Below are 576,716 nucleotides of genomic sequence, written 5' to 3' on the forward strand. Positions count from 1 at the left end.
CATGCCTCCTCTGTACTTTTGCCAAAGGGACATAAGAAAAACCCTTATTAATCTTGATACTAATAAAGCTCCTGGTCCAGATGGTATTCCTCCTGGTTGTGCTCCAGAATTGACACACATCCTGTATCATCTATATAATCTTTCTTATTCTACTGCATCTACCTAACAGCATGGAAGTAATCCCACATCTCACCTCAGTACTTTCAAAAGTGATGGAGAAGGTTATCAACAACGAGTTTCTTCATTACCCGGAGACTTTTCAGTTAATTAGCAATCACCAATATGGATTTTGCCATTCTCGTTCTACAGCTGACTTCCTAGCTAATCTCGCCTACCTTTGGACTCAGGCCAAGGAAAGATTTTGGAGAAACTAATGCTATCACTTTCGATATTTCTAAGGCATTCGATCATTTCTGGCAATGAGGTCTCCTGAACAAGCTGGCAGTTTGTTCAGGAGACCTCAGTGATTGACCTCAGGTGATTGAATTGCCAGCTTCTTCACTGGTCATTCATTGTGTGTCATGGTGGATGGCTTCCTCTCATCAGATTCCCCCATCAATGCTGGAGTGCCTCAGGGTTCTGTTCTCTCATCCACACTCTTCCTCCTTTACATCAATGACCTTCATTCTCTGACTTCAAATCCTGTTCACAGCTTTGCTGATGACAGTACTCTTCATTCGATAAACTCTGCAGCACCATAATGTTACGTGCCTGAAGATCTTCCATAACCGGTGACTTGAACACTGACTTCCTCCCCGTGCTGAAATGGGGTGAAGACAACTTGTGCAAAGTGCAAGCAAGATGGGTGACTAGTATGGTAAGAAACGCCAAATCAGATTATGAGAGAAAATTAGCTTAGCAAGCCAAAGTAAATCAAAAGTTTTTGTTTTCTATGTAGCAAGTAAGAGGAAACATGAACTATGGTAGGATGACTTGAACCAGTGCTGATGGTAGGAAGGTAACAGAGGCAAAAGAAATAGTTGAGTTACTGAGTGGTCATTTTGCAAAGTTGTATCATTCAGGTGGAGATTTTGCAGTTGCTGATGTGACAGATGCATGTAAATTGAGATAGGTGAACAGGCATTCAACATATTGAAAAATATCAATGTGAATACAGCAATGGGACTGGATGCATATCAGTCTGTATACTACATGAATGAGCAAGAGAACTAGCAATACCTCAGAAGTTGTTCAATCAAAGTCTCAGCAAGGTTCCAAGGTAGTGGAAAGAGGATAAGATATTTCTATTATATAAAGATGGCTCCAAGAACAGAAGTAGCAAACTACAGATGAATTAATATATCAGGACTGGTTGTTGAAGTATTGGCAAAGTTGGTTAAAAGTAAAATCCAATAGTGGGTGGATAGGGATATGATACTATATAGATGGGCAGCACAGCTTTGTAAAGGATAGGTCCTAAGTAATTTATCAAATTTTATAAAAAAAATGACAGCAGAATTGGATAAAGGAAATGGCTACACCATGTTATTGCTGGTTTTTGTAGAGCTGTTTGAATAATACCACATGGAAAACTATTACAAAAGTTGGAGCAAAATCGGGGATGGGGGGAGGAGGCTAACAGAGACACCAGAGTCATATATGGTAAAGTGGAATCTGTGAGAATGAGGGTGACTAGTGAAGTATCTCAGGGTTCTGTACTAGGCCCTCTACTCTTTAATTTGTATTATCAGTGATATAAGGAGGGATATTCAGTTGTTTGCTGATGATGCAAAACTGGGGAGAGCAATAGTTGATAAAAGTGATATAGATATCCTGCAGGATGATTTTAATAAATTGGCATTGTGGGCTAAGGATAATGATTGTTAATTTAACATTCCAAAATATAAGATTATATACTTTGGGTTGAAAAGTTAGATATTGCATATCGCATGATGGTACTGGATTGCAGGAAATTGATGAGGCTCTACTTTCCCCTGAGTCTTTTTTACTGTCTTGTCTTCTAGATCACAGCTGTGTTCTTAATGCTGGACTTTTGTGTAATTCACTGTAATTTTATAGTATCCTACAGTTCACACTACATTAACTATATTCAAATTCTATTACAATACAGTCATCCCTCAACTCCGTGATCCAATAAGAGAATAAATAACATTTTTGACTATACTTTTGAACAAGATGCAAGCAAGCATAAAGTAAAAAGGTTTCTATTTAGCAACAATGCAGCATGCACAGTGGCAACAGTGCATTCAGCGGGAACCTCCCTCTGCAGTCAGCAATCGGCATATGCCTTCAACCATTCCTCTGTTTATTTTGTGTTTGATAAATAGATTATTCATGTATTTATCATTAAATATTTAACGAGATTTTTTGCAACATAGCCCCTACATGTCCAATCACAGAAAAAGAGGCGAGCAATTGATCTTGAAATGAAGCTGGTAAGCCCGTCAATGTGATTGCATATGACTTTAGATGGTCTCATTCTACAGTGAATCCTTATTTTTATAAGGATAAAATCATAGAGGCTGTGAAAGGATCTGCTTCTATTAAATCGAAGGACAAAGGAGAAACAGGTCAGATTACCACTACAAATTCAACACTTCTTCTAGTTAGTTCATGAGATTCAAGCAGTGTTTTGCACTGCATAATGTGTAAATGTATGGTGAATCTGCAAGTGCTGATGAGAAGGTTGCCAAGGAATTTGTGGAGTAATGGGATAAAATTATTTGCCACAGCAAATATTTAAAGTGGATGAGACCTCCTTGTTTTGGGAAAACAATGCCTGAGTAGACATTCATCCACAAAAAGCTAAAATCCATGCCTGGTTTCAAAGCTCTTAAAGACTGTATTATGATTCTGTTAGGGGGTAATGTGGCTGGATATAAACTCAAACTATTTGTGATATGGAACAATGAGAATCCACAAGACTTCAAAAACATTAGGAAGCATACTCCTCTAGTTCATTATCGGAGCAATAAGAAGTTGTGGATGACTCAAAAATAAAATTTTTTTAATTTTTGAGTTTAAGAATTTTAGAATTTAAAATTTTATTAATTCTAGATAATGCTCCAAGTCATTCACCTTACAGTAATACGGTTTTAGTAATACCGTATTACTAAAACCTTGGTATTTAGGGTCTAGCTACTCACTGAGGAGACCTCAAAAAAGGTTGAAACCGGTCTGGGTAGTGACCCCACCCATAATTGCAGTATACATCTTCTAGTGAGATGTGCTTTTCATTATGGGAAAATACTAAGAATAGTGATCAGAGCTTTACCCACCTTTACAATGAGTTGCCCTGGTGTTGTACTATCTTTAGACTTTTACTTTGTTTCAGGTGCAAACTTAATTGTTTGCATACTTGGGATTAGGAGTTAAAATAACCAAGTTTATAAACTTACTTGGTTATCCTAATATACAATATCCCCAAGTTAAAAAATTTATTACATATATATATAAAATCGGAAAATGTAATTTGTTTAACTATGGCTTTTATATGGTTTAATTCTCTCTTTCACAAGAATTTTGTTATTTTTCAAGTGTCCATCACTGTCTATACACTTCTGTCATTCCTATAGTTTAAAAAATAACTGCCTCTAAGTGCATCCTTCAGAAGACTAAATAAATGATAGTCTGAGGGTGCAAAATTTGGCACCAAATCTGGCTTTGGGTAAAGGTTAGTCCAGCCAAATGTTGTAATTGTATTCCTTGTGTGGCTAGTTGAGGTTGGATGTTATCATGTAGGAAGGCCTCATTGATGTTTCTGGTGGGCCAAACTATACAGACATTATTTCAGTTTCTGCTGTGTCTTTACCTACTGTTTCTGAAATGATTGTGATCTCTCTCTCAAAAATGTAACCTACTGCAATGATGATCATGAATTACAATATATGAAACTGAAGACTGCTATAAATATAAGAAGAATTCTGTTTGTTTATACCAGTTGTATTCCTTGTGTGGAATAAGTAAAGAGAACACCATTACATATTACAAAAGTAATGTATAAAAATCTGTCAGCAGCAAGTGTGAATTTTTATTTTATTTTATTTTTTTACAAAAGGTTGCCAGCCTAGTTGGCTGAGTGGTTAGGGTACCCACTCTCCAACCAACAGTTTTAATCCAGCCACGGGCATGGATGTTTGGTCTCTAGAGCAGGGTTTTCAGACTATGTAAAAATAAGTTTAAAAATGCTAAAAAATATATAAAATTGATAAAAAAATAGAATAAAAATGCAAGGTTTATCTTAAACAGCAAGTATAACACAAAATAATTATTTTGAAAAGAAATTCTGGAGATTGTCTTATATGCCCAGTCACCTTGTATGTCACATATAAAGTATAATTTGCAAATATTTCTAGTCTCTTTTTTAACCCTCATAAGAAAATCAAGATCCTGTAAAGAATATTAACCATTTTCTATCAATAGTTAAAGATATATCAAATTAAATCTCATAGATAAGATGATTATGATTAACTTCTCTTCACAAATATCGCATAACAATATGAAGTTTTCTCAAGAATTCACTCCAAATCTAATTCAAAGTTTTTGACTGCTATGCACTTTTGGTTACTTCATTTGGAGGAAGGAAGGTTGCAAGTATAGCTCCTTTTTCAGCCAACTAATCTAGAATATTTTGAAGAACATCTGTTCAATTCCATTCACCTTCGTTCAAATGTGTTTGTACAATGTTCACTATTTTTTTACTAATGGTGTTCTTTTTACTAAAAAAAAACTTAAACAGATTCTGTTTTTTCTCAGTATACTGAAACCTACCTTTACTGGACAGTATGTTAACCAGTACTTAGCGTGTACCATCATTCCCAGAAGTGTAGGGCAAAAAATACTGGAATGCACAAAGCCCAAAGGGGACAGACACAAGGAAGACTTAGTGCCAGCCATGGAATGTGTTTGATCACACAGATGCAACCCAGCTAATTCTTATTTATGTTAGTCAGGCCAGGTAAATATCATCTATACTGGCTTCTCTGAACCTTTGGACATTATCAATATTTCTCTCATTAATTTAACACAATGGATTTTTAGGAAACAGGCTGGAATGACTAAAGGTCACTTGCTCAACATAAAACTGTGATTGGCAAAAGCATTTGGACACCTAGTTGTCAAAAAATGCATTTTTATTACATTTCTAGTACTGAATGAGACCACCTTTGGCCTGAATCACAGCAACTACCTTTCAGGGCATGCTTTCAACTAATTTCTGATATGTCACAACAAGAATATTTTCCATCCTGGTACAAAGCTACCCTCATTGCTGATTCCGATGACAGCTACTGCTGTGGTCTGGAGTGAATTCATTGTTCTAATTCATCACAAAGATGTTTGATGGGGTTGAGGTCTGGACTGTTAGCCATCCAGTCCAACTCTTCAATGTTTTGTAGAAACCAGTCTGGCATGGTGCACTGTGCTGAAACATGCAAGAGTCACTGCCAAAGTACTTCCACAGTGTCTCAAGCATTAATTTGTCCATCATGTCCATGTAGCCAAAGTAGCCATCATACGTCATCTTTTTTTGGGTGCATCCGCCAATGGATCAAGCCCCATCCAAATGAAACACTCATACTATTACCGAGCCTCCACCAAATGTGACAGCTGGAATGATGCAGTCCTGCCAGAACTGTTCCCCAGATAATCTCCAGATCCAAACATGACCATCAGAGTGAAACATTTGGAAGCGTGATTCATCACTCCACAGAACTCTTTTCCAATCATCTGTGGTCCAGGAGCAGTGTAAAAGACATAATTTGGCATTGAGGGGAGGGGGATATGTGGCTTACTTGCAGTAATATTTCTGTGGTAATCTAAGGCAAGTAACTCTCTGCAGACAGTTCTAATGTTGACTAATGTCCCTGCAGCATTTTCCAGGTTGAGTGTGTGGTCTGCTGCTGATGACATGCAGGATGCATGAATATTCCAAAAGAGAGCTCATTGATCTTGGGGGCTTTCCAGGGCATTTTCCTGCTGTGGTAGCACCATCAACTTTCCATCTACAAATGACATTAGCAATAGCGGATTTCAGTATACTGAGATGAGTAGCAATGTTACAGACAGAAAGATCACAAATGTGACACCCAACTACTATCCCTTGTTAGAAGTCTGTTAGTTCAGTTGAATGTGGCAGCTTGACATAAAGTACAATGCAAAATACACAGCACATACCACCTTTTATTACCAGAATTATGCAGACACTCCCTGAATATATGCATGTGTTATGATCTGAAATTTGCATTGCATGTAAGGTGTCCAAATACTTTTGTCAACATAGTGTATATTTAATGCTACATCTGATTTGCTCTCTTGCTAATTCTCTTTTTATCAGTGTTGTCTTTCCTGGTAGGCTCTAACTTTTCATGCAGTCACATTCTCAGATGATATACATTCGTTTGCAATCTATACATAATCTAATATGGTCACATACAGGAGTGCTTAAGGGTCAAGGCTGCATAACTGGGAGGAGTCCTCCAGGTACCTCTACATAGCTCTTTAAGGAATGTGGAGAACTGAGTGGGGCTGCCAACCTAATGTCCAATCTTCACCTTCTCATGGTGCACCCTGTTAGGTATTTACCTGGATACTGAATGAATGGCAATTTTGGATTTAGCTGACCAAATTGTATTCTTATTGGCTTAAACCAAAATATAAAACGATGGTACAACATGACAGAATTTCATGCCAGCTGGGACATCGCACAGTTAAACAAGGCCCCTATTATTTTCACAAGGGAACCAAGGCAAACAGCAAAAAGTCGGCTACTGGAACAAATCCTTAAACACACTCCAACTCACTGCCAGAGTTGAAGATCGGTACTAACATAAGAAGCCTGAATGGCAAAGAAATGGAGCTAGCTGAGGAACTGGATAAGTACCAGATCGACATAATAGAGGTGACTGAAACAAAAAAGACAAAAACTGGTGATATCTTTCTGAGCAATAAATATAAAATGTTATATTCAGGTAATGACAATCAAGGAAAAGGAGTAGTAATAGTATTCAACACTAAATATGAGGCTAATCTTCTTAAATGGCAGGCAGTCTCAGGTAGAGTGATGTGGGCAAATATGAGAATGGGGAACTGGACAATGAGACTTATTTGCGCCTATGGTCCCACAGAAGGTTCTACTAAGGTAGAAGTGGAGGAATTTTTTTTTTTTGGCTTTATTCTTTTTTTTTTTTTCAGAAATGATTGTCAGACATGCAAAAATATTTTCCCTTATTGGCCTAAACCACAATGTAAAATGATGGTGCAACGTGACAGAATTTCATGCGAGCTGGGACTTTACCCAGTTAAACAAGGCCCCCGTTATAGATGACAGATTAATTTGGAGGAAAAAAACTGTTCATTGGAAATTAGTATTTGTTTAATTTTTTCATGTAGTACTATCATAATTATCCTATGCACCCCCTGGGAGTACATATCAGGAATTTGATGATGATGGTCACCAGTGGCAGCTGGTGACAATAGAAACAGGGGCCAAAAACAACTTAATTTTTTTATATTTATATAGTGGGTTCTATTATTGATTTATAGTTATTATTTCTATTACAATAATGTTTAGTCAGAATCCACTGAGATTGTGAAGCACGTGCTTCACAATCAAAGAATCGCTCGCTATGTATGTATGTGCCAACACAGTGTTGGGCCAGACTAAACTGGCCTTAAGATAAGCGTTGCACCCAGTAAACAAACACGACTGCTAGTGCACGTGCTTCACAATCAAAGAATTGCGTGCTATGTACGTACGTGCCAACACAGTGACTGGGCCAGACTAAACTGGCTCCAAGATAAGTGTTGCACCTGGTAAACAAATACGATCACTAGTGCACGTCTCATATGTGCCCTGTGTTCTACATATAAAATAGGGCCATCCGTGGCTACCCCCAGAGATCGTACTAAGTCGCATTACACAATATTGCCACAAAATACTACAGTAATTTTTTTATTAAACAATAAAATGTGTTAGAAATAGATCAAAAAATAATAATTACAAGAAACATTTTTTAAAACTACAATTATCGTGCTAGTTATACAAATATAGGTGGGGCCCGGCCCCTATAGACGAGCCGCCCCTGATGGTCACATATAATGGTCCTGGATTAAACAAAGAAATAGTCTTGTATCTCTTTCTTCATACACAAAAGCAATCTTTGCTGAAGTACTGAAATAAGTACATTGTGTGGGAATCCATTTGACACTCCCTTTCGTACCTGCAATATGACCAATATGGCATGTGGTAAAACAGTTAAGTCTTTTGCCCTTATCTACAAAGGAACAATTTAATAGGAGAAATTATTTAATATATCACTTATTTAAAAATTTTCTATTATACTTGTTTACAGCCCACTTACAGGTTGCTATACCAATTTCTCTGCTAATTTGTGTTTTAAAATGTATTCTGATAAGACACAAGAGTTCACACTGAAAATTTATTTCTTCAGCTGATTACTTTTAAGCTAGATATATCATTCTCTGACTAAAGATTCTGAATATAATTTACCTTGACATGTTCCAGGCTTCTTGATGTAATTCCATTCAATATTTTTTCTTACTACTTGTGAGCTCTAACATTTTTGTGCCCTTTACACTAGAAAATTTTTTCCACTCCTACTGCCGTGCAGTTAGCCTAGTAGCTGTGCACTTCGCAACCATATGCCTTGGGAAGGAGTGTCCTAGGTTCGATTCCCATTGGAGACGTGAGGAGCTCAAAGATCCCCCCCCCCCCGTTTAGCTGGGGTTTTTTCATCCCACAAGTAGGCAAACCGGCCCTGTGAACACACACGGACTACAGTCAAGAATACCTCCAATAGGGATGCAGCAGAGGAGTGGCGTGCTGGCTGCATTATTTCCCCGTGACTCCTAATTAGGAGGAGACCCAACTCGTTTGAAGCAGATGGAAGGGAGAGATAGAACTCTGTCTCTTTACCGCCAGTGTTATTTGATAATAGCTATTTCAACTGTTTTACATACTTGATTACTATCCTAATGAAGGGTGCTACATTTCTCATTACCTTGCTGGGTGTTATCTTCAGATTCAACATAATTTCATGTTATTGTACAACTTAATACTGTATCACCATTTATCATCCGAAACACTAAAATATGTTACAATACTGCATTTGTTTTACTACTATATAGGAAGTAAAATAAAGATCTCTTGTGAATGTATCATTTTGCATGTAAATAACATTGCCCATTCTGCCCAGAAGCAATAAGAAGTCAAGTCTTTTGCTCATATATTTGCAAAGATAATAAACTGCGATGTTTTCATCTCACATATTAGGAAACACTATATAGTTTTAAAGAGATTTATATCTTTTCATATATCGATGAATGATGGCATGCTTTAATAGCAGGGCTGTATTTGTGCATAAGGCTCTAGCTGGGGGGGGCTCAAAAAATTAGGCTAATTTAATGGCTCCAAACAATGAGGGGGGGGGGGGGCGGAGGATAGTAGCGCCTCCGACTCCGCTAGTCCCGGGAAAAGTGTAAGTACGGCCCTGTGTAATAGTTAGGTGACAGCATGTAATGTTTCCCAGTTTTGGGATTTGACAAAATTATTATTATTATATGGTAACTTTGTTTATATAGATAAAAACTCTTAGAATTTATAAAGGCTTACCTTCTCTTTGAGGATTCCCTTTCTGTCTGATCCATTGCATTGTCAACACAATTTGTTAATTCTGTCCAGTCTGCATGTAAACCACACTTCCAACCTGTCGAATACCGACTGAATAACCAAAAACGATCTTCTGAATCGGGTCTAAAGCACTTACATTTCTTCCGACCTTTTTTACACTTACACGGCTGTTCTAAGTCTAAGTCTCGAACCAAATGTCTTCCAAAAGCAGTCCCACCTGTTTTTTGGATGTGTAAAAATACAATAACATCAGATCCCTTAATATCAAACTCGAAATCATCTTTAACCATATCCTCAAAAGATAATTTATTCCGAGAAGTTAAGGAATTGGCACTTCCTGAATGAAGCGGATGAGACAAAAACGAGACTGGTTTCCCCATATTATCAGAAACATGTTTCAAACCAAGCTTACTCCAACTTTCATAGCGCGACTGTGAATATGTCCAACTGTTGAAAGCACAAACACGTTCTGAACACAAGTATCCCAAAGTAACAATTCCAAATACTGTCACTACAACGCATGCAACAAGTAAAATTTTATATCCTGAGCCTTTTTTGAATCGATCCATTCCTATAACCATTGATAACTAGTGTTACAGTTTCATAGCTGTAACAGTTAATGTTAGCTTTAAATGATCCATTACAAACACAAGCAACCCGTGTATTTGTATCAACATTGCGCAAACGAATTCACTAAAAACTATTTCAATAACAAATCACTCATTCTTGACAATCAAACGATTCTAAAATAAAAGTCGAGGTGTCATATCCGTAACTCGCAGCCGTCAATGTGCTTAAGCGATTTCGTTATCCTAGTGGCGGAGTTAGATACCAACTTATTTTCATTTGAACAGTACGATGATCTGTTTTTACCTAACCAGTTATCATTATGTAATTAGATGTCACTTTCATATGTTAAGTGCACCCTATAAAAATAATCCGTTGTCCGCCAAGATTTACAACACTTTTTCACATTTCAATTTTAATTTAACATTATTACGTATCACCACTAGAAGTAAAAGGACTCATTGAAGGAGGGACCATAAAATTAGCAAGTACACAGTATCAATCAACTATATCAAAAATGCACTGATAAGAAAACAGAAATAAATCCAAAGCAATAAATGAAGAAGAAGACTTAAAAAATCTGAAATAAATAATAGATTTGAAAAAGCCTAAGTTCGATTCTCGTCGTGACGACTGCAATCTTTTTTTTTTTTTTTCTGCTTCAATTGAAGGTAAGTTAGCCGATTTCATACGGAGGTAGCAGGGTATTTTCTCGGGTTTTTCATCCCGCACACAAACAAAAATGCTAGTGGTGGTGGTTTTCGGCAGTAGATGGCGTAGGTGTAGGAAATTATGGTAGTATTTTGTTCGCCCACCGATTTGTGGTCCCTCGAAACTACTGCGCATGTCAGAAAAAAGAGAATCCATTCCGATAATAGGGTAATCAGTCTGTCTTCTGGGATGTAATAATAAACAAACTGAGTTTGTTTATTATTACAGGTCGGAAAATTTAGCTTTTCTTTTACGAACATTGTTGTTTTTAAAGTGTAACTATTTTGCTTGTATAACAGTTGGAAAAATGTACGTAGAGTGTTAATACGTGCAAATACTGCGTTCTACATAAAACAATGTCACTTCGCTCCATGATAAGTTTCCTTTTATTCTGGAACTTTTTAAAACAAAATCCGATTTCATGAAGTATTTTCCTTAAAGTTTCTCTTTTCCAAGGAAAATTAATTTTTTCTTTAAGCACAGGAATCAATTTCGGAACAGTTGGCACTCTTTTCTCGAATACGTACAATTCGTGAATAGCTCTTCTTATAACGTCTACATCAAAATCATTCAAAGCTACGGTTTCGATGGTATTCTTTACTCTGACGCTTTTTTTTTTTAGGAGATTTAAATTTTGGCTTACCTTCACCTTTTGATTCCCTACGAATTCTTTTAACAGTCGACCCCGATACGCCCGCAATTGCACTTGAACGTTTTATGACTTGAGAAAGGGGAACAAGAAGACGGCCTTCTCACGATTCTTTTTCGAAGAATGTCAGCACATTATTCAATATTCTTTTGCAAGAGCTACTGAAAATTGTAACAATAGAACTTATTGACTGTACTGGATCCATCATACAAATTAATAATAAAAAAATAATGCTAAAAGAGAACAACAAAAATCAAGCTAGTACTAGTACAGCGACAGACAAGAAAGCACGTGATTTCGCATGTTGGCGAACAATTCGTACATCCTTCATTTCTTTCTCCCCTTCAGCATGAATCGACTATTCTTGGCACAAAGCCAAGAAGGGATCTAGAAATGGTGGGCGAACTATAGCTGTAGTTAGTGGAGACGTAGAGTTGTAGAGTGGGTGCCCTCCTTTGGTGAGTCTTTGGACTCATTGGAGGTGTAACGTAATAATAATCATAAACAAACAAAAAAAAAACATCATTGCATCGATTTCTAATGCATACTGCATACAATGAAGTTGCTTGGTATTAAATTCTATATTATTATTTACTTTTCTCGCATTCTATTTCCATATTTTATTTCACACTTTAAACTATATTTCGCTATTATAATTTTAATACTTTACTCTTTCACTTTATTAAGATGTACGGAATCATTGTTCTCTAATACTTCACATTCTAGATGTACATTTTGTTTATACTTCATCAGTTGCTGCTTAAAATTAGTGATAGTCTTCGGCAAGCTATATCTGATTGGCTACCAGTGGAGATTGAACTGCCCACTCACTCTGCTAAACCTAGATAGGGTTAAAGAGGTATCGCCTACTCCCTATAAGGGAATAAAAGACGGTAGCTGATATTTATTATTATTATTTATTCTCTCTTTGCTTTTTAATGTTCAGTTAACTTTGTTTTAGTTTTCCTCTTGTATTTGTGTACACGTGTCAACTGCTTATCTTTTCCAAAAATCCACATCATGCAATATAGTTACAGTGTGTTCCGTTCCTTTTTGTATATTTAATTGGCTTTCTCGTTACCCAATTTTCACCAAGTAAACAATGAGTAAACACGATCAGCAACAATAGTAAGATAGCCTGTGGGATTCAGGCAGTGTTCAACTGGTATGAGGTATACCATGCCACCAGCCAGAGCCGTTGCTAATTGGTAAGTAGGATCCATGATCTCATATTGTTACCACCATATTCTGGTTCTACCAGAATACGGTGACAACAAAAACGGTCAGACCAGGCGTTTTTCCAGTCTTCAGCTGCCCATGATGATCACATGTCATATGAAGCAACATCTTCTTGTTCTTAGCTGACAGCACTCTGCCCTGGGTTATGACCTACTGTATCCCATCCGTGACAGTGTACGACGAACTGTGCACACTGAGATGTCCTGACCACCATATTGTACTAAGATGTGATGTGACTGGTTGTGGTCCTTCTGTCCCGTTTCAGAATTCTTGCCATTCTTTTCTGACCGCGTGTATCAACTGTTGTTTCCGTTTACAGGACTGCTGTTCGCGTTATGTTGTCTGGTTATTACAACATTCTTGATACATCCTGAACACTGTTGTGTGCAAAAAGCCATAAAGCATAGATATATGTGAAATAGTGGAACAGAAACTCATATCACGCTCAGTGCACTTTTATCCATTCTAATACATCAAACACAAAACACAACCATTGAATGCCTCAGTTATACAGAAACTGCAAACACGTGACGCTTGGTCTTCAGGAACTGTCCCTTTTCTTAAATAGAAACGCGGTACTAATAAAGTGGCACTCGGTGTATATATTTTAATTAAGTTTATAACTATACCCGAGCCATACGTTTTCCTATATCTTCTATCTGTCCTGCCAAATTCTTTTCCAAAAACTTTTGTAAATTATAAAACAGGCAGTTTCCAACCACTAACATAGAACCATTAACTAAGTTAAAGTATACAGCAATTTCAAGATTTCTGGGATGAGAGTATAGATGCAAGCAGTTCTCATTACGTGATTTCACACACTATCTCATACTAGGCTGATAATACGTACCGTTTTGAATGGGACAGTATCATTTTTTTCATATAGAGGTTAATTTGTATTAATCTCTATTATAATAGAGGTTAATATGTATTAACCATCTATTTGTATCGACCGGCCGTCCCATCGTTTTAATAAAAAATGTTAATTTTGTCCCGTTTTTAATAAAACCTATAAATATACTTTAGTATTGGTCGATCATAAATTATTATTCATAACTATAATCGTATATCGATATCATGGATACCAGTAATTTGTATCACCATGGAGTCGCATTGTTCGATACTAAATGTCGATCTGCAGTGATTTATTCAGAGAAAATAATAAATACATTTTGGCAACACTTGTGTCTCAGGCGGGGCGTATGTTCTGCTGTAGCGTTAGTTTTTGTTTTGTCTGTATGCTAACCGGTGGCTTTGTTATTCAATGCAGGGATTTAAATTTCGTAATTTTTAAAGTTTTAAGTTTTATTTTTTAAAGCTTTAAGGCTATCCTTGCAATGTCAAAGAGGCGAAACTGCAGTTTTAATGACGATCTCCAGAAAGAATTCAAATTTATCAAATTGGACATGCTGTCTAGTGATGGAACAAAAGTGGTATGCCAACATTGTAATGTCCATTTTTCTTTGCTTGATAACCAGAAACCATCTTGATGTTTCTGGCTATGCAGATGTCGCTTCTACATAGCCAGAAACATCAAGATGGTGAAAAGACTCTGGCTTCAGTTAAGAACATTAGCTCGTTTATGCCAACAAGAGTTTCACTTGCTACTTGTCATACTATGAGTAGCGGCCAAAGTTTTCGCGCAAATGACAATGACTGCTTGTCGACATTGATCAATAAAAGTATGAACCAAAATTTTGCTCAGCACGTACCAAATCAAAAGCAATAATTACCAACGTTTTATCACCATACATATTGGGCAAAGTAAAACGTTTTTTAATCGTCTTACTTTTTCATGAATAAATATTACATAACCCCCGTCCCGTTTTGCCATCCCAATGGCCCGTTTTTGTCTCAAGGAAATATGGTCAGCCTATCTCATACCATTGTCTTTGAGGATTGAATTTCGTGAAATAAAGGTTTAATAATACGAGTTCCAGAGGTCGAGTTGTCTGGTCATATCGGTATAGGGATATTTTTCATCCTGCAGAACAAACTTTCAGCATAGCCAGTATTTTGCAAATAACGCAACGCCGAAGGTCCTCTAGTCCAGTGCTTCCCAAACTTATGGATGTAAAGGCCCCTTTGGAAAAATTAAAATATTCACGGCTTCCATCGAAAAAAAAAATCGTAATACAGATATATATTATTATAATATTTATTGCATTTATATTCAATACAAAACATACACAGCGAATATTGCAAAAATCAAATACAAATATTACATTTTTAGCATCTTAGATACACATTTGACATGGCACACTTAGTTTTAAAACATTTTAAATTTGTTTTCGTTATTTCCCGGCCCCCCTCAACAAAACTAACGGTCCACAGTTTGGGAAGCGCTGCCCTAGTAAATGACAAAAACCAAACCATTAATGGGTTTCCTTCTCTGTTACGTTATGGAAAGAAAGCAATAGATGATTTTATTACACTTCCAATGCTTATATAAATCAGCACATGATTTAGCGGCTCTGAAACTTCTTTACTTTCATCTTAATTCATTTTTCCCCCTAAATATATTCTTCTTCACAATGTACTTATTCACATAAAAGAAACATGCGAAAGTTTTTTTTTTACTGGATTTTACTATAAATTAAAGATATCTTTAATTTATAGTATAACCTTGATAAGACCAAATGAGGTCTTATCAATGCCTTGTAAAGAAGAAAAATGACATCCTGATCTTTACATGCGTAAGTTCGTTTCAGCATTGCAATTATCCTTTGAATTATGTTTGCAATCTTTACTACATTGCCCCTGAACTCCAACTTGCTAACTACTAACACTCCAAGATCGTTAGCCTGCTCAGGTTCTTCTAGCATAATCTCACCAATATAATACTGCATTGGACATCTAATTACGCGAAACTGCGTGACTTTACATCCCATCCATATGCTGGTTCTGAGCCCGGATAAAAAAAAAAATGGGGTGTTCGGAAAAGCGATGGTGTACTACCCTGTAAATCTCACCACGAATACTTTGTGAGCAATGCCTACAAAGTTACCTATGGTCGGAAACGACTGAAAGGAAAAACCAGGTCACTCTTCACTTTCGCCTCTACCAATTAACCCTTTCATGTCCCTTCTCTTAATGAACTTTTCACTAATTAAGTTGTTAGTACCTAATTACGATCTCATCTCCTTTTCTTTTCTTGTTTTGAATTTTATGCGTTATATTTTTAAATTTTGCTGCTGGAAAACGTGAAGTTATAACCTGCTCATCAACATGTTTTATGATAGGGTCGCCATACTAAATAACATCCTTCTTTTTACAAACAACGTTACTTACCTGATTTTCATTACTTACTGACTTACCTGATTCCGTGCTTTTTTTTTTCTTATTTTGCTGCTTAATTTTCTTTTCCTGCCTATGGTCGTTCAAACGCCTCTCAAGTTGCTGTAATTTCTCCGTCGTCTCTCTGATAATCTGCTTTCATTTTGCTATTTCGGAGGTTAATTCATTTTCAATAACCTCCTCACTATCTCCAATAACATCCTCAGCGGAGAAAGTCTTCTTGTTTTCAACTTCGATGCCCTTAGTGTTTCGTTTCTTGTGCCATTTTAAGTTATATTTATTATTGTAGTATCTTAACAAAAATATGTTAGAAAACAATAAATACACTAAAACCCCGAAAATCTACACTAATATACTATAACGCTAACTAATATAATATTTTTTAAGGGTAAAACAGATAAAAATCAACAATTTTACATGGGCTGTGAATTCACCGATCAATTCCAATGTAGCCTCGAACCCGGGACACCAACGTTACATTCATTTCCATGTTTGCTTAAGAAATCGATGGATGTTTCCTTCGGTTCTTCTATGTAGAACGATAGAAATCGCGTTTGCTTGTATATCGCTATATACAAAGACCGTTACGTTCGTTTTTTTATCTCTAATAGTGAAAGTTTTTCTAAATCTCCTGTAAACCTTATGGCGAGTAGTAGATCTTTGGAATATTTAAGAAGGGTCCTCACACGCCCTTCTGCTTCAGATAAGTCTGATTTTGAAATGAGCAATTTAAGTCTTTCAAACGCACCATTTCAACATGCTTCAGAAATCCTGATATAGCGGCAAATTATTTGCTTTCTCCTTGGATAACTATTATTATTATTATTATTACTACGGGCTACTCCAGGAGTCCTTAGACTCATCGAGGGAGGCCCTAAACATCATGTTCACACAGCTGTTCAACATTCTCACAGCATCTATCATACCTTGCCTTGAACTCGCTCACTGTCATAGCACCCACAACAGACTCTGGCAGCTTATTCCACTCATTTACCACTCTAAAAGTAAAGAACCCAGCTCTAACACCCCTGCTAACCACGCTCTTGCCCAGCTTCCATGGGTGTCCCCTAGTTCTACCACCACCAGTCCTGATCTCAAAAATATCATCTGAATTAATCATATAGAATCCTTTTAGCAATTTGAATGTCTCAATCATATCTCCCCTTTTCCGCCTATCAACTAGTTTCTGCAACCCACAAATCTTCAACCTGTTCTCATATGGTTCATTCCATAGACCTGCTATCATCTTAGTCACTCGCCTCTGGATCCTCTCAACCTCCTCCCCATCAAGAAGGAACCGAGGTGACCAAATCTGGGCACAGTAGTCGAGATGAGGTCTTATCAGGGCTCGGTACAGAGGTACAATAACTTGTTTTTCTCTGCTCGTCAAGGTATTTTTCAACAACCAAGTGAGTTGATGAGCTAATTTAGCTACTTTCGCAATGTGCCCCCTAAACTTCATCTCCCTATCCACCAACACTCCCAAGTCCCTGGCCTCATCAATCTCTTGGAGTACAGTTCCACCAATGTGGTATACTGCTGCTAATCTTTTCACTCCGAAATGCATAACCTTACATTTTGTCACATTAAATTGACATCCATTCTCCTTAATCCAGAACTCCAATCTATCTAAGTCATCTTGCAAGACTTTGACATCTTCTGCATTCACTATCGCCCTACCCAACTTTGCATCATCAGCGAACAAATGAACTGTCCCACTTAGACCCTTCCCTATATCGTTAATGAACAGATTAAACAGCAGTGGTCCAAGAAGAGAACCCTGTGGCACACCACTAGTCACAGGCCGTTTTTTGGACTCTACTCCTGAATAAACTACTCTTTGATATCTCTCCATCTCACCAACCCTATATCCATTCCCATATGTTGTAGTTTACGGATTAGAATTCCATGTGGTATCCTGTCAAACGCCTTTGCCAGGTCCAGCAGTATCACTGTAAACCCATTTCCCTTATCCAGTTCAGCCCTCACCTTGTTATAAAACTTGAGCAAGTTACTGAGGCATGATCTACCCTTCACAAAGCCATGCTGTCCTCTGTACAGTATCTCATTTTCATCAATCCATTCCTGTATTTTTCCCTTGACTACTTTCTCCAAGACCTTGACAACGACTCCTGATATGCTGAACGGTCGGTAATTTGCAACCATAGTCTTTGATCCTCCTTTATGCAGTGAAACTATTTTCCCCTCTTTCCACGCCTTCGGGACTAAGCCAGACCTGAGACTCAGATTAAACAACATGGTGAAGGGCACTGATAATTCATTAGCCGCTTCATGCAAGACCCGTGCCGGTATACCATCCAATCCCACAGATGTATTCACATTAAGGTTCTGTGATAGACTATTCACCTCCACTTCATTCATCACAATTCCCATATAAACTAATGGTTCCTTCATTTTTTCAACGTCACCACCTGGATGATATACTTTTGCAAAGTGCGCGCTCAGTAACTCCACTATATCGACTGGTTCAGTGAACTCTTTACCATCGTCATTCCTTAAAATCATTTTGCCATGTACAGTTTTTTTCTTGCTTGCAGCATATTGAAAGAACTGTTTGGGATTCTCTTTGGCTTGCATAGCTAGTTTCCTTTCGTAATCGGCTTTTGCTGTTTTTACCACACTCGTTACCCTTCTGGCCTGTACTTTATACCGTTCGTGTGCCTGCAGGTCACCCATTTCTTTAAATTCCCTCCATAGTTGTTTCTTTTTTTGTAGCTCAAGCTTAATGGTGTTATTCATCCATTTAACCCCTCCTTGTTTCACTATTCGGACCTTAGGTATACAATCAGCCATAACCTCCTGTAAATGCTCTTTGAACACTTCCCATGCTCTAACGACGTCCAGCCCTTGCAGTTGTACATGCCATGGCACTGATCCAAGCAATCTCCTAAGCTTGTCATACTTGCCAGCACGGTAATTCCACATATACCCTGTCTTAATCACAAATTACACACCTTTAGCCACCTCCCAGGTCAAGACCTTATGATCACTCTCACCAATAGGTGGCAACATGGTCATATTCATTACATTCAAATTCTCAGATACTATTACCAGGTCAAGCACTCTCACATCCCTAGTATTTTCAATTACATGCTGTTTCAGATAGTTATCCCTTAATAATTGAATAAAATCCATTTCCTTCCTCACATGTGTCCTCTCCTGCTTCCAATCAATGTTACCATAGTTGAAATCCCCCATAATAATTACCCTCCTTCCACTCATTTCATCAATTTGTTTATGCATACCATCTCCACCATCTATTCCATCACCTGGTCTATAGCAGCACCCAACTGTATATTTTATTCTGCCAGTATCAATCTCACACCAAATAGCCTCAAATGAGCTCCTTTCACTATCCTGCAATACTTCAATTCTCCTTGGCTGCAGTTCATCAGCTATCATCAATAACACCCCTCCCCCAATTTTATTCTCTCTGTCCCTCCTAAACATACTATAACCTACACATTCTATCCCACTAACTATATCATCTTCCGTCAGCCATGTTTCACTAATGCCAATAACCTGTGGCCAGGAAGAGCCAATCAAGGCCAAAAATTCTTCCTTCTTGTTCCTAATACTCCTGGCATTAGTATACATGAATTGCAGTGTTCCTTTTGTCCCACCCCTATCTTGATGCGTTATTCTAAATATCCCATTCCCATTTTTTGTCCTTATTGCTGGCTCCGGTACATTATATACATTTTTACACTCAACTGTCTGATGTCTGGATATCCACTCCCCCCCCCTCCTTGGTAGTTCTAGTTTCCCTGGTTCTGCACATCCATTTTCACTTCATTCAGCAACACTTTTTCCAGTCTCCGCACACCAAGTCCATTCAAATGCAGGCCATCCATCTTGTATAAGTCCTTTCGCCCATCAAACTCATTCCACACGTCCACAAATTCCACACCACACCGTCCGCATAACCTGCGCATAATATCATTTGCGATTATGGCCCTCCTTCTAAACTCCTCTCTGTCATACCGCGGTAACAGACTCACTATTCTAACTCTGTCACTCTTTTCTTTCGCTACGTTTAACAATACTTTCAAGTCCTCTCTCATAAAAAATTTATCACCTTTCAATTCATTCGTACCAGCCACAATTGTTATTTCTTTTACCCTCTGTTTTTGCACTCTAATGCTCTCACTTACATCCTTAAATTTCGCACCCGGTAAGTACGATTTAGTTACACTCCCATCTATTACTCCTCTTAATAACGAGTCACCATACAACACTCTCTCCTTCATTTCGGAAACTCGCCCACGCTGTTTATTTACGTTAGCCGAATCACTCTGGAAAGAGTTTTGCAGGTGCTCTAATTGCCGCTGCGCATCTTGTATCACTGCGCGCAGCCTAGCGATCTCACTTCCTACAAATAATCCCTCATTTTTTTATCATTCAAACCATTTTCTCTTTCTGTATAATTGCTCACACTCTTTCTTAGATCACCACTCACATTGCCATCTTGTACACCGCAATTCCCTATCGAGCCACTAATTTCACTCGCATTCTGGCTTTCTTCAACCATAACGGTCTCACAACCTGACATATACTTCGACTCCTCACTTTGCATACACTTTTACACATTCTCCCACCACTATCACTTTCAATCCATACTCCAGCCTCATTCGGGAATGCATACATTCCACACATATCACATTGGACAAATTCTCTCACATTATAGTTTTTGAACAATGGCGTCGTATTTTTGGACGCCATTATCTTACGTCGCATTGGCGCCATATTCAAATATACGAAACGTATCGTTAAAGACTAAATTAATTTACGGAATTTACACCAAAATCACACAGACACAACAAGCTACCAAATTTAGACAATATTACGTTATGATTTTTAACATATATTCTAATTTCTATTCAAAATTGTACTTAGCTTTCGGGAGCTCCCTGAAAACACGACCGTTCCCCTGGCCCTCTAACGAAAAATGATGTTCAATCATGATAGGCTTGAATATCAGCTATTAGTGATGGTAAGGGTGGAGTGCGTGCCCCTCGATTTAGAAAATGTGGCATGCCACTGCAGCTATCGAGAATCTTACCTATTCAGAGGCGTGGCAGTGAAATGGATTTACACACAAACACAAATCAGCTAACGCCTTTTATTCCTGTATAGGGAATAGGAGAGGCCATTTTAGCCCTATCTTACTTTTGAAGACACTGGGGAAGAGTTCAATCTCCAAGGGTAGCCAATCCGAGAGAGATTCTCCGAGACTATCACTAATTATACATTGCATCTGGTGAAGAGAAGCGACTGAGTAGAGCCTCCATCTTGTGTTCCCTAATCCTAACACTGTGTTTACTGTCAGAAAAATAGTATGGGTTCTACGATTGAAAATCCCGAATTCCGCAGAAAAAAATCGCTTGCCCATGGTAGAGATCGACTAACTCGGGAACCGGTTGAAAAAGAGCGTAGTAAAAGTTTCTCGCCGACTAGAATAGAAATTACAGCGCCTTTCCTTCGGACACTCTAGCTCCATGGACAGCATACGCCACTTCCGCTGAACTAGACAAGTGCTTATTGACTACCAAAATAGTAATGGGATAGAACTTGATAGCATGAATCGATAATTTCCCCATCAGCTGGCGATAATCCTGTTAGCCGTTACGCTCGACGTGGGTACAAAAGGCGGAACACGGCGATACGCAGGGAACTGATAAAAAGCATGGATAACATGCTAGGTTAGCTATGTGGAGGATGACATCTTAAGTACTTTAACCCCACTAACCATAAAATTCAACCAGTACGTGCATGTGTGTGTGTGTGTGTGTATATATATATATATATAAATATATATATATAGTTTAAATGACTATAACACCGAGATTAAAAAAGAATAAGGTTTAATCGTGAGACACTTCTAGTTTCGTTGAAAAAATCCACTTCTTCAGGTGTCAAATACAAAGAATATAAAAAATAACAGACACATTATAAAATAACAACAGATCTAGTATTAAAAGACTAGTAAAGTTTAAAAAGGAAAACGTGCTAAAGTTCCAATTGAAGTTAACTACGTGCGTGAGCTATCTTGAGAGCGCCAATACTGGACAGTAGAAATGTGCGCATCAGATAGACTAAGGCTGCTATTCATATGGGTTGAATCGAGGGATATTTCTTTAGATTCAAGTATCTTTCTTTCGAGTTCATCATAACAAGTATGTATGTTGGACGTTTGAGACCAGTCTGTTGGCGGCCTTCGTCGGAGTTTATAGAAAATAGAACGTAACTTGAGAGAGCGCTGGCTCGGGTCCTATTATAGGATACATTTGCGCACCTAGGGAGGGGGCCAAGGGGCCCTGTCCCCCCAAAAAAAAGAAAGAGGAAAAAAACACTAGAAAAATTTCCAAAAATCTTTTCCTAATTAAAATTCATTTTTTTAAAAAAAAGTTTATGTTGTGTTGTGTCTTCTATTTCTATGCTACTTATGAATTAGCGGCGACATAAAGTAGGAATGCCCTATAGCACTCAGGAATCACAGCCGCTGTGATCTTCTCTGGCTCATCTCGGGCGAACAAAGTAGCGCCCAAGCATTACTTAGTTCGCCTTGCGTTCACAGCGGCCCATTCCATACGATCACTGCAGATACTCAATCATAGCTCGTATGGAATGCATAGTGTGTTTTCTCAAATCGTCTACTCAACTCCCCCCCCCCCCCTACCAAGATTAAATCTTGAGTGCGCCACTGGTAGGATATGCCTCTTTTGTGTTATAAAATCAAAAGGACAGATTTAGCAGTCTGACCGTAGTACGGTTTTCCACATTCACAAATGATCTTGTAAACTCCTGGATACTGAAGAGAGATGTGTTTTACTTCAGGTCTACTAAGTATGGAGTGAAGTTTAGGAAATGTAGTGAAATATGTTTTAATGTTGAACTTCTTAAGAATTTTTGCCAGTTTGGGAGAAAGGGAACTGATGTATGGCAAAGATATATATGCTCTTGGGGAAGAAGAATCTTCAATAGTAGGTAAACGACGGTGATAGATAAATTTTTCAATGTTCTTAACAGTCAAGCAATTGTTGTGAAAGGTCCTTATTAGTAAATTAAGTTCATTTTTAATCCATAAATGTGCACTTTACGTATTTTTGAAAGTCAGTATAATCGTGAGATTAGCGGGTGATGTTTATAGATGATGTATTCCTCATTTGGAAACACGGTTTAAGCAACCTCAATATTTTTCTAGATCATATTAACAACTTTCATCAGAAAATTAAATTCACCTATGAACCAGAATCCAACAACTGTCTTGCTTTTTTGGACTTAAAACTTACAAGATGCTCTGAAAATATCAAAATCTCAATTTTTAGAAAGCCCACACACACAGACAGATACCTTCATGCTTCCTCCCATCACAACCCTCCACAGAAATATGGTATTATTTCAACCCTGGCACATTGAGCCAGATCTTTCGTCTGTTAATAAAGAAAGAGGAAGCATAATGGTATCTGTCTCTGTGTGTGGGCTTTCTAAAAATTGAGATTTTGATATTTTCAGAGCATCTTGTAAGTTTTAAGTCCAAAAAAGCAAGACAGTTGTTGGATTCTGGTTCATAGATGAATTTAATTTTCTGATGAAAGTTGTTAAGATGATCTAGAAAAATATTGAGGTTGCTTAAACCGTGTTCCCAAATGAGGAATACATAATCTATAAACATCACCCGCTAATCTCATGATTATACTGACTCCCAAAGATCCATAAAGTGCATCCCCCTCTTAGACCAATTGTTGAAGATATCAACTCACCTACTTACAACTTGTCTAAATATCTCGCATCTTTCTTGAAAAACCTAACAGGGAAATCCTTCTCTTGTATAAAAAAATTTAGCTGACTTTTTTGAGGCCTTCTTGGGCAGGAACATTCGTTCCTACCCAAGAAGTCCTCAATCTTCTCAGGAGCAAATTATCGAAAAAATTTATTTCCTTACTTTCTCACTGTGTTATTCAGGATACTTCAAATTTGAGGATAAGATCTTTAACCCCTTAACATACAAAGACGGCTGTGACACGTCTTTTGTTTATTGCACCAAAATTGATTTTGAATTTTGGTTTCACATATAAATACAACCGAATATAGATGCTAGATAAGCTTGTGCATATTTCCTTTCAGCCGAGAAAAGTTGCCAACGGCGTGTATCGGCTATTTCGTTTGCACAAATTCATCATTATTTTTCAAATAATGAGCCTGTGTAGCCCAGTGGATGTGGCGTTTGCCAACCACCGCGCTTGGCCGCACGAAGGAAGACTTGGTTTCGAGTCTAGTCGGCGACTAGAGGAAATTTTTCTAAGCCTTTTTTCGACTGGTTCCCGAGTTAGTCGATCTCTGGCACGGGCAAGCAGGTTTTTCCTCCCGGAAATTCGGGTTTTTCGTCCTGTAAACTCAAGAAAATCGACCGTAGAACCCACATTATTTCAGACATTAAATATATTGTGTTAGGGACCACGAGATGGCGGCACATTTGAGCCGTCTCTCTTCACTGAGTACCGCTTAATTAGTGATAGCCTTGAGCCATCTATCTCTGATTGGTACCAGTGGAGATTGAACTGCCCACTCAGTCTCCAAAAGTTAGATAGGGCTAAATGGCCTCGCCTACTCCCCGTATACGGGGAATAAAAAGGCGTTAGCTGATTTTTTTTTTTTTGATTAATTTGATCCAGCAAATCGCCCTCGCCCAAAACATTGGCAGAAACACGACCGCTTTCTGATTTTTAATTGGTACGTTAAGGGATTAAACAGAACTCAGAATTAGCAATGGGTAGTCCGCTCTTTCAGGTACTTGCTAATATATTTCTTGAAGACTTCGAAGAAAAGGCGATTAATTCCTCAACACTTAAACCCAAAATCTAGTACCGTTTTATAGATGATGTTTTCCTCATTTGGGAACATGGTTTAAACAACCTCAATATTTTTCTAGATCATCTTAACAACTTTCATCAGAAAATTAAATTCACCTATGAATCCAACAACTGTCTTGCTTTTTTGGACTTAAAACTTACAAGATGCTCTGAAAGTATCAAAATCTCAATTTTTAGAAAGTCCCCGCACACAGACAGATACTTTCATGCTTTCTCCCATCACCACCCTCTGCAGAAATTTGGTATTATTTCAATCCTGGCACATCGAACCAGATCTTTATTAACAGACGAAACAGAGATTAAAAATGAACTTAATTTATCGAGTAAATATGAACTCATATGTTCGTATCATCGAGCCTATTATCGACAGATAGGAAGAACTCTGAACATCTGCTGCCTCAGTGAACATAAACAATATATCCGGCTCTATCGCTATGGCAAGTCAAGTCTATCAGACCATGCTTTAGATTCCACTGCACACATGATCGATTGGGAAAAAAAAAATGTGCTGCACAGAAGCTTTTAAAAGTCAGAGAGGTTGTTCCTGGAATCAACAGAATCCTTGAAACATACTCCATACCTGAACAAGTATGGCTGTATAAATTTGCCAAAGATTTGGAGACAGTCATCTTAATTAATACCTGCTTTTTCTCTGTTTTTTTTTCAACATAGGTGGCACCTAATTAGGACTTTAGTCTTTGTGTTCCACGTTACAGTTGTTCAGACTAGTCCCATTGTTATACGAAATGTGGTTGGCTCGCATACTGTGTCAAACTTTTTTTTCTGTGTGTGTGCTCTGAAGATGCTGGATAAGTTGATAAAAAGTTATTTTCTTATCGATCTGTGTTCTCATCTATACCGCTAAAATTAATCAACAAAGCTAACTTCCATTTCTTTGAAAGAGACCAGATAAAGGTTTCTTAGGTCTAGGACTTGAATCGAATCCAGGTCTTACCGACCAAAGGGCTTCGTCTATACCGAATGAGCTACGGAGGCTCTGTGCTAGGGGTAATTTGTATATACCGATGACAGCGCTACTCATTTTTACATAATAATGAGACTAAGCGTCACTTTTTACGTAATGTACTGGACTTTCATCCCCCCCCCCCGAGTTAACGCGAATTTTTTCTTTCTTCCTTAATTTATGGAAACCAGTGTGTGAATGTAAATATAGTGGGACTCGATTGAATGTCGGCCACGTGCTACAAGAATATCAAAATGAAATAGCATTGCTTCTAACGAAGTTCTTGAATCCAATTCTGAGCTCTGTCTAGCAAGGCTGCAAGGGAGTGGAAAGAAGGTAAGATGGTTCCATTACATGAAGGTGGCTCCAAGAGCGTAGTTAGCAAATTATCGACCACTTAATGTCTCAGAGTTGTTTCAAGGATTGAAAAGTTGGGGATAGGTAAAATTCGGGAATGGGAATATGATATTCTCTTCCGTCCATCATGGCTATGTAAAATGCAGGTCTGCCTGAGTAATTTCGTGACTATTTCATGATAGGGGAAATAGCCATACTCATACTGCTGGACTTTTAAAAGGCATTTGACCGAATAACATATGGATAACTGTTACATAAGTTGGAAAAAAATCAACGGACACATCTGCCATGTGAGGAATCATGTGCTTACAGTCGCTTTAAATTGGAGGAATACGATGCTCCCAAGTCAATGCAACTGTATTTCAGTGAAATCATGGGAGAAAGGAACTGATGAAGTTTGAAAAGGCATTGTAATAGATGCCATGTTGCAGGCCTATCTGTTCTGCAAATTGTTGAAAAATTGGGCTATCCCAGAACAAGTCAATGATACATACATACATAGCTCATGGCAAAAACGTGATGTTAAAAAAGAGAATCATTATGTCATTATATATTAACAGGATTGAAGAGTTTAAAATATTTTAAGGTAACAACTTTGGGAAGCCTATCTTCGACTGGTTTTCCCAAGTTACTCTATCTCTGACATGGGCAAGCGGATTTTTCGTCCCATAAACTCAAGAAAATCGACCGTAGTACCCACATTAATTCCGACAGTGACATATCTTGTTAGGGTTAGGTACCAAGAGATGGCAGCACTTGTTTGCCAGCCTCTTCATTGGTGGCTGCTATAATTAGTAATAGACATGGGCCAACTATCTCTGATTGGCTGCCGGTGGAGATTGAACTGCCCACTCAGTCTCCAAAAGCTAGATAGGGTATAAAGGCCTTGCTTACTCCCTATGAGGGAATAAAAAGGCGTTAGTTGATTTTTTTTTTTTTTGAACTTTGAGGGAAAACATAGATCTAATCCAAGGAATTGAAAAATAAAATAAATAAAAGTTAAAATCTTAATATGTTTATAATAAGAAAAAACATATATATCGTTATAAATTCAGATCTAAATTTGTAACCCAGGTCACAGCTTCAAGAGCCGCTTGTAAAAAGTCATTCCAGTCATTCCAGTCATTCTGATAAGCACAAAAGATGCGTTCTTTTACAATGTGTTGTATATATTTTTTTAACCACGAACTCTGTAATTAATCGTTGAGATCCTGTTTTGATTAGATCTTTGTATAATTGTTCATATCGCACCATACGTGACTTCAGTTCATGTTTAAACAGTTCAGCATTTGGATCATGTGTAAGAAAATGACTGCAATTTACTAGAGATTTGAAGCCCTTCTTTAATTAATCCTGCAGTGAGTGGAATCTCATCATCACTTTTCTTTTTCATCGAGATTCTCAAGGACAGCTTCTATTATTTCATCATCACTAACAGCCTTGTCAACCATCAACCTCCCTATCGGCCAATGTGCATGAAATAGTGACACCAAATTGCACTTCTTATCCATGTTATTCAATGGGTTTTAGAGTTTCGTATCCAGATTTAGCTCGACGTCTTGGCCGGTTGGGGGATTAACAAGATAGGGAGGTTATTATTATTCTTTTTTATAAGGCTATGCTTTGGCTGCCTCTTTCTTGGTAATTGAGAGGTGGTGGAGAGAATCCAGAGACAAGTGACCAAGCGAGCAACAGCTCTGTGGAATGTTCCCTACAAAGATAGATCGAAGGTGTGCGAGTCCCAAAATTTTGTTGATGCAGAAAAGAGTGGAAACAATAAATGCTTATAAGTTACTAAAGGGATAAGATCACCCTAAAAAGAAATTCTTTAGTACATGATAGGGAAACTGGGGTCACTGCTGGAAGTTATGTAAGAGTGTAAGGATGTGCAGACTATATTTTTGCTTTAGGAGTGATGAATGAGTTGAATGGATTGCCAGAAGTAGTTTTGAGTGTTCTAATGAATGGGTTTTAGGAAAGGTGCAGTAACAGGATTATTTGCCAGTTGATTGGGAACCCTTTCACAAAAGTTAGGAACAAACATCATTACTATCTTCTTATGAACAATTTTTTTTCAAGGTATCTGTCAAGTCAATATTAGTATTGCTTTTATAAAGGCACTACTGACCATATCAATTAACAAATTTGCCATCTTCTCTAAAAATTGTGCCAAAATAGCTGTAATATTTTATTTTTTATTCCACAGGTCTTTTTTTGAGAATATAGTTGATGTTTTCTCCATGTTCTTTCTTCTTTTCATAGCAAATTTGTCACAGGAGCTATTCAATTTAGCTGAAGTCTTGAGGACACATTTAATTATCAAAAAAAAAAAAGTCTACTAAAAATAAACAGCTAAGTTTAATACTTCTGTGATATCAGATTTAATGTCACTTTCCTGCATAACATTCCATATAAATGATGAATAATACTGGAGATGGTATGCACCCTTGCTTATACCTGATTTTACATCAACTCTCTTGCAATGTGTTCTTTGTTACCACCAGTGCTTTTTTTGGGTCTGCATTGCATCAGAAGACTCACTGCTGAAGACCCATACTAGCTTGCTGGGGACACTGTCCAAGGATTGAGGTCTGTGCAAGAGTGGTGACCAGAGTCCTGCAAGCTACTGCTCTATAAAGTTTCATATTATTTTACTTGCCATGATAGATACAGTCCAGTTAAAAACAAAAACCCAGCAAAATACCAGAATGTTTGAGAGATTTTTATAACTGAAAGACACAGGATTACAAGATTTAAAAAAAAATTTTTTTCATCATCATCAAATTCCTGCCATGTACCCTCAAGGGGTGTACAGGATATGACAGTACTACATGAAAAAATTACATCATTACTAACTTCCTATCTACAATTTTCCTCCAAATCAGTCTGTTACTTGTCAAGACTCCAACATTATCATATCTAATATTTCTATCGTCTAAAGCACTTTGTAACGTATCAATCCACCTATATCTTGGTCTTCCTCTGGGTCGTTTTGCTGCCAACCTGGCAGAGAACACTTGTTTTGCTAATCTTATCTCTCCCATTCTATTTAAGTGACCATACCATCTGAGATTAGCTCTGCTAACGCATTCCTGGATGCTGACAATGTCAAGTTCTTTCCTAATATCCTCATTTTTAATATGATATTGCCATTGATGCCATCTGTTCACGCCTCTAATCTTTCTCAGGACTCTCATATCTGCGGTCTCTAGTCTTTGGTCAAGTGTTTTACTTCTGACCCAGCTCTCAGATCCATAAGTTAAAATTGGTTTGAACACAGTCTTGTATACAGCTAATTTAGTGTTCCGACTAATTTCTTTCTTATTCCATATGAATTTATTCAATTGACTTCCCACCATACCAGCTTTGCTGATTCTGTTGTCTATTTCTATATTTAGTTTACCATCTTCAGTAAAAATTGTGCCTAAGTAGCTGAAATGTTTTACTTGTTCCACAGGTTCTCCATTCATAACACAGTTGACATTTTCAATGATTCTGCCTATTTTCATTGTCTTTGTCTTTTTATTGCTGACCTTCATACCATATCTATTACAACAGCTATTCAATTTAGTCAGAGAATCTTGCAGACTTGTAGCGGATTTATTTAGAAGTATAACATCATCCGCATAAAGCAAAGAGCTGACATTAACATCTCCAATTTTGATATCAGGTTTAATACCACATTCCTTCATAATGTGATCCATATAGATAATGAATAACAGAGGGGATAATGTACATCCTTGTCTCACACCAGATTTAACATTAAACCATCTTCCTGTACTTCCTTCAATTCTAACTGCTGACTCACAACTCAAATAAAGACTAAGTATTGCTTGATATAATGCCCCATTGACACCATATAACTGCAGCGTATTGAATAGCTTCTCTCTTGGCACCTTGTCATATGCCTTTTCCAAATCGACAAAACTTAAATACAGATCTTTGTTATATTCCCATGCTTTCTCGACTATTTGTCGTAAAGTGAAGATCTGATCCTGACAGCCTCTATTTGGCCTGAATCCAGCTTGTTCTTCACCAAGCTTTTCTTCCACAATTCTTCTCAACCGTTTCTCAAGTATACTTGCATAGATCTTGCCAGGAACACTCAGTAGGGAAATACCTCTGTAATTCTCACATTCAGTTTTATTTCCCTTTTTATATATGGGTACTATGAGAGCTCTACTCCAATCATCGGGAATTCGTCCCTCTGTCCAGGCTTTCTGAACTATGCAGTGCAGCCACTGTAAGACTCTTATACCACCATACTTCAGCATTTCTGGTCGAATATCATCTACTCCTGCTGCCTTTCCACATTTCAAGCCTTTGATGGCTTTTTCTACTTCAAGTATGGATATGTATTCCTGACTGCATGCCTGGTCAGTGTTTTTTATCACTGTGCTGTCATCACTGCTTGTTTCATTTAGCAATTTTTCAAAGTAATTACTCCATACTTAAAGGATATCTTTTTCTCCTGTTTTCATTTCACCTTTATCATCTCTAATTCCTTTTACAGCACTCTTTCCTCCATTCCTAAGCTTCTTCAACAACCTCCAGAATATTTTGCCACCTTCTTGATATTTATTTTCTATATTCTTGCCAAAGTCCTCCCATGACTTTTGTTTAGCTAGTTTTACACACTGTTTAGCTTTCTTACATTTGTCTCTGTATTCTGTAAGAGTAAAAGCTGACTTATTTGCCAGGAACTTTTGATAAGCTTTCTTCTTTTCCTTCACTGCCTCTTTAACTTCCTGTGTCCACCAGGGAGTTCTGATTTTTTTATCTTTGCACACAACCTCACCACATGCCTCTCTGGCAGAATCAATCAATGTTTCCTTCAGAGTTTGCCACTGAATCTCCATGGTTTGATTCCTGTTCTCAAACTCTTTCATTTTCTTTTCAATAATATTTCTGTATTTTAGTCTACAGTTTACATCTGAGAGCTGCTCAACTTTTATTCGCTTTAAAACTTTCTTACATGTTATTCTTTTCAATATGAAATTCAATTTTCTCTTGCTTAAAACTAAATGGTGATCACTTCCAATTTCAAATCCTCTGTACACTCTGGTGTCCTGCACCAGGGAGAAAACATCACTATCAACAATAACATAGTCAATGAGACTTTTCTTATTCCTAGCCTCTTCTCTCCATGTGAATTTGTGCACATTTTTATGTTGGAACATGGTGTTAGTAATAACCAGTCCATGTCCTGAGCAGAAATCCAACAGATATTTGCCATTATTATTAGCTTTGCTCTTTTCTCCAAATTTTCCCAAAATATTTTTGTATGTCTCGCAATCATTTCCTACTCTACTATTTAGATCCCCAACAAGGACCAACTTTTCCTTTTTCATTGTGTCAGTTGCTTTTTCTAAAGCCTCAAAAAATTCCTCCACTTCTACCTTAGTAGAACCTTCTGTGGGACCATAGGCACAAATAAGTCTCATTGTCCAGTTCCCCATTCTCATATTTGCCCACATTACTCTACTTGAGACTGACTGCCATTCAAGAAGATTAGCCTCGTATTTTGTGTTGAATACTATGGCTACTCCTTCTTTTCCTTGATTGTTATTGCCTGAATATAACATTTTGTATTTATTGCTCAGAAAGATCTCACCAGTTTTGGTCTTTTTTGTTTCAGTCACCCCTATTATGTCGATCTGGTACTTATCTAATTCCTCAGCTAGCTCCATTTCTTTGCCATTCAGGCTTCTTACGTTCATAGTACCGATCTTTAACTCTGGTGATGTTGAGTTGGGGTTTGTTTTCAGATTTGTTCCAGTAGCTGACTTTTTGCTGTTCGCCCTGGTTCCCTGGCGAAAACAACGGGGGCCTTGTTTAACCGGGCGACGCCCCAGCCGGCATGAAATTTTGTCATGTTGTACCATCATTTTTTATTTTGGTTTAACCAATAAGAATACAATTTGGTCGGCTAAATCCCAAATTGCCAGCCCATCCTCGTTCGTTCAGTATCAAAGAAAAAAAAATTTTTTTTTATAACATTATTCATTTATTCGGAAACTAATATCCAACACTAAAATTGGTTTCATCAGGGTTTTAAATAAAGCATAAAAAAAAATATAAAAATAACAAAGTTGTCTAAATGCTGAAAAATTTACAAAAGAAGATAATGCGAAATCCCATGTCATGCAAAGACTGGAGATGAAAAAAATCTGAAATGTTGAGAGATTTCAAGATGTCATTTAATATAGCACCTTGATCTTTCTTTTCTTTTATGCACATCTCCCACGTGTTTTATCTTTGTCACTTGAAATTCATGACTGGTCTGTCCATTTTAGGCCAGACCACATGAGCATGGTGTTCTGCATACTCCCAGGTTTGCTGTAATTTTATTTATATATAGATATTGCATTGCTTAACTTAATATTTGTACATATGTATTATTTACTATTTTATCTTTAACTATTTATGTACTGCTGTAATCTTTGCTATGGTGCAGTATGACCTTTGCTGTTCTTGCAACAATAAACCAACCAGCCAATTCCCACGTGTTTGTAAAAAGCAGCATTGTTTTTTGGTACCTGAGTAGGCTGCAAATTGTTTGAATTGGCTTGAAAGTCACTCTAATGTAATGATCTTTGAAAAGAGAAGCAATCTAATGGACAGATTATCAATGTATGGAACAGTGACTAAATCTTTATATTTGAAGTTCTGTTTATGCAGAGAGGACAATTTGAAAATAAAATCTTGTCAATAGTTTTTTTTTTTGGAATAACCATTGAGAACAAATAAATTTGAGAGGACTTGGAGTTCCATCTTAAGTTTATTTTGCAAAACTGAACATGATTGATTCTTTAGGTGTGAATGATACCTAGCTTTTGGGAAGAATGAAGAAGAGATGAAGTACAAAGATAATGTCTCATGTGAGTAAGCTCACGATTCATGTCAAGAGGTTGATGCCACTGTGAGGTTTCTCTTTGATAAGGACGTTTAAGAAAGGTTGTTTACCATTCTCTTCTAGTTCTAATGTAAAATTTATTGTAGGTTTACGAGTTAACAGAACGAAGAAATAGTTTGTAGACTTGGGAGGTCATGTTTCCAAATGATGAAAACATCATTTGGAAACATGACCTCCCATATCTACATATCTACACCAAACAGATAAAGGAGAAACAATGGTAGTTATGAACACAGAAGATTATGGTAATAAAATTTCCAATTTACATTGATATTTCCACTTACTTAATCCTAGATCATTATCCTACGTGGATCACAAATTCATAAAACAATGATTTACTTAAAATTATTTACTACGAAAACACAAACAGTTACAATCCATCCCTCCACAACTTGACTGGTTGCCTAAATTACTCAAACCTGAAGCCCCCTCAAGACAAATCATGGATGGCATCAGCTCTCCAATTTATACTTTATCAAAACATCTTGCTAGTCTTTTAGGATATCACATCTGCTGTTACATCAAGAATTCTGTCCTGTCCATTTTGTCAAGGAACTGTCTGGTATCAAATATCATATCATATATTCAGACATCCTTGCTAATCTGGACTTAGTATTTCTCTACTAATGTAGAAGTGAATAATAATAATTATTATTATCTCGGGCAACTCCAAGGCGTCGACAGACTCATCCAGGGAGGCCCTAACATCATGTCAAGAGCAACTATTCGACATTCACACAGTATCTATCATACCTCGCCTTGAACTCATTCACGGGCATAGCGCCCACAACAGACTCTGGCAGCTTATTCCACTCATTCACCACTCTCCAAGTAAAAAATCTAGTTCTAACACCCCTGCTAACCACACTCTTGCCCAGCTTCCATGTATGGCCCCTAGTCCTCCCGCCACCAATCCTCTTCTCAAAAATATCTTCTGGATTAATCCTATAGAAACCCTTCAGTGATATGAATGTCTCAATCATATCACTCCTTTTCTGCTTATCAACCAATTTTTGCAACCCACAAATCTTCAACCTGTTCTCATACGGTTCATTCCACAGACCTGCTATCATCTTGGTCACTCGTCTCTGGATCCTCTCCACCTCCTCCCCATCAAGAAGAAACCCTGGTGCCCATATCTGGGCACAGTAGTCTAGATGGGGTCTTATCAAGGCTCGATATAGAGGAACAATAACTTGTTTGTCTCTGCTTGTTAAAGAATTTTTCAGCAACCAAAGTGATTTGATGAGCTGTTTTGGCAACTTTTGCAATGTGACCCCTAAACTTCAACTCCCTATCTCCCAAATCCCTGGCCTCGTCAATCTCCTGGAGTGTGGTTCCACCAATGTGATATACTGCTGCTAATTTTTTCACTCCAAAATACATAACCTTACACTTTGCCACATTAAATTGACATCCATTATCCCTAGCCCAGTCCTCCAAACTATCCAAATCATCCTGCAAAATTTTGACATCCTGTGCACTCCAATTGCTCTATCCAACTTTGCATCATCAGCAAACAAGTGAGCACTCCCTCTCAGATCCTTTCCAATATCATTAATAAACAAATTGAAAAGTAGTGTTCCAAGAACAGAACCCTGCGGTACACCACTAGTCAAAAGTCATCTTTTGGACTCCACTCCTGAATAAACCACTCTCTGGTATCTCTCCATCAACTGCCCTCCTATCCATCTCACCAACCCTATATCCATCCCCATCTGCTCTAGTTTACTGATTAGAGTAACATGTGGTATTCTGTCAAAGGCCTTGGCAAGGTCCAGTAGTATCACTGTAAACCCATTACCCCTATCCAGTTTAGCCGTCACAGTGTTATAAAACGTGAGCATGTTACTGAGGCATGATCTACCCTTCACAAAACCATGTTGTCCCCCATACAGTATCCCATTTTCATCTATCCAGTCCTGTATTCTTCTCTTGACTAATTTCTCCAAGACCTTGACAACGATTCCTGATATGCTAATCGGTCGGTAATTTACAACAGCAGTTGTAAATTACCGACCGATCCTGTAAATTACCGACCTTGTTCCCATCTACAAGGGTAAAGGGGATGCACAAGACTGTAAAAATTACAGAGGAATAAAGTTGATGTCCCACACAATGAAGATCCTAGAAAGGATTCTTGATGGTAGATTGAGGGAGGAGGTGGAGATTGCAAAGGAACAATTTGGCTTCATGACTGGTAGATCAACAACAGATGCTATCTTTGGGTTACGACAGATGATGGAAAAATATCGAGAGAAACAAAGGGAGCTACATCTGGTATTTATTGATCTGGAGAAAGCATACAATAGAGTGCCAAGGCAAGAAGTCTGGAGGTGTCTGAGGGAGAAGAAGGTGCCGGAGAAATATGTCAGGTTGGTGCAGGAAATGTACAGAAATGTGAAGACAAGTGTTCGGACCTGTTTGGGACAGACAGAAAGTTTTCAAGTAACAGTTGGCTTGCATCAAGGGTCAGCATTAAGTCCGTTTCTGTTTAATATTGTGATGGAGGTGGTAACAGAGGAGGTGAGAGAAGATGCACCTTGGACAATGCTGTATGCAGATGACATCTTGCTGTGTGTAGATTCAAGAGAAGAAGCGGAAACTAAACTGGAAAGATGGAGAAAAGTACTGGAAGAGAGAGGTATGAGAGTGAGCAGAAGTAAGACAGAGTATATGTGTTGCGCAGTGGGCGGTGGCCAGGAGACAGACCTGGAGCTGGAAGGAAATGTCATCAGGAAGGTGAGAGACTTTAGATACTTAGGTTCGACAGTGGAAGAAGATGGAGGAGGTGAGAAGGAAGTGGGATGCAGGATACAAGCAGGTTGGAGGAACTGGAGGGAGATGGCTGGAGTGTTATGTGATAAGAGGGTGCCGATCAATCTGAAAGGCAAAATTTATAGGACAGTAGTGAGGCCAGCTATGACATATGCTATAGAAACTGTGGCCCTGAGGAAAAATAACATTAGCAGGATGGAAGTAGCAGAGATGAGAATGCTTAGGTGGATGTGCGGTGTGACCAGAAAGGATCATCTGAGAAATGACTATGTCAGGGGAACAGTGAAAGTTACGAACTTAGGAGCGAAAATACAGGAGGCAAGGTTGAGATGGTTTGGTCATGTGATGAGGAGGGAGGACGAATATGTGGGAAGAAGGGTCATGCAGATGGATGTGCAAGGAAGGCGGAAGCGTGGGCGGCCAAAGAAGAGATGGAGGGAGCTGGTAGAAGAGGACTTGAAGATGAAGAACTTGGATGTGGTGACAGCCCAAGACAGGAAGGTGTGGAGGAGACTCATAATAAACAGTGACCCCACTTAAGTGGGAGAAGCTGCAGAAGAAGAAGAAGAAGTCTTGGAACCTCCTTTATGCAGTGGAACTATTTTCCCCTCTTTCCACCCCTTTCGGGACTAACCCAGACTCGGGATTCAAATTAAACAAAATGGTCAAGGGTGCTGACAATTCTTTAGCCGATTCACGACATGAGCTAGTTTACCATCGAATTCCACATATGTACCTCACTGGAGATCGTTTCCCAATAGATATCATAAAATTATTTGAAACAATGTCTCCAATCCAATTTCTTTCAGTGAAATAGCTTTTCCTATTTTTTTTTTTTTTTTTTTTTTTTTTTTTTTTTTTTTACAAACAGCAGTTTCAATTGGCAATAGCCAGTGCTCTCTCTCTCTCTCCCCTTCTCCTTCAGCCGATCCCCCTACATTCAGAATTTTGAAAAGGAGTGCCTTGCTAAAACTGCTTTGAAACCATCTGTTTGTTATAGATACATCAATAGCATGTCTGTTAAACATAACCTTCTAAGTCTAAAACTATTTCTTCATTCTCTTAACCAATTTAAACCTACAATTAATTTTACATTAGAATAAGTACAGGATGGTAAACTCTCTTTCTTAGATACCCTCATCAAAAAAGAAACCTGACAATGGCATTGCTCTAGAAGTGTATCGTAAGTCTACTCACATGGAGCATTACCTTCATGCTTGATCTCTTCACTGTTTCCCCCAAAAGTTAGGCATCATTTACACTCTAATGAATGAATCATGTTCAATTTTACAAAATAAAGATAAACTTAAGATGGAACTCTGAGTCCTCTCAAATTTATTTGCTTTCAACAGTTATTCCAAAAAAAAAAAAAAAAACTGTTAAGATTTTATTTTCAAATTGTCCTCTCTTCATAACCAGAATGTCAAATACAGAGATTCAATTACTGTTCCATATGTTGACAATTTATCCATTAGGATTGCTTCTCTTTTCAAAGATCATAACATCAGAGTGACTTTCAAGCCAATTCTAACAGTTTGCAGCATACTTGAGTCTCCTAAAGACAACATTGCTTTAACAAACACCTGCGAGTATTCAGAACAGCATGCTCATGTGGTCTGACCTACATTGGTAAGAAAATTTATGGATTTGAAGTGAGAAAGAAAGAATATGTGGAAGAAGTTTAGCATAAAAGAAAGATCTAGTCTGGCCACCAATACTTCCTTCACCATACTCATCTGGCATCTATCCAATAGTCTGTAAGCAAGCTTTTATCCAGCCTCTTTCTTGAAGACTTACCACTTACTTCTTGATTACCAAGGTGGATTCAACTGATCTCCTAGCCAATCCCAACCTCACCCACTTTTGGACATAAGCTATGAAAAAGAAAAAGTTTAGAGAAACTTTTTCAAAGATCATAACATCAGAATGACTTTCAAGCCAATTCCAATAGTTTCCAGCCTACTTGAGTCTCCTGAGGACAACACCTCTTTTAACAAACACCTGTGAGTATTCAGACCAGCATGCTCATGTGGTCTGACTTACATTGGGAAATATCCCAATCTACTATCTTATGGTATTCTTCTAACTTTATGAATGGTCTGCCAGCTTCCTCTCCAGTTTTTCATTGTAGGTCATGGTGGATGGTTTCCTTTCATCAGATTTTTCAATCAGTGCTGGTGTAACTGAGTGTAAGTGCTTCACCTACACTCTTTTTCCTATACATCAATGATCTGCTATTCTCTCTCTGGCATCTAATCCTATTCACAGCACCGTTGATAACAATGCTCTCCATTCCTCTTTTTCAGTTTTCAAAAGTGTAGTGTTCAGGTAATTCACACTTCAAGATCTTTAATCAATGCCTTAAACAATGATCTCCATTCCATTCTCAAGTGAGGTGAGGATAATTTGGTGAATTTCAATGCCACCAAAATGCAATCCTGTCTCATTTATTGAAAGAAAAAAAAAAGGCTACGTTTCACCCTTCCTCACTTTTAACAATATTCTGCTGGCCAACCAGAATTGTTTTTCTCTTCTTACGTTGACTTTCATATCAGACATATTCTGACACAAGCAAATCAGGTCCATAGCCTTTTCCAGCCTCCATCCACAAAGCTTGGTCTTCTTTTTCGTTCTGAATAGTACTTCTCTGCTGCTCAACTCCTGAGCAGTAGAGAAGTACCAAATCCAAATACTTTATAAAGCTCAAATCCACCTGACCATAGAATACTGTTCCCACTTTTGTAGTGATGCAGATAGGACCTCCCTTAGAATGCTTGATTGTATTGAAAAGAGCAATTCACTTAATTGAAGACTCTTTTCTCTATACCTTTTCTATAAGTGTTTCCATGAATGCTGCTTCACTGAACTGGGCACTACTATTCCAACTTTCCTCTAATCTTGCATCTGGTGATGACCAACAGCTACTTGTCTTTATACGTAATTGGGTAGAACAGTATGTCGAAGGTTGTTCCAAAGAGCAGAAGTTAAGTTATGGAGGATGCAAAGTTGGTTTGATAAGTTTGAAGCCCAAGTGTTTTCTCCAATAATTACAATCTTCAAGTTTTCAAGAAATAATCAACAAATTCCTTTTGCCTTTCTAACCACTTGTCCAAATACAGCAGTCATGTCACAGGTCTTATGACGTGTGGGGCAGATATATACTCGTATTAAAAAAAAAAGAGTACAGCGTATCCAGTTACATGATTTACTGGGAATGAAAAAATGTCAGCAAGCAAATTTGACAATTCACAATGGTGACCAGTTATTTCTCCCTCCAATAAAATTATGTAAGTGTTGCTTCATGCTGCTTTCATAATATAGTATATAAAGATAGGATAAGCATTCTAATCAAGAGCATGTAAAAATAGTTCATGAATTTTCTCAAGGAGATATGTTAAAAACCCAACTACACATTAACTTTGATTAAAAAAACATAAAAAAAAAGAAAAGAAATGAAAACATTTTCTTTGGTAATCTGTTCTAAAACAAAACATAGTCTCAGCCTCTTCTTCTTTAGTATTCTGCAATTGAGCAGGTTCTTTTAGTAACAGAAACTTTCCTTCCACTCACACTTGTTCTGAGCCTTCTCTTTCAAGGTTGTGTACCTGTCTCCATTGAGCATGTCATCTAGCATTGTTGTCCTTACTCTTCCTCTGGGTCTTTTTCCATCTAGTTTTCCTTCGATGGCATCTCTGATGATTCCATTCCCTCTCAGATTATGTCCGATCCAGTTTCCCTTACTTCTTTTTATCCTCCTTAACATACTTCTCTTCTATTCTTTTTAAGACCTCTTCATTAGTTATTTTATCTGTCCATTTGATTTTTTCCATCCTTCTCCAAATCCACATCTCACAGCTTTCCAAAATCTTAATTTCTTCTTTCTTCAATGTCCAAGTTTCAGATGCATAGAGGGCAACACTCCACACATAACATTTTATTAATCTTTTCTTTAGGTTTCTATCCATTTTACTTCTGAATATATTCCGTTTTCTATTAAAGGCATCTCTTCCCATCGCTATTCTTGCTTTTATGTCACTTTTACATCTTCCACACTGCTAATAACGTTTCCTAGATATTTAATTGTCTTTACTTGATTCAGATTTTCCCCATTTATTCTGATATCCATATTTGCCTCTTTCCTTGCTATTTTCATCGCCTTTGTTTTTCTGATGTTAATTTTCATTCCATAATTGATACAGGATTCCAGTAATCTGTTCAACAGATGTTGTAGTCCTGTTTCAGCGTTTGATAGTAATGCCTTGTCATCTGCGTATCTTATTGCAAATATCTGTCTACCTCCAATCTTTATTCCTTCTTCTGAATTCTCCAGTGCTTCTTTTAGCATTGCTTCGGAATACATGAACAGAATTGGTAACAGAGAACAGCCTCACTATGGCAGTTTGTCTCATATATATAGTGAGATAATTAGCCTTCTGTCTTTCCAATCTATACCAATCTTTTCAGTTACTTCCACCATCTTATCCCATTTTACATGGTCAAAAGCTTTCTCAAAATCCATATAACAGATGTTAACTTCTTTATTCACTTCTATACTTCTTTCACTCACTATTCTTAACAGTCCAATCGCATCTCTTGTTCCCCTACCCTTCCTGAAATCAAACTGATTTTCTCCAAGAAATTCTTCCACTTTAGATGCAATTCTTCATGTTAAGATTCTCATAAGTATTTTTGATGTATGGGAAATGAGGCTTATTGTTCTAAAATCCTTGCAGTTCACTGCATTACTTTTATGTCACTCATAAAAGTAATGCAGTTTTCCTTCGAGTCAGAGTATAAATATTAAGGTCATAAAATCTTTTGGTAGTTCTTTGTTATAAATTAAATTTATTATTTTGGTTATTTCTTCAGTTCCTTTCTTCTGAAGTTGTTTCAGGAATTCTGCAGGTATTTCATCTATTTCTTCTGCCTTTCCACATTTTAGTTGTTCTTTAATGGCCATTTCTATTTATGTCTTCAAAATCTCTGGGCCTAAATCATCTTCATTTAGCTTCTTTATATCTTCTAATGGCAACTCATTTGGTCTATTTTCCTTGTCATATAGATCTTGAATGTATTCCTTCCATCTCATTAGGATTTTATCTTCTTCAGTTATGATTTCTCCTTTCTTATTTTCAATGCCTCTAGCTCGAATTCCATTTCTCTTGTGATTCATGCTTCTTACTTTTTCATATAAAAGACAATACCTTCCCACTCTCTCATAATTTTCCATTTCTTCACATTGTTTTTTAAGGCAATCTTCTCTACTTCTTTCTGCTTCCCTTCTCAATCTGTCATTCAGGGTTCTATATTGTATTTTCCCTTCTGGGGCGTCTTTATTTTTCCATTTTCTTCTTTCTTCCATTAGAGAAATCATATCATTAGTTATCTAAGGTTTTTTTTTTATTCTTTTAGCTCTTACATATCCAATTTCTTCTTCATTTTCTCTTTAACTTGTTCCCATTTCTTTTCTGAATCTTCAGTTTTGACAAAACTTGTTTCCTCTAATTCTTTCTCCAATCTATTTCCAAATTCCTTGGTATTTTTTAATTTCTCTAAGTTCCATTTTTTCCTTTTCATAGCTTCTTTTATTTTCTTTTAGTTTCTTTAGTTTTGAATAGTAGGTTGTGGTCAGAGTAAATATCAGCTCCAGGATATGTGCATGCATTTTTTACACTATTCTTGTATCTCTGATTTACTAAAATGTAATCAATTTGATACCTTTCCGTATCTCCTGGTTTTTTCCATGTGTATAGTCTTCTCTTAGATTTTTTAAACCAAGTATTTGTAATTATTAGCTTATTTTCTTTACAGAATTCCACTAACCTTTCCCCTCTCTCATTTCTATTACCTAGTCCGTATCTTCCTACTATACTCCCATCCTCTTCTTCTCCTACAACTCCATTCCAATCTCCCAGGAATCATATAGTCTTTTCTTTTTTTCTTCTTATTCTTGTAACTTTTCTTCTTGGAGCAGTTCTTGTAACTGTTCATACATTTCCTCTATTTCCTCATCTGATCACTTGTTGGCATATATATACCTGCATTATTGTTATGTCCACTGGTTCAGCCTTCAATTTTACCACCATAATCCTGTCATTCAGACAGTTTATGCTAATGATGCTCTTTGCTGTTCTTTTATTAAAAACTAGTGCAACTCCTTTTTCCTTTTTATCTCCACCCGAGTAAATTACTCTTACTTCGTCACTATAAAAATCACCTATTCCTTTCTATCTGACTTCACAGAGCCCTATGATGTCAATTTTTCCTTTGTCCATTTCTTGTTTGAGATTTTCTAATTTTCCACATCTGTTCACTGTTTCATGGTCAGATAGCCTTCTTTGCCAAGTTCTTAGTCTGTAGATATCACTCTACTGCTTGCATAAAATAATTCACAAACTAACATTAAAATATTTCATGGGTCACCCATATCTTTCATTTACTACTTCTAAAAATTGCTGGAAGTAGAAGCTTGATCATGTTCTTCAGTGCTCTTGGAATGGTTTTATTTTGAAATATTTCAAAATGAAGTTTTTCCCACCATCAATCTTTTGATGCCTTGTATCCTTGCAGCTTCTATTCATCCTTCCTAATATGTTCTTTTGGATATCTTTTTTCTAGATGATACTAGTTTTGTAAAAGTAGAACACTTACGAAGGTGAATAACGTTGGACAAGTTTTTAATTTTTCCTGATTTTGTTAGCTGCAGCTTTATCTGCTGAGGCTGCTTCCCCACTTTGCAGATGGTTTGATTTCAGTTCTATTCTTAACCCATAACTTGCTTCAAATTCAAATGTGCACTAGCATCTTATTTCTTTTTCACATCAGAAAATATGTTCTGTGCCTTCTCATAAATTATACTTCTGCCGATACATCTGAATCTTTTTTTTTTTTTAATGTCTATTTGTAAACCACTTCAACAGTTTCTTTCCAAAAAGCAGGAAAATTTCTTCCAGTAACTTATCTGCTTTTATGGAACTTTCCACATGCTTTGAAAATTCTTACTAATGAGAATGTCTTTCACAATTACTATGATGCACATCTATTTGTACTAGAGTGCAGAATTTTGGCTGAATGTGTAATGTGTATTAATTACCTAATCATAGAATGTTTATTGCAATTTTTTGCTTTGATACTACCTGCATGAGACACCAGATGAAGAGCTGAAGATTTGTTCTTTCTCTTACTAGAAATACACAAATTTCCAATACATGAATACACAAAAAGTTGGCATGAACAATAGATGAATACACATTTTATCATGTGCCATTTTGTGGGTTAAGTGCTTTACTCCCAACAAGTACACACTTTTTTGTTAACAGGCAATATTTGAAATTACTCTCATTTCAATTGGGTGAAGAAAAAAAATTGCCATGCCTTGGAAAATCATGTTCAAGTACATTTGAATGTGACTTTGTTCTAAGCATGGAGATTTCATGGAAAGCAATAGCACATTAAGCAGACAACACTGTAATACCATCATAGTAGCCCGTACACCTCTTCTAGGCATGCATCAGGAGTTAAAGATGATAAATTAAGTATCCCACATTATAGATTTTAAATGTTAAGTTTCATACTAACAAATGCTTTGTTCAGATTTTTTCCCGATCCTGAATGATTTATTAGAATTTTCCTGTGTCATTCAGATTCAGTTAAGCCTATACACAGTAATCTGTTTATGCAACCTTCAAAACAACCTTTGCATCTCAACTAATTCTGGTAAAGCACAATGTAAATGTCCTTTAATTATCATAACTCATTATTCAGACAACTGAAGGGTTGGATAAATGGTAGAGTACTGTATATTACTGAGTACTGTATATATATTCTGGTTGAGTTCATTTGAATAAGCAAAAGCAAAGTACCCGTGAATTTAACTTAAGTACTTCAACTGAACTTCAGATTTTGGCTATATGAGGGTGATTCCATAATGGCCATTTAACTTTTAGAGGTGATATAAAGAAAACAACTGTATCACCTTTCACATATCTTTCTTCAAGTTTCAAGAAGTAGTAGTAGTCACTGGGTGTTAGATCTGGGCTGTAGGGTGGGTGTCCCTGGAAGCCACAGTCATTCACTGCAGCCTTTGCAACAATAGCCATATGGACGAATTGTCATGAAGCAGGCAAACACAATGACTCAGCATTCCTCGTCTCTTCTCCTTTATGGCACTGCATAGTTTATGCAGGAGTGAGCATAATATTCTGCATTCACGGTGGTATTCCTTTTCTTGAAGTTAATCAAGAGAATTCCCAGCAATTACAAAAGATTGTTGCAATGATCTTCTTGGTGGACTGAGTGACCTTGGCTTATCTTGGCATGCTTCACCTGGTTTGTGCCACTCCATGGATTCCCTTTTGGAAAGAGGATCATAATAAAGGACCATGGTTTCATCCCTGGTGACAATGGATTCCAGCACTTCTGATTCCCCTTGGCAAAGCTCTAAAAAACTTGCAGGAACAGGTCACACAATTCTCCTTCTGAATTGAACAGAGAAGTTAGGGGACCCACCTTGCACTGACCTTCATCATGTGAAGCTTCTCATGAATGATGCAAAAGACGGTTGTTATAGAAAACCCCAACCTTGCTGAGATTTCTCTGAGCTTCAGCTGTCTCTGTCATTGAGCAGTTCCTCCTCAACAAGAGAGACATTTTCCTCAGTCATCACTTCTATGGGCCAACCATCACGAAGATCATCTTCGATGCTCTCTCTCTCTCTTCCTAGGTGAAACTGTTTAGCCCATTCCTTCATGGTTGAAAATGAAGGAGAAGGTTTCCAATAAACACCATCCAATCGCTGATTGAAAACATTTAGAGAAAGCCCTTCTTTTGGTGATAAACTTTACCACAGTGTGGTACTCAATTTTTAACATTACAGCTACTTAGCGTGCCACGTCTTAGTCAAATGAGTGCCCCCAACTGAATGATGGAGGTAGAGAGTTGAAACTGGTACAATAAGCTCCGCATATATGGTGTTATCTGTCACACACGCTGTTTTAAAATTGGCATGAATTTTGCACATCCTGCCTTGTACTTCAGATTTGACATATCCTTCACACTGGACTGTATCAAGAGTCATGGCAATGGCTGTTAAATGTTAAATAATGTAGGGTTATGTTACTGGCTACTGTTATAAAAATCATTAAAGTCTAAAATGAGTGTGCTATACCTCCCAGTTCCAAGCTGAATCAATCAACCATTTCTAGTTGAAGATATTCACCAAATTCAGTTAAAGAACTAGCGCACTTAGAAAACAGTGCAATATCTTACCCCTCCAGACCTTTTCCTTCTCATTTGTAGTCACATATGTAACTCACTTCAGCCACCCTACAACCAAATGTGAAATATAGAATCTTATCTTGATTGGGTTACAGTCAAGGGAGTTTGGGGGCTAAGGCAATGTGGCAAATTTGTTTTCGTGTTCCTCCAACCACTCAGTAGTTGTACGAGTCCAATGACAAAGTGCATTCTCCTGTTAAAAGATGGCACTGTGGTTGGGGGTAGACCTCCTGCAGATATGATGGAGATGGTTGGCTAACAGGTCCCTGTAGCGTTCAATATTCAGGTGGGATGATAACCAATGGAGCTAGGGCATGCCAGTAAAAAGCTCCAAAGACCATAACACCACCTTCACTGACCTGGTGAACCTTAACTTTGCAATCAGGAGATAGGGCTTCATGCTGTTTATGCCAAATGCCAACCTGGCCATCAGCATGGTGCAGCAGGAGATGGGACTCATCACTCATAACATGAGGATATTAGGAAGGAATATGATATTGTCTGCATTCAGAAATGTGTGAGCAGAGTTAACCTCAGGTGGTATGATCACTTAAGAATGGAAGATGAACAGCTGGCAAGTTTTTATTTATTTATTTTTTTGAGGAAATAAAACAACGATCTAAGCAGATTGATATAGTAAGAAGTGCCTTGGAGTCCTGACAGATAAGATTAATTTGGAGGAAAATTGTTAATAGGAGATCAGCAATACTGTAAACTTAATCATGTAACATCGTCACAGTATCCTGTACACCCTCTTGAGAGTACTTACCAGGAAATTAATTATATTTACTTTTATCATCTTTAAAACAAAATGGTGATCACTTCCCATTTCAAATTCTCTGTGCACTCTCATGTCCTGAACCAGTGTGAACTGTCCACATTATGATCACATTATTGTTGATAGAGATCAACAATAATGTGGTCAATGAGACTGTTTTTATTTCTTGTATCTTCTCTCCACGTTAATTTATGCACATAATTTATGTTAGAACATACTGTTAACAATGACCAGTCCATGTTCTGAACAGAAATCCACCAGGTAATTACCAGTATTATTAGCTTTCTCTTTTTTTCCATGTTTTTGCAAAACATTTCTATATATATCTGGTAATTATTTCCCACTCTGCTGTTTAGATTTCTGACAAGGACCAACTTTTCCTTCTTTTTTCTTTGTGTCAACTGCCTTTTCTAATGCCTCAAAAAATTCCCCTACTTCTTCTGTGGGACTACAGGTACAAATAAGTCTGTGTCCAATTCTCCATGCTGATATATGCCTGCCATTCAAAATAATAACTGAATACTATAGTTACTCATTCTTTTCTCTGAATATAACATTTTGTATTTGTTGCTTAGAAGAATCTCACTTGTTTTTGTCTTCTTTGTTTTGGTAACTATTAAGTTGATCTGATACTTATCCAGTTCTTCTGCTATTTCTATTATTCCCCCTCTATGCTTTTTATGTTGATGTGCGAATCCTGAAGCTGAGCTGTAGTTTGTTTTGAACTACTGATAACTACAGTATTAGCTTTATAATGAATAAAACTTTGAAATGCTAGGTGTGTTTGGTGAGATGCCTAACAGAACAAAATAAAATATCAGCTATGAAGACATCCTATTATATGTTATGGGGAAAAATCAATTTGAATGGTGGCTGGTTTTGAGAACAGGAGCTCTGTTTTTTCCCAATGATTCTTTGTAGATTGGATGTCCACACTAAATACAGTGTCAGCTTGGAGACTATGGAGGTGCCTGCCAAACTACAAGGTTGATTAATGAGAAGTAGATTAGCCAAGGGTGGAAACATAGCAACCAAAAATTTCTGCATAATGTAGTAGGTGGGATTGTATGAAAGCCAAAACAGCAACAACAAAATTAGACCCAATTCTTTTCTTCCCCACTCCCTAGCAAAGAAGTATAGTCTTCTTTACAATTATTTCACAAAAGTAATAAGAATAACATTGTATCTTTGATTGGAAAAGACTTGAGTTCAGTTTTCATCATAACAAGAGGAATTTTTACGTGGGCTTTTTCAACTGAAGGTAAATTAGTTGATCTTATACAGAGGTAGCAGGGTTTCCTCCCATGTATAGGCAAATTAGCAAGAAAATACTACATTTTACAGTCAATAATGCTATTAGTGGACAGCATATGGAAGACTGAGTAATGCAGGTAGTGGGTTATGTGGTGATACATAACAATGATGACTAAGAAGTTCTCAAGATGTATAAAGATGCACTGAATCAATTAAAAAAAATTAATCATCCATTAAATCACACTTTTGAATTTATTTCAGCATGCAGAAGTGTGTAAATTGGATGTGTCTTCCACCTACTGATAACTACAAAATGTGGCTATTTCAAAAAAGAGAGCAGACTATGCATAAAAATAATTTAATTTTTGGACAACTTTATTATGTGATATTTTTATGTTTAAACAAATTTTCTATCATTGACTAATGATAGCATAAGTATAGTCTTCTTTACAATTATTTCACAGAAATAATAAGGCATTATGCCACTGAAATATACACTTAACATACTTCATTAAACTTTAATTGTCAAGAACACCAATCCTGTTTTTCTGTAATACTAATTGAAATAAATAACTTTTACTGAGTTTTGAAACCACAGAATGTCCACCTTCTTTCTAAAGTAGCACCCACACCAGAAAGACATTGTTTAAATACAGTGGGAAACTTTAGCATAAGGCTATCTACATCTCTCGGTTGAAGACTATTGTCCATTTGATGTAGATATGACCAAATATAATCTACGCTGGCTCCAAATGGATGAACATGAAGGAAAGTAGAAATTACACCTGAAATAAACAAAAGTTTTTCTAATATTTGTGTTATGCATATAAATTTTAAAAATAATATTTAATTCAAAAGCATATATGATAAAAGATAATTCATATGGTAGATATTGCTACATCACTGCTATGTAGTGATGTAGCAATATCTACATCACTGCTATGTTAGATTTCAGGTTCTAGACCTATAATATAATTGGAATTTTACTAAATGCAGCTTTTGAGAGCAATCAATTCAGCTATATCTTTAAACTGTTTGTGAAATAAAAATTTAGCAAACTGTATAAGTTACTGCACTAGTATTAGAAAGAATATGCTAAGATTTAGTAAGTACTGTTTTTTTGCTGGATTGGCAAGTACATTATTATATTCTTGCTTTTATACACATTTTAGCTAGATAATCCAACTAAAGGTTGTCCACGAAGTATCTTCATGTATATTCCTTACTAAATCACTTAAGGAATTGACAACGTAGATAACAAATATAAACTAAATTACACTTTAATAAATATTTCCGATATTTCGGCAACATCACATTGCCATCTTCAAAAGGAACTTGCAAAAAAGGCACGTGCACGTAGGCACTACAACACAGTAACTGAGAATGAAGTGATGAAGCTATCATTCTCCTAAAAGTCCTGATGGTGCCCCCTAGTGGGCTAAGTAGGTATTCTTGGCTGTTGGGCTGAAGGTCTGCTGATGTAAGCCTCTCAAATTTGGGGCAGTCTCATACAACCAAATTTGTTGAGGTTTGGAGAGTTTCTTAGGGCTGAGCCTCAGCTTCATCAGTTCATTCTCAGTTACTGTGTTATAGTGCCTACGTGCATGTGCCTTTTTTGTAAGTTCCTTTTGAAGATGGCAACGTGATGTTGCCGAAATACTGGAAATATTTAATGAAGTGTAATTTAATGTATATTCGCATCTACGTTGTCAATTCCTTAAGTGATTTAGTAATTCATAACCAACATATAAGCCTGTCTATGAGAATTCATATATATTCATATTCACACACACACACACACTTCATTCATTTATTCATGAGGTATCGTATACATATATGCACAGAGCAGTGGATTTTGCATCTAGTTTTACTTCATATCCCGTACAGAACATGCTTCTTTCTCAGGCACACCTTATTGTTACAATTCATGAAATGAATACTCATCGCCAAAGGTCTCACTAAACAACATTATCTATGCTGAACTTTCCTTTATTTCATTCACCTTATTCTGGCAAAGTATTCCACTCAACCATTCTCTAAGTAAAAAAATCTACTCCTCATTCCCCTCTCAGACTAATTTTGATCCTTCTTGAGAGCTTAACAACAGTAAATAATTCTCAGTATTATTTCAATGGCAGAAGGCATATTTCTCATGGGCAAATGATGTATTAATATATTACTGAAGGGAGGTTTAGATATTCTTCCAGAGATAGCTAAAGCCATTATAGACAAACTACCAAAAAAGTTCTGGCCAAAGTCCCATAGGCGCAATGTTATCCTAAAGAATATTTACTATAACAAACTATTTCTGTAGTTCCTATGAATTCTCTATAGTGAGAGTCAATAGTTGGCTTAAATGTTGGAAGTCTAAAATTCTGATACAGCTGATCTGTGAAATCTGGTTTGTCTATGGCAACAAAATCTTCAGTTTACACATCCAGATTTGAGAAGTCTGGTATCAGCCCCTGCTTATCCGATTCAGGTACTCAGCAAAATTAAGTAGTAGATGAGTTTCAGCACCCAGTAGAATGCTAAAAGTTTACATATTAGGGGTCTGCAGTTGAAAAACCAGTTTGAAATTCAGAGCTCAGGATTCTGGTTTTCCTTATTAATTCCAAAATGAAATCTGAGTGATCTTTTAGACACTCAGATTTCATTTTGGAAGAAATAATGTTGAGTTCAGCCAAGGCATCATGGCTGAACTCAACATTTCTTTTCGAGGGTATAGCTTTGAAACAGTTATTCCACACAGTCACTGCTAAACAATATACTGGACTATACTTAATATTTTAGGAAGTTTCTAGGACACTAGCAACTAGTCTTCTTTATACTATTTGAAGTGTCTATAGATAAGCATATATGTACATGGTGAACTGCGTACAAATCAACTACTGCTGTATATTTCATGTCTCTCCCAATTGCATGTGGAAAAGGCAAATATCCTAAAACACATTTCAGATCCAGTTCATGAATGCACAGTCTTAGCTTCGACTCCACTCTGCCAAACCACACTTTTTTTCTATAAACAAAAAACTCAACTTCCAGTTTCTTCACTTACTATTCATCTGATTTTTTTTTTTTTTTTTTTTTTTTTTGTCTCAATGGTGTGGACGTTTGTGATATCGTATTTCAGACACTTTCCAACTTGGAACCTCCTCTTTCTGATCAGATTTCTATGTTGGCATTTCCTTTCTTTAAATGTTAATTTTCTTCAGACCAACACGTGTTATAGTGAAGCCTTCCTCAGAGATTTCAATGTTCATGAGATGTGGCTTTTCATACCACCAATGAGCTCTCACAAACTGTTCTTGTGCTGTCAGTGATCCTTCCCTATATGATTTGATGTTTGCCATCTAAGCAATTCTGATCACAAACCAGTATTAATTACTTTTCTCTCATGCAGTGTTACATCCATATTTTGTCTAGAATTATAATAATTACTGTTACACCTGATATCTTAGAAATATAGTATTCTCAGCTATCATGGTGTAACATGAAGAATAAATATCATAAATTAAAACCCCTGCATGAAAAAATGAATTATTTAATGGAAAATTTCTTGCATCCAGTAATATGTATAAAACGTAAGGTTGTTGTTAAAGTAGCTGATAAAGGAAGGAATGTATTAATATTGTAATATGACTTAAAATAAGGAATTCTAACTAAATAAGTAGCTAACAAAGGAAAGTATAGATTAATATTGTAATACGATTAAAAATGAGAGAGTTAAGTAAATAAGTAGAGATGGGTGAGTCATAAAATATGTTATGTGAGAGATTAAGTTATTAAGTAGAATTCATAGAAAAAGTTTGAAAGGGGATTAAGTCAGGCTAGCACAAGAAAAGCAAAGCTATCGCTTAGGGCCGATCCCCGGATTGAAACATTGAGAACGGGCTTGCCGATCAAATGACGTTTGGCGAGAAAATGCCACCCTAATTGGTCGATGATTAAAAAACAAGTTGAAGGAGGAGAAAGGAAGTAAGAAAAGGTGCCGTTAGGGAAGCAGCTATAAAAGGGTTGGAAACCCCACGAGAAAGACTTTTTTGGATAGTCGCTTTTGGCCTTGGAGTTTGGTTTTGGTTCCGGTGGAGTTCACGGGGTTTTCCTGAGTGGCGACAGGGGTGATATCTCCTCGTCACAACACGGAAACGAAAGTGAGCGGGATTTCGATTCCCGTTTTCCCGAGTAGGAAGCAAAGGAAAAATTGCCATAGAGTCCTAGAAAAGGACGGATCTTCTTCGTTTCGACGCTAGTGATAACTACGCAAAGCAGAAAGCTGTAAAGAGATCGATGCCCTCATTGCTAATAGCAGAGCAAATATATGTGTGTTAAAGTATTCCAGAGTTACGAGAAGTCATACCAGAGGTTCGTTTGGAAAAGAATAAAGGACCATACGAAAAGCTCAAGAAAGGTACTGTAAATCATAACCTATGTTAGCTAGAAATTTGTCTGTGAAAAGTATTGTGATTCCAATACAGAACTGTTAAAGTTATACTAGGACTTTAGTATATGATAGAATGTGTTATGTGTAGATTGACTAGTGTTAAAGATTAAGAGTCCTAAGGTATTTTTTGCATGTCTATTATATTGCACAAGATATTTAAATGACATAATTGTGTGTTAGTGCAAATAACGGTATAACGGAATAGTGTGAATTAAGTAATTACGTATCCTAAGAATTGAATGCCTAATGTAATGTATAAAATAATTGAAATGTCTCAAGTATGTGTTAGCAGTGCATGATTTGTTAATCTACTTCAGTATGAATAACCAGATAGTGTGAATTGATCTAATTTATTCACATCAGGTGAATTTATGAATTAATGTGTATGGCGGCATAATCACAAATAGCCATATTGTAATAATTTAATGTTAGTCTATAAGTATTTTAGTTTAGTATTTGAATTGTACCATGTTTAGAAACTTAATAAACCTTTTGTTCAATGATAAAAGAGTTGTCTGATGTTGCTAATCCAATGCACCGCTTAAAATCATCGTACCTAATCACGCAGGAGATTTAATGTTGAGGAAAGAGATTAAGAGTCACGACTGCAATAATATTTAAATACTAAGAGATATATTCGAGATAGACTTTCTCCCTATTTATGACAACATAAATGGTGCAGTTGATAACCACTTGAAAATATTGTACTTAGTCACGCAGAAAATTTAAGTTGAGAATCGAGTTAAGTGTCACGACTGCAATAGTTACACTTTCAGATATATTTGAGTTCTTTCTCCTTGTTTATGTATGTAATATCCTAAACTAAATATCCCAAAAGGCGCAGTATAAATACAAATATTAGGGGTACTACAGGGAGCATTAACTCAGATATTAGTATAAGTTTTGGTAAAATCTCGGGCATAGAAGTTAGAAGAATATAGATAAAAGGAATTTGTAAGATTAGAGTAGAAATCGTAAATTGGGACACAACATTACCACGTGTAAAAAATGATCATAATGATTTTTATACTTCATATCCTTGGTTAGATTCATTCTGTAATCATTATCATAGGTATAGAAACATTCCTTTCCCATTTTTCTTTAAATTCTCATTGTTTTGTCTAAACTGCATTTATGCACTGGTGTCCAAAACCTAGTTTTAAGCAGAACTGAATATCCCATTGAAAGAATGGTATGTAAAAAACGTTTTAAAAAGAATTGTAGTGGAACAAAATTTACAGGTAAACTGCAGACTAAACTAAACAAACATTATTTAAGAAAGATGAAATAGTTTGAAAACAAGAACCAAACCTTGCAGTTTCAGTGACAAACTCTCATTGGTGGATATAGTTAGGGAGGCATGCAAAGTTGTCTGCAAGGACAGAAAAATAAGAATCCCATGGCAGACACAAGAAGTTAAAGAAGAAAGCATACCAAAAGTGCATACCGAATAAGTCAGCAGATTATCAGCTCCTCTCACCAAGCCATTTAATTTAAGCCCAGTACTGGGAAGGTCCTATTGGAGTGGAAAGAGGGCAAAATAGTCTCATGGCATAAAGTATGCCCCAAGATAGAAGCAGCAAATTATAGGTCAATCAGAATCCCAGGAGTGGTGGTTAAGGTATTGGAGAAATTGGTCAAAGACAGAAATCAGGGTGGATAGGAATATGATACTCTATAAGTGAAAACATGTTTTGTGAATGGTGAGTCTTGCCTAAGTAATTTGTGGATAGGAATATGATACTCTATAAGTGAAAACATGTTTTGTGAATGGTGAGTCTTGCCTAAGTAATTTGTTTACTTTTAATAATCAAATGACAATGGAAGCGGATAAGGAAAATGACTACTTATTGTGAAAGCATTTGACAAGATTCCACATAGACCTCTATTACATATATTAGAGCAAATGGGGATGGATATAAATTAGAGAGTGGACCTCAGGGACAGATATCAAAGAGTGGGTCATGGAGAAGTTTGAAATCCAAGAGAAGATATAGGAAATGATTTGACAGGAAATATCCAGTGGTTTGCTGATAATGCTTATAAAATTTAATAATGAGATGAGCATATTGTGAAGGTAACAAAAACAGTACATCAGATTATGTGGTTGTTGAAGAACACACTAACAAGCAGGGACAGAGAAGTTATCATTCCCTTTTATAAAGCCACATCTTGATTCTTGGATTCCATGGGGAAGAAGTTGTTGAGAGGATCCAGAGTCAAGTGACAAAAATTGTAGCAGGTTGCAGGTATTCTCTCTATGAGAATAGACTATGAAAATTAGATGATAGGTGAAAGAGAAGAGACACGATAGAAGCATTTCAGTTATTAAAGGAGTTTCTTAAAGTTCAAAGACATATAACTGAGAGGAAACCTCCACATAGCCTTTAAAAGAATGCGAAGAAGTTACCAGAGCTTATGACATAATGTCCAATCTCCACCTTATCAGGGTGCACCCTGTTCAGTATCAACCTGGATAATGAACGAACAAGGATGGACTGGAAGTTTGGGATTTAGCTCACCAAATTGTATTCTTATTGTCTTAAACCACAATGTGATGACAGAATTTCATGCTGGCTGAGACATCGCCCAATTAAACAAGGCCCCTGTTGTTTTCGACAGGGAACCAGGTAGAACAGCAAAAAGTCAGCTATTGAAACACATTCCAACTCAAAATCACCAGTGTTCCAGATCGGTACTATCAACATAAGCCTGAATGCAAAGAAATGGAACTAGCAGAAGAATTGGATAAGTACCAGATCGACATAACAGGGGTACTGAAACAAAAAGACAAAAACTGGAGCAAAAAAGAGTAGCTATAGTGTTCAATACTAAATATGAGGCTAATCTTCTTGAATGGCAGGCAATATCAAGTACAGTGATGTGGGCAAATATCAGAATGGGAAACTGGACGATGTGCCTACAATCCCACAGAAGGTTCTACTAAGGTAGAAGTAGGGGAATTTTTTGAGTCTTTAAAGAAAGCAACTGACACAATGAAAAAGGAAAAGTTGGTCCTTGTTGGGATCTAAATAGCAGAGTAGGAAATGATTGTCAAACACAAAAATATATTGGGAAAATTTGGAGAAAAGAGCAAAGCTAATAATAATGGCAAATATTTGTTGAATTTATGCTCAGGACATGGACTGGTTATTACTAACACCATGTTCCAACATAAAAATGTGCACAAATTCACATGGAGAGAAGAGACAAGGAATAAAAAAAAGTCTCATTGAGTATTTTATTGCTGATAGTAATGTTTTCTCCCTGGTGCAGGACACTAGAGTGTACAGAGGATTTGAAATTGGAAGTGATCACCATTTAATCTTGAGCAGGATAAAATTGAATTTCATATTCAAAAGAAGAACATGTAAGAAAGTTTTAAAGTGAATAAAAGTTGAGCAGCTCGCAGATGTGAACTGTAGACTAAAATACACAAATTATTGAAAGAAAAATGAAAGAGTTTGAAAACAGAAACCAAAGCTTAGAGATTCAGTGGCAAGCCCTGAAGAAAACATTGATGGATTCAGCCAGAGAGGCATGTGGTGAGGTTGCAAGGATAGAAAAATCAGAACTCCATGGTGGACATAGGAAGTTAAAGAGGCAGTGAAGGAAAAGAAGAAAGCATATAGAAAGTTCCTGGTGAACAAGTCAGCTTGTGCTCTTAGAGAATACAGAAACAAATGTAAGAAACTTAAACAAAAGTCATTGGAAGACTCTGCTAAAAACATAGAAAATAAGTATCAGGAAGGTGGCAAAATATTCTGGTGGCTGTTGAAAAAGCTCAGAAATGGAAGAAAGAGTGCTGTAAAAGGAATTAGAGATGATAAAAGTGACATGAAAACTGGATTAAAAAAGATATCCTTGAAGTATGAAGTAATTACTTCGAAAAATTGCTAAATGAAACAAGCAGTGATAGCACAGTGATAAAAAAAAAAAAAAAAAACACTGACCAGACATGCAATCAGGAATACATATCCATACTTGAAGTAGAAAAAGCCATCAAAAACCTAAAATGAGGAAAGGAGTAGGTGATATTCGACCAGAAATGGTCAAGTATGGAGGTATAAAAGTCTTATAGTGGCTACACTGCATAATTCAGAAGGCCTGGACAGAGGTACGAATTCCAGACGACTGGAGTAGAGTTCTCATAGTACCCATATATAAAAACGGAAATAAAACAGAATGTGAGAATTATAGAATTATTTCCTTTTTGAGCATTCCTGGTAAAATTTATGCAACCATACTTGAGAAACGGAAGCTCGATGAAGAACAAGCTGAATTTAGGCCAAATAGAGGTTGTCAGGATCAGATTTTCACTTTACGACAAATAGTTGAGAAATCGTAGGAATATAACAAAGATCTGTATTTAAGTTTTGTAGACCTACAAAAGGCATATGACAAGGTGCCAAGAGAAAAGCTATTCAAAATGCTACAATTGTATGGTGTCAATGGGGCATTACATCAAGCAATACTTAGTCTTTATTTGAGATGTAAGTCAACAGTTAGAATTGAAGGAAGTACAGGAAGGTGGTTTTAATGTTAAATCTGGTGAAAGTCAAGGATGTACATTATCCCCTCTGTTATTCATTATCTATATGGATCACATTATGAAGGAAAGTGGTATTAAACCTGATATCAAAATTGGAGATGTTAATGTCAGCTCTTTGCTTTATCTGGACAATCATGAATGCAAGGAATCTTGCAGATTTCTAGCTGATTTATACTTCTAAATAAATCTGCAAGATTCCTTGACTAAATTGAATAACTGTTGTAATAGATATGGTATGAAGGTCAGCAATTACAAGACAAAGACAATGAAAATAGGCAGAAGCATTGCAAATATCAACTGCATTGTGAATGGAGAACCTATAGAACAAGTAAAACATTTCAACTACTTAGGCACGATTTTTAGTGAAGATAAATTAATACGGAAATAGACAACAGAATCAACAAAACCAGTATGGTAGAAAGTCAACTGAAGAAATTGTGTTCAAGAATACAGTGTTCAAACCAATTTTAACTTATGGATCTGAGAGCTTGGTTAGAAATAAAACTTGACCAAAGACTAGAGACCATAGATATGAGTCCTGAGAAAGTTTAGGAGCATGAACAGATGGCATCATATTAAAAATGAGGATATTGAGAAAGAACTTGACATTGTTAGCATTCAGGAATGTGTTAGCAGAGCTAATCTCAGGTGGTATGGTCACTTAAACAGAAAGAGGAAAGATTATCAAAACAAGTGTTCACTGCCATGATGGCAGAAAAAAAAACCCAGAGGAAGACCAAGATTACTTAAAATTATAATAATGGAATTAACTCACGTAAAATATTTATTAGTAGAATTTTCACCTGAGTATCACGAGCATCTTCAGTACATGTAAAAAGGCTAATTAAACAATAACTGACAATTCCAAAGGGTGCCACCTAAGTAGCTAATGTAAGATAAGCAAAAAAGGGTCATAAAGTTGCCCAACCCCCTGTCTTCTGGACTGGTAGGCCAGTTCTCCTCGAATTCCGATGACTCAAATTTTGAAGACATGGCACTCAGGGTAGCCCCTGAGTTTCAAATAACTTGACAAAAACGTTACAGCCTACATCCGTTTCAAGCCGACGTCACATCCGTTTCCATTTCAGCTTATCATTTTATAGTATAGAGTAGATATATATACACAATTAAAAAGTTAGGAAAAATTAGCTTATTTAAAAAGTACTATCTCTCAAAAAGGGGATAGACGTAGACCATCGGATCTGTTTAAGTTTGGAGAGTGAAGTAAAGTTTGACATGTTTCTTTATAAAGCCGTTCCATTAGGAACAAGACTTTTTGTGAAGGACTCATGTCTTGTTCCAATGGACTTTGTCTAGTGTTCATGGCATGCTCTGTAAGTCCAGACTGTTCAGGTTCAAGGTATTGAATATACGACTTGTGTTCTTCTATCCAAATAAAAGCAGATCTTCCTGTTTGTCTGAAATAAGATAACCCACAAGAGCAAGGATTCTGGTAGACACTCGGATGACTGAGATGTGAAAGCTTGTGCTTTGGAGAAGTGAGAAAGGTGGCGATTTTTCTGATGGATCAATTCTACTAATAAATATTTTACGTGAGTTAATTCCGTTATTATAATTTTAAGTAATATGTGTAATCACAGTATTTCCTTACTGTAACATAGAAGACCAAGATACAGGTGGATTGATACAATAACAGTGCCTTAGAGGAGACAGAAATATAAGATATGATAATGCTGGGCTCTTGGCAGACAGCAGATTGATTTGGAGGAAAATTGTTAATAGGAAGTTAGTAATGATGTAAGTTTTATGTAGTACTATCATAATATCCTGTACACCACTTGAGGGTACATGTTAGGAATCTGATGATGAAGGGATTTTATAGGATTGACACTGAAGACTTTTTTCAATGCAGGGCAAGAAGGGAGAAAACAAGGGATTGCCAGTGGAAGTCGTATAAAAGTGTGGTTAGCAGGAGTGTTAACAACTTTGCTTGGAGGGTGGAGAATGGGTTGCTTCTTCAGTGAATGAGTTTAAGGAGAGGTATGGTAGGTATTATGTGAATGATGAATCTCCTACAATGAGTCTTCTGAATCCATGAAGATACTGTAAAAATAATCATAATTAAAATCCTGAATATTTTTACGAAATGTTTATTAGTTTTAGTTTCATAACATGCATTGTCGGCACTTGCGATGTGCCTGTTATTGAAATTGTTTTGTCAAAATGATATGTAAAGAAGTTAAATAATTGATGTACTTACTGGATTTGATATTTGTATTACTTACAGGAATTTTATTGTAATTTAAAGTATTAAGTTTTGTGTTTTTATGAAGACATTCTCTCTTGTCACTAACGGAGACAACGTTTCAGCCATTATTTATACCTAACTTGCTTACCAGTTTCATAGAGTCTCGCCGAGAAGTTTGATGTGTGATTGACAGCTGATAAGTTCGGTATCGAAGCAATGGGAGAGAAAACAAGAGACCGTTCGGAAGGATTTTAGAACACAGGCCGGCAGATATTTAGATTCAGAGGAACTTAAATTTTTTTTTTTAACGTGACAGTCAAAGGAAAATTAATAGTATATTCTGAAACAGGAATCGTGGAACTATTAAGTTTCAAAGTGGATAAATAAAAGAAAATATTGCTATAAATCATTTTAAAAGGGATATTGGAGGAAGCGCTAATTGGAAGATTTATAGTAGGTCAATAAGAATTAGTGAATTAAAGAAGAAGTTGCTATTTATGTTCTAAAGGAATGTTTGAGAAAACTCTGATTAGGAAGTTTCATTTGTATTAAGGACGCCAAATCTACCTATTATTTCTACTAAAAAGAGACAGAATTAAGTCAGGAAGATTTTATGTGTGCTACATGAGTGATGAAAAAGGATCCTGTGTAAATGAAGAATAGAATCATATATCTTTCGAAAAGGGCCTTGACAGAGAGAGAAACTGGCTATGAACATTTTGTCATTTTGAAAACAAAGTGTTTAGTCTTAAGTATAAGTTTATTTTAAAAAGGCCTTGGATCCAATTAATTTGTAGTTGGTTATGTAATATTTGTTTGAAATGTATATATATTGTTTTTGTTATATTAAATGTGTTTATTTTGTATTTTGGTCTTCAGTCAGTGATTATTTGGATTCTGAAAGAAAGAGTTAAGATCATTGCACCAATTGGAGTGAACCCTTGTGCATATAATAACATATAGGTACACTCGGAATTAAAAAAAATAATTGTTAGAAAAAGAGATCGATTAAAAATCCCTTTTTCTAACAATTATTACCAATTATTAACAATACTTATATAATAATAACAAAAGATCTCTCACACACACACACACACAGAAACACACAAAAAGCTTTCCATATTCACTTCAGCATTTGTGGCTTTAACAGTAATATAAATGAGTGTGGTATTCACTCCATGCTTCCTCTAGTTTCTTATCAGAAAGAAATCAAAAGAATGCTTGATTGGCTTGGACAGTCAAATCTGGTATCCTCTCCTATATTGTGTTTCAGAATTAGCCCTTATTCTACATCGCAATTTTGATCTTTTCTACTCAACAGCATGTAAAATAAATAAATAAATAAAAGAACCTAATAGACATCCAAGAAAATTATTGCATTAATTATTTTAACAGTATTACAACACCAAACCAACTAAATTATTTAAAAAAAAAAGTTTATTAACTGGATTTCGCTAGATTTCAGAGCACATTACATGTTATTACAGTTAAAATGAGTAAGTGAAACAATTCAAATTGTAATGGACAAAAGATCTAAATTCCGAATTTAGTGCCCTATAATGTAAAAAAGAAGTATTACAGCTACGTAAGAGATGATCTTAAGATAAGTCTCCCATTTTTTGGCAAATTAATGCAACCATACTTGTTTAGGTTAGGACTACTTCAGAGTCAGCCATGGCTATAAAGCATAGTCCTAACCTGAACAAAGATAACTGGTGTTCCAAAAACTACAATTACACATTTATTAGGCTAGCAAGATATATCATGAGAAGAACGGGCATTGTGAGATGAGATAGACAATAGGAAAAATCCCAAAAACGGAAGCAAGAAGTTAAGGAGGTTCTCAATCGATGGTTCTCTATTGTAACTGGATGAGGTGTGCCTGTTAATGGTCAAATGTTAAAAACCAAATCAGAAGAATTAGCTAGAAAGTTGGGCAATGTGAGCTTTAAAGCTAAAGGTGGTTATCATGATGGAAAACCAGACATGAAATAAAATTTAAGAAGGCACACAGAGAGAAGAACAGTGGAAATCAACTCAACTACCCAAATTACTGCAGAAGTTTAGTCTTGATGAAATCTAAGATGCTGATGAAACAGGTAAGTTTTTCCATGTCACATACCAGACAGTTTCCTGAGCTATAAACTTGCAGCGCTGTCAGGTTCAAAAAAGCGGATCATTACTGTGTTGTGTGCCATTCGGGAAGTCGCAAACAGAAGCTGTTGGTTATTGGAAAAAGTGGCAGGTCTTGATGCTTTAAATGGCTTAGAATGGGCAGTTTGCCAGTTCTGTATTATGTCAACAAGAATGCATGGATGACTTCTGTTATTTTTCAGGAATGGCTAATGAGTTGGGATGCAGATTTAAGAAAAATTCTTCTGCTTCTGGATAACTGAGCAGCACACCCTCAGATTACTCGAAAAACATTCAACTTGAATTTCTTTCTGCTAATACCACTGGACATGGAAATCATAAAAAATATCGCAGAAAGTTGATGCACTACATCCTTGAAACAACTGAAGAAAATCTGCTGCATCATCTTCAATGGCCAAAGAAATCAGTGCAAAGGTACCATTTTACAGACAGTACAATTTGTTATAGATAGTTGCCAAGAAATAAGCAGCAAAACAATTCCAAACTGCTTTGCTTGTTGTGGTTTTTTAAGAATTCAGACCAGGAAATGCCAGATATGACTAACAAAAATGAAATCATTTTGGAACTGCAACAAGTTAGAAACTACGAAGAGTTTTTATTCACTGACAATATCCTTCAATGTTACAATGAAAATTGGGAGGATGCAACTGTTGAACAAATTGTACCCCCGAAGACAAGGAAAGTATCGAACATGACACACCTGAACATAAGTGAATGACTAACCAGGAAGCCAGGAAATTTATTGCTGAATTACAATGCTACTTTATGCTAGAATGCAATGAAGGCAGTCATTTATCTGAATTAGATACCTGTGCTGATTTTGTTCAGTTGCAGCCTAGAAAGGGAACACGTCAGGGTACATTCGATAAATTTCTCCAAAACAATTGTTAGGTAAAATATGCTTCTTTGATAGATACCCATATATAATTAGCCACTTTAGGGATACTGCACACACATATGTACATTTAATTTTTTTTAATAAAAATGTGATTAACAAAGGTATACTGAAAGTTTGTCAATTTTTAACTTATTTTTGATATTTTAGGTTTTTTCCATAAATTTTCGCATAACTGGGACAAAGTGTTCTAGTCCCAATTAACTGGAATCCACTGTATATCCAAATCTCGAAAGAGATCAAATTTCTCTTTTTGGACTGACTTACATTTCCAGCCAGTGGGTTGCACAAATACATCTCAGCTTTAGCATTTTGCTTCTAAAAATGACTTTTCCACTTTCGAAGATAATTCTCCTCACTTGTACAAATCTACTCAACCTTGCAATGATGTTCATTTATGATGGTGCACTAAAACCTGCTGAAGAATGCTGCTAGCCAGAGAAGGACAACTGTATTAAATGATTGGCTCTTTTATGGTTTCATTCCTCTCTCTCACAGATGCTCTGTTTTTGTCTTATGTCACTTTATAGCTATGAGGACCCTCATGAACTAGAAGACAAAACTTGATAAAAGAAAATGCTAACTCTGATATTCAAGATGTCTCAACTCAGAATTCTAAAAATAATGATTTTATCTGATTGTCTCAGTGAAATATTCCATTTGCTATAAATTTTAAACCTAGAATGTTTTTTAGAACACTAATCCTACCAATTACTCCACCCAAGCTGGCAAGAACTGTCTATGGTTCCTTGAGGTCTACTCTTCTCTTCCATGCCTCAGAAGAGAAAAAAAGCTATCATCAAAGAAATAAATAAAATCAGAAATAGCATCAACCTTCCCATCCTCGAGGACTCAATCTACTTTGACACCTCAGGAGACAGCTAAACAGAGTTAGGGTGGACAAGGCCACTGTGCCCACTTACATCTGTAGCGAATTTCATAGTCATCCTTTGTGTGTGTGCAGCACTGTGCATCATATCACTGATGACTGCTCCACAAACTCCTTCCATAGAGGCCTGAGGAACTTGCACTTACTCCCAAATGGTGCCATCAAGTGGTTAACTGAACAGTGTCATTCTGTATATAGTTTTACAATAATTTCTTGTATTTTTACCCATATGCTATATAAAGAAAATCTAGATTTTGAACAAAGCTGTACAAGAAAATGCAAGTTGACCTGTCTCCAAAGATGAGAAAACATATTTGCATCTTTTATGTTCAATAAAAGTCTGAAGAATGTTTACTTTGTTGTAATTAGAAAATAATCCCTATAACTCATATTATTTTACCTCTTTAACAGTTAACACATCCTTTTTCAGGAATGCATTCCTATATGTGTGTATGTGTGTAAAATTTGGAAGATCACCATAATGCAGGCAGTTGAAATGATGTAGATTGAAATGGTTTGAAATCCAGATCTTTCCAACCAATCTAGCTGATGTAAGTTAGTCTCATATGGATGTGGAAGGGTTTCCTCTCACTAAACAGATAAACCAAGTAAGCAAAGCACACAATGACAGACTAAGGAGATATTACTCATGGCCATATAATTTCAAAAAAGCCAGTTACTTGGTCATAACAGGTTAATGTGCTTTATATTCAAATTTTTACCTAAATCATTTGTAAATACAAATATCATTAAATTATTCTGAAGTATTATTTTTTAACTTAAACACTCAATTTTTTTTAAAAATGAGCTTGAATCACAAACATAGCTCACTGCTTTAAAGACAATAATGTTTATTTTAGAAATCCTACCTATCAGCTGAGCTTCTTTTTCTGTGATGTTTATAGAACTTGATGAAACTGATATTTCTGTAGTTCCACTATGACTTTGTTCTTGTTCTCCATCGGACTGAGTATTATCAACATCCTTTTCTTCTTGAACATTCTTGTTTTGTTTTTGTTTTTTTTTAAAAAAAAGGATAAATCAAAAATTTCATGTCACACAATCAACTCTCGCTAAAGCAAACTGTTATATGAACTTGCTCACTATAAGAATTTACCGAAAAGTTCTGAGACCAAAACTGCATAGTAATGATGCTATTCTAAAGAAATTGACCACATAACATCTACTATAAAAGTTTGGTTCCCTTTACAAGGTCTAGTGACAGTTCAGTGTACATAGTTCTAACAACTAAAGTATACAGATGTTTTCTGAACTTAATGCTAATAATTAAAATAATTAATATATTATAACATACACACTATATTAATTCAAATAATTAATATTTTCAGTATTTTGGCAAAATCAAATTACTGGTTGTGTTAGGAATGTGCCAAAAGCTTCAGAGCCATGTGGCCTAATGGAGAACGCACCTACATGGCATATCAAACAACCTGTATGTACGTCTGTGTGTGTGTGTGTGTGTGTGTGTATTGGGGGGGGGGGAGTGTGGAGATCCCGTTCACCTTGGACAAAATCAACAATCTTCCTTTCTTATATATCTTGATCACATTCCAACTTCATGGATCATTGGCATTCTCAGTATACAGAATCCCCCCCCCCACACACACATACAGGTTGATACATTCACCAACAGTCATCACACTCTCCTCCCCCCAACAGTATGGGATTATTAAAACCTTGTACAGAAGGAAAAAGCTGATTAGCTCTGACAATAATGTCCTCAACACTCAACTTGAACACACATTCACAATACTTAATTAGCAATGCCTACAATTCTCACCAAATCCAAACAAATGTTAAAACTCCTAAACCACAACAATCCCTTCAGAACAGATATTATACCAAATCTATAACTATCCCACATATCAAAGGTACTGAAAAACTAAAAAAATCCACCAAAAATACAATCTTGTAACCACTTAATGACTATATAAAATTTTGGCATTCCTTATCTGCTCCACCAAAGACTAGCGACGATCCCTAGACTAGCCCAGTATATACCAGGTCCCATGAATCTGTAAGCTGTCCTATGGCCAAACAGTCAGGACAGCCTCTTTGACCACAGGAGATTAGAATTGCCAAACACAAGGATAACATTTCCACCACTATGGCCACTAAGGGTTGCTGACCATTCTTTGGATATCTACTACAGGATATGATGGAAAAAGGCCGCCTTACTCCACAGGAGAAAATTTAAATACAACTTTTCTTGGACTCTGCCTCAGCCTTAATGACATACCTCAACCTTAGTAAATTTGGTTGTATAAAACTGCCTTAAATCTGTGAAGCACTTGTCCTTAGAACTTCAGCCCAAAACTAAAAACTACTAGGGAGCACTATTTAGGACTTTAGATGACTTTCCATTATTGTTCTACTTCAGTCATACCTCTCTTATATAGCACCTGCATGCATATATTATGTTCTTTATTCTTTGATGATGGCAACTGACTGTGGAAATATTAAAAGCTATTTTAATTAATATGCAGTGTACATTGTGATTCCCATAAATGATATTATTATGAATAATGAACATAAAAACCTTACTACCAGAAGTCACAAATTAACTTGGAACTCTACAAGAAAGAAACTTACTTCTTTGTACTCAGTTTTAAAATTCTCTTATCCTAACTGGAGAGACCTTGCATTGTATGAATGATAAGTTCAAAAGGAGAAATTCCAGTAATGTTATTAATCATGCAAATATAGTTACATGAATCCAACCACCCAGGCTGGAATAACTGGATGCCAGGATGGGATAAAAAGAAATAAACAAAAAGATACAAAACTAGTAAACATGAAATGCAGAATTAAAGGTTTCTAGAGCACTGAACTACAGCATAATTAACAATTCTTACAGATGTACTAATTTCACATTTTAATGAATAATTTGTTAGTTAATATGCATGTGTGTGTATATTAAAAACAAAAAAGGACTGATGTGTTTGTAGATAGTGATGCAAGTATTTCTGGAATATATACTATGCTTTTAAATACTGCACAAGAAGCTTATCCTGCAAATTATTATTGTATGGACTCATTGTGCGAGACAAGCCTATCCACACAATCTATCATACCTCTCCTTGAACCATTAACACTCACCACTCTTCAAGCAAAAAATATAGTCCTCACACCCCTACTAACTACACTTTTATTTAACTTCCAGGGATGATCTCTTGTTTGGGCCCCTCTAGCAATGTGCCAAAACATTTCCCCTACATCAATCTCATAAAACCTTTTAAGTAACTTAAAAGTTTCTAACATATCTCTCTTTTTCATCCATCAACCAACTTCTGGAGTCCACACACCCTCAATCTATCCTCAATAAGGAACATTGCTTGCTTCTGATTCCTTTCATCACTTCCTCATTTCCAAGAAACCTGGGAAACCAGACCTGAGCACAGTAATCCAGATGAGGATGTATCAAGGCCTTATTAAGAGGAATAACAACTTCATTATCTGTACTCATGTCTTCTTCAATAGCCAAGAAAACTTGTGAGCTACCTTAGCAATATGTCCTTTAAACATCAACTCACTGTATACCACCACCCCTAAAATCCATCAATGTGGTATGCAGTATTTATCCTAAAATGCATAACTTTACATTTCTCCACATTAAACTGACACCTATTATCTTTTTCCCATACTGACAGCCTATTTAAATCATCCTGCAAACTCTCCATATTGCCTTGATTCACTATTACTCTACCTAATTTTACATCAGCAAAGAACTGAATATTTTCTTTCAGGTTATTTCCTATATCATTTATGTACAAATTAAACAGTAGTAAACCTAGCATTGAGCCTTGTGGTACACCACTAATCACCAGCTTTCTCCTGGATTCTGTTCCTCCATATACAACTTTTTGATATCTGTCCAGCAGACACCCTCTTATCCACATAACCAGTGTCTTATGCACCCCCATTTGTTCTAATTTGTGTAACAGAGTTCCATGAGGTATTTGGTCAAATGCTTTGCAAAATCCAGCAGAATCATCATGCAGCCATTTCCCTAATCTAACTCAGCATTGTTAACTCCCACTTAAGGTAGTTTGGACATATGAGAACAAATTTAGAAAGAATACTAAGAAGAATGTATGACATGAAAATTGAGGACAAAAGACTGAAAGTAACATGGAAAGAGGATGGAGAGAAGAAACCTGAGGAGGAACACAGGTACATTTTCATGAAGAAAATATGGGAAGACAGAAAGAAATGGAGATTTAATCCACTGATCCTTTTAATTCACTAATCTTGTTTCACTAGAGTGCCATTTTAGGTGATGTGATATGGTGGTACGTCTTAATCATTATTTTGTGGTCTACAAAATAGACGTGCTTTCATTCAGTTTGTGGTCTATGAGAAATCTCTCCTATTAAATACAATATGTATTTTTTGAATCATTCTGTACCCATCATTCTCTTGGTTAGTTGTTTTATATTTTATTGATGAAAGAGACAATGGAAGTCATCATGCTGTATCAACAGTAAAAGCAAAAAGCAAATGCTGATCAATATAGAGTGGTTAAAGCAAGAGTTTTAATTCTAGTATAATTAATAACTGGTATACCATGACAAGAGAGTAGGGTTCATTTGTTTTAGATATAAAAATTCAAGTGAAATAATGTGCAATATGCACTAGCACATTTGTATTCCATGATCGTGGAAAGGATCCAACCAATAAACAGGACTCTTTCAAAAGCATGCACTTGTAATCCTATATTCAAGTTTTGAACAGAAGTCCACACAATGTGTTACACATGTTTAGAACTCTCTTACACTTATTTCTTAGCCTAAGGAATGTAAGCTTATTTCAAAAATGAATCTGAAGAAACTGACTTCTGTTGCTTTCGGATGCTAATTTTTTTCAAACTTCAATTCTGGATCAATAAAGGTGAAGCTTGTGTTTTTGACAAAAGTGTACAAAGGTACTTTTGTCAAAATTTCTCTACTGAAACCCAGAACCGATTTAAACGGCCACAAAGTAATATGATCAATAGTTTTTTGAAGCTATCTTTTAACAATCCTACAAAAATGATGAAAAAAACCCGTAGCCAATGCTCTTTATCTTGATGCTGAGTTATTAAAACACAGAATGGTGGGAGATGACAGTAAGAACTGTTACTCATAAGACGTGTATGCAGGAACACTGTCCTCTTCACATACTGCTGAGAGCCTGATTCCCTACTTGCAGCTGGACTGGATGGTTTGGCTAGAGAGTAGGTATGAAATAAAAAGAAATGCCCTATGAGACCATGGCTATGAAGGGAGAGGTTTATCTTGATTGGCAATTTTTTTGACAATCAAGATAACCTCCAAGACAGAGGAAGAAGGTTATTTTCTAAATTTATGTGATATCATACAGGTGACGTAAACTGGATTCAAGATTCTTTTTTTACTCTGTTTAATGTAACGAGCCTCAATAGCCCAATAATAATAAATTTAGTTTAATCCTTTATCCAAGTGTGAGCAAACAAAGTTTGTGCCTGAAAGTATCTTCAGGACTGGGGTAAGGTGGTACAACACCAGGCAACTCATTGCAAAGGTGGAGCAAGCTAACATCAATCCTATCTCAGTATCTCCCATAATGCAAAACACATCTCCTTGCAGATATGTCTAATGTTATGCATTAAGAGAAGGACCACTACCCAGACTAGTTTGTACATTTATTGAGGTCTCTTCAGTGGGAGCCAGGCCCAAGTGGAGATACCAGGCAGAAGCATTAGCAAGGTTATCTCTACCTAGGAGTACTACCCAGTCCTGAAGATACTTTCAGGTGCAAACTTTGTTTGCTCACACTTGGATAAAGGATTAAACTAAATTTATTATAGTCTAACCAAGTGAAAAATAAACTCTCAATAGCTCAAGTTGGGATATATAAGTCCTTTGGTTAGAAAGACCTGGGTTTGAACCCTGTACATGATGTGAGGAACCTTTATTACATATTTTCAATCAAATCATGAGTTAACAAGTCTCATATGGAGGTAGAGGGTTATTTCTCATGGAAACTCAGGTTTTTTGCCCCTCAGAACAGGCAATCTGGCCCTGTGAACATACCAATCCACAGCCATAAATACTTGCCCTTAGGGGATGCATCAGAAGAAGAAAACGTTTAACATAATACATGAGTGCATTTAAAAGCTACAAGATGTAATGTGGTAGGATATTTACAGAATAATCCCCTTGCTTTGCCTTGATTCTTTTTGCTATCTTGTGTGGGATTCTACATGATTTTGAATAGACTAGAAATCAAGATCTGTTTGGAAAGTTGCTGCTGTTGTATGGAAAATTTTGTTTGACCAATTACAACAAGATTAAATTCTATACCAGCTGAAAATATCCCAATCAGCCTATTTAATTTTCTATTGCACATGTCAAGGAGAACTCTGTTCTCCCTGATGATATACTAGAAAGCACAGACAAGTGACCACCTCCATGTTTTCTTCAATAATCTACATAAAAAGTACACAGACCACATGACCTATTGCAGATTATGAACAGGTAGGCATATAAAAGAAGGTATGGTTTCCATTATTTAAACAAGAGGTCGTCATAGTGAAACATTCACTCCTACTTCTTACACTGGTATTCACACTATCCATACATTGTATTATGTTCATTATGGCTGCCCAGAAGAAGGTGGCAGTTGCAACATAAAATTTAGATCGGTCTGAGTTGACTTATACCCCAGTGTTAAGTGCAGAGAACATACTATATTAATCCCACTAAGAGGCCAATGTCTACAGGCTCTAGTGTAGTGGTAATTTATATTCAATGCAATAAACATAGCTGCAGATCCTTGAGGACTCCATCTCACAGCACTTTACTGTTAGTAATAAGGAAGAACTAGGAATGAAACTGCCCATGGAGAAGTAGACTGCTTTCCCTGGTATCGTTTCTCCATCTTTGCAATTTCCTGATGGAAATGTTCACTGTGTGCATCATTAACTATGCTGCAGTTGGGGAAGAAATCCAAGTGTGAATGCCTTGACATTCCTGAGGAAGTTAGTTGACACCAGATGAAACGCGTCTCGAGCTTTTTTCTCATCACCCTCTAGCAGGTTGTCAAACATCTTGTCAATGAAGAGCTCTCAGATCTGAGGACCCAAAAACTCCCGCTTTAATTTTCACTTAGCTGAGTTAAGGGAATTGTCAGCCAGGTACTTGAAAGATGATCCAGTCTGGTCCATGGCTTTTACGAATTTTGTGGGGACAGTAACAGCACACTTGCATTTCTGCCAGTGCTGAGTGTTGCACATTCTTCTCTCCAACCTTCAGAGATTTCCTCACAGGCCAGTCTCTTCATACAGTCCAATTTCTTGCTTGGCTGTCCCCTTCACACAAAAAACAGCAGTACTTCATATATCCCAGCTACAGACTCATCAACAGACACTACTTTCAAGTAAGAGGGAGTTTTTGGGTCCTCAGATCTGAGAGCTCTTCATTGACAAGATGTTTGACAACCTGCTAGAGGGTGATGAGAAAAAAGCTTGAGACGCATTTTATCTGGTGTCAACTAACTTCCTCAGGAATGTCAGGGCAGAAAACTACACATCACGGAGATGCTATCTTTACTTGCTGTACTGAAGACAGTTCAACAGCTGTTTTATATTGTCATAGGTTTCTTTCAGACAGCATGTCCGACTGGAACAGACGGAAGCTGGTTTCCTGCAGCAACACTGCCTTGAAACTTTGAATAGTTGCCATTCGTGTGGGTCATGTTTGATTCGAAGGGCATTCATCAGGCGATCTACATCGTAGCAGAACCAAAGGTCACCTTCCTTTCGGAAATAAGGCACAAACTGCTCATGACAAGTGCGAAACAAAGTCACTCAGACATTTTCCTTGAGACGATTCCATTGTAGAAGTCTTGATCCCAGTAACTCTGCTTTGGCCCTGGACAGTTCCAGACCACACACAAGATCGTTTGCCACTTCTTGTGTGAGAATGTGTGGCCGACATATAGATCATCATTAGACACAAAGGCTCAGGAGAACTTGACATCAGTTTGTCTTCATCCTCTGAATAGATGGGACATTCTTTCAGAGGTTCAAGAACAGGAAGTCTTTTGCCATGCAGAACTGGTCAGAGAGCAGATAGTATATTTGTGTATGCTATTGTCCACTTTTCTTGTGATACCTCCCGAAACAGGTGGTACCATGCAGAAGTAGTAGCCATTTGCAAAATTGTCTGGCTCCCTGCAAACTATAGGAACAGTAAACAGCATCGACATTTTACCACCTTTCAGCCACTCTGGAAGATTTCTAGCATACGTATCACTGCATATGTGTGGGACCCAGGTCTTATCTCCGATCTTACATCTGAAATAAAGCTAATACATCTTTTTCCATTAACAGAGTGATGGCCTTTTTTCTGACTTGCAAACATCAATTCCCTGCAAATGTATCAAAAGTTATTTTATTAACACAAGCACAAGGCATCACTACTGCTCAATTTACACTGCAGGGATCACTTGTTTGGTAATGTAGTCCAAGAAGGCGAACAAACACTTTCTCACCCAATGAGACTTTGCTTTATACTAATGATTGTACCACCTTAAGACAGCAATGTCATGACTCAACTGCACTGCATCAGCCAATGATGCAATAGCTTTTAGGGGTATTGGTAGAGTGTAAGAATGTATATAATGTACCCGAGCCAGTACTAAGGACAAGAAATCTGAATGGGATAGTTAGGATAACGCATCAAGATAGGGGTGGGACAAAGGGACCTCTGCATTTCATGTATACTAATGCCAGGAGTATTAGGAACAAGAATGAAGAATTTTTGGCCTTGATTGGCTCTTCCTGGCCACAGGTTATTGGCATTAATGAAACAGTTAGTGGAATAGAATGTGTAGGTTATAGTGTGTTTAGGAGGGACAGAGAGAATAAAATGGGAGGAAGAGTGTTATCGATGATAGCTGATGAACTGCAGCCAAGGAGAATTGAAGTTGCATTGCAGGATGGTGAAAAGAGCTCATTTGAGGCCATTTGGTGTTGAGACTGCAGAACAAAATATACAGTTGGGTGCTGCTATAGACCAGGTGATGGAATAGATGGTGGAGATAGTATGCATAAGCAAATAGAAGCAATGAGTGGAAGGAGGGTAATTATTATGGGGGATTTCAACTATGGTAACATTGATTGGAAGGAGGAGAGGACACGTGAGGAAGGAGCTGGATTTTATTCAATTATTAAGAGATAACTATATCTGAGAAAGCATGTAATTGAAAATACTAGGGGTTTGATAGTGCTTGACCTGGTAATAGCATCTCACAATTTGACTGTAATGAATATGACCATGTTGCCACCTACTGGTGAGATTGACCATAAGATCTTGACCTGGGAGGTGGCTAAAGGTGTGGAATTTTTGATTATGACAGGGTATGTGTGGAATTACCGTGCTGGCAAGTATGACAAGCTTAGGAAATTGCTTGGTTCAGTGCCATGGCATGTAAAACTGCAAGGGCTGGATGTAGATAGAGCATGGGAAGTGGTCAAGGAGCATTTACAGAAGGTTATGGCTGATTGTATACCTAGGGTCCGAATAGTAAAACAAGTAGGGGTTAAATGGACGAATAACACCATTAAGCTTGAGTTGCAAAAAAAGAAACAACTGTGGAGGGAATTTAAAGAGAAAGGTGACCTGCAGGCACACAAACGGTATAAAGAGCAGGCCAGAAGGGTAACGAGTGTGGTAAAAGAAAGCAAAAGCGGATTATGAAAGGAAACTAGCTATGCAAGCCAAAGAGAATCCCAAATAGTTTTTTCAATATGCTGCAAGCAAAAAAAATTGTACACGGCAGAATGATTTTAAGGAATGACGATGGTAAGGAAGTCACTGAATCAGTCGATATAGTGGAATTACTGATCGAGCACTTTGCAAGAGTATATCATCCAGGTGGTGAAATTCATAAAATGAAGGAACCATTAGTTTATACAGGAATTGTGATGAATGAAGTGGAGGTGAATAGTCTAATACAGAACCTTAATGTGAATACACCAGTGGGATTGGATAGTATACTGGCACGGGTCTTACATGAAGCGGCTAAAGAATTATCAGTGCCCTTGACTATGTTGTTTAATGTGAGTCTTGGGTCTGGTTTAGTCCCGATGGGGAAAATAGTTCCACTGCATAAAGGAGGATCCAAGACTACTGTTGCAAATTACCAACCGATCAGCATATCAGGAGTTGTTGTCAAGGGAAAAATATAGGAATGGATTGATGAAAATGAATACTGCACGGGGAATAGCATGGCTTTGTGACGGGTAGATCATGCCTCAGTAACTTGCTCGAGTTTTATAACACAGTGACGGCTGAACTGGATAAGGGTAATGGGTTTACGGTGATACTGCTCGACCTGGCTAAGGTATTTGACAGGATACCACATGGAATTCTAATCCGTAAACTACAACATATGGGAATGGATATAGGGTTGGTGAGATGGATAGGTGGGTGGTTGATGGAGAGATATCAGAGTGTAGTTTATTCAGGAGTAGAGTCCAAAAGACAGCCTGTGACTACTGGTGTGCTGCAGGGTTCTGTTCTTGGACCACTGCTGTTTAATTTGTTCATTGATGATATAGGGAAGAATCTAAGAGGAACAGTTCATTTGTTCGCTGATGATGCAAAGTTGGGTAGGGCTATAGTGAATGCAGAAGATGTCAAAATCTTGCAGGATGACTTGGATAGATTGGAGTTCTGGGCTAAGGAAAATGGATGTCAATTTAATGTGACAAAATGTAAGGTTATGCATTTTGGGGTGAAAAGATTAGCAGCAGTATACCACATTGGCAGAACTGTACTCCAGGAGATTGATGAGGCCAGTGACTTGGGAGTGTTGGTGGATAGGGAGATAAAGTTTAGGGGGCACTTTGCAAAAGTGGCTAAATCAGCTCAACTCACTTGGTTGTTGAAAAATACTTTGACGAGCAGAGACAAGCAAGTTATTGTACTCTGTACCGAGCCTTGATAAGACCTCATCTCGACTACTGTGCCCAGATTTGGTCACCTAGGTTTCTTCTTGATGGGGAGGAGGTGGAGAGGATCCAGAGGTGAGTGACCAAGATGATAGCAGGTCTATGGAATGAACCATATGAGAACAGGTTGAAGATTTGTGGGTTGCAGAAATTAGTTGATAGGCAGAAAAGGGGAGATATGATTGAGACATTCAAATTGCTAAAGGGTTTCTATAGGATTAATTCAGAGGATATTTTTGAGATCAGGACTGGTGGTGGAAGAACTAGGAGATACTTATGGAAGCTGGGCAAGAGTGTGGTTAGCAAGGGTGTTAGAGCTGGGTTCTTTACTTTTAGAGTGGTAAATGAGTGGAATAAGCTGCCAGAGTCTGTTGTGAGTGCTATGACGATGAGTGAGTTCAAGGCAAGGTATGATAGATAATGTGAGAATGTCGTATAGTTGTGTGGACATGATGTTTAGGGCCTCCCTCGATGAGTCTCTAAGGACTCCCTGGAGTCGCCCATAATAATAATAATAATTATGTATGATTGGCTAATGCAATATGTAATTTATGAGGAAAATTATACTCTTATTTAATCCTTTATCCAAGTGTAAGCAAATAAAGTTTGTGCATGAAGTATATCTTTATGACTAGGCTACATGTATATAGAAGCTGATGACTTATTATCTCAACACAGCTAATAAATTACACCAAGAAAACAGCGAAAACAATCCAACAACCAAAACAAACTTTCCAACACAAAAAATCATCAAACTGCCATACATCCAGAACACATACAAAACTTACAAATACATTTTCAAACACATCGACTATAAGCTGGTGTTCACTACGAACCAAAAATTGGCAATACTTCTAAAACCTACAAAATCTCACGCACACAAAGAAATATTAGAACACCACAATGTGGTTTACAATTTCCTTGCCAAAAAGATTGTGATGTTGTCTACACAGGTTCTACTATCAGATCTTTATGAGCAAGACTACAAGAACACTTCCGTGATTACAAAAATCCCTATTCCAGAACACCTTAATAAAAAAAAAATGCAACAATCAAAAGAAAAACAGAATACAAAGTACAGGAAAAACAGAAATTGCAGTCCACGCCCTTGAACAGAAACAAGGCCATAATACTAGATATACAAGAAAACGAAACAATGCATAGAATATCGGAAATGATAGCCATAAAATGTGACAAAAACTCAATAAACGTCCATCAGCCCTACATAATCTCCGAGAGTTGGAAGCTCCATAACATAAAAATTAGGTCATGATTCTGACCAATAGGGAATAACACAGATACACCAAAGACAGAAACACCATGCTGGCATAGATAACCTCCACTTCCCTCGCAAGCTCTGAAGATGATGCACTGTTGAAACGGCTCCCGCTTCTGATCTTATCCCATCATATCCTTCCCCTTTCCCAAAAAATTCTATTTTCATCCCCCCCTCCCAAAATATTCTCTGCCCACCTTTAATAATAAAAAAACCCAGGTTTTTCAAAAGTTCACATACCCACTGCCTCACCAATAATTCTCCCACATCTCTCTACCCCCACTTTCCAACCCTCCCTTCCTTTCAGTCATAATTCCTTCCTTCAACAGCAGATGAATGTATATTGCCAAAATCTGGGATGCTGCTGAATAAGAAGACAGCCAGCAACATCCTATAAAGGTGTGTCCAAATTTTTTAATCATATATATTCTTCATATATATATCTATATAAAACATCAGTAATGTCCTAAATTTGAGTAAAAAGCCAATGACATTATAAAATGGGTACTCCTAAACAAAAATAGGATAAATAGCCATAAAAATAATATACTTAGAGAAGTAACATGGGAATTTTCCCAGAAACATTATCTACAATTCAATTCTTGTTTAATCCTTTATCCAAATGTAAGCAGTTTAGTCCTTTACCCAACAGTTTGCATGTGAAGTATCTTCATAATTAGGTTATTGGAAGTTTTTTCCCACTTGATTAGACGATAATCAATTTAGTTTAATCCTTTATCCAAGTGTAAGCAAACAAAGTTTGCACCTGAAGTATCTTCAGGACTGAGGCAACTCGTGGTAAAGGTGGACCAAGCTCTCATCACTCCTTGTCTTAGTATATCTCCCATAATGCACATCTCCTTGCAGACATGTATAATGCTATGCATTAAGGGACCTCAATAAAGGTCAAAACCGGTCTGGGTAGTGGCCCTTTCCTTAATGCATAGCATTATATATGTCTGCAAAGAGATGTGCTTTGCATTATGGGAGATAGTGAGGCAAGGAGTGATGAGAGCTTGGTCCACCTTTACTATGAATTGCCTCAGTCCTGAAGATACTTCAGACATAAACTTTGTTTGCTTACACTTGGATAAAGGATTAAACTAAATTTATTATAGTCTAACCAAGTGGGAAAAAACTTCCAACATCTTTCTCTAAATCCAGAGTAATTTAATAATTAGGTGAGACACCTTTTGGCAACTCGTATAGGTATAGATGACTTCTCCATTGCTTCCACCTTGGCATCACCACCTCTGGGTCTGGCTCCTACTGACGAGACCTCAATAAAAGTCGAAACCGGTCTGGGTAGTGGCCCTTCCCTTAATGCATTGCATTATACATGTCTGCAAGGAGATGTGCTTTGCATTATGGGAGATACTAAGACAAGGAGTGATGAGAGCTTGGTCCACCTTTACCACGAGTTGCTTCAATCCTGAAAATACTTCAGGTGCAAACTTTGTTTGCTTACACTTGGGTAAAGGATTAAACTAAATTTATCATAATTAGATTAGTTGTATACAGAGACTGCTAACTTCACATCTATTGCCTCATTGACCAATAATGCAAAGCATGCTTCCCTACAAACTTGTATGATATTATGAAAAGGATCACTAATAAAGGTCAAAACTCATCTGGATAGTGACTCTCACCATAATGCATGATATTACATGTATGTATCATGTTTAAGAATGGAATGTACAGAGCATTTATGGGATACAATGGCTAACCTGCTGTGAAGTCAACTGCTTTCAACATACCAGTGGTCTAGTCACAACGATGTTTCACACACAAATTTTTGTTTGCTCACACTTGGGAAAAATAAGGATGAAAACAAGAATATAATTTCTTGTCAAGAAATTGTCAAGTATGAATTTACTTTTCCAGAACAAAAACTAGCTAAAAATACTTTAAAAATCTTACTTTTTGTGGCTCATCGCAGTCACTGGATTCTTTTTTTACATTATTTAACAACTGATGTAGATTTTGCAAAGCTTGCTGCAATGCTTGCACTTGATGTTCTTTAGCCTCTAACTCATGTTTACTATCTGATTTAAGAACATCAACTTCATTACGATATGCTTCAAGCTGGCACCTTAATGCATCATTTTCTTCTTGTAGCTTGTATTCTTCATTAGTTGCTCTTGAAACTAGAAAGGGATAAAAAAAAAAATTACAAACTAAAGACCTCGTGAACATCATTACAAGAAACAAAACAAAGAAATATGTAGTAAAATTACATGTAGTTAGGCTAGAGTGATGAAGAATTTCTTAAATTCTGAATGAATTTATGCTTACTTACTTTTAGCTGGCTACAGTCCTTATAAAATAGATAATACTGCAGCCTCTCCACAAGATCAGAGCAAAACTATTCCCATCCTTTACAGTCAAGTTATTTCAGAAAATATAGTTCTCTGCAAATCTCCATACTGCTTTCAAACAACCCATCCATTGGTAACCTTTATCCTGGAGTGTATAAAGTTACTTGTGCCTGCAGCTTAGCTGACTTTGGGACAGATTGGTAGATCTGTTAATATCTGCCTTCAACATAAAAGCTGAATCCACTATCATCTATAATGGTAAGTCAGGATTAGCCGATTATGCTCTGGACATTTCCTTTCACAGGATTAAATGGAAAAAGAAAACTGTGCTGCACAGAGGTTACTATAGGCCCAAGAGTATTTTTAGAATCAGCATCAGTTATAAATTCCCCTTACTTTTGCAACACCAACAAATATGGCTGCGTTAATAAGATCTGGGAGAGCATCATTCTAAGACCACATTTTGCCTGACTTTTCTGAACTAACTTTGTTTTATACAGCCCTAAAAGGCATCTTGTTAAGCATCAGTTCATTTTCAGTTACAATTGGAAATGTTTCTGCAACTAAGTACTATATGTGTACCACATTCATAATTTTGCACTCTGAGAATGTTGGTTGAAAATCCAGCAAATTGGATAAATTAATTATTTTCCTTGGGTATTGTTTGTACCATGAAGCACTGTTATAACAACCAACACCTTACAACAACACATAAACCTATTATCTTATATATATATATATAGGTTTAACTGGAACATATATATGTTCCAGTAAGTTTTTTTTTAAAGCAGCTTCTACGCATGAAAAATTTTTTGTAGACCTATAGTACATTTGTACAGTGTGGGCTAAGGATTTTTTCATTTTTATTAATTTTATACTTTTTTGCATTTATTTTTAGACAGTCTGGAAAACCCTTCTCTAGAAACTAAACATGAAACTTTTTCAAGCCACTTCAGGCCTCCAATAAGTAGGATGATGGTCACAAACATCCATGTCCAAGGCAGGATTTGAACCATCAGCCTGTTGGTTCAACCAGCTTTCTGATTGGCATAAAACTTTAATTGTAAGAAAACAATTTTTAAGGCAGAATTTGGCAATTTGTATATGGAAAAGTGATTCTTCCTTTGAGCTCAGAGTAACCAGCATAGTTTCTTATGACCTATCATGAAAGCTTAGCATACCTAAGCTAAGAAATGACTTTTGCGATAATATAAGGCAACATATGCTGTCTAAGGAATATTAGATAGACAATTCCTGTTGCTCATTCAGAGCAGCTTGTGTTGAATGAAATTAACTGCTGTACTCATTCAATCACAAGTATTAAATAATAATAACAATAGCAGAAAAGTAACTTCATACAAAGTTCTGCTGCTTACTTATACTAAGGTAAAACGTGCCAGGAAATATATAAATAGGAAAACACACATAAACACAGTGAAGATATTTTAATAAGATTATACCAATTACAGTAAAATCTTATTAAAAATAATATTACAGTATAACCTTAGAAAAATTAAATCAATACATCTGTATTTTAATACAGACATTTTGGTTTGCAATCACTAACCATCTTCACTGTAGAATAAAGAATGGAAAATTTATCATCAAATTCCTGATGTCTCATCAAGAGGTGCAGAGAATGCTATGATAGTTTATATTATTATTAACCTTTCATTAACAATTTTTCTCCACATTATTTATTGTGACACCAAATACTGTCATATCATGATCAATACATTTCAGTCTAAGATGCTTCTAATTGCATAAATCATCTAATTATTTGCCTTCCTTGGTGTCTTTTTCCTATACCATCTTGGCACCAAACATTTTTTTTGTTAACCTTTCCCATTCTGTTTAACCATGCTACCGGCCAGGACGTATATATATGTCCAAGTTAACATGGATGCGAAGTGCATATTAAAATTGTAATACCATTAATATTACATTGTAATATATGATGGATACGAAGAGTATCTGGATGCGTATTTGATCCCTATAGGCCAGTAAGGTGGTTAAGAGATTATATCATTAGACAAGCTCTGCTCACAAATTCTTGAATGTTAACAATGTCACGTACTTTCCCAATATCTTCATTTTTAATATGATGCTACTAGAACATGGACTGGTTATTACTAACACCATGTTCCAACATAAAAATGTGCACAAATTCACATGGAGAGAAGAGGCTAGGAATAAGAAAAGTCTCATTGACTATGTTATTGTTGATAGTGATGTTTTCTCCCTGGTGCAGGACACCAGAGTGTACAGAGGATTTGAAATTGGAAGTGATCACTATTTAGTCTTGAGCAGGATAAAATTGAATTTCATATTGAAAAGAATAACATGTAAGAAAGTTTTAAAGCGAATAAAAGTTGAGCAGCTCTCAGATGAGAACTGTAGACTAAAATACACAAAGATTATTGAAGAAAAAATGAAAGAGTTTGAGAACAGGAATCAAACCTTGGAGATTCAGTGGCAAACTCTGAAGAAAACATTGATTGATTCTACCAGAGGGGCATGTGGTGAGGTTGTCTGCAAGGATAAAAAAAATCAGAACTCCCTGGTGGACACAGGAAGTTAAAGAGGCAGTGAAGGAAAAGAAGAAAGCATATCAAAAGTTCCTGGCAAATAAGTCAGCTTGTGCTCTTAGAAAATACAGAGACAAATGCAAGAATGCTAAACACTGTGTAAAACTAGCTAAACAAAAGTCATGGGAGGACTTTGGCAAGAATATAGAAAATAAATATCAAGAAGGTGGCAAAATATTCTGGAGGTTGTTGAAGAAGCTTAGGAATGGAGGAAAGAGTGCTGTAAAAGGAGTTAGAAATGATAAAGGTGACATGAAAACAGGAGAAAAAGATATCCTTGAAGTATGGAGTAATTACTTTGAAAAACTGCTAAATGAAACAAGCAGTGATGACAGCACAGTGGTAAAAAACACTCACCAGGCATGCAGTGAGGAATACATATCCATACTTGAAGTAGAAAAAGCTATCAAAGGCTTGAAATGTGGAAAGGCAGCAGGAGTAGATGATATTCGACCAGAAATGCTGAAGTATGGCGGTATAAGTGTCTTACAGTGGCTGCACTGCATAGTTCAGAAATCCTGGACAGAGGGACGAATTCCCGATGATTGGAGTAGAGCTCTCATAGTACCCATATATAAAAAGGGAAATAAAACTGAATGTGAGAATTACAGGTATTTCCCTACTAAGTGTTCCTGGCAAGATCTATGCAAGTATACTTGAGAAACGGTTGAGAAGAATTGTGGAAAAAAAGCTTGGTGAAGAACAAGCTGGATTCAAGCCAAATAGAGGCTGTCAGGATCAGATCTTCAGTTTACGACAAATAGTCGAGAAAGCATGGGAATATAACAGAGATCTGTATTTAAGTTTTGTCGATTTGGAAAAGGCATATGACAAGGTGCCAAGAGAGAAGCTATTCAATACGCTACAGTTATATGGTGTCAATGGGGCATTATATCAAGAAATACTTAGTCTTTATTTGAGTTTTAAGTCAGCAGTTAGAATTGAAGGAAGTACAGGAAGATGGTTTGATGTTGAATCTGGTGTGAGACAAGGATGTACATTATCCCCTCTGTTATTCGTTATCTATATGGATCACATTATGAAGGAAAGTGGTATTAAACATGATATCAACATTGGAGATGTTAATGTCAGCTCTTTGCTTTATGCAGATGATGTTATACCTCTAAATAAATCCGCTACAAGTCTGCAAGATTGTCTGACTAAATTGAATAGCTGTTGTAATAGATATGGTATGAAGGTCAGCAATACAAAGACAATGAAAATAGGCAGAATCATTGAATATGTCAACTGTGTTATGAATGGAGAACCTGTGGAACAAGTAAAACATTTCAGCTACTTAGGCACGATTTTTAGTGAAGATGGTAAATTAAATATGGAAATAGACAACAGAATCAGCAAAGCCGGTATGGTTGGAAGTCAACTGAATAAATTTATATGGAATAAGAGAGAAATTAAGTCGAAACACTAAATTAGCTGTATACAAGATAGTGTTCAAACTAGTTTTAACTTATGGATCTGAGAGCTGGGTCAGAAATAAAACACTTGACCAAAGACTAGAGACTGCAGATATGAGCGTCCTGAGAAAGATTATAGGGGTGAACAGATGGCATCAATGGCAATATCATATTAAAAACGAGAATATTAGAAAGAACTTGACATTGTCAGCATCCAGGAATGCGTTAGCAGAGCTAATCTCAGGTGGTATGGTCACTTAAACAGAATGGGCGAAGAAGGATTAGAAAAACATATGTTCTCTGCCAGGTTGGGAGCAAAACGACCCAGAGGAAGACCAAGATATAGGTGGATTGATACGGTACAAAGTGCCTTAGACGATAGAATAATTAGATCTGGTAATGCTGGAGTCTTGACAAGTAACAAACTGATTTGGAGGAAAATTGTAGATAGGAAGTTAGTAATGATGGAAATTTTTTCATGTAGTACTATCATATCCTGTACACCCCTTGAGGGTACATGGCAGGAATTTGATGATGATGCTGCCACTAGCAATGTCATCTGTTCACTCCCCCTAATTTTTCTCATATCTGTTGTCTGTATTCTTTGATGTGATGCCAAATTTAAAACTGGTTTGACTACTGTAATGTATACTGCTAGTTCAGTGTTTGGTTAATTTTTCGCTTATTCCATATAAAGTTATTTAATTGACTCCATACTAATATAAGCTTTGCTTATTCTGTTATCTATTTCCATATTTAATTTGCCATCTTCACTAAAAATTGTGCTATATAGTTAAAAGATTTTATTTGTTCTATAGGTTCCTCATAGGGAATGCACATGATGTTTTCCATGTTCTCTTTGTACCAAATTTGTTACAGTAGCTCAATGTAGATAAGAAATTCTGCATAACCGTACTGAATGTATAAATTAAGAATATAATATTATCAGTATAAAGTAAAGGGCTAAGTTGAACATCTCCTACTCTGATATCAGATCTGATGCCACTTTCCATCATGGTGCAATCCATATAGATGATAATTAGTAGTAGAGATAAAGATAGTGTAGTGTACATCCCTGTCTTAGAGTTGACATCAAACCATCTTCTTCTACCTCCAATAATTCTAGATGTTGGATTAATTATAGACTGTGTTGCTCTGTATAATTGTAGAATTTTGAAAAGCTTTGCTCTTGGTACCATGTCCTATACCTTATCCAGATCTACAAAACTTAAAAATACAGATTTAAGTTATATTCCCATGATTTTTAAACTATTTTTTTGTCCTAAAGTGAAAATCTGATTGAATATCATCTACTCCAGCTACCATTCCACAGTTCAGGTTTTTGATTGTTTTTTCTTCTTCAACTAGTGATATGTATTCCTGTCAAGCATTTTCTACCATTGTACTGCCACTGTTTGTTTCATTTAGCAATCTTTCAAAATAATTACTCAAGACATGTAAAACATCTTCATCTTCCATTTTAATGTTACCTTTATCATCTGTGATTCCTTTTACGATTTTCTTCCCTTGATTTCTAAGCTTTTTCGTTATCCTCCAGAAGATTTTGCCACCTTCCTGATATTTATTTTCTGTGCTGTATTGTTCTCATGACTTTTGTTTAGCTAGTCTTACACAGTGATTTGCTTTCTTACATTTCTCTCTGTATTCTCTAAGAGCACAAGCTGACATACTTTAAGTTCTGATTTTCCTATCCTTGCCAACAACCTCATCACATGCCTCTCTGGATAAATCAGTGTTTTCTTCATAGTTTTCCGATGAATTTGCAAGGTTTGGCTCTTGTTTACAATGTCTTTCATTTTTTCTTGAAAAATTGTGTATTTTAGTCTATAGTTAACATATGAAAGCTGCTCGACTTTGATTCAATATAAAACCTTATTACACACTCTTCCTTTCGATGTGATATTTAATTTTATCCTGCTCAAAACTAAATGTTGATCACTGCCAATTTTAAATCCTCTGTATACTCTTGTGTCCTGAAAACCCATAGGAACAATAACATAGTCATTGAGGCTTTCATATTTTTTGCATCTCTCCATGTGGAGTTGTGCACACTTTTATGTTGAATATTGTGTTAGTAATAACTAATCCATGTCCTGAACAGAAATCCAACAGGTACTTATCATTATTAGCTTTTCTCTTTTCTCTAAATTTTCTCCAAACATATTTATATGCCTGGCATATAAATAAATTCCTACTCTGCTGTTTAGATCTCTAACAAGGACCAACTTTTCTCTTTTTTGTTGTGTCAGCTACCTTCTCAAATGCCTCAAAAATTCCTCCATTCCTTCCTTAGTAGAACCTTCTATGGAATTGTGCCTATAATGTTATATAGGCACATTTAAGTCTCATTGTCCAGTTCCCCATTCTGATATTTGCCCACATCACTTGACTTGATAATGCTTGCTATTCAAGAAGATTATTCTCGTATTCAGTGTTGAATATAGCTACTCCTTTATCCTGATATTGCCTGAATATAACATTTTGTTTTTGTTACTTGGAAAGATTTTACCTGTTTTTTTTTTTTTGTTTGTTTCAGTCACCCCTATTATGTTGATCTGGTACTTATCCAATTCTTCTGCTAGTTTCATTTGTTTTTTATAGATGATTCTTATGCTGATAGCACTAATCTCTAACTCTGCTGATAATGACTTGGGATGTGTTCTAGTAACTGATCTTTCACTGTTCACCTAGTTCCCTAACAAAAATAATGGAGACCTTGTTTAACCAGGTGACATTCCGGCCAGCACGAAATTCTCTCGCGTTGTACCATAATTTTGTATTATGGTTTAAGCCAATAAGAATATAATTTGGTTGGCTAAATTCCAAATTGCTAGCCCATCCTCATTCATTCAGCATCCAGGATACCTAACAGGGTGTACCACCAAAAAGTGTGAATTGAAGTTTAGGTCAGAAGGCCTGGTCGGTTCTTTTAGAAGACCACACATTCCTTAAAAGACTACATGGAGATCTCTGCCCAGTTATGCAGCTTTGACACTTAAGTACCCAAAGTGTAGGCTAATTTTGGCTGATAGGGTTTGTATGTGGCAAAAAAGTTGAAATTTCTTGAGAATACAAGACGCTCAGAAGTACTTTTAATAAATGGAATATTATTCTAATCTACACCGCTTGTAGAATTTGGAAAGAAATGGTAAAAAATTCTGTTTGATAGTCTGCTTGATAGAAGAAATTTCTTACTCAAGGCATGTTTGTGATGAACAGAAATATTCCCTGTGGATTCAATGAGTAGGATAAGTTATCCAAGAAAAGGAGAAATTATATACTATAGAAAACTCCCAAGCAAGCAAAATTTTACTTTAACACAAATACTGTGGTTGATAAATAATGACTATAACAAGGATCTTTGTTTTGAATTTTTTAGATCATGAAAAGGTGCAAAGAGGAAAACTGCATAATGCAGTAATAATTTCAGTATAGACTTCCTATGGCAAACCCATAGGTCTGTGCAAAATGAATGGCTGTTGAGGTTGCCAGTTGGGATTCTGATAGGAATAGTACTTCTGGTTTAGATGACTGTAGGTGGTGGTGCACATCATTTATATTGCTATTTAGACCATGAATGTTGGTTAAATGGATGTGAGAATTTTTTATTTTTTTGTAGGAATTAATGTTGATGTGTTATTTGGTTGGATTTTTGATGTTTTTTGTGGGTGAATTTTTTTTGTTATGATTTTTTTAAGACTATTTTTTTTGTGGGAGAATTTTTGAGATCTGCAGTAAAATCACATTCCTTTGGGTTGTGGTTCATTGTATTTTGTGAGGAAGTGGGGGCATGCAGAAGACCGAGTTCCCTCTACCCAGATAGAGGAACTTGGTCTCCTATCCATACGTGGCCTTGACATCCCCCCTCCCTCATCCCTGCAGCTACAGTATTTGATCTCTCTTCTGTCACGAACTGGCAAAATACATAGCTGTAAGATTTGACATTGGTAGAATGGGAAGCCTCCAGATTCGTTACTAATTGGTTCCATCCCATGTACCTATCCAGCAGCTGGCCTGTGGAACCACTTTACTGCTATATTCTCGAATGGGAAGGGGGGGGGGGTCCTGGTTCCCTACAGTGAGATTGGTATGTCATTAAGGGTGTCACTCTCACTGCATGTGGGGAGTGAGGGATAAAAACTGGACATCTTTCATCACCGTGTGATGAAAGACGCCTACCACCTAGAGGTCTTGTTGGCATTTCCTCCAACTAGGGAAGATATACTTTTTTGATGGTAATGCTTGTCAGGTTTGCCAGAGCCCTGTTTGTGGCTCAAGTTATACTGCTAGGAGATGGTGGTATAGCTTGAGAGGCTATATATTGCATATCGACAGCCCTTTAGTAGCTCTAACTAGGTGGGGGCTCCCTCTCTAGACACCTGTCAGCATCCTAGGATGCAAACTGGGATCTTGAAGTATTAGTGTTCTGATATTTTGGGAAGTTTTATGCAACCAAATTTATTCAAATTTGACTGATTTTTAAGAGCAGCAGATTCTAAAAACAGTCTTTTTCTTCTAAATTTTTTGTGATGAAGCATGATGGTCATTTTCCAATTGATTCCATGAGCTGTATCCAAAGCATGGTCTGCAAGACCAAAATTTCCATAGTCATGATTACAGATGGTAGCTGATCTTCCCATCTATCCACATAGGCCAACTTGCAGGAACAAGGAACTCTGTATACACCTGGAACTGAGAGGGGGGAAGAAATTTGTCTTTAGTGGGATGGCTAGTTTTAAGTGGGGCTTAAAATTGGTGCAAAGACAGTATATTGCTTTAAGATTCTGGCTACTTTTTCTGATGTAACTGAGATATAGGGGATGGTGATAGTATTACTGAAATATTTTTGAAGAGAAGATAATGGATTGAGGGAAGGACTGATTATTTTTCTTATACTGTGGAAACTGTAGCTATTAGATATGAAGATGTTGTGTAAATGATCATGCTGAGAGGGAGTGTGATAAAGTTTGTGAATGTACCTGCCTGTGGGGGGGGGGGGAAACCTAGTGTGTTTTCCGGACTGAATTTTCCCAAGGATAGGAATTCAATTCAAGTTAGGGCGTTGAAGTGAGATCTCATCACTCTCTTTGAATAGGCATTCGAATTTTTAGCGACATCTGTGTAGAAGACTAGTCCGGGACCAGAGACTTGTTATTATTATTATTGTTCCGGGCAACTCCAACGAGTTGACAGACTCATCGAGGGAGGCCCTAACATCATGTCAAGAACAACTATTCAACATTGACACAGTATCTATCATACCTTGCTTTGAACTCATTCACGGTCGTAGCACCCACAACAGACTCTGGAAGCTTATTCCACTCATTCACCACTCTCCAAGTAAAAAACCTAGCTCTAACTCCCTTGTCAACCACGCTCTTGCCCAGCTTCCATGCATGGCCCATAGTCCTCCCACCACCAGTCATATTTTCAAAAATATCTTCTGGATCAATATTATAGAAACCCTTCAGTAATTTGAATGTCTCAATCATATCACCCCTCCTTCTCCTATCGTCCAATCTCTGCAACCCACAAATCTTCAACCTATTCTCATAAGGTTCATTCCACAGACCTTCTATCATCTTGGTCACTCGTCTCTGGATCCTCTCCACTTCCTCCCCATCACGAAGAAACCCTGGTGCCCATAACTGGGCACAGTAGTCCAGATGGGGTCTTATCAAGGTTCGATACAGAGGAACAACAACTTGTTTGTCTCTGCATGTTAAAGTATTTTTCAGAAGCCAAGTGATTTGATGAGCTGATTTAGTCACTTTTGCAATGTGCCCACTAAACTTCAATTCCCTATCCACCAACACTCCCAAATCCCTGGCCTCATCAATCTCCTGGAGAACAGTTCCACCAATGCGATATACTGCTGCTATTCTTTTCACCCCAAAGTGCATAACCTTACACTTTGCCACATTAAATTGACATCCATTTTTCCTAGCCCAGTCCTCCAAACTGTCCAAATCATCCTGTAAAATTTTGACATCCTGTGCACTCACAATTGCTCTACCCAACTTTGCATCATCAGCAAACAAGTGAACACTTCCTCTCAAATCCTTTCCTATATCATTGATGAACAAATTGAAAACCAGTGGTCCAAGAACAGAGCCCTGCGGCACACCACTAGTCACAAGCCGTCTTTTAGACTCCACTCCTGCATAAACCACTCTCTGGTATCTCTCCTTCAACCACCCTCCTATCCATCTCACCAACCCTATATCTATCCCAATCTGCTCCAGTTTACTGATTAGGGTTCCATGTGGTATCCTGTCAAAGGCCTTGGCAAGGTCCATTAGTATCACTGTAAACCCATTACCCTATCCAGTTCAGCCGTCACTGTGTTATAAAATGTGAGCAAGTTACTGAGGCATGATCTACCCTTCACAAAACCATGTTGTCCCCCATACAATATCCCATTTTCATCTATCCAATCCTGTATTCTTTTCTTGACTAATTTCTCTAAGACCTTGACAATGATTCCTGATATGCTAATAGGTCGGTAATTTACAACAGCAGTCTTGGAACCACCTTTATGCAGTGGAACTATTTTCTCCTCTTTCCACCCCCTCGGGACTAACCCAGACACGAGACTCAAATTAAACAAAATGGTCAAGGGTACTGGCAATTCTTTAGCTGCTTCTCGTACAACACGAGCTGGTATACCATCCAATCCCACAGATGTATTGACATTGAGGTTTTTGCAATAGACTACTCACCTCCACTTCATTCACCACAATTCCCGTATAATCTATTGGTTCATTCATTTCTGCAATGTCACCACCTGGATGATATATACTTGCAAAGTGCTCACTCAGTAACTCAACTATATTAACTGATTCAGTTACCTTCCTACCATCAGCATTCTTTAAAATCATTCTGCCATGTACATTTTTCCTTTTACTTGTTACATATCTAAAAAACTGTTTAGGATTCTCTTTAGCCTGCATGGCCAATGTTCTTTCGTAATCCTTTTTTGCTTTTCTTACCACACTCGTTACCCTTCCTGGCCTGCTGGTCACCTTTCTCCTTAAATTCCCTCCATAGTTGTTTCTTTTTTTGCAGCTCAAGCTTAATGGTGTTATTCATCCATTTAACCCTTAGTTGATTTATTATTCGGACTCTAGATATACAGTCAGCCATTGCTTCATGCAAACACTTCTTAACTGCCTCCCATGCACTATCAACTTCTAGTCCTTGCAGTTGTACATGCCATGGCACCGAACCAATCAAACTCCTAAGCTTGTCATACTTTCCAGCCCGATAATTCCACATGTATCCTGTCTTAATTGTAAATTCCACACCTTTAGCCACCTCCCAAGTCAAGACCCTATGATTATTCTCACCAATTGGTGGCAATGTGGTCATATTTGTTACAGCCAAATCCTCAGATGTAATTACTAGGTCAAGCACTCTCTTACCCCTAGTATTTTCCATTACATGCTTTCGCAGATAGTTATCCCTTAATAACCGCCTAAAATCCAATTCCTTCCTCCCATGTGTCCTCTCCTCACTCCAATCAATGCGACCATTGTTGAAATCTCCCATAATAATTACCCTCCTTCCACTCATTTCTTCTATTTGCTTGTGCATACTGTCACCACCATCTTTTCCATCACCTGGTCTATAGCAGCACCCAATTGTATATTTCGTTCTGTTAGCCACAATCTCACACCAAATGGCCTCAAATGTGCTCTTTTCTCTATCCTGCAATTCAACTTCTATTCTTCTTGGCTGTAGCTCATCAGCTATCATCAACAATACTTCTCCCCCCATTTTATTCTCCCTGTCATTCCTGAACACACTATACCCATCACATTCAATCCTACTAGCTATATCATCTACAGTCAGCCATGATTCACTAATACCAATAACCTGTGGTCTGGAAGTGCCAACCATGGCCAAAAACTCTTCCTTCTTGTAAATAAAATAATATAAAATGTACCTGCCTGTGTGTGTGTGGGGGGGGGGGGGGGGGGAACCTAGTGTGTTATCTGGACTGAATTTTCCCAAGGATAGGAATTCAATTCAAGTTAGGGCGTTGAAGTGAGATCTCATTACTCTTTGAATAGGCATTCGAATTTATAGCGACATCTGTGTAGAAGACGAGTCCTGGACCAGAGAATGTTGTGGCTTGTCTCTATCCCGTGCTGCGCCAATCCAGACTTATTGGATTTGTTGTGAAGAATGTACGATTGATGTTCTTGTATTCTTTTTTTCTATAGAGTGTGTCCAGTTTGTCCAAAGTATGACAGATTGCAGTTACAAGGAACTTGATATACACCAGGTAGCGACATAGTTGTGAACGTTTATCTTTAGAAGATGGGAAATATGTGGATATTTTGTTAATAGGGATATAAGTGGTTGTTAAATCATATTTCTTCAGAATTCTTGAAATTGGTGTTCTGGGATTCTAGAAATATATGGAATTGGAACTTGACATATTGATTCTTTGTTGTTCTAGATAGGATTGTAGGAATCGAGCAGATGTTGTGTAGTCTTTTTGGATAAGCCATTTAATTTCATGTGATGCTTGATAGTTGAAAGTTCTTTTTGTAATTCGTTGGGAGTTGAGTAATTAGTTCTAGCTCATCAAATTAAACATTTTATAATTACTGTTTTTTGATAAGGATGATGGGCAGATTGTTTGAGAATGTAACGTCCAGTAAAAGTGGGTTTTCTGTAAACTGTAGTTGTCAGAATACTTGAAGGTGAGCAGATGAGAAGGATGTCTAAAAAGGATAACTTGTCGTCTTTTCAATCTCCATGGTAAATTTAATACGAGGATGTAGAGCATGGGTGTCAAACTCACAGCACAGCCAAACGTTTGTCAATGACAGTGATTACTACATATAGCCATGTTGCATGCATTTCTTTTACATGCAGGCGAACCATTTCCCCCTCTATTTCTACCAGCCGATTATATACCTACTATCACGTGTCAGTGCCACGCCCACGTCTAGTCGTCAGTCTTGTTTGAATTGACTTGTTTGGTGTGCGTAACAGGAAATATTTCGCTTTCGCTGAACAAGAAAAATAAGTTTATTTACGTTATGCTTATTAATTTGTGCAGTTAGTTAGTGTCTGGTAAGTTGATATTCAAGAAAAAATATCAGTTTTTATTAAAATATTCTATTATTTTATGTTAACAATTATTAATTTTTATCAGTCCTTTGTATTCAGCATGTCTCTATCGAAACCAAGTGATAGTAATAAACGAAAAATTACTGATGAACATCGAAATTTCCAAGAAAAATGGGAATTGGAGTATTTTTGCTGTGAAGTAAAAAATAAAATAATCTGCTAAATATGTAATAATGTTATCAGTGTACCAAAGTTATACAACATTAATCGTCACTATGAACAATATAAATCAAAATATGATAATTATGAGGGATTAAGGAGACAAGAAAAGTTGAAGGAGCTCAAGTCGGGACCGAAAAAACAACAGTTCATGTTTACTAAAGTATCACCAAAAAGTGAAGTGGCGGTGCATGCAAGCTACGTCTTGTCGGAGTTGATAGCTAAACACTTGAAACCTTTTACTGAAGGTGATTTCATTAAGAAATGTCTAATTAAAGCTGCAGAAATTATTTGTCCTGAAAATATGAAGGCTTTTCAAACAATCTCTTTGTCTCGAAATACAGTTGCAGAAAGAATTACTGATTTGGCCGACAATTTAAGTGTTCTGATCAAAGCAAAATCATCTAGTTTCGAAGCTTTTTCCATTGCCTGTGACGAGAGTACGGACATTGGGGGTGTAGCTCAATTAGCTGTGTTTCTTCATGTTTGCGACACGGATTTCAACATTTTTGAGGAATTATTGGAACTAGTACCGATGCATAACACTAGTACAGGACAAGATATATTTAATTTTGTTTTTGAACTTCTGCAAAAATACAATCTACCTCTGTCAAAATTAACTTCTGTAGCTACAGATGGAGCTCCTTCCATGACTGGAAAAAACAATGGTTTCGTGGCATTACGGCAGAAAAAACAAAGTGAAATTTATGACAGATCCAAGATTTATCATACACATTGCATTATACATTAAGAAGTATTGTGCACAAAAGTAATAAACATGGAAAATGTGTTGACATCCATCATATAAATCATTAATTTCATAAAATCTCGAGGCTTAAATCAGCGACAGTTCTCTGTTTTCTTGAGTGATTAGACAGCGAATATTCCAGTTTGTCCTACTCCAAGATTCTTAAACAATTCTGGGACTTGAAAGAAAAAATATGTCAGTTCTTAATAACTAAAAATCAAGACACAAGCCTGATTTTTGACACAGTGTGGTTGCAAGATTTATCCTTCATGGGTGATATAACAAAACACTCATATGATTTAAATTTAAAACTGCAAGGAAAAGATCAGATCATTACGAACATGTGTGACCAAGTTAAGGCATTCAAATGTAAACTAGTTCTTTGGGAAAAGCAGTTGAAAAATGAAGATTTAACGCACTTTCCGACATGCAATATGAACAAATCAAGTTTACGTGAAACTGCATCGTATCAAAAATATGAAGAAAAATTGTAAGCCTTAGAAATGAATTTGAAACAAGGTTTGCAGATTTTAAATTTTTGGAAGACAAGTTTTCTATGTTTTCTTCGATTTTTTCAATAAATATTGAATCAGCACCTAATCAAATGGAGGTAATTGAGATCCAGTGCGATTCAGATTTGAAGGCAAAATTCAGTGAAGTTGGCATGCCTGGATTTTACAAATATTTACCTGCCAGGTTTAAAAATACTCGAAAATTCGCATATGAAATTATATCCATGTTTGGAAGTACTTATCAGTGTGAGCAGTTATTTACAATTATGAAGGAAAATAAGACTCCTGTCAGATCCAGAATTACTGACATTCACCTTGGATCAGTTTTGAAAGTAATCACTGTGAACAAGATTTCCCCCAAAGTAGGAAAGATAGTAGCAGAGAAGAGATGCCAAGTGTCAGGGAGAAAACATTAATTTTATCGTTGTTCTTGTTCTTTTTTTATGCTGTACTTTTCAAAATAAACCTGCATTTTTATGAAAATTGAAAGTTTTTGTTTTTTGCGGCCCACATAAACTTAAACCTCATTTATTTGGCCCGTGTTAGCCTTTGAGTTTGACATACTTGGTGCAGAGAATTGATTTTGTCTAAAAAGGAAGGTAAGAAATCTCTGTTGTGAGGCCACACTGAAAAAATGTCATCTATATATCTAACCCAAAAGGATGGTTGAGGGTATATAGATGAAAAAAGATGTCTTCTAGATGTTCCATATAAAAGTTGGCTAGAGCAGGTGAAAATGGACTTCCCGTGGCCGTTCCTTCCACTTGGTTGTAGAATTTGTTTTGACACAGGAAATACCCAGAGTGTATCACGAAATCGAATAATTTTACGATATCTTGTGGGAAGATGTCAGCCAGTAAATGTAAGGTCTTTTTGAGAGGTGCATTGGTAAATAGAGATATGACGTTAAAGCTCACTATCAGTAGGTTGTAATGAGATATTTTTTTAATTTGTTTGAGAAATCAGAAGAGTTTTTCAAAAAAGAGCGTGATTTTCCTATATGTGATTTCAATAATTTCGCTAAATATTTGGCTATGCGGTAGGTAGGTGAATCAATACAGTCAATATAGGACAGAGAGAAATGTCTGTCTTGTGAATTTTTGGTAGACCATAAAATCTAGGTCTTGCAAAATGTGTTTTTAACCTTTCTATAATGTCTGCATCTAAACTTATAACCTCATCTAGAAGAGAATTTAATTTCTTCAGTTGCCTGTTGGTAGGTTCATGATCAAGTTCTTGGTATGTTGAGCGATCTCGAAGTAAAAGAGCAATTTTTCTTCTGTAATTTGAGGAATCCATAATTACTGTCGCTTTTCTTTTGTCTGCTTTAGTGATAACAAGGTAACTGTTGCTTCTTAAGGAATGTAGTACTTTCTTTTCAGAAAGAGATATGTTGGAAGGAGGAAGCTTGGCTTTAAGTAGCGTAGAAGCAACTTCTAGGCGGAGAGAATTAGCCTTTCACTAGAGAGATGACTTAGGTTCTGTTCGATGTTAACCAGGAAATCTAAGTAAGGAATATTTTTAGGGACTATAGCAAAATCATGTCCTTTTGAGAGGATGAGTATTTCACAACTCGTTAAGGGTGACTGGACAAGTTGACCCAATTATCTGGAACATGGAAAGGCTCGATTTGTCTAGAAACAAGGATATCGAATTTGCAGTTCAGATGTCGATTTTGTTTTTTAAACGAATGTTATATAGAGCGTTTAGCCACATTAAGAACTATGTCAGAGAGTTGTGGGTCTAAGTTTGCGGAGATCAGCAACTTGACGAATGTTAATAGCAAGATCATGTTTAGCTGCTCTGAGTTGATTACGGATTAAAGCTAAGCTGGTGTTCCTGTAGATTTTATGAGCTCCAGGAGATTTAATGGTTTCTTTAATCTTAGCGAAGTTAGGAATAATCTGATAATTGCAGCAATTTTTTTTAGAAAAACGATCCTCGCTCGTAGCTTACCTTGTATTACAGATAGTTTACCATTTTTTTTTGGTAAAGCTTTCCCCATGTAGGAACACAATTCTATTCTTGATAGATACTTATGACATTAAATTAAGAAATATAAACACATTAGCACAAGAATATTTTAATATTTTCCAAATATTTCAGTCTGAAATTAACAGACTATCCTCAGTGGATTGATAGAAACAGTTTTTACAAAGTGGAATACAAACAATTGATCATTCAAAAGTAGAACGAGCCGTGTGATATTACATTGCTAAGCACTAAAGAGAGGTAAATTTCATCAGAGTGATGAATAAATTAGGTATTAATTCATGATTTCATATAATAATCTTAATTTATAAATTCAATTCAAGGCTCAATAAAGAGGAAGAATAACCTGCTTGTCTCTGCTCGCCTGAGTATTCTTCAGTAACCAAGTAATCCGATGAGCTGCTTTAGCCACTTTTTGCTGTGTCCTCTAAATTTTAACTCCCTATCCACTAACCCAAAACTCTGGCTTCATCAATTTCCTGAAAGGCAGTTCCATCAATGTGGTATACAGCTGGTAATCTTTTCACCCCAAAATGCATAGCCTTGCACTTTACCACATTAAACTGACATCCATTCATCTTTGTCCAGACTGCCAGTCTATCCAAATCATCCTGCAAAATTTTAACATCATCTGTATTAATTATGGCTCTACCCAATTTTGCATCATTGGTAAACAACAAAACAATTCTCAGATTCTTTCCTATATCATTAATATACAAATTAAATAGTAGCAGCCCAAGAACAGAGCCCTGTGGCATGTCAATAGTCACAGGCCTTCTTCTGGACTCCACCTCCTGTATAAACCACTCTCTGATATCTCTCCATCAACCATCCTCTTGTCCATCTCACCAACCGTATATCCATCCCCATGTGCTGCAGTTTGCTGATTGTAATTCCATGTAGTATCCTGTCAAAAGGCTTTTGCAAAGTCCAGCAGTATCACTCATGTCTCAATCATATCACCCCTTTTCGACCTGTCAGCCAATTTCTGCAACCCACAAATCTTCAACCTGTTGTCATAAGGTTCATTTCATAGACCTGCTACAATCTTGGTCACTCACCTCTGAATCCTCTCCACCTCTTCCTCATCACCAAGAAACCAGGTGACCAGATCTATGAACAATAAAGATGGGGTCTGATCAAGGCTCAATAAAGAGAAGAATAACCTTTATCCAACCATTACGCAAACCATTACCTTTATCCAACTAATTTGTCAGTACATTATAAAACATAAGCAAGTTACTTAGGCACGACTTACCCTTCACAAAATGATGTGCCCCTCCCCCAATACAGTATCCCATTTCCGTCTTTTCATTTTGCTCTTGACCAATTTCTCCAGTACATGACAACTCCAGATATGCTGAGATTTGTCAGTAATTTGCTACATTAGACTTGAAACCTCATTTATGCAATGGAACTATTTTCTGCTCTTTTCAACCCCTTCAGATTAAACTCAGAGCCGAGACTTTGATTAAACAATGTAATCAAAGGCATTGACATTTCCCTAGCATCTTCGGATAACTGAAGCTGGTATATCATCTAATCCCATAAATTCTATTCACATCAAGGTTCTGTAATATGCTATGCACCTCCATTTCATTTACCTCAGTTCCAATATAAGTTTTTGTCTCTTTTGTTACTGTAATATCTCCCACCTGGCTGATATAGTCTTGCAAGTGTTCACTTAGTAATTCTACTATTACAACTGATTCAATTATTTCAACATTCATTAAAATCATTCTGCCATAAACATTCTTACTTTTACTTGCAACATATTGAAAGAACTGTTTGGGATTATCTTTGGCCTATACTGCTAATTTCATTTTATACTCTGCTTTTGCCTTTCTTACCACACTGGTTACCGTTCTGACTAGTGCTTTGTACTGCTGGTCACATTTCTCCTTGAATTCCATCCACAATTTTTTTCTTTTCTTTTGTAGCTCCAGCTTAATGATGATATTCATCCATTTGTCTTCCACTTGATTACTCTCCTAACTCTAGGTATGCAGTCTGCTGTTATTTCCCTCAAACTCCTTCCCATGCATTATCAACATGCAGCCCTTGCAGTTTTACATGCCATGGCACACTGATCCAAGCAATCAACTAAGCTGTCATATACCTACCAGCCCTGCAATTCCACATATATCTTAACTGAAAATTCCATGCATTTAGCCACCTCCCATGTCAAGACCATATGATCACTCTCACCAATTGGCAACAATGTGTTCATATTGGTTACAGACAAATTTTTCAGATGTAATTAATAGATCTAGCATTCTCAAACCCATCACATGCTGTCTCAGGAAATTAACCCTTAGCAACTGCATAAATCCTCCCCCCACACACACACGCGTCCTCTCCTCCTCCTTTGTCTATGTTCAGATAGTTGAAATCCCCTATAATAATTACCTGTCCTCTACTCATTGAGTCTATTTGCCGATGTATACTATCCCCATAAACTTTTCCATCCCTTGGTCTACAGAAGTATCCAACTGTATATTTTGTTCTGTGAGCCTCTATCTCATGCTAAATAGCTGCAAATGTGCTATTTTCACTGGCCTGCAGTTGAACTTCTAGTCTCTTTGGTTGGAGTTCATTGGCTATCATAATAACATCCCCCCCCCATTCTTTTCTCTCTATCCTCCTTGAGCATACTATACCTTTCACATTCTATCCTACTAACTATATAATCTTCTGTCAGCCACGTCTCACTAATGCTAATAACCTTTGGCCAAGATGAGCTAACCAATGCCAAAAACTTCTCCTCCTTGTTCCAAATGCTCCTGGCATTAGTGTACAAAAAGTGGACTTGCAAAATCAGGGAAACTGATTTTGCACATCCACTTTCACTTCATTCAACAACACTTTTTCCAGACTCTCCCACCAAATCCATTCAGATGCAAACAATCCTTCTTGTATAAGTCCTTTCACTTGTCAAACTCATTCCACACATACACAACCTATGCATCGAGTCATTTGCTATTATAGCCCTCTTTCTCAGCTCTACTCTTCATACCATGGCACGGGACTCACTATCTTAACTTTCTCACTCTTTTCTTTTGCTACTTCCAGTAATTCTTTCATGTCCTCCTTCATGCAATACTTTTCTCCTTTCATATCATTTGTTCCAGTCAAAATTATCAACTCTTTCACTTTACCTTTTTTCACTCTAATAGCCTCACTAACATCATTAATTTTTTCACCTGGAAAGCACAATTTTGTCAATCTCTCACCAATCATACCACTTATGATAGAATCACTGTACAAGACTTGCTCCCTGATTTATCCTTCTCTCTCTTTGCACTTCTTGCATCCAAGAAAAAAAAAACACTAAATCAACATGACATAGCCTCCACTTTTCCCACAAGCTCTGAAGACGACACTGAGTCGAAATGGCTCATGCCACATTACTCGCACCTCCAATCTTGCTCGATTCATCATGCTCTATTCCTCTCCTTTCCCCTAAAAATATTCTATCTCTCACCATCTTCCCAAAGAATTCACAGCCCATCCTTGGAAACTCGTGTTTTTAATTCACATACCTTTATTTTTATCTGCAATTCTCCCACATTTTTCTATCTCCACATTTCTGCCTCCCCCCCCCCCCCCCCCCACTTTCTGTCATACTTCAGCAGTGGTATATAAATGTTTATCACTATACACCTGATGCTGCTCAAAAAAAGATAACCAAGAACATTCTACAAAGGTATGTCCAAAATTATTCCTTTCTTATATTGTATTTATGTCTTTAAAATATCAATAATGTTCTAAAAATTGAGTAAAAAGCCAATGACATCATAAAAAGGGGTACTCTTAAAGAAAAATAGGCAAAACAGCTATAAAAATTAAAATTAATAGTTAATTAAAGATTTTTTCAATTTTTTTAATTAATGCTTTTAGTGAGCACAAGGATCAATTTTAAAAATTAATTTCACCTTCCCAACTTTTATCAGAATCTTCTTCATCCATTCTAGGTTTTTTAATATGAACAGGAGAATCTGCTTCACCATCACTAACTTCCATTTCATCTTCCTCTCTTTCATTTAAGACTTCTTCAAGCTGAGCATTTTTGACTTCCTACAGATAATATTTTATAATTAGTACATGTTTCAGAAAAAACAATTAAGCCAAAATGTTACTCACAAACACTTAAGAGCTAAAAGAATACTATCAAGGATGAAAGTAGTAGTGTTTACCTGGAATAATTTAAGGATTTTCAAATCTCCATAACTTAATAGTGACTGATTATTAATTCTCTAAAATATATGCTGAACTGCATAATACTGTATGTAAATGATAACATGCAATTTGGTTTAGTACTGAGCTTGACACTTTGGTTTAGTGATGCTGAGCTGCGATTTAAAACTGTAGGAGCTCTACATCACCTCCATTAATTATTGCTTTCTCCAGGTTTGCATCACTGGCAAACAACTGGATGTTCCCTCCATCTGTACATGACTGATATTAGAAATGAGTACAGAGCCCTGTGACACAACCCTAATCACCTGCCTTATCTTTGATTCATATCTCTACCATACATTGCTTTGATGTTTGTCCATCCACCATTTACTCCAATTAAGTATAGGACTCCATGTAGTATCCTGTTAAATTCCTTTGTAAAATTCAGCAATATCATGTACCCGTTTCCCTTACCTAAAGAGAGGGATCATTTGGTAGCTTTTGGTCACAAGTTCTGCATGTAGCATTTTTTTGTACTTTACAGTGCAAATCACCAGTATGCAATATCTAAAATATCTCAACAAGATATGTATATATCTCAACAAAAATATAACAAGTAATTTATACAGTTCAGGAAAATGCAAGAATGAACAAGATCTTATAAAAAGAAAGTGGAAGTTCAATAAAAACCATTTTGATATCAAAATGCTATAGGAGAGCAAAGTACTATAGCATTATAAGTAACAATTATATATTTATAATCCTGAATGCTAACAGCATCTTTTAATATGATTCTGCCACTGGTGACGACAGTTGTTCACTCTTAGTTTTTTTGGAACTCTCATTATGTGTCTCTAGTCTTTAGTTAAGACTTTCGTTTTGAACTCAATTTTCAGATTTGAAAGTCAACATTTCTTTGAACGTTGTCTTATATACCAAAAGCACACTGTTTCAGCTAATTTCTTTATTATATTATTCCACATAAATTTACTCAACTAGCAACACCAACTTTGCTTATTTTATCATCTACTTCTGTATTTAATTGGCCATTCTCACTAAAATTGTGCCTAGATTATACTGAATAATACCTGTTCTCTAGATTTTTTTTTTTTTTTTTTAATCAATGATACATCTAATGTTTTTCATGCTCTTGCCTATTCTCACAACCAATTTGTTATATCCATTATTCAATTTAAAAAGACTTGACTTATAGTTGACTTATTTAGGAATACATCATCTACATAAAGGAAAGAGCTGAGTTTAATATCTCAGATTTTTATATCATGTTTAATGAATTTTTTAATATTCATTAAACAGTCGGATATAAATTTTTATATCAGACTATCTTCCTGTACATTTTTTATAGCATTTAGAGCATATAATTAGTGTTTTGAAGAGATTTTCTTTTCCCACATTATTAAATGCTTTCTCCATATATACAAAATTCAAGGTTCTTTATTATAAATCCTCTGATTTCTCAACCATCCATCTTAAAGTAAATATGAGATCCTATCAACTTATCGGGCCCGAATGTAGCCCCCCCCCCCCAAAGTTTCTCTTGAACAATTTTTTCCACAAATGCTTGAATAAATCCTTTCTGGATCGTTATGTAAGGAAATTCCTTTGTAATTTACACTTTTTTTAAATTTTTTTTTTTATAATGATGGTGATGACATTCGACTTAGGCAGCCTAATTTTAGTGTTCAGTAATGCAGCTCTTCACAAAATACCAAATCCTTATGTTGTGCTGATTCTCTCTTCAAGAGATGTGAAGCTCACCTGTATACATACCTTTCTGCACATGTCTATCATTACTCTCCTATAGTATAAGAGATGCATCTAAATACCATGCAGCATAGTCTGTCATTTTCTTTCTAATCATGTAGATATTTTTTTTTTTGTGGAGAATTCAATACATAATTCAGCAATGGATTTTGTAGTTGGAGCTGCAGCATATGTGCACACATATACACAAATTTGTGTGTATATGTGTGCACATATGTCTAATCAATACCTAGATCTTGTTACAAATAACAAAATAATAAGCTGGAGAACAAAAAACATCAGTTATATTCTGAATACTGGAACTATAGAATAACATCTTCCTTTAATAAACATATAAAGGAGAGAGATAAGTCAATGACATTCTGAACACAACATACAGATCAGGTGATACACAGGCACAGAACAGTAATATTTAGGCACAATAGAACAATAAATCAGAAAATAACCGATGCACAACACTTATGATGGGAAGCCAGGTTGAATAAATATATGAGATATAATTCACTCAAAACATCATGTTAGCAGTATAAAGCAGTTTTCTAGCCAATTTAAATATATGAATCTGAAAATTGAATTAGAAATGAAACAACTGAAAACCAATGGTCAACCACATATGAAAATTCTTAGGAAAACTAGGAGTAAATAAATTATATAAAAGCATATAATTTATATTATATTAAAACTGAAGATATTATAAAAGAACTTGACTTTATATTTGGGATTAACACTGAAGCAAGTAAGGCTATGAGGCCAATATGTTATGCCTGTTAAATGCATTCTTCTGGCTGGTTTGCAGGATAAAAACCTGGGTTGAGCAAGGGAAAACCCTGCAACCATTGTAATCGAATAAAGAGATTAAAGATTAACAAAGCAAATTCCTGAGGCAAAAATGGAAGGAAGGCCCAACCCACAGTAAGATTAAGATATAAATGGTTTTTATTTATTTATTTATTTTATGGAGAGCCCTTTCATAGGAGGTGGTCAACCTATAGTATGTTAGTACCACGGACGAGTGATAAGGAACTTATTCACATTTGATTTGAAAAGCTGTGGATTGTATTCCTTGGGAAATACATATGGTGGAAGACTGTTCCAGAGGGTAGCAGTAGAGGGAATAAACAAAGAAGAGGAGAAATTTGTTCCTTGAGCTTGGAATTGGACTGTGAGAGGGTGCTAGTCAGCTGCTACATGCATTTGGATAGATTTTCAAGAGAATGGGGGAATTATTGATACCAATTCTAATGAACAGCAGCCATAGAAGTATTAAATAGCATAGTTAGCAGTACTACCTGATAATACTACAAACTACATCACATACAATAGGTTAAGTTCGAAGGAAATTGTTGATAAGAAACCAACAAGCCCCATGTGAGTTATACATACACTAAAAAAAAAGACGTTATGCTTTTATGTAAATATACAAGGGTGGTCTGAAAAGTTCTCAGCCGAACAATGAAAAAAATGTATAATTTCAAAATTATTTTTATTTTTCAACATAATCTCCCTTAAGAGTAATACATTTATTCCAGCACAATTATCCTGTGCCTGTAGTAGTTCTCGGTAAGATCTGCAAAATGCCCTTCTACAGCTGCAATTACCTCTTGATTCGAAGAAAAGTTTTAGTTTTGGGAAGAGATAGAAGTCAGAGGGAGCCAAATCTGGAGAATAGGGTGATGTTCCAACAATTCATAGTGCAGATACCTTAATTTTGCCATTGCCAAAACACTTTTGTGGGCAGGTGCATTGTCCTGATGAAAGATGATTTTTTTCTTCTGCAAACCGGGTCTTTTCTTATGAATTTTTTCGTCTAGTCTGGTTAAAAGATTGGAATAATATTTCTTGGTTATTGTTTTACCCTTTTCAAGATTATTAATAAACAAAATGCCTTTAGCATTCCAGAACACCGATGCATTGACCTTTCCTACTGATGGAACTGACTTTGTCTTCTTTGCCGCTGAACAACTGGCTTCTGTCCACTGTTTTGACTGCAGTTTTGGATTCTGGTGTGTAATGGTGAATCCAAGTCTCATCCATAGCAATAAATTGATGCACAAAATCAGTTTTATTCTTGTCAAAACGCTCCAAGCACTGTTCAGAGATTTTCATGCAAATATGTTTTGGATCTGCTGTGAGCGAGCAAGCACGGCACCCATCTTGCGCAAAGCTTTTTCATTTGCAATTCTTCATGCAAAATATATCCTACACGTTCTTTTGAAATGCCTATAGTCTCAGCAATTTCACACACTTTGACTCGCCGGTCATCCAATACCATATCGTGCACTGGATCAATGATTTCTGGTGTTGTTACACTTTTTTGGACGTCCTTCATGTGATTCATCTCCAAGGCTAGTAAGGCCACATTTAAACTTGGCAGCCCATTTCTTAATTGTTGAAAATGAGGGAGAAGAGTGCCCATAAACATTTATGAACTTCAAATGAAGTTCTTTTGGCATTAAACCTTCTTTTACAAAGAATTTTATAACTGCACGATACTCAATTTTATCCATTTCAAGGGATACAGACAACATTTTTGCTTCAGACAGCTGTATGAAACAAATTACTTGATAGAATGACTTGCAATTTCACATGCTTATGACAGATGTACCACTTAGGAAAAAAAAATCTTGCCAATAGTGTTGCCATCTATGGTCGAGGCCAAGAACTTTTCAGACCACCCTTAAGTTAGTTATCTTCTCTACATGTTTCCTTAAAAGCGTTATTGCTGGTTATTATTTCATTTATTAGTGTTTTAAAGTAATTACTCTTATACCTTTCATAGTAGTGTAACGGAATGATTATAAAAGGATTGAATTTAGGCAAATAAAGTGAGCGTGTGTGTATTACACACACATCATTTTAAAAAATATATCTACACTATAAGAAAAAGTATCAATGCTCTTCTGAAGATCTAGCTGGTCATGTGGATAGTGCCTCTGCTCTATAACCTACAAGAAATCAGCTTGGATCTCACTGTGACATGACGATTATAAACATTTTAGGTGACAGGTAATATTCAACTAGTGTTACTCCACTACCACCCTGTTTAGTGGTGGCCTGAAGTGGCCTGAAAAACAGTTACATCTTGGTTTCTACAGCAGGATTCCCAGATTATCTAACCCTTAGCCCATCTACAGCAATGAAGCTTTACAATTCATGGGGTGAGAGAGAGTGAAATTAACAACAAAAAAAAAAAGCTATAGCAATTACTTCCATTATTTTTAACAACTGCAACTTTGCTATAGCAGGAAGAGACTGAATTTGTTCCATTATATAGATTAACAGATTTAAGGAGGAAAAATTAGTTGAGTTATAGGAGAGATTGACTTCTATTTGGTTTTATATAGGTCAAATTTATTTCAAACTAAGTTAGAAAATACCGACAAGTAGGAGATGTAAACAATAATAGAAAAGACAAATCGGGGTTAGCTTTTCATTTCTTCAGGACAAACCATACCACAGAATGGGACAAAAGCTCCATGTCCTACTTAGAGGAGGAGTTCTGCTCCCGAATCATAAAAGAAGCCATAACAGTGATCCATTCTGAACAAAACTGAAATAGAAACCAAGGATTAATTCTGCCTGAGATTTGGAAGACCCTCATAAGATCTTTAAACATGCCAGAATTAAATCTTGCTGCCAATTACAGAACATTCCTACATAACAAGTGAGATCATACATGCTCCATGAGTGTGATGTATGTGTTCTTCTGTTTTTTGTAAAAATACAACTGTACTCGGTTCTTCCTTCATTTATAGTTTTAGTGTATAAGTTGTTTTACATCTATTTTTTACCCTGATGAAACCAAACAGCTAAAGTTGGTGAAACTTGTCGGTATTTTCTAACTTAGTTTGAAATAAATTTGACCTACATAAACCCAAATAGAAATCAACCTCTCCTATAGTTCTTGTGGTCAAAAATAACCTTTTTATCATTAGTGAGTTATTTTGTTGAAACAAATTCATTTGTTTTATACACACAAGTGTACAACTTTTTTTTTTGTAACATATTGATCATACTACATACTTATCTAAAGTGTCATACATAAAAGGTTAATGAATGTAGGATAGCAATGTCAAGCATTCAAACTTTCAACTTGAAATAATTCCAAAATACAACCAACTTCATCCATGATGAACAAGAATGAACCACTGATTCAGCAGATAAGGAATAGACATCTCTGATTAGGAAATGAAATGCATAAGTTATGAGCAAAGTAAAGGATAAGAAAGATAAACAAGCCTTCCTGATCAAGGATAAAGTGAATTAAAGTAGTCAGCATATTTGACAACATGGATAGACATATTTATTGTCTACAGAATAAAAAAATTATGAGTTGCAGATCATCAGTGAAAAAAGATGGTAAAACAGCAGTCTGATCTATAAAACTGTGCATTCAGTGTATTTATTTAGTATATTAACCACCTTACCCCATTATGGATCAAATATGCATCCAGATATGCTTCGTATCCATCATATATTTCAATGTAATATCAATGGTATTACAATTTTAATATGCACTTTGCATCCATGTTAACCTGGACGTATATATACGTCCTGTCTAGTAGCGTGGTTAAACACCACTCTTGTTACAGTTATTAAGAATTATGGTTGAAACAACAAAGCTATGAACCCATTATAAGTTGCTTTTTTAACTGAAATACTGTAAGTTTCCAAGTTTTGAACAACAAAAAACCCAAGATTCTGAGAGGAAAATTGTGGGCATCTCATCACAAGACTGATTCTTTTGTGTCATGGATAGAATTTGCATCCAGTCTTTCCAGCTAAAGGGCATCATTAAGACCAACTGAGCTATGGATGAATGTGTGTATCTCATGAATAATTTTTAAGGCATACCAGTGGTATAAAACCTCATTCGATGTCTTATTAATTTTATCATCATCAGACCTTCATGGAGTCAAGACTCATCATGAGAGGTCCCACTCTCACACACACACAGCTCATCACACCTTCTACCACATCCTCTGTGGTGTTTATCATTCTACCATTATTATACCAGACTCTGCAATCATTCTACTTTCTACTAGACACACACATTGATAAAACACCCTAGGATTTCTTTTAGCCTCATTTGTTAAATGCTGCTCATACTGCACGTTTGCTACCCCCCCCCCCCCCACCAAGTAAGTCACCCTCGTACTCCTGTGACTGATTACTGATACTCATTGTGCTGCCTCCACAATGGGTTCTTCTATCAGATTGTATGTTTCAATTTTTCAATCATCCATTTTACACCCACCTTATTTAATCTCCTGACCTTTAGAATATACTCAGTCAGTGCCTCTGCCTGAGAGTTCTTACATAGGATCTAAGCTACATTGATTTCCATTCCATGCAATTCCTCATTCCATGATATAGCTGCAAGCTGCCTCCTGAGCTTGTCATAATCACCCACCTTATAGTTCCACATATAACCTTTTCTCACAAAAGTCCTGATATGGCTGACTACCACCCAAGTGATCACTTCATTGTCACTTTTATCAAATGGAAGATGTGACAATTCATTTACAAAAATATCTTCTGACGAGATAATCAAATTAAAAAGACCCTTGATCCATGTGTGGACTCTGTTGCATACTGATTAAGGTAGTTGTCTTAAATAACTCAAATTCATTCTCTTTGGTTCCAGACACTGTCTCTTCATTCCAATATATATATATATATATATATATATTACCATAATTGAAATCAATCATAGTGATCACACTTTTCTTATTAGTCAGACCAATTTGCCTATACATTTTGTCCTCACAGCCACACTACCAGGTGTATAGCAACACCTTACTAAAATATTTCATCCTATCTGCCTCCACTTCACACAATACTGCTCAAAGCCACTGTCACCACCTTAAATGGGCCTGACTATACTGTGATCATCAAAGGCACTACTCCTCCTTTTCTGTCCTGTCTGTCTGCACAAATAACTACATATCTCTTCATCTCTATTCCTGTCAGAACATCATTCTCATCCAACAACAACTCACTTATTCCAACAATTTTGGGGCAAATGAACTCTATCAACACTACAATTTCATTCCCCTTATTTCGAATAATTCTAGCATTCATTAACAGACACACCAGCTCATTTCTGGTTCTATGTCTTCTGATGATATACTTATTTTAAATATGTGCAAAAAAGCAGTACCCATTTAGTCAATTAACAATTAAAAATTTAATAATATTATTAATCATTTATATTATCATGGTTGTAATACCTACTTCAGTCTGCTTTCTCCACAAGTCAATATTTTTTCGTTGAGCCTTAGTGAAATGATCCCATACTTTCTGGTGATTTGTCGCTAAGAATACCTTCTCCACCATATTAACTTGAAGGGGAAAAAAATTAAAATGTCTATATATAGACATGAAAATATAAAATGAATGCAGTATTCTGTTTAAGATTAAATTAATCATATATATAGACCACCCTATCTACTTTTATGTAAGTAGGTTTATGCATAATGTCGTGATGCAGCCAAGTGACTTAGCTTCTTATAAACATAATTCTGCAATGGCAAGCTTGTTTGTTTTGAAGGAATAAGAAATTCTTCATAGAGAGAAGGGTTTTTTACTCCTTAAGCATTATAATTCATTAGTGAGACCTGGCTGACAGAAGATGATATTGTTACAGAAACAGAATGTGATGTGTTCAAGTTTATTCAGAGAGGACAGACAAGAAGGGCAGGGAGGGGTACCACTAATGACTGCAGAGGATTTAAAGCCAACCAGAGTTCATGTTTCCAATGTAATTGATATAAATATCAGTTTGAGGTACTGTTTGGTGTGAGATGGAGATTAACAAGACAAAATACAGAATTGGATTCTATTACAAACTAGGGTCATCTGAAAGGGACTATAAACTGCATAAACAGATAGATGTTATGGATATCAAGGAGTATTACTCTAAATGATTTCAACTATAAGGATGTGGGCTGGAGAGAGGAGAAAGGAAAGCATAAATGCCAAGAGAAAATGAATTTACAGAATTACTCAGGGACAACCACCTCAAGCATCATATGATGGAAGGGACCTGGTAATACATGAACACTGGATCTTGTAAAAAGCACCAATATCTGTGAGGATGATCACATAGTTTTTAACTTGAAGGTAACAATGTATATAATGGCTCTGATAGAGGAGATTATAAGACAACTGATTATTACAGACTGAGAAAGCATCTTGAGGCAGCGCTTTAGCACGAGCATGGGAATTAGTTACAGGGAACCTAAAGGAAGTTATATTTGACTATTTCTCCAGAGTATAGAAGTAGTTAATCACACGAGAGTTAAATAGATGAATAACATTAAAGCAGGGGCTGCATGATAAGAATACAGTACTATAAAGAGGATAGCACGAAGAGAATGTAAAATCAGATGACAAAAAAGAAGACAGCCACATAGGTCAAAGGAAACCTGTGAGAATTTTTTTTTATTTTTAAGTCAAGAACAAATTCCACATGGAGACTGTTTGTTGACTAATTATTTTATTGCATTTAAACCTCGACTAGTTTTGTGTGCACTTCCTCGGGAGAGCAAAATTAAAAAGACAATGACTAAACTAAGCAACAAGCAATTTAATGGCAACAGTAACAAAGAATATTTGAAAAAAAAAAAAAAACTAACAATGTTGTGCACACATGATGCATGTATCAAGATGGCTAGTGGCATGATGGGTTCCTCATATCCAACTATGGGCAACATAGTTGGATATGAGGAATAGGCATAATCCATACTTCTGGATTTTGCTGAGGCATATGACAGAATTCCACAATAGACATTTTTATACACTCAAAAGGATGGGTCTGTAAAATAAATGTGTGATGTGAATTTTACAGTCCACACTACAGATTTATTTTACAGATGCATGTTGACAACTTGGGATGACCGACAGATATCAGAAAGTGGGCATAGTGGTGGTCTTTGAGAGGAAAGGTGATCAGTTGTATATACTTGGTCTCAGTAACAGCTGAATGAACAGGAGAAAGCACTATTAAAGTTCCAGGGAATCATGTATAGTTCTGTAATTCAAGATTATGAATCCTTACCAGCAAATATTAATTCACCTCCCTTTCTACAACAAACATGGAAAAGTTGTTGGCAACATCCAAAGTTTATGTATGTTCCTGTGATTCACGATATTTTCCAATTTTGAATTATCCCCCACTCTCCTTTACTGTGCTGCTGATACACTTAATTTATTGCAATTAGATTGAATTAAACTATCCAAGCACCTGATCTGTTGATAATTCTGATTTTTTGCTAATCTGTTGAATTTAAATTTAATTAAGTGACCATGCCATGTCAGAAATTCTGCTCACACATTCTATCATTGAGCAGTTATCTAATGCTAACAACATCAAGTTCCTTTCTAACATCTTTATTTTTAATATGATGCTACCTGTTTACTCCTGTTTTCTTCTTCTACTACTACTACTACTACTAGTAGTAGTAGTAGACAGGAGTTTACTTCAAGTCTCTGATCAGCTGCCTTTATTTCTTACCTAACTCATCTCTAAGTTAAAAGAAGTGCTTTTTTTTGTGTTTTGGCATAATTGCTGTTATGCTACATAAACTTATTCAACTGGATCCACATCATACAACCTTTTCATATTCTGTTATCTATTTGTAAATTAATTATATTAATTAAAATTTGATGTTTTCAGGGAAAACATCATATACAAGGCATGTTCAAAAAAAAAGACCGAACTTTTGTTATAAAGACTTTATTGCTCATTTTACAACATTTTAAGCACTATCCCCTTCAAAGTAGTCCCCTCTACTGGCGATACACTGTTCCCGACATTTCTTCCATGCGATAAGAGAACTGTGTGTGATGGCACACAGTTCTCTTATCACATTTTCCTGAATCTCCTCAATGGTTTGGAAACAATGTCCTTTCAAAGTGGTTTTAAGTTTGGGAAACAGGAAAAAGTATGCTGAGAAATGCAGAATTGCAGGCTCTTAGATATCTGGAAGGTATTTTCCCCATCTAACTACATGTAGGGTGTTGAGCACATGATCTACTAGTCTGAGAAGAGGATGGATGGGGCATAATGGATGTCTGATGATTTGCCATATAACTGTGGATGAGGGGCAACACGTGAGCTGGTGCATTGTCATGGTGCAACATCTAAGTCTGGTTTTCCCCACAACTCATCCATCAATGCTTAAACCACTCATAGCACTGCACTCACCTCATACAGTCCTCCCCGTATGCTTGGTTAAGCAACTGAAATGTCTGTAAAATTTTTACGAAATTTTCAGCAAAATTTCACACACACACACACACACGTTCTTTTAGCTCTTTCATTGTCACTAATCCAACGAACTGCATGTGCAGGCGCTCACTTCAGCGGATGTAACTCAACGACTAATGCTCATAACAGAACGGGGAAAATGGAAGTTTGTTGTCAGAACCTCTCGCTTGGTTCGTTCAGTAGCTGCAGTGCACTCTCTGTGCCAGTTTGTGTCATATTTAAGAAGTCCTCCAGCTTGTTTGTTGATTTAAATGCAGAATTGCAGGCTCTTGGATATGTGGAAGGTATTTTCCCCATCTAACTACATGTAGGATGTTGAGCACATGATCTGCTAATCTAAAGAACAAATTCTGAGTTCTGTAAATGAGACTCTCAGATTCACATCATCATCCTTCACAAAAGACAGGTATTATCAGGAGTTTCATTTACAGAGCTTACACAATTTTCCAGTGAAGGAAGGTTTCCTGTAAATGGAAAATTCAGTACTGCCTGTAGAGTTACGGATTACTAAAGTAACCAGACTGTTGTTGGACTCATGTTCAATAGTGAACTTGATATGGGTGTATAAGGAGTTTATTTTGTCCAAAAATTGAAGTAATTCTGCTTCAGAATGAGATTGCACCGTGAAGATGTCATCTAAGCTGGATAAGAGGTTGAGAAAAGAGGTGTTGAAAAGTTGGTTTTTCACATATTCTGAAGTAATCAGCCAAATTTGGTGAAATAGGACTGTCCATGGCTGCCCTTCTGTTTGCTTTTAGAATTTATTCTTCCATACAAGCTATCTTGCATGGAGGGTAAATTTAAACAAGTTAACAATGCTTCAAGAAAAATATTTTGAAAAAGTTGTAATTTCTTGGAGCGACATGTTTGTGAACAGAGAAACCACATCAAAGAAAACCAAAATTTCACTGTTCATCAAACAAAGATGTTTAATTTTCTCTTTGAAGTTAATACTGTTTTTGATATAATAGCTGGTTTGGCTATTGAAGTTTTGAAGATTGGAAAGATATTCAGCAAAATAATAAGTTGGAGAACCAATACAATCAACTATGGTGGATGTAACGGATAACCAGCTTAGCATACCTTGGGTAGGCCAGATACACATTTGAAGAGCACAATGAATCTGCAATTTTTCAATAGCATTAGCATATAAGGAAAATGTCAGGTCCAATAATTTGTTAATTTACAGAGCTCACACAATTTTCCAGTGAAGGAAGGTTTCCTGTAAATGGAAAATTCAGTACTGCCTGTAGAATTACGGATTAACTAAAGTAACCAGACTGTTGTTGGACTCATGTTCAATAGTGAACTTGATATGGGTGTATAAGGAGTTTATTTTATCCAAAAATTGAAGTAATTCTGCTTCAGAATGAGATTGCACCGTGAAGATGTCATCTAAGCTGAATAAGAGGTTGAGAAAAGAGGTGTTGAAAAGTTGGTTTGGTTCCAGTGTCGAGGCTAGCTGGTGAACGGACGTGCTATCGGAGAGCTCCTGAGAGATTTGTGATTTTTGTTGATTTATTGATGTTTTGGATTCAATTTAATGGACTTAAGTGTGTAATTTTGGTATATTATTGGAGCTTTATTAGCGTGGTTAGTGTACTAAAGTGTTTTATAACATAATCTATGTCGGGAAGTCGCCGCTAGATGAATTCGTAATGTGTAGTGTTCGTGCAAGATAAGTATAAGTATATGATAAGATAAGATAAGTATCATTTTCAGTTATCGATACAAATTACTTAATATTGTGTAGTTTTGTTTTGTTTGCCTTGCGTATTTTAGTGCGTCTGTTTTTGGTGTGTTATAACGTATAATTTGACAAAACACATTGCAAATAAGTATGGCACCTGTGCGAAGGAAAATGGCGGCCAGTAATGATGGTTCGCCATCCTTATCAAAGAATGGTAGTATAAAAGAAATGAGTCAGTGTACTAGCTGTGAAATGTACGCTTTGCGGAGTGCGGTTGGAGTGTGGTTAGATGATAATAAAGGATTGAATGTGTGTAGAAAATGTAGGGAGAATGAGGAATTGAAGTGTATTTCGGATCGTGGGTGTGATATTTTTGTCAACCTTCAGAATGAAGGAAATAAGGATATGAGAAGAAACGGCAAGGTTGTACATGAAAATTGTGAGAGTGTGAATGATAGTATAAATGGTTTCTCAGAGAATAAAAATGATGAGATAGATGCATTGAGTGAGATTGCGTTGTTGAATATGCGATAGAAAGAGCAAAACAGCAGCTAGAGTGCATGAACAAAAGTAGACTGAATGAACCAACCAATAATAAAAGGTATAACAGGAAAAATAGATGTATGAATGTTAACATGAACAAAATGAAGGATAGAGTGCTGTATGGAGACTCGTTAGTACGAGGTGTGTTAGTAGAGGATTTGACAAAATCGTACCAACCTGGTGCGACCATAAAGGACGTAACCGAGTCTATTAGAGAGCAAAAGGAAAGAGTGAAAGAAATGATTGTTGTGGCAGGTACGAATGATTTGAAAGGAGATAAAATGGAAATGATAGAAGACCTGAATGAATTGTTTGAGTAGCAAAAGAAAAGAGTGAGAGAGTTAGAATGATTAGTCTTTTGCCACGCTATGACAGTGAAATGTTTAAAAGGAGGGCCATAATTGCGAATGACTTTATGCATGGGTTATGTATGACGAGTGGTGTGGAATTTGTGGATGTGTGGAGTGAGTTTGATGGGCGAAAGGATCTATATAAGATGGATGGCTTGCATTTGAATGGTTACGGTGTAAGAAGACTTGAGAAAGTGTTGCTGAATGTAGTGGACGTGCAAATTCAGGGAAACTAGATTTGTTAAGGGGGGGGGAGTAGATGTACAGTCCTTATGGAGGAGTTGAATGTAAGAATGAATATAATATGCCAGAGCAAATAAGGACAACAAATCTGAGTGGGATAGTTAATATAAGGCATCAAGGTAGGGTTGGGGCTAATGGGGGTCTTAAATTCATGTACCCTAATACTAGGAGTATTAGGAACAAGAAGGAAGAGTTTTTGGCCATGGTTGGCACTTCGAGACCACAGGTTATTGGTATTAGTGAAACATGGCTGACTGTAGATGATATAACTAGTGGGATTGAATGTGATGGGTATAGTGTGTTCAGGAATGACAGAGAGAATAAAATGGGGGGAGGAGTATTGTTGATAATAGCTGATGAGCTCCAGTCAAGGAGAATAGAAGTTGAAATGCAGGATAGAGAAAAGAGCACATTTGAGGCCATTTGGTGTGAGATTGTGGCTAGCAGAACTAAATATACAATTGGGTGCTGCTATAGACCAGGTGATGGAAAAGATGGTGGTGACAGTATGCACAAGCAAATAAGAGAAATGGGTGGAAGGAGGGTGATTATTATGGGAGATTTCAACTATGGTCGCATTGATTGGAGTGAGGAGAGGACACACGGAAGGAAGGAACTGGATTTTATGCAGTTATTAAGGGATAACTATCTGCGACAGCATGTAATGGAAAATACTAGGGGTAAGAGAGTGCTTGACCTAGTAATTACATCTGAGGATTTGGCTGTAACAAATATGACCACATTGCCACCAATCGGTGAGAGTGATCATAGGGTCTTAACTTGGGAGGTGGCTAAAGGTGTAGAATTTTCAATTAAGACAGGGTACATTTGGAATTATCAGGCTGGTAAGTATAACAAGCTTAGGAGTTTGATTGGTTCAGTGCCATGGCATGTACAACTGCAAGGACTAGAAGTTGATAGTGCATGGGAGGTAGTTAAGAAGTACTTACATGAAGCAATGACTGACTGTATACCTAGAGTCCGAATAATAAATCAAGTAGGGGTTAAATGGATGAATAACACCATTAAGCTTGAGCTGCAAAAAAAGAAACAACTATGGAGGGAATTTAAGGAGAAGGGTGACCGGCAGGCACATGAACGGTATAAAGCGCAGGCCAGAAGGGTGACGAGTGTGGTAAGAAAAGCAAAAAAGGATTACGAAAGAACATTGGCCATGCAGGCTAAAGAGAATCCTAAACAGTTTTTTAGATATGTAGCAAGTAAAAGGAAAAATGTACATGGCAGATTGATTTTAAAGAATGCTGATGGTAGGGAGATAACTGAATCAGTTAATATAGTTGAGTTACTGAGTGAGCACTTTGCAAGAGTATATCATCCAGGTGGTGACATTGCAGAAACGAATAAACCAGTAGATTATACGGGAATTGTGGTTAATGAAGTGGAGGTGAGTAGTCTATTGCATAACCTCAATGTCAATACATCTGTGGGATTGGATGGTATACCAGCTCGTGTTGTACGAGAAGCAGCTAAAGAATTGTCAGTACCCTTGACCATTTTGTTTAATTTGAGTCTCGGGTCAGGGTTAGTCCCGAGCGGGTGGAAGGAAGGGAAAATAGTTCCACTGCATAAAGGTGGTTCCAAGACTGCTGTTGTATATTACCGACCGATTAGCATATCAGGAATCCATTGTTAAGGTCTTAGAGAAATTAGTCAAGAAAAGAATACAGGATTGGATAGATGAAAATGGGATATTGTATGGGGGACAACATGGTTTTGTGAAGGGTAGATCATGCCTCAGTAACTTGCTCACATTTTATAACACAGTGATGGCTGAACTGGATAGGGTAATGGGTTTACAGTGATACTAATGGACCTTGCCAAGGCCTTTGATAGGATACCACATGGAACCCTAATCAGTAAACTGGAGCAGATGGGGATAGATATAAGGTTGGTGAGATGGATAGGAGGGTGGTTGAAGGAGAGATATCAAAGAGTGGTTTATTCAGGAGTGGAGTCTAAAAGACGTCTTGTGACTAGTGGAGTGCCACAGGGCTCTGTTCTTGGACCACTGCTTTTCAATTTGTTCATCAATGATATGGGAAAGGATTTGAGAGGAAGTGTTCACTTGTTTGCTGATGATGCAAAGTTGGGTAGAGCAATTGTGAGTGCACAGGATGTCAAAATTTTACAGGATGATTTGGATAGTTTGGAGGACTGGGCTAGGAAAAATGGATGTCAATTTAATGTGGCAAAGTGTAAGGTTATGCACTTTGGGGTGAAAAGAATAGCAGCAGTATATCGCATTGGTGGAACCGTTCTCCAGGAGATTGATGAGGCCAGGGATTTGGGAGTGTTGGTGGATAGGGAGTTGAAGTTTAGGGGACACATTGCAAAAGTAACTAAAACAGCTCACCAAATCACTTGGCTTCTGAAAAATACTTTAACATGCAGAGACGAACAAGTTGTTGTTCCTCTGTATCGAGCCTTGATAAGACCTCATCTGGACTTCTGTGCTCAGTTATGGGCACCAGGGTTTCTTTGTGATGGGGAGGAAGTGGAGAGGGTCCAGAGACGAGTGACCAAGATGATAGCAGGTCTGTGGAATGAACCTTATGAGAATAGGTTGAAGATTTGTGGGTTGCAGAAATTGGACGATAGGCGAAGGAGGGGTGATATGATTGAGACATTCAAATTACTGAAGGGTTTTTATAAGATTGATCCAGTAGATATTTTTGAAAATATGACTGGTGGTGGGAGGACTATGGGCCATGCATGGAAGCTGGGCAAGAGCGTGGTTGACAAGGGTGTTAGAGCTAGGTTCTTTACTTGGAGAGTGGTAAATGAGTGGAATAAGCTTCCAGAGTCTGTTGTGGGTGCTACGACCGTGAATGAGTTCAAGGCAAGGTATGATAGATACTGTGTGAATGTTGAATAGTTGTTCTTGACATGATGTTAGGGCCTCCCTCGATGAGTCTGTCGACTCCTTGGAGTTTCCCGGAACAACAATAATAATAATAATTTGACTCTAAGTTGGATCTCCATTGATTATACTGTATCGGTCTCTTATTAAAACATTAAATTTGCAATTATAGTTCGTAATATCCATTATAACAGTGGCATGCATCTGTACAGAAGTTTCTGATGCTGTTTTTTTTATACTTACCATGAATTCTAAATAAGGTATCCAACGAGAGGATAATGCAAAATTAGGATCTTTTGATAACACCTTCAACTTATTAAGTATGAAAGGCCTATTTGTTAAATTTATAACCCATTTGTAAAAATAGTGATGGGTGATAGCTGAGCAAAGAATTGGCTTCTCTGTTCTAACAATTCAAACTTATGAATCAATTTTTGCTTGTTTTACTGTACATGTCTGGCTGAGGAAAGAGAAATTCTAGAAATTGAGTCAAAATGCTCTCGACTATGATTATTCTTCAGATTGTTTTCAAGCTCACTGATTAGGACATTTGAAAAGAAAAGTTTCTTTGCATAATGTATCTGATCCTAATAACAAGGCCTTATTAGTCATTGATAAATCCTGTGTGGCATACAAAATTTAATAGCCTCCTTGATTTTAATAAAATTAAGAATTACATCCATATTACAGCAGTGTTTAAGAAACATGAGTTTGTTACATAAACTTGCAAACAGATTGTCCTATTCTACTGAGATCAAACCATGACTGTAGATTTAAATTCAATAAACTATTTCTTGAAACTTATGAGACCCTGCATCATTGTCCTAATCTTAATCAGACTGCATGCCTAACTATATAAGTTTTGGGAACTAATTGTCATAAACTCTTCAAACTAATTTTTATTTATTTACAGTAAACTCTCGATTTAACGGACTAATAGGGGCTAAGGGGTGTCCGTTAAATCACGAATTTTTTAAAATAAAAATATCTGTAACATTATGTTGCAATTTTATCAATATTAGCACGTAATAACAAAAAAATTGTTTTACACACACTTTTAGATAAGTTCATGTAAAGTTAATGTTCGATGTTGAGGCAATCCTGCTTTGAAAAAACTATAAAGTTTTTTGAACCTTTGAATTCTGCTGTTTTTTTATAATTAACTCCCTAAAATTACGAAAATGTGTGTAATAAAACTGCCACAGAAAGTCACGCCATGCAACAAAAGAACCAATTACAGTGCGATTGGTGTGATCACATCCTAAATATTCGCTGAACATGTTTTATGAGCGATGACTTATTTGTGTCAGCTAAATTACTACAGTGTTTTTCCAACATATGAAGGCCTATTTGCCGAAATTTGTTAAAAATTACAGGAAATTAATAACAAAAAATAACCTGTTAATTTAATTATAAGCAAATCTTGGTTAAAAGCATTTTAAAATTAACAGGGTGTTAATTTTCACATGTGATATACGGACCGGAAATTTTGTCTGTTAAATCGAGGGTTTACGTTTTTTTTTTTTTTTAATGCTAACCTTGAATTATAAAACTCTACCTGAATGATGTTCATGTTACAGAGCAAAATGTCTAGGAGTTGATATTGAAAATTCTAATTTCTCTTATATGTAACAGTTTTAACAGTGGATGTAATAGGGAGATAGTAACATAATATATTACTATCTCTCTATACACCCACCAAGGATGGGTGGGTGTATAGGGAAATAGATGCTAGTTTTAATAATATAAGCAAATGGTATTTATTGAAGTGCAAGCCATCAATCAAGAAGTGTGATAATTCTTCCCACTTAGAACACTCAATAGATTAACTTGCATTTGATGCTGCATCTCAGAGCCAGTGCAACTAAAAGCAAGAAACATACATTCTTACAGTAACCAATTAGCTACTATATAAGTAAACAGAAATGGTTAGAACATTTAAATTGAATGAACAATAGAAGACTGCCAGAAATACTACACAATATAAAATAAATGGAAAATGAAGAATTGGAAGATCAAGAAAATGGTGACATGAGACTGAAACAGGCTACTTAGCCTAAATTCCATGATAGGAAGAAGAAGAAGATGGAAGAAGACAGGATAGCTCTAATTTTAAGATAAGAGGTAATTTAAATGTACATCACAATATATTGTTTATATTTCTAGAATTTTAATCATATACTTTGTTCTTAATGGCAGGACAAAATAAGAGAAAACTACATACTGTAATAAGATTTTTTTTTTATTATTGGAAAAAATAATATGGATCAACGGGTATGGAAATTCTGTAACCATTTACTGTTGATAAATATTGTATCTCTCTCTATCAATCCTACCTTGCTACCTCAACGTGGTGAGAGAGAGTGAATGGACAATGTGGGCGATTATGCCAGTAGTGTATTCCACCAGAAAGGCCATCCTTCGTATGAAGGCCATATCAACATGTTGTTATATCAACATGGATTGTTAACCCTACTTGTTGATGCCCCCTGGCTAAAGCAGGGGACATCAACAAGTAGGGTTAACAACCCACTTGTATGATGTAAAAATTCAACATTCAGAGAAACAATATAAGATGCAGCTGGACTGTTCAGATGGATCTGACCAGTAACGAACAATGGAAAAGGCACTGGAAACGGAACACATTAAGGATTAGAAGGTTGGAACATTTGTTCCTTAAATCAAAAACAAGAATTAATTGAAGAACCGGATAAGCAAAATATAAAAATGGCTTGTATATCAGAAACAAAAAAGAATGATAAAGGAAAGTATAAATTAAATAATTATCACATTTTTTTTAGTGGAGTAAAGAAACAAGAAAGAGTTAAAGTGAGTGTGGGTATAATAATACATGAGGATTTTCAAACTGAAATAAAAGAATGGGAATACATATTTAAATGGATACTGATAATAAAAATAAAATTGCAAAATAAAACTTTAAATATAATCAGTGTGTCTGAAGTCCTGAAGAAGGAAAACCAAGAACAGAAATTCAACAATTCTATAAAATGTTACAGAAAACAGTAAAAAAAAAAAAAAATCATTGGCTGAATTAATAATACTGGCAGGAGACTTAAATTCAAGGATTCAAAACAGGGAGGGTGCTTTAAGGTTCAAAGCCAAATAGCTGGGAGGAGATCTCCACATAACATTTCAGGAATGCAGAGAACTGGGACTTCTGACTTAATGTCCAAATCTTACCTTCATGCACCCCCATTAGTAGGTATCTACTGGGTACTGAACAAAAGAGGATGCACTAGCTATTTGGGACTTAGCCAACCAAACTGTACTCTCTACTGGCTTAAATCACAAACGAATATGATGGTATAAAATGATGAGATTTTATGCCAGCTGGGGTGTCACCTGGTTAAACAAGGTCTCCCTGCTATTTTTGCCAGTGAATCAAGACAAACAGTGAAAAGTCAGCTACTGAAACAAGCTCCAATTCAACATCTAGAAGAAGAATAAAGCTAATGTCAGAAGAACTGAAGATAGTAACCATCAATATAAGGAGTATTAATGGAAAGGAAATCAAACTTGCAGAACTGAGCAAAGTTCTCTCCAATGAAAAAGTACCATGTGAGCATAACTGGCATTATTGTGACAAAGAAGACAAAAACAGGTTAGATCTTACTAATAGGTATAGAATGTTATATTCAGATAATAATGATTAAGGAAAGGAAGACATAGCAATAACATTCAACACCATACATGAAAATGAACGTCTTGACTGGAAGGCAGTTTTCAGTAGAGTTAAGTGGGTAAACTTTAAAATGGGGAAATAGACAATGAAACTTGTCTATTGTTTTGTTTGCTATATTCCCATAGATGGTTCTCCTAAGGAAGAAGTGGCAGAATTTTTCGAGTCATTAGAACAGGCAGCTGACATAAAGAAAAGAAAGCAGCTACTAAAGGGCATTAATGTGCAATATATAGCCTGTCACAGTAAAATCATCCTCACCTTCCAGGGATACAGCCTGTTTCCACAAATGGGGCTCTGGCAAACCTGGTGAGCATTGCTGCCACAAAGGCATATCTTCCCTAGTTGGAGGAAATGCCAACTTAACTGCAGGTTGTAGATGTCTTTTAGCATCCATTGAAATACCTCTCTCTTAGATCTCCTCATGTCTGAGGACCTGTGACCTTCCTGATGATGCTTTGCCATTTCTTTCTCTTATTGCTTGTTATCACTGGACTTAAATTCTAGTTTAAGTCCAGTGATTCTGGATATTTGGTCAATCCACCCGTAGGGTGGTTTTCCTCTTTTTTCTTTTCCCACACGGTTTTATCCTGGATGATTATTTTTTTTAAAGCAGTTGCCTTCCCTTCTACATATGTGTCCAAAATATTGCACTATTCTCTTGTCAATTATGTTTATCAGTCTTGTGTGGATATTCAGTTCTTCTAGGATACTTTTGTTTGTTCGTTTTTCTGTCCAAGACACTTTTAACAATCTTCTCCAGAACCAGAGCTTGAATGCCTCAATTCTTCTTTTGTCATTGTCCAAGATTCCGATGCATAGAGAAAGATCGAACAAACTAAGGTTTCTACAAGCTTAATTTTGGTCTTTTTGGAGATGTGCCTGTCTTTTCAGATCTTAGTTAAATCAGTCACTACTTTCTTAGCTAGTGCTGTTCTTCTTATCTCTTTTTGTTATTATCACTCCAAAGTAATTAAAATTGTCGACAATTTCAATTCCTTCTACATCTATCTCTTCTGCGTTGTTTAAAACCATTATTTTAGTTTTGTCTTGACTTATTCGTAAACCATGGCTTAAGCTTTCCCATTCTAATCAATTTAGGATGGATTTTAATTCCTGTTCATTTGTTGCTATTATCACTGTGTCATCTGCGTATCGTAGATTAGTGATTGTTCGGCCACCTAATTTAATGCCTCCATTCCACTTTTCTAGAGATCTTTTCATTATAGTTTCGCTATAAAGGTTGAATAGTAATGGTGAGAGTATGTATCCTTGTCTTGAACCTTTTTTCAAATTGGAATGCAGGGGACACAGAGTTTTCAATTCTTACTGTTGCTTGATTTTGTTGATATAAGTTTTATGAGGGTTACTAGATGGTTTGGTATTCCTGATTCGTGCATAATGTCCCATAAAATATCCCACCTCATATAGTCAAAGGCCTTGAAGTAATCTATAAAGCATAGATCAAGGCTTAAATTGAATTCCCTTGCTTTTTCGATTATTTGTCTGATGTTAGATATATGATCTCTAGTTCCTCGACCTTTTCTGAATCCTGCTTGTTCTTCTGAGATCTGATGGCCTATAAAACTTTGTAACCTTTCCGTGTAGTAAAATCTTGCTGGTATGTGAGATAAGGGCAATGCGGTAGTTTTCGCATTTGTTGTAATTGTTTTTCTTGTAGATTGGGATACTTTCTTGAATAAATCTGTTGTTTCATTAGAGTTGGAGTATCTTTCTATTTCCTTACAGTTTTGGATATAGTTATTTTTATCTTTTTGACAAGATTTCTTAATAGCTTTATTCAGATTCAGGTAATTTGGTTTTTGCCAATCTGTTGTTTTAATTTCTTTCCTTTTTTCAATTAGTTCTAGGGTTTCTTTTGTAATCCATGGATGCCATTCTTCTTTTTTATTGGAATGTTTTTGGCTGCAGATTTTGCAATGGTTTGTTTTGGGTGTGTCCAATGTGATTCAATGCTTTGTTCCTGAGGTGTGATTCTTGCATCGATTCCTAGGTGCTACCCATGTATATAGTCTCCTCTGGTGTTGTTTGTATATTGTGTTAGTGATTGCTAATTCCCTTTCAATGCAGAACTCCAATAGTTTTTCTCCTCATTCGTTTCTAATTCCCAGTTCATATTTTTCAATGATTCCATTTAAGTGATCATCATGTGCATTGGATCCCACCTTAGCATTGAAGTTTCCTAGAATTACTTGAATAGCCTTTCATGGTATTGCATCCTTTCATAGTTTCATTTAGGTCTTTGTAGAATTTCTCACTTAATTCATCTTCTGCATTTGATGTGGGTGCATAAACTTGTATTAGTGTTGTTGGGATTGGGTTATTAGAGACCTGAAGTGGCTGCACCATGTTTGGTTGCTAAAAGTGAGAGTTCTGGTTTTTGTCTCTCTCTTCCCATATGCTGTGAGAGTGATACCCTAAGGACATGCCAATCTCACTGTATGGGGCCTGGACCCTCCACCCATTCTAGGGTACAGCAGCAAAATGGTTCCACAGGCTGATCACTGGTTAGTACATACGGACCAAACCAGGTAGTAATGAACCTCGAGGCTTCCAAACCAGCTAGCAAAAAAATCTTCCGACCACGTATTTTGCCAGTTCGTGACTGGAGGGAGAGACCAAATACTGTGGCTGCAGGGGAAAATTGTCAAGGCCATATATGGAAAGGAGACCAACTCCCATCAGTATGCGCAGTATATTTGCAAGTCTGTCACCTCTCATTGCATGCCCACTTCCTTTTTATCTCTTCCACACCAAATACAATGAACCACAAACAAAAGAAATGTGTCTTTACAGCAGATCTCAAAAATTCTCCCACACAATATAGTTAAAAATACCCACAAAAAACATCAAAACTCCAAACAAACAAAAAAAAAAAAAATCATAACACGCAACAGAAATTGGGAAATTGGCTCAGGGTGGACAGGGGTACACAGTGTGAGAAAGGTGGATGTTCCGAGAGGAGGTGAGAGCATGTGTAAACAGGAAAGAAATGGGATGACCTGTGATCAAGAGGAAACAGTTGCAATTGAAAAGGGCTTTAAAATGAATAAGCAGAAAGGGAAATGGCCCCAGTCCAGCATGGAGAGATCACATAGAGTGAGTGGTGTCAGTGGAACTAGCTGTAGAACCAGAAAAGCTGTTGTGTTTGTATACAAATCCTAGAAGTATAAGAAACATGGCAGATGAAATGGTTGCATTAATTGCATCTGTTCACCCAAAGATTGTCAGAATAAGTGAGACATGGTTGGAAGAGGACGACATCCTGACAGGGATAGAGATGGATGGGTATGATATGTTTCGTGAGGATAGAAGAAGTAAAAAGGGAGGGGGGAGTGCTATTAATGATAGAGAAAGAGTTATGTCCATACAAAGCAGAGATGCAAGAGGGAAATAGTGCCAGTGGTTTTGAGGCAGAATGGTGTGAGATAGAGATGAATGGAATCAAATACTTGGTTGGATGTTGTTATAGACCAGGTAATGTGGATGATGGTGATAATGAAATGTATAATCAAATTAGTCAAGCAAATAAGAAAAGAATGATCATTATGGGTGATTTTAATTATGGCAATATAGACTGGAATGATGAGATAACTGGAGGTAAAGAAAATGAGTTTCTTGAGTTTTTGAGGGATAACTACCTCAGACAGTATGTAACACAGGGCACGCGAGGATTGAGGGCCTTGGATTTGGTCATCTCATCAGAGGATGTAATTATAAATGAGGTGTCAAATCATCCACTAATTGGTGAGAGTGATCATAAGATGATTACCTGGGTGGTTGCCAGCAGTGTGAGGACCTCTGTGAGAAAAGGGTATATGTAGAACTACAAGGGGGGTGATTATGAAGAGCTCAGGAGACAGCTTGTGGGTGTAGCATGGAATGAGGAGTTAGCTGGAAAAGATATCAATGCAGCTTGGGAGATTTTCAAAAACTATCTAGTAGATGCAATGTCTAAGTGTATTCCAAGGATGAGAAGGTTAAATAAGGTAAGTGTGAGAGGGATGAATAAAAAGATTAAGCATGCGATACAGAGAAAGAGGGCATTGTGGAGGCAGCATAAGAAAAGTGGAAATAACCAATTCCATGAGGTCCACAAAGACCAGGCAAGGAGGGTGACTTGGTTGGTGAGGGTAGCTAAAGAGAGGTATGAACAGCAGTTAGCTAATGAAGCCAAAAAGAATCCTAAGGAGTTCTTTCGATATGTAGCCAGCAAAAGAAAGAATGATTATGGAAGGATGACAATGATAGGAGAAAATGGTATAAAGACAGCTGTTGCAGAATGTGTGGTGGAGATACTTAATGAGCAATTCATAAAGGTCTTTCAATCTTGTGAATGTGACTTCATGGAGAGACTGAGAGCAGTAGATGATGGTTAGGAGACACTGACTGTAATTGAGCAAGAGGTGTTTGGGGAGTTGAGTAAACTAGATGTTAATAAGGCTGTGGGATTTGATAATATATCACCATGTATTCTGAAGGAATGTACCAGGGAGTTGACACCTGTCTTGATATATTTTTTTAATACGAGTCTTGCACTCGGTCAAGTCCCTAAGGAGTGTAAGGAGGGCAAGATTGTGCCACTTCATAAAGGAGGTGATGGAACTCAAGCATCAAACTATAGACCTATCTGTGTGTCAGGTGTTGTGGTTAAGTTATTGGAGAAGCTTGTGAGAACTAGGATCCAGAGTTGGGTTGACAATAATGGTATTATCTTTGATGGACAGCATGGATTTCCTAAAGGGAGGTCATGTTTTAGTAATCTACTTACTTATTACAATAAAGTGACTGCTTCTTTGGACAGAGGAGAAGGATACACAGTAATATACTTAGATTTTGCAAAGGCTTTTGATAGAGTACCTCATGATAAGTTGATAGTCAAACTAGAGCAGATGGGGTTGGATATTAGATTAGTGCATTGGATTGGATTGGAGACTGGCTATCTGATAGGTATCAACAAGTTGTGTATGGGGGAGCGATATCCAGGAAAAGGAAAGTCACTAGTGGAGTGCCTCAGGGGTCTGTTTTGGGGCCATTACTGTTTAACTTGTATATTAACAATATAGGTGAAGATTTGGATGGAGATATTCAGTTGTTTTCAGATGATGCAAAGTTGGGATGAACCATGAAGAATAGTGAAGATGTTGTGGCTTTACAAGAAGACTTGAATAAATTGAGTGATTGGGCATGGAAATGTGAGTTCAATGTTGCAAAATGTAAGGTTTTAAAATTTGGAAAACAAAGATGGGATGCAGAATTTATGCTTGGTGAGGATATATTGTTGGAGGTGGAAGAAATAAGAGATCTGGGGGTGATAGTGGATAAGGATCTGAAATTTAGGGGACACATAGCCAAAATTGTGAAGACAACACAAAGGCTTCTGGGAATGATGCAGAGGACACTGACGTGTATAAGTAGGGAGATTCTGGTTTCGTTGTATAAGGCTTTGATTAGGCCACACATGGACTATTGTGCCCAGATTTGGTCACCTGGTTTTTAGAAGGATGATGTCAGAAAGCGTCCAAAGGCGATTGACTAAGGCTAAGGTAGTTTCTGACCTCTGAAATGTCGAGCATGAGGAAAGATTGAGAAGATGTAATTTGCAGAGTCTGGTGGACAGGAGGAAGAGGGGAGATATGATAGAGACCTACAAGTTGGTAAGGGGTTGTTATAGGATCAGTGTTGGAGAAGTTCTACAGAAAATAGTGGGAGATCAGGGGAGAACCAGAGGTCATCACTGAAAAATTGTATAAAGAGGGTGTGAGTGGGGGGAGTGAGGGACAGGTTTTTTTTTGTGCAGAGTTGTAAATGATTGGAATGCCTTGCCTGAGAGTTTGGTGTCTGCAAGGAGTTTGAATGTGTTCAAGGCATGGTATGATGAGCTGTGTGTGTGATAAAAGGACCTCCCAATGAGTCTTTGACCCCATGAAGTCTTGGGATAATAATAAAATCCAACCAAACAACCCATCAACACTAAAAATTTTTTTTTTTTTTTACCAAAAAAAAAAAAAATATCCATGGCCTAAACAGCAATATAGATGATGTGCACTACTCATACAGTGATCTAAAAGAATTACTATTCCTTTCAGAACCCCAACTGGCAATCTCAACTGCCCGAACTACACATTACAGAGCTCTTTCTGTCACAAGGATGGCACTTGTGCATTCGTGAGAACCAACATACCATGCCAGACTACAAATCCTTGAATCCCTACTATTCGACCTGCTTTGGCTCAAAATTTCTCTACCAAATCAACCTTCCCTTTTCATATGTTCCCTCTATCACTCTCCAAACTCTGTCAACCACTCTGACCTCTTCAACTTTCTCTCTCTAAAACTTGACTTTCTGCAGGCTAAGTACCACAATAGTGAGGTCATCCTTCTTTGGGACTTCAATGTCCACAACTCATAGTGGCTCTCCTTCTCCAGTTTTACAGATCAAGCAAGCAGGGATGCTGAGGTGTTTGCCCTCAGCAATGACCTATCTCAGATCATCAATCTTCCCATTAGAATACCAGACAACCCACAACCCCCCTTCCAATTTGCCAACACACTTGACCTCTTCCAAACAAGTTCCCCTTCCTGGTATAACTGTGGTTGTCAGTTCTCTTGGAAACTCCGACAACCTACACCCACCAATTCAGTCTCATGTCCTTTGGCACTACAAGGGTGCCAACTGTGAGGAACTCCATGACTTCCATTCCTCCTTCCCATAGTCCAACTGCTTCAGTTCTTCTGATCCAAACACCTGCTCAGACTGAATAACAGAAATCATTCTCACAGGAATTAAGGCTTTCATCCCCTGTTCCAGTCCAAACTCTCAGTCACTACCAAGCCTTGGTTCTCAAAAAAATTTACCAATGCTGTTTAAAAACCTCCAGTTACCACAACTTGCTCAAGACCAAAACTCCAGTTGCCCTCTCTGCCTATACTGCAGTCTGCAGCAGTTGTAAAAGAATCATCACTAAGTCCAAATCAGACTTTGAAACGGCCAAATACTGCAAACTCTGCCCGCCCAAGTTTCCACCAATCTCACAGCCAGATGGTACTGTAGTCAACTCACCACAAGACAAAGCCAACTTACTTGCATCACTCTCCTCTTCCAATTCCTGCATTGATGATCTGAGCAAAGTTCTCTCCACTCCACAAAGAATGGCTCCCTTCATGTTTCCCATAATCTTACAACAAAAAAAAGAAATCTGAAGAATCCTTAACAAACTGAACACAAACAAGGCATCTGGTCCTGATGCTATCCAACCTACTGTGTTAATAAATTGTGCCCAGAACTAACACCTATATCCAACAACATGGAAAATTTCACATCCAGCCCATTCCAAAGAAAGGTGATAAGTCAACCAATGAACTACCATCCAATTGCTCTCACATCTGTTCTCTCAAAAATTATGGAGCAGGTCATCAACAACCAACTCTTGAAACATCTAGAGACTACCAAGTAATCAGTGACCAACAGACACTTCAAAGACATTTCATTGGGTTTGGCACAGGGGCCTACTCACCAAACTGCCATCCTATGATCTGTCTTCCCCACTCTGCAACAGGATCGCCAACTTTCTTGCTGGTCACTCACATAGTGAGTGACCAGCGAGAAAAGTAAATCATGGTGGATGATTTACTCTCCTCAGATTTCCCCACCAATGCAGGAATATCCCAGAGTTCTGTTCTTTCACCACACTCTCTTGCTCTTGTATATAAACAACCTGGTCTCACAAACTTTTAATCCTATCCATAGCTTTGCTGATGACAGTACACTCCATTTGTCCTTTTCATTTAACAAACCTTGTAGTGCTCAGGTATTAGAATCCTCGAGATCTCTAACACAACCAGGGACATGAACTCAGACCTCCTAGCTATATCCCAGTGGGGCAGGGACAACCTTGTAAACTTCAATGCCACCAACACTCATTTCTATCTAATTTTTCACAAGAAAGAGCTCGCATCCCTCCCCCTTACCTTCAGTAATACTGAGATACTTAAACACGATCAGATTTCTCTTCTTGGACTGACTTGCCATTCTGATTTTTCCTGGTACAACCATATTTCAACTATAGTTTCTGCCGCCACCAAAAAACTAGGTATACTTCACAGTACTACTACTTCATACCTTCACAGCTGATGACTCCATACAAAGCCCAAATCTGCCTAGCCATGGAGTAATGCTCCCATATTTGGGGCATTGCACAAAAATCATCTCTAAGACATCTGTGCGGTTAGCCTAGTGGCTTTGCGTTTCACAACCATATGCCTGGGGAAGGAGTGTCCTAGGTTCGATTCCGATCATCGTTGACATGAGGAGCTTAAGGATCTTCCTCAGCCATAGCCAAGTTAGCCGGTCTTGGGCATGGACAGCAGGGTCTCCCCCCCCCCCAGTTTAGCTGGGTTTTTCATCTCACAAACAGGCAAACCAGCCCTGTGAACACATACGGATACAGTCAGGAATACCTAAGACGATCCCTCCAGCCATAGGTCTGAATTGTTAGCTATGCCGATCCCAAGCCTGGATAAAAATAGGGGGATTGAGGTGGTGCCATACCTCCCTGTAATAGGGGGTTCACGGCCATTGAATCACCATACGAAATAAAAAAATAAAATAAATCTCTAAGACTGCACGATTCTATCCAGAAGAGGGCAATATGGCTAATTAATGATCCTTCTCTTACAGATGTTCAGTTTCTGCCTTGTGCCTCTTCTACAGATATTTTCATGGACAGTGCTCTACTGAATTGGTCACTATCATTCTTCCCATCTCCTCCAAAATAACTAAAACAAGAGCCACGGCTAACCAACACCAGTTTACAGTCAATCTTAAAACTCACAAAATCAACTTCACTGCCTCCTCTTTTATTCCATCTACTTCTTTCCTTTGGAACATTATTCCCACTCTGCCTTCATCAAGGATTACAACCATGAGCTGTTCACACAAAATGTGAACAGACTCCTCCTTTCTTCTTGCCCACACATGGCACTAGTGTGCTATAGGTCTTGTGGTGGCTTTTCGTGTGTAGACCAGATATAAAAAGGTAAAAGTGGTCCTTGTTGGCGATCTGAACAGCAGAGTAGGAAATGAATCCCACTAAGCATATAGCAATCATTTGGGAAAATTTGGAGAAAAGGGCAAAGCTAACAAGAATATTATATATTTGCTGGATTTCTACTCAGGACGTGGACTAGTCATTACTAATACCATGTTCCAACATAAAGATGTGCATCAGTTCATGTGAAGACACAAGAAAGAACATATGTTACCTTCATAACTCTGCTACTAGTATGTTCTTTCTTGCAGTTATATCAGTTGCTTTAATATAATTTTTGTTCTAGCATTTATCAGAACTTTCCAGCCTGCCCCCTCATACTATAGTGTACAAAGGATTTAGAAGTGACCATTACTTAGTGCTAAGCAGGATAAAAATGGATATTACATTGAAAACAACAGTATGTAAGAAAGTTTTAAAAAGAATTACAGTTGAACAGCTTTTACAAGTCAACTGTAGAAGAAAATCTGAAGCAGTTTGAAAACAAGAAAACGAGACCTTGGAATCTCAATGACAAACTGTAAAGATGCTGCTGAATGATTCTGTTAGGGAGGTTTATCATGAATTTATCCGTAAGGCTAGAAAAATAAGAACCCCACAATGGATATGGGAAGTTAAAGCAGTTCTGGAAAATAAGAAAGCACACCAAATGTTCCTATCAAATAAGTCGGCAGATGCAATAAAAGAATACAGAGAAAAATGTAAGAGAGCTAATCTATGTGTAAAAGTAGCTAAACAAAAGTCATAGGAAGACTTTGGTAAGAATATAGAAAATAAATATCAGGAAGGTAGCAAAACATCCTGGAGGCTATTGAAAAACCTTAGAAATGGAGGAAAGAATCATGTAAAAGGAATCAAAGATGATAAAGGTGACATGAAAACTGAAGATAAGGATATCCTAGATGTCTGGAGTAATTACTTTGAAAGACTGTTAAATGACACAAGCAGTGACAGAACTATAGCAGACAATTTTCAAGAGGAATGCAAATCAATACTTGAGATATAAAAAGCCATCAAAAACTTGAAATGGGGAAAGGTAGCTCGGATAGATGATATTTGACCTGAAATGCTTAAATATGGAGGTGTAAAAGTTTTGCAGTGGTTACACTCATAATTCAGAAGGCCTGGTCAGGTCAAATTCCAGATGACTGGAGTAATGCTTTTATACTTCCCATCTATAAACCTTAATGCTTAATGTGAATGTGAGAATTACAGAAGAATTTTTCTACTAAGTGTTGCAGGTAACCGTGCGGACTATAAAGAAAATGAGTGTTGCAGGTTAGATTTAGGCAACCATACTTGATTGTGGAAGAGAAACTTGGAAAAGAACAAGCTGGGTTCAAACCAAACAGAGGTCGTTAAGATCAGATTTTCACTTTATGACAAACACTTGAGAAATCATTGGAATATGACAAGAATCTGTATTTACATTTTGTTGGTTTGGAAATGCCATATGACAAGGTGCCCAAAGAAAAGCTTTTCAAAACATTACAATTATATGGGATAAATGGAACATTATGGATCACATAAAAGGAGCATGAGGCCTGATATTAGAATTAGAGATGTCAACTTAGCTCTTTGTTTTATGCAGATGATGTACTTCTAAACACATCCAGTGCAAGTCTGGGATTATCTAACTAAACTGAATATAAAAACCAGCAATAAAAAGACCAAAAACTATAAAAATAGGCAGAATTGAACAAATCAACTGCATTCTGAATGGAGAGCCTATAGACCAAGTAAAATGTTTTAGCTATTTAGGCATAGTTTTTAGTGAAGATGGCAACTTAAATTTGTAAATAGACAATAGAATAAGCAGAGCTGGTATTGTTGGTAGCTTGCTGAATAAATTTATATGGAATAAGAGAGAAATTAGCCAAAGCACAAAACTAGCAATATACAGTCAATTGAATAAATTCATATGGAATAAGAGAGAAATTAGTCGGAACACTAAATTAGCTATATACAAGACAGTGTTCAAACCAGTTTTAACTTATGGATCTGAGAACTAGTTTTAAGTTATGGATTTGAGAGTAGAGTTGGGTTAGAAATAAAGCATCATGTTGGAGGCTTAATGGATTTTTTACAACACTCAAAAAGAATTAAAATAGAATTTAATACTTCCTATATTTCGTCCTAGTCACTAGGACATCTACGGGGATTACAAAAACAATTAATGTAACATATACACAAATAACAAACAATACTAAGCCCAACCACGTGGGTGACACTAAAGTCCTATCTAGGTAGAGCGCCCTCTAAGGGCAGTAGTAGGTGGCCTGGAATGTAAGGTGGGAACTCTGGAGATGAGCATTTCCCAAATCTTCGGAAGCTTAATGCAACCGTATTTATTGAGATTTGGTTGGTTTTTGAGAGCTGCTGCTGCTTCTAAGAAAAGTATCTCTTTCTTGAATTTGCTGTGGTGGAGCATGGTGGTTTTCTTCCATGATACCCTGTGGGTGGTGTCCAAAACATGGTCAGCCAAGCCTGAATGGCCATAGTTGTGTTTGAAGATGTAAGACTTGTGTTCCTCTAGACGGATGGATGCTGATATGCCTGTCTGTCCAAAGTACGCCAGCTTACAGGAACAGGGTACTTTGTAAACTCCAGGCAGAGAGAGAGGAGGGAGCTGATCTTTTGTAGAACGGATAAGGGTAGCAAGTTTGCGGTGGGCTTATATGCTGTGTGTAGGTTGTCCTGTTTTAGTATCTTGGCTATTTTTTCGGATGTGCCACGGATGTAGGGTATGGTGATGGCATTTTTAAAATCTTGTTGACGAGAAGGACGGGGAATGTGGGAGGAGTTGATTATTTTTTTGATACTGTGATCGCTGTAGCCATTAGAGAGGAATGTGCTGTGTATGTGGTTAAGCTCAGTAGTAAGGGCGGTTCCACTGGAACAAAGATTGTGGGCTCTCTTGGTAAGAGAGCTTTAATAATGCCATATTGTTGAGAGGGGTGGTGGTAGAGTTTGTGAATGTATCTGCCTGTGTGTGTGGGTTTTCTGTATATGGTGAAGGTAAGTGTATCATTAGGCAGGCATGTGACTAAGGTGTCTAGGAAGGGTAAACAATTGTTCTTTTCCTTTTCCATAGTGAGCCGGATTCTTGGATTTAGACTATTGAGATGACTGAGGAAAGAGGCTAACGTGTCTGGGCCATGAGGCCAAATAGAACACATCATCTACATATCTTAGCCAGATAGAAGATTTGAGTGGGGCTGAGTCTATGGCTCGTTTTTCGAAATCTTCCATATAGAAATTGGCAAGGGGGGGTGAGAGGGGGTAAGGAAAAAAGTATCGTCATCACCAGAGCGGATAAGGGTAATGCCACAGTCGTTCTTAATACCAGTGAATACAATCGTAAAATGAACATTATCCTCCGCGATCGCGCTACCTACATCCCACTAGAACACGACCCCACAAAAACACAAGTTAAGAAACTAAACATTTTACTCAAAAAAGTATCTTCCTGGCCCCCTGACGTCACGAAAAAACTTAAAACTTTCCGCTCCCGTCCCCCCCGAATATACGGTTTACCAAAAATCCATAAACCCAATTCCCCACTCAGGCCTATAGTAGATGCCACCAATGCACCTTGCTATAGACTATCTAAACAGCTGGCCAACTCTCTGATCCTCCTCACCGGAAGGTCCCCTTCCTATATAAAAAACTCGACCCACTTTAAAGCCCTCACAGAAAATTTAACCTTGAATAAGACAGACATATTGGTAATCTTTGATATCTCCTCTTTGTTTACCAATATTCCCTTAATTGACACCTTATCTTTCTTAGAAAACGTTTTTCCCTCTGACATCTTAGATCTCTTTTCCTTTGCCATTAACTCTGGGTATTTCTCTTGGAACAACAAAATCTACAAGCAGATAGAGGGAACTGCCATGGGTTCCCCCCTCTCACCCCCCTTGCCAATTTCTATATGGAAGATTTCGAAAAACGAGCCATAGACTCAGCCCCACTCAAACCTTCTATCTGGCAAAGATATGTAGATGATGTGTTCTCTATTTGGCCTCATGGCCCAGACAAGTTAGACTCTTTCCTCAGTCATCTCAATAGTCTACATCCAAGAATCCAGTTCACTATGGAAAAGGAAAAGAACAATTGTTTACCCTTCCTAGACACCTTAGTCACATGCCTGTCTAATGATACACTTACCTTCACCGTATACAGAAAACACACACACACAGGCAGATACATTCACAAACTCTACCACCACCCCTCTCAACAATATGGCATTATTAAAACTCTTACCAAGAGAGCCCACAATCTTTGTTCCAGTGGAACCGTCCTCACTACTGAGCTTAACTACATACACAGCACTTTCCTCTCCAATGGCTACAGCGATCACAGTATCAAAAAAATAATCAACTCCTCCCCCATTCCTCGTCCTTCTCGTCAACAAGATTTTAAAAATGCCATCACCATACCCTACATCCATGGCACATCTGAAAAATAGCCAAGATACTAAAACAGTACAACCTACACACAGCATATAAGCCCCACCACAAACTTGCTACCCTTATCCGTTCTACGAAAGATCAGCTCCCTCCTCTCTCTCTGCCTGGAGTTTACAAAGTACCCTGTTTCTGTAAGCTGGCGTACTTTGGACAGACAGGCAGATCAGCATCCATCCGTCTAGAGGAACACAAGTCTTACATCTTCAAACACAACTATGGCCATTCAGGCTTGGCTGACCATGTTTTGGACACCACCTACAGGGTATCATGGAAGAAAACCACCATGCTCCACCACAGCAAATTCAAGAAAGAGATACTTTTCTTAGAAGCAGCAGCAGTTCTCAAAAACCAACCAAATCTCAATAAATACGGTTGCATTAAGCTTCCAAAGATTTGGGAAACACTCATCACCAGAGTTCCCACCTTACATTCCAGGCCACCTACTACTGCCCTTAGAGGGCGCTCTACCTAGATAGGACTTTAGTGTCACCCACGTGGTTGGGCTTAGTATTGTTTGTTATTTGTGTATATGTTACATTAATTGTTTTTGTAATCCCCGTAGATGTCCTAGTGACTAGGACGAAATATAGGAAGTATTAAATTCTATTTTAATTCTTTTTGAGTGTTGTAAAAAAATCCATTAAGCCTCTACACATGTAGAAATAAAGCACTTGATGAAAGACTAGAGAACAGAGATATTAGGATTCTGATAATAATTAGGGGAGTGAACAGATTGCATCAATGGCAGAATCACATTAAAAATGATGATATTAGAAAGGAACTTGACATTGTCAGCATTCAAGAATGCATAAGCAGAGCTAATCTAAAAACAGGTATTTGATGCCAAGATGGCAGGAAAGAGACACAGAGGAAGACCAAGGTCTAGGTGGATTTATTCAATCAGAAGTGCCTTAGAAGCATGAAATGTTAGATAAGACAATATTGGAGTGCTGACAAGTAATCGACTACTTTAGAGGAAAATTGTGGATAGGAGATTAATAATAATGTAAACTGAATCATGTAGTGCTGTCATAGTAACCTGAACACCCCTTGAGAATGCATATCAGGAAATTTATGATAATAATGATGTAATAATGATGTAAAAAAAAGAAAACCAGGATGTCCTCTTAAATGATTCAACGATGACTTCTAAGACCGGAACAGGCCACGCTAGGCCTAAATCCTTGATATGTATGATGATATGATGATGATAATGTAATACCTGCACATGTCGATTCAATGAAACAACTCAAAGAGAATAAGACTGCTTCAGTTTTGTACAGATGACAAATTTAGAATAAGTAATACCGTCTTTAATCACAAGAGTCAACACAAAATAATGTGGAGAAATAACAGAAAAAAAAATGTCTACCATAAATTATAGTATAACAAATAGAACAGTCAAACCAGATGGATTATTGGATATAAAAGTTCTAACATCTGCAGACTAGGGTGCTTAAGGGTCAAAGCTGTATAACTGAGAGGAGACCTCCACATAGACTTTAAAGGAATGCGGAGAACTGACCAGGGCTTCTGACCTAATTTCCAATCTTCACCTTCTCGTGGTGCACCCTGTTGGGTATCTACTTGGATACTGAACGAATGAGGATGGGCAGGCAATTTGGGATTTAGCCGACCAAATTCTATTCTTATTGGTTAAACCAAAATAAAAAATGATGGTACAACATGACAAAATTTCATGCCGGCTGGGGCGTCACCTGGTTAAACAAGGCCCCCTTTGTTCTTGCCAGGGAACCAGGGTGAACAGTGAAAAGTCAGCTACTGGAACAAAACTGAAAACACACCCCAACTCAACATCACCAGAGTTACAGATCGGTACTATCAACATAAGAAGCCTGAATGGCAAAGAAATGGAGCTAGCTGAGGAATTAGATAAGTACCAGATAGACATAATAGGGATGACTGAAAAAAAAAAGACAAAAACTGGTGAGATCTTTCTGAGCAATAAATAAAAAATGCTATATTCAGGCAATGACAATCAAGGAAAAGAAGGAGTAGCCATAGTATTCAACACAAAATACGAGGTTAATCTTCTTGAATGGCAGTCAGTCTCAAGTAGAGTAATGTGGGCAAATATGAGAATGGGGAACTGGACAATGAGACTTATTTGTGCCTATGGTCCCACAGAAGGTTCTACTAAGGTAAAAGTGGAGGGATTTTTTGAGGCTTTAGAAAAAGCAACTGACACAATGAAAAAGAAAAAGTTGGTCCTTGTTGGGGGATCTAAATAGCACAGTAGGAAATGATTGTGAGACATTCAAAAAATATTTTGGGAAAATTTGGAGAAAAGAGCAAAGCTAATAATAATGGCAAATATTTGTTGGATTTATGCTCAGGACATGGACTGGTTATTACTAACACCATGTTCCAACATAAAAATGTGCACAAATTCACATGGAGAGAAGAGGTAAGGAATAAGAAAAGTCTCATTGACTATGTTATTGTTGATAGTGATGTTTTCTCCCTGGTGCAGGACACCAGAGTGTACAGAGGATTTGAAATTGGAAGTGATCACTATTTAGTCTTGAGCAGGATAAAATTGAATTTCATATTGAAAACAATAACATGTAAGAAAGTTTTAAAGCGAATAAAAGTTGAGCAGCTCTCAGATGTGAACTGTAGATTAAAATACACAAAGATTATTGAAGAATAAATGAATGAGTTTGAGAACAGGAATCAAACCTTGGAGATTCATTGACAAGCCTTGAAGAAAGCCCTGATTGATTCAGCTAGAGAGACATGTGGTGAAGTTGTCTGCAAGGATAGAAAAATTAGAACTCCATGGTGGACACAGGAAGTTAAAGAGGCAGTGAAGGAAAAGAAGAAAGCCTATCAAAAGTCCCTGGCAGATAAGTCAGGTTGTGCTCTTAGAGAATACAGAGACAAATGCAAGAATACTAAACAATGTGTTAAACTAGCTAAACAAAATTCATGGGAAGACTTTGGCAAGAATATAGAAAATAAATATCAAAAAGGTGGCAAAATATTCTGGAAGTTGTTGAAGAAGCTTAGGAATGGAGGAAAGAGTGCTGCAAAAAGGAGTTAGAGACGATAAAGGTGACATGAAAACAGGAGAAAAAGATATCCTTGAAGTATGGAGTAATTACTTTGAAAAACTGCTAAATGAAACAAGCAGTGATGACAGCACAGTGGTAAAAAACGCTGACCAGGCATGCAATCAGGAATACATATTCATACTTGAAGTAGCAAAAGCCATCAGAGGCTTCAAATGTGGAAAGGCAGCAGGAGTAGATGATATTCGACCAGAAATGCTGAAGTATGGTGGTATAAAAGTCTTGCCGTGGCTGCACTGCATAGTGCAGAAAGCCTCGACAGAGACGAATGCCCGATGATTGGAGTAGAGCTCTCATAGTATCCATATATAAAAAGGGAAATAGAACTGAATGTGAGAATTACAGAGGTATTTCCCTACTGAGTGTTCCTGGCAAGATCTATGCAAGTATACTTGAGAAACGGTTGAGAAGAATTGTGGAAGAAAAGCTTGGTGAAGAACAAGCTGGATTCAGGCCAAATAGAGGCTGTCAGGATCAAATCTTCACTTTACGACAAACAGTGGAGAAATCATGGGAATATAACACAGATCTGTATTTAAGTTTTGTCGATTTGGAAAAGGCATATGACAAGGTGCCAAGAGAGAAGCTATTCAATACGCTGCAGTTATATGGTGTCAATGGGGCATTATATCAAGCAATACTTAGTCTTTATTTGAGTTGTAAGTCAGCAGTTGGAATTGATGGAAGTACAGGAAAATGGTTTAATGTTAAATCTGGTGTGAGACAAGGATGTACATTATCCCCTCTGTTATTCATTGTCTATATGGATTACATTATGAAAGAAAGTGGTATTAAACATGATATCAAAATTGGAGATGTTAATGTCAGCTCTTTGCTTTATGCAGAGATTTGATTTCTAAATAAATCTGCTACAAGTCTACAAGATTCTCTGACTAAATTGAATAACTGTTGTAATAGATATGGTATGAAGGTCAGCAATAAAAAGACAAAGGCAATGAAAACAGGCAGAATCATTGAAAATGTCAACTGTGTTGTGAATAGAGAACCTGTGGAACAAGTAAAACATTTCAGCTACTTAGGCACGATTTTTAGTGAAGATAGTAAATTAAATATGGAAATAGACAACAGAATCAGCAAAGCTGGTATGGTGGGAAGTCAATTGAATAAATTCATATGGAATAAGAGAGAAATTAGTTGGAACACTAAATTAGCTGTATATAAGACAGTGTTCAAGCCAATTTTAACTTATGGATCTGAGAGCTGGATCAGAAGTAAAACACTTGACGAAAGATTAGAGATCGCAGATATGAGAGTCCTGAGAAAGATTATAGGCATGAACAGATGGCATCAATGGCAATATCATATTATAAACGAGGATATTAGGAAAGAACTTGATATTGTCAGCATCCAGGAATGCGTTAGCAGAGCTAATCTCAGGTGGTATGGTCACTTAAACAGAATGGGCATGGAATGATTAGCAAAACAAGTGTTTTCTGCCAGGTTGGCAGCAAAACGACCCAGAGGAAGACCAAGATATAGGTGGATTGATATGGTACAAAGTGCCTTAGGTGATAGAAATATAAGATCTGATAATATTGGAGTCTTGACAAGTAACAGACTGATTTGGAGGAAAATTGTAGATAGGAAGTTAGTAATGATGTAATTTTTTTCATGTAGTACTGTCATATCCTCTACACTCCTTGCAGACATTGGAAGTGATCATGGACTAATGAGGAGAAAATTTCCATTCCAACAAAATATAAATGAAGTAAAACAGCAAAATAAAGAAATACAAGAAAATAAATTTAAGGTTGAATTATTACAAGACAGTATAAGAATACTCTGCCAAAATAGATTAAAATAGCAATTCCAAAAAAAATGTCAACACAAAATTGTTATGTTATCGGTAATAAAGAAGATATAGATTCCCATTGAAAAAAAAAATTAAGATGAACATTAAACAAGTGACATATGAAGCACTCGGACAGAAAAAAAAACATGGAAAATACAAAACAAGAGGGATTCCCTAGTATACTGAATAAATAAAAGCACTGTCACCAAGAAAACTACATTTAATAAACATTTATAAAATAAAACTAATATAGCCAAATATGAAGAATATAAAAGAATAAGAAATGAAATAACTTTTGTTATTTCATTTCTCAATCCCCCCTATTTTTATCTGGCTTGGGACCGGCATTGCTGACAATTCAGACCCATGACTGCAAGAATTGTCTTAAGTATTTCTGACTGTATCCGTGTGTGTTCACGGAGCCATTTTGCCTGCTTGCGAGATGAAAACCCCCAGATAAACTGGGGGAAAAACCTTGCTGTTCATGCCTAAGACCGGCTAACTTGGCTATGACTGAGGAAGATCCTTAAACTCCTCATGTCGTCGACGGGAATCGAACCTAGGACACTCCTTCCCCAGGCATGTGGTTGCAAAGTGCACAGCCACTAGGCTAACCGCACAGACAACTGGAATATGACTTTTACATAGCACAGAAACAAGTATGGAGAATGATCCAAATTCAAAGAAAATAAATTTGTGAATACATACCCAAAACGCTGGCCTGGTTGGCTGAGTTGTTAGCATATCTGCTCTCCAGCCAAAAGACTGTGGGTTCAAATCCCGCCATGGGCATAGATGTTTGTGATTGTCTGTGAAAAATACTAGTGGTGGTCGTAGATGCTGTTGGTGAATAGAGTAGTGGAGACAGTTGTAGAGTAGGTGCCTTCCCTTATGAGTCTTTGGACTCCCTGGAAGTGTTACGTAATAATAATAATTATACCAATCACAGAAAAAAGAATGGGAAAACTATTATACCAAACTATATGAAGGCGAAGAAGAAATAAAAATGTCTGAAATAGGAAATCATCTGGAACTGATGGAATTTTAATGAAATGCTAAAAACATGAGACTGAAAACATCATCATCATCAATCATCATCATCAAATTCCTGCCATGTACCCTCAAGGGGTGTACAGGATATGATAGCACTACATGAAAAAATTACATCATTATTAATTTCCTATCTACAATTTTCCTCCAAATCAGTCTGTTACTTGTCAAGACTCCAATATTATCAGATCTTATATTTCTATCGTCTAAAGCACTTTGTGCAGTATCAATCCACCTATATCTTGGTCTTCCTCTAGGTCGTTTTGCTGCCAACCTGGCAGAGAACACTTGTTTTGCTAATCTTTCCTCGCCCATTCTGTTTAAGTGACCATACCACCTGAGATTAGCTCTGCTAACACATTCCTGGATGCTGACAATGTCAAGTTCTTTCCTAATATCCTCGTTTTTAATATGATATTGCCATTGATGCCATCTGTTCACGCCTATAATCTTTCTCAGGACTCTCATATCTGTGGTCTCTAGTCTTTGGTCAAGTGTTTTACTTCTGACCCAGCTCTCAGATCCATAAGTTAAAACTGGTTTGAACACTGTCTTGTACACAGCTAATTTAGTGTTCCGACTAATTTCTTTCTTATTCCATATGAATTTATTCAATTGACTTCCCACGATACCAGCTTTGCTGATTCTGTTGTCTATTTCTATATTTAGTTTACCATCTTCAGTAAAAATTGTGCCTAAGTAGCTGAAATGTTTTACTTGTTCCACAGGTTCTCCATTCACAGCACAGTTGACATTTTCAATGATTCTGCCTATTTTCATTGTCTTTGTCTTTTTATTGCTGACCTTCATACCATATCTATTACAACAGCTATTCAATTTAGTCAGAGAATCTTGCAGACTTGTAGCGGATTTATTTAGAAGTATAACATCATCCGCATAAAGCAAAGAGCTGACATTAACATCTCCAATTTTGATATCATGTTTAATACCACTTTCTTTCATAATGTGATCCATATAGATAATGAATAACAGAGGGGATAATGTACATCCTTGTCTCACACCAGATTTAATATTAAACCATCTTCCTGTACTTCCTTCAATTCTAACTGCTGACTTACAACTCAAATAAAGACTAAGTACTGCTTGATATAATGCCCCATTGACACCATATAACCGCAGCGTATTGAATAGCTTCTCTCTTGGCACCTTGTCATATGCCTTTTCCAGATCGACAAAACTTAAATACAGATCTTTGTTATATTCCCATGCTTTCTCAACTATTTGTCGTAAAGTGAAGATCTGATCCTGACAGCCTCTATTTGGCCTGAATCCAGCTTGTTCTTCACCAAGCTTTTCTTCCACAATTCTTCTCAACCGTTTCTCAAGTATACTTGCATAGATCTTGCCAGGAACACTCAGTAGGGAAATACCTCTGTAATTCTCACACGCAGTTTTATTTCCCTTTTTATATATGGGTACTATGAGAGCTCTACTCCAGTCATCGGGAATTCGTCCCTCTGTCCAGGCTTTCTGAACTATGCAGTGCAGCCACTGTAAGACTCTTATACCACCATACTTCAGCATTTCTGGTCGAATATCATCTACTCCTGCTGCCTTTCCACATTTCAAAAATTTGACTGAAAACATGAGAAATTTAATTAAGCACATCTTCGAGATTCACAATGACTATTACAATACCACTATTTAAAAAGGAAACAAAATCTTAACCCCAAATCTGAATAAAAAATATCTAGAAGAATTATCAAAGAATTAGAATCAAGACTAAATTATAATAATGAACAACAAGGAATCTGTAAGGGAAGATCATGTACTGATGCTATATTTGTTATAAAGCAAACAACACAAAAAGCAATAGAATTTACAAAACAATATTTATTTGTTTTATTGACTTAGAGAAGGATTTCGACAGAATCAGATTACAGGATGTCCTGAAAGTACTAGCATTAAGAAATATTCCACCCACTGCAAATCAAAAATAATCAAAGATACATACACAAAAAATCCCTATAAGGAAAGGAATAGACAAGGCGATTCTTTAAGTCCATGTTTATTTAAGATAATCATGAATGAAATAATAACATAAATTAAATGGAAAAAATTACAAAAGAAAATTTAAATTTGGTTGGATACTTGTAGAAATGAAGATGATCTCCAACAGAAATGTAGCAGTTTCAACATACAAACATCAACAGAGAAATCAAAAACAAAGGTAACTGCAAAAGAACCGATCAGATGTAGATTAGAACTGAAAAGGAAAAAAAACTGGAAGTAATAAAATTTAAATACCTAGGAATAAATGTGAACAGTGAAAATATAACAAAAGATGAAGTAAAAGAACAATCTCTGAAAGCTAATAAAATAGGATGTCTAAACTCAACTACATGCAAAAATAAAGATCTAACAAACGAAATAAAAGTAAGAATATATAAATCGGTAGTCCAACCAACATTGACAAATGCATGTGAAACAAGAATAGAAACATCAAAAATATAACAGATAAATGCAACGTGAAATGAAAACATTAATTAAAAATAAAGTTAAAAACAAAATTTGATGAGAGTAAAAAATGAAAAGATCTATGAAGAATGCCAACTACAACCCAAAAATAATAAACTAACAAGAAATCTTAAACCATATTCAATAAAGACCAGCTGGTAGACCTAGAAAGCAATGGACAACTGCCTGCATCCAAGTTATTGGAGATGCAACAAGATGAATCTTAAAGCAATGTCAGAACACAGTGATTTTTTTTTTTTTTTTTTGCAATTCTTGGAGAATTGCATGTGTCAGTTTTAAAAATTTCACTGTTCTAAATTAAGTTTTCTTTATTATTTATGCATCTTAGAAATCAAGATCACTTCCCAGAGTGAATGCGTTTCCACACTTATAAAGCTTTTCTCTACAGAAAACAATGCATGAATCTTTATAAATATCATGGAATTTATTAAGAATCATCAATGAGAATTGAAATAAATAATTATGAAACAAATTGTGATATCAGTAAAACAAATTAGTAATATAAATCAATAAGTCTTTCTGATAATTATTTGTGATGTTCATCTGGAGCAAAAATATAAAATAATTTCCTGCACTTCATTTTGAAAAAAAAGACATGATTAAATATGGTTCTGAAAAGATCATGTTCTATGAAGAAGAAAATAGCACATGTATTAGAAGTACATTGCTGCTAGTTTTGATATTAAGTGATGTTTTTAGAGTAGCTTAATTTTTTACTTTTTTTGCAAAGTGAAGTACATTGTTGATTCTCCTGAAAACAATTTTAAAATAAAGTTGAATCAAAAATATAGAGAGTTTAAACAGTCAACTAAATATTCAACTCCCCTAAAAAAATAATTTAATAAATAAAAATGTTGATAATATATTTCTAACAAAAATTGTCATGTAGCTCCTATATAATCACAAATCAATATAACATAGAATGCTTATTGTTAAGGAGCAAAATTTATTTAGCAAAAAAATTAGTTGAATGACTAAATAACATAGAACTTTTTTCCCCTATTTTCCCAAACGGTGACTCTAACAGATCAAAAAGTATGCAAGTAATTGTATCAGATAATTTGTCTGACAATAAAACTGAAGCTGTGATTAATTACAAATTATACAGTCTTTAGGATGATTAGGAAGAATGAATTTTAACAAAAAATACTGTATCAGCCTATAATTATGAGCATTTTTGTTTAGAATCAAAGAATGTAAATGAAACCAGAAAATTTTGATAAATATACTAGGCTACTGCTCAGGACTCTTTCATGTGCCTTCCAGGAAGTGTTTTCTTTTGCTCCTCAACAGTGGATAGTAATTTCAGTCAGCTTTTAGTGGTTTTCAGAAATGGCAACCATTAACAATTGCAGGTAACATTCAGGACTTCTTTTTAAAGGGGAAAAAAAAGTAGAGTAATTTGAGTTGTTTACTATCTCCTGAAACAAATGATACCAGACTTAGAAAGAAAAGAAGGTAGTGACAGTAATCAAGTTTTCAAAGAAATAGTTGGTTTTAAAAGTACCTGATACCACAGAGACATTGGATAGTAAAATGTGAAATACTCTCCATGAAAAATTTTATCCCAATAGTTGATTAAAAAAAAAAAAAAAGTAGTTAGTTATAACTAAGTTCCTGGCAGAGAGGGGGGAGGGGAGGATACTGAATTAGAATACCTCAAATCTATATATAAAGCAAAATCTGTTTTCGATGTTCGCTTATAACTCGAGAACGAATTGACCGATTTTGATGATGCCTTCATCAATTGATAGAGAATGCTCCAAAAATGGTTCATATGCATTTTCATCAATGTACACCTCTAGATTATGGAGCAGTGATTTAATATTTTTTACCTCTCTTCATGGCCTGTACTGCAGTTTAACAACATCTAGCCCCAAAATAGTGGCCAGATATAATTAAATTCTATTGTTAGATATTGTGATATTAAGTTCTTTCGTTATTACCATTATTATGTTTATTAGTTTCTACTCTCTATTCATTCTCGGGCTCAGTTTAATGAAGCAATACATTATTATTATTACATGACACCACCAGTGTCATGTAATAATAATGTATGTATGTCGTGTAGGTGTCCTCCCACGATGAGTCTTCGGACTCCTTGGAGGTGTCAGGAATAATAATAATGATGACACCACCAGGGAGTCCAAAGACTCATCGAGGGGGGGGGGGGATCTACTCCACAGCTCTTCATCTCCACCACTCAATTCACCAACTACAATGAACTGTAACTACTTTCATCATCTACACCAACACCATCTACCACTGACCACCACCACTAGTATTTTCACAAACAGCCATGCCCACAGCGGGATTCAAACCCACAGCCAAAAGGCTGCGGGTTCGAATCCCGCTGTGGGCGTGGATTTATACACGGACATTATACAGCCAGCCTAACCAATCAGGCTGGCTGCATAATGAGACATTACTGAGACTGGAATCAATTGTTAAGTCAATAAGTTACAAAAGTGTTAAATATTTCAGTCTTCTGATACTGAACAATCCTTTGCCTCTAGATATAGATTTAATCCAGGAACCTCATACAATTTCAATGAGCTTTGGGATATATTAAGTGGGCACTAACGATCACTAACTTCTGTGAAGTTAGTGATCATTAGTGTGAAGTTTTTCACAACGTTTTAACAAGCTGAAAATCAATCAGGGGAAACTGTTTTTCTTGGATACTCCAGGTGGTACTGGGAAAACCTTTTTACTAAATTTGTTATTAGCTAAGTTGAGAAACCAAAGTGAAATCATTCTGGCTATGGCATCCTCAGATATAGCAGCTACTCTACTGCAAGGTGGTCAGAACTGCTCATTCTACTTTCAAAATACCATTTACAAATGTGACTAATGATACACCTATCTGCAATATATTAAAACAAAGTAATTTGTCAAAATTATTACTAAAGGTTTCTTTGATTGTTTGGGATGAATGTACAATGTTCCATAAAACATCTGTTGAAGCTGTCGACAGAACACTGAGGGATATCAGATCAGACGAGTGAAGAATGGGTGGAAACTGTTTTATTTGCCAGTGATTTTTGACAAACACTGCTCTTCATATCCATTGAATTCTATTGTTAAATACAATATGATGGACAAAGTGAATGCCTGCCTTAAGAAATCATCATAATGGCATGATATAGAGAAGTTTTCTCTCAAAACCAATATGCATGTTCACCTACATGGAGACTCTAATGCATATCCCTTCTCAAAATTGTTAAAAACCAGCAATGGTGAAGTACAGCAAAGAGACAGAAAAATTATATTAACACATCTTAATATTGGGAAAACTGTTCCTAACTGCAGAATGTCTTCATTTCTTCAGATACCTCCCACTCCTTCCCAGACTATATATTTTCATTCAAATGGTTACAATTTCCAATAAGAGTTTGCTTTGCAATGATGATTAATAAAGCCCAAGGACAGACCCTTAGATATGTAGGTTTAGATTTAAGAGGTGAATGTTTCAGACATGGGCAGTTATATGTAGCATGTTCTCGAGTTAGCAGTCTTGAGAATTTAATTATTTTTGTCGAGTATTATGAAACTTCTAATGTTGTTTACAAAAAAGTGTTATAATGCTCACAATTCTACATTATGATGAAAGCACGAGCACCAAATACTTGAGTAAATACCCTGAAGTGAACTGCTGGCAGTATAAGTTCACCTTGGCAAAACGGGAGGGTTCAGCTAGTCGAGCATAAATTTTGAATTAACTGCACATGATATGCTTCAGATGTTTTCACCAAATATATTCATAATGGTTAAGAATTGGATACTATCACTGAAATGAGCATTCTAAAGAATAAACCATCCATTTGTAAGCTAAAAGGTGAAGGGCTGAGGTCATTCTGGAATTTTACCCCATATAAATTTGTCATATTTAAAAAAAAAAAAAATCACAATCAGAAAACAAGTAGTACAATTTAATGTCACATAAGAACGACATACCTAAAAGTGTAAGTATAAAGGCAACAATGCAGCCATATTTAGAATTCTGCAAGGTAAAAAAAAAAGTTCTTTATCAACAACTGCTCAAACAGAAACTGTCAGATCTATCAACACACTCCATTTCTTTCTATCCTCTCAAGTTCTTTCTTCATGAACACTGTTCCAGTTTTCTTTTTTCTAAATCTTTTCTTATCTGGTCTCTCCACCTTTTCTGTGGTCCTCCTCTTGGACTCTTCCCCTAAGTTTTCATTTTCTATGTTCTTCGGTATTCATCCAAACCACTTCAGGTTAGAGTTCAACAAGCATTTCTTCAACACCTTCCAGTCACGACCATTCCTTATTCTACCTTTCCTTGTTTTTGCCAACATCATTACTTGAATTGTACTTATTTCTCTCTCTCTCTTTTTTTTAAATCATTCTCCATGTCTCTGCTATATAAGACGAAATAGACAAAAAGTAACTTCTGTTAATTAAAAAGCTGCATGGACAGACTTATGTGTTCGTCGAACATGTTGTTTATTATTTTAACGGTATAATAGAACACAGAAACTAAGTAAATAATTAATTTATTAACTTGATGCTGATATTTCGCTGGTATTATAACCAGCATCTTCAGAGCACAAAAACACTGTTTGTCAACGCGAGACTAAAACAACATGGTGTACTTAAACAAAATTGTAGCAGCAACACAAAGACTAGAGTCCTGATTTTGGCGCCCTCTATCTGAAAAAAAAACAGGAAGAACTGTGAATATCCGCATCAGCGAACATAAACGATACGTCCGGAAATATCATTATGGGAAGTCGGGCCTAGCAGACCATGCTCTGGATACCCCTGCACACAGGATCAACTGGAAAAACACAAAAGTACTACACAGAAACCCATATAAATCAGAGAGATTGTTCTTAGAGGCGACAGAAGCCCTAAAACACACTCCAAATCTCAACAAATATGACTGTATTAACTTGCCGAAGATCTGGGAGACAGTCATATTAAGAAAAAACTAGCACTTTTCTAGGACTCTAGTAATATATGATAGCGTTTTTTTTTTTCCCCAGATAGAGGGCGCCAAAATCAGGACTCTAGTCTTTGTGTTGCTGCTACAATTTTGTTTAAGTACACCATGTTGTTTTAGTCTCGCGTATTGTGACAAACAGTGTTTTTGTGCTCTGAAGATGCTGGTTATAATACCAGCGAAATATCAGCATCAAGTTAATAAATTAATTATTTACTTAGTTTCTGTGTTCTATTATACCGTTTAAATAATAAACAACAATAAAAAGCTGCACTTCAGTGGGACCTCATCTATCCCAAAGTATACTGCCATTCATTGAGTTTGACCCAGCAAAATCCTCATCATTATCTCTTGTGCTAAATCTCCATCACTACAGTATACTTCCAAATATTTCAAGTTTGCACGACTCATTAAGACTAGCCCATTGAGTCTGATACCTATAGATAGAGAATGTTCCAAAAATGGTTCATATGCATTTTCATTAATGTACACCTCTAGATTATGGAGCAGTGATTAATTTTTTTTTACCTCTCTCCATGGCCTGTACTGCAGTTTAACAACATCTGGCCCCAACTCTAGGACACTATTTATCATCAATGAACAGTAATGGAGATAAGACATTTGCTTGTTTTGCAGTCTATTATTACGTGTAAAGCCCGCTGAATAACACAATTAGTTCACACGATTCTTACATTTAAGATACATATCCTTGATCATAACTATTTCTTCTTTTCCTCTGCCCATGTTTTTCCAAATTCCCAGCCTTTTTCCTATTGAACACAATCAAACAGCTTTTGCCAAATTTCCAGCATTTCTCTCTATTCCCTTACAGCAAAACCTAAATATACATAAATCTTTGCAGTGACACAATAATGCCATTCCTCTATAAGTTACCATACTCCCTTCTTGAGTCTCCCTTTTTTTAAAAATAAAAATTGTCCTTAGAACTTTTATTTTCATTATTCTACTTATCACCATCAGTGATACCCAATTTGGCTTTAGAAATGGCTTGGGAACAAGAGAGGCCCTTTTCTGTTCTCAGATCTTATTTCAAAATGTACTGATCAAAACAAGGTAATATTCATTTGCTTCATCGACTTCGAGAAAGCATTTGACAAAGTCCAACATGCTAAAATGATTGTACTATTAAAAAGAATTGGATTAGATGGTAAAGACATCAGGATCATTGAAAACTTATATTGGAACCAAAAGGCATCTGTTCAAGTTGATGACATTATTACATACTCCATTAACATCAAACGAGGAGTAAGGCAAGGATGTGTGCTGTCACCTCTTCTTTTTAACATCTACTCAGAAGCCATATTTCAAAAAGTCTTGGAAGGAAGAAAGGAAGAGATTAGTGTAAATGGTGAAATCATCAGTAACATCCGATATGCCGATGATACAGCTCTTCTGGCTAACAATATTCAGGATCTTCAAAATCTTTTGGAACTAATAAATGAAGAGAGTGAAAAAATGGGATTAAAAATAAATATCACCAAAACTAAATTCATGGTCATAAGTAAGAAACCAATTCTTAATTTAGCACTTTCTTTAAATAGGAAACAAATAGAAAGAGTGGCAAAGTTTAAATATCTCGGATGAACACTGTTCCAGTTTTCTTTTTTCTAAATCTCTTCTTATCTGGTCTCTCCACCTTTAATGAAGATTGAAGGTTAAATGAAGATTGTAATCCAGAAATGGAAATAAAAGTTAGAATTGAAATGGCAAGAAAAAATTTTCTCTTGATGAAATCAACACTGTGTAACCGCAGTTTAAACTTAGAGCTTAGAGTACGCATGGTTAAATGCTATGTATGGTCTGTACTGCTGTACGGTGCAGAAACTTGGACCTTGAAGACAACATCAATAAAAAGACTTGAAGCCTTTAAGATGTGGTTATACAGACAAATGTTAAAAATCCCATGGACAGCAAAAACGTCCAATCAGGAAGTACTGGAACAAATGGGGAAATCACGTGAACTTTTAGATACCATAAAAAGAAGGAAAACTGCATATCTTGGTCACCTACTTCGTAATGAAAAATATAAGATACTTCAACTGATTATAAAAGGGAAGATAAATGGAAGAAGAGGACAAGGAAGACGAAGAAAATCATGGCTGGCAGATATCAGACAGTGGACTGGTATGAACTCTGAGAGACTGCTCAGAATAGCTGAGAATCGCTCAAAATTTGCCAAGGTGGTCGCCGACCTCTGATAGGAGATGGTACTCAAAGAAGAAGAATTCTACTTATCTCTTTTCATTAGTCTCCATGACTCTGTCACATAAGAAAAATGCTGACACTTTAGTGGGACCTCACTGTCCTAGACTATTAAAAAGGTTTGGCCTAGTGAAATCCTCCTAGATATTTCCTGATCCAAACTTCCATTAACAAAAAGTACATTTTTCACATATGTATTTGAAATTTTCACTATTCTTCAAGACTGCAAACACAGCTGTTTCTCCTTGCTGGTCATTATTAACTGTATCCAGGTCACTGAATTGAATCTAACACCATTAATACATTTTCTATGTGATATTAAACAATGCTAAAATAAATAACTTTTATTATTAAAAGACCAGAAGATAAATGATAAAATATACAAAGAGCCAACAAGTTTCACTAGCCACTGTCTAGCATTTTCAAGGCTGAACTGGTGTGAAAACAAATGCATTGAGTTACATTTCAAACATACACTTTAGTAACTGTTAGGCCGTTACATTTGATCATTCTGTTTGAAGGCGTGCATGTGTTCGAAAGCTTCAGTCAGATTCCGGTACATGACCACGTGTTTTGTAGTTATTTACATATTGTAATTCTGTCAAACTGAGAGAGATGATGAGATTTTTCCATATGTCTTTAAGAACAATGCCCTGATTTCTATTTAAATTATTGCCTGTGCGTAATACCACAGCTGCTTCTTTTAAAGTTCTGTCTCTGTAGTCATTCTCGATGTAAGGCATAGAACTGTTTTTCCAATCTATAACGTGATTTAATGTTGAGAAATGATGTGCTAAACCAGATGTGATGATTCTATTATGATTGACATCCCCCACATGTTCCTTCTGTCTTATTTCAAAACTTCTAGAAGTCTGACCAATGTAAGAAAGGCCACACATGCATGGAATTTCATATACTCCAGGACATTTGAAGAAAGGTACCTCATCTTTAGGTGATCCTAAGATTTGTCTGATCATGGTAGTTGGTTTCAAAACCACTCTGATGTTATGAGCTTTTAACATTCTTGCCAATTTTGTGGAAACTGAATTAATATATGGAATGACAGCTGTGGACACATATTGGGGTACTGTAACACGTTGGTGGTGGTTGTCTTTAAATAGCCATTTGTTTAAAATGTTAGAAGGGTATCCATTAAGAGATGAGTGTTAGCTATTAGTGACAGTTCTCTCTGCACATCTGTTTCTTTTGAAATAGACCTTAAGGCTCTATTACGGAGTATGTGAATGATGCTGTGTTTTTGTGATCTATGATGGTTGGACGAATAATGTAGATATCTACCAGTATCTGTAGGTTTCCTGTAAATGGACAGTTGGAAATTGTTATCTTCTTTCTTCACTAGGATGTCAAGAAAAGGAAGTTCTTTGTTCTTCTCTAGTAATATAGTGAATTTGATCTTATTGTGTAGTGAGTTGATTTTGTTCAGAAACACGAGAAGGTTTTCCATGGTGTCTTTCCAGATGATGAACATGTCATCGACATATCTCCACCAAATTGACGGTTTTGGTACAATGGTGGAAAGAATATCCTTTTCAAGTGTTTGCATAAAAAGGTCTGCACATGGTGGTGACAGAGGACTACCCATTGCTAGACCTTCCAATTGTTTGTATTTATAACTAGTGCTCATTTATAACTAGTGCCTTATATCAGATTTGTACACCATCTTTCAATGAGGTTAGGACAATCTGGTCATTTTCAATGCCATCAAAACACAGTCCTACCTTTTCAATTGCAAAAGGGATCTCAGTTCACCTACCCTTAACCCTCAGTATTACACAAATCACAAGACTGGATCATATCTCTCTCTGCTTGAACTTACATTTACCTCCAGACTCTCCTGGCAAAAACACTTCACAACAATGGCTTCCTCATCATCCAAAAAATAAGGCATTCTCTTCCACTCAAGACCCTATTTTACAGCCATCAAACTACTAACACTAAACAAATCCCAAATCTGTCCATCTTTAGAATACTGCTCACATGTTTCAGGTGGTGAACCTGAATTCTCCCTAAATATTCTTGATGCTGTCCAAAGGGGAGCAATTCAATTAATAGATGATTCCTCTCTTACAAACTCACTTCAGCCTCTATCGCTCATATGTCATGTTTCAGCACTGTGTCTATTCTACAGATATTTCAACTGTCACTCCTCCACTGAACTGGCAGCCATAATTTCTCCACTTTCTTCTGGCCTATTGAAACAAGAGCAGCAACCATCCGCCATCCCTTTTCAGTGCAACTTGCAAATATACTAAACCTGATTCACCTCTTCCTCCTTTATTCTATCTACCTCTGACCTCTCTCTCTCTCTTGAAATATTCCTGAACTACTACAAATGAAACTCTTCAAGAAAAATGCTAATAAACTTTTATCTTAATCCTCACCTGCACCTCACACACGACGCTGATATACTTATCAGCGTCGTGTGTGACTTCTTTGGCCCCTTTGACCTCTCGTGTATGAGATCATTTAAGGGGAAAAAAAATCTTCTTGCTATTATGTAATTCATAGTTCTGTGTCACCCTGTTCCTTTTGTCTATCTTCTGAATGTGCCGAAATCCACCACATCAGCGGCAAACATAGCTGTTTCTCCTCTCTGTTTGTTAAACTGTAGCTGGGATTCCATTCTTCATCATAATGAACAGCAATGGAGATGAGATACTTTCTTGTCACAGTCACTTGGTCATAAAGTAAATTATATATGCAAGAAATTATATTCCTGTTTTAATCCTTACCCAATTGTAAGCAAACAAAGATTGTGTGAAAAGTATCTTCATGAGTAGTTTACTTGTATAGTTGTTGACTTCACATCAATTGCCTTAGATTAAGATAATGCAAAACGTACTTCCTCAAGGAAGTGTACTTTGTATTATGGGATACTAAGGTAATTGATAAGATGGAATTTTTTGACAAGTATAATCCATTATTAAGTGTAAAGCACTCTGAATAACAAATTTAGTCTACAAAACTGTTACATTTAACATATCACTTTCATCTTTTCCTATGCCTATCTTTTCCAAACATTTCCAGACTTTTCTCCCATTGAACCCAATGAAAGGTGTTTTTGAAACAGAAATGACATAAACAGCTTTACCAAATTCCTATTGTCTGTCCGACATTTCCCATATAGCAAAAATTAAATCAACAATTGATTCCCCTTTTTCTAAAACCAACTGTTCATTTCTCAGATGTTTCTCTGTTTTATTCCTTATTCTTGGTACCATTATCCTTTCATAAATCTTTGTACATTGAAACAATAATATTATTCCTCTATAAAGTTGCTTTTAAAGCTTCCTTTATATATTAGCACAATAATTCCCTTAGTACAATCATCAGGTATCACCTTCGTTCTCCAGATGTCTAAGTATGTCATATTCATTCCAGTTTATTTCACTACAGCTTTCATCTTTGTTTAACAGATCTCTAAAATAATGTTGCCATATCTGCCTAATCTCTTTTCTAGTAGCTATCACAACATTTTCATCTCCATTTATTAAAAAATCAAGTTCTTCATTGTTTCTTTTACTATTCTTCATTAGTCCATATAACATTTTCTTATTCCCTTTAATAATCTTATAATTTTTGTTTAAATTCCACTCAGGTTTTTTTCTTTTCCTCTTTAATTATTTTTATTTATTTTTTAACATGGTTCTTTTTCCAATTATAAACAATTTTATCATAATTTCATTTGATCTAGTGCTTATGAACTTCCAAAAAGCTTTATTTTTTGGCCTCAACTGTTTTTGCTACTTCTCTCATTACTCCAGTGTATTTCTTTTCTGCTTCCAATTTCTTTTACACACATTCTCTCTCTCTCTCTACTATCAGTATAAACATAATGGTAAACGATAGCAAATATATCAGTATAAATATACTGCTATCAATCATTATAAAATGTTCTGAAAAACAATGAAAAAAAGAAAAACAAAAATTGCATTCCTCCAAATTTTAATAATAATCTCATACACCACGTTATAAAATCTCATCTAGTCAGAGAGGAATTAAATGGCCCAACTAGGGGGAGGGGAACTAAACTGTTCACCACCAGTCTTGATCCTAAGAGAGAAAATAAGTGAGTGGTGGTGGTAGTGGTGGATAATAATTCAACAATTATCATATGTGTTATCCAACATATCATCAAATATACATCATATCATCCAGTTCATATAACTATTTAGGTAACAATATGGTTTGGGATTGTACAGAGTACTATTGTACTATTGTGAGTCACCATGTGGAAATTAGAATTTCTAAATTCCACATTTATAGCACTCAAAGAGTTCTATCAAATGGTAGTACTTTCATAAAAAATTAACAATTTGAGAAGGAAAATCAACCCAGTTCACAAGACATCACAATATAGTTTAGTATACGGTAGCATTATCTTCAGCATTTAATTTTTATAATCAAATTTAATTACATTCTCTCATGATATACAGATCTGGAAATCATAATGATAAAGGTTTAAATGCCGCTAATAAAAGATGTCCCCCCCCCTGTGTATACCAAACAGGCTACAGCAGTTCATCATCATCAAATTCCTGGCATGTACCATCGAGGGGTGTACAGGACATGATAGTACGACATAAAAACTTTACATCATTACTAACTTCCTATCTACAATTTTCCTCCAGATCAGCCTGTTACTTGTCAAGACTCCAATATTATCAGATCTTATATTTCTGTCGTCTAAGGCACTTTGTACCGTATCAATCCACCTATACCTTGGTTTTCCTGTGGGTCGTTTTCCTGCCAACCTAGCAGAGAACACATGTTTTGCCAATCTTTTCTCGCCCATTCTGTTTAAATGACCATACCACCTGAGATTAGCTCTGCTAACGCATTCCTGGATGCTGACAATGTAAAGTTCTTTCCTAATATCCGCGGATATAATATGATATTGCCATTGATGCCATCTGTTCATGCCTCTAATCTTTCTCAGGATTCTCATAGCTGTGGTCTCTAGTCTTTGCTCAAGTGTTTTTACTTCTGACCCAGCTCTCAGACTCATAAGTTAAAACTGGTTTGAACACTGTCTTGCATACAGCTAAAGTAGTGTTCTGACTAATTTCTCTCTTATTCCATATGAATTTATTCAACTGACTTCCTACAATACCAGCTTTATTCATTCTGTTGTCTATTTTCATATTTCATTTACCATCTTCACTAAAAATCGAGCCTAAGTAGCTGAAATGTTTTACTTGTTCCACAGGTTCTCTGTTCACAATGCAGTTGACATTTTCAACGATTCTGCCTATTTTCATTGTCTTTGTCTTTTTATTGCTGACCTTCATACCATATCTATTACAACAGTTATTCAGTTTAGTCAAGGAATCTTGCAGACTCGTAGCAGATTTATTGATAAGTATAACACTGTCAGCTTAAAGCAAAGAGCTGACATTAACATCTCTAATTTTGATATCATGTTTAATACTACTTTCCTTCATAATGTGATCCATATAGATAATGAATAACAGAGGGGATAATGTACATCTTTGTCTCACACCAGATTTAATATTAAACCATCTTCCTGTACTTCCATCAATTCTAACTGCTGACTTACAACTCAAATAAAGACTAAGTATTGCTTGATATAATGCCCCATTGACACCATATAACTGTAGTGTATTGAATAGCTTCTCTCTTGGCACCTTATCATATGCCTTTTCCAGAACTATTTGTTGTAAAGTGAAGATCTGATCCTGACAGCCTCTATTTGGCCGGAATCCAGCTTGTTCTTCACCAAGCTTTCCTTCTACAATTCTTCTCAACCGTTTCTCAAGTATACTTGCATATATCTTACCAGGAACACTTGGTAGAGAAATACCTCTGTAATTCTCACGTTCCGTTTTTTTCCCTTTTTATAAATGGGTACTATGAGAGCTCTACTCCAATCATCTGGAATTTGTCCCATTGTCCAGACCTTCTGAACTATGCAGTGCAGATACTGTGAGACTTATACCTCCATACTTGAGCATTTCTGGTCGAATATCATCCACTCCTATTGCCTTTCCACATTTCTGGCCTTTGATGGCTTCAAGTATGGATATGTATTCCTGACTGCATGCCTGTTGAGTGTTTTTTACCACTGTGCTATGACTGCTTGTTTCATTTAGTAATTTTTCAAAGTAATTATTCCACACTTCAAGGATATCTTTTTTTCTCCAGTTTTCATGCCACCTTTATCATCTCTAATTCCTTTTACAGCACTCTTTTCTCCATTTGTGAGCTTCTTCAACAACCTCCAGAATATCTTGCCACCTTCTTGATATTTATTTTCTGTGTTCTTACCAAAGTCTTCCCATGACTTTTGTTTAGCTAGTTTTACACAGTATTTAGCTTTCTTACATTTGTCTCTTTATTCTCTAAGAGCACAAGCTGACTTATTTGCCAGGAACTTTTGATATGCTTTCTTCTTTTTTCTTCATTGCCTCTTTAATTTTCTGTGTCCACCATGGAGTTCTAATTTTTCTATCCTTGCAGACAACTTCACCACATGTCTCTCTAGCTGAATCAACCAGTATTTTCTTCAGAATTTTCCACTGACTCTTCAAGATTTGTTTCTAGTTCTCAAATATGGTGATCATTTCCAATTTCAAATCCTCTATACACTCTGGTGTCCTGCACCAGGGAGGAAAGATCACAATCAACAATAACATAGTCAATGAGACTTCTTATTCCTTGCCTTTTCTCTCCATGTGAATTTGTGCACATTTTTATGTTGGAACATGGTGTTAGTAATAACCAGTCCATGTCCTGAGCAGAAATCCAACAAATATTTGCCATTATTATTATCATCTTTGCTCTTTTCTCCAAATTTTCCTAAAATATTTTTGTATGTCTGACAATCATTTCCTACTCTGCTATTTAGATCCCCAACAAGGACCAACTTTTAATTTTTCATTGTATCAGTTACTTTCTCTAAAGCCTCAAAGAATTCCTCCACTTCTGCTTAGTAGAACCTTCTGTGGGACCAAGGCACAAATAAGTCTCGCTGTCCAGTTCTCCATTCTGAAATTTGCCCACATCACTCTACTTGAGACTGCCTGCCATTCAAGAAGATTAGCTTCATATTTTGTGTTGAATACTGTGGCTACTCCTTCTTTTCCTTGATTATCATTACCTGAATATAACATTTTGTATTTATTGCTCAGAAAGATCCCACCAATTTTTGTCTTTTTTTGTGTGTCACTTCTCTTATGTTGATCTTGTACTTATCTAATTCCTCAGCTAGCTCCATTTCTTTGCCGTTCAGGCTTCTTATGTTAATAGTATAAATCCTGAACTCTGGTGATGTTGAGTTGTGGCATGTTTTAAAAATTGTTCCAGTAGCTGACTTTTTGCTGTTTTCCCTGGTGAGAACAACAGGGGGCCTTGTTTTACCAAGCAACGACCCAGTCAGCATGAAATTCTGTCATGTTGTACAATCATTTTACATTTTAGTTTTAGCCAATAAGAATACAATTTGATCGGCTAAATTCCAAATTGCCAGCCAATCCTCATTCATTCAGTATCAAGGTAGATACCTAACAGGGTGTACCACGAGAAGGTGAGGATTGAACATTAGGTCGGAAACCCTGGTTGGTTCTCCACATTCCTTTAAAGGGAGGGCTCTTCTCAGTTATACATCTTTGACCCTTAAGCAGCCCACTGTAACACAGAAGACTGCATATTGTAATGTCCTATTTTCAGCATATCACTATATCATTTTAAACAGTTTTTCTCTTGGCACTTTTTTTTTATGTAGTCATATGGCTTTTCCATATCTACAAAACAATTACAGATCCTTGTTTCATTCCTATGATTTCTTAAAGTGAAATCTGATTCTGACAACCTACATTTGCTCTGAACATTGCTTGTGTTCCATAAGTTTTCTTAATTTTTTTTCACGTATACTTGCATAAATCTTGCTAAGAATTCTGAATACAGAAATAATGCTGTCCTTTATTTATTTTATATTTTTTTGGACATTATTCCTGATTGCATTCTTGAGTGTTTTCTACCTCCACATTGTCACTGCTTGTTTATTTCGCAATTGAAAGATTGCGAAATAAACAAGCATATTAAAATATCATCACTAATTCCTTTTACAGTTCTCTTTTCCTCCACTGCAAAGCTTTTTCAATAGCCTGCAGAATATTTTGCCACCTTCCTGATATTTATTTTCTGTGTTCTTCTCATGGCTTTTGGCTTTTGTTTAGTCATTTCTACACAGTGCTTTAATTTCTTACACTTGTCTCTGTATTCTCTAAGAGCACAAGCTGACTTACTTTCTTGATTGCTCTATAATATCCGTATTAAAATCCAGCTATCCTATAAATTAAAAATATAAACATGAATGCATAGAATGCATTTTATAAAAGTTTTTATTTAAATATATGTTTTTCTTTTTATATGTCACAAGAAGATGTCTTGAGATGCTATTTTTTCTTCCACTACTGAAATCTTGCTTAGATATGAAATAAATGTTAGTGATTAATTATAATTTTGTATGAGGTGTAAAGTGTTGAAATTTTTGTGCAGTTTGTGCTATATTTATTTTAAAAATGCATTATACTGTTTCTTAAGAGAGAAATAAAACTCACCACTATATTATCAAAGTAATTAAATGAACTTATCTCATTGCATAAAATAATGAAATGAATAATTCTTATAATTTCTGCTGCTTTCATTTTGAAATTATGATTAAATAAACTCTTCTGTACTATGAAAAGAACTATGTCCTTGTTTCAAGCGCTGTAATGGTGACTCACAATAGTGGACTTGTGGGGAAGTGCTCTATTGTATTTCAGAGAATGTGCAAAAGTGAAAAGAATATTATCAAACATCACTCTGTTCAAAGTTTATTTTTCACTTGGTTTCGACCTTTATTGAGGTCGACCTCAATAAAGGTCGAAACTAGTCTGGGTAGTGGCCCTTCCCTTAATGCATAACATTAGACATATCCGCAAGGAGATGTGTTTTGCATTATGGGAGATACTGAGATAGAAGAGATAGTAGCTTGCACTACCTTATCCCAGTCCTGAAGATACTTTCAGGCACAAACTTTGTTTGCTCACACTTGGATAAAGGATTAAACTAAATTTATCACTCTGTTCAACCTATTCAGGAGTAGGAAAGGAACACAGCAGGAAAAAAAAATTGTGGTATTTCTGTGTACTTCTTTCTAAGGAACAGAAATTAAATTGTTAGAAATAGAAGACAGAGAGGATATCCTCATATAAAGAGATAAGTATGAAGTTTTTTGTATTATTAATCCATATGGGATTTATTTAGTTGAAACTGGAAGAAACTTTATATAGGATTCTCAGTCTTATAAGTTACTGAAATTGTTTATGTGTTTGATTTCTTCATCAAAATTTTATTGCCTTATGTTGCTGTCATATAAACAGCAGTTTTTGTGTTAGTCTTTCTCCTGTGTGAATTCAAGAAGGAATAAAAGTTTGTGTAGGAAACAAGAAACTGGAAATCCATATAAGATATCTCTTGGCTTATGAAAATTGAAGGGAAGCTGTGTACTAGGTGTTTTTCGCGTTGTTTGAGGTTGTGATTTGAAGAATATATTGGTACTTGCATAGTTAAGTAGTAGATATTATGTACATATTTGTGTTATTTGTAAATTAAATTTTTTTATTTTGGTTATAAAGTGTATGAAGACTCAATTCCTTAATGGTTTATTTAGAAGATACAATATTTATGTGTTACTCTGGAATACGAATCTGTGCAAGTCAAATTTGTACTTTAATTCAAATGTTTTCTTTTTATTTTGAAATTAAGAGTTAAATCACCTGGAACAGAAGGATTAATTATTTAAGGTGCAGCTTGATAGGATTATATACACAAAAGAAAGAAAGAAAGTAAATACCCTCACACCTATACTGCCATATATCATGGTCAGAGGTTGAAATCCAGATGATTGGAGTATAAGTCTCATATTACCCCTACCCCAAAAAAGGGAAAATGAGAATCATAGAGGAATTTCCTGAATAAGTACTTCAGGTAAAATTTATGCAATCATACTTGAGAAGAGGCTAAGGAACATTGTGGAAGGGAAACTTATTGAAGAAGACGAGTTCAGGCCAAATAGTAGTTGTCAATTTTTCACTTTAAGACAAATAGATGAGAAGTCATGGAAATATATCAGCAATCTGTGTTTATGTTTTGTAGATCTAGAAAAGACATATGACCAAGTTTTAGAGAAAAGTTATTAAAAAAAAAAAAACTGCAGATAATATGGTGTCAACAGGACACTATATCAAGCAGTAGCCTATATTTGAGTTATAAGTTAGCATTTAGAATTGAAGGAGGTACAAGAAGCTAGCTTGATATAAAATCAGGTAAGAGACCAGGTCACACTGTCTTGCAGCTTGCAGATGTAAACTATAGATTAAAATACACAAACATTATTCAAGAAAAAATGAAAGAATTTGAGAACTAGAAACAAACCTTGAAGAGTCAGTGGAAAATTCTGAAGAAAGCACTGATTGATTCAGCCAGAGAGGATGTGGTGAGGTTGTCTGCAAGGATAGAAAAATCAGGACCGTATGGTGGACACAGAAAATTAAAGAGGCAATGAAGAAAAAGAAGAAAGCATATCAAAAGTTCCTGGCAAATAAGTCAGCTTGTGAGACAAATGTAAGAAAGTTACATACTGTGTAAAACTAGCTAAACAAAAGTCATGGGAAGACTTTGGTAAGAACACAGAAAATAAATATCAAGAAGGTGGCAAGATATTCTGGAGGTTGTTGAAGAAGCTCATAAATGGAGAAAAGAGTGCTGTAAAAGGAATTAGAGATGATAAAGGTGGCATGAAAACTGGAGAAAAAAAAAGATATCCTTGAAGTGTGGAATAATTACCTCGAAAAATTACTAAATGAAACAAGCAGTCATAGCACAGTGGTAAAAAACACTCAACAGGCATGCAGTCAGGAATACGTATCCATACTTGAAGTAGAACAAGCCATCAAAGGCCTGAAATGTGGAAAGGCAATCTGGTCGATGATATTCGACCAGAAATGCTCAAGTATGGAGGTATAAGTCTCACAGTATCTGCACTGCATAGTTCAGAAGGCCTGAACAATGGGACAAATTCCAGATGATTGGAGTAGAGCTCTCATTGTACCCATATATAAAAAGGGAAAGAAAACTGAATGTGAGAATTACAGCGGTATTTCTCTACTGAGTGTTCCTGGTAAGATATATGCAAGTATACTTGAGAAACGGTTGAGAAGAATTGGGGAAGAGAAGCTTGGTGAAGAACAAGCTGGATTCAGGCCAAATTGAGGCTGTCAAGATTAGATTTCACTATACGACAGATAGTTGAGAAATCATGAGAATAAAACAAAGATCTGTAGATCTGGAAAAGACATATGACAAGGTGCCAAGAGAGAAGCTATTCAATACACTACAGTTATATAGTGTCAATGGGGCATTATATCAGTCAATACTTAGCCTTTATTTGAGTTAAGTCAGCAGTTAGAATTGAAGGAAGATGGTTTAATGTTAAATCTGGTGATAGACAAGGATGTACATTATCCTCTCTGTTATTCATTATCTATATGGGTCACATTATGAAGGAAAGTAATATTAAACCTGATATCAAAATTAGAGATGTTAATGTCAACTCCTTGCTTTATGTGGACGATGTTATACTTCTAAATAAATCTGCTAGAAGTCTGCAAGATTCCTGAGAATGAAAAAAAAAAAAAAAAAAAAAAAGTAGAGACAAGGTTGCATATTTATCTTTAGATGAAGGAAACTGGGTGGATAATTTGTTAATAGGTGTATAAGTGGCTGTAAGATCATATTTCTTTAGAATTCTCGAAATTGGTTCTGAAATCCTGGAAATGTAAGGAATTGGAACTCGATGTATTGAATCTTGGTTGTTGTGTGTTGGTTTGTAAGAATCGAAAAGATGTTGTGTACTCTTTTCGGAGAAGCCATTTAGTTTCATGTGATGTTTGATAATTGAAAGTTCCTTCTGTAATAAATGAGAAGTTGAACAGTTAGTTTTTGCTCGTCAGATTAAACATTTTGTGACTCCTGTTTTTTGACAAGGGTGATGAGCAAATTCTTTGAGAATATAACGACCTGTGAAAGTTGGTTTTCTGTAAACTGTTGTTGTAAGAATACCAGAAGGTGAACGGATGAGAAGGAAGTCTAAAAAGGATAACTTGTTGTCTTTTTCAATTTCCATGGTATTTATACAAGGATGTATGGAATTGATACTGCTTAAAAAGGAAGGTAAGGAGTTTCTGTCGTGAGGCCATATAGCAAAGATGTCATCTATATATCTAACCCAAAAGGATGGTTGAGGGAATATAGATGAGAACAGGACTTCTAGATGTTCTAAATAAAAGTTTGCGAGAGCAGGAGAGAGTGGACTTCCCATGGCTGTTCCTTCCACTTGGTTGTAAAATTTATTTTGACATAAGAAATATCCAGAGTGCATTACAAAATCAAATAGTTTTATATCTTTTGGGAAGATGTCAGCTAGTAATACCAAAGTCTCTTTGAGAGGTATATTCGTATATAAAGATTCTAAATCAAAGGCAACCATAAGATCTGTAGGTTGTGAAGAGAAGTTTTTTAATTTATTTAAGAAATCAGAAGAGTTTTTCAAAAAAGAGCATGAGTTGCCAACGTGTGACTTCAACAATTTAGATAGATATGTGGCTATGCGATAGGTAGGAGAATCAATACAATCCACTATGGGGTGAAGAGGAATATCTGTCTTATGTATTTTTGGTAGACCATAAAACCTGGGAGGCTTTGCAAAATGAGTTTTTAGTCTTTCAATAGTGTCTATATCTAAACTTATGACCTCATCTAGAAGGGAATTTAATTTCTTCAGTTGTCTGTTGGTTAGATCGTAATTGAGTTCCTGGTATGTTGAGTGATCTCGAAGTAAAAGGGAAAGTTTTCTTCTATAGTGTGAAGAGTCCATAATTACTGTAGCTTTTCCCTTGTCAGCTTTGGTAATGATGAGGTGACTGTTGTTTCTTAAGGAACATATAGCTTTCTGTTCAGAAGGAGATATGTTCGAAGGAGGAAGCTTGGCTTTAAGTAGCGAAGAAGCAACTTCTAAATGGAGAGCATTAGCTTTTTCACTTGACAGCTGAATGAGGTTTCATTTGATATTAACTAGAAAATCTAGAAAGCTATACGTTCCTTAAGAAACAACAAAGTTGAACTTAACTGTTCAACTTCTCATTTATTACAGAAGGAACTTTCAACTATCAAACATAACATGAAACTAAATGGCTTCTCCGAAAAGAGTACACAACATCTTTTCGATTCTTACAAACCAACACAGAACAACCAAGATTCAATACGTCGAGTTCCAATTCCTTACATTTCCAGGACTTCAGAACCAATTTTGAGAATTCTAAAGAAATATGATCTTACAGCCACTTATACACCTATTAACAAATTATCCACCCAGTTTCCTTCATCTAAAGATAAACGCTCAACCTTGTGTCTACCTGGTGTGTATCAAGTTCCTTGTAATTGTTATCTTTCTTACTTTGGATAAACTGGACGTTCCATAGAAAAAAGAATTCAAGAGCACCAGTCATCAATTCAACACAACAAACCTGAGAAATCTGGATTAGCTCAGCATGGATTAGAAACAAACCACAACAACCTTTGGTCCAAGACTCTCCTCCTACACAGATGTCGCTACAAATTTGAATGTTTATTTAAAGAAAGTGTAGGGGCCTTAATTCAACGTCCTAACTTGAATCGTAATGACTGTATATCTACATCAAAAATTTGGGAAAGTTTAATCAGGATAACACATTTTTTTTTTTTTTTAATCAGTATAATGTTATTTAAGATCATTATATGAATTTCTGAATGAATATCTTTAATTATGTTTTTTTTTTTTTTTAAATATTTACTGTTCTAATACTTAGCGATATGACATCACGCAGCTCGTTCTATGTATGAATGATCAATTGTTTGTATTCCACTTTGTTTTTTAAAACTATTCCTATGTAGCCACTTTAGATGGTCTGTAATATTCAGACCAAAATATTTGGCAAATTAAATATTATTCTTGTGCTAATGTGTATATATTTCTAATCATTATGTCACAAGTACCATTAAAAAATCACAACTTATCTTGTTATGTATTGAATTGATTTTATTCACAAATGATTTTAGGTTTTCTAAGCTGTCTTGCCATATAATGAAAATATCATCTACATATCTCCAACATATAGATGGTCTAGAGGAGATTGTGGAGAGAATTTCTTTTTCAAGTTTTCCCATTAAAAGGTCTACACAAGATGGTGATAGCGGGCTTCCCATTGCTAGGCCTTCTAATTGTTGGTATATAGCAGTGGTGTTCAACCTTTTTGACTACGCGAGCTACTTTTCTATAAAAAGTTATTCGGCGATCTACTCTCTTATATAGATCACGTTCCCTCAACCTGATATCTGATTACGCACAAATAAACAACTAAAAAAAAATACAAAACTAAAAACTTTATGTATTTAAAAATTTATTTTATCACTTTTAATTAATTTAATACAACAAATATTTTAATACAACAAAAAAACAAAACAAATATATTGGAATAAAATATTTATTTCTCTATTTTGGAAAACCAAAGTTAGAAAAAACAACTGATTTATTACAAATTCACAAGTTACAGGAAACTGGTTGATTAAAAAAAAAAAGAAAAAAAGTAAATGGGAAATTTGGCTTTGTTTGGACCTAGCAATATTTTCATAGTCAAGTTGGTACGAAGAAGTGGCCAATCGCAGACAATCATCCAAATGACCATTTGTAATTTGATTTCTTAATTGATTTTTTATGACGTCACATTTGAAAAAAGTGGATTCTCACAAGCATGTCGATCTGAAACATGACAGAATTTTTCGCGCAATATCAGTTAATATTGGGAATTTTTCATGTGCATACTTACAAACGATTTCATTGTTTACTGATTTTAAATGTAAACTATTCTGAATGTTTATTATCTCAAGTTCTACTTCAGCTTGGTTTATATCAAACAGCCCACTAATTTTATTTGAAATTTCTGTGATGTTCAAGTTTTCTTATAATGGATTATTGATAAAAGATACAATCATTTCAATTTTATTAAAATCTTTAAATCTTGAATTTATTTCTACCTGAACTAATTCTATTTCACGAATAAATTCTTTTAAATCATAGCGAAGCATTTCTTGATTTTGTTCAAAAAATTTTAATAAATATGGGAGATGTCTAAATTCGCGGTAATTTATTTTTTTCTTTAATAAAAGTAAGTATTGTTGGAAAGTTTTTATTGAACTTAATATGTCAATTAAATTTTTATCTCTACCTTGTAACTCTAAATTTCATACAGAAATCTACTAAAAATGATAAGTGTAACAACCATCTTTTATTACTCAATTGTGGATAAATATCTACTTTTTCATCAAGAAAAGTTTCTATATCGTTAATTAATACAAGAAATCTTTCTAAAAATTGACTTCTGCTGAGCCAGCGAACATTTTTGTACAATAGAAGTTCCCTATCATCATCTGCTTGTAATTTAAATAACCGCCATTGCAGGGCTTTTCCTCGAACAGAATTTACCATTTTAAATGTAATATCCAAAACATCTTTTGCATTTAATCTTTTACTACACAGTGCTTGTTGGTGAATAATACAGTGGTACGTTAAAAAATTGGGATATTTGTCATCGTTTTTACATAATGAAATGAAGCCTGATTTATTACCTATCATTGCAGGAGCACCATCAGTAGTAATAGACACAAGTTTAAAAAGTGGAAGTTTGTGTTGTTTCACAAATTCATCAAATGCCAAAAAAATGTCTTCTCCCCTAGTCCTTCCCAATAATGGTATAATTTTCAAAAGTTCTTCTTTACTTGAATAATCTTGAAATACCATGCAAATAAATATCATTAACTGAGCAATATCAGTGAAATTGTTTGATTCATCAAATTGTAATGAAAATGCAACACACTGGTGAATGTCTGACATTAACCTGGCCTGGAAACTTTTCTCTGACAATTGGAAACTTGTCGGCAGCCTAGAAGTGGACTCTCTCTCTAGCGATGTCTCAAACCGAGAAGCTCCTTTCTGGAAGCGGGAAACTCCTCTCTCAAGCAACGTGGATCCAGGCAGTCTTTCTGATGGCGACTCTGGACCAGGCGGCCTCCTCTCTGACAGCAATTCTGTAACCGGGACACCTTCAGCTTGCTTCAGTCCCTTTTTATTAGGCCTCCTCTGAGACCTCGCATGAAGTTTGGCAACCCCCAAAGAATCGGTATGAGTCTTTCATCTTAAGTTTCAAGTTCGGCACGCCTTTGGTTCTCCTCCGCTTTCTTCTGATTGTAAGTTGCCGGCCATCAGAAAGTTGTTTGAACTCTTCCTGACTGACTTTGGAGATGTTTACACTTAGAGCCTGCAAGCCTTTCTCATATATACAAGTTTCAATAACAATCTTTCTAATGCTGCCATGTACAGCTTCAGCGACAAAAACATTGCCTTTGTTTTTAACACTCTAACATATTCTTATTAAAGCAGCATATACAGTTAGCTTCAAAAGAGTTATTCACAAAAACATCTAATACAAACTATACTGAGACAAACAAAGTTTATTTTTTTTTACAATATTCACATGGGACTTAACCTAAGTAAAAAATCGATGTAATGTGCTTTGGAATATTTAATATTTAAGCTACAATCGAGTTTTTACACTTTGCTTATAATCGTATTCACTCGGCTCGCTGTTTGACTTCCACTGATCCAAATTAATTCATTTATTAGGACTTATAAGAAAATTACTGATTTGACAATTTTAACGAAAAATAAATAAACAATAGCAAATACACATAAAGCGAATTAAAAATAATACAAAATAATGATAAATAAAATATGTTTTTGGTTTTAATAAAATTTGTAAGGAGGAATACACAAGAGATCGACCAAAAAAATCGCTCCGCGATCGACAGGTTGAACACCCCTGGTATATAGTATTGTTAACCTTGAAGAAATTAGACTGAAGGCAGTGTCTAAACATCTGTGTGATGTCTAGAGGAAAGAGGTCATGAATGATGTTTATTACCTCTTCTACTGGTACACTGGTGAAAAGGGATACAACATCTAGACTGGCTAGCATGTCCGTTGGTGCAATCTTAATGGCTTGGAGTTTATTTACAAAGTGCTGACTATTCTTGATATAGGATTCTGTTGATCTTATTTTATTATTTAATAAGTTTTACAAGATGCTTGGCCAAAAGGTAAGTTGGGGATGACCTTCCATCAACGATTGGACAAAGAGTCTTGCCTACATCGGACAAACTTCACGAAGTTTAGAGATCAGACAAAAAGAACATGTTAGTGATGTAAACCACAACAGAAGTATTTCTTCCGGCTTAGCACATCATTTCTGTACCTCCACACGATAGAGTGGCAAAACAGCTCCATGCCATATTTGGATGACGACTACAGACATCGTTTATTCAAGGAAGCCACAATAGTGTTAATAACCGGTGGAAACCTCAACAGAAATCAGGATACTATTCTGAACAGTTTGTGGAAAAACCTGTTCCTCTCTCTAAATCCATCTGAACTACAGCTAGTCAGTAATCATATTACGCATTTACAACAAACACACATGCGTAATAATGAATAAGAACAATAAGTCCTCTCAGTCTCTGTCACGCAAACATGTAACCTTAGCTACTAGATTGTTTACAACGTTTTTATGTTCCTTTCAATTTGCATTTACTAATTTTTTTATGCTTTTCCATCAACACCTTGAAAAAACTATACAGTTTGCTAGCGAAACTGGTAGGCAAAGAATGCAAGATGTTTGTACACATTACAATATGGTCAGTATTAAAACAATAATTCAGTCCTGAAGATATTTTCAGGCGCAAACTTTGTTTGCTCTCACTGGGATAAAGGATTAAACTAAATTTATTATAGTCTAACCTAGTGAAAAATAAACTTTCAACATCTTCCTCTAAATCCAGAGTAATTTAATAAAAAAAAGGTGGCAAACCTTTTGGCAACTCCTACAGGTAAAGATGACCTTGCTACTGCTTCTGCCTGGTATCTCCAACTCTGGGCCTGGCTCCCACTGAAGAGACCTCAATAAAGGTCGAAACTAGTCTGGGTAGTGGCCAATCCCTTAATGCATAACAGTATACATATCCACAAGGAGATGTGTTTTGCATTATGGGAGATACTGGGATAGGCGTGTTGGTAGCTTGCTCCACCTTTGCTACGAGTTGCCTGGTGTTGTACTACTTACCCAGGTAAGATAACAACACTATATTCAGTCCTGAAGATATTTTCAGGCGTAAACTTTGTTTGCTCTCACTGGGATAAAGGATTATACTAAATTTATTATTAAAACAATAAGTTTGTATGTTTAATTTTCAAACGACCAAATATGTTTAATTTAAAGATCTGATAATGTTGGAGTCTTGACAGGAAACAGACTGATTTGGAGGAAAATTGTAGATAGGAAGTTAGTAATGATGTAAATTTTTCATTTAGTTCTATCATATCCTGTACACCCCTTGAATTTTATTGTATGAGACAATAAAAGATCAGTAGAAAAGCTCTGCTAATGCATCATCATCATCAGGAATTGATGATGATTAAAATTGGATATCCAATTTTAATATCTGGTAAAGAGCTGTTAATCTAAGCTTTTTACTTCAAGGAGATGTTATACTCAATTAAATCAAGTTTCTGAGGGGATGTGAAGATATGATTGTACTACACAAAAAAGTTACATGATTACTAACTTCCTATCAACAATTTTCCTCTATGTTAATCTTGTTAAACTGGGGTTCCAATTTTAATTTAATACTTGTATTCATATATATATATCTTCTGTTCTGACTTGCCCCCTTTAGTAATTTCTTAATCTAACATCAGTGAGTTATGTCTTCACTATCAATCTAGGCCGATGAGCAATTTTACAAGATGTGCACGTGGGCTATGAAGACAAAGGAAATGTCGTTAATTAGTGCCAATTCCTTTGTTTCAATTCTGGTACTGGTTCCTTGTTAATTTTAGGGAAAATTTATATTTATACTGCACCACCCTAAAATGTACTTGATGAATATTTATTCATGGAACCAAAATCTAAATCAGCACACTGTATAGTAATTCTTAAACACTTAGTAAAGTATTCTCAATTAATCTCACTGTTAGGATTTATCTCGCAATCGTAGCCCCCTATTTTATGTTTGTTATTCTTACCTCCTACCTTGGTTCGAACTTTTATGAACGGTTCAGTAAAATGGAAATCAAGCAAGTCTTCATATTCATTTCAAAAGAAATTAACATTTAATTCACTGAATAGACATAATACATGTTATAGGAAATTTTTACTGATATAAAATTAATCTTGATAATATTGGAAAGTGAGTAGTTTCACTTATGATTGCTAAATCTCCTTTAACATATTAGATCATAAATTCATACCATTAATTCTAACAAAAATCTAACTCTCATCTATATATGACACCATTAAAGGCTATTCTTTCTATAATTCACATACATTCACAATTATCTTCACACTATTATTCCAATTAAAGTATAGAGTTCCTAAGTTTCATCAGCATAACTCCTAAAGTTCTTTCAATGAGGGCTCAGGCCTGAGTTGAAGATTTCCTATATCCAATTATTGTCCCCTACACAATTTTACATAACAAATAAGAGTCTACATTACCAGTAGTTGGGGATGCACTAGGCCTTCATGTGTATCTCTACAGCACCTTCAATTTCCAGATTACTTTTCAGATTTACCTCGGCTTTTCTACACATCAGTTGAATTCAGACATGACACATCACTGATGGGGGAAGCAATTCTGCCTCCCCGCTCGCTCATCAATCGGCTGGGCATGGGTCTTCGATCTCTGGCGTGATCTGGAACTTTACCATGTCAGGTCATTTCATAGCCTAGAACTGCCCACGGACACTGCTGCTTGCTGCGATGACCTCACAATGGACTTCTCCACCGATGACCACTCCAGTACAGGGAACGAGGAAAAAAAGCCACAAGCTGGTTTTAAAACGCATGCCTTATGTTTCTTGCCTACGTCATCCTGATTTCTCCCTTTCCTCATGGCGCATCACTCCATTCAGCACCTAGTGCCAATCTCTTCCCTAGCGAGTTCTTCGGAGGACATCCGCATGCACATTCTATTAGGTGCACGTGTATGACTTCAGGCCATTGCTGTATAATCGGATTGTCCTTTGCCTTCAACATTGTAATAGCACTTACATAGATTACACATAGTTCAAACTTCACAAAACACTTAATTATTTTCAATATGATGCATTAGATAAAACTTTCTTAAATATTAACGTAACTCATAAATTACAATTGGTTATTTTTCTCTTGATCTATTAATATTGGCTCCGGAATTGAAAAACCGTGTTAAATCTGAATGAAGGTAAAGGTTTTGAGTTTTCCTTTCATTCAGAGTATAACAATCTGTTATCTGAAAAACTCTAATATTACCAAATCTTATATTATCTTCTAAGATAAGAAAAGGATAGCTACTTTTGAGATGTGTGTTACAGAATGCTGCTTAGGATATCATATACTGAAAGCGTACAAATGAATGGGTGTTAGAAAAGATCAGTAGAACTTTAAGGTTTCTTAAGGATATTGACAGAAGAAAGTCAAAATATTTTGGACACATTGAAAGGATGGAAGGAGGACTTCTCAGAACAGTAACAGAAAGTAAAGTTCCTGGAAAAAGAGGAAGGGGAAAACCATCAATAAGATGGATGGATGGTGTGTGTGGTGCGACTGATCAGAGAATTGCAGCCTCCACAAAAGTATACAACAGGACTACATGGCTAGGCCTGGTGTGGCATATCACTGAGCATCGGAGTGAAAATACGGCATCTGTGGATGCCCAGTGAAGATGGATGGCACTTGTTACTCTATCAATCCATATCGCGGTTTTCCTCTGGGTTATTTTCCCTGCTATTCTGCCAAAGAACACTTATTTTGTTCCCATGTTTAAGTGTGCATACCACCTGAGATTAGCTCTGCTAATACATTAGTGTATTAGCAGAGCTAAAATTCTTGAATGCTAAAAAAATGCCAAGTTCTTCATTATTTTATGAAGAACTTGACATTTGATGTTATCTGTTCACTCCCCTAATATTTCTCAGAACTCTCATATCAGTGATATCTAGTCTTGAATCAAGTGTTTTATTTCTAACTCAATTCTCAGATCCATAAGTAAAAATTGTTTTTTACTTATGGATACAGTTAGTTTTGTGTTTTGACTAATTTCTCTCTTATTCCATAAAATTTATTCAGTTAACTTCCTACCAGAGATGCTTAAGGGTCAAAGCTGTATAACTGGAAGGAGAACTCCATGTAGCCTTTTAAGAAATGAAGAGAACTGAATGGAGCTTCCAACCTAACGTCCAATCTTCACCTTCTCATAGTGAGGATTGGACTCTCTTAGGTATCTACCTGGATACTGAATGAATGAGGATGGGCTGACAATTTGGGATTTAGATGACCAAATTGTATTCTTACTGGCTTAAAACCACAATGTAAATTTACTGCACAAAATGACGGAATTTCATGCTGATTAGGGTGTCGCCTGGTTAAACAAGGCCCCCATTGTTTTTGTCAGGGAATCTGGTAGAACAGTGAAAAGTCATATACTGAACATGTCCTAACTCAACATCAACAGAGTTCAAGATTGGTACTATCAACATAAGAAGCATTAATCGAAAAGAAATGGAATTAGTAGAAGTGGATAAGTACCAGATCGACATAACAGGCATGACTGAAACAAAGAAGACAAAAACAGGTGAGATCTTTCTAAGCAACAAATACAAAATGTTATATTCAGGCAATAACAATCAGGAAAAAGAGGGAATAGCTATAGTATTCAACACTAAATATGAGGATAATCTTCTTGAATGGCAGGCATTATCATGTAGAATGATGTGGGCAAAATCAGAATGGGGAACTGGAGAATGGGACTTAATTGTGCTTATGGTCCCACAGAGGGTTCTACCCAGGAAGAAAGGAGAAATTTTTTGAGATATTAGAGAAGGCAGCTGGACAATGAAATAGGAAAAGTTGGTCCTTGTTAGAAATTTAAACAGCAGAGTAGGAAATGATTACAAGACATAGAAATGTTTTGGGAAAATTTGGAGAAAAGCCCAAAGCTAATAATAATGGTAAATGTCTGCTGGATTTGTTTTCGGGACATGGATTAGTTATTACTAACACCATGTTCCAGCATAAAATTGTGCACAAATTCACATGGAGAGAAGATGCAAAAAATAAGAAAAGTCTCATTGACTATGTTTGAGCTAATAGTGACATTTTCCCATTGGTTCAGGATACAAGAGTATACAGAGGATTTGAAATAGGAAGTGATCACTAGTTAGTTATGAGCAGGATAAAATTGAATTTCATATTGAAAAGAAGAGTATGTATGTAAGAAAGTTTTAAAATGAATCAAGGTTGCGCAGCTTTCAGAGATGAACTGTAGACTCAAATACATAAACATTATTGAAGAAAAAATGAAGGAATATCAATAAGAAAATAACATAAAAATCATAAAATTTCTTAATTATGGAAAATTGAACCATAACACAGAAAACGGTGGAATGATGTTCCCTCTTTATGACGAACCAAACCTAGTATGAATAAAACTCAAAGAACCCTGTAAAATACTAACCCATCAACTCGACCCCAACAAAAATAACCAGATACTGGATACAGAAACCAGCAAGAATGTAACCATAGACCAATATTAAAGTAATATTCCTCAAAAAAAATGGACAACACAAATTTAGAGAAAGAAACTCTGGTGAATAGCTACTGATATAGTTCCAAATACATATATGTTGTATTTATTTATGGATTTCTTTATTTTTTCCTCTATCCCTCAAAAAAGATGTTAGGGTCAAGGGTTGATCAAAGCTGTAATGTAGCAAACCAGATGAATCATTATGTAGTTTATGTCCCTATATATATAAATAAGTATTCCTGATGATATAAAAGTAAATATGGTGAATAGGCTATTTTATTTTAATTTAAAGTTGTTATTCCAACATGGTAGAGTTGTCTTCATAAGCTTTTATATAATGAATGCTGATCTGAATGCTGAGGGTGGGAGGCCAAGGACTCATTGGATAGATTATATCCAAAACCTTGGGTGGACACGTTTGGGAAATCCCACCAGAACACATGAGCTTGGTGGCAGAGGATCGTGACCATTGGAAGTTCCTCTTGCAGCTGTTGCCCCCACAACCCAATTAGGAAAGGTGGGCCTTGAAGATGTATGTATGTATATGCTGATCATTGTAACAATGAAAGAAAGTAATTTTGTATGTCTAATATCTATTTCCTACTTTGCTGTTTAGATCTTCAACAAGGACCAAACTTTTTTCTTGCATCAACTGCCTTTTCTAATGACTTAAAAAAATTCCTGTGCTTCTTCCTTAGTAAAACCATCTAGAGACCAGAGATAAATAAATCTTATTTTCTGGTTCCACATTTTGATGTTTGCTGACATTACTCTACTTGATGCTGCCTGCCATTCAAGATTATTTTCATGTTTAGTGCTGAATACTATAGATACTCCTTCCTTTCCCCAATCACCATTGGATAAATATAACACACTGTATTTGTTAAGAACTGCACATTTATTTTTTCTTCTTTGTATCAAGCAAAACCAGTTATGTCGACCTGATACTTCTCAAATTCTTCTACCACTTCCACTCCTTTTCTTTGTAGTTCTTTCATGTTGAAATGTTATTGTTTTATAAGAACCAATGTTAAATGCTCAACCACAATTAATTTCATAGATGATGGATAATAACCAAAACGCTTGTATGTTATGTAATTTAACTACATATGGTCTAATTTTAAAATTTCAAAAAATTTCTTGTTTCTTTTAAGTGGTTAAAATTATTTATGTAGAACTAACTAATGGCAAACAAACTATCAGGGGAAAAAAAAAAAAAAGAAGCAAAGAACGAACAAGCATCAATCATGTTCTAAATGTCTTCTGATAATCAGAAGATATAGAGCATGTCTATCAGTCTGTTTTCAGAATTCAAATTATGTTAACATTAGCTGATGGTACCCTTCCATTAAAGAAAAGAAGACAACCTTTTCAATATAAATAATAAATTACATGAAACCTCAAAAGTCTGGTCTGGCACAACACAATATCCAGTGGGATAAAGCTCATCTTCTCCACAGATGCAGGTTTAGATGTGAAAGCCTTTTCAAAGAAAGTTGCGAAGCCTTTTACATCGGCCAAATCTGAATTGGAACAATCATCTCTCCCAAAAGTTTGGGAGATTCTTATCTTATATAACCATCAAAAATGTTTACTAATATTTTTATTAATATTAATTTCTAGCATGGGGGCAACAGTTTTTAATTGGTAAACCACCGACTGCTGTATGTACTTTTGTAATCCAGTTCCTTTGATTACTTGTTTCTACGTACTGATGATGTACTGTTATTTTCAGTACGAAATATCTGTATTTTCATTTCATTAAAGTTAATTACTGTGGTTATCGTGTAATTTATTATTTATAGTCATGTCATCATAGGTACCTTTAAAGATTAGACCTTTTCAATATGGTGGCTGGCTACATAAAATTAAAAAGAAACACTCAGGAAATAATTCGTGGACGTGGATTTTAATTACACGTTGGTGAATGCACACAGCTACTTACTTTTCTCATCATCATCAAATTCCTGACATGTGCCCTCAAGGGGCATACAGGATATTATGATAAGTACTGTGTGAAGAACTTGCATCATTATTAACTTCCTATCAACAATTTTCCTCCAAATCAATCTGTTATCTGTCAAGACTCCAACATTATAAGATCTTATATTTCTGTCTTCTAAGGCACTTTTTACTGTATCAATCCAGCTTGGTCTTCCTCTGGGTACTTACTTTCTCTTAACAAAAAAAAACAAGTAGTAGCCATTTTATTCAGCTATTCAGTGATGATATTCTTTGTACCAATTAGTTTCCAATAGCTGGAGATGGTAGTCTATTATGAATCAAAATATTATTATTATTATTACATAATGCCTCCAAGGAGTCCAAAGACTCAATGAGGGAGGGCACCTACTCTACAGCTCTCCATCTCACCACTCAATCCACCAACTACACCAATGCCATCTACTGCCGACCTCCTTATCCTGTGGCGAGGGTTGCAGCTGATTACTAGGGAGATAATGATGTAAGGTGGTTTCCCATTGCCTTCTTTGTCGTATTTTTTATGACTGTAGCCTGTGTGTTCACGGGTCCGGTTTGCCTGCTTGCAGGATGAAAAACCCCAGATAAACTGGTGGAAAAAACCCTGTTGTCCACACCCAAGACCGGCTAACTTGGCTATGGCTGAGGAAGATCCTTAAGCTCCTTACATCATCAATGGGAATCGAACATAGGACACTCCTTCCACAGGCATATGGTTGCAAAGCACAAAGCCACCAGGCTAACCACACGGACTGCCAACCTCCACCACTAGTATTTTCACAGACAATCGCAAACATCCATGCTCAAGGTGGGATTCGAAGCAACACAGTCTTTTGGCTAGAGAGCGAATATGATAACCACTCGGCCAACCATCTCAGTGAAGTGATATTATGTACTGAACATGGTGAAACTAGTTTCAATCCATCACATATTCTGAGAAAGTGTTCACCAACAAACAGTTTCAGGACATGCTTTTATGATGTCATCCATGCTAGTAAATTCAGTTCAATACAGTACTTTTTTTTTTTTTTTTGAACAATTGCCATTTACAATAATGAGCTTAAAATGGTGTTATTGCTACAGTGCTTTGGCTGGAAATTTTTGGTACCTGTCACAAACTATTTTATTATGAAAGTGTTTGCTACACTAGGCATCTATTGTACACATAACACATTCCATAAATGAAATAGATTATAATAAAAACAAAACAGAATCCCTTCTGTACTTACACTGAATAAAAATTCCTTGCATTCTCTGCCTAAGAAGTTGCTTAGCTTTTCGCAGTTCATCTTCATATTCAACTTTTTCATTAATCAGGCGTCTAACATGACTATTAGTACTCTGAATCATTGAATAAAAATGACCAGCATTTCTTTTAGTGCACTCTCCTCTATCCAGCCATGTAATTAAAATCTGTACTGCTTTTTGAAAAGAATCCTCTCCTGTAAAAAGTGTTATTTTACTTTGTTAAAGACCATTTTTCAAAAGTAAATATTTTGACAAATATATCTAATACTAAGAGTAATACTAAGTAATATATCTAATTATTGAACAATCTATATTGCTACATTAGTTTTAGGCATAGCCACATGTGTATAAGGATAGTGTAATACAAAGACACAAATATTTTATAGAGCTGTATTTACATAAATATAAGAAATAAATAAATGGTGTGGTAACCTGCATCTGATCAGTTGCAAATTCAGACTAACTTTAGAAGCGTCAACTGACAGATAGTGAGAGAAGACCTGAGGTAGTGAGGGGAAGGAATGACTGAAATATATTTATTCAGGTATTATTAGTATAATTTACTTCACTTTTTTTTAAATAATATTTATTTTAAAATTTTAACTTGCATTATAAATCAAAAAACACAATTTTTTTTACTATTTTAAGTGAAAATTCACAACATTATTTTGTAGGTTTTTTTTTTTTTTTTTTTTTTTTTTTTTTTTTTTGAGTAGAGAGGGATAAATTAAATACAAGGATAGTTCCTCCATGCTTTGGAACTGCTCATGAATCTGATTCATCACAAATATCTCTGGATATTTGTACAGAGATTATTACAAATCTGCTGGTCTGTTTGGCTGAGTAGTTAGCATACCCACTCTCCAACCAACAGATCACAGATTCAAATTCCACCATAGGCATGGTTGTTTGTGATTGTCTTTAGGTGGGAGATGAATTTCACTGCCCAGTGTGACACCACCACCACCACCACCCTGCTTATTGAAGGTGTGAAGAGGCTTGAAAAAGTTCCATTGTTGGTCTCTAGAGCAGGGTTCCAAGGCTATGTAAAAATCAATAAAATGCAGAAAAAATAAAAAAATAAATAATAATAATAAAAAAGTATATATATATATATATATATATATAGTCAATAAAAATAGAAAAAAATCATTAACCCTTGGTGTGAATGTACTATAGATATATAAAAATCTCTCATGGGTAGAAGCCACATAAAAAAAAAATAAAAAAATAAACAAATAAATAAATATATATATATATATATGAACACACACACACATATGTGTGTGTGTGGATGGTTGTAATAATAATGTATATAGGGGAATTGCTGTAGAGGGTAATGATGGAAAAACAAGAGATCATCCCTGGAAACTACAAAATCACATGTGATAAGGAAAGGAAATACTTTGCAAGGTGGGTAGTGAATGAGTGGAATGGAGATGTGGAAGTAATAACAACATACACCCAGCAATCTACTTCACCAGCATCTCAGACTATCTATATTACTAATCCTCTCATTGCCACATGATGCAAGTTAAAACTGCATTAATCATCATGAAGAGACACAAATTAGGTTTAATTACAAGAAGTTTGATAAATGTATTACCACTTATCTTATGATGAAAACAACCAGATATAGATCAATTATTCAGGGTGGCCATAATTCATGAAAGGGTTTAAAATGTGAATAACTCATACATAAAAAAAAATTCCAGATTCTGTATTTCACTATAAAAAATAATAAAAATAAATAAATAAATCGAATGCTTAAACCATTTCGTGATTTATGGCCACTCTGTATAATGAATTTATCAAAATGACCAAGTATGCTTATGATAAATACTACAAAATAGAAATGGTAAAAAAAATTATACATGCAATTTCTGGATCAATGACAAATTTAAAAATATTCTTATTATTGTACAGGCATCTCTGTGGAGTCTGAAGACTCATCAAGGGAGACCCAAACTATCCACATAATCTATCATACTTGAATCTATTAACAGACAAAACACTAACAACTGACTCTGGCAACCCATTCCATTAATTCACAACTCTACAAGTAAAAAATCTAGTCCTGATGCCCTTACTAACTACACTTTTACTCAACTTCCAGGGAAAGTGTTAAGTGCTGAAACATTTTCCCTGCATTGATCCTATAAAACCTTTTAAGTAACTTAAATGTGTCTATCATATCATCTCTCTTTTTTTCCTTAATATGATAAGGATGAAAGAAAAACTTTACTATATGCACAGCAAGAATTCATACAATCCAGTCTATGAAAATTAATTTTGCAAAATTTTGCCAAAACTTTCAAGGAAAAAAAAAATGTGCAAAAGCAAAATTCTTCCTAACAAAATGCTTCCACTGTTATGAAAGTCATAAGTATTCTTCCTATGTATATTTATCCTCTTCCAATTGATGCGACTTTTGTACAACACCCAAACCAGTCTATTGGTGAGCCTGCCACTGAGGGGGGGGGGGGCTATTCAATCAGAATACTTGCTATTCTAATCGAATAGCAAGTATTCTTGTTCAGATCTCAAAAAGATGCACTCTTAAGATCATCCAAGTCTATGCACCAACAAATAAGTCATACTGATGAAGAAATTGAAGACTTCTATCATAATGTATCCCAACTCTACAATAAAGGGAAAACATCATTTCAGAATTGTAATGGGAGACTTTAATGCTAGAATTGGTATACAACATTCAGACGAAAGCTCAATGGATATGGAATTTATTCCAAATTCTCATGCCATATCCAAAATTAAATTTTGGATATGGCATGAGAGACGATAGAGGGGCAAGGTTAATAGAATTTGCAGAAAAAGAAAACCTGTATATCATGAATTCCTTTTTCAAGAAAAAGAAAAACATAGGAAATGGACATGGAAAAGTCCAAATGGTAAAACTAGTGAATCCTCAGTTATCCTCAGCAGTAAGAAAATCATCTTTCAAGACTGTTCTGTTATAAACACCTTCAACTTTGGAAGTGACGATTGTCTGGTATGCAGTAAAATCCAAATAAACTGCCAAAAAGAAAGAAGAAAAATGTTTTGAAGATCAAAGCAAAGTATAGATGTATACAAACTCAACATTAAAAAAAGATATATTCCAATATGAACTAAACAATACATCTTATTATGACAATGGTGATCTATCAGAAAGTAATGACATCATTTCCCAAAACCTTTTACAATGCTCACTTGAAATAGCTGGTACCACAGAACAGAAAAATTTCTAAAGAAAAAAAACAACTTATGAAGAAATGAAGAGAAATGAAACAATCAATTAATCTACAGAACAAAATAGAATATATTGAATTGTGTAAAATGATCAGAAAACGTATCACAGAAGAAATATACTGAATTCAATTGTAAATTCATACAACAAACAATTGAAAACAAACCGCAGTCTCAAAAAAGTCAAACAGAAATAAACAGATGGTGGCTGTCAAACTACAAGATGGGACCATCACCAGAGATAGATATGCTATAGCAAAAAGAGATGAAGAATTTTACTCAATATTATATCAAGATGATAAATTAAATGAAGAAGAAAGAGGAAAAAAACCAACCATTTGGCTTCGTTATGTTGATGATGTGTTCGCTATTTGGCCACATGGCTCCGATGCACTCCTCTCCTTCCTAACACACTTAAACAACCAACACCCCAGAATCAAATTCACCCTGGAAGAAGAAAAAAACAACTGCCTTCCTTTCTTAGACACACTAGTCACCTGCCAGCCTGATGGAACCTTGGTTTTCTCAGTCTATAGAAAACCCACCCATACAGGCAGATACATTTACCAACAATCCCACCCCTGCTCGCAACAATATGGAGTCATTAAGACACTACACAACCGGGCTAAACTTATCTGTTCAAATGACAATGCCCTAACCACAGAACTAAACCACATTCTCAACACTTTCTCAGCCAATGGCTACCCCCCCCTCAAAACCATATAAAAAATTGGCATCCCTTATCCGCTCTACTAAAGACCAACCTCCCCCCCCCTAAACCTACCTGGTATATACCAGGTCCCTTGCAGCTGTAAGCTGTCCTACTTTGGCCAAACAGGCAGGACAGCAAATATCAGAATTTCAGAACACAAGGACTACATCCCGTTTCACCAATACAATATTTATGGTGGAAGAAAGCCACGATAATACACCGTAGTAAATACAAATATGAAAGGCTTTTCATGGAATCAGCTTCAGCCCTAAAAAACAATTCAAACCTCAACAAATTTGGCTGCATAAGACCGCCTCAAATTTGGGAAACCTACATCAGAAGACATTCAGCCCAATCGCCCAAGAATACCAACATTGCCTGCTAGGGAGAACCATCAGGACTTTAGGAGAAATAATAGCTTCCTGCTTCTTCCTCACTTACTGTTTGTTGTGCCTGCTTGCACGTGTCTTGGTTTTTAAGTTTCTTGAAAATGGCGACGTGACATTGCCGAAATATTGAAGTATATTCAAATTTATTTTAATGTATATCCAGTTGACGTTGTAATTTCCTTAAAATATTTAGTAAAAAATGCATAACCAACGTCTAAGCCTTTCCACGAGAAGAAGAAGACAACCATGAAACAGCTGTACCACAGATTCTACCAGAAGAAGTTATATGGAGCATCCAAAGCAGGGCAGGATGGAGTTAGAACTAAACTTCTAAAAACAGGTGGAGAAATAATCTACAAACTCCTAGCAAAACTATTTACTTTATACCTGAAGAAAAATGATGTACCAAGAACATGGAAGACGGCTGCCCTAATTCTGATAAATAAAAAAGGTGAGGTAGAAGACTTGACGAACTACCGACCTATCAGTCTATTATCAGTGGTTTACAAAAGTCTTAACTCATAGGCTTTGTGCGACTCTAGACCTAGCGCAACCAAAAGAATAGGCAGCTCTTTCGAAGGGGCTTTAGTACAATGGACCATATTCAAGTTGTATAGCAGATTATTGAACGGTGTAATGAATATCAATTACCACTATGACTTGGTTTTATTGACTATGAGAAAGCCTTTGATTCACTTAAAACTTGTGCAATACTTAAAACATTATGAAACCAACAAGTGGAGGATCCATACATCAGGACCATCAAATCAGTATACACCAATGCCACAGCAGCAATTCATTTTAGTGAGAACATCTCTTCTGTGAAAATACAGAGAGGTATAAGACAGGATGACACAATATCTCCAAAATAATTCACAGCATGCCTAGAAGAAATATTCAAACTTCTTGATTGGGAAGGGAAAGGTATGAAGATAAATGGAAGATATTTAAGTGTAAATGGCTTTGCAGATGACATACTTATCTTTACTTCAACTGTGCATAAATTACAGACTCGCATCCATGAACTTCAAATTGCTAGCAAAACAGGTGGCCTAAAGATAAACCTAAAGAAGACTCAAGTTATGTTCAATAGCTATGTCCAACCAGAAATAATAAAAATCAATAATGAGGAAATTAAACAAGTAGATCATTACACATACTTAGGACAACAGATATCAATTTAGCAAAATATCATGGACGAAATTAAAAAGTGCACGATGTGTGGGTGAAAAGCATTCGGAAAATTACATTCAATATTCAAAAGCCAACTACCATTATGCCCGAAGAGAAATGTTTTTAACCAGTGTATTCTTCCTATATTAACATATGGCTGTGAACATGGACACTAAATGCAAAGGAAATTCAGAAATTAAGAACAACACAATTTAGTATGGAAAGAAGTATGCTTGGTATCACAAGACTGGATCACAAAAGGCGTACGTGGATAAGAAACTAAACCAAAGTCTCTGACATCATAGGAAGAATGAAACAGATGAAGTGGCAATGGCAATATCGCTTGAAGACAAGATCAACAATGGACAAAAGAAGTACTGGAATGGATTCCACAAGAGAAAAAACAATCATGATGCCGACCTAAATCACGGTGGATTGATGATATCATCAGATTTGCAGGAGTGACATGGAAAAGGAGAGCAATGGACAGACAGTTCTGAGTAATCTTGGAAAGGCCTCCATCCAGCAGTGGATCGACAATGGCTAAGAATGATGATGATACATATACACCTTATCTATACTATCAATGTTCTTTAAGGCCACTGAGATTTTAATTAAAAAACACTTAAACTACTATCCGAACACTATATATTTCTATGACCCCAAATCAGTGTGGTTTTAGACCTGGTTTAAACATGGAAGGAGCACTGTTAGTTTTCATGGAATTAATACACAATAGGATAAAACTGTGGGACGTGTACTGCAGCTACTTTTCTATACATCTCCAAAGCATTCAAATATCTATCAAGATCTGCAATTGCAGTAAATGCAGTGGTGCAATGAATTGGTTTAAATCATATTTAGCTACGAGGAAATAATTCATTAACTCTGACGAACATAACATTGAAATACAAAATATAAAATATGGTGTACTGCAAAGTTCCTTATTAGGGCCTATTCTTTTTTAAATTATGTTAATGATCTGTATGATTGCAAACTCATTTGGCAAAATTCAGTCCTTTGCTCATGACACAGCTCTGATTTCCGACAAAGTTGATACTGATGCATTAAAAGACCATAAATCAAAATATGACAAAAATAAACAAATGGTTTCATAACAATGGCCTCAAAATAAATTTATATAAAACATGCATACTGCATAAAATATGCAGTATGTACTTCAACTTAATAAATAAGCTAGATTGCAATGGCAAGCAAGTATGTCACTGCAGATTAATAAAGAAAATAAAGAAAACCGAATAAGATACTTTGGTCTATATATCGACAGCAACATGAAATGGAATTCTCATGTTACATTTTCAGAAAAAAAAAAAAAAGATACATCAGATAAAACAAAATTTATTATGTTAGTATAGAATCTGTTGGTATATAATTAATGAGATGCCTATACTACTCATGGGTAAATTCCTCACTCTAGCATGACATCACTTGCTTGGATGGAGATTATTATAATAACCTATTTACCCTGATAAGAATCTATAACAAAAGAATGAAAGCAATTCTTGCATCCTATCCAATGTCATGCTCTGCTGAAGAAGTGTGAGATATCACACTTTGACAGTAATTTGTTAGCTAGTGTTCAGAGGGAGATACCTTTGCACGTCCTGGTAATCATGATATCTCCTTTTTTAAAAGTAGGACACAGTATGGCTATATCTCAATCAACTGCAATTTCCTCTTTTTGCCATATTACCTTGATAAGCTAATGAATTCCAGCTGTTAAAGGCATTTCTCCATTTTTTTTTAGAGAACCTGTCCACATGAGGTAACACCCTGTACACAAATACAGAGTTAGTAAAATAATATTTGGTTTACAGATCAAGTATTGATAAAATTTATTAACTCTACCAACTAGTTTCACCACACTTTAACTGTTGGCATCTTCAGGACACTGACATATAGGCTTAAAACAATCTCACAATTATGAGTAACTGTAAAACTGACAAGAATAATTACAAATAAAATAGCATCGAACGTGAGTGAAACACATATCGCGTGTACAAGGTTAGCTAACTGTTGCTAAGGAACTTCCTGTAGTTTGTGTTAAAGTTCATTTCTTGTATTTTTAGAGATCTAATTAGGGTTTTCCATATCTCTGGTAGTATAAAACCTTAATTTCTGTTAAGATTAACAGTAGAACGAGCAACTGTGGCTGCTTCTTTGAAAATTCTTGAATGGTAGTTTTCCTCTATGTAAGGGGAACAGCTTTTGTTCCACTCGATGACATGGTTAGTTGTAGAGAAATGAGATGATAGGCCAGAAATGTCCTGTCTGTTGTTTTTTTACGTAGCCAATGTGCTCCTTTTGCCTGATTTCGAGGCTTCTTGAAGTCTGTCTGATGTAACTTGAGCCACATGATGGAATAATATAAACACCAGCATATTTATAGAAAGGATGGTTATCTTTTGGAGATCTTAGTAGTTTACGAATAGTTTCTATTGGTTGGAATGTTACTCTTATTTTGTGTGGTTTGAAGAGGCTGGCGAGTTTGTTGGAGATGCCACTTACATACGGAATTGCAATAGTTTTTATATATTGAATATCTTCTTGTTCTCTTTGTGGTGGTTCAGAGAAAAAGATTTTATTGACTAGTCTTCTTGGATAGCCATTCAAGTACAGATTGTTAGAGATTAATGTTAACTCATCTTGAAGGGTCTGGTTGTCTGTTGTGATGCTAATAGCTCTTTTCTTTAACATGTGTACAATGCTGAGTTTATGTGAGATATGGTGAGAGGAGCTGAAATGTACGTAGCGTCCTGTATTGGTCAGTTTCCTGTAAGCCGATATATTTACGCTGCCATCAATTTGCTTTTTGATTAGGATGTCTAAAAACGGTAGTTGTTTGTCTCTTTCAAGTTCCAGAGTAAATTTAATCGAATGATGGAAGGAGTTAATCTTTTTGAGAAAGTCATATAGGTCATCTTTGTTGTTGTTCCAAATGATGAAGATATCGTCCACATATCTGTACCAAATTTCAGGTTTGGGAATAATTTGGGAAAGGATTTTGTTTTTGAGGTCTTCCATAAAGAGGTTGGCACATGAAGGTGAAAGTGGGCTCCCCATCGCCAATCCTATTAATTGTTGGTAATCTTATTTTTCCATGAAAAGTAGTTAGAATTTAGGTAGTGAGCAAACAATGAGGTTATGTCTTGTGGGAACAAGGTACTTAAGATGTCAATGACCTCCACTACAGGAACGTTTGTAAAGAGAGAGGTGACATCTAGGCTAGCTAGAGGGTCATTATCCGATATGTTGATGTTTTTTAGCTTTTCCACGAAATGTCCTGAGTTCTTGATGTAACTCTCTGAGTTGTGGATGTGTTGTTTTAAGAGTTTCGAGAGATGTTTGGACAATAAGTAGGTAGGAGAGTTGATTGCATCAACGATGGGGCGTAAAGGAATATCATTTTTGTGCACTTTTGGGATGCCATAGAGTCTCGGAGTTAAAGGATGCATGGATTTTAGTTCTTTAATAGGATCTGTTGGCTAGTTTGATAAATTGCGTAGTAATTCATTGGTATCATGGTGGTTTTTTAATGTCAGATCTTTCGTTAAAATATGGTAAATAGATAAGTCTGATAGTAGATGGTTAACTTTGTCTTCATAGTCCTTTGAGTTCAATATTACAGTACTGTTTCCTTTATCTGCTTTGAGTATTATGATGTCTTTGTTGTTTTTTAATTCAACATTAATTTTAATTTTAGGTCTTCTATATAGTGAGGAGAAGTTTTGTTTTATGGAATAGGGAGAGGAAAGTATTATGCAACTTTTTAGTCTCAGATCATTTGCTGTGTGAAGTGGTAATAATGAGATTCCTTTGTCTAGACTACAGATGAAATCCACTTTAGGTATCTGTTGAGGAGCTATTGCATAGTTGAAACCTTTCTTGAGAATATCGATTTCAGGTTTCATTAAGATGTGGTTTGAGAAATTAAGAATAACTTGGTTGTCTGGTAGAGAAGGTTTAGATTTATTGTATAAAGGTAGTTGAATTTCTTAATCTGGGTCTGTCTGCTTTTATTGAAAACTTTGGCATAACTGGTATTAATTATTCTATCTAAGACTTGCCAAATTTCCTCATCTAAAGAGCTGGAGAGATCCGTGTACAGTTCATAACATTGTGAGTCAATTTGACTAAGCAAGAATCTTGTGTGATGTAACCTTTCACGAACGAGTAACATCGATGTCTTGAAATAAATATTTTTAGCTCGTCTAGAATTGAAAAGAGGTTTAAGAAGTAAAAACTTAGGAATTATACAGTTATCTCGGCAGCGTTTCAAAAAAGTGAGACGATTTAGTAACCTCGCCTTTCTACATTTTAGGATTTCAAAACGGCGTACCTTGATTTTCGTGTCACCATTGATTCTATTCATAATGAAGGTTTATTTTCTTGATCATATGAATTAGCAAAATAATATTTGGTTTACAGATCAAGTATTGATAAAATTTATTAACTCTACCAACTAGTTTTGCCACACTTTAACTGTTGGCATCTTCAGGTCACTGATATATAGGCTTAAAACAATCTCACAATTATGAGTAACTGTAAAACTGACAAGAATAATTACAAATAAAATAGCATCAAACGTGAGTGAAACACGTATCGCGTGTACAAGGTTAGCTAGCTGTTGCTAAGGGACTTCCTGTAGTTTGTGTTTAAGTTCATTTCTTGTATTTTTAGAGATCTAATTAGGGTTTTCCATATCTCTGGTAGTATAAAACCTTGATTTCTGTTAAGATTAACAGTAGAACGAGCGACTGTGGCTGCTTCTTTGAAAATTCTTGAATGGTAGTTTTCCTCTATGTAAGGGGAACAGCTTTTGTTCCACTCGATGACATGGTTAGTTGTAGAGAAATGAGATGATAGGCCAGAAATGTCCTGTCTGTTGATTTTTAAGTAGCCAATGTGCTCCTTTTGCCTGATTTTGAGGCTTCTTGAAGTCTGACCGATGTAACTTGAGCCACATGAGCATGGAATATTATAAACACCAGCATTTGTTATACACAAAATAAGAGTAACATTCCAACCAATAGAAACTATTCGTAAACTACTAAGATCTCCAAAAGATAACCGTCCTTTCTATAAATATGCTGGTGTTTATATTATTCCATGCTCATGTGGCTCAAATATTATTTTATTAATTCATATGATCAAGAAAATAAACCTTCATTACAAATACAGAGTGTTTCAAAAGGGTGTATACAATTTTTCAGGAGAACAGAGAATGACTTACAAAAGCTGAATGAGTGTCATAATGTAGTGAAAAACATCAATTTTTGGTCACGTAACTTTATTACCAAACGATAACACTAGATTGAGTGTTCATACATCACACCATTTAAAAATGGTGACTTTCGAAGAGGCAGAGCTAGCACGTTGTGTGTTTTGGTTTGAGAAACAAAGTCTGCATCACAAGTTCAGAGAAATTTCTGCATGCAACACAGCAAAAAACCTCCAAGTAGGTGCACGATCTACATGTGGCACATGAATTTTGTGAAAACAGGCTGTTCTGTATGTCATCCAAGATCAACAGGAAGACCGCGGGTTTCCGATGCTGTGGTGGAAGAAGTTCGAGAAAAATTTCCAGAGAAATCCTGGAAAGTCAACCAGACGGGCATCTTATTAAATTGGAATTCCACATGTGACTGTGGGGTAACACAGCCATCTAAGGCATTACAAATTTACCCTCGTACAATGTTTGAAGAAAGACTATAAGAAGATATGCCAGGATTTCTGTATAGAAATGATCAGTAGGATAGAACAAATGAGGCCTTTTTGGACATGATAGTTTTCAGTGATAAACACTCACAACTGCAGAATTTGGGGAAGAGAAAATGCATGGCATCGTAGAACATGCTCACGGCACCCCAAAGGCTAATTTTTTATGCAATAAGCAAGAAGAAAGCGTGTGGACCCTTCTTTTTTTGGAGTCTACTGTTACTGATGGTGTGTATCTGCACATGCTACAAGGGTATCTAATACCACAATTAGATGAAAATGACCACAATGGACACTTTTCCAGCAAGACAGAGTACCTCCTCATTACCTGACAGACTTAAGTTGTACCTCAATACCCGTTTTCCAAGCAGATGGATTGGTAGAGGGGTGCCTGTAGAATGGCCACCACATTCCTCAACTTTACACTGTTAGATTTTTTCTTGTGGGACTTTATGAAAGATTAAGTGTTTGTACCACCAGTCAGAGGATGAGTCTCAGAAGATTGCAGTATGGTGTCTGCTCTTCTAAGCACAACACATAGACCAGTACCTAGGTCATCTGCAGTTTGGTGCCCATACATCACACCTGAATGGTTTGGCGAGAAGCAACGGCTGCATAGTCTCAATGGCTGCCTTGATGCTTCCATTCTAGTGGCCTCATCAACTGAGCAGTCGCACCGTAATGGTATGAAAGCAATTCCAGCTAGCACTGCCTTTCAACATGTGAGGCAGAAACGGTATTGTTGGAGTGGCTAGACGGGATTCTGACTTAGAGGTGTTCAGTCATAATCCCATGGATGTTAACTTTGCACCACTGGCCACTCTACCAAGCACATATACCAAGTGTCTGAACCTGCGGTTCCTCTCATACTGAGCAGGATTACTATCGCAAAGACAAGTCATTGATAGGGCAAAACTAACCTATAATTCTTAACAGCAGATTGGACTGCCCTGATCCATCTTACTTACTATCATCTTGCTTTAAGAACCCAGGGATGTTCAGTCCTTATTTCTTGTGGTGGATAAACCTAAATACGTTCAGTTCATGCATTTACCACAGTATGACTAATAAGGCATACTTGCCACTGATATTATAGCTACAGACTGTTCATACTCTCACTAACACCAAGTCAGCACCAACCACAGATTTGGCCAGTTGAACTTGCACTTATCTGTAAATGACCAAGCACATGAGAATTTTCCCTGTCCAAGTGAATAAGGGATATTATTTTGATTTTAAGAGTATTTCATTTGTGGCATGGTCAAACTACAGAGCCACCAAATCGATCGAACGAGACGTCCATTGCTAGAGAGTCAGTGTTAGAGTTAAATGGAGTACACTGCCTCCTCGAGTTCTAGACAAAATATACCATTCAACAATGGAGCTAGATAGCCAAATTCTCTATGATAAGCTCATGTGTGTGTGGGTGGGGAGGCAAGTTCCCAAATTAAGTAGAGCATGTATCTACCTTCGGGATCCTCATATGAGGTCTACCAGACCTGGTATAGGGTTAGCAGTTCACCAGGAATTATGAAATGTGCTATAAGCACTCAGTATCTATCATCAGGCTTCCTCTGATGACATATTCTCTTGAAAGGTATCGATAAAATTATCTCATTAACTAGACCCGAGGGCTCCCTCCATCACGTCTACCTCGAGGAGAGTCATGTTTATTCCCGCCATATACCCCTGAACTTGAGTGATATTCTTTCCCCTTAAACATTCAAAGCTCTGGCCAGAAAACACATTGGCAGCAACACCTCTCAAGTAACCATCAAATTGCTTTGTACTTAAACCATCGGATTCCCCTGGTTTGTGTCAGTTCTGAGTCGGCTGTTAGTTGCCAGCTGAAACGGTCGCTCCAGATGGGCCATCCAGCATGCCACGCAGCTGAGGCATTCCATGAGAAGGCCCAACGCTAGTCCAGGCTCAACCATTCCATCACTGGAAAGTTTTACCCAGTCCCGGTGCAGTGCTATACCCACTTCGGACCCCAGCCTGATCAGCCCAGTCCCCAAAGATAATCCTTGTCCCGAGGTTATGGATCCATCTAGCCGACTCACCTTACTTACATTACTCTATTGACTAGAGGCTGTTCACCTTGGAGACCTGCTGCGGATATGGCCATTTTTTACTGCTGCCATTTTTGAAGTTACGACAGATATGCTCTGCCACATGTGGTAGGAAACTGATTACAGATGGAATGTCTGCAGAATTACTGGAGGCAGTCATATCAAGTTTTAACTGTCTATGTTGAAACTTCAAGTGTTACACTACATTTGTGCAATAATAAAAATTGTTCATCTATTGTTATCTTCTATTGTCTTTCAAAATTGTATACCAACTTTTGAAACATCCTGTACTATGGATTGGCAGGAAGAAATCTGTTCACATTTAATTTAAAAAACTGTGGATTATTCCTTGGGAAACAAATAAAATGGCAGTGGCAGAGGAGATAACCGAAGAGGAGGAGAAATCTGTTCTGTGCCTTTGGTAGATGCACTGGCAGGGAGTGTTGATAAGCTGTAGCACACATTTGAATGAATTTGAAAAGAAATGGAAGATTATTATTGATGCCGATTCTGATGAACAGTGACTGTGAAGATGTAAGCAGAGGAAACCGAGTGCCTGAGTGAAAGTGAGTGAAGTGTACTAGTGAGAGAGGGGTCATTAATAAAGTTGACAGCCCTTTTTAGTATGGAGTGCAGTATCTTTAGGGACCTTTGGGGTACCACCCCAGATGTGTGAGCAATATTCAATGGGACGGATTTGTGATTTGTATAAAATTAGATGTCATTTGAAGTTTAAAGTGACGCCTTGAGCAAAAAAGAAAACCTAATTTTTTAGATGCAAAGAAGGCAACATCTGCAATATGTTTGTACCCAGAGAGATTTGAGGTTAGTGTTATCCCAAGAAGAGAAATCAGATTGTGCATAGATATTTGAGTGTTATCAAAAGTAAAGCTGAAAGAGAAGGGTTCTAAATTTTTTTTTCAAACACGGTAGTTGTTTGAATAAAATTATATTTTATTCAAAAATGAATAAAATTATATTTTATTCAAATATAATTTTATTCGTTTTTATAATTTTTAAAATTATAAAACTCCATAATTTTCAAAAATGCATTTGGATCACCATGTAAGCTTAAAAGAAAGGAAAGAGAAGGGTTCTTTTTTGTGGAAAATAAGGCAGAGCTGTGTTTTGCTATTATTTAAACAGAGAAGATTATTCAAACCCCATTGATGATGAATGTTTTGAAGATTTTAATTTCAAATATTAGTGGTTAAGGTTCTGATGATTTGTGCATTGACAAGTTTGTCAAATGAAAAGGAGGCATGCAACATGCTGTAATCAGCAAAACTATGCATACTGGATTGTGGTCTGCTGGAGTAGATCATTTATATATATAGCAAGTGCAGCATGGGTGAGAGAACAGACTCATGGAATCCCTGCAGTGGTTGTATGGTTAGAAGATAGCTAACCATTCATTGTCACATGAAGCAAGTGTCCAGTTAGAAAGCTGGCAGAAATGCAGAAGTTGGGGTGGGGTAAATGATGGTAGTTTACTTAACAGGACTTTCTGATAGAGACCTGATCAAAAGGCTTGGAGATAGCAACAACCACTGACAGAATCCATACTGGTGATCTTTGTTAGTTGTCATCAAAGTAAAATAGCAAGTGAGTGTTGGTTCTTTTCATTACTTTGGAAAGGACTGAGGTGAGAGAAATTAGACAGCAGTTTGAAAATAAAGATTTAAGGATGGGTCGAATAAGAGCTAATTTACAGACTGCAGGGCAATTTTTAGAGCGACTAGAGGAACCATCAGACCCAGAAGACATTTTGGTATCTAATTCGAGAAGAATTTTTCTGATCTCTTTCTGGCAAAAAGTCAAACTGGGCATTGATCGATGAGTGAAACAGTTGGGGAACATTTACCAAGATCAGCAGTGCAAGAATTGGAGAAGTAGGAAGTCAAGAGGTTGCCTTTTTCTGTGGGTGGTGATGATGCAACAGAACCATCAAGACAGAAAGTTTTTGCCGCTTGATTACAAAGTAAATTACACTTGCAAAGAAATTATATTTTTCTTTAATACTTTATTCAAGCGTAAGCAAACAAATTTTGCACATGAAGTATCTTTGCAACTAGACTAATCAGGTATCGCAAAAGTAATGTCATTTTTATACTACTTGTTCAAATGTGTCTCAGCTTGTCTAAACATGAATGTTTAAAGCTAGTACCACTAAGCTGAGGTGGTCTCATTCTAAAGAATTCCACCTTGCAAGAACATCATACATAAGTTATTGTTTAAATAACCCTTTATTACTATGGAGGTAACTGAAGAGCACATGGGGCACATCATGCTTTATGAGTTTAAAAAAAGGCAACACTACTAACACTCGAAAAAATGTGGAAGAAGTGTTATGGCAATAATGTTCTGAATGTGCAAAACTGCCAGCAATAGTTCCAAAAACTTCAACAAGGGGACTTAAGCTCGAAATACTCCCTCCTCGCTCTGGGTATCCTGTCTCTTGATAATGATATGTTGAAGCCATTATTGCAAGAAATGCCAATGCAACTGTTGAAGATTTAGCAAAAGATCTTAATTCATCGTCATCAACCATCCATTGCCATTTGCAAGAACTTGGAATAGTGCTTAAGTTTGGCAAGTGGATTCCTCACAAATTGACGAACAACAATTGATGAGAGTGCATCACATCTGCACTGCTCTTCATTCTCGAGAGGCTCGATCTAGTTAGCGGTAATGAAAAGTGGATACTTTACAAGAATGTTAAGCACCAAAGGCAGTGGGTTCATTCAGGGGAACAGGCTAAACCTCAGCCAAAACAAGACCTTCACCCTCAGAAGGTTTTGTTAAGCATCTGGTAGGATATGGCTGGTATTATACACTTTGAACTCTTGCCACAAAACCAAACAATCACAGATGAAATATACTGTGAACAACTCGATCAACTGATTGAAAAACTGAAAGAAAAGAGGTGTTCTCTGGACAATCGAAACGGTGTTGTTTTCATCATGATAACACAAGCCTCATAGTGCAAGAATCACCTATACCAAGATTGAGGAACTTGGCTAGGAAAAGCTTTCACATCCTCCATACTCTCCTGATCTTGCATCTTTAGATTACCACTTATTCCAAAGTTTGCAACATTTCATTAATGAAAAACAATACGATACATTAGAGGCACTGAAATTGAGCCTATGCTACTTCTTTGCCTCCAAATTTCTTGAATTCTATAAAAATGGCATTATGAAGCTTTCACAGCACCAGGAGAGCATTATTGATTGAAATGGAGAATATATATACTTGATTAAATTAGCAAGTGATTTATCTTTTATATCCTTTAAAAACTTAATGCTCAAAATGACATTACTTTTGAGATAACCTGACATTTATATATAGAGAATGATAGTTCCCCATCAACTTACCATCCCATAATGCAAAGCACACTTCCTTCCAGAAGCATATACTGTATTGTTATGCATTATAGAAAGGGTCATTCACCCAGACTAGTTTTAACCTTTACTGAGGTGTCATCAGTGGGAGCAGACCCAGGAAAGATACCATGGCTGAATTATTGCAGAAGCCATATATTTCTCATATACAAGTAACAAAAAGGTGTATCACCAAATAAATTATATTCTTGTTTAATCCTGGTGAATGAGTAAAATGGGTTGAATGGATTCAAAGCAAAGTATGAGAGATATTGTGCAAATATTGGACAGTGCTTGACATAATGTTTAGGGACACCCTCAATGAGCCTATGGACTCAATGGCATTGCCCATATAATATAATAAATCTCAGTTAACTAACTCCTTGAATAGGATAGCATGTCAACAATTCTCTGAAAGCACTACATAACTGTACATTCAATTAATCATACTCTCAGTTAATTCATCAAGTTTCCAACAGAATGAGGTAGCTGAGAGATTATTTTATAAATATTCCAAATGCATGATTAATTTCATAAATGACTGCCTTTAATTCTTTATTTTATCTTCATTATTTTATTTGGTGCACGAAAAATTAGCTTTATGGGAATTTAACACATAAAGCATGATAAGATGATAACAAATGCTTGCTAATTCAAAACTATGACTGTTGTCAGTTTTATTTCTACTATGATAAATATTAAAATCTGGGATAAAGACATATATATATATATACATATATGGCACATTGGACCAAACAGAAAATAGCCAATGGAACATTTTATTACTTACGTTTTAACTTCTCAATAAGAAGAGCTGCTTCATGGTCAGAATAGTGAACTACAGGTGGAGGACTGGGTGGTCGCAAACGCTCCTGCTCAAGTCGTTCTCTGTGACGCATTTCACGTTGAATAGCTCTCTGACGGCATTCCCATTCATATTGATCATCCCTTGCTTGTGCATAATCAACATGTAATCTTCCAGTATTTGGAGCATCATCCTTATCACCTAATTTGACACGATATCCTAAGAAACATGAAAGCATTTCCTTAGATACACTAAGTTCGACTAGCTAATGGTTTTTAATGTCTGCTAAAATATGCAAGTTATACTAATCAATTACAAACACAAGTAAGGCATCCTTAAATCATGCAAAAATGTCTATCCATATATATATAAATAACATTAGCATAAGCACCTATTATGTATTTTATAGGATATACACTGCTTGGAAATAAGTCAATGGACACCATAGTGTGAAGAACAAACAGCCATCACTTTAATAAGAAGATTGCAGGACTTCTTTCACTGTGATGACTGCAGAAATCCTACAATGCATACTTTCCACAAGCGTATGACAGCGATCAATGAGAATTTTGGACTATTCTTCCTATAGTCATGTAATGAGGTCTGGACTGTTGTGGGGCAGACGTTCCTTGACCTCAACCAACGCTCCAGTTCATTAGAGTTGAGATCAGTGCTCTGTGAAGGGCAGTCAAGTGTGGTGACATTCATGTCCACAAACCACACAGTTAGCAGAAGCTTTATGATACGGTGCATTGGCTTGCTGAAAGAGACAATGATCAGTTCTGCAGAAATGCCACAAAAGTAGGAAGCATTGCATTGTCCAGAGTGTTCAGATACCTCTCGGAGTTCAGTATTTGTGGCATCACAAACAGATGTCTGAGGCCAAATCAGGAAAAACAGGACCACACCATCACACAGCCACCTCCAAATTTTATCTTTGAGGTTACGCACTCCGGTAACAGACGTTCACCAGGCATCCGCTTGGTAGAAGGTGTAGCGTGTTTTGTCTATTGGCCCAATGTGCAGGAAGACAGAACCAGGAGCATTCCTGGAAGATGAATAAGAAAGACATAATATTTATAACACTCATCATCATCAAAATTCATTATGTGTACCCTTAGAGTGTACAGGATATTACGATTCTACATCATGAAAAGGTTACGTCATTACCAACTTCCTATCGACTTTACTACAAATCAATCTGTTATATGAAGGATTTCAAGATTATCACAATCTCTATTTTCGTCATCTGAGACACTTCTTACTGCATCATCATCCTGAAAAAAATATTTGTTTTGCTACCTTCCATTTAAGTGACCATACTAATTGAGAATAGCTGTGCTAACACATTCAAGAATGCTAACAATATCAAGTTCTTTAATAATATCCTTGTTTTTTAATATGATTCTGCCACTGATGTCATCTGTTCACTTCCCTAACCTTTCTCAGAATTCTCATATTTGTGGTCTCCAGTACTTTGATAAGTGTTTGTTTTTCTAACCCAGCTCTCAGATAAGTTAAAATTGGTTTGAACAATAGCTGAAATGTTTTACTTCTTTGATAGATTTTTCATCCAGGATGCAGTTTATGTTTTGAATGATTCTGCTTATTTTCACTGTCTTTGTGTTTTTATTGCTAATTTACATCAGTTTTTCAATTAGGGGATCCTGCAGACTTCTAGAATCTGAGATTAACGTCTCCAATTTTGATATCAGATTTAATGCCACTTATTTAGCATCAAACCATCTTCCTGCACCTTCTTCAAGCCTAACTGCTGACTCATAACTCAAATATAGACTATACACTGCTTGATATAATATCTCATTTACACCACTATAACTGTAGCCTTTTAAACAGCTTTTCTCTTAGCAGTTTGTCATAGGCCTTCCAGATCTCCAAAACCTAACTAAAGATCACTGTCATATTTCCATGATTTCTCAATTATGTCTTAAAGTTAAAATCGTATCTTTACAACCTCCATTTGTTCTTCTTCGAACCCAGCTTGTTCAAGTTTTTCCTTCTATAGAATGGTGCAAAAAAAAAAAAAAAAAAAAAAAAAAAAAAAAAAAAAGTACTGAATGATAACAATGATATGTTATGGAGTAAACGAGTATATTAACAAAGAAATATATGTTTACAAATGATAATATGTACATCCACAACTATCAGTGGAATCTTGGTCGAATAAAGTATTAACGACGGTAGATTATGCACTTGAAATTAGCACCTAGTCTTTCAAGCTAGGTTTCGTAGCTCATGCAAAGGTTCTCCGTCATCTTGGAAACAAGGGTTGTGACATCTGCTGGACACATCATGTAATTTTATCCCTTATTTCATGAAGGTTTGAAGGTGGGTCATGGTGAAATACCCATTCCTTCGACATAACCAAATGAAGGTATCAAGTGATGTGAGATCAGGAGAACGTGAAGGGTATGAGCCTCCTGGGAAAATGTTCTGATAAATAGGCTCTAGAACCATGTGATGTGTGACAGGTTGCCCCATCCTGTTGGAATACCTGTGCACAAAATGGAATGTTTTTTGCATGACACATCCTAAGCAAATCCTGGATGAATGGAACTACCACATTCTCAATGTAGCATTCGCTATTCGAGGTCATGGTTACACCACCCTCTTCGATGGAGTAGGGCCCAATTATGCCATGGCCAGAAACTGCACACAATGTGGTGCCCTTCTTGCTGTGAAGAGGTTTATCTTGGACAAATTCAGGTCTTGAGAAACCATGATTCTCATTTGTGTTAACAGTTAGTAATCTCCTTGAATTCCCTTTGCATTGTGGTAGAACACTCCTGGTATGTTGGAAGCTCTTGATTATGGCAATGACGACACTATGGCTTAGGGACACACTTACGAAAATGATGAACAAACTGCTCAAAAACACGTTGTAGGTTTAGACCAGTGTTTCTCAACGCGGGGCGTATGCCCCACAGGGGGGAAATTTGAATATTTGGGGGGGGGGGTAATTAGAAAATTTACATGTCCATATTTATACATATTTACATTATACTTTTTCAGAACTTGGCTGACTATTATGCTAGGGGGGGCATCAAAATCTTTGAGATGTTGAGGTGGGGCATGATCCAAAAAACGTTGAGAAACACTGGTTTAGACCATTTGCTCGACCAACTCCGTAAGAATGAAAATTATGCTTAACAATAAATGTCTTTTCTTCCGTCACTGCCATTGCTACAGCTAAATGTATGGCACAGACTCTATATGTGCTCTTCTATTAATGTGCATGCAATTGAACGGCAATATCTCATAGCACGTGTACTGAAGGGGTGTACTGTTTTTTGTTGGCCATACTGTAGTGTTTCTTAGTCTCTTCTCAAATATGCTTGTATAAATCCACCCTTGCAGTATTTAGTAGGGAAATTCATCTGTAATTCTCATATCATTTTATTTTCCCTTTTGGTTAGATGGGTACTATGAGAACTTTACTCGAATCATCTGGAATTTGACCCTCTGACAAGGCTTTATGAATTATGCATTGCAGTCATCGTAAAACTTTTATGCTTCCATATTTCAGTTTTTCATTACTTGTTTCTATCTCAAGATCTTTATCTTCTGGTTTCATCTCTAATTCACATTACAGTACGTTTTTCCTCCATTTCTAAACTTTTTTTAATAGATTCCAGAGTGTTTTGTCACCTTTCTGATATTTATTGTCAATTTATCCTCATATAAATTATCATCATAACGGCAGCAGCTTTTTGTTCATCAGGACAAATGCTCTCCTCAGTAGTAACAACTTGAGCTTTAGACATTGTTTTGTTGTGATGAGTTTTTGAAGTCATTCTTAAGAGTACTAAAAACTAATAATATTTCTGCAATTATGTTATAAAATGCTGTAGTACAATAATTACACTAAAAAACTACAATAACATACCAAAAATACACAATTAATCTAAGAAAACACTTAATAAATCAACAAAAATCAAGATCATTCAGAAGCTATATAACAGCACATCTTTTCACCAGATACCCTTACGAAAAAAATTATGGGCAAGATATACAAAGGATGTTTCCATCATTTGGCCAACCTTAGAAGAAACTCTCCATAACTTCGCTAACTTCCATAACAATTTAAATCACAAAATCCAGTTCAGATCAAAAGTAGAAAAAGACAGATCCATTTCCTTTCTAGATGTTCTCATCAAAGTTGATGATCATGACAATCTTCCTTTTGAAGTTTACAGGAAGCATTTCAATACAGGCCATAATTTAGCTCACACCACTCGGCACAGAAAACAGAGGCATCATCAAACTCCCAAAGAAAGATCCATTACATCCAGTAATGATTTAAAAAAAAAAAATCTTACATCAACACTTACAATAGCATCTTGAATGAACCATTTCAGGTTACAAGACAGCAACCACATGACTATAAAAGTGCAGTTTCCTTACTTTGCCAGCCTGGGTGGCTGAGTGGTTAGCATACCTGCTCTTCAACCAACAAGTCACAAGTTCAAATCCCTCCATGTTTGTGATTGTCTTTAGGTAGGATACGAATTTCATTGCCCAGTGAGACCACTGCCCTGCTTATTGGAGGCATGAAGTAGCTCGAAAAAGTACCATGTTTGGTCTCTAGAGTAGGGTTTTCAAATATGTAAAAATAAATTTTAAAGATTACAAAAAATATATAAAATTGATAAAAATGGAAAAAAAAATCTTTAGCCCACCATGGTAAAAAAAAAATAAAATAATAATAATAATAATAATACAAAGGTTTATATAGTGAATAATCAAAAATGATTATTGGAACCACACATAAAGCGTACATCAGAAATGTTAAGGACAAAACAGCAAAAATCATACAACAACATAATTTGCCAATAAAGTTGCCTTCTGACCACTACGAAAAAGCATTTATGATGTTAAAATCACCAAAACAACCTCATTGCCTATAAAGAGACCAGGAACATACAAAATATTTTGTACTTGGTGGGTTTGTTACATTAAACAGACAGGACAGTCTGGAGAAATCTGTCAAAAGGAACATATCAGATATGTAAAGAAGAACTGGGTAAAAAAAAAATAAAATAATAATAATAATAATAATACAAAGGTTTATATAGTGAATAATCAAAAATGATTATTGGAACCACACATAAAGCGTACATCAGAAATGTTAAGGACAAAACAGCAAAAATCATACAACAACATAATTTGCCAATAAAGTTGCCTTCTGACCACTACGAAAAAGCATTTATGATGTTAAAATCACCAAAACAACCTCATTGCCTATAAAGAGACCAGGAACATACAAAATATTTTGTACTTGGTGGGTTTGTTACATTAAACAGACAGGACAGTCTGGAGAAATCTGTCAAAAGGAACATATCAGATATGTAAAGAAGAACTGGGCACATAAATCTGGACTACCTTTTTCACACCACAAATGAAAAAAAAAATCAATGGAAACTCACTAAAATGCCTTACATAAAATTTAATAATTATATACATAAATTTAAGAAGGTAAATGAAAACATAAGATGTCTGACCCAGTGTAATAAAAACCAAGATGTAATCTTAAATCAACTCAGGGCAGCATATACGAGGGTGTACCTAAATATACACGGAATCTGAACTTGCGGTGTGTGCATTTTCTAGTTACAAATGATGCCGATTTCTTGCCAGATTGGCACAGAAAGCTGCACGCTCACGATGCCTAGGCATCGTGAGTGTGCAGCTTTCTGTGCCAATCTGGCAAGTGGCATCATCCTGTGTGAACGGATTAGCTGTTCTGGCTGCTGTTTTGTTAGTGCTTACAAGTAATTTTGGTGATTTTGTGATGACTGACCACAAAGAACAGAAAGTGTGCATGAAATTTTATTTTCTTTTGAGTAAAACTGCAGCTGAGCAGAATTGGATTCACTTGCGCGCATTATTTCTGTGAGATACGAAACTTTTATTATTGGTGTGTGTGTTCGTGGTGAGGTTGAAATATTTATGCCAAAAGTTTATGGCAACAATAGAAGAATGGATTTTATTTTCAAATAATATTTTTAATAAAGCAAATTTTTTTAATATGTAAATTTACTTATTAATAAATTGGTTACTGCATAGGAAAAAATGAATTATTTTTCTTATTTGGTATATACAGCATCCCCACTTAAAATTTTCCTGGCCACCACTAGTCTTAGTTCTATGGTTATGAACCGGAAACAAAATAATATCAAGTCAATAGAATTATGCAAATTCACTGAGACCCAAGAATGCATATCAAGTTGAATCAAACATCAAGACAATGTTGATTTGTTTCTTTTGCATGTGAATGGAATTACAGTTGACCCTTGAACAACATGGATTTGAACTGTATGAGTCCACTTATATGCAGATTTTTTCAATAATTATATAGGAAAATTTTTTTGTGATTTACGACAATTTGAAAAAAATTGCAAAGCATGTAGCCTAGAAATATTGAAAAAGTTAAGAAAAAGTTAGGTATGTCATGAATGCTTAAAATATATGTGGATACTAGTCTATTTTATCATTTACTACCACAAAAATATATATAAATCTATTATAAAAAGTTAAAATTTATTAAAACTTACACACACAAACACTCACAGACCATACATGGCAGCATTTGCAGTCGAGAGAAACATAAACAAAGGTAAAGATGCAGTATTAAATCATAAATAAATAAAATTAACTGCTATTAATTAATTAGTTCAATTTAATTAATTAATTAGCATAAAATAAAAAAAAATAACAATTTATTATTAGTGCATAGGCTAGAAGCATTACCGTGAAGCAATCATATCGATTACACTAGACTACCAGAAAGTAATCATATTGCTGCTTCTTTGTTATCAATGCATGAATCGTTATATCTATAAATAAATATGAATTACTTTTTTCACGTTATCTTTTCATTTTTAATGTCTCGTGTTAGTAATATGTATAACACCTACAGTGTTTTGTATCATATAAGACAATACTGATGTAGGTACAGACCAGTGGTGGTTCGTACATAAGCAATGCGACACTGCAACACCCCCAACGAAAAAATGAAAAAATTAAATTTTGTTTGTGTTTATAAATAATAACAATGCTTACAACATGTTAAAGGTTACAGCTTATGTTTTGACATTGATTAAATAGTTAATAACTGGAACTGTTCGATTAACGCTTTAGATTATGAAACAAATGCACAGATCTAATGCAGTGTCGGAATTATCACATTCAGCCAATTGCAACTAGACTTGCCGATATTCGTTTGCGCTTCTCATTGCACGTTACAAGTGATTCTGACACTGCTTGTTTGGGCAGTGTATCATATGCTTGTGCGCGTTATTTCTGTGAGATACGAAACTTTTATTATTGGTGCGTGTTCGTAGTGAGGGTGAACTATGTTTCGTAAATCTTATTTTATTTTGTTAAAATAACATATAATTATTTATTTATTATTGATACAAGGCTGAATTATGATGAGTGTCACTGTTGAAAATATGAAAAGAATTATATTTTTTCAATTAACATAACACAAAACAAATGCACTGCGATCTAACATATGAAAATTATCACACCAATTGCAGCTAGATGTGCCGATATTCGTTTATGTCTGTCATTGCACGTCACAAGTGATTCAGACTGCTCGTTTGGGCATGTAGCTTACAGATAAATTGTATGCATGTGCGTGTAATTTCTGTGAGATATGAAACTTTTATTATTGGTGTTTGTTCGTAGTGAGGGTGAAATATTTTTAATAAAGCAATTTTTTAATAAGCAAATTTATTTATTAATAAATTAATTATTGATTAGGAATAAAAATTATTTATTTATTTGCATTTTTGAAAATTATGGAGACAACTACCATTTTGAATAAAAACGTTTAATATAACTGAAATCTACATTCGATGTTTCGACCTTTATGTCAAGGTCATCTTCTGGAGCATACAATTATACACAGAAAACAAGCTACACTACAATCAAACTGGTTTGTTAAAGATACTGACCAACTGCCACAACAATTGTTGGCCTGACCTCTGGTGGGAAAAAAAAATGATACATCAATGCTAGAGTCCTATTATTAGTGTTATCTGTTGGTTGTAGAAATACATTGAGCGCAACAACAAGTAACTATCTATATACATATATTAACATCATGATTATACCTGTACATTCCAGCCAGTTGGTATGGAATGGTTTCTAATACTAGTTGAAGATTGGCTAGAGTCCTGACTTATGCTGGATCTTATATATTAAGTAGGCTGAATGTGTGCCATCCAGATCCTTGGAATTTTCATGCCATCTTTGTTGTTGATATTTGGATGGTTTATCAAGGTTTCGCAGGCTTCCTTGAATTTCCTTTCATACCAGGTTTTTGTGTGGTGTGTGTTTGCAGGAAGCCTGCAAACTCTTGATAAACCATCCAAATATCAACAACAAAGATGGCATGAAAATTCCAAGGATCTGAATGGCACACATTCAGCCTACCTAATATATAAGATCCAGCATAAGTCAGGACTCTAGCCAATCTTCAACTACTATTAGAAACCATTCCATACCAATTGGCTGGAATGTACAGGTATAATCATGTTAATATATGTATATAGATAGTTACTTGTTGTTGTTGCGCCCAATGTATTTCTACAACCAACAGATAACACTAATAATAGGACTCTAGCGTTGATGTATAATTTTTTTTTTTTTTTCCACCAGAGGTCAGGCCAACAATTGTTGTAGCGGTTGGTCAGTATCTTTAACAAACCAGTTTGATTGTAGTGTAGCTTGTTTTCTGTGTATAGTTGTATGCTCCAGAAGATGACCTTGACATAAAGGTCGAAACGTCGAATGTAGATTTTAGTTATATTAAACTAAAGTTTTTATTCAAACATGGTAGTTGTCTCCATAATTTTCAAAAATGCATTCGGATCACCATGTAAGCTTAAAAGAAAGGATTCAGATCATCCATGGAAATGATAGCCACAAGCGCTGCAATCGTTATGGTAAGTAAAGATTCGTATTTCCCTCTTGATCAATCGGCTGGCCTTTTTAAAGAGATGCAGAGACAATAACCTTATTCCTATCTGCATCATGCTAAAAAAGAAATTTACATCCGCTAAGGCACTCCGTATTTATGACCGCACAGAAAAAAGGAATGCTCAGAGAACAGATTCAAACAGCCCGCCAAAACCTAGCTACAAGACAGAATCTGGTTTCAAAAATGCAATCCAAACTATCGAACTATATTAATCCAGACATTCTACAAGTACTTGAAAGAATTACAGACAATTCGGCCAAATATACCCTGGAAAAGAATAAAGAAAAACTCGAGACCAAATTCCACAGTTTGAAACAACGGCAAAATATGGCAGCCAATCACAGGAATCCATCCAATCAGAACACCAACAATGAACAACAAACAAGGGAGACAAGGAGTGACCAACCACCAGCAAGCAAGAACCATGTGATTAACCTATCAACCACACCCTGAATAACGGCGAACTTTCGCTACTGAATAAAGGACTTAACTACGCAATAGCACCTAAAAAGGTAAACAAATTGGATTTTATCTACCACATAGAAAGAGGCATCAGGTCCCTACCTAACAATATAGCAGATAAAATAAGACTAGAAACTAGTAACGTCCTAAATACTAAGAAAACCATACAAAACAATCTCACAAAAACAGAATTAACAGCAATTATGTCATTAAAAGCCAAACAAAACATAATAATAACGAAATCGGATAAAGGCAATGCCACTGTCATCCTTGACAGGTCAACATACGTACTTCAAATGAATCAACTAGTAGCCGATAACAACACATATAAGCTGGTAAATTATAACCCAACAAAAAGGATAAAGGATAAAACAGAGAAACTACTCAAGTCCGTCACTTCTTGGCCACCAGACACAGTAAAAAAAAACTCAAACCCCACTATGTCCCCCCCCAGAATATACGGGGTCCCGAAAATACACAAACAAAATGTGCCCCTTCGACCAATCATCGAAGGAATAGACAGTCCCAATAACCACTTAGCCAAGAAATTAGCAGCAACACTCAAGGAGATGGTAAGTCATTCCCCTCCTACATAAAAAACACACAACACTTTATAAACAAAATTAAAGACATAACACTTGACAAAAATGACTTATTAGTCAGTTCGACGTCTCTGTCCTTTTCACGAATGTCCCCATCAATGACACAATTCTCCTACTACAGAACAAATTTCCGCCCAACATTACGGCCCTCTTTGCCCACGTACTAAAGTCCGGTTACTTCGAGTGGTAAAACAAATTTTACCTACAGAAAGAAGGTACAGCCATGGCTCACCACTATCCCCCCCAATCGCTAACATCTACATGGAAACCTTTGAGCAAAGGGCTCTTGATTCTGCCACGCTAAGACCGACAGTCCGGCTTAGATACGTTGACAACATGTTCGCAATCTGGCCACACGGGTGACAAATGCTAAACACATTCCTTAGCCATCTGAACAAACAACACGAACGCATACAATTTACCATCGAAATCGAAAATCAAAATTCGCTCCCGTTCTTAGACACACTAGTCACACGTCTTCCTTCAGGCAGTCTATCCTTCACGGTCTACCGAAAACAGACACACACTGGCCAATACATACATGCTAATTCATACCACCACCCATCACAAAAATATGGAGTCATTAACACCCTTAAAAACAGAGCTACAACAATTTGCTCTAACCAGCAAGCCCTGAAACAAGAACTAAAAATCATCAGTGACACATTCATAAATAATGGCTATAACAAAAATACTATTAATAAAATACTCCATAAAACAACAACAAAAACGAATCTAGATTACAGTAAAACCATAGTCATCCCATACATTAAAGGGTTATCAGAAAAAATCAAACAGAATCCTACAACATTATAACCTCAATGCCACTTTTAAACCATCCACTAAACTTAAAACCATATTCAACTCCTCTAAGGATCTTCTCCTCCCATTAGCACATCCTGAAGCCCATTGCATCCGCTGCACCTGTAAATTACCGTACATTGGTGAAACAGGGCGGACAATCCCTATATGCAAGAAAGAACACATCAGACACATTAAATATAACCATTATGGTGAAGCAGGCCTCTCAGACCACGCGCTCAACACCTTACACCAAATCAACTGGAAAAGCACCCGCTCTTTACACCACACAAAAACCTGGTATGAAAGGAAATTCAAGGAAGCCTGCGAAATCTTGATAAACCATCCAAATATCAACAACAAAGATGGCATGAAAATTCCAAGGATCTGAATGGCACACATTCAGCCTACCTAATATATAAGATCCAGCATAAGTCAGGACTCTAGCCAATCTTCAACTAGTATTAGAAACCATTCCATACCAACTGGCTGGAATGTACAGGTATAATCATGATGTTAATATATGTACATAGATAGTTACTTGTTGTTGCAGCAATGTATTTCTACAACCAACAGATAACACTAATAATAGGACTCTAGCATTGATGTATAATTTTTTTTTTTCCACCAGAGGTCAGGCCAACAATTGTTGTAGCGGTTGGTCAGTATCTTTAACAAACCAGTTTGATTGTAGTGTAGCTTGTTTTCTGTGTATAGTTGTATGCTCCAGAAGATGACCTTGACATAAAGGTCGAAACGTCGAATGTAGATTTTAGTTATATTAAACTAAAGTTTTTATTCAAACACGGTAGTTGTCTCCATAATTTTCAAAAAATGCATTCGGATCACCGTGCAAGCTTAAAAGAAAGTATTTATTTATTTATTTTTATTTTATATATGCAGCACCCCCACTTAAAATTTTCACCGGCCACCACTGGTACAGACAGGCAGAGGATTCATCTTGTAAACAGACAGTGTAAACTTACACCATCTGTTTACATATACAAAATTAATAAAAGTTTCATATCTCACAGAAATAACGCGCGCATGCATACAATTTATCTGTAAGCTACACTGCCCAAGGTACCTGATGATGGACCATACCTTATTTCATGTAATATATATCTGTTATATTATCTATAGGATAGTCCCTACTCCTATTTCTTTCTTTCCTTTTTTTCTTTCTTGTTCCTTTTCCCCAATGCTATTAGAATACTTGAGGGCTAGGGGTGAATCTTTCTATGTTTCTACTTTTTTCATTTCTTCATGCATAGAAGGCAACGGGAAACCACCATGCTTCTACTTTTCCCTAGTTTGGTTGAGCAGCAAGGATCAAAATGACGAGCGATGCACAGTTCAGGATGGGACTCCTGGGTCCGGAACTGTGCAATTGGCTACCAGGGAGGTCACTTGTTCCAGTATGGATATTGATCAGATTGCATGTCAGTCATATGAATTATCTTTACTAAAGGAAGTGGAGAAGAGGAAAATAAAATATATTCATGCAGAAAAGGGGCTAAAAGTAATTTTCACATTGGATCTTGGAATGTGAATACCTTACTTCAAACTGGAAGATTGGAGATTGTAAAGATGCAGATGCTAAGACTGAAAATAGATGTTCTGGGGATGTGAGGTGAGATGGAAAGGAAAGGGAGATTTTAGAACAGAGGATGGAATGAGAATAATTTATTCAGGAGTGGAAGAGCAACATCAAGCAGGTATTGGTATAATATTGAATAAACGAGTGGCAGGATGTGTGGAAAGCTACTGGCAAATCTCAGACAGAGTTTTGGTGGTAAAGATGAAAGCAAAACCAAGAAATATTCTACTTATTCAGTTATATTTACCTACTTGTGATTATAAGGATGAGAAGGTAGAGAGAGTTTATGGCGATATAGAACAAGGTTTGAAATGTAAAGAAACAAAAGATAATACAGGGCGACATGAATGCAAAAATTGGAAGAGGAAGGGAGGAAAATATTGTTGGGCTATATGGATTGGGAGTGAGAAATGAAAGAGGAGATATGACGTTGGATTTCTGTAGAAAACATGATTTAGCAATTATGAACACTTGGTTTAAGAAATAGCCAAGAAGATTGTATATGTGGAAAGCTCTAGGGGAGGATATAAATAGTAGAAGAAATCATATAGATTATGTTTTGATAATCAAAAGATATAGAAACATTATAAAAGATGTGACAACATATCCAGGAGCAGACTGTGATACAGATCACATATTGCTGTCAACTCTTTTTATGAGATGAGAATTAATCTAAAAAAGGTAACTGCAGGGAAACGGAACAAATCATGGAATATGGAGCGGCTAAAGATATCAAGTATACGGCGAATGAGTTCGCAAAGAAAGTAGAGGAAGAAATGAATGAGAGAAATATACAAGAAAGTGACAATGTAAATGAAAAATGCAAAGGCAGAAAGAAATGACAAAAGGTGTTTATAAAAACATTAATATGATGACAGGAAAGAGAAAGATGCAAAGGACTGGAGCAGTCGAGAATGAAAGAGGTGAAATTCTGCTAGAAAAAAGAGAAGAATATGTGAGTAAACTTTATGAAGACAGAGAAAGAGGAGAAAATCGAATGAAAGAGCATAGTGGGCAGAGGCTATACATCATGAGGGAGGAATTGAATCTAGCAATTCAACAGATGAAAGAAGGAATATAGGTGAAAAAGGTATGGAAGTGTTATGGCAAATTATTAACGGAATTTATGAGGGACAGAGTTTTAGACTGTAACAATTTTAGAACGATAAGTCTTATAACTCACACAGCAAAAATTCTGGCACAAATAATTTTAGAGAGAATTAAGAATAAAATAGAAAAAGAAATGAATGAGGAACAGTTTGGATTCCAAACCAACAGAGGAACTAGAGAGGCTATAACTAGTCTAAGAATTATTGGGGAGAAAACACTAAACCATGGTGGAAAGTTGTTTTTGGGATTTCTAGATTTTGAAAAGGCATTTGATACAGTGAAACATAAGACTTTTTGGCATTCTAGAAAATACTGATATACTCTTATGACTTGGAAATTTTAAAGAGATTGGTCACAAACAGCATCAGAATGTGTAAATGGAGAGGAAACAGGAGAATTCCAGGTGGAGAGAGGAGTTAGACAAGGATGCAAGTTATCACCATTATTGTTTAACCTTTATAGTGAACAGATGCTTAGAGAGGCACTTGAGGATGTAGAAGAAGGAATACAAATAAATGGAAGAATCATTAATAACTTAAGATATGCAGATGATGTAGTGGTGAACGCAGAAAATGAAAATGGATTACAACAAACTGTTCAAAGAATTGAAAACTCTTGTAAAGAGTACGGACTAAGGATTAACACAAAGAAGACCAAGATAATGATAATGGGCAGAAAAATAGGAGATAATGTAAAGAATAAGATGTGGAGGAAAGATTTTAGAAGATGTGGAAAGATTTCAATATTTAGGTAGCTGGATCTCCGAGAAAGGAACTTCAGAGTTGGACATTAGAAACAGAATAGGCAAAACTAAATCAGCATTTATAGAAATGAAGAGAATTTTAATAAACAAGAATATTAAAATAGGTGTTAGAGTTGGAATAGTTAAAGCAACAGTTTGGAGTATTGCAAGTTATGGAAGTGAGTCATGGACACTCAGAAAGAGAGATATGGAAAGAATTAATGCATTGGAAATGTGGTGTTATAGAAAGATGGAAAAGATTAGCTATACAGAGAGAATATCAAATCAAGAAGTTTTAAGAAGCATTGGGATGGAAAGAACACTGCTCAAGAATATTATGCAAAGAAAGCCCAGATTTGCAGGACATCTTCTGAGAGGTTCTTCGGGACACCTGACAAGAACTATACTACAAGGGAAAGTTGAGGGGAAGAGAAGACGTGGAAGACCAACTAGAGAGTGGTTCAATGACACCGTGGAATGGACTGGTTTAAAAATTACCGAGGCGACAGACAGAGAGAAATGGAGAAGAGCTGCTCATCTGCTGCAACCCTCTTGCTAGAGGATGCTACTGGACGACGACGACTATATTTATTGATATTGTACAGTACTATAAATATATTTTCTCTTATGATTTTCTTAATAGCATTTTCTTTTCTTTAGCTTACTTTATTGTAAAAATACAATATATATAATACATATAACATACAAAACATGTGTTAATTGACTGTTCATGTTATTGTTAAGGCTTGTTAAAATTATGTCGTTTATATTATAATATAATATCTTATATTAAATCCTTGATGTCTGCTTCATTGTAAAATTTTATTACAATTGTTTCATTCCTAATTTTTATTACACTTATCTTAACTTTAATATTAGCAGTCATATTCCGAGCTCTTATATGTTGCCTGATTTAGTCTCTTATTTTTAATCCTCACATTCAACTTTAATCTCCCCCTTATCTCGAGGGGGAGATTAAAATTGAATGTGATTATGATTCTTCAGGTGCACAAAACTTTAGAACTAAGAAATTGCCTCGGGCTGGAGCCAATTTCTTTGTCTGAACTAATGGCGTTTTTCTAAATTGAATTCTGAAAATTTATTTGTTTTTCAACTGTGCCATCAAAATTCGTAGATAGCAGTTGAATATCCTTCCAAAGAAAAACACTCAGCAAAACATGGAGTTATCCTCTCTTACTTATTACTAAATCTAGTAATGCAAAATTACTAACTTTCAGTTGTGGCTACTTAACACTCTAGGTCACACAGATTCAATTTTTATGAGCAGTGCATTGGTAAGCAGGAATTGAAAAATTATTTAACAAACAAAATATTTATTCATGCAAATTGAATGTATATTGGAAGTTAACTTTAAACACACAAATATTTCAAGCTCTAAACCTCAGCAGCAAATTAAGTTGGGAACTATAATTAATCCTCTTAAGTAAATAATTCTCTGTTAACACAACTTGTCTATGGTACTACTTTAGCTATCACTTAGTCATACACAGGGCAGATTTACACATGCTGCACAAAAGGTAGGCTTAGCTAAAAAAAAATTCTAAGCATATTAACACTTCACCTTAAATTAATGCTATTCTATATCACCCAACTGAACAAGTTAATTCAAGATTAGCTAAATGCCTTCAGTCCTCAAGTACTTTTAACATAAAGACTTTAAAGAAATCTCCGTCACAAATTTCGCCTCTAATGAAAAACAATATATTAAACCTTATTTTGTATATAGTTGTCTTGTCTGCAGTAATAGATTCTTGAAATCACTATCCATTGCTACTTTCATTTTCTTGGCTATGCAGACGGGTACCTTTTTCTGGGAATGATGAGGTCACTTTTTATTTCTGAGATCATCTGGAAACGTGGCAGCTTGAATTCTGGAACTGCCTTTCTTCAAAAAAAACTCAGATGGATTATCCTGCACTTCGAGCGTCTGTTGGCTGGAACAAGGTCGGCGTAACTAAAGTTATGCTGACCTTGAATCGGCGTAACTAAAGTTATGCCAACCTTGAATCGGCATAACTTTCCCGAACCTGGAGCCAAAACAGTATGAAGACAAATTTATTCTGCCATGGATATCGATACAGCCATCTTTCTCGTTGGCCACCTGTCAGAAGACGACTGACCCACGAAAACCCCGTTGACGACCACGAACCACTTTCGACGATGAATACAGGACTCTCTGTTATGACTACCTAACCTCTGTGTACCTGAGTAATGACCTCTTTTTCGGCCGATGTCTCCCTCTTTTATCTTGCTCATTTGACCTTGGGTCCTGCTATGATATTATTCCTTTGGGTGTTGCCTGGGTCTGCACTCGCCACCCTTTTCGTCGTTGAGATAAGGCGGGAAAATCCCGTACATACTTGACCTTCGCGAAGTGATTGCCTTAGGTCATAAGTTAATCTATCTGGAATATTTCTATGTCTGGAACTTTCTTTTGTTACAATTTAATTTTCACTTAACTTTCTTTGTTCTTTACATAATTTTGGCGGTTACATTATTTAACAATTCACTTTAAATTAATTCCATATTACATAACTATAAAAAATGCTGATTAACCACAAGTATTTTTTTTATGGATTTTCATTTTCCAGTAAAATCGGCATATAAGAAATTTTTTATCAAAAATCCTTCTATGCAAGATTTTACAGGCTTCCAGTCAAGAGTAGGCTATTAGTAGTTAAGTGTTTGGGAAGTCAAAAGATATACACAGTTTTTTGACTGTGCAGGGCTTGGTGCTCCTAACCCTGTATTGTTCAAGGCTCAACTGTATGCACAAAGAATTTGTTCCTCCTGAACAGACAGTGAACCAACATTTTTATCTGTGTTTTCAGAAGACTACGTGATAGTGTGCGATGAAAACAGCCAGAAATGTGGAGTGGGGGAGACTGGTTGCTGCACCATGACAATGTCTCAGCCCACATGGGTTGTGTGTCCAACAGTTTCCCCATCCTGTCTACTCACCCGATCTCTCTCCATGTGATTTTTTTTTATTCCCACAGATAAAGAAAACCATGAAAGGGCAGTGCTTCATTGATGTGGATGAAATGAAAGAAAAGTCACTGGAGACCATAAACAGTATTCCAGTTGAACAATTCTAGAACTGTTTTCAGCAGTGGAGACTAGAATTATTATAGAATGATTCCGTTTATTTTTGGGTACTCCCTTGTATAAAGGATCTACATATTAAAGAATTAGGCTATGAGACAAGTTATGCAATATTTTATAACAATGAACTGTTTATCTCATCTCATGTTCCTAAATTCAGCATCTGTTTCATGATGAATGAATTACTAATTATGAAAAAAACTTACTAATTCAGATATCTCCTTATAATACCGGTTTTTATTTCTATTCTGACCATATCAAGGGAAGTATACAACAGTGTGTTGTACGAAGTAGTAATTAATTTATTAAAGTGCTTTAATTTGTAGATGGTTTTTACCAGTTTACAAGCAGTGATGGGGTATTTTCAGGAGGAAAACAAACAGGAGAACATATGAATATGTGAAGTAAAAAAAAAAAAAAAAATGCAATTAAAATTTTGAAATGTGGAAAGGCAGCTGGAGTAAATGATATTCAACCAGAAATGATCAAATATACAAGAATAAAAATTCTTACCCTGCATTTTTTTATGCCATGGCACAGATTTAAGCATATTTTCTAAGCATGCCATAATCGCCTGCCTTATAGTTCCGCAAATACCCCTTCTTGATAGAATATTCCTCATGTTTTACAATCTCCCAAGTCAAGACTACATGGTTACTTTCACCAACTGGAGGCAATGTTGTTATCTTGGTTATGGATAGCTCTTCTTATCCTATGACCAGGTCCAATACTATACCACCCCTAGTCCCTTCCATCACATCCTCCCTTAAGTAATTTTCTCCCGTAATAATCACCCGACCTGTACTTGTACTAATTTGCCGATGCATGTCTTCCAGATCAACTGTGGTACTCCCTGGCGGATAGCAACAACTAACCATATATTTTGTCTTAGTAGCCTTAATCTCACACCAGATTGCTTCAAATGAATAGCCACCCTCCAGCGTGTCTCCTATTTTTTTCAGCTGCAAATCATCAGCAGTCCCCCCCCCCCATCCCATCTTTTCTATCTTCCCTGAAAATACTAAACCCTTCACATTCAATCCCTCTAACTACATCATCTGCTGTTAGCCAAGCGCTAATGCTTATAACTTTTGGCGAGGTTGCACTAACTAATGCCCAAAACTCCTCCCTCTTGTTCCTGATACTTCTAGCATTAGTATATCGAAACTTTAGTCCTGCACCCACCTTTACTTTCTGAATTGACTACCCTATTCAATATTTTTGCTTGAGAGACTGATTCCTCACTTGGTCATTCTCACACTCACTCACTTCATGGATGCCTTCACACTAACTCAGTTGCGTCCACTCTAATTGCTAAAGTTTCCCTGAATTTGTACTTCAGAATGCTTGATGAACAAAGCTCTTCCAAACACCTAACACCAAAACCATTTAGATGCAGTCCATCAGCATTGTACAGATTCTTCTTTCCTTCAAACAGAGACCACAGATCCACAAATTCTACATCATTCCTTTTGCACAATCTATGTATTTCTATTTCTTTTCTTATTTCTATTTCTATTCATTGGCTATTAATGCCCTCCTCCTCCTCCTCAGTTCACCTCTATCATAGCGTGGTAAGAGACTTACAATCTTCACCTTCTCGCTCTTCAGTTTTGCTTCTTCTAACAACTCCTTTATAATCTCCCTCATTGAAACATTTCTCACCTCTCAAATCATTTGTATCAACCAAGACAATCATTTCCTTCAACTTACCTTTTTTTGCATCTGGATAACATGGCTAACATCGTTTATTTTTGCACTCGGGAAACACAATTTTGTCACACTTTTGTTAAGTACTGATCATTGAGTCACCATACATAATTTTCTCCTTAACTTGCTTTTCTTGTTTGTTTGGCCTGTCTTTATTATTCCTTCAGATCACCTGCTTCTTTTTTTTTCAACCCTGCTTAACTCTTGCCACTTCTGTAGTTTGTGCTTTGTCATATGAAGGATAACATTTAAGCATACATTTTCTTTATTAATATCCATTTCGTTCTCCTCTATTTCCATGGCTGTATGTTCGACATTAACAACATTATTTTCCATCTTCTCATCGGTATTTGTTGTGTTCTCGTCACCTAACACACTCACTTTTGTTGAAACACTTAATACAAACTCTCTCTCCAGTTTGAATTTCCTTCCACATTTTCTTTAATTTTCTTGACGAATACATTTCACGCACACTGCACTGAATAAAATCCTGTAAATTCAAATCACTGGACAATGTGGTCTATGCTGCCATTGTTCTTCGCATTAGTACCATGCTGATAATGTCACAATAAAAATGTTATAAAGATACTAAAGATTCTAAAAACATAAAAATTTATACTAATATACACAAATTTTCCAATTAAAAAAAAACACTAATTCTACATGAGCGCTAAATCACACAGCCACTGAATATAACCTCGAACCAAAAATAATAATTATGATGGTTTATTTTATCATTAACGAGAGGGGGGGGGGAATATATCCTATCACTCTTGCTCCATTATTTACCTTTCCAAATCATATATCAAGAATATACAGCTGTATAGTGCCAATAACTTCAGTAACTATACACTTACAGACACTCTATAGTAAGTGTTCCTAAAATTTTAAATGTGTAATGCATGCCTATATTTATTCTGTAATGTATATATATATATATTCACTTTCCTATCATACAGTGTAAACGAAAGACATTTATAAGGAATTTTTAGCTAAAGATCTATATACATTCCCACATGCCCGCACGAGAGAGAGAGAGCAAAAATTACCTGCCCAAGGCGAGGATCAAACTCACGACCTTCAGATTATGAGACTGATGTATGCCTACCGAGCTACCCAAGCAGACATATCAGTAACAACAATGGTACTAAATTCACAACTTTTTTTTTTTTTTTAATTCTCTACACACACACACACACACACACACACACACACACACACACACACACACACACACACACACATCAATATACCAGAAAACTTATGGGCAAGAAGCTGAAATTTGATAAAATTTATTTCCTCTAAATGTAGCAACTCCACCACACACTTTGTGAAAGGAAAACAAATCAAATTATGCTCTTCCTCAATAACTCAGTGATGTAAATTAAAACACCAAAACTAAAAACACAGGAGAAAATTTTTAAATATATGTCAAAATAATGAACATCATCTTATCATGAATCTCAAATCCTATTTTGATGCCTTAATTAAATCCAGAAATAAAAAACATTCAAATGCATTTTTTTAACTAATGAATATGTTCATTTACATGTCTACATAATGAATTCATCTATATAGATTTGAAGTTGTATAGTTAAGCAATAAGTATATATTTTTTACAGATGTTTACCTGAAAGACAAATAGCATAATCTACATAAGTTTCATTCTCAAATCTAACATGACAGAAGTTCTTTTTACTCATGCGCACTGTAGTCAGCTCTCCACATCGCTGGAATATTTCTTTTAGTATATCCTCTGTTATGTTTTCAGGTAATCCACCAACGAATACTGTTCTACAGCCAGGTGGTCGTTCTCGAGTTGTAGGCGGTGGTGCATCTAAATGGTAAAAACAAAAATGACAGCTTATGTATTTATAACAATGTATGAATCAATGTTTATTTTTATTGGCTGTTAATACACAGATGATAAACTACTGAAGTTTGGAGTTCAACTTAATACAGAGGATGTCCCCATCCTTTTTTACATCTCCACAAGTAAACTGTACTTTTGTATAATAATAGCCTTCCACTACTTAAGCGATTGCTGTTCAAAACTTAGAATGCATTTTACAGAACTAGTTGGCAAAATGTTAGTTCAATTCCCATATTATTGAAACTAATCTATGATATCTACCCTGAAGGGTTACTCAAGGTGGAAATATGAAGCTCTGTGCCCTTTAAAACACACAATAATGTTATATAATCTGACCAAGAACAAGACTTTATCAAGAATGCACAATTCAATATACAAAACTACCACTACATTTTCCATAAATGTGAATTTTACTGCTTAGTGTAACATCATTGTCTTACTTAATAGAAACAGAGAAAGAAATGACATTTGAACTTCAGAGCAGATGTATGAATGCAAGCTTACACTGCATCAATGAGAGAGCAAACAGATTCATCAAGGACAGAGAATCCTTGGTTATACTTACTATCTCTTTCCTTCCTTTCTCATATATATGCTTCATGAACATACAATGTCAAAATGAGTGCAGTAATGACAACCTTTAACCTATGTCTGTAATCTGTAATGTTTTTTTTTAATGTATCAAAGTTGGAAAAATGTTTAGCCTGATTTGACTGAGAATGAAATAGACAGAAAAAAAAATAGTAAATATGTTCTTGTTGACATATACTCTCTTCTGTTTACAAAAAAAGGTAAGAATTTGTTTTAGATAATAAAGGAAAGAAAATTAATGGAGGAAGGAAATACCAAATTCATTAATATCAATTTCTGATATGTATCCTAAAGGGGTGCTCAGGCTTCTATGATAGCACTACATGATTAAACACACATTATTATTAATCTTCAATCAACAACCCTCCAAATAAGTCTATTACTTGTTAGCAAAAGGTCCCTTAAGGGTGACAGTCAAATAACTGGGAGGAGACCTTCATATTGCCTTTAAGGAATGCAGCGAACTGACTGGTGCTTCTGACCTGATGTCCAATCCTTACCTTCACATGGTGCATTCCATTAGTTGGTATCCAGTGGGTACTGAATCAAGGAAGATAGATTGGCGATTTGGGAGTTAGTCGACCAAATTGTACTCTCTATTGGCTTAAACACAAATACATGTGATGGTACAACATGAGATATGCATATATAACATAATATATATAATATAACAAATAATAATAACAAATTCATACATACATATATCTGGGAGAACCTATAAAATATTTTTTTAGAAAACAAAAAAGGAGAAGCATTTGCCAATAACAGTCCTAGCTTCATCTTTCTAAACAGGACTGCCCAAGTGAATGGAAACAAAAACGAAATTAAAATGAATTCTATGAAGTTCAGTATATTTGTGATGAGTTAATAAAGCTAAATGTTTTTTTGTTTGTGGCACTTTTTATAGTTGGAAATATAATATTATAATTATTATTATGTGACACCTTCAAGGACTAGCAACATAAGAGAAATGGAAAATAACAAAGAAATAAGAAACTAAATTAAAATTTTTAAATGAGGTGTTTGTGTAAAATATCGAGATATTTTGGTCATGTATAACAAATGATGAATTATATAAACAAAGCAATACATATATATAAACCTGTGAAATAAAAAGATGAAAATGAAAATGGAATTGGACAGGTACTAAAAAAGAAACACAAGAGCCAAGTGTAGTTTTGATGTGGATTGCAGAAGGAAAGGAATAGCCTAAAACCAACATGAAAGAGAATGACAGAAAAGAAAAGGGTAGCTGGATGAAAGAGCTTGAGAACAGCAGAATTAGTTGCAAATAAAGTAAACTTCAGAAGATGGATCTCAGCCTTATATACCAAGGGGCACAAGGAGGATACATAGGTAGGTAGGTAATAAGGATATTAGTATGAACAACATCAAATTCCTGACATATACCCTAAGGGGGGGGGGTGCAAGATCTTATGACAGTACTACATGAAAAGTTACATCATTACTTAACTTCCTATGAACAATTTTCCTCCAAATAAGTCTGTTAACTGCCAAGAAATTATATTATCAGATCTTATATTTGTCTTCTAAGACACTTTTTACTCTATCAATCCACCTTGGTCTTCCTCTGGGTCTTTTTCCATCTAACTTGGCAGAGAACATTTGTTTTGCTAATCTTTCCTCTCCCATTCTGTTTAAGTGGTCATACCACTGAGATTAACATCTCTAAGTTTGACATTAGGTTTAATACTGCTTTCCTTCATTATGTGATCCATATAGACGATGAATAACAGTGGAGATAATGTACACCACTGTTGCACACCTGATTTAACATCAACCATCTTCCTGTTCTGATTTACAACTCAAATACAGACTATGTAATGTTTGATATAATGTCCCATTTCCACCATATAACTGGAGCGTTTTGAACAGCCTTCCTCTTGGCACCTTGTCATATACCTTTTCCTTTTCCAGATCTACAAAACTCAAATACAGATCCTTGTTATATTCCTATGATTCTCAACTATGTGTTTTAAAGTGAAAATCTGATCCTGACAACCTATGTTTGGCCTGAACCCACCTTGTTCTTCTGCAAGCTTCTCCTCCACAATTTCTCTTAGCCATTTTTCAAGAATACTTATCTTATCAGGAATGCTCAGCAGAGAAATTCCCTCTGTAATTCTCATATTCAGCTTTATTTCCTTTTTTTATAGATAGGTAGTATGAACGCTCTACTCCAATCACCTGGAATTCAACCTTCTGAATCATGCAGTGCAGCCAATGTAAAACTTTTATACCATCATATTTTAGCCTTTCTGGTCATTTGACCAGATATGATATTGACCATATAAAATGTTGAATATATTAGATAAATTAGACATAGAATATCATGTACTTAAGATTATAAAAATGATTTACACCAAACAGAAAATGCAGCTGTTTAACTCTGAGACGTCTGTAGTGAAAATAAAACAAGGAGATAGACAGGGCTGCATCCTTTCACCAAATCTATTTAATATTTACAGTGAGACAGTGATGAAAAAGATTGAAAAACAAAATATAGGAATCAGTAACAATGGTATAAAATACAACAATCTTAGATATGCTGACGATACCATTCTAATAGCAGAAAACAGAAACAAATTAATTAAATTACTGCAGCTACTAATTGAAGAAGGTAAAGAGTTTGGATTAGATATAAATGCAAAAAAGACCAAATTTATGAAAATCACAAAAGAAAACAGATCTGAGCCAGAAATATTCTTAAACAATATGAAAATTGAACATACAACAGAATACAAATATTTAGGCACCTACTTTACTGCAGATGGAAAGCAAGATAAAGAAATAAAAATAAGAACAGCCATAGCTAAAGATGCATTCTGGAAAAATAAAGATCTGCTCAGAAGTTCTGTGAGTATCAAGACAAAGAAAAGAATGATAAGAACAATAGCGTGGCCAGTTTTCATATATGGAAGTGAGACCTGGGTATTCAAAAGAGTAAGACAACAGATAATGGCCTTTGAAATATGGTGCTATAGGAGACCTCTGAAAATCTCATGGATGGAACATGTGACAAATACAGATGTCCTACAGAGAATGAGAACACAGACATCTTTATTACAGGAAATGATCCAAAGAAAGATGAGATTGGCGGGACCTCTCGGACATGTACCGAGAGGTTCAGCAGGACAGAGGATACTAACAGTTTTAGAAGGAAAAATTATGGGAAAAGGATCAAGAAGTAAAAAATGAAAGACATGGCTTGAAGATATAAGTCCATGGACAGGTTCACGTGGCTATACAGAAATAAATAGGAGAGCCACCAACAGAGAGAACTGGAAGGAAATGGTGCTGCACCCTCTCACTGAGGAAGCTATGTGAAGAGAGAGAGAGAGAGAGAGACAGCATTTTCTACCCCAAGTACAGATATATATTCCAGATGTTCCTGGTGAGTGTTTTCTACCACCATACCATCACTGCTTGTTTCATGTAGCAATCTTTCAAAGTAATTACTCCATACATCAAGAATATGTTTATCTTCAGTTTTCTATCCCCTTTATCATCTTTAATTCCTTTTACAGTACTCTTTCCTCCATTCCTGAGCTTCTTTTTTTACCACCTTCCTGATATTTATTTTCTATATTCTTACCAAAGTCTTTCCATGGCTTTTATTTAGCTAATTTTACACAATGCTTGGCTTTCTTATATGTTTTCTGTATTTCCTAAAAGCACAAGGTAACTTACTTGCCAGGAACTTTTGATATGCTTTCTTCTATTCCTTGGCTGCCTCTGAAAATTCCTGAGTCCACCACAGAGTTCTGATTTTTCTATCCTTGCAGATTATCTTACCATATGGGTCTCAGGATGAATCAATCAGTTTTCTTTAGGGTTTGCCACTGTACCTCCAAAGTTTGGTTCTTGTTTTCAAACTCTTTTCAGTTTTTCTTGAATAATGCTTGTATATTTGAGCCTGCAGTTCACATCTGATAGCTGTTCAACTTTGATTCATTTAAAACTTTCTTACACATACACATCCTTCTTTTCAATATGAAATTCAATTTTATTCTGCTCAACAGCAAATGGTGATCACTTCATATTTCAAATCCTCTATATACTCTTGTGTCATGAACCAGTGGGAAAACACACTGTTGACAATAACATTATTAATGAGACTTTTCTTATTCCTTGCATCCTCTCTCCATGTGAATTTGTGCACATTTCCGTTTGGAATGTGGTGTTGGTAATAATTAGTCCATGTTCTGAGCAGAAATCTAGCAAGTACTTATCATTATTATTAGCTTTGATCTTTTCTCAAATTTCCCACAAACATTCTTATATGTATTAGTATGGACAGTGTATTAAATTTGCTTTCAAACAAGCAAAAATTTATTGAAACCTGATTTACTACAAATTCAACACACAGAGATATTGTTATGCATAGAGAGGTCTTTGAATGGCTCTTTCAATTTAAAGAAGATGAAGAACAGAATCTCAGTCAAAGTCCTGAATAACCAACAATGTTGAGAAATGATGAAATTAGGAAAAATGTGCATAACTGAGATCAAAATTATCAACCAACTGTAAAGAGAGCAAAAAAAAAAAAAAGGTTGCACTTTACAGTGGCTTTTGTAACTCAATTTTAATTGAAAATATAAACACAAAACATGTTTCAGCAAAATTCATGCTGCATCCAGCATTTTTTGCCCATAAACCAAAAACCCCAAGTATAGAAGCCTCCACATTCTTCAGCCTTGATTTCATCTATCCTTCTTTGGTTTCCATGAATTAAAGAATTTTGAAAGGCTAGAGATTTGATGACATCAGACCACTAAATGAAATTCTAACAAAGACACTTTTAGAAATTCCAAAAAAAGGTTTTCATAAATGGTGTGCCAGAAGTGTCATGAACAATTGACAGTGTTATTACAGAAAAGACTCAATTTGAAGCAGATTAAACTCCAAATAATGTAGCCAAGTTCTTTTCAATCGCATTAATCCAGCTACTTTTTGAACAGTTATTATCTTATTAGACTACTAAAGGATTGGTGATGCACACATCACCAGCCGATTAGTAGTCTAACATGTGGCCTCTCAGCCAAGTCAATTCCAGCTTCTCAGTATTGTCCGTTTCCACAAATGGAACTCCGGCAAAGTAGCAAGTATTATTGCCACAAAAGGCAAATCTTTCCTACTTGGAGGGAATGCAACAAGACCTCTAGATGGTAGAGGTCTCTTATTACCAGTGAAACACCACCACCACCAAGCATACTGATATCCTGAAATGGTCAGATAGAAGTTGATATTAGTTGTAATTTTCCTATGTTGTAATTTCCTTAAAAAGTACAGTTATGAATAGCGAATATATAAGGCTTACCACCACTCACTATAATCCACACAGCGTGCAAGACCCATCATTATGGTAAGCTGAAATTGCATCTTTCTAGGCAACTGAATAGATTAGCCTTTCTAAAATGCTGCTGGAATAATAATGTCATTCTGAATCACAATTCAGGATGACATTATTATTCCAGCAGAATTAAACTGAAACACTGGTTTAATTCACCAAAGGCTCTCTGCATATACAAAGGCATTAGCTTTGCCCTTTTACGCTAAAAGATCGTGTGGGGGGGGGGAAGCAACTCGCATTCTACTTCCAAACATTAACAAAGCTATTCATGTGCTAGAAGAGTTCTCCGCAATGCTGAATGCTGACCTGTGGATGATTTCTTCAGATGTTTCTAATGCATCAGCTTCCCAAGAATTTCTAAAAACAAAAAGTTGGCACATTAACAAATTTGTTAAACTTCTAAAAAACCACTGTCAAGCCTTAACAACATCAACACTGTAAGAAATTAATCCTCCTTCACCCTCAAACTGGAAACAATTAGTGCAGTATCTCTTGGCCACAACCACATTCTTGCACCTCCAAAAATTCTTACAGAGGAAATTATTTGTTGATTCAAATTGAACATGGGATTCTCAGCCTTCCTACCCATATTGCCAACAGTATCCGACTGGATGTCACCAACATACTAATTCAAGCAAAACCTCCAAAAAGTAACATCTTCTATAAAGAATATGAAGTGCTATTGGAAGTCAAGAAGAAAAATAAAATAGTAATTACTAAATCTGATAAGGGAAATGCTACAGTAGTCCTAAACTACTGTGATTACACATTAAAACTTGCTTCTTTACTTAAAGATCACTCAACCTACCCTCCCTTAGACTATTACCCTACCTATAATGAAATCAGATCACTTCACAGACTCCTCAATACGGTTACCTCCTGGCCCATTGAAGTTACTAATAAATTAAAACCATATAATTCTAGATTCCTGTAGACTTAAATTTCATAAACAGAATGTGCCACACCCAACTGTAGATGCCAATGATTCACCCACATACAAATTAGCCAAATATTTAACCAAAGTGCTCTCACAATATACTGACAACACTCCTTCACACATAAAAACTCAATTTGCTTTAAAGCTAGTATACAAAAATTCACACTCCAACACACCGACATTATGGTTGGTTTTCATGTCTCCTCTCTATTCATTAGTGTTCCACTTAAAGATACTTTAGACCTTATTCAAACTGAATTTCCTCCCAATATTTCAGCCTTGTTTACGTTCACTATGAATTCTGGCTATTCCATTTGATAAAGAAAATTCTACAAACAAATAGAGAGAACAACCATGGGCTTTCTGCTTTCTCCGCTCCCAAGACTCATTTCTTCATGGTCTAGATGCTCTGAACATATTTTTAACACACCTAAGCAATCAACATCCCAAGATTAGTTCACATCAAAAAAAATAAAATGAAAACAGTCTCCCCATTTTAGATGCTTTAATTACATTTTTTTTTTAATGTTGACCTTACACATGAAAGGTCACAAGACCTAAAACACTACAGTGACACGTGTGGGCAAGTGATTAAGGAGAAATGTGGCCTGTTGATTAGTTTCTTAAAGAGTGAGAGGTTGTACTCAGTGGGAAAAACAGTATGGGGAAGATTGTTCCAAAGAATAGAGGTGGATAAAAGAAGCTGATGAGAAGTTAGTTCAGTGTGTTTGAAAGTACTTAAAGAAAAGACACAGAGCTGAAACAAAGCACCTACAGTAAAGTGACTGAAAGGAGTCTGTCACAGAAGGGTTGTCTATTAAGCTGATAGCCTCTTCTGAATATCATCAAGAATTCTTAGAGAGATCTCGGCTGCTCCACTGCAACTGAGGGAACAGTACTCCAAAGTTGGACAGATCTGAGACTTATAGAGTGTTAGGAGTTTAGAGGAAGAGAAGTAATGTTTAGAATGGAAAAGAACACCAAGCTTTTTTTAGAGGCTAAGGAGGCTATGTGAGTAATATGTTTGTGCCAGGATAAAATAGATATGACAGTTTATCCTTTCTCAACCCAAAAAATGGCTCTTGAAAGGAAACTGGAACATTATCAAAAATGAGAGGGACTGAGGCAGAATTTTTCTTGCAGGTAATAAAGCATAAATTAGAGATACCAAGAAATTATATACTTGGTTTAATCCTTTATCCAAGTGTTAGCAAAAAAGTTTGCACCTGAACTATTTTCAGGACTGGTGCAACTCGTATATAGAAGCTTATGACTTCACATCACTTGCCTTAGTATCCCATGATGCAAAGCACATATACTTATGGGTATGCATTATGGGAAAGGCCACTACCAGGACTGGTTTCGGTGCTTTGCATTACGGGATACTAAGGCAAGTGATGTGAAGTCATAAGCTTCTACATACAAGTTGCCTCAGTCCTGAAAATAGTTCAGGTGCAAACTTGTTTTCTTACACTTGGATAAAGGATTAAAACAAACTTTCAAGTTTTTTTTTTTTGACACTGAAACTTACTAAGTTGTCTTCACCTTATTTCAAGATGTTGAGGAGGCCAGTGTTTGAGTCACTGGTTATGAAAAATCTTGAGGCATCTAACATTAGGGTACTGCATGGTTTATCGAATGATGAAGAGGAATGAAGAGTACTGTTATTGGTGATGTTATGAATAATATGTCCGTGCGGTTAGCCTAGTGGCTTTGCGCTTCGCAACCATATGCCTGGGGAAGGAGTGTCCTAGGTTCGATTCCCGTCCACGACGTGAGGAGCTTAAGGATCTTCCTCAGCCATAGCCAAGTTAGCCGGTCTTGGGCATGGGCAGCAGGGTTTTTTCCGCCAGTTTATCTGGGGTTTTTCATCCCGCAAGCAGGCAAACCGGCCCCGTGAACACACAGGTTACAGTCATAAATACTTACGGCAAGGAAGGCAACGGGAAACCACCTTGCTCATAATCATCTCTCCCTAGAATGGTAGCATTTAGCTACCCTCCCGCGGCCGTATGGCAGATGGGAACCAGAAGAATGAATAAGATTTCTTCAATTTTCTCTGAATTCAAATCCTATTGAATTCAGAGAAAAGAGGTCCCTGATGTAAAGGAGAAAGAGCACCGATAAGAGCACAGAACCCCCTGAGGCACTCCAGCATTGATGGAGAGATCTGATGAGAGAAGGCATTCACCATGACACACAATGAATGACCAGTGAAGAAGCTAGCAATTCAATCACAGTGTACAGAAGGAGAAAGATGGCAAGGAGACCTCGGTGCTAGACACAATCAAATGTTCAAAGCAATAGCATGGCCAAAGGTAGGTAAGATAAGTTAGACGGTCAGCTGTAGAATGAAAATGGCAGAATCCATATTGGTGATTGCTAATTAACTGATGAGTCTCCTTGAAGAAGCTGGCTGTTGACAATTTTCTCTGCCACCTTTGAAAGTACTGAGGTGAGAGCAATGGGATGATAGTTAAATGGCTGACTTTTGTCTCCCTTTCTGGGTACAAGCTGAATGTAGGCTTGCTTCCATGCTGTTGGGTAGATGTCAATAGAATATGAAAGTTTATATAGACAATACAGGATGAGCATCAATTCTGGAGCACAACCAGAGGAATACCATCTGGACTAGAAGCCTTATTAGCATCAAGATTAACGAGGATTTTTCTAATCCCCGGCATTCTCAGTTTACAACCCCCCCACACACACACTGGTAGATACATTCACAAACAGTCACATCAGCTCCCCTCCCCTCTCAACAGTATGGAACTGTTAAAACTTTATATTTAACAATGATTACTTTGATGTACCTGTTGTTTCATTCTGGGTGTCTTCATGAATGCAGGTAGCAGTTTCCAGCGATAGCAATCTTGGGCCATTCTTCTGCATTTGTTTCCTATGACTCTGGTTAGAGGATCTTCCCTTCTAGTTAGAGGTCTACTGGGATTTCTCTTGGTTGATCTTGGATACCAGTTTGTGACACAGTAGGTCCACCTGTTGTCGTTAAGTCTTGCAATATGACCTGCCTACTGTGTCTTGTTGTCATATATGGTTTTCATTACTTCTTTTACTCTGGTCAATTTTCTGATAGTTGTATTTGTGATGTGGTCTGTTTTACTAATCCCTATGATTCTTCTTTCCATGGTATGCTGGGTAGTTTGTAGACTAAGTTCTTCTTTTTATATGGTGCTCCAAGTTTTGGAAGCGTAGGTTAAAAATGGAAAGACACATCTGTTGAACATGCTAGCTCTTATTTTGATATCTAGCTTAGGATCTGTGGTTATGGATTTGATATGGTTAAAGGAAGTCCATGCAGCTCTTTTTCATTTGGATACTTCAGAAATATTGTTGTCCATTAAATTAAGGGGACAAAAATCCCTTATTATTTTACAGTATGCGAAACTCTAAGATCGAAAACTACAATCTACGAGTTTCATGCCGAAGAACTATCGACGAATCCAAGTGTAAGTGACCACATTGGATTCGCCAATAGTTCTTCGGCATGAAACTCGTAGATCGTAGTTTTCGATCTTAGAGTTTCGCATACTGGCTGTAAAATAATAAAGGATTTTTGTCCCCTTAATTAACTTCACCAGAAAATATAGTCATTTGGATTTTCATTTTAATTATTGTTGTCCATGTTTATTGCTTGAACAAGGCATGTATAGGATTCTACACTTTTTATGGTGAAATTTAGTTGGATGGTGTGGGGTTGGCAGTATTTTATTTTATTTTATAAAATAATTTTATAAATGTAATTAGTTAAACATTTGTTTCTTTTTGTATGTCAGAAGCAGGATGTTTTAAGGATTCCATTATTTCTATTTTTGGATGAAGTTTTGCTTAGATATCAAATAAATGTATTTAAATTAGACATTAATTATAATTTTATAGGAAGGAGCTGTCAATTTTTAATTATTTGTCCTATATTAGGCTGCTACTATAGTACGCTATTTTTTTTTTTAATCATGTCAACCTACAAGAGAAGAGAAAGGCACTGCTGTAATTCACATTGCAGAAAATTAAGTACATTATACTTCAATATTAGAATCCTGTAAAATGAAATGTTTTTTCATTACAAAATTATAATTAAAGTAACTTTCTTGCACAATGAAAAGAACTTCATTCATTTTCAGCACTGAAAACAGTAATCATGGCATATAATTGTTGATTGAGCAGAAATTATTCCTGTATTTCCGAGCATGTGCAGAACTGAAAAGAACATTTTGGGATGTCGCTAAGTTCAGCTGTTCAATGAGTAGGAAATGAACACAGCAGGAGGAAAATTGTGTAGTTTCTGTGTCTTCTATCTTATGACAATGGAACAGAAATCAGAAGAAGATTTAGAAATAGTAGACTGAGATATGATATCTTTTTTATAAAGAGAAAAGCAAAATTTTTGTACTCAATTAATCCATATAGGAATTATTCAGTGAACACTGAAACTGTACTGCACTCTCCAGTTCGTATAGGGCTCAGTAAAGCTTGTTTATGATTCTCGGTCTTACCAATTACTGAAATTGTTGATATTATTATTATCATTATAATTATTAAGAGAGGCCTCCAGGTAGCCAGGAACTCATCGAGAGAGGCCATACTATTCGCACTGGCTGTCATGCCTGTTCTTGAATTCATTCACACAACTTGCACACACAACATCCAAAGGAATTCATTCCAATCATGCGTCATTCTATGAGAGAAGAACCTAGTCCTCACCCCCCTTCTTAGCAACATTCATTTTCAGCTTCCAAGGATGTTCTCTTGTCCTTTCCCCACCCTCCATAAAATGAAAATTTCCATCAACTGAAATCCTGCATGACCCTTTCAGAAGTTTGTAATTCTCAATCATATTGCTCCTGTTTGCTAGTGTCTGCAGCTTACAAAGTCTCAATCTGTCTTCATAATCAGTATTACACAATCCTGATATCATTTTTAAAAGTCTCCTTTGCACTCTCTTCAATGAATCAGAATCACAATGGAAACCAGAAGACCAGACCTGTGCACAATAGTCCAAGTGAGGTCTTATCAAGGCCTTGTAAAGAGGCAAAAACCACATCCTTATTTTTACATGTGAAAGTTTGTTTCAACATTGTAATCATGTTTTGAGTTGTATTTGCAATCTTTGCTACATGGACCCTGAACTTCAACTTCCTATCTACTAACACTAAAAGATTCCTAGCTTGATCAGTTTCTTCTAGCATAATCCCATCATTATAATATGACAAAGTGCATGACCTTGCATTTATTAAAATTGAAATGACAGCCATTTTCACATGCCCACAATTTCAGCCTATTGAAATCATTCTGCAAGTAGTACCTATCAGCAGCACTTCTGATTACCTTGCCTATCTTTGAATCATCTGCAAATAGCTGTATGTTGTATGTCAAATCCTTCCCAATGTCATTAATGAACAGGTCATCCTGAATCATGCAGATTCACACCACCCATATAGAACATTTTGATATCTGTCATTCAGTCATCCTCTTATCCATACTCCATCCATCCTAATTTACACTCACGCATAGACCTACACTTTACTGTGTAGGCATTCGAAACCGAAATCCCTATAACATAGGTTATTCCTTATTCCAGGAGCATCTTATGTCTGTAGAAGTGTGTGTGCACGGGGCCAGTTTGCCTGTTCTGAAGGACAAAAAGCCCAAGTTTCCGGATGAAAAAACACTCCCCACCTCTGTATAAGACAGGCTAACTTACCTTTAGTTGAAAGAGACCAGATAAAGGTTCCTCATGTCATGGAATGGAATCGAACCCAGGTCTTTCCAACCAAAGGGCTTTGTCTATACTGATACAAAGGCTCTCTTATCCATACTAATAGTTTACAATCCAATCCCATATTCTCCAATTTATGTAGCAGTCTTCCATGCTGTATTCTGTCAAAATTCTTAGCAAAATTCCGAAGTACCATGGTGTATCCATTTCCCTTGTCTAACTCAGTTCAAAATTCTTAGCAAAATTCCGAAGTACCATGGTGTATCCAATTCCCTTGTCTAACTCGGTGGTAACATTATTATAGAATGTGAGCAAGTAGCTAAAACATGACCTTCCCTTAGTAAACCCATGCTGTTCATTGCAAAAATAGAGATTCTCTGTCAATCCATTTCTGAATGCAAGTCCTAACCAACTTTTCCAAAATCTAAATCACCACTCCAGAGATATTGATTGGTCGATAGTTGGATAATCAGTCTTTGCACCACCCTTGTACAATGGGATTACCATAGTTTCTTTTCACTCTTGTGGAATCTTCCATGTTCTGAGAATAAAATTATATAGCCACGTGAAAGGAATAGCCAGTTCAGCTGAAGACTCTTTTAGTATCCATGCTGATATCTCATCAGTTCCGATAGCAGAATTCTTATTCAGAGTACGCAACAGCTCTAATACCTCATCTTCAAACACCAGAGTATCTTCATCCATGAAAAGTTAGCAGTGAACTCAATGTTGCATACACTAGGTGGATAGCTTTTAGCAAAATGGGCACTCATTAGTTGAACAACCTCTTCTGCATCTGTCACTCTTACATCAACTGCATTCAGTAAAGTTATTCTTCCATATTCATATTTTCATTTACTTGCAGCATATCTATAGAATTCTTTGAAGTTGTCTTTAGCTTGCAGAGTCAGTTTCTTTTCATATTCAGACTTAGCTTTCGATACAATAGTTGTGACTTTTCTGGTCTACTGCTTATAATTACATCTTTATACACATGATATTCTTTCCACATCGTCTTTTTCTTAAAAAAATGCTTGCTTAATTCTATTCTATTTATTCTTTGAACTCTAAGGACACATTCTGATATCTCATCATTTAAGTATATTTTAAACATTTCCCATGCACTGTCGATATACCATGGCGCAGAACCAAGCATACTCCTCAGGTGGTCACATAACAATCCTGCTTTGTAGTTCAGAAATGTAACCTTTTCTGAATGGAACTTTCACAAACTTAGCCACTTCCAAAGTGCTAAGATCACTACTGCATGATCACTGTTGTCATGCAGAGGCAGAATAATTATGTCTAACTGAAACCCCCCCTCTGACACTATAATCAGCTCTAGCACTCTTTGACTATGAATTCCTTCTGTCACATGCTGCTTGAGGAAGTTGCCTCGCAACAGCTCAATAAATTCAGTTTCATTCTTCTCATACAATTTCACAGCTACCCAATGAATGTTTGGATAATTAAGTCCTCCATTATGATTACTCTTTTCATGCCTATCATATTTATTTAATGATGCATATCTTCATCACTAACAACCTGGTGGTTGCTAGTGATGAAGATGTTAGAGATCCACCAGGTCTGTAACAACACCCCACTATGTAATTGATCTTGTTAGATTCCACCTCACACCAAATGGCTTCACACTCACTGCCACATGAAATACTGTTAGCAGTAGTACTACAATCATAGGTCTCAACTCTAATTGGATTCAAGTCATCCGATATAATTAACAACACACCTCTTCTTCTCCTATCCTCTTTATCCTTTCTAAAAATATTTTATCCTTTACACTCGATATCTGTCAGTATATCTAATTCTGATAACCAGGTCTCACTAATGCCTACAATCTGAGGTCTCAACATATTAACCAAGGAAACAAACTTTACTTCTTTATTTCTAATACTCCTAGCATTCATGTACAGACATAATAAATTACCTGCATGCTCTATTGTATACTCTTGTCTGTAGTATGCATGACACAATTCGACAACTTGCAGATCTCTGTTCTTATCTAATTCCTTACTTATACAAAAATCTTTACACATGCATGCTAGGGCCGAACCAGACAAACAGAGAATCGTTCTCTCTTTGTAATCATTTCCATGATAATAACCATTCCCAACATTAACACAGTTACCTAACATTGTCACACTTACATACAGATTCTCACAATTCCTCCCATCAGAATTCAGTTTCCCTGACTCTTTGTGTTAAGTCTCATATCAATTAATAATTTTTCTAGACTCCTGAAACTAAATGCATTCAAGTGTAGGCCACCCCATTTATACCTCCAATCTTCCCTCAAACTCACTCCACACATCCAAAAACTCACATCGATTCCTTCTACACAGCCTATGCATCAAATCGTTTGCCATCATATCCCTTCTTTGTAATTCCTTTCCGTCATATCTGGGTAATATACTAATAATTTTTAATTTCTCACTCTTCACTCTTGCTTCTTCCAACAACCTTTTCATATCCTTTTTCATACTAAATTTTTCACTAGTTAAGTCATTGGTATCTGCCAGCATTACGACCTCTTTTGCTTTGCTTTTCTGTTTTTCAACTGCTTGTCTTATATTCTGAATTTTTGCTCCAGGAAAACTTGATGTTATAACCTGCTTATCAATGCCATATTTTATGACACAGTTCACTCTGCCAAATAACATTCTTCTTTTTACAATCAACTTTATTTAGCAGATTTTTGTTATTATGCACTAACTCACCTGATTCCATGCTTGGTTGTTTTCAATTTATTATTATTATTATTTGACACCTCAAGGGAGTCCAAAGCCTCATCGAGGGAGGGCATTTGCTCTACAACTCTCTGCCTCCACTACTCAATCCACCGACTGACCGCAACTACACCAACACCAAATTTTGCTGCTGAAATTTTTTTATTCTTCATATGTTCCTCTAAACACCCATCGACTTTCTATAATTCCCTTGTCATCTGTCTAATAGTAATTTCAGAGGTTAAATTATTTTCAATATCCTCTTCAATATTTTCTTTAGCAGAGAAAACCTTTTTGTCCATTATGTCCCTATTCTTGGTAGTGTCTTGTTTCTTCTGTGTTTTTGGCACCATTTTACACCTGAACTGTATATTGACTGTGCAGTCTCTGCATGAGACATAATAATGGTTTAAGTCAATCTAGAAGTTCTGTCGGTCTGATGTGGTTTTAATTACTTCTTCACAAGCTTTCATACAAAAAAAAAAAAAAAAAAAAAATTGTTCTGAAGTGATGAAACTGTTGATGTGGTTTAATTATGCTGGTTTCCAAAAATTAAGGAACAAAGAGAAAAATCCCAATAACTCAAAAACTGTATGATGAATTTTTATGCAATTGGGTGAAAAGAAGTATGATATAAGATTTAAAAGAAACACCTACAAAAATTGTAACTAAATAGTACAATTCAGTAACAAATGGGTACATGAAGATGACAGTCAAAAACAAGAGGTCAAAATGGAATTGTCAAAATGCCTCAAAAAAAAAAAAAAAAAAAAAAAAAGAATGTGGTCATTACCCTCGTAATCATGTTTCATGCTGTTTATAATGCGGTCCAGGAACACAGTTGACAATAACAACCATTGTTGTGCAGATCTCTCCTAAGCCCCTCGGGTTTTTTTTTGGGGGGGGGGGATTGAAAATAGCAACATGTCTATCTAGCCCAGATATGCTTAATAGGATTAAGGATAGAATGAAGATGAACATTATTGTCTTGTAGGATAAATGCCTATTGCATCCACATATGGATGAACATAGCAGTCCAGGAGCTCATCTTTATAAGTTGAAGCATTCATGATTCACCAGGAAGCACATACAAGTCAGTGCACTTACCCAATGAGATGCCTCCACCATAAGTGTACTCTTCGCAGATATCAGTGGGATTATAATGTGTCCCTGATTCTTTCCAGATCAGAGAACCAGGGACACATTATCATCTCTTGAATGCTAACAATGTCAAGTTCCTTCCTAATATCTTCATTTTTAATATGATTCTGTCACTGATGCCATCTGTTCAGATGTAATTTTTCTCCGAACTTTCATATCAAGTACTTTGTTTCTGACTCAACCCTCAGTTAAGTTAAAATTGGTTTGAACATTGTCTTGTATACTGCTAAGTTAGCGTTCTGGCTAATTTCTCTCTTATTCTACATAAATTAATTCAGCTGACCTGCTACCATATAAGTTTTGCTAATTCTGTTGTCTTTTTTCCATATTTAATTTGTCATCTTCACTAAAAACTGCACCTAAACAGTAGATATATTTTATTTGTTCCATTGAGAATGCAGTTGAAGTGGCCTATGTTCCTGCCTATTTTCAAAGTTTTGGTCCTTTTTATTGTTCCTTGCTCGAGTCTGACTGGATGCTGCAAGGCTGTGGATGATTTTTTTGTGGGGAGATGAGGTTCACTTTCACCTGAATAGAGCTGTGAATACCTTCCGTTGCCAGGTGTGGGCTATGCAAATCCCGAATGCAATCCAACAAATTCCTTTGCATTCACCCCAAGTTACTGTCTGGTGCAGGTTTACAGCTTCTATCATTGGACCATTCTTCTTTTAGGACATTCGCCAGTTTGGTCCTGTAACCAGCTCAGTTACTGCCAAGGGGTATGGCAATATGGTAAACAGTTTTGTTGTACCACAGTTATAGTAGTGGCTATGCATGGATTCAGTCGTTTTCATGCAGGATGGGACCCCCTCCATATGTTGGTTGATCCATACAGGAGGTTTTTGAGAGTATTTCAAGGAAACCAGAGTGATCAGCCATGTATTTCCCACTGCATGGCAACCTTGTTCCCTGATCTGACTCCCTGTGATTTCTGGCTGTGGAGATTTCTCAAAGGGAAGGTTTATCAGGATCACTGTGATAACTTGACATTGCTGAAAGACAGCATGTATGCAACATAAGTCCCAACCAGCTGCATTCTGCCGTTGAACACACTGTGGAAAGGATGCAGTTTGTGGCATACCAGGAAGTGCAGCACATAGAACAGCCCATAAATGCATAATGGTGGAGAATTTTGGCACTACTCCCATTTCCCACCCTCAGATATTGCTTCTGCATGATGCACAATATATTCATGCAAAGTTTCACTGCATCTGGATCACTGGGTAGCACATTGCAAAGCCTTAAACAGGGATAGTTTAATTTTGATCACCCTGTATATATACATAATATATATTGTTTTTCTGTTTAATATATATACTTATACCATGTTTAAAGTACAAATATCTTTAAAAATGCAACAAAGGGATAACAGGATATACTTAACTAAACAGTACTATATTCTGCATGCAACAGAAAATATCTGAAAATATAATGGATGCACATTTGGATGGTTTATAACTAATAAGAGCTAATAAAAATAAAAATAAATAAAAATTATTCATTTTTATTTATTTTATTTATGACCATTGTGTTTTACATAATTCGGCTTATCCACCACACACCCTTAATTAAATTCACATATTTAATTGTTAAAAATGTAAGAAAAAAAATTTACATATCAAGCTTTTTACCCATTTATCTGAGTTATATAAAACCAACACATGGTGCATCTAAAGAGACTGAACTTCAAAAATCATATTCATGAAAATGTAAAACAATGTGGGACCATAATTTCAAGACCAACATTCATAGTGAAAACAATGGCCAGTCACATAAACTAGTGATAAACAAAGGTGTACGTGGGCTAGCATCCTTGTTTTTTTCATTTCCTTCTATTATTTATTTTTTTGAAAAGCACAAATATTATTATTATTACTTGACACCTCCAGGGAGTCCAAAGACTTATCCAGGGAAAGCACCTACTCTACAGCTCTTCTCCACCACTCAATCCACCAACTACAACGAACCGCAACTACACCAACACCATCTACTGCCCACCACCACTACTAGTATTTTCACAGACAATCACAAACATCCATGCCCACGGATTCAAACCCGCAGCCTTTTGGCTGGAGAGCGGATACGCTAACCACTCGGCCAACCAGGCTGGCAAATATACCTAACCTTTAAGAAAGGTGTATATCTGTGATAAAAGATCAACATCAAACCAAGAGAATATGATCATATTCCCAATATGTTTATAAGCATATAACTCTCAGTATATCAAAATTAATTATTATTATTAATTTGTAAAATTTTACCACTGAAATTTTTGTCAATATTTGACAGGAAATCAGTGGATAACAAAAGAAAAAGTTAATTTAAAGGAAGTCATATCCCTCTCCATAATAGGGAAATTTGAATCGTTCTCATGTTAGAAAAATCCTTTGTATACATACACGACCACTGATTTCTGAATATACAAATTCATGTTTTAACTGCATTGTTAGCCGTTGGCAAGTGATTAGCATATCCACTTCCCAACCAATAGGCTCTATGTCTGAATCCCTGTATACTCAAATTGCATGGATGTTTATGATTGACTTTAGGTAGGAAATGAATTTCATAGTTTGATGTGCAATCACCCCACCTACTTGGTAGATTGACATAGCTTGAAAAATTTCCATGTTTGGCTTCTAGAGCATGATTTCTGGATTATGTAAAAATAAAATAAAATAATATATATATATATATATAATTAATAAAAAAATAGAAAAAATTTCAAGGTCTATGCACACCACTAACGTATTATAGATTTAACAACCTTTATAGCAGGAGTCACAAAAAATACCCAATTAGGACTTTTTTAAGACCTTTTTTTTTGTATTATTTTAGACTGGCATGCATAAAGTGCATAATATGTCATGGCAAACACAAAATGCTCTTCTCTGTGAATTCATTTATTTTACAAGAATAAAGATCTCGTATTAACAATAATGTTAATACAAGACTTTCATTTATTATTATTATTATTCAGGCCTCCATGGAGTCAAAAGACTCGTCGCGGGAGGTCCCTCCTAGGAAACACAATATCTATCATACCACTCCTTAAACTCATTGACCATTCTCGCTCTCACCACTCTATCAGGGAATGCATTCCGTGGTTCAACCACCCTCCATGAAAAGAAACCACTCCTCACCCTCTTGCTCACAGTTTCCTTTCGTAACTTCCAGGGATTTTTTATTTTATTTATACAAAGCCTGTATTTAGTTCTGAACAATAACTGGATTGTATCTGGATAGCAAATAAGTCAAATGCATGAATTTACAAATGCTTGGCTCCACCTTGCAGTGGAATAGCAAAGTGCTAGAATCAACTCTATCATTGTGAACTCAGCATGGCATAAGTTTGGGGTTTACCAAAGTTTCAGACAAAGTCATGCTAATAAATTTTCTTGAAAGCACATAATTCTTTATGTTCTTCAGGAACATTATTTGTTTAAAAGGTAGATATAAAAAAATTTCATTGGTAAAATTTGACAAATTAATAATACTATACATTTATATATATTTATCAAGACCTATATATATATAGAAAATCTATATATAGATTTTCTGCATAGAGAGTGGAATGGATTTCCAGAATTGGTTGCAAGTCCCTTGATGATGAATGACTTAAAGGAAAGGTAGGATAGGATTTGCGTGTACAGTATTATAACATTAATTTGGGTCTCCCAAAATGAGTCTCCAGACTCCATGAAGATACCATAAAATAATAATAATTATAATAATAAAATTTAAGTTCAGATATGGGTGATGAAATTACCTGCACCAAGCTTAACCAATTTGTGAAATGAAGCCAATAAAATTAATGAGATGTTGAAATTAATAATATGTTTAAGAAACACTGAGAGAAAATTTCTTGGAGAAAATCTTACTGGGAGAAAGCAGGAGAATTTATTAAAAAACAATAGTCTCTCATCTGAATTAGGAAAGCTGATAGGCATTCTGATATATGAATGGAACTTTATTTGAACTCTAAAAATTTCACAACAGTAAAATGACCAAATTCATTTTGGCAGAAAACTTCAGAATTTAAAACAAGAATTATTAATGTCCTTATAAATTACGAACATACTTACTTGGTTTTGGTGGGTAAAGCACACAATTTTTCAAGTGAATTATTTCTTTTACTTGTCCCAAGAAAGGTGACACCATCATGCCAGTTTCAGGGGTCCTTAGTAAACCTAACTAAAATATTTTTTGATATTAAAAAATTTAAGTTTCTATTTTAAAATGTATCCTATTTTATGAGATTTCTTAATATCCTAACAGCATTCAAAACTACAAGTGCATTTTCAAAAATATTTATTTGAATAACAGCACTGGACCTACAATACTTTACATTAGTGATGGTTAACCTTTTAATGTTAAGGGACTAATTTATAAATTCACTTTTAGAGGGAGGTGCTTTATCCATCATCTTTTAGCATCAAAACCAAAAACTAACCCCCCACCCCACACACTCACACTTGTTTACTAGTTTGGGTGGGCTGCTTAGAATTATATGAAGGTTAAATATAAAAAAATAAAAATAAAGCAGAAACATTTCCATCACCCATGTTTTGCAAAACACTTACGCACCCAAAAAAATTATTTTTTTTTCTGTGAAATGTTGAAAGGAGGACTTTACCAGACATCATTATCTGAAATTCTTTCCAGTATTTATCTACAGGAGTAAATGGAAACGTTTGAAACTATATAAAGTAATAGTATTCTGACAATTTGATAGTTTGTTGTTATTATTATTATGCCCACTCACAGTATTCCAATACTGAAACAAAATCAACAGACCTTCTAAAATGTGCTAGATATGGCAAGCTTTTAGTGAAGAAGGCTAAACAAGTTAACAGAATAATATTTGTAAAATGTTGTAGGATAGCACTGGTTACTCCTACCTACTGTAAAATTAATTATCAATTACCAAAAGCCCAGTGGATTTACATGTGGGCTGGTAGGTCTCTCTTAATTTATCAAAAAAATTCTTTTGCATCTTAAATAAGGAAACTGATTCTATCAAGGATGCCACAGAATCTGTTTTATTAGTTGCTGAATTAATTTAATATTATTCTTTTCATTTCATCAACTTCTTAGCAGTGTGTTTTTAGTTCAAATTGTGATAATTTAAAATGCAAGTTTGATTAGCTAATAAGCCACTTTAGGCCCAGTGTTCATAATGTTGCCAGTGATATAGATAAACTTATCAATATTTCCAGCCATCTACTAACATAGGATGAACTTCCTGTTTTATCAAAAGGACAGGACTACTGTTTCTCTCAATGAAAGGCAATTGCAAAGTGCTTCTTATGGATTTTTTTCAAAGCATAGATAGGAATCTTCGATCCTCATATCCTGAAGTCTTTGAAGACAAATAATTGTATTATTAGCAAAATGGACAAAGAAAAGGTTGTTGTTGTTCAAGATAAAAGAGAATATGATAGAAATAATTACTTCCCGACTATTCTAGTTATATGCCTCTCTCGTCTGATCCTAATGGTAGCCAGATGAATAGGCTTAATTATCTTTTTGATAATGTTTCTATTTGGGATGAAGAGCAAAAGAATGTTACATACACCAGGAAAAGATCTTAGTGAAGTGAAGCACTTGTTATTTGAACAATTGCATCTGCTTCTGAAACAAGTGTACCATCTACATTTAGTAACATTAATTTTCCACATTCAGTCTTTCTTTCACTAGCAGCATAATGAAAAAATGTTGGGTTGCTTTTAGCCTATGCAGCCAATTTCTTTTCAACTCTGCTTTTTGTATAATACTTGTGATTTTTCTGGCCTGTGCTTTATATTAACTCTCTTTCTTATTCTCATGATGTTCCTTTGACAACAGCTTCTTTTAATGGATCTCTTGTTTAATAATGTTGAACATACATTTCATTCCCACTATGTTTCCTTTGAACTCTAGGGACACATTCAGATATTGCATTATTTAAGAATCTTTTCATAGCTTTCTATGCACTATTATCCTTCCCATTCAGTACTAATATCATGGGATTGAAGATGGTATTCTCCTCAGTCAGTCTTTAACTTCTTAGCATTGTAGTTCAGCATGCATTTCTAATTGGAACATCCATAACTTTGCTGCTTCTTAGATCAGTATGGCACAATCTCTGTTACTGACTGGTGGCAAAACAGTCACATGTTTAACTGAGACCCTTTCTAAAAACTATAATCAAATCCAAATCTCTTTGAACCTTGCATTTCTTCTTTCACATGTGACTTGATAAAGTTGTCTTGCAACACATAATGATTACTTATTTAGTGTAATTTGAATGTCCCCAGCACACCAGAAGCCTCAAGTTCATTGCTTTATATGGTATATTATAACTATGATTGCTTTCATAAGTTTCTAATTTTAACTGAGCTCAACTACTCTCCAAATATGTCTTTCCTAAAAATACTAAATATTTTGCACTCAATTCCAGTTACTACATCTGAATCTGAAAGTCAGCACTAATGCCAACAATTTTAGATCACAATGTATTCCCCAAAGCAAACAGATACAACAAGTCAAAATTTTAACTCTTGAACAGATACCCCTTTGTTCTTATGCTCCTTACATTTGTGACATAAAAGGTTACCTCCTGACTTTTTACATGTAGCCTGCTTGATCCAGATGGACAACTCTTTCCCTCTTCCCCACTCAAAAAATCCAAAGTGCACAAGTTCCAACCCCATCCCCTCACCAGATCCATAACCATGCTCACTGACATTTATATCACTATCAAATTTGTATAGCTTAGCTGACGTTAAACTCACTCCACACATCCAAAACCTTGCATCCATTTCTTCTACACAGCCTGTGAATTGAATGAGTTGTTATCTTAGCCCTCTTTCTCAACTCAATACTAATATATTTTGGTAAAAGACTAAATTTCATTCTCTTTCATTCACTCACTAACTGTTCTTTCTTACTTTTTACAGCAATCCTTTCATTCTATATTCAAAGCCACTTAAACCATTTGTTCCTACAAGCACCACCATCTTTTACTTCCTGTTTCTCAACTGGATTTGTTACCTTCTTTTTTTCATTACTGGGGAGCTTGAAGTAATGAGCCCATTGTCAAGGGAAAATTTAATGAGTGAATCACCATGCAACGTTACTTCTTTTTTTTTTACATTCTACTTGAAATCTTACCAACTTCTATACTTTGTCATTTTTCTGCTTATTTTTCTTATGAGTTGCTTATTTATCTATGAACTTCTACTAGCATGAAGGAAAATAATTTAAATAAAAAAATAGATTAACTACATTTAATCCTTTTACAACTATTAATTTTAATTATAAAATTATTTTTATATTAATTAAATACTGAAAAATATTTTTGTAATTCTATTCTTGTTATAGAAATTTTCAGTTACTCATATGTGCGCTGAACAAATATATAACTGACTGGCTTTCGTGTAATGTAAATGACATAAAATTGAAGTAAGCATTTCCAAAATGTATTAAGAAATACAACCTCACCTCCCCCACACACTCAAGCATGTAGAAAAGTAATAGTTTCAAAACAAATGCTTGCTTATCACTGAGAGGGGGTCACTCACTTAAAGGTCAAAGCTGCTTTCTCTAGATAGCTGACTTTCACTGGCCAGTGAAAAACCACTACCCTGCTTAATGAAAGCCTGAAGTGGCTACTGCCATGTTGCATCTCCACAGTAGAGTCTGTGGTTTGTGTCCACCTCCCACTTTCAGTGCAGGTGATGACAGCCTTGCTGGGTATGCTCAGCACCCCATAATTAGGGAACTAGCACTTCATTTCGAGGTTCAGCAGTATAGCAGATCCACAGGCACTAGACTGTACATGCAACCAAACCTAATGGGTAAGGAGCATCAGGAGGCTTCAGGATCACTTGGCAAATAATCCTGCAATTAGTCACTCTACCAGATCATGCCTAGAGAGAGAGAGAGAGTCAAAGTATAGCTACTAGTATGTCAAAGCCACATATGGACTCAAGTTCAGGCACTTTCTGTGTTTGAATCAAGACAACAAGTCATTCATCTCTACTGATAAGTCCCTGCTCTTTGAATTTCTAACACCAACCATGAAATTCATAATAAATAACAGCAACTCAAAAAAAATCAACAAAGGAAACCACAAAAATAAAAAAATAATAATAAATAGCAAAATTCCATGCAAAAAATAAAATAAAAATCCACATTCACATCACTATCATCGAGAGTTCCTCGGTATAAACATTAACGACAAGTACTGCCACTTGCAAGAATGAGCTCCTAATCTGTTATTCCTTACAGTACCTCAACTCACAATCATCTATGGCTCTTGCTCACCTCAAAGATACATTTTTTTTCTGTAAGCCTGGCAGAGCATACACATGTGTCAGATCTGAAATTCCATACCAGAGATTGCTGAACTTCAAATGTCCTCTACATGATCTATTTCAACTCAAGATATCTTTATCTCACTTTTTTGCTTTCATTTGCAGCCATTACTGCTCTCTTAATTTCAATCACTCCCATGCTCACTTCTTTGAATTATCTCTGTAAATTTATTTTCCATAATCTAATTATCCAAACAGTGAGATCACCTTCCTTGGACACTTCAATGTTTGTAATTCGATCTGGCTTCCTTTTTTTAATTTTACAGATAAAGCTGGAAGAGAAAACAAATTATTTGTTATTAATAACAACCTAACACAAATTGTTCACCTAATAACCAGAACAACATAATCCTCATTCTGTTTAAGAAAAGGTCCAGGAGAATTCTTGGACCTTTTCTCATCTGTCACAAATTGATATGTGGTCAGTAGACAAAAGGATGATTATGGAGGGATGGCACTGACTGGTGAAAATGGAGGAATAATGGCTGCAGAGAATATAGTTGAGATATTCAATGAGCAATTTATAAAGGTATTTCTTTTTTGTGAATATGACATCATGCAGAACTTGAATGAAGTGGGAAAGGAGGAGGAGGAGGCAGAGGAGAAACTGTTAGTATGGGACCAGGAGGTGTATGAGGAATTGAATAAACTTGATGTAAATAAGGCTGTAGAACTTAATGCTACAATACATCACCAAGTGTTCTGAGGAAACATTCCGGGGAGTTAATTTTAACATATCTTTTTAATACGAGTCTTGCACTGGAACAAGTTCCAAGGAATGGAAAGAGGGTAAAATTATTCTGATTCATAATGAAGGTGACAAGACTAGGGCTTTGAATTATATGCCAGTCTGAGTTGCAGTTAAAGTGTTAGAGAGGTTAGTTAGGACCAAGATTCAGAATTGGATTGACAAAGGAAAAATAATCTTTGGTGGCCAGCATGGCTTTGTTAAAGGAAGATCATGTTTTAGCAATCTGCTTACTTATTATAATAAAGTGACAAGTGCATTGGATAAGGGTGATGCATACATGGTACACTTAGATTTTGCAAAGGTCTTCGATAAACTGCCACATGACAAGCTGGTAATTAAACTGGAATAGATGGGGCTAAACGGTAGACTAGTTTGCTAGATTGGAGATTGGCTGTCTGATAAGTATCAGTGACTTGTCATGGAGTGATATTCCAGAAGCGGAAAGTTACTAGTGATGTACCCCAAGGGTGTGTTTTAAGTCCATTTCTGTTTAATTTGTATGTAAATGATATTGGGAGAGGTCTGAATGGTGATTATGCAGTTGTTTGCAGATGATGCAAAGTTGGAGAGAGCTATCAGGAGTAGAGCAGATGCTGTGGCTTTGCAAGAGGACTTGAATACACTGGCTGAATGGGTAAATGTGTGAGGATGTCAATTTAATGTTGTGAAGTGTAAGGTTTTAAAATTTGGGAAGCAGAGATGGGATGTAGAGTACACAATCGGTGGAAATATCTTGGAAGAGGTAGAGGAGATGAGAGATCTGAGAGTGATTGTGAACAAGGAAATATCTTGGAAGAGGTAGAGGAGATGAGAGATCTGAGAGTGATTGTGAACAAGGACCTAAAATTTCTGGGACATATTGCTAAAATTATGAGGACAGCACAGCAGAAAAGTACAGAACTGATTGACTAAGGTGGTTTCTGGTGTCTAGAATGTTAAGTATGAAGACAGATTGAGGAAATGCAATTTGCAGAAATTGGTGGTTAGAAAGAGAAGAGGGGGATATGATTGAGACATATAAGCTGTTAAGAGGTTATTACTGGATTAATGTCAGGGAGATTTTGCACAGAATGAGTGAAGATAGGGAAAGAACAAGAGGTCATCCATAGCAGCTGTATAAGGAGTGTGAGCAAGGGGGTGAGGAGCAAATTTTTTGCATGGAGAGTGGTGAGTGATTGGAATGCATTGTTGCCTGAGCATGGTGAGTGATTGGAATGCATTGTTGCCTGAGCATGGTGAGTGCAAAGCCAGTGAACATATTTAAGGCATGGTATGATAAACTGTGTGTAACAGTGAGATCTCCCATGATGAGTCTTTTGACTCCATAGAGGTTTTAATAATAATAAAAACATTATAAGCATTCAGGAATGTGTTAGCAAAGGTAGTATGGAAAAACATATAGGAAAAACATCTTCCTTCATAAAAAATAGTCAACATTTCATAGAAAAAGTGAAAGATATACATATTGGTCCAACAGACATCTTAGCAAGTCTAGACATTATCAGCTTGTTTACAAACGTCCTGAGACAAGAAATTTTGAATCTCCTAGAAGATCTCTTCCCTCCGGACATCTTAAATCTTTTTAAACATTGTATAAACAATACCTTTTTCACCTATCAAGACAGAATCTGGGAACAAAAAGAAGGTTTGGCCATGGGTTCATCATTATCACCGGTATTAGCAAACCTATTTATGGAAAAATTTGAAAACAATGCTCTTAAGAATTACCATAAAAAAACAAAAATATGGCTACGCTATGTGGACGATATTTTCATCATATTCAATGGAACAACAGATGAACTTATCAGTTTCAAAGATTATCTCAACAATTTGCACAATACCATAAAATTCACTTTAGAACAAGAAGAAAATAAAAAACTTCCTTTTCTGGATATTCTCACACCACCATCCTTCACAAAAAATAAGCTTAATTAAAACTTTTCGAGATAGAGCATACAATATCTCCAGCACACAAAAAAGATGTAATGAAGAACTAAAATACTTAACACAAATCCTCCAACAGAATGGATATGAAACAAATCAAGAGAATCCTTAAAATGCCTCCAACTAACAACACAATAAAACAGGATTACAAAAACGCAATCTCGCTTCCTTATATCAAAAATGTTACAGATAAGCTAGCCAAATTAATGAACAAACACAACATAAAAGTAGCCTTCTTTCCTATGGAAAAAATATCAAGATTCTTACATCCACCAAAACCACCTCATCATTCTCTCAAAAAACCAGGAGTCTACAAAATCCATTGCTCTTGCGGGATTTGCTATGTAGGACAGACAGGAAGATCTGGAGAAATATGCATGGCTGAACACCAAAAAGATGTACAATACAAAGGAGAACAAAAAACGGGTCTCGCTTTCCATACCACTTCCACTGGACACGATGTACTCTGGCATAAAATGACGATGTCATACATAGAAAACAAGTTATATAAGAAAATTTAAAGAAGCTGCTAATATGCTAAAAAACCCAACCCAATGCAATAAAAATCAAGGTTTAATTCTCCATCAAGTATGGTCAGCTCTAATAAAAAATCTACCTCAATCTGAGCTCAGACTCTATGAACGAGAACAGGAACACGTGACATCGTATTGTTCAACGTCAATAACGTTTTATATCTGCATTCTGTTATTTGATTTTATGAATAGCCAGACGGTTATGATTTGTATTTATTAATTCTCTTGTTTAAACTTTAAGTTATACTATTTACCCCCTGAAGATGTAAATCCTACGATTTACAAAACTTGTCGGGAACTATTATTTCAGTATTTTGTATAACTGAATAATAAAAAATGTGGTGTAATCACTGAAATATATCTTTTTAAAGGTAGTATGGTCACTCAAATAGTATGGGAGAGACAAGGTTAGCAAAACACATATTCTTTGCCAGGATGGCAGGAAAAAGACCCAGAGGAAGGCCAAGAGCTAAGATTAATAAAGTAAGTGCCTTAGAAAACAGAGATAAAATATCTGATAACACTGGAATGTCTGACAGGGTAATTTGGAGGAAAATTGTTGATAGGAAGTTAGTAATGTAACTTTTTCATTTAGTACTATCATAATATCCTATACATTTCCTGAGGGTATATGGATCAACATTATAAAGGAAAGGTATTAAACGAATATCAAAATTAGAGGTGTTAATCTCAGTCATGTCATGAATTTGATGATGATACATTCTGCTAGTTTTGATATCAAGTAACATATTTTGATGTAATTAAAGAAATTTTATGTACACTGCTCCCAAAGTGAAATGCACTTTAATTCTGTTGAAAACAGTAGGAAAATAAACTATAATCCAAAATATCTGTAGTCTGAACAGTAGGCTAAATATTCCCCTCTCCAATCCCATAAAAAAAAAGCTATTTGAACAACCATGCAACATAGTTGCACATTATTTTAAATAGTTCCCTCCCCCACCCCAAAAAAGGTGACTGTAACAAAACTGAAGCTCTGATTATTAGCAATTATGCAGTCTTTGAGGATGATTAGATGAAATTAATTTAAACAAATATTTTGTATTGACCTACAAAAGAAATATTACAATTTTTGTTTAGAAATTTCTGATATATAGTAGGATATTGCTTGGTTGTCTTTACTGCCTTTTAGGAAAGATTCTTTCTTTTACTTTTGTTTCTCAATAGAAATAAGTAATGTAAGCCTTCCAGTTGATATAGCAGAAAGGAATAATAGCTGAAATATTTATGAGATGGCTAATTTCAGAAATAAGAATCATTAGCAGTTGCAGTATCATTCAAACCTTCTTTTTAAGAAGGGGAGTGGAGATAAGTAACACTCAAACCTAACTTTTTTTAAAGGCATAAATAATGTAAATGATATTTTTATATAGAGAATTATAACAGCAGCTAGTATAGGATGTTATATTGGGATAATAATAATCAAGAAAAGATCACCACCAAATATGAAGAGAAACTTCTTGATTACAAGGCAGTTTCAAATAGTTATGTGGGCAAAACAACTCTAAACTTAAAAAAACCAACCTCTCGTCTTTCTCTTTTATTTCCAAGTGACTACAACTCAAGCTCTTTAAGAAACATGCTAAAAGCTTTCCTCTTTCTCTCTTTGGAGCTGATAAAAAATAAAATAAAGAACTGGCAAGAGACCTATATCATTGCCTGTAAGAAGAAAAAAAAACTCTAACTTGTGATCATATATCTAATCCTCATCTGATGGTGCAGTTAAAAGTATCCACTTGGATTCTGAAAAAAAAAACAAGGATAGAGACTGATTTGTGATTTAGCTGATCAACTGTATTCTCTATTGTTTCTTTCATAGTTGCAGTATTCAGAATTCATTATAGTCAGTTATGTAGATAACCACCATATTACGCCGATAACTTTCAATTTAATAAAAACCAAGATAATCACCTGATATTTTCAACCTGCATATTAAGGTCATCTTCTAAATCGCGCGTGCGCGTGCACACACACACAAAGAGACAAGCTACATTACAATCCACACAGTATGCCAAAGAATAACTAATTTGGTCAAATGTTAGCCTGACACCTGACAAAACAGATAAAAAGTTGAATAACACACAGATATTTTTAATAAATGTCCTGTTACTAATATCATTAGAAATCATTGTCAGCCAATTAATTTCAATTCAGAGCATCAATGGTAGCTAAATCAATATCTGAAATTACTGTCTAGAGTTCTGGAATGGAGGATTGATGGAGAACTCTTGAAAGAGAAGTTAAGGGTGTTGAATATGGACAATTTATATTGTTGAGATTTTAAGGCCATCATTACTGTTGAGATTGTAATGATGGCCTTTTATTTATTTATTCGTGTGGGGTTTCCACCAGTTCCTCAACTGCCTTAGGACTGGTTGAGCCCTCCTAATGAGGAATTAAGTACTATATCCTATGACTGCAGCCTGTGTGTTCATGGGGCCGGTTTGCCTGCTTGGGGGGATGAAAAATCCCAGGTAAACTGGGGGGGGGGAACCCTGCTGTCTATGCCCAAAACTGGCTAACTTGGCTACTATGGCTGAGAAAGATCCTTAAGCTCCTCATGTTGTTGACAGGAATCGAACCTAGTACACTCCTTCCCCACATATGGTTGGGAAGTGCATAGCCACTAGGCTAACTGCACAGACATGATGGCCTTAAAACCTTCACAATATAAATTGGCCATATTCAATCAGCCTTAACTTCTTTTTCAAGAGTTCTCTATCAAATAAGTATGGAAATATCAGGCCTTTCTGATCATGCATTGGACACTACACCAAATTCCTTACATCATACCAAAATTTGGTATGGTGTGAATACAAATTTAAAGACGCCTGTGAAATATCTGAAATGAGTATTCACACCATACCAAATTTTGGTATGATGCAAGGAATTTGGTGTAGTATCCAATGCATGATCAGAAAGGACTGATATTTCCATACTTATATGATATGCTGTTTGTGTTTCCTTGTAATTGTGCATCTCGTTTTACTTATATATGGCGAGTGACAGGTGAACCGAATTCAGTACATCCATCATCATTATCATCAAATTCCTGCCATGTACCGTCAAGAGGTGTACAGGATAAGATAGTACTATATGAAAAATTTAAATCATTACTAACTTCCTATCTACAATTTTCCTCCAAATCAGTCTGTCACTTGTCAAGACTCCAGCATTATCAGATCATATATTTCTATCGTCTAAGGCACTTTTTACCTATCAATCCACCTGTATCTTGGTCATCCTCTGGGTCGTTTTCCTGCCAACCTGGCAGAGAACACTTGTTTTGCTAATCATTCCATGCCCATTCTGTTTAAGTGACCATACCACCTAAGATTATCTCTGCTAACGCATTCCTGGATGCTGACAATGTCAAGTTCTTTCTTAATATCCTTGTTTTTAATATGATATTTCCATTGATGGAATCTGTTCATGCCTCTAATCTTTCTCACAACTCTCATATCTGCGGTCTCTAGTCTTTGGTCAAGTGTTTTACTTCTGACCCAGATCTCAAATCCATAAGTTAAAACTGGTTTGAACACTGTCTTGTATACAGCTAATTTAGTGTTCCGACTAATTTCTGTCTTATTCCATATGAATTTATTCAATTTACTTCCTATCATACCAGCTTTATTGATTCTGTTGTCTATTTCTATATTTAATTTACCATCTTCAGTAAAAATTGTGCCTAAGTAGCTGAAATGTTTTACTTGTTCCACAGGTTCTCCATTCACAACACAGTTGACATTTTCAACAATTCTACCTATTTTCATTGTCTTTGTCTTTTTATTGCTGACCTTCATACCATATCTACTACAACAGTTATTCAATTTATCAGGGAATCTTGCAAACTTTTTATAAGTATAACATCGTCCACATAAAGCAAAGAGCTGACATTAACATCTCCAATTCTGATATCATGTATAATACCACTTTCCTTCATAATGTGACCCACATAGATAATGAATAACAGAGGGGATAAAGTACATCCTTGTCTCACACCAGATTTAAGATTAAACCATCTTCCTGTACTGCCTTCAATTCTAACTGCTGATTTATAACTCAAATAAAGACTAAGTATTGCTTGATATAATGCCCCACTGACACCACATGACTGTAGCATATTGAATAGCTTCTCTCTTGGCACCTTGTCATATGCCTTTTCCGGATCGACAAAACTTAAATACAGATCTTTGTTATATTCCCATGATTTCTCAACTATTTGTTGTAAAGTGAAAATCTGTTCCTGACAGCCTCTATTTGGCCTGAATTCAGCTTGTTCTTTACCAAGCTTCTCCTCCACAATTCCTCTCAACCGTTTCTCAAGTATACTTGCATAAATCTTATAAGGAATACTCAGTAGGGAAATACCTCTGTAATTCTCACATTCCGTTTTATTTCCCTTATATATGGGTACTATGAGAGCTCTACTCCAATCATCGAGAATTCGTCCCTCTGTCCAGGCCTTCTGAACTATGCAGTGCAGCCAGTGCCAGACTTTTATACAGCCATACTTCATACATCATCTCTAACTCCTTTTACAGCACTCTTTCCTCCATTCTTAAGCTTCTTCGAAAACCTCCAGAATATTTTGCCACCTTCTTGATATTTATTTTCTATGTTCTTGCTAAAGTCCTCTCATGAATTTTGGTTAGCTGGTTTTACACAGTGTTTAGCTTTCTTACATTTGTCTCTGTATTCTCTAAGAGCACAATCTGAGTTATTTGCCAGGAACTTTTGATATGCTTTCTTCTTTTCCTTCACTGCCTCTCTAACTTCCTGTGTCCACCATGGAGTTCTGATTTTTCTATCCTTGCAGCAGACAATCTCACCACATGCCTCTGGCTGAATCAATTAGGGTTTTCTTCAAGGCTTGCCACTGAATCTCGAAACTCTTTCATTTTTTCTCCAATAATCTTTTTGTATTTTAGTCTACAGTTCACATCTGAGAGCTGCTCAACTTTTATTCGCTTTAAAACTTTCTTACATGTTATTCTTTTCAATATGAAATTCAATTTTATCCTACTCAAGACTAAATAGTGATCACTTCCAATTTCAAATCCTCTGTACACTCTGGTGTCTTGCACCAGGGAGAAAACATCACTATCAACAATAACATAGTCAATGAGACTTTTCTTATTCCTTGCCTCTTCTCTCCATGTGAATTTGTGCACATTTTTATGTTGGAACATGGTGTTAGTAATAATGAGTCCATGTCCTGAGCAGAAATCCAACAAATATTTGCCACTATTATTGGCTATGCTCTTTTCTCCAAATTTTCCCAAAATATTTTTGTATGTCTGACAATCATTTCCTACTCTGCTATTTAGATCCCCAACAAGGACCAACTTTTCCTTTTTCATTGTGTCAGTTGCTTTTTCTAAAGCCTCAAAAAATCCCTCCACTTCTAACTTAGTAGAATCTTCTGTGGGACCATAGGCACAAATAAGTGTCATTGTCAAGTTCCCCATTCTAATATTTGCACACATCACTCTACTTGAGACTGCCTGCCATTCAAGAAAATTAGCTTCATATTTAGTGTTGAATACTATGGCTACTCCTTCTTTTCCTTGATGTCATTGACTGAATATAACATTTTGTATTTATTGCTCAGAAAGATCTCACCAGTTTTTGTCTTTTTTGTTTCATTCACCCATATTATGTCAATCTGGTACTTATCTAATTTCCTCAGCTAGCTCCAATTCTTTGCCATTCAGGCTTCTTATGTTGATAGTACCAATCTTTAACTCTGGTGATGTTGAGTTGGGGTGTGTTTTCAGATTTGTTCCAGTAGTTGACTTTTCGCAGTTCGCCCTGGTTCCATGGCGAAAACAACAGAGGCATTGTTTAACCGGGCAACGTTCCAGCCGGCCTGAAATTCTGTCATGTTTTACCATTATTTGATATTGTGGTTTAAGCCAATAAGAATACAATTTGGTCAGCTAAATCCTAAATTGCCAGCCCATCCTCGTTCGTTCAGTATCCAGGTACATACAAAACTAGGTGCATCACGAGGTATGGATTGGAGATTAGGTCAGAAGCCCTGGTCGGTTCCCCACATTCCTTTAAAGGTATGTGGAGGTCTCCTCTCAGTTATACAGCTTTGACCCTTAAGCACCCCTTCAGTACATCCTAAGGTTGTAATTTGTGTAGCATTCTGGAACACACTCTAGAAACTATTACAGAAAGCCTTACAGCTACATTGCACAGACTGAAACAATAGCAAGATTTAAACATCTAGCACACAATTGTAACTAAATGGAATATCTATTCACGAGTAAAATTATTCTAGGTGCAACCAACTGCAAACAAGTGACATGAGGAGCAATCAGTCACCTGCAAGGAACTGCCACAAAATCAACCTGTCCAGTCATACTCAGTAATGGCAAAATCTAAGGATAGTTAATAAAGGCCTAAATTTTGTGGTAGCACCTAGATAAAAAAGACAAGTAGAAATTTGTAACATTTTAAACCAAAATAAAAACCAGTAAACCCATGAAAACAGAATTAGCAGCCATCAAATCATTAAAAGTAAACCATGATATCATTATTACTAACACAGTAAAAGGTAATGCTGTTGTTTTAAACCGGTCAACTGAACTTCATAAATTCTTCTTGTTGAGAGGCTTATACGCTGGTTAAACATGATAACTAATATTTAAGGAATTGACAGCGTATACTAGAAATATAAATTAAATAAACTTTAATATATACTTTCCGATATTTCAGCAAACGTCACGTTGCCATCTTCTTGGGAACTTACTACAAAGACACGTGCACACAAGTACTAATAACAGCAAATGAGACTGAAGCTAGGAAGCTAACGTTTTCCTAAAGTCCTGATGGTGCCCTCTGGCGGGCTATATTGGTAGTTCTTGGCCTTTGGGCTGAAGTTCTTCTGATAAAAGTTTCCCAAATTTGGGGCAGTCTCATGCATCCAAATTTGTTGAGGTTTGGCATGTTCCTAAGGGCCGAGGCTGATTCCATGAATAGTCTTTCATACTTGAACTTGCTGCGGTGTATTACTGTGGCTTTCTTCCATCTTATTCTGTGGCAAGTATCCAGAGCGTGGTCTGCAAGCCCAGAGTGGCTGTACTGGTGAAATCGGATGTAATCCTTGTGTTCTGAGATTCTGATATTTGCTGTCCTGCCTGTTTGGCCAAAGTAGGACAATTTACAGCTGCAAGGGACCTGGTATACACCAGGTAGGTCTAGGGGAAGTTGTTGGTCTTTAGTGGAGCGGATAAGGGATGCCAGTTTTCTATGTGGTCTGTAACAAGTGGACAAGTCATGTTTTTTTAAGATTTTATTGATTTTTTCTGAGGTGCCTCGGATGTAGGGAATGGTGATGGATTTAGAGTAATCTTTTTTGTGAGGGGGAGGGGGCGGTGGGTTGTGGATAACTGGGTTAAGTATTTTTTGAATTTTTTGGAGGGGGTAGCCATTGGCTGAGAAAGTGTCACGGATGTGATTTAGTTCAGTGGTTAGGGCTTGATCATTTGAACAGATTATTTTTGCCCTGTTGAATAATGTCTTAATAACACCATACTGTTGTGAGGGGGGGGGGGTGATGGGATTGTTGGTGAATGTATTTGCCTGTATGGGTGGGTTTTCTATAAACTGAGAAAACCAAGGTTCCATCAGGTTGGCAGGTGACTAGTGTGTCTAGGAAAGGGAGGTTATTGTTTTCCTCTTTTTCCAGGGTGAACTTGATTCTAGGGTGTTGGTTGTTTAAGTGTGTTAGGAAGGAGATGAGTGAATCCGGGCCATGTGGCCAAATAGCGAAAACATCATCAACATAGTGAAGCCATATGGTAGGTTTTTGTGGGGCTGAGTTTAAGGCTTTCTCTTCAAATGTCTCCATGAAGAAGTTGGCCAAGGGTGGGGAAAGTGGTGAACCCATGGCTGTCCCCTCTATCTGTTTGTAGAATTTTTCCTGCCAAATGAAATAGCCTGAGTTCATTGTGAACTGAAATAGGGCTGAGATATCGGGAGGAAATTTTGCTTGGATTAGCTCTAAGGTTTCTTTGAGGGGGACATTCGTGAATAGGGAGGAGACATCAAAACTGACCATTATGTCATTATGCTGGAGTGTAAAGTTTTTTATACTGGCTTTGAAGTGGGCTGAGTTTTTTATGTGTGATGGTGTATTGCCAGTATAGTGTGAGAGCACTTTGGCTAAATGCTTGGCTAGTTTGTAGGTGGGGGAATCAATGCCATCCACTATGGGACGTAATGGCACATTTTCTTTGTGTATTTTTGGGAGCCCATATATGCGGGAGGGTCTAGAGTTATAGGGTTTTAGTCTGTTGGTAATCTCCGCAGGCCAAGAAGTGACCTTCTTAAGGAGCCTATGGAGTTTTCTAATTTGTGAGTCGGTGGATTGTAATCAATGGGGAGGTAAGTGGAACGATCTAATAATAAAGCCTTGAGCTTACCTGTGTAGTCTTTAAGATTGAGTACCACAGTGGCGTTCCCCTTATCCGCTTTGGTGATCACTATTTCTTTGTTTCTCTTTAATTCTTGTAGTGACTTGTATTCACTAATGGATATGTTGGATTTTGGAGGTTTTGCTTTATGAAGAACACAGGCTACATCCAATCTAATATCGTTGGCGATGTGGTTTGGAAGTTGGCGAATCCCGCATTCAATTTGGATCATTAATTCCTCGGCCGGTAATTTCTTAGGAGCAATGGCGAAGTTGTGACCACGTGACAACGCGTTAGTACTTGTGTGCACGTGTCTTTGTAGTAAGTTCCCAAGAAGATGGCAACGTGACGTTTGCCAAAATATCGGAAAGTATATATTAAATCATGACTTATTTTTCACGGTATTAACAACACCACAAACACTTTTATCAACAAGGATGTTTTATTAACGCTAATATTTCGCTGATTTTCAACTCAGCATCATCAGAGCACAACACACGTGTAAATGCGACAGTGAGTGAGTGAAACAATATAATTGCAAAAGACAAAAGATCTAAAGTCCTATTTTTGGCGCCCTCTAACAAAAAAAAAAAAAAAAAAAAAAAAAAAAAAAAAAAACAGCAGTTATCCTTATTTTTTTAAAATTTTTTTTTTCATTAGAGGGCGCCAAAAATAGGACTTTAGATCTTTTGTCTTTTGCAATTATATTGTTTCACTCGCTCACTGTCGCGTTTACATGTGTGTTGTGCTCTGATGATGCTGAGTTGAAAATCAGCGAAATATTAGCGTTAATAAAACATCCTTGTTGATAAAAGTGTTTGTGGTGTTGTTAATACCGTGAAAAATAAGTGATGAATAACCATCAATGCTTAAGCTTATCTGTTAGATTAGTATATATTAAAGTTTATTTAATTTATATTTCTAGTATACGCTGTCAATTCCTTAAATATTAGTTATCATGAACTTCATAAAATGAATCAATTAGTCTCTAACAACAATCTTATCAACTTGTAAAATATAACTCAACTAAAAAGGAAACTGTGGAATTACATATGTCGTTTATTGCCACGAGACACTGTTAATTACCATACTACATCTTTCTAATATACATAAAAATAATGTACTACTTTGGCCAATAGCTGAAGGTATTGACAGTCCTAATTATCACTTAGTAAGGACAAAACATACCAAACTGACAGTGACGCTTAAGTAGGCTGGTAAGTCATTCCCTTTCCTTTATATTAAAAAAAAAAAACACTTGTAAACAAATTAAAAGCTTTACACTTGGCAAAGATGATATTTTAGTCTGTTTCAATGTTTCTACCCTTTTCAAAAGTCCCAATCAAACATGATTCTTCTTTTAGAGGATAAATGTACACTCAATATCATGGCCATCTTTGCCCACATATGTTCTGGTTTACTTTGTATGGCAAAATAATTTTTATCTATAAAAAAAGAAGACTATGGGCTTGAGCTTGCCACAATACTCATCTATTACTAAAGATTTTTAGCAACATACTCTATATTTCTCTACTTTAAAACCCAAAGTTTGGCTTAGATATGGTTATGATGTTTCTGCTCTTTGACCCGATGTACAACAAACATTAAGCACTTCCTCAGCCACCTGAACAAACAAATGTACATAATTTGTGAATGAAAGTGAAACCTGGAATGCATATTATCTTCCCTCAAACAGTCTGTCCTATTTTGTCTATTGGCCAATACATACATGTCAATTCTTACTACCATCCAATACAAAAACTTGGAGTTATTACCATCCTCAAAAACAGAGCAATAATAATTGTTTCTAATGAGCAGGTTCTTAAGCATTAATTACAAATTATCAGCAACAGTTAATAAAATTCCTCACAAGAATAAAAACAAATATAGATTATAGTAAAACTATAGTCATTCCATACTTTAAAAGAACATAAAAGAAAATGAACGAAATGCTACACAAATAGCACTTTAAAGAATAAAGGGAGTTTGAAAGAATGCATTCAACTACTCTATGGATCCCTTTCCCCGTCCCCAGCCCACTCTTGAGTGTAATGCATTCAGTGCACTGGTAACTTGAGATATCCAGATGAAAAAGGAACGCAAACGATATATCAAATTTAATAATTTGATATCTTGAATAAAATGATTTGAAAGGCACCTATTCCTTACATCATACCAAAACTTGTTACGAATGCAAATTTAAAGAAGCCTATGAAATTCTAATCAACCACTCTAATCTCAACAATAATGATGGCTTAAAAATATCTCAAGAATATGGATGGCATGCATTCCCATAAACATTTAGCAATCCCCTAGGCCAAAATTTCAGATAATCCCCATTACTGGTGTTAACTGAATTAATTAATGAATAGTGTTCTCTAGCCATATAAATAACATGACTCTCCAGGTTTTATGTTGTTGTTTTTTTATTTTTTGTACACCAGATATCAGGCTGGCAGTGTCAACAGTTGACCATATTTGTTGTCTCCTTGTGTGTGCACATACATTAATATATCTACTCCAGATAAGGATCCTAATATGAAGATCAAAACATCAGGCCTTGGTTTATATTAAATTTATTACTCTTAAACAAGTTTATTAAGCAAATTAGAATACATTCTAACTTGTTTAAACCTGGTGGTTTTAAACCCATAGAGAATACATTTCATAATGGATTGGTTTAAACCACTAAGATAATACACATACCATCCACTGAAATTGAAACCTTTATGCAGATAAATGTAAATGTTACTTATGCACACAGCATATATAAAAATTACTTGATCATGTACATCATCACGTGTTCTAGGAAACTATTTAATAACACTGCTGGTCAGTAGTAGACAATAGCATTAATCACAATGTCGAAAAACAAAGTATCTTTTGGAGTTCAACAAATTTTGAAAACAGCAGGGCTGACTGGTTTCTCAAAAAGTGAGATATCCTGGGTGTTTAATCAGTGGAAAAATAACCCGCATTGCTTGTCTAAGAGGTGTAACTGTGATCTTAAGATAGTCTGTCAGGAGCAAGATTGCAGTTGTCTGAGAAGGCTTATGAGAGAGGACTTGAAAGTATTGTTAAAGGTAGCGAAAGAAAAGAGTGACAGAGTTAAAATGGTGAGTCTGTTGCCACGGTATGACAGAGAGCAGTTTAGGAGGAGGGTCATAATCGCAAATGACATTATGCGCAGGTTATGCAGATGGTGTGGTGTGGAATTCGTAGACATGTGGAATGAGTTTGATGGGCGAAAGGACTTATACAAGATGGATGGCCTGCATTTGAATGGACTTGGTCTGCGGAGACTGGAAAAAGTGTTGCTGAATGAAGTGAAAATGGATGTGCAAAACCAGGGAAACTAGAACTACCAAGGAGTGGGGAGAGTGGATATGCAAACTTCAGTGAGACAGTCGAGTGTAAAAATGTATATAATGTACCTGAGCCAGCACTAAGGACAAAAAATGGGAATGGGACATTTAGAATAACGCATCAAGATAGGGGTGGGACAAAGGGATCAATACATTTCATGTATACTAATGCCAGGAGTATTAGGAACAAGAAGGAAGAATTTTTGGCCTTGATTGGCTCTTCCTGGCCACAGGTTATTGGCATTAGTGAAACATGGCTGACGGAAGATGATATACTTAGTGGGATAGAATGTGTAGGTTATAGTGTGTTTAAGAGGGCCAGAGAGAATAAAATGGGAGGGGAGGGGTGTTATTGATAGTGGCTGATGAACTGCAGCCAAGGAGAATTGAAGTTGTATTGCAGGATAGTGAAAGGAGCTCATTTGAGGCTATTTGGTGTGAAATTGAGACTGGCAGAATAAAGTATACAGTTGGGTGCTGCTATAGACCAGGTGATGGAATAGATGGTGGAGATAGTATGCATAAACAAATTGATGAAATGAGTAGAAGGAGGGTAATTATTATGGGGATTTCAACTATGGTAACATTGATTAGAAGGAGGAGAGGACACATGTGAGGTAGGAAATGGATTTTATTCAATTATTAAGGGATAACTATCTGCGACAGCATGTAATGGAAAATACTAGGGTTGTGAGAGTGCTTGACCTGATAATAGCATCTCACAATTTGACTGTAATGAATATGACCAATTTTTGATTAAAACAGGGTGTATGTGGAATTCCTAAGCTTGTCAAACCTAGGCAAGTTTGACAAGCTTAGGAGATTGCTTGGATCAATGCCATGGCATGTACAACTGCAAGGGCTGGACGTCGATAGAGCATGGGAAGTGGTCAAGGAGCATTTACAAGAGGTTATGGCTGATTGTATACCTAGGGTCCGAATAGTAAAACAAGTAGGGGTTAAATGGATGAATAACACCATTAAGCTTGAGCTGCAAAAAAGGAAATAACTGTGGAGGGAATTTAAAGAAAGGGATGACCTGCAGGCACACGAACGGTATAAAGTGCAGGCCAGAAGGGCAACGAGTCAGCAAAAGCCAATTATGAAAGGAAACTAGCTATGCAAGCAAAAGAGAATCCCAAACAGTTCTTTCAATATGCTGCAAGCAAGAAAAAACTGTACATGGCAAAATAATTTTAAGGAATGACGATGGTAAGGAGGTCACTGAACCAGTAGATATAGTGGAGTTACTGAGCGCGCACTTTGCAAAAATATATCATCCAGGTGGTGACATTGAAAAAATGATGACATTGAAAAAATGAAGGAACCATTAGTTTATATGGGAATTGTGATGAATGAAGTGGAGGTGAATAGTCTATTACAGAACCTTAATGTGAATACATCTATGGGATTGGATGGTATACCGGCACGGGTCTTGCGTGAAACGGCTAAAGAATTATCAGTGCCCTTGACCATGTTGTTTAATCTGAGTCTCGGGTCTGGTTTAGTCCCGAAGGCGCGGAAAGAGGGGAAAATAGTTTCACTGCATAAAGGAGGATCCAAGACTACGGTTGCAAATTACTGACCGATCAGCATATCTGGAGTCGTTGCCAAGGTCTTGGAGAAAGTAGTCAAAGGAAAAATGCAGGAATGGATTGATGAAAATGAGACACTGTACAGGGGACAGCATGGCTTTGTGAAAGGTAGATCATGCCTCAGTAATTTGCTCAAGTTTTATAACAAGGTGATGGCAGAACTGGATAAGGGAAATGGGTTTACAGTGATACTGCTGGACCTGGCAAAAGCATTTGACAGGATACCACATGGAATTCTAATCCGTAAACTAGAACATATGGGAATGGATATAGGGTTGGTGAGATGGATAGGTGGGTGGTTGATGGAGAGATATCAAAGAGTAGTTTATTCAGGAGTAGAGTCCAAAAGACGGCCTGTGACTGGCGGTGTGCTGCAGAGTTCTGTTCTTGGACCACTGCTGTTTAATCTGTTCATTAACGATATAGGAAAGGATCTAAGTGGAACAGTTCATTTTTTCGCTGATGACGCAAAGTTGGGTAGGGTGATAGTGAATGCAGAAGATGTCAAAGTCTTGCAGGATGACTTAGATAGATTGGAGTTTTGGGCTAAGGAGAATGGATGTCAATTTAATGTGACAAAATGTAAGGTTATGCATTTTGGGGTGAAAGATTAGCAGCAGTATACCACATGGGTGGAATTGTACACCAAGAGATTGATGAGGCCAGGGACTTCGGAGTGTTGGTGGATAGGGAGATGAAGTTTAGGGAACACATTGCAAAAGTAGCTAAATCAGCTCATCAACTCACTTGGTTGTTGAAAAATACCTTGACGAGCAGAGACAAGCAAGTTATTGTACCTCTGTACTGAGCCCTGATAAGACCTCATCTCGACTACTGTGCCCAGATTTGGTCACCTCGGTTCCTTCTTGATGGGGAGGGAGTGGAGAGGATCCAGAGGCAAGTGACTAAGATGATAGCAGGTCTATGGAATGAACCACATTAGAACAGGTTGAAGATTTGTGGGTTGCAGAAACTAGTTGATAGGCGGAAAAGGGGAGATATGATTGAGACATTCAAATTGCTAAAAGGATTCTATAGGATTAATTCAGAGGATATTTTTGAGATCAGGACTGGTGGTGGGAGAACTAGGGGACACCTATGGAAGCTGGGCAAGAGTGTGGTTAGCAGGGATGTTAGAGCTGGATTGTTTACTTTTAGAGTGGTAAATGAGTGGAATAAGCTGCCAGAGTCTGTTGTGGGTGCTATGACAGTGAGCGAGTTCAAGGCAAGATATGATAGATACTGTGAGAATGTCGAACAGTTGTGTGGACATGATGTTTAGGGCCTCCCTCAATGAGTCTAAGGACTCCCTGGAGTAGCCCGAAACAATAATAATAATAATTATACAGACAAGCAGAACTTCCTGTGTGCAGCAATTGACCAAGGCATTTAATGAAGGCTGTTCACGACCTATATCTCACCAAACTATGCACAGGAAATTGAAAAGGATCAGTACTGGCAATCATATATGTATGTGGAAACTTCTGATTTCTGCAAAGAACCTGAGAGATGGTCTACAATGGTGTTGGGAACACTGTAACTGGACACTGGGAAAAAGTAATGTGTCTGACGAGTCATGGTACAGCTTCTTCTGTAACATACCGACAGTAGGCGGAGAGTTTAGTGAGAGCCCCATGAAGCCATAAATCCAGCTTGCCTTGTAAACAAAACTCAAGGTTCTGGAGGTGGTGTTCATGGTGTGGGGCATGTTAATATGGAATAGGTCCCCTGTATTGCTAGAAGGTCAGGTGCCCTCCAAGGAATATCTGAACATTTCCAATGTTCAGATATTCGTTGGAGTAAAATCCTCCTCTGTTAAATATGAGCCAGTTAAAGGATTGTCTGGTAAACCCCCCCTGGTATGCTGTAGACGTAGATGCAATTCAACACATGCAATCGAACTGCGTAACGTGCTGTAATTCAGGCTAAAAAAGGTTCAACATGGTATTAAATAAAAGTTCTGTAACCAGTATGTGTATAACATGACCAAATGTTATGCCAGATGAAAATACTGGCCAGCTAAATAAGACCTCACTGTTTCTGTCAGGAAACCAGGTCAAAGTAAGAAAAGTGACATATGAAACAACCTTTAGCTGAATGGAATTAAGAATGACTCTGCTAGCTCCACCTTTTGGTGGAGCTAGCAGAGTGATTACATAATGTAACGTTATTTCCAAAGTTCTGTACACTGCACATGTATGAACATAGAGTGGGTGAAAATGTCATCTTCTTGTTTTCTGTTTATGGCGTTCTTGTTCTGTAAAATCCTCTAAATGGAGGAAAAATTTAACTCAAACTAGACATCATGTAGAAGGCTCAACACATTCACAGTCACATGATCACACGAAGTATCTGATCTTGTGGAAAAGTATGAAGTACTTCCTCTCACAGTTGAGACATGAGCCTTCTAGATTTCAATCTGTTGCATACACTGAAAGAGCCATTCAGCAGAGAAAGCTTCTACTATCACTGACAAGATTTCTGCTAAAGTGCCAAGACTTATTGCACTAATCAACAAAAACATTGGCTGGTAAGAATACAAGTCTTATCTTATCTAACCAAACATTTATTTAACATAATACAAAATGTAAAACTTATGAAATTACCCACAAGCAAGATTAATGTGAGGGTAATTTCATAAGTAATTTCACATTCAGGCAACAATGATCAGAGTTCGATTTCCATTCATGATGTGAGGAACCTTTATCTGGTCTCTTTCAATTAAAGGTGAGTTAGCTGGTCTCATATGGAGGTAGAGGGTTTTTTCACCCAGGAACTCAAGTTTTTCATCCCTCAGAACAGGCAAACTGGCCCATGAACACACACGGATCTACAGTCATAAAATATATACTTAATCCCTCACTAGGAGGGCTGACCTGTCCTAAGGGATGGTGGAGGAACAGGGAGAACCCGACATGAATAAATAAATAAACGATGATCAGAAAAAGGAAGAAGTAATTATAGTATTCAACACTAAACATAAAAATAAACTTCTCAAATATCAAGCAATTCATGCAGAAGGTCTAGACATATTTACAAACCTTGTAAAGGTTGGGTATAACTTGAAAAGTTCCTAACAGAGAAGAAGACACAATTTTGAGTAATCAGAGAGGATAAATGACACAACAAAATAGGAAAGGTAGCTTCTTGATTAAGATCTAAACACAAGCGTGGGAAATTAAAGTCATACATGCAGAAATCTTTTGGAGAAAAACTAATTAATAAGGTAAGGGCCTGTTGATTTCTGTTCAGAGTATGAATAGAAATCAGCAGGCCCTTACCTTAGTAATTAGTTTGATCATAAAAATGTGCATAATTTCACATGGATAGAAGACACACACACAAGAAATAAGTAGTATTGATAGCAGTGGTTATGTTATTGTAACTATAATATTTTCAGATTGGTTCAGAATACAAGAACACATATATTTGAAATTGGAAATGATCACCATTAAGTTCTGCACAGGATAAAAATGAGTATTACACTGAAAAGAAAAAAAAATATATTATTATCATACAGGTACTTCCATGGAGTCAGAAGGCTCATTATGTTATTCATCTGCTAGTCATTATTAACACAATACCAGTTGCGGCTTGTACATAAGCACTGCGACACTGCAGCACTCCCAAGGAAAAAAATGAAAAGATTAAATTTTGCTTGTGTTTATAAATAATAACAATGCTTACAACATTATATAAATGCAATACAACATGTTAAAGGTTACAGCTTATGTTTCGACAGTGATTGAATAGCTAATAATTGGAATTGTTTGAGTAACACTTTAAATTATGAAACAAATGCAATGCGATCTAACGCAGTGTCGGAATTATCACATTCGGCTAATTGCAACTAGATACGCCGATATCCGTTTGCACTTGTCACTGCACATAACAAGAGAATCTGACACTGCTCAGAGAGCAGTGTTGCTACAGATAAATTGTATGCTTGCATGCGTTATTTCTATGCGATACGAAACTTTTATTATTGGTGTGTGTTCGTGGTGAGGGTGAAATATTTTTGTAAATCTTATTTTATTCTGTTAAAATAACATATAATTATTTATTTATTATAGATACAAGACTGAATTATGATGAGTGTCACTGTTGAAAATATGAAAAGAATTATATCTTTTCGATTATTGTTACACAAAACAAATGCACCACAATCTAACGCAGTGTCGAACTTATCGCGTTCAGCCAATTGCAACTAGACTCGCTGATATTCGTTTGCACTTGTCACTGTATGTAACAAGTGAATCACTGTATGTAACAAGTATACAATTTATCTGTTGCTACAGATAAATTGTATACTTGCGTGCGTTATTTCTGTGCAATACGAAACTTTTATTATTGGTGTGTGTTCGTGGTGAGGGTGAAATATTTTTAATAAAGCAATTTTTTAATATGTAAATTTATTTATTAATAAATTGGTTACTGATTAGGACAAAAATAATTTTTTTTTTATTTTGTATATGCAGCACCCCCACTTAAAATTTTCACTGGCCACCACTGCACAATACCTATCATATCTCTCCTAATCCAAATACAATATTTATTGCCTAAAATAGTGCAAGTTCTAACAGTTAGTTTACAGGATGAAAAACCAAGTTTCAGGGAAGAAAAAACCCAGCTTGCTTGTGCCAGAGATCGACTAGCTCAGAAACCAATTGAAGAAAAGATTAGAAAAACCTCTAATTGGTGATGACTAGATTTGAACTGAGAACAGCTGTCTTCGAGTGACCTAGCACTGTGGATGCAATCACCACTTTCACAGGTCTATACAAGCTTATGTATAATATCACAGATGCAAATTATTAATAACTCATTTGCCAGTAATAGAGTATTTCTATTCACACCTGTTCTTTCTCGCTCTTATATGTGCCATTCTCACCCAGCAGATATAAGGGAAATCATTAATGATGGTTCACATATTTACACCTTTTAGTAATTCAAATATACCAAATAAATAGCATTCTCCTTAACAATTGTCTTCCAATATATATCCTGAAACAAACACATTATCCACCCCCCCCACCACCACCACCACCAGCAGATTTTGTTGCAGTTGAAGAACCTGTCATGATGTGTGGCACATCTGCCAATATGCAAACTCGAAATTGTGGCAGGGTGCAGTGTTTTCTCTCACCTTTCCAGAAGGGTCAAGGTAGCAGCAAGAGAGAGAGAGAGCCAATTGTCCTGGCATGAAGGTGTTGATAATGTATACGCTTTTATCATGTCTCTCTTTTTGCCTATCAGCTAGTTTTTGAAGACCACAGAACTTCAAATCTATTCTCACAGGAAGCATTCCATAGACCTCAATCTTTGTCACTTATTTCTGGATCCTCTCTACCATTTCTTCAGACCCACTGAATTCAAATGACCAGATATGAACACAGTAGTCCAAATGGGGCCTTATTAAAGGCTTCAAAAGAAGAACAACCTCCCTATCCTTGTTCGTTAGTATGTACAAAAGTTTTAGAACAAATTAAAAGTGGCAAACTTTCTGAAGCAAACTATAAATAGTAAATGGATTTTTTTAAAAAATAAATATATGGGAAATTCTTTTGGAAATTTGCGATAATCTGAAAAAAACTTGCAGACAAACTGTATAGCCTAAAATTATTGAAAAAATCAAGAAAAAGTTAGGTATGCTATGAATGCATAAAAAATATATGTAGATACTAATCTATTTTATCATTTACTACCATAAAATACACACAAATCTATTACAAAAAGTTAAAATTTATCAAAACTTGCACATATAAATGCTTACAGACCATACATGGCACCATCTGCAGCCGAGAGAAATGTAAACAGGTGCAGTATTAAATCATAACTACATAAAATTAACTGTTATTAATTAATTAATATAAAATAAAAATGTTATAACAATTCATTCATTAGTGTATAGGCTAGTAGCGCAAAGCAATCGTATTAAATGTACTAGGCAACTATAAAGCAATCATATTGCTGCTTCTTTGTTATCAATGCATGAATCATGACACCTGTAAATATATATAAATTTTTTTTTTTCACATTATCTTCATTTTTGATGTCTTGTGTTAGTAATATATATAACATCTACAGTTTTCTACATCATATAAGACAATACAGGTAACCCTCGTATGACGCAGTACTTATACAATGCAGTTTCGATATAATGTGGTCTACAATTTCTAGTAACCCTTTATTTATTATTTTTTCTTTTCATATCTTTCACCGCGGGACTTGAAAATCAAATTTTATCTTCGTTAAATTTGTGTCTGCCCGTATCACACAAGTAGTTATAAGTATCGAATTTAGTTTTATTGTACCACTGAATAAGATATTGTACAGAGGCTTTTGCAATCTGTGTCATTCTCAACAAATAGTGCAATTAGAGATAGATGGAATAAAAACGGCGGTAACTAATAAATCACATGTCCCCTCTCACAGAAACTATGCTGTATAGACTTAAGCAAAACCACATGTTGCACCGAAACACAGTATCTAACTAAAAAACTATTGTCCAATTTTTCAATTATGAAATAAGTGTTTGTTTTATTGCATTTGAAATTCTCGATGTCATTATGACAGATCACAAATCTTAAAATAAAAGACTATAGTATGCCCACAGATTCGAGACATGGTTTCAGCTTTCTTTCTGACGTCATATAAATAAGGGGTTGGGATTGTTTGTTGCACATTTTTTTATTTATTTTTCTAATCGGTGTGTGTAGAAGAAGAAGAGAGTGGAACGACCACAACAGGAGGTTACATGCAGAATGTTCTTTAAGGAAATAGGGTGGGCGAAGACGCATGTGTATTCTAATTATACGATTTGTACAGAATGTTGCTCAGCTAGTCTTGCAGGAAAGAAATTCTGATGACAAACAAGATCTGACAGGGTTATTTTTAAAAGTGATTTTTTTTTTTCTATAGAAGGAATACAAATTCTAGTCTTTTTTTTTTTTTTTCTAATCCGTTAGATTATTCACTTTTTTGCATCAACAACCCTTTTTAAAAGATACCAACAATACAAGGATTGAGCAGATAGTCCGTAAGAAAAAAAAAACGTGTGGAATATATATATATATATATATATATATATAGTAATTTATGTCATAAATCAAATTATTTGTTATCAAATATGAATCTTTCTCTATAATGAGGGGAAAAAAATCGAAGGCAACATTCAAGATGACCTATTTGCTATCCAGTAGTATAGTAATCTCTCGATTAATGCTCCCCCGCCCGATTAGTGCATCTTTTTTTTTGATACCCAAATTCGATTAGTGCACCTATATACATCTTAAAAATAAATGTTACAGATTTTAAAAATTTTCTATGTATACATTTTTTATGGCTAACTATTTTAAAAAATCATTCACCAGAATGAAATCATTTAGTTACCGATTTAAAACATATTACAAAGTTATTTGTAAGGACATACTACACTACTTCCATGTACACTATGTTACAAATTTTTACCGTCAAAATTTATGTAGTCTTCTATAGTATGCCCACAGATTCGAGACCCTTCGACACTTCTATGTATGTCACAAAAAGGAGAATCCATTCCGATAATAAGGTAATCAACCCTTCTTCTGGGATGAGTTGTTTATTATTACACGTCATAAAATTAACTTCTCTTTTATGATCATCGTAGTTAAATATTGCTTGTATAACAGTTGGAAAATTTTACCTATAAAAGCACGTGATTTCACGTGTTGGCGACCAATTCGTACGTCCTTCATTTCTTTCTCCCCGTCAGCATGAATCGACTATTCTTGGCAAGATGCTAAGCAGAGATCTACCAACTGTGGGCGAACGATACCAAGAATTGAAACATGCCATATAATGAATGTGTGAGTTCGCCTGCCAAGAAGCCATAAAATTCAACCAAGGGTAGAAACGTTTGTGTGAGTTGAGCCAGTCGGTAATGAGAAGTTCCATCGGAACAATAAACGACACCCTGTTGTGAATATGTTAAAACTAATAGTGAATGTTATGACAGTTTCAGATATTATGGAATTCGATTGAAGAGAATTTGCATTTTGACTCAACACTTGTCGGTTGCTTTTGTCTTTGGGTCGCGCGATCTTTTGTTAATACCGCACCAATCATATGCACATCTTTATAGCTGCTGTGTTGTGTAAAACAAAATTCAGCTTGTACGTATTGTAACAATTAACAAAAAAACTTGAATTATTTATAAGCCTATAAAAGGATATCACCTGTAAATCGTTAACATGCCAGCAAAATTCTCAGACATGCTACCTCTGGCACGAGTGCCATAGGTTTGCCATCTAGGGTTTACTGTATAAAGTGCTTATTGTTGAAAATTGTATTCATTTTCTGACAGGAAAGCGTATTTAAAATCATAAGTGTGTTATTCTCAAGCTGAGCAGTTTATTTTCTGGTGAGTTACATACATATGTAATGCTTTTTTTAATGTAAAAGTTTATTTTTATCGTAATGGCCACTAAAACTGCAAAGAAAGGGAAAAAAAAACAACATTGAAGAGGAAATTCATTTCTCTCGAAGAAAAAATTAAAATCTTGGATCAGTTGAAAATTGGAGAAAAACCAGGAGTTGTTGCAAGGACTCAGAATTTAAATGAATCAACAATTTGAACAATCAAACAAACTGAACATAAAATCCAAGAAAGTGTTATTGCTGGGTCAATGATAAGTGCAAAGCGCGTTGCTCGTGTTCGCAATATTCTAATGGAAAAAATGGAGAAATCTCTAATGATTTGGATAGAAGATTGCACTCAAAAGAAAATTCCTTTGGACGGACATCTTATTAAGCAAAAAGCTCTAAAAGTTTATAAACATTTAAAAGAACTCGATCAAGATTCTTCAGAAGAAATCTCTCAGCATGGATTTTTGTGCCAGTAAGGGTTGGTTAGAAAACTTTAAAAAGCGGTTTTCTTTGTCTTAAAATCCAGAGAGAATCAGCATCAGCAGATGTTGAAGCTGCCTGGAAATACCCAGCAGAACTTTTAAAAATCATTAAAGAAGGTGGTTACAGTGCAGACCAGGTGTTCAATGCAGATGAATCTGGGTTATATTGGAAAAAAATGCCAAAACGCACCTATATTTCGAAAAATGAAAGATCAACTCTGGATTCAAAGTTTCCAAAGATAGAGTTACTCTACTGTTTTGTAGTAATGCATCAGGTGATTACATGACAAAAACCAATGTTTATTAACCGATCTGCAAATACTCATGCGATGAAAGGACTCGACAAGTCCATCCTACTTGTTTATTGGTGGGCCAACAAAAAGGCATGGGTTACAGCTAGCATGCTTGAAAATTGGTTTTTCAAGTGTTCTGTACCCAATGTAGAAAGTTACACAAAGAAAAAGAATATGGACTTCAAAATTCTACTAATTTTAGATAATGCACCAGGCAACCCAACAAATTTAAGCCATCCGAATATTAAAATAACTTTTTTGCCACCTAATACTACTTCACTTATTCAACCACTCGACCAAGGAATAATATCAACATTTAAGTTATTTATATTCTTCGAACATTTCCATTAATTTTGGAAGAAATGGAATCTAATACAAACATGACACTGCCTCAAGCGTGGAAAGTTTTCAATATTGAATTGTGTAAAAATTATTTCTCTGTCCATTAAGGAATTACAACCCTCTAAGCTGAATGCATGCTGGAAAAAAATATGGCCTGAAGCCGTTCTAGAACAAAATTTCGTACCTCCAGTGGATGCCGAGCTACGTCATATAATAAACGTCGCAACACACATTTTTGGTGGAGAGGGCTTTTGCGATATGGTTGAAAACGAAATTAGTGAATTAATTGATGGAGAAACAGATTTAAATGAGGAATTGGTACAATTAATAGATAGCGTCAAACCAAATGGCGGGGAAAGTTCTGCCGAAGATTCTGATTGTGATGAATCCGTTAAAGATTTCAGTTTAAAGAAATTAGCAGAAGGATTGGACTTGGCAAGAAAGTTAGGAAGTAATTTTACGGATAATGATCCCCCAATGGAGCGCTTGGGAAAATTCATGAGACAATTGGATATTTGTTTAGTGCCATATTATGAACTTAATAAAAAATTGCAGCATAGTGGAAAGCAAAGTCTTATTACTGACCTCTTGATGACTAAACTAGCTAAAGTATGCAATGAGAATTATACAAATGATGTCCAAGAGATTTCAAGTGGTGACGACCTCCAGCCACTTAAAGAACATCTACGAAATGTTATTTCTGAAGACAGTGATGACGATTAAAATATGCACTTTATTTTATTGTGTCTAAAACATTTATGCATTATGTGCAATGAAATTTATGTACAATTTGTAATTTTTATAATTTTATACTATGTATTTCTCATAGTTTATGTTTTCTTAACTTACATAAATTACCTGAATTAAATAAAAATATTGTTTTTGTTGGATGGTTTATCGTTGTTTATATAATTAAAAAAAAAAAAACAGATTTCGGAACCTAACCCTACTTTTTCTATGTGATCTAAGTCTCGTATAATGCGGCATTTCTATGGAACCTAGCATCCGCGTTATACGAGGGTTACCTGTACTGATGAAGGTAATGACACATATGATTGATTCATCTTGTAAATAGAAGACATAAACTTACAGTATCGTTAAATACAGCACATTTCTGTAAATGTATTTTCACAATACAGTATACGACATATACAGCATACAAAATATGTTTTAATTGACTGTTTATGTTATCGGTAAGGCTTCCGGTCAATAGTAGACTTAGTAGTTAAGTTTTTGAAGAGTCAAAAGTTATATGTGGATTTTTGAACTGTGCAGTGGTCTGCGTCACTTATCCTTGCACTGTTCAAGGATCAACTGTATTTTTATGTCAGAAATATGCAAATGTATTACAATACTTGATGAAGCAGATGTAACAGATGGAAGAATACATAACACTCTGAAGGAAATGATTGTATGATTGGTTTTGATTTGATTGATTTTTTTATGGTGCAAAGACATCAAAGGTCATACTGCGCCAGGACACAGCAATACATATGGTAATTGGTTAGTAGGACAATTACAAACATCCATGCCCTTAGCGGGATTCAAACTCGCAGCCTCTTGGATGATTGTATGAACTGCATGCTTAAACAAAATACAAAGGAAGGTTACATGTTACTTTTTTTGTCATGAAATTAACGACTTACTTTAGTAGTAATATTTCTGTTCTTGTTTGCAATAAAACTGTACAATATGTCAAAGGCTATCTTAACACTGTCAACCTAAGGGGAGGGAAGGGGGGAAATGAGTGTCACAGTTGGTGTGAATAAGTCAGTTTCCTAACTGGGCAGAGACCATTGATCATTAGGTCTCTGTCCAATTAAAAAACTAATGCTTCACACCAGCTGTTTCAAACCCTGCAGTTAGGCTGACTAATGCAGGCTTCTGTTCATCACTTGTATCCTTGTCTCTTTGCAACTGGAAGTGATCAATTATAAAGTTGACTGACTGCTGAAGTGTTCAGGTTCTTTTTTTTATTTTAATGGTATACACTGCAAACTGAATATTAGCTTGTTATGAAGATTTCAGGTAAAAAGTGACATTTATTTAAATTACCATAATATTTCCAAATTTAAACATTAATTCTGGAATTTCATTTTTATAATTCCATGCATGAAATTCTGTAATTTCATTTTTGCAATTCCATGTGATTCTCTGTCATACATATCTCCCAATAACATTTGCATTTGTAGTCTTTCGTGTTATTATTTTGTATGCTTTATGTATGGTTCCTACCAATCCTTGTTGTTTAATATAAATTAAAGATACCAAGAAATTATATACTTGATTTAATCCTTTATCCAAGTGCAAGTAAACAAAGTTTGTGTCCTGAAGTATTTTCAGGACTGGGGCAACTCGTGGTAAAGGTGGTATGACTTCCATAACCAAGTGGAAAAACTTTCAACAACTTGTTGTTTAATGTTGTTCAATTAGACTCAATCAAGAGTGAAGCAGACACTTGGAAGGCTGAATTAATCCAAAAGATGAATATAAAGTTAGTGTCTTTCGCTGTAGCACAAGAGAAAATGTTGAAGATGATCAATGAATTAAAATCTCATCTTCACACAGGAGTTAGATAACAAGTCAGGACCATCACAATATAGAGAAACTACAATTTTCTGATAAACAGTAGGTCAAGTGCTATCAGTGCAATGAAGCTACATAGTTAAAATATTTTGTCCTATCATCATCATCATCATCATCAAATTCCTGCCATGTACCCTCACGGGGTGTACAGGATATGACAGTACTACATGAAAAAATTACATCATTACTAACTTCCTATCTACAATTTTCCTCCAAATCAGCCTGTTACTTGTCAAGACTCCAACATTATCAGATCTTATATTTCTATCGTCTAAGGCACTTTGTACAGTATCAATCCACCTATATCTTGGTCTTCCTCTGGGTCGTTTTCCTGCCAACCTGGCAGAGAACACTTGTTTTGCTAATCTTTCCTCTCCCATTCTATTTAAGTGACCATACCATCTGAGATTAGCTCTGCTAACGCATTCCTGGATGCTGACAATGTCAAGTTCTTTCCTAATATCCTCATTTTTAATATGATATTGCCATTGATGCCATCTGTTCACGCCTCTAATCTTTCTCAGGACTCTCATATCTGCGGTCTCTAGTCTTTGGTCAAGTGATTTACTTCTGACCCAGCTCTCAGATCCATAAGTTAAAATTGGTTTGAACACAGTCTTGTATACAGCTAATTTAGTGTTCTGACTAATTTCTTTCTTATTCCATATGAATTTATTCAATTGACTTCCCACGATACCAGTTTTGCTGATTCTGTTGTCTATTTCTATATTTAGTTTACCATCTTCAGTAAAAATTGTGCCTAAGTAGCTGAAATGTTTTACAGGTTCTCCATTCACAGCACAGTTGACATTTTCAATGATTCTGCCTATTTTCATTGTCTTTGTCTTTTTATTGCTGACCTTCATACCATATCTATTACAACAGCTATTCAATTTAGTCAGACAATCTTGCAGACTTGTAGCGGATTTATTTAGAAGTATAACATCATCCGCATAAAGCAAAGAACTGACATTAACATCTCCAATTTTGATATCAGGTTTAATACCACATTCCTTCATAATGTGATCCATATAGATAATGAATAACAGAGGGGATAATGTACATCCTTGTCTCACACCAGATTTAACATTAAACCATCTTCCTGTACTTCCTTCAATTCTAACTGCTGACTCACAACTCAAATAAAGACTAAGTATTGCTTGATATAATGCCCCATTGACACCATATAACTGCAGCGTATTGAATAGCTTCTCTCTTGGCACCTTGTCATATGCCTTTTCCAAATCGACAAAACTTAAATACAGATCTTTGTTATATTCCCATGCTTTCTCGACTATTTGTCGTAAAGTGAAGATCTGATCCTGACAGCCTCTATTTGGCCTGAATCCAGCTTGTTCTTCACCAAGCTTTTCTTCCACAATTCTTCTCAACCGTTTCTCAAGTATACTTGCATAGATCTTGCCAGGAACACTCAGTAGGGAAATACCTCTGTAATTCTCACATTCAGTTTTATTTCCCTTTTTATATATGGGTACTATGAGAGCTCTACTCCAATCATCGGGAATTCGTCCCTCTGTCCAGGCTTTCTGAACTATGCAGTGCAGCCACTGTAAGACTTTTATACCACCATACTTCAGCATTTCTGGTCGAATATCATCTACTCCTGCTGCCTTTCCACATTTCAAGCCTTTGATGGCTTTTTCTACTTCAAGTATGGATATGTATTCCTGACTGCATGCCTGGTCAGTGTTTTTTTATCACTGTGCTGTCATCACTGCTTGTTTCATTTAGCAGTTTTTCAAAGTAATTACTCCATACTTCAAGGATATCTTTTTCTCCTGTTTTCATTTCACCTTTATCATCTCTAATTCCTTTTACAGCACTCTTTCCTCCATTCCTAAGCTTCTTCAGTATAATCTTGTGTCCTAAACCAATATGGAGATAATGCCATCAACAATAACACAGTCAACAAGAATATTATTTCTTGTGTCTTCCCTTTATGTGAATTTGTGCACATCTTTAGATTGTTGTGTTGGAAAAAGGGCTGACTCACTATCCGTAAGCCAATTTGTTTCCGACCCAACACAGAGACAATGAAAACCTAAGGATATGGACATGCTTATACTTCCAGGAACAGGGCTAAGGGAGTACTGTATATATATATATATATATATATTCACTCAAAGGTATATCAACTCGACTGAGATTATTAACATTAAATAAGCTAAGTAAATCTGTGTTTAGAACTAACTAATATTGTCCTGGTAAAATAAGCAAAGGAAAACTGTGTTTCAGGACCAAAATTGTTGTTTTTAAATGTGCATAAGAGATCTATGTTTTAGAATCTTGTTAGAACAGTTCAGAGTTGGGGTGACCAATCGGCCATAGCAAAGTATATGACGTAGTCAACGAGAGAGGGTGCTTGCAAGGGTGATATAAGGCATGGCACGAGACTCAAACGCTCTCTTGTTTTCTGTTCCTGTGTTGCTGTCCAAGCCTGGATAGCTGAGGAAGCTTGTCGCCAGTGCCCGGCAACAATCTTCCGGTTGCTGTTGTGACCGAGTTGAATAAAGCTACCTATGGAATGAAGTCAGAATTTCAGTAAGGAGCCATTGGTGAACCACGCCAATGAAAAGCCAGCAAAGAGCAACCTTCAAAGAAAGCACAAGTAAGTCGCAGAGGCCATAGAAACACGTGGCTAGGGAATACGGAAGTCTTGCCATATCGGAAGTGAGAGCGTGGGGGAAGTCAAGGAAACCCCATAAAGAAAGACAAGGTGGTAATGTACAACCCTTTCATATATATTCTAGAATTGTAAACCAAAATAAAGAAAAGGAGCCAAGGCTTTGAGGAGCTCCATACATTATCTTACCTATAGTGCCTTAATGACTATTTGGACTAATTGTCTGTGTCGAGTAAGCCGGTGCCACTCCAAGCTTGTGCCGAGGAGGGAACCTAAATTTTGAACTGTTTATCAGGAAGAAGCTATTTGCTGTAGCGTTAGACATTAGCCTGATCTTCACCTAACTGTGGGGCATAGAGACTTTGCAGAATTGAAATTTGTTTCCCCATGTTAGAATATAAGTTAGAAAGAGTTTGATATGCCATGTATAAAGTTTATATCTAATTGTGCTTAGAAAATGAGCATTAAGTAACCCTGTACGGATAAGTCGAGTCTGAGCTTAATCATAAGACAGAGATATATCATTGAATTACTTAAGCATAAAGATTGAAATTTTGGATATGTTAATCTAAAGGGGGGGGGGAAGAGTTCAGACTCTCAATTTAGATCAAAGAAGGTAACTTAGCATTGATATTTTACTTAAAGTGTATCTTGAATGATTATACAAAAGTGTATCCATACTAGTGTTTTAATAAATGTATTCTTTTGTTCATGAGTTCTGTTCCTCTGAGACTGAGTTACCACTTATAAAAACTTTCGGACCTGTGTGAGTGAGGGAGGGGGAAACAACTCATGTAAGAAAGAGGGGAGGGAACCACGACTGCACATCACGTGATCCCTATGTTAATCAATGTTAACTATTTGAATATCAGAAATTAGTTGCCGGCTGGCGCAATCGTTCTTAAAATAAATTTGTCGGCAATGGTATCTCTGATACGTAAGTGAGACAAATAAAGCATAGAATTTAAGGAACGATAAGATAGAAGGTAAGAGAAATAACGTAAAACGAAAGAGGACACCAAGACATAACAAGATTGAACATGGCGTTGGTAATAACTAATCCATATCCAGAATAGACATCCAACAGTTGTTTACCATTATTAGTAGCTCTGCTCTTTTCTCCAAATTTTCCCAAAACATTTTTGGTGTTGGTAGTGATGATGGTAGTTGCAGTTGTGGATTGAGTGGTGGACATGGAGAGTTGTAGACCAAGTGCCCCTCCCTCGATGAGTCTCTGGACTCATCGAGGGAGGGGGGTTCAATACTATAGCTACTCATTCTTTTCTGTGATCATTATTTCTTGAAAATAACATCTTATATTTGCTATTTAGAAGAATTTCACCTGTTTTTGTCTTCTTTGTTTTGGGTAACACCATGCATAACACCTATTATGTCGACCTAATACATCGCTATTTCTTCTGTCAGTTCAGCTTCCTTTCCATTGATGTTTATTATGGTGATAGTATCAATCTTAATTTCTGTTGCTGTTGAGTTGTAATTGGTTGCAGTAGCTGAGAGTTCACTGTTCACACAGTGAACATGAAAACAGAAATGACCCTGTTTAACCATACATCCCCAGCTAAAATGAAATATTAATCATTTTATTTTGATATAAGGCAAGAATATAATCTGGTCAAATCCCATTGCCAGCCTATCCTTGTTCCTTTGGTGTCCAGGTAGTCACCTATTAATCCACCTATTAATTAATATACATCCCATTAGTCACCTACTAATGGGATGTACCACAAAAATGGTGAGGATTGTATATTAGGTCAGAAGTCCTGGTCAGTTCTTCACATTCCTTAAAAGGCTATGTGGAGGTCTCCTCCCAGCTATCTAGCTTTGACACTTAAGCAACCCTCTTTTAAATTTAGTGACAGCCAATTTATATAATAATAATAATAATAATAATAATAATAAGTAAAGGAAAAAAATATAGTCCTTTTTTATATATAAATATTTAACTAAAATGTAATAGTTGATTATTTTTGATTGATATTTCACCAGTAAAGCTTGCATAAAATATTGTATTGTACAGTTATTTGCATTATAGTTTATTGTATAGTTATTTGTTGAACTATCTGATTATGACATCTGAAATACCATCACCAAATTCATGATATGTATCCTCAAGGGGTATGCAGGGGGGTGCTTAAGGGTCAAAGCTGTATAACTGAGAGGAGACCTCCACATAGCCTTTAAAGGAATGCGGAGAACCGACCAGGGCTTCTGACCTAATGTCCAATCCTCACCTTCTCGTGGTGCACCCTGTTGGGTATCTACTTTGATACTGAACGAACGAGGATGGGCTGGCAATTTGGGATTTAGCCGACCAAATTGTATTCTTATTGGTTAAACCAAAATAAAAAAAATGATGGTACAACATGACAAAATTTCATGCCGGCTGGGGCGTCGCCCGGTTAAACAAGGCCCCCGTTGTTTTCGCCAGGGAACCAGGGCGAACAGCGAAAAGTCAGCTACTGGAACAAATCTGAAAACAAACCCCAACTCAACATCACCAGAGTTAAAGATCGGTACTATCAATGTAAGAAGCCTGAATAGCAAAGAAATGGAGCTAGCTGAGGAATTAGATAAGTACCAGATCGACATAATAGGGGTGACTGAAACAAAAAAGACCAAAACTGGTGAGATCTTTCTGAGCAATAAATACAAAATGTTATATTCAGGCAATAACAATCAAGGAAAAGAAGGAGTAGCCATAGTATTCAACACAAAATACGAGGCTAATCTTCTTGAATGGCAGTCAGTCTCAAGTAGAGTAATGTGGGCAAATATGAGAATGGGGAACTGGACAATGAGACTTATTTGTGCCTATGGTCCCACAGAAGGTTCTACTAAGGTAGAAGTGGAGGAATTTTTTGAGGCTTTAGAAAAAGCAACTGACACAATGAAAAAGGAAAAGTTGGTCCTTGTTGGGGATCTAAATAGTAGAGTAGGAAATGATTGTGAGACATACAAAAATATTTTGGGAAAATTTGGAGAAAAGAGCAAAGCTAATAATAATGGCAAATATCTGTTGGATTTCTGCTCAGGACATGGACTGGTTATTACTAACACCATGTTCCAACATAAAAATGTGCACAAATTCACATGGAGAGAAGAGGCTAGGAATAAGAAAAGTCTCATTGACTATGTTATTGTTGATAGTGATGTTTTCTCCCTGGTGCAGGACACCAGAGTGTACAGAGGATTTGAAATTGAAAGTGATCACTATTTAGTCTTGAGCAGGATAAAATTGAATTTCATATTGAAAAGAATAACATGTAAGAAAGTTTTAAAGCGAATAAAAGTTGAGCAGCTCTCAGATGTAAACTGTAGACTAAAATACAGAAATATTATTGAAAAGAAAATGAAAGAGTTTGAGAACAGGAATCAAACCTTGGAGATTCAGTGGCAAACTCTGAAGGAAACATTGATTGATTCTGCCAGAGAGGCATGTGGTGAGGTTGTGTGCAAAGATAAAAAAATCAGAACTCCCTGGTGGACACAGGAAGTTAAAGAGGCAGTGAAGGAAAAGAAGAAAGCATATCAAAAGTTCCTGGCAAATAAGTCAGCTTTTACTCTTACAGAATACAGAGACAAATGTAAGAAAGCTAAACAGTGTGTAAAACTAGCTAAACAAAAGTCATGGGAGGACTTTGGCAAGAATATAGAAAATAAATATCAAGAAGGTGGCAAAATATTCTGGAGTTTGTTGAAGAAGCTTAGGAATGGAGGAAAGCGTGCTGTAAAAGGAATTAGAGATGATAAAGGTGAAATGAAAACAGGAGAAAAAGATATCCTTGAAGTATGGAGTAATTACTTTGAAAAACTGCTAAATGAAACAAGCAGTGATGACAGCACAGTGATAAAAAACACTGACCAGGCATGCAGTCAGGAATACATATCCATACTTGAAGTAGAAAAAGCCATCAAAGGCTTGAAATGTGGAAAGGCAGCAGGAGTAGATGATATTCGACCAGAAATGCTGAAGTATGGTGGTATAAGAGTCTTACAGTGGCTGCACTGCATAGTTCAGAAAGCCTGGACAGAGGGACGAATTCCCGATGATTGGAGTAGAGCTCTCATAGTACCCATATATAAAAAGGGAAATAAAACTGAATGTGAGAATTACAGAGGTATTTCCCTACTGAGTGTTCCTGGCAAGATCTATGCAAGTATACTTGAGAAACGGTTGAGAAGAATTGTGGAAGAAAAGCTTGGTGAAGAACAAGCTGGATTCAGGCCAAATAGAGGCTGTCAGGATCAGATCTTCACTTTACGACAAATAGTCGAGAAAGCATGGGAATATAACAAAGATCTGTATTTAAGTTTTGTCGATTTGGAAAAGGCATATGACAAGGTGCCAAGAGAGAAGCTATTCAATACGCTGCAGTTATATGGTGTCAATGGGGCATTATATCAAGCAATACTTAGTCTTTATTTGAGTTGTGAGTCAGCAGTTAGAATTGAAGGAAGTACAGGAAGATGGTTTAATGTTAAATCTGGTGTGAGACAAGGATGTACATTATCCCCTCTGTTATTCATTATCTATATGGATCACATTATGAAGGAATGTGGTATTAAACCTGATATCAAAATTGGAGATGTTAATGTCAGCTCTTTGCTTTATGCGGATGATGTTATACTTCTAAATAAATCCGCTACAAGTCTGCAAGATTCTCTGACTAAATTGAATAGCTGTTGTAATAGATATGGTATGAAGGTCAGCAATAAAAAGACAAAGACAATGAAAATAGGCAGAATCATTGAAAATGTCAACTGTGTTGTGAATGGAGAACCTGTGGAACAAGTAAAACGTTTCAGCTACTTAGGCACAATTTTTACTGAAGATGGTAAACTAAATATAGAAATAGACAACAGAATCAGCAAAGCTGGTATCGTGGGAAGTCAATTGAATAAATTCATATGGAATAAGAAAGAAATTAGTCGGAACACTAAATTAGCTGTATACAAGACTGTGTTCAAACCAATTTTAACTTATGGATCAGAGAGCTGGGTCAGAAGTAAAACACTTGACCAAAGACTAGAGACCGCAGATATGAGAGTCCTGAGAAAGATTATAGGCGTGAACAGATGGCATCAATGGCAATATCATATTAAAAATGAGGATATTAGGAAAGAACTTGACATTGTCAGCATCCAGGAATGCGTTAGCAGAGCTAATCTCAGATGGTATGGTCACTTAAATAGAATGGGAGAGGAAAGATTAGCAAAACATGTGTTCTCTGCCAGGTTGGCAGGAAAACGACCCAGAGGAAGACCAAGATATAGGTGGATTGATACGGTACAAAGTGCCTTAGACGATAGAAATATAAGATCTGATAATGTTGGAGTCTTGACAAGTAACAGACTGATTTGGAGGAAAATTGTAGATAGGAAGTTAGTAATGATGTAATTTTTTCATGTAGTACTGTCATATCCTGTACACCCCTTGAGGGTACATGGCAGGAATTTGATGATGATGATGATGATAAAAAGCTTATATTATTATGATCTTCCTAATGACAATTTCCTCCAAATTAGTCTGTATCTTCTGTTAGGACTCCAATACTGTCAGATCTTATGTTTTTGTCTAATGCACTTCTAGCTACATCAAACCAAAAACATCTTGATCTTCATCTGGGTTTTTTTCCTCAACCACGTTTCAGTGATACTTCTTACACTGATGGAACTATCTGTAATTCTGTTAATGTTTTTAGCACTGATTCTTTTCATTGTTCATCCTGCTTCCCTAATAAATAAAATCAGCAGAGAGTATGTATTATGGAAAAATGCCACGACAGAGCAGGCATGTATGTCAGCGGGATGATGCTAACAAGCTAGGGTTTGAGATTGCATAAATATTGTATAAAGCTAAATCTACTCCTCTGAATATTTTTTCAACTGAATTACAAGCACTACAATGTTTAAGCTGAAATATAATATTATTATAATTAAGTCTCACAAAAGAAATGCAATGGTTCTGATAGATACCACTGACTATAAATGCAAACTTGATGTTCTACTGTGAGATAGATCTACTGATAGTATAATCCGAAGAGATCCTACGCAAAGCCATCTAACCAAATCAAACAAATTATTAGATCAAACACATTCCTTAGATGCTAATACTATTGAAAAGTTGTGGATTCATCATGCTCATCCACCACATATTTATGGTCTTCCTGACATGCACAATCTGGTTATCTATTACGTCCAATAGTTGATTTCAAAGGATCTCCTCCTTATTATTTGCAAAATATCTTTCAAGAATTCTATGAAGCTTCGCTGTAAAAACAACTCTTATAACAAAACAAGTTTCGACTTCAAAGGAAAAATAAAAGATCTCCATCTTCAAGAGTCTGAAATTATGGCTTCCTTTGATGTAGTTTCAGTGTTTACAAATATTCTACTTCAAGAAACTCTACAGTTTTTACAAGTAGATTTCCCTGATAACATCATTAGATCATTCAAATTTACTATAATTGCTGGTTATTTTACTTGGTATAATAAACTATTTCAAAAAATTGAGGGTACTGAGATGGGTGGTCCTATATTATCTGCTTTGGCTGATAATATAGGACCACTATATTATGAAGCATTTAGCGGATCGGATTTCTAACACCATTTCTCCTAGACCTCACATTTGGCTATGTATTATGGATGATATCTTCGCAATCTGGTCTCACTCTTAAACAGAACTACTACAATTTTTGGATTTGAACAATTATTGAACATGAATCTAACAACAGTCTCCCCTTTTCAGATACTTTAATATATCGTAACTTTGCCGGTAATATTGAATCTTCTGTTCACAGGAAGTCATCCTTTATTATTATTATTTTTTATTATTATTTCGTGACACCTCCAAGGAGTCCAATGAACTCATCAAGGGAGGGCACCTACTCTACCACTCAATTCACCCACTACATCGAATCAGAACTGCAATCATTATCTACGCCATCTACATCCTTTACAACAGTGGTTCTCAAACTTTTTACTTCTGAGCCCCACCCGATAAGAGAAAACACTGTCCACCCCACCCCCCCTTGCCAATTTTATTTATCAAAATAGAAGTCATACTAAGTTTGACGTTTTATTCAGTTTATTTTGTGTTTTCTACATACTATTTAACAGTTTTTGAAGCAAAATAATTAAAGTATCACAATATTAGTCCTACAATAAAAATTTGTTTTAACACTTGCAATTAACCAAAATATGTATTGAAATTAAACAATATTTAACTAACAAGTATTTAATAAGATAAAAAGCCAACGGCTATTTTATCTGGCAAAGTTAATTAAATTAAGGGGATAAAAATCCCTTATTATTTTACAGCCAGTATGTGAAACTCTGAGATCGAAAACTACGATCTAGGAGTTTCATGCCAAAGAACTATCGACGAATCCAAGCGTAAGTGAACACCTGGTAGTACAACACCAAGGCAACTAGAAGCAAAGGTGGAGCAAGCTCCCTCACTATCCTTGATATTTTCTCATAATGTAAAACACAGAGTTCTTCTAAGTTCTTTTCACTTAAACTCTGATATCATCCAGGTCTACCTACTCACTGATGAGACCTCAAAAAAGGTTGAAACTGGCCTGGGTAGTGACCTCTCCTCATAATGTAAGGCAGTATTACATCTCCTAGCAGCTGTATTTTACATTATAGAAAATATCAAGGATAGTGAGGGATCTTGCTCCACCTTTGCTTCGAGTTGCCTTGGTGTTGTACTACCAGGTGTTCACTTACGCTTGGATTCGCCGATAGTTCTTAGGCACGAAACTCCTAGATCGTAGTTTTCGATCTCAGAGTTTCACATACTGGCTGTAAAATAATAAGGGATTTTTATCCCTTTAATTTAACAAGTATTTAATTTTTCTCTGTAAAAATAATCAAATATTTAAACGTCAAAGTCCAATGTGATGGATGGGCCTGCTTTTCAGAACAAAGTTTATCAAAACATGGTGTAATATCAGAAATGGCCACTCTAAGTTCTTTAGCAATGTTTAGTCTTGAATGATACTTTGACTTCATAGCTGCCAAAGTAGAAAAGCCTTTCTCGCATAAATAAGTTGTTGCAAAAGGAATAAGGATCTTCAACGCTTTTTGGCTCAAAGTTGGGAATTCCTTGCCAATAAAACCTGTATCATCAAAAGTTTTTCTTTCTGTATTTTTATTTGTTGTTATTTTTAAAACTGATTTAGGGCAGTTTTAATTTTTATCTGTAGGAAAGTATGCCATGCCCGCTTTCAAGCTATTTGCGCCCCACAGTTTGAGAACCACTGCTTTACAGGCAGATGTAGATCCATGCATCTTCACATCATCGTCCTTCGCAAAAAAATAGGTATTATCAAAAGCCTTGTGCACCAAGCACACACAATTTGTTCCTCTGAGTCTCTTCTATTCGAAGAATCAAATGAAATAAAACTTACTCTATTACTTAATGTATACCTTAATACAGAAAATATATGCCAATTATCATCCCTCTCCCAGACTGCCATCTGATGTTAAAAGGATCTGAATGCCCTATCTTAAAGGAACATATGAGCAAATAGCAAGGATCCTTCGCAGATATATAGTTTGTATAGCACCTTCAAACCAGCCTGGAAGTTATCTTTCTTACCACTTATCGGAGATACATTATCACCTCTATCATTGAATGGTGTTCATCAAATACCCTATTCTTATCATCTTTGCAACTTTGGAGAGACTAGCTATTCTGCTACTACTGAAATCCAAGAACATCAAGTTTATATAAGATTTTTGGAATCTGAAGGTTCAAGGCTTCTTATCATGCCATCAACACTAGACACAGAGTTCATTGGAACCAAACAAAGATGCTGCAATGCAGTAGTTTAAAATTTGTCTATTTTTTTTAATTGTGTGAAGCCTCACACTAATGTCCTAATCTTAATCAGACAGACTATATGCTTAACTCTAAGTTTCAGGAACTGATTGATTTTAGTTGTTTATAATTTTAGTTGTTTATTTAAAATTAATTAATCAATTAATTATACATCTATACTTGAACATCTGAACTCTAATACTATTTCCTCCTAATGTACAGCTGTGACCGAGACAAGTGATAGTACATGCATACTGTATGACTCATTCTTGTGTTCGCAATTTAAATGTTGTAGCCAAGTCTTCTGCACTCTCTCTCTGAATGAAGTCAATGACATACTGAGCAAAATATATATAGAAGTAATAAATTCTATTTAGCTTTCTTTTACATGTGTGAAGCTGTTATTTAAATACTACATCTAACAGTCATGTCTCTATTAAATGTATAGTAACTTCTATATATATATATATTGTGTGTGTAAATTTTGCTGGTTCATGAATATTTGATTAAAGCTTATAAGGCAGAACACCAAAATAAGTTGATAACATTTATTTACTTAGTAACACAACATTACATCCCAATTGCAAAGATTTCTTCAGGTGTAAATATACAAACTAATAGACACAACAGTAAGGACTAACAAAGGTGACAACTGTGATACAGTTATATGAAAGAGACTGACATTATTATTTTAAAAATTATTTCTAACTGCTCAGAATGTTCTGAGTGTTTATGCATTTACATGAATGTTCATGACTAATGAAGGCTAGGATATTCAGATAAGTTAATACTTTGGTTAATATTTAAATGTTTAGGATCTAATGCTATTTCCAAAGATTCCCATATTTTTCGTTCTGTCATATCATAGTAATGGTGTAATAGTTCTCATTTATCCCATGAAACTTGAGATCTCATTTGAAAAGCATCTTTTGGGTCAGCTGAAAGAGAGCATATGTGATGACAAAACTGACGCTTCATTTCTATAGTATTCAATATCTCGAACGTGTTCTTCAATGTTTTGTTCAACTGATTTTTTCTCTCTGTCCATAGTAAGATGATCAGCAATCACACCATAGCCGATAAACACCCAGATGTTGAAGTGGGTTATATCAAGGTTTTGTGGATCTTAGTAGTGATCTCATATTGATAAAGGAGCCAAAGACTACTTTGATTTTATATTCCTTAAGTACACACACACACACACACACACATACAGTAGAATCCAGTTAATCCCCCCCCCCTCACTGTTCAGAGTTTGACAGACATCCAGCTGGAATTTCTGCCTACCAACATTACATCCTTGGTGCAGGCAATGAATACAGGAATCATAAAAAATTTGAAGATGCTATACTGCACAAAGGTGGTGAACCACATCCTAGAAGCGAATGAAAAAATATACTCATCTCTTCCACAACCAGGGAAGCGAGTTCAAAAGTTAACCTTCTCCAGTCATTACAATAAACTGTAATCTGCAGCACATTGCAGACAGCTGGCACTGAACTGTTTTTCTAATTGCAGTTTAAAGCATTCAGGCTGAAAGATACCTAAAAAACTTTTTTAGGTATTTTAGGTATATTAAATTCTTTATAGTTTTGGCTTTATAGCCCAAACTATAAAGAATTTGAAGGTATTAAACAATAATATTGAATGTTACAATGAAAATTGTTGAGGATGAAATTGTTCAAAACATTCTATCAAAACACCAAGACAAGTAATTAGAAATTGAAGAAAGTGATGAAGATGACACATTTGGATTTGAACAAACTACACAGGATGTCAGGAAATTTATTCATCAGTTATGATGATGCTTCATGCAGAAAGCATCATCATAACTGATCATGCAATGAAATCAATCCACTGCACTAAATGTCTGTGCTGATTCTGTGTGCACTCACAGTCAATCAAAAGAACATGGTAGGGTACACTGGATAAATTCTTTTAGCACTAACTATTATAAATATATATATATTTATAATAGTTGAGTGTGTGTATATAATAATAAAAAAATATATATATATACACACACACACACACTCAATTATTCACTCTCTCTCTTTCCATATATATATATATATATATATATATATATACACTCAATGGATAAAACATTAGTGATATCTACCTAATAAGTGTGTTGATCCTCTTCTAGCACGAATAGTAGCCTGTACTCTCCAAGGCATTGATTTCACCATTGACTCCAGCATCTGTCTGGTGCCGGAGGTAATTCCAGCCATGCCTGCTGCAGCATTGTCCACAACTGCACCGTAAACGCCAGTCAGGGAGACATGGTTCTGATGTCTCACTCTATGACATCCGAGAGGGATTCATTCAGATTTAATCCAGGAACCTTGGGGCCACTAGATGGTCCCACACTCAAATGAGTATTCCTCAAGCCATGTCTGGGTGGTTGCAGCCTGGTGGGGCAGCACATTGTCCTGCTGAAACAGACAATCAGCTACAGGATGTGCAAAGGCCATGAGAAAGTGTACAGACGATCAGCCAGCATGTTCTTATAGCTCATATTATAGTTCTTATAGTCTAAGGGACCTAATGTGTCACATGAGAAGGCTCCCCAAGCCATCACAGAGCTACCATGAACAGTCAACTTGGCACGACGGGGCCATGGCCTCATGCTGTCGACGCCACACCCGTACTCTCCCATCAGCTAGGACTGATAACGGGATTCATCACACAACACGACTCTGGTCCAATCTGCAGAAGTCTAGTTTTGATGGTCCCGACATCAGGCGAGGTGCAATGCCTGATGATGAGGACAACAGTGATACACGATTAGGGTGTCAGCTTCCATAGTCCAGTGTGCTGGGTATAGCATACTATTCGCTTTCTGATGCTGCTTGAAATATGAAATTGAACCTCTATGTTCAATTTCATATTATAAATGGATTCGTTGATCTGAGATTTATTAATCACAGATCAACTGTGTGATAAATCATTATAAGTGATTTGTTGATCTGTATGAGTCTGAACAGTCTACGTCAACCCTGGTCATCTTTAGCAGCGCTTCCCAAACTGTGGGCCACTGTCCCCTTGGGGGCCATTAGTTTTGCTGAGGGGGGGACCATGAAATAATGAAAACAAATTTAAAATGTTTTAAGACTAAGTGTGCCATGTCAAACATGTATGCAAGATGATAAAAATGTAATATTTGCATTTGATTTTTGCGATATTCACTGTATGTTTTTTATTGAATATAAATATAATAAATATTGTAATAATATATGTCTGTATTACGATTTTTTTTTCCGATGGGGTTGTGAAATATTTTAATTTTTCCAAGGGAGCTTTTACATCCATAAGTTTGGGAAGCACTGATCTATAGCATGTAGTCAGCCACCACTTGCTCGCTGGTATTATGTCTGTTGATCATATACCCGTAGAAGACAACTGTCCTTGAGAACTCTAGGGTTCTTGCCACTTGGGCAATAGAATGACCAATCTGTCTTGGTGTGATAACACATCCACGATCAAAGTTGCTAAGGTAGCCACATTTACCCATGCCTGTTGATTGCGATACAGTGTTGGGAAGCCCTAATGTCTGCCTATTTATCTTCTGCATTTGGTTGGGGTATACATTTCACGCTGTATAGGGGATGCCAGTGTCAATTTCCCATCACCCAAATCTCTAATGTTTTGTCCGTTGAGAGTGTGTGTGTGTGTATCACTGAGGTGCTTAAGGGTCAAAGCCATATAACTAGGAGAAGACCTCCACATAGCCTATCTATATGGATCACATTATGAAATCTGATATCAAAATTGGCAATGTTAATCTTAGCTCTTTGGTTTATGCAGATGATGTTATTCTTCTGAATGAATCCATTAGGTAATAAATTTGGCAATCAGCAATAAAAAGACAAAGACAATGAAAATAGGCAGAGACATTGAAAACATCAACCGTATCCTGAATGGTGAACCTATAGAACAATTAAACAACATTTTGACTATTTAGGCACAATTTTTAGTGAAGATGGTAATTAAATTAAGATGGTAAAAAAAAAAAATAATAACCTGTGGAAAGGGTGCAAAGAAGAATTACAAAGGTTATATCCAGATTATGGGGATAGACTGCAAGTATGTGGATTACAGGCTCTGGTAAACAGGAGAAAGATGAGTGATATGATAGAAGTCTATAAACTTTTGAATGGGTGTTATAGGATAGCATCTGATGAAATTTTTCATTATGTGGTGGCATCCATGGAAGTTAAGCTTGTTCACAGCCAAAAAAACGGGGTAAGAGCTAGGTTTTCGTCCCAGAGAGCAGTGAATGAGTGAGTGGTTATAGCCTCCCTCGTGAGTCCTCGATTCTCAGGAGGTCTCAGATAATAATAATAATAATAAATATGGAAATAAACAGCAGAATTAGTAAAGTTAGTAGGCAGGAAATCAGTTGAATAAATTTATAAGGAATAAGAAAGAAATTAGTCAAAACACTAAATTAGCGTTCAAACCAATTTTAAGTTATGGATCTGAGAGTTGGGTTGGATATAAAGCCATTGATCAAAGACTGAAGACCTCAGATATGAGAGTTCTGAGAAACATTGGTGGATGAACAGATGGCATCAATGGCAGTGTCACATTAAAAATGAGGATATCAAGAAAGAATTTGCCACTGTTAGCATTCAGGAAGGAATGCATTAGCAGAGCTAATCTCAGGTAATAAGGTAACTTAAAATGGGAGAGAAAAGATTAGCAAAACAATTGTTTGTAAGGTTGGCGGGAAAAAGACCCAGGAAGACCAAGATGCAGGTGGAGTGATACTATAAAAAGTACCTTAAAAGTCAGAAATATAAGATCTGATAATGTTAGAGTCTTGACAGATAACAAATTATTTGGAGGAAAATTGTTGATCGAAAGTTAGTAATGGTGTAATAACTTTTTCATGTAGTACTATCCTAATTATCCTGTACACCCCCATGAGGGTATATATCAGGAATTTAATGATGATGATCACATATTGTATAATTTATAATGTAGTTTCAGCCAATACAGGAAACAATTTTTCTTGGCTAGTTCTGTCTAGTTCATACATCATCCAGTGGATATCTAACAATATGGAAAATACAGGAAACATGGAGAATTCACCAGGTGACAGACTATGTGGATGACTTCTCTGTTATTTACAATAAATCCTTAAGTGCTATATCTTTCTCTGCTCCTTTTTTTTTTTTCAAGTAAGCACAAAGCAATTAAAAATTCTATTTCCATGACAGAGGCTCATCATCTCTGATTGAGTAAGATCTACAGTGTATATCTGAAAACGGCGCCACTCAAAATTTCACTACCTTTGTGCAAGGAATTTTATAGAAACTTTACTACTTTTAAACCTACATGTGCTTATCTCAGAAGTTTTACAAATAAGAAGTATCCAGTTTGAAATCATGGTTTTCTATAACAGGGTGGTCTCCATACTATAACTAGTCTATTAAAAAAAGATAAATATTACCTCTAAATGTAGCTACTTTATAATTACCATATGCACTTCAATGTTACTATGAATTCTAATGAACAGACAAATGAGAATAAAAGCTTTGACATATTACATATGTCGGTAAATTACGATTACCATACATTATAGGTAACATCTGCATGGCAAGAAAACATATTTTATCAGAATTTCAAAAAAGTTAATTCCAAAAATTTCATGAAAAAATAAAAAATTCAAGTAATGATATCAATCATCTTACCTGACCAAAGCTGGCCATATTCATCATTCCCATAAAATTTGGGTCTCCTGACATGCCCATATATGCCATTGGGTTCATTCCTGTTGGATTCAATGACCACTGAGCAGGATCTACAGTAGACAACATACCAGGATGTGAATTATGAGGAAGAAGTGGGAGTGACCGTGGACAGTTATTTGCAAGTGTTCGAGATGACGCAGCAGTAAACATAGAATATGGATGATTAAAAGCTATGTCTCGTCCTTCTCCTATTCAGCAAAAAGAAATGGAGTTTCTCAAATATAAATTATTTAGGATATAAAATTATAAAAGATATAAAATGTTCAAAACTTATTGTGCAGGTTCAAATTTAAAAATTTTAAATATATATATATATTATAAAATTTTAATGATTTCATCTATGAAGTCAAGTGAAGTCAAGGTGTGAGTAAGTTGATGTCAAGGCAACAACACAAAATAATGAATGTAATATCAAACTTAGTTCATGAAGTTAAATTCTGAATATAACTTTATTGAAATAATACTTCCTCTCATCAATGGTCTATCATTTATGGCCCAGCTGGGATTAACAATGCCCTTTGGTTGGAAAGACATGGGTTTGAATCCCATCTAGACTGTGAAAAGCCTTTATCAGGGCTTTTCAATTGAAGGTGCATTAGCCAATCTCATACAGAGGTAGCAGAGTTCGCATCCTGGAAACCTGGTATTTTTCATCCAGCAAAACAGGCAAATCAGCCATAATACATATACACACACACAAATTTACCAGCCATAATAAAAATTAACATCTATAATAAGCAAAGTTACTTGGCTATGAGACTCTAACATGCAAGAAAGATGTGATGGGATTAATATCAGTTAATTATAAAGCTCAATAACCAATCAAATGACTGTGATGGAGAAAAACACACTTCTTACATTTTGTATCCATGTTATTATTGTTATTACATTGCCTTCATGTTTAGGTTGATAGAAATATATATGAATGCCAATTTGGTGTTTTAATGCTGTGACAGAGCAGCTAATACTATATACATAATCTATTATCATTGATCAAGTGAAGGGGAATCTTATATGATTCATGTCCGAATATACCCATCACATTCAATCCGAATAGGATTGAATGTGATGGGTATAGTGTGTTCAGGAATGACAGGGAGAATAAAATGGGTGGGGAGAAGTATTGTTGATGACAGCTGGTGAGCTGCAGCCAAGGAAAATAGAAGTTGAATTGCAGGAAAGAAAAAAGAGCACATTTGAGGCCATTTGGTGTGAGATTGTGGCTAGCAGAACAAAATATACAATTGGGTGCTGCTATAGACCAAGTGATGGAAAAGATGGTGGAGATAGTATGCACAAGCAAATAGAAGAAATGAGTGGAAGCAGGGCAATAATTGTGGGAGATTTCAACTATGGTAGCATTGATTGGAGTGAGGAGAGGACACACGGGAGGAAGATATTGGATTTTATGCAGTTATTAAGGGATAACTATCTGCGACAGCATGTAATGGAAAATACTAGGGGTCAGAGAGGGCTTGACCTAGTAATTGCATCTGAGAATTTGGCTGTAACTAATATGACCACATTGCCATTAATTGGTGAGAGTGATCATAGGGTCTTTACTTGGGAGGTGGCTAAAGGTGTGGAATTAACAACTAAGACAGGGTACATGTGGAATTATCAGGCTGGTAAGTATAACAAGCTTAGGAGTTTGATTGGTTCAGTGCCATGGCATGTACAACTGCAAGGGCTAGAAGTTGATAGTGCATTGGAGGCGGTTAAGAAGTGTTCGCATGAAGCAATGGCTGACTGTATACCTAGAGTCCGAATAATAAATCAACTAGGGGTTAAATGGATGAATAACACCATTAAGCTTGAGCTGCAAAAAAAGAAACAACTATTGTGGGAATTTAAGGAGAAAGGTGACCGGCAGGCTCATGAACGGTATAAAGCGCAGGCCAGAAGGGTAACGAGTGTGGCAAGAAAAGCAAAAAAAGGATTACGAAAGAACATTGGCCATGCAGGCTAAAGAGAATACTAAACAGGTTTTTTGATATGTTGCAAGTAAAAGAAAAAATGTACATGGCAAAATGATTTTAAAGAATGCCGATGGTAGGGAGGTAACTGAATCAGTTGATATAGTTGAGTTACTGAGTGAGCACTTTGCAAGAATATATCATCCAGGTGGTGACATTGCAGAAATGAATGAACCAATAGGTTATACGGGAATTGTGGTGAATGAAATGGAGGTGAGTAGCCTATTGCAAAACCTCAATGTCAATACATCTGTGGGATTGGATGGTATACCAGCTCATGTCGTATGTGAAGCGGCTAAAAAATTGTCAGTACCCTTGACCATTTTGTTTAATTTGAGTCTTGGGTCTGGGTTAGTCCCGAGCGGGTGGAAGGAGGGGAAAATAGTTCCACTGCATAAAGGTGGTTCCAAGACTGCTGTTGTAAATTACCGACCGATTAGCATATCAGGAATCCATTGTCAAGGTCTTGGAGAAATTAGTCAAGAAAAGAATACAGGATTGGATAAATGAAAATGGGATATTGTATGGGGGACAATATGGTTTTGTGAAGGGTAGATCATACCTCAGTAACTTGCTCACGTTTTATAACACAGTGATGGCTGAACTGGATAAGGGTAATGGGTTTACAGTGATTCTACTGGACCTTGCCAAAGCCTTTGACAGGTTAATACATGGAACTCTAATCAGTAAACTGGAGAAGATGGGGATGGATATAGAGTTGGTGAGATGGATAAGAGGGTGGTTGATGGAGAGATACCAGAAAGTGGTTTATTCAGGAGTTTAGTCCAAAAGACGGCTTGTGACTAGTGGTGTGTGTGCCGCAGGGTTCTGTTCTTGGACCACAACTTTTCAATTTGTTCATCAATGATATAGGAAAGGATCTGAGAGGAAGTGTTCACTTGTTTGCTGATGATGCAAAGTTGGGTAGATCAATTGTGAGTGCACAGGATGTCAAAATTTTGCAGAATAATGATTTGGATAGTTTGGAGGACTGGGCTAGGGAAAATGGATGTCAATTTAATGTGACAAAGTGTAAGGTTATGCATTTTGGGGTGAAAAGATTAGCAGCAGTATATCACATTGGTGGAACTGTACTCCAGGAGATTGATGAGGCCATGGATTTGGGAGTGTTGGTGGATAGGGAATTGAAGTTTAGGGGGCACATTGCAAAAGTGGCTAAATCAGCTCATCAAATCACTTGGTTGCTGAAAAATACTTTAACAAACAGAGACAAACAGGTTATTGTTCCTCTGTATCGAGCCTTGATAAGACCCTATCTAGACTACTGTGCCCAGATATGGGCACTAGGGTTTCTTCTTGATGGGGAGGAGGTGGAGAGGATCCAGAGACGAGTGACCAAGATGATAGCAGGTCTGTGGAATGAACCTTATGAGAACAGGTTGAAGATTTGTGGGTTGTAAAAATTGGTCGATAGACGGAAAAGGGGTGATATGATTGAGACATTCAAATTACTGAAGGGTTTCTATAAGATTAATCCAGAAGATATTTTTGAGTATAGGCCATACATGGAAGCTGGGCAAGAATGTGGTTAGCAGGAGTGTTAGAGCTAGGTTTTTTATTTGGAGAGTGGTGAATGAGTGGAATAAGCTGCCAGAGTCTGTTGTGGGTGCTATGACCGTGAATGAGTTCAAGATGAGGTATGATAGATACTGTGTGAATGTCGAATAGTTGTTCTTGACATGATGTTAGGGCCTCCCCGGATGAGTCTGTCAACTCCTTGGAGTTGCCCGGAATAATAATAATAATAATAATGTCTTTATAGGAGAAAGAGAGACTGCCTATTTCACTTTTAGTTGAAAATCCCATAAACTCTCACTATAATACACCATTATAACAAAATCACTTGCTATAACAGACTACCAAAGCACGTGCAAAAGCAAAAATGATGTTAATAGACGTCACTAAGTGTTCAGATGTTCGTTAGTGAGAAACAGAACACTGCAGGAGGGGAATTGTGTAGTTTCTGTCTTCGATATATGAAGATTATACATAAAAATATAACGGAAAAACTCACGTAGAAAAATTATTTAATGGTATAATTTTCGCCCGTGTGTCACAGGCATCTTCAGTACAATTAGGCACAAAAATTAAACATTAACTGACAATTCCAAAAAGCGCCACCTAAGTAGCTGGTGTAAGATAACTAAAAAGGTCAATAACTTTCCTAAAAAAAAAAAAAAAAAAAAAAAAAAAATTAATACAATAAAAAGTTAGGAAAGATTAGCTGATTTGTAAAGTACTATCTCCCATAAAGGGGACAGACGTAAGCCGTCGGATCTGTTTAAGTTAGGAGAATGAAGTAGAGTTTCACATGCTTCTTTATAAAGGCGTTCCATGAGAAACTGACTTTTGTGAAGAACTCTTGTCTTTTTCCAATGAACTCTGTGTCTAGTGAAGATGGCATGTTCTGCAAGTCCAGACTTTTCAGGTTTAAAGTATTCAATATAAGATTGGTGTTCTTCTACTTTAAACCTGAAAAGTCTGGACTTGCAGAACATGCCATCTTCACTAGACACAGAGTTCATTGGAAAAAGACAAGAGTTCTTCACAAAAGTCAGTTTCTCATGGAACGCCTTTATAAAGAAGCATGTGAAACTCTACTTCATTCTCCTAACTTAAACAGATCCGACGGCTTACGTCTGTCCCCTTTATGGGAGATAGTACTTTACAAATCAGCTAATCTTTCCTAACTTTTTATTGTATTAATTTTTTTTTTTTTTTTTTTTTTTTTTTTTTTTTTTTTTTTTTTTTTAGGAAAGTTATTGACCTTTTTAGTTATCTTACACCAGCTACTTAGGTGGCGCTTTTTGGAATTGTCAGTTAATGTTTAATTTTTGTGCCTAATTGTACTGAAGATGCCTGTGACACACGGGCGAAAATTATACCATTAAATAATTTTTCTACGTGAGTTTTTCCGTTATATTTTTATGTATAGTTATGTCTACTCACGGTTTACCTCTTTTAAAAGATATATGAAGATGGAACCAAAATTAGAAGGGTTAGAAATGAAAGACAGAGATATCCTTGTATAAAGATATAAGTATGAAGTTTTTTGTAGTCATTAATTCATATAAGATTTATTCATGTGAAACTAAAAGAAATTTCATTGTTTGCCAGTGAAGAAAATTGCTAAGTGAAGGAATTTTCTGATTTCTCTTTTGTAATTTGGGGAGGAAAAAAAAGTTTTGAGTAAGAAGCTTTTGAAAGAAACTAAACGGCAACTTTTTTAAACACAGAGATAAAGTCGTAGTATCACTTATTATTTAAATGAAATTAATGATAATTTTTATATTATGGAAACAAAAATGAATTATGCAATTTGTGAAATCAATAATAGAATGAATTTTCAAAGAAAGGAATACCTCAGTAGAAGTTTGAAATAAAACATAATATGAACAAAGAAAGGAAAATTATGACCTTGGAGAATTACAAGTGGATTTTAAAACAGTTAGCGAGAGAGAGAGAGAGAGAGAGAAAGAGAGAGATTTATTTTGATGGCAAAAAATCAAAGTTTTTTCATTCTTGAAAAGTTAAATTAATTTATATTTATTTATTTATTTGTCTGGGGGTTCCTCCATTCCTCAGCCATCCCTTAGGACTGGTTGAGACCTCCTAGTAAGGAGTTAAGCATGTATTTTATGACTGTAGATCTGTGCATGTTCACAAGCTGGTTTACCTATTCTGGTCTCCTGGCCTATTCTCAGGTCTTTCCAAGCAGAGAGCTTCGTCTATACCAACTGAGATACAGAGGCTCTATTAATTTATATGAAACAACATGTATAGCGGCACTGCACACAAAAATTTTATTACATGCATTAAACAATTAGACCTAAGTCAACCCCCCAAAAAATTTTCTATATTAGATTTATTTGTAACTAAACAAAGATCCGAGCCTCTGTAGCTCGGTCAGCATAGACGAAGCCCTTTGGTTGGAAAGACCTGCTGTTGCCGCTAGAGGGATTCGTAGCGTGTAGTGCTTGTGAAAGCTCCGGATAAGATAAGTGTTATTTTCAGTTATCGTTGATAAATTTATTTAATTTTGCGTAGTTTGGTTTGGCTTTCATCTCTTAGTGCATCTTTTTGTGTTTTTGGTGTGTTATAATTTATAATTTGATAAAATACGTTGCAAGTAAGTATGGCTTCAGTACGAAGGAAAATGGCGGCCAGTAATGATGGTTCGCCATCTTTATCAAAGAATGGTAGTATAAAAGAGATGATTCAGTGTACTAGCTGCGAAATGTATGCTTTGCGGAGTGTGGTTAGATGATAATAAAGGAGTGAATGTGTGTAGAAAACGTAGGGAGAATGAGAAATTGAAGAGTAATTCGGATCGTGAGTGTGATATTTTTGTCAAACTTCAGAATGAAGAAAATAGGGATATGACAAGAAACAGCGAGGTTGTACCAGAGAATTGTGAGAGTGTGAATGTAGAAAGTGTGAATGATAGTATTAATGGTTTTACTGTGAATAAAAAAGATGAGATAGACGCAATGAGTGAGATCGCGTTGTTGAATGGTGCGATACAAAGGGCAAAACAGCAGCTAGAGGATCTGGAAAGTCATTTTGATTGTTATCGTAGAATTATGCTGATAGGAAAAAAAATCAAACTGTTCAAACGACTCTTGATTAGTTTTTTGATAAAAAATTGCAGTAACTAATGTAGGTACAAGCATTTATTAAACAGTTACTTGGCATTCATTTTTTATCTTTCCTAAAAGAGTACCATATAAAACGAATTATTAATACAGTAATTGATCATGGATGAATTGTAATTTTTACCATTGATTATTATATTTGATTAACGCAATTTTAACATAAGCGGAAACATCAAGGGATTAATTAATCACGTTAATGAAGAGATATCTGTATTATGACAGTGATAATGCATTATGAAACACATACAATGGGGATGAACCTGGAGCATTTCATGTTTCTATCCATTTATAAACTTGGAACTTAATTGATTTAATACTATTATCGAAAAAGCATGACCATAAAATAATAAGTTAGAAAATTAAACACAATAACTGTAAAGAATTAAAATATGAAGGTTAAAAATACATGGGCCAAAACACCACAAAAGGATAAATAATGTGGTGAAATAATTTGAAATCTCCAAAAGAAGAAATAAAAATGATGCATAATTACAGTGTATGAGTCATTTCAATATCACATTGTCACCAGAATTGTAAAAAGCATTCTACTAAGGGAGAGAAGCCCACTTAATTGGCAACACTGAATGCTAGTCAGTTCTCTCTGGCAGAAACTTGGGGATAATATTAATATGGTGAAGCTTCCAATTCTCCAAAATAACATAGAGATGATGGATGTTTATAGAATTACTGTCACTTCTTATGGCTATAGTTTCTGAACTCCATAACATGATTTTGTTATTTTGTAAGTCTAGGGTGGCAGCTTTTTCAATCTGGGGGATGTGGTTCTGTTCAAATGCACAAATTGCGATTTCAATTTTGCTGATATTAGGTTTTTTATTCTTTTTATTACTATTACTTAGATATTCAGGAATGGGAATGTTACAGTTGCGAAAATGTTCTTGTAGGCACAACTATAGAAATCTAACTGTCGATCCTGTATAAGTGGTATCACAGTCCTGTTGACAAGGAAATCTATATACTACGTTGTGGTATTCCAATACTTCCTTGTCAGTATGAAGTTTGGTGGGTTTCAAAAGGGTAACCAGTTTACGATTAATAGTGAAAACTAATTTGTAGTCAATGTGTTTAAAAATGTATTTTAAAAGCTTTATATGTATTTTGAATACAGGGTAATTGTACTATTTTATGCAAAGGAAAATTTTCTTTGATAGGTGGAGTGGTTAATCAAATCTTGGCTGTTAGGTTTGCATAAATCATCAATTATCAGTTATTATTTGTAGCTGGGAATTTATGTGTGTTCATAAACTGTGAAAGAATGACTGATTTTTTAGCAGAGTACAGATAGCAAGAGTTAAAGTGCAGGTGGTTTCTGATGAATCAGAAACCACCTGCACTTTAACTCCTAAAATATTAAAAATACTCTATTAAAAAATCAGTCATTCTTTCACAGTTCAAAAACATGTATAAATTCTAAAGTACACATGAAAAATTTTAAAAATTAACACAGATTTTCAAAACCTGAGAATATCCAATACAATTGATACATTATGCGAACCTAACAGCCAAGATTCAATTAACCACTCCACCTATCAAAGAACATAAGGACTAGTTTTCAATACTAATCGCAAACTGGCTACCCTTCTGAAACCCACCAAAATTAATACTCACAAGAAAGTATTGAAATACCATAAAGTAGTATACAGATTATCTTATCCACAGGATTGTGATGTCAGTTATACAGGCTATCTCTATGGTCACATCTTCTTCTTCTTCTTTCAGTGGTACTAACAGGCACTTAAGCATCCATGACCTTCCAACTATTGTTGAACCTCACAACTGCAACTCAAAGATAAGGTGGTTAGTTTATGCCTTCCGATGTGTCTATGTCTGTAGATGCATGTATTCATAGGGCTGGTTTGCCTGTTCCAGGGGATGAAAAACCCAAGTTTCTGGGTGAAAAAATCCCCTACCTCCGTATGAGACCAGCTAACTCACCTTTGTCAAAAGAGACCAGATAAAGGTTCCTGACGTCTTGGATGGGAAAGCTACTGTGACCATGAGCCTCACGGTCACACCTACAAGAATATTTTCGCAACTGTAACATTCCAATTCACAAATGCCTAAGTAATAAAAAGAAGAAAAACTAAAATAAAAAATCTGATATTAGCAAAACGGAAATCTCAATCCATGCATTCAAACAGAACCACATTCCCCAAACTGGAAAAAAAAGCCACAAAAAAAGCCTTCCAAATTTATGCGATCATGTTACGGATTTCAGAAACCATAGCCATAAGAAGTGACAGCTATGTGATTCTGGAAAATTAAAAGCTCCATCATTATAAAATTATCCCCAAGTTTCTGCCAATGAGAAATGAGCAATTCAATGTAGCCATTTAAGTGGGCTCTGACACCTGTTTCACTTTTCATCTTTCATTCTTTCCTGCAGTAGAGCACTCTTTGCACCTCTGAAGATAAAGCCACAGCGAAATGGCTTAGACACCATAATTATGTAACATCATTTTTATTCATTCATTTTTTTGAGTTTTGAATTATTTCCCCACATTATTTATCTTTTTCTAACCTTCATACTTTTTTTTACTATAATTTTATTTTTATAATCTTCATAACCTTTATAACCTTACAAATTTTAACCTTCATACTTCAATTCTTTACAGTTATTTTAAGTTTTTTGTAACTTATTCTTTTATGGTTGTTTGGTTTCTTATGCTTTTTTATGCATTATCTATATCAGTGCTTCCCAAACTTCTGAATGTCAGAGCTCCCTCTGGAAAAATTAAAATATTTCACAGCCCTCCCTCGAAAAAAATCGTAATATAGACATATATTATTATAATATTTATTGTATTTATATTCAATACAAAACATACATAGCGAATATTGCAAAAATCAAATGCAAATATTACATTTCTAGCATCTCACATACATATTTGACATGGCATATTATCTCATATTTTACATAGATAGATATATTGTTATTGTACATTTGCAGTACAAGCACATGAAACATAAAATGATTAGTAATAAAGAAAGAATTAAAAACATAAAAGAAGTTTAATAACAATTTAATATGATGGATGTGTTTCAATACTGCTACACAAAAAGTCAATATCAGGTGAAATATTTGAAACTGCAATTCTTAGATTTCTGCTTTGAAATGAAACTTGTACAAATAAGCATATATTTACTAATATTCATTAAGTGCCGAAATAAACAGGAAGCAAAATTTGCGAACCCGCACCAATATGTGATTTTTTTTTCATTAAAATATAAATATAAATAAATAAATAATAAAAATTAAATATGTTTCTTTAAAGATAAAAAAAATCTACTTAATCTTAAAACATTTTAAATTTGTTTTCATTATTTCATGTCCCCTCCCCTCAACAAAACCTACAGCCCACAGTTTGGGAAGCGCTGATCTATATCATAATGCTGGCCTGGTTAGCTGAGTGGTTAATGCATTTTGAACAAGCTGAATTCAGGCCAAACAGAGGCTGTCAGGATCAGATCTTCACTTTACGACAAACAGTCGAGAAAGCATGGGAATATAACAAAGATCTGTATTTAAGTTTTGTCGATTTGGAAAAGACATATGATAAGGTGCTAAGAGAGAAGCTATTCAATACACTGCAGTTATATGGTGTCAATGGGGCATTATATCAAGCAATACTTAGTCTCTTTTTGAGTTGTAAGGCAGCAGTTAGAATTGAAGGAAGTACAGGAAGATGGTTTAATGTTAAATCTGGTGTGAGACAAGGATGTACATTATCCCCTCTGTTATTCATTATCTATATGGATCATATTATGAAGGAAAGTGGTATTAAACATGATATCAAAATTGGAGATGTTAATGTCAGCTCTTTGCTTTATGCGAATGATGTTATACATCTAAATAAATCCGCTACAAGTCTGCAAGATTGTCTGACTAAATTGAATAGCTGTTGTAATAGATATGGTATGAATGTCAGCAATAAAAAGACAAAGACGATGAAAATAGGCAGAATCATTGAAAATGCCAACTGTGTTGTGAATGGAGAACCTGTGGAACAAATAAAACATTTCAGCTACTTAGGCACAATTTTTACTGAAGATGGTAAATTAAATATAGAAATAGACAACAGAATCAGCAAAGCTGGTATGGTGGGAAGTCAACTGAATAAATTCATATGGAATAAGAGAGAAATTAGTTGGAACACTAAATTAGCTGTATACAAGACAGTGTTCAAACCAGTGTTAACTTATGGCTCTGAGAGCTGGGTCAGAAGTAAAACACTTGACCAAAGACTAGAGACCACAGATATGAGAGTCCTGAGAAAGATTATAGGCGTGAACAGATGGCATCAATGACAATGTCATATTAAAAACGAGGATATTAGGAAAGAACTTGAAATTGTTTGCATCCAGGAATGCGTTAGCAGAGCTAATCTCAGGTGGTATGGTCACCTAAACAGAATGGGCGAGGAAAGATTAGCAAAACAAGTGTTCTCTGCCAGGTTGGCAGCAAAACGACCCAGAGGAAGACCAAGATATAGGTGGATTGATATGGTACAAAGTGCCTTAGACGATAGAAATATAAGATCTGATAATGTTCGAGTCTTGACAAGTAACAGACTGATTTGGAGGAAAATTGTAGATAGGAAGTTAGTAATGATATAATTTTTTCATATAGTACTATCATATCCTGTACAGCCCTTGTGGGTACATGGCAGGAATTTAATGATGAAGATGATGATGATGAAGTCTTGGAACTAAAGTGAGATAATACTATTATCAATTAATTGTTTAAAAGCATAAGAACTGAACAACCATAAAAGAATAAGTTACAAAAGACTTAAATTTAGTTTAATCCTTTATCCAAGTGTGAGCAAACAAAATTTGCGCCTGAAAGTATCTTCAGGACTGGGGTAAGGTGGTACAACACCGGGAAACTTGTTGCAAAGGTGGAGCAAGCTAACATCACTCCTATCTCAGTATCTCTCATAATGCAAAACACATCTCCTTGCGGATATGTATAATGTTATGCATTAAGGGAGGGGCCACTACTCAGACTAGTTTCGCCCTTTACTGAGGTCGAAATTAAATCGAAACTCAGTGGGAGCCAGGCCCAAGTGGAGATACCAGGCAGAAGCATTGGCAAGGTCATCTTTACCTATAGTTGCCAAACGGTGTGCCACCTTTTTATTGAATTACTCTTGATTTAGAGAAAGATGTTGAAAGTTTATTTTTCACTTGGTTAGACTATAATAAATTTAGTTTAATCCTTTATCCAAGTGTGAGCAAACAAAGGTTGCGCCTGAAAGTATCTTCAGGACTGGGGTAAGGTGGTACAACACCGGGCAACTCGTTTGGCAACTCCTATAGGTAAAGATGACCTGCCATTGCTTCTGCCTGGTATCTCCACTTAAGCCTGGCTCCCACTGAAGAGACCTCAATAAAGGTCGAAACTAGTCTGGGTAGTGGCCCCTCCCTTAATGCATAACATTATACATGTCCGCAAGGAGATGTGTTTTGCATTATGGGAGATACTTAGATAGGAGTGATGTTAGCTTGCCCCCACCTTTGCAACAAGTTGCTCAGTGTTTGCTCACACTTGGATAGAGGATTAAACTAAATATATTATAGTCTAACCAAGTGAAAAATAAACTTTCAACATCTTTCTCTAAATCCAGAGTAATTTAATAAAAAGGTGGCACACCGTTTGGTAACTCCTATAGGTAAAGATGACCTTGCTAATGCTTCTGCCTGGTATCACCACTTGGGCCTGGCTCCCACTGAAGAGACCTCAATAATGGTCGAAACTAGTCTGGGTAGTGGCCTCTCCCTTAATGCATAACATTATACATGTCTGCAAGGAGATGTGTTTTGCATTATGGGAGATACTGAGATAGGAGTGATGTTAGCTTGCTCCACCCTTGCAATGAGTTGCCCAATGTTGTACCACCTTACCCCAGTCCTGAAGATACTTTCAGGTGCAAACTTTGTTTGCTCACACTTGGATAAAGGATTAAACTAAATTTATTATAGTCTAACCAAGTGAAAAATAAACTTTCAACTTCAAAAGACTTAAATGACTAAACAAATACACGTAATAACCAAAGTAATAAGTTTTAATAAGTAAATATTTCATCCTAAGTATCTTAGGACATCATCAGTACAGTTAATTCATACAATACTAGGAATAACAAACAGCTAGGGTGCATGAAATGAAATGAAATGAAATGCACCCTAACTGTATGTTATTCCTTGCATAATGGAATAATAGTAATTGGATTAGCGTGCATAATGGAATCCCGATATGCATGCAGTAGTGTGTTATAGAATTAAATTAAAATATATCTGAAGGGGGGGGAAAAAAGATTACATTAAAATAAGATAACATATATAAAAATTATTTTACACAATTTTGTATGACAATTTCCCATACTTTAGGAATAGCTAGAACGTTATTATGGTTTAGATTTAGTCTGTGAAGTAGGGCTTCAGCACTTTCTTTACATAAACGTTTATGTTTATATAAAGATCTATGTGTAGAAGTTTGGTCTTTTCCCAATGGATCCTATGGTTTGGGTTTTCAACTCCGTGTTGTGCAAGAAAAGAAGATGGTTCCATCTCCACTTCTGTCTATTGCAAGCAGACATTTTCAGGTCACTACATTCACAATTCTTCTGCTCATCATCCATCTCAAAATTTTGGCATCATTAAATCATTAGTAACCAGAGCACACAGATTCTGTTCCTCTAAAGAATCTCTAAACCAAGAATTGGAAATAAAGTACAGCCATACTAAATGGATACAATTTTAAAACAACTCAAAAAATTATCAGTCACTTCCCCACACATCAACCTAGAAAAGAACAAGCCCATAGGATTCTCATACCTTATGTCAAAGGCATCTCCAGACATCTTTCAAAAATTATGAAGAAATACAAACTTGCTACTATCTACAAACTAATCAACCAGATCTATAACTTGTTACCTTCTTCTCAAGACAAACTCTCACCACCTCTGATGCTACCTGGCATGTATGAGGTTCCATGATCCTGTAAATTGTCTTACTATGGACAGATAGGTAAATCTGTTCATAAACGCATTTCGGAACATCGAGACCATATCTGTCTTATCAAACTGCAGAAATCTGGCCTCGTACAACACGGAGCTGAAAACTCAAACCATAGGATCCATTGGGAAAAGACCAAACTTCTACATAGATCTTCATATAAACATGAACATTTATATAAAGAAAGTGCTGAAGCCCTACTTCACAGATCAAATCTAAACTGTAATGACCTTCTTGCTATTTCTATAGTATGGGAAATTGTCATACAAAATTGTGTAAAATAATTTTTATATATGTTATCTTATTTTAATGTAATTTTTCCCCCCTCCAGATATATTTTTATTTAATTCTATAACACAATTCTGCATGCATGTTGGGATTCCATTGTAATCATGTGCCCTAACTGTATGATATCCCTAGTACTGTTTGAATTTACTGTACTGACAATGTAAAGGATGAAATATTTACTTATTAAAACTTATCTTCTTCTTCCTAACATGGAATATAGGCCATATGGCCTGTTCCGGTCTCATGCCATCTCTTTCTTGGTCTTCCGATTCTTCTTTTTCCACTTATTTTGTATCTGTATAATATTTTTGGTATTCTGTTGTTGTCCATTCGATTTAAATGTTCTAGCCATTTTTGTTTATACTGTCTTATGTAGTAATTAATTGGTTTTATTTTTAGGGATTGTAAGATTTCTTCATTTGTTTTGTGGTCCCACTTGGTATATCCAGCTGTTTTTCTGAGGAACTTCATTTCTGCTGTTTGAATTCGTTTTTCATCTTTCCTTTTCATGGTCCATGTTTCGCTTCCATATAGTAGAGTTGGTTTTGACAAGACATTATATAGTCTGATTCTAGCATGTTTTTGTACCAGGGATGGCTTAAATATATTATTTATTATGCCATTTACTTTGTCAAAGTTTGATATTTTAGTGTCTATGTCTTTTTCTTCTTCGTATGATAGATCACATCCCAAGTATCTGAAAGTGTTTACTTGTTCTAGTATTTTATTATCTATCACTATTTTACTTCTTATTGGGTTTTCTCCTTTGAATGCAATTATTTTTTTTTTTCTTTGGATATTGTCATATTATATTGCTTTGAGATATCATTTAATGATTTTAATGATCTTTGTAAGTCATCTTCTGATGTAGCTAATACTATTTGATCATCTGCAAATAGTAGTGTATTTTTCTTCATTTGCGGGGTCATTTGTATACCAAATGGGTTATGCTGTTTCCAGATTGTTAATATTTCATTTATATATATATTGAAAAGCAGAGGTGAGAGGGTACATCCTTGTCATACTCCTCTTGATATATCTTTCCATTCCGAGGTGTGTTCTAATTTAACTGCTATTTTATTTCCTGTATATATTTCTTGAATAGATTGTAAAAGTTGGTTTGGTATGTTTAAATTGGTTAATATTTTAAACAATTTTTGTCTACTAATTTTGTCAAACGCTTTTTCATAATCAATAAACGCCACATGTGTTTCTTTTTGAAATTCTCTTCTCTCTTAAATTAATAATTTTAAAGTAAAAATTGGATCTATGCAGGATCGGCCTTTTCGGAAGCCATTTTGTTCTTCTAGTAATTTGTTTTCTCCAATGCTGCTTAGTTTCTCTTTTAATATTCCTGCATATATTTTATATCCTGTATTCAGCAGGCTAATTCCCCTATAATTATTGCAATTGTCTTTATTTCCTTTTTTATAGATTGGGATGACCAGTGCTTTTTTCCAAGAGTTAGGGGTTTTTCCGGACATCCAAACCATATTAAAAAATTTCAGAAGTCTTTCATTAAATTTTTCACCTGTATTTTTGTATAGTTCTATATTTATATTGTCTTCTCCTGGCGTTTTCCTATTTTTCATCTTCTTTATTATATTTTTCAGTTCTAACATTGTGATATTTTCTATTAGGTCATTCTTTGTCTTATAAAATTTTAATTCATTGTTCTCATCTGTCCAGAGATTTTGGAAATAGGTCACCCATTTTTCTAAATCTATTGTTTGTATTTTTATCTTTTCTTTTATTTCTTTATTCATGTATTTTATTGCTTTATAGGTTTTGGGTTGTGGCTTAAATAAATCCTTTTCTAGTTCTGTTACGAAATTGTTCCATCTTTCTCTATGTTTTTTCCTTACTTCTCGTTTTGCAATTGCACTATTTCTTTTATACTCTATTTCTGCTTCTATTGTTTTGGAATTTAGCCATTTCTGGTAACTGTCATTTTTGGTTTTTATTATATTTTCTATTTCTTTGTTCCAGTCTCGTAGTCCTCTTTTTCTAATCCATTTGTGCTTTATTCCTAAGGTTTCTGTTGCTGCTTTTGTGAGAATTTGTTTCAAATTTTCCCATTCATCTTCTATGATTCATGTAATTCATGTCACTTGATTCATGTATGGTTTCTGTTTTTAAGTTTGTGCATTTTTGATATTGTAGTCTAACTTGAGGATCCTGTAATGAAGAAATTTTGTAGCTTGGCTGGTAAGAATTTTCAATTCTATGTGTTTTCAGCCACTTTGGTTTAAAACGAATTTTTGCTGATACCATATAATGATCAGAGTTTAATTCAAAGCCTCGATATGCTCTTACGTCTAAAATTAACTCTGCTAATTTAAAATTTGTGATAACATAGTCAATTACTGATTTGTATCCTCTGGCTGACCAAGTATATTTATGTATTTCCTTGTGTTTAAACATTGAATTCATTATTCTCATATTATTATAAATGACAAAATCGCGCAACCTGCGACCATTTTGATTACATGTATCTTCGCCAAATTTACCTATGTTTGTTTTGTATTTTTTGTTTCCTATTCTGGCATTTAAATCTCCTGCTAGCAGTAAATAGTCAGTTTTGTTTGTTTTATCTATGGCATTCTGTAATTCTTTATAAAATATATTACTGTCTTCTTCTTTTCCCTCTTCTGGTGCATATGCACCAATTATTGTTATGTGGCCTCTTAATGTCTTGAGTCTAATTTCTATTAGTCTTTCATTCAAATAGTTGTAATATACAATATTGTTCTTTAGGGATTTATGTACCATAATCATTATACCTGCTTTTGCTCTTTCTTCTTTTTTTACCCCACTGTAGATTTGTATATAGTTGTTTGTTTCTTTTGTACCTTTTTGTTTTTTCTTTGTTTCTATTACTATACATATCTTTATGTTAGCTTGATTTAGTTGTTTATCAAGTTCTTCTTTGTGTGCAATGCTTCTCACATTCCATGTTGCAATCTTCATTATGTGTTCCTTTTTCCAATTTCGTTTACCATTTCCTGGGTTGTGGTCTTTTCCCTGACAGTCCGTCCAGCTTTTCTTTGCATGAAACTTGAAAGTATTTTGAATTTCCCCAGGGCAAGTTACTAACCTGTCACTGGGTAAGTCCAGTGGTAGGGCTGCTACCTAACGCCTCTGGACAGGCAGATCTAACAGCATTTACTCTGTTAGGGTGTTAAGATTATACCGCCCATACTCGGTCGCCAGTGCCTCGTTTGTACTTTTAGAACAGGATGGACCACGGGAAGGTGAGGTTGACATTTGAGTGGGAGAGGCTATGTATTGCGCTTCACCACCCCTTCCACCCCATTAAAACTTATTTTGAGTGTTAAATTATTTCCCCACATTATTTATCTTTTTCTGACCTTCATACTTATTTTTTTTGCTATATTTTTATTTTTATAACCTAAAAGTTGTAATTTTAACCTTCATACTTAAATTCTTTACAGTTATATTTAAGTCTTTTTATTGTACAATGAAACCTGTGGAGAATTCATGACTAAACAAACACACATAATAACCACAGTAATAAGTTTTAATTATTACTGTGGTTATTATGTGTGTTTGTTTAGTCATGAATTCTCCACAGGTTTCATTGTACAATAAAAAGACTTAAATATAACTGTAAAGAATTTAAGTATGAAGGTTAAAATTACAACTTTTAGGTTATAAAAATAAAAATATAGCAAAAAAAATAAGTATGAAGGTCAGAAAAAGATAAATAATGTGGGGAAATAATTTAAAACTCAAAAAGAATGAATGAATGAATAAAAATGATGTGACATAATTATGGTGTCTAAATTTTGATGTGGCTTTGTCTTCAGAAGTGCAAAGAGTGCTCTACTGCAGGAAAGAATGAAAGATGAAAAGTGAAACAGGTGGCAGAGCTCACTTAAATGGCTATGTTGAATTGCTCATTTCTCATTGGCAGAAACTTGGGGATAATTTTAAAATGGTGAAGCTTTTAAAACTTAAATTAATACTTAAATTCTTTACAGTTATATTTAAGTCTTTTGTAACTTCTTCTTTTATGGTTGTTCAGGTTCTTATGCTTTGAAACAATTAATTGATAATAGTATTATCCCACGTTTTATCTCAAGTTTATAAAGATAGAAACATGAAGTACTCCAGGTCCACCTCAAGGTATGTGTTTCAAAATGCATTATCTATATCATAATGCTGGCCTGATTGGCTGAGTGGTTAGCGTATCCACTCTCCAGCCAAAAGGCTGCAGGTTCAAATCCTGCCATGGGCATGGATATTTGTGATTATCTGTGAAAATACTAGTGGTGGTGGTGGGTGGTAGATGGCATTCGTGTAGATGATGATGGCAGTTGCGATTTGTTGTAGTTGGTAGATTGAGTGGTGAAGACAGAGAATTGTAGAGTAGGTGCCCTCCATCGTATCATGTAATAATAATAATAATATTTTTAATCATTAAATCACAGCTCAAAGTCAGCATGTTCAAACACAGGGGTGCTCCTTAGCAAAATAAGCATGCTATGTTATTGTTATACTGATGAGAAATCCAGTATGTGCAAGGAGAGTCTTGATGTCAGGGTTCAAAGGAGATAAATCTCATCTTTTTTAGAAATCTAATGGTTGTCAAGGTTAATACTCAAAAAAAAAAAAGGGGGAGGGAATAAGGCAGAACAGTGTTTCACTGGCATTAAAGTGACAAGTTTTATGTGAACCCTACTGACAGATGCTTGGAGATCTGAACTGAGTGGCAGAGAAAATTGATGCTCTGCAAGTTGTAGTGATTTGTGTAGTGCAACAAATGTCAAATGAAAGAGAAGAATGCAATATGTTGTCGTCAGCAAAATGGGTATTGGGTTGGCAGTCAACTGGTGTAAGTCATTGATATGCAGAAGGAAGAAGGTTGGTGAGAGAATGGAACTTTGTGGAATCCTGCATTAGTTGCATAGTGGGAGGATAAGGAACCATCACATGTAGTGTGCATCCAGTCAGAAAGAAGGCAACCCAATTGCACCAAATGATGGCAGCTTGGTTAATAGGCCTTTGTACCAGACTTAGTGAACGGTCTGAGTGTTTGATCGGCAGCAGTAGAATCCATACTGACAGTCATTTGTTATAAAGGCACCTTCAAGTAGCTTAGGAATTGGGTATTGCTAGTTCTCTCCATTACTTCAGAGTGAACTGAGGGGAGAGAAATTAGGTGATAGTTTGATGGCAGTGATTTGTTACCAATATTGGGAATGTGTTCAACATATGCCAATTTCCAGGCTGTGAAGTAAGAAGGCATAAACAGTCAACATAGGCAGGAGTTAGTTCTGCTGCACAAACCTTCAGGACAATCAGAGGAATGCCATTTGGACAATATTCTTCTGATCTCTTTCTGGAAAAAGGACAGAGAAGACACACTGGATACTGAACATTTGGAATGGCGTGTGTGTGTGGGGGGGGGCGCATTTACCAGAATCGGTCTACATGCACTAAAGGAAAACTATAAAACCAGGAGATGGGTTTATCTGTGGATGGAGATGCAATAGAGCCATCTGGATGTGACATGGTTGGAAGAAGTGTTGGGTAAAAATTACATCTAATGCCTTTGGCAGTTAAACCAAAGTTTGGCTGCCATTTGGACAAGATGCAAGTTTTCTTCTTTTTGCTCTTGCAAAGTCTGTTTTAGAAGTGCTGATAGTTTTCTTGCAGATGGTTTGGGGTTGAGTATAAACACTAAAAGAAGATGGAGTTATTGATGAAAGCCAATTAACAAGACCAAGGTGGTATTTTTTTTTTTAAATGCTATAAGCCAGGGCTGTCCAACCTTAGGTAATCCGAGGGCCACATTAAAAAAAAATTATCTGAGGGCCGCATCACAATGCATATATAGTAATTTGGTGAGCAGCAGTGACATAACCTCGAAAGCTGAACAAACAAACAACGCTAATTGCACACTAATCGCACGCCCACATTCCCCGTGAGTGCCTGAAGCATGCACGTTGGAAGAAAACAGTATAAGAATGCTTCTTTTTTTTGACACATCTAATATCTGAAAAACGCATCGGTATATAGTGATGTAAAAGTACCAAAAAAATTACCAACATCGAGATTATCGATTAATGATAGAATTAAAATATCTAATAAGCATTCGATTCAAATTGTCATTTTATTTTTTTGCTCATGAAAATCAAAACCCACAGGAGGGCCACACAAAATAGCACCACTGACTGCATGCGGCCAGCGGGCAGCACTTTGGACAGCCCTGCTATAAGCTGTAAACTGAGTTTGGGCAGATACTGTCACCAATGCAGGAATGCATTGGTGACAATGCATTCCTGCATTTTTTTTTCAAATTTTTCTTATTTTTTCAAATTTTTTCTCAAATTTTTCTTATTATTTCTTTCATTTAAACTTATCTCTCAACAAATTCTTGCTTAATAAAGGGGTTATATTTCCTTTCTCCAAATGTTCAGAACATTTGTTTCTTTATAAAATAATGATCTAACACAGTGCTTCCCAAACTTCTGGATGTCAGGGCCCCCTTTAGAAAAATTTAAATATTTCACAGCCACCCCTCGAAAAAAAATTGTAATATAGACATATATTATTATGATATTTATTGTATTTATATTCAATACAATATATACACAGCGAATATTGCAAAAATAAAATGCAAATATTACATTTTTATCATCTTACATATACATTTGACATGGCACATTATCTCATATTTTTATATAGATAGCTATTCAAATTAAGTGGATATTGAATCCAACATTATTTCAAAGCCGAATAGAGAAACTACAAGAGCTTCATGCCGGATATAGATAGAAACTATAAAAGTTTCTGATCTGATCACTATCCTTAGTATTTCCCATAATGTAAAACACATCTCCTAGTGGACATGTATGATGTTATACATTATGGGGGGGGTCACTACACTAACATCTTACATGTTCGCTAGGAGATGTGTTTTACATTACGGGAAATACTAAGGATGGTGATCAGAGCTTACTCCACCTTTACTACGAGTTGCCCCTGTCATGAAAGGTTTGCTTACGCTTAGGTCTGCCGAAATTTTTATAGTTTCCATCTATATTCGGCATGAAACTTGTAGTTTCTCTATTCGGCTTTGAAATAATGTTGGATTCAATATCTGCTTAATTTGAATAATTTTGCATCGCTGAAATGAAGCCTTCTGGCTCTCTTTTTTCAATAGATAGATATATTGTTATTGTACATTTGCAGTACAAGCACATGAAACGTAAAATGATTAGTAATAAAGAAAGCATTAAAAACATAAAAGAAGTTTAATAACAATTTAATGTGATGGATGTGTTTCAATACTACTACACAAAAAGTCAATATCAGGTGAAATATTTAAAACTGCAATTCTTAGACTTCTGCTTTGAAATGAAACTTATATGAATAAGCATATATTTACTAACATTCATTCAGCGCCGAAATACGCAGTAAGCAAAATTTGTGAACCTGCACACCAATGTGTGATTTTTTTTCCATTAAAATATAAAAAATAACAAAAAAGAAATAATAAATAATAAAAATTAAATAGGTTTCTTTTAAGATAAAAAAATCTACTTAGTCTTAAAACATTTTCCATTTGTTTTCATTATTTCACGGCCCTGTCAACAAAATCTATGGCCCACAGTTTGGGAAGCACTGATCTAACAGACTTAAAACGAGAAAACTATAATTTGTCAAAGCTAAAAATTTCCCCAGTTTGTATGATTAAAATAGTGTTATTTTATTTATGAAAATCAGTGAAATTAAAATCCATTTGCTGGCTGGCCTATTTGCTAAGTGGATAATGCTACTCTCTAACCAACAGACTCAGTTTAAATCCTGTTGTGGATACAGATGTGTGAATGTTTTTAGGTGGTAGACAAAATCTATCACTTGGTGAAAGACCTTCCTACTTAATGAAAACCTGAAGAAGCTTGAGAAAGTCCAATATTTGATTTCTAGAGTTCATGAATTATTTAACCCTTAGTCCACCCACAGTATTAATATACAACAGATTTTACAACTTTTCATGGGTGGGATTAAATTTTTAAAAATGTCAATTATCTTTCATAAAGAATGCATAAAAATGAAACTCATAAGTCAAAAATATTTGCTACAACAGTTAACGATTGCAGCTAAAAAACAAAAAAGTATTACTTCGGCAATCAAACAATTCACAATTAATGCTAATTAATTCTTGAACATCCTGAGACATGCACACCAAAAGCTGTCAGTTGAATGAATCATTTTTCACTGTTTATTTGGATGAAAAAATGATACTAGTTTCATTTGCCTTTGGCTGAAAAGGTCAGTCAAATGTTTCCCATTCCCTTATCCTTGATAGGAATTAAATGCAGGCTTAGCCAATAGACAAACCTTGTTCTTCTGGTTAAGCCACACACACACATTTGTAGTTTGAGAAACTACAATAATATATAATTAAATTTCATATATGAAGGAATTAATTATTGTAATTCGGTTCTAGAATAATTTAATTTCTGAATTTGTTACTAACATTTTAGGTTACTTCAATTTTTTTTTTCTTACTTGATGCATCTTTAGTTTTTATTCTGTCATGAGTACCCTTGCTTTTACTCCATCTTCCTCCTTTTAATTGACTTTTGTCTTGATATTGCTCTCTTCTATCATCAGCATGGTAATAATCTTCTAGAAAATGTTGGCCACTGCTTCCCACCACATCTCCTACATAAAGTAAAACTATATCTACTTCTCCTATATAAAGTAAAACTACAGCAAAATAATTACATTTGCCTCCATAATTAATTCCACAGAAACCGCAATTAATTCAAAATTCAGATACCTGAAAATGCTTATGTTATAAAAGTAATTAAATTATCATTCATTTCCCAATTATGAATGTTACTGTAAATTTCAAGCATTCAAACTCTAATGCATCACATCCTTTTATTATGGTGAGACTTTTTAGGAATATATTCTTTATATTTGTTAATGTAATGAAATTTTTCTGACTAAAGATAATGTACTTTTCCATTTTCAGCTTACTAAATGTTTATGGCTTGTAACTTCTTGAGAGAAAGTGAAGTGGAATTGTTAATAATAATGATAAATAAATAAAATATGAGCGAGAAAGAGATCCATATATCATAAATATGCTCACCTATATAATAATACTGTTGCTCAACATAACTGACTATTGCAACAAATACATTCTTTTGCTTAATTAAATAACTGGATTTTCAATCTTTCAGTAGAGATCACAAATATACAAAGACAAAACAACTAACATACTTTTTAATATATTATGAACTTAAGGGTCACTAATGGAAAGGAGATGCAATACACATCTTCTCCAGGTCAATTTCCAACCCCTTTTCTTAAGATGTGTCTTGTTTCCATCACAGAGGCTCTGCAGAAATAAGTTAATATTCCTAATGCAAAGGAATATATTTCCTAGTTGAAAATGACAATTAGACCTACTAGGTGATAAACAACTTTCATTAATCTGTGGCACATCACCACTATCTGCTATTGGAGGCCTGAAGTGGCTGATGTCATGTTTCGTCTCCAGAGCAGGGATTCGATCTTCTTCCCCTCTCTACTAATGTAATGTTAGTGATACCCTTCAAAACATGCCAAACATATTCTAGAGATTCAGAACCACCTCCACTTATGAAGACAGTAGTAAAACAGTTCCACAGTCCAGCTGCTAAATAATACCGGGTGTCAGAAAAAGAACTCCGGGGTTTTCAATGAAATTTATTTTATTACATTTTGAAGCAGAAATGTATTTAGCATATATTATCAAAGTACAATGCCACAAGTTCGATCACCTGTTAGTGTAACTCAATGTGTGCACCATTTACAGTTCTACAGACATCAAAACAGAATTCCACCTCAGACCATACTCAGGTAAACATATCTGTTGCTGTTATTCTATGGCACAGGTGTGCAAAGGAGACTGGATTTTTTTTCTTGATACACAAAGTCTTTTACATAGTCCCAAAAGAAGAAATCCATGCAGTCAAATCGAAACTGCACAGTAACCAAGCAATGGGACCTCCTCTGCCTATCCATTTTTCTGGGAATTGTTTGTTAGCAGAGTCCACACAATCATTGCATAATGTGGCAGGACTCCATCCTTGGAAAATGAAGCCCTCCATATTCTCTATCTGGGGAAACACAAAGTTCTCTACAATATCCAGATATGCTACACTCATAATCGTCTCCTCATGGGAAAAAATGGCTCAACAGTGTGATTATGCACGATGCTGCACCCAGACATTGACCTGGATTGTTTACAGATGAAATCCATCAGTGAGGTAGTTGTCATGTTCAGCAGTAAGGTCTAACATGGTGGTCACAAACTGAACTCTTTGTGACCTATCAGTAGGGTGGATGTGATGAACAAGCTGCAGTTTATAAGCATTAAGTTTCAATCTCTTGTAAACAACATCATGTACTGTGATTTTAGGAATGCTTAATTGATGACTCACACAACAAACCGAACGTTATCTCTTGTAAACAACATCATGTACTGTGATTTTAGGAATGCTTAATTGATGACTCACACAACAAACCGAACGTTTCAGGCTACGCTGGAAAGACAGTCAAATTCATTCCACGTTTTCTGCACTTGTTCTGAATCTGGTGAGTGTCCTTTTAAAACAATTCCTGTTTCCAAGAACTATTAATCCCACTTAATAATGTGTTTGCCACTTGGAGCATTCCTACATTCATACTCCTACCTGAAATTCCTTTGGACATTTGTCAGTGACTTCATTTCTGCGAATGCTTCATCTCTACAGATGTGTATAAATGTATAAATAAATTTATACATTTATACACATCTGTAGAGCTATCTGGTGGACAACGTTTGAACTACAACTTGAATATTGTCGCTTTGCGAATATGCTCAAAACACCATTATATGATGGTCTAAATAGAAAATACTTGTGTTAAATATCTCAGAGTTCTTTTTTGGACACTTGGTATATGGGGGAAAAAATTAAATGGTAATGCAAAGGGTTTCACCATCAGCTGGTACAACTACTGATTTCGACTGATACTCCTGTACTCTGCCAGACCATGCCTAGAGTGAGTCCGAACAGTGTGGTATGTAAGGATGTTTTCCTTGTGATATTTGTCATATTCCTTGTCATATGTAGACAAAGCATGATGAGAGCATGAGTAGATAATTTTTATGGCAATCTATGATAGGGGAGTACTTCATGAAAGCACTACAAAATCTTGTTTCCCTGGTGCAAAAATTAATAATATTGGTAATACTGTTAGAATGCAGAAAGGGGGTTGTTTTGGGTGTAACCAATGACCTGAGAGGTGAGAAATATTGTATGAGGGAGAATGTGAAAGAGTTATTCGAAGAAGTGAAAAAGAAGAGTAAGAAAGTGATGTTTGTGAGTATGCCACTAGACTATGACAGAGATGAAGTGAGAAGGACAGCAATGATAGCTAAAGAATCAATATGCAGCTTATGCAGAAGGAATGATATAGAGTTTGTGGGTTTATGGCCTACGTCTAATGGATGTAAAGATTTGTGCAATACTGATGGACTGCAATGAAATGAATTTGGAGTTAGAGAGCTTTATTCACTCAGTGTGAAATTGCAAATCCAAGAAAACTAAAGAAATTAGGATGGATGCAAACAAGTGTGTGTGAAGGCACCCATGAAGCAAATGAGAGTGAGAATGACCAACGTGCACAATCCAGTCGCTCAAGCAAAAATATTGAATAGGGTAGTCAATTCAGGAAGCAAAGGCAGTTGTAGACCTACAGGGATACGGCAGTTTCTATATACTAATGCTAGAAGTACCAGGAACAAGAGGGAGGAGTTTTTGACATTTGTTAGTGCAAACTCGCCAAAACTGATAGACATTAGTGAGACTTGGCTAACAGCAGATGATGTAGTTATAGGGATAGAATGTAATGGATTTAGTATTTTCAGGGAGGATAAAACAGACAGGACAGGAGGTGGAATACTGCCGATGACAGGGGACTTCAACTTTGAAGACATAGATTGGAGGAGGAAAGATCTTATGGCAGGAAGGGAATGGAATTTATACACTTACTGAGAGATAATTACTTAAGGCAGAATGTGATGGAGGAGACTCGAGGTATGAGTGTGATGAATCTTGTTATAGGATCAGAAGACCTGTCCATAACTAAGGTGGCTATATTGCCTCTGATTGGAGAAAGTGATCATGTGGTCTTGACTTGGGAGGTAGAAAAACTCGTGGCAATTCTAGTTAAGAAGGGATATATGTGGAACAACAAGGCAGGTGATTATGGTACACTTAAAAAGCAGCTTGAAGCAGTACCATGGCATAAAGAATTGGAAGGGAAAGATGGTCACAGTGCATGGGGGAGTAGTGAAGGATTATCTGGAAGAAGTAAATATCAGGCAGTATACCCAAGGTCAGCAGAATAAATCGGGTAGGAGTTAGATGGATTAGTATTATCACTAACATGAGCTGCAAACAAAGAGAATGTTGCAAAGAATATATAAGGAGAAAGGTGACCAGCTAACTCATGAACAGTACAAGGGTCAGGTAGGAAAGGTAACCAGTTTGGTAAGCAAGGCAAAATCAGATTATGAGAAGAATTTAGCCAAACAGGCGAAAGGCAATCCCAAAGAGCTTTTTTAGTTAGTGGCAAGTAGGAGAAGAATGACTATGGAAGGATAACTTTAAAGTGCAGATGACAGAGTGATCATTTTGCAAGGGTATATCATCCAAGTGAAGATATTGTTATGGCAGATGACAGGGACTGATAAGAGAACAGTGGCTGAAGAACTGAAGGTACTTAGTATATTGCAGAATCTAAATGCAAATACAGTCGTGGGATATAGGCTCACTATTGTTTTGTATTTGGTCACTTAACATTAAAACTTGAGTTTTTTTTCTTGGTTTTTATTTGTTGACCATATATTAATAAAAGATATACACAAATTGTCAACAAGTTTCACCAACTATTCTGTCTGGCTTTTTCAGGACAAGTATGACGGTACAATAACATTTACTAGTAAACAAGAAGAATGGAATAACACAGTTAAATAAATTAATATTAAAACTGACACGTAACATCATAAGCATGGGACATGGTATCTCAATCATTGTTTATTGAGCGCATTGTATAGTTTTTAGGGAAATGAAATTCTGGTAAGCTAAGTGAATTTATTAGGCTTTTCCAGATGTCTTTCAGAATCATTCTTTGGTTTCTGTTTAGATTTTCTCCCAAACAGAGTACAACCACGGCTTCTTTGAAGTTTCTACATCTAAAATCTTCTTCTTCTATATAAGACATGGAGCTGTTATCCCAATCGATGGTGTGGTTAGAGATTGAGAAGTGATGGGCTAATCCTGAAGTGTCTATTCTGTTGTTGTTCATGTCCCCTATATGTTCTTTTTTTCAAATTTCCAGGCTTCTTGATGTTTGGCTATGAAATTTAATCCACAGGAACATGGGATGTTGTATACACCTGCGTATTTGAAGAAGGCATTAATGTCCTTAGGAGATCTTAAAATGTGGCATATAGTTTTGACAGGCTTGAGAGCAACTCTGACATTTAAAGACTTCATGAGTTTGGTAATTTTTGTTGAAACTGAGCCTGCATAAGGGATGAAAATGGATGATGTATATTGCGTGACAGGAGGTTGTTGCTGTGGAGGGTTCTTATGAAGAATCTTTCTCATTATATTTTTTGGATAACCGTTGTTTACTAGTGTTTGAGATAATAATAAATTTAGTTTAATCCTTTATCCAAGTGTGAGCAAACAAAGTTTGCGCCTGAAAATATCTTCAGGACTAGGGTAAGGTAGTACAACACCAGGCAACTCGTAGCAAAGGTGAACCAAGCTAACACTCCTATCTCAGTATCTCCCATAATGCAAAACACATCTCCTTGTGGATATGTATAATGTTATGCATTAAGGGAAGGGCCACTACCCAGACTAGTTTCGACCTTTATTGAGGTCTCTTCAGTGGGAGCCAGGCCCTGAAGTGGAGATACCAGGCAAAAGCAATGGCAGGTCATCTTTACCTATAGGAGTTTCTCTAAATCCAGAGTAATTTAATAAAAAGGTGGCACACCTTTTGGCAACTCCTATAGGTAAAGATGAATTGCCATTGCTTCTGTCTGGTATCTCCACTTCAGGGCCTGGCTCCCACTGAAGAGACCTCAATAAAGGTCGAAACTAGTCTGGGTAGTGGTCCTTCCCTTAATGTATAACATTATACATATCCGCAAGGAGATGTGTTTTGCATTATGGGAGATACTGAGATAGGAGAGATGTTAGCTTGGTCCACCTTTGCTACGAGTTGCCCGGTGGTGTACTACCTTACCCCAGTCCTGAAGATATTTTCAGGCACAAACTTTGTTTGCTCACACTTGGATAAAGGATTAAACTAAATTTATTATAGTCTAATCAAGGGAAAAATAAAACTTTCAATAGTGTTTGAGATATGAGAGCGAGTTCATCAAGGAGATATTTTTTCTTATGAGAAAAATATCGGCTCACATTTGACAAGCATGTGCATGGGAACTGGCTACACACCCTTTGACTAGGCTGTTTAATTTAAGTCTCATCTCTGGCAAAGTTCCAAGAGAGTGGAAGGAGGGTAAAATAATTCCTTTGCATAAAGGAGAATCTAAGGCTATGGTGGTAAAATTACTAAAAAGTTGGTTAGAAAGAGAATTTGGGAATGGGTGGATAAGAATATAACACTTTATGATGGGCAGAATAGCTTTGTGAAGTTGGGAATGGGTGGATAAGAATATAACACTTTATGATGGGCAGAATAGCTTTGTGAAGGGGTCGGTGATGCCTTAATAATCTGCTACTTTTTATAATAGAGTGATAGCTAAGTTGGATAAAGGGAATGGCTACACTATGATACTGATGGATTTTGCAAAAGCATTTGAGAGGAAACCACATGGAACTCAGTTATGCAAGCTGCAACAAATGGGAAGGAATAGGAAACTGGTGATATGAAGAAAAGGGTGGCTGATAGACATTCTAAAAATTAGTACATGGAGGAACAAAATCAAGGAGAAGGCAGGTGACTATTGGTAAGTTGCAGGGCTCTGGACTTGGACCACTGCTATTTAATTTGTACATAAATGATATAGGAAATAAGTTGAAAGGTGGTATTCAGTTGTTTGCTGATGATGCAAAGTTGGATAGCTAATAGTTAATCAAAGTGATGTAGAGAGCTTGCAAGATAATTTAAATAGACTAACAGTATAAGCAAAACAGATTGGATGTCAATTTAATGTGGAAAAGTGTAAAGTTTGTGAAGGGGTCGGTGATGCCTTAATAATCTGCTAACTTTTTATAATTTGGTATACAAAGATTACAAGCTATGTACTGCATTGAGTGAATTGTACTCCAGGAAACATATTAACACTTTATAATATCTTTTTTCTGCTTATTAGTATGTTCTTCAATAACCAAGTAAGGGATCTGGTGGTAGTAGCAGACAGCTGAAGTTTAGAGGGCATACTGCTCAAGTTGCCAGGGAAGCTCACAGGATTACTTGGTTATTGAAGAACATACTAATAACCAGAAAAGAGATATTATAAAGTGTTAATATGACCACATCTGGATTACTGTGCTCAGGTTTGGTCACCTGGGTTTCTGGGGATGAGGAAATGGTGGCCAAAGTGTCCAAAATAGATGGATGAGTCTGTGGAATGCTTCCTATGAGGATAGGTTGAGGGTTTAAGAAAATGTGCCAGTTGGGAGAATATTAATAGAAGATTCCAAAAAGGAACTGTAGCACTGTGAATCTTTAAACTTTATTTGAACTTGAAGAATTCAGATAGTCAACAAGTGTTTAGTAAATAAAGAAGATATTTGGAGTTGACATTCGAATTCAATGTTCAAGGAAATGTTGAATGAAGTTTCATCTTTTGTCTTAAGAACACTGGATCAATTTGCTATTCTACTGAAAACAAAGCAATGGAAAAATCTGAAACTGTAAAGTGGTTTAACATGAAGAACTTAGATGTGTTGTTTATGAAATAGTAGAAGAAACTTCTTTCTCTGGCACAAAAATTGGTAAATTGTGCATCAAATTGAACTTTGAGAGGTAAGAATATTTATACTCCAGTGAAACAAGAGGAATGATTGAAAAAATCATATACTAAATAAGGAATTAAAAAAAAGAATCCCGTGGAAGTGAAAAGGTAGTTCTATGTTTTCAGAAAAGGGCCTAATAAGAAAACTGACTCTGATGAACATTTTGTTGTTGTGTAAGCAAAGTGTTTAGTCTGGTAGACATGATTAAGTATATGTTAAACAAACCAGTTATAGATAGAGTCAGAAAGTGAATGATTGTATTCCTTTAAGATAAGAAGATACCTAAAGTGGAGACTTATTTTAGAAGGCCTTGGATCCAGTTATTTTTGTAGTCATTTATGTAATTTTATTTAAAATGTTAGCCTGTGTAGCTCAAGTAGAAGTGGCATTTGCACTCTACAGCATTTGACCACATTACAAAAGACTTTGGTTCGAATCTAGTCGCCAACTAGACGAACATTTTCTAATTCTTTTCTCGATCGATTCCCGAGTTAGTCGATCTCTGGCAAGGGCAAGCGGGTTTTTTCTCTCGGAAACTCGGGTTTTTCATCCCGTAAACTCAAGAAAATCAGCTGTCGAATCCAAACTATTTCCCTAACACAATATTTTTGTGTTAGGGAAATAGTGTGGGTTATTGTGGTTCCTAACCCTAACACAAAAATATTGTGTTAGGGTTAGGAACCACAAGATGGTAGCACTAAATGTTAGCTGCCTTCTTCACTGGGTACCAATTAATTAGTGATAGTCTCCAGCCAGCTATCTCTGATTAGCTACCAATGGAGATTGAACTGCCCACTCAGTCTCCAAAAAGTTAGATAGGGCTAAAACGGCCTCGCCTACTCCCTATGAGGTAACAAAAAAGACATTAGCTGATTTTTATTTAAAATGTACAGTGTTTTAGTTTCATTAAATGTATATATTTTTTATTTGGTGCTCAAGTAAATCATTTTATGGATTCTAAAAGAATAGAGTTAAAAGTTATGCACCAATTGGAATAAACTCTTGGTGTAATTACCTAACACTCAGTGTAAAACTATCTTTACAGAGATATAACACATATAGCACAGCTGACAGATTTTTAAAATAATAGGAACAGCTGAGCTGATGATGACAGTAAATGATAAAGAAATAACAACGGTATCTGTAATAGTAATAGATAGTTATCCTGAAAGATATTTTAGTGTCAAGTTATTTAGTGTTTCTTTTCCCCTAAAAAAGACACAGGAAACAGCATTTTGTGCACTGTTTCTGGTACAGTAGGAGACAAGTGGGTCACCTATGCAGGAGGTAGAGGAAAAGAGCGATATGAGAAAGCCATCTTTATCTTTAGGTGCTGTAACAGTGGTGGCAGTGGATAAGGGAGAGGTGGAAGTATAGGTGAACAGAAGTTGCATTCGGTAATGTTTACAAGGGACCAGGATTATGACTTCCATTTGGACCGGAGGTGGGTTTTCTTCTACTGGACATAATTGATCTCAACAGTTATGCATTATCAGCAAAACAACTGCATATTTTCCCTCATATCATTCCCGATATTATTAATCTGATTTCACTTGCCTAGTGATATGCCTTCTCTTTACAACTCCAACATATAATACTTTTTGATGTCAATCAGCCACCATCTTATCCATATCACCAGCATCACGTCCATCCCCCATCTGCTCCAACTTATGTAATAGGGTTCCATGCAGCATTGTCAATGTCTTTGCAAAGTCTAGCAATATCATCATATAGCTATTTTTCTTATCTGGTTCAAGTGCACTTTACTGTAAAAAGTTAGTAAATTATTAAGAGAAAACCTTTGCTTAATAATGCCACATTATTCCCATAAAGTTTCATATTCGTATCCACCAATTCCTGAATTGTACCTCAGCTTTTCCAATATCTTAAATACCACTCCTGAAATACTGGTCTATAACTTGAAACCTCAGAACAGTTTTGTCCTCTTTCTGCTTCTATGGCACTCTACCAGCATTCAAGATTTAAACAGCCTGGTTAAAGGCACTGTAATTTCTTTCACTTTTCATAACACATGGGCTGATATCACATACAACATTGTGACTATATTCACACTATATTTATATTTCTTAATATCCAAAACATCAAGTTCATTTACCTCTATTCTCGTCTTCATCAACTATCATATCAGTCACTGCATTATCTCCACTTGGATGACACATATACTTGCAAGTGATCATTCAGTAATTTAACTACTTCTTCCACTTCTGTCACTTCCTTACATTTGTATTCATTATTCTTCCATAATCAATTTTCTTTTCACTCTACACATAGTAAATGAACTCTTTGGGATTTCCCTTGACCTGCTTGGCTAATTTTTATCTATCATAGCCTGATTTCCTTCCTGACCATGCTGGTTACCTTTCTTGCTGCTCTGTGTTACTCGTGAGCCTCTTAATCACCTTTCCCCTGATATACCCTCTATAACATTTCCTTCATTTGCACCTCCTGCTTAATGATGCTAGTCATTCATTTAACTCTTACCTGATTTATCCTCCCAAGCCTAGTATGCAATCTGACACAGCTTTGCTTAAATATCCCTTGACTATCTCCCCATGCATTATTATCATCCTTTCCTAGTAGTTTCTAAAGCCAGGACATGGCTTCAAGCTGTCTCCTGAGCTTGTCATAATCATCAGCTTTTAGTTCCACATACACTCTTTCTTAAGTGAAAATTCCACATGCTTAACCACATCCCAAGTCATGAGTGCATGATCACTCTCCCCAATAAAAGGCAATGCAAAGTTATGGACAAATTCTCCATCCCCCCAAACCTCTCATATTCCATCAACAGATCCAACTTCCTTAAACTCCTGATACTTTCTATCACATAATATTTCATGTAATTATCTAATAGCTACATAAATTCCATTTCTTTCCCTCTCTTTCTCTGTCCTTTCCTTCTTCCATTCAACAGACCTATTAGTTGAAGCCATCCATAATGATTATTAACCTTGTGCTAAATAAGCAATTTGGCAATGCATATCATCCATATTCCTTTTTCTCCTTGACCAGTAGCAGTAAAATATATATATTATCCAAATGGTTTTGTATTGTATACTAACCAGCTTCAAATGCACTGCCTCCTTCAACTCTACCTTCCTGCTCAACTTCTTTTGCTGGTTGCAAGTCTTCTGCCATCATTAGCTAAACTCCCCCAAAACCCTACCATCATGAGTCCTGTTCTTTATCCTCCATGAAAGTATTTTATCCTTACATTCTAACCCGGTGATAATTTCTTCTTCTGATAAACAAGTCTCATTAACGGCTACATTTTGGCTAATTAAAATTAATCGATGCCAAAAAGTTCTTACTTCCTGATATCTCTGACATTAGCATATATGCTTGGCAATATCCCTTGAGTCCATAGGTATCCTTGAATGTTTTAATGAGCTCATTCAGATCTGAGACTAGAGAATTCAGAACAATATGATTCTTCTTAATCTCACCTTGAAGGGGTCACCAGCCATCCTTGCAGCTTTGCTTTTCCTGAATTTGTACATCCATCCCAGACATGTAACTTGAAATTCATTTGACTGCTATTTCCATTAAGCATATATCTGTCCTTTTGTCCATTAAAATTCACTTCACACATCTAAAAATTGCACATCAACCCTCCTACATATTGATTCATTTGCAATCACAGCCCTTCTTAATTCTCTCTCTCTCCTATCATACCATGGCAAGAGACAGACTTTACTTGCTCACTCTTCTTTTGTGCATCTTCCAGTAATTCTTTCATATCCTCTCATATTCCATACTTCTCACCATTTCAATCATTCATTCTATCCAACATTATTAACCCTTTTACTTTCCCTTTTTTAAAATCTGGCTAATATCTTCAATCTTTGCACCAGGAAAACACAAACCCTAATCATGAGATAGTCATTCAATATTGTCTGCTTAATAAGTCTTTTGCACTAGTTATTATGTGAAAGACTGTAAGCAAGCTATTTCACTAATTAAAATCAACTCACTATATAGAAAGCAGATGGACAAGAGAAAATAATCATGTGGAATAGGTAGAGGATAAGGAACCATCTACCATCACATGTAGTGTGCATCCAGTCAGAAAGCTGGTAACCCAACTTCAGAAGTCATGGGACAGACCAAATGATAGTAGCCAGACCCAGTCAAAAGCTTTGGAAACATCAAGTGCAACCACTTGAGATTCACTAAACTTTTCTATGGTATTCATCCAGAGATGAGTGACATATGTGAGCAGAACTCCTGTTAATCAGCAACAACAGATTCCATACCGGTGTCATTTATTGGTTGGGTAACTTCAAGGTAGTGTAAAAGTTGGGTATTAATGGTTCTCTTCATTACAGCAATAGTCTGATGGTAGTGATTTGTCATTCTTTTTGGGAATAGGTTTAATATATGCCAATTTTCAGGCTGTGGGGGTAGATACCAGTGGAGTAAAAAGAACATAAAAGCCATAGAAATATGGCACAGAAGTCATTCCACTTGGCCTTCTTATAATGCCAGACTATTCTTGATTGAGAATGGCTGTGTGAGCAGTGTTCCACAGGAGAGTAAATTATAATTATTATGGGCAATTCCAAGGAGTCCTTAGACTCATTAAGGGTGACCCTAAACATCATATCAAGAACTATTCAGCATTCGCACAGTATCTGTAATACTTTGCTTTGAACTCATTCAAAGTCATGGCACCCACAACAGAATCTGGCACCTTATTCCATTCATTGACCACTCTCAAAGTAAAAACACCTAGTTCTAATTCTAACACCCTTGATAACTACACTCGTTCAGTTTCCATGGATGGCCCCTAGTTCTCCCACCACACCTATTCTGAAATATTTCCTTTGAATTAATCTTGTAAAAAACCCTCAGTAATTTGAATGTCTCAATCATATTATCCCTTTTCCGCCTATCAACCAGTTTCTGTAATCCACAAATCTTCAACGTGTTCTTGTAAGGTTCATTCCATAGACCAACTACCATCTTGGTCACTCGCCTCTGGATCCTCTCTACCTCCTCCCATCACTAAGAAACCCTGCCGCCCAGATCAGCGCACAGTAATCAAGATGGGGTCTTATCAAGGCTCAATAAAGAGGAACAATAACCTGCTTGTCTCTATTTGTAAAAGTATTCTTCAGTACTCAAGTGATCTGATTAGCAGATTTAGCCACTTTTGCTATGTTCCCCCTAAACTTCAACTCCCTATCCACCAACCTACCCAAGTCTCTGGCTTCATCAATTTCCTGGAGTACGGTTCCACCAATGTGGTATACTGCTGATAATCTTTTTGCCCCAAAATGCATAACCTTAAACTTTGCCACATTAAACTGACATCCATTATCCTTAGCCCAGTCTGCCAATTTATCCAAATCATCCTGAAAAAAATTTTGACATCATGTGTATTCACTATTGTTCTACCCAACTTTGCATCATCGGCAAATAACTGAACAGTTCCTCTCAGATCCTTTCCTATATCACTAATGAACAAATTAAATAGCAGTGATCCAAGAACAGAACCCTGTGACACACCACTAATCACAGGCCTTCTCTTGGACTCTACTCCTGAATAAACTACTCTCTAATATCTCTCCATCAATAACCCTCCTATCCATCTCACCAACACTAATATCCATCCCCATGTGCTGTAGTTTAATGATTAGAATTCCATGTGGTATCCTGTCAAAGGCCATTGAAAAGTTCAGCAATATCACTGTAAACCCACTACCCTTATCCAATTCGGCCGTCGTTGTATTATAAAACTTGAGCAAGTTACTGAGGCATGATCCACCCTTTCACAAAACCATGCTGTCCCCCATACAGTTTCCCATTTTCATCTATCCATTCCTATATTTTTGACTAACTTCTCCGATACTTTGACGACTCCCGATATGCTGATCGGTCAGTAATTTGCAACAGCAGTCTTGGAGCCTCCTTTATGCAATGGAACTATTTTCCCCTCTTTCGACACCCTTGGGACTAGCCCATAGCTGAGACTTAGATTAAACAAGATGGTCAAGAGCACTGACAATTCCTTTGCCACTTCATACAGCTGGTATACCATCCAATCCCAAAGATGTATTCACATTAAGTTTCTGTAATATGCTATTCACCTCCATTTCATTCACTTCAGTCCCCTCATTCCTGCAACATCACCGCTTGGATGATATACTCTTGCAAAGTGTTTACTTAGTAATTCTACTATTTCGACTGATCCAGTTACCTCCCTACCATTGGCATTCCTTAAAATCATTCTGCCATATATATTCTTTCTTTTACTTGCAGCATATTGAAAGTTTGGGATTCTCTTTAGCCTGCATTGCTAACTTGCTTTCATAATCTGCTTTTGCTTTTCTTACCACACTAGTTACCCTTTTAGTCTGTGCCTTGTATAGTTTGTGTGCAGGTCACCTTTCTCCTTAAATTCCCTTTACAATTGTTTATTTTTTTTTTTTGCAGCTCAAGCTTAATGGTGTTATTCATCCATTTAACTCCCACTTGATTTACTCTCCTGACTCTAGGTATGCAGTCAGCCATTACCCCCCTCAAACACTCCTTTACCACTTCCCATGCACTATCATCAACATCCAGCCCTTGCAGTTTTACATGCCATGCACTGATCCAAGCAATCTCCTAAGCTTGTCATACTTACCAGTCTGGTAATTCCACATATATCCTGTCTTAACTGAAAATTCCACACATTCAGCCACCTCCCAGGTCAAGGCCATATGATCACTCTCACCAATTAGTGGTAACGTGGTCATATTCGTTATAGTCAAATTCTCAGATGCAATTACTAGATTGAGCACTCTCGAACCCCAAGTATATTCCATTACATGCTGTCTCAGGTAATTATCCCTTAGTAACTGCATAAAATCCATTTCCTTCCTCCCATGTATCCTCTCCTCCTTCCAATCTATGCCCCCATAGTTGAAATCCCTCATAATAATTACCTGTCCTCCACTCATTGAGTCTATTTTTCAATGCATTCTATCCCATTATCTTTTCCATCCCCTGATCTATAGCAGCACCCAACTGTATATTTTGTTCTGCTGGTCTCAATCTCACACCAGACAGCCTCAAATGTGAAAATTTCACTTTCCTGCAGTCAAACTTCTATTCTCTTTGGCTGCAGTTCATCGGCTATCATCAATAAGACTCCTCATCCCATTCTTTTCTCTCTATCTTTCCTGAACACACTATACCCTTCACATTCTATCCCACTAACTATATCATCGTCTGTTAGCCATGTCTCACTAATGTCAATAACCTTTAGCCAGGATGAGCCAACCAAGGTCAAAAATTCTCCTGCTTGTTCCTAATGCTCCTGGAATTAGTGTACATAAAGTGCAAAAGACCACTACCCCTATCTTGAAACCTTATACTAACTATCCCATTCTGGTTTGTTACCATTGGTACTAACTCAGGCATATTATACACATTCTTACACTCAACTGCCTCACTGATGTCTGCATATCCACTCAATAACCCCCCCCCCCCAAAAAAAAACTCTAGTTTCCCTAATTCTGCATATCCACTTAAACTTCATTCAACAACAATTCTTCCAGTCTCCAAACACCAAATCCATTCAGATGCAAACCATCCTTCTTGTATAAGTCCTTTTGCCATAAACTCACTCCACACCACCCCCTCCTGCATAACCTACGCATTGAGTCAATTGTTATTATGGCCCTCCTTCTCAACTCTACTCTGCCATACCACAGCAACAGACTCGCTATCTTAACTCTCTCACTCTTTTCTTTTACTATTTTCAGAAATTCAAGTACTCTCTCATACCATACTTTTCTCTTTTTAAATCATTTTTCCTGCCACTACAACCATTTCTTTCACCTTACACTTTTGTGCTCTAATAGCCTCACTTATCATTAATTTTTGCATTAGGAAAGCATGATTTTGTCAAACTCTCAATCATTTATAACTGAATCGCTGTATAACACACATTCCTTAATTTTCCTTTCTCTCCTGATCATATCTTCAATTTTCTTACCTCCCACTTTCCTAACAGCAGAAATTATTTTCCTAGGAGATTTTAATGGTCACAACACCATCTGGGTCTCATCCAATTGCACAGACCCAAACAGACAGAGATCCTGAGAACATTTGATATCTGTAATGACCTAACACAAATTGTTCCACTGTCTACCAGAATATCAGATAACCATAACCACTCCTTTAACATCCTAGATCTCTTCATCACTGTTGACCTTTCCAAGACTGTGATGTTGTATTTCCCCTAGGTAATTCAGACTGGAAAAAATCAACATTTAAGGAGAGGAAATCAGAGTTCAGAGTGATTGGTAACAATATGAGAGTGACAGAGAGCAAATGAATTTGACTTAGTGGGGCAGGGAGATTTCTGCAAAAAAAAAGGTCAAAGTGAAGCAATTCTAGAGATACTTGCTGGCATGGTAAATAAGAGCAAATATATATACACAGCTGCCATTCTTGGTTGAAAGGAGTCTATGTGAACTTGGGAAAACTAAGATGAGTATAGCATGGAGAGGGAAGAAATTTGGGTTTCTGCCAGGAAAAAGTAGGTAGGATTTTAAAGACTGGAGATGGTAGTGAACACTATTGGGATTGGAGGTGAGACCACGTATATTTGCGAAGATGAAAACTGGCTTCTAAGGTCCCCAACAACATTTTTTTTTTTGTTTGTTTGTAGTTAATGATCCAACCATCATTACCATTTTGACATTTGTCTTCTAATTGTTTTCATGGTGGATGTCCAGAGTAAAGATTAGGTCAGGCCTAACTCATATGTGCAATTGGGAGCAAGTGTCTTTGAACTCGCTGTTTACTACTACTATTAAATTTGATGTGCCCATCTGTGTCACAGGTTACTTTTCTAAAGTGCAAGAAGGTCTTTCTGCCCATTATTTTATTTGTGGGTCTAAAACATTGGCACCTGATAATTTTTCTGAAATCAGAGTTTAATTCTCTAGATAACTTAATTATATCATCTAATGATTCATCCTTTCTGTGTGAAAACTGAGAATGATAGTGCTGGGCATCATTTTCAGCCTCAAATGAGTCATGTCCCATTGACAAGATGAGGTAAAAATGTCTGTTGGTGTTATCGGGGGAGGGTACATTTACACTGCAGCACTGATTGTTAAACGGCTCGAGTATACATTGCCACTTCCATAATCATCAAGTTAGCTTTTGCACATGCTTGTGTAAAGGTGACCATCTTTCTGTTTTGTTTTAAAAGACAAGCCTTATCAACTCAAGGGAGTATACAAGCTCATCCAGAGTAGGCTTTTACAATCATCCATGCCCACAGTGAGATTCAAATTCACAATCTGTTAGCTGGAGAGCTGGTGTGCTATCCACTTGACCAACCAGGCCAGTTAGAAAAGCATTATTTTCTAAACACTCATGGAAATGAGTCAAATAAGCTGCAGTTTATCTCTTGATATAAGAAACATAACTAGAAAAAGAACACACACACACACACACACACGTATATACATATTACATTTCTTTCTTTTAAGGTTACATGGTGATCAGCATTCATATTTATAAATTTAGGGACACAAAAACACACGTGTTGAACAGATTATTTTATTAATTACTAATAAAATAAAACTTGACGTTTTGACCCCTGTATCGAGGTCATCATCGGAAGGATACAAGTGTATAAGGACAAGCTACATGCTCTAGCCCTGTATACCGGTAAACTAAATCTACGTAGTTAATTAATCCTTTTTCCTAGCCTGACCTCTATTGATTAAAAAAAAAAAAAATTTAAATAAATAAATAAATAAAAAATAAAATAAATAAATAAATATAAATACTACTACAATAACTGCTAAAGTCCTCATGTATTAATATTCTTCTGGATTTGTACAGTTCTGATTGTCATAATATGATTTCTTTCAGTTGCTGTTAAATGTTGCAAACACTTCACCAGGTTATCTTCTTGTAGTGGGATTTTTCTATGGCTAGTTTAGGTTGTTATACAGGTTGTAGATGGGTCCTCCACATTCTTGAAATGGTTAGGCCATCATTTTTGTTGAGATTTGGGTTGTGTTTGAGCATTTCACATGACTCTTTAAATTTTCTCTCAAACCTGGTTTTGGTGCGGTGTAGGGACTTGGTATTTTTCCAATCAATTCTGTGGTATGTTTGGAGTGTGTGGTCAGAAAGGCCGGTTTTCCCAAAATGGAGATATTTAATGTGTCGTTTGTGTTTGTCTTGTCTGATTGGAATAGTTCGCCCTGTTTCCCCTATGTATGGTATGTTATATGTGCATTGTATTTTGTATACCCCTGGGTGTGCTAGGTGTGGAAGAGGATCTTTAGAAGAACTGAGTAGGTGTCTTAACTTGTTTGGAGGTTTAAAGGTGGTTTTAATGTTGTATTTGCGTAGTGTTCTGTCTAATTTTTCAGAAATGCCTCTAACATAAGAAACGGCAATAGCATTCCTGAAATCTTTTTTGTTCTTACTGGTATCTTTATGAAGGATCTTGTGAATAGTTTTTTTACTGTATCCATTTTTTATAAATCTTTGGTTGATGATCTTGTATTCCTGGTTTAGAGCTTGTTCATTAGAACAAATTGTCAGAGCTCTGTGTTTAAGGGTGCTTATGACACCTAGTTTTTGTGTTGGGTGGTGGTAAGAATTTTTGTGTATGTACTGGCCTGTGTGTGTGTATGTGTGTGTGTGTGTGTGTGTGTGTGTGTGTGTGTGTGTGTGTAGGTTTGCGGTAAACTGAGAAGGAGAGACAGCCAGAGAGAAGACGTGTGACAAGTGTGTCTAGGAAAGAGAGTTGTTTTTTCCCATTTCAATGGTGAATTGGATACATTTGTGTTGTTTGTTTAGGTGGCTAAGGAATGTATTTAGAGCTTCGCGTCCATGGGGCCAAATGGCGAAAATATCATTGACGTATCTGAGCCAAAATTTGGGCTTTAGACATGCTGTCTCTAGAGCACGCTGCTCAAAGTCTTCCATATAAAAGTTAGCTATTGGGGGGGAGAGCGGTGAGCACATGGCTGTACCTTCTTTTTGAAGGTAAAATTTGTTTTGCCACACGAAATATCCGGAGCGGAGTACGTGGGCAAAGAGTGCCATGATGTCACATGGAAATATGTTCTGTAGGAGCAAGATAGTGTCATTGATTGGGACATTGGTAAAAAGGGAAGTTATGTCAAAGCTGACTAATAAATCTTGGTCGTTGAGTGTAATGTTTTTAATTTTATTAATGAAATGTTGTGTATTTTTTATGTAGGAAGGAGACTGACCTACCAATTCCTTGAGTGTGGCCGCTAATTTTTTGGCTAAGTGATAATTTGGGCTGTCAATTCCTTCAACAATAGGACGTGGTGGCGTGCCTGGTTTGTGTATTTTTGGCAGGGCATAAATTCTGGGTGCATGGGCATAATGAGGTATTAATTTTTTTGTTGTTTCTTCAGGCCATGTGTGGACAGATTTGATTAATTCAGTTGTTTTCTTTTTGTTACCTTTAGTGGGGTCGTAGTTTACCATTTGGTAGGTGTTGTGGTCCGATATCAAATGGTTCATTTTTTCAATGTATGTTGTACGGTCTAAAAGGACAGTGGCATTGCCTTTATCTGCTTTCGTGATTATAATGTCTTGGTTATTTTTTAAGGATTTAAGAGCTAGATTTTCGGTTTTGTTTAAGTTGGTGCTTAGTTTTTTGTTTGAATTTAGTATACACGATGTTTCCATTTGTATCAGCCAAATTGGTGGGGGAGAGATCTTAAACCTCTCTCGATATGATACACTATATCAAGTTTGTTCACTGGCCTCGGAGCAATGGCATAGTTCAAACCTTTCTTTAGCAGTGAGAGTTCACCTTGGGTGAGATTGTGGTTTGATTGGTTGATAACCAAGCTGTGGTCTGATGGTGGTTGGTTGCTCCTAACTTCATTTGTGGGCGATTGGCTGCTCCTTATGATGTCGGTTTGTGATTGGCTGTTCCTTTCGTTATGGCATCCTGATGGTCTTGTGCTTTTCTGTTGTTGTAGGGCTTGAAATTTCATTACTAATTCATTACCACCTTTAAACCCCCAAACAAGTTAAGACACCTACTCAGTTCTTCTAAAGATCCTCTTCCACACCTAGCCCACCCAGGGGTATACAAAATACAATGCACATGTAACATACCATACATAGGTGAAACAGGGCAAACTATCCCAATCAGATAAGACGAACACAAACGACACATTAAATACCTCCATTTTGGGAAAACCAGCCTTTCTGACCATGCACTCCAAACATACCACAGAATTGATTGGAAAAATACCAAGTCCCTACAGTGCACCAAAACCTGGTTTGAGAGAAAATTTAAAGAGTCATGTGAAATGCTCAAACACAACCCAAATCTCAACAAAAATGATGGCCTAACCATTTCAAGAATGTGCAGGACCCATCTACAACCTGTATAACAACCTCAACTAGCCATAGAAAAATCCCACTACAAAACCTGGTGAAGTGTTTGCAACATTTAACAGCAACTGAAAGAAATCATATTATAACAATCAGTACTGTACAAATCCAGAAGAATATTAATACGTGAGGACTTTAGCAGTTATTGTAGTTGTATTTATATTTATTTATTTATTTATTTTATTTTATTTATTATTTTTTTTTATCACTAGAGGTCAGGCTAGGAAAAAGGATTAATTAACTATGTAGATTTAGTTTACCGGTATACAGGGTAGAGCATGTAGCTTGGTTCCTTATACACTTGTATCCTTCCAATGATGACCTCGATATAGGGGTCAAAACGTCAAGTTTTATTTTATTAGTAATTAATAAAATAATCTGTTCAACATGTGTGTTTTTGTGTCCCTAAATTTATAAATATGAATACATATTACATGAATTGCACTGACAAAAGATTATAAACCTATTGTACCATAGGGTGAGCTGATCATCATATAATCTGGAAATCCTCTAGAGATCAAACATGAAACTTTTTTCAAGCTGCATCAAAGCTTCAATAATCAAGAAGGTAGTCTTGTATCATGTGATTAAATTCACCTACCACCTAAAGACATTCACAAACATTCGTGCCCATACAAGATTTGAATCTACAACCTGCTAGTTGGAAAGTAGATATGCTATCCACCTGGAAAACCATGCAAGATGTATATGAAAGACAACAACTACAAACTAGCATGATTCAGTAATAAATTGTGTATTGAAATATTAGGATATTCAATCTAATATTTATGATATCAAAGTACATCTTTTTAGTTTCACATAACTGTATTCTCTGGAATAATTCTGCACTGTGCGAGCATCTTCAGCTCAGTTGGTTTCAATGATGCCCTGTGGTTAGTTAAGATGTGGGTTTGATTCTCATTTAGGATTCTAGTAGGTATTCCTCATTTGCTTTGTGTTAGTTCCTGAGTGCACATACCATATCTTTATGTTCCTGAAGATGGCAATGTGACATTGCCGAAATATAGAAGTTATTCATTAAAGTTACCTTTAATTAATATACTTTATATGCATTGTTAATTCCGTAAACTAATTACCAGTTATCTCATTTAGGATGTAAAGAACTTTTATCAAGCTTTTCAACTGAAGGTGAGTTATCCAGCCTTATATGGCATTGGAGGATTGTTGGAGAATTTCCATCCCAGCAACTTGGGTTTTTCATCCTGTAAACAAGCAAACCAGCCATTAGAACAAACACAATTAAAGCACATAGTACACTGGCCTCATAGTCTTCAATTCTCTGAAGACTAGTCACTCCAGACATGCCATCCATCCATCCATCTCATTGAGAGTCTACCTCTTCCTCTTATTCCAGGGACTTTATCTTCTATTACTGTTTTGAGAAGTTATACTTCCATTCTTTCAATGTATCCAAAGTATGTCAGCTTTCTTCTGTTAATACCCTAAAGGAGTCATACAGTTCTACTGATTCTTTCTAGCACCCATCCAATCGTCCAACTTTCAGTATATATGGTATCCTCAACAGCTTTCTGTAACCCAGAAGGCTGTTGAGGATACCATAATGAGGACACATTTCTCAAAAGCAGCTATCTTTTTCCTAGCATACTCCTTTAGGTTCCAAATTTCACATCCAGAATCCTCTTTGTTCCTGTGGAGATAGATCCATCCTTCCAGATTTTAGTCACATCTCTGATCATTGTTTTACCCATTCTTTATCTTCTTCTGCCATCTGAACAACCATTATTCACATTAATGACAGATCCCAAGTACACATATTTAACAACTTCTTCAATTATTTCTCTGTTAAAGTACATTTGTTTCTCAGGAGCTTCCCTGTCTATATTTCCTATGAGAACTATAATCTTTGTCTTGCTAGGATTCAGTTGAAGTCCTCTATTCTTACTGATCTCATTAACGTTGTCAAGGATTTGTCCTAGTTCTTCCTTGTCATTACAAAGGAATATATACTTTATACTTTTCAATGGTCTAATGCAAAGGATCTGACCTCTGGTACCTTACCTTTCCTGAAAATTGCTTGTTCCTCAGATATTGCTACCTTAACCTTATTTAGAATGATCTTTAATAAAATCTTGCTTGCATGAACAATTAAACTACTAGATCTACAGTTCTTGCAATCCTTCTTGTGCAAACCGGCTTCTTCCAGTCTCTAGACCATGATCCTGTCTCCCATAACCTTATAATGAAACAAAATGAGAAAAACAAAGGATCTTTTGGAGTTCGATAAAGAACTCCAAAAGATCATCTGGCTGGAGCCACAATTTTGAAAACAGCAGAAATGAGTGGTTTCTCAGAAAAGGAGATATCCTGGGTGTTTAATCAGTGGAAAAATAACCCACATTGCTTTTCTAAGAGGTGTAACTGTGGTCCTAAGACAGTCTGTGAGGAACAAGACTTCCTGTGTGCAGCAATTGACTAATACATTTAATGAAGACTGTTCCCAGCCCATATCTCACCATACTATGTGCAGGAAATTGAGGAAGATTTCTTCATATAGGCATATGAGGAAACCAATGATTTCTGTAAAGAACCAAAACGTTTACCCACAGTGTCAGGAACAGCATGACTGGACAATGGAAAAAAGTAATGTGGTCCAACAAGACATACTAATAATGGACAGAGAACAAGATGTACTGTGGAGAGAGCCCTATGAAGCAATGAAATCAGCTTGCCTTGTGAGCACAGCTCAAGGCTCTGGAGGTAGTGTCATGGTATGGGACATGCTCTGTTGGTATGGAAGAGGTTCGCTGATAATGCTGGAAGGTTTAGTGTCCTCCAAGAAATATCTGAACATTGTTGCCAATCAAGTCCATCGTGCAATGTTGGCTTTTTTTTTTATCCAGCAGGTGAAGGATGTTTCAGGAATGAAAATGCTACTGTCCATCACACACGATTTGTTCATCAGTTGTTCAACAAGCATGATAGCAACTTCCACCATCTTCCCTGACCACCATAAAGCCAGATCGGAATCCCACTGAGAATGCATGAGGCATGTTAGAAAAACAGATCTGGGAGCAAAGTCCTCTTCTGTCAAATCTGAGCCAGTTAAAGAAATATTTGGTGAACACCAGGAATGTTGTAGACATAGATGCAATCCAACACCCTGTGCAATCTATGCCAAACTGCATATGTGTTGTAATTCAGGCTAAATCCAACATAGTATTAAATAAAAGTTTCTAATTCAGTAGCCAGTATGCCTTGTAGGATATTTCACTGAATAAAGAAAACTCTCTCTCTCTCTCTCAATTTTTTATTTAAGTGTATTAGTATGTTTTTGGTGAGTGATATTACAAGATTTTTTGACAGGAACCTTATTCAGTTATAAAAGGAAGTGAATGAGAAGAAATGATTTGATATATAAAATTTCACTTTACAGAGAAACTTTAAGGAATATATATATGTATATATCTTTTTTTTTTAATAGCTAAATAGCAGCATATCTGTCATCAAAAGATTATTACCTTAATTCAAACAACAAAAAGTAATAAAAATAATTATATATATTAAAGGAAACTAACAAAGATTATCTAAGGTCAGTTATCCAGCCTTTTAAAAAGGATTTAAAAGGCTGGATAACATAGTCATGAGTTCTATGTGAGTTCTCCACACACAGAGAGAGAGAGAGAGAGAGAGAGAGAGAGAGAGCACATCTATGTGTATATATATATCACTGCACATAATTCATACATTATCTATAACAAATTGGGGATGACTGTGGACAAGGAGTTGAAATTTAGAAGGAATACTGCAAAGGTAACCAAAACAGCACATCAGATTACGTGGTTGTTGAAGAACACACAAGGGAATCTGTGTGACCAGATCCCCTTGTGTTCCAGGGGAACCAGGTACCCCAGATTTCGTGGGAATGAAGAGGTGATGGAGAGATTCCAGAGGCAAGTAACAAAGATTGTAGCAAGTTTATGGAATGTTCCCTATGAGAATAGATTGAAGGTCTGTAGGCTTTAAAAATTACCTGATAGGCAAAAAAAGAGAACACATGATAGAAGTATTTAAGTTATTAAAGTGGTTTTATAGGATTGACATTAATGACTTTTTTCAGTACATGGCAGGAAAAGAAAGAGAGAGAGAGAATAAGGGATCACGTGTGGAAATTGTGTACAAGCATGGTTAGCATGGGTGTTAAGAGTAGACTTTTTGCTTAGAATGTGATGAATGGGTTGCCAGAGGTGGTTGCGAGTGCTCCATCAGTGAACAAGATTAAAGAGAGGTATGATAGGTATTGTGTGAACAATGGATCACTCTCTCTCACAATGAGTTTTCTGACTCCCAAGTCAGAATAGACAAAAGATCAAAAATAAACACTGGTTGATTGTCTATTTCATATAAAATGATTATTTATTATCCTTCCTTTGAATAAAGTCCACTGCCAAGCTGAAAACCTTTTAAGACTCTTTTCTTATTTATTACATCTAATATATATATGTACTAATATCATGTGAGAAAAAAAAAAAAAAGAAAGAAAGAAAACAATGACAAACCTTGCACTTCATGATATTCAGAAGAGTCTTCAGAATTGATATTCTGCATTTTTTTGGTTGTAATAAATTCCAGAGGTTCATTATTAGTTCCTGGATCTAACAGTTCACTTTGAGACACAAATGATGAAGCAATAATATTCTTTTCTTCCATGACTGTAACTACTCTATGAGAGAAGGGGGGAAAAAAAAAAACTTAAACATCCCATACATTAAAGATGCTAAAATTTATGAATTTCTATGTGGACATTAAACTGTTTCGTTGTTTAAAGAATCATTAATTATGTGTTATCATCAAGTCCACATCCAAACAATCATGACAACACCACCTTAATAACAGCAATTATTCAAACTTTAAATGGCAGTGGATGATCAGATGTCATAATCAGTGCTCTTTATATGGCTATAGTTTATACAGTGGGTTGGGAGAGCCTCCATTCATTAACAACAGTGCCCTATGGTTAAAAAGAGCTTTGAATTGCATTCAACAAAGAAGGAGCCTGTGTAGCTCAGCGGATGTGGCATTTGCACACCGCCGCGCTTGGCCGCACGAAGTAAGACTTGAGTCTAGTCGGCGACTAGAGGAAATTTTTCTAAGCCTTTTTTCGACCGGTTCCCGAGTTAGTGGATCTCTGGTACGGGCAAGCAGGTTTTTCCTCCCGGAAACTCGGGTTTTTCGTTCTGTAAACTCAAGAAAATCGACCGTAGAACCCACATTATTTCAGACATTAAATATATTGTGTTAGGGTTAGGGACCACGAGATGGCGGCACATTTGAGCCGTCTCTCTTCACTGCGTATCGCTTAATTAGTGATAGCCTTGGGCCATCTGTCTCTGATTGGGTACCAGTGGAGATTGACCTGCCCACTCAGTCTCCAAAAGTTAGATAGGACTAAATGGCCTTGCCTACTCCCGTATACGGCAATAAAAAGGCGTTAGCTGATTTTTTTTTTTTTTTTTTAAAGAAGGTGAGCTGGTCTCATATAGAAATACCAGGATTTTTTTTTACCAAAATCTAGGGTTTTTCTCCAAAAATACAAATGCAGTAGCCAGGAATACACACAATTCAAAGACATACACACAATGTAGGTAAAATTAACCACCAAGAGCATTATTAAGTTTCTATAAGCCAAGTTACTTAGCCGTAACTGGTAAATGAGCCTAATCACATTGAGGAAAGATGATATTAGATGAGATGCAATTGTGGGTTGGTGAATTATCCATAATCCTAAGTTAAGCTTTGAAGTATGTTATGTTATGTTTCTGGATAAGTCTATATAATTTTCTTAATATTGTTAGTAATTTATGAATTTTTTATGTTAAAACATGCTTTACTACCTACAAATTGCTGTATACTATTGTTTATATTGATATAATGGTTTAATTTAACAATGAGCCCTTGCCTAATGATTACAGTTCCCACAATATCAAAAAATAATCACTCCTCTTCCCAATCCACAATCTTTTCTTTAGAAAGATTTTAGTAATGCTATCAATATTCCCTATGTCCAAGGCACATAGAAAAATATCCAGAATCTTAGAGAAATACAATCCTTGCACAACTTTCAAGCCCCACTTTAAACTAGCTACCCTTATCTGCTCCACTAAAGACAAATTCTCTCCCCCTCAGCTATAGGTGTATATAGAATCCCTTGTTCCTGCAAGTTGGTTTACTATGGACAAACAGGAAGATCAGCTACCATCTAAATGGAAGAACAAAAAATACATCTATGGTCAATCTGGCCTTGCAGACCATGCTTTGGATACAGCTCACAGAATCAGTTTAAAAAAGACCATCATGCACATCTCAGTAAATTCAGAAGAGGAACACTGCTTTTAGAATTTGTTGCTGCTCTTAAAAATCAGCCTAATTTAAATAAATATACTTGCATAAAACTTCCCAAAATATGGGAAACACTAATACTTTGAAATCCCAGTTTACATTCTAGGCTGCTGACAGGTGTCCATAGAGGGCGTCCCAGCTGGTTAAGATTCTAGTCTTTCATCCATGTGTTTCATTATAATATTCAAATGTTTCAAATGTCTCAAAAAATATTCATTACTTTTATGCCAAGTTTGTTCATAAAATTATTGAATTTTATAATTATCAATATTATGAGGAGAGCCTCAGTAGCTCAGTCAATATAGACGAAGCCCTTTGGTCGGAAAAACCTGGGTTCAATTCCCGTCAGTGAGGTGAGGAACCTTTATACGGTCTCTTTTGACAAAAGGTAAGTTAGCCAGTCTCATACAAAGGTAGATGGTTTTTGTCCCTCAAAAAAGACAAACCAGCAAGTAGAACACACGCAATTTACAGACAAGAATACTTAGAGGCATAGGGGTAACCACCTAATCCTCGTATTACGGTCAGGAAATCCAAGAATACTTGGAAGGCTATTTTTTTTTTTTATCTTGAGCCCATACACAAGAGCTTGGTTGATCAACCTATAGTACATTAGTACTGTGTATGGGTGGTGGATTCAGAAAGAAATAACTTGTTTACATTTGATTTAAATGACTGTAAAGTGTATTCCTTGGGAAACACAGCAAGGGGGGGGGGAGACTGTTCCACAGTGCAGCAGTTATAGGAATGAAAGAGGAGGAAAAGAAACTTGTTCTGTTTGTTTCTAGGTGTACTGTGAAGGGGATGGTGAGCAGCACCTTCACGTGTTCCAATGAGCTTAATACTGAGTGGAGGAATTATTGATGTTATTTCAGATGAGCATTTCCCATGGAAATATTTGTAGAATATACATATTGCAGAAACCAAATGTCTGTGCAAAAGTGGGGGGGGAGAGAGTTGGTAAGAGATGGGTCATTAATAAGTCTAATTGCTCTCCTCTGTATTAAGTCAAGCATTTTGAGAGAGCTTTTAGGAGCCCCACCCCATGTGTGAGAGCAGTATTCAATAGCTGGGCAGATTTGTGATTTGTATAATGTTAACAGCTGTTCAGAGGTGAAGTAACATCTTGAGCGAAAGAGAAATCCTAGTTTTTTTGAAGCTGAGAATGCAATGGTTGTGATGTTTTATACCAGGAAAGAGGTTTGATGTGAGGGTAATTCCAAGAAGAGAGAGATCTCAAACTGTCTGGAAATTTGGGTATTGTCAAAAAGGATACTGAGGAAAAATGGTTATTTTTTTATGGGATATAGGACAGAATTGGGTTTTATTAGCAGTGAAATTGATGAGGTTATCCGAACACCATTGTAGGATGGCTTGGAGATTGGAATTGAGGATGGTGGTGGTTGATGTTCTGTAGGTTGAGGTGAGTTGTGTAAGGTAAGATTTATGAAATGAAAGCGAGGAGTGTAGTGTGCAAAACTGTGTATTGGGTTGGAGGTCAACTGAAGTAGGTCATTAATATATAGCAGGAAGAAGGTTGGTGAGAGGACAGAACCTTGTGGAACCCCAACATTAATTGAATGATGAGAGGATAGGGAGCCATCACACAGTGTGCATCCAGACAGATAGCTGGCAATCCAACTACAGAAGTCCTGGGTCAGACCAAATGATGGTAGTTTGCTTAGTAAGCCTTTGTGCCAAACCCAGTCAAAGGCTTTGGAGATATCAAGTGCAACCACTTGAGATTCGCCAAACTTCTCCATGGCATTTATCCAGGAGTGGGTGACATATATGTACTCTCTTGTTGATTGGTAGTGATGGAATCCATACTGGCAGTCGTTTATTAGGCGTGTATCTTCAAGGTAGTGTAGCAGTTGGGAATTGATGATTTTTTCCATTACTTTAGACAGGACTGAGGTAAACAAGACAGGGTGGTAATTGTACTGCAGTGACTTGTCACCCTTCTTGGGAATGGGTTGAATATAGGCCAATTTCCAGTTTGTGGAATAGATTCCAGTGAAGAGAGAGTATACAGGGTGTTCGGGATAAATTTGACAGTTTCGTAAGGAAAAAGAAAATCTTCTTTGTATCTATTAAATTTAATGAATTGACAAAAAACATTACAGGCAGAGTTAATTACAATACTATCAACAAGATTTACTCAAAATAACCACCATTAGCATCGATCACAGCTTCAATCCTGCTTCGGAACCTCGAACAAGCTGATGCTACAGTCTCCCTGGGAAGGGCCGCAAAAACTTTTAATTTTATCCATTAACTGGGCTTTTGTATTACTGGAAGTGCGATTGGTGTCTTTTTCAACTGCGCCCCATACAAAATAATCCATGGGGTTAAGGTCTGGGGAGTTTGGAGGCCAAACATTTGGACTGGTGAAGTCGTAGAAATTTTCAGACAACCATTTTTGACTTTTCCCAGAGGTGTGGCAAGGGGCCGAATCCTGCTGCCATACATACGGCCTACCATTGGCTACCCTTGTTATCCAGGGCTTGACTACAGTGTTTAGCAACTCCACGTAGCCATCTGAAGTCAACCTGAGGCCCTCTTGGAAAAAATGCGGAATTCTGCTGTACGAACGCAATCAGATCGTCTGCTAGGGATCTTTCTTCTTGCTACATCCTCGTAGTCACCATTGCAAGTCTCTAGTTCATGCCTGATTGTTTTTACTGTATTCAGGGAGCATTGGGCAGCAGTCGAAATATCCTTATTTTGATGGCCGGCACGAATCATCATGATACAAGTTATTCTCTTCCATGATTCAGGTGGGTTCCAGCTATCCATCCTTTCTGACATCTTGTATATGAATGAAGAAGGGTCCAACCTTTTAAATGAAGAGAAGTGTGTGTTAATACATGTAACTTACGGAAAAATATAATTAATTATAAATATGTCAAATTTATCCCGAACACCCTGTATATAGGTGACATAGGATAGGAGTCAGTTCTGGTGCACAAATTTTCAGGACAATTGAGAGAATGTCATCAGGGCCAGGAGACTTTTTATGTGTCTAATTTGGACAGTATTTTTCTGATCTCATTCTGACAAAAGGATATAGGGGGCATTGTATGTTGGGTGTCTGGAATGGTTGGGGGACATTTACCATCATCAGGCTTCGATATAAGCTCTAAAGGAGGATGAGGTTCTTCATTTCACAGCCAGTTATTGTATGTCTGGTGTTTCATCTGTACAGCCTTGGCACATCTTTTGGAGAAGTAGAGTTTAGTTAGGGAATGGCAGTTCAGAGTACTATATGGAATGTATGTTTCCATGCTGGTGAGGATTACTTTGGTAATAAGTTTGGTGTATATGTTTGGGTTGGAAGGCTAGAAGCAGTAGTCCAACCATGGGAATGTGGCATAGAAGTTGCAGAGGCTGTCCCACTTGGTACTGTTATAATGCCAAACTACTCTTGTATGGGAGTATCTGTGTAAGCAATGTTGCATGGGGGAGGAGATGAGAACTAGATTGTGGTCAGAATTACCCAGGGGCTCACTACTTTCACTGTGTGTTTGGATGGGTCATTGGTGAGGAAGAGATCTAGGGTGTTTGGGAAGTTGTTCGGGTTATCTGGTATTCTGGTTGGCATCTGAACAAGTTGTGTAAGGTTGTTAGTGATGGCAAATGTTTCAGAATCTCTGCCTGCAAGATCTGGTGTTGTAGACATTAAAATCTCCTAGGAGGATAATTTCGCTGTTGGGAAAGTGGGATTGGAGTTAAGGAAGGGAAATTAAAGAGCTCAGAGTGGTTGTTACATTGGGGGGGGGGGGGGGGGCAATAGACACAGCAAATGAATTTGACTGAGTGGGGAAGGGATATTTTCAACCAAAGAAGGTCAAAGTTGGGTGATTATAGGTTGAGTGCTCTCTGGCATGGTATGTCAGAGCAGATCTATGCACAGACACCACCTTTAGGACAAAAGTTGTTAAAGAGTGAGTAATTTGGGAGGTTGGAATAAACAGTGCTGGGGGAAATGAGATTTGAGTTTCCGCCAGGAAGAGTAAGTGGGGGGGGGGGTTAGATTTAAGGTGATAGTGGACACTATTAAGGTTGGAGTTTAGGCCACAGATGTTGGTGAAGTGGATATATAGGGTTTTGTGACTCGTATGTTTGACTGCAAGGGTCTTGCATATTTCCTATGCAGTGCCTGTGTACTGGTTTCCATGGTGACTGCTAGTGACATCACTTGGTTTCTGCACCAATTTAACTTGTCTGTAGTCGATGATCCAATTGTTGTCTCCATTTTGACGTTTTTCTTCGAGTCGTCTTCGATGATGAAAATTTATTTTCCACTTGGTTAGAGTATAATAAATTTAGTTTAATCCTTTATCCAAGTGTGAGCAAACAAAGTTTGTGCCTGAAAGTATCTTCAGGACTGGGTTAAGGTGGTACACACCAGGGCAACTCGTTGCAAAGGTGGAGCAAGCTACCAACACTCCTATCCTAGTATCTCCTATAATGCAAAACACATTTCCTTGCGGATATGTCTAATGTTATGCATTAAGGGAAGGGCCACTACCCAGACCGGTTTCGACCTTCATTGAGGTCTCTTCAGTGGGAGCCAGGCCCAAGTCGAGATATCAGGCAGAAGCATTAGCAAGTCATCTCCACCTATAGGAATTGCCAATTGGTGTGCCACCCTTTTTTAATAAATTACTCTGGATTTAGAGAAAGATGTTGAAAGTTTATTTTCCACTTGGTTAGAGTATATTAATTTTAGTTTAATCCTTTATCCAAGTGTGAGCAAACAAAGTTTGTGCCTGAAAGTATCTTCAGGACTGGGTTAAGGTGGTACACACCAGGGCAACTCGTTGCAAAGGTGGAGCAAGCTACCAACACTCCTATCCTAGTATCTCCTATAATGCAAAACACATTTCCTTGCAGATATGTCTAATGTTATGCATTAAGGGAAGGGCCACTACCCAGACCGGTTTCGACCTTCATTGAGGTCTCTTCAGTGGGAGCCAGGCCCAAGTCGAGATATCAGGCAGAAGCATTAGCAAGTCATCTCCACCTATAGGAATTGCCAATTGGTGTGCCACCCTTTTTTAATAAATTACTCTGGATTTAGAGAAAGATGTTGAAAGTTTATTTTCCACTTGGTTAGAGTATAATAAATTTAGTTTAATCCTTTATCCAAGTGTGAGCAAACAAAGTTTGCGCCTGAAAGTATCTTCAGGACTGGGTTAAGGTGGTACACACCAGGGCAACTCGTTGCAAAGGTGGAGCAAGCTACCAACACTCCTATCCTAGTATCTCCTATAATGCAAAACACATTTCCTTGCGGATATGTCTAATGTTATGCATTAAGGGAAGGGCCACTACCCAGACCGGTTTCGACCTTCATTGAGGTCTCTTCAGTGGGAGCCAGGCCCAAGTCGAGATATCAGGCAGAAGCATTAGCAGGTCATCTCCACCTATAGGAATTGCCAATTGGTGTGCCACCCTTTTGCATTATAGGAGATACTAGGATAGGAGTGTTGGTAGCTTGCTCCACCTTTGCAACGAGTTGCCCTGGTGTGTACCACCTTAACCCAGTCCTGAAGATACTTTCAGGCGCAAACTTTGTTTGCTCACACTTGGATAAAGGATTAAACTAAATTTATTATACGTCTTCGATGATGGCATCCTTGTTCCCTTTGTGCAAATGATAAATCTGGTCGAGCATGTATATGCGATTTGAACTTGTTGTCGATCGCTGTTATTAGTTTTGATGTGCTTGTCGGTGTATCACAAGTCACTTTTACTAGGCACAGTAAGTGTGTTCCGTCCTTTCTTTTATGTTGTTTCGATGTTGCATTCTTCAGCTAGTTTATTGATATCCACTTTTAATGATTTTCCATTGGAAATTTTTTGTTTTTGGCCTCCATCAAGTTGTTTACCGTTGATGTAATTAGATTGCGAGGTTCATTCGTGGACAAAGGTGAGCTTGTTGTGCTGGTCGTACATATGTTTGGGCTTAGCTTCCACTGCACATATTTTGGAAGTAAAAGTTTCGTTCAAAGCACTGATGTGCTGTTCGAAGTTTTCAATACGTTTATCTATGTTCAGAAGTTGTTTTACTGAAGGGACACAGAGAACAGAAAAATGGCTGGTTTGGTTCGATAAGTTTGATATTGAGAAGGTTATGGGCACGTGTTAAGGTGCTTGTTAAAGCCACTGATGAATGAAATGAAATATTATGAGGATAAACATAACAGAAAAGATGTGGCAGGTGGGAAAACATAGGGAAAAACATAATAGAAAACAACAAAGCAGAATTCCAATCAAACTGCTAAGGGATAGGAACTCCTGCCAAGAGTCAACTACATTGACTTTTAAGATTGTATAATTAATCTGCAAACAAATTAAACTCTCAATTTAACTGTACTTACAAAAACATATTTGTAATGGTAAAACACTTCAAACTAGCATTATTCTTTTATACAAAGTTGAATATTAATGTGTTTATATGTCTAATGTACAAATTTGCACTTTGCAGCTTTCACTACAGTATTACCAAAGTTTGCATTGTTTCTGGCTTCTCCATATAAACTATGAAAAGACTTAGAACTATATCTGGACTCAAAATTTTGACAGCCTGGGAGTGTTTTAACAAAAAGTGGATTCAATAAATTTTAAGAAATTTATTGAATCCACTTCAATAAATCCTTTCTTAAAAAAGATTTTTATATCATAGGAAATCTCTGCAATAAATGCACACTTTCTTCCTTTTCTGTATAGATATTTTTTCCATATAACAATGGACAACAAGATGGGAAAATGTTTATACTATATATGACAATATGTCAATTTAAAAACCTATTTTAAAAAATATACTTACCATTTTTTTCATAAAATTTTAAAACTTGCAGAAAAAAATATTTCAAGTGTGTGTGACATTCTTTTAGTGCATGGGTACACAAATTGAAGTTGTTCAACAAATCTGGCTTAAGCAGCCTGTAAAGCAACTAGAAAAGAAAAATAAATAAAATACTAAAAAAACTCTAAAAAATAATACCATAATAAATACAAGTTAAAGAAACATCTATGTTAAGAAGAGCATCCATGTATTTCTAGTATCTTTACTTTTTTTTTTTTTTTTTTTTTTTAAATCTCCCAAATCAGACTAATATCTAAATGGTTCAAAAAATTCCTAGGGAGTGAAAGGAAGGCAAAATAGTTCGTTTGCATAAAGGTGGCTCTAAGACTGCGGTAGTAAACTACAGACCATTGATGAATTTTACCACCATCTCAGGAGTGGTGTTGAAAGTATTGGAAAAGTTGGTTAAGGACAGAAATCAAGAATGAGTAGATCAGAATATGATACTCTATAGGGACCAACATGATTCTGTTAAAGGTCGGTCCCGCCTTAGCAATTTATTAACTTTTTATAATAGAGTGACATCTGAGTCGGACAAGGGGAATGGCTACAGTGATACTTCTGGATTTTGCTAAGGCTTTTGACAGGATATCACATGGAATAATGTTGCACAAATTACAATACATGAAGATGGATACTAAACTGGTGATATGGATAAGAGATTGGTTCATGGAGAGATACTAGAAAGTAGTGTATGGAGGATCAGAGTCCAGGATGAAGCAGGTGACCAGTGGCATGCCACAAGGCTCTGTTTGGGCTGTTATTGTTTAATTTGTACATAAATGATATGGGAAATGACTTGAAGGGAGATATTCAGTTGTTTGCTGATGATGCAAAGTTGGGTAGTGCAAAAAAAAAAAAAAAAACTTAAGCTGATGTGGAGAGTTTGCAGGATGATTTAAATAAGCTGGCTAAATGGGCAAAAGATAATGGATGTCAGTTCAATGTGGAAAAGTGTAATCATGCATTCTGGAATTAAAAGATTACCAGCTGTATACCACACTGATGAAACGGTAGTACTCCAAGAGATTGATGAGGCTAGGGACTTGGTTGTGTTGGTGGATAGGGAGTTAAAATTCAGAGGGCACATTGCTAAGGTGTCCAAGATTGCACATAGGATTACTTGGTTATTGAAGAACACGCTAACATCCAGAGATAAAGAGGTTATTATTCCTCTTTATAAGGCATTGAAACTTCCACATTTGGATTACTGTGCTCAAGTCTGGTAGCTTGGATTCTTTGGAGATGAGGAAGTTGTGGAGAGGATTCAGAGTAGAGTAGAGTGACTAAGTTGGTGAGTGATATAAAAAATGCTCCCTACATTGAGAGTTTGTGGATTACAGAGGTTGGTTGATAGGCAGAGAAGAGAGGATATGATAGAAACATTTAAATTACTGAAAGATTTTCATAAGATTGATGCAGGGTAAATATTTCAGCTGTGTGATAGTGATGGAAGAACAAGAGGTCATCCCTGGAAATTAAGGAAGAGTATGGTGAACAAGGGTGTGAGAACTAGATTTTTTGCTTGGAGAGTGGTGAATGAATGGAATGCATTGCCTGACTCAGTTGTGAGTGCTTAATCTTTTAATGAATTCAAGAAGAGGTATGATAGATATTGTTTTGATAGTTTGGGTCTCCCACGATGATTTGGGTCTTTTGACTCCATGGAGATACCTGTATAATAATAATAAATTCCTCCTCTATCCACCAGTAAAAATTGTCTGCATGTTCATGCTTCAGTGGTATTTACTTATGTTATGCTCTTAAAGAGAAAACAAAAAGATCCCAGTGAAGACATTCTGCCCTTATAAACTGTCTCTCATTATCATGTGGTATATGAAGTAAAAAAGATGTGGGTAATAAGCTAATAACAAATCATTAAATAACTACTACACGTTTTCACATTCGCTATATGTGAGTAGAATGATATATATTTTAGATCACGTTAGGAAAAAGGTTCTAAGTAGGATTTCATACTTTCACTATAATACAAATAAATGTGCACGTGTTTTGCAAATCTTTTTATTTTTCTCATAAGTCAGATAACCCAGGCTACAAATGTTTCTATGAGAACATCCGCGATTGACTTAAACGATCTGAAGTTGAATTAATAAACTGTATATAACCGGTAATTATCAGTTCAAATTCAACCCAGTGACCGAATTCTTACTACTCAGTAATGTGTGATACTGACTTTGTAAAAAGGCAACCCTTAAACAGCTATCAACTGAGGGTAATTGATCCTCTGGCCAAAAATACTCGCGTCTAATTATTAAGTCAGAACTTATAAAAATAAATAAAATCGAAAAAATTTAACTGATTAATAAAAATGGCATGTGTTAATCTACTATTTCAAGTAACATGCCGATACTCAGACAAAATTCATCTGGGATGACAAATTGATGAAATAGCGTATAAGAAAGTGCATTTCGTTGGAAACTATCGCAAGAAAAACAAATACCGCATCTCACCAAAATAACATGGCATTCTTTCATCCTTTCCGCTTTTCCATCAATGTTAATCACAACTACCAAACACACAACACAATCGAAAAACAACGTAAACTGTAAATTGTCTTGACTATAGGGCTTGGGTTCACAAACTAATATGTGTTAAATATTTTGATTTAAAATGGCTTGAACGAATAGAATGTTTTAACTTTAGTATCTTGAGAAAAAAAATCATAGTATCATAAATAGTTTAACATAAATATATTCATAAATGAAATAATAAAGAAAATGTCAGTAGCCAGTTTATTAGGTAACCTCATCACATCTTCCATGAAGTCCACTGTAACATTAGATGTAGTGTTACGAGAACGCGAAAACCACTGTTACCTTGTCTTCTTCTTCTTTTCTTGGCGTTATGTTCGGCTTAGTGCAGTATCAGCTGAAAAATCCCACTGCGGGAAGATTGGATCGATGGTTGCTCACTCCATCTTGGGGGATGGAGAAGAGATGGAGACAGAGGCGTAGCTAGGGAGGGGCGGCACTTTCAGCCTTTTTGAACTTTTGCATTTAATTCTAAAATACAGTCTCGAGACCTTATTTCCAAATATTGTAATACTACTGCGAATTTTCCTCACAATTGCTGTAAGAGGAGTAGTTGTGAGAGGAATTTTCTAAATAAAATAGATTAAGAATTACCTACATTATTCTGAAATAGACTTCGCCAATGTCATCGACGATTTTGCTAACAGAAAAGCAAGAAAAATAACATTTTAGAATGTTGAAATTAAAGTTTTACTTCAAAAATAAACATAGTGTTTTAATTTATTTCCCTATACGTAGTTTTAACTTTTTGTAGTATTTCTGGTGTATAGTGAGAGGGGCAGCAAACTCAGGGCCCGCCCTGGGCGGCAAAAGCTCTAGCTACACTACTGGATGGAGACGATAACTACTCGGCCAACCAGGCCGGCGTTACCATGATGAAATTTGTAAAAATTTAACTATAGTGTTTGCAAGAGGAGTCACATGCAAATAGCTTTGAAATCTCTAACATGTCTGCAAGCGTGCACAAGAATGTGCGATTTCCAGAGAAAATCAGTCAAAACACGAGCTCAGAGCATTATTATTATTATTATTATTATATACCCCCCGCCCACCACCACAAAAGTCGACAAAACTCGATCATACTAAAGAGCATTGTCGATAACCAAGTAAAAAATACAGACTGGAGTTCCCTACTTAAAATAAATGATTCTGTAACATTATACGAGAATTTTCAAATAAAGTTCACAGAAATATACAAAAAAGCAACAAAACCTACACGGGCGGGGAGACGGACAGACAACAATCCATGGACAAATGACGACATACTAAATACTATTACTGAAAAAGAAAATCTATGGAAAAAACTTAAAAAGTCACCCAGTAACACACATTTACAAACCTTATTCAAAAACACAAGAAATAAACTAACAACAAAAATTCGCAGGGCAAAAAGACGCTACTACTTCCAAAAATTCATGGAATATAACGACAACATTAAGCAAACATGGGCTACACTCAACGAATTAGTAACCCGAAAAAAGAAAACTTCAGCATAAGATTTTATTGCAAAAAGCTTCGGTCAGGACACAAACCAAGAGGAACTAGCAGACTCATTCAACCATGCTTTCACAAACAACATCACACAACTCAAAAAAGACAAACTACCAACACAAAGCCAACAACAAACGATGTATTCTCCACCCATAACAAAACAGGAACTGAAAGAAGCACTCCTAAAACTGAAACCAAAGACCACTCCAGGAATAGACAAAATAAGACTCACAGACTTTATAACACACTTTGAACAAATAAATCCAATACTTTTGAAACTCGTGAACATAATATTCGACACAGGCATTATTCCACAACAACTAAAAACTGCAGTAATTACGCCAATATACAAACACGGCAAAAGAAACGATACTCAGAACTACAGACCAATAGCTACCCTACCAGTCATCTCTAAAATTCTAGAACAAATAACACACATCACACTACAGAACTACTTACAGAAGTACAACATCATCTCACAAAACCAATACGAATTTCAGAAAACAAAAAGCACCATTACTTTATTAGAAGACATCGCCGACATTATAAACAAAGCTCTCGACAAAAACAAGTGCGCCGTCCTTATACTGCTGGACCTAACCAAAGCATTTGACACACTTGAACATGATATACTACTCACCAAACTATACTCAATAGGTATAAGAGGAACACTGCATATATGGTTCAAGAACTACCTCTCAAACAGAACACAAGTAACAAAAATAGGTACATGTCACAGTCGGAATATACAAGTAAAACACGGTGTACATCAAGGTGCCATATTATCACCCACTCTATTCAACATATACATTAACGATGTTCATAACATATCCATAAGAAGTCAAATATTCCAATATGCAGATGACACTGCACTACTAGCAATCCACACAGACATTAACACAGCTCTCTGCAAAGCACAACAAGACCTAAACGAAATCACGACATACTTCCACCAAAACGCAATTCTAATCAACGGCACCAAAACACAGATGTTAATAATACACAACCCAAGAATCATACGCCCCGCATCACTATCGATACATTGTCACACATACCGCTGCATTAACAACAAAAATACCTGCCAATGTTCCGAAATCAAACCTGTAACACACGCAAAATACCTCGGCCTCTATATAGATTCCCACCTTAAATGGACAAAACACATAGAATACCTACACACCAAACTCCGGATCATCGCAGCAAAACTCTTCCAAGTTAAAGACATTATTCCACCCAACATAAAAAAAACTCCTATATCACGGTATCTGCAAATCCCTACTCAGATACGGAATAACAGTCTATGCAAATACATCAAACATGCACCTGACAAAACTATAAACACTACACAGGAAAATCGTGTCAACAGTGATCTGGACACCTTACACACAACAACCAAGATCTGACAAGCACATGGCGATACACAGAATTCTGAGCATTAAAAACTTGAAACACTACATGACATTAACAAGGAATTACTTCAACATCACCTATCGAAACAACAGAGACACATATCGTATAACACGACCTACGACAACTCTCTACATCCCCACAGCCTTCAACAACTCATACGGTTCTTTTGTGATATCACATCAGATACCCACGCAAGTCAACAACCTACCAAGAAAGTTAAAACACGTAGATAACTACAGAACATTAAAAAACGAACTCTGGAAAATATACCAACAAAGTTAAGAAACCGTTAATATACACATCACAAATCACTAGCATCCAATGACTACATCCCATACATAAATAATAGGAACAACACAAAGAGTGCGGGCTAAATCCCACTCTTTTCATAAAAGCTAACACCAAGCTTCGAAGTAGGTGGGATTAACTTGCCTCACTCATCTACAAGTAATCATTATAAGCAAATGCAGAAATTTGTATGTATAATCATTCTTTCTCTTCTCTCTCAATTAGTATGTTTGTGCGAAATAGAAAATATAATATTTCAATTGTATATGTGTAGCTGTATATAATCACACTTTCTCAAACTTCGAAGAAAAAAAAAGCGAACCGTAACATGTAATATTATTTAAGTTGTGCAACTGTGAATTATATAATTGTAAATTATTACTATGATTATTATTTACAAAAAAAGAAAAAATTATGTTACATCATCATTATTATTGAAATCTCATTATTGTAGAAAATGAAGTATATATGCAGCGCTTAGTGCTGAACCTTGTTAAATAATATATTGAATGTTAGTCAAGATGATTATTTCAGCTAAAAAAAAAAAAAAATCAGCTAACGCCTTTTTATTCCCGTATATACGGGAGTAGGCGAGGCCATTTAGCCCTATCTAACTTTTGGAGACTGAGTGGGCAGTTCAATCTCCACTGGTACCCAATCAGAGACAGATGGCCCAAGGCTATCACTAATTAAGCGGTACGCAGTGAAGAGAGACGGCTCAAATGTGCCGCCATCTCGTGGTCTCTAACCCTAACACAATATATTTAATGTCTGAAATAATGTGGGTTCTACGGTCGATTTTCTTGAGTTCTTGAGTTTACAGGACGAAAAACCCGAGTTTCCGGGAGGAAAAACCTGCTTGCCCGTGCCAGAGATCGACTAACTCGGGAACCGGTCGAAAAAACGCTTAGAAAAATTTCCTCTAGTCGCCGACTAGACTCGAAACCAAGACTTCCTTCGTGCGGCCTAGCGCGGTGGTGTACAAACGCCATATCCACTGAGCTACACAGGCTCCATGATTATTTTAAATATGTAAATATTTGAGAGATCAATTAAAAAAAATATTATGTGACACCTCCAGAGAGTCCAAAGATTCATCGAGGAAGAGTGTGCCAATAGCATCGAACAACTGATCCCTTCCAACAACTAACTGCGCTCAAACTTGCTTAGCTTTTTGCGAGCCATTAGTAGCAGAGGCGCAATCAATCGGCTAACTATCACAGCATTTTGGAATTGTGTATCAGATAGTTCCATAGGTAACGATACAAGTCTAGAGGTGTGCTGGAGAGTTTCCCAAAATATTAAAATATAAAATGTGCAGTCACTCAGGGCCGCCCATAGGAATTTTGTCGTCTCCCGTTCCTTAGCATATTTTGCCGCCCCTTCTCCCTTATTTTTTGTATAGTTTATGACAATTTTGCCGCCTAAAAAAACTTGATGCCCCGAGCGTCTGGCACAGTCTGCCCTGCAGTCACAATCACACTGAACTCCTACTTTTTACTGAATAAACTTTGTACTAAATTACACATGAAATAAATTCTCAACGCATAACTTTTATAACTATAAAAGCTGATCTTCAAATCATTCTGCAGTAGAGTGATGATAATCTTGTTAATTTCAAAATAAAATTAAATCCTCTAAGCATTTAATTCTCCATTGGAAATAGGCAGCGCTCTTTAGCCATAACTGACTGCTTTGAAGACGGATAATCCATGCTCCAACCTTCATTGATAGTGACTCCGAGCGATCAAGGAACCAAGGATTTTGGGAGAGAAAGTGTAAACGGATATCAATTTACAGTGCCGTAACGAGGGCGTGGCGAAAGAGTTGTCCGCCACAGGCGCAACTAGATTTAGGGGCGCAAAACGTAAAAAATGTAAAAAACAAAAATAATAAATTAATAGATATAAAACTCCGCTATTTTATAATGTATTTTTAATTTTCGGCAATATTCCGCTTTAGACGTGTGTTCGTGCAAGCTCATGATAAGATAAGTATTATTTTCAGTTATCGTTGATAAAATTTCTTAAAATTGCGTAGTTTTGTTTGCCTTGCGTATTTTAGTGCGTCTGTTTGTGTGTTATAACTTATTATTTGATAAAAAACGTTGCAATAATTATGGCACCTGTACGAAGGAACATGGCGACCAGTAATGATGGTTCGCAATCTTTATCAAAGATCGGTAGTACAAAAGAAATGAGTCAGTGTACTAGCTGCAAAATGTACGCTTTGCGGAGTGCGGTCGGAGTGTGGATAGATGATAATAAAGGATTGAATGTGTGTAGAAAATGTAGGGAGAATGAGGAATTGAAGTGTAATTCGGATCGTGAGTGTGATATTTTTGTCAAACTTCAGAATGAAGAAAAAAAAGCGATATGACAAGAAACGGCAAGGTTGTACATGAGAATTATGAGAGTGTGAATGTAGAAAGTGTGAATGATAGTATTAATGGTTTTACTGTGAATAAAAAAGATGAGATAGATGCATTAGGTGAGATCGCGTTGTTGAATGGTGCGATAGAAAGGGCAAAAGAGCAGCTAGAGTGCATGAACAAAAGTCGACTGAATGAACCAACCAGTAATAAAAGGTATGACAGGAAAAATAGACGTATAAGTGTGAACATGAACAAAATGAAGGATAGAGTGCTGTATGGAGACTGGTTAGTACGAGGTGTGTTAGTAGAGGATTTGACAAAATCGTACCAACCTGGTGCGACCATAAAAGAGGTAACAGAGTCTATTAGAGAGCAAAAGGAAAGGGTGAAAGAAATGATTGTTGTGGCAGGTACGAATGATTTGAAAGGAGATAAAATGGAAATGATAGAAGACCTGAATGAATTGTTTGAGTAGCAAAAGAAAAGAGTGAGAGAGTTAGAATGAATAGTCTTTTGCCACGGTATGACAGTGAAATGTTTAAAAGGAGGGCCATAATTGCGAATGACTTTATGCGTGGGTTATGTATGACGAGTGATGTGGATTTTGTGGACATGTGGAGGGAGTTTGATGGGCGAAAGGATCTATATAAGATGGATGGCTTGCATTTGAATGGTTACGGTGTAAGAAGACTTGAGAAAGTGCTGCTGAATGTAGTGGATGTGCAAATTCAGGGAAACTAGATTTGTTAATGGGGGGGGGGGGTGGACATACAATCCTTAGGGAGGCAGTTGAATGTAAGAAAGAATAATACATGCTAGAGCAAATAAGGACAACAAACTAGAGAGGGATAGTTAATATAAGCCATTAAGGTAGGGTTGGGGCTAATGGGGGTCTTAAATTCATGTACACTAATACTAGGAGTATTAGGAACAAGAAGGAAGAGTTTTTGGCCATGGTCGGCACTTCCAGACCACAGGTTATTGGTATTAGTGAAATATGGCTGACTGTAGATGATATAACTAGTGGGATTGAATGTGATGGGTATAGTGTGTTCAGGAATGACAGAGAGAATAAAATGGGGGGAGAGGTATTGTTGATGATAGCTGATGAGCTACAGCCAAGGAGAATAGAAGTTGAATTGCAGGATAGAGAAAACAGCACATTTGAGGCCATTTGGTGTGAGATTGTGGCTAGCAGAACTAAATATACAATTGGGTGCTGCTATAGACCAGGTGATGGAAAAGATGGTGGTGAGAGTATGCACACACAACTAGAAGAAATGAGTGGAAAGAGGGTGATTTTATGGGAGATTTCAACTATGGTCGCATTGATAGGAGTGACGAGAGGACATACGGGAGGAAGGAATTGGATTTTATGTTATTAAGGGATAACTATCTGCGACAGCATGTAATGGAAAATACTAGGGGTCAGAGAGTGCTTGACCTAGTAATTACATCTGAGGATTTGGCTGTAACAAATATGACCACATTGCCACTAATCGGTGAGAGTGATCATAGGGTCTTGTCTTGGGAGGTGGCTAAAGGTGTAGAATTTTCAATTAAGACAGGGTACATGTGGAATTATCGGGCTGGAAAGTATGACAAGCTTAGGAGTTTGATTGGCTCAGTGCCATGGCATGTACAACTGCAAGGACTAGAAGTTGATAGTGCATGGGAGGTAGTTAAGAAGTGCTTGCATGAAGCAATGGCTGACTGTATACCTAGAGCCTGAATAATAAATCAAGTGGTGGTTAAATGGATGAATAACACCATTAAGCTTGAGCTGCAAAAAAAGAAACAACTATGGAGGGAATTTAAGGAAAAAGGTGACTGGCAGGCACATGAACGGTATAAAGCGCAGACCAGAAGAGTGACGAGTGTGGTAAGAAAAGCAAAAAAGGATTACGAAAGAACATTGGCCATGCAGGCTAAAAAGAATCCTAAAGAGTTTTTTAGATATGTAGCAAGTAAAAGGAAAAATGTACATGGCAGAATGATTTTAAAGAATGCCGATGGTAGGGAGGTAACTGAATCAGTTCAGATAGCTGAGTTACTGAGTGAGCCCTTTGCAAGAATATATCATCCAGGTGGTGACATTGCAGAAACGAATAAACCAGTAGATTATATGGGAATTGTATTGAATGAAGTGGAGGTGAGTAGTCTATTGCATAACCTCAATGCCAATACATCTGTGGGATTGGATGGTATACCAACTCGTGTAGTACGAGTAGCAGCTAAAGAATTGTCAGTACCGTTGACCATCTTGTTTAATTTGAGTCTCGGGTCAGGGTTAGTCCCGAGCGGGTGGAAGGAAGGGAAAATAGTTCCACTGCATAAAGGTGGTTCCAAGACTGCTGTTGTATATTACCGACCGATTAGCATATCAGGAATCCATTGTTAAGGTCTTAGAGAAATTAGTCAAGAAAAGAATACAGGATTGGATAGATGAAAATGGGATATTGTATGGGGGACAAAATGGTTTTGTGAAGGGTAGATCATGCCTCAGTAATTTGCTCGCGTTTTATAACACAGTGACAGCTGAACTGGATAGGGGTAATGGGTTTACAGTGATACTACTGGACCTTGCCAAGGCCTTTGACAGGATACCTCTTGGAACCCTAATCAGTAAACTGGAGCAGATGTGGATAGATATAGTGTTGGTAAGATGGATAGGAGGGTGGTTGAAGGAGAGATAACAGAGAGTGGTTTATTTTGGAGTGGAGTCAAAAAGACGTCTTGTGACCAGTGGAGTGCCGCAGGGCTCTGTTCTTGGACCACTGCTTTTCAATTTGTTCATCAATGATATTGGAAAGGATTTGAGAGGAAGTGTTCACTTGTTTACTGATGATGCAAAGTTGGGTAGAGCAATTGTGAGTGCATAGGATATCAAAATTGTACAGGATGATTTGGATAGTTTGGAGAACTGGGCTAGGAAAAATGGATGTCAGTTTAATGTGGCAAAGTGTAAGGTTATGCATTTTGGGGTGAAAAGAATAGCAGCAGTATATCGCATTGGTGGAATCGTACTCCAGGAGTTTGATGAGGCCAGGGATTTGGGAGTGCTGGTGGATAGGGAGTTGAAGTTTAGGGGGCACATTGCAAAAGTGACTAAAACAGCTCACCAAATCACTTGGCTTATGAAAAATACTTTAACATGCAGAGAGAAACAATTGTTGTTCCTCTGTATCGAGACTTGATAAGACCCCATCTGGAATTCTGTGCCCAATTATGGGCACCAGTTTTTCTTCGTGATGGGGAGGAAGTGGAGAGGTTCCAGAGACGAGTGACCAAGATGATAGCAGGTCTGTGGAATGAACCTTATGAGAATAGGTTGAAGATTTGTGGGTTGCAGAATTTGGACGATAGGCGAAGGAGGGGTGATATGATTGAGACATTCAAATTACTGAAGGGTTTTTATAAAATTGATCCAGAAGATATTTTTGAAAATATGACTGGTGGTGGGAGGACTAGGGGCCATGCATGGAAGCTGGGAAAGAGCATGGTTGACAAGGGTGGTTTTTTACTTGGAGAGTGGTGAATGAGTGGAATAAGCTTCCAGAATCTGTTGTGGGTGCTACGACCGTGAATTAGTTCAAGGCAAGATATGATCGATACTGTGTGAATGTTGAATAGTTTTTCCAGACATGATGTTAGGGCCTCCCTCGATGAGTCTGTCGACTCCTTGGAGTTTCCCGGAACAATAATAATAAAATAATAATAGACACACAAATTCTGCAACACACTGCAACTCATTTTGATGGGTTAATAAGAAGTATTTAACATATTGCATTTAATAAAATTTAATTTGTTACATTTAAATTTTTCAAAATTTTTGTCACTTTTGGGTAAGGGGGGAGCGCAGGTTAGACACTTGCCACAGGCGCTTCGTACCCTCCTTACTGTACTGCCATTTCATGGCCATAGCCATAACTTCAGGACCTCTAGCCTCGTCCCTTACTCCAAGCATAATCGCATCACTGGCCACCATCACCACCTCCACAACTTGTCTTTTTTTTTTGTCTGTAAATTGCTTGTGTTCTGACGGGCCGATTTGTCTGTATGCGGGATGAAAAACCTGAATTTCCGGGGGGGAAAACCCTGCTACCACCGTATGAGACCGCGTAACTCACCTTCGATTGAAAAAATCCATATAAAGATTCCTGATTTATGAAATGCCAAGCATGATTTATGTCTTCTTTTGTCGAAGTCTTTTATGTGTTCAGACATGCTGATCTCTCTCTCTCTCTCTCTCTCTCTCTCTCTCTCTCTCTCTCTCTCTCTCTCTCTCTCTCTCTCTCTCCTCCTTGTCTTGTCTACAAACCAAATTCCACAAGAGCAATCAATCTAATAAAGGGCTGGAATTTTCATGGGGTTATGTAGAGGTTTTAGTGTATGTAAAAGCAAATGAGCGATCAGTGGATGTAAGAATCTTGAGATTTTTAATAAAGGTTAAAAAAAAAAACTTATACGTTTTACTCGCGGAGCAATGCACCAATCTTTTCTGTGACTTCTTCATGTAAAACAGAGTGATTGCATTCTTGAAATCTTGTTTAAGAAAGCGAGTTGCAGGAGAGGCATTAAGAATTGCTGATCGTCTTGGATTCATCACCATTAAGTGCAATGTTTTGCTTCAAGTATTGCAGTTCCTTATTCGTTTTAATTTACCTGTTTGATATTTTGTATGGTCAATATCGTAAAGTTTTAATTATGTCTACCACAAAGGGAATTTATAAATCTTCCCTTTATGGTAGGTTTTCTGTATGCGGAAACGGAATAGGATAACCTTTTTCCCTTTTCTTTACTTCGACAAGGATATAAAGGTAATTTTTTGTACTACTCTAGTTCAAGAATGAATTTCATATTGGGAAGTAAGTTGTTCATTATAAGCTTTGAAATTAATAAATTCATCCATTGTTAATGACAAAATAAAGAAATCACCATCAATGTAATGTGACCAAATTATTGATTTCTTCTGATAGTTTTTTTTTTTTCATGCATTACTTTCGAAAAAGTTTCCATAATCATGTTGGCTAAGTCTGGAGAAAGGGGAGAAGCGGATCCATGGTAAGTCATTTCTTAGCCGAATATATGACTTGAAATATGAAAATGTGTTTACCAGACAGTGTTTGAATAGTTCTACAGTCTCCTGTGGGAAATAGATTAAACGTAGATTCACTTCTAGGTAAATTGATGAAAAGTCTGACTATATATCTAAACTTACTAAGATATCTGAAGGCTCTATATTCATGACCGTTACCTTTTTCAATAAAATGGAAACTAGATTATTTTACCAATGATTCTGTTTTTCCTATGTGTGGTGATATGAGGTTTGACAGATATTTTGCTAAGTTTGAGATGGTGGAATTTCTAACATCTACTATTGACCATAACAAAATATCATTTTTGTGTATTTTTAGTGCGCCATATATTCTAGGTACTAATGGATGTTTTGATGATAAAGAGTTTTGAAATTATTGTGACCACATAATAAAATAAAATAATAAAACATAATAATAAAACCAGTAACTTTATTAAAAAGGTAGGTATTGTCACAATAAAGGATAAAGGATAAAGAGGTCTTAGAAATTTCCAATAGGCTGTTCCATTTTCTTGAGTGTTCCTCTGAATTCATAACCACTGTTTCATTTCGTTTGTCTTCCTTAACTATTATGTTTTTATCTTGACTTGATTCTCTAAAAGCTACTAACTCCAATTTGGGATATTAAGATTACTACAAATCTAATAACCAATATTAATCACAAATAGCTCCACCAATTGAATATTACTGAAAATTGAGGTGCCACTACTAAGGATTACCAAAGTATCTTTGAACCACCGGTTCCCAAGTTAGTCGATCTCTGGCACGGGGAAGCAGGTTTTTCCTCCCGGAAACTCGGGTTTTCCGTCCTGTAAACTGACGAAAATCGACAGTAGAACCCACATTATTTCAGACATTAAATATATTGTGTTAGGGTTAGGGACCACGAGATGGCGGCACATTTGAGCCGTCTCCCTTCACTGTGTACCGCCTAATTAGTGATAGCCTTGAACCATCTATCTCTGATTGGTACCAGTGGAGATTGAACTGCCCACTCAGTCTCCAAAAGTTACATAGGGCAAAATGGCCTCGCCTACTCCCATATACGGGAATAATAAGATGTTAGCTGATTTTTTTTTCTTTGAACCATTAAATTATGTTAATTGCCCTTATTAACGCATGATACGATAAACAACTGAGTTATTCTTATTCTTATTATTATTCCGGGAAACTTCAAGGAGTCGACAGACTCATCGAGGGAGGCCTTAACATCATGTCTAGAACAACTATTCGACATTCACACAGATTCTATCATACCTCGCCTTAAACTTATTCACAGTCATAGCACACACTACAGATTCTGGCAGCTTACTCCACTCCCCTGTTAACCACATTCTTGTCCAACTTCCATGTATGGCCCCTTGTCCTCCACCACAAGTCCTACTGTCAAAAGTATCTTCTGGATTCATCTTATAGAAACCCTTCAGTAATTTGAATACCTCAATCATATCACTCCTTTTTAGCCTATCAACCAATTTTTTGCAACCTACAAATTTCAACCTGTTCTCATAAGGTTCATTCCACAGAATTGCTATCATCTTGATCACTCATCTCTGGATCTTCTCCACCTCCTCCGCATCAAGAAGAAACCCTGGTGACCATATCTGGGCACAGTAGTCTAGATAGGGTCATATCAAGGTTAGACACAGATGAACAATAATTTGTTTGTCTCTGCTTGTTAAAGTATCTTTCAGCAACTAAGTTATTTGATGAGCTGATTTAGCCACTTTTGTGTTGTGCTCCTAAACTTCAACTCCCTAACCACCAACATTCCCAAATCCCTAGCTTCATCAATCTCCTGGAGTTCCGTTCCACAAAAGTGATATACTGCTGCTAATCTTTTCATCCCAAAATGCATAACCTTAGACTTTGTCACATTAAATTGACATCCATTTTCCCTAGCCCAGTCCTACAAACTATCCAAATCATCCTGCAAAATATTGACATCCTGTGCACTCACAATTGCTCTATCCAACTTTGCATCATTAGCAAACAAGTGAACACTTCCTCTCAGATCCTTTCCTATATCATTGATGAACAAATTAAACAGTAGTGTTCAAAGAACAGAACCCTGCTGCACACCACTAGTCACAAGCCATCTTTTGGACTCAATTCCTGAATAAACCACTCTCCATCAAATACCCTCTCTCTGGTATCTCTCCATCAAATACCCTCTTATCCATCTCACCAACCCTATATCCATCCCCATCTGCTCCAGTTCACTGATTAGAGTTCCATGTGGTAATTTGTCAAAGGCCTTGGCAAGGTCCAGTATAATCAACTGTAAACTCTGTAAACCCACTACCTTTATGCAGTTCAGCCGTCACTGTGTTATAAAACGTGAGCAAGTTACTCAGGCATGATCTACTATTCACAAAACCATGTTGCCCTCATACAGTATCCCATTTTCATCTATCCAATTATCCAATACTGTATTCTTCTCTTGACTAATTTCTCCAAAACCTTGACAACGATTTCTGATATGCTAATCGGTCGGTAATTAACAACAGCAGTCTAGGAACCTTCTTCATGCAGTGGAACTATTTTCTCCTCTTTCCACCCCCTTGAGACTAATCCAGACCCGAGACTCAAATTTAACAACATGGTCAAGGGTAATAACAATTCTTTAGCCAATTCACGTACGCCATGAGCTGGTATACCATAAAATCCCACAGATGTATTGACATTGAGGTTTTGTAATAGACTGCTCACCTCCACTTCATTCACCACAATTCCCATATAATCTCTTGGTTCATTCATTTCTGCAATGTCACCACCTGGATGATATGTTCTTGCAAAGTTCTCGCTCAGTAATTGAACTATATCAACTGATTCGGTTACCTCTTTACCATCAGCATTCTTTAAAATCATTGTGCCATGTACATATTTTCTTTTACTTCCAACATATCGAAAAAACTGCTTCATATTCTCTTTAGCCTGCATTATAATGTTCTTTCATAATCCGTTTTCGCTTTTCTTACCACACTCGTTACCCTTCTGGCCAGCGCTTTATACCGTTCATGTGCCTGCAGGGCAAATTTCTCCTTAAATTCCCTCCACAGTTGTTTCATTTATTGCAGCTCAATCTTAATGATGTTATTCATCCATTTAACCCTTACTTGATTTATTACTCGTCTCTAGATATACAGTCAGCCATTGCTTCATGAAAACACTTCCTAACCGCCTCCCATGCACTATCAACATCTAGCCCTTGCAGTTTTACATGCCATGGCACTGAACCAATCAAACTCCTAAGCTTGTCATACTTACCAACCCGATAATTCCACATGTACCCTGTCTTAATTGTAAATTCCACACCTTTAGCCACCTCCCACGTCAGGAACCTATGATAACTCTCACCAATTGTTGGCAACGTGGTCATATTCGTTACAGTCAGATCCTCAGATGCAGTTACCAGGTCAAGCACTCTCTGACCCCTAGTATTTTCCATTACATGCTGTCGCAGATAGTTATTCCTTAATAACTGCATAAAATCCAATTCCTTTCTCCCATCTGTTCTCGCGTCCTTCCATTCAATGTTACCGTAGTTGAAATCACCAATAATATCTACCCTCCTTCCACTCATTGCTTCTATTTGCTTATGTATACTATCTCCACCATCTATTCTATCACCTGGTCTATAGCACCACCCAACTGTATATTTTGTTCTGCTAGTTTCAATCTCACACCAAATAGCCTCAAATATGCTCTTTTCTCTATCCTGCAGTCCTGCTCCATTTCTCCTTGGCTGTAGCTCATCAGCTTTCATCAATAATACTCCTCCCTTCATTTTATTCTCCCTGTCACTCCTGAACACACCATACCCCTCACATTCAATCCCACTAGCTATGTCATCTTCTGTCTGCCATGTTTCACTAATGCCAATAACCTGTGGCATGAAAGTGCAAACCAAGGCCAAAAATTCTTCATTCTTTTGCCTAATACTTCTGTCATTAGTATACATGAATTGCAGAAGCCGATTTGTCCCATCCCTATTTTCATGCCTTATACTAACTATCCCATTCTGATTCGTGGTTTTTTTACTCGCTTGGGCATATTACACAGATTCATTCACTCAACTGTCTCCCTAAAGTCTGCATATCTACTTCCCATCCCCCCTTAATAAATCTAGCTTCCCTGATTCTGCACATTCACTTTTACTACATTCGACAACACCTTTTCAAGTCTCGGTACACCAAATCCATTCAAATGTAAACCATCCATCTTATATAAGTCCTTTCGCGCATTGAACTCACTCCACACATCCACAAATTCCACACTACTCGTCCTGCATAATTCACGCATAAAGTCATTAGCAATTATGGCCCTCCTTCTATACTCTTCACTGTCATACCATGGGATCAGACTCACCATCCTAACCCTCTCACTTTTCTCTTTTGTTACTTCAAGCAATTCCTCCACATCCTCACTCAAAGCCATTTTGTTTCCTTCCAAATCATTTATACCTGCTACCACTATCAGTTGTTTCACCTGCTGCTTTTGCATTCTAATTGACTCGCTTGCATCCTTAACGTTCGCACCAGGTTGGTACGATTTTGTTAAACTCTCAACTAACACACCTCTTATTAAAGAATCTCCATACAACACTCGCTCTTTCATTTTGTTTACACTCTCTATCACCCTCTTATTTTTTCTATCATACGTTTGCCGTTTATTAGTCGGTACGTTTTGTAAACATTTTTCCCAAAGCTCCAGCTGACGATTTACTCTGTGTATCGCTCCACGTAACCGAGTCATCTCACTCATTGCATCAGTCTCATCATTTTTATTCTCCGATAATTCATTTATTCATTCAGCAGTCTTGAAACCTCTTTTATGCAGTGAAACTATTTTCCCCTCTTTCTACCTACCTCGGGACTAACCCAGACCCGAGATTCAAATTAAGCAAAATGGTGAAGGGCAACAGAGTTAAAACATCTGTCAAGCTAACTGGTGAATGACATATCTCTCAACCAATTTATTCACCCCAGTCCCTTAAAAACAGATACTTGTTGTGCTTGCGTTTATTATAATTATTTGTAAGTTTGCCTCGTTTCACCAGAATATATCGGTGATTTTGACATAGCACTAGACTGCCAAAAATGACTACAATAGCTACGATTCTAATCACTGGTTATAAGAGTTTTCTACACCTTTTTCAGCCAGCAGGTTAAGTTATTTTAAATATCTGTCAACTTCAACAGCAAAAATTAGAAGTCAATAAACAAAAGAGTACAAATTAAATCTTCAAAATGGAATATGGAAATATACAATAGAAATAATTTAGTGCCTTGCAGTAATAGAGCTAAAAACAGGTGAAGAGTGCAAAATATATAAAATGGAAAGTGATTTTGAAACAATTTATTTAAAAAAAATCATCTAATGCCATTTATTTCCTTATAGGGAGTGGGCGAGGCCATTTTAGCCATATATAACTTTGGAGACAAAGTGCGAAAGTCAACCTTCACATAAGCCAATTACAGATAGCTGGCCCAATACTATCACTAATAATAAAAGACACCTTACGAAGAGACTCGCCACAAGTGTTGTCATCTCATGAACACAATATACTTACAAAAATCTCACTGATTAGACAAGCACTTTATTAGATAAAACAGTATAAGAGTCTGATAATCCTGACAGAATATGAGAAACTGACAAAATATGAGGTGAACGAAAAGAAAGTACGAAAGAAAAAAACGGTTGAGAAAGGATATAGTAATATAGAGTGATTTTATGATGTGCAAAGGAATCAAGTTTGTGAGATAGGACATTAATAAACTGAGACAGAAATCTATAAAATGTAAATGATTCAAAACCCGAAATGTACAGCACCATACTCGTTTCACTGATTTCGGAATGTTTCGATGGCCCAGTCAAAGAAAGGCTTAGAAAACCCTTCCTTTGAACGGTTCTGAGTTGGTCGTTCTCTGGTATGAGCAAGCGGGTATTTTCGCCAGGAATCTTTTGGTTTTCATCCTATAAACTCAAGAAAATGACCGTGGAACCCACATTATTTCAGACACTAACATATCCTGTTAGGGGTAAGTACCAAGAGATGGCAGATCTTGTTTTCTCGTGTCTTCATCGGTTACCGCTTCTAATTAGTGATAGTCACGAAGCGGCTATCTCAAACTGGCTACAGGTGGAGATAGCTGGTTCATGACTAGCTGGTAGAAGATTTTAGCTGTTACAAATGTTACAAAGTTATGTTACAAAAAAAAATTTCATACGCTGGTGTTATTTCATCTACAAAGGTAGATGAAATAACACCAGCGTATGAAATTAAAGGACCTTCTGAACTTGATAAATAAAGTTTCACATACAGAAGAAAGAATGATTATCAGATATTAAATATTTCGTTAGAACAGTGGAAATTTGAGAACTGTTTTGGAAAACAAATACAGCAAATTGATATTTAAATGGGTAATTATTTTTCCTCTGAAATCTGCATATAGGACGTAGATAAAAGTTGTACATCTTGAAAGTATAAAAAAGGGTCGTTTGATGAGATTTCTCGAAAGAATTTTAAAGTGAAACACGCGGGTGTTTGAAATTGGGAATTTTATTTTCCTAGTCAGAATACTGTATCCCTCACTGTGCACTGGAAACAATTATTTTCAAGATTTTTCCTAAGAGTAATGGAGCTCTCAACAACAGAATTCTTTTCTGCTGAAGTATAAAGAAACTGTTATATGCATGTCCTTATATGCACGAAGACTGCACTCAATGGAAACATGCTGGATTGATTGGTTCGAGTGTCCACAGTCAGACTTTGGTGAGGGATTTTCCCCCACTTGTCCAGAAAGCTTCCACATCTTCCATGGCCGGTAAGAATCCTATTCAGTGTCATCCATGTCTTTCGGCTCAATTCCATATCTGGGGTGTTGAGGCAGTGCCTATGAAACCAAATTTCGAGTTCGGCATTAGTATTTATGCTCCACACTCGTTTCCATTGATCTTTCGTATTATAGTTAATCATTATCAGATGTTTTGCTTCAAGACGAGGGGACTTTCTTGATTTCAATCTGTTAAGCTATATATATTCGGATATGTCGTAATACATATGCAATTCAGTATTTCCAAGTATTTTGTCATATTCTCGTAATACAGCGTCACATCATGATAGATTTGGTGGTATTATGTTACTCAGTATTGGAAGCCAATAAACAGAAGCTGTTTTTATGATTCCAGATATAAGTCGTTAAGATGACGATTAATTAGTTTAGGATGACATCTATTGAGAAAGACTGGAGCACACTACTCCGCCACCGAAAAAACTAGTCCGAATGCAAATGTTCCTAATGTGTTTGCGGCTGTACCCCAGGAAGTGCCATATAATTTCTGAATAATGTTATTTGTTGGTCTTGTTTTTCCAGCTGTGTTTCTTATATGATAGAGTACAGTCTAGGGTAACTTCTAGATAATTAGGATATTTATTATGGTGTAGAACTGAATTTCAGAATGGGATGTTGAACTCGTCTTATGCCAATTTATTATTGAGATGGAAATTTGACAATTCAGTTTTAATTTGACTTGGTTATAGTCTCCATTTCTTAAAGTAAATTTGCATGGAAGCAAGGTCGTTCGTGAGGATTTTCTACGGCCGTCTTAGTTCTCTAATTCTAGTGGCTAGCTATGTCATTTCCACAGCAGAATTTTCCAGATACTGTATCTAGCATATCAGCTATTTACAAGGTAAATAAGAGAGGAGGGCCAATACTGAGCCCTCTCTGGTTACTAATATTTTCTCCAAGGACAACACTGAAATATCTATTGCTGAGCATATTATTAACGAGTTGTGTTGTTTTTCGACACAATAGTACTTCATTAATTTGTACAACATGCCCTCTCTCCAGACCGTGTTAATTAAAATATAAAAACTGCAGAAGTTTTTAGATTTGAAAGCCATCACCTATGTATGATGGCAGCGCCAGAACCTAGTCACAACAACTAGGATTAAGTCAAAAGCCTGCCTGTTCAATTGGAACGTGTTCAAAGATGGTGTTGCTTATGAAGTTGTACAACAGTCTTTCCAGTAACTTTATATGCACAGCGTAGTAATGCGATTGGTCCGGTTTTGTGGGTCTCAGTTGATTTTCCAGGTTTGGGAAGGGCTATTATCTTATAGGTATTATTTCTGGGAAAATTCCCATGTTACTCCTCTATGATAAATTATTATTTTTATGGCTAATATAACCTTCTTTCGTATAGGAGTGTCTATTTTTTTACAGTCATTGACTCTTTACTCAGATCTTAGGGCATCAGTAATGCCCTAAGATTTATAAAACTAATATATTTTATATTAGTTTTATAAATTAACAGTAGGTGTGCATACATCTACTGTTAACCTGTTAGAAGGAAGGTATTTGGGAACGTATGGGTTAAGTAATGTGAGAGAATTATTTGAATAAACTCGGGTTTTTTATATGTATAATAATATTATTATTAATTATGGTGTTGCTTATGAAGTTGTACAACAGTCTTTCCAGTAACTTTATATGCACAGCGTAGTAATGCGATTGGTCCGGTTTTGTGGGTCTCAGTTGATTTTCCAGGTTTGGGAAGGGCTATTATCTTATAGGTATTATTTCTGGGAAAATTCCCATGTTACTCCTCTATGATAAATTATTATTTTTATGGCTAATATAACCTTCTTTCGTATAGGAGTGTCTATTTTTTTACAGTCATTGACTCTTTACTCAGATCTTAGGGCATCAGTAATGCCCTAAGATTTATAAAACTAATATATTTTATATTAGTTTTATAAATTAACAGTAGGTGTGCATACATCTACTGTTAACCTGTTAGAAGGAAGGTATTTGGGAACGTATGGGTTAAGTAATGTGAGAGAATTATTTGAATAAACTCGGGTTTTTTATATGTATAATAATATTATTATTAAGAGTAGGTAGATCACATTTGGGGAGGGGGGGGATTAGAGAAGGATCTGAAAATAAAAACTACAGGGTGTCCCAAAATTCACGCAAGAAGTAATTTTGATAAACACAGGTTTTTAATTAAAAATTGTAATTTCTTATTGATTCATAAAGTATACAGTACAGGGTTATGCATGGAATAGCGGCACATACGTACTCTTTTGTCGAAATTTTCCATGACCGTTTTGCATAAATGTGGCTGAATTTCGTTGATACAACGCTCAATTTCCTCCTTCAAGGAGTGGGTCGTCGCGGGCTTGTTGGCATAAACCTTAGACTTCAAAAATCCCCAAAGAAAAAAGTCCAACGGCGTTAAGTCACATGATCTGGACGGCCAATTCTGATCGCCAAAACGGGAAATTACACGACTAGGAAATGACTCATGCAGTAATTGAATTGTTTCTCGGGCTGCATGGCATGTGGCACCGTCTTGTTGAAACCACATGTCCTCCATCCATATTTTGCAATTTAGACGCAAAAAATTGGATTATCATGTCGCGAAAGCGAGCACCATTAACTGTTATTGCCTTATTAGCCACACTTTCGAAGAAGAATGGACCGATGATGCCTCCAGCCCAAAATCCGCACCAAACGGTGACACGTTGTGGATGCATTTGTTTTTCAACAAGCACTCGTGGATTTTCTGAACCCCAAATGCGACAATTTTGTCGATTAACGAAGCCATCAAGATGAAAATGAGCCTCAGCGCTGAAGATGATCTTGTTCGAAAAATAAGCATCCACTTGTTGTAGTTCCATAATCCATTCAACGAACTCTCTTCGCTGTGTGTGGTCAATAGGTTTCAGTTCTTGAGTCAATTGAACTTTGTAAGCATAAAGATGCAAATCTTTTGAGAGAATACGCTGTAGAGAGCTTCTCGAATTACCCAATTCAAGACCACGGTGCCGAATTGATGTTCCTGGACTCTCAGCAATACTTTCAAGAACTGCTTCGATGGTTTCTGTTGAACGACTTGTTGAAGAACGGGCAGAGTGTATAAGATCACTAATTGATCCAGTTTCCTTGAATTTTTTAATTAATCCTTTCAATGTTTATGAAGTTAAATCACTATTCCGACCATATTTTATACGGAAATTGCGAACTGTGGCTGCCAAACCTTCATTATTTTCAAAATATTGCTCAACAATGAAAATGCGTTGTGCTTTCGTGTAGTGCTCCATTTTTAACAACCCTGAACTGTCTGCTATCACCCTGTCTTTTTTTTCCTCGTTGGCAACACTTTACCGCACAAATGGCGCTAAATTTAAATCATGCGTGAATTTTGGGACACCCTTTATTTTTTTGGGAAGGATTGATGGGAAAAGGTCAGGGGTGGGAGTAATGGGGTGTGAGCCGTTTCGACAGTGCGTCTTCGGAACTCTTGGGGAAAGTGGAGGCAATGTCTTGTCTTGTCTGCTTGGTGTTTCTGTCTTCGTTGTGCTTGTGTCACGACTCTGACCTATTGGTCAGAATTTTTTTGTTAAGTAATTTTTATGTTAAGGTTCTTTCAACTCTTGGAGATTATGTAGGTTTGGTGGACGTTTGTTGTGTTTTCGTCACATTTTATGGCAATCGTTTCCGATATTCTAAGCATTGTTTCGTTTTCTTGTATATCTAATATTAGCACCTTATCGATTTGCAAGGTGTTCCTGTTCAAGGGCATGGACTGCTATTTCTGTTTTTCCTGTATATTATATTCTGTTTTTCTTTTTGTTGTTGCGTTTTTATTGTTTAAATGTTCTGGAATAGGGATGTTGCATCACGGAAGTGTTCTTGTAGTCTTGCCCATAAAGACCTGATAGTAGAACCTGTGTAGGTGACATCAGAGTCATTTTGGAAAGGAAATTTGTAAACAATGTTCTGGTGTTCTAATATTTCTTTGTGTGTGTGAGATTTTGTATGTTTTAGAAGTGTGGCCAATTTTTGGTTCGTTCTGAACACGCTTTTAGTCAGTGTGTTTCAAAAATGTATTTGTAGGCTTTGTATGTGCTCTGAATGTATGGCATTTGAAAGTCTGTTTTGGTTGTTGGTCTGTTTTGCCTAGTTTTTGCTGTTTTGTTACCGTAATTTATTAGTTGTGCTGGGTAATTCCAATTTTGAAAAATTTGTGTTAGCTTCTTTATTTTTGTGTTCAGATAATTACGATAATTACCATTAGTTGAACACTTGTAAGCATTTATGAATTGTATAAGGATGATTGATTTTTTTAATCGAATAAGGATGGTATGAGTTAAAATGGAGTAGTGTCCGATATGTGTGGGTTTGTGGAAATTTTTTCGTGGCTATTTTGTTGTTTGTTCTGACTAATGTCAGGATTAGGAAATTGACTGATTTCTTCTGTTCGAATTCTATGATGAATTTTAGTTCTGTTGCTGTATTCGTCAAGGGACGCTTGTAAGGTGATGTGTGTGTTGGATTTCCAGTGCATAGAATATTGTCAATGTATCGGCCATAAAAGGTGATGCCAGGGAGGAGGAAGGGAAGGATTGGGTAGGAGTGATTCTATGTGTGCTAAGAACAATTCAGCTAAACGCCCGCTAATGTTTTGTTGAATACGGAGTCCGAAAATTTGGATATACGACTTAAAGAAGTGCTGAGATTACTAGTTTGCAATCAAACTAGTAATCTCAGCAAACTACTTTAACAACAACATGTATATCCAAATTTTCACAATTCACTTTTCTGGAGGTACGTTTGCCAGTGCCAGAGTTCGACTAATTTGGGAACCAGTGGAAGTTGGTTTAAATCTAGTCGGCAGCTACAGGAGCTTAGAAAATGCTCCTGAAACTGGCGACTAGATTTGAACCAAAGTCTTCCTTCTCGCGATACTTTCATTGAGTTAGACAGGCTCATAGTTTGCACTAGCCAATCTAAGAAACATATTCCTCTTGTTCCTAATAGCTCTGTCATTATTATATTGAAAGTGCTATTCCCTTCTACCACCAATCACGTTTACTTCTTGAATTGACTATCCCATTTAATAATTATGTTTGAGAGAGAGACTGGATTCCTCATTTTTAGATCTATTTCGCACAATCCCTCGCCTCGTGTCCCTGTGTGCGTATTCACACATGCACACACACAGAGTATTGGTTACTAGTTAGGATTATGAAGGTCGCCCTTTATTTATCAGGCTGAAGAAATGCAATCAACTTTGGAAATGATAAAAGTGGAAACTGGCTGCCTACGATTTCCATGAAATTTCATATTAGTGCCTAATGTTGTACTTTATTTGGGAAAAAAAAAGTGCGATAGAGGATTCATATTATTTATTTATAATCAGGGGCGGCTCATGCATAGGTACTGCAGCATCCCCAATTTTTCTACATATATAAATATATTCATTAATCTATTTACATTTGCTTGTAATATTTAATTTTATCAGCAACAATCCTATACAATTCTCTTATTTTATAAAAAATAATAATAAAAATTCATCCTGTAGCATTTAGGAGGGCGTAGGACGCTAGCAGTACTGTGTTTACCATAGTGTTATATTGCTATGCGTGCTAGCATATGCACATCATAGTGAGATGCGAGCTATTAGCGTAATGCGGAACTGGCCATCGCATTTCCACTGTTGTTTATATGCAGTTTGCGCCAGTAGTAGAGTGTTCGTAGTGCTTATCGTGTGTACTCCGTCTCTTTAAATATTTTGACATTACAATTAAAGACATAACATTTGTTATAGTTTTTATTTTAGAACATTATTGGGTTATTGACAATTAGAACCTCAGAATTTTTAAGTAGTTTTGAATTATACTAAACTGTATAATTTTATTGATAATAAACAATATTCATGAAACAAAACAAGAAGAATATATTTTATTTTTAAGTAATTTTGAATTATAACAAACTGTATAATTTTATCCATAATAAACAATATTTTTTCATGTTTAATTTTTTTTTAATTTTTACCATAATTTTGATATTTTATTCAAACATGTATACACTGTATTTACAGTGTGTATGTATATTTCGAAAGTTGCAGTACCCCACGATTTCAAGCCACGAGCCGCCACTGTTTGTAATTGCGAAATACATTAGCAGGATTAGGCCTGTGTAGCTCAGCGGAAGTGACGCTTGCATCCTCTGCAATTCGTCTTGAAATTACACTTAGGTTCAAGTACAGTCATCGACTATCCGACTGGAGGAACTTGTCTAAGCCTATTTTCGACCGATTTCCGAGTTAGTCGATCATGCACAGGCAAGCGGTTTTTCATCCCGTAAACTCAAGAAAATCCACCGTATTCCCACATTATTTCAGACAGTAGCATATCTTGTTAGGGTTAAGTATAAAGAGATGGTAGCACTTGTTTGCCTCATCGGTGGCTACCTATAATTAGTGATAGACATGGGCCAGCTATCTCTGATTGTCTACCCGTGGAGGTTGGACAGCCCACTCAGTCTCCAAATGCTAGATAGGGTATAAAGGCCTCGCCTAGCCCCTACAAATGAATAAAAGGCGTTAGCTGGTTTATTTTATTTATTTTTATTAGCAGGATTTCCGATTGTTTGACTGAGCCCAGACGAGTTGCAATTTACACTATATAATATGGATTTAAGATCAGCTTGCAACTTTTTCATTAATCCGTTAATAATTCGTAGTGTATTAGTTTTGCTATTGATTACATGAATGACGTGACGAATTAGTCATAAAAACTGAGAGATTAGTGGGATAAATGGAAAAAAAATGACTAAAGCATTAAGAAAAAAGGCAGGATTTAAAGTTTGTGGCCCTTAAGCTATAAATTTTAAGGGCCTCACGTGTACTGAGTAAACATGAACACCATCAGGGCCTGCACCAGGATGGACGTCGCCCGCCTGCAAAGCTGAAAAAATGGGCACCCCCAAACAAATGGCAGTTTATTTATTTATTTATATTTTATCATTATCATGTGGAATGAATTTACAAGAAAGAAATTGAATTATACATTTGTGCTTGAAAACATTTTATTAATTAAAATTTAAATTTCCTAGTTTTGATAATAACAAAATTATTTATAATATTCTTAATGTCTAAGTTTTGATCATTTTCAATAGCTATTAATGCTAGACTTTCAAGCCTTGTTTGTAACATACTTGTTCTTAAATAAGTCTTAATTAATTGAAGTTTCGAAACGAATGCTCACCGCTTGCTATAATAACAGGTATAGTTAATAATCTTAAAACAACTGCAAAACTCGTAAACAATCAATTATTCGACACAATACATTTAAGAATATCGAGAGGATTTTCAATTTTTAAAGTGTCTTTTCGAAAAATATCTCTATAAGATTGTATCTCGTCAAAGAGTTCCATAAAGAAATCCTATATCACATTACACCTGGTTCGAATGGTTAGAATCGTTAGAATTACTTACATTAGCGACATGAAGATTTCACAGAGCTCTGCACCGGGCCAAACGACTACTAGTGCTTCAGCGGAATGAGACTCTAAGGTCCCGTAGAAATTACATTACAGGATAGGGTCGTTGCACAGGGCTGCTCTGAGCCGAGCGAAACGGTGCGCTTGCTGCCTAAGAAGTTCATGACAATCTTAGTGGGAGAAAATCTGACCTATTTTTATGCATAATATGTAAGTTTGCAGCAATTATATTGACTTACCTAATTATTATTAGTTAATTCGTTTACAAAAATTTAAAGAAAGAATGAAACTTTATACTAACACTTCGAAACGGCGCCCACCTTGTGGTGGCGCCCGCCTGCAATGCAGGCCCTGCAGGCCAGCTTTCGCCTGTCCTGAGCACAGTAATCTGCATGTGGACGTATCAATGGCCTATAAAGAAGAACAATAACGTCTTTATCTCTCTGATTGTTAGAGTGTTCCTCAGTAATCTAATGAGCTACGTTGTCACCTCAGCAATATGCCGTCTGAACCTCAACTCCCTATCCACCATAACCCCTAATTCTCCAGCCCTATCAATTTCCTAGAGTATAGTTCCATCAATGTGGAACACAGCTTGTAATCTTTCAATCTCAAACGGCATAACATTATACTTTTCCGCATGAAATGTACACCATTATCTTTCACTGATACTGCTAGCTTATTTAAATGATCTTGCAAACTCTCTACATCAACTATTAAGCTACTGAACTTTGCATCATCAGCAACCAACTGAATATCCCCTTTCAAATTATTTCCTAATAATTTATGTACAAATTAAGCAATAATGGTATGAGCACAGAGCCTTGCTGCACACCACTGGTGATATGCTTCATGTCAGACTCTCCTCCTCCTTACACTAATTTTTGGTATCCGTCCTTTACTCGCTCTCATATCCGCATTATCAGTTTTAGGTTATCTACACTGAAGCAGAGGTCCCAGCTGTAGCTTGTCTAGGTTATGCATACACCAGCCTTACTACTAAGGCTACAAAGAAAATTCCCAAATCTTTCAATATAAGAGAAACGTTTCGGAGATCACTCAAATCTTGGTGCTGCGGCATAAGCATCTTACCTCTTTGAAATTTATTAGCAGCGAACCGTTAAGTTTAAATTCTAAATTCTTTAGAGAAGTTACACAACAATTCTGATACTATTGGACTGTAGGGGATGAAACGCCCTTGCCTACTTCCTATTAGAGGAATAAAATGCGTCAGGGGATTTTTCGAAGTCTTTCATTATATGTTAATCCCCAAGAATTAAAAAAAAAATGTTTACACCCATTATTATTATTATTATTTTAATTTCAATACATAACGAAAGAAGAAATAAATTAAGCGAAAATTATTAAATTTTTAATTAGTCTTTTTTTATATATATATATATTTCATTACATAACGAAAGAAAGGGTTGAAAGAAGAAATAAACTTACTTAAATTGTTAGTTTTATTAAATAATTGTTATTGTTGTTATACTTTGGGTTATAAGGAGATTTCAAGGATATTAGGGGATTTTTTAAAGTCTTTCATTATATGTTAATTCCAAAGAATTAAAAAAAAAACGTGTTAACATCCATTATTTTTTTTTAAATGTCAATACATAACGAAAGAAGAAATAAATTAAACAAAAATTATTCATTTTTTCATTAGTCTTTTTTAGATTTCAGTACATAACGAAAGAAAGGGTTGAAAGAAGAAATAAACTTATTTAAATTGTTAATTTTATTAAATAATTATTAATGTTGTTATACTTTGGGATAGGCGAAAGGGGCTCGAATTATTTCGTTGCTTCTGTGTCATTACCGGAATTAAAAGCGTCTTAGTGTACGAAATACATTCCCTCTCCTCTCTCGCCCAAATACAAATTCACAAAATTTTCATTGAGATATTTCTGGTTTAACAGTAATATACAGTCCCAGTATTGTATAATGTTTATATATACTTTTTTTTTCAACTTAAAGTTTATTTATTCTTTTCTTTTTTTTTTTTTTTACCCAACTTTGTTTTCTTATAGAAAGCATACATTCACTAGTGAACTACAATTAATTCACACATGTCATTAAAGCTGTGTATTAATAATTTTTTAGATTAATACCTGCCGTGAAAAAAGATTTGGCATGGTGCGCACAACACAAGCGATAATTTTTTGTATTTAGTTTTGTTATATATGATGCAACTCTGATCCATTGATTAAGTTGTTAATCTTAGTTGTTTTTGTACGTTTTGAAGTGATCTATCGAGCGCACCTTCGCTCAATTTGTGTGTTGCGTTGAGAACGAGATTTGGATATCCGTAATGGAAGAGTTACCGCACACCAGGTAATTATGAGAATGAATGAAGTAATTGATACCGCGTGCTATACACTTAATTTTTAAGAAATTGTGACTTTCTTGTCAAGAATCGTGTTTATTCGCATATGGGTACTATATCTCAGTAGCTTTATATATTTGTATATATTATGCTAAGGTTGTTTCATTGCAAGAGAAAAATAAAGATATAAAATTATTTAAAAAAATCATAAACAAATACAGCATGATCTCTAACTGCTTATCCATCAAAATGCCTTTACAAGTAAGTCACATTATTTGTTTGGGAGGCGTGTCGCTTGAATGACTTCCAGCACACCTTGCCTTCTTCACTCACAATAATTGCCTTTTATGCATTTCTTATACAGCAAGACTGCATTATTTGATTGAATTAGTTGAAACTGCATGCTCTTTTTCACTAATCGTGAATCATTTGCGTTGAACTCAATAATTTTACAGTACATTTAATTGTTTGAGAACCCTGTATACATATCATTTCAAATATTTTTAATTCACGGTTTTGTGCTAAAAGAAATCATCCAAGAATAGAAGAAACTTTTCAGTAAGGAGGAAGAGGTTGATATGGGAGCTTTATTTTTAAAGTATATAATGATACTGAGTGGGCCATGTAGTTAAAAGGTTCCTATATTCCATGGAGGCCTGATAATAATATATCGAATTCTGCATAAATCAAATCACATGTAATATAGATAAATTTGAAATAAGCTATTGCTTAACAGACTTAATATGTTCCAGTAACATACAACAGATCAAAATCTTAAACCTAGATGAATCTTTTACCTCAGGAGAATTGTAATAATAATGAAGATAATAATGTTATTATTGTTAACACCCAACCTCCATGGAGTCAGAGACTCATCGTGGGAGGTACTCAGTATTGCATATATCCTATTAATTTAGCTTCATTATAAATTATGAAGTGCAAAGAAGGGACATTTTTTGTAACACTAAGTTTCACAAGGATATCAGTTTATAAGTCTTGGAGTTCTTATACTGACATGTATATTGTATCGGCATACTTATGCTTACATGTAAGCATCACATTTCACTTTAACAGAAGTGTAGGCATAATACTGCATGATATTCTGTTACACAAATTTGAGCAGATGAGGTGGTTCAGAATCTAGTAATATAGATAAATTGGTGCCAGATTATTATTATTATTATTATTCAGGCCTCCATGGAGTCAAAAGACTCATCGTGGGAGGTCCTTTCTAAGAAACACAGGTCTATCAAGGCTCATCGAGGGAGGTCCCTCCTAGGAAACACAAAGTCTGTCATACCACTCCTTAAATGCATTGACCGTTGTCACTCTCACCACTCCATCAGGCAATTCATTCCATGATTCAACCACCCTCCATGCCAAGAAACCACTCCTTATCCTCTTTCTCACAGTTTCCTTTCGTAACTTCCAGGGATGGCCCTTGTCATGACTCCTTCCTGCTGTTCAACCAAGTGAAAGAACTCCCCAGTGTCAACCCTGTAACTATCTCTCAACAGTTTAAGTCTCAATCATATCACCCCTCCTTCTTCTATCCACCAAACTCTGCAGTCCACATTCCCTCAGCCGATCCTCATAACTAACATTGTACAGTCCCGACACCATCTTTGTTATCCGCCTTTTGTACCCTTTCCACAGTTAATTTATCAACTTCAAAACTCTGATCAGACCACACTTAGACTATTGTTCTAAGATCTGGGGACCAGATCTCAGAACAATAGTCTAAGTGTGGTCTGATCAGAGTCTTATACAATGGAATGATAACAATTTGATCCTCAGGTCATTGTCCTTCTCATTATTGCAGCAATCCTCTGCATTACCTTCACTACCTTTGCAATATGTCCTCTAAATTGCAGGTTTCTATCAATCATCAAACTCAGATCTCTTGTCTCTCCTACTTCCTTCAGTTTAACTCCTCCCATAGAGTATGCAGCGTCCCATCGATGTTTCCCAAACCTCAAGACCTTACATTTTGCTGCATTAAACTGAAACCCACATTCATTTGTCCATCTATCTTGCTTATTCAAATCCTCTTGCAGGGCTACCACATCTGCACTATTACTAATAATCCTTCTCGGCTTCGCATCATCCGCAAACAACTGAATATTCCCTTGCAATCCACAGACAATGTCATTGATACAAAGGTTAAACAATATAGGTCCCAGTACTGAGCCCTGTGGAACCCCGCTTGTAACCTCCTAGCTCTTTGATATTGCTCCACCATACACAACTCTCTGATACCTATCGGACAGCCAATCCTGAATCCAGTTGACCAACCTGATATCCAGACCCATGTGCTGCGACTTGAATATCAGCTTATCATGTGGCAACCTGTCAAATGCCTTTGCTAAGTTTAGGAAAATGGCAGTATATGCCTTTCCCTCATCTAATGCTCTTGTAACTTTATCATAAAAGGCTAGCATATTGCTAAAACAAGAGCACCCTTTCACAAATCCATGCTGACTCTCACTGATAACATTACCCTCATCTGCCCAATGCTGTATATGGTCCCTCACTAATTTCTCCAATATCTTACTAACTACTGACGACACACAAACTGGCCTATAATTAGACACTTCCAGTCTGCTACCGCCCTTATGCAGTGGCGCTATCTTATCTTCCTTCCATTCCATGGGCACCTTTCCTGCAGCCAGACTTTTATTGAAAAGACAGGTCAAGGGCACTGTCAGTTCCTTAGCACAGTCTCTCAAAACTCGTGGTGAAATACCATCCAGTCCCACAGCATTACTAACATCCAGAGTACTCAGTATGTGGGACACACTCTCCTCCTGCACCTCTAAACCTCGAACCTGCTCTATCCCTCTAGTATTCAAATTGACTCCTCCAGGATGAAATATTCCAATAAAGTGTTAATTGAACAATTCCACTATGTCCTCTGCATCAGTCGCTCTTTTCCCATTTTTATCCCACAATATCATTCTTCCACAGTCATTTCTCCTCCTACTGGCCACATAGCTAAAAAATTCCCTAGGATTTTCCTTGGATCTAAGGGCCAATCTTTTCTCATATTCCAGTTTTGCCTTCCTTACCATACTAGTCGCTCTTCTAGCCTGTGTCATATATTCTTCATGCATATTCTCTTCACCTATCTCCTTATATCTCCTCCATAGCCTCTTTTTTGCATGTACCTCCTGTTTAATATTGTTTGTCATCCACTTTACTCCAAATTGTGTCCTCTTCTTCACTAGTGGAATACAGCTTACCATTGCTGCTAACAAATATTCCTTCACAATTTCCCAAGCACTAATGATATCCCGGCCTTCCAATTCCTCCCCTCCATGAAACTTCCCCAAGTTGACATCTAAGACTATTATAATGACTTGCTTTATGATTCCACATACGTTCCTGTCTCTTTGGTACTCCTGAATGTCTATTCATTTTCCAAATCAAAACCATATAGTCCCTCTCTCCAACTGGTGGGAGAGATGTCATCTCAGTTATTATCAGCTCTTCTGATGCTGTAACCAAATCCCAAACTCTTGAACCTCTTGTTCCCTCTGTTACATGTTGCTTAAGACATTCATCCCTCAAGAATTCTAGAAATTCCATTCCCTTATTGTTACATGCATCTTCCTTTCTCCAGTCTATACTGCTGTAGTTAAAATCTCCCATAACAATCGTTCTTCTTGCACTTGCCATGCTCAACTGTCTCAACATCTCCTGGTCCCCACCCTCTGTGCTCCTTGGTCTGTAGCAACACCCGACTAAATATCCTGAGATGGAAAGGGAGAAGTAAATCCAGGAGAAGGCAGGTGACTAGCAGGTTGCTGTCGAGCTCTGTACTTGGAACATTGCTTTAATATATACATTAATAGTGAAGAAAATAATTTGAAGATAGATATTCGATTGTTTGCTGATGATCCAAAAATTAGTTGAGTAATAGTTATGCGAGGTGATGTAAAGATTCTGCAGAATGATTTACACCGACAATATGGGTAAAGGATAACAAGTTCCAATTTAATGTGAAAAAGTATGAGATTATGCATTTTGAGATGAGAAGATTACAAACTGTGTATTACATTGACAGAACTGAAGTTCAGGGAAAATGATGAGACTAGGGATTTAGGGGTAATGGTTGAAAGGAAGTTCAACGAACATACTGCTGAAGTGGCTCATAGGATTACTTGCTTATCAAAATGCATGTTGGGAAGAGGAAGTTGTGAAGAAGATACAAAGGTTACTGACCAAGATGGTGAGTGGTTTTGTTGAATGCATCACATGAGGATAACTGAAAATTTTTGGGTTGCAGAAGTCAGTTGATAAGTGGGAAAGAGAATTTTGTAGGATTAGTGCAGGTGAAGTTCAGTATATGATTAGGAGAAAAAGAACAAGAACATCCCTGAAAATTAAGACTTTGAAATTGAGGCTCCTGCTAACCATCCCTGGTTAGCAGGAGCCTCAATACAGATTTATCACTTGGAGAGTAGTGAATGAGTAGAATCGGTTGCAAGTCAGCTAATGAGTTCAAGAAAGATAAGATTAGTATGGACCTCCCATGATGAGTCTGGGCTCTATGGAGATGCCTGTGAAACAAATAAGTACCAGAGAAATTTTTTTTTTGTGCAACTTATGCAACTTGTAAATGTACAGGGTGTTTCAAATTAAACTGCTCCTATTCAGAGCAATCTGTAGAGAGAACCAGTAGATGAAATACCATTAGACTTGCTGGGTACCCTAATCATATCATGGAGAAGAGATTTTGACAATAAAAAAAAAATTAGTTTAAAATTTACCAATAGGAGAGCTATGGTACTGTGAGTGGGAGAAAATTGCATTAATGTGAATCAGATGGTATGCGATTCAGTCAGTGACAAACGAAGTTATTCAATTATGTTTATTTTATTCATTTCATAATATAATGTGATGCAAAAAAAACATATCATGTAGAGCTGACATGCTGCACAGAGCTATCAGGGAGATCTGGATGGTCAATGGAAGTGATTTTGAAGATGTTCTTCTTAATGCAGGACCACTAGCGATAGCAGGACCGCTGTAGATACAGGATTGTCTACAGCAGAATGCAACTGATCTGTCAAAATGTTTCACACGTGATGCGTGATTTTGTCTTTCAAATCTGCCAGGTGAAGAACTTTTCCCCAATTCACCAGTTGAGGTAATCCCAAAATCTAAAGTCAGAAGGGTTAATTTTATTATTATTATTATTATGTGGCACCTCCATGGAGTCCAAAGACTCATCGAGAGAGGGCACCTACTCTACAACTCTGTCTCTGCCACTCAAATCCACCAACTACACTAACCGCAACTACACAAACGCCATCTACTGCCCATCATCACAACCACTAGCATTTCCACAGACAATCGCAAACATCCATGCCCGTGGCGGGATTCAAACCCACAGCCGTTTGGCTGGAGAGCAGATACACTAACCACTCAACCGACCAGGCCAGCAAAAAAAAATTCACATTTGACATCTGTAGATGCTGTATGGTCCCTGCCGTACTTCACATGGTTTTGGCAATGATGTCTTCTGCTAGAATAAGTGGTAGGGTCGCAGATTCCCTTTCCACACAAAGTTTGTAAGACAATCACAAACAACCATGCCCACAGCGGGATTCAAACCTGCAGCCTCTTGGCTGGAGAGTGGACATGCTAACCACTCGGCCAACCAGGTAGGCAAAGAAATCGAGCCAGCCAGGATGGTCTGATGAACATGGTGACCATTTCATAGAAAAGGAGCGACTAATTAACCTTTCTTCTGTGAAACGTGGCTTACTTGGTATGCAAAATTCACTATCTTTACTTGTTCACAGTGCCATATTTCCCTTATCAGTCATTTTTTTGAACTAATTTTTTTTTGTTGTCAAAATGTATACTAATGCCAGGAGTATCCGGAATAAGGGAGAGGAATTGGTGGCGCAGATAGCATCAGCCTGGCCAAAAATTATTGCGATCACTGAGACGTGGTTGACAGAAGGGGATATAAAAACAGGAATAGAAGTCGCTGGGTATAGCATTTTTCGCCAGGATAGGAGGGGAAAGCGTGGTGGTGGGGTGCTGCTTATGATAAGTGATGACCTATGTCCTCTAAGAGTGGAGAATTTGGAAGGAAGTGAGACAAATGATTTTGAGAGCGTATGGTGTGAGGTAGAGGTAGGCAAGACAGGATATTTAGTGGGGTGTTGCTACAGACCCAGGAGCACAGAGGATGGGGACCAGGAGATGTTTAGACAGCTAAGTTTGGCAAGTGCAAGAAGAATGATTGTTATGGGAGATTTTAACTTCAGTAGTATAAATTGGAGAGAGGAAGATGCATGTAACAATAGGGGAATGGAATTTCTAGAATTCTTGAGGGACAAATGTCTTAGGCAACATGTAACAGAGGGAACAAGAGGTTCAAAAATTTTGGATTTGGTTATAGCATCAGAAGAGTTGATAATAACTGAATTGACGTCTCTCCCACCAGTTGGAGAGAGTGACCATACGGTTTTGACTTGGAAAATGAATAGACATGCAGGAGTATCAAAGAGATGGGAACTTATGTGGAATTATAAGGCAGGTGATTATAATAGTCTTAGACGTCAACTTCGGGAAGTTTCATGGAGGGAGGAATTGGAAGGCCGGGATATCACCAGTGCGTGGGAAATTGTGAAAGAATATTTGTTATCAGCAATGGTAAGTTGTATACCACGAGTGAAGAAGAGGGCGCAATTTGGAGTAAAGTGGATGACAAACAATATTAAACAGGAATTGCATGCGAAAAAGAAGCTATGGAAGAGATATAAGGAGACAGGTGAAGAGATGCATGAGGAATATAAGACACAGGCCAGAAGAGTGACTCGTGTGGTAAGGAAAGCGAAACTGGAATATGAGAGGAGATTGGCCCTAAGATCCAAAGAAAATCCTAGGGAATTTTTTAGCTATGTGGCCAGTAGGAGGAGAAATGACTGTGGAAGAATGATATTGTGGGATAAAAATGGGAATAGAGTGACTGATGCAGAGGATATAGTGGAATTGTTCAATGAACACTTTATTGGAGTATTTCATCCTAGAGGAGTCAGTTTTAATGCTAGAGGGATAGGACTGGTATGAGGTCTGGAGGTACAGGAGGAGAGTGTGTTTCAGATACTGAGTACTCTGGATGTCAGTAAAGCTGTGGGACTGGATGGTATTTCGCCACGAGTTTTGAGAGAATGTGCTAGGGAATTGACAATACCTTTAACGTGGCTTTTCAATGAAAGTCTGGCTTTGGCAAAGGTGCCCAGGGAATGGAAGGAAGGTAAGATAGTGCCATTGCATAAGGGTGGTAACAGACTGGAAGTGTCTAATTATAGGCCAATCTGTGTGTCATCAGTAGTTGTTAAGATCTTGGAGAAAGTAGTGAGGGACCGTGTACAGCATTGGGCAGATGAGGGTAATGTTATCTGTGAGAATCAACATGGATTTGTGAAAGGACGCTTTTGTTTTAGCAATATGCTAGCCTTTTATAATAAAGTTACAAGAGCATTAGATGAGGGAAAGGCATATACTGCAATTTTCTTAGGCTTGGCGAAGGCATTTGACAGGGTGCCACATGATAAGCTGATATTTAAGTTGCAGCACATGGGTCTGGATGTCAGATTGGTCAACTGGATTCAGGATTGGCTGTCTGATAGGTATCAGAGAGCTGTGCATGGTGGAGCAGTTTCCAGGAGGCAGAGGGGTACAAGTGGGGTCCCACAGGGCTCAGTACTAGGACCTATATTGTTTAACCTTTATATCAATGACATAGCCAGTGGATTGCAGGGGGATATTCAGTTGTTTGCGGATGATGCGAAGCTGGGTAGGATTATTAGTAATAGTGCAGATGTGGTAGCCCTGCAAGAGGATTCAAATAAGCTAGATAGATGGGCAAATGAATGGGGATGTCAGTTTAATGCAGCAAAATGTAAGGTCTTGAGGTTTGGGAAACATCGATGGGATGCTGCATACTCTATGGGAGGAGTTATACTGGAGGAAGTAGGGGAGACAAGAGATCTGGGGTTGATGATTGATAGAAACCTGAAGTTTAAGGGACATATTGCAAAGGTGGTGAAGGTAACACAGAGGATTGCTGCTATTATGAGAAGGACACTGACCTGCAGAGATAAGAGGGTTATCATTCCGTTGTATAAGTCTCTGATCAGACCACACTTGGACTATTGTTCTCAGATTTGGTCCCCAGGATTTGAAGGGGATAAATTAACTGTGGAAAGGATACAAAGACGGATGACAAAGATGGTTTCAGGACTGTACAAGGATAGTTATGAGGATCGGCTGAGAGAATGTGGACTGCAGAGTTTGGTGGATAGAAGAAGGAGAGGTGATATGATTGAGACTTTTAAACTGTTGAGAGGTGGTTACAGGGTTGACACTGGGGAGTTCTTTCGCTTGGTTGATCAGCGGGAAGGAGTGATGACAAGAGGCCATCCCTGGAAGTTACGAAAGGAAACTGTGAGCAAGAGGGTAAGGAGTGGTTTATTTGTGTGGAGGGTGGTTGAGCCGTGGAATACATTGCCTGATGGAGTGGTGGGAGCGAGTACGGTCAGTGGGTTTAAGGAGTGGTATGATAAACTTTGTGTTTCTCAGGGGGGGGACCTCCCCTCGATGAGTCTTGACAGACTTTATGTCTTAGAAAGGACCTCCCTCGATGAGTCTTTTGACTCCTTGGAGGCCTGAATAATAATAATAATAATAATAAAATCTCTTTCCCATGATCTGATTAGGTTACCCACAAAATTTGAGATTATTTCATGTACTGGTTCTCTCTACAGATCTCTGAATAGGGATACTTTGTGATACTTTAATTTGAATTTTTAATTTGAACAAATGAGAAAACTTGCAGTAAAAATTGTAAAAGCATCCAAACGGAGATGGGAAGGATGTCTGGCTCAAGGGAGGGACAATAGATGGACCAGAAAAGTAACAAATGGATACCAACCGGAAAGAGAAGACAAGAACACCCACAAACAAGATGGGCAGATGAAATAGAAAATCTGGCAAGAAAGAGATGGATGGCAGAAGCAGAAGATTGGGAAAATTGGATGATCATGGAGGAGGCCTTCATTCATCAGTAGATTGGAAATGGCTGAGAAAGAAGAAGAAGAATTTGAAGCAATTGGTATATTCTTTTACTCTTTTCTTTATGATTGCTGATACCACTGCAGTAGAATGAATGCCGGTGTCGACAATAATAGATGTGTGGCCACTGACAACTGGAGAGATTACAACAGTATTGTATGTATATGTATAGTAGATAATCGATTAGTGCATTGAATTAGAGATTGGCTATCTGATAGGCTTGATATCCCAGAAGAGCAAAGTCACTAGTGGTGCATTCCATTGTATAAGTATGGTGGTCCATTGCTCATCTTCTCTTCTGGATAGATGTCTAGCTCATTTCCATTTTAGTCACTTGTGGTGAAGAAAGATGTCATTGATACGAGTCTGGCTTCTTATCTTATGCCGATCATACCTCTCCTTAAATTCATTCACTGATGAAGCACTCACAGCCACATCTGTTAACCCATTCACCTCCCTTCAAACAAAAATCTAGTCCTAACATCCTTACTAACCACACTCATACACAATTTCTATGGGTGACCCCTTGTTCTCTCTCTCTCTCTTCCTGCCATATACTAAAAAAAAAGTCTTCAGTGTCAATCCTATAAAACCCCCTTAATAACAAATATCTCTATCATATCTTCTCTTTTTGCCTATCAGGTAATTTTTAAAGCCTATAGACTATCAATCTGTTCTTAGTCTCTCATACTGAATTTATCACTAGTTAAGTCATTGGTACCTACCAGAATTGTTACCTCTTTTGCTTTTCTTTTCTGTTTTTCAATTACTTGTGCTATTTTATTATTATTATTTTTTATTTTTGCTTTGGGAAAACTTGACGTTATAACCCATTCATCAATGGCATGTTTTATGATAGTATCGCTATACCATATAACATCCTTCTTTTTACAACCAACTTACCAAATTTTCATAATTATTCACAGAATACCTATATCTCTATCTATATAGAGATATAGGTATACAGAATCCCTATATATATATATATATATATATATATATATATATCTCCTTAAACTTTTCACTGATGAAGTACCTATAACCACCTTTTGCCTCTCATTTCCATCCCCACCTTCCAAACAAAAAATCTAGTCCAAATACCCTTGCTAACCCCACTCTTACACAACTTTCACTAGTGATTTCTTGTTCTGTCCTTTCTTGTGATGTACTGAAAAAAAAAAAAGTCTTCGGTGTCAATACCTATCAGTGGCATAATAATTTATGCAAATGATAGTTATTGACATTAATAACTTAAATATTTCTATCATGTGTCCTCTTTTTTGCCTATCAGGTAACTTTTAAAGCCTACAGACCATCAATCTGTTCTCATAGGGAGCGTTCCAGAGACCTGCCACAATCTTTGTCACTTGCCTCTGGATCTTCTTCACAACTTCTGCACCCCCCCATGCAATCTAGGAGTCCAGATCTGTGTGCAGTCATCCAATCTGGTTCTATTTAAGTCTTATAAAGGGGAACAATGACCTCTCTATCCATGCTTGTGTGTTCTTCAACAACCACGTAATCTGATGTGCTGTTTTGGTTACCTGTACAATATGCCCTCTAAACTTTAATTCCCTGTCCACAACCAGATCCAAGTTCCTGACTTCATCAGTTTTCTGCACTTCGTTTGCATCAATATTCATATACCTGTGACTGAATTAAAACTTTTCATATATTTTCAGTTTTCATATAGGCATGCAACTGCCAATACCAGTCCTTTTTGATTACCTCTGCACAGTTTAGTGGATATGTTCTCACCAAATATATGCTTTGGATAATTGCTGTACACGGGAAGTTCTGTTTCTCCATACAAGCATTCTCAGATGACGGCAATCTTGTTCCTGACAGACTGTCTTAGGACCACAGTTATACCTCTTAGACAACAATGTGGTTTATTTTTCCACTGATTAAACACCTGGGATATCTCACTTATTGAAAAACCAGTTGGATCTGCTGTTTTCAAAATCTTGGCTGCAGCCAGATAGGCATCCCCCAGTAAGCCCTTTATTGAACTCTGAAAGCTTTTTTGTTTTTCCCATAGTGATCAAAAATATTGATAATTACTGACAGCAGCATTCTTAAATAGTTGCCTAGAACAGGTGGTGATACACATGACCACATATTTTGCATACATGCTGTGCAAGTGATGTTTCCATACTGCATGAAAGTTTCTAATTCAGTGGTCAGTATTTGTAGTACACAACTTCTGATCTCTTTCCAAAGTGCATCACTTTACGCTTGGCGACATTAAACTGGCGGCCATTTATTTGTCTATACTGCTAGTCTGTTTAAGTCTTCTCGCGGGATTTCTGCATCACTTTCATTTACCATTGCTCTTCCCAGTTTAGCATCATCAGCAAATAACTGAATGTTTCTTGTCAAATCATTTTCTTTTATCATTGATATGCAATTAAGCAACAGATGACCAAGCACAGAGCCCTATGGTATGCTTTTTCCTGGTCTCAACTTCTCCATAAACCACTCTTTAATATCTATCCATCAGCCATCCTCTAATTTCAAATAATCAAATTCATATCCATCCTCATTTGCACAAGTATATGCAATAGAGTTCTATGTGAAATCTTGTCAAATGCTTTTGTGAAGTCCAGCAGTATCACTGGGTAGCCATTTCCCATATCGAACTCCATTGTTACTTGTTTATAAAAAGTAAGCAAGTTACTAAGGAAAGATTTGTAAAGTACTATGGGAGATAGTACTTTACAAATCAGCTAATCTTTCCTAACTTTTTATTGTATTAATTTATTTTTATTTTTTATTTTTATTTTTTTTTTTTAGGAAAGTTATTGACCTTTTTAGTTATCTTACACCAGCTACTTAGGTGGCGCTTTTTGGAATTGTCAATTAGTGTTTAATTTTGAGCTTAATGTACTGAAGATGCCTGTGACACACAGGCGAAAATTATACTAATAAATAATCTTTCTACGTGAGTTTTTTCCGTTATTTATTGTGTACTGATATGTCTACTCACGGTTTACCTCTTTTAAAACTCAGTCAGTGATAAGATTGACATCTCAGTTACAATCAGCTACTCTGATGCAGTGACCAAATCTAAAACTCTCGATCCTTGTGTTCCCGCAATTACTTGTTTCCTGAAACATTTTCCTCCTTCAAGAATTCCAGAAATTCCATTTCCTTATTACTGTGTGCTGCTTTCTCAGCCTAATTTATACTGCTTTATTTAAAATCTCCCATAATGATCACTCATTTTACACTTGCTAGAATGATCTGCCCAAACATTTCCTGCTCATCACAAATATAAAGAATTTTCTGTCTTGTGGAATTACAAGGCTGTGATTATAATAATTTAGAAGCCAACTTAAAGCAATACCATGGATGGAAGAATTTGAAGGTAAACTGATCAGTTGTGTATGAGACTTGGTTAACAGCAATGAAAAAAATGTATGCCAAGGATCAGAATAACAAAGAAACTAGGTGTAAAATATATGACTAAGGAAATGAAGCTGGAAATGCTGATAAAGAAGTTGTAGAAGAAGAAGATGATGATGAGGAATGAAGAATAGTTGCATAAGAAATATAAAATATAGACTTGGAGGGAGACTAGTATGGTATGGTAGAAAAATTTACAATATGAATGGAGAATGACAGTATAGTCCATGTATAATCTCTAGAAATTTTTTCAATGTGGTTAGCAGGAGGAGGAGAAATGATTGGAGATGAATAACTTTTATAGAAGCAACAGGTGGTCGTTAGCCACTGCAGAGTTCATTCCATTAAAGCAGACCTTATTCCTGTGGAGAGGGTTGAAGGATTAGAAGTGAGTGAAGTGGATGTATTTAGAATACCCTTCCATGCCTGTAAAGCTTTTAAATGTCTTGATAATATAGTTTACTTTGCAAGAGTATATCATCCAGGTGGTGACATTGCAGGAATGAATGAACCAATAGCTTATATGGGAATTGTGGTGAATGAAGTGGAGGTGAATAGTCTATTACAAAACCTCAATATCAATACATCTGTGGGATTAGATGGTATACCAGTTCATGTTGTACGTGAAGCGGCTAAAGAATTGTCAGTGCCCTTGACCATTTTGTTTAATTTGATTCTTGGGTCTGGGTTAGTCCCGAGGGGGTGGAAAGAGGAGAAAATAGTTCCAAGGCTGCTGTTGTAAATTACCGACGATCAGCATATCAGGAATCGTTGTCAAGGTCTTGGAGAAATTAGTCAAGAGAAGAATACAGGATTGGATAATTGGATAGATGAAAATGGGATACCGTATGTGGACAGCATGGTTTTGTGAAGGTATATCATGCTCAGTAACTTGCTCACATTTTATAACACAGTGACGGCTGAACTGGATAATGGTAATGGGTTTACAGTGATTCTACTGGACCTTGCTAAGGCCTTTGATAGGATACCACATGGAATTCTAATCAGTAAACTTCAGCATATGGGGATGGATATAGGGTTGGTGAGATGGATAGGAGGGTGGTTGATGGAGAGATATCAGAGAGTGGTTTATTCAGGAGTAGAGTCCAAAAGATGGCCTGTGACTAGTGGTGTACCGCTGGGTTCTGTTCTTGGACCACTACTTTTCAATTTGTTCATTAACGATATAGGAAAGGATCTGAGAGGAAGTGTTCATTTGTTTGCTGATGATGGAAAGTTGGGTAGAGCAATAGTGAGTGCATAGGATGTCAAAATTTTGCAAGATGATTTGGATAGTTTGGAGGACTGGGGTAAGGAGAATGGATATCAATTTAATGTGGCAAAGTGCAAGGTTATGCATTTCGGGGTGAAAAGATTAGCAGCAGTATATCACATTGGTGGAACCGTACTCCAGGAGATTGACGAGGACAGGGATTTGGGAGTCGAAGTTTAGGGGCACATTGCAAAAGTGGCTAAATCAGCTCATCAAATCACTTGGTTGCTGAAAAATACTTTAACAAGCAGAGACAAACAGGTTATTGTTCCTCTGTATCGAGCCTTGATAAGACCCCATCTAGACTACTCTGCCCAGATTTGGATGCCAGGGTTTCTTCTTGATGGGGAGGAGGTGGAGAGGATCCAGAGACGAGTGACCAAGATGATAGCAGGTCTATGGAATGAACCTTATGAGAACAGGTTGAAGATTTGTGGGTTGCAGGAATTGGTTGATAGGTGGAAAAGGGGTGATATGATTGAGACATCCAAATTATTGAATGGTTTCTATAAGATTAATTCAGAAGATATTTTTGAGAATAGGACTGGTGGTAGGAGGACTGGGGCCATACATGGAAGCTGGGCAAGAGTGTGGTTAGCAAGGGTGTTAGAGCTAGGTTTTTTACTTGGAGAGTGGTGAACGAGTGGAATAAGCTACCAGAGGCTGTTGTGGGTGCCATGACTGTGAATGAGTTCAAGGCGAGGTATGATAGTTACTGTGTGAATGTCAAATAGTTGTTCTTGACATGATGTTAGGGCCTCCTTCTGAGTCTGACTCCTTGGAGGTGCCCGTAATAATAATATAGCCCTCGCTTTGCTTTCTCTCCACGAAACGCTGCAGTCCACATGTCCTCAGTATATCCTCATTGTACAGTCCTGACATCATTTTTTGTTATCTGTCTTTGCACTCTCGCCAAGGATTAAACTAAATTTATTATGTTACTTCATCCCCTTCAAATCCCAGTAACTAGATCTGAGCACAGAAATCCAAATATTTCCAGAAATCAATCTTTATGTTATTGATATTGTCACAGGACTTCAGGGAGATGTTCAGTTGTTTTCAGATGATGCGAAGCTTGGCAGGGTTATTAGTAATAGTACTGATGTCTTGGCTCTTCAAGGGAATTTGAATAAGCTGGAAGATTGGGCAAAGGCATGGAGATGTTAGTTTAATGTGACTAAATGTAAGGTTTTAAAATTTGAGATCAACAGATGGGATGTTTCATACTCAATTGGTGGAGTTATACTGGAAGAAGTGGAGAAAGCAAGGAATCTTGGAGTGATTGTGGATAGAGATTTAAAGTTCTGGGAACATATTGCAAAGGTTGTTAAGACATCTCAGAGAATTGCAGCAATGTTGAGGAAATCATTGACCACAAGAGATAAGTGTGCTAGGCCCATTATATAAAGCTTTTATATTGCATGCATAGCAAGCTAAAAAATCTTCAACAAGTTTTGAATAATGTAGTCTTTAAATGGGTGAGGGCTAGGACTGTTACTGATACTAGTGGCTGCCATGTTGAATAATCGCTACACATAGAGACATTACCCGGTATATAACTCTGTGTGTGAGTTTTGTTTTGTTAATTTCTTTCTGGGTTTCATAGATAAAGTACAGCTTGTTTGTTGGCAGAGTGAAGAGCTTATTGTGACTATTAGACTGAGCAAAATACATCCAGTTCACTCTGTATCCTTGGTATCCCTGAAAAACTATGTACTGTGAAATTTAGAGGCCATATTGCAAGTGTTGCAAAGACACACATGATAGAGTTGCTTATGATAAGTACTCTATGTAGGGATAAGGAGGTGGTTGTGCCACTGTATGAAGTCCTGATGAGACCACACTTGAACTACTGTGCTCACATTTGGTCATCACCTGCTTTTCAATGTGTTGTGGAAGCACTGGTGAGGATCCAGAGAAGAGTGACTAAGACAATATCAGGACTGTGGAATGTTGGCTATGGAGAGAGATTGAAGCAATGTGGATTGCAGAGTTTGGTGGATAGGAGGAAAAGAGGTGACATGATAGAGATGTTTAAGTCAGTGAGGGGATTTTATTGGATTAATTCAGAGAGGATTATAAAAAGAGCCTAAGGCAAGAAGTGGAAGAACGAACCAGACGCCATCTCAGGAAGTTATGTAAGAGTGTGGTGAAGAGAAGTGTGAGGAGTAGATTTTTTACATGGAGAGTTGTTAGTGAGTGAAATGCATTACAGGAATATGTTGTTAATGCAGTGAGTATTAAGGATTTTAAGATTCGGTATGATATGTTGTCAGTTGAAATAACCTCCCACAATGAGCCTGCCAACTCCATGGAGGATGTAATAATAATAATAATAACAAATATATAAATATTTATCAGTGAACAGTACTACTTGTAACAAAGCACTCTGATGTGGAAAAACAAAGTGTTCTGATTTAATCCTACAGCCTAAAATACAGCCTATCTAATATTTATCTGACCATTCAATTATCGGAACGGCAAGTTCCAATAATTGAAGGGTTGGATCGTGTAATAATACTTTAGTTAAGTACTATTACATGGTGATTACTTGCTACTCTACAGAGAAGTCAGTTGGTATGCAAGAGTCAGTTAATCGAAGGGTAGTTGTTTTGTAGGTTGGATAAATTGTAGATTACGGTATATAGAATCCATATGTTTTGATCCTGGTTAACCAGAGATACCAATAGACTCTCCATTCCACTATACACTCTGTCCTGCTTAAGAGTTTTTAAATAGTTCTTGTTCAAGTAGTCTCTTCTTTTATATACCTTGTATTTCTTACTATAAGTAGATCTGTAGCAGTAAGCCTTCAGGAACATAAAGATTATTTCTTGAGAATAAGGAATCTGGTTTGGCTTTGAACATACATAGAATCATGTAGCAGGGGAGAATGGCAAAATCTACATAGAATCAAATTGTTTTAGGGAAAGACCTTTTGAACAAATTCAGATTTTAATAAGAACAAATGTATGCCTGCTTAAAAATTTTGGAAAACTATTCTCTGAAATCAAGTCAATGTGTATTGAAGCTAGCATAAATTTTTGCTAGCCTCAGTATAACAGACTGCCAAATATCCCGTCAAAATCTCGTAGACAAAATATTACATTAAAAGAAACATGCTATAGCAAACTGTTCACTATAACAATTTATTCCTATGGTTCCTACAAACTTGCTATAGTGGAAGTTAATTGTATATATGCTCTGATGATATTGTTTAATAATAGTAAAAACAGTAGTAGTAGTAGTAGTTACTAATAGTAATCTTTTGACTTGTATATTAATTTCCGCTATAATGATCTCACAACAGCTAATAATATTAGCATAGACTTTATTATTATTTTGCTATAGCATAGTATGTAACTGAAACATGTAGATTCCACATTCTGTAACTTTTTGTGTAATAAATTAACATTTTTTTCTTTTAAGTTTCTTACTGGGTTTCACAGATTAACTGTGTGTTGGCTGGTAGAGTAAAGTTCTTATTGTGACTCTTAGACTGAGCAAAATACATGCAGTTCACTCTGTATGTACCGTATTCCTGAAAAAGTATATTATTATTGTTATTTTATTTTATTATTATTATTATTATTTTTTTTTTTGACATGAGTGTGTGAAGAAGAACTGATTCTTAATTGAAAATTAGGTATTGGGAAAAAGCATGTTTGTGTTTGAGCTGTAAGTGATTTTATGTATCTCTTTTTCTCATTTTAGAACTGATAGTTATGGATTTGAATGGCCAAAAAATTTTGATTATACTTCATATGATAAATTCCAGTCGCTTTATCTTCCTGTGCTTACCAGACGAGCACAGAAATGGGAAGTTTTGCTTCAATCAAAGGAAAACTTGAAGAGAACTGCAAAAGGTTAGCTAATGATTGATAGTAGTAACTTCTTATTTTGAGATAATGAGAAATTACCTGAGTAACATCAGGTAACTCAGCTTTTTTCACAAATGGACAAGGCTAGATTCTTTAGAATTAATATTCATGTGATCATTAGTAAAAAATTTGAGACATTTAAAGTTTTAAATGTTGTGTATTTTGATCTGATTTGCTAAGAAACATATTAGAGATTCAGACAAAATATGGTGATCTGTCAATTATCTGACCTTCAAATTAACAAACTTTCATTTTACTGACCTTGAATAGATTAGTATGTCAACTAACAGCTGGTATAGAAAAATAGTTTTCACCTACCTAACCATTCAATTATCTGACCAGCAAATTGCTTTCCCATTGTAGTTAGATAACTGAAGGATTTTAAAAAAACTGTATACAGTTTTCAAAAAAAAAAAAAAAGTAGTATTTTAAATGCAAATATTTATCAAAAATATAAGATATTGTAACAGTATTGTAAATGGCAGTTTGGTGGACAAAGTGTCATATTTGTGATGAACAAGTCCAACGTAATCTCCACGTGTGTCTTGGCATGTATCTTCTGTGTAACTTGCATCTTATCATGCACATTCCAGCATTTCCAAAAGTAGCTGTTGCTACAGCATATGCAATTTTCTCTTTTAACTCTTCTCGAGTTAAAACTGATCCCCTTAGATTTTTCCTGTGCAACTCCACAGGAAAAATCTAAGGAGATCTGATCCACTTATTCAAGAAATCATGTACCAGAATTTGTTACTTGATGTTTTCAAAATGTGGGGGGTGCCCATTTATCTGAAAAATTATACCAAGACGTCCTTCAATCTATAGAGAAGCATACTTTTCTATCATATCTTACAAAAAAAAAAAAAAAATCCAAGCATTTATTTGTTTGTAAGTTGCGCACCACACATTCACTTTAGGAGAATCTCTTTCCGGACCTTTGTTGCTATTTTTGTTCTCTGAAATGTAGAATGCTTCAGAACACACTTGTCAATTGGTTTCATTGATATGTATCAGCAGTTTATAGAGCTTAACTTCAACATTTTTTGGAAGCACACGATGAACAGTAAATGGAGGAATACCATCTTCAGTATTGCATTATTATTATTCGGAACCTCCATGTGGTCACAAGGCTAATCATGGGAATTAGTGGTATGATCGACAACATGAAGTCTATCATACCACTCCTTAAACTCATTCATCTTCCATGCTGTCAGTACCCTATCAGCAGCGCATTCCATGGTCCAGTCACCATCCATGCAAAAAAGCCACTCCTCACCTGCTTGCTCCTGACCTTCATTTGTAAATTCCTGGGAAGTTACAAATGGAACATCACAAAAAAACTCCCCAGTGTACACTCTGTAACTGCTTCTTAGCAATTTAAAATGTCTCAATCATATCACCTTTCCTTCTTTTATCTACCAAACTTTGCAGTCTACATTCCCTTAGTCTGTCCTCATAACTTGCATTGCGCAGTCCTGATATCGTTTTTTGTTATCTGCCTCTGCATTCTTTCCAAGGTTAATTTAGCCCTTTAAATCCCAGTGACCAAATTTGAGCACAGTAGATGTGGTCTGATCAGAGATTTATACAATGGAATCACTAATCTTCTATCTCTTCTGAACAGCATCTTTCTCAGTATTGCAGCAGTCTTCTTGGATTACCTTCACCACCTTGCAATATGTCCCCTAAACTTCAATTTTCTATTAATTATCACTACAAGTTCCTTGCCTCCTAAACTTATCCTTGTATAGTTCTGCAAACAGAGTATGCAGCCTCTCATTGATTGATCTGAAACTTTGAAACCTTACATTTAGTTGAATTAAAATGATATCCCCATTCATTTGCCCATCTGTCAAGCTTATTCAAATCCTCATGAAGGGCTACCACATCTACACTACAACGAAAATGTCCAACTCTAGTAATAGTTTGACACTTCCATTTTACCTGCAATGGCACTATCTTACCTTCTTACTTTCAATCTCATACCATTATTATTACTGATAATCCTTCAAAATTTCACATTATCTGCAAACAACTGAACATTCACCTGCAGTTCATTGACAGTATTATTGATATTGGCTAAACAATACAGGTCTGAGTACTGAGCCATATGGAACTCCATTTGTAGTCTTTCTGCTCTCTCTCTCTCGTATTCAACTCTCTGATATCTGTCAGACAGGATCCCCAACCCAGTTCACTAACCTGACATTTAAAGCCATATGCTGGTACTTAAATATCAGCTTATCATATAGCACCCTGCCACATGCATTTGTAAAATCCAAAAAAAAGGCAGTACAGTCATACCCTGACTTATGTGAATCCAGAGTTGCGCAGTTTCATATATGTACATATTCCCGTCCCGCTTCAGGCCTCACCACTAGTCGTATCTTTCTGGCGCCGGCCGCATTTGCCAGTGTCGCACATGCTGTAAACAAGCACTGACGTGTTTCGCGCAGTCTCCATTCATACACGATTTTTATAGTCTACAAACCTTGCGATTGTTTAATGTTATGTTCTTGATAAAAATTTTATCACATAAAAAATAATAATGTCGTCCAAAGGAAGCAAGTCTGATTCTTCTACAGCTAGCAAGAAAAGAAAAACATTGACTTTGGAAACAAAACTCAACATTATTAAAGATTTTGAAGGCGGAATGAAAATTTGTGAGCTAGCAAATTAGTTTAATCTACAGGAATCCACAGTAAGAACAATCATAAAAGAAAGGTTTATAGATTTTGGAGGACATAGATTCTAACGAGGAATGAATTGTAGTCACAAGGTAAGGAATAAAAAAAATCATTAGCTTGTTATGAAGAAATTTTGCGTGACAAGAAAAAGACATTGTTCCGTCAGACGAATCTGTTAGATTTTATGAAACCATTGACATTGAAATAACTTTCTTTTTTTTTATGTACGAGAAATTACAATTATGATTATATTTCTTAAAAAATATAGGTGTTTTTGTAAACCTTTGGTCCCAATTAACTAATATTTTGTATGTTTGTATGCAAAATCATACCCAAGTTACGCGAATTCGACTTGCACGCTTCTTGTTAGTCCCACCTACCGTGTAACTTTGGGGTATGACTGTATGTGATTTCCTTTATCAACCTCTGTTGTTGATTATTATAAAACATAATCAGATTACTAAAACAAGAATGTTCCTTAACAAATCCATGCTGATCCTGATCACAGATAACATTACACTTGTCTGCTCAATGCTATATATCAGGGGTGTTCAACCCGTTGATCGCGATCGATGGAGTGATTTTTGGTCGATCTCTTGTGTATTCCTCCTTACTTACAAATTTAATTAAAACTGAAAACATAATATTTTATTTATCTTTTGTATTATTTTTAATTCGCTTTAAGTGTATTGCTATTGTTTATTTATTTTTCATTAAAATTGTCAAATCAGTAATTTTCTTATAAGTCCTAATAAATGAATTAATTTGGATCAGTGGAAGTCAAACAGCGAGCCGAGTGAATACGATTATAAGCAAAGTGTAAAAACTTGATTGTAGCTTAAATATTAAATATTCCAAAGCACATTACATCGATTTTTTACTTAGGTTAAGTCCCATGTGAATATTGTAAAAAAAAATAAACTTTGTTTGTCTCGGTATAGTTTGTATTACATGTTTTTGTAAATAACTCTTTTGAAGCTATCTGAATATACTGCTTTAATAAGAATATATTAGAGTGTTAAAAACAAAGGCAATGTTTTTGTCGCCGAGGCTGTACGTGTCGGCATTAGAAATATTGTTATTGAAACGTATGTATGAGAAAGGCTTGCAGGCTCTAAGTGTAAAAATCTCCGAAGTCAGTCAGAAAGAGTTCAAACAATTTTCCGATGGTCAGCAACTTACAATCAAAAGAAAGCGGAGGAGAACAAAAGGCGTGCCGAACTTTAAACTTAAGATGAAAGACTCATACCGATTCTTTGGAGGTTGCCAAACTTCATGCGAGGTCTCAGAGGAGGCCTAATAAAAAGGTACTGAAGCAAGCAGAAGGGGTCCCGGTTCCAGAATTGCTGTCAGAGAGGAGGCCGCCCGGTCCAGAGTTGCCGTCAGAGAGACTGCCCAGATCCACAATGCTTGAGTGAGGAGTTTCCTGCTTCCAGAAAGGAGCTTCTCAGTTTGAGACATCACTAGAGAGAGACTACTTCTAGGCCGCAGACAGAAGGTTTCAAATTGCCTAAAGGAAAAGTTCCAATTGCCAGAGAAAAGTTTCCAGACCAGGTTAATGTCAGACATTCACCAGTGTGTTGTGTTTTGATTACAATTTGATGAATCAAACGACTTCACTGATATTGCTCAGTTAATGATATTTATTCACATGGTACTTCAAGATTATTCAAGTAAAAAAGAACTTTTGAAAATTATACCATTATTGGGAAGGACTAGGGGAGAAGACATTATTTTGGCATTTGATGAATTTGTGAAACAGCACAAACTTCCGCTTTTTTAAACTTGTGTCTATTACTACTGATGGTGCTCCTGCAATGATAGGTAATAAATCAGACTTCATTTCATTATGTAAAAATGATGACAAATATCCAGATTTTTTAACGTACCACTGTATTATTCACCAACATGCACTGTGTAGTAAAAGGTTAAACACAAAGGATGTTTTGTATATTACATTTAAAATCGTAAATTCTATTCGAGGAAAAGCCCTGCAATGGCGGTTATTTAAATTACAGGCAAATGATGATAGGGAACTTCTGTTGTACAATAATGTTTGCTGGCTCAGCAGAAGTCAATTTTTAGAAAGATTTCTTGTATTAATTAACGATATAAAATTTTTTCTTGATGAAAAAGGAGATATTTATCCACAATTGAGTGATAAAAGATGGTTGTTATACTTATCATTTTTAGTATATTTCTGTACGAAATTAGGCAATTTAAATTTCGAGTTACAAGGTAGAGATAAAAATTTAATTGACATGTTAAGTTCAATATAAACTTTCCAACAATATTTACTTTTATTAAAGAAAAATATAAGTGACCATTAATTTAGACATCTCCCATATTTATTAAAATTTTTTGAACAAAATCAAGAAATGCTTCGCTATGATTTAAAAGAATTTATTCGTGAAATAGAATTAGTTCAGGAAGAAATAAATTCAAGATTTAAAGATTTTAATAAAACTGAAATGATTGTATCTTTTATCAATAATCCATTTCAAGAAAACTTGAACATCACAGAAATTTCAAATGAAATTAGTGGGATGTTTGATATAAACCAAGCTGAAGTAGAACTTGAGATAATAAATATTCAGAATAGTTTACATTTAAAATCAATAAACAATGAAGTCATTTGGAAGTATGCATATAAAAAATTCCCAATATTAACTGATATTGCACGAAAAATTCTGTCCTGTTTCGAATCGACATACTTGTCAGAATCTGCTTTTTCAAATATGACCGTCATAAAAAATCAATTAAGAAACCAAATTACAAATGATCATTTGGATGATTGTCTGCGATGGCCACTTCTTCATATCAACTTGACTATGAAAATATTGCAAGGTCCAAACAATGCCAAATTTCACATTAACTTTTTTTTTTTTTTTAATCAACCATATTTCCTGTAACTTGTGAGTTTGTAATCAGTCTGTTGTTTTTCTAACTTTGGTTTTCCAAAATAGAGAAATAAATATTTTATTCCAATATATATATATATATATTTTTTTTGTTGTATTAAAATATTTGTTCTATTAAAATAATTAAAAGTGATAAAGAAATTTTTAAATATACAAATAAAGTTTTTAGTTGTTTATTTGTGCGTAATCAGATATCAGGTTGGGAGAATGTTATCTATATAAGAGAGTAGATCGGCGAATAACTTTTTATAGAAAAGTAGCTCACATAGTAAAAAAGGTTGAACACCACTGCTATATATGATCTCTCACTAATTTCTTCAAAATCTTAACAACTACAGAAGAAATACAAAGTAGTCTATAGTTGACACTTCCATTCTACCACCACCTTTATGCAATGGCACTATCTTACTCTCCTTTCACATCTTGGATACCTTTCTCATAGCCAGACTCTCACTGAAAAGCCAAGTCAACAGAGTTTTGTCAGCTCTTTAGCACATTCTCTTAAAGCATGTGATGAAATCCCATTCATTCCTCCACCTTCCATCTCATTTTCACTGAAGGTATGCAACTTACTGCTGCTAATAATTATTTCTACACTAGTTCTCATACACTGGTGATATCTCTCTCTTTTAACATTTCCATCTGTGGAACTTCTCCAGGCTGATTTCTAAGATTTTAATCATCTCCCTTATAATTCCACATAAATTCCTTTCTCCTTGATAACTCTACATGTCCATTCATCACCCAAGTCCAAGACTACATTCACTTTCTTCAATCGGAAGAAAGTGATCCAAAACTTGAATCTCACGTTCCTTGTACTACACATTTCCTAAGACATTTGTCTCTTAAGAATTTCAGAAATTTCATTCCTTTTTTCTGTTATATGCTGTTTCTTCTTCTCAGTTTATACTGAGAAGAAGAAAAATCTCCCATAAAGATCACCCATTTAACACTTACCTACCTCAATGGCCTAAACATCTCCTACTTTTCATTCTCTATGTTCTGTGGCTGATAACATCACACTAAATATCCTGTCCTGCTCACCTCCACCCCCACCCACCACATGCTTTCAAAGCTATTAGTGTTGTTTCCCTCCAAATTCTTCACTCTGAGAGTGGTAATGCCTCACCACTGCATTTGCTTTTTCTATCCTGACAATATATGCTTTACCTTTCTATTCCTATCAGTATATCTTCCTTTATCAACCATATTTTTCTGATCCCAATAACCTTTGATAGGCTGAGGCTATCATCATTGCTACCACCAATTCATGTACTTTATTCTTAGCACCCCTTTTATTTGTATAAAGAAATATCATTGCATTGTCAGTATATGTATATGTACATAATAATATGTACATATTATTATGTATGTATACATAACAATATGTAAATATGTAGTAATAATATAATAATATGGAGCCTGGAGGGAATAATAATAAGTATATGTCTATACTTATTATTCCCTCCAGGCTCCATTTGACTCTGAAATACACCATCTCCCAGGTGACTATTCTCACAAGAGCCCACCCTCGCTACCATCCACTCTGATAACTCTAGTTTCCCTGTACTAACACTCACTTGTCCAGAGAAAATGTTATCCTAATGTTCTTTCTCATTCAAATGCAGTTCATCTATCTCATACAGCTCTCTTCTGTCTGGTCATCCACATAATCCAAGCCTTTCTTTTGACACACTGTTGTTATCATGCCATTCATTATTGATGCTCTTCTCCTCAACTGCATTGTCATATCAAGTTGACAGATTCACTGTTTTCAATTTCATACCCTTTTGCTGTATAACTTCAAGCATTAAGCTTGGATCTCTCACCACACGATTCCCACTGACTCTTTGTACCCACCATTACTATCATCTCCTTCACACTTTCACCTTGCTTAATTGCCTTAGTCACACACACTCCATTGTTCCTTCAGGCCAACATTCTATTTTCAGATTCATTCACAAATCATTATCTCTCTCTCTCTATTACAGAGATTAACCAGACTTCAATGTAAGTGCAGCCTTGGACTGAGACAGTTGATCGGGAAGTCTCCTGAAGAGTTACCATCAAGTTTGGTTCTTGTCTGTGGAAACCAGTTTACAGTTGTATCCTTGAATGTGAGACATACTGGTTCCCCGATTAAAAGATTTGAGAGAGGGAACAAGACTAGGGAGGTCTTCAACCACACTGCATGCCAGAAGAGAAAATGTGGAGGGAAATAGAAACTGCAAATTACTGCATATTAAAGAAAATGATAGTAAAATTACATAAATCCTGTTATAATGTAAATCAGCATAAAACAAAATTCTCATCTTTGGCTGAAATACTAGTTTCTCCTTTATTCCCAATATTAGTATTTCATGAAATGAAGAAATTTTAAAATTGATATTTAATATTTGTCTTCTTCAGTGAAAAAAAAAAAATGTATAGGTGCATGCTCCCAAAGTGAAATACATAGTTAATTAATTCTCTTTGAGGAAAAAAAAACTGTTCAACATACCTGCAGTATATTTTTTTCTTTCTTTCCAGGAAGTGCCTATATTACATCAAAAGGTACAATGATAATCACATCACTTAATATATTATGTTTTGATAATAAAACTGAAGTGATTATTATGAATTGGAAATTCATAATAAAATGGTATGTTATTATTATAAAATAAGGATTGAAGTTGCACGGCAGTCCTTCATGAAAATGAGAACATTATTCTGCAATAAAGACCTATGTTATTATTATAAAATAAGGATTGAAGTTGCACAGCAGTCCTTTATGAAAATGAGACCATTATTCTGCAATAAAGACCTAAACACCTAAAGACCTAAATCTCATACAAACAATCAAGAAATGAAAAACATCATATCTTCCACATCATGAGAAATTGGAAATTCATAATAAAATGATATGTTATTATTATAAAATAAGGATTGAAGTTGCATGGCAGTCCTTCATGAAAATGAGAACATTATTCTGCAATAAAGACCTAAATATAGAAGTCAAATGCTGAATGCTATGTCTGGTCCATTCTGCACTATGGAGTTGAAACATGGACATTGAAGGCGACAACCATCGAGAAAATTGAAGCCTTTGAGATGTGGCTATATAGAAGAAGATATCATGGACAGAAAAAATTACCAATGAAGATGTCTTAAAATCCATTGGCAAAGCCAAAGATCTCATACAAACAATTAAGAAATAATGATAAACATCATCTTCCACTTCCACAATTAAGAAATGATAAACTTTATCTTCCACATCACGAGAAATGGCAAATACCAACTTCTACAGACTATTTTGATAGGAGGAATTGATGGCAAAGAAGCTAGAGGAAGTAAAAGGATATCTTGGTTTGACAACATCAAGATATGGACAGGAAAGAGCAGCACACAACTGCTCAGTTTAACACAAGAATGCAGTTTGTTCACCAAGATGGTCACTGACCTTCGATAGAAGATAGCACCATAAGAAGAAGATTATCATAAAGCAATATTAAAAAAACTTGAAGGCTTACATATAATTTTTCTTAATGAAAAATATACTAAAAATTTTTCCCACAACAAACATTCTTGCAAAGAATTTTTCTGTAAGGAATTTTCAAAGGGTGGGGGGGGGGTTCCTAAGGTGAATTTTATGGTGAATAATTTTGCTGCAAAGAATTGTGTAGATATGCCTCTTGATACTTCAAAAGTGTTATACTGAACCTTTAATTAAAAAAGAATTGTCACTTAGTTTTGATATATTGTCCGTTTGTATAAATCTAATTTGTTGGCAATACATTTTTTTTTTTTTTGTAACTAAGTGGACTTATTGCTGTAATAAATACATTATTAAAAATTAACAAACTTTAGCAAACTACTATTATTATTATTATTATTATTATTATTCAGGCCTCCAAGGAGTCAAAAGACTCATCGAGGGAGGTCCTTTCTAAGACATAAAGTCTGTCAAGACTCATCGAGGGGAGGTCCCCCCCTGAGAAACACAAAGTTTATCATACCACTCCTTAAACCCACTGACCGTTCTCGCTCCCACCACTCCATCAGGCAATGCATTCCACAGCTCAACCACCCTCCACACAAAGAAACCACTCCTTACCCTCTTGCTCACAGTTTCCTTTCGTAACTTCCAGGGATGGCCTCTTGTCATCACTCCTTCCCGCTGATCAACCAAGCGAAAGAACTCCCCAGACCCTGTAACCACCTCTCAACAGTTTAAAAGTCTCAATCATATCACCTCTCCTTCTTCTATCCACCAAACTCTGCAGTCCACATTCTCTCAGCCGATCCTCATAACTATCCTTGTACAGTCCTGAAACCATCTTTGTCATCCGTCTTTGTATCCTTTCCACAGTTTGATCTGATTTGCTCAGATTTTGTGATATGTGAGATCTCAATTATTTTTAACATTCACTGAAAAACAGTACAAGAAAGCTGATTGCAAAATAATATTTGCAGCATGAAACACAAATTTCTGTAGTTCATATTGTTATCTTTTTTGCATTTTCTGTTAATCAGTAAGACAGAGCACAGTTACTAGATATAAAAGTAGTAAAACTTCCTGCTTTTTGTCTTTTCCGACAGTAAATTCAGTTGATTACAAAGCATGTTTGAATCTCCAATCTCAAGTGAAGGTAGAATAGAATCCTTGTAGAGGGAAATAGAGGTAATGAGAGAGGAAGTGAAAAATGAATTAGGTCTTGGATATATGAAGGGAGAGATTAGAGGACTTGGAAGGCTGACTGATGTCACACAAACAAGAAAATTATGTCAATAAGAGAAGGAGAGATTTCACTCTCTTTTTTTTCTTTCTATCACTCTCTCTCTTTCCCTGATTTGCCCAAGGAAAGAGAGGGAGTGAGTGAAAGTAGATGAAGTACAAGAGTAAGGGAAATTATGATGAGAGGAAGGCAGATGATAAGCATTAGGGCATGGAGAGAGAGAGAGAGAGAGAATGAATGCTGGAGAGGGGAGAGAGAAGGATGCAGGTGAGTAAGGAATGAATTGATCTGTGAGGGAAGTGATGCATGGAGTCGTAATGATTCGTGGTGTACAGTATAGATTATTAGAGGAATGTGCACTTTCAGAAATGATAAGAGCATGTATACAGTAATGAAGCAAGGTGAGCATATACATGATATGATAGTGATGGTTGGTACAAATGATCTGAGAGGTAGTGTGCATTTGGTGGCAAGAGATTTAAGGTGTTACGTCGCCACTCCGCGGAATATTTGTTCTAAGCCTTGTATATGGCCTATTAGCGTGCTTCCCTGTGTCCTGGGATCCAAGGCTCCCTCAGATCACAGACTCTAACAAATTTATTTGTTCTGCACCAGTTAGAGTCACCCCTTGAATGTCACAGGGCCCTTCCTAAATCCGACGTTTATCCGACCGAAGTCAGGTAGGATGGTGTACGGATTCAGGGATTTTGCGGTCGTGCCCTCTCCTAGCCTTACAAAATTTATTTAGCTATTTTTCCCCTTTTATCACAGTTTGTGTGCTGGTGAGCGGCAATGTCATTCTCAAACACAATTCAGTGACCAAGATTTAACAAGAAACACAAAGTTTAATTTTAACAAGATTAGGATACATAGAACATAAATCATTCAATCAGTTAATTGTTATTTCAAAATTTAAGCGCTCTACATGGTAATACATGACAATTTCAAACAGGACAAGATTACTATTTTCTAAGAATGTCATAGATACAAGCATATATTATTAATTATATGAACATGGATCTCTGGAGAGATCGCTAAAGTGACACATATATTCACGATGTGAAGATCACATGACATGGGTCTTCGGGCTACCAGTCCGAAGGTCTCTATAAATTCCAATTACCGACAAATAGTCTCAGCTTCCTTTGTTAATGCAAGGTCTTAGCTGCTTCCCCCTTCAATATTTAGCATATTTAGATATACCAAAGTTTTACATTACCATTTTTATGCAGCATATAGTCGCACTTCGTCACCACGTGCGAGTCACATGTAAACCCTGGTTGGAGTTTACTCACTTTGTGGAGCACTCTCCCTTTTGGATCAATGCGCACTGGAACTTTGCTATTGGTGGGAATTTTTCACCATGCATCTCTAGGATTTATGAACCCTTCTAGAAGACATCACTGTTGAGGTTCCACTTGGTCCCGAGCTTCTTCATCGGTCTGCACTTAGAGTTTCCATCGGACTTCATCCGACCGTCCGCACTGGCACCCCTTTGTTCTACGGCCAACGCTTCCTGTCCTCCATGCTTCGATCACATACCATTTTTTCTTTCTTCCTGCTTCACGTTCCCTCCAACGCCTTCTTTTTTTCTCGACCACCTACGCCTGTTGTACTGCAGCTTTCAGTCACGGTCGTTTTGATGATGTTGCACTTGAACGCATGAGAGAGCTCCTCCCAGAGAATTGTCCACGGTTGCCTCTTTTCGCAAACCTTGCTTGTAAGGATCACTAATGAGTTTGCCAAGGTCATGACCTCAGGGTTCTTAGTCACCACTGAAGTATGCACCACTGTTTCACACAGCCTATTCTTGGATTGGTCGTCAAATATGTCGCCTCACTACAAATTCATATATTCCTTTTCCTTGACATATCACATACAACATAACCTACAGTGTTTTTCCCTCTTTGGGTAAACAGATATGCACTCATTTAATATTTACATGATGCTCTTTACCCCCCTCGTTTTATTTATAATACAATTTGCACCAGCAGTACAGGTATCTTTTGATTTAGGCTCTGTTTTTGTTGGATCCTGAATGAAAGTCTGTCTAGTAACGGCAGGCTTCATTCACGATCCAACAAAGGTTATTATTAGGAACTGTGCAGCAGAAAAGTGTGAAAGGGAAGTAGTGACTATTTTACCCAGATATGACAATACAGAATTCAGGAGGAGAGCTGCAATAATGAATGATGGTAAGGATGTGTTGAAAGAGAGGTCTGAAATTTGTGATGCTTGGAGTGAATTTGAGGATAGAACAGAACTGTATGCAAGAGATGGACTGCATGAACATGGAAGGGCATAGGCATCTGGAGACGTTGTTCTTAGGACAAGTGAGAGTATTAAAGCTGGGAAAAAGTACAGAAGCAGTGACAGCAAATTGATGTTTTTTTATGCAAGAGATGGACTGCATGAACATGGAAAGGCATAGGCATCTGGAGTGATTGTTGTTGTTTAGTAAAATATCTGGAAGCTTCCTGATCAGCCAGTGTCAAATCCTTCAGGCACATATTTTGCCAGTTCGTGACTGGAAGGAGACCAAATACTGTAGACAGATAGATAGTATGACAGATAGAGAAAATGCCTCAGCTCTTTTATATCATCATATAGCTAAAAAGGCTATCAGTTTTCCTTTTTCACCAATCTCATATAGATGAATGACCAAAGACAAATTGAAACTAAAGCACAAAGAAGACTGATACCCAGGTTGTTAGCCTTATCTGAGTTTAACTGTCTTGAGTTGGCCTTCTCTGCCTGGGATTGTTTCCAGTCATCCCTGCAATTGACTATAAGACTACATTAAATTAAGAGGATGGAACCATTTAAAAACCTCTTATAACAAAAATAGATAGAATTTTATCTCCACCTGATGAATATTACATAATGTGGGTGGTCTACACTACCTAGCCAAAAATTTGATATCTCGTAGAATGCTTCTTTCTAAATACAAAAATTGTCTAATTGAACAATAAAATTTCCACAATACAATATTATAAAACATTTAGATGTCATATTGCTGGTTTTCAAATCCATGGTTTCTTATGGTATTTTATAATGGTATTTTAATTCATTAATTATAAAAATCAAAATTCTCTTCCCATTGCTGACAGGTGGTGTGTACTGCAAAAAGATAACCTGTTCTGTAGTAAGTAATGGAATGGCCAACACATTACACAATCTGTTCCAAATACGCAGGGCATTCTGTAGAATGCATGTTCTACTGTTTCCAATCCTTCCCAGACCAATTTCAACCTTTATTGAGGTGAAAAAGTAATGGGATATCACAGATTGGATCATTGATGGTAAAGTGGTATCTCCATTTGATGGTATTGACTGGAAGGCAACCATATGCTATTCTCCAAGCAAGATCCCTCCTGTTAGGGTATCCTTGGAACTTCAATAAATAATGAAACAAAGTGTTGTTGTTGGTACCCAACTGCAGAAGTTTGCAGCAAAACAGATTAAAGATTTCTTTATAGATTTTACTTTTTTAAATGAAAAGCATGTCAGTGGCAAAGTGTTGTAGCAGTCTTAGTATTCAGGAACAATCTCAGCTTTCGGACCTTTATAATAATTTGAATAAGGAGAAGGTCTGCACATGAGTGATTGGTCTGCAATATTTATGGATTTTTATAGCTGTATTGCTTAAATAGCAGAATTTTAAGACTGGAGTCCAAATCCTCCATGCTTCTTTCATAGTTGAAGAAATTCCTTTTTAACTTCTTGGTATTGGCTGGACCAAAAAAATTGCACAGGTTTACTATATAATTGCTTTTCTTCAGCTTCTGTGATGTCTGTAATATTTATTATGTATGAACAGGAAAGATTGTAGTTTTGAGTACTATGGCTTTAGAAGAAAAGAAGAGTGGCCCTATTTTCCAGTCTTCTAACATTTCAAAGTTCTTGTATATAAGTTCTTGGACTGGTAATATTAGGTAAGTGGAGAAGGAAATTCCAAGTATAATGAGGGGTTATTTCTTAGGGGTTAATCCAAAAGGTCCAAGATCCCACTTTCCAAAAACATTTACTTTTGTCTTGTCTGCATTAGTAATTAATTCACTGATTGCTGAATTTTTCTAAAATACCAAAAAAGATATGTATGAATCATTATACTTCAAAGTGCCCACTACTCATGGGTATATGTTAATACCTTATTTTCTTCATAGCTGAAGGAACTGTTATTCATCACACAGCACGTATATTGTCGACTTCCTGTAAAAAAGGTTCAAGAACCAATGTAAAGAGCAATGCACTGAGAGGGCAACCTTGCTTGACTCCTTTTTGAATTTTGACTAGGTCTGACAGGAACCCATTAACTAGGAGGCAGGTAGTTGAATTGGTATAAGCTCCTTTGATAACAGATAGCAGTTTGCTGGAGGATGTGAAACAGAATAATCAAATAATCAAATGCTTGAGTAACATCTACTGATAGCTTTTTTGTATTAACTAAGCGGAGTAGATCACTTACAGAAACAGATTAAATTCTACTGCTTGGCCTGCAACTCCATACACCTGTGTGATTTTAATTATTTATCTCATTTCCACTTTGAGCCTGTTATTGATAATGTGAAAAATATCTTGTAGTCAGTATTAGATAGAGAAATAGGTCTCCAGCTGCTGCTGCTGATTAAGGTGTGATCTCTATTAGGTTTTGGAATGAGAACAGTATGGCTTGCTACAAATTCACTTGGTATGTGCCCTGACAAGAGAAAAGAATTAAACAGTATAACTAGAATGGGAAGAATAAAATCCCAGACCCTGCAGTAAATTTCTATCTCTATACCATCAGGTACTGGGGATTTTCTTGTTTGGCAATCTTTATAGGCTGTGGCAACTTCAGATGTTGTAATGAGTCTGTCGAGCCTATCTTGGATATGAACAGGAAAACTAATAATGCTCCAAGAGTTATAATTTCCCATAATACTATCTATTTTCTTCAAACAGATTTTTGTAGTGTTTTTTGAAAGGAGTCAAGGATGTCTTGAGTGGTGGACATGTCTTCACCATCTATGTAGATTTGATTGCTAGTCCATTCTTTGCAGAATTTAGTGAATTGTCTATTGTAGAATGCAGCTGATCCAACCTTTATTGAGGTCTCGTCCATCGGAGCCATACCCAGAAGTGATACCAAAGTTGAAGTAATGCAGAAGTCATATTTCCATATACAGATAGTCAAAAGGTGTCACACCTTATTACTAAAATACTCTGGATTAGAGATAGATGTTGAAAGTTTTTTCACTTGGTTATACTATAAATCAAAGATGTCCAGAAATTATATTCTTGGTTTAATCCTTTATCCAAGTGTAAGCAAAGTTTCTTTAATTTATAGTATACGTGTATAAACAATGAAAATTATCAAAACTGATCACAGTATCTGAATTCTTCATGTTAAGATTTTTTTTTTTTTAAATTAAAGTTTTAAGTTAATAGAAAGGGGGTGCTTAATTGTCAAAGCTGTATAACTGAGAGGAGACCTTCACATAGCCTTTAAAGGAATGCGGGAGAACCGACCAGGGCTTCTGACCTAATATCCAATCCTCACCTTCTCGTGGTGCACCCTGTTGGGGTGCACCACGAGAAGGTGAGGATTGGATATTCATTGAATATTCATTCAGTATCTACTTTGATACTGAATGAATGAGGATGGGCTGGCAATTTGGGATTTAGCCGACCAAATTGTATTCTTATTGGTTAAACCAAAATAAAAAATGATGGTACAACATGACAAAATTTCATGCCGGCTGGGGCGTCACCCGGTTAAACAAGGCCCCCGTTGTTTTCGCCAGGGAACCAGGGCGAACAGCAAAAAGTCAGCTACTAGAACAAATCTGAAAACACACTCCAACTCAACATCACCAGAGTTAAAGATTGGTACTATCAACATAAGAAGCCTGAATGGCAAAGAAATGGAGCTAGCTGAGGAATTAGATAAGTACCAGATCGACATAATAGGGGTAACTGAAACAAAAAAAAAAAGACAACAACTGGTGAGATCTTTCTGAGCAATAAATACAAATTGTTATATTCAGACAATGACAGTCAAGGAAAAGAAGGAGTAGCCATTGTATTCAACACTAAATACGAGACTAATCTTCTTGAAAGGCAGTCAGTCTCAAGTAGAGTAATGTGAGCAAATATGAGAATGGGGAACTGGACAATGAGACTTATTTGTGCGTATGGTCCCACAGAAGGTTCTACTAAGGTAGAAGTGGAGGAATTTTTTGATGCTTTAGAATAAGCAACTGACACAATGAAAAAGGAAAAGTTGGTCCTTGTTGGGGATCTAAATAGCAGAGTAGGAAATGATTGTGAGACATACAAAAATATTTTGGGAAAATTTGGAGAAAAGAGCAAAGATAATAATAATAATGGCAAATATCTGTTGGATTTCTGCTCAGGACATGGACTGGTCATTACTAACACCATGTTCCAACATAAAAATGTGCACAAATTCACATGGAGAGAAGAGACTAGGAATAAGAAAAGTCTCATTGACTATGTTATTGTTGATAGTGATGGTTTCTCCCTGGTGCAGGACACCAAAGTGTACAGAGGATTTGAAATTGGAAGTGATCACTATTTAGTCTTGAGCAGGATAAAATTGAATTTCATATTGAAAAGAATAACATGTAAGAAAGTTTTAAAGCGAATAAAAGTTGAGCAGCTCTCAGATGTGAACTGTAGACTAAAATACACAAAGATTATTGAATAAAAAATGAAGGAGTTTGAGAGCAGGAATCAAACCTTGGAGATTCAGTGGCAAGCTTTGAAGAAAGCCCTGATTGACTCAGCTAGAGAGGCATGTGGTGAAGTTGTCTGCAAGGATAGAAAAATTAGAACTCCATGGTGGACACAGGAAGTTAAAGAGGCAGTGAATGAAAAGAAGAAAGCATGTTAAAAGTTCCTGGCAAATAAGTCAGATTGTGCTCTTAGAGAGTACAGAGACAAATGCAAGAATGCTAAACACTCTGTAAAACTAGCTAAACAAAAGTCGTGGGAGTAATTTGGCAAGACTATAGAAAATAAATATCAAGAAGGTGGCAAAATATTCTGGAGGTTGTTGAAGAAGCTTAGGAATGGAGGAAAGAGTGCTGTAAAAGGAGTTAGAGATGATGAAGGTGACATGAAAAGGGAAGAAAAAGATATCCTTGAAGTATGGAGTAATTACTTTGAAAAACTACTAAATGAAACAAGCAGTGATGACAGCACAGTGGTAAAAACCACTGACCAGGCATGCAGTCAGGAATACATATCCATACTTGAAGTAGAAAAAGCCATCAAAGGCTTAAAATGTGGAAAGGCAACAGGAGTAGATGATATTCGACCAGAAATGCTGAAGTATGGTGGTATAAAAGTCTTACAGTGGCTGCACTGCATAGTTCAGAAAGCCTTGACAAAGGGACGAATTCCCGATGATTGGAGTAGAGCTCTCATGGTACCCATATATAAAAAGGGAAATAAAACTGAATGTGAGAATTACAGAGGTATTTTCCTACTAAGTGTTCCTGGCAAAATCTATGCAAGTATAATTGAGAAACAATTGAGAAGAATTGTGAAAGAAAAGCTTGGTGAAGAACAAGCTGGATTCAGGCCAAATAGAGGCTGTCAGGATCAAATCTTCCCCTTACGGCAAATAGTCGAGAAGGAATGGGAATATAACAAAGATCTGTATTTAAGATTTGTCGATTTGGAAAAGGCATATGACAAGGTGCCAAGAGAGAAGCTATTCAATACACTGCAGTTATATGGTGTCAATGGGGCATTATATCAAGCAATACTTAGTCTTTATTTGAGTTGTAATTCAGCAGTTAGAATTGAAGGAAGTACAGGAAGATGGTTTAATGTTAAATCTGGTGTGAGACAAGGATGTACATTATCTCCTCTGTTATTCATTATCTATATGGATCACATTATGAAGGAAAGTGGTATTAAACATATCAAAATTGGAGATGGCAATGTCAGCTCTTTGCTTTATGCGGATGATGTTATACTTCTAAATAAATCTGCTACAAGTCTGCAAGATTGTCTGACTAAATTGAATAGCTGTTGTAATAGATATGGTATGAAGGTCAGCAATAAAAAGACAAAGACAATGAAAATAGGCAGAATCATTGAAAATGTCAACTGTGTTGTGAATTGAGAACCCGTGGAACAAGTAAAACATTTCAGCTACTTAGGCACGATTTTTAGTGAAGATGGTAAATTCAATTCAGCAAAGCTGGTATGTTGGGAAGTCAATTGAATAAATTCATATGGAATAAGAGAGAAATTAGTTGGAACACTAAATTAGCTGTATACAAGACAGTGTTCAAACCAGTTTTAACTTATGGATCTGAGAGCTGGGTCAGAAGTAAAACACTTGACCAAAGACTAGAGACCGCAGATATGAGAGTCCTGAGAAAGATTAGAGGCATGAACAGATGGCATCAATGGCAATATCATATTAAAAATAGTTATCTTCTGTATTTGTTACTTTTGCTATGTGACCTTTGAACTTCAAATTCCTATCAACCAATACACCAAGATCCATTTCCTCCCCAGTTTCTTGTAGCATAACTCCACAAATATAATATGCCTCTGGAATTCTAATCATGCCAGAGTGCATAACTTTACACTTAACTAACATTAAACTGATGGCCATTTTCGTTTGCTCAAATTTCTAGCCTATTTGAATCATTTTGTAAGTGCTGAATATCAGCAGCTTCCCTAATTTCCCTGTCTATCTTCACATCATCGGCAAACAATTGCACATTTGATGTTAGACCCTGCCTGATATCATTAATGTATAGATTGAACAATAATGGCTAAGGACTGTTCCTAGGTACACCACTGGTCACATTAAATCTGACAAATTCACACTCGCTGTATACCACTTTTTGATATCTATCTGTCAACCATCCCTGATCCAAGTCAAGAGTTTGTATTCCAGTCGTATATTCTCCAGTTTATGCAACAGCCTTTTCTGTGGTATCCTATCAAATGCTTTAGAACATAGTGTATCCATTCCCTTTATCCAGCTCAGTTGTAACATTGTTATAAAATGTGAGCAAATTGCTAAAACATGACTTTCCTTTAGTAAACCCATGCTGCTCCTTGCAGAGTATAGCTTGTTTGTCTACCCATTTCTGTATGCGAGTTCTTACCATCTTCTCTAAAATCCTCACTACCTCACCAGAGATATTGATAAGTCAGTATTTAGACACATCAGTTTTTGCACCATCCTTGTACAATGGAACTATCATACATTACTGTGGTATCATACCTGAGCTGAGACTCAAGTTATACAAACATGTGAAAGGCCTAGCCATTTCAGCTAAGTGTTCCTTTAGCAAAAAAGGCTGATATTCTATCTGTCCCTATTGACAAATAGGGGGAAGATGGATATGTATACTATATGTATAATATATCTGGTCATACTATTTTTTTAAATATTTAGATGGTTTCAGTGAATCTTCTTTAACGAGCTAAACAATCCAATACTCATTACTTTTCTGGCCTGAGCTGGATATTTCTTAATATCCAGTACTTCATAATTCCTCTCACTCTTTTTCTCATGATATTCTTTCCTCGTCAATTTCTTCTTGTGGATCTCTCTTGCTTAATAAAGTTGCACATCCATTTCACTCCCAATGTATTTATTCTTTGGACACACCTGGGATACATTTAGATACCACCTCATATAAGCACTTTTTTATTATTTTTTTTTCCCCAAAAATTATTTCCATGCATTGCTGACATTTTTCCCATTCAGTAACTGATTCCATGGGACAAAAAGATAGTATTCTCCTAAGTTGATCATAATTTCCAAGGCTTTGTAGTTCAGCATGTGGCCTGTTTTAATCAGAGCATCAATACAATTAGATACTTCCCAAGAAAGCACAGCATGATCACTGTTACCAACTGGTGGTAAAATAGCTATATCTTAACAGAGACCCCTTCTGGAGACCCCTTCGGATGTTATGAGCAAATCTAACACTAACTTGAGAAAGTTGTCTCATGACAATTCAATAAATTTCTCTTCTTTCTTATCATGAGATTTCTCATCTACTCACTCAGTGTTTGAAAAAATTAAAGTCATCCATAATGATCACTCATTTGGTACCCATAAGGCTAAATTGGCAATGCATTTCTTCATCTCCTGCAACTGAGCCATCAGGTCTGTAGCAACACCTCACCATATATTTCATTTTGTTAGCCTCCACTTCACACCATATAGACTAACTCATAGCTACATGGGACATTGTTACTATCATTGTTTTCTTGCATTTCTACCCTAATTGGACTTAAGTCATCTGATATCATTAGTAGTGCTCCTATACCTTCTGTCATTCCTCAAAATAATATACCCGTTACACTCAATCCCAGTTACCATATTTGATTCTGATAGCTAGGTTTCACTAATGCCAACAATCTTCGGCCACATCATATTCTATAAAACAATGAAGTCAACCCTTTTGTTTCTGATTCTATTGGCATTTGTGTATGGATATAATAAATTACCACCTAGCCTATTCTTATAATTAGATATGCAATCTATTTGGTGTTGTAGAACTTTTTTTTTCCCTCTCCCAGACGTACTTAAAAGGTCCAAAGCATATTTTTTCACTCCTTTGCCACATACATAACCATGTTTTAAGACATTCATAACTTTATCATGTTTGCATACCATAGCCGAACTTTCACCCACATTTTTCCCATTCCTCCCTTGATGATTTAGCTTCTCTGACTCTCTGCATTAGGTCTCATACCAAGAAATAATTTTTCCAGGCTCCTGATGCCAAATGAATTTAAGTGCAGGCCATCCTCTTATCCAAGTCTTTTCTGCCATCAAACTCATTCCACACATCTAAAAATTCACATCCATTTCTTCTACACAACCTACATGAAATCATTTGCTATCATTGTTCTCCTTAACTCGGTGCTATCATATCTGGATAGCAAACCTACAATTTTTACTCTCTCACACATTTCTTTATTGCTTCTTCCAACAGACCTTTCATATCTTTTATACTGTATTTTTTGCTACTTAAATTATTAGTACCTACCAGAACTACCATCTCTTTTACTTTTCTTTTTTGTTTTTCAGTTACATTCGTCAATAATGTACTATATTATTTATAAATTGAGTGTGTTCTTACTGGTTTGCCTGTTTTGCATAATGACAAACCTTAGTTTTTAGTACTAAAAACCACACCACCATCCTGTGAGACAGCTAACTCGCTTTCAGTTTTAAAGCCCTAATGAAAGTTCTTTTGCATTCTGTGAAAGTGGGTCTTTCCAACCAAAGAGTGCTATTAATACCAACCGAGCTATAGAGGTCATCCTGTCAATCTCTATCTTGCAATGTACTGTAACTATTTTCCCCTTGTATCTTAATCCTGCATAATTCCTGATAGTTCAGGGGAGAAATATTACGGAAATCTTAAGTGTTTATATTAAAATGAAGATAAAAGTTTTCTTTCTTATTAACAAATTGTTCCTTTATTGTATTTTTCTAGTATATACTTCTGAATAAAACTGATTTCTCTGATCAGTTTTTCTAAACATGTTTAAACAAACATGAATTCATTCAAAATATTTTTTTTAAAATACTTTTTTTCAGTTAAAAGATACATAAGGAAAGGGGTTCCAGGAAGACATAGAGGAATGGTAAGCATATTTAAATTTCAAAATAAAATAAAATAATGAAATATATATATATATTTATGTTTTATTATATATATATATATATATATTTTGCAATTTTTTTTTTAAATGAGTTATGAATGTAGTATTTAGATTACAATAAAGATGACTCTTTCTTAATAGATTTTATAGTTTGATAACTGACTCACTGTAGCCAACTGTAAGTATCACTGTATAATTTGCTATAGTTAGCAGTTTGCTATAGCAAATTTCTTCAGCATATTATTGTGTCTAAGATATTTGGTTAGGACTGAAATTTTAGTAGTTTATTATAGCCTGGTATGTAATAAATATGGTATGAAAATCGCATAAAAAGGAAAGGACTGTGAAAATAGGCAGGAACATTAAAACAATTGCTGTATCCTGAATGGGGAATCTATAGAACCATCAAATCATTTCTGCTCTTTAGCACAATGTTTAGTGAAGATGATAAAGTAGACATGGAAACATACACCAGAATAAGCAAAGGTGATATGTACATAGTCAAATGAATAAATTTATATGTAATAAGCAAGCAATTAGTCAGAACACCAAACTATCTGTATACAAAGACACATTCAAACAAATTTTAATTTATTCTAAGAAATAAAACAGTACTAGAGATATGAGTTCTGAGAAAAATTATAATTATAAAAATTAAAACAGAGAAGTGAACAAAATGGCCTCAATGTCAGAATTATATTAAAAATTAAGATATTTAAAGGTAACTTGACATGATAATATTCAGGAATGTATGAGTAGAGCTTATTTTAGCTATTATGATCTCTGAAACAGAATTGCAAAGAAAAAGTAAGACGTGTTTGACGCCAGCAGAGAGAGCCATAGGAGGACCAAGATGTAGGTGGATTGATGAGTTAAAGTCTATTAGAAGGCCAAAATGTAAGATTTGATAGTATTGATAGATGAAAGACTAATTTGGAAGAAAATTGTCAGTGCAGTTAGTAATAATGTAAACTTTTCATGTAGTACTGTCATAGTTGCCTGTGCCCTTTAGGAGTAGTACACATCAGGAATTTAATGATAGTGGTTATGACTTTTGTTGTAGTTTAATATTGACATATTGTGAATATTTGTATTGTTTTTCTTTGTACAGGTATCCCTTGCTTAACGCGACAATCCCTTAATATATGTGTGCAAGAGTTTTGATTAACGTGCCTTTAACCCTGCAGAGCTCGCAAATGATCTGACAGATACATGCGAAATGTTTAATATAAATATTCTTACACAATTCAGTGTATAGCAGGTCACGAGTAGCTGTGTATTCATATGTTACGAGTGATATTCCGCACTGTTTTTTGTCAGTTTGGTTTAACACATGTTATGTAAAGGTTTATGATATTTGATAGTAAATTCTATCTGAGAGATACCGTGACCTCCAATGTCAGTATAGTATGGTTTAGTTGTTGTTGTTTTATTCTTTTTTCAATAATTTCTAGATTGTAACTGAAAATAAATAAACCATCATGTATTACTGAAATATAGAGCCAAAGGCTTATTTATCATATATGTCCTCTAGGAGCTGTGCTTACATTATGAAAAATACTAAGGAAAGTGATCTGGAGCTTACTCCACCTTTACTACGAGTTGCCCATAAGGTTGCTTATGCTTGCATCCGCCGAAACTTTTAGTTTCTATATATTCGGCACGAAACTCTTGTGGTTTCTATATTCGGCTATGAAATAATGTTGGATTCAATATCCACTTAATTTGTACCATCATGTATTATATTTGCAGTGTTTTTTCTTTATGTTTTATTGCTTGTTTGCCGAGGTCTGGAGAGTCATTTTGCTTGTTTTTGTAGAATTTATGCCGATAAGAAAAAAAACTAAAACTGTTCAAACCACTCTTGATAACATCTTTGGATAAAAAAATTGCAGTAAATAATGTAGGTACAAGTATTTATTAAACATTTACTTTGCATTCATTTTTTATCTTTCCTAAAAGAGTACTATATAAAACGAATTATTAATACAGTAATTGATCATGGATGAATTGTAATTTTTACCCTTGATTATTAGATTTGATTAACGTGATTTTGATATACGCGGTAACATCGAGGGATTAATTAACTGCGTTAATCGAGGAATACCTGTATATTATATCTGGTCATACCATTTATTTAAATATTTAAATGGTTTCAGTGAATCTTCTTTAATGAGCTAAATCTAATATCTATGCATTTCTTTTGGTGACGGTTGATGTCTTGCCAGTAGCTATATAAAAGGAATTCATGTAACATTTAAACTTTTAGTGATTTTTTATGTTTGAAATTTCAAACATGAATGAAAGAAATTAGTCCTTCCCAGTAAAAATGGACCACACATACAATGTAAAACTGATGTATTTGTTTTAGTTTGTTGAAATAATTTATCATTGAAAAATACCAGTATTTTTAGAAGCTCATTTTTTTACCATATTCTATATTTGCTTTTATGTGAGAAAACTGTTTTACACCAAGATTTGGGTATAAGGTTTTTCATAGTTTTTGAGCTGAAGAAGTAGTTCAATTTATACATTCAGTCTCTTATATCTTGTATCTTATTTTGTTCATAATTGAATGTATTCTTCTTGAAGAATTAAATTATATATTAAAAATTATCTCTAATTCCCAGGTTTTGTTGAATTTAAAATCCATGTTAAACTTCTTATATATTAAGCTTGTCATAAACTTCCTGATCTCTTCATGAGTGTCATATCAATTTTATAAAGTGTATGCTTACAGTCATTGACTATGGCCTCTGGAATGCTTGACTGACTGCAAGTGAAGTGTTTTGATAGTAATGGCAATAACTAGCCATGGCTAAATTGCATTACCATCAGTTAAACAGGAATTTTTTTGGTGGGAGAAGTGCCTGGAAAGGCAGCTTATTATATAAATTTTGTGCTTTAATGAATTCCATATAGGCACAAGTTCAAGCTTGCAGTTGATGTGACTTCTTCAAAAATGCTGGTTTGAAGAATTTCTGGTCTGCTGTTTCAACTTACCGAAGAATTTTGTAGATGGAGAGAGAGAGAGAGAGAACATTTATGTGAATAAATAAATTTAATAAATATAATATAAATAATAAAATTAAAAAATATATTTTTGAATTTCTGGAATTCATAGCTGATAATTTTTTGTTGTCCAAGCTTCAAATGGACTTGTGAGCTTGTAATATATTATGCAGTGGACTTGTCATTGCTATGAGTTGAGGGTATTCTTTGGCTAGTTTACTTATATTGGGGAGTGAAAAATATAAGTTTCAGGAAAAACAAACTATATCACTTTCATCAGAGGCTAGCTATGCTCACCTTCATTTGAAATGTTCTAAATATAGCATTTTCACCAAAAGGTGTCTCTTATGGGATTAAGAAATGGAAAGAAATATTAAGAAGTTTCTGTGGGTTGGTATAAAGTCTTGTGGCAACGTCAGTGATGATGATGATACATTAGCAGAATGACCCTATGGATTAAATTGTAGCCACCAGCAACAGGAATTTTTTCTAGCCTTGTTTCCAGCCATTGCCAAGTTAGTCAATTTGTGGTGCTGGTAAGTGAGTCTCTCTCCCCCCCCCCCCCAGAAGAACTTGTGTTTTTAACCCTACAAATCAGAATATGATTGTCGGACAACACATTCCTGGGGTAGATTATGAACACAAAACAACAGTTGATTATGTTAATTTGGTCTACTCATTCCAGTCCCAATCACACTAATCCTTAAATGATAATGCAAATTAGCATGATCTCCTGCCTATCTGCCTGCCAACTACTTGCAAAAAATTAGAACTGGGGTGGAGGGAGTTTGCTGCCTCTTCATTCCAGGAAATAAAAAGTTGTAGAAGAAATGTTAAGAATTTGTGAGAGAAATTTCTTCTTGCATTTTGCAGGTTTGGACAACTGTGAGTGGAGCCAAAGAATTAAGGGACCAGAAACCAGACCTTTATGATACCTTATTGAGAGGACCAAAGCAGGAGGATCTAGTGGACACAATCACACTAGGTAATGGAGATATTTTTGTGGAAAGAAATGTTAAAATTGTATGACTTAAGGTTTCAACTATAATACACTCTTATATTCATTTCAAAATCAGTGTAAATGAGAACAAGCTTCCTTTCTCTTATTTATATAATGCACAGCAAAGAGTTAACCTACTAAAGAATCATTTAATGATTATGTCCCATAGAAAAAAAAATTAAAATGCAGATATCATTATTAACAAAAACAAACAAAAAACTAGAGTAGGTATTATTGAAGTTCATATGCATTATTTATACATAGAAATTTCATATCAGAAATTTCTTACTGGACAGAATGATAGAATTCTTGTAGATAAGCTTATATGTTCGTTATACATAGCTTTTAATTTTTCTAGAAATGACAACATATCTTCTTGTGTGATTTTCTTCCTTGACTACTTGTATATGAAAGAAAATACTTCTATAACACATTTTAGGAATATTAGTAAAGTGGGTAATATTTATTATCCTACTAGTTTCACCGATTTTTGCTATCGGCATCTTCAGGGATACAATTGGTAAGCGATATGAAGGTAACAGACTAGGTTTTAACTGACACTTCTAATTCATACAAAATTAGTACAGTGCGAGACAATGTGCGTGTCTCGGAAACATGATTTATTTGTTACGAGACATAATGTAATTGGCGTAAAAGTTCATTTCTTTGATGTTTAGTGATCTAATTAAAGTTTTCCAAATTTCCGGTAGGATTAGATCTTGATTCTTATTTAGGTTTCCTGTTGAACGGGCGACCATAGCAGCCTCCTTGAAGGTTATGGAATGGTAGTTCTCTTCTATATAGGGCATATGACTCTTATCCCACTCAATAAGATGGTTGGTAGAGGCAATATGGGAAGAAAGGCCTGAGGTATCTTGTCTGTTGTTTCTAACATAGCCTATGAGCTTCTAGAGGTCTGACCAATGTAATTAACACCACAGGAACAAGTTATATTATATACTCCAGAGTACTTGTAGAATGGATGAGGGTCTTTCGGTGATCTTAAAAATTTTCGAATAGTGACCAGCTTGAATGCTACTCTAATATTGTGTGGTTTTAGAAGGATAGCCATTTTTTGGAAATGCTGCTGACATTAGAGGGAGAGGGGAGTTACAGTTACATGATTTTAATATTTTTTGGGCTTGTAGCCATTGGCTAAGAAAGTGTTGAGGTCAAGTACAGTATTTAGGGCACGGTTATTCAAACTGATTATTTTTGCCCTGTTATATAGGGTTTTATAATTGCATATTGTTGGGAGGAGGGGGGGGGATGTGACTGCTGGTAAATGTATCTATGTAGTATGTGTAATAGGTTTTTTGTAAACAGAATTCCAGGAATCCATCAGGCTGGCATGTAATTAGAGTGTCTAGAAATTGGAGACTGTTGTTGTTTTACTTTTCTAAGGTAAATTGGATCCTGGGGTGTTGATTCTTTAGGTGTGTTAAGAAATCGTGAAGTGTATCCAGGCAATGAGGCCAAATGGAGAAAACATCATCCATGTAGTGTGTGGAAGTGGGTTTATGTGGGGCAGAGTTTAAGGCTTTTTCTTTAACAGTCTTCATAATGAAGTTGACCCTGGGGGGAGGGAACCCATGGCAGTCTCTTTTATCTGTTTGTAGAATTCTCCTTGCCAAACGAAATAGCACCGAGTTCATGGTGAACTGGAATAGGGCTGGGAAATATGGCCTGGATGAGATTTAAGGTATTTTTGAGTGGGACATTGGTGAATAAGGAAGAGACATCAAAACTGATCAGTATGTCCATGTGTTAGAGTGTGAGGTTTCTATACTGGCTTTAAAGTGGGCTGAGTTTTTTTATGTGTGAAGGTGTGTTGCACTTTGTGAGCACTTTGGCTAAATGTTTGGCTAATTTGTATGTGGTTGAATCATTGCCATCCACAGTGGGATGTAATGGCACATTCTGTTTATGGATTTTTGGTAGTCCACATATCTGGCAGGGGGAGGGGGTCAAGCATTATAAGGTTTTAGTCTGTAACTTCCACAGGCCAAGAGGTAACTTTTTTAAGGAACCTAAGGAGTGTTCTGATTTATGTGCTGGTAAGATCATAGTCTATAGGGAGGTAGGTAGAATGATCTAGAAGTAAAGAGGCAAGCTTACCTGAGTAATCTGATTGGTATAAAACCACTGTGGCATTTTCCTTATCCACTTTGGTAATTATTATTCTGTTGTTGCTTTTAATCTCTTGCAGAGCTTCAAATTCTTTTTTTTTTTTTTTTGATAGGTTGCTTTTTGGTGGTTTAGCTTGGGACACTGGCTACATCCAGTCTGATGTTGACAATATGGTGGAAGGCTGTAGATACTTCGTTCTAGTTGTATCATTATTTTCTCTGCAGGAATTTTCTTAGGTGCTATTGCAAAGTTATGGCCATGTGCGCGTGTGCTAATTGCTTCAGCATAACAGAAGATAGGTTTATTACCATGTTGGGAGGCAGTTGAGGTTTGCAAGCTGAGTTTTTTGGTAGACTTTAAAATTTCTTAATGTGCCAACATTGTATTCTTTGGGAAGCATACATTTTAAGTTTGTCAACCCAACTGCCAAGACAACCCAATATAGCCCCACTAAGGGGGGGGGGGGCACCATTTAAGACTAGGCCTGACTTCTGTTGCCTTTATTCAGCTCATTTGCTCAGTATTAGCCTGCATGCACATATCATTGTTTTTGTGATCCCTGATGATGGCAGTGTAACATTACTGAAATATAGGAAGATATTGATTGAAGTTTTTTAATTAATATTCTAGTATATGCTGTCATTTCCTGAAAAATTAAAAGAATGATAGAATATTTTATTTTTCAGCTGACAACTTGAAAGTTACTACTCATGAAAAATCCTTATGTGAAAATGGCTTGAACAAAATAGTATTCATTAATTGGTTAGCTACTATTAAAGAAAAAAAATTGCTTCATTAATCTAAAGGGACACTTAGGTCTGTTTTCACTAATATTAAAGCATAAAATGTGGTAGGATGATACAATTTATTCTCATTATAGGAAATGCCATTGCAGCAAATTCACTCACTATAACAAACTACTAAAGGGTTCCATCCAGAGCTTCATGGCTAGCTACACTGCATTGTTAATGAAATTCACTGTATCAGACTTTTCACTTCAACAAACTATTTCTTTAGTATCACATGCTCATACCAGATGCCAACTACTGATGGTGGTGGTGGGGGCACAAAAAATAAAACTTCCAGTCAGGCATTTTTTATTCAAATTGAAAATTGGATATAATGTAGATAATTTTTCTAAAACTTTTAAAAATTTATACCATCCAATACTTTCTGCAGAAGCAGAAAGTATCGGATGGTATATATGTGGCAGCACGTGTTCAAGATGACTGCCATTTAGTTCTATGCAGTTTTTAAGCTTCATGTAAAATTCTGCATTACAATCTTGCACCTAGCCCATGGAATTGATCCGAACTTTGCTCCAGTCATTTCTTTTACTTGAACAATGTTTTAGGCTTCTTTTTTTTTTTTTTAATCAAACACATGGTTCTTTTAACTCCATAGGCAGAAATCAGGAGGTCTTAAATCAAGACTGTGGGAAACTTGCTCAAATTCAGTCTTGAGAATGATTATCTGTGCTCCAAAGTGTTTTGTCAATCAATCTCCAACTGTAACTCATGTATGAGGTGGAGTACCATTTTACTTTAACCAGAATATATACAAAACTGAGAAATAATATGATTCCAGTTCTTTCCAAAAATGTCAATTACATCCACACGTTCCTTCAAAATCACAAAGCAGCAGTGTGTGAACATACTTGAGACATTTTGAGACTTGTCGAAGAAAGAGAATGCTACAGAGGAGATATAAAGAGCTGCAGTGCTCTTGATGTGGTTATTCAACACAAGCCTGGCTACAGGAAGAGCCCCAGATAAGTGGAAAGAAGGAAAAATAGTGCCAATAAATAAAAGAGAATTCAATTCAAAGTAGTGTCCAACTAGAAACCAATTTGTATCTGTATCAAGTGGAGTGGTGAAGGGCAGTTAGAGAACACATGAGAAAATTTTGACCCAAACAGTATTTTTCTGAATGTATGTAATGTCTTGAATGAATGGAGAATGTCATCACCACAACTTCTTGATGTTATTATGACCTCCATAAGAAATTTTTCAACTTAACTTTTCCATGGAGATCAAAGTGAACTTAATTGGCATCCAAAGAAAACTAATAAAAATCAGGGCCACCCTCAATTCTAGCAAGCACTTTCTTACCCATTGCTTTTGTTTTTATTTTATCCTCATCAGAGAGCTTCTCCTTTCTCTATAGTTCTTGATCACCTATAAGAGTTTGATTCCAGATGACTGATTTCCTTTTCTAATGTACTATTTTGGGCTATTCTACACATTTTCTCATACAATTTCAGTGCCTTCTATTTGCCTTTTGGATCTTCTGTGTGGTTTGGATGATCATCACATTTTGAATTGAGACTTAAAGCAGTCTCATATTTCCTGAATTTGTCCAACCCAACTTTGTATGCTGCTTTTATGGAGTTTATTTATTTATTCTGCATATGGATAAAAATACAAAAAATTAATAAGCAAAACTATATACAGACTTATAGTTCAGTTAATCAATCGATAGCACTGTTTGAGAGTGCAAGTTCTTGAGAATTCCAGGGAAGAAGTGTTTGGGACAACCATCAGTAATATTATATCTAGTCTGCATAGCATCACACATGCAAAAGGGTGACTTTGAAATTCCCCACTGATGTAGCTAAGCGGGCATAGCTGCCTTGTTCAGTCTTAAAATAAAATATATTATTATTATTATTTTTGTAAATTTTTTATTTTAGGGAGTGCTTTATTAGTTTAGAAGTATGTGCAAAACAGCTCAGTTAAATAAAGCCTTGAATATCTGATATTGGAAGTGAATTTTGACAGAAAACAAATATTCTAGTTTCCAGTTAGGCTTTCATATACTTTTTGGTATTGCTTCTTGTGTATCTTGAGCCATGATCTAAAATAAAAAAAAAGTGAATATTTATTTTTTAAAATAATTATAAATGAGATGTTTTTTTTTTTTTTTTTTGATAGGGGGGGAAACCTATGGACACAAAGTTTTCTGTCACTGAGGATATATTCCAGGAAATTATGATATCCAGAGAGAGAGAGAGAGAGAGAGAGTGCATGTTACTCTTAACAGCTCTCCAACTAACACTGGAGGATTGAATCCCACAGTGGGTATGGATGTTGGTGAATGTACTTAGGCGAGAGATGAATTTTATTGCCTGATGTGAGACACCTCTTGTGAGTTGCATAAAATAGATGAAAAAAAATGTGGCACTGTACCTGAATTTGCTATTTTGGTTTTTCACCATCACTAGTCAGTTTGCTGGAGAGATAAACAGAATCATCAGGAGATCATCTTATTTATATACAGTTGACATGATATAGCAGACTTGTAGGATGAAAGAATGGTTTGTTATAGTAAAAAAAAAATAAATAAAATCTGAATGTATATATGAAGGCATAGTATGTGATTCATCATAAATTAGGAGTGAATAATGATTCATATAATTTTAATTGTCATAATGCTCATTAGATATTTATGCTGTTCATCTTAATTCTTGTAATTTAGAAGGATGCCTTAATCATCTTTGTTTAGTAAAAAAGAAAGATGTTTTTCAGAAAGCAGAAATCATTCTTTCTTTCTCTTTTTCTTTTTTTAAATTCTTCCTATATATAAGATCACAAAATCTTTAGTACATCAATGTTGTGTGTCAAAAGTTATCTATCTTGCTGCTGAAAGAGGAGAGACAGAGTAGGAGCATGCATTATAGTAATCTCTCATATCAAGAGCTTCCAATCTTCCAGGCATAACTTGGCCTTGCTAATGTTGTCATAAATTAGGAGTGAATAATAATATATATAATCTTAATTGTCGTAATGCTCATTTGATATTTATTCATCTTAATTCAACTTACTACTATACTTGAATGATGCCTTCCAGATATGGTGTGGTAGGTTATGCAATAGTTAATTGTGAATCTTCATCAAATGAGAGAGGTCCTGTATCTCAACAGTATGTTTTGCATATTCATGAAAAGGACTGCATATAAGAAGGGTGTGTATATAAAACAGAATTCAGTGGCTCAGGGTAACAAACTTGCTGATACCCATTTCAGTCTTCGATGGAGCAACAAGACAGTATTAAAGGTCCTACACAGTGAAGGCAGTACCATGAAGAGAATATCATTGGTGTTTTCTTCATCTAGAATAGTATGTTTTTATGCTAGCAATTCTTGCCAGAGTCCTGTTAGCAAAAACAGGCTGCACGGATGAGAAAGTCAAACTAGTGAGGCTATATGTTGCACATTACCAACTCTTTTTGATCCCACCTAGAATAATTCTTAGAAATTTAATAAATATCTACTCACATTAGGTACAAGCATTTTATGTGTGTGTGTGTGTGTGAGAGAGAGAGAGGGGGGGGTGCAAAAAAAGTATGAAGTTTGGAACAGAGTTGTTATAGAGCATGTTTTTAAATCAGTTAATGACTCATCAACGGACACTGCATATCACCCACCTACCCACCCACCCACTTCTTGAATTCATGCACACTACTTGCACTCACCACCAACAAAGATGAGCCATTCTGATCATGTATTGCTCTGTGAGAGAAAAATCTAGCTCTTATCCCTTTAATGACTACATTCATTCTCAACTTCCATGGATCCTCTCCCCACCCTTCATAAAATGAAAAATTCCATTTATTAATATCCTGTATGACCTTTCAGAAGTTTGTAGGTTTCTGTCATATCACTCCTCTTTCTTTGGTTTTTTAGTGTCTGCAATCCACAAATTCTTAATCTATTTGCATAATCTACATTACACAGTTCTTCTAATCATCTTTAGCACTATACTTTGCACCTTCTTCACTATATCTGCATCACTTTGGAAACCAGAAGACTAGATCTGGGTACAGCAGTTCAGATGAGGTCATATCAAGGCTGAATAGGTTCCTTTTCCTGTCAATAAGTGTTAGTTTCAGCATTGCAGTTATCCTCTGAGTTGTATTTTAGTCTTTTTATTTATTTTTCATGTGAATCCCACTCATGAAATGTTGTAGACTTATTTTTTTTCCTTTGTTTTTATTAATTTTTATAATTTCTTTTTCTTTTTATTGATTTTTTTTACATTGTCCTGAAATCTTGCTCTAGAAACAAGCCACTTCAGGAATTTGTCATCTTTGCTCCACTACCTTTAAAAAAATTAACTTCCTATCTACTAAAACTCCAAGATCCCTAACCTAATCAATTTTTTCTAACATAATCCCACCAATATATGCCATTGGATATCTCATCACCCCCAAGTGCATAACTTAACATTTATTAACATTGAACTGACAGCCATCTTCACATGTTCACAGTGTCAGCCATTCAAATCATTCTGCAAATGCTGCATGCTATTTGGATTCCTGATCATTCTGCTTATCTTAGCATCATCAGCAAATAGCTGTATGTCTTCTGTCATATATTTCCAAATATCATTAACATAAAGATATTAGTAGACAAAGGACTGATTCCTGGAGTACACGGTTGGTCACCTTAACTCTTGCAAACTCACACCACTTTTTGTTATCTGTCTGTCAGCCATCCTCTTATTCAAGCTAATAGTTTATAATCCAATCCCATATCCTCTTATATAAGAGGTCTAAACATATCATATTGTATGCATTCCCTATATCTAACTCATCTATGACATTATTATAATATGTGAGCAAGTTACTCAGATATGAACTTCCCTTGTAAATCCATGCTGTTCATTGCAAAGAATAAATTCTCTGTCAACCCATTTCTATAAGAGCTCTTACCAACTTTTTCGAAATCTTTACCACCACCACGCCAGAGATATTGATAAGTTCATACTTAAACATTATTCTTTGCACCACCCTTGTACAATAGAATTATCATACATTTTTTTCCACTCCTGTGGAATCTTCTCTCTGCTAAGACTCAGATTATACAACCAGGTCAAAGGCACAGCCATTTCAGTTGAATGCTCTTATAGCATTCATGCTGATATCCCATCACTACCTATTGCTGCTTTCTTATTCAGTTTATGCAACAGCTCTAGTACCTCATTCTCATACACCTGAGTTTCTTCATTAAGTATACAGTCTCTTCTGCATCCAACACACAGATATTATTCACATTCAGTAGATTTCTTTCGCATTCATTTTTCTCTTTCTCTGTCTCGCTCTGCAAGCTAAAAACAACCAACAACAATTCTATTGATATGCTGCAAGTAAAAGAAAGAATGAATATGAAAGAATATCCCTTCTGAATGCAGATGGTGTGAAGCTGACAGATACAAAACAGGTTGTTCAGCTAATGAGTGCCCATTTTGCTAAAAGCTGTCAACCTGGTGTATGCAATATTGAGTTCACTGCTACTACCTCTTCACTGAATGAAAAAAACTCAGGTGTATTAGAGCTGTCGCACAAACAATAACAATTCAGCAATAGGGGCTGATGGGATATCAGCACAGGTGCTAAAAGGGTGTTCAGCTGAACTGGCTATTCCTTTTACCAGGTTTTTAATTTGAGTCTCAGAACAGGGAAGATTCCACAGGAATGGAAAGAATGTATGGTAATCCCATTGCACAAGGGTGGTACAAAGACCAATGTATCCAACTATCGACTAATCAGTATCTCAAGAGTGGTGGTGAAGATTTTGGAAAAACTGGTTAGGCTTAAGTTCAGAAATGGGTTCACAGTGAATCTCTACTTTGCAATGAACAGCATGGGTTTACTAAGGGAAGGTCATGTTTTAGCAACTTGCTCCCATTCTAAAATAATGTTACCATTGAACTAGACAAAGGGAATGGATACACCATGATACTTTTGGATTTTGCTAGGCTTTTAACAGAATTATAGAATAACAGAACAACATGAAAGACTGTTGCATATATTGGAGAATATGGGTTTGGATTATAAAATATTAGTGTGGATAAGAGGATGGCTGACTGACATATCAAAAAATGGTATACGAGGGTGTGAGTCTGCAAGATTTAAGGTAACTAGTGATGTACCACAAGGATCAGTCCTTGGTCCACTGTTATTTAATCTGTAAATTAATGATATTGGGAAGGATTTGACAGGTGACATACAGTTTTTGCTGATGATGCAATAGGGTAATCAGGAATGCTGCTAAAATGCAGTACTTGTAGAATGATTTGAATAGGATGGAATTGAGAAAATGGATGTCAGTTCATTTTCAATAAATGAAAAGTCATGCACTTTGGCGTGATTATGATATCCAATTTTGTATTATATTGGTGGATTATGCTAGAAGAAACTGATCTGGTGAGGGATCTTGGAGTGTTAGTAGACAGCAAGTTGAAGTTCAGGAGCCACATAGCAAAGATTGCAAATACAACGTAAAAGACAATTGCAATGCTGAAATGAACTTTCACATGTAAAAATAAGGAATGTGGTTTTTGCCTCTTTACAAGGCCTTGATAAGACGTCACTTGGAGTATTGTGCACAGGTCTGGTCTCCTGGTTTCCATTGTGATTCTGATACAGTGAAGTGCTTAAAAATGATATGAGATATCTTATATCATTTTTATGGGGTAGCATTGATATCATGAGATATCAATGCTACCCTATCAGTGTTTGAATAATAAGTCATTCCAAAATAATAATTAAATTAATTTCCGTGTGATGATACAACATAAGTTCTCTTTACGGGAATGTACGGTACCATCTAAGTCCCCCCCCAACTTTTATCCGGGCTCCAGAACCGGCATAGCTGACAAATCAGGCCTATGGCTGGGTCAGTATTCCTGACTGTAATCCGTGTGTGTCTACGACCGGTTTGCCTGCTTGCGGGATGAAAAACCCAAGATAAACTGCGAGAAAAAATCCTGCTGTCCATGCCCAAGACCAGCTAACTTGGCTATGGCTGAGGAAGATCCTTTAGCTCCTCACGTCGTCAACGGGAATCGAACCTAGGACACTCCTTCCCCAGGCATATGGTTGTGAAGCGCAAAGCCACTAGGCTAACCATGTGGACATTCCAAAATGATGATTACTTGTTTAGCACATATGAGATTGATTTTGCAATACATTTCATTACCATTAGCAACTAATCCACTAGGTTAGTAACAACACTCCACCATGTATTTTATCTTTTTAGATTTCACCTCACACCAGATAGTTTCAAAGTCACTGTTACATGGAAAACTTATTAATGTTGCAGTCTGCCTCTGAGATCCCTGTCTCACTAACGCCTACAATCAGAGGCCAAGGCAACAAATTCAGCTGCTTTATTCGTGATTATTCCTGCATTTGTGTATAAACATAATAATTTACTCCCAGGCTTTTTTGCATACTCATCTCTGTGGCCCCAGGTTGACCCTTGGACAACCTGGGGCCACATAGCAAAGATTGCAAATACAATGCAAAAGACAATTGCAATGCTGAAACGAACTTTCACATGTAAAAATAAGGAATGTGGTTTTTGCCTCTTTACAAGGCCTTGATAAGACATCACTTGGAGTATTGTGCACAGGTTAACTAATAATTCACTTATGCAGACATACTTGCACATACTTAATAAGTCCAAACTGGATAAACACACAATCATGGTTTCATCTTAATCACCTCCTTGATTAATATTCATATAATTAACACAGTTCCATAAATTAGCCACTCTCATGCATAGATTCTCACCATTCCTCCCATTATGATCTAATTTCTTTGACTTTCTGTGTCAGGTCTCATACCTCTAAATAATTTCTCCAGACTCCTGATACATACTGCATTTAATGCAAAGAATGCTGCTGAAAAACTATTATAACTTCTAAGAGCAATAAACTAATATGTATAACATTAGTTTTGGTACCTTGGGTAGAGGCTAAACGATCTAGAGACTAATCCAAAAAAAATCAAGCCACTTTTGGAAGTGACATGAAAAATGTTTTGGTTTGGTCTGAATCAGTTGATTAAAGACTTTTTTTTATCTTGATTATCAGCATTTAATCAAGACTTTGTACACATCATGAACTTTCATCTCTTGGGGTTGCATTCACATGCTCCTCATGATAGAATTATGACTCTTAAATGGTTCTTATAATAATAATTAGCTGTGAATGGGAAATAATTTTATTGCTTTCTACAGCTACATGTGGCTTAGTTATGCCATCCTAATGTAAAACATCACTAATATGTTCACCTGAGTGGACATTTAATGGTCTTCTTCAAGTTTGTCCTGCATACGATTTGCCACTATTAATCAATTCTTGTATGCACCTTGATATTTCATGGGTAGTCTTTTGGTGATTGTAGTAGTGACTGGCAGTGCTGCCCCCCCCCCCCCCCCCCGGGTAAGTGGTGCCTTTGTTCAAAGTTATATTTTAGCACCCCCATAAAATAAAATTTACATATTAAAATGAAATTAAAAATGGAATTAAAATAATTTCAAGACTTTTTTTATTTATTTAGTATATAAATACAAGATATCTGTATATGTACATAAAAATAGAGCATCTCAAAAAAAAAAAAAAAAGAATTTTTTTTTTCAATTATCAAAAAAAAAAATCGCAACACAATTCAAACCTGCTTTGATGCACCACTCATGAAGCGGTACATCAAAGCAATGCAGCTAATCAGTTGTTGAGTTTACTGCTCATTTTTTATTGCCCTACTGTTTATTTTAAGTCATGTAATCTATGTAGTAAAGTTTTACTTCATGAATAAGATCATTGTATAAAAATTTACTATTATTTATCATCTTGAAATGGCATCCCTCCTGATCAGGCACCTTTGTTTGGAACACAACCTGCACGGGGTGGCCCTGGTGACTGGAGCTTTACGACAGCGCCAAGGTTACTTGTGCACACATTTTTTGCAAATGTTGGTAACATGATTATAGACTCAGACATATAGACTGAGCCAACATGTGAATAGTTGATTTTTCTTATCTATAAAGGTCTACCTTTGCCTTACCTCGCATTCACTCAAATAATGGAGAATATCATTACCAGCCAACTGCATTACCACAGGGAGGTTGGCCACCAGTTTACTGACAGTCATGATCCATAGGTAGATTTCTTAACGTACTTCAGAAATATCTGGATACAAGTCATGGAAAGCTTTGTGATTGGGTGGCCAGATTGCATCAATGCCAGAATGTTTGAGTTTGCCTGCACTCCTCTTCTTATATATACCCATTCTCACTAACCTCAAATCATGTGTATAGATTTGTTGATGATTGTATATTCTATTCCTTGCCATTTGACAAATCTGCAGTGCTCAAATTTTCCAAGCTCCAGTATCTTCCATAACCAATGTGCTAAATGTTGATCTCCTTGCCATTCTTCAATAGAATGAGGACAACTTTTTTGGCTTCACTGCTGTTTTCGTATTTGGGGTGCACCAAAATGTTTTTTCTTAAACATTTTCAGTACTGTCCAGAAGAGGACAATTTGACTATTTCAGTGCCCATGGAAATAACTATAAAAAAAGGCATAAGGCAAAAATAGAATAAAGTAGTAGTTGGGAGTTTTTAAGAAAATAATTGGTGTGAGCCTGTAAAATAGGAATCATCAAATAGCCAAATTACCTTCTTTTTGATAGTACTGAGAATTTTTAAAAAAGTTGTTTGGTCTAATATCAAATGTGAAAATTGTTCATCCACTTTCCTCAAAATTTATAAAACCTTGCAGCTGCTAGGCCATATCCATTTTAAGTCCAAATGCAATTATGCCAAAGTAACTTCTTCCCTTTTCACACTGTCTTCTGGGACAGCCTTTCATGTATAACATTCTCCAAGTACTATAACGTCTAGCTGTTAACAAAAAGAAACATCAATAGGCTTTTCACTGTCTTCTGGAACATTTTTTCATATATAGCGTTCTCTATAAGTACTGCAACCTCCATCTGTTCATGTAAAGAACATCAGTAGGCTCTCTCCCTCTCTATACGCTTTCTTAACCCACTTTCTCATACATTAAATGAGTGTGCTATACATGATGCTTTTGTGTGTTGGGAGGATTAATATGAATTCTAGTTAATGCTCTTCCATGTTAATTAATATAAATTAACATAGAAGAGTATTTGATTTGAAATTTTTTTATTGTATTCACTGAGATGCAGTTTTGCAGAAGTAGTTTAAATGATATGCTACTAATACAATTTTATTCATGAAGCCCTCTTTATTACTAGTCAGTATAATAGCAAGCTTGTTACATTGGCTTAGATCCAATAGTTTAGTGATTAAAATTCTAAAAATAGAATGTGCATTAGAATATATTAAAACAGAAATAGCTAATTTATATTTTTAGTAAAGCATACCTTGAAAATATACCAAAGGTAGAAAGTCGTCCACTGTTTGTTTTTCTACTGTCATCACAAACATTTTTTATATATACTGATAGTGAGTTGAATCATGTTGAAACAGTATGTAATTGAAAGACTAATATTTTAAAATCAAAATGGAAATTAAATCACTAGTATAAAAGAATAAATTGAGTGAATTAAAACAGAAATGATTAAACTGTGAAAGAATAAACATGAAAGATAAAATTACTGGGAAACTTTACTGACAAACAAAAGATAGAATTATAAATTCTGGATTACTATTTATAATCTTTCTCGAAATTTCGTAATGTACTAGACATCTTAGTGGGATTTATAAATAACTTAATTCAATTACATAATTCTTACTATTCTGACACAAAATTCTCTGCTTCTCATTTCAGTTATACAGGAATAAATTTCAATATATGGCACATATGGACTACACATTATCACATAACATAAAGAAATTTTTCATAATTATTAGCTGATATGCAGATATCTCCTTAATTAGTAATATTTATCATGTTAAATCCTGAATAAAAAATTTACTTGTGAAGTCCTTCATTCAGGATCTAACAAGATCTCTCCTAGTCTATAAAAGAGTTAAATAAAACTGAATGTGAGAATTAGGAGGAGTTTTCTTGTTGAATGTTCTAGGTAAGATTGATATAAGCATACTCAGAAGAGAATAAAACAATTATGGAAGGAAAACTTGGAGAAGAATAAGTTAGGTTCAGGCCAAATAGAGGTTGTCAGTATCAGATTTTCACCGTTCAAAATGCTTTAGTTACACGGTGTAAATGGGACACTACATCAAGCAGTACCTAGTGTATATTTGAGTTTTAAGTCAGCAGTTAGAATTGAAGGAGGTACAGGAAGATGGTTTGATGTAAAATCAGGCGGGAGACGAGGGTACACACTATCTTCACTTTTATTCGTCATCTATATGGATCATGTTATGAATAGAAGGAGAAGTTAATCTCAGCTCTTTACTTTACTTTATACAGATGATTTTTTACTCTTAAAATCCAGTGCAAATCTTCAGGATTCATTAAATAAATTGAATAACATCTGTAAAAAATTTGGGATGAAAATTAACAGTAAAAAGACCAAGACTCTGAAAATAGGCAGGAACATGAGAAACTGCAATTACATTCTCAATGGATTATAGGATGAGTAAAACATTTTAGCTATTTAGGCAAAATTTTTAGTGAAAATGGCAAATTAAATATGGTATCAAACAGAATAAGCAAAGTTAATATGGTAGGGAGTCATCTGAATAAATTTATATGGAATAATATAGAAATTAGTCAAAACATTAAAGTAGCTATATACAATGCGGTGTCCAATCCAGTTTTAATTTAAATATATCACAGCTGTGTTAGAAATAGAGCACTTGATCAGAGGCCATAGGTGAAAATTCTGACAAAAAAAATTAGAGTACATACATACATACATAGCTCATGGCAAAAACATGATGTCATTATATATTAACAGAATTGAAGAATTTAAAATATTTTAAGTTAAAACTTTGAAGGAAAACACAGATCTAATCCAGGAAGTTGGAAAATTAAAATAAGAGTTAAAAGTAAAAGTCTTAATATGTTATAATAAGGAAAAGAAACATATATATCATTATAAATTCAGATCTAAGTTCATAATCCAGGTCACAGCTTTAGGAGCTGCTTGTAAAAAGTCATTCCAGTCATTCTGATAAGCACGGAAGATGCATTCTGTTACAATATGTTGCATAGTCTGTCATGGAGTACCACAGTCACATTCTGGAAATGTTTGTCTGTTCCATTTATAGAGAGTATCTCCACATAGGCCATGATTTGTCCAAATTCTATTTAGTACCGTCCATGTTTTGCGAGGTAGATCTGATCCTGTGATGATTTGATCACCACAGGATCAGATGTTATGCAAATGTTCTTTCGTATTTTCCTTCCATGTTTCTTCCCCCTTTGATAAAGGATTAAAATTATTTAGCACTAGTTCTTCTGCTGCTCGTAGTGACGGATGGCAAGATTTCAATCTATTGACGTTAAAAGTTGGGAGATCCTGATGAATAGGTAAGTTCGGATTACCAGCAATTTTTTGGAATTCACGGACTAAAGAATTCAATCTACGTAGTTCTGTAGGAATAATGCCTGCTAAAAGAGGTAACCAATATGTTGGGGTCAATCTAATAGAGCCTGTAATTAATCTTAAGGTATTGTTCAATTGTTAATCCTTGTGTGAGGGCTATTTAGCCACACAGGAGCACAATATTGAGCACTTGAGAATACCAAATCAAGGGCTGTTGTCCGAAGAGTAGAGGCTCTAGAACCCCAGGTTGTGCCACAGAGTCTCCGTAGGATATTATTATGTGTCCTTAGTTTACATGCCAAGTTTGAAAGATGTTGCCGTAAAGTGAGAGAACGGTCAAGTGTGACTCCCAAGTACTTAGGGAATGTATTATATGGAAGTATAGTGTTGTTGAATTCAATTTTTAGTTTCACATTTGCCAAGTTATTATTTAGATGAAAACAAGATATTACCATTTTGCTCCTATTTAAACAGAGTCTCCATCTTTTAAAATATTCATCCAGAATAGTTAAGTCAGCTTTTAGAATTTCTTCTGTATGACTTATGCATTTATGCTGTGTAGTTATTGCTATATTGGCGGCATAACAAAATTTCCTTGACGTAGTGATGGGAAGATCAGATATATACAGATTGAATAATAACAGAGATAAAACAGATCCCTGTGGCAGTCCATTATTTAACTTTCTTTCGCTGCTAGTTTTATTACCTATAGTCACTATAAATCTTCTATCTCTTAGCATATTGTTAATAATATGTACTATTGTTTTACATGGGATAATTTTATATAATTTATATAGAAGGCCTTGTCTCCAAATGGTATCGAAGGCTGTTACAGCTGTTGACAAATCAATAAATGCTGCTGATATTTTTAAACCTTTTTGAAAACCAGCTTCTATGTGAGTTACCAAAGAGAGAACCTGGTCACAACACCCATGATTTGGTCTGAAGCCAGCTTGTTCTATTGGGACATTTTTAAAAATTGTGGAGCTTATTCTATTATAAATAAGTCTTTCAAAGAGTTTATAACAACAACTGAGGAGAGTAATAGGTCAATAACTTTCCGGTTTATGATTAGGCTTACCAGGCTTTAAAATTGAAAGTACTTTTGCTTTTTTAAAAATAGTGGGAAGTTTACCAATTGTAAGAATGTCAGTATAGAACTTTGTTAACCATAATCTTGCATTTCTTCCCAGATTAATCAAAAATTCTGGATGAATGTTATCAAAACCAGGAGCCTTACCAGACTTTAATTCCTTTAAGGCTGCTTCAACTTCTTGTTGCGTAAAAGGGTGTGCAAAATTTGAAGTTATAGGTGAATACTTGCTAAATTCTTTTAATTTTCTCTTTATATATCTTGTATGCTTTTTATTGTTTGGGATACATGATATATTAACAATGTGTATAGCTAGTTGATCTGGGGTGATTCTTGGTTGTTCTTTGATCAAAGGAGCACTACCACCTAGTTTCCTAAGAAGGCTCCAAGCTTTACAGCTGGAATGAGTAAAGTCTATACCTTCAACTGTATTTACCCATTTTTTCCTTCGGGATATATCCAAGTTTTCTAGGAGTTCGTCTGCTGTTTTTGGGTCATCGTTAATCTGATATTCATTATAAAGTAATTCACATTCTTCGCTCCAACCATGTATATAGTTATGTCTAATACCTCTAGGAATACTTTTCTTGGCAGCAAGCAGGACTACACCTATAAATCGATGAAAATTGCTACTTATTGGAGATATCCAGCGAATACATTTGTCAAGTTCATTTGCGTATTTATTCCAGTCAGCCTTTTTAAAATTCCAGCGTGGGATAGGCTTTGATCTTACAAATGGAATGGAAATGCCAATGTCAATTAATACCGATCTATGTTGACTATGAGGAAAGTCAGTTAAGTCCCTTCTCAGATTTTGCATAGGGTGACCTGAATTATTTTTGCTCACAAGACATAAATCAGGGTTATAGTCTCTTTTCCAGGCCGCAGATCTAAAAGTGCCTTTGTCTTTGGCATCAAAGACTAAGTGAAGATTATTTACTTCGATCCAATCAACAAGTTTTTCACCACGTTCGTTGTTTCGAGCATAATTCCATTGTTCATGGTGACTATTAAAGTCCTCAATATAGATTGCGGGATGTTCAGCAATAGGAATAATTTTTTCTGGCCAAGGTGATCCAGGTGGCTTATAAATATTCGTAATTGTAATATCTTGAACTTTTATCACTACTGTATGTATGTTTTCTACAATATTTTGAGATAGAAGAAAAACTTCTTTAAGACGATTTTGCACATATGTTGCTATTCCATATACTTCATGATAAGTTGCACCAATAGCAGTGTAACCTGGAATGCAACCTCTTTTAAGCAGCTGTTCAGGATCAGCAGCACGTGTTTCCTGGACAGCAATCACATCAACATCGTTGGTTAACAATAATTTCGATAAATAATCGCATTTGGCTTTGCTAATAGATTCAATATTTAATTGACAAATACGTAGTGTAGGGCCAATGTTTCTAAATTCTGGTTTCTGGAAGTCACTATATTCAATAAATTCAGTAGACATCATGAAATTGGCCAGGAGATCCTTAGGATGGACTGGCTGCCTATCGCTGTTGCTCATTTAGCACCACCCAGGGGACACGTATAGCTTTAGGATAACTATGGATGCGAGCAACTTCGTCCCATTAGAGGAGTGAACAGATAGTATTAATAGCAGAATCATATTAGAAATGAAGATGTTAGGAAGGAACGTGAAAATGTTGCCATGCAAGAATGCATGTAGAGCTAATTTCTTGTGGTATAGTCACTTAACTAGAATGAAAAAGGAATGATTATCAGAACAACAGGAAAAGACAGAAGAATCAGACTGATCTGGGAGGTTTGCTGCAGTTAGAAGTGTCTTAGAAGACCAAAATATAAGATCTAACAATACTGGAGTACTAACAGGTAGCAGACTAATTTGGAGGAAAACTGTCACTATTTAAACCTCATTGCTAAAAAATTTGATATGAATATATCAACTGTAAAAATTATTATCTTTCAAAGAAAAAAATCAGTTCAGAATAAAATATGTACTGTTAATTCAATTCTTCAGCAAGTATCTGTAACCAGGATGGTTACAGCTACTTTACATTAATAATAAAATTTAAAAGTACACCAATGCACTTTGAAAAATTTCTCAAGCTTTTTAATCCAAGAAAAATACAGAGGCATACCATAATTAAAGCATGCATGACACTGGCAAAACTTGGACCATTATAAAATAAAATAAATAATAGCTTACATCAGTTGAAATGAATTTATGAGAAGAAATGCAATATTATACATTGCTGGACTGGTTGGAAAAAACTAATGTATAATCGACAAACTAATTATCATTATCTATTTCCTGGTATGTACCTTTGAGGAGTGAATAAGGTACAATGACAGTGCTACACAATTAATTGTAGATTATTGCTAATCTCCTGTCAACAGTTTTCCTCAAAATTAATCTGTCAGCACTCTAACATTGTCAGAGTGTCTGACAATGTTCTGTCTTTCTAAGGCATTTCTCGTTTATCAACTGTCAACTTCGTTACACTTATATCTTGGTCATTCTCTGGATCTTTTTCTTTTCATCTTGGCATCAAAAAACTGTTTTGGAAACCTTTCCTCTCCCATATCCATATTCATTTTAATATAATATAATTATATTATATTAATTTCATTTTAATATAATTCAGCCATTGATGGCATCTTTTCACTCCTAATTTTTCCAAGAACTCATATCTCTGATCCTTCTCGTTTATCAACTGTTTTATTCTAACCTAACTCTCAACTCCATGAGTTAAAATGGGTTTCAACACTTTGTTATATTCTACTAGTTGAAAGTTTGCGCTACTTTCTCGATAATTCCATATAAATGTATTCAACTGGCTCTCCATCATATCATCTTTGCTTATTTTCTTGTCTTATATATCCTGTTTGCCATCGTCATTAAAATTGTTCTTAAATAGTTGAAATGTTTAATTGTTTTATAGGTTCTCCATTCAGGATGCAGTTGATATTTTCAATGTTCCTGTCTGTTTTCACAGCTTTTCTCTTTTTTAGTGATTTTCATACCAAATTTATTACAGCAGTTATTCAGTTTAATTAGAATATTCTGCAGACCAGTACTGGATTATATAAGATTATACATCATATGCTAAAATGAAGAACTGAGTTGAACATCTCCGATTTTGACATCAGGCCTAATGCTACTTTTTCATAATTTGATCCATTATATAGATGACTGATACCAGTGGAGATAATGTCCACTCTTGTCTAACACCTAATTTAACATTAAACTATTAAACCCGCTACCTGTATTATCTTCAGTCCTAATTACTAATTAAAACTAGTATCAACTGTGCATTGCTTAATACAGTAATGTATCATTTAAACCAGGATTTCTCAACCTTTTCCAGTGGCATACCACTATATTTAATTCAGGATATTAGATGTACCAGTAAGTAAATTTATTCTGCAAAAGCATGATTTGTTGGTCCCAGGGGCAAAATAAGCACATCTCTACAATACTAGTGATTTATTTAGTTATTTATTATTTTATTCAGACATTTATTGGAGAAACAGATACTCTTTGAATCTATTCAATGGATTGTAAAATATGCAATTTTTAAAAATTCAAATAATAATGAGTGAATACATAACAATAAATTTTGGCAAACACATGTTCCTGATAATGGTACTCCAATTCTCAAATAAACTTACAATCAGTACAAGCTATAAATGTAACATATTTTTAATTATAGAACTCACATTCTTGTTTCAGTGTGAAGGTTGTGCTTGTTTAGCTAAACACAGCTTCTTAATAGCTGGTTTCAATTGACTTCATCTGAGTCTTAAATCGGGTTCAACATTCAACTTATTCCTGTACTTGTTTTTGATATAAATGAGAGAAGAAAACCTACATTCACAAAGGTAAGTAGTTGCAAACACCAACAGAAATTTTACAGCTTTTCTGAGATCATTGGATATTCATTTCTTCTTGCCAACCAGAAGTCTGTTAAATCCATCCTCTTGATCATTTGCCTGAAACTTCAGTCGCAGGACAGCTCGATCAGTTCATTTTTCTCGAAAGGAGCCAACGTTTCTGGTAAGGTGTCATCAATGGAAAATGGCTCTCTAATCCAAAATTCTGAAGCCATGTTTTCAGGGAAGTATTCCTTGAAATCTGTGATTATACTCCCAAGATGCTTCTTTATATTCACTGCCAGTTCACTATGAAGAAGAATTTCATTCTCAGTTAAGAAAGCATCCAACAATGGAAAGGAACACGTATTTCCAGTATCGATTTCTTTAATGATGAAGCCATTTTTTTCCTAAGAGCCGCAGTTTTATCCTGTACCAAGAATAAGGAAGTATGCACACCCTGCAAGCTCGTGTTCAGCTGGTTGAGGTGACAAATTAAATCTGCCGGGTAAGCCAACCGGGCAAGTCACAGTTCATCAGTGAAATACTTCAAGTCTGAGCCTGAGGATTTGTCAGAGAGAAAAATCTGCACTTCTGAACGGAGTTCAGACAGGCGGCTCAATACATTTCCCCTCGATAGCCACCTAACTTCGGTGTGAAGTAAAAGAGAATCGTGTCTTCTTTGGTGTGCTGAACAAGCTTCTGTACACTGTTTTGACTGCTGTTTGGTTTCTGGTGTGTAATGGTGAATCCGAATCTCATCCATAGTAATAAATCTACACATAAAATCAGTTTTATTCTTGATTCTTGTTAAAACGCTCCAAGCAATGTTCAGAGATTTTCATGTGTCTGTTTTTGATCTGTCATTTGCAATTCTTCATGCAAAATGTATTCTATACATTCTTTTGAAATGCCCATAGTCTCAGCAATTTCATGCACTTTGATTCGCCGGTCATCCAATACCATATCATGCACTGATCAATGATTTCTGGTGTTGTTACACTTTTTGGACATCCTTCACGTGGATCATCTTCAAGGCTGGTACGGCTGCATTTAAAAAAACTACTTGATAGAATGACTTGCAATTTCACATCGATGCTTATGACAGATGCACCAACTTAGAAGGAAAAAAAAATCTTGCCAATAGTGTTGCCATTTATGGTTGAGGCCAAGAATTTTCAGACCACCCACATATATTACACCATATATTTTTGTGTGTACTATTCTAAACATCTTTTCTCTTGGTATCTTGTCATTGCTGCATTTTTTAGATCTCAAAAACTCAGAGATCCTCGGTCGATATATTCCTATTGTGATTCCTTGATTATTTCTCTGGGATGCTTAAGGGTGAAAGCTGGGTAACTAGGAGGAGACCTCCACATAGCTTTTTAAGGAATGCAAAGAACCGACCAGAATTTCTGACTTAATAGGTATCTATTAGGTATCTGCCTGGATGCTGAATAAATGAGGATGGGCTGGCAAGCTGAGATTCAGCCAACTAAACTGTATTATTACGCGTGGATAGGCTTATGTGTTCGTCAGACATGCTATGATAGGTTTCATGGTATAAAAGAACACAGATGGTTAAGAAAATAACTATTTATTAACTTAAAAGCTAATATTTCACTGGTCTTATATCCTTGGACACACTGATCACACGTCTTCCAGAAGGTTCCTTATCATTTTCTGTTTACAGAAAACCCACACATACAGGGAGATACTTACACAAACAATCACACCATCACCCTTCTCAACAATATGGTATCTTAAAAACACTAACCCATAGAGCTAGAGCAATCTGTTCCAATGACAGTGCTTTCACTGCTGAACTTACTCACCTACGTCAAACCTTCTTAAACAATGGTTATAATCCCCGTAAAATAGATAACATACTAAATGCTACCCATAAATCCCCTCTATCTACCACAGAAGACTACAACAAAACAATCACCATCCCATACATTAAAGGCACATCTGAAAAGATATCTAGGGTGCTTAACAAACACCAATTACGCACAGTATTTAAACCTTATAAAAAATTAGCAACTCTCATCCGTTCACCCAAGGACAAATGCACTCCTTTATCACATCCTGGTGTCTATGAAGTGCCCTGTTCTTGCCATCAAGCCTACTCTGGACAGAAAGGAAGAAATGTGGACATCCGCCTCAGTGAACACAAAAAATATATCCGACACTTTCGCTATGGTAAGTCGGGTCTGGCAGACCATGCTATGGATACCCCTGCACACAAGATCAATTGGAAAGAAACAAAAGTAATGCACAGAAGCTTCTACAAGTCAGAGAGGTTGTTCCTGGAATCAACAGAAGCCTTGAAACATACCCTAAACCTTAACAAGTATGGCTGTCTAAATCTACCAAAGATTTGGGAGACAGTCATCCTAAGACCAAATTAATATTTATTACTTTTATTTTTTATCATTTGGACTACTATTTCAAAACTTTGAATTTTTTTTTTTTTTTTTTTTTTAACCTAGATGGCGCCATATTAGGACTTTAGTCTTGTGTTGCACGCTGCAATCACTTATACTGTCCCCACTGTTACACCGGATTGTGGTTGTCTTGCCTTTGTAACAAACTTTGTGTTGTGTGCTCTGAAGATGCTGGATATAAGACCAGCGAAATATTAGCTTTTAAGTTAATAAATAGTTATTTTCTTAACCATCTGTGTTCTTTTATACCATGACAGAACATGAAGTTCTGTCATGCTGACTTTCTTGCTTGGCACTTTCAATAAGCTTTTGTCTTTTCCAGGACTTCCTCTTTCTTTCTTAGTCTAAAGATAAAAATCACAACTCTGGAGTTGTTATTTTTATCTTTAGACTCTTTCATTTTTTCCTGAATGATATTTATGTTTCAGTTTACCTCTGAAAGCTGCTGGGCTTTGATTCTTTTTTAAAATTTCTTACCCATTTCTTTTAAAATGATATTCACTTTTATCCTGCTCAAAACTGAATGGTAATCACTTCCTATTTCAAATTCTCTGTATATTCTTGTATCTGTATTATTGTGGTCTCATCTTCACAATAACATATGACCTCATTAACATAGTTAATGAGACCATATGAATTTGTTCTCATGTTTTTGATGGAACATATTATTAGTAATGACTAGTGTTCATCATCACCAATACCTGTACAGAAAACCAGCAAGTACTTACCATTATTATTAGCTTTGCTCCTTTCTCCAAATTTTGCCAAACATTTTTGTATGTCTAGGATTCATTTTCTATATTGCTGTTAGATCTCCAAGGATCTGCTTTTCCATTTTCTTTGTCAGCTGCTTTCTCTAATGACTTGAAAAATTCCTCCACTTTTTCTTGTCCACATCCCCATTTTGAAATTCACCCTCATAACTCTACCTGAAAATGCCTACCAATCAATAATTGCATTTTTTAACTACCTGTCACTGCTATTGTATTTGGTTTTGTGTCTGACATATTACTTATTTTGTGGCATATTATTTACTAGTTTAATATGCCATTTTCATATGCTTCTTTAGATTAAAAAACCAACAGGAAAAAAACAAAACAAGTATACATAGAGAGATTTCTCAGTTAACAACTTTTAGTATTCAAAGTGAACTTGATTAGATGTTGAAAATTGTAGCAAGATATCAGATGTGTAGTTTATTGTTGCAATGTGCTGTATAACTTCTCTTCTTTCTCTTATTTTATATATGCTACCCATAGTTGATTTAAGATGAGACCTTGGGATGCATTGGGGGACAAAACTTCCCAGATATGTGGAAAGGATCTCTGCAACCTTGCCACTTTTTTCTTGCAGTGACCTTACTCCAAATTGCTAATATGGTTGTGCCTTATAATACATCTCATGCTGCATCAGTTGTTGCACAGAATAATCAGAGCTGCATTCAGGACTTAAGCAGATGATCTTGTTCGAGAAGTATATTACCATCTCCAGCAAAAGTCAATGATATTGTGAATGAGGAACACAGAAGGTATATAGGATTAATCTTAGAAGGGAATTTTACATAAACACATGGAATGTTCAGGGTCTACAGGTGGGTATACTCTTGAGATTGTCTGATGGATAGGTATAAAATTGCCATCCTGGGAATTACAGAGACCAGATAGAATGGAGAAGGTCACTTCAAAAGACAGGATGGTAAGCTAGTTGTTTGCTCAGGAGGCGACTCGAAGCATCATGGGGTAGCTGTGATACCGAAGGCATAATACAAGCTATATAATACAGGATACATCCAAGAAGTATTTTGGCCCAATAAGAAGATCAAGAAACCCATGGATATCAGATTCAACATGGGAACTAATCAAGAAAGGTGGTTGGAAAAACAGAGACATATAAGGGACTGAAGAATATAAAAGATTACATAGAGAAATCAGAAGAGCTATCAAGCAGGAGAAGGAACAGTTTTATACTAATAAATGTGAAGAGATACAGTTCCAGATGAGGAGGCACAATTATAAAAGGATGTTTTATTTAGTTCTTGACCTAAAGCACAAGTTTAAACCCAAATTGAATGTCATCAAAGACAGGAATGGAGCATTATGAACAGAAGAATTGTTAACCAAAAACAGATGGAAAGAATACTCTGAGGAACTGTACAATAGAGTGGATAAAGAAAATTTGTAGCAGCCCTCTCACCAGGAAAATCCACTTTGGAACCTTCTCTACTTAGGCATGAAGTTGAAAGAGCAGTTAAGCAGCTCAACAGCAATAAGGCTCCAGATGCAGATAGAATCCCAGCAAAGTTAATTCAGGCTACAGGGGATGGAGGGATAAGAGTGTTTCATAGATTGATTACAAGGATATGGGAAACAGGATAGCCTAGAGACTGGAAAAAGTTGGTTTTCATACCACTACATAAGAAGGGAGATATGAAAGATTGCTAGAACTATAGAACTATTAGTTTAATATCTCATTCAAGAGAGATTTTATTAAAGATCATGCTAAATAGGACTGAGACCAAAGTTCAGGCAGAGATGTCCAAGGAACAAGCAGATTTTAGGAAAGGTAAGGGCACCAGAGATCAGATCCTTTGCCTTAGACAGATCATAGAAAAATATAAAGAATTTAGCCTTGGTTTTCCTCAACACACTATCGGGTTGATAGTCAACTTGTACAGGAAGCAAGAAGTCACGGTAAGAACAGGTGTTGAATTAACTGATTGGCTTCTGGTTGTTAGAAAGGGAGTTAGGTAAGGATGTTTACTTTCTCCTCACTGGTTTAGTGTGTGTGTTGAGGACATCATGCATGAAACTCAAAACAGGAATTAAGATATGTGGTAGATTGATCAATAATCTGAGGTATACTGATGATACTGTACTCCTTTGTAATGACAAGGAAGAATTAGGACAAAGTCTTGATAAAATTAACAGTAATAACAGAGGACTTCAACTCAATCCTAGCAAGACAAAGATTATGATTCTCAAAGGAAATACAAACAGGGAAGCTCTTGAGAAACAAGTGTACCTTAATGGAGAAAGAATTGAGTACCTGGGATCCATTATTAGTATGATCAGAAGAAGATTAGGAATGGCTAAAACAATATTTAGATTTGTCTAAAATCTGGAATGATGGATCTATCTCCATGGGAACAAAGTTGAGGATTTTGGATGCACTTGTTTTTCCAACAGCAACTTATGGATATGAGACTTGGAACCTAAAGATAAGAAAAGGATAGAGCTTTTGAGATGTGGTGTTACAGAAGGCTGTTGAGGATATATACTGAAAGGCACACAAATTAATGGGTGTTAAGAAAGATCATTGGAACTTTAAGGCTCCTTAAGGATATTGACAGAAGAAAGTTAAAATGTTTTGGACACATTGAAAGGATGGAAGGAGGACCTCTCAGAACAGCAATAGAAGGTAAAGTACCTGGAAAAAGTGGAAGGGATAGACCTTCAATGAGATGGATGGTATGTGTGGAGTGACTGATCTTCAGAGAGTTGAAGCCTCCAGAAAAGCATACAACAGGACTACATGGTGAGGACTGGTGTGGCACATCACCGAGAATCAGAGTGACTGTATGACATTTGTGGATGTCCAGTAAACAGATGATGATGAAAGGAATCTTAAGCTAGAGGAAGTCAAAAGCAGGGATTCTAAATTAGCCACTCTGGCATGCAATGTCGATCTCAAAAAGGCACAGATGCCACCCCTGTGGTGAAAGGAATTGTGAAGTTATTTAGGTTTCTGTCAAAAGTAACAGGTCTGGTTTGGATGACTGTAAGTGATGGTGACTATTATTTATGTTAGTCTTAATGCCATGGATGTTAGTAAAGTTGATGTGGACATTATTATTATTAAGAGAGACCTCCAGGGAGTCAGAGACTCATCGAGGGAGGCCTCTTGGTATTGGAATAGATTGCCAATGGCAATCTATTCCAGTTACGCACCACCTTCTAAGAGAAAAATCTAGTCCTTACCCCCTTCTTAGTGGCCTTCATTCTCAGCTTCCAAGGATGCCCTCTGGCCCTTTCCTTACCCTCCATAAATTGAAAATTTCATCAATTGAAATCCTGTATGACCCTTTCAGAAGTTTGTAAGTCTCAATCATATCTCCTCATCTTTCTCCTGTTTGCTAGTGTCTGCAGCCTACAAATTCTCAGTCTGGTTTCGAAATCAGTATCCCACAATTCTGATATCATTTTCAACACCCTCCTTTGTACTCTCTCCAATATATCAGAATCACAACGGAAACCAGTAGACCAGACCTGCACACAATACAAGTGAGGTCTTATCAAGGCCTTGTAAAGAGGCAAAAACCACATCCTTATTTTTACATCTGAAAGTTCGTTTTAGCATTTTAATTATCTTTTGAGTTGTATTTGCAATCTTCTTTGCTACATGGCCCTGAACTTCAACTTCCTATCTATTAACGCTCCAAGATCCCTATCCTCGTCAGTTTCTTCTAGCCTAATCCCACCAATATAATACGACATTGGATATCTAATCATGTTGAAGTGAATGACTTTACATTGACTGATATTGAACTGACACCCATTTTCCCATGCCCACAATTCCAGCCTATTCAAATCATTCTGCAAGTACTGCATATCAGGAGCATTCCTGATTACCCTACCTATCTTTGCATCATATATTGCTTGTCAAATCCTTCCCAGTATCATTAATGTACAGATTGAATAACAGTGGACCAAGAACTGATGCTTGTTGTACACCACTAGTTACCTTAAATTTTGCAGACTCACATCCCCAGTATACCACTTTTTGATATCTGTCAGTCAGTCATCCTCTTATCCATGCTAATATTCTATAACCCAAACCCATTTTCTCCAATTTATGCAGCAGTCTGCCATGCTGATTCTGTCAAAAGCCTTAGCAAAATTCAAAAGTATCATGGTGTATCCATTCCCCTTGTCTAGTTCAGTGGTAACATTGTTGAGCAAGTTGCTAAACATGGCTTTTCCTTAGTAAACCCATGTTGTTCATTGCAAAGTAGAGATTCACTGTCAACCCATTTCTGAATGCAAGTCCTAACCAATTTTTCCAAAATCTTCACCACCACTCTTGAGATACTAATTGGTTGATAGTTGGATACATCGGTCTTTGCACCACCCTCGTGCAATGGAATTACCATACATTCCTGCGGAATCTTCCTTGTTTTGAGACTTATATTAAACAGCCTGGTTTAATATAAACTTATATTAAACTGTTTAATATAGACTTATATTAAACAGCCTGGTTCAGCTAAACTGGACTGGCCAGTTTAGCTGAACCAGGCACACTTCTTTTAGCACACTTGCTGATATCCCATCAGTCCCTATTCCTGAATTCTTATTCAATTTTTGCAACAGTTCTTATACCTCATCCTCATACACCCACATTTCTTCATCTAGTGAAGAGGTAACAGTGAGCTTAATGTTGCATACACCAGGTTGATAGCTTTTAACAAATTCTTGTGGGTTGTCTTTAGCATGCAGAGTGAGTTTCTTTTCATACTCAGATTTTGCTTTCCGTACCACAGTTGCGAATATTCTAGACTGCTGCTTATAACATTCATAACGGATGTCATCCTTATGCACACAGTATTCTTTCCACATCATCCTTTCTTATGAATCTCTTGCTTAATAAGATTATACATCCATTTGACTCCTACTCTGTTTATTCTTCGAACTCTCGGGACACATTCTGATATTGCATCATTCAAGCGTTGTTTAAATGCTTCCCATGCACTGTTGATATTCTTTCCATCCAGCAGCCAACTCCATTCCATTAAACTCATTATACTCCTCAGTTGGTCATAATTTCCTGCTTTATAGTTCAGCATGTAACCTCTGCTGAACAGAACATTCATAAACTTAGTGACTTCCCAAGTGAGTACCGCATGATCACTGTCACCAAACAGAGGCAGAATACATGTCTTTAACTGAAACGCCCTCTGACACTATAATCAAATCTAATACTCTTTGTCCTTGAGTTCCTTCTGTCACATGCTGCTTGAGGAAGTTGTCCTGCAACAGCTCAATACATGCATTTTCATCCTTCTCATGAGACACAATCAATATTTGGATAATTAAAGTCTCCCATTTTGATTACTCTTTTCGTGCTCATCTTTTCTATTTGGTGATACATTTCTTTATCACTATCAACCGATCTTCCAGGTCTGTAACAACACTCCCACTATGTAATTAGTCTTGTTAGATTCCACCTCACACCAGATGGCTTCAAACTCACTGCCACATAAAATATTGTTAGTAGTATTCTAACACTTGTAGTACTACTACAATCATAGGTCTCAACTCTAACTGGATTCAAGTCATCCAATATCATTAGCAGCATGTCCTCTCTATCCTTCTAAAAATACTGTACCCTTGACACTCGATACCAGTTAGTAGGTCTGATTCTGATAGTCAGGTCTCACTAATACCTACTACAATCTGAGGTCGCAACATATTGTCTAGGGCAACAAACTCTACTCCTTTGTTTCTGATACTCCTAGCATTCGTGTACAGACATAATAATCTACCTGTTTGTTCTTTTGTATTGTCTTGTTTGCAGTCTGCCTGACACAGTTGGACAACTTGAAGATCTCTATTATTCTCTAATGCCTTATACATGTAGACATCTTTGCACACATATGATGGATTCGAACCAGACGAACACAAACCCAGAATCATTCTCTCCTCATACATTTCCATGACAAAGCTCATTCCCATCATTAACACAGTTATATAGCATTGTCGCTCTTACACTCACATTCACACCATTCCTCCCTTTATAATTTAGTTTCCCTGACTCTGTGTTAAGGCTCATACCTGTTATTAATTTTTCTAGTCTCCTGATGCCAAACACATTTAGGTGTAGGCTGTCCCTCTTATACAAATTCAATCTTCCCTCAAACTCACTCCACACATCCAAAAACTTACATTCATTCCTTCTACATATGAGTAGAAATGAGTTTTTAATGAGGCGATTCTGACATGGTTTGTACATAGTGATTGATTGCATTGTGCATTTTTTTATCAGAATTAGTTTTAGAATTAGAATACAAAATCCAATCGTGTGGAGTAATCACAAACGTTTACATGAAAAAAAAAATCATTTATTGTGTTGTATTTCAAAACAACTGTTAATTTGATTAATTTGTTTTGCCTTGAAAATGGTTGGCCATGTGGGTAGCATATGCTGCAACCAATAGTTTATGGGTTCAAATCCCACTTTGGGCATGGATATTTGTAGCCTGCTCTTGATGAGCATGTATACCCCCTTTGAGCTTATAAGTCTTGTCTAAGTAGATGAGTTTCAACATGCTGAATTCAATTACATTTCAGTTTTTCTGGAATCAAAATTATATGTTAGCATACTAACTGTATTTTATATAAACCTGTAGCATGTATATATTATTATGTGACATCTTCATGAAGTTAAGGACTCATTACTGTGCACTTCCATCTATCACTCACTAGTAATCTTTTTGTCTGTTAATTGCATATGTTCTCTGGTCAGTTTGTAAGTATGCAGGATGAAAAACCTGAGTTTTCAAGAGAAAAAAAACCTGTTGCTGCTGTTTGAAATAACTCATCCTGTTGAAAATGTCCATATAAAGATCCCTCTCATCATGATGAGAATTCAACAGCTTGGACTTTTTCTAATTGAAGATTGCAATAGCCTGTCATTTTTCCAACTGCACTATGGAGGCACTTAAGTACAAATTTACTTTAAGTATGAGAAGTTTCTTTAAAGTCTTCCACAGGTAACTATTATTAGTGGTTTCTTTGATTAAAAATTAAATCCCTGTCAAATTGTGAATTATTTTTCATAAGTGCACACATCTGTGGATCAATAAAGATGTTTCCTTTAATATTTATATCACTTATTCTTGAAACTTGTCCTTCATGTGCTTGAAACAATCACCATTCTTATTTAAAGTTTAAATTAAATTTTTCCTCAAACTGAGTTTAATGTGAAGTTGTGGAAAGAGAGTTTCTCAGATGTCACAGGAAGATGTGAATCTCTTTTCTTCTCTAACAATAAATTCTGTCAAACTGCATCTTTAAAGAAAATCAAAATAACCTGTCATGCATATTTTATAAAGCTATCTCATTAATTCAACTATCCTATTACATTAAAAAAAGCTGCAATATTCATACCTGTATGCCCATTAAATGTGCTGTTACTCTCTTAGGTTAGAGCTTTGATCTAGTTTGGTTGTTTTTAAGAAGTGATTTTCATAAGATTCCTTCATAAGGATAGCATATGCTAATACAGTGGAAAGTAATGTTTGCAGTAAGTTGAAGTGACGTGACATTTATTAAAACCATTTTGTTCCTGCTGTTTGTGTTATCCCATTAACATCAATGAAAAATAATGGTTATACTCACAGAAGAAAAAAAAATTCTACATTTTGCTGTTTTCAGAATGAAGCACTAAATATGTCATTGTATCCTTTTCAGAAGAGGAAGTTCTACCTTTTCAGTTCCTTAATATTGCAGCTTGTATTTTGGTAAGATTCACCTTTCTGACATGCTCAGTTGGTATCGATAATGCTTTTTAGTTTGTCACTCACATTGGATATTTAATTGAACGAATTAAACAATAGCTTAATATTTCCACTGTTTTGTCTCAGTCACAGAAATATCTTCAGGGAGAACAATAAAAATTGTAACACACACATGCAGCACAAAGTAAAGTGAAAATTAGTAGACCTTATCCCAGAGTCTAGGAAGGGCAACCTGGTTAGGTGCGTAGAAAGCCAAGGTTGTAGCTCAGGATGCCTAAGAATTGCTGTATTCCATATTTTGGGATGTTTAACATAACTATACATATTCAAATTATTACTATTACTGTTATTACGGGCAACTCCAGGGAGTCATTAGACTCATCGAGGGAGGCCCCAAATCATATTCATCACAACTATTCGACATTCATACAGTATCTATCATACCTCGCCTTAAACTCGTTCACTGTCACAGCATCCACCACAGACTCAGGGAGCGCATTCCACTCATTCACTACTCTAAAAGTAAAGAACCCAGCTCTAACACCTTTACTAACCACACTTTTGCCCAGTTTCCATGGATGCCCCCCTAGTCCTCCCACAACCAGCCCTGTTCTCAAAAATATCTTCTGAATTAATTTTATAGAAACACTTCATTAATTTGAATGTCTCAATCATATCTCCCCTCATCCGCCTAATAACCAATTTTTGCAACCCACAAATCCTCAACCTGTTCTCATATGGTTCATTCCACAGACCTGCTATCATCTTGGTCACTCGCTTCTGGATCCTCTCCACCTCCTCCCCATCAAGAAGAAACCTAGGTGACCAAATCTGAGCACAATAGTCGAGATGGGGTCTTATCAAGGCTCGATACAGAGGAACAATAACCTGCTTGTCTCTGCTTGTCAACATATTCTTCAGCAACCAAGTGATTTGATGAGCTGATTTGGCCACTTTTGCAATGTGTCCCCTAAATTTCAATTCCTTATCCACCAACACTCCTAAATCTCGTGCCTCATCAATTTCCTGGAGCACGGTTACACCAATGCAGTAAACTGCCGCCAATCTTTTCACCCCAAAATGCATAACCTTACATTTTGCCACATTAAATTGACATCCATTCTCCTTAGCCCAGACCTCCAATCTATCCAAATCATCCTGCAAAATTTTGACGTCATCTGCATTCACTATTGCCCTACCCAACTTCGCATCATCCGCAAACAAATGAACTGTTCCTCTCAGATCATTTCCTATATCATTTATGAACAATTTAAACAGCAGTGGTCCAAGAACAGATCCTTGTGGCACACCACTGGTCACAGGCCGTCTTGTGGACTCTACTCCTGAGTAAACCACTCTGATATCTCTCCGTCAACCACCCTCCTATCCATCTCACCAACCCTATGTCCATTCCCATATGCTGCAATTTACTGATTAGAATTCCATGTGGTATCCTGTCAAAGGCCATAGCAAGGTCCAGTAGAATCACTGTAAACCCATTACCCTTATCCAGTTCAGCCATGTTATAATACATGAGCAAGTTACTGAGGCATGACCTACCCTTCACAAAACCATGCTGTCCCCAATACAGTATCCCATTTTCTTCTATCCAATCTTGTATTTTCCTCTTGACTATTTTCTCTAAGACCTTGATAATGATTCCTGTTATGCTGATTGGCTGGTAATTTTCAACAGCAGCCTTGGAACCACCTTTGTGCAGTGGAACTATTTTCCCCTCTTTCCACCCCCTCTGGACTGACCCAGTCCTGAGGCTCAAATTAAACAAAATGGTCAAGGGCACTGACAATTCTTTGGCCGCTTCACATACGACACGAGCTGGTATACCATCCAATCCCACAGATGTATTGACATTGAGGTTCTGTAATAGACTAGTTACCTCTACTTCATTCATCACAATTCCAGTATAAGCTGTTGGTTCTTCCATTCCTGCAAAGTTACCACCTGGATGATATACTCTTGCAAAGTGCTCGCTCAGTAATTCCACAATATTGACTGATTCGGTTACCTCCCTACCCTCAGCATTTTTCAAGATCATTCTACCATGAGCATTTTTCCTTTTACTTGCAACATATTGAAAAAACTGTTTGGGATTCTCTTTAGCCTGCATGGGCAATTTCCTTTCGTAATCTGCTTTTGCTTTTCTTACCACCCTTGTTACCATCCTGGCCTGAGCTTTATACTGTTCCTGCGCCTGATGGTCACCCTTCTCCTTAAATTCCCTCCACAATTGTTTCTTTTTTTGCAGCTAAAGCTTAATAGTGTTATTCATCCATTTAACCCCTACTTGATTTATTATTCGGACTCTTGGTATACAGTCAACCATTGCCTCCTGCAAACAGTTCTTAACCATCTCCCATGCACTATCAACATCCAGCCCTTGCAGTTTTACATGCCATGGCATTGAGCCAAGCACACACCTAAGCTTGTCATACTTACCAGCCCGGTAATTCCACATGTACCCTGTCTTAATTGTAAATTCGACTCCTTTAGCCACCTCCCAAGTCATGACCTTATGGTCACTCTCACCAATTGGTGGCAACATGGTCATGATCGTTACAGCCACATTCTCAGTTGCAATTACTAGGTCCAGCACTCTCTGCTCCCTAGTATTTTCCAATACATGTTGCCATAGATAGTTGTCCCTTAATAATCGCATAAAATCCAATTCCTTCCTCCCATGTGCCCTCTCCTCTTTCCAGTCAATGTTACCATAATTGAAATCACACATAATAATTACCTTCCTTCCACTCATTTCTTCTATTTGCTTATGCATACTATCCCCACCATCCACTCCATCACCCGGTCTATAGCAGCACCCAATTGTATATTTTGTTCTGCTAGATTCTATCTCACACCAAACAGTCTCAAATGTGCTTTTTTTCTCCATCCTGCAGTTCAACTTCTATACTCCTTGGCTGAAGCTCATCAGCTATCATCAATAACACTCCTCCCCCCTTTTTATTCACCCTGTCACTCCTGAACACGCTATACCCGTCGCATTCATTCCCACTAGCTTTATCATCTTCTGTCAGCCATGTTTCACTAATTGGCCTGGAAGTGCCAACCATGGCCAAAAACTCTTCCTTCTTGTTCCTAATACTCCTGGCATTAGTGTACATGAATCGCAGAAGCCCATTTGTCCCATCCCTACTTTGATGCCTTATACTAAATATCCCATTCTGATTTGTTGTCCGTCGTACTCGCTCGGGCATAATATACTCATTCATACACTTAACTGCCCCCCTAAAGCCTGCAAATCTACTCCCCCCCCTCTTAATAAATCTAGTTTCCCTGAGTCTGTACATCCACTTCCACATCATTCATCAACACTCTTTCAAGTCTCCGTACACCAACTCCATTCAAATGTAACCCATCCATCTTATATAAGTCCTTTCGCCCATCGAACTCATTCCACACATCCACAAATTCCACACCACTCTCCATGCATAACCCACGCATAAAGTCATTGGCAATTATGGCCCTCCTAAACACTTCGCTGTCATACTGCGGTAAGATACTCACCATCCTAACTCTCTCACTCTTCTCTTTTGCTACCTCAAACAACTCCCTCACATCCTCTATCATTTCCATTTTGCCTCTTTCAAATCATTCGTTCCTGCCACGATTATCATCTCTTTCACCCTCTGTTTTTGCAGTCGAATAGATTCGCTGACGTCCTTTATGTTCGCACCCAGCTGGTACGACTTCGTTAAACTCTCAATTATTACGCCTCTTAATAGCGAATCCCCATACAGCCCTCGCTCCTTCATTTTATTGACGTTTACGAACATTCTATTATTTGCCGTCACAGACTTCTGCCGGTTATTTGTCGGTACGTTCAACACACATTTTTCCATATGCTCCAGTTGTCTTTTAGCTCTGTGTATCGCACCATTCAAACGGGCAATTTCGCTACTCGCATTTATCTCACCATTTTCATTATCGATCAAATCATCCATTCTTTCTGTGTTTCTACCTTCATTTACACTTTCAGCGACGCTCTCACACCTATCTGGCACTACCACGCAATTCTCTAGCACACTGCCATTTTCTACATTCTGACTATCGTTAACGATATCACTCTCGACACACAAAACACGCTTGAAGTCCTCATTCTCTTTACACTTTCTACACATATTAACTCCACTATCGCTTTCTAACCAGACTCCCACTGCTCTTCGCAAGGCATACATCTCACAGACAGCACATTGCATAAATTCGTTTACATCAAAACTCTTAAAGAAACATGGCGATCTGGCCGCCATTTTTTTCTTTATCGGTGCCATGTGTACGCTATCTTTTCTTAAAAATAATAATTAAAATAACAGAAAACACACAAAAATTGCACAGACACACCAAGAAACAAAAAACAAACAATACTACTTAAAATTCTAGTAAAATATCTAATGTTAACACAAAATACTACTAATCTTTTCAGGAGCTCTCGACAAGCCGACGATCTAATCAATGCAACACCAAGCGGACAAAATTAGGTTTGTTTTTAAGGGAAGCTTAAAGCTTAACTTACCTGGTCTACCCATAGTAGGCCAACATGTAAGAACAGGGAACTCTGTATACACCAAGAACTGAGAGGAAACAGCTGGTCCTTCTTCTCACTTCCTGAGAGGAATGGATAAAGGCAACTAGTGGGGACTTGAAGTAGTGCACATCATGTATGTTTTTCAAAGTTCTTTAATGTACTCGAGACACACGGAACTTTGATTACATTGCTATGAGCTGTTCTACGAAGAAGATCAAGAACTTGGGGAAAGATTTTGTTGACTCTGTTGGAATTGTAGCCATTAGATAAGATGTGGTGTGTATAGTTAAGATCAACAGTCGGAAATGCCTCATTAAAACAGATTATGGCTCTGGTAGTTTTAATAATACCATACTGCTGAGGGGAGGGGATGTGGAAGTTTGTGAATAAATCAACCATCATCTGCTCAGAAGAATATATATTTGTAATCTTGAGTGTAGACAGTGAGACCTAGGGAAATATAGACATTGAGGCCTATGAAAATATTGACCATTGCACACGGAATGAAATAGTAAAAAAAAAAACCACTATACTTCATCACACTAAATTCAAATGTGAAAGGCCTTTGTGTGTGTGTGTGTGTGTGTGTGTGTGTGTAACAATCTACAGCTACCCTTAGAAACCAACCAAACCTGAACATGTATGGTTGTGTTAAACTCCCAAAATTATGGAAAAGTAGTACTTCTTAGCTAACCTGAGTTATCCAGGCTGAGTTATCCTACTGGTGTCCAAAGAAAGGGCACCCTTTCTTTGGCTCTAGGCTTCAGTCTCCTAAGTTTCACTTTAGTTTGTTTTGCCTGTGTATATATGTATATGTTGTAATTGTGCTCAATGAACTGTTTCTGCAACTGAGATGAAATATTCGAAGCATTAAACTGTTCTTTACTTCATTTCTTGTTTTCATTCATTCAACTGTGTGACTTTTTTTGCCACTGTTTGATGCTAGCCTGCACAAAAATTGATGAAACGTTATATAAACTACTTGTGGGCTAGAACCAACCTCTCCTCCATCCACTGTGCCTCCCTTCAGTAAACATTTCTTGAATTTGGGAAAACAATGAAGCCTGGAGCAGTGCCCATTGCTATTTTGGTGAAACCTTCTCTCATTAAATCAAAGCAATAGAAGCAAAACTAGAACAGATTCATGATTGCGCTTAGATGAAAATTACCCATTTACTGATACCAGCCAGCTACATTCCCAATTGTGCCAATGATGCATAATTCGATCAAAGATGAAAACAAAAAAATACAAAGTCATCTTAAAATTCTAGTGAAAGTGATGAAAGATGACATCACGAAACTAACTGAAAAATGCAGTTTCAATACCAAAAAAATCACCAGATAGCATTGCCTCAGGAGTGCTTAAGAGTCAAAGCTGCATAACTGAGAGGAGACCTTCATATATATCCTTTAAAAGAATGTGGAGAACCGATTCTCCACAAAGCTTCTGACCTAATGTCCAATCCTTACCTTCTCGTGATGTACCTTGTTAGATATCTATCCAGATACTGAACAAATGAGGATGGGCTGGCAATTTGGGATTTAGCCGACCAAATTGTTGTTATTGAAACACGATCTCCTCTTAACAAACCCATGCTGATAACCAAAGAAAATACTGCTGTTATCAACCCATTTCTATATCCTACTTCTCACCAATCTCTCCAGGACCTTCACCACAACTCCAGCTATACAGACCGGCCTATAATTTGAAGCTACAGCCTTATCACCACCTTTATACAATGGAATAATTTTATCCTCCTTCCACTCCCTTGGAATCTGTGCTGTTGCAAAACTCTTATTAAACAGGCATGCCATTGCTACTGGCAGTTCCCTGGAACATTCCCCTAAGATACGTGGTGATATGTCATCAAATCCTATCACCTTATTAACATCAATGTTATTTATTTCCTCAAATACCTTATGCTCACTCACAATTAAGCCATCCTTTCCTATGTCCTCTACACTTAGTCCCTCATAATTCCACCCTGATCAGGATGAAACACCCTTATAAATTGATCACAGAATACCCCAACAATGTCTTCTGCAGCAGTTACCATTTTACCACTTTCATCCCTTAACTTCATCTTTCCATGATCATTCTTCCTTTTACTTGCCACATATCTAAATATACGCTAGGGTTTTTCTTAGCCTGATTTGCCAATTTCTGCTCACACTCTACTTTTGTTTTCCTTACTAACTGAGTCGCTCTCCTGGCTTGTTGTTTATATTCTTCATGTGACTGATTACCGTTATTCATCTTGTACTTCCTCCAAAGTACTTTCTTTTTGCCGATTTCATGCTTAAGCTCCACATTCATCCATTTTACACCTACCTTATTCATTGGCCTTTGGGATACATTTGTACAGTAATGCTGTTATGTATTTCTTTGTAAGTTCCCATGCAGCATTTATTTCCTTACTGCTCAACTCCTCGTTCCATGTTATAGCTCCAAGTTGTCTCCCAAGCTTGTTATAATCAGAGCTTTATAATTTCACATATATCCTTTCCTCATATGCAAAAGTCTGCATATGACTAGCCACAACACAAGTGATTACTTCATGATCAATTTCACCAACTGAAGGAAAATGTGAAACTCCTCTAACAATTACATCCTCTGATGAAATGATGAGATCTAGAACTCTTGATCCTCGCGTGCCTTTCTTTACGTGCTGCCTGAGACTCTCAAGAACTCAAGAAATTCATTTTCCTTATTCCCAGATGCTATCTCTTCATTCCAATCTATACCATCATAATTAAAATCGCCCATAATAATTATCCTCCCTTTGTTCACTAATCCAAGTTGTTTATACATTTCTTCATCACCGTCTTCCACATTCCCAAGCCTATAGCAACATCCAACCAAATATGTCTTCCTCTCACCCTCCACATTACATCACACTGCCTCATAATCATTGCTACTATTTCCCCCCTTCATGTCTCCCTTATTATTATTATTATTATTATTACTACCCCAAGACCTCAGTCAAAGACTCATCTGGGAGGTCCTTTTATCACACACACATCTCATCATACATGTCTTAAACACACTCAAACACCTTGCAGACACCACACTCTCAGACAAGGCATTCCAATCATTCACAACTCTGCACGAAAAAACCTGCCTCTCACTCCCCTACTCACACCCACTTTATACAGTTTCCAGGGATGACCTCTGGTTCTCCCCTGATCTCCCACTATTCTCTGTAGAACTTCTCCACCATTGGTCCTATAACAACCCCTTACCAACTTGTAGGTCTCTATCATATCTCCCCTCTTCCTCTTGTCCACCAGACTCTGCAAATTACATCTTCTCAATCTTTCCTCATACTCGACATTCCAGAGGTCAGAAACTACCTTAGTCAGTCGCCTTTGGACCATTTCCAACATCTCTTCATCCTTCTGAAAACCCAGTGACCAAATCTGGGCACAATAGTAGACTTAATTTCCCTGCTATCATCAGCAGCACTCCCCCTCCCTTCCTGCCCTTTTTATTCTCACAAAAAATACTGTACCCTTCCATTTCTTCCCATTAAGATATCATCTTCATTCAACCATGTTTCACTTATTCCAATGATGTGGGGCAAATAAACTCAATCACTGAAACCATTTCCTCCCCTTTATTTCTGATAAAGGGAAGGAAATGGAGCTTGGATAGGACTGGCTATAGACCTCTTCAAACCATATGTTGGTTGTGATTTCCCTACTACACCTGCCAAATCACCTTTATCACTGCTTACCACATAGAAAAAAGTAGAAAAAAGCCTGAAATGTGGAAAGGCAGCAGGAGTAGATGATAATCGACCAAAAATACTCAGGTATGGAGGTATAAAAGTCTTGCAGTGGCTGCACTGCATAGAAGGTCTGGACAGAAGGACGAATTCCAGATGATTGAAGTAGAGCTCACATAGTACCCATATACAAAAAGGGAAATAAAATTAAACGTGAGAATTACAGAGGTATTTCCTTACTGTGTTCCTGGTAAGATTTATGCAGTTCTACTCGAAAAACAGTGGAGAAGGATTGTGAAAGAGAAGCTTGGTGAAGAACAAGCTGAATTCAGGCCAGATAAAGGCTGTCAGGATCAGGTTTTCACTTAACAACAAATAATCGTGGGAATATAACAAAGATCTGTATTTAAGTTTTGTAGACCTGCACAAGGTGCCAAGAGGAAAGCTATTCAAATGCTTACAGTTATGTGGCTTCGATGGGTCATTATATCTAGCAATACTTTGTATTTATTTGAGTTGTAAGTCAGCAGTTAAAATTGAAGTATAGGATGATGGTTTGTTATTAAATCTGGTGTCAGACAAGGACGTACATTATCCTCCTCTGTTATTCAATATCTATATGGATCACATTACGAAGGAAAGCGGTATTAAACCTGATATCAAAATTGGAGATGTTAATCTCAGCTCTTTACTTAATGCAGATGATGTTACACTTTTAAATAAATCCAGTACAGGCCTTCAAGATTTCCTGACAAAATTGAATAACTATTGTAATAAATTTGGTATGAAAATCAACAATAAGACAAAGACAACAAAAATAGGCAGAAACATTGAAAATGTCAATTGCATTGTGAACCTATAGAACAAGTAACACATTTCAGCTACTTAGGCACAATTTTTAGTGAAGATGGTAAATAGACAACAGAATCAACAAAGCTTTGAATGGTAGGAAGTCAACTGAATAAATTTATATGGAATAAGATGGAAATTAGTCAAAACACTAAAGTAGCTATATACAGGACAGTGTTCAAACCAATTTTAACTTATGGATCTGAGAGCTGGTTTAGAAATAAAACATTTTGACCAAAGACTAGAGGCCACAGATATGAGAATCGAGGAATATTAGGATGGCAATATCATATTAAAAATGAGGATATTAGGAAAGAACTTAGAATTATTAGCATCCAGGAATGTGTTAGCAGAGCTAATCTCAGGTAGTATGGTCACTTAAACAGAATGGGAAAGGAAAGATTAGCAAAACAAGTGTTTTCTGTTGGCAGTTCCAGGCTTGGGACCGGCATATGACTGGGACATATTCATGACTGTAATCCATGTGTTTTCATGGGTTTGACTTGCTTGTTCTGGGGAATGAAAAAACCGAGTTTCTGGATGAAAAAAAAATCCTACCTTTGTATGAGACCAGCTAACTCACCTTTAGTTGAAAGAGACCAGATAAAGGTTCCTCATGTCACTGACAGGAATTGAACCCAGGTCTTTCCGACCAAAGGGCTTCTTCTATACTGACTGGGTATGGAGAAGACAGAAATGTAAGAACTGATAATGTTGCAATCTTGACCAATAACAGATTGATTTGGAGGAAAATTGTTGATAGGAAGTTAGTAATGATGTAAGTTCTTCATGTAGTACTATCATAATATCTTGTCCCTTTGAGGGTACATATCAGGAATTTTATGATGATGAGCATTGCTTTAGTTCCACGAACAAAAGTCATGGTACAAACTTTCTGTGACTGATGAAAGTAGCCTGTGACACACTGGTGAGTGCATCAGAATTAATGGCAGCTGTCTTTTATCTCAATCTGCAAGACTCCACCTGCTATTTCCTGACAGAAACCCAAATTTCAGCCTGTCCAAGCATACATTACTAATTTCAAATTTTCCAAGTACACACACACACACACACACACGTTTTGATTCCTTCTGGCTCAGTGGTCGTATTTTTGCATATGTTCATTGTGACATACCATGCTAGAGAGCATTCAACTATCTCCTGACACCGATCTTCTTTGGCTGAAAATCTCTGTCTCACTCTGTCAAAATCATATGCTCTGTGTATTGCTTCCTAATGCCACCAGCCATTCTGAACTTTTTTGATTTCCTCTCCTTAAGCATTGTTGTCCTTCAGTCCACCTTTCCTAACAGTGAGTTATCTTCCTCAGGGATTTTGTATGAACTGGGTTTCCTTCCCCAACTGCACAGATTAAGCAGGTAGAGACACTAAGATATTTGCCAACACAAAAATGACCTTACACAGATTGTTTGCATACAGGTAACCTCAACAACCACTCTCCAAGTGTTTGACCTCTTCATCAATCATGATTCCTCAAAGTATACTATTGCCTTTTGCCTTCCAACCCAGGCATATGCACAAATGCATCACTCAAATAATTCTCACTTGTATGTATCCTCACCCTAAATTCCTATCCTCTAAATAACTGTCTTGATTGTCCAAAAGCTGTAAGAACAAAGAACTGAACATATGGCAGTTAGCTATCATCAAGAATGTTGCCTTCTCACACTGCTTACCCCAAAGCCTGAAACAACCACAAGAAAATCATCAGTGCATTGAAAACTGATTTCCAAAGATCCGGAAGCAGGAAATTTGTATTGTGCCCAAATGGTAGTCATGCTGTTTGGTCTCTTGCTGAAGCAGTAGGCAAGAGATATGATTTTGATGAATGTTCCTCATCCATTTCACACACACCCAACACTCAGTGCCCCTATAATCTTTCATCAGAAAGTGATCAGAGAAACCCTGTCCAGATTAGATACCCAAAAATTCCATGGTCCTGATGGCATTCCTTCAATTGTCCTGAAGATGCTCTCTTAATTGACTGTTATCTATCCTTTGACAAGAAGGGTAATAAATCCATCAGACTACTGCTCAGTCCTTCTCACCTCAATTCTGTCCACAGTAAACATCAACACCCAACTTCTATACTAATTTGAAGGTATTCATGTAATAAATGACTGCCAATGTGGATTCTGCCAATGCCAGTCATATGCTCACCTATATGTTGTCATCTGCCCTTGGATAAGTAACATGGAAAAGTTTGATGAAACTCATGTAGTTGCACTTGATATCTCCAAGGCTTTAGACCAGGTATGGCACAAGGGATCTATTAAATAAGTTCCCATCATTTGATCTGACTTCTGCAACTGGGTTGCTACCTTTCTTTATTGGATGCACATTGTGTATGTGATGGTGGATGATTCTCTATCTTCTAACTATGTTACTATGCTGGGATCCCACAAGGTTCTGCCCCTTTTGTCCATCCTCTTCTTTCTGTGTATCAGTCACCTGCTTTAGTTACCTACCAATCCAATACACAGTTTTGTCAATAGTAGTACACTACATTTATCCTTTTTCACTTGATAAACCTTGCACCACACAAACCATTCAATTTACAGAGGAACCAACATCTACGACCCCAAATTCTGATCTCTAAACCATTCTTCGATTAGCCTTGGATAACCTTGTTAATTTCAATGCCTGCAGCACACAGTTCTGCCTTATTTCCAAAGAAAAGAAAAGAAAATAACTATGGTCCTTCAGCCTTACCTTTGAAAACACCCAAAACTATACAAGATGAGATTTCTCTCCTTGGGATTCCCTTGATATCTAGCCTCTCTTGACATAAACATATTACAACCATTGCCTCGTTAACATCTAAAAAATTATGATTCCTCTTTTACTCAAGGCACTTTACCTCTAAACAGGTATTAACCCTGTACAAATCACAAATCTGCCCATCCATCGAATGCCACTCACGTTTGGGACAGTACCTTCCAAGTGCTCCCAAAAAATGCTCACTGCAGTAGAGAAGAGAGCAGTCAGACTGATTGATTAATGACTCATCTCATTCCAGTTGCTTTTGCATAGGTGTTTAGTTTCTGCTGCATGCATCTTCTATAAATATTTCTACGGTAAATGTTCATCAGAACTAGTGTTAATAATTTCCTTATCCACACCAAATTCATCGAAACACATGCAGCTTTCACCTAAAACCTCATCACAGTCCAACTCCAAACTTGCAGAACACAATTCTCTTCCTCCTCTTTTACTCGCTGCTGCTGCTGTGCTCTGAAACAGCCTCCCCTCTTATGTGTTTCTCACAGAATACGATGCACGGGCCTTCAAACCTAATGTGAAAAGATTCCTTCTTTCTCAAATCTCTTTCCAAACATGATAACTAACATACTGTAGGTCGATCTACCAATCTCTTCTGTATGGGCTCAGCATTAAAAAAAAAAAAAAAAAAAAAAAAAAAAAAAGAAGGAAAAAAAGTTTTATTTAGTATCTAAGCTTAACATGCCCTTTTGCAGGAAAGATCCAAGTTCAAATCCAGTCTGTGATGTCATTGTCATCTGAGCAATTCAGACGACGAATCCATATAGTGGTCTCTTCTTCCTGTAGGTTTATATTTATATACTAGTTTGGGAATCCTATTGTTATTCATCCTTTCTATGTGGTGTAGCCAATTTTGCTGATATTCTTCTATTTCTTGTACGATGTTTTTTGTATCTAATCATTCTCTTATTTCTGTGTTTTTCTTTTTATCTAATCTAGTGAGTCCCAGGAGAGGTCTTAGAAACTTCATCTGTGCTGCTTCCAATCTTTGTCTGTTTCTTTGTTTTAGAATCTAAGTTTCACTTCGAAATTTGAGAGATGGTTTAGAGCTCATATTATGTAATCTTAATTGAGTTTCTTTAGTCATTTGTTTTCCAAAATTTATTTTAATTATGCCATTCATTCTATCTTTTTAAATTTGTAGTCTTGCAAGATTATATTTCCTAAGTATTTGAATTCTGTAACTTTTTCTATTATTTTATTGTTAAGCATAATTTTGACATTTTGAATGGTGTTTCCACACATTGCCATAGTTTTTGTTTCAGAGCTTTTCATTAAAAATTTTTTTTTGCAATTTCATTTAGATGGTTAGTTGCAATTTGGAGTTTATTTTCTGAATTTGAAATTAGTACTTAATCATCTGCATAAAGTATTGTATTTAGTTGTTTATTATTTGCTAGTTTAATTCCATCTTTGGAAGTTGTTTTCCATTCTTTTAGGATTCTGTTTATAAAAGGTTGTGGCTTATCCCAAATCCTGTCTTACTCCTTGTCAAATCCAGTCTGTGATGTGAAGAACCTTATTAGGATTTTTTTTTCATTTGAGGGCAAATTAACTACTTTCATATGGAGGTGGCAAGGTTTTTCTTCTTGGAAACACTCAAGTTTTTTATTCTGCAAAATAAGTAAACTTGCCAGAACATGCAAAGTTTACAGACATAACTCACCAGCCTCATATCCTTAGCTGCCTTCAGTTGCAATTCCAAACAACTACAACTAGATATCTCTAATGAGATTATTCAACTCTGTTTGGACTAACATTTGTTGAACCACTGTTGCTTGCAAATAATCTTATCTCACTTTTTTTTTGCTCTTCTTTACCTAAAATGGTATCATTAATTATTTTGCTAGTTCTACTTCTTTCCATCAATGATAATATCTGTCTTTAATTCCTATTGATTTTTTTCCAGTAGATTTCAGTGTTCTATTTCCTATAAAAAAACAAGCTTTTTAACATCTCCACTGTCAAACCAACAGGTTATGGGTTTGAATTTCTCTGTATGCATGAATGTTTATGAATATCTTTAGATGATAGATGAATTTAATTATTTAGTGTGTGAATACCACCCTGCTTATAGAAGGATTGAAGTTTTTAATAGAACCCATATATGTGAATGCCACCCATGAAAGGCTGTAGTATATGGGTGAGCTAAAGTTTAGATAATCCAAAACCCTGCTTCAGAGGACAAACATGTACCTTTTTTTTTCTTTTTTTTTTCCCGAATCATTTCAAGGCTTTCAATAAGCAAGATGGTGGTCTGGCACTTCGTGATTGAAATTCATCTCCCACACTCTACTCATATGCCAATCTTGAAACTTGAGCTGTTTGAGCACTGCAAAGCTTGGCATATGAGTAGAGTGTGGGAGATGAATTTCAATCACGACATGCCAGAACACCATCTTGCTTATTGAAAGCCTTGAAATGATTTGAAAAAAAAAAAAAAAAAAAAGTACATGTTCGTCCTCTGAAGCAGGGTTTTGGTTCAGGGCACTTATTACACATATGTAATAAGTGCCCTGAACTGATCTAAAAACAAGCAAAACACACTTTTGCTTGTTTTCAGTATCATTCTCTGCATTGTGTCTCTCCTATAGATATTTCCATGGCCATTGTTCAGCAGAAGTTGCATCCATTATGTTTCCCATTTTTATCAAATGTACAGTAACTCAAGCAACTGCTGCTCAACATTCCTTTACAGTCAAACTGCATGCTCACTGAACATGCTACTTCCAGTCATCTTTTGTTCCTTCCATTGCAGTTCTGTGGAACAAATATATATATATACAGGGTGTTCGGGATAAATTTGACATATTTATAATTAATTATATTTTTCCGTAAGTTACATGTATTAACACACACTTCTCTTCATTTAAAAGTTTGGACCCTTCTTCATTCATATACAAGATGTCAGAAAGGATGGATAGCTGGAACCCACCTGAATCATGGAAGAGAATAACTTGTATCATGATGATTCGTGCCCGCCATCAAAATAAGGATATTACGACTGCTGCCCAATGCTCCCTGAATACAGTAAAAACAATCAGGCATGAACTAGAGACTTGCAATGGTGACTACGAGGATGTAGCAAGAAGAAAGATCCCTAGCAGACGATCTGATTGCGTTCGTACAGCAGAATTCCTCGCAAATCTGCAGGAACAGGTGTTGAAGAACCCTGGCATTGGAATTCGGGCTTTGTTCGTGGAGTTGCTAACTGTAGTCAAGCCCTGGATAACAAGGGTAGCCAATGGTAGGCCGTATGTATGGCAGCAGGATTCGGCCCCTTGCCACACCTCTGGGAAAAGTCAAAAATGGTTGTCTGAAAATTTCTACGACTTCACCAGTCCAAATGTTTGGCCTCCAAACTCCCCAGACCTTAACCCCATGGATTATTTTGTATGGGGCGCAGTTGAAAAAGACACCAATCGCACTTCCAGTAATACAAAAGCCCAGTTAATGGATAAAATTAAAACAGTTTTTGCGGCCCTTCCCAGGGGGACTGTAGCATCAGCTTGTTCGAGGTTCCGAAGCAGAATTGAAACTGTGATCGATGCTAATGGTGGTTATTTTGAGTAAATCTTGTTGATAGTATTGTAATTAACTCTGCCTGTAATGTTTTTTTGTCAATTCATTAAATTTAATAGATACAAAGAAGATTTTCTTTTTCCTTACGAAACTGTCAAATTTATCCCGAACACCCTGTATATATATATATATATGGATTTGAATAGGTGCAGATAGGATGTTCTATGAACATCCTATCTGCACTAGGATTCAAATCCATAGCCTGTTCGTTGGTTGGAGAGTGGATAAACTAACCACTTTGCCAACCATGTTAGCATAAATTGTTATGTTTAGTTTCTTAGCAGGGTTTCTTGATTATCTAATCACCAGCCTGCCTCTTGTGAATGTATTATAAGTCTGCAACCTTTCAAATGCTAAATTTAAAAAAAAAAAAAAAAGTTGATGCCTAAACCAACATAACATTAATGCATGTAATACATGTGAAGTCAGTTGCAGAATACACTTGAGATGACTAAGCCCAAACTACACATATTTTCATTCATCAGTATCTAGATGGATCAACTAACAGTGTATACACAGTGAGAAAATAGTGGTTGGACATTCTGATACAAGATCTGGTTGTTCTGCTCATTCCATATAGTATATGGAGGTCTCTATCTCTTCAGACATTCCATATAGAATTCAACTGGTTTTTTCTAATCAAACTTTAATTTCTGATTTTTTATTTTATTTTACTGAACAAATTATATGTATTTCATCATAAATTACTAATTGTGATTGCATCACTGCTTTAATTTTACATAAGATTATAATAAATTTCACTTTTAAATTAATATTAAAGATAACTAGGAGAATGAGATATTGAAAGATTCAAGAGTGGCACTGCACTGTTAGAGGTGTGGTGAATGAGGTTTGTTTACAAGAAGTGTGTTAGGGATGGCAATAAAAACAAATGATGTGGATGAGGATGGATAGAAGTTTATTGAATAAATTGAAAGAAAATAGTACAATAGGAAAAGTGGTAAGTGTCCCCAAGTAGGACAGTGATAAGTTTAGATGGCAAATAGAGGTGGGATGTTGGCATTATTGTGTGAAAAAGGAGTGTAGTTTGTGAATGCATGTGGGATGAAATTTGAGGGACAGATGGTGTGGCCATCTTTGGATAATAGGAGAGCTGTAGGTAAATGAAAGATATGAGGAAGTAAGAGGAAAAAAAAAAAACAGAACACCAGCAGAAATGAGATTAAAGGAGTGGTTGCAAATGAAAAAGAGAGAAGTGCAATGAGAGAGAGAGAGATCAGAAAGAGAAAAGATGAACAGGGAACTAGGGCATTTCAAGAAGCATGAACTGGAAGCAGTAGTGAATGTATGAGGTTAGTCAATGTGAAGTAGAATGGCCTGGGACACATAGGATTCAGTTGGATCTATGGGATGGGATAGGTTATGATGAAAAAAAAAAAAAAAAAGGAGGGATTGAGATATAATGGAGAGGAGTCACAGCTGAGAGGTGATACATCCCTTATTATTTTTTTATATCACCCCCCCCCCCCCAACACAGTGATTGCAAAACTCATAACACAATAGTGCCATGAGGGCAAGTAATCTGTGAGAAACAAAGAACTTGTTGAGAACAGAGAAGAGGAATGAAAGAAATGTATGCATAGTTGATATGATAATTTTAAAGCTTAACTGTGCATGGCAATTGACCAACATCTACCCATTTTTGTACATGTTTAGAGGAAAGTGGAGAAACAGCAATGACCATCTCTGTGGAGCAGTGCTCATGCCTATAGAAAAGGCAAAATGAAGAAACAGAGTATCTCTGAGAAATGATTGGAGGGAGTCTGCATCCTTAATTCTTTAGTAGGATTTTGTTGTAGCACCCAAAGTGTGAGAACAGTATTGTAAGGCTGGAAAAATTTGGGATTTATATGCTGTGAGAAGTTTCACAGATAAGAAGGATTGTCTTGGATGGGAAAGGACACCAGGATTTTTAGAAGCTAAGGCCTCTGGATGTGATTGTCCCAGAAAAGGCTGGAGGTATAAATCAGCAGCACATGATGCGAGAAATCTGATCCTGAATAGAGATCTGAATATTATCAGAAGCAAGGGAGAAGTGAAATGAGGTATTTCTTACAAGAAATAAGATAGAACTCTGTTCATTCTGTAAATGCAGAGAGTGTAAATGATTTCAAGGTTTGATATGATAGACATGTTGCTAGTTAAGTGAACCATCCACATCAAGTGTACTAATTCCATTGAGGTTATTGTAATAATAATAAATTTACTAGAAAATGTAATAAGATCAGCATTTAAGACATTATTTATGGAAGATCTTTCAGCAGTGCAGGATTGTTGAATGTAGAGGAGGAATGAAGTATGCCGTTATCAGTAAAATGGATAGGATTTGTCCAAGTCAGTGAGAGAAGGGGTCATTATAGTGTATGAGAAGGAGTGTGAGTGAAAGCACAGAACCTTGTGGTACTGGGGCATTAGCAAAAAAATTCAAAGATAGAAACCATCCACTGTTAGCTATACCAGATCTAATTAGATTCCCTGGAAATACCAAGAGTTGTTACATCAATTTCTTCAAAATTTTCCATAGTTTGTTTCCAAAGATTAATAAGGTTTGCTAGAAGATCTGCAACAGGAGAATTAATACAGATAATAGCTTATTAAGTGGTGGGCTTCCAATTCGTGAAAAAGTTTTCTGTTGACCTCTGTGTTTGAGACGATCAGGATGAAAATAATGGGATGATAGTTTGATGGCCAATATTTATCTTCCTTTTAAGGAATCAATTGGATATGAGGATGTTTCTATGCCTTAGATGTCATATGAGTATAACAGCCCGTATTCACTCTATATGGGCATAAATTTTGGACATAAATTGAGAGGGAAAGGGAGATACCATCTGGACTAGGAGACTTATTGTATTCAGGCTAATAAGGATTTTTTTGATGTCTTTCAGGTAAAAGATCAGAGGAGACATGAAGTGGGCTGTTCGTGAATAATGGGAGGTGATTTTCCTTAGTCATCTATACTAGTGTTGGAGGAGAAGACTGATGCCAAGAGGTCAGCCTTATCTTTGGGTAATATTACCTTGGTGCCAGCTGGATGTGAGAGTGGTCGAAGCATGGAGTAGCAGAAGTTGCACCCAGTAGTCTTAGCAAGGGACTAGGCTCCACTGTCGTTTGATCAGGAGGCAAGTTTTCTGCATTTGGCTCTTTCATAATCTGATTTGGATTGGTTGATGGTTTTTTTAAAAAACTTTTTTACAGTTGCTGAAGTTTATAAGTAAGTATAAGCAGAATGCAAAGTGGATTTTTTACCTGAGCCATTTGAGATATGCTGAATTTTTATTTTGAACGGTTTTGGCACTATATTTGTGCACCAAGGCTTTGGTGATTTTGGGGGTGGGGCAGAGAGGCTACTACTAATATTCAAAGATGCTAACTGAATTTTTGAACCCAAATTCACTGGAACCAAACTAGAAACATTGCTCTGGAGGAAAGTTTATAATGAATGTAAAGAGAGAAGGAAGGAGAGAAATAAAGCCAGAAACCCTACTAAAGAGATCAAACATAACAATAGAGGCCTTTAGGCCTCCAACAAGAAGAGTGGTGATGAAAGTCATCTACCTTCTAGAGATGAATTGCAAAAAAATTTTAAGTGAAACATAGTGGATGAAGATGAGTAACTGACTGGAAAAGGGATGGAAGGGTATGGTGTTTGCTATTGAGGATAGAGGACAAGCAATGAGGCAAAAGTGCTGTTGATGTTGGCAGAGGAATTGCCTGCTCACAGTGGAGGTGCATTATCAAATAGAGACAAAGGTTTACAGGCAGTATGGTATGAGGTATTTAGTGGGATGTTTCTATAGGTCTGGAAATGTGTGTGGAGTGGGTAGGGGGTGATGACATGAAATGTTTAAACAATCTGGTATAACAAATAAGAGGAGGGTGATCATTATAGGTGATTTTAATTATGGAAGTAAATGATGAAGTGACGATATGACATTTAGGGAGCAATTTAATGTAATTTCTTGAGTTTATAAGTTGTAATAGATATGGAATGAAGGTCAGCAATAAAAAGACAAAGACAATGAAAATAGGCAGAATTGTTGAAAATGGCAATTGTGTTGTGAATGGAGAACCTATGGAACAAGTAAAACATTTCAGCTACTTAGGCAAGATTTTTAGTGAAGATGATAAATTAAATATGGAAATAGACAACAGAATCAAAAAGCTGGTATGGTAGGAAGTCAATTGAATAAATTCATATGGAATAAGAGAGAAATTAGTCGGAACACTAAATTAGCTGTATTCAAGACAGTATTCAAGCCAATTTTAACTTATGGATCTGAGAGCTGGGTCAGAAGTAAAACACTTGACCAAAGACTAGAGACTGCAGATATGAGAGTCCTGAGAAAGATTAGAGGTGTGAACAGATGGCATCAATGGCAATATCATATTAATGAGGATATTAGGAAAAAACTTGATATTGTCAGCATCCAGGACTGCATTAGCAGAGCTAATCTCAGGTGGTATGGTCACTTAAACAGAATGGGTGAGGAAAGATTAGCAAAACAAGTGTTCTCTGCCAGGTTGACAGGAAAAAGACCCAGAGGAAGACCAAGATATAGGTGGATTGATACGGTAAAAAGTGCTTTAGATGATAGAAATGTAAGATCTGATAATGTTGGAGTCTTGACAAGTAACAGACTGATTTGGAGGAAAATTGTAGATAGGAAGTTAGTAATGATGTAATTTTTCATGTAGTAGTAGTATCATATCCTGTACACCCTTTGAGGGTACATGGCAGGAATTTGATAATGATGATGATGATGAATTTATAAGCACTGTGTTATGTAGTCTATAACAGACAGCACTCAAAGACTGAGAATTTTCAATTTAATCACTGCATCAGAGGATATTATTCTAAACAAGATGTTGAATCTGTCTCCAGTTAATGAAAATGATCAAGATATGTGAAGGGTAGTTAGTAAAATGAGATTTTGCAAGAAAAGAATGTATATGCAGCTAAAAGCAGAAAATGACTGTGGAAGGTTCAAACAATAGCCTTGTTTGAACCTTGAGCAATTCATGAAATGAGGAGCCAGGTGAAAAGGGAATAGCAGCATAGTGTCTTAATGTATTCCATAGTTTCAGAAGAAGTTAAATAAGGCAGACAAAAATCAATTAAATAAAGCAAGGCAATAATCAGATATTGTTCAAGTCAGATGCATCATCTTGACAACACAACATCAAATGGGGAGAAGTATGCTAAAAATAACATTAAGAGATAGGAAGACAAATACCTGGATAAGATCCCAAACGGGTGTCACGGATATTATAAAATACATTAAACAGGTTAAGTGGAGATGGGCTGACTGTATTGTCAGATACAATGACAGAAGATGGACTAGAAAAACAACAGAGTGGAGACCAATGGATGGAGCAAGAAGAAGAGGACCAAGAAGAAGATGGAGGGAGCAATTGGAACAAGTTGCAGGAGTGAGATGGATGGGTGAGGTAGAAACCAAGTGGCCTGGAAAACCATGGGGGGGGGTAGACCTTCATCTAGCAGTGGAGAGAATCAAAAGGTTGAGGAAGAAGAGATGCATCATCACCAGGAATGGTACATTTGATACCATTTGATACATTTGAAGCCATTTCACACTCCAAGTAAGTGAGGGAATGGTCATACACTGGCTGATGAAGTTCATCTCCCATCTAAAAGGTTAAAATTATTGAAAGGGAGATGCATATAAATTAGTATACAAGGCATGTTCAAAAAAAGACTGAACTTTTGCTATAAAGACTTTATTTCTCATTTGACAACATTTTAAGCACTCCCCTTCAAAGTAGTCCCCTCTACTGGCGATACACCGTTCCCAGCATTTCTTTCATTGTTGGAATGCACTTTCTGTGATGGCATGCAGTTCTCTTATCACATTTTCCTGAATCTCCTCTATGGTATGGAAATGACATCCTTTCATCCTCACAATAATTTTGGGAAACAGGAAAAAGGTCTGCTGGAGCTACGTCCAGAGAATAGGGTAGATGGGGCACAACGAATGTCTGCACAATGCCACATTGTTGTGGTGCAACATCCAAGTCTGGTTTTCCCCAAATTCAGGCCTCTTCCTGCGCACAGCATCTCTCAAATGCGCTAAAACTTCCTGGTGCAACTCTTTGTACCATCTGACCACATGGTACAAATTCATAATGGACAATTGTCTTTCCAATCAAACAACACAATCCACATCACCTTGATCTTTGATCGACTCATCCGTGCTTTTTTTGCTCAAGGAGATCCTTTCCCCACCCACTGCGACGATTGCATCTTGGTTTCAACATCATAGCCATAAACCCACGTCTCAGTTTTTACTAGGTTTGTTGCCAAATTTCACTCTCTCTCTCTCTCTCTCTCACACACACGTTGTTCTTCAAGCTCTCTTTCATTATCACTTTGTCACTAATTTGATGAACAGCTTGTGCATGTACTCACTTCAGCTGATGTAACTTGATGGCTAATGCTCATAGCAGAATGGGACAGATGGCAGTTTGTTGTAAACACCTGCCGCCAGGTGTGCTCAGTACCTGCAGTGTGCTCTCTCTGCCGGTTTTCCCACTATTTAAAAAGTTCTGTCTTTTTTGAAAATACCTTGCATCTAGATTTTGAATTTATGCATGTAATAGACTACCACAAAGTGGTATTTAAATTAGGACAGAGGAGGTTTATATAATAGAGTAATATATTGAATGCAAAACCATTTGTCCAAGTATCTAAGTTCTGTATGAAGCTTAGTGTCTTGCAAAAGAAAAGTAACTAGTAGTGTACTGCAGTGGTCTTTTTTTTTTTCTTTTTTTCTTTTTATGGCCATTATTGTTAACTTGTATACCGATGATATTGGAAGACGTTCAGAAGGGATCTGGTTATTTCTTCTGGATATAAAGTAGGAGAGAGCTCTGAGTAGTAAAAACTCATTTTTGCTTTCCAAGAGAATTTCATTAGACAGTCTGTGTGGGCAAATAAGTTGGATTAAAATATTTTTTGCAAAAGGTGGTGTATGCAGCTTGGAGGGCAAGGATAAGATACTATATATTCAATTACTGAGGCCCCTCCATGTGGGGCTCCTGTTCATGGTGGAGGGGACCTCCCAGTGATGGTACTGGCCCTTTTCATTCTTCCTCTTTTTCTTTGCTTTTTTTCCAGTATTCTTTGCTCTACTTCTCCTGAGTCTTTTTCACTATCCTTTTTCCAGACCACCATCACTGTGATCCAACGCCCTGCCTCCGTGTTTGCTGTGCTGTACGACCCGTGGACATCCGGAAAGGCTGATCCTGGTAGTCTTGCACTACTTTGGCCCCTGCTTCAGTAAGATGGAGTGGTCCTGGATGGTCCAGACAGGATTAATCGGCTAGTGGACTTGCCTGCAAGGGTCAACGGTGTTGCAGTAAGTCTCTCACCCCATGATCCAGAGTCGGGATCCTAGACCTGCTGCAGTGCCGGTATAGCGTCCAGGGTAGCCCTGGCGTTCCACTTCTGAGCGCAGTCGTTGCTTGCTGGGTACTGGGCATCCATATGTGGCTCCATGGTGGGGGGGGGCAGCTCTGGTGCCGAATTAAAAATTCTTTAAATATGAATTCTTCATCCTCAAATGTTTCAGGGACCCTAACAAAGTCCCAACCAAGTACTGATAATATAGATAGACACAGCATATGGAAACGATTTAGCATATAGGCACGATTTTTACTGAAGATGGTAAATTAAATATAGAAATAGACAACAGAATCACCAAAGCTGGTACGGTAGGAAGTCAATTGAATAAATTCATATGGAATAAGAGAGAAATTAGTCAGAACACTAAATTAGCTGTATACAAGACAGTGTTCAAACCAGTTTTAACTTATGGATCTGAGAGCTGGGTCAGAAGTAAAACACTTGACCAAAGACTAGAGACCGCAGATATGAGAGTCCTGAGAAAGATTATAGGCGTGAACAGATGGCATCAATGGCAGTATCATATTAAAAATAAGGATATTAGGAAAGAACTTGACATTGTCAACATCCAGGAATGCGTTACCAGAGCTAATCTCAGGTGGTATGGTCACTTAAACAGAATGGGCGAAGAAAGATTAGCAAAACAAGTGTTCTCCGCCAGGTTGGCAGCAAAATGACTCAGAGGAAGACCAAAATATAGGTGGATTGATACGGTACAAAGTGCTTTAGATGATAGAAATATAAGATCTGATAATGTTGGAGTCTTGACAAGTAATAGACTGATTTGGAGGAAAATTGTAGATAGGAAGTTAGTAATGATGTAATTTTTTTCATGTAGTACTATCATATCCTGTACACCTCTTGAGGGTACATGGCAGGAATTTGATGATGATGATGCATATGGAAACAGAAGAAACAAAAGTTATCAGATACTAACAAAAATGTACCAACCTTTTTAATCATTCATGCAATAGGTGAAAAACCAATTGGGAAAATGTCACCCTTCTGTATCCAAAAAGGTTTAGGACTGGCAGGACCTCCCAAAACTGTCAAGAAATGGCATTCTGGTGATATTCTTGGAAACAATGTGCAAACAACATTCCGAGAAACTGAGAGCAACGACAATGGTTGGAATACAAATTGCAGTAACACCTCACAGGCATTCTGGTGATATTCTTGGAAACAATGTGCAAACAACATTCCGAGAAACTGAGAGCAACGACAACGGTTGGAATACAAATTGCAGTAACACCTCACAGAACACTCAATTCCAGTAGAGGAGTGATATCAGAATGAGATCTCCTTGAGGTTCCTGATGAGGAGATATGTTCAGAGCTTAAAGATCAAGGAGTGATGGGTGTGAGGCGCATCCTGATATGCAGGGATGGTCGCCTGATCTCAACCAAGAACATCATCCTTACTTTTGATACACCTAGGCCTCCGACATCTTTAAAAGCAGGTTATCTCAGCTGTCCTGTTAAAATGTACATCCCTAAGCTGCTGAGATGCTTTAAATGTCAAAGATATTGACATGCCCAAACTGCCTGTCGTGGTTCTACTACCTGTGCTCGATGTGGTAGTAAAGAACATGAAAATAAATCTTGCTGTGAAAAAAAAGCTAAATGTGTCAACTGTCAGGGAGATCATCCAGCATACTCTCGTGCATGTCAGAAATGGAAAGATGAAAAAGAGATACAAAAAATAAAAACAGAACAAAACATAACATATCAGGATGCAAAAAGAAACCTAGCCACCATTACACCTGTTCTACGATCCCTTATGCTGAAAAAGTAACAATTAAAAAAGTGCCAACAGCAACTCAAACATGTATGTCTATTCCACCATTTGATAATTTCACCATATCTGAATTTTACGATCGTAAGTGCTTCTCTGTTGAGCACATTAATCACAAGACCTATGGCCTTACTCCAGAGACAACTTCAAAAATGGTCCCATTCGATGAAAACTCACCTGTCAAAAAATTATGGTGGAGACTTCACTCAAAGATAAACCACCAGACACTTGTACAGAAAAAATGGATACCTCAATACCCACTGAAAGCAAACTAAGCAAACCAACTGACCCTAACACATTTGATGTTTTGAACACTCTACCAGAGGAAGAGATAGACACGGGCCGTCCATACTTCCCTAAAACAGTGGATAACTATAAATCTGACAAAGGTAAGCCCTCTACCTCTTAAAAAACAGACAAGTCAATAAAATCGAAACAATAGGAAAATTTTTACAATGGAACTGTCATGGGATCCGCCAGAATATTGATGATATCAAGATGTTCTTGCAGAAACACAAACCTTTCTGTTTCTGTCTACAGGAAACTTACTTAAGACCCAATGAGGACTGTACCTTTAGGAATTTCACTGTTGTAAGTAAGGATAGAACTGGAGATGGTCCTGCTCATGGAGGAGTAGCTATCCTAGTGAGCAGTCATACTCCTTTCCATCAGGTCCAACTTAATACTTCTCTGGAAGCGGTAGCGATTTGCTTCTCTGTGGGATTCCTTATTACAGTATGTTCAATTTATTTACCACCAAATGCCGAGTCTTGATAACCTTATTTCGCAACTGCCTGAATCCATACTTTTGATGGGTGACTTTAACGGTCACAATACTCTATGGGGTAGTGCCAACACTAATAGACGAGGTCGAATCATTGAAAAAATTCTTCATAATAATAACCTTTCCCTTCTAAATAATAAACTCAATACTTTCTTCCATATGCCTACCCGCTCATATTCTGCAATTGATCTTACAATCTGTTCCCCTTCCATTCTTCCACTGCACATGTGGGATGTTGAAGAGAACATATATGGAAGTGATCACTTTCCTGTTCTTTGTACAATGTCTTCACAGGAACCATGTTCACCGACATGGATACCTATATGGAAAATGGACCAGGCTGACTGGAACACTTTTTCTCATTTTGCAAAATTTAATGCTGATGCCATCAGTCAAACACTTATCAGTGAAGCTGTAAAATATATAACAGAATGCATTGTCCAGGCAGCAGCAACCTCCATCCCAAAAACATCATCTCGATTTCCAGTCTATCCAAAGCCTTGGTGGAACCCAGAATGTCAGGCAGCCAAAAAAGATCAACACAGAGCACGGAGTATATTTTGTAGATACCCCACCACATCAAATTTAATAACTTTCAAGCATGCTTGAGCCAAAGCACGTTTTGTAAGACGTCAGAGTCAAAAACAATCATGGATTCAATTTACTACATCAGTTAATCAAATGACCAGTCCAAAAATTGTATGGGATAAAATCCAGAAAATGAAAGGCAGATATAGTACACATTGTTTGTCCACCTTAGACTATAATGGAAGTGTTCTTGCTGATCCCAAAGCTATTGCAGATGCTTTGGGAGAAACTTTTGCTAAAATCTCAGCAACAGCTTCATATTCTCTGGAATTTTTAATACTGAAAGAGCAGCAAGAGAAACAAAGGCTTAATTTTTCTACCAATATTCTTCAGCCATTTGTCAAGGAGGAACTAAAAAGAGCTCTCCTACAATCTCACCCTAGTACAGTAAGACCTGATGATATCCATTATGAAATGATAAAACATCTACCATCATCTATGGATCTTCTCTTATTATACAATAGAATACTTGCAGATTAAGAGTTTCCAAATTCTTGGCATAAGTCAATTGTCATTGCTATCCCAAAACCAGGAAAAGATCCAACACAAGCAATTAATTATTGAACCATTGCTCTGACCAGCTGTCTTTGTAAGATACTAGAGAAAATGGTTAATGCCAGACTTCTCTAGTATTTAGAAAGCAACAGTCTTCTTTCCAATACACAATATGGTTTCCGTAGAAATCGATCAACTTTAGACCCTTTAGTTCGGTTAGAAACTTGTATAAGAGATGCATTTCTGAAGCAAGAACATCTGGTCTCGGTTTTTTTTGACATGGAAAAAGCTTATGACACAACCTGGAGATATGGCATATTAAAAGACCCTCTATAGCCTAGGTCTCAAAGGACACCTCCCTATATTTATTAAAAACTTTCTGTCCAGGCAAACTTTCCAAGTGAGAGTGGGAAGTACGCTATCTCGACCATATCTTCAAGAACAAGGTGTTCTCCAAGGCTCTGTCTTAAGTGTAACCCTTTTTGCTATTAAAATCAATTCAGTCATTGAACAGCTTCCTCCCACTGTAGACAATGCTCTATATGTTGATGACTTCACAATTTACTGTCACTTATGTAACATGAGGGTAATTGAAAGACAACTTCAGCAAGCAATTGATCATGTCTTTCTGTGGGCTCTTAATAATGGGTTTAAGTTTTCAACAGAAAAAAGTGTCTGTGTACACTTCTGTCAAAAACGCACTCATCACCCAGATCCTGAACTAAGAATGGCACTTACTGTTATTTCAGTAACTACAGAAACTAAGTTCTTGGGACCAATTTTTGACAGAAAACTCACATTTCTAGCACACATTCGTCAACTAAGAGAAAAGTGCAAAAGAACTTTGAACCTCCTTCACACTCTATCCTCTACCAAGTGGGATGCTGATCGAGCTTCATTGCTCCATCTTTATCGTGCACTTATACGTTCAAAGCTGGATTATGGGTCCCAATTCTATGGTTCGGCAAGATAGAATAACCTAAGATGGTTGGAGTCCATCCATCATCAGGGTATACAGATAGTTACTGGTGCCTTTCGCACCTCACCCACTCCAAGTTTCTATGTAGAAGCAAATGAACCGGCTCTATCACTTCGACGGAAACAGTTGTCTCTTAATTACACCCTAAAAATAAAATCTCTCCCAGATCACCCTACATGGAATAGTATCTTCTCTCTGCATTGGGAAGCTCAATATCACACACATCAAACTGCTATACATCCTTTTGGTATGTGTATTAAAGAAGCTGTGCAAGCTGTTAGTATAAATGTTGACAACATTAGCTACACTAAACATAACAGCATTCCTCCATGGCAGGTTTGCACACCATCCTGCAACCCCTCACTTTGTCAGCTACAGAAATCTTATACCCCATCATCCATTTACTTGCAATTGCTTAATGCACACAGAGCAGCACATGCTGATTTCTTACCCATCTATACTGATGGTTCAAGAACTAACACCTCTGTTGGCTGTGCTGCTGCTGTGTTTCCTGACATTATTATCTCAAATCAGATCCCACCTGACTCCAGTAATTATACAGCAGAGTTACAGGCCATTCAGCTTGCACTTGTGCATATAAAAGAAAACTGCTACCAAAAGTGTATAATTTATACAGACTCATTGAGCTCTTTACAGGCTATCTCCTCTCCTATGTATAATCCACATCCAGTACTTTATGAAGTGCTACATCTGCTTCACAAAATGAAAATCCTTAATTTCGATGTTCAGTTCTGCTGGATTCCCAGCCACATCGGAATCAAAGGAAATGAGGCTGCAGATGCAGCTGCTAAATCAGCCCATACCTTCTCCATATACGGACTACAGACAACTTATAAGATCAAAGCTAAGTGCTGAGTGGGAGTTAACATGGTAAGAAACATCAACAACAAATTATATAACATTAAACCTGAAATTAAACACTGGCATTCTAGTCAACGTACAAAGAGATGGGAGGAGGTTGTCCTTGCTAGGCTCCACATAGGTCACAGTCACCTTACGCATTCTCATTTACTGAGAGCTGACCCTCCCATATGTGAAAAATGCAACACACATCTCACTATTCATCATATTCTGGTAGATTGTCAAAAATTTACACGAGAGAGAAATGAAAATTTCACCTATCTAACCCAGCCATATACACTCAGGGAAATGCTAGCAGACTCAGTCAAATTGCATGATGTTTTTAATTTTTTAGAAAGAATTAATTTGTACAAACACATTTGACCATAAATTTGTTTATGTGTAAATACTTTTTTGCTTAACTTAACTTTTATACATACATATTATTTATTAGGTTAAATATGATCAATTGTGTATTACCATAGGCCTTGATCTTGTATATTTGTATCACCCTGTTGTAATTCTGGATGGACCACTGCCCAGGCTGACTGTTTTGACCTTTATTGAAGTCTCATTAGTGGGAACCAGACCCGCAAGTGATACCAAGGTTGAAGTAATGCAGAAGTCATATTTCCATATACAAGTAGTTAAAAATGGTCACACCTTATTACTAAAATACTCTAGATCAGAGAAAGATGTTGAAAATTTTTTCACTTGGTTATGTTATAAATTAAAGATGTCAAGAAATTATGTTATATTGTTGGTTTCATCCTTTATCCAAGTGTTAGCAAACAAAGTTTGCATTGCAACAATGTGTGTTGCATTATGTGATACTAAGGCAACTGACGTGGAGTCATTAGCCTCTATATACAAGTACTCCAGTAGTGAAGATTCTTATGTGGCTGCATTTGGTTATTACTCTATTATTTAAAGTTAAGGTAATTTCAGTGTATTTATTATCTCTTTTATAAATAAATAACATGCACAGTCAATCAGTCATACATCTGCTTTATTAAAAACTGCATAATTCAAGTGAGTAGGAATTATATATGTACTGTTTAATATTTTTTTATATATCTTTCATAGATATTCCACGAACGTTTCCAGATAATATTTATTTCAAAGTAGCATCAGAAGGTTCCAAAAGAGAATCATTATTTAATGTCTTATTAGCATTTGCACACCATAATCCACAAGTTGGATATTGTCAGGTAAATAGTAATTGTGAATTATTATTTACAACAAAATTAATACATTTTACAATATTTGATTCATTTTCATGATAGCAATAACATTCTGACCTACTGTACACTACTGTCACTTTCCAACCAAGTTGTAGATTTGGATCTCCTTGAATGAACATCATTTATCATCTAAAAATTTTTTGGTGGTATTAATTGCTTGGTGATATTACATCGAATGAGTATTATTAAGTAAGGTAGTGGTGTAATACCACTACCTTGCTTATTGCAGACACAGAGTAGCTTGGGAAAAATATGGGGGTAAGATCATGAATGGTCTCTAAGCACAGTATCTTCATATTTTTTTTATCTAAGATACTAATATGCTATATGCAGGTTCCCAACCTTTTGTGGGTAGGATGACATTGAAACTAATAAATAAAATAATAAAAAAAAGCAACTTCATTCATAATAAAAAGTTTATTATTTTTTTCTTTCAATGAAAATTTGTTTTTCATTAGATCAAATGATTTGCATTAAAAAAAAACAAAGGGAGAATCATGAATAATCATAAAAATGTTAATAAAAAGTGTTTCAGTCTTTGAAACAGACTTGGCTATATTCGTTGAAGGAAAGGTCACAATTATTAAGCTTTAAGATTTGAAAGAAATGACCAGAGATACAAAGTCTATCATACCACTCCTTAAACTCATTGACCGTTCTCGCTCTCACCACTCCATCAGGCAATGCATTCCACGGTTCAACCACCCTCCATGCAAAGAAACCACTCCTCACCCTCTTGCTCACAGTTTCCTTTCGTAACTTCCAGGGATGGCCTCCTGTCATCACTCCTTCCCGCTGTTCAACCAAGCGAAAGAACTCCCCAGTGTCAACCCTGTAACCACCTCTCAACAGTTTAAAAGTCTCAATTATATCACCTCTCCTTCTTCTATCCACCAAACTCTGCAGGCCACATTCCCTCAGTCGATCCTCATAACTATCCTTGTACAGTCCTGAAACCATCTTTGTCATCCGTCTTTGTATCCTTTCCACAGTTAATTTATCCCCTTCAAATCCTGGGGACCAAATCTGAGAACAATATTCCAAGTGTGGTCTGATCAGAGACTTATACAACGGAATGATAACCCTCATCTCTGCAGGTCAGTGTCCTTCTCATAATTGCAGCAATCCTCTGTGTTACCTTCACCACCTTTGCAATATGTCCCCTAAACTTCAGATTTCTATCAATCGTCAACCCCAGATCTCTCGTCTCCCCTACTTCCTCCAGTATAACTCCTCCCGTAGAGTATGCAGCATCCCATCGATGTTTCCCAAACCTCAAGACCTTACATTTTGCTGCATTAAACTGACACCCCCATTCATTTGCCCATCTATCTAGCTTATTCAAATCCTCTTGCAGGGCTACCACATCTGCACCATTACTAATAATCCTTCCCAGCTTCGCATCATCCGCAAACAACTGAATATCCCCTTGCAATCTATCATATTAAAAATATTTATATTAGGAAAGAACTTGACATTGTCAGCATCCAGGAATGCGTTAGCAGAGCTGATCTCAAGTGGTATGGTCACTTAAACAGAATGGGTGAGGAAAGATTAGCAAAACAAGTCTTCTCTGCCAAGTTAGCAGGAAAACGACCCAGAGGAAGACCAAGAATTAGGTGGATTGATACGGTACAAAGTGCCTTAGACCAGCGCTTCCCAAACTGTCAGCAGCGGCCCCCTTGGGGCCGTAGGTTTTGTTGAGGGGGGGGGGGGTCGTGAAATAATGAAAACAAATTTAAAATGTTTTAAAACTAAGTAGATTTTTTTTATTTTAAAAGAAACGTGCTTAACTTTTATTATTTATTATTTCTTTTTTTGTTATTTTTTATATTTTAATGGAAAAATTCACACATTGGTTCAACCAAGCGAAATGTTGGTTCGCAAACTTGGCTTCCTGCATATTTTGGCACTTAATGAATATTAGTAAATATTGCTTATTCATATGTTTCATTTCAAAGCAGTGGTTAATTGTATTTACTTCGAATGCTCTCCAGGGAAGCTCCAACTCTTCCTATCCCTTTCATCACGCGTTCGTAATCAGGGACTGTTGATATTGACTTTATATACATATCAAAACTCATTTTGTATTATCACTGTCATCCGAGCTAGTTTTCTGTTACCAATAAAAGTTTCGCATATACTTCACACATGAAAAAAAGCTTAAACAAGTTCATGTGGGGGAGATAGTAACTCGCTTGCAATGGTAAACAACACTCCCTCCCTAACAGCCACTATACTGCAGAGGCAATGAAAACAAGTACTTTTATTATGCCAGTGAATAAGGTATGAGGAGTCTGTGTAATATATTTCTCAACAAATAGTGCAATTAGAGACAACTGGGATAAAAACACACTAATTAATGAATCACATGTCCCCTCATACAGAAACTATGCTGTATAGACTGAAACAAAACCATATGTTGCATGGGCAAACACAGTATCTAAATCAAAACTATTGTTATTAATTAGATGTGTGTGAGTTCGATTTCCCAAGGCAGCAATAAAATTCAACCGAACGTGTTAAAATTCGTAAAAGTGTTAAAACTAAGTAATGGCAGTTTTATATATGGAATTCGGTTGAAGAGAGTTAGCATTTCAACTCAATTGTCAGCTATGCTTTTATCTTTCGGTCGAATGATCTTTTGTTAATACCGCACCAATCATATGCACGTTTTAATAAACTGCCTTTGCTGTCTGTTTCGCGTTAGGCTTAATTACCGTAAAGGGAGAAAAGTCACAAAAGAGAAAAATGTTCCTGGTCTGGGGATTCCCTTATTCAGGTAATATTCACTAATTTCATGTTATCAGTCTGTGGTGTGCCAGTATCGGTAAGTGGTGATATTATTTGATCTATTCTACGTTAAAAAATTTAACCCTGAAATGGATAAGTGGCTGATAAAAAAATAAAAAAAAAGTCCCGCGAACAATCAGAAGAAGCAGAAACAGACTCAAAAAAAAAGGACAGTATTTCATATTTTACCAGAACAGCCCACATCGTCTTCAGAACCAAACAGTAAGAGGCAAAAAATGTAATATATGCATTTGATTTTTGCAATATTCGCTGTGTATGTTTTGTATTGAATATGAATACAATAAATATTATAATAATATATCTCTCTATTACAATTTTTTTTTGATATTTTAATTTTTGCAAAGGGGGCCCTGACATCCAGAAGTTTGGGAAGCACTGCCTTAGACGATAGAAATATGAGATCTGGTAATGTTGGAGTCTTGACAAGTAACAGACTGGTTTGGAGGAAAATTGTAGATAGGAAGTTAGTAATGATGTAAATTTTTCATGTAATATTATCATATCCTGTACACCCCTTGAGGGGGTACATAGCAGGAATTTGATGATGATGATTGTTCTAAATCTAATGGGATAGATTTTAAGATGTTTAACATTTTGTTCCTGTCAGTGGAATCAAATGCTCATTTGAAGTCAATAAAACTGCAGTATATAAGTAAGTTGCATGCCCAGTAATTGTCAGCCAGGTTATTAACTGTAAAAAGATTGTCTATACAATGTTTACAACAGATCTATATGTAGAATCTATACAACAGAAGACCAAGGAGGCTTCAGACCTGGAAGGGCTGAAGACTCCTATTATCTCATTATTCAAGTCTGGAATCTGTTTTGAATAATGCACGTGAAGATTTTGTAGCTATCACTTAGCAGTGTTATGGGTCTGTAATTTTCACACCTTCATTTATCTCCCTTTTTGGAACATTAGTATTATGATTTTGATGCATGTCGTCCACTCATATGGAATCTCACCAATATATATAGTATTTGGTTAAAAAGTTCAAGCAGGAAATTGATTGCTGCTATGCCACCATATTTCTGTAGGATGATTTCCTCCAAAATCATCATAACCAGGTGATTTAAATAAGTTCATTTGGTTTATTGCATTCAAAATTTCTTCTTTTATTATGAATGGTGCTTTTTATCTTTAAATTTTAGTGGTCTGTTTTGGGCATTTTTGTTAATTCTTTTATAATTTTATATACAGTTTTGCTATCATTATTTTTATTGGCTTCTTCATACATTTTTACTTTTTCTTCTAACCAAACATTGTACCGCTTTTGGACGCTTGTTTCCACCTATCGTTTTCATCATAGTTAGATGACTCTCAAATGAGTTGATTGGGATGATTAGCTGCTTTAGTGAAATATGTAAGCAGGATCACGGAGAAACATCTGAATATCAGGAATGTCAGTGTCTCGGTGGAGGAGAGTATTCCTGACAAACCACGGAGCATTGAATATTATACGGAGACATCTGTTCTGGATCACCTGTAGCTTTTTGATGTTGCCAGGGAAGGTATGACCCCAAGTCAGTGATCCATAAGTCCAATGTGGGCCTAATGATTGCTTTATAAATTCGTAGTTTGTTTTCAGTGCTGACATGGCTTCTTCTGTTGAGAAGAGAGTAAAGTTGCATAATAGTTATGCCTGCAGAAGTTTGACTTCTGTCGATGTGAGAGTTAAAGTTGAGACGGTTATGTAGTTGAATCCCTAAATATTTGGTGCTGGGTTTCCATGGAATAGCTGTGTTGAAAAGTTTGACTTCTCCGTAGTGGTATGCCTTCTATCTTGTGAAGAGAATGGCAGTACTTTTGTCGGCATTCACAGCTATTCTCCATTTCCTGAGCCATTTTTCTAAGTTTGTTGCTGCGGTTTGTAAGCACTGCGTAGCTAAGTTCGGCCTGAGAGATCTACTCAAAATTGCCATGTCGTCCACATAGCAAGCAGTGGTGGTTGATGCCGTGCTGGGGACGTCAGCAATGAAGATGTTAAAAAGCAGCGGAGAGAGCAGCGAGCCTTGAGGAACACCTGCTGTGATTCTTTTCAAAGAGGATTTGAGTCCTCTCAACTTGACCTGAAATTTCCAGTTTTTTAGGAAGGAGTCAATAAATTTGGTAAGGTAGAGCGGAACGTTGGCCATAAACAATTTATAGATGAGGCCTTTGTGCCAAACCTTATCAAAGGCTTTTGTTACATCCAGAAAAATAACTCCTGGTGTTGTCGCCAGTTGAATCCAGTTGTGATGAATTCGATTAGCCTGTGAACTTGTTGTGTAGTACTGTGCCACGTTCGAATCCCAAACTGCTCTTTTGGAATTGTGTTGTTTTTGTTCACCACATCTTGAAGTCGATTGAGGATGACTTTTTCTGCAATGGAAGTGCATGGAAGGAGACTGATGGGTCTGTAATTTTGCGGTAACTGAGGCGCTTTTCCCGGCTTATGAATGAGGATTATATCTGCTTGTTTCCATCGGACAGGAAAATAATTTAATCTGAATATTGCATTTATAATGGCTACCAAATGCATGACAGCTTTGTGCGGAAGGGCCTTGATTGTTTTGTTGTTAATTTCATCTGGGCCAGGGGCTTTTTTGTTGTTAACCTTCCTAATGATTAAGTAGACCCCCTTTAGGCGAGGTGGGACAGATATTTTCACTGCTACAAGGCTGCCAGAGCACGGTACGGACTTGACGGTGAATTTTCTCTATGAAGACCAAATCTGCATTCGCATAATTAGGACTGCACTGAAGTTAAAGAGCATTAGCGAGAGCTTCTGCATTTTCATCGTCCTTTTAAACTATACCTCTTTCTCCGTGAATGGGCTGGATATCGTAAACCTGTACGGAGAGCTTTTGGCAATTTCCACAAAGTATTATCTTCAGTTTTCAGGGAACAAAGTTTTCTTTCCCATTGCTGATTTCTGTGATCTTTTAGTGCATAACGAAGTAAGTTTGCTGCTGACTTGCACTTATGCTGACAACCTGATGATCTGTAGAGTCATCTGAGTCATCTAGGGGCTGGTCGATAACTGGCAACATAATCTCCCTGGTGTTATCTTGAGAAGTGCTGGGGAGAGGGTCAGGGGATTGGTAGTCCTCTGATTCAGCCTCTGCTATTTGGTGTACTGCTGCCTTTCCTGGCCATTTTCTTTGCAACAGGCCACCTACATGCTTTGAAGACTGCCAATATCTGCTTGAAGTCTAGCTCATCATATGGAGTGTCCATGATTTGGTTTAATTTGTGATTAGAAGAGAGAACAGAGGTTGCTCAGGTGTCCCGAGCAACTTGCAAGTGATCCTGTGGACTTGAGGGTCCACTAGCAAATCCCATAGACACTCTCAGGTGTCTACCAGCAATAAAATACGACTAGCTATCCTACAGTAGGAAAAAGGAGTGTCACGAATTCGCTTGGCCACAGATTGAAATCCTACCTCTCTATAAAACCATAAATCCGCCACTGGTCCTCATTGCGGGTGGGGTCTGCCAGCCATTAGACCTCTTGCATGTTTCATGCAGATGGGAAGACAGTAGGAAACAAACTGTGTCTGTGCCAGTGCAATGCATGTTTCGTGAAAAACCTTGTAAACAAATTAATCAGGCTCAGTCTAAAATAATACATCCGTTCACATCAAAGCCAAAAGCTGACTTCAGTACAGCTTATCTGTCAACCCATTTCTGTATATGAGTTCTTATATACAGAAATGGGTCTTCTCTAAAATCTTCACCACCACTCTAGAGATACTGATAGGTCAGTAGTTGGACACATTGGCATGATGTATTGAATTTTCTTTAGAACAGCATTGTGTCTAGAGGGACTTAAGTAATTTGTTATAGTGGAGTTTGTTACAGTGACAGTTAATTTTAGTGTGAGAATTCTTTCAAGTGGTTGTACTGTTGGGAAAATATGATGAGTACACCTAAACCTCTTTCTACGCGATAGATACGTTCCTGAAAATTACGCATAAATAGAATTTGCGTAATTTTCTTTCGCGTAGAAAGAACTACTGACTCCATAGAAAAAGTGAAGATTGGTTCCAAACCTGAAATATAAGCAAAATAATGAAAAAAAATAAACTTTAAATTCATTAGGATCATAAGATTTTTATTTACATTTCATGGAGAACACACATACATATAATGAATTTTAATAACTTTAAAAAAAAACATATTCATTTCAGTTGTTTGCTAAGGATTCTATAAAAAAATTATGTTATTTGCTATCGGTTTCTGACAATAAACGTGAAAGCTTTCGTTTTCGTGAGACTGTAATATCACTAGAACTACTAAATATGGTATTATCGTCATCGACTTGTACCTCAACTTGTGGAATTCTTCTTGTCATTCTTGCTTGAACAAAAGTACCACTGGTTGTTTCAGTAGTTTTAGGCATGAACTTAGTTATTAATCACTGTGTTAATGCTTTAGATAAGTCAAATATAATTCTCTGTATGAAGACATTAACAACTTAAGCTCACATGAAAACTTCCCAGCACGTTCTTCATTTGGATCGTGTCGGGCAAAATAATTGCCTAAATTACTGGCCAGTTTAAGACCTTCTTTAATTATATCAGCAGTAAAAGTAGGATTATCTTGATAATTATCATTAACTTCTTCGCTTTCAGGAGTCTCAGAAACAATCTCCACTATTTCGTCTTCGCTAAGAGGTTTATCAATTAACAATTCTTCGATATCTACCGATGTAAGATCATCGAATCCTTCTCTGCCAATTTCACATGCCAAACTTATTATATTGGGGAATTCTGCAGTATGATTGAAGGGAACAGCAGCATTCTCTTTAACACATGCGAGCCAAATAGCTTTCCAGCATGCATTCATAATTTTTGGTCTCAATTCAGATAACGATAATCGAACCTGATCTTTAATTTGAGTCTCGGGTCTGGGTTAGTCCCGAGCGGGTGGAAGGAGGGGAAAATAGTTCCACTGCATAAAGGTGGTTCCAAGACTGCTGTTGTAAATTGCCGACCGATTAGCATATCAGGAATCATTGTCAAGGGTCTTAGAGAAATTAGTCAAGAAAAGAATACAGGATTGGATAGATGAAAATGGGATATTGTATGGGGGACAACATGGTTTTGTGAAGGGTAGATCATGCCTCAGTAACTTGCTCACGTTTTATAACACAGTGATGGCTGAACTGGATAGGAGCAATGGGTTTACAGTGATACTACTGGACCTTGCCAAGGCCTTTGACAGGATACCACATGGAACCCTAATCAGTAAACTGGAGCAGATGGGGATAGATATAGGGTTGGTAAGATGGATAGGAGGGTGGTTGAAGGAGAGATACCAGAGAGTGGTTTATTCAGGAGTGGAGTCAAAAAGACGTCTTGTGACCAGTGGAGTGCCGCAGGGCTCTGTTCTTGGACCACTGCTTTTCAATTTGTTCATCAATGATATTGGAAAGGATTTGAGAGGAAGTGTTCACTTGTTTGCTGATGATGCAAAGTTGGATAGAGCAATTGTGAGTGCACAGGATGTCAAAATTTTACAGGATGATTTGGATAGTTTGGAGAACTGGGCTAGGAAAAATGGATGTCAGTTTAATGTGGCAAAGTGTAAGGTTATGCACTTTGGGGTGAAAAGAATAGCAGCAGTGTATCGCATTGGTGGAGCTGTACTCCAGGAGATTGATGAGGCCAGGGATTTGGGAGTGCTGGTGGATAGGGAATTGAAGTTATAGAGGCACATTGCAAAAGTGACTAAAACAGCTCACCAAATCACTTGGCTTCTGAAAAATACTTTAACATGCAGAGACAAACAAGTTGTTGTTCCTCTGTATCGAGCCTTGATAAGACCCCATCTGGACTTCTGTGCCCAGTTATGGGCACCAGGGTTTCTTCGTGATGGGGAGGAAGTGGAGAGGGTCCAGAGACGAGTGACCAAGATGATAGCAGGTCTGTGGAATGAACCTTATGAGAATAGGTTGAAGATTTGTGGGTTGCAGAAATTGGACGATAGGCGAAGGAGGGGTGATATGATTGAGACATTCAAATTACTGAAGGGTTTTTATAAGATTGATCCAGAAGATATTTTTGAAAACATGACTGGTGGTGGGAGGACTAGGGGCCATGCATGGAAGCTGGGCAAGAGCATGGTTGACAAGGGTGTTAGTGCTAGGTTTTTTACTTGGAGAGTGGTGAATGAGTGGAATAAGCTTCCAGAGTCTGTTGTGGGTGTTACGACCGTGAATGAGTTCAAGGCAAGATATGATAGATACTGTGTGAATATTGAATAGTTGTTCCAGACATGATGTTAGGGCCTCCCTCGATGAGTTTGTCGACTCCTTGGAGTTTCCCGGAACAATAATAATAATAATAATAATAATAATACAATCCATAATTGAAAATTTTTTCCGCACATCCATAACTGACAGTGTTTCATCATCATTTAGCTTGTTCAAAATGTACTGAAATGTTCAGCTGACATAATATGTTTTAAAAGTCGCAATTATACCCTGATCTAGAGGTTGTAGCAATGATGTGGTATTGGGCGGCAGAAAAAAAAATTGTACATTTGGGTGTTCTTTGGCAGGATGACTGGGTGCATTTTCAAGATTCAAAAGCACATTCGAGACCCTTGTCATTCAAATAGCGTCTAACTTCTGGCACAATATGTTTGTGGAACCACCAGTGAAAATATCAATGGTCACCCAAGCTTTTTTGTTGGCCTCCAATGAACCCGCAATTTTTGAAAATCTACGCCTTTCATTGGCCGTGGTCTTAATGATCGATTCATGAGCAGTGGTTTTAACATCCAATCTCCTAAAGCGTTCGAACAAGATAGGAGTGTGCAATTCTTTACTGCTTTGAACTTACCAGCAGTTTTTTGCATTTTTGATATGTAAGTTCCGTTTGGCATTTTTTTCCAGAAAAGGCCGGTTTCATCCATATTCCAAACTTGTTCACAAGTGTAACCGCCATCTTTAGTTATTTTAGCAAGTTTTTGTGGAAATGTTTTAGCAGCTGTTTCATCAGCAGAAGCCGTTTCACCTTTAATTTTTATATTATGATTTTAATAAACTTAGTCAGCCAACCATTGCTTGCATGAAATTCATATTTTTTCCTCAATTGAGATGAAGTATCTGGCTGCAGTTTTTTAATCTGTTCATAAAATCTCAATGCTGATTGCTTGATGGAATTTCTCTCAACTGGCATTCTTTTTTGTACATTATCTTCAATCCACATCACTAAAGCTTTTTCAGCCTTTTCTAGAACAACATCACTTGTATATGATGATAATTTCTCACTCGATTTTGTACCAGAACATACCGCTTTTCTAATAGCCTCTTCATTTTTCTTTATAGATCTGACAGCTGATTCACAGACTCCAAAATGCTTACCCACAGCCGTCGCACCTTCCCCAGTTTGAAGATGATCTAAAATTTGAATTTTTATATCCAAGGAAATGGCTTATCTTTTTTTTTTTTGGTTATCGGCAACGTCATGTGAGGGCTGGATTAAAATCTTCGGTTAATGAAATGAAAGTTTGAAAATTACATATGGCTTACCATTTATTATTTCTTGGTAAAATTATTAATTTTATTTTATTTTATTTTAATTTCACTTAAAAAATGCAAATGCAAAAAATGTGGTAACTCTGTTGTCTACTCAAACACCAAATTCAAACTGCTAAGAACTGCTTTTTTATGCGCAGTCAGTTATGTAATTCGGGAATTCCCAATAAATAAAATTCGTAAGAATTTAGAATTTTCTTAATTGAAACGAGAATGCAAAAAAAAAAAAATCTCAGAATTTTCTAGAATTTAGAATTTTCTTAATTGAAATGAGAATGCAATTATACAAAATTCTCAGAATTTTCTTGAATTACGGATTTTTTCCTAACTTAGACTTTAGGTTGGTCACGTAAAAGTGAATAAAAATCGCGTAAAAAAAATTTTTTTTTGATATCCCAATTCGCATAATTCTGAATTCGCGTAAAAAAAATTTGCATAAAAAGAGTTTTAGGTGTATATATATCCAAAATATTTATTATTATTATTACATGACACCTCCAAGGAGAGTAAAAACTCATCGAGGGAGGGCACCTACTCTACAACTCTGTTTCTATCACTCAAACCACTAACTACAGCAAACCACATCATCTACACCAGTGCTATTTACTGCCCACCACCACCAATAGTATTTTCACAGACAATCACATCACAAACATCCATGCCCATGGCAGGATTCGAACCCACAGCCTTTTGGATGGAGAGCAGATACACTAACCACTCTGCCAACCAAGCCAGCTCTTTTCTATTCATTTTTTGGATCTTTACTCTAAATATATAACAGTTATATCTTTTTTCTATTACAAATGGTCAAGTTGAAACAAAAATTGAAATGACTTGTTAAATTTAGTAGTCTAATAGTAGTCTTTCTAGCTTGGCCTAGTGGGTGGCATCTTTGCTATCCACTATGTTTGAAAATCAGATACCACTGCATAATAAATGCTTATTAAATATTAAACATTTTACATAATTATGTGTTTAGTCTACTCTGTTTATTAATTATATTAGTATTGATAAACAGACCACTATTGGCATGAATGCTTCTGATTGACTTTAGGTGACAGATGAATTTCATTGCCTAGTGAGAGACTATCACTCTGTTTACTTGGAGGCTTGAAAGTGTTCCACATTTGGCTCATGTCTTATCTAATCTTTGGCCCATCTGTGATATTAAATGAACAGTAGGTTTACATTTCATGGGTGAAATTCACAGAAAAAAAAGTTATTTAATTCCATGCAGCTAGTATGAAATTATCAGAGCTTGAAAAACTGTGTACTATCATGCAAATATCTAACTTGTCAGATGTTAACCTGGTTGTACGCTATGACACTTGCCTATTATTTGTAGTCATGTTTATTTCTGGATCTAGTTAGTTTATATACTTTTTTTAATGCTGGGGCTAATTTTAACCCTGTATAATTATCAGTGTTGAAGCAAATATGATAACTGTATATATATACGGCTCTTGTATTTTTGAGAGATGTATATATTATATTGATGTTCCCCATTAGAACAGGTTACATGTTGAACTACAGTGCTGGAAATTATGATCAACTTAGAAGAATACTATCTTTGGTCCCATGGTATCAGTTACTGAATGGGAAAAATGTCAGCAATGCATGGTAATCTTTGAAAAAGCTTAAATGAGGCTATCTGTCCCTAGTGTTCAAAGAATAAATAGGTTGGGAGTAAAATGGATGTGCAACCTTTTTAAGCAAGAGATCCACAAGAAAAAGGTGATGTGGAAAGACTAATATTGCTGAAGATAACAGTGAGAGGAGTTATGAAATATATAAAGCTCAAACCAGAAAAATAACGAGTATTGTGCAGAAAGTAAATCGGAGTATGAAAAATTGCCCATTCGAGCTAAAGGCAATCTAATAGAATTTTATCATCATGCTGCAAAAAAAAGAAAAAATGAATGTGGAATAGTAACCTTCATGAATGTGGAAGAATAACTTTATTGAATTCACATGATACTCTAGTGTAAGAAGCTAATGAGATTGTTCAATTAATGAGTGCTCACTTTGCCAAGATATAATAACCAGGTGTATGTAACTTGGTGCACAGTGCTACTGCCACACTAGATGAAAAGTTAGAGGTGCATGAAAATGAGGTTGAATTGCTGTCTCATAACCTGGATAAGCATTTGTCAATAGGGACAGATGTAATATCAGCATGTTTGCTAAAGGAATCTTCAGCAAAATTGGCTATGCCTTTCACATGTTTGTATTACTTGAGTCTCAGCTCAGGAATGTATGATAGTTCCATTATACAAGGGTGATGCAAAAATTGATGTGTCTAACTTCTGACTTCTCAGTATCTCTGGTGTGGTAGTGAAGATTTTAGAGAAGTTGGTAAGTACTTGCATACAGAAATGGGTAGACAAACAAGCTATACTCTGCAAGCATCGTGGGTTTACTAAAGGAAGGTCATGTTTTTAGCAATTTGCTCATATTTTATAACAATGTTATGACTGAATCAGATAAAGGGAATGGATACACTGTGGTAACATTGGATTTTGCTAAGGCATGTGATAGGCTACCACACGAAAGGCTGTTGAATAAACTGGAGAATATGGGATTGGAATATAAACTCTTGATTTGGTTCAGTGGATGGTTGACAGACAAATATCAAAAAGTGGTATACAGTGGGTGTGAATCTGCTAAATTTAAGGTGAACAGTGGTGTACCTCGGTGTTCAGTCCTTGGACCATTGTTGTTTAGGCTATACATTAATAAAATTAGGAAGGGTCTAATATCAAATGATGCGAAGATAGGCAGGGCAATCAGGAATGCTACTGATATTCAGTACTTAAAAAATGATTTGAATAGGCTTGAATTTTGGCATAATGAGATTTCCAGTGGCATATTATATTAGTAAGGTTATACTACAAGAAACTATGAGGCAAGGGATCTTTGGCATAATGGTGGACAGGAATTTGAAGTTCATAGGTCACATAACAAAGGTTGCAAATACAACTCAGAGGATAATTGTGATGTTGAAGTGAATATTCACATGTAAGGATAAGGAACAGTGGTATCGTGTGCCCATTTAGGTTGGTGTGCTATCGTGTGGCTTATGCAACCCTTGCTACAAAATTCATGTCAATCTGATAATATGATTGCATTTTTATTGATGTATGAAAGTTTTAAGAGTGCATAGCACATCAGCACACTCATCTTAATTGGTCCAATGCAGTTAGTTGTCAGATAACTTGGAATACTTTAATTTATCAATATAATTTTAAATGTGGAAATACATACACGTCAAATGAACAATATAATATAATATATAAAAATGAAGCACAAAGGGTTTATGCTTCGTAGTGAGATTAGATTATCATTGGCAAATACTAGAGTGAGACACGGATAATTTGAATTTTTATATGATTTTTGATACTCACACAAATTGGAAAAAGTAACAATCCATGAAAGCTCTGACAAAAAAAACGGGTCATTCAGTAGATCGTGAACACTGTAGTGCCGGGCGGGGGGAACCCCCTTTCGAGTTATCAGAATTCAAGGAGAACCGACCTACCAGTCCAGAACTCAGAGGGGTTTGGCATGCCATAGGCACCAGGGGGTGTAGTCCCCCCTAGTAAATATATGTTTTTTAATTATCAGTAGATCGTTCAGTAGATCATTCAGTAGATCGTGAACACTGTAGTGCCGGGCTGGGGGAACCCCCCTTTCGAGTTATCAGAATTCAAGGTGAACCGACCTACCAGTCCAGAACTCAGAGGGGTTTGGCATGCCATAGGCACCAGGGGGCGTAGTCCCCCCTAGTAAATATATGTTTTTTAATTATCCAAACAAAACAAATTAAAATTAAATAAGTAAAAATTATTGAAATAAAATAGATACTTAAAAAAACCAACAAATAGCTGCAAAATGATAAGTAATAAAAGAGTGGTGAAGTGAACAACACTATGCTTTTATTGCTTCCACCTTCCCTTGCTGTTTTGTCAGATTTAAAGTAAACGTGCTATCCACATTTCAACCAATTGCTTGTTTTTACTAAAATAAAGAGCCAAAATGCATCACTTTGGCAATGGAAAATTTATAAAAATCAAGTGGATATTAAATACAGCATTAGCCAGCCTGGTTGGCCGAGTGGTTAGCATATCCGCTCTCCAACCAAAAGGATGCGGATTTGAATCCTGCCGTGGGCATGGATGTTTGTGATTATCAGTTAAAAGACTAGTGGTGATGGTCAGCGGCAGATGGCGTTGGTGTAGACGATGAAGATAGTTGCGAGTGGTGGAGACAGAAAGTTGTAGGTTGATGCTCCCCCCCCCCCCTTGATGAGTCTTTGGACTCCCTGGAGGTGTTACATAATAATAATAATAAAATAATAAAATTATTTCAAAGCCGAATACAGAAACTAAAAGTTTCGTATGAAATTTGACCACAGAGCTTATGGGAATACACTCGCCAGTTACAAGTTGTCCTAGCCAGATCTTATAGGAGACATGCCTGCTATGACAGCATTTTTTGTTATGCTCATTAGTGACTGGATTCATTTCAGAGAAAAAAAAGGCTAAATGAGTGAAAAAAGAGGTATGGCATTAATCAAATTTACTTCATATGAAAATAAGTAGACACAGAATAAATTCATTGCAAATTATCAAGAGATATATCATATTGAAGATACCAGTGTCTTATCATTATGTCATAAACATTTAAATGAGGCAGAATACAAGGTAATATAACAATTGGTTAACTGGTAAAGGCAAGTGTTTTAGTGAGCTAGAAGATTATTATTAAGAGAGACCTCCAAAGAATCAGGAACTCATCGAGGGAGGCCATACTATTTGCACCAGCTGTCATACCTGTTTTTGAATTTATTCATGCTACTTGCACGACAACATCCATTTGGCAGTCCATTCCAATCATGCACTACTCTATGAGAAAAAAAATCTAGCCCTAACCCTCTTCTTGACAGCATTCATTCTCAATTTCCTTGGATGCCCTCATGTCCTTTTCCCCATCCTCCATAAAATGAAAAATTCAATCTACTGAAATTCTGTATAACCCTTTCAGAAGTTTGTAAATCTCAATCATATCACCCCTCTTTCTGCTGTTTGCTAGTATCTGCAGCCTACAAATTCTCAGTCTGTCTTCATAATTCATATCCAAAATCCTGATATCATTTATGACACTCCCCTTTGCATCTCTCCACTGTATCAGAATCATCATGGAAACCGGGAGCCCAGACTTGTGCGCAATAGTCTAAGTGTGGTCTTATCAAGGCCTTGTAAAGAGGCAAAATGACATCCCTATCTTTACATGTCAAGGTTTGCTTCTGACATGTAAATCTACTAAAACTCCAAGATCCCTAGCCTCATCAGTTATTTCAAGCATAATCCCACCAATATAATATAGCAACATCGAACATTCAGTCTAGTCAAATAATTTTGCAAGTACTGCATATCAGCAGCACTCCTGATTACTCTACCTATCTTTGCATCATCAGCAAATAGCTGTATGTCATATGTCAAATCCTTTCCAATGTCATTAATGTACAGATTGAATAACAGTGGACCAAGGACTGATCCTTGAGGCACACCACTAGTTACCTCGAATCTTGCAGATTCACCCCCTGCCACACACATACCACTTTTTGATATCTGTGAGTCAGCCCATCCTCTTATCCATGCCAGTAGTTTATAATCCAATCCCATATTCTCCAGTTTATGTAACAGTATTCCAAGCTGTATTCTGTCAAAAGCCTTAGCAAAATCCAAAAGTATCATGGTGTATTCATTCCCCTTGTCTTGTTCAATGGTAACATTGTTATAGAATGTGACCAAGTTGCTAAAACATGATCTTCCCTTACTAAACCTATGCTGTTTGTCGCAAAGTAGAGATTCTCTTTCAATGTGAGCCTTAACCAATTTTTCCAAAATCTTTACCATTTCTTACTTTATCACAGAATGAAAATGTCAACAGAATTTACATGAGCTGCAAAAGATAAATGTTCACATTGACTGAGACCTTCAACACTGATAATTTTAACCCTGTATAATTATCAGTGTTGAAGCAAATATGATAACTGTATATATACAGCTCTTGTATTTTTGAGAGATGTATATATTGTATTAATGTTCCCATTAGAACAGCTTACATGTTGAACTACAAAGCTCAGCATGTAACGGTGCTCACATCACTTTAATCATCTGTACATTATATCCTTTCCAATATAAAAATAAGTAGATCAGATTAATCCATTTATGGAAACACCTGGTTTTGAATCCCATCTAGGATGTGAGAAGTACATTCTAGATGGGATTCGGAGTATAACAATAATGAAATACAACATTTTTGTGTTTTTAAGTTATTGTAATTTAAATCTTTAGATAACATATTTTCATTATTTGTTTCTTTTTCATTAAACAAGCATTAACAATATGAAAAGTACCGATACCATTAGGGATTGGCTATTTTTTTCTGGCGAGGTTGATATAAGTTAAGGGGATAAAAATCCCTTATTGTTTTTCAGCCAGTAAGGGCTTGTAACCATTAGGGATTGTATCTGAAATATTATTACACAGGCACTATACAACAGTTAAGATATAGTTTAGAAAAGATCTGAATTTTAATCCCATTTGGGATACAAGGAACCTTTTTATAAGCAATTTTCAGCTGAATGAGTTAGTCTATCTCCCAAACAGACAATGGTATTGCAAACGTTCACTTATGCTGCTATATCTATACAAAATCTTTCCAGATCTGAGCCAAACTGCATTATTGATATTCTAAAAGAACAGAACATTATGCATCTTGAGAGAAGGCAATGACGAAAAGAGATAAAAATTTTACCATTTATAATTTATTCTCCACAATATTTACTCTAAACAAATTCTTGCCTGTTTTACAAGATGAAAAACTTGCTAACTCTGTATGAGACCAGCTAACTCACCTTCAGTTGAACAGCTCTTATAAATTATTATTATTATTGCACAGACACCTTCATATAGTCCTAAGACTCATTTTGGGAGGCCCAAACTATCAACACAATATCTATCATGAGCCTCCATAGCTCAGTCAGTATAGACGAAGCCCTTTGGTCAGAAAGACCTGGGTTTGATTCCCGTCCGAATCACGAACGGGAATCAAACCCAGATAAAGAGACCATTATCTGGTCTCTTTCGACGAAAAGCGAGTTAGCCAGTCTCATACGGAGGTAGGGGTTTTTCATCACCCTAGAACAGGCAAACCAGCCCCTTGAACACACATGAATTACAGTCAGGAATACTTAGCCATGGGCCTGCCATAGACCGGATTTGTAAGCTATGCCAGTCCCGAGCCTGGATAAAATTAGGGGAGAATGAGATGGTGCTGTACCTCCCTGTAAAAGGGGTTCATGGCCATTGTATCACCATACAAAATAAATAAAATATCTATCACACCTCTCCTTGTAAACCATTAACAGACAACTCATTCCATTCATTCACCACTTTCCATGTGAAAAATTTAGTCTTCACATCCTTGCTATTTACACACTTACCTAACTTCCAGGGATGACCTCTTGTTCTGCTTCCTCTAGCCAAGTGTTGAAACATTTACCCTGTATCAATCCTATAAAAGCCTTTAAGGATGTATATATATATTCTTATGGTAGAGTTCAACTATAGTTCAATGTCCAATGTTGAAAGCCATCTAGAGCTTATTTTGACACTTCATGTATCTCCTGCAGGTTACTGTGGAAGCGGCAAGTTGGGGTGGGGGCAGTCACTGATGATATGTTTGATAGTTTTCCATAGCCTTCTAGGAAGGATGAAGCTGGACTGGCACCTGTAGGTGGTCTTTCACAAGAGAGCCATTTGTTGGTAAGTTCATAGCCCATTGTTGGTTCCACATGTCGTGAGGTGAAGGTGCCTTGGATACCTTGACCTTCAACCAGGTTCTAGGGAGATTTATAAGGGTTGGAAAGCACTGGTAGCCTGCCCTGCTTCTCTTAGTTTTTGTATTCTGAAAGCTTTGTAGTCTTCTGGAATTCTTTTCCTTAGTAACTTACAGATAATTTTGTATTCTAGAAAATTTCCTTCAGATTTCTTCAGTACTTTTCTCTTTTTCAGTAGTTCTATAGTTTGAGGCGAGAGTTGTTCTCTTTTCTTTTGTTTCACAGGAATTTCTGATTTTTTCTTGCACTCGTTGAATTTATTAATAAAGTCAATATAGTCATCATTTATGCAACAGTTCTTAATACTTCATTCAGTCTTTTCTATGTACTTCCTGAAGTTGTAGTCTATTTGTTTGGGTTGTCTTTTGTGGTTTGATGTTGCCCTGATATGTTATTCTTTTTTGTAGTCTATTCTTATAATGGCTCTGAGGAGTCTGTGGTCAGAATCTATGTTGAAGTATGTTTCGCCTATTGTACCAGTCTTTTACAGTCTGTTAAAATGTAGTCAATTTCATCTTCCAAGTCCATCTTCTTCCTGGGTATTTGCTGAAAAAAGTGTTCACGATAAAAAGTTGTTCAGCTGCAGCAAATTCAGCTAATCTCTCTCCTCTTCTATTTCTTTCTCCCAGGCCATTTGGACCTATAAACTTTTCATTTTCTTTTCCACATCCTTTCTTGACATTAAAGTCACCACCAACGAATGTGTATGTTGACTTGTAATTTAATGCCTGTTCAAGATTCATGTAAAAATTTTCTGTTTCTTGATTATCAGCTACAATTGTTGGAGCATAGCAGGATATTAATTTTATTGTTATATTGTTCTCTATTCCAATTAGGAGTACATCTATTCTTTCAGATATGATGTTACAAGAAAGGATCAACTTGGTGAGCTTAGATTTAACAATGAAGCCCACTCCGCCTTGTTTGCTATTGTTTGAGGATGCTCCGAGGAGTATCTGTGAGCCATTGTACCATCTTGCTGTCAATTCTCTCAATCTTTTTGTTGCCTTCACTAGCAGGATATCTAAGTTGATATTGGTTAGCTCTTTGATTAATAAATCTATTCTGTAGTCTCTTGTAAGTAAGTAACCAAATTTTAGTGAAATAGTCCATGTGTGGTCTGACCACCACCCTCACAGTCTTCACAACACTTACAGTATGCGAAGTTAACAAAAAGCAAAATTAATGCAGTTAGCAAAACTGCATTAATGTTTGCTTGTTTTGCTAACAGGACAATGCTTTGGCCACGATTGTCCTGTTATACATTGGTTCCATTAGTGAGTATAAGATCTGATATTGGAAATAATGTATGTTCTTGTGATGTGGATTTGCTGTATTGAAAAGTTCTTTTCAAACTTATTAGAAATTAAATGAATTATGCCACTATTTAAAAATCAGTCAAGTCTGCAAAATAAAATCCTAATGATATGCCAAAAATTACCTTTCAACTGTGCACATAATACACACACACATTGAAAAACTGTCCATCACAGGTTGCTTCTAAATAGAAGGTAAGTAATGGGAGTTTGAGATAAGCATCCACATACAAGCTGATATCAATATGATTACATGCAAGCTATTATAAGGATTGTTTCCTGGAAGTCAAAATATATTTAAATTAGTATTTAATTTAACTGTTCTACACATATCCTAAATTAAAGGGTTTATTAAATATTATTTATTTCTTTTGTAACACTTATTTAGTGATATGTGCTTCATTTGTTTATAATTTTCAGGGGCTAAACTTTGTAGCCGGCATTCTTTTACTAGTCACACAGAGTGAGGAAACAACTTTTTGGTTATTACAAGCACTGGTGCAGAATGTGCTTCCTGATTATTATACCAAAGAAATGACTGGCCTCCTCACAGATATTGGAGTACTTGAAGAAATAATAAAGTGAGCAATCATCATTTTTTTTTTTTTTGTATTTATAAAAAAACATTATAGAAAATAAACAAAATGTTAAAAGGAAATTTTGGAATTCCGTGGAATTGAACAATTCTACACATGTTCAGTTTATTATTATTATTATTATCATCCTAAGACTCCATGGAGTCAAAAACTCATCTAGGATGCCCTTTTGTCATACACATAGCTCATCATACCATGCCTTAAACACACACACACACAAATTCTCTGTAGACACCACTCTCTCAGGCAAGGCATTCCAATCATTCACAACTCTGCATGCAAAAACCTGCTTCTCACACCCTTCTTATACAGCTTCCAGGGATGACCTGTGGTTCTCCCCTGATCTCCCACCATTTTCTGTAAAACCTCTTCAACATTGATCTCATGCACTGACTGCATGAGATCAATGTTGATCTCATGGCATGCACTGACTGCAGGTGTTAAGAACTAAGGTTGCTACATTCTGAATGAGATAAGTCTTTAGTGTGGATTGTGCTGAAATTCCAACAAATGTGTTTTACACATTATGATTTCTTATCAGAATTCATTGCTGTTTCACTTGAATAAATCCTGATTTTCTGCGTTTGGATTGTCGAGATAGATTGGCAAGTAGTTTCTGTACAGGTGCTGGCACAGTGGTGAGCTTGTTCTGATTTCAGTTCATGTATAATTGGGTCATTATTGTTCAATTTATATATTAATGACATCAAGCAGGGTCTAACATCAGATGTGCAACTGTTTGCTGATGATGTAAAGATAGGCAGGACAATCAGGGATGCAACTGATATTGCACTTACAAAATGATTTAAATAGGCTGGAAATTTGGGCAAACTAAAATGGCTGTCAGTTTAATGTTAGAAAGTGTAAAGTTATGCACTTTGGTGTGATTAGAGTTCCAGCAGGGTTATGCTACAAGAAGCTGAGGAGGCAAGGAATCTTGCTGTATTGGTGGATAGGAATTTGAAGTTCAAAGGTCACATAGCAAAACTTGCAATTACAACTCGGAGGATAATTGCAATGTGGAAACAAACCTTGTCATGTAAGGATAAAAAGTCATTTCTCCTTTTGGATTATTATGTGCAGATTTGGTCTCCTGGATTCCAAGGGGATAAAGAAGCTGTGGAAAGGGTGCAAGGAAGAGTTACAAAGATTATATCCAGATTATGAGGACAGATTGTGAGTATGTGGATCTCTGGTTAACAGGAGAAAGAGGGATGATATGATAGAGGTCTATAAACTTTTGAATGGGTGTTATAGGATATCATCTGATGAAATTTTTCATTATATGGAAGTTAGGGAGAGAACATTGGAGTCTGGAAGTTAAGTTTGTTCACAGTCAAGAAAGGGGTAAGAGCTAGGTTTTTCTCTCACAGAGCAGTGAGTGAGTGGAATAGTTTGCCTATAGGGGTAGTGAGTGCATCTAGTGTGAATGAATTTAATGGAAAGCATGACAGCTGGTTTGGGTGATTTATAGCCTCCTTCAATGAGTCCTTGATTCCCTAGAGGTCTCAGATGATAATAATAATAATAATTATTATTTCTTTTAACTTGCATTGAAAATATAATATAAATACAAATTCTAATAACTGTTGGATTACCCGTGTACGAAAAGAAAAGTCCAAAAGGCCTAGTGCAGTGATACATTTAATTAAAACAGGATATGTACTTTTTAACAAGACAAGGCAAATTTATATACAGTACTTTAAAACTAAAGTAAATTTGATATTAAATATTAACAAGGGCTGATTTCACAGTGAATTTTCCTTTGTGCTTTCACTATGATTGAAAGATACTCCTCTGGTTAGAAAGATATCTGAATGCTGATGTTGAATCAGTATACATTGCAGAGCTTTCTGAAAAATTGTTATATTGAAAGATAAAATTTAGCTGACCTGGTTGGTGAATGGTTAGAATACATCAACAAGTCAGGGATTGAATCCTGTCATGGACATGGATGTTTGTGAATATCTTTAAGTGGGAATTTCATTCAGTGAAATTCATTCAGTGAAATTCATCTCAAAACAGTGGTTTCACAGTGTGAAACCACTGTCCTTCTTGGATGCCTGGAGTGGCTTGGAAAAGTTCTATGCATGTGGTCTCTAGAGCAGGATTTCTGATAATAATAATAATAATAATATATATATATATGTATGGTTAAAGTGATAAATCCGGTTATTATTAATAATTACTGGTTAAAGTGAATAATTCGTAGAGGAGTCTGGTAAATGTAATAAAAACATGTTTATAGGTTTTCATTCGCAATAGAAATTATAACAGCTTAGGTTAGGTTAGGTAAGGTTAGTTTATAATGAAAAAAGTAAGGAAAGTACTTCTTTTGTACTCAATGAAATCAGAAATCATTATAAACTAACCTAACCTTTATCAGTTGGAAATCATTATAAACTTACCTAGCCTAACCTAACCTTTATCAGTTGGAAATCATTATAAACTAACCTAACCTTTATTGGTTAGGTTAGTTTATAATGAAAAAAGTAAGGAAAGTACTTCTTTTGCACTCAATGAAATCAGAAATCATTATAAACTAAACGAATCTAAACTAACCTGGATGTCACATGTTGAACCAGAGTGAAGTCAAAGTTTGTCATGGGCAGATTAATGGGGATGAAAGATACACGTTGTTGTGGGCCGAGCTTAATGATTGCGGGCACATAAATGGGGATAACAAATAAAAGTTGTGGGCAGATGAATGGGGATAATAGATAAATATTGTTGCTGTACCTCTTTCCTCATCAATGGAGAAAAACACTGATCAGTTCCTCTCTGATTTATCTATTATCCCCATTCATCTTCCCACAACAACTTTTATTTGTTATCCCCATTTATCTGCCCACAATCATTAAGCTCGGCCCATAACAACGTTTACCTTTCATCCCCATTAATCTGCCCAAGACAAACTATGACTACACTCTGAAGATGACTGAAGATGCCTGTGACACAGAGGCGAAAATTATACTATTAAATAATCTCTGTATGCGAGTTTTTTCTGTTATTAATTTTGTATCGATACACTCTGGTTTAACATGCCACATCCAGGTTAGATTAGGATAGTTTATAATGATTTCTGATTTCATTGAGTGCAAAAGAAGCACTTTCTTTACTTTTTTCATTATAAACTAATCTAACCTAACCTAATCTGTTATCATTTCTATTGAGAATGAAAACCTATATACAAAACCTATAAACATGTTTTTATTACATTTACCAGACTCCTCTAGGAATTATTCACTTTAACCATAACATATATATATATATATCTTCTTCTTCTACAGCTTGTCCCACTTAAATAGGGTTGCTGTTGTTGGTGAGTCTCTTTCACATCCTCCTGTCTTGGCTGTAGCCACATCCAAGTTCTTCATCCTCAAGTCCTCCTCCACCAGCTTCCTCCATATCTTCTTTGGCCACCTGCACTTCCTCCTCCCCTGCACCTCCATCTGCATGACTTTTCTTCCCACACATTCGTCCTCCCTCCTCATCACATGACCAAACCATCTCAACCTTGTGATGGTTTGGTCATTATCTTTGCTCCTAAGTTCGTAACTTTCACCTCACATAGTAATTTCTCCGATGATCCTTTCTAGTCACACTGCACATCCACCTAAGCATTCTCATCTCTGCTACCTCCATCCTGCTGATGTTATTTTTCCTCAGGGCTGCAGTTTCCATAGCATACATCATAGCTGATCCCACTACTGTCCTGTAGATTTTGCCTTTTAGATTGATCGGCACCCTCTTATCGCATAGCATTCCAACCATCTCTCTCCATTCCTCCATTCTGCTTGTATCCTGCATCCCACTTCCTTCTCAGCCTCTCCATGCTATTCCAGCTCCAGATCTGTTTCCTGGCTGCCATTCACTTTGTAACACACATATTCTGTCTTTCTTCTTCTCAGTCTCATACCTCTCTCTTCCAGTACTTTACTCCATCTTTCCAGTTTAGCTGCCACTTCTCTTGATTCTGCACACAGCATGATGTCATCTGCATACAGCATTGTCTAATGTGCATCTTCTTTCACCTCCTCCGTCACACACTAATAAACAGGAATGGACTTAATGCTGACCCTTGATGCAAGCCAACTGTCACTTGAAAACTTTGTCTCTCCCAGGCAGGTCCGAACTCTTGTCTTCACATTTCTGCACATCTCCTGCACCAACCTGACATATTTCTCCAGTACCTTCTTCTCTCTCAGACAAATCCAGACTTCTTGCCTTGGCACTGTATCATATGCTTTCTCCAGATCAATAAACATTAGATGTAGCACTCTATCATATGCTTTCTCCAGATCAGTAAACACCAGATGTAGCTCCCATTGTTTCTCTCAAAACTTTTCCATCATTTGCTGTAACCCAAAGATAGCATCTGTTGTTGATCGACCAGGCATGAAGCCATATTGTTCCTTTGCAATCTCCACCTCCATCCTCAATCTTCCGTCAAGAACCCTTTCTAGAATTTTCATTGTGTGAGATATCAACTTTATTCCTCTGTAATTCTTACAGTCTTATGCATCCCCTTTACCCTTGTTGATGGGGACAAGAGTACTTTCCCTCCACTCCTTGGGTATATTTTCCTGTTGGCAAACTTTTATAAACAGGAACTGGGGGGAAAAGCATGTCAATTTGCTTTTCCCCCAGTGCCTTGCATGCTTCCACTGGGATCCTGTCAGGGCCCACCGATTTTCCATTTTTCATGGCTTCCTTCAATTCCACTCTACTGATGCCCTGCACCATCCCTTCATAAGGCTGCCCATCTTCTCTGTTAGTCCTTGCATTTTCCTCATTCAAAAGTCCTTCAAAGTATATTCTACATCTGTTTCTTATATCCACATCCCTCCTTAATACTCTTCCTCCAGAGTCTTTGATTTGCCTCACATGCCTTATATCTACATTTTGCCAATCGATAAATTTTTCCCTGTCCTTCTTTTGTTTCTAATTGATCATAAAGATCTTGATATGCCATGGCCTTCATCTGTGCAACAACTCTCTTTGCTTCTCACTTTCTCTCTCTGTCCTCTTCCACTCTTGACTTGTGCCACTTCTGCTTTGCCTTCCTCTTAGCTGTTACTGCTTCTTGTACATTATTATTCCACCACCAACCCTCCTTCTGCTCTCTAATCTTTCCATATGTTTCACCAAGCACCTCAATTGCATAGCTCGGAATTGCTTTTGCATTATGTCTCCACCAATCTTGTACACTTTCTAGTCCATCCGAAATCCTCTCTAACACCCTCTCCCTAAAATGGTTCCTCTCACTTTCTTCTTTTAAGCGAGACCACTTAATTGTCTTCATCCCATAGCTTCCAAAGGTTCTTATCTTCGACCTTATTTTAAAGTCTGCCACAGCAGTCAGTGTTGCTGCGCCACTTGATCTGTTGGAATTACCTTACAATTTGTTACTTCCTTAAGATGTTTTCTTCTAGTCAAAATGTAGTCAGTCTGTGAACTGTTGTTACCACTTCTAAATGCTATCAAATTTTCTTCCCTCTTGCAGAAAAATGAGTTCACAATTGCCAGATCAAACACTATCGCGAAGTCCAAAATCCTCTCTCCATCCTGGTTCATCATTCCCACTACATGGCTGCCATGCACCCTTTCCCACTCCGTATTCTGTCTTCCCATGTATCCATTCAAGTCTCCTCTGACAAGCATGATTTCGTTTTCTTCCAGTTCCCTCATTTCTTCATCTGGCACATTCCAGAACTCATCTTTCTCCTCTGCTGTACAGCCAACTTGTGGGGCATATACACATAAAATGACCACTTGCTCTTTCTCCAAGACCCAGTTTCATTCGCATGAGTCGTTCCTCCTACCCACTTCCAGTACTTCACCCTTCATTCTGCCACACACCACAATTCCGACACCTTTCTTCCCTCTTTATTCGCTCCAGAGTAGAACATTTATAACCATCTCCCAGTTCCTTCACCTTTTCTCCCTTCCACCTTGTCTCCTGCACACACAAAATATCCAACTTCTTCTTCCTCATCATGTCTGCCACCTCTCTTCCCCTTCCAGTCATGCTTCCAACAGTTAATATTCCCACTCACAACATTGTCTCCACCAGCTAGGCTCGCTTCTTTAATCACATCCGCCCTTGATGCAACAGCCCTCATCCACTTTCACAGCTGTAGGGTGATGTAGCTGCATGTTACCTAAGGGCAGCACTTAGGCCCTTACGCCCTAGTCCTTGTATCACTTTCTTTTTGACTCATTTGATCATAGCTAGAGCTCGCAGTGAAGTTTTATGACCAGATGCCCTTCCTGATGTCAACCCTCACTATTTACCTGGGCTTGGGATCTGATGATAAGATTGGGATAAGATGAAATGACATAGCAAAATAAGAAAGAATCACCCCTACCCCTTGAATACTCTAATAGCATTGGGAGGAATAAGCAGGAAGAGAAGAAAGAAGGGGAGGGACCAGTCTACAGATAATATAACAGATGTATATTACATGAAATAAGGCATGTTCTAGCATCAGGTACCTCGGGTTTGCCATGCCCGTACTTACTAAAGTGAGCCCTTGAGGAGGTGTGTATATATACATATATATATATATATCATCATGGTTTTCACAGTATTGGATGAACATGTTGATTAAAACAAGCTCTAAGAAAAAAAAAGTACATAAATGTCAGCTAAGCTTTGTTGCTATTCAACTGCATTATATTCTTTGAAAAAAAATAAAAAACAAAATTAAAAAAAAGCTTACTTTTTGAAAACTAGTCACAGTTCATTTACACCCACTTTAAAGAAAACTATGCTCTCTAAACATGGAAACTAGTTTTCAAAAAGTAAGCTTTTTTATTTTTGTTTTTTATTTTTTTCAAAGAATATAATGCAGTTAAATAGCACCAAAGCTCAGCTGACTGATGGCATTATTTAGGGAGGTCAACTTGTAAGAGTTAAAACAGAGGTTGGTGGAAATGCTCAGGATATTACAAAATTTTGATGAGAATGCATCCCATGAAATAAGCTATCATTGTAACTTCTTTTACAAGAATATAAAATGTCAATGGCTTTCAGCATTGAAAGAGTGGAAAGAGAGAAATATAGTTCCATCATATAAAGGAGGCTTCAAGACAGACAGTAACAAATTATAAATTAATCACCATCTCAGAATGGTGGTTAAGGTAGTGGAAAAGGGGAGTGGTGGACAGTTTTTTCTATTTGGCTAAACTGTTGAATGTCTTTGCTATACACCACGCCACTTTTTCCAGTGGCGTGGTGTATAGCAACATTTACCACATTAAATTAATTTAATGTGGTAAATGTAATACCATATGGAATGCTATTAGTAAATCAGAGCAAATAAAGATGAACCTAATCAAGGAGGCTGGTGACTAGTGTTGTAGAGGATCTGTATTCTTGGGCCATTACTGTTTTTTAATTTGTGCATTAATGATATTGGGAATGATTGCACTATAACGTCCAGTTGTTGCTGATGATGCTAAACTAGAAAGGGTAACAGTTAATAAAGGTACTGTAGAATGATTTATACATTAGACTGGCACTTTGTGCAAAGGCAAATGGTTCTCAATTCAGTGTGACAAAATGTAAGATTATGCAATACTTTTGGGGGGGGGAGAGACTACAAGTATTATACAAATGGAGGACTACAAAAATTTGAGGTTGAAGATTAAGAGGTGGTAGTGGACCAAAATTTGAACCTTCAGAGGGCACATTGTGGAAGCAGAAGAAATAGTTCAGGGGATCACTCCTCCCAGTTATATTATACAGCTGTATAATATGACTGGGAGGAGATCTGCCAGAACTTCTGGCCTAATGTCCAGTCCTCACCATCTTATGGTGCATTCTGTTAGGTCAAAATGTAGTCATACAGAGTCATACCTTGATACTGAATAAATGAGGACTGGCAGTTTGGGATTTAGTTGACTACATTATATTCTTATTGACTTAAACTACTGTGTAAAATGGCAGTACAACATGACAGAATTTCATGCTTACTGGGAGTATTGCCCAGTTTAACAAGGCTCCCCATTTTTTTCATCAGGAAATCAGGGCAAACACTGCAAAGTCAGCTACTCTACTAAAACAAATCCTGGAACACATTCCAACTCAACATCTGCAGAGATCAAGATAGATACTACCAAAGTAAAAAGCATCAATTGAAAAGAAATGGAACTAACAAAAGAATAGAATAAGTGCCAGATCAACATAATAGGCATGACTGTAACAAAGAAGACAAAAATGGGTGAGATCTTTCTGAGTAACAAACACAAAATTTATATTCAGGCATTAATAATCAGAGAAAAGAGGGAGTAGCTATAGTATTCAACACAAAATATAAGAATAATCTTCTTGAATGGTAGGCAAGCAGAGTGATGTTGACAAATATCAGAATGGGGAAACCAGATGATGAGACTTATTTGTGCCAATGGTTCCACAGCAAATTCACCTAAGGAAGAAATGGAGGAATTTCTCAAGAAATTAGAGTAGGCAGCTGACACAATGAAAATCGATAGTTGGTCCTTGTTGGAGATCTAAAGAGCAGAATATGAAATAATTATCAGACATACAGAAATGCTGTGGAAAAATTTGGAAAAAATTTCATCTCATCTCATCTTCTTTATACCCTCTTTTACCTTGCGGTGTCAAGGGTCCATTGATCATTGGACCTCACTCCGTTTACAGGATAAGGTGGTCATCCCTATGCCCCGGTGTATCCTATGGCCTGTAGTGTTAAGTTCTCAAGGCCAGTTTGTCTGCTTTGCGGGATGAAAAACCTGCTGTCCACGCCCAAGACTGGCTAACTTGGCTATGGCTGAGGAAGATCCTTCAGCTCCTCACGTCACCAACGGGAATCGAACCTAGGACACTCCTTCCCCAGGCATATGGTTGTGAAGCGCACAGCCACTAGGCTAACCATGTGGACTGGAAAAAAATTTGAACATAGCTAATAATAATGGTAAGTGCTTGCTGGATTTCTGTTCAGGATATGTACTGATTTTTGTTAACACCATGTTTCAACATAAAAATTTGCACAAATTCAAATGGAGAGAAGATGCAAGAAATAAGAAAAGTCTCATTGACTATGTTAATAGTGAATAGTGATATTTTCCCACTGGTTCAGCATACAAGAGGATACAGAGGATTTGACATAGGAAGTGATCACTATTTAGTTTTGAGCAGAGTAAAACTAAATTTCATACTGAAGAGTGTTTAATAAAGTATTAAAACAAATCAAAGTTGAGCAGCTTTTAGAAGTGAAATGTAGACACAGATATCATCCAAGAAAAAAATGAAAGTTTGAAAACAAGAACCAAATCTTGGAGATTCATTTGCAAACTCTGAAGAAAACATTGCTCAATTCAGCCAGAGAGGCATGTGGTGAGGTTGTTGGTAAGGATAGAAAAATGAGAGCTCCATAGTAGACTTTATTTATTTATTTATTCATATGGAGTTTCCTCCCTTTTCTCCCCCGTCCCTATTGGGGCGAGTTGAGCCCCCTCATGGGGGGGTTAAGTATTTATGGCTATAGATCAGTGTGTTCACGGGGCTGGTTTGCCTGCTTGCAGAATGAAAAATCCCAGATAAACTGGGGGGGAAAACCCTGCTGTCCACGCCCAAGACCGGCTAACTTGGCTATGGCTGAGGAAGATCCTTAAGCTCCTTCCCCAGGCATATGGTTGCGAAGTGCAAAGTCACTAGGCTAACCATGCGATGGTAGACTCATGAAGATAAAGAGGCAGTCAAGGAAAAGAAGAAAGTATACTGAAAGTTTCTGGCAAAGAGGTCTGCTTATGTTTTTACAAAATACAAATAAAACTATAAGAAAGTGAATCAGTGTGTAAAACTTGCTAAACAAAAGTTGTGGGAAATCTTTAGTAAACTGAACATAGAAAATAAATATCAGGAAGGTCACAAAATGTTCTGGAGGCTACTAAAAAGCTTAGAAATGAAGGAAAGGAATCAGAGATGATAAAGATATCATGAAAACTGGAGATAAAGATATTCTAGATGTCCAGAGTAATTACTCTGAAAGACTGCTAAATGAAGAAAGCTGTGTCAGCATGGTGGCAGAAAACTCCCAACAGAAACAGTCAGGAGTACATATCCATAAGTAGAAAAAGCTGTCAAAAACCTGAATTGTGGAAAGGCAGCTGGAGTAGAATGAAATTTGACCAGAAATGCTCAAATATGGAGGTATAAAAATTTTACAGTGGTGCACTGCATAATTCAGAAGGCCTTTTAAAAGTGTCAAATTCAACATATTTAGAGTAGAGTTCTCATAGTACCCTTAAAAAAAAAAAAAAAAAAAAAAAAAGGAAATGAAACTGTATGTGACAATTACAGAGGTATTTCCCTACTGAGTGTTCCTGGTAAGATTCATAAAAGTATACTTGAGAAACAGCTTAGAAATATGGTGGAAGGGAAGATTGTTGAAGAAAAAGCTGGATTCAGGCCAAATAGTAGTTGTCAGTTTGTCAGTATCATATTTTCACTATTATGACAAATAGTTGAGAAATCTTGGGAATATAACAAATGTAAATAAAAGTAATGGAAACAGAACGAAAGCTAGTGAGACTGAGGAAGTGAAAGAATTAAGACATAAAAGTAACCGATAGAGGAGTGAAAGGAAGTATGAATGAGGAAACAGAAGGAAGGTTTGGCAAAACGAGAGGTAGTGAGAATACGAGAGCAACAGAGTGAAATTTCTTTAATTTAAGATTTGAGGAAAAAGTTACTTAAAATAAAAAATGAAATGAGGAATATGGGGAGTGATATTAGATGTGTAGTGAAAACAAATGAAAGTGTGCAAAAAATTAGAAATAAGACAAAAGGTAAAAGAGGTGATGAATGATTCAAGAGTAGCAGTGTATGGAGATTCCATTGTTAAAGGATTGGTTAATGACAGTCCATAATATCTGCAAATTGGATATTGTAGAGAAGAGATTTTTCATAGAATAGGAGAAGGGGATAGAAGAGGCCATTGCTAAAAACTGTATAAGGAGGATGTGAGGAAAAGGTTCTTTGCATGGAGAATGGTTGGTGAGTAATTTCATGAGTTTTGTGTGTGATAATGTGTATCTCCCACGATGAGTCTAGCTCCATGGAGGTCAGATATTAATAGTGATGATAATAACAAGGATTTGTATTAATTTTTGTAGACCTGTAAAAGGCATATGACAAAATGTCCCAAAAGAAAGTGCTTCAAAACGCTACAGTTACATATTCTAAATGGGACATATCGAGCATTCATAGTCTATGTTTTAAGCTGTATGTCAGCAACTAGAATTGAAGAAGAAGAAGAAGATAGTTTGATGTTAAATCAGATGTGCGACAAGAGAACACATTATTTCAACTGTTATTCATTATCTATAAGATCACATTATGAAGGCAAGTGGTATTAAATCTGATATCAGAATTTCAATATTAATCTTAGCTTTATGCAGATGTTATACTTATGAAAAAATCCAGTACAAGTCTCAATTGAAGAATTGTTGTAATAAATTTAATGTGAATATCAGCAATAAAAAGACAAAGCAAATAGGCAAAACCATTAAAAATCAGCTGTATCTGGAATGGTAATAATTTAACAGTAATAATTGAGATAATGTAATATCATCATCAAATTCCTGACATGTACCCTCAAGGGGGGTACATGTCAGGAATTATGATAGTACTACATGAAAAAAATACATCATGACTAACTTCCTGTCAACAATTTTCCTCCAAATAAGTCTGTTATCTGTGAAGACTCCAACATTATCAGATCTTATATTTCTGTCTTCTAAGGCACACTTCTTTATCAATCCACCTTGGTCTTCCTTAGGTCTTTTCCATGCCAACCTTGCAGAGAACAGTTGTTTTGCTAATCTTTTCTATCCCATTCTGTTTAAGAGATCATACCACCAGAAATTAGCTCTACTTACATATTCCTGAACTCTAATAATTGCAATTTCTTTCCTAATATCCTCATTTTTAATACGGTATTGTATTGATGCATCTTTCATGGTCCTCATCTTTCTCAGGACTCTCATATCTGTGGTCTCTATTCTTTGGTCAAGTGTTTCATTTCTAACAACGCTCTCAGATTCATAAGTTAAAGTTGGTTTGAACACTGCCTTGTATATAGCTAATTTAGTGTTTTGACTAATATTTTCTCTCCTAGAACATAGAAAATAAATATCAAGAAGGTTGTTGAAGAAGCTCAGAAATGGAGGAAAAGGAATTAGAGATCATAAAGGTGACATGAAAATAGGAGAAAAAGATATCCTTGAAGTATGGAGTAATTACCTCAAAAAAATTTCTAAATGAAACAAGTAGTGATGACAGCACAGTGGTAAAAAAACTGACCAGGCATGCAGTCAGGAATAAGCCATCAAAAGCCTGAAATGTGGAAAGGCAGCAGGAGTAGATGATATTCATCCAGAAATGCTCAAGTACGGAGGTATAAAAGTCTTATGGTGGCTGCACTGCATAGTTCAGAAGGCTTGGACAATGGGACGAATTCCAGATAATTGGAGCAGAGCTCTCATAGTACCCATATAAAAAAAGGATATAAAACTGAATGTGAGAATTACAGAGATATTTCTCTACTGAGTGTTCCTGGTAAGATATATGCAGGTATACTTGAGAAACGGTTGAGAAGGATTATGGAAGAGAAGCTTGGTGAAGAACAAGCTGGATTCAGGCCAAATTGAGGCTGTCACGATTAGATTTTCACTTTACTACAGATAGTTGAGAAATCATGGGAATATAACAAAGATCTGTATTTAAGTTTTGTAGATCTGGAAAAGGCATATGACAAGGTGCCAAGAGAGAAGCCGTTCGAAACGTTACAATTATATGGTGTCAATACAGCATTATATCAAGCAATACTTAGTCTTTATTTGAGTTGTAAGTCAGGAGTTAGGAAGTAAAGGAAGATGGTTTAATGTTGAATCTGGTGTCAGACAAGGATGTACATTATCCCCTTTGTTATTCATTATCTATATGGATCACATGAAGGAAAGCGGTATTAAACCTGATATTGAAATTGGAGATGTTAATCTCAGCTCTTTGCTTTATGTGGATGATGTTATACTTCTAAATAAATCCTCTGCAAGATTCCCTGACTAAAGTGAATGACTGTTGTAATAGATATGGTATGAAGGTCAGCATTAAAAAGACAAAGAAAATAGGTAGAAGCATTGAAAATATCAAACTGCATTGTGAATGGAGAATCTATAGAACAAGTAAAACATTTCAACTACTTAGGCACAATTTTTAGTGAATATCGTGAATTAAATATGGAAATAGACAACAGAATCAACAAAGCTGGTATGGTAGGAAGTCAACTGAATAAAATTATATGGAATAAAAGAGAAATTAGCCAAAACACTAAATTAGCTGTATACAAGACAAAAAAACTTTAAATAAGTTTAAACCAATTTTAACTTATGGATCTGAGAGCTGGGTCAGAAGTAAAACACTTGACCAAAGACCGCAAATATGAGAGTCCTGAGAAAGATTAGGGGCATGAACAGATGGCAATGGCAATATCATATTAAAAGTGAAGATATTTGGAAAGAACTTGATATTGTCAGCATTCAGGAATGTTAGCAGAGCTAATCTCAAGTGGTATGGTCACTTAAGCAGAATGGGAGAGGAAAGATTAGCAAAACAAGTGTTCTCTGCTAGGTTGGCAGGAAAAAGACCCAGAGGAAGACCATGATATAGGTGGATTGATACAGTAAAAAAGTGCCTTAGAAGACAGAAATATAAGACCTGAATATATATTGAAGTCTTGACATTTAACAGACTGATTTGGAGAAAAATTGTAGATAGGAAGTTAGTAATGATGTACATTTTTTATGTAGTGCTATCATATCCTGTACACCCCTTGAGGATATATATCAGGAATTTGATGATGATGAAGATGACTAATTTCTATCTTATTCCATATAAATTTATTTCTTTGTCTTCCTACCATACCGACTTTGATTATGTTGTCTATTTCTATATTTAATTTACAGTCTTCACTAAAAATTGTGCCTAAATAGCTGAAACGTTTCACTTGTTCTACAGGTTCTCCACTCACAATGCGGTTAATATTTTCAGTGTTTCTACTTAATTTCATTGTAGTGGTTTAAACACCTACTAAACTTAAAAACATATTCAACTCCTCTAAGGATCCTCTCCTTCCATCAGCACATCCTGGAGTTGATTGCATCCACTGCACCTGTAACTTACCGCACATTGGTGAAACAGGACGTACAATCTCTATATGTAAGAAAGAACACATAAGACACATTAAATATAACCATTTTGGTGAAGCAGGCCTCTCAGATCACGCTCTCAACACCTTACACCATCGACTGGAAAAGTACCTGCTCTTTACGCCATACTAAAACCTGGTATGAAAGAAAATTTAAGGAAGCCTGCGAAATTCTGATAAACCACCCAAATATCAACAATAATGGCGGTATGAAAATTCCAAGAATCTGGATGGCACGCTTTCAGCCTACCTAACATGTAGTATCCAGCATATGTCAGGCCTCTAGGCAACCTTCAGCCAGTATTGGAAACCATTCCATACCAACTGGTTGGAATGTATATGTATGATCATTATTATATATATATATATATATATATATATAGACTTGTTGTTGCTCCCAATGTAATTTTATAACCAGTAGATAATATTACTAATAGGACTCTAGCATTGATGTATATTTTTATTTTTCATTTCTTTTATTTATTTTTTTTTCCACCAGAGGTCAGGCCAATAATTGTTCTAATGGTTGGTCAGTAACTTTAACAAACCATGTAGATTGTAGTGTAGCTTTTTTTCTGTATATAGTGCATATGCTCCAGAAGATGACCTTGATATAAAGGTCGAAACGTCGAAAGTGGATCTCAGTTGATATTAAACTAAAGTTTTACTCAAACACGATAGTTGTCTCCATAATTTTCCACAATGCATCTTCCTTCAATTCTAACTGCTGACTTGCAACTCAAATAAGTATTGCTTGATATAATATTCCATTCACACCATATAACTAGGGATTTGAATAGCTTTTCTCTTAGCACCTTGTCATATGCCTTTTGCAGGTCTACAAAACTTTAATACAGATCTTTCTTATATTCCCACAATTTCTCAACTATTTGATGTAAAGTGAAAATCAGATCCTGACAGCCTCTATTTGGCCTGAATCCAGCTTGTTCTTCACCAAGCTTCCCTTCTACACTCCTTCTCAACTGTTTCTCAAGTATATTTGCATAAGTCTTAGAAGGAATGCTCAGTAGGGAAATATCTCTGTAATTCTCACATTTAGTTTCATTTACTTTTTTATAGTTGGTACTATGAGAGCTCTATTCCAATAATCTGGAATTCGTTCTTCTGTCCATGCCTTGTGAGCTATGCAGTGCAGTCACTGCAAGACTTTTATACCTCCATACTTTAGCATTTTTGGTCAATTATCATCTACTCCTGCTGCCTTTCCACATTTCAGGCTTTTGGTGGCATTTTCTACTTCAGGTATGGTATGTATTCCAGATTGCATGCCTGGTCAGTGTTTTTTTACCACTGTGCTACTGCTTGTTTCATTTAGCAATTTTTCAAAGTAATTACTCCATACACAAATGATGTCTTTTTCTCCAGTTTTCATGTCACTTTTATCATCTCTAATTCCTTATACAGCACTTTTTCCCCCATTTCTGGGATTTTTCAACAGCCTGCAGAATAATTTGCCACTTCCTGATATTTATTTTCTATGTTCTTGCCCAAATCTTCCCATGACTTTTGTTTATCTGGTTTTACGCAGTGTTTAGCTTTCTTACATTTGTCTCTGTCTGTATTCTCTAAACGCACAAGCTGACTTATTTGCCAGGAACTTTTGATATGCCCTCTTCTTTTCCTTCACTGCCTCTTTAACTTCCTGTGTCCACCGTGGAGTTCTGATTTTTCCCAACTTTGCATCATTGGCAAACAGCTGCACATCTCAAGTTAAGCCAATCCTAATGTCATTAACATACTGGTTAAAGAATAATTCCAAAACAGATCCCTGTGGACCTTCCTCTTTTGAGATACCACTCCTCCATACCTGATTGGATATGGAGGAGTGGTAAATTAGATAACATTAGCATGTTATCTAATTCCATCTTTCGATTTAGCTGCTAGCTTGTCACATGACAGTCTATCATCCTTCACGAGGATGAAATACACTGATAAACTGATAATTGAACATTTCAACTATATTCTCCACGTTTGTTATCAATAAGTCAGTGGCATCAACTAGCATCATCTTTCAATAGTCATTTTTCCTTCTACTTGCCACATGTCGAAAGAAATCACTAGGATGGTTCTTAACGTGATTGGCTAATTTCTTCTCATACTACACTTCTTTCTGCTATCTTTACCAATTGAGTTACCTTTCTGGCCTGCTCATTGTAATCTTCATGCAACTAATCATTATCAACACTCATTTTGTGTTGCCTCCACATTGCTTTCTTCTTAATCTCTTTGTTCATCCATTTTACGCTTACCTTGTTTAGCCTTTTTAGACATTGCTGCTTTTAAATAGCTCTGTTATACACAAAATTTGCTACAAAACCTACTTACAACCTCAATAATTAATACACATTCAGTCTCAGTATCACTAATTAAATACATTTTTGGTGAAATGTATAAAATTATTCAAAAACATTCCATAAAATAAAACTTATCTTGGCTGCAGTGACATACTTTCATTGTACTTTTCTTGTAATCTCAAATGCAAACACACCACACTCAACCACAACTAAACTATACTCAAATTTATGCTAAAGTTATAATATATCCACCAGTGGGAAAAATTCTCTTATATGAAATAAAAGAAAAGTTAGTCAAAACACTGAAGTAGCTGATTTGAAAGTTGTTTGAATTGATTTTAACATGTAGATCTAAAAGTTGGATTAGAAATAAAGTAGTCATCAAAGACTTGAGGCCACATTTGTTAGCATTGTAAGTAAAATTAGGGGAGTGAACAACAAATGGTTAATGGCAGAATTGTGCTAAAGCAGGGGTGTTTATTTAAAAAAAAAAAAAAACGAAAAAAATTGCAGTTGCTTAGCATTCAAGAATGAGCAAGCCAATCTAATCTAAGGTAATATGGTTATGTTAACAAAACAGAAGAAGAAAGATTAAGAAAACAGGTATTTGATGGCAGGAAAAAGATCCATAGACTGATTGATGTGTAGTGAGCAGTGCCTTAGAAGACCAAAATGGTAAGATCTGACATATAACAGATTAATGAGAAGAAAATTGTTGACATCGATCTATTAAGTATACATAATTATGGAGTGTTAGCAGTATCCTATACACCCATTTGATGGTATGTGTCTGAAACTGATGATGATAATCATAATATATATGTCAGCCATGTTTTTAGGTCTAAACATCCTCGAATACATCGCCATATGGAGAACTGTGGTGTATCGTGGGCTATGTTTGTCAGCAAGTGGTTCATTTGTCTCTTTGCTGAAGTTCTGCCTATTGAAGTAAGTATGACTACTCTGTTGATTAGGCAAATTTTAAATGACATAATTTTTAATTATATTTTATTACTGAAAACTATTTTATTACTTCAGTCTATATAATTTTTTGTAAAATTCATATTTAAAGATTCATATCATTCAGTTCTTTAGTGAAGAACCTCATTATAGCAAGAAACTGTAAAATTTGTTAATTTTATTCATTTCTTACTAATTGAGTAAATTGAAGTATTATTATTATTATTGTATGACATCTTCATGGAGTCTAATGACTCGACTCATCTCAAGAAGTTACTCTGCATACCACCAATATATTTACATATCTCTCTGTATGCATCAGATGGGTAACTTATTATTAGAAGAGACCTCCAGGAAGCCAGGAACTTGTTGTGGAGGCCATATGTCAATCACATCACATGCCCTTACCTTCTCTTGAATTTATTCACACTATCTGTACTCACCAAAGGCAAACCATTCCAATCACACACCGCTCTATGAGAAAAAATCTAGTTCTCATCCCATTCTTGACTATATTCATTCTCAGCTTCCATGGATGCCCTCTTGTCTACTCCCCACTCTCTATAAAAATTTCATGTACTGGTATTTTGTATGATCCTTTCAGAAGTTTGTAGGGTTCTATCATATCACTCCTTTTTCTCTTTTCTGCAAGTGTCTGCGGACCACAAATTCTCAATATGTCCTCATAAAAATATTCCCACATTCCATCTTTAACACTTTCTTTTGCACCCTATCCACTGTATCTATATCACCTTGGAAACCAGAAAACTAGATCTGCACCCATTAGTCCAGATTAGGTCATGTCTGGACTATTGGGATATCAAAGCTTCTAAAGAGGCAAAATTATTTTCTTATTCTTGCATGTTAATGTTTGTTTCAGCATTGCAATTATCTTCTGAGTTGTTTTTGCAATCTTTGCTATATGGCTCCTGAACTTCCTAACTACTAAAACTCCAAGATACCTAAACTATCATGTTGGAGGTTTAATGGAATATTTACAGAAGTGAGAAAGGATTAAAACTAATTTCATTGCTTCCAATAGTTTGTCTCAGCCACTGAGACATCTTCAGGGATTACAAATAACTTTTGTAACAATGTAACAGCACACTCAAATACAACACAATACTAAGTGAAACACTTGGGTGACTCTAAAGTCCTATCTAGGTGGTGTGCCCTCTATTGGCATTTGGAAGTGGCTTAGGAAGTAAAGTAGGATCTCTGATAATTAATGTTTCACAAATTTTTGGAAGTTTTATGCAACCGTATTTATTTAAATTCAGTTGATTTCTGAGTGCCGCCGCAGATTCTAAAAACAGTCTTTCTTTTTTTTTTCAATTTACTATGGTGGAGCATGGTGGTTTTTCTCCAGGCGATCCTGTGGGTTGTATCCAAAACATGATCTGCAAGGCCAGATTGACCATAGTTGTGATTGCAGATGTATGATTTGTATTCTCTAAATGGATGGTCGCTGCCTGTCCGAAGCTTGCAAGAGCAGGGTACTCTATATATTGGAACCTTTTTTTTTCACTTGGTTAGGCTATAATAAATTTAGTTTAATCCTCTATCCAAATGTAAGCAAACAAAGTTTGTGCCTGAAGTATCTTCAGGACTGAGGCAACTTGTGGTAAAGGTAGACTAAGCTCTCATCACTTGTCTTAGTATCTCCCATAATGCAAAGCACATCTCCTTGCGGACGTGTATAATGCTCTGCATTAAGGGAAAGGCCACTACCCAGACCAGTTTCGATCTTTATTGAGGTCTCGTCAGTGGGAGCCAGACCCAGAGGTGGTGATACTAAGGTGGAAGTAGTGGAGAAGTCATATTTACCTATACGAGTTGCCAAACGATGTCTCACCTTATTATTAAATTACTCTGGATAAGAGAAAGATGTTGGAAGTTTTATTTATTATAGTCTAACCAAGTGAAAAAAAACTTCCAACATCTTTCTCTTATCCACAGTTATTTATTTTATCATTTATACTTTATCTCTGTAAAGAGATATTTACTCAGAATGTTTATTGATTACACAAGGGTTCAATTCTGATTGGTGCAATGACTTTTAACTATTTCATTTAGAATCCAGAAAATCACTGACTCAAGACCAAATAATTCATTTAATGAAACTAAAACATTATCATTATATACATTTAAATAACATTATATAAATAACTACAAAATTAACTGTATCCAAGTCAAGTCCTTCTAAAATAAATGTACACTTTGGAGATTTTCATATTCAAAAATATTAAAATTATTCATTTTCTGACTCATTCTATTATTGGATTGTTTGACATATACTTAATCATGTCTACCAGACTATTTTCACAACAACAAAAAATGTTCAATCAGTTTCTTTGTTTCTTTGAAAATATAAAAATTTCTTCTTCTTTTCCATTGGATCCTTTTTTTTTAATCTCCCTTATGTAGCATAAAATATTATTCCTCCTGTCTCACTGAAGTATAAATATTCTTATCTCTTGCAGTTCTATTTGTCACACAATTTACTAATTTTTGTACTAGAGAAAGAAGTTTCTTCTACTTCTTCATAAACAATATATCTAAGTTGAGCTCTTCATGTTAAGCCAGTTTCAAATTTTACCAATTGTTTTTTCCATAGTGACCCAGTGTCCTTAAGACAGAAGATGAAACTTTCCATTCAGCGTTTCCTTGAACATTCAATTAGAATGTTGACTGCAAACGTCTTCTTTTATTTACTAAATATTTGTTGACAGTCTCAACTCCTCCAGTTTAAATACTCACAGTTCTACGATTCCTTTTCAGAATCTTCTGTTAATATTCTCCCAACTGTCACGTAAAACTTAAAACTTCCCCAGAAGAAAATTCTCTGGTTGCCATTCTCAAATTTCCCTTAGCTCTCTACTTGACTACTCTACTTGTATTACTCCGATACTGAATGCTCTCTCCTGTCAGCTGTCAATCACCCATCAATTCCCTCGGCAAGGTTGTGCACTCCATGTAAATGGGAAGCGATAAGCTGCTCATAATGGTTGATACGCTGTCAACCATTATGTCTTCACAAAACACAACAAATATTTCAACACTTAACAATTTTAAATTACAATAAAAAAAAATTGGAAGTAACACAATTATCAAATGTAGTAAGTATATCAATTTTCAGATGTTTACATCTCATTTTGACAATAATATTATCAATAATGCACATCACGAGTGGCAATATACATGTTACAAAACCAAAACTAATGATATATTAGAATATAGAAACAATTGTGAAAAGATTCGTAATTGTAAATTATGATTATTTTTATAACCTTATATCTTGCAGAGAAGCAATCATGTATGCCATGTTTTGTTGTTTGTCAGTCAGCCATCCTTTTATCCATACTAGTAATTAATAATCCAATTCCATATTCTCCTACATGACAGCTTTCTGTGTTGCCTTCTCGGAAGTTTTATGATATGTGAACAAGTTACTCAGACATCATTGCAAAATGCAGATTCTGTTGTTTTTTAAAAGATACTTGTGCCACGAGTGGTTCTTTGAATTTACATGAAAATCAAGGAATAAGTAACACTCAATATTATCCACCATCATTATTTGTGACAATGGTTAATTACAAAGTAGAACATGAACAATGGATTGATTCGAAAAAAATAAGAGCTGCATGATGTTATACATTAAATGACACAATGATATAACTACAAATCCTTTTTAGATTTTGATTTAGATATTTTAGACGTACTTTTTAGATAATCTAATATTCTACTCCTTACCATCAGGTGAATTAATTTCGTCCTTTTATTGAAAGCATACTTTCACTAGATGCTACATTCAACAGCAATCAGCTCATTATCTATCACAGACTGTAATTATGAAAACTTTATTGTGACATGCTCATACTATTTGTTCTACACCTCAGCTATTACAGCAGGAACTCTTAAACATCAAGAGATATATGAAACTCAGTTGCTTCTCAGAAAGGATCATGTATCAGCTTTTTAATTCCTATAATCCTAGTTTAGATAAAAAGGAAACAGTACACTGAGTTCCAATCTCATACATTTCTGGCATGTCAGAACCCATTTCCAGAATTCTTAGGAAATACAATTTAGTGGCTACTTTTCTTTCTCTCAACAAATTAACAACATGGTTTCATTCTTCAAAAGATAAACAGTCTCCTCTAGCTCTACCTGGTATATACCAAGTTCCTTGAGACTGTTACAAATGGTCTGAAACACAGTTTATACCATCAATGTTGGTATAAATTTGAATGCTTGGTTATTGAATGAATAATATTTCAATATTTTCTCAGTTATACTATTGCATTGTTTTATGTATAATATTATGCAGTTCTTTTGTCATCACTGATGACGATCTGTAATATTCAGGCTGAAATTATATGGCCTTAAATAAATAGTATTACTTATTCCTTGTGTTTTTTGTGTTAATTTAAAGAAATGCAGATTCTCTATCAACCCATTTCTTTATACAAGCTCTTTCCAACCTTTGGAAAGGTTGGTAAGCACTTAATAAGAGCATTTATTATTATAATATGTGAACAAGTTACTCAGATATGACCTTCCCATAGTAAACCCATACTGTTCATTGTAAAACATATATTCTCTGTCAACCCATTTCTGTATGCAAGCTCTTAGCAACCTTTCCATAGTCTTCACCACCATTTCAAAGATACTGATAGGTAGCATCTGTGCTGATATTCCATTAGTCCCTATTGCCAAATTCTTATTTAGTTTGTGCAACAGCTCTTGTACCTCCTCCTCACACACACAGTTTCTCATTCAGGTAGCATTGAACACCATATTTCATACACTAGGATGATAGCTTTTAACAAAAATGGACACTCATTAGTTGAATGATCTCTTCTGAGTTGAATGACACTAGCCAAGATGCGTTTTTGTATGAAGCGTGTGCCATTTAACTTAACTTGCATGCGCCTATCATAGAGGTATGATCTGATCAGGTGAACCACTTCCAATGGTATTCCAGATGTTATCATTTTATATAGCAAGCCGTAGTGCCAGACTTTGTCGAATGCACTGGCTATGTCAAGGAAAACAGCCCCAGCGCATTGATGCCAGTTAAATCCCATGGTAACATATTCCACCAATCTGTATACTTGTAGTGTGGTGCTGTGAAATTGTCGGAATCCAAATTGCTCCTCAGGAAGAATGTTTACTTGTGCACTAGTTCTTGGAGTCTAGTGAGAACGACTTTCTTGGCAATTTTGCCTAGGTTGGGAATGAGGCTAATTGGTCTGTAGTTTTGAGGTGATCGCAGGTCTTTTCCAGATTTATGGATTGGGATTACATCTGCTAGTTTCCAGTGGGAAGGAAAATATTTGTAGTGTAAGATGGAGTTTATAATGTTAGTCAGATGCACAATAGCTGTGTGGGGTAGAAGTTTTATCACCCTGTTTGTGATTCCATCAGGTCCAGGAGCCTTTTTGTTTTTAAGCTTCTTGATTATGTCATATAATTCTGCAGGTGATGTGGGTGCAGTTTGACTAGAACATGTGACAGAAAGTTTGAGCAAAGATCTGGCATGTCGATGAACCTTGTATATGTGATTGAAGTCGAGATGGTCATATGAGGGTTTGCATTGCTTTTCTAGAGATGTTACTATTGCCTCGGCTTTGTCTGTGTCGGTATGGATAAGGCCAATATCTGTTTGGAGAGGAGGAAGAGGTTTGTTTTTATTCTTGATGTTTTTGATAAGATTCCATATGGAGTGATTGTCAGGAGAGATAGAATTCCATTTTCCTTCCCAAATTTGATTTCTGTGCGCTGTAAGGGCATCTCTAACTGCAGAGTTGAATCTGTTCAAGATTCTTTTATCTTGAGGTGCTTGCATGTTGTGATATCTTTTTCTTGCTCTGTTCTTTTCTCTCTAACTGCAGAGTTGAATCTGTTCAAGATTCTTTTATCTTGAGGTGCTCGCATGTTGTGATATCTTTTTCTTGCTCTGTTCTTTTCTCTGATCAAGTTCATAATGTCTTCTGGCAAGTGGTTTGATCTGGGGGTAGTTCTGAAAATAGTTACTGCTGCAATGGCAGTGTTGATTTGTTTAGTTAGATCTTTTATAGCTGTTTCAATTTCCTCTGTGGATTTAATCAATGGTACAGGACCAATATATTTTGGGAATACTTTGGATAGCTTATCCCAAGGTATATATGAGTGGGGGGAGGAGACAGGTTATCCTAGTTTCCCAGCTTTAATAGAATGGGATTGTGGTCAGATGAAAGATCATTTAGAGTTACTACACTGTACTGGAGTCTTACATTCTGTAGGATAGTTATGTCTAGTACATCAGCCCGACCGTATGTGTTGTGATGGGTAGGCGCTCTGGGACCTGCCACAACCACATTGTTGGATCCAGAGTAGTTAGCGAGGATGTGACCATTTTTATTTGTGGAACGGCTATTCCAGATAGGATGCTTGGCATTTAAGTCGCCAGCCATGATGGCAGACTCCCTGTTTATCAGTACAGTGTTCGGATCTGAAAACAGTAATGATTTTTGCGGAGGATTATATGCTGCGAAAATCTTTAGTTTGCCCACCATGCACATGGGAATTTCTATGCCTGTAATCTCAAGATTAATGGTGGATGGAATATTTATAGAGTGATGATTGATGTAATTTTTAAAATAGCAGTGCCGCCTCCTCTGCAGGATAATCTGTTGGTTCTGTACGTCTGGTATCCATTTATTTTGGGATTATCTGATAGTCAGAGATGGGTTTCATTTATCAAGAGTATATCTGGCTGATGCCTTTGGGTGAACTCCTGGAGCTCCAAGATTGTACCTCTTAAACTGTTTGTATTCCATGCTATGATCTGTAAAGAATCTGGTTTTATTTTATTTCTGTTCATGTGAGCACTGAGATAATGACTTGTGTGTCCTTCAGAAATCTATTTGTAGAGCATGGTGAAGGGTTGGATCTGCTAAAATCCAACAGCATATTTGCCAAGGAAGAGGTAATGATAGCTGTCAGATTTGGATGTGCTGTTGGCTGTTCCAGGGATGTCTGTTTAGGGCGAGTTACATCTGCATATGTCCTAGACTGTTGTTTCTGAGTTGTTCTTTTAGGGGGCCTCTGACTTCAGCAGATGGACTTCTGACCCTTTATGTTGATCTTTAGGAGGCTGTGAAGTAGTCTCTGATGTAGGTGTGCTAAGAGAGGAAGAGTATGTTCCTTCTTCTGGTTTTCTATTTCTTGGATTGTGCACGCATCCTCTGTAGTTGGCAGTGTGAGGACCGCCACAGTTGGCACATTTAGCCGGGGTGGATTTTGGCTTAGAGCATGTATTTGTGGGGTGGCCGACCCCACATTTTAAGCATTTAAATTTAGCTTTACACATTTTCTGAGCGTGACCAAACTTCTGACATATGTGGCATTACCCTGTTGAAACCCTTTTCCTTAATGGTTCTATAGTGATTTTCAGTCCACAGATGGACGTCAGATCATATATGTGCTTGTAGGTTTGACTAATCTCTACTAATACCAGTGGCATTGGAGTCATGTCTCTCCTGGTCATTCTACTGACCTTTACGGATGGTAAATCTTGCTGGTGTAGATCTGCAGTGATTTCTTCTGTGGAAACATCTTCAGATCCACCTCTAATCACTACCTTGAGATTTTTTTCTGATCCTAGTGAAAAAGTGTGGTACTGAATACCTCTGGTATTCAATTCAGAGGTTAACCGTCAATAATCCATCATTGTCCTGGGTTGGATTTTAACCGTCTGTGACATTTTTCGCTTAGCTGTATGAGATCTGTAAGTTGTACATCGTAGTCCTTAGCGACATCCATTTATTCTTTTCACGCAGAATAATCGGGGGTATCCTTTCCCTTGAGGAGGTGAGAGTCCGGGACAGGGCCATCTTCTTCCATTCTATCTGCATTGGGTGGTTCAGAGGCTGCAGTTTTGCATTTTTTGTGAGCGCGATCCTCCTGATAATCGGTGTGGTCAGTAAGGGGGATTATCCTCAGCAGTTTTTTTTGCTATTTCGCTAGCGCTGTCTTGAAGAAGTGCTAAGAGTTGAGAGTCATCTGTATCAACTTCTTTTATTTCATGAACCACAACCTTTCCTGGCCATTTTTTATGAAGCAGATTGCTTACGTGTTTAAATATTGTCAGAAGCTGTTTAAAATTAAGTTCTTTGTATGGTGCATCTATGGTTAGACCCAAGCCTTGTTCTGTAGAGCAGGACATGACTTTCCCTTTCCACAATAATAAGTAGACTTTCTAATGAAGCAATGAAACAATGGCGATACTAATGGCAATAGGCCTAGCATATCGCCCTTGTTTTGAAATTTGTTGACTTATCTACTTAGCTGATTCTTTGGACCTCTTTAAAAAATAAACTGATTAATTATGGTAGTAAAACTATTTACTACTAGTAAATTTACTAGTCAAAATTCCTTGAATCACATTTTATATCAACTATCAAAATCCCGAACGTCAGACATCATTGCTTTAAAACTCAAATCCAATGGTTTTCACTTTGTTTGCTTACACTTGGATAAAGTATTAAACCAAGCATATAATTTCTTGGTATCTTTAATTTTTAGTATAACCAAGTGAAAAAACTTCTAACAACTTTCTCTAATCCAGAATAATTTAATAATAAGGTGTGACACCTTTTGGCAACTCGTATATGAAAATATGACTTCTGCTTTACTTCAACCTTAGTATCACCTCTGTATTTGGCTCCCACTGAAGAAATCTCAATAAGGGTCTAAAACGGTCTGGGTAGTGACCCTTCCCATAATGCATAGCATTATACATGTTTGCAAGGAGATATGCTTGGCATATCTCCTTGCAAACATGAAGTCTTAGCTTCCTTATACGAGTTGTCCCAGTCCTGAAAATACTTCAGGTGCAAACTTTGTTTGTTTACACTTGGATAAAAGATTAAACCAAGTATATAATTTCTTGCTTTAATTTTCACTGAAGATTAGTTACCTAGCTCTGACACTCACATGGGAGTGGCAAGGCTTCTCTCTCAAACAGGCAAATAAGTCCTGTGAACATATACACAGATCTATGGCCAAAAAGATGTTTTTACTCTTAGAAGATGCATCAGAAGAAAGGGAAACTGGCTGCTAAAACCCTAATCATGAAACTCAACCCGTCCCAGGTTGGAAGAGATGAAAGATTTAGCATACATATCCACTTCCATGTGGATTATGCTATCAGCATAATCCACATGGAAGCATTTTGATTCAAAGATTGTCATTTAAGTGCAGTACTATAGAATGGTAAACATTTTAGATGAGAGTAGTAAAATTCAGTGGCTGTCCAAATGAAAAAAAAAATGCAGTATTTTCAAGCCTAACACTTATGGTACTAAAATTCCTTAAAGATAAAAATAAATACCTATGTGCAGTTATCTTTGAAACTTTTACAATATAGTACTAGGTGTTAGAAATTTTCAACGTCTTTTTTATAATCTGTCCATAATTTGTCTGAAATGAATGCTGATCACCGCGTAACACTAAAGGAAAGGATTATCATCTCAGTTGTTTCCAATAAAATACTTTGTAGATATTTCCACGAAGTCTACAGACTCGGCATGAATCATTATACAGTGAAACTAATTCACTGTCAGGGCACCTCTGGCAGCTCATTCCAATTATTCATCACCATCCAAGCAAAAAATCAGGTCCTCACATACTTACTAACCACATTCTTATACAGCATCCAGGGGGTGAACCCTAGTTCTTTCCCTACTTTTCCCCCTCCCTATCAGATATCTGTTCATGGTGGAGATGACTTCCTAGTGATGGCATTGGCCCTTTCTATTTTCCTCTTTTTCTTTGCCTCTCTTCCTGTATTCACCCTAGTTCTAAGTTGTTTTTTACTATCCTGTCTTCCAGACCAACATCGCTGGGATACAATGCCCTGCCACTGCCACTCTATTGCCATGCAGTATGACCCATGGACATCCGGAAAGGGGAAATCTTGATAATCTTACATTACTTTGACTTCTGCTGTAGCAAGAAGGGGTCAGCGGTGCTGCAGTAAGTCTCCTATCCCACAATCTGTGGACAGGACCCAAGGCTTGCTGTGGTAATGGTGTAGAGTACAAGCTAACCCTGGTATTCCACTTCTGAGTGAATTTATTGGCTTGCCAAATACTGAGAATTACCGAAAACTGAGAACATTTGAGAATGAATTCTTCATTCTCAAATGTTTCATGAGCTCTAACAAGACCTCAACCAAGTACTGATACAATTGTCCTACTTTGGCCAAACAGGCAGAACAACAAATATCAGGATTTCAGAACACCAAGACTACATCCGGTTTCACCAGTACAGCCGCTCTGGGCTGGCAGACCATGCCTTAGATACCCACCATAAAATTTGTTGGAAGAAAACAAAAATAATTCATCGCAGCAAGTTTAAATATGAAAGATTATTCAAAGAATCTTCAGCAGCTCTAAAGAACGTTCCTAACCTCAACAAATTTGGGTGCATGAAACTGCCCCAAATTTGGGAGACTTTCATTATGAGAACTTCAGCCCAACTGCCAAGACTACCAAATTAGCCCGCAAGAGAGCACCATTAGGACTTTAGGAACAATATTAGTTTCTTGCTTTCTCCCTCATTTGCTTTGTGTTAGTTCCTGAGTGCACATACCATATCTTTATGTTCCTGAAGATGGCAATGTGACATTGCCAAAATATAGAAGTTATTCATTAAAGTTACCTTTAATTAATATACTTTATATGCGTTGTTAATTCCGTAAACTAATTACCAATTATGTCTAACCAACGTATAAGTCTTGCTACTAGAATCATGATCATCCACGGAGATGCAATCGCACGAAAGGCCCATCAATACGGCAAATTGAGGTTGAAGATATCGAGGCAAATAAATCGTCTGACGTTCCTAAAACGCTGCCGGGATAACAAAGTGATCCCTAATTGTGTCAAATTGAAGCACCGTTTTACTTCCGAGAAAGCTCTACGCATTTATAACCGCACTAGCTTCGCCCTGTTAAGAGAACAAATTACCGCGACGCGCATTCTCCTTGCCGATGAAAACAAAACCTTACAGGCGCTAGAGAAAGAGCTTTCGAATACACTCGGCCTTGAACTATGGTCTATACTTCATGACATCTCATGCGCATCGGCAAGAAAGGAATTCGAAAAAATACGTAGTCGGCACGTGAAAAAATACGAAAACCTGACAAAGACTTCTACTTCCATACCTCAGCCACCACTCAACACTGTAGTCAACCTCTTGTCGGCAGTTTTAAAGCCTGAAGCACTCACAGCACTTTCACGTGGTCACAATTTCGCCCTAGCTCCTAAATGGATACCTGCTGAAGAAATCATGATCCAAATAGAGCGTGGAATTCGCAACCTGCCTAACCATATCGCCAACAATGTAAGACTGGATGTAGTCGGTGTTCTCACTAAAGCCAAACCTCCAAAATCCAACTTATCCAAAAACGAATATACAGCCCTACAAGAATTGAAAAACAACAAAAAAATAGTAATCACCAAAGCTGATAAGGGAAGCGCCACTGTGGTACTCAATCAAAAAGACTACAAAGGTAAACTAAATTCTTTAGTACTAGACCGTACTACTTACCTCCCCATTGAATATAATCCGACCAGCTCTCAGATTAGAACTATCCACAGACTCTTTAAGAAAGTCACTTCTTGGCCTGTGGAAGTCACCAACAAACTTAAACCTTATAACTCTAGACCCCCCCGATTATATGGACTCCCAAAAATACATAAACAAAATGTGCCATTGCGTCCCATAGTGGATGGCATTGATTCCCCCACATATAAATTAGCCAAACATTTAGCCAAAATGCTCACACACTACACTGGCAACACACCATCACACAGAAAAAACTCAGCCCACTTTAAAGCCAGTATAGAAAACCTCACACTCCAACACACTGGCATAATGGTCAGTTTTGACATCTCCTCCCTATTCACTAATGTCCCACTCAAAGAAACCCTTGAGCTCATCCAAGCCAAGTTTCCTCCCGATATCTCAGCCCTATTTCAGTTCACAATGAACTCAGGCTATTTCGTTTCGCAAGGAAAGTTCTATAAACAGATAGAGGGGACAGCCATGGGTTCACCACTTTCCCCACCCTTGGCCAATTTCTTTATGGAAACATTTGAAGAGAAAGCCTTAAACTCCACACCACAAAAACCCACTATTTGGCTTCGTTATGTGAATGATGTGTTTGCTATTTGGCCACATGGCTCAGACACACTCCACTCCTTCCTAGCACACTTAACCAACCAACACCCCAGAGTCCAGTTCACCTTAGAAAAAGAGGAAAACAACACCCTCCCCTTCCTAGACACTTTAATCACCCACCAGCTTGATGGATCTTTGGTTTTCTCTGTTTACAGAAAACCCACCCACACTGGCAGATACATTCACCAGCAATCCCACCCCCCACCTGACAACAATATGGGGTGATAAAAACACTATATAACAGGGCAAAATTAATCTGCTCAGATGACAAGGCCCTGACTATTGAACTAAACCACATCCTCAACACTTTCTTAGCCAATGGCTATAACCCCAAAAAAATCCAAAAAATACTAAAACCTGTAAACCACAACCCCCCTCCCCCCCTCCACAATAAAGATTACACCAAGTCTATCACCATCCCCTACATCCAGGCACCTCTGAGAAAATAACCAATATCCTCAAAAAATATGACCTTACTTCCTGTTACAGACCATATAAAAATTCGGCATCCCTTATCTGCTCTACCAAAGACCAACCACTTCCCCTAGACCTACCTGGTGTATACCAGGTCCCTTGCAGCTGCAAATTGTCCTACTTTGGCCAAACAGGCAGAACAACAAATATCAGGATTTCAGAACACCAAGACTACATCCGGTTTCACCAGTACAGCCACTCTGGGCTGGCAGACCATGCCTTAGATACCCACCATAAAATTCGTTGGAAGAAAACAAAAATAATTCATTGCAGCAAGTTTAAATATGAAAGATTATTCAAAGAATCTTCAGCAGCTCTAAAAAACGTTCCTAACCTCAACAAATTTGGGTGCATGAAACTGCCCCAAATTTGGGAGACTTTCATTATGAGAACTTCAGCCCAACTGCCAAGACTACCAAATTAGCCCGCAAGAGGGCACCATTAGGACTTTAGGAACAATATTAGTTTCTTGCTTTCTCCCTCATTTGCTTTGTGTTAGTTCCTGAGTGCACATACCATATCTTTATGTTCCTGAAGATGGCAATGTGACATTGCCGAAATATAGAAGTTATTCATTAAAGTTACCTTTAATTAATATACTTTATATGCGTTGTTAATTCCGTAAACTAATTACCAGTTATGTCTAACCAACGTATAAGTCTTGCTACTAGATACCATAGATATATTGTTTGATAACAGAAGTGTAAAATAAAAGACTTGTGATACCAGTATAAATGTGCCAGTGTTTCTGATCATCTCTTCCTGTTAGGCTGGTAGGGAAAATGTCACTCTTCTTCATTCATAAGGGTTTAGAAGGATCTCCCAAAACAGCCAAGAAACTATGTTCTGGTGATATCCTTGTGGAAATGTCAGCAACACTCAGAAAAATTACTAAAAGTTACATCAGTGGGTGGAATACCAATTACAGTTGACACCTCATAAAACACCAACGTCTCCTATAGGAGTGATATCAGAATTGGATCTGTTTGATGTTCCAGATGATATATGTTCAGAGCTTAAAGATCAAGGAGTGACAGGTATGAGATGCATCCAGCTATGTAGGGATGGTTACCTGGTTCCAATCAAGAACATCATCCTTACTTTTGATACACCTAAATCTCCAACATCTGTAAAAGCAGGGTACTTCAACTGTCCTGCTAGGCTGTATATCTCTGGTTGGCTGAATGGTTAGCATACCTGCTCTCCAGCCGGCAGGTTCAAATTCCACTGTGGGCATTAATGTTTGTGATTGTCTTTAGGTGGAGATGAAATTCATTGCACATGTGAGACCAACACCCCTGCTTATTGGAGGCCTAAGGTGTCTTGAAAAAGTTCTATGTTTGGTTCTCTAGAGGAGGATTTCTGGACTATGTAAAAAATAAATTAAAAATGCAGAAAATATATAAAATTGATTAAAAAAACAAAAAAAAATCCTTAGTCCACCCTATGTACAAAATGTACTATTATTCTGTAGGTAATCTTTCATGGGTGAGAGCAATATTTAAAAATAAAAAATAAAAAAATCCCCTGAGATGCTTTAAATGTCAGAAATATGGGATTGCTATAAATATGGTGGTAGTAAATATGGGATATTTACTACCACCTGTATCTAGTGTGGTAGTAAAGAGCATGATAATAAATCTTGCTCCTTAAAGAAAGCTAAATGTGTTAACTGTGAATATTATTGATTGGAAATTAGTAACGATGTAAATTTTTCATGAAGTATTATCATAATTATCCTATACACGTTTTTACAAAAAAAACTGCAGAAAGTCATAGATAAAGCAAATAAAACACTCTTTACAGTGATTTACATGCCAAAACAAACTAGGGAGATTTGGTGATGATATATGTAATCAAAATAGACACAACTGCAATTTATAATAATAGGAGATTCTAGTAGCAAGGCTTATATTGGCCATACATAACTGGTAATTAGTTCATCGACAAGGCCCTAACCACTGAACTAAACCACATCCTCAACACTTTCTTAGCCAATGACTATAACCCCCAAAAAATACTAAAACCAGTAAACCACAACCCCCCCTCCCACACACACACACATACAATAAAGATTACACCAAATCTATCACCATCCCCTACATCCAGGGCACCTCTGAGAAAATAACCAATATCCTCAAAAAATATGACCTTACTTCTTGTTACAAACCATATAAAAAAGTTGGCATCCCTTATCCGCTCTACCAACCACTTCCTCTAGACCTACCTGGTGTATACCAGGTCCCTTGCAGCTGCAAATTGTCCCACTTTGGCCAAACAGGCAGGACAGCAAATATCAGGATTTCAGAACACAAAGACTACATCCGGTTCCACCAGTACAGCCACTCAGGGCTGGCAGACCATGCCTTGAATACCCACCATAGAATTCGTTGGAAGAAAACTAAAATAATACACCGCAGCAAGTTTAAATACAAAAGATTATTCAAGGAATCATCATCAGCTCTAAAAAACGTTCCAAACCTCAACAAATTTGGGTGCATGAAACTACCCCAAATTTGGGAGACTTACATTATGAGAACTTCAGCCCAATGGCCAAGACAACCAAATTAGCCCACCAGAGGGCACCATTAGGACTTTAGGAACAATATTAGTTTCTTGCTTTCTTCCTCATTTGCTTTGTTAGTGCCTGCGTGCACATACCATATTTTTGTGTTCCTGAAGATGGCAACGTCACGTTGCCGAAATATAGAAGTTATTCATTAAAGTTGCCTTTAATTAATATCTTTATATGCGTTGTTAATTCCGTAAACTAATTACCAGTTAATAATAGGAGAATAATAAACTTGGTATTTGAACATAAAGTACATAAATACACATAGTCAGCCAGAGAATGTTAGTGAGTTATTGACTACATTATCACAAGTTTTAAAATAGCCTATTTAATCCTAGATGTAAGAGCATGTTGGGTCTTTGAATTAAACTCTGATCATCATATGATATAGACAAAAATTCGATTTAAACTAAATAGACAAAAATTCGATTTAAACTAAAATGGCTAAAAATAAATAAAGCAGAAAATAACTATCAACTGAGTTACAAAATTCAACCGAGTTACTTCATTGCAAGATTCCCCATCCCATACTAGGCAAGAGTATCCGAAATGCACTAATTTAAAAACAGAAACCAAATACACAAATCAAATGACATAAAAAAAAGATTGAGAAAATCTGAAACAAATCATGACAAAAGCAGCAGAAAACTTAGGAATAAGAGTAAATGGAATAGAAAAAGAGGACTACAAAACTGAAATAAAGAAATAGAAAAGATAATAAAAAAAGATCGAGTTATCAGAAATGGCTAAATTTCAGAAGAGTAGAAGCCATAATACAGTGCAAAAGAAACAGTACAATTGCAAAATGAGAAGTAAAGAAAAAAACAGAGAAAGAGAGAGAGAGAGATGGAACAATTTTGTAACCATCTCTATCTCTCTCTCTTTCTCTGTTTTTTATTACTTATAAAATATACAAAGAAATAAAAGAAAAAGATAAAAATACAAACAATAGATTTAGAAACCTGGGTAACTTATTTTCTGTACTGATAATAATAAAGAAGCAAAATTTTATACAGCAGAGCATTTAACAGAAAATATTACATGTCAGAACAGAACTAAAAAAAAAAAAAAATCTTCTTTTTTTCCATCTAAAACAGGTTGAGTCTTCTCTTAAGTAGGATCTTCCAGTCTTCTCTATTCCTTACTGTTTGAAAAAGTTCCTTTTTTCGAAGGAACTTTTTCGAGATGTTCTTTATTCATTTCAGCCAGGTAATTTTAAAAATAAATAAATAAAAATAAGATGTGGTAGTAAAGGTAGGAAAACACCAGGAGAGAACAACGATAACCAGGAAACTACAAAAATGCAGGTGAAAAATTTAATGGAAGACTCCTGAAATTCTTTACATGGTCTGGATGTCTGGAAAAAGTCCAAACTCTTGTGGAAAAAAGTACTGGTTATTCCAATTTAAAAAAGGAAACAAAGAAGAAGTAAAGAACTAAAGACCAATTAGTATCCTTTCTGATCTGTACAAAATTCTCACAAAAGTAAAAACAAACAGGTTAACCCTCTTCTAGACTCAAATCAACCAGTAGAACAAGCAAGATTCTGTAAAGACTTTAACATAGTTGATCGTATTCATGCACTAAAACAAATAATAGAAAAAGCAGAAGAAAACCAATTGCCTCTCTGTTTAGCCTTTATTGATGATGAAAAAGCATTTGATTCCATCAAAACTAATGCAATAATCAAACCAGAATCAGGGAGTTCCTGGAGAATATATGGACCTCCTCCAGGAAATATACCACACTGCAACAGCAACAATTCAACTTCACACAAGTAGCAATAAAATATCAATTGAAAAAAATGTCCAACAAGGAGACTCTCTATCACCCAAAATCTTTACAACACTCCTTCAAGCAATATTTAATGATATAAACCTTGGTATAAAAATTAATAACAGAAACTTAACACACCTAAGATACGCAGAATATCATAATTTTTGCAAACACTCCAGAAGACCTATATCATGAAAGCACAGAAAAGTCGGTCTGAAAGTAAACAGAGAAAAAACTAAAATCATGTTTAATCATTTTGTAACCAAAAAACAATAATAGAAAACAATTTCTTGGAAAGAGTCTCTTCATATACATACTTAGGTCATCTCATTGATCTAAACTGTGGACTCCAAAAGGAAATAAATAGGCGAGTTCAACTTGCCTGGGCTGCATTTAGAAAATTGAAAAGCATTTTCAAAACAACGATGTCCCACTCTGTTTAAAAAGGAAGACATTTAACCAGTGTATACTTCCAGTCATTCACATGGTTGTGAAACTTGGTCTCTAACAAAAGCACTGGCAAATAAACTAGCAACAATTCAAAGAAAAATGGAGAGGTTGATGCTAGACATCACATTAAAGATAAGAAGTGAAACACTTGGATTAGAAGCCAGACTCATATCACTGGCATCATTCTTCACCATAAGCGACTAAAATGGAAATGGGCCAGACATCTATCCAGAAGAAAAGATGAGCGATGGACCACAATACTAACGAACTGGATTCCAAAAGAAGGGAAATGAGGCCGAGGACATCCTAAAAGAAGGTGGAGTGATGAATTGTCAAATTTTGTCGGGGAAATTTGGTCAACCATTGCCAAGAACAGAGAAAGGTGGAAAGAACTGGAGGAAACAAACCTTCGTCCAGCATGGCTGAAAAGAAGAAGAATTCCAATTTATAAAAAAGGAAATAAAGATAACTGCAATAACTATTAGGGAATTAGTCTGCTAAATCTAGAGTACAAAATATATGCAAGAATACTAAAAGCAAAACTAAACAGTAATGTAGAGGATAAACTACTAGAAGAATAGAATGAATTCCGAAAATGGAGATCTTGCAAAGACTCAATTTTTACTCTAAAATTATTATTGAAAAGAGAAGAGAATTCCAAAAAGAAACATACATGGCATTCATTGATTATGAATAAACCTTTGATAAAATTAATAGACAAAAATTATTTAAAATATTAACCAATCTAAATATACCAAACCAGCTTTTAGTCTATTCAAGAAATATATACAGGAAATAAAATAGTAGTCATATTAGAACAAATAACAAAATGGAAAGACATATCAATTGGAATACATCGAAGATGTATCCTATCACCTGTAGTTTTTAATATGTATGTATATAAAATTATAACAATCTGGAAACAGCATAGCCCATTTAGTACACCTAAACCTCTTTTTATGCGAATTTTTTTTACGCGAATTGGGATATCAAAAAAAAATTATTTTTTGATATCCCAATTAAATTTATAAAAACAAGTAAACTTTCAAATACCTGAGATGTGACTTATCACATTAAATGTGCAGACAGTAAAATATCAAATTTGGTTCAAGTAAATGGCATTATAAATAATATATTTAAGCCATTCCATGGTACAAAAACACACCAGAATCAGACTATAAAACACCCTGCCTCAAATCAACTTCATTATGTGGAAGTGAAACTTGAACTATAAAAACAATGAAAAATGGACTCAAACAGCAGAAATCAAATTTCTCAGTAAAACAGCTGGATATATCAAGTGGGACCATAAAACAAATGAAGAAATTTTAAAATTCCTGAATATAAAACCAATTAACTACTATATAAGTAGGGTGGCCAGACGTACCCCATTTCGGGATATAATATCCCATTTACTGAATTAAATTTATAAAATACTCCTTTTGTAAAATCTTAAACGGGGTACAAAAAATACCCCTTTTCCGTGTTTCAGACATAATATCCATTTTTCAGTTTTCTGTACTAAATATTGACTATTGCCTTTACTGTGAATGCCACCAGTAAGCAAAATGTAAACACTACAAATCATATAATACCAAGTTTAGATGATTATATAAGAAGAAAATTAGCAGCAGGTAAATATTTTGTTGAAATGCATTCTCAATGGCTTGAAAAACAACTTTGTATCCTACTTATATAGATCGTTATAGGATATTTATATTATTCTTACTTTGTAATGCTCTGCACCTGTCACAGGCCTGACACGAGGGGGAGTACGCTCCTGCGGTCACTACTTGAGATCTTTTTTATTTCATTGTATTAACGTAAGGCAATAAATTTTATAAATACTACTTTAACCATTTTCACAGAATGTCCTCTTCATCGTCATCAAATATGGAAGAAGAAAAAATACAGAGGTTAAATCAAGAGAAAAAAAAGAAGATAAAACATCAGAATTATATCAACGAGAAGTGGCAGAAAACTTACGCCTGGATGATTAAAGGAAGAACTGTTGGTAAAGCGAAATCTTTATGGTGCAATTGTAAATTTTCCTTAATAAATGGAGGTGTTTATGACCTAAAAAAGCATATGCTAACTAATAAGCATAAAAAAGGGAAAGTATTAGCTAGTAATCCAACTTTAAATTCATTTTTTATTTCCTCGACGTCATTAGTTTCGACTGAAGAACAAAAGACTGTTGCCTATCACACAGTGAAACATGCGCATAGCTATCGATCATCGGATTGCATGAGTCCATTATTCAAAACATTATTTAGTGATTCAAAAATAGCTTCTCAATTGACATGTGCATGAACAAAAATATCTAAAATGATAAATGTTTTAGCAAAAGACTGTGTATCTACAGTTATCGAGAATTTAGGAGAAAATCAGCCATTTTCAATTGCAACAGATTCATCAAATAGGAAACATTAAAATGTTTCCTTTAATGTGTAGATATTTTTCTAAATCTAGTGGAGGAGTTCAAACAACACTTTTGAGTTTCTTTAACAGCCAGTCAGAACTTCAAAGGATATTTCACTTTGCTTACTTCAAAAGTTGAAGGAGCTGAATTTAAATCCCGAGAACATTGTTAGTTTTTGCGGTGATAATGCTAATATAAATTTTGGTATTAATCAGAGTGTATTTACAAAATTAAAGAAATTTAATAAGGATTTAATAGATATGGGGTGTCTTTGCCATGTCTTACACAATGCAACAAGAAAAGCTACAAGCTGTTTAGAAGTTGATATAGAATGTGTAATTTTAAAAACATATAATGAATTTAGTTCACATACTAAAAGGCTAGAAAATTTAAAAGAACATTATGAATTTTGCGACCTAGAATATTCAGATCTAATGTGTCATGTTCCTACAAGATGGTTGTCACTCCTTCCAGCAGTAGATAGGTTAAACAAAAATTTTGAGCCAGTGAAAAACTATTTTCTATCTTTGAAAGATGTCCACCTATTTTACAAGATTTTTTTCAAACGAGTTAGCTAAAGTCTACCTTTCTTTCTTTTCAAATGCAGCAACCTGTGTCCAAAACGTAATTTGTAATCTAGAGCAGGATGATCCAATTATAATAAAATTATTTAACCTAATGACCAATCTAAGAAACTCTCTACTTTCTAAATTAAATGATCATTTTTATGGATTCATTGCTATACAAAAATTGAAATCTTGTCGCAAACCAGTAGAGATAAATTTGTTTAAGAAAAGGGCAGACGATTTTCTGAAAACTTTAATTCAGTATACTGAAAAAAGATTTAGTTTTGAAAATAATAAGTATGAGTATCTTCTTCTTCTTGTTGTGCTATCTTCTATCGAAGGTCAGCTACCATCTTGGTGAATAAACTGCGCTCTTGTGCTAATCTGAGCAGTTGTGCACTGCTCTTTCCTGTCCACGTCTTGATGTTGTCAAACCATGATATTCTTTTTCTTCCTCTAGTTCCTTTGCCATCAATTCTTCCTACCAAAATAGTTTGTAGAAGTTGGTATTTGCTATTTCTCATGATGTGGCCAAGATATGATGTTTTTTGTTTATTGATTATTTGTACAAGATGTTTAGCTTTGCCAATGGATTTTAAAACATCTTCATTGGTAATTTTTTCTGTCCATGTTATCTTTAGCATTCTTCTGTATAGCCACATCTCAAAGGCTTCGATTTTCTTGATGGTTGTCGCCTTCAATGTCCATGTTTCAACTCCATAGAGCAGAATAGACCACACGTAGCATTTCAGCATTCGGCATCTGACTTCCATGTTTAGGTCTTTATTGCAGAATAGTGTTCTCATTTTCATGAAGGACTGCCGTGCAACTTCAATCCTTGTCTTTATATCTATTTCTGGATCCCACCGTTCATTAAGCCTAATGACCAACCAAGATATTTATATCTCGACACTTGATCGATATTTTTCCCATTGAGTGTCAGTTTCATTGATGAGGCTGGATGTTTGCTGATGATCATGCATTTTGTCTTGTTGATGTTTATATTTATTCCCATTCTTTGGCTTTCTATGTATACTCTTTCAATGAGTTTTTGGAGATCCATAATGTCATCTGCAATTAGCACGGTGTCATCTGCATATCGTAGGTTGTTAACAATCTTTCCATTTATTGTGATTCCCTCTGGACATTCTTCCAATGCTTTTTTAAAGATTACCTCTGCGTATATGTTGAACAGGAGTGGTGAGAGCACACATCCTTGTCTCACTCCTCTTTTGATGTTAATATCACTGGTGGTAATGTCTAATTGAACAGTAGCTGACTGATTCCAATACACATTTGTTATTAGTCTTTTGTCTTGTTCATCTAGCCTTATTTGTTGAAGGACTTCTATTAAGTTAGTGTGTCTGACTTTGTCGAATGCTTTTTCAAAATCTATGAAACACATAAAGACAGATTTCTGTTATTCTATGCATTTTAAATATTGATCTTATCAATATTTGGGTACAGAAAAGGGCCTCTCTTGTACCAAAACTATTCCGAAAGCCGAATTGTGTTTCATTTAGAGTTTCTTCACTTTTTCTATAAATGCGATTCTGAATTACTTTCAAAAATATTTTTAATGTTTGGCTCATTAGACTAATAAGTCAGAAGTCACCACAGGAATTCGCTTTGGGTTTCTTTGGGATAATGATAAATGTAGATTTGAGCCAATCTGATGGAAATTCATCACTTTCACATATTTTATTAAATAGTTTTTCAAGAAGTTTGGTGTTATCTGGTTCTATTAATTTTAAAAATTCTGTTTGCACACCATCTGGTTCACTTGCTTTTCCTGTTTTACTTGTTCGTATAGCATTCTCTATTTCGCATTTCATGATTGCTGGTCCTTGAATGTTATCTTTTATATTTATAGGCTTCTGTCTAGTATCATTGAAAAGTTCTGTTACATATTTTATCCAAATCTGTGCTTTATTCTCTTCTTCTAGAACTATTTTTCCATTTTCGTTTCTTAGAGACACTATTTGCTTTTTCCTGAGTTTTCCGGAAATTTCGTTGATTTTCTATACACATTGAAATTATCATGTTTCTTCTGAAGCAGTTCAATTTCAGTACATAAATTTTTCATCCAATTTTCCTTGGCTTCTTTTATTTTTTTCTTGATGATGTTATGTGTTTCTATATATCTGGCTAGGTCTTTGTTTTTTGTACATTCTTCTTGTATCAATAAGAGAAAGAATCTCATCTATCATTCATTCCTTTTGTTTTATATTATTCACATAACCTACTTCTTCAATACTTGTTGTTATGATGGCATTCTTTAAGCTATTCCAAAGAGATTCCACTCTTTTATTTTCTTCTATGTTAATCTGTTGTAATCGCAGGTCAAGCTGTGTCTTGGCACTTTTATTTATGTTCGGATCTTTCAGTTTTTCTACATCAATTTTCTTTTTCTTCTTTTGCAATTTTTTAGCTGATTTTAATCTAAGACGTACTTCTGCAACTATGGGATTGTGATCTGATGAGATATCTGCTCCAGGATAAGTCTTTGCACTCTTTATACTACTGTGGAATCTTTTATTTATCAGTATGTAATCAATTTGATTTCTGACAATGTTATGTCGGTTATCTTGAAGCAATTTCCAAGTGTACAGTCTTCTGGGTGGAAGTTTAAACCAAGTATTTGCTATTGTTAGATCTTCTTCCTGACAGAACTGGACTAGGCAATCTCCTCTGTCATTTCTGGTGCCTAAGCCATGTTCTCCAACAATTTCTCCATCACCCCCTCTTCCCACTTTTGCATTGAAGTCATCAATCACTATGTTTATATCATGTTTCTTTGTTAGGTTTTTAATCTCTTTTAGGTGTTCATAAAACTCTTCGACATCTTCTTCATTTTTGTCAACTGTGGGTGCATAAGCTTGGATGATATTTATGTTAACGGGGTTAGCATAAATACATAACATGATAATTTCAACGAGTATCTTATTATATTCAAATTACATGAGGTGGCACATTTTGATCTTTTCTTAAAAGTTATAGATTTATTTAAAATTTCCAATATTAATATTGATTTGCTATACGAAGAGTACCTCCTTTAAAATTGTTCCATAAAAATATTGACACAAAAGAACTCAAAAATATCACAGATATTTGAATAAAATTTTCAAATGCATACGATGTACCTAATATTGAAAAAAATTATTAATTTTGTTTTTGCTTTGCCTCATTCAAATGCAATGAGTGAGCGAGTATTTAGCTTAATGTTCAACTCTTCGAAAAAGGATAAACTGGGGACTTGAACTCCAAACATCCCTCCTGGAACAGCAGAACCACAAATAAAAATGGCCGTATCCTCTTCAGCTACACAGGATTAAACAATGCCATCGTAACAGGACCCACCGAACCAACCCACCATAGCCCAACTGGCACAGCTGACATCCTAGACATCGCCATCCTACACAACATCAAATACCAGTACAGCCTTCAAGCACTGAATGAATTATCATCAGATCACAACCCATTCCTACTTCACTTAGGGAACAAAGACCAATCACCTCCCCACTAAACCTCTACTGTCTGGGAGAAACTTAGGAAAGTGTTACCAGAACACATTGGTCCGGTTCCCCACATAAAAGCCAAGGAAGAAATAGACACGGCAATAAACAACTTCACCAATCAAATCAATAAAGCCATAACAGCATCCACAGTATCCATAATTACCCACAAACAAAACCATCTCCCGGAAGAAATCATGGACTTAATAAGGGAAAAAAACAGAAAGGGAAAAGATACCGCAACACATGTGCTCCTCAGGTCAAAACAGCCCTCACTAAACAAATCTGTCCGAGAAGCTCTCCAAACAAGCATTGACACATACACAGATGCTGACAAAGCTGAAGCCATAGCAAGAAACCTAGAGAAACAATGCAGTCCTGCATATTACAGCTTAAACATCAGCCACGTATACAAGATCCATCTTAAAGTCAGGCTTACAGTAAATCGTCCTGATGACAATCCAAGCCCTATAATACCTACCGAAATAATTGGCACCATCAACCACCTCAAGAACAAAAAAGCCCCAGGTCCCGACGGCATCACTAACAAAGTCATCAAGGCACTACCATGTAAAGCCATAGCACTGGCAAACATCATAAACTCCATCCTCAAATGGCAGCACTTCCCCCAGTCATGGAAAATAGCTGACATCATCCAAATTCACAAACCAGGTAAAGACCTACACCTACCTGAAAACTACCATCCCATCAGCCTGCTATCCAACTTAGGAAAAATAGCAGAGAAAGTCATCCTCATCAGACTTCCAAGATTATGTCAACCAACTAAATATCATTCCACGAGAGCAATTTGGCTTCCGTCAAAACCACAGCACCACCCAACAGATCCATAGACTGGTAAAATACATCACCACAGGATTCAACTGGAATCAGCACATCAGAACTGTCTTCCTAGACATTTCAAAGGCTTTTGATAAGATCTGGCACCAAGGCCTCTCTACAAACTTATCATCACAAACCTTCCACTAAACAAACAGGAAGATGCAAGTGAAAATAAATGAAACAGTCTCACCCAACAGAAAATCCTGGCTGGAGTTCCTCAAGGATCACTGCTAGCCCCGATCCTGTTCAGCATCTACATGGCAGACATCCCTCAAAATCCTCTCACATCCACCATCACCCTTTATGCAGATGACACGGCTATACTAGCTAGGTCCTGCCAACCACATCTCGTAACCAAAAAACTACAAGACACCATCCTGAATCTAGAAAAATGGTTTACAGACTGGCGACTACAATTAAACCCCCAGAAAAGCCCATCGATACTCTTCACAAGAAGACGAGCATCCCCCAAAGAAGACATCACCCTGTTCAACTCAAAAATTCCTTAGAAAACTGAAACTTAATATCTTGGAATACTTCTCAACAAACGATTATGCCTCAACAGCCACATCAAGAGCACATGTACCAAAGCTTCAAAAGTTATCACCCAGCTGTACCCCTTGATCAACAGACAAAGCAAACTAAACACAAGAAACAAAATTCTACTCTACAAGACAGTGATCCGTCCCACAATTATATATGCCTCCCCAGCCTAGAGCCATACCTCCAAGACAAACATCCTCAAGCTACAAAGATTACAGAACAAGTGCCTGCGAATGATCCTGGATGTCCCATGGTTCATCAGGAACACCCAGATCCACCGGGACATAAATATCCCCTACATCTCTCCACTACTACACTCCCTAGCAGAAAAATTCTTTATGAAGACATCTATGCATCCAAACCAACTAATACAACGAGCCGGAAACTATGATGGTAATGACCACTGGAAACATAAAAGAAAATCCATCCTAACACTCAACGACGTGTAACCACTTCTGCCCACTCAGGACGAGCTAAAATAGCTCACAAATTTCTCCCACCACTGCTCCCAAAACAGACAACAGGGAATATAAAAAGCATCAAGCTTCACCCTCTGCACCATATATGTCCTGCGTCCTGCATCCTTGGAAAAAGGATAGGAACAGATTAGACCTAAAAAATGTTGAGGGAGAATTACTGGCAAAAATCAATTACAATATGTCATGCAAAGAATTTTATGCAGTTGTATTAAAAAATTAAAAATTGCTAAAAGAAATTCTCTTGAATAAAAAATATTGTTAGGTAAATACTTCTCTTTTGATAGAATAAATCAGGTTTACTGAATTTATATTGTAAATGATTATGCAAAGCATATCATGAGAATATTTCTAAAAGTTTACATAACTGTTCATAAAGTTTACATAAAGTATTCATAACTGCCAAAATAAAATATTTCAATTTTGTGTAAAGACTTGCTTTGAATTTGACCAACTCTGTGTTTCATGCATGTGTATATTGTGAAAATCTTCAAATGGAGAAATAAAATAATCTTATTATAATTGTTCGTTCTTTATGTTTGATAGTGTGATTATCCCCAAGGCCAATAATGAATACCCCAAATCCTTACCATGAATACTCCAAAACCAAATTTTTAATCTGGTTTTGGGGTATTCATATAGCTGTATGAACGAATGTACAAAGGCGAAAGATAATCACAAACATCCATGCCCTAGGCAGGATTCGAACCTGCAGCCTCTTGGCTGGAGAGTGGATATGCTTAACCACTCAGCCAACCGAGCTGGCCTGATATACTTATTGGTCTATAATTTGCTATGTCAGTGTTCAAGTCTCCTTTAGGAAACTGAACTATTTTACCCTTCTTTCACTACCTTGGGATTTTATTAAAGCTAAAAGTTAAGTTAAACAGCTTAGTCAGAAACAGTGCCATTTCCTTTGCACATTCTCATAATGTGAGCTGATATTCCACATAATCCTATGAACTTGAGATTCCGCAATAACCTAAGTACCTCTACTTCATCAACTTCTATTCTCACATCAGTTCCTGTCTCATATGTCACAGCAATATCCTCTCTTTCCCATACTCAGGCAATGATATGCTGTAGATCTTGCAACCTTAGTTTTTTGGACCAGATATATAAAAAAAAAATAACAAATAAACTTAGATGACAAATCTTTGAAAAGTGGTGATTGAGTAACTCATCTATTTTGTATTCTTCTGTCACCTTACTACCATAACCACTTGTTAAACTTATCCTTTTTTAGGCATTCTTCCTTTTAAGTGCCAGATAATGAAAGAACTCTCTGGGATTTTCTTCATCCTGCTCAATTAATTTCTTTTCACAATCTGATCTTATCTGCCTTAACTTGCTGGTCATCTTTCTTGCCTGTGTCATGTGTTTGCTTATAAGTCTGCTGATCAACATCCTTCTCTTACATATTCTTATGGCATTTGCTAACACATTATTGGATGGTAGCAATGTCAATTTCTTTCATAATATCCTCGTTTTTAATATGATATTGGCATTGGAGAGATGTATCTGTGTCAAACTGGGAGAAGTTTTGAAATCCACAACAGAAAATGTACAGGCGATGGTGGAATTTTCAATTAAGACAGGGCACATGTGGAATTACCAGGCTGGTAAGTATGACAAGCTTAGGAGTTTACTTTGTTCAGTGCCATGGCATGTAAAACTGCAAGGGCTGGATGTTGATAGTGCATGGGAGGTGGTTAAGGAGTGTTTGCAGGAGGCAATGGCTGACTGTATACCTAAAGTCTGAATAGTAAATCAAGTAGGGGTTAAATGGGTGAATAACACCATTAAGCTTGAGCTGCAAAAAAAGAAACTGTGGAGGGAATTTAAGGAGAAAGGCAACCTGGGCACGTGAATGGTATAAAGCGCAGACCAGAAGGGTAACGAGTGTGGTAAGAAAAGCAAAAGTGGATTATGAAAGAAAATTAGCCATGCAGGCTAAAGAGAATCCACTTTTGCTTTTCTTACCACACTCGTTACCCTTCTGGTCTGCGCTTTATACCATTCACTGCATAAAGGAGGGTCCAAGACTGCTGTTGTAAATTACCGACCAATCAGCATATCAGGAATCGTTGTCACGGTCTTGGAGAAAATAGTCAAGAGAAAAATACAGGATTGGATAGATGAAAATGGGATACTGTATGGGGGGACAGCATGGTTTTGTGAGGGTATATCATGCCTTAGTAACTTGTTCACGTTTTATAACACAGTGACGGCTGAACTGGATAAGGGTAATGGGTTTACAGTGATCCTACTGGACCTTGCTAAGGCCTTTGATAGGATACCACATGGAATTCTAATCAGTAAATTGCAGCATATGGGAATGAACATAGGGTTGGTGAGATGGATAGGAGGGTGGTTGACGGAGAGATATCAGAGAGTGGTTTACTCAGGAGTAGAGTCCACACGACGGCCTGTGATTAGTGGTGTGCCACAAAGATCTGTTCTTGGACCACTGCTGTTTAATTTGTTCATTAACAACATAGGAAGGAATCTGAGAGGAACTGTTCATTTGTTTGCTGATGATGCAAAGTTGGGTAGAGCAATAGTGAATGCACAGGATGTCAAAATTTTGCAGGATGATTTGGATAGTTTGGAGGGCTGGACTAAGGAGAATGGATGTCAATTTAATGTGGCAAAATGTAAGGCTATGCATTTTGGGGTGAAAAGATTAGTAACAGTATACCACATTGGTGGAACTGTACGCCAGGAGATTGACGAGGCCAGGGATTTGGGAGTGTTGGTGGATAGGGAATTGAAGTTTAGGGGGCACATCGCAAAAGTGGCTAAATCAGCTCATCAAATCACTTGGTTGCTGAAAAATACTTTGATGAGCAGGGACAAACAGGTTATTGTTCATCTGTATCGAGCCTTGATAAGACCCCACCTAGACTACTGTGCCCAGATTTGGGCACCAGGGTTTCTTCTTGATGGGGAGGGGTGGAGAGGATCCAGAGACGAGTGACCAAGATGATAGCAGGTCTATGGAATGAATCTTATGAGAATGGGTTGCAGAAATTGGTTGATAGGCAGAAAAGGGGTGATATGATTGAGACATTCAAACTACTGAAGGGTTTCTATAAGATTAATTCAGAAGATATTTTTGAGTATAGGACTGGTGGTGGGAGGACTAGGGGCCATCCATGGAAGCTGGGCAAGAGTGTGGTTAGCAAGGTGTTAGAGCTAGGTTTTTTACTTGGAGAGTGATGAATGAGTGGAATAAGCTGCCAGAGTCTGTTGTGGGTGCCATGACTATAAATGAGTTGAAGGCGAAGTATGATAGATACTGTGTGAATGTTGAATAGTTGTTCTTGACATGATGTTAGGGCCTCCCTCGATGTGTCTAAAGACTCCTTGGAGTTGCCCGTACTACTACTACTACTAATAATATATTAACCACTTTGGTACCTGCTTCATAATGCCTTCTAGTACACATAGTCTTGTAGTTTTTTTGCAATAATGATTAATTTGTTGCATGAACCTAAAAATTAAAGTTTTAAATCATGAGTGGTGATCAAAATCAAAAGGAACAGAGGTGCTTTTACAGTAAATTTTAAATCTTATACTATGTTAGAAACACATCGATGTCTATAACTGCATTCAAATGACAGTTCTGCTGCTATCCATTTCTCCCTTGCTTCAGAAATGTGAATGAATACTGATGATGTTGGAAAATGAATGTACTCCAGTGACTATACTGCAAATGTATCAATAAATCATCAATAAATAAAAAATGAATATACTGAAAATGCATCAATAAATTAGGATGACCAAAATTTCTTTCATATCATTTCACATACCTCATATAAATAGTATTATATGAGTTTCTGAATGATGACAATTTTGTCATGATTTACTGTGTGTGTGTGTACATCAGGATTCTAAGTAATATTATTCTGCTCAGCCATTTTTGAGTGGTGTGGAACATTATTGTAACTTTATAGAAACAGAGGAGAGATGAAACATTTTTGAAACACCAAATGGCCCAAAACCTTTCTTGCATCATAAACGGTTACTTAAAAGTCTCATGCCAGTCTGACCAATCATGTTTGAGTGTGCACGTATGAACTTAATTTTATTAATATAAATTAAATTCATTTTTGTTCCATTTTTTATCTACTGAATAAACATTTGTAGATAAAAAGAGAGACAGATTATAGATTTTTTTTTTTTATTATTATAATAATCTGCAGTAGTTGCAGGCTCACTGTTAGAATTTTAGGATAAGGTGGTTAGTCTCACACCTAAATGTATATTCTTTTGTGTAAATTGCATGCATTCTGCTAGTCAGTTCATCTGGTTATATGGTGAAAAATGAGATAATCACACTGTTGCAAAAATATGTCGACCCAAATTTTAAAAAAAAAGTTATGAAAATAAAAAGGAATTTTAAAAAATTTCCTGTTGAAAATAAAGCATATGTAATATTAGACAAATTCGAAATGTCTGGAAGAATTTAATAATTTTTCCTGAAATTTAGATAAATATAATAGAAAATGAACTAAAAATAAGTTTTGTAAGTTTGTAGACACAAAGAATGGCTTAAAAGTAACGTTCATCACATTGGTGATGAACGTGATTCAATATTTTTCATGATAATCCCACCCATGAAAAGTTGGAACTCTTAACACTTTTCTGTGTAAATAAACTGAGAGTTTGAAAATTTTGGAACTGTGGTTTCACACTGAACAATGAAAATCATCCACTATCCAAAGAATTTTCATCCACGTGTTAGTGGAATTTGAATCTGTAGCTTGTTAGTTACACGGTGGAGCTTCTTTCCTTGCCCATCCACGCCAAGAAAAATACAGTTATGTGCCAGAATACTACCTAGTGCTGTGTTAATGATCCTTTCTTGATGGCATTCAATTATATTAAGTTTATGATTAGATGAAGAAGTCTCAGTAAATCTGTGATTATTATGTCAGCTTTATTTTAAGGTTGGAATATGTTTGCTATTTTTTAATTGGAAGAAATTCTTTTCCCATTAAATAATTTCTAATGTCTTTTCATTTCCCAGAGGCAGTTGGGAACTCTTTTAGCCCTAAATTTTTTGGAAACCTGGAGGTAGTTATCTGCCATTCTTAGTTGCACTAGTAGTTGGCTACTAACATTTCTAGGTTTACAGACAACAGGTACAACAGACATCTGCAACAATCTCATGTTTGTAACACTAAATGGTATATTTATCCTTAAATAGCATGTTCTATGGTTGATTTTTCTGGGTGGTGCAATTAAAAAAAACCCTGAGTTTCCAGGAGAGAGAGAAATGAAATAAAACTATTTTTAATTTACTTAAATATAAAGAGCCAACAGGCTATAACCAACAACTATATTCGGCATGAAACTCTCTGATTCCAATATTTAAGTTTCTTATTCGGTTTTAAAACAATGTGGGATCTAATATCCCCTTAATTTAATTTTTTAATTTATAACTTAAATTAAATATGCCAAGAAATTATATTCTTGTTTAATCCTTCAAGTGTAAACAAGCAAAGTTTCCACGTGAAGTTTGTTCATGAGTAGACTACTTGTCTTGTATATAGAAGCAAATGACTTCACATTAATGTGAAGTCATCAGTTTCTATATACAAGAGGGAGTAGAGAAATCGTTTAGCCTACTTTTTTTGGAAATCTGTAGTTGGTCATCTGCCATTCTTAGTTGCCACCAGTAGTTTGAGTTCATGGCTACTAACATGTTCTAAGCTTACAGGCAACAGGTACAGCAGATATCTGCCACTATCTCACATTTCTAGCACCAAATGATATTATTATCTGAAATAGCATGTTCTGTGGTTGATTTTTTCTGAGTAGTACAATAAAAAAAAAGTTAGCTTCACATTAACATGAAGTCATGAGCTTCTGTATACACCTAGTCATGAAGAAACTTCACATGCAAACTTTGTTTGCTTATGCTTGGATAAAGTGCATAAAGGAGTGAACAAGAATATAATTTCTTGGTATTTTTAATTTAATTTATAACCAAGTGAAAAATCTTTCTATAAATAAAACTACTTACCTTCGCTAAAGTTTTTTTGAGGAGTGGGCTGTTTCAAAAATGGGAGGGAGGGGGAAAGACCTAGGAAAGTTCTTATAATGTTCTTTTTTCTTTGTTATGATAGTTACTATAACGATGCATAGGCAACTCTATTTGTTTAAACAGTAGTTAATTAAATGGGTTCTATTGAAATTTTTGTTTAAATTGCCTTTATATAAAATTCAGATCCAGTGTTAAATAGATAATATAAATTTTTCTTTCAAAATTATTTTTAGACTGTTCTTAGGATTTGGGACTGCCTATTTTTGGAAGGTTCTAAGATATTGTTAAGGGTTGCTGTTACACTTGTAATGAAAAATGAAGTTCAGCTTATGGATGCACGAAATTTTGTAGAAATAACAGATGTGTTTAAAGCAATGCCAAATAGTGCTCAATGTGTGGATTGCCATTCTTTTCTTAAAGTAAGTTAATTTTGTTTGATGCTGTATTAGAAGCTATATTCTTTCGCTCATTCTATAATTTTTTTTAACAGATGGAATAAAATGTTTCATTAAGGATCTTGCTTTTGTTTAAATTAAATAAAATAATATTAAGTTTAACTAATGTAAATATCCCACTAAATGCCATCATCTGTGACACTACAAATATTAATCAAATTTAATAAATCTGTTAATGTAACTTGATAATATAGAATTTTCTTTTTTTAAGTGAAATGCCATGTATCCTTTGAGTTAGAGAAAGAAATGAGCACTGTGAGTGTGTGAACAAATATGCAATACCTATGAAGAACAAAGCTCTTATTCATAGTTAGTAGCAGTACTTGTACCATCATTCTATAATTTAACCATCATTAATAATAATGTAACTTTTGATGTAGTACTATCATAAGATCATGTACATCCCCTGAGGGTATGTGTCAGTAATTTGATGATGATGAGTGGCAGTAGTTGAACTCTTAACTTTCTTTGTATATGTTAGTGGAAGTTTTACAATATTGTAGTTCAGATGACATTCATATGAAGATTTATATTGCATGCTTTCTACATTAATTTATAGGTACAGTATAAATTTGCTAGCGTACCCTTGGTTACACAGCGTTGCCGGCTTGGCCAGTTTGCCAAGCCGGCAATGCTCTGGACACATAATAATTCGAAGGTGGTCTGAAAAGTTCTCGGCCTAACAATTAACAAACAAATTTATAATTTCCAAATTATTTTTCAGCATAATCTCCCTTAAAACTAATACATTTATTCCAGCAATGCTCCAGCGCCATTATCCCATCCCTATAGTGGTTCTCAGTAAGATCTGCAAAATATCCCTCTACAGCTGCAATCACCTCTTGATTCGAAGAAAAACACTGACCAGCAAGGAAGAGTTTTAGTTTTGGGAAGAGATAGAAGTCAGAGGGAGCAAAATCTGGGGAATAAGGTGAATGTTCCAACAATTCATAGTGCAGATCCCTTAATTTTCCCTTTGCCAAAACACCTTTGTGGGCAGGTGCATTGTCCTGATGAAAGATGATTTTTTTTCTTCTGAAAACCAGGTCTTTTTTCACGAATTTTTTCATCTAGTATGGTTAAAAGATCGGAATAATATTCCCCGGTCATTGTTTTACCCTTTTCAAGATAATTAACAAATAAAATGTCTTTAGCATCCAAAACACTGATGCCATGAGCCTTCCTGCTGATGGAACCAACTTTGTTTTCTTTGGTGCTGAACAACCGGCTTCTGTCCACAGTTTTGACTGCTGTTTGGATTCTGGTGTGAAATGGTAAATCCAAGTCTCATCCATAGTAATAAATCGACTCACAAAATCAGTTTTACTCTTGTTAAAATGCTCCAACCACTGTTCAGAGATTTTCGTGTGAGTGCGTTTTTGATCTGCTGTAAGCAAGCGTGCCACCCATCTTGCACAAAGCTTTTTCATTTGCAATTCTTCATGCAAAATATACCCTACATGTTCTTTTGAAATTCCTATAGTTTCAGCAATTTCACGCAATTTGACTCGCCATCATCCAATACCATATTGTGCACTTAATCAATGATTTCTGTTGTTGTTACACTTTTTGGACGTCCTTCATGTGGATCATCTTCGAGTCTGGTATGGCCACGTTTAAACTCAGCAGTCCATTTCTTAATTGTCGAAAACAAAGGAGAAGAGTGCCCATAAACTTTAATGAACTTCAAATGAATTTATTTTGCCATTAAACCTGCTTTTACAAAGAATTTTATAACCGCACGATACTCAATTTTATCCATTTCAAGAGATACAGACAACACTTTTGCTTCAGACAGCTGTATAAAACAAATTACTTGATACTTTGACTTGCAATTTCACAAGGATGCTTTTGACAGATGTACCAACGTAGAAAAAAAAATCTTGCTGATAGTGTTGTCATCTATGGTCGAGGCCGAGAACTTTTCAGATCACCCTCGCAATTCATCAGTATACCCCTGACCTACTAATTATATCCCTCTCGTGTCTCAAAATCACTATGGACGCCTAGAAATTTAAACAAATATTAAATATTAAGTGAATAAGTAAATGAAATACATTAATATAATGATATAGTACAATGATACTTAAATTTAAGGAAATATGTAGAAAAAAGTGTTATTTACAGATGAGATAGTTTTCATTTTTTCTCCACATCCATCCACTGCCATAGTTGCTTAGTGGGTTATGAAGGTCCTGGCTGTGAGGGTTTATTCATAGTTGTTTCATCATGGGTGATGTTGCAGGGAGGGAGGACATCAGCAATACTTGAAATTGAAGTCACAGTATTATTAGATGTAGACTTACTGCTCTGATATGCGTTCTTCTAGGCTATATTTTTAAACATTTCATCTAATTGCCATTGTTTTGCATCATGTGCTTTGATCTTTCTCTTTGTAATTTTTCATACATCAAATGAAAATTTCTTACTTATTGTTCTGTCATGAAGATGTGTTTCTCTAGACCAATGGTTCTTAACAGGTGTTCCCTGGAAGGTGAATAGGTGTCCCGTGAGAAGTTCTGGAATTTGTCATTTTTAAATTAATTTGTCAGCAGAAATTAATTTAGTGATGGTTTAATTGATGTTTAATTAATTAATAAATAATTATTGATTATTGATTAATAATAAAAAATCAGCTAAATTACAATTAATTATTCATTTATACATTACAAAATAACCATGGTGTTTCGTGAAATGTTCAGGATTTGTGAAGTGTTCTGTAGTCAAAAAAAGTTTGAGAAACACTGCTCTAGACCTTTGATGCCCATTCACTTAGCAACTTGATTAACTGGTCAATAATAAGTGCTTCATCTACATTGTTTCATCATCATCACTTTGTTTTTATCAGGATTCAGAATAATATCTTTAATTTCAGAGTTAGTATAATGATGAACAACAGGTTCATCAATTTTCATCCACTTGGCCAAATTTTCTTCATTAAGCTTACTTGCTATACACTTTGAAGCAGATCCCCCCCCCCCCAACATTTTTTGAATACTCAAGCAACTCGTGAATAACTTCCTTCTCCTTTGATGCATTAAATCTTGTAAAGTCATTGCCAGCATTTTCATCAGGAGAATTATTGAACATCAAGACAGGCTACAACTTATGCTAGAATTTTGTTAGTGTTGACACTTGTACATTCTTACAGACACTAGCAATGACCCAAAGCACTAAATTCTTTAGTAAATGTCCTGACAGGCTTGCCTGCATTTACAACATTTATTAAATTCGTGAAAAGTTAGTAATACTTAACTTTCATAGAGGTTAATATTTCTTGGTCTTGATAATGGATATACAGTTTGGTAGTAAATATGCAGTTCAGCTCTGAGATGAGCTGAAAAGTTATCCAGAAAAAAAAGAAAAAAATTGTATCTTTCAAGTCAGCCTACAGATATGCAATATGCTTGGGCTTTGAGCACAAAAAAAACTTTCTTAAAATATTATCTCTGTGGTAATCCTGCCATTTTTATTTACATGGTGTATTATGGGTAAATTTTTAAATGCCTGAAGAGGCCCCAGGCATTTAGTTTTTCCTATCACCAATTGGCTTATATCCATGCATGCTTGCTACATTACAGCACCAACCTAGAAAACAACAAAATTATATGATAGCCACACTGATAACCTTTAATGAAAATACAAATATTTCATACTTAAAATAACAATACATCATATGTGTATAGAAACAACAAACAAATCAAAGAATCGAAATAAAAGGTACATACAACAATCAGTTTACCAATTAAAACAGTTGTTAGAAATTAATATCAGTAAATAATATTAAAACTATTTTTGATGTTTACATAAAAATGAGAATCTGCCAAACTTTTGGGAGAGAGAAAGAGACAATGATTCCAATTCAGGTTAGGCCATTAAAAGGGCTATCAACTTTCCTTGAAAAGGCATTTTTTCATATTTAAAACTGCTTCTATGGAGAAGAAGAGCTTCATTCCACCAGGATATGGCATGTAATACTACGATGTGCCAGACCAGACTTTTGAGGTTTTGTGTATTCAGCAAAGCACTGATGTTCATTAATTCTTTTTCTACAGAACAGCCTGTCTGCTCAGATATGTCAGATTAAATTCACAAGGGATCTAGTAAACATTCACTAAAATAGAAGCAACAACAGTTCATCTTTTGTAGATGGTAACAGATGAGAAATTTCATTGATAGAAATGATGAGAAATTTCGTTGGTAGGAATATATGTGGGATTAGGTGATATTGCTTCAAAATTCTGCCAATAGGTTCATAGATACCACAAATATAAGAGATCAGAACCCTGTGTTCTGAAAGAATCCTTAGGTATTAGAATGTAGAATTCAATTATCTGTTGGATTTCATGAGGGCTGTAACAATTTAATTCCATTGAAGTTTTGATAGCAAGAAGTTCTTGTTGTCAGATCGAGGCAGAGGAGCCATGATGTGGTTTATTAATTAATGACTTGATAACACCAATTTCTTGGGAGGTGTGATGGCTAGATATCTGCCAATAAACACAGGTTTCCGATAAACGTTAGTTAACAAAGTACCAGAGACTGTGCAAGTAAGAAGGATGTTCAAGAACTGTAAACTACCAGCATTTTCTTTTTCCATGGTGAATTGAATGTGTGGGCATATGTACCTTGTATTCCTTTTCTTTGATTTGCTTGTTGTTTCCACACACTGATGATGTACTGTTATTTTCGGTGATGAAATTTAATGAAAATATATGTATTTTCATTAAATACAGTAATAAATTTTAATGAAAATATTTGTATTTTCATTAAAGTTTATTACTGTGGTTATCATGTAATTTTGTTGTTTTATAGTTATACCATAAGTACCTTTTAAAGATTAGTACCAACCTAGGATACTAACTCTCTTCTTAGATTGTCTCAATCCGATGGATTCTTCTTCATCCTATGTTGTTAATGTAATTTGCAGCATGCATTGCAAATATAATAGTTTTATCTGCATTATACACTTGCTTGAGACTGAGGTGCTCATCAGCTGTAAGTTAGCAAATTTTCCCACATACTTGGTAGCTATTTCATAGTATGTAGACCATTTTTTACCACACACTTTATGGATGGAAATTCCATGATGCTTTTTAAACCATTGAAGTCATCCTTCACTATAGCCACACTCAGTTCTAATTTAAGTTCTTTATGGAATAACTTAGCCTCTTCCATTAACATGTGGCCTGAAAAGTCAGTCCATCACTGACATTGTCAAACCATTCCATCATCATTTGATCATGCTTAGTAGTCTTACCATTATTTTTCATAGTTTTTTTAACATTCATCTGTTGCAATGGAGATGTGGGTAAATTTTGGTCTTTTTATTGCTAAAAAGCGTTAATTGACAAATCAGAAAAATATTTGTAGAGATGGATTAGATAATAGTGTCATTATTTATTTTTATATATTTTTGGCTTATACATTTACGATATCTTTCTGCACTCCAGTAATTTTCATAATTCTTGATGCTGGTGTACAGAGGATTTGAAATTGGAAGTGATCACTATTTAGTCTTGAGCAGGATAAAATTGAATTTCATATTGAAAAGAATAACATGCAAGAAAGTTTTAAAGCGAATAAAAGTTGAGCCGCTCTCGGATGTGAACTGTAGACTAAAATACACAAAGATTATTGAAGAAAAAAATGAAAGAGTTTGAGAATAGGAACAAAACTTTAGAGATTCATTGAAGAAAATCCTGATTGATTCAGCCAGAGAGGCATGTGGTGAGGTTGTCTGTAAGGATAGAAAAATCAGAACTCCATGGTGGACACAGTAAGTTAAAGAGACAGTGAAGGAAAAGAAGAAAGCATATCAAAAGTTCCTGGCAAATAAGTCAGCTTATGCTCTTAGAGAATACAGAGACAAATGCAAGAATGCTAAACACTGTGTAAAACTAGCTAAACAAAAGTCATGGGAGGACTTTGGCAAGAATATAAAAAATAAATATCAAGAAGGTGGCAAAATATTCTGGAAATTGTTGAAGAAGCTTAGGAATGGGAGAAAGAGTGCTGTAAAAGGAGTTAGAGATGATAAAGGTGATATGAAAACAGGAGAAAAAGATATCCTTGAAGAATGGAGTAATTACTTTGAAAAACTGCTAAATGAAACAAGCAGTGATGACAGCACAGTGATAAAAAACACTGACCAGGCATGCAGTCAGGAATACATATCCATACTTGAAGTAGAAAAAGCCATCAAAGGCTTGAAATGTGGAAAGGCAGCAGGAGTAGATGATATTCGACCAGAAATGCTGAGTATGGTGGTATAAAAATCTTACAGTGGCTGCACTGCATAGTTCAGAAAACCTGGACAGAGGGACGAATTCCTGATGATTGGAGTAGAGCTCTAATAGTACCCATATATAAAAAGGGAAATAAAACTGAATGTGAGAATTACAGAGGTATTTCCCTACTGAGTGTTCCTGGCAAGATCTATGCAAGTATACTTGAGAAATGGTTAAGAAGAATTGTGGAAGAAAAGCTTGGTGAAGAACAAGCTGGATTCAGGCCAAATAGAGGCTGTCAGGATCAGATCTTCACTTTACGACAATTAGTTGAGAAAGCATGGGAATATAACAAAGATCTATATTTAAGTTTTGTTGATCTGGAAAAGGCATATGACAAGGTGCCAAGAGAGAACTATTCAATACGCTACAGTTATATGTTGTCAATGGGGCAATATATCAACCAATACTTAGTTAAGTATTTAGGAAGTAGGAAGTACTTAGGAAGTACAGGAAGATGGTTTAATGTTAAATGTCGTGTGAGACAAGGATGTACATTATCCCCTCTGTTATTCATTATCTATAAAGGATCACATTATGAAAGAAAGTGGTATTAAGCATGATATCAAAATTGGAGATGTTAATTGCAGCTCTTTGCTTTATGCAGACGATGTTATACTTCTAAATAAATCTGCTACAAGTTTGCAAGATTAACTGACTAAATTGAATAACTGTTGTAATAGATATGGTATGAAGGTCAGCAATAAAAAGACAAAGACAATGAAAATAGGTAGAATTGTTGAAAATGTCAACTGTGTTGTGAACGGAGAACCTGTGGAACAAGTAAAACATTTCAGCTATTTATGCACGATTTTTACTGAAGATGGTAAATTAAATATGGAAATAGACAACAGAATCAACAAAGCTGGTATGGTAGGCAGTCAATTGAATAAATTCATATGGAATAAGAGAGAAATTAGTCAGAACTATAAATTAGCTATATACAAGACAGTGTTCAAACCAGTTTTAACTTATGGATCTGAGATCTGGGTCAGAAGTAAAACACTTGACCAAAGACTAGAGACCGCAGATATGAGAGTCCTGAGAAAGATTAGAGGCATGAACAGATGGCATCGATGGCAATATCATATTAAAAACGAGGATATTAGGAAAGACCTTGACATTGTCAGGGTCTTTCCTAAATATGAAGGAAAAATATGAAGTATGGTCAATTAAATAGAACAAATGCATCCAGGAATGCATTTGGCAGAACTAATCTCAGGTGGTATGGTCACTTAAACAGAATGGGTGAGGAAAGATTAGCAAACAAGTGTTCTCTGCCAGGTTGGCAGCAAAACGACCCAGAGGAAGACCAAGATATAGGTGGATGGATACGGTACAAAGTGCCTTAGATGATAGAAATATAAAATCTGATAATGTTAGAATCTTGACAATTAACAGACTGATTTGGAGGAAAATTGTAGATAGGAAGTTAGTAATGATGTAAATTTTCATGTAGTACTATCATATCCTGTCCACCCCTTGAGGGAACATGTCAGGAATTTGATGATGATGATGATGCTGTTGGTCATACTTATCAAATACTAAGATGCAGTTATATCAACAGCATTTGGTAATTTTGAAGCGAGTCAGTTTTTGCTTATGAAGGCTAATGTAAATTATTGAAGAAAATATTTAGCTATCTTTGCAAAAAAAAAAAAAATTTGTTTCAGCAATAAAAAGACAAAGACAATGAAAATAGGCAGAAACATTGAACATATCAACTGTATCCTGAATGGTGAACCTATAGAACAAGTAAAACATTTCAGATGTTTAGGCACAATTTTTAGTGAATATAGCAAATAGAGAGAGAGCAGAATTAGCAAAGTTGGTAATGTAAGAAGTCAACTGAATACATTTATATGGAATAAGAAAGAAATTATTGAAAACGCTAAATTAGCTGTATACCAGACGGTGTTCAAACCAATTTTAACTTATGGATCTGAGAGCTGGATTAGATATAAAACTGAGAGAAATCACTCGAAACAATAAACTAGCTGTATGCAAGACAGTGTTAAAACCAATTTTAATCGAACCAATTTTGGCGTCAACAGATGGCATCAATGGCAGTATCACTTTGAAAATGAGGAGATTAGGAAAGATCGTACCATTGTCAGCATTCACGAATGTATTAGTAGAGCTAATTTCAGCTAGTATGGTCACTTAAATAGAATGGGAGAGGAAAGATTAGCCAAACAAGTGTTCTTTGCCAGGTTGGCAAGAAAAAGACCCAGAGGAAGACCAATATGTAAATAACTGATACAGTAAAAAGTGACTTAAAAGAGAGAAATATAAGATCAGATAACATTGCAGTCTTGACAGATAACAGATTAATTTGGAGGAAATTTGTTTATCAGAAGTTAGTAATTTAACTTTTTCACATAGTACTATCATAATTATCCTGCATACCTCCTGAGGGCATACATATCAGGAATTTGATGAATTTCATCTGCTGCATGAAATTACTATCTACAAAGAATGTAGGTGTTTTGCCTCTTTGCTTCTTTATATCACAGACAGTTGATTGACAGCTACCACGTGTCACAGTTTTATACATGGAAACACCAGGGTCGAGTTGTCATAGCACTTCTACCTTATCTTGTATGACTAATTGTACTCTTGTGCTTGCTATTACTACCACCACCACCACCACTACTTTGAAACTGGACCTTGCTTAGAAGCAAGCCATAGATTGGTTTGACAAAATAAGCTAAGAATCACTCAAAATCAAGGGATCACCACCAACAACTGCAGCTGTAAACAATTCAGTGAGTGCATACCACGCACACACACACAACACCATCTGTGTTGGCTCAATAAACTAGTTGGGCATTTGTGGGAATTTCAATCGTGTTCTAGTAATTTTGTCCCAATGAAAGGAGGTGCCAGACCATCCACTATCAGAAAATCGGTGATGGTATTAATGTTTTGTATTATAGGTACCAACTACAGAACCTGACTTTTGTAAAGAGTTTTTTTTTTTTTTAAATTACAGGGAATGAATTTTTTTATAAAGCGATTTCCACGTTTCATCTTTATGATAACTTATTGGATCTTATGGCTGATGTTGATGATAGTGATGTGTTTCATCTTGTTTTAGTCTATCATTTTTCAAATTATTATATGTGCATTTCTTGGACATTGATATCTCAAATTTCATAAGTAATAAGAAGTACTTTTTTTCTGCTTTATTCAGATAGTGCATACACATACACACAAAGTCTTTATGCTTATACTTGCTGCTGGTAGCGTTGAGTTATGTTAGGTACCATATGGATGTCCAGGTTTGTATTGTAAAATTCAGATAAGGTAGAAGAGCTGTATGTTGCATTCTATCTTTCTTGTCAATCAAAAAATAATATAATTATGTTGTTGGTACATTTTACATGGGTATTGCTTACAATATCTTACCAAAATTATAGGACATTCCCTCCAATTGCAGAAAAATGGATGTGGATACCCAATATGCAAATTGTAGCCTGTAAAAAAAATCATCAGTCAGTGTTTCAGAGGACGAATAATAGATGCCATTTCAGAAAAATCCCCAAACTGTAGTTGTGCAGTATGGGAATTTTCTGAAGTTCATAGATAATTGGGCCTGATATGGAACCAGTAGGCTTAAAATGCTGCCTAACAGACCCAGAAAATCTGCTTCTGGAAATGAGAGCAGCTGCAGGAAATCCTGTATTTCACAACACAGAAAGAACTTCTTCTTAAGCTTTCATGAACCATTAAGTTTCTCAGCTGTGGACTTCACAACTCTGACCATCTCAAGGATAAGGTGATTGGCCCTATGTCTGTAGATGTGTGTGTGTGTGTGTTCATAGGGCCGGTTTGCCTGTTCTGGGGTACGAAAAATTCGAGTTTCCAGGTGAAAAAAATCCCCTACCTCTGTATGAGACTGGCTAACTCACCATTAGTCGAAAGAGATCAGATAAAGATTCCTCACATCTTGGACAGGAATCAAACTCAGGTCTTTCCAATCAAAGGGCTTTGTCTATACTGACTGAGCTATGGAGGACCACACAGAGAGAACTGCATTCCATAAATGTTTATGGAAGAGCTGTAGTCCACCAGATTTTGTTAATACATCTACTCACACCCCTGGGGACCAGAGAAATAGTCTTTTATAGCGTAGGGTTTGCTGTAGTGAATGTCAGGGAAAAAAAGGACTAGCCTCCCCACTTCCTTCTCAGAAAACAAAGGAAATGGCAGGAAACAGAACAAACAAAGTGATAGAAATAGAACAATGGAAATGGCAGAAAGCAGATGAACAAAGAAAATGGCAGGAAGATAAAGTTAGTGCTAGGTGGCATATTGAGAAAGATCATTGTTAAGCCTGCTCTGAAAAAAGCATGTTTTCGTTAAGAAATAGTGATGTCATTTTATAAATTGTGTTTGGTTTAGATTTAGTTTAGATTTATTATTATCTTCCTGACCTCCATGGAATCACAAGACTCAATGTAGGAGGTCAACACAAAGTCTATCATAACACTTCTTAAAATCATCCACAGTCTGCATGTTCACCATCCTCTCAGGCAGTGCATTCCATATTTAGTTAATATTTAGAGTATTGCATATAATATGATAGGGTGCAGTCAATATTGCTTGGACTAGTTCTTTTTTGCTGCACTTCGTTTTTTTTTTTTTTTTTCAATATTTAGCATTGTATGAGTGTTTTTTATTAATTACTAATTAATCTGAGTGCTTAATTAATTACATGCATAGCTGATTGTTTATTATATAGTTAGTTATATTTATTCATGAAGAATGTATGATGTATAAAAATAGAGATGGTAAGTCCTGTGTTTGACACTGTAGTGTACAGATGTATGCATTGGGCAAATATGAATAGTTTATGGGAAATAGGTTCTAGAATTTGCAAAAATGTTTGCTGCTAATTATGTAAACTGCAATGTTGAATGTGAGCAGAAATTCAAATGCAGAAGCAAATGAGATGATGTGGCAGGTAGTGATCCATGCTAAATCAAATGTGAGGAGAATTGGAGGTGTTAAAATGCAGGATGGTGATAGCAGTGTGAAAGAGCTGAGTGTGAGAAAGTAGATATTAAAGAAATGGGAGAGGAAGAGTTCAGCATGATGTTGGAAATTTTGAAGCTCTGTTAAGTGGTGCATAATACTACGTGAGAGGTAGAGAGACTAAAAAGTATTTTGCAAATTGCAAGAAAGGATGAAAACAGAAATAGATGCAAAATGTAATGATATAGGGATTCCAAAAACAGAGGCATATTGGGACCAATCAGTGTAAGTGCATTTCCCAGTGACAATATTTGTGACATAATGTAAGCAAGTAGAATGAATAGATGATTGGATTGTACTGGTCAGAATGACTGAATTACAGTAGAAAAGTACAATGTGAGAGAGTTTTTGAGTGAGGTGAAAAAGAAGTTTTTTATTTAATTTTATTTTTTATATTTATCTTGCACGAGAAGTGCAAAAACCTATAACACATTAGTGCCGTGTGTGAAGTTAGGTGAGGGTTGAGAAAGAAGAAACCTATTAACATGTTAACATTCTTCTTAAAGAGCTTTAGGTTGAAATTGTTGGGAAACACATCATGAGGAAGGCTGTTCCGACGAAGAGGTAGATGGAATAAACGAGGAAAAGGAGAAGCAGGGTTGATGAATTTGCATTTGTACTGTAAAGGGATGTTGGAAGCAGCTGCTCTTCTTTAACAGGCCTAACAGCAAGTGGAGGAATGATGTTTGTCAATTTGCTGGAGCAGTAACCATGGAAGTACTTTAGAAGAGCCAATATCCTTTAATGATATTGAAGGAGGATCTTGAGTGTGATTTTAAGTTATTAGCTGATACTGAATCCTTGCAGGTTGATTTAAACAGATTAGTTATATTGGGCAACTGAATACACTGGACAACAAAATTTTACAAATCTAACTGATAAGCTTAGGCGTTGCTGGTTATTCATTACTTATTTTTTCACGGTATTAACAACACCACAAACACTTTTATCAACAAGGATGTTTTATTAACGCTAATATTTCGCTGATTTTCAAATCAGCATCATCAGAGCACAACACACATGTAAACGCGACAGTGAGTGAAACAATATAATTGCAGAAAGACAAAAGATCTAAAGTCCTATTTTTGGCGCCCTCTAACGGAAAAAAAAAAAAAAAAAAAAAAAAAAACAGCAGCAGTTATCCAGGAGTTTTTCTTAGGATAACCGTCTCCCAAATTTTTGGCAAATTAATGCAACCATATTTGTTAAGGTTGGGAGAATTCTTCAAAGCCATTGCTGACTCAAAAAATAGTCTTTCAGATCTATAACGACTCCTAAATAGCACATTCGTTTTTCTCCATCTAATCCTGTGTGAAGGAGTGTCCAAAGCGTGGTCTGCCAGTCCCGACTTGCCATAGTAATAGTAGCGAATGTATCTTTCATGTTCTTCCAGGCGGATGTTCACTGATCTTCCTGTTTGCCCATAATAGGCCAAGTCACAGTCACATGGAACTTCATACACCCCTGGGTGTGCTAAAGGGTGAAGTTTATCCTTTGGTGAGCGGATCAGAGTTGCCAGCTTGACATGAGGCTTGAAGGTGGTGCGAAGGCCATGTTTCACCAATACTTTGGCTATCTTTTCCGATGTACCTCTGATATAGGGAATAGAAATGGTCATGTTGTATTCTTGTGTATTAGGGGGGGGGCAAAGTAATGGGCCTATGTAGTATTTTTTCTATTTTGTAGGGATTGTAGCCGTTGGCTAAGAACGTATGGCGCAGGTACTGGAGTTCAGTGGTCAGAGCTGTATCGTTAGAACAAATGGCTCTGGCTCTGTGTGTCAGTGTTTTTAAAATGCCGTACTGTTGGACTGGATGATGATGTGATTGTTTATGTAGGTATCTTCCTGTGTGTGTGGGCTTCCTGTAAATAGAAAAAGATAGTGATCCATCTGAAAGGCGGGTGACTAATGTGTCAAGAAATGGTAAACAGTTATTTGATTCTTTTTCTACTGTGAAGTGAATTTTGGGGTGTTGGCTGTTTAGGTAGGTGACAAAAGCATCCAAAGTGTCTTGTCCATGGGGCCAGATGGCAAACACATCATCTACATAGCGCAACCACACTAGTGGCTTGTATGTAGCTGTGGTAAGTACTTTGTTTTCAAAGTGTTCCATGTAAAAATTTGCTAACGGGGGGGAGAGGGGGGAACCCATAGCCGTACCATTAATCTGTTTGTAGAATTTCCCCCCCCATGTAAAGTAACCTGCATTCATGGTAAATTGAAATAATTCAAAAATATCTGGGGGAAATTTAGACTTGATTAATTCAAGAGTGTCTATAAGTGGTACATTGGTAAATAGGGAGGTGACATCGAAACTAACCATTATGTCTGAATTTTTTAGGATTAGATTTTTAACCAGTGTTTTGAAATGGATAGAATTTTTTACAAAAGTAGAGGAGTTGCCAGTAAGAGGGGCAAGCGACTTCGCTAAATGCCGGGCCAGTTTATATGTGGGACTATCTATGCTATCAACTATGGGGCGTAGGGGAACATTAGTTTTGTGGATTTTTGGTAATCCATAAATGCGGGGTGTTTTAACATGAATTGGTTTTATTTTCCTGATGATTTCTTTGGGCCATGATGTCACTTTTTTTAGTAATTTTCGGACTTTTTTCTTTTGCGTCATTGTAGGGTCTCGATGTATACTTTGATACGTAGAACTGTCACATATGAGATCTTGCATTTTTTTGTTATACTCTTCTTTATTCATGATAACTGTTGCATTTCCTTTATCGGCTTTTGTAATAATAATATTTTTATTATTGTATAACTTTTTTAGGGCAGTTATTTGTTTATGTGGTATATTACTTTTTGGAGGCTTAGCTTTGTTTATAATACTTGCTATGTCTAGTCGCACGTTGTTGGCCATTGCTGGCGGAAGATCGTGGATACCCCGTTCTACTTTCATCATAATTTCGAGTTTAGGAATTTGTTTGGGCGCGACGGCAAAGTTATGTCCTAAACTGAGGGCGTTTTTGGCTTCTTCAGTGAGTGTTTCCGACGATAGGTTTACGACCACGTGGTCTCGTCGAAGTTGCGGTCGGGACTTCGTATGTTGGCGCTGTTGTAGTAGTTCAAATTTTTTTAGGTGCTTGCTTTTAACTTTTGTGAATTCTTTTTTTGCTGCAACTTCGGAGATCTGCTGTAGGACCGTCCATATTTCAAGATTTAACACGTTAGTTAGTTCTTGTTGTAGAGCTGTGATAGCGCTGTTTAGCTTACTAAGCTCTATGCGAGTAGCGGCGATTTGTTCTCGAAGAAGCGCTAAACTCGCCCGTCGATAAATACGATGTGCCTTTGCCGATTGCAAATTAATGCAACCATATTTGGATAATAGGCCAAGACTTGGCCTATTATGGGCAAACAGGAAGATCAGTGAACATCCGCCTGGAAGAACATGAAAGATACATTCGCTACTATTACTATGGCAAGTCGGGACTGGCAGACCACGCTTTGGACACTCCTTCACACAGGATTAGATGGAGAAAAACGAATGTGCTATTTAGGAGTCGTTATAGATCTGAAAGACTATTTTTTGAGTCAGCAATGGCTTTGAAGAATTCTCCCAACCTTAACAAATATGGTTGCATTAATTTGCCAAAAATTTGGGAGACGGTTATCCTAAGAAAAACTCCTGGATAACTGCTGCTGTTTTTTTTTTTTTTTTTTTTTTTTTTTTCGTTAGAGGGCGCCAAAAATAGGACTTTAGATCTTTTGTCTTTCTGCAATTATATTGTTTCACTCACTGTCGCGTTTACATGTGTGTTGTGCTCTGATGATGCTGATTTGAAAATCAGCGAAATATTAGCGTTAATAAAACATCCTTGTTGATAAAAGTGTTTGTGGTGTTGTTAATACCGTGAAAAAATAAGTAATGAAAATTTTACAAAATCGTGCCCTCCCCCAATATTAAGTCATTTCTTATAGATTTTGAGGTGCTGAACACGAATATGACAATGAAAATGCAAAATTGGATAATAGAGTAATATATACTTATCACATATACTGGTAAATGTCCACTTCTACATCCAGCATCACTTTGCCTGTTGCTTATATACAGTGGTGAGCTATAAGGGGCTCGCACGAGCCCTTTGTTAAATTTTCTCAAATTTGTGAGCTCCTTGTTCTTCTTGTTTACTTTTTTCAAAAAAAAATGTTTTTTTTTAAACATATTAAGCGACAAACTCATACTGTAACCTAACAAAAATTAATCTATTCGGCAGTGTATAGATTATTTGGAATTATTGTTTCAACTTCTCTATAACGAATGCACCCAGGTTTCAAAATAAAATAAGCGCATGCGCTATCTATACCCTTCTCCCTTCTGGTAGCCAATCGTATGGTAAAACCAGTAGCCAATCAAATGTTTTATAAAAGATTATAAAAGATTTCATTCTTATTATATTTTGATAGTTAAAAAATGTTTTTCTTATGTAAGATAAATTAACACAGTTGATTGTGTGCAAATATTTAATGTTTAGATCATGAAATATTTGTTTAAAAATGATAGCCTTTAGAGGTTGATTGTCCTCTCACACTTTTTGATTGGAATTTGTACACAAGCTGTATTAATAAAAGTTTTTGTGTGAAATATGGCTTTTTTTTTTTTTTTGCTTGACAATGCGAGCCCTTTGTTAAAATTTCCATAGCTCACCACTGCTTATATAGCTGTTCAGGATCATCTCTAGCAAGCATCCAACAGTAGTTGGCCAACATGGAAGTGGACCACTTTCCCTAGTATCATTTCTCCATTGTTGCAGTTTCCTGATGGAAATGTTCGTCGTGCTAATTACTAACCATGCTGCAGTTGTTGGGGAAGAAATCCAAGTGGGAATGGAGCAAGTGTATTTTAAGGACATATTGCAGCCAAATTTGTGATACAGACACAACAAGTTCTCAACTAGTTCCTTGTAGTTTTTTGCCTTGACATTTCTAAGGAAGTTAGTTGACACCAGATGAAACACGTCCCAAGCTTTTTTCTCATCACCCTGTAGCAGGTTATTAAACATCTCATCAGTGAAGAGCTTTCAGATTTGAGGACAACCCACAAAACTCCCGCTATAAATTTTCGCTTTGCTGAGTTGAGGGAATATGTCAGCCAGGTACTTGAATGCTAATCCAGTCTGGTCCATGGCTTTTACAAAGTTTTTTACCAGACCAAGTTTGATGTGTAGGGGAAGTAGCAGAATTTTATGCATTTCAGCCAGTGCTGGCTAATGCAATATTAGATTACATCAATCTTCTGATTGTAACATATGTTGCAATCAGGAGATTGAAATACAGCGTTGCCATATGGTACCTATATATGTAGTGTGGACTGAGTCTCTCCTAAACAAGAGTCGATTGACAGATTTTATTGTCATTTTTGTGTTCAGCACATGGAAATTAGTAAAGAATTGCTATTTTCATTTCAGAGGCAAATTTGTTGGCATTAAAGCTAGAAACTTGGGGGGAGGGTATTGTAAACAGAGTTAAAGTGTATGGGTCACATTGTGGGGGATAGTTAAATTCATCACATTGGATATTGGTACCTAAAAATAATACTAAATTATAATAACAAGTTGTTTCCCATTTTACAAGGCTTTAATAAGCCACATTTGTAGATATGGTGTGAAGGATTTATCAGCACGTAGCCAAAATGATAACTGTCCTATGGAATTGTGTATATGCAGACAGATTGAAGGAATACACATAGGAGAGAAGATATGATAGAACCATACAAGTTAGTAAAGGGATCTTAGAATATGAACATAATCAAGATTTTGCAGTTTATGAGGATGTGGGTGATGTTAGAAAACATATGAGATCTAGTGTTCTTTTCATGGCATTTAATGAGTGTATGTGTGGAATGGTCTACCATTAGATTTTGTGAGTGCATCTTTGATAAAGGTGTTCAAGGGGGGGGGGGGGGGGGAGAGAAAGAGAGAGATGATTTAAGTGCGAGTGTCTAAATGATGAGTACTTGGATGTCTTGGAGAAGCATTCATAATAATAATAAGAAGAATTACTTTTAACAGTTTTTTAATATCCCTCTCTTTGACACTCGATTATTTTCTCTTTTATATCTTAATAGTCATTGGTATTTATACACACATAAAGGAAGAACGGTTTGAGTCTTTACATGAGCTAGGCTTTAATTTTCAGCAGTATAACATTCCACTTTAATAATTAACATTATAGTATTTTGATTTAAGCTTTTTTTTTGTTGTTGTTGTTGTGCGTGTGCATGTGTGTGTGATGCAATTACTGTCAGATATAATATACCATAAAAGAATAGCTAATGGCCTCTCATTATAAGCTTTTAAATTGAATTTGCAGGTAATACTCTTCAGTCTTTTCACACTTCAGGTTTTACTTCCGTAGTTATCCTAACTGTTAATTATAATCACAGGCACTACTAATTGGTGGTGTTTATGGCAGTGCATTTTCTTTTAATAATGAAAAGGTTATGTTTGTGCAAGAAACTACTTTGAAAGAACCCTTTGTTTACACTTAGTTGCTATGTTAAAGTAATACATATGAAAGTTATTAGTTGCTTTTGTTTATTCCTTTAAATTATTAACATGAAAGATTTATTTTAAGGCAATATTCAGGGAACCAGGATCTTTTTCAAGAACAATGATTTCCAAATTAAGGAATTCGTGTAGAGCAAGAGTTGAGAAGCAACAGGAGGACCAAGTTGAGATAAGACTAAAACAGCAAGAAATCATACAGAAACAAAAACAACAACAACAGGAACTAGAGCAGCAGAGACTAGCTCAAGAAACTGTAATTGACCAAAATAAAGATGTACAGGAAATGGATATAAAAGAAACTAAAGAAAATGATGTACAAATAAAAGAAAGTGATGAACAAGATGCAGAGAGAAGAGAAATTGATGAAGAAGAGACAGAGGAAAAAGATGATTCACAAAGTACAGATACAAGTGATAGCAGTGAACAAGATATTGAAGTAATAGAAGACAAACCAACAGATAATCAACTTAGTATAGAGCATGAGGAAAGGAAAGAAATTCATCTTAAGAATCATAGTGAAAATCATTCTGATAGCCACTCCATACAATTTTCAGCTAAGAATAACGAGTAGTGTTGCGATGTATATAGTACATTCTAGCCAAAATATAATTCAAATGGATTTTTCTAGAACTCAAAAGCAATAACTGCCATTGATTTTTCTAACTTGTGTTATAAGTTATTTAAATAGTAAAAATGAATGATGTTATGAAATTTGATAAATGTCCTAGAATTGATTACTGTAGTTTACAAAAAAAAAAAAAAGTCTCTTTTTTTGAGAGGCTGTTGAGTATATATGTTGCAAACATAATAAATATTTAATTTATATATAAAATTATAACTTATTATATATGTTAAATGCACAGAAGTGAAGTTTATCATGTTTTTAATTGTTATTAAGTTTCCTATTTTATCTGTTATATATTGTAAAATGAAGAATTTCATTGCCATAACTGTTGATGCTAAAGGCAACTGGTACAAATTTATTATGCATATAACTGCAGCTAGTCACTAGTGTATTATAGTAATATTATCTTCCAATTTCTTCAAGTTTATATAATTAAAATGCTTTGCATGTGTGTGTATTTGCTTCTTAATATTGTTTATATGTGTGCATTTTTATATTTTCCTTCGTATCTGATATTTGTTACTGTCAGCGTTTCATCATGTTTCTGTATATACATCCCACAAAGCTTCATTGGTGATTCTTTCAATATACATATATTGATTATGGATATGAGTTTAGGAAAAAATCAGAAATGATATGAAATCATGGTAAGAAATCATTTTAATAATATAGCTATGCTAGAATATCACTGAAGTAAAAATGACTTGTCATTGATAATTAATTATCATGTATATGTGGGAATTTCTCCATTATAAATAGTATTTATTGTTTATTAATTAATGTAATAATTAAAATGAAATTTGAGTAGTGAAATATTCATAATTCATTTAACATGAATAGAGAAATAATAATTTTTAAAAAATGATAATTTGAACTGTCCTAAGCTTATAAATTAGTTAAATATTTTATTAAATTGAAAAATTAACAAACAGAGGAATACCTGAATTTTTAATTATAGCGATGGTCTTTACTAATTCATGTACTTAATAAGGAAAGAAAGGAAGGAAAAAAAAAAGACATAGTTGGAGTTATATTCAGTTTTCAGATTTATGTATTAACTTTATATATACAAGATGTATAAAGAGTTAATGCATCAATTAATTTGACTGCAGAATTACCTTGTTACAATTGGTTCTAGTCATTTAATGTGTCCAGTCTTAAGATGTGCTTATTTTTGTAAATTTTTAAGTATTTTTATATTAATTAGTTTTTCTCCCCCCCCCCCCACTACATGTAAAAGACATAAGAAGCATTCTAGAAACTGATGATGTTTTCATTTTGATTAATATAATGATAAAAATAATCCTCTCTTTTTTTTTTTTTAAGTTGTTTATACGATAGTTCTAATAACTTGAATTTTTGACTGACAATTTGAATTACTCGAACTTTTACTACTGTTATTTTACCTTCACAAATCTGTTTTATTCTCTACTCAACATTTCATCAATTTTACTGTATTAATCTTTCTACTTTTGTATACTTGATTCCTTCTAATAAACCTGAAGTAGTTTAACTCATAAGTGGTTGCAGCGGTATATGGAGTATGCCACTGCTACTATTTTTTGATGTGTGTGTGTGTATATATCTTTTGTTGTGTTGTTGATTCAGCATACAGCCAATATGAATCCCTCACCTATCCTCTAAAGTAAAATATGAGTGCCATTTCATACTTAAAACTGTAGCTGTTCTGGATGACTTTTAATTTCCCATTCCCAAGAAAAAAACTGATTTCTCAACTTAAAAATGCATGAGAATTTGTATACACAACTTGTACGTAACATCACTTGACATAAAAATGACACTGAAAAACATAATTAGTTATAAATGTGTATTTTATATTTTATTTAATTTCTTTATATATATGTGTATATATATATATATATATATATACACACACAAACTCCACAACTATAAATATATACATACATGTACATATACAGCGCTCCACAGATATGCTAGCCTGTAGCAAGTAACTGAAGACTGGACAAAGTAGAACATTTTTTATTCAATAAAGAAAAAAAAAAACTTTACCAATCTTGGTACAGCACTACTAATTACTTTCTGGCTTTCCTATTGGGACATATCATTAATAAAATTGGTAAATTAATAAAGTACAAGTAAATGAGCTTGTACTTTGAGAAAAAAACAGAGAAAATGAAAGAAAGTGAAGACTGTGTAAAACTAGCTGAACAAAAGTCATGGGAAAACTTTGGTAAGAACATCGAAAATAAATATCAGGAAGGTGAGAAAATATTTTGGAGGTTGTTGAAAAAGCTACAAATGGAGGAAAGATACTGTAAAATTAATTAGAAATGACAAAGGTGACATGAAAACAAAGATATTCTAGATGTCTGGAATGATTAATTTGAAAGGTTGGTAAATGAAACAAACAGTGGCAGTAGAGTGATAAAAATGATCAACAGGAATACATATCAATACTTTAAATTAAAGATGCAAAGAAATTATACTCTTGGTTTCATTCTTAATCCAAGTGTAAGCCAACAAAGTTTGCGCGTGAAGTAAATTCACAACTGAGCTACTTATACGTGTGTAGAGGCTTAAGTGCTGTGAGGACATCATGTTGGAGGCTTAATGGATTTTTTACAACACTCAAAAAGAATTAAAATAGACTTTAATACTTCCTATATTTCGTCCTAGTCACTAGTGACTTTCGTCCTATAAAAATGATGAGCTACTTATATATAGAGGCTAATGACTTCAGATCATTTACCTTAGTATCCCATAATGCATATTGAGCTTTCATCAGTGGGAGCCAGACCAAAGCCTCTATATACAAGTTGTTCAGTTGTGAAGTTACTTAATGCTCAAACCTTTTTTGCTTACACATGGATAAAGGATGAAACCATTAATTTATAGTATAAAGTGAAAAAATGTTCAATATCAATACTTGAAGTAGAAAAAGCCATCAAAAACCAAAGCTGCCACTGTTTGTTTCATTTAGCAGTCTTTCAAAGTAATTACTCCAGACATCTAGAATAGCTTCTGTTTTCATGTCACTTTTGTCATTTCTGATTCCATAATTTTTAGTAAAGGAAAGGCAGCTGGAGTTCATGATACTCAAACAGAAATGCTCATATATGGAGATATAAAAGTTTTTCATCGGCTATGCAATTCGGAAGCCTGGTCAGAGGGCTGAATTCCAGATAACTGGAGTAGAGCTCTCATAGTACCAATCTATGAAAAAGGAAATAAAACTGAATGTGACAATTACAACAGAGAAAAGCTGTTTAACACGTTCGCTGCCATGCTACTTTGGCATAGTCTGTTCCCGTACGCTGAGCAAATTATCCTCTAAAAATGTTGCCGGCGGTAAGCGTCATACGAGTATACTCTTAGTTGGCTTGTGCAGAGCATATACCATCTATGAGAATACACAGTTTTGATACTAGCTCCACAAGCCAAGCATTTTCACTCGTTCAAGGTCACTACAGTAATCTCGTAGCTGGCGGTAAGCGTCATACGAGTATACTCGTAGCTGGCTTGTGTGGCTGGTTTACCAACTACGAGCATACTCGTAGTTGGCAGCGAACGTGTTAAAACGCTACAGTTATATGGTGTCAGTGGAACATTATATCATGCAATTCATGTCTATATTTAAGTTAGAAATGAAGGCAGCAGTTAGAAATGAAGAGATACAGAAGATGATTTGATGTTAAAGTTAGGTGAGTTTGATGTGAGAAAAGGGTACACATTATCTGCACTGTTATTCATCATCATTATCACTGATATCAAAATTGGATATGTTAATCTCAGTTCTTTATTTTATACAGATGACATTAGACTTCTAAATAAATCCAGAACAAATCTGCAGGATTTCCCTGACTAAGCTGAATAATTGCTGTAATAAATTTGGTATGACAATCAGCAATAAAAAAACAATAACAATTAAAATAGGCAGAAACATTGAAGCTGCATCCTGAATGGAGAATCTACATAACAGGTATAATATTTCAGCTAATTCAGGAATAATTTTTAGTAAAGGCAGCAAGTTATATATGAAAACAGGCAGAATTAGCAAAGCTGGTATGGTAGGAAGTCAACAGAATAAATTTATGTGAAATAGGAGAGAAATTAGTCAAATCAATTAACTAGCTGTATACAAGACAGTTTTCAGACCAATTTTAACTTACAGATCTAAGAGCTGAGTTAGAAATAAAACTCTTGATCAAAGATTGGAGACCACAGATATGAGAGTCCTGAAAAAGATTAGGAAACTGAACAGATGACATCAATGGCAGTATCTTATTAAAAATGGGGATATTGGGAAAGAACTTGACATTGTTAGCATTGAAAAATGCGTTAGCAGAGCTAATCTCACGTGGTATGGGTCAAGTTAGACAAAAATCTAGCAGGTTCCTAACATTACTATTATTATTATTGTTACAGGAATCCTCCACGGAATCAGTATAATCACTACTGGAGGCCTATTTAACTAGCAAGGTGTATATCATATTGAATCCTGAAATTATTTACATTCACAATGCATTCTGGCAATGTGTTCCATTCACCAACCATTTCCCATGTAAAAAATCTACTCTTCACACCCTTTTATACTGCATCTTTACATAACTTCAAGTGATGGTTTCACATTCTTCCCATCTTACCCTCCACTCTTTTTATAATCCCTTCTATAGTCATCTTATAAAATCTCTTCACTAACTTGTTGATTGGATTTTAATGGTATAGATGCGAACACATATTGATAAGAAAATAACTATTTATTAACTTAACTGCTAATATTTCGCTGGTATTATATCCAGCATCTTCAGAGCATACAAACAAAGTTTGTTACAGTAGTGAGACAACTGCAATCTGGTGTAACAGTGGAACTAGTATGAGTAATTGTAGTGTGCAACATAAAGACTAAAGTCCTAATTAGGTGCTATCTAAGTATAAAAAAATTAAAAAAAAAAAGATATTAATTTAGTCTTAGGATGACTGTCTCCCAAATCTTTGGTAGATTTATACAGCCATACTTATTGAGGTTTGGAGTATGTTTCAAGGCTTCTGTTGATTCCAGGAACAACCGCTCTGACTTGTAAAAGCTTCTGTGCAGTACTTTTGTTTTTTTCCAACTGATCCTGTATGCAGGGATATCCAAAGCATGGTTTGCCAGACCAGACTTGCCATAGCAAAAGTGCCAGATATATTTTTTGTGTTCACTGAGGCAGATGTCCACAGTTCTTCCTGTCTCTCCATAGTAGGCTCAATGACATGAACAGGGTACTTCATAGACTCCTGGATGTGATAAAGGAGAGAATCTGTCCTTAAGTGAATGGATGAGAGTTACCAATTTCACATAAGGTTTAAATATAGTGCATAGCTGGTGTTTATTAAGCATCCTAGATATCTTTTCAGATGTGTCTATGAAGTGCCCCTGTTCATGTCATCGATTACTCATACTAGTCCCACTCTGATACCAGCTCTGAAGATGCTGGATATAATACAGCGAAATATTAGCAGTTAAGTTAATAAATAGTTATTTTCTTATCAATTTGTGTTCGCATGTATACCGTAAAAATTAAATCAACATGTGCGACGAACACATGAGCTTTTCCACACGGTTTTCACTAACTTGAAAGTTCCTAGCATATCATGTCTTTTCCTCATATCTACCAAACTCTGCAATCTGCATAGGCAACATTCCAATCTTGATATCAGTTTGGTCATTCATCTCGGGATCTTCTCAAGGTGTTTCCACCTCACAACGAAAATTTGTCAACCAAATTTGAGCCCAAAGCCCTGCTCTTTTCTCTATATTGTTCCAAAACATTTCTGCAGACATGGGATTCATTTCTTACACTCTTTAGTAAGAAATAATTTTTTCTTTATGTCAACTGCCTTTCTGATGACTTGATTAGTTCCTCTCGATTCTATAATTTGTCCACATCATTAAACTTTGTTTAATGAAAAACGAACTTTTAGTTGCATTAACAGGATTGGAGATTCCAATTTGCTGGCCTGATTTTCCAAGTGGAGAGAACCTCTTCTACCAAAGGTTGCCGTGGGTTTGAATGCTACTATTGTTATCATTATGTGCTACCTCCAAGGATTCCAAAGGCTTGTAACAGGAGGGCACTCCATGCCACACAACTGACCTCCTGCACTACTTAATCCTTCCACTACATTGCTATCTACCATCTACCCACTCATCAGTCATATTTTTGTCTTTTAATTGCATGTGTTCTTTGGTCAGTCTGCCTATACGCATAAAGAAAAAGTGTTTTTTTGGTGAGAAAATACCCTGCTATCACTGGGTGAGATTCACCAACTCACCTTCAATTGTAAAAAGTCCATATGAAGATTTTCCTCCTGTAATGACGAGAATTGAGCCAAGGTCTTTTCCAATCAAAGGGGAGATTGTCCTATCATTCTTCCAACTTCACTATGGAGACAGTGAAGGTCTTTAGGTGATAGACGATCTCTATCATCACCACCATGCTTCTTAGAGCCTGAAATGATTGGAAAATGCACCATGCTTAGTCTCTAGAGGGGATTCCTAAATTATCTTACCCTTAGCTCACTCAGAGAGTACTAAAATGTATGATAAGTGCGTGACCTAAGAAGGTTGGATTTACTGTGTAAATGCCACACTTCTTAGGTTTTAAACTCATGAAGGTGAAGCACAATTCCATCAGTCTGATCTTAATAGGAATGATAGCATTATACTTGCTCACTTCTAGGAAGCTTCCTAATACTCTGATGATAGGGGAACCAAATACACAAATTCACTTAGAGGGAAGCTCTTTCAGGATACAGATATTCAGTGGTTAAAAAACTAAAATCCAAATTCAATAAGCCTGTCAGTTTACATCTTCAAATACCGTTTCAGCTGATAATATGAATCTTTGAGAAAACTGACTTCTTCCATTTTGATACACAAAATCATACCCAATTAAAAATTGACTATTAAATTCAGTGATGAGCTGAAAATAAAATGAATTAATAAACTGAATTCCAAAAAAAAAAAGGCTCATGAATGCACTAAGTGATTTCTCGAGAAGTTCTTGGATATTATGTTTAGCATTCTCTACACTACCAGGTTCTTTAAATTGATTATAATACTAGTGCATGTGGTTATTATCAGATGAATTAGGCTAATAGATTCTTGACATCTAGTTATTAGAATGAGATGGGTCCACGTGAATCCTTGAATAGATGAGCTATCTTTGAATAACTATCTAGCAATAATAAAGAAAAATTCAGATATATTTCAACTAAAGTTTAATTGAAAGAATCCTACATTTTTATTTTAAACATTGATGAAGAACCTTCTGTATATATAAAAAAATGATACGAGCTTTTAATTAAACTGGAAATCTATAATTTCCATTTTAATTAAGCAAAGAATGTAGTCTAATTAAAATATTAACCAAGAATAATATTAAGGTAATTTACTTCAAGAAGCTGTTTTCTCAATACACAATATGCATTGTACCCTTTTAGGTACAGGGTAATCCAAAATCACACACATGAAAGCTGAAGCTGAGCTGCAAAGTGTTTCAATTCTAATTATTCGTTTCACGTATAGATGGCACTCTAGGACTATTGGCCACTATTATGTAATCTATCTGCCATGTGTTCGGTACTAGACGTCCATTGTGTAGCTTTGTTTATGTGGAAAGCAAAATCGTACTTTCCCAGGAGCAATTAGTTGTTATTTTGCCTGTCGTTCTTACACAAATATTGTGGAGAAGTTTCGTCAGAAGTATCCTGACTCCATTGTTCCTCAATAATCAGCAATTACAAGATTAATCAAATGCTTTTGGGAAACTGAATCAGTTGCAGACAAACAGTGGCATGGAAGACCTTCCATTATGACTGAGGCTGTAGTGACTTAGGTACATGTTTATGCTTTTCACCTTCAAAGAGCCTTAGAAAATTTGCTGCACAGATAGTTATGTCATATGGCAGTACTTGGAGAGCCACCATACAATTAATGCTTCATCCATACCATGTTCTCTCAGTTCAGGAATTGAAACCACTGGATAAGGAAAAATCTGTTATGTACTGTAGGTGGTTTCAATGATTTATTGAAGAAAATGGAGTTTGCGAACTAGGCATTGTTTTCTTTGGTGATGAAGTGTGATTCCACCTAAGTGGATACGTCAGTAGCCAAAATAACAGAATTTGGTCATCACAAAATCCTCATGTTTTCCATAGAACGTCCTTGCATTTGCTGAAAATCGGAGTGTGGTGTGCAGTATTCACAGCGTTGCATTTTTAGAGCCTTTTCTTTGAGGTGACATTTAAACTGTACATTGTACCTTTTCATATTATAAATAACATAAGTTTAGTAGAAGCAGTAATGTGTTTTATTATTTATCCCATACATAAAAGGTATATATAAATATTGTATGTAAATATTGTATATATATATATATATATATATATATATATATATATTAAAGATTAAAGATACCAAGCAATTTTAAACCTGGTTTTACTCCATTTCCCAAGTAAGCAAACAGACTAAAAGTCAAGTTTGCGCCTGCAATTGATGCAAGTCTAACTGATCCCACGGGTAGTGCAGGATCAGGGCAACTCGTGGCAAAGGTGGAACAAGCTCCGATCACTAATCTTAATATTTACCCTTAATGCCAAAACACATCTCCAAGAAGGGGATGTATGATGTTTTGTATTAAAGGCAAGGGGCCACTACCCAGACCGGTTTCGACCTTTATTGAGGTCTCGTCAGTGGGAGCTAGGCTAGAAATACCAAGATTTAGTAATACTGAGCTTGTAAGTATTTCGCCAAAACAAGTTACCATAAGGTGTTTTAACCTTATTAAATAAAAATCTCTGGAGGAGATATAAATGTAGAAAGTATTTTTACACCGGTCTGGGTAGTGGCCCCTTGCCTTTAATACAAAACATCATACATCCCCTTCTTGGAGATGTGTTTTGGCATTAAGGGTAAATATTAAGATTAGTGATCGGAGCTTGTTCCACCTTTGCCACGAGTTGCCCTGATCCTGCACTACCCGTGGGATCAGTTAGACTTGCATCAATTGCAGGCGCAAACTTGACTTTTAGTCTGTTTGCTTACTTGGGAAATGGAGTAAAACCAGGTTTAAAATTGCTTGGTATCTTTAATCTTTAACATATTTTTACCCAAGGTAAAAATACTTTCTACATATATATATATATATATACACAATAAAGTATAAACACATCAGTGGCATATGTGGAATGCAGATAAGGATAGAAAAAAATGTTTATTAACATTTTTCTTGAAGAGTTTCAGATTGTAGTTGTCTCTGTATACTTAATGTGATAGGCTGTTCTAGAAAGAAAAGCAGGTTTAACGTGTTTTGCAGTTGCACTGAAAAGGAATGCAGGCCATCTATTCACTTGTTTCACCAGGACCAATGAAAAGTGGAGAAATGGTAGCTATCAGTTCAGTGGAGCAGTGAACATGGGATTTGTACAGACTTTAGCTGGGTGGGTGAAAATATTATCTTGAGCTGAGCAGAATGCCTAGTTTTTTAGATGCTGAGGGAACTATTGATGTAATGTGTTTATGCAAGGAGAGGCTGGAGGTAAATGTCTGTCCAAGTAGAGAGATTTGATCTTGTCTAGTGATTTATGTATTACTGAGGATAAGGATGGATGAGATGAGATTGTTTTTTTTTTTTTTTTTTTTTTTTTTTTGAGGGGGGAAAAAGAAGTCAAGATTATGTTTTGATGGCATGGTAGAAGGGTATGGAGATCACTGGGATATCTGAATATATAGTTTATCAAATAAGTAGCATGAATGGAGAGTATCACCAAAAAGCTGATGAGAACAGGATTAGTAGTGATTGAGAATAGGTCACTTTAGTATAGAACATAGCTCAGAAACACTGCTGAGCAGCAAAACTCAAAGTGAGAGCTATTCATGATACACATTGAACGATTAGAGAGAAAGCTGCTCCCCAATTACAGAGGCTGATAGGTGTGTGTGTGTGTACACACAATAGCATTTTGATATACCATTAGTATTTTACACCTTTGGTCAGTGATGCATGTCAGTACTAAATATTTCCTGATAATAGTTACATAATAGCTGCATTTTTCTCAATCCAGTGCAGAAAGAAATTGTGCACTTACATGGACTCCTTCACAGGACTAAACGTGAGCTTGAGCAACTGGAGAAACGATTGGTGTGTGGTAGAGCAGGAGGGAGAAAGAAAGAGTAAATGGAAAAAGCATAAAAGTGCAAGAAACTGGGAGAAAAGAGAAAGTATTGTAAGGGGGCGTTCGATGATAAAGAGGTACACTTAATGAGAAAGGGATGAAAGCATGTTTCCCAGGTGTGAAGATAAAGGATGTTACTGAAGCTGTAAGTTTGCAGAAGAAGTCAATTGTTTTGGCCAGCACAAATGATTTTAAAGGTGGGAAATATGCAATAAGAGTGTTGTTGGAAGAAGCAAAAATTAAGAGTAAGAAAGTAAAGGTTGTTAGTCTACTGCCTCAGTATGATAGGACAAAATTGAGAAAGACCATGAATGTCATTGAAAAAATTGTGTAGGAGAAATGGTGTGCAGTTTATAAATGTGTAGAGTGAATTTGATGGACGAAGAAGGACCTGTATATGCCTAATGGACTGCGTTTGAATGATTTTGTAGTCAGATGCTTGGAGAAGTTCAGTGAAAGTGCAAAACTGGGAAAACTAGAAATATATTGGAGTGGGGGAGAAGCAGGTGTCTAACCACCCCTGAGACAAATGAGTGTGAGTACAGGAATGACTGAGGAAATAGTCAGTCCTGAGATACATGAGTATGCATGCAGGAATGACTGTGAAGATCTGGGTACAGTTTCTTAGGTTTTGAATATGAATGGGCAGGTAATGACATTATATAAGGATAACTGTGGGTCCAATAGGATGTTGAAATGCATGTACATGAATTCCTGAAGTATCAAAAATAAAGGAGAAAAGTTTTGGCAATGGTCAATTTGACTCGGGCAAAAATTATTGGCATCAGTGAGACTTGGTTGTCAGAGAATGAAAGTTATAGGGATAGAATGGAATGGATATTGTATTTTCAGAGAAGATAGAGGAAATAGGGAAGGAGGAGGAGGGGTATTATTAACGATAGCCAAAGAACTTCAACCAACAAAAATAGAAGTTAAGGAAGATTGTAGATCTGAGAGAAATGGTTCATTTGAGACTGTCTGGTGTGAGATAGATTATGACAAGATTATTCTGGTGATTATGACAAGCCAATAGGAAAAAATATATTGGTTGTTGCTGCTGTAGACTGGGGTCTGTGAGGATCCAGAAGATGTGGTTAACATGCATCAGCACGAGTGCAGGCCAAGCAATTATCATTATCATTGGGAGACTTCAACTGTGGAGATATAGACTGGAAGGAGGAAAGGACACATGGCAAAATGGAATTTATAGTTACCAACAGATAATTACATGAAACAGCACATGATGAAGGGGACCATTGGTTCGAGAGTATTGAATCTGGTAAAAGCATCAGAAAATCTGTATATAACTACAGTAGTAACTCTACCTCCAATTGGGGAAAGCGAACATACTGTCTACTCCAGGGAGGTTGCTCAACATGTGGAATTTTCAGTTATGAAAGGATTTATGTGTAATTACAAAGTTGGTGATTATGGCAAACTTAGGAAACAACTTGGAGCAGTGCCATGGCATAAAAAGCTGCATGAAATGAATGTCGTTAGTGCATGGGAAGCAAATAAGGATTGTTTGAGCAAGGCAGTATCAGACTGCATACCCAAGGACAGGAGGATAAAATGAGTAGGGATTAAACAGATGAGCAGCAATACAAAGCAGGAGTCGCAAAAAAGAAAGCATTGTGGAATGAATTTTGTTCACATATATATGTGTAAACAAAGAGGTGATCAGCATGCTCATGAGGAATATAATGCACAAGCAAGAAGTGGAACAAGTATGTTAAGGAAGGCTAAATCAGATTTTGAGAGAAAATTAGCTAAGCAGGCCAAAGAAATCCAAAAGAGCTCGGAGCTAACCTCCTGCTCACACCCTCCTTATACAGTTTTCAGTGATGCCCCTTGATCTTCCCCCTCTCCCATTCTATGAAAAATCTCTTTCATGTCAACCTGATAACAACCCCCAACTAGCTTATATGTCTCAATCATATCTCCTGTCTTCCTCCTGTTCATGAGGCTTTGCAACTTATATTCTCTCAATCTGTCCTCGTACTCCACATTCCAGAGACCACTGACCACCTTTGTGAATCTTCTCTGGACCCTTTCCAACAAATTTCATCACTATGAAAACCGGGCGACCAAATCTGTACACAATAATCCATATAAGGCCTGATCAAGGCCTTATACAATGGCATCATAACCTCTTTATTTCTGCATGTCAGATTTGTCTGCATCATTGCCATTATCTGATGTGACAATGCACTTGTGCAATGTGGCCCTCTGAATTTCAGGTCCTTGTCCCCCATCATGCCTAGATCTCTCTTCTCCTCTACTTCCTTTAAAGTTTCCCCACCAAGTGTATACTTTGCATCCTGTCATTGCTTACCAAATCTCAAAACCTGACACTTTGCAACATTTAACTGATAGTTCCATTTATCTGCCCATTCATGGAAACTATTTAAGTCCTCCTGTAAGGCCATATCATCTGCTTGACTCTGAATTGCTCTCCCCAATTTTGCATCATCTCCATATCACTAGTTAAACCCAATATCATTAACATACAAATTGAACAACAATGTTCCCAAAACTGACCCCTACGGTACACAACTAGTGATCTTCCTCTTTTAGAATACTGCACCCCATGTACAACTTTCTGATACCTATCTGACAGCCAGTCAGTGATCCAACTCAGAAGTCTGTTATCTAATCCATCTGTTTCAATTTATTTAACAGCTTGTTCTGTGGCAGTCTATCAGCTTTTGCAAAATCCAAGCACACCACTGTATGTGTATCTCTCCTGTCCAAGGTATTTGTCACCTTCTTATTATAGTAATAAGTTAGTAAAACATGATCTCCCTTTAAGACACACATGCTGATAACTACAGAGAATACTGATGTTATCAATCCATTTCTGTATCCTACTTCTCACATTCTCTCCAGTATACCTTCACTACAACTCCATATATAGAGATTGGCCTATAATTTGAAGCTACAGCCTTATCACCATGCAGTGGAACAATTTTACCCAACTTCTACTCCCTTGGAACAAACCTGTGTTATTGTAAGACTCTTATTAAATAGGCATGCCAATGCTACTGCCAATTCCCTGGAACATTCCCTTAAGATCTGTGGTGATATGTCATCAAATCCTATTGCCTTATTGACATCAAGGTTATTTATTTCCTCAAATACCTCCTGCTCACTCACTCACAATCAAGCCATCCTTTCCTATGTCCTCTACACTTAAGTTCCTCATGATTCCACCCTGATCAAGATGAAACTTCCTTATAAATTGATCACTTAATGGTAACTGATGAGATTAAAACCAGCTAAGTTTGATTTTATTCATTATTTCATTCACATTACCTGGACATCACCAAAAACTAGTGTGAGACACTACAGTCTGTAACAAAAATCTTGTGTCAAGGCGTTTCTGTGTGATGGTCTTATTACTTGAGTGATTGGATATTGCTGGAGAATAACATCAGCATCTTCAATATTTTGGCAGCTTCTGGTAACTCGTTGAGGGATATAGTCAGTTCTGTGGTCATCAGCATCATCAAATTCCAGATATTGTATCCTCAAGGGGTGCACAGGATACTGTTATAGTATGACATGAAAAGTTTACATTATTACTAGTTTCCTATCAACAATTTTCCTACAAATTAGTCTGTTATCGGTCAGGACTGAAATGTTGTGAAATCATAGCCTACTAATCTGATATTGACTGAAATACTATCAGAAGAAGCAGTTCTTTTAAGATGCTGCTTATTGCATCCATCCACCTAGATCATGGTCTTCCTCTAAATCTTTTTTCTGCCATCCTTATATCAAACACCTGTTTTGCTAACCTTACCTCTCCCATTCTGTTCAAGTGACCATGTTATCTGAGATTAGCCCTACTCACACATCCCGGAATACTAACAATGCCAAGTTCCTCCCTAAAATCATTTTTTAATATGATTCTGTCTTCACCTCATCTGTTTCATTCCTCTTACTTTTTCTTAGAAGTCTCATATTTGTGATCTCCAGTTTTTGATTAAATGTTCTATATTTCTAACTCAGCACTCAGATCCATAAGTTAAAATTAGTTTGTACACAGTCCTTGTATACAGCTAGTTTATAGTGTTTACTAATTTCTTTCTTATTCCAGATAAATTTATTCAGCTACCTTCCTACAATACCAGCTTTGCATATTCTGTTGTCTCTTTCTTTATTTAACTTGCCATGTTCAATACAGGTTTTTCTTTAGGATTTTCATTCAGGATGTAGCTGATGTTTTCAATGTTCCAGCTCATAGTTAGTGTTTTTACTGATCTGCATACTTTTTTATATAGCAGTTATTCAATTTACTTAAGGAATCCTGCAAATTTCTACTGGATTTATTCACCATCATCATCAAATACCTGATATGTACCCTCAGGGAGGAAGGTGGGTAACTTCCAATCAACAATTTTCCTCCAAATTAATCTGTCACGACTCCATCGTTATTAGATCTTATATTTCTGTCTTTTAAGGCAATTTTTAATGTATCAATCCATCAACATCTTGGTCTTCCTCTGGGTCTTTTTCCTGCCAACCTCGCCAAGAACACTTGTTTTGCCAACCTTCCCTCTCTCATTCTTTTTAAGTGACCATACCACTTGATATTAGCTAACAACAGCAAGTTCTTTCCTAATGTCTTCATTTTTAATATGATACTGCCATTGATGCCATCAATTCACTACACTAATTTTAATCAGACCTTTCATATCTGAAGTCTCTGATATGAAAGGTCTGGTCTTTGATCAAGTGTTTTATTTCTAAATCAGCTTTCAGA

General features: G+C 36.2%; 3 protein-coding genes across 5 annotated transcripts in view; 1 reads left to right on the forward strand and 2 right to left on the reverse strand.

The window, feature by feature from the left end:
- Positions 1–10,305, reverse strand: part of LOC150094499 (heparan-sulfate 6-O-sulfotransferase 3-B-like) — a 17,945-nt gene extending 7,640 nt beyond the window's left edge. The window contains exon 1 of the mRNA XM_090412242.1: positions 9,593–10,305. Within this exon, the coding sequence (XP_090268368.1) occupies positions 9,593–10,191 (599 nt within the window). The 5' untranslated portion in view covers positions 10,192–10,305. The remainder of the gene's footprint in view (positions 1–9,592) is intronic.
- A 37,327-nt stretch (positions 10,306–47,632) lies between these two features.
- Positions 47,633–341,730, reverse strand: LOC150094500 (ecto-NOX disulfide-thiol exchanger 2). 3 transcript variants are annotated; one of them, XM_090411781.1, is made up of 14 exons: positions 341,515–341,730; positions 338,639–338,765; positions 329,961–330,124; positions 305,456–305,608; positions 282,874–283,121; positions 232,655–232,763; positions 211,789–211,995; positions 190,981–191,214; positions 173,458–173,670; positions 105,810–105,916; positions 97,544–97,685; positions 76,629–76,855; positions 63,303–63,435; positions 47,633–48,075 (listed from the first exon to the last, which is right to left on the reverse strand). In XM_090411781.1, the coding sequence occupies exons 3-14, from the start codon at positions 330,109–330,111 to the stop codon at positions 47,867–47,869; spliced, it is 2,133 nt and encodes a 710-aa protein (XP_090267907.1). In that variant the 5' UTR covers positions 330,112–330,124; positions 338,639–338,765; positions 341,515–341,730; the 3' UTR covers positions 47,633–47,866. The 3 variants fall into 3 exon arrangements, with proteins under 3 accessions (XP_090267907.1, XP_090267905.1, XP_090267906.1); XM_090411779.1 differs by having other exon boundaries at positions 305,456–305,611; positions 341,515–341,726; XM_090411780.1 differs by lacking the exon at positions 341,515–341,730 and adding an exon at positions 341,149–341,241 and having other exon boundaries at positions 305,456–305,611.
- Positions 341,731–368,433: 26,703 nt separating this feature from the next.
- On the forward strand, positions 368,434–561,694 carry LOC150094501 (growth hormone-regulated TBC protein 1-like). The gene is made up of 9 exons (XM_090412483.1): positions 368,434–368,530; positions 386,014–386,165; positions 408,106–408,152; positions 412,056–412,167; positions 473,069–473,193; positions 493,212–493,372; positions 510,779–510,887; positions 543,056–543,241; positions 561,191–561,694. The coding sequence occupies exons 1-9, from the start codon at positions 368,508–368,510 to the stop codon at positions 561,692–561,694; spliced, it is 1,419 nt and encodes a 472-aa protein (XP_090268609.1). The 5' UTR covers positions 368,434–368,507.
- Positions 561,695–576,716: the final 15,022 nt, after the last annotated feature.

Source organism: Typopeltis vanoorti, chromosome 22, assembly GCF_054136105.1.
Source record: "Typopeltis vanoorti isolate ZY-2024b chromosome 22, IOZ_Tvanoo_1.0, whole genome shotgun sequence".
Taxonomy (NCBI): domain Eukaryota; kingdom Metazoa; phylum Arthropoda; class Arachnida; order Uropygi; family Thelyphonidae; genus Typopeltis; species Typopeltis vanoorti.

Excerpts from the sequence above, each read along its gene's own strand:
- LOC150094501 (XM_090412483.1), top strand. The coding sequence starts at position 368,508 with ATGGAAGAGTTACCGCACACCAG. Across the intron at positions 368,531-386,013 it reads GAAGAGTTACCGCACACCAG|AACTGATAGTTATGGATTTG; the intron begins GTAATTATGAGA and ends TTCTCATTTTAG. Across the intron at positions 493,373-510,778 it reads GTACTTGAAGAAATAATAAA|GTCTAAACATCCTCGAATAC; the intron begins GTGAGCAATCAT and ends CCATGTTTTTAG.
- LOC150094500 (XM_090411779.1), bottom strand. The coding sequence starts at position 330,111 with ATGGAAGAAAAGAATATTATTGCTTCATCATTTGTGTCTCAAAGTGAA. Across the intron at positions 211,996-232,654 it reads GCTTTACCCACCAAAACCAA|ATGCACCACCGCCTACAACT; the intron begins GTAAGTATGTTC and ends TTTACCATTTAG. Across the intron at positions 105,917-173,457 it reads GCAAGGAATTTTTATTCAGT|TTAATATGGTGGAGAAGGTA; the intron begins GTAAGTACAGAA and ends TTCCCCTTCAAG.